General features: G+C 37.6%; 2 protein-coding genes across 2 annotated transcripts; both read left to right on the top strand.

The window, feature by feature from the left end:
- The first annotated feature begins 51,755 nt into the window (after positions 1-51,755).
- LOC150086854 (mitochondrial intermembrane space import and assembly protein 40-B) lies at positions 51,756-76,866 on the top strand. Its single transcript, XM_090371630.1, has 3 exons — positions 51,756-51,978; positions 58,718-58,807; positions 76,298-76,866. The coding sequence occupies exons 1-3, from the start codon at positions 51,957-51,959 to the stop codon at positions 76,624-76,626; spliced, it is 441 nt and encodes a 146-aa protein (XP_090227756.1). The 5' UTR covers positions 51,756-51,956; the 3' UTR covers positions 76,627-76,866.
- A 40,661-nt stretch (positions 76,867-117,527) lies between these two features.
- Positions 117,528-568,821, top strand: LOC150086853 (dnaJ homolog subfamily C member 2). Its single transcript, XM_090371629.1, has 17 exons — positions 117,528-117,781; positions 147,927-148,126; positions 200,148-200,223; positions 252,567-252,665; positions 325,103-325,247; positions 349,741-349,821; positions 376,646-376,711; positions 396,791-396,882; positions 411,403-411,524; positions 438,767-438,835; positions 466,321-466,490; positions 497,626-497,695; positions 512,306-512,475; positions 512,584-512,684; positions 532,362-532,472; positions 554,777-554,943; positions 568,561-568,821. The coding sequence occupies exons 1-17, from the start codon at positions 117,721-117,723 to the stop codon at positions 568,627-568,629; spliced, it is 1,869 nt and encodes a 622-aa protein (XP_090227755.1). The 5' UTR covers positions 117,528-117,720; the 3' UTR covers positions 568,630-568,821.
- The last annotated feature ends 7,895 nt before the right edge of the window (positions 568,822-576,716 follow it).

Here is a 576,716-nt window from a genome sequence, read left to right as displayed (position 1 = left end):
GAGAATACCAGCATTAGTAGAAAAGTTAAAAAGCTATGTACCATCATCCACAGCGAGCTGTCAGACAGAAAACTGGAAACCCAATTACAAAAAAAAAGTCAGCAATTCATCAGATGGAAGCTTATTTAGAAGACCTTTATGCCAAACATGATCAAAAGCCTTAGAAATGCCAGGAGAAACTTCCTAAAAAGGATTTCCAGGCAAGAAATTGTTTGAATTGAATTTATCCATAGATGGGTAACATTAGCCAATATGTCCCCAATGGATCAACACTGATTTGGTCCTTGAGACTGTTACAGACATTCTCTCAGGTACAACAAGCTAAGGCATACTACCTGGCACTCTGGAAGCCTAAAATGTTGATGGAACTGATATTCAGGGGAAACTTGAGTCAAGTGGACTGAAGTTGGTTGAAATCTGTGACAACCAGATCCTCTGCTTGTACTTTCACAATGGTGGGCCTGAATGATAGGATGGGATCCATATTGGCAATCATTGATCAGGAGGAAGGTTATTATTATTATTATTATTAGCCATATGGTGCAAGGAAGCCTGAGGCTTATGCTGCACCAGCCAAAAAAAAAAAAAAAAATTTACAGGGTTACCCTGATAGAGAGAGAAGAGAGAGAGAGAGAGAGAGAGAGAGAGAGAATTAGAAAGGAATCACTAAGAAAGAGAAGAATGATGATATCCAGCTCAAGGCCCTGGGTGTGCCAAGCCCATACTCACCAGATGTGAGCCCCTGGGGGAATATTATAAACCTCTACAACAAGCCTCCACACAACCAGCTTCTCACAGCCCACCCGCATCACCACATCAAAAATGCACTCTTCACCATCGAACATAAAAAGCTGATCAACCACCATCGACATCAACAACATCATGATCAATTGACACACTACAGCTGCTAGGCCTGTACACAATGTATAGTCCACACTCCCAGCCCCACCTCTGTGTCCCACAAATGCAGAAAACTGGCACCCACCGATTGGCTAATCAAGGAGTATATTATTATTTTACATTTTAATTTCTCCATTCTTCCACCACTCCATACACCACACAACCGGCCCACCCACAGAACCACGTTCAGGGCCCCACCACAGGAACGGGAACTGCAATCCCAAACCACCCGAGCAAGATCAATCTGTGTCTTCCTCTGCACTCCTCACGCTTTCCCACTCACTCCTCCATATATTACTTCTCGTGAGCCACCAGCCCATCAAATGCGACATTCCAGATGCCTCCCCTCCGCTAGTAACACTGCTCCTGCATAAACAAAGTCCAGCGACCACCCCACACCACTTTGCAAGCCCTCCACTCCCCTCCATCCTGGGACACACCACTTCATATGTCCAATACCCACCCCTGTTATATATATTCAAAATTTAAGTCAATTCAATCTAACCCAGCCTCCAACTGATGACACACGGGGCAGCCAGCGCAATTCAATTTTACTTTATTTAATTTTCATTATTATCTTACACACGGGGTCACTATCTTTTTTTTTTTTTTATTATTATCATTACTACTAGCCACATAATGCAAGGAAGCCTGAGGCTTATGCTACACCAGCAAAAAAAAAAAAGTTACCATGAGAATTTATTGATGAAGGCATCTCAGGTTTAAATCTAACTTTGCATATGATACAAAGGTTGGCATGGTAGTTAATGACATCAAGCTGGGTATGCTACTGCAACAAGATCTAGGAAAATTATGCAGATGGACTGAGAAATGGCAGTTGATGTTTAACATTGACAAATGTAAGATACTGCATATGGGGATAGTAGTAAACATTGAATAACATACCAACTGTGTGGTACCATACTCAGAGTTGTGGAGAAAGAAAAAGACCTATGGGTAATTGTGCAGTCACGACATGAAGTTCTTTGAGATATGGACAGCCTGCTAGAAAAGCCTGCATAGAGTTTTGTCAATGATACTCAGCAACTTTTACAGCAGGATACAGAGGTAATTAAACCATTACATAAAGCAATCTTTAGGCCACTTCTTTAGTACTGCATAAGGGGCTGAAAAATCACATTTTAGGAAGGATATGGATCTGAGCACAAGCAGAGCACAGAGAAAAGCAACAAGATTTGTAAGGGGTAATAAAATGGTACACTTACCAAGAAAAAATTTGGCATTTGGAAACCAAGAAACTTGAAAAGTTATTGAGGTGTTTAAGACTGGACTGAGTAAGCTCAATGCTGATGGAATCCTTCCTCATCCTTAGACAATACCCATGAGGGGCATAAATTTAAATTGAGGAAGGATGGTTAGCATTAGCATTAGTAGAGGCATTTGATGCAAGAAAGCAAGCTTATGCAGCATCAGCCAAAAAAAAAAAAAAAAAACCCACTTCCACTTCACCCCTCTGTTCGTTCAAAATACCTGTCCAGCTGAGCCTTAAACTTATTTAGGCTATCAACCTCCACCACAAAGGATGGAAGTCTGTTCCACCAACCAACCACCCGCTGGCTAAAGGCAATTTGAATTTATGCCCTCTCAGGTGATTTTTCTGAGCTAGAGGAAGAATCCCATCAGCATTGAGCATGCTTAAACCATTCAAGGCTTTATACACCTCTATCAGATCACCTCGCTGGTGCCTAGTCTCCAGACACTGTATTTTTGCAAAACTTAAGCCTTTCTTCGTAAGAGCACCCCTTTGTTCCATTCACTAATCTTGTTGCCCTTCTCTGTACTCGTTCCAGCAGCTCTACATCCTTCATGAAATGAGGCCTCCAGACCTGTACAGTACTCTAGGTGTGGCCTGACCATTGCCTTATACAATGGAATAATCACCTCCTTATCCCTGCTGGAAAAATTCCTGTATATCATTGACAATACTCCATGAGCTACTCTTGCAGCCCGTCTGCACTGTTCAGAGAACTTCATATCTGCCTGCACAATCACCCCCAAGTCCCTTTCATTCTCTACCACTGTCAGTGTAGTACCACAGAGTTAATACGTTGCTCTGGGGTTGCTGTTTCCCATGTGTAGTACTTTACATTTGTCAATGTTAAACTTCATTTGCCACCTCTCAGCCCATCTGCTCAACCTTTCCAGATCCTGTTGCAGCAGCATAGTGTCAGTAGTGTCCTTGACAACCCTGCCAACCTTTGTATCATCTGCAAACTTGGACATTAAGCTTGATATACCATCATCAATATCATTTATAAATACAGAAAACAATAATGGACCCAACACTGAGCCCTGAGGGACTCCACTAATAACATTAGTCCACGATGAGCAGTGTCCATTGATTACCACTCTCTGTCTTCTCCCCCTCAACCACCCCTTTATCCATAGCAGCAATTTGCCTCCAATGTCACACTGCTCCAATTTGTGTAGCAGTCTTCCATGTGCAACAGTATCAAAAGCCTTTCTAAGATCCAAGTATATAATATCAAAGTTATTCCCTGCATCCAGTTCTTTTGTGACTGCATCATAGTATCCAATCAAGTTGGTCAGGCAAGACTTCCCCTTAACAAAACCATGCTGTGTCTGAGCCATAACTGAAGTCTTGTCTAAATGATCCTGCAGTGCTTCTTTAACCAGTGCCTCCATTAATTTTCCTGGAACAGAAGTTAAGCTCACAGGTCTATAGTTACTTGTGTCAGCCTTTGATCCTCCTTTGTGAATTGGGGTCACATTTGCACATTTCCAGTCTATGGGTACCTCCCCTGAGTCCAAGGAAGCTCTCATAATTATGGCTAAGGGTTTGCTTACTTCCTTTGCTGCCTCCTTTAATATAACTGGATAGATCCCATCCACCCTGGGTGCCTTTCTTGTATTTATCTTCAACAGTTTCTCCTCCACTTTACTCCCAGTTATTTCAAGATTCTGTAGCTTACTGCTAGAGTTGAATACACCTCTGGCATTCCCCTTGCTGAATAACTCCTCATGTGTGAATGTCGATGCAAAATATTCATTTAGTTTGTTAGCTACCTGAGCAGGATCATCAACAGTTGACCCATCAATATCAAGTGGACCAATCTGATTCATCCCCTTCCTTCTGGAGTTTACGTAAGTAAAGAACTCTTTGCTGTTTTTCTTTGCATCCCTTGCCAAGGATTTCTTGTAATCTGCCTTCGCCTGCCTAACCTCCTTTGTAACTTGGTTGCATATCAACTTGTATCTATCATAGGCTTCTGTGTCATGTGTTAATTTGTAAGTATCCCATGCATTTTTCTTCTCTACCATATGCCTCATTAGTTCATCTGACATCCATTTTGGCCTAAACCTTGAACAATATTTCTTAGTTGGTATGTAAAGCCTAGTAGCTTCCAAGATAAGTTCTTTGAATGCTTCCCATTTTGAATTTGCTGTTGGTAACATCATCAGTTGGTCCCACTGTATAGAATTTAAATACTGTCTCAGTCCATCGTAGTCGCCTTTACGGAAGCAATAACCCTTCCCTTTACCCCTAATGGTAGTTACCTCTTTCAGTAAATCCCACTTCAGCACACTGTGATCACTGCCACCTAGTGGTTCATTTATCTGCAGATTCTTAATGCATGAAGAATCACTGCTGATAATCAAATCAAGAGTATTACTCCCTCTAGTTGCCTCCCGAACATGCTGATGTAGAAAACAATCATCCAATAAATCCACAAAAGCCCTGCTAGTGTGTGAGTAACCAGCCCCCAAATTCCAGTCAATATCTGGGAAATTAAAATCTCCCATTATAAGACTCTCTGATTTACTGGCCCACTCTATTTCCCTGTACAGTTCCTTATTATACTCATCAGAGTCATTAGGCCTATAGCACACTCCTACTCTCAATTTTGATCTCCCAATGCTTATGTCACACCAAACTGACTCAACACTGCACTGTCCAGCGATGTCGACTGGCTTCACTTCCTTGGTTTTTATGTGTTTCTTAACTAATAGCATAACCCCTCCTCCCTTCCTATCCTGTCTATCCTTTCTGTAGACGTTGTACTCCCCAAATTGCAGTTCTGTATCCCTTATATCTGTGTGACACCACGTCTCTGATATCCCAACAATATCTGCCTTTGATGTTTTGAGCAATACCTCAAATTCATCAAATTTATTTACTAAACTCCTAGCATTGGTGTACACGCAAGTATACCTGCACCTGTTTCTATTCTTAGCTACCCTAACACAACCCATGTGTTTACTTGTACCGCAATGGCTCCCAGCAGTCTCTGAAATACCATGCATCTTATTTTTCAGGCTTCTGCTCATTCTAATAGAAGCAGTGCAAGAATCTCTTTCACCTCTGCCAGTGGCTACTGTCAATCTATTGGTCTTTGTCTCCCCCCAAGCTAGCAGTTTTCCGACCCACCTAACACTGCCTCGATAGCATCAGCAAATATTCTTGCACCCTTTCTATTTAAGTGTATCCCATCCCTGTAGAAGCAATCTCTCCTGTTAACAAGTACAGTCCAGGCTGAAAAAAATTCTACCCCTTGAGCCTTGCACAATCTTTCCAGGGCCGAATTGATCGACAAGGCTCTCATCATATACTCCCTCCTATCGTGTCTGGGCAGAATTGCAGACACTTTCAAATTCAACCCTAATTCTCGGCTTGGTTGCCAGATAGATGTGTGGAAATTTGCCTTTTTTCAGCAGACAGTTGATTGTTCAATAAATTTCCATCTGATGTCATGGATAAACTCTTAGAAGAGATAGATGGGTGATGTGGGATGATTTTTTTTTTTATTAATGCTGTATAAAGTTGCTTTCTTGCTTCATTTGCCAATAATAATACTCTGAACTGGTTCTACAAAATTGTTTCACATTTTTATATTTAGCACAGAAGTGAACCAGAAATAAACTTGAAAAAATAAAAATTTGTATATTAAAAATAAGAAACCTTAAAATAATATTTACTACAGAATATGATGAAAATATGCTTTTTACTTTGTGGAAATGTTTATTTTTTGTTGTTGTAAGAGCATAAATGAATAATACTGATTAAGTTTCTATAAAATTTATCCAGTTCACAATACTATCTACATTTTTGTAATATGAAAATAGTCTTAAAATAGCACCATTATTTTATTAAAAAAATTCCCTCAAGAAAGGGGAAATTTTTATCTTCACTGCACTCAAGTTTGAGTCAAATTTTGAGTCGAATGAAAGGGTACAAAGACAAGTAACTCGAATGGTGAGATTGGCAAAAGGATGACTGTAAGAGGAAAGAGACTCTGATAATGTAGGATACAGAGCTTGGCAACCAGACACCTCAGATGTGACCTGATTGAGGTTTATAAGGCACTGAGAGGGATTAGGAAAATGAATGAAAGTGGAATTTTCACTATTATCAAGAATTCCAGAACTGGGGGCCATAAACTCAAATTACAGGTGTTGCGGTTTAGACTTACAGGAAATTTTCTTGTAAAAAAAAAAACAAAAAAAGCATCAATACTCGGTGGTGGATTTTTTTTTTTTTTTGCCAGTGCAGCAAAAGCCTGTGGTTTCCTTGCACTATATGGCAAATAATATAAGTTATCATAGTATGGCCTGTGTGTTTTACTGAATTGTTATGAGAGAGAAAGTGTATTGGTAAGTGCAATGGGACAATAATTAGATGGTGAGAAATTTGTCACTCTTTTTTGCAACTGGCTGAATATATATAAGCAAATTTCCAAATAGAACAGAAAAACACCAGTGGAATAAGAAAGTGTAAAAAGGTGATATAGAAGAGGAGTAAGCTCAGAAGCACAGGTTTTGAGAACAAGTGGAGAAATACCATCAGGAATCTGAGCTTTTTTGCATCAAGATTGTTCAAAATTCTTCTGACGTTCTTTTGACAAAAAGACCATGAGGAATTGACTGGGATGTAGTGAGAATGGTAGGAGGGATTTATCAAGTGTGTCAATACAAGAGTTAGAAGAAAAGTAAGATGGCTAGTAAGTCATCTTAATCTTTAGCTGAGTAGGCAATGGAACCATCACGTTTTAACAGAGGGCATATAGATGGGCAAAAGTTGCAGCCAGTAGCTTTGGCAAGACACAAGGATGCTCAAGTACTATTTGGACAAGAAGCAGCTTTTCTACTCTTAGTCTGTTCAAAATCTAGTTTGGATTAATAACTGCTTTGCAATTGTTGAAAGCTTTAATGTATGCAGAAAATGAACCTGGAGATTTGGATGTGAGCCAATTGCAATATGCAACATTCATATCTTGACCATTCTTAGCACATTTATTGGAAAATCAAGGTTTAGATAAAGGAAAAAATTTTAAGTTGGAGTGTGTAATAAAGGATTTCATCCCTACAAGAATAATTTCATTGACACAATCTGAGAAAATATTGATATCAGAACATTTAAAAGAGTAATATAGCCAAGCAAAAGAAGAATAGAAAGCTTGTAGATCATCCCATTTTGTATTCTTGTAATGACAAACAACACAAGGCTGAGAATGGGCATGAGAGAAAGGCTCCATTGGAGAAGAGATCATCACCAAGTTGTGATATGAGGTGCCTAGAGGACCACTCGCCTCAACTGTATATTGCAATTACTAATGACCTCACACAGATAATGAACAATCTGTGTGAAGTCATTAGTAATTGCAAAAGCCTCAGCATCTCAACCTTTTGACTAGAAAATTGAAGCTAGCTGAAGTTATGAACATAAAAATCACCAAAGAAATTTACCTCACTGTTAGGAAAGTTGGACTGAACAAGGTAGAGTTTCAAAGAAAGGAAGTCAAAGTGTTCTTTGACTTTCTTTCTTTGAAACTTATATGATAGAGGCAGAAACTTATATGATAGAGGCAGTGGATGAATTTGACAGAATGGAGTAGAGAGAACTTAAGCTAGAGAAGGTCAAAAAGTAGATTTGAAATTACTATCTCTGATAGTTAATATCAGAGTGGACATATACACACATACCATCTTTGAAGGGAAAGGAATCGTACAGTAAATAATTAGGACAACTGAGACGAGTAGTGGTTGAGGCATCCGATAATTGGGATTCTGTCAGAAAAAGTAAATGCGGCTTGGCAGACTGTAAGTGGAAATGAACGTCATTGAGATTGGAACTGAGACCTCATATATTTGTGATAATTTTTACAGATAATTTTTTCTGTTAGTTTGACTATCTGTGGTGTATTCAATAGTAAAGTAAAAGTGGGGGGAAGTTGTATGAAGTGGTGAAAATTTTTGTGTATAGCATACACAGCAAGAATATACCCAGCTCCTTAACATAGTCTCAACAATACCTCCACTATTTGGACTCCTTCCAGTCACTATCTGGCATAGTAGAGGCAGCAAGATGATACACTAGGTGATCTGTATGTCTCCTAGAGAGAGAGAGAGAGACCAATAGGTTCGATCTCATGGACTATCTTGCATTTGGCCTACAAACACCATTTTAGAGCTGTGTCCTCAAAATGTAAGGAAGCTTGGATCTCACCATGATGACCAACCTAACCTCAAAATACATCAGTCATGCAGCATGTGGAAGGGTTGCTGGAACTTTATAAGTAGCCTCCAATAAGTAAAATGGTGGTATTGTACCAGTTGATGAGAGGCATCTACTACTTAGTATTGCCTGTTGACACAGATGGCTGGCATTCCTCTGTGTGGTGACATCACACCTTGAATCCTGCCTAGTTGGTTCACACCTGGGTGGTCACCCTCCAGTATATTAGGTGCAGTATTTCAGGACTTGCACATGGGGGAATATATTCATATATGGTTATATTCACATAGGGTTATTAATGTCCCACCATTGTGAAGGTGCAAGCAGAGGATTTGGTTGCCATAGAAAGACCAGACTTCACCAAAATTCTGCCCATTTGACTCACAAATGTCATCTAAATATCAGTTCCGTCAAATGTCAGCATTTTAGACTCCCAGGTAGCAAGCCTAAGCATATCATACCTGAGAGAATGGCTGCAATTCTGGTGAGTATGGGCTTGGCACACCCAGGGTCCCGAGCTGGATATCATCGTTTTTCTCTTTCTTGGTGATTCCATTCTACTTTTGACTCTCTCTCTCTCTCTCTCAGGGTAACTTGGGAACTTTTTTTTTTTCCTGATGCAGCATAAGCCTCAGGCTTCCTTGCACCATATGGCTATTAATAATAATAATAATAAGCCTCAAAGAGCTCACTTTTCAGAAATGTGAGGAAAAAAAGCAATGCCTACAATCAACTTCCAGCAACTACATGCAATTCTTCTCTTTCTTGGTGATTCCCTTCAACTTTTGACTCTCTCTCTCTCACTCTCTCTCTCTCTCTCTCACAGGGTAACTCGGGAATTTTTTTTTTTTTTTGGCTGGTACAGCATAAGCCTCAGGCTTCCTTGCACCATATAGCTAATAATAATAATAATAACACACAGCTCAATTCACCAACCAAATCCCAGTATGTATTTTGAATTATTTTCAACCCATTCAATGTTATTGAATGGAAGCCTAATCAGGAGCAGTAGCAGTCTTTCCAGATATTACTTTAACATAACTGCCAGATAAGGCAGTAGTTAGGCCACATCTTGAGTATTGCAGGTGGAGCGCCTCCGTAGCCAGGTGGGAAGGAGCAGCAGTGCGTAGCACATGCTTCTTGATTAGACCGGGGTTCGAGCCCGTCACCACCAAATACGGAGGATGCGGAAAGGTCGGGGAATGACTTGCTAATGCTCCTAAAAACCAAATAACAAATAAGCATACAGGTGTGGTTTCTTTATTTTAAGAAGGATGTAGATCTACTGGAAAGGGTGAAAAGAAGGGTAACAAGATTGATAAAGGGAATGAACGGATGTTCTTACCAAGACAGGCTTCAGTTCTGTAAATTGCAACATTTGGAGACTAGGCACCTATGAGGAGATCTGATTCAGGTGTTTAAGGCTTTGAATGGATTGAGTAAACTCAATGCTGATGTCCTTCCTCTTGCTCAAGACTACACATATGAGGGAGCATAAATTCAAATTGAGGAGGGATGGTCGCAGGATATGCAGAGGTTTGCATTCAGCTAGTTGTTGTTGTTGTAGAAGTAGGTAGTTTGAAAAAATTTAAGGAAGAACTAGACAAACTATAGGAAGGGATGGTGAGGTGATATGAGAAGGTTTTTTTATTTTTATCAGTTTATAAACTGATCCTGTATAAGTTTGCTTTCTTGCATTATTTGTCACTACTAATACTAATACTGTGTGAGTGTATATACACCGATGAGCCAAAACATTATGACCACCTACCTAATATGATGTTAGTCCTCCACATGCAGCTAAAAAATTTCGTACCCGGTGAGGCATAGACGCTACAAGATTTCTAAATGTGTCTTGTGGTATCTGGTACCAACACGTAACCAGCAGATCCTTTAACTCCTGTAAGATCCATGGTTGAGACGCTGCAGTTTAGAGTTGCTTGCTTGAACCACAGATGCTTGATGGGATTGATGTCTGGGGAATTTGGAGGCCAGGGCAATACCTGGAAGTGTTCCTCATGTTCTGCGAACCAATCTTGAACAACTCGGGGCGGTGTGGCATGGCACATTATCCTGCTGAAAGATGGCACTGCCAGAAGGGAAGACCGTTGCCATGAAAGGGTGTACTTGGTCAGTAATGATGTTCAGGTGGGTCGTAGATGTCAGAGTGCCTGGCACATGGATGGCTGGACCCAGGGTATCCCTGCAGAACATTGCCCAAAGCATGACACCGCTGCCACCGGCTTGTTTTCATCCCATGGTGCATCCAGGCGCCATCACTTCCCCAGGTAAACGACACACACGTACCTGGCTGTCCACATGGTGCAACAGGAAACGTGATTCATCGGACCAGACGACCTTCTTCCAATCACTCAAGGTCCAGTTTCAGTGCTTGTGTGTCCAATGTAGGCACTGTTACTGGTGAACAGTGGTTAGCATGGGACTCAGAGCGGCCTGCGGCTACGCAGCCTAATTTTCAGCAGGGTTCGATGTACTGTGTGTTGTGACACATTATTCCCGTCACCAGCATTCCAATTACCAGCAGGTTGTGCCACAGTTGCCCTTCTGTTGCCACGTACCATCTGGGAGAGCCTTCGCTCACCTCAAGCATCAGTGAGCTGTGGTCATTTAACACCTCGCCGGTGGTTCGTGGCTTTTCCCTCCTCGGACCACTTTCGGTAGTTACTAACCACGGCTGACTGTGAGCACCCTACCAGCGCTGCCATATCGGATATACTCTGACCCATTCATCTGACCCATTACAATTTGGCCTTTGTCAAACTCACTTAAGTTCGCTGCCTTTCCCACCTGAAGAACAAGAGTACACTGATTAACAGAGCTCAGTATCAGGTGTTTTTTTATACCGTGTTCCGACCTGCGCACGTGCCGTAGTTCACCTGCAGTTGCTTCGATTTGCATAATGACTCGCTGGTCATAATGTTTTGGCTCACTGGTGTATATATGACACAACTGAGCATAGTGAAAATAGCTTTAGATCATCTTCAGTATAGTACAAGTTGCCATGTTGAAATAATATTGCATCAACTGACAAACAGATAAATAAGAGAAGTTTATTAAAATAAATTAATACAAATAAAAGATGAGTATTAAAAAAATAGAAGGAAAGGAGGGGGCGAACTATAAAATATATAACTGAATAAAAGTGATAAAATAAACAAGCTTTCAAGGCGATGTGCATCTTTGTCAACTTAATGATGCTCATGATAGCAAGTCAAAATATAATGCAAAAGTGTAGCCTTGCCCACTCTTTTATATTATACCCTAGCAATGAGTGCATCATAGCTAACATTACTATGGAAGCTCTGGAAGAAGAGCTACTTATGAATTTACCTGTGCCTGTTAGACCCTGGTGTAGATATGTAAATGATGTATATGCAATTATTCCTCAAGGATTAGAGGAGTTGCTCCTCCAATATATCAACTCTCTGTCATCATATATTTCTTTCACCATGGAAATGGATGTGAATAATACCCTTCTGTTTTCAGATGTTTTAGTCCATTGCACTGGTCTTTTCCAGGTGGGCAGGAGCAGCAGTGCGTAGCACATGCTTCTTGATTAGACCGGGGTTCGAGCCCGTGAGCCACCAAATACGGAGGATGTGGAAAGGTCAGGGAATGACCACCGCATATCCCCGGAGCAATATGGCCTTAGTTGCTAATGCTCCTAAATAACAACAACAACAGCACTGGTCTTTCTTGGTAACTTCAGTATACAAGAAACCCATATGTTGAAGTCAGTATACCAATTATAAGTCTGCACATGCCCCAGGGCATTTATGCATCATGTCAAGGACACTGTTTAATTGTGCATGTTCACACTGTGATTTCACTGATAGGAAGGTGGAGTTCATCAGAATCAGAATGGACTTGACTAGATGTGGTTAACCCCTCATGTACCTGACAGATTCTAATTATTTGATCGTGAATCTGTTTCCCATGTTAATCAGGACAACACACTAGTAGTCACTGCCTACTTTCCCCACTATCTGGGCATGTCTGTGCATTGCCAGGCTGTTGCACCATTATATGCACAACCATATTGGTTGACTGCAGTCGATACTATCTAACATTTAAACTGGCTGTTCCACTATTGTATTGCAAATGTAGTTCATCATATTAATTGCCTGGATTGTGGGGTACGTTATATTGGCCAAACCAAGCAAGATTATGCAATCAAGTCTATGAAAGGGCTATCAGTCATGATGATTTTTCTGATTCAGTCATCCCCGAAGATTATTGGAGTGAGCAGCACTTGAACTATAATCTGCACCCCAATGTTGAGATAATAGATCAGACACATAATCCTCACCATCTGTCATGGTTGGAGGCCCTCCATATAGCTGTAGCAGGTTCCACCATTAATTGTAATTCTGGTATCCGTGTACATCATGTTATGGAGGCTGTTATTTTATATTGGGATGACATGTTGCAAACTGATAATGTGTCTGATATGCATTGCAACAATAACACAGAGTCTGACTGTTGATGTACTCTTCTTATACTCCTACTCCTTCCCCTTTTTTTTGCTGTAGTAGGCAGGTAGATAAGTAGGTAGTCTGAAAAAATTTAAGGAAGAACTTAACAAACTATAATAGAGGATGTAGAGATGGTGTGGGATAGTTTTTTTTTTAATTTTTGACTGGTGCTGTATAAGTTTGCTTTCTTGCATCATTTGTCACTACTAATACATAGTAATACATTCTAATTATTTGATCCTGAATCTGTTTTCCATGTTAATCAGAACAACACACTAGTAGTTACTGCCTACATTCCCCACTATCAAGACATGTCTGCAATTACCAGGCTGTTGCACCATTATATGCACAATCATATTGGTTGAGTGCAGCTCCTTGACAGGAAACTGTATTCAATACTATCTAAGGTTAAACTGACTGTTTCACTATTGCATTGCAAATGTAGGTTATCATATTACTTGCCCAGATTGTGGGGTATATTATATTGGCCAAACCAAGCACAGATTATGCAGTCTAGTCTATGAGCATGAGAGGGATATCAGTTGTGCCAATTTTGCTGATTCAACCATCTCTGAGCATTATTGGAGTGAGCAGCACTTGGACTATAATATCGTCTCAATAATATCGTCTCAATGTTGAGATAATAGATCAGGCACATAATCCTCACCATATCTCATGGTTGGAAGCCCTCCATATAGCTGACACATAATAGCCATTGTTGCTAATGTGCCAGAAAAATCCTATACCAGTGCTTCTCAAACTTTTTTGGATCCCCCTCCCCTAAAAAAAGCCCTCTCCAGGGCTTTTTTTTATCCCACCAATATAAAGTGAAGCTAAATAACTGAAATGAATATTTATCTGTTTGCCTCCAAAAACATAAATGCAGCCCTGCATGTATGTGTGTGAATTGTAAAGAAAACTATTTACTGCACTTTATTCCTTCTTCGTAAAAAATTACAAATACATAAATAAAGTCAGTTATAGTCACTTAAATTAAGTCATAAAAATTAAAGTTAATTACAATTAAAGTTAATTAATTAAGTCATGATATTAATGTAAATAGTTAATTATATTAACAATCGCCCCCCTGTCGTCCCCTTTCATGCCTAATGCCCCCATGGATAATTCAAATGCCCCCCCAGGGGGCGCTATCACCCACTTTGAGGATCACTGTCCTATACCATACCATACCCTCCATATAGCTGTAGCAGATTCCACCATTAATTGTAATTCTGGAACCTATATACAACCTATTATGAAAGTCGTTATTTTACGTTGGCTTGACATGTTGGAAACTGATAACATGTCTAATGTACATTGCAACAATAACACAGAGTCTGATAGTTAATGTACTCTTCTTATATTCCTACTCCCTCTTTTTTTTTTTGCTGACTGTGTTTTTAACTATTCAGTCATTGTGCATGCACACGGCTACACTTTTGCATTATATTTTGACCTTCTGTTGTGAAAGTCAAAGTTGACAAAGAGACACATCAACACATAAACATACACAGAAGGTCAGTAGCTTGAAAGCTACTGACCTTCTGTGTATGTTTATTTTCTTGCTTAAAAAAATAATTAATAATGTTTTGTTAAACATTATTAATTATTTAAAAATAATTGTACAGGGTGACATCCTTGTCCTTGAATGCTGACCTGTTAAACTCATTGATTTAGTGACTATCAAACATTCCTGAAATGTTGCAGATTGCTTTACAGCCACATTCTGTGGTTGTTGCAGTTCTGTGATATCCAGAAGTTTCCTTTTACATACCAATCTTTTTAAATGACCCCACAGAAGTAGTCTGTGTGGGTTGGGGAGGGTCATATTGGAGGACCATGCTGTCCAAGCAACAGGGCCTTCACTTGTCAACTGAAATGGATAGGAGCAGCATCTGCACAAACAAAGTCATGTCTCATCCAAAGAGGATCATCTTCGAACATTCCCAGCAAATTATATACCAAAATAGGGGCAGTGAGCTTGGCTGCTCAGTTGCAGAGGAGGAACATACGACTCAGTTAACTGATCACCAACATTACTGCATCAGACATTAATCACTTTCCGCCCAAATATTTTCACAACAGCCACAAACATTCAGCAATTTTGCCATCTTCTGTTAGGGAATTTTTCATGTTTAAAGTGAATTTCTTCTAATGCAATCATAAATGAGTTCTCTATTTGCATTATTCATTATCGGAAAATGAAGCCTTTACCGTGAAACTGAACAATTCTGTCACTGATCAAACCACAGTGAAACCTAATTTTATATACAGGGTAGATTTACTAAATGGGTTAGTATTGAGATGGCAAGAGAATGGAGAACCCAAGCAGAGGCTTCCCCTTTGTTTAGAAATTGCAAATTTTTGAACAAAGCAACAGTATGGGTGTTTTATTTACCACTGTTTTAGCACATTTGCACCTACATTCCTTTCATCCAAGGTTAACTTAAAATATTTGTTGTAAATCACTTTTATATATAATAACTCCAAAATAAAGCATTTTTGGACACGTGTTTATATGATATATATTTTTTTTATTTTGTATTCTATAATACATCCCAGAATTTTTTTTCACATAATTTGAAATGCCCTGTATACTTTTAGTAGTTTATTTTATATTTTATTTACATTTGTTTTTATCACCTGTGCATTAAACTTTTAGTTTTGGTTTCTGCTTGGCCAGTGTTCCAAAGTAGAGCACTATTATAAATGATGCATACTAAAAAGTTCTGTATAGTATATTGTTTTCCTTATTTTATTGTTTTTGATAAATACAACATATTTGTAAGCAAATATGTTGTATTTATCAAAAATACAAATTAAAAAATAATCAGCGGAGGAAATTAATAGATTACCAGATGGACTATGGTATCAGCCTATGTTCTATGGTATCAGCCTCTTCTCACATTTAAGAATTTTTGTTAATAAAAAGAAATAGTATGCAGGAATTGGGGAATGAAGAGCGACAATGTGACTTTGCTTTCTTTACTGATAATAACACACCATCTGGATGGACTCAACAAAAGTTTTCAGAAAAAGAACCTGTCATTTCATCACAGACATGTTTACAATGAAATGTTTAACAACAAAATTAATGTTATTATGTTAATGAATTTATAGACACTACACTATTATATCATGTGGTAGATTATGTAATTTATTATCAAAATCATACAATTTTAAGGAATTGAACCACCTCAGTGCCAAATATACTTAAATTATTTTTGGCTATGTTTTGGAAACTCACTCTTTCCCATCTTCAAGCCCATTAACTGATTCTGAAGTGGAGTCTCTTGGTCCATTGGGGAAGACTCTTTTATTTCTGGATCTAATTGGCCCAGAAATAAAATATTTCCTCAACTAGGAAATAATGTTATTTCCGAGTTAAGGAAAGGTGATTATTGCTTTTCTTTACTTCTGACTGTTTTTATGAAAACTGAAGCTGAAAGACAATCAAAATATGAAAGATATGCACTTTACTTGGAAATTTTTCTAGGTTGATTTCAGCAAAAGATGGCAAAGTTATATAAATATGAAGCCATTTTCATTGTTTAATTGATCTGTTTTCAATTCTTATTGAAAACTACGAACCCAGTTTGCATCTTGAATTAATAGATTTCCAATGCTCTGCAGTTTCAAGAATCAAGATAGTAAATTATTTACAATAAAATTCTTGAAAATGTTTAATAAAGTAAAAATTTAAATGTAAAAAAGTTAAAATGTTAAATAACACTCAAAATGGGTACTTTATTTGGGAATAAATATGTGAACAAATATTTTTACTAGAGTGGTTACCCACAACTTGTCCTGAGTTATGGCTGAGTGAGATAAGAGATTCCAGATTAGAAAGTTTTTAAATGCAACATTAGGCAATTAATAATTTAGTGCACTAAATAATTAATGAAATGAATGTGCCTTTGCATAAGAAATCTTTTCATTTTTGGTGTCAATAAATGTTCTAATTTTGAAAATAAATATGGAGACTAGTGTTTTTTATTTTTATAATTTAATTATTAACTCCCCATATTGCCTCTCACACAAAACATATTTATTTTATTGTTTTTAATTATGTTTTTTGGTCATTTATTATTCTTAAATGAACATTTATTTTTTTTACTTGTGTTTAATGAAGGAATGACCAGTGCTGTGGCGCCTCCGTAGCCAGGTGGGAAGGAGCAGCAGTGCGTAGTACACACTTCTTGATTAGACCGGGGTTCAAGCTCGTGTCACCACCAAATATGGAGGATGCGGAAAGGTCAAGGAATGACCACCGCATATCCCGGAGCAATATGGCCTTAGTTGCTAATGCTCCTAAAAACCAAATAAAAAACAAACAACAACAAATGACCAGTGCCGTCGTGAGATATTTTTGCACCCTAGGCAAATCAAACATTTGCCTAGAGTATATGGATTACCTATAAAATTAAACAGTCCACATGACGGTGAAGCACACCCCTACCCAAATGGCACCCTAGTCATTTGCTTGGATGCCTACCATACCACCAACGACACTGGGAATGACAAACTAGTTTAGGTGTTAAAAATGGTTAAATGTGGCTCCAGTCCCTCTTATCTTCTGTTTTCTATGGAAAGTGGGGGGGGGGGGACTTACTTTTGCTGACTGCATTATTTTCACCAACACAATCCTTTTGCATTGGCATGGAATTGTTGTATATAATATTATTATTATCTGGTAATTAAAGTACTGATGTGATTATTGTATTGTAGTATGAACATTTTTGTTGCACTTTTTTCTCTTTAGATATTATCTCATACTGAAGATGAAAGACAGGATGATATTTTCTTGAATATGTTGACCAACTTAACATCAAATGATAGGTCAGTAAAAGATGTTTGCCATTTAAAAGTGATTTGTTTTAATTTTAAAAATGAAAACTGTGGAGAGCAAAATAAACTATTAGGCCTTCCTGATTGGAGGTTCAAAATCCCGGGGAATTTAAAACAGTTATACATGTCACTTTGTACTGATAAAAACACAGCTGGCAATCCCAAAGATTATCCTCTAGAAAAGTGGCTCAGTCATTCATCTTACAAAATATTGGAAAATGCAATTAATGATATGCAGTTAGTTTTAAGTAATAATCACCATTATATCCAGGATATGTTAAAAGATACTACTTTAAAATGAATCTGGGTTTGAATTGCACTGAGTAGACTGTGAATAAATAGTTCAGTGAATAATGCAGTTTAACTGATGTTTAGCCATTTTCTGCACAATTTGCAAGTATAGAACCAAAAATTAATCTTTTGTCCCTAATCTGAACAGTTATGGAAAGATTTATTACCACATAACAATGTGAAAGATATGGATTATGCATGCCTGCCAACTCTCTAATATTAGGTGAAAGACTCCCAGTTTATGACTTTTTTTTTTTTTTTTTTTTTTGTTGTTTGTTTCTGATTAAAACAGTTTTTCTCGTGAATTTTCATGAAGAACTTAAAACTGCAGCCATCCCATTAATGCCTTTTTTTTAAAAATATGTTAGAGGAATAAATACATGAAGGTATGTATATGTATTCCTGATAGTTGGAAAGCACTTTGTTTCATCATAGTCAATCATAATTTTTACCTCAAAATTTGAAAAACTAAGGATTTTGATATTTTATAATTTTTATGTTGTTATATTTTGATGTCTTTATCGATGTCAAAATTTTGATGTTATATATTGAAAATGGCAGATTAATGCATCATTGTACTTTCAGCAGTTCTTTTACAGTTTCTATAGAAAAAAGTATCTATGTGCACTTGATTAATCCTTAAATAATTAATGATTAATAATAATTAAAATAATTTTGAAATCCATTACAAGATATATCATTTATTTAAAATATTTTTCATAATAGTTTTATGTGTTTTTTAATTTTGGGTACACATGAAGATTAAAGGAAAATTATTACTGCTTTCAGTGCAACTTCCTTTAATCATAACAATTTTGTTTTGGCTGTAAGACATTCTTTACAACCATTTTTTGTTCTGTTCTCAGAAAATGAGCCAGCAGATTTCATTAGTTGTCTCCATTTAAATGATTTTCTTTCATTAACTGCTTTTTAAGACAGTTTTTCTTCTGATTTTTCATGTAGAACTTTAAATTACAGGATGCTATTAGTATTGAAATTTGTAGTTATTATTCGACTTCAATTATTGTGTTGAGGAGAATAGTCCTCATATTTGAAATTGTTGCCCGTGATTGATACTTTTACATAATACTCCTATCTTACCCTAATCCTTAGTTTCTTTGTAATTTGAGATCAACTGTCGGTCGTTGTCTAAGTAATTTGGGTGTAAATTGAACTGGCAGATAATAGTTATCCACATTACCACTCTCATTAAGATTCCAGTTTTTATTTCAGAATGGAGCCTTCTTGTTTATCACTGTATAATCATACAATTAATTTATTCTGATGTCATTATTATTTCAGTCTCAGTTTTGATTCCGGAGTCAAAGTTTGCTTTGTAATTACTCAGTTGTATATGTAACTAGATGTTGCCATGTTATATTGTAAAAGAATTAGAATAGGTGATTTTAGCACTGAGAGTGAGACAAATGTTAGAGTGAATTAATGAATGTGCAGATTATAAACTAAATAAAGCCATTAAGGAGGAAGTGGATTGTATCAGTTGCCCTGGGCTCGGTTGTTGAATGAGGGCACCCAGATCACTGCCATGAGTTACAGAAAAGAGAATTGGAGGAGGGAAGGGAACCTCTTTGTTCTAGGGGCCCATGCTGGCTTTTTTTACACATGTGTAACTAAATAATTCTGAAAATGGAGATGACATAGAAGCTGAGTATTGGATGTAGTGACCACAATTCTGCTGCAGTCAAATGTTTCTGAAACAAGGTTTTAGTCTTCCCTAAATAATTCCCTAAATTTAGTCTTCCAAAATAATTTTGATATCATATATTTGGATTTCAGGAAAGCTTTTGACACCGTTGCGCATGGAAGACTATTGTACAAATTGGAGCAGAATGGTATTAAGGGTAAGTTGCTACAATGGATAAAAGGATGGTTAAGTGGGAGAAGACAGAGGATGGTAATCAATGGGTGCTGCTCTTCTTGGACTAATGTTATTAGTGGAGTCCCACAGGGTTCGGTGTTAGGTCCACTGTTGTTTTGTATATTTATCAATGATATTGATGAAGGTATATCAGGCTTAATGTCGAAGTTTGCAGATGATACAAAGGTTGGCAGGGTTGTTAATGACAGTAATGGCAGTGTGCTACTGCAACAGGATCTAGATAATTTGGGCAGATGGGCTAAGAAGTGACAACTGAAGTTTAACCTTGACAAATGCAAAGTACTGAATATGGGTAGAAGTAACCCCAGAGAAACGTACCAACTGTGTGGTACTACACTTAAGCTGGTAGAAAATGAAAAAGACCTGGGAGTAATTGTGCAGGCAGATATGAAGTTTTCTGAGCAGTGCAGACAGGCTGCCAGGGCAGGTCATGGGGTTTTGTCAATGATATATAGGAATTTTGCTAGAAGGAAAAGGAGGTGATTATCCCTCTGTATAAGGCAATGGTCAGGCCACGCCTTGAGTACTGCGTACAGGTCTGGAGGCCTCATTTTAGGAAGGCTGTAGATTTACTTGAGCGTGTACAGAGAAGGGCAACAAGATTGGTGAGGGGAATGAAGGGATGCTCTTACCAAGAGAGGCTTAATTTCTGCAAATTGCAGTGGCTGGAGACTAGGCACCTGTGCGGTGATCTGATTGAGGTGTATAAGGCCTTGAATGGGTTGAGCACGCTGAATTCTGATGGGATCCTTCCACTTGTTCAGATTACGAACCTAAGGGGGCATAAATTCAAATTAAGAAAAGACAGATGTAGAATAGATGTGCGGAAATTTGCCTTTAGCCAGCGGGTGGTTAATTGCTGGAACAAACTTCCATCTGTCGTTGTGGAAGTTGATAGGTTGAATAAATTTAAGGAGGAACTGGACAGGCATTTGGAGGGAATGGTGTGTTTTTTTTTTTTTTTGGCTGATGCTGCATAAGCTCATACACTTGCTTTCTTGCATCACATGCCACTACTACTACTACTACTACTAACCATGCTAATAATGTTAAGTAAACTGTTACAACCAAATCAGAATCATTATATCCTTACTGATGAAAAAAAATTCAGTTGAAAGATCCCATGTCATTCAACAGTTAAATTTTGAAAATCTTTACTTTTCTGAATATAGTCAGGAAAGGTATTGAATTTATTTTCCTTGAATTTTGAATATATTTTCTCTTGGTGCCATTTCTTTTAAGGCTTGATTGGTTTTATTGACATAAAATCGCTCTTTTTGAATTTATAAATAAGTATATGGAATAGTGTTTCTCTTTATTTCCTTGGCTGGAAATGATATTGTTGATTCAGTATTATCTGGACTGACATGGCATTTTGAATCCTTATGCAAAATATGTAACTTATTTGGAATCCTATGGACCGTTCACGATTTACTAGATGAACAAATAAAGACCTCAGCACAAAAATTGCAACCGAAATATGCTACAGATATTTCACACGAAATATGCGATGAACTGGTTTTTATGAAGAAAATTTACAGAACTAACTCCAGCAAAATTGCTACAGAACATATTGGAAACTAATCTAATTGAGTTGTTTCCATATATCTGTAGCACTTAGAATATTTTTGAGTCTGCCCACTTCTGTTGCTTCTGCAGAAAGAAAGTTTAGTCTCATGAAGAGAGTGAAGAATTTTAACAGATCTACAATGTCTGAAGAAAGGCGAATGGGTTATCAGTTCTTCATATAAATTCTGGTGTTGCACAGGCAATAGACCTTTCAAATATAATAAAGAAATTTGCAAAAAGTAAAGCTAAAAAGTATTTTTAAAATAATTTTAATTCCTTTTCAAATTTAAATTCAGGTAATGTTATTCAGGCTATCAAATTATGTCTCAAATAAATGTAAATTATATGGAAATTCTGAAGAATTGTAATTATTAATAAATAATTTCTTATATATAAATTAAAGTTTCTTTTCATTAGTGGTGAAAAATCTGTTTTTATTTGTTGTATTGATTTTATTCATATATATTTATGACTTTCGGAGTGGTATGGGGACCCACATGCCCATCTCACCTTTTTCAGGTCCTGTACACACACACACACACACACACACACACACACACACACACACACACACACACACACACACACACACACACACACACACACACACAGTGATCACTGAATGATGACCACGTACCTAATACCATGTTGGGAAACCATTTGCATGGATAACAGCTTCTATTTGCCTAGGCATTGACACCACTAGATGTCTGTAAATGTCAGAGGGATTTGCAGCCATGCTGTCTGCAAGGCCATTCCACAGTGTCGGAATAGATGATGGTTGCATGTCCATACGTCTCACTTCCTGTTCCAAAATATCCCACAACTGTTCAATTGGATTGAAGTCAGACAAATTTGGAGGACAGTCAAAATGGGTGATATCTTCACTGTGTTCCTCAAACCACTTGTGCACATGTGAGCCTGGTGACACTGCGCATTATCATCTTGGAAAATCCCATTTCTGTCCAGGAAAGACATGCAACATGGTAGGGTACACTTGATCTCCTAAGAGCTACTGGTAGCTTCACCAGAGAAATGTTGGTTCATATGCACCAGGGGGTCCACGTTCTTGCAAGCAAAACATGTCCAATATTAAGTAACCACCACCACCACCACCTGCCTGGTTAGTGGGCTAATCCATGGCCTCACCGTGCATGATGGGTCCATGGATTAGTGTCGCTTGTGCCACACAAAGGTCAGCATGTTGCAGCAGGTATTTAGACTTATCTGACCAGCACACTCATTTCCATTCCCCCATGTCCAACCAGTGTGTTGTTGACACCACAGCATTACCCATTGACGATGATCGGCAATAAGGAGAGGGAATCTCTTGGATCATCTGCTGTGGAAACCCATATATCTGAGTGTGCAACAGCACCATCATTTGGAATATTGTTCTTGCATTCCCCATATTGTATTATGCCAACTGTTGTATAATGACCTGCCATTGAGACCACACAATGCATTGCACTGTTCGCTCATCATGAACATCCACCTTGTGTAATCCTTTATAGTTCTGTTGGTGGGCAGTGGTTTGACCCATTCAGCCCCATTCTTTGTACATCTTAACCACAGTGGGTCATGAGCAACCGACAAGATGTGCCATTTCTGATGTGGAAGCACCCGATGCATAAGCTCCCACAATCGTGCCCTTTTGAAACTCCATGATATTTGATAATACTGATAATAAGTATAAGATAATACTTGATACTGAAAAATGTGTATAGCGTTATAACTGTGTTGGGATACAAGTTTAGGGTTATAATTTTGTACTGAAATTGAAATTTTATTGAAATTAAATCGAAATCATGACTCAGACCAGAGTGACTCAGGGGAGAACTGAAGGGGGAGGCAGTTGCCCTCTGAATCAGAGCCTTTTAAAATGCACTGCTTGCATGATGTTTCTGGAGCAATTGGGTACGGAATTTGATATTGCCATGGGGGATGTCTTTGTGTGTGTGCGATGTAAGGAGTGTAAGGAAATCAGGTGACAACTCAGCGTTGTTATGGGCCTATATGAAAGCTTGAAGGACAGGGTGGATGCCCTCAAAGGATCTAAATTGAGGGCCCATTAAGCTCTCAGTTGCCCACATCAACGCCAGAGCTTGCACTTGGTCATCACGCAACACAGCAGCAACCCCCAAGGCAGAATGCGCTGGTCCCACAGGAACTAGTAGTTGTTGGTGACTCTATAGTCAGGGAAATGGGGAACATGCTTTGTAAAAAAGGATAGGTGGAACAGGACCAGGGTATGTCTGCCAGGGGCAAAGGTTGATGATGCTGTAGAGCGGATATCATCTTTTAAGGGCACAAAAGGTGATATAGTTGTACACGTTGGGACTAATGATATTAAGAGTAGTAGACTGGCAGAATTACTTAACGAGTACAGGTCACTGTTGAAAAAAAAGCCATGAATTACGGTTGAAGTTGAAAGAGTGCAATTCTGCTCAGACACGATAGGAGAGAGTATATGATGAGAGCCTTGTCGATCGATTTGGCCCTGTAAAGATTGTGCAAGGCTCAAGGGGTAGAATTTTTTTCAGCCTGGTCTGTACTTGTTAACAGGAGAGACTGCTTCTACAGGGATGGGATACTTAAATAGAAAGGGTGCAAGAATATTTGCTGATGCTATCGAGGCAGTGTTAGGTGGGTCGGAAAACTGCTAGCTTGGGGGAAGACAAAGACCAATAGATTGACAGTAGCCACTGGCAGAAGTGAAAGTGATTCTTGCACTGCTTCTATTGGATTGAGCAGAAGCCTGAAAAACAAGATGCAGGATATTTCAGAGACTGCTAGGAGTCATTGCGGTACAAGTAAACACATGGGTTGTGTTAGGGTAGCTAAGAATAGGAACAGGTGCATGCATTCTTGCTTGTACACCAATGCTAGGAGTTTGGTAAATAAATTTGATGAATTTGAGGTATTGCTCAAAGCATCAAAGGCGGATATTGTTTGAAAATCAGAGATATGGTGTCATACAGATATAAGTAATGCAGAACTGGAATTTGGGGAGTACAATGTGTACAGAAAGGATAGACAGGATAGGAAAGGAGGAGGGGTTACGCAATTAGTTAAGAAACACATAAAATCCAAGGAAGTGAAGCCAGTCGGCATCGCTGGACAGTGCAGTGTCGAGTCAGTTTGGTGTGACATAAGCATTGGGAGATCAAAATTGAGAGTAGGAGCAGGGAAAAGGCTGACACAAGTAATATGTGCTATAGGCCTAATGACCCTGATGAGTATAATAAGAAACTGTACAGGGAAATAGAGTGGGCCATTAAATCAGAGAGTCTTATAATGGTGGATTTTAATTTCCCAGATATTGAATGGAATTTGTGGGTTGGTCACACACACTAGCAAGGCTTTTGTGGATTTATTGGATGATTGTTTTCTACATCATCATGTTCGGGAGGCAACTAGAGGGAGTAATACTCTTGATTTGATTATCAGTAGTGATTCTTCATGCATTAAGAATCTAAAGATAAAGGAACCAATAGGTGGCAGTGATCACAGTGTGATTTACACAAAGAGGTAACTACCATCAGGGGTAAAAAGAAGGGTTTTTGCTTTCGTAAAGGTGACTACGATGGTCTGAGACAGTATTTAAATTCTATACAGTGGGACCAACTGATGTTACCAACAGCAAATTCAAAATGTGAAGCATTCAAAGAACTTATCTTGGAAGCTACTAGGTTTTACATACCTACTAAAAAAATATTGTTCAAGGTTTAGACCTAAATGGATGTCAGATGAACTAATGAGACATATGGCAGAGAAGAAAAATGCAGTTGATACATATAAATTAATATGTGACACAGAAGCCTATGATAGACATAAGTTGATCTGTAACCAAGTTACAAAGGAGGTTAGGCAGGCGAAGGCAGATTACGAGAAATCTTTGGCAAAGGATGCAAAGAAAAACAGCAAAGAGTTCTTTATTTATGTAAACTCTAGAAAGAAGGGGATGAATCAGATTGGTCCACTTAATAGCAATGGTTCAACTGTTAGTCCACGATTAATGTGTTAGAACTGTTAGTGTATGATCCTGCTCAGGAAGCTAACAAACTAAATGAATATTTTGAATCAACATTCACACATGAGGAGTTATTCAGCAAGGGATATGCCAGAGGTGTATTCAACTCTGGCAGTAAGCTAGATAATCTTGTAATAACTGAGAGTAAAGTGGAGTAGAAATTGTTGAAGATAAACACAAGAAAGGCACCTGGGGTGGATGGGATCTATCCAGTTATATTAAAGGAGGCAGCAAAGGAAGTAAGCAAACCCTTAGCCATAATTATGAGAGCTTCCTTGGACTCACAGGAGGTACCCATAGACTGGAGATGTGCAAATGTGACCCCAATTCACAAAGGAGGATCAAAGGCTGACACAAGTAATTATAGACCTGTGAGTTTAACTTCTGTTCCAGGAAAATTAATGGAGGCACTGGTTAAAGAAGCACTGCAGGATCATCTAGACAAGACTTCAGTTATAGCTCGGACACAGCATGGTTTTGTTAAGGGAAAGTCTTGCCTGACCAATTTGATTAGATACTATGATGCAGGCACAAAAGAACTGAATGCAGGGAATAACTTTGATATTATATACTTGGATCTTAGAAAGGCTTTTGATACTGTTGCACATGGAAGACTTGTGCACAAATTGGAGCAGCGTGGCATTGGAGACAAATTGCTGCTATGGATGAAGGGGTGGTTGAGGGGGAGAAGACAGAGAGTGGTAATCAGTGGACATTGCTCATCGTGGACTAATGTTATTAGTGGAGTCACTCAGGGTTCAGTGTTGGATCCATTATTGTTTTCTGTATTTATAAATAATATTGATGATGGTATATCAAGTTTAATGTCCAAATTTGCAAAAGATACAAAGGTTGGCAGGGTTGTTAAGGATACTACTGACACTATGCCACTGCAACAGCATCTGGATTGGAAAGGTTGAGCAGATAGGCAAATGAAGTGGCAAATGAAGTTTAACATTGACAAATGTAAAGTACTACATATGGGAAACAGCAACCGCAGAGCAACGTATCAACTCTGTGGTACTACACTGACAGTGGTAGAGAATGAAAATGACCTTGGGGGTAATTGTGCAAGCAGATATGAAGTTCTCTGAGCAGTGCAGATATGCTGCAAGAGTAGCTCATTGTGTCTTGTCAATGATATACAGGAATTTTTCTAGCAGGGATAAGGAGGTGGGAGGTGATTATTCCCTTGTATAAGGCAATGGTCAGGCCACACCTTGAGTACTGTATATAGGTCTGGAGACCTCATTTCAAGAAGGATGTAGAGTTGCTGGAATGAGTACAGAGAAGGGCAACAAGATTAGTGAATGGAACATAGGGTTGCTCTTATGAAGAAAGGCTTAAGTTTTGCAAATTACAGTGTCTGGAGACTAGGCACCGGCGAGGTGATCTGATAGAGGTGTATAAAGCCTTCAATGGTTTGAGCATTCTCAATGCTGATGGGATTCTTCCTCTTGCTAAGAATAATCACCTGAGAGGGCATAAATTCAAATTGAGGAAAGACAGATGTAGGATAGATGTGCGGAAATTTGCCTTTAGCCAGCGGGTGGTTGGTTGGTGGAACAGACTTCCATCCCTTGTTGTGGAAGTTGATAGCCTAAATAAATTTGAGGCTCAGCGGGACAGGTATTTCGAACGAACGGAGGGGTGAAGTGGAAGTGTTTTTTTTTTTTTTTTTGGCTGATGCTGCATAAGCTTGCTTTCTTGCATCATATGCCTATGCTAATGCTAATATTTTACTTTATCCCAGAACTGCTACTTTATCACTTTGACTTGCATGACCAGATGCAGATTATCACTGCTCTAGCATACGAAGATGTTCGCTTTTTATATTGCAAGCTATGTGGCATAGTCCATTAAGAATGGAGTGGTCATAATTCAGTGATAAAGTAAATTATAAGATCATATTAAAGGTGGGATTGGTATAATAATATTGTGGTAATGAAAAAAAATATTGATACTCCTAATTGTACAATAATTAAAGATAATTTTTAAATATAAGATTATACGGTTTATTAATTCAGCAACAAATATATATTTATATTACTGCAACTATTTACAGATCCACATAACTGCAATGTCCAGGGCAGTTACTAGCACAGCCAGAAAATTGCGCTTCTAGATAACTTGAGCAAAGTTTATATCCTTTGTCTATATACGTCCACATACACTTTCCTCCCAACTAATTTTTTTCAACATTCTCGGGGTTGTTAGTTTATGGGAGTGAAGAAGTGTCTATTTCTATCCTAATTCTTTAGCTAATTTTGCCTCTTATTTTGAGGTACTCTCTGCACGTTTAGTTAGTGATTGAGATATTATCTATACAGTAATGTCAACTCACACATGTGCGCGCGCACACACACACACACACACACACACACACACACACACACACACACACACACACACACACACACACACAAGGAGTGAGTACAGTTTTTATACCATAGTCCAGAATTTCAGTTACCTCACCATCAAAAACACAATATCTTTAAAACTTTAGTTGCCCTACATAGAGCACAGAAAGAACCAAAATATGTCTAGCAGTATCTGTAATTATTCCTCACAAAAAGAAAAAAAAAAAAAAAAACATTAAAACACTTTACACAGAGTAAATGCTTAAATCTGTTGTGTGTAACTTTCCACTTGAAGAACAACTTACAAGCAACAGTCTAATCTGCCTGCTGTGTGAAAAAGGCCATAAAAGCTTCTCTGCCAAGATGGAATTTGAATCCTGGAAGTTTTCATGGTATGAAGAACAATAATCCTAACCACTGTGCTAGTCACAAAGCCTACCTGCTGTCTATCTCTAATCTGGTGTTGAAGTTGACAGATGTAGCCAGTAGTTATGATTGTTAGTGCCTGTTGCCACATATCAAAAATGCACCTTTCCTTTTAATTATTAAACGATGATTTAATAAAAATTAATATAATTATAATTTAATTAATTATAATATTAACAAAAATATTAATATATTCTTCCATATACAGTGGACCCCACTTTATGATATTAATCCATTCCAGAGACATGATTGTATCATGAAAATATTGTAATGTGAACCCAATAACACATTGTTTTTTGGTAATTTGTTCCAAGACCTCGGAAGTTGAAATTTTTGCTATATAACTAAACTATTTATCTCTCTCTCTCTCTAAAAGGTGATTTATAATGAAAATTGTATATATTGATTAAAACATTGATTAAAACTAATACTGTATATTGATTAAAGCACAACACAAAAAAATCACTTCACCTAAAGGATGCAGAAACAAAACACGTGGCCAACACGTTTACAAATGCTGCTATTGACTGAGAGGAAGGACCACCTGGTCCAGTCAGAAACAATCGTAAGCCCGTTGTAAAGTGAAATAAGTAGGTGCTGGTTAACGTGATCACTGTCTAGCAGGCTAGTAGAATCAACCGCTTTATAGAATCAAATTTCAAAAAACAATTCAAATCATTAAAATGCACTACACTTACATCGTTATCCTATGTTTGGTTATAAGAATCACTTTTGAACACCTTTGTGATATTTTTCTAAAGCACATTTCTGGAGGTCACAACCATAAAACAATAAAAATGGTTTGCAGTTTCCGGTTTATTGGCCTTTTCTGTTAGTACAATCTATTAAAAACAGGTAGTAAACTTTTATCTTATTGCATTTACAATAATACTGATGGCTGTAATTCTGTGGGTTTTTATGTTATTATGGTGAAATATGTTTCCCCTTCACTGAAATCTTCAGTCATATAAAAAACATAAATTTTCAGAATTTATGTTTTTTATATGACCGAAGATTTCAGTGAAGTCTTTGCTTTGTTCCTATTTTTTAAGGAATTTTCAGAATTTTCATTCCATACTCCATATGTTACTTGTGCATGTCATGTTAGTTACAATTTGTGTGTGTCCATGTTCTTTGTTATTGATTGCTTATCTTTTTTACAGTTTTAAATTTTGCAACCCAAAAAAAAAAAAAAAAAAATGTCAGTGAATAGAAATATCAGTTAGTTAGTATGTGCATATTACAATATTCATCAAATACAGTATTCATCAAACTCTGTAAGTAATAGTAGTAGTAGTAGTGGCATGTGATGCAAGAAAGCAAGTGTATGAGCTTATGCAGCATCGTTGGTCAAGACATCAAAGGCGGATATTGTTGGGATATCAGAGACGTGGTGTCACACAGATATAAGGAATGCCGAACTGGAATTTGGGGAGTACAATGTGTACAGAAAGGATAGGAAGGGAGGAGGTGTTATGCTGTTAATTAAGAAAAACATAAAATCAAAAGAAGAGCATCCAGTTTGATATAGATGAACAGTGCACTGTTGAGTCAGTTTGGTGTGACATAAGCACTGCAAAAGCAAAAATAAGAGTAGGAGTGTGTTATAGGCCTAATGACTTGAATGAGTACAATGAACAATTGTACAGAGAAATAGAGTGGGCTAGTAAATCGGAATGTCTTATAATGGGGGATTTTAACTTGCCAGATATTGACTGGAACATGTGGGTTGGTCACTCACACATTAGTCAGACTTTTGTGGATTTATTGGATGATTGTTTTCTGCAGCAGCATATTCGAGAGGCAACCAGAGAAAGTAATACTCTTGATCTGGTTATCAGCAGTGATCATTCATGTATTAGGAATTTGCAAATAAACGAACCACTAGGTGGCAGTGATCACAGTGTACTGACGTGGGATTTACGAACCTAAGGGGTCATAAATTCAAATTAAGAAAGGACAGATGTAGAATAGATGTGCGGAAATTTGCCTTTAGCCAGCGGGTGGTTAATTGCTGGAACAAACTTCCATCTGTCGTTGTGGAAGTTGATAGGTTGAATAAATTTAAGGAGGAACTGGACAGGCGTTTGGAGGGAATGGTGTGATTTTTTTTTTTTTTTGGCTGATGCTGCATAAGCTCATACACTTGCTTTCTTGCATCACATGCCACTACTACTACTACTACTACTACTATCAGCCAAAAAAAAAAAAAAAAAAAAAAAAAAAAATCACACCATTCCCTCCAAATGCCTGTCTGTTTCCTCCTTAAATTTATTCAACCTATCAACTTCCACGACAGATGGAAGTTTGTTCCAGCAATTAACCACCCACTGGCTAAAGGCAAATTTCTGCACATCTATTCTACATCTGCCTTTTCTTAATTTGAATTTATGCCCCCTTAGGTTCATAATCTGAACAAGTGGAAGGATCCCATCAGAATTCAGCATGCTCAACCCATTCAAGGCCTTATACACCTCAATCAGATCACGGTATAGGTGCCTAGTCTCCAGCCACTGCAATTTGCAGAACTTAAGCCTCTCTTGGTAAGAGGATCCCTTCATTTCCCTCACCAATCTTGTTGCCCTTCTCTGTACACGCTCAAGCAAATCGACATCCTTCCTAAAATGAGGCCTCCAGACCTGTATGCAGTACTGAAGGCATGGCCTGACCATTGCGTTATACAGAGGGACAATCACCTCCTTTCCATGCTAGCAAAATTCCTATATATCATTGACAAAACCCCATGACCTGCCCTGGCAGCCTGTGTGCATTGCTCAGAAAACTTCATATCCGACTGCACAATTACTCCCAGGTCTTTTTCATTTTCTATCACCTTAAGTGTAGTACCACACAGTTGGTACTTTTCTCTGGGGTTACTTCTACCCATATGCAGTACTTTGCATTTGTTAAGGTTAAACTTGAGTTGCCACTTCTTAGCCCATCTGCCCACATTATCTAGATCCTGTTGCAGTACCTCACTGCCATTACTGTCATTAACAACCCTGCCAAACTTTGTATCATCTGTAAACTTCAACACTAAGCCTGATATACCTTCATCAATATCATTGATAAATATACAAAAAAACAGTGGACCCAACACCGAACCCTGTAGAACTCCGCTAATAACATTAGTTCACGAAGAGCAGCATCCATTAATGACCACCCTTTTATCCATTGTAGCAACTTACCCTTAATACCATTCTGCTCCAATTTGTACAGTAGTCTTCAATGTGCAACAGTGTCAAAAGCAGTCCTGAAATCCAAGTTTATGATATTAGAATTATTTTTTTGCATCCAGTTCCTTTGTAACCACATCATAGTATCTAATCAAATTTGTCAGACAAGACTTTCTTTAACAAACCGATATTGCTGCAGTCTTGTCTAGATGATTCTGCAATGCATCATTAACCAGTGACTCCATTATTTTACCAAGACCAGAAGTTAAACTGACTGGTCTGTAATTACTAAGGATGCTCTCATAATTATGGCTAAGGGGTTTCTTAGTTCCTTTGATGCCTCAAAATCAGGAATGACTGATATGAGATTATAGTTCACACACATGGCTATCAGATTTTGAGTATGTCTGAGGAACAATTGCTCTGCATTGGGATCTTTCTGACTTCACATATGGAATGATTGTGTGGACAAGTTGTGCAGGTGCCAACATCTAAACAACAGCCAACATGGTTAAGTGCTCCTGTTCTGTTGTGTTACAAATTACTGTGACTGGCTCAACAGCAGTCAAACAACTAGCCAAAGTTCACATGTGGGATAACTACGTGTAGTCAGCACCTGTGTTGAGCATTGTGCGTCTTGTAACAAGAAGCAACACAGAACAGTGGCTCAACTAACCATGTGCAATGTACAAATTAGCACGGTATAGCATTAAGGGTAAGTTGCTGCAATGGATAAAGGGATGGTTGGGTGGGAGAGGCCAGAGAGTGGTAATAAATGGATGCTGCTCTACACGGACTAATGTTATTAGGGGGGACCCCGAGGGTTCAGTGCTGGGTCCATTGTTGTTTTGTGCATTTATCAATGCTATCAATGAAGGTATATCAGGCTTAATGTCCAAGTTTGAAGATGATACAAAGGTTGGCAGGGGTGTTAATGACAGTAAAGACAGTATGCTACTGCAACAGGTTCTAGAAAAGTTAGGCAGATGGGCTGAGAAGAGGCAACTGAAGTTTAACATTAACAAATGCAGAGTATTCCATATGGGTAGCATTAACCCAAGAGAAAAGAACCAACTGTGTGCTACTACACTCAGGGAGATGGAGAATGAAAAAGACCTCAGAATAATTGTGCAGTCAGATATGAAGTTCTCTGACAGTGCAGACGGGCTGCCAGAGCAGGTCATGGAGTTTTGTCAATGATATATAGGAATTTTGCTAGCAGAGACAAGGAGCTGACTATCCCTTTGTAAAATGCAATGGTCAGGCCACACTTTGAGTACGGCCTACAGGTCTGGAGGCCTCATTTTAGAAATGACATTGAGTTGCTAGAACGAGTACAGAGAAGGGCAACAAGATTGCTGAAGTCTGTGCTTATGAAGAAAGGCTTAAGTTCTGCAAATTGCAGCATCTGGAGACCAGGCACCTGCGAGGTGATCTGATTGAGGTGTATAAGGTCTTAAATGGTTTGTGCAGGCTCAATGCTGATGGAATAATTCCGCTTGCTCAGATTAAGAACCTGAGTTGGCATAGATTCATATTGAGGAAAGATAGGTGTAGAATAGATGTGCGGAAGTTTGCCTTTAGCCAGTGGGTAGTTGATTGCTGGAACAGACTTCCATCTGTTGTTGTGGAATTTGATAGCTTAAATAAATTTAAGGCTGAACTAGACAAACATTTGATGTGACCGGATGGGTGAAATGGGAAGGGTTTTTTTTTTTTTTTTGCTGATGCTGTATAAGCTTGCTTTCTTGCATCATATGCCCCAACTAATGCTGATGCTAAGACCAATCTTCATGTGGACTATGCACCAGTCAATGAGTACTCATGACAGCTGTCATGGGTGCCCATTTCCTGGTTTGTTTGCCTTATGACATCACGATCAAATTGGTACAGAGAATAAGTTGTATTATTTTTTACATTTCTTGGATGATAAGAAAGTTGCCGAACGTTTACCTTTTGCTTGACTTCAATTCCTTTTTCTGAATCTTTGTGAAAAGCCTGTTACTACACTAGCACCCTTTTGTGCTTGCTTGATTGGTATATTCAGTTTGTCATTTAATGCTTTATTATCAAAATGTTCGATACAGTTTCCTTGGCTATGTACAGAATTTCCTCTTTTTCTGTGTTATACATACAAATGTTTTGTTCATCCCATTTGTATATTTTTATATCAGTCAGTTGTGTATAACCATGTGCATATAGCAAGGTATAAAGGTGAGCTGAAACTTGTGCTATGATGTGACTCCTCCTACTACACAAATGGAATATTCCTGGCTTTTCTCCAGAGAGGTGGCCAACTAAAATGGGTATACAATACTTCATTATTAAAAAGATATTTTATTAATGATAGCTCTGGTTAAAAAAATTTTACATTTTAAGTCTACAGATAATGCTGTTGCAAGAAATGAAAAGCTATAAAGGGACAATGTTACTACACGATATTAACAGCATGTTCTTCATTTACAGCATGCACAGCCACACATATTGGCTTCAAAATTCAGTTTTGCTGAGAACTTTATCTGTCTCCTGATAGTGATTTTTTTAACTAATTGTTTTTTTGTGTGTAATTTTGTTTTTGTATTTTTTGTGGAATTTTTTTCTTTTGCATTCTTTGAAAGAGAGAGAGAGAGAGAGAGAGAGATCTGCCAAATGTTGTTGATTTCCACCATTATTTCATGCTCCAGACAGTTTTAAATAGATTTAGTTGGGATTGCCCAATGTAACAAAAGATCCGTTCATCAGTCCACAGTTATTTTGCACTAGGTGTCTCAAAAATGGTTTGATAATATGGAACAGTTTTGAAAATAAAAACGTTTATATGGATTTGCGTGGGATACCTTTTACAATTATTGTTCCAATCACATATTACAAGATTCCTGTCCAAAATTTACATGTTGGTGATGGTATAGCTCAAATTGGTTTTGATATATCAACATCTATAAAGTACATAGGGAGTTATGCCTTTTGTGAAAAAATTAAAATAGACAATTATTGGTTGAATTTGCAATAAGCACAACTTCACTAGTCTTTACATTTCTCAACTGGGAGAATATAGACCTGTGAATTCCCAGTAGAACCAAAACGCAAATAGATCATGCTTATCAACAGCAAAATGGATGAAATCAGTGCAAAACTGCAGAGCAATTTTGCAATGATTTAACGACTTTGTTCAAATGTGTTTAGACCACAAAATTGCCAATGCATAAATCACACTGCTTAATGCCTCAACAAATAACTTCAAATAGTCTAATTCATCTGCTGTCAAATATAACTGGCTGCAACTAAAAATTTCTGATACCAACACAAAATTCTGGCCTAAAACTGTATCCAAAACTGCATTGAGGGTCCACAGATTAGTAAGAACAGACAGTCGACTAACTAGGCTACCATAGTAGTACAAAAAAAAAGGATCTCTCCTGAGATGAACTAACTGAGCCACAGGGTAAAAATGCCTATAAAGATTCCTAGCATCATTGATGGGATTTGAACCCAGAACTTCTCTGGAGTGGTGCAAAATGATGGCCAAAAGTTTGAAGAATGTTCAAAAAATCACAGAACCAGAGAACTATTCAAAATAGATAAAAAATTATGTAACAAAGGGAAAAGACTCAATAACACACACAAGGAACAATGGGAATAAAAAAAAATACATCCATCGACTACAAAGAATGTCAACAAAAGGATGAAAATTATTGGTCAGTCTTTACAATTGGTATCTGTTTTGATCGATCATTACGATTAGCAATGATTGACAGACCTAGCCCATCGCACCTGTTGCTTTTTACTTAGTATTAGAGAGATCCCCCCCATACCATATAAAAACTAACCAAACTATTTTCAAAAACCTACTAAACGAAATGGTTTAAAAATAGGATGTGAAACTTTCACTTAAAAAAATAATTCAACAAGTAATAATTTTACAATAGAAAAATTTTTGATTACCCTTCACCAACAGAAAGACAAAGCACCGAGAGACCATGTCAATTAGTTGGGGAAGTAATTCAATGCCAACCTTTGAAAATAATGAAACATTCAACAGTGGTAGAATTCCTTCATAATGTCAAAAAGTCTGATCTAGAGGTCTGCATAGGGTTGGGGGTTACCACAGAATTACAAAAAGGTCACATGGCATCATTATGGTGTATGATCCACTCCAACGGCTAAACAGCCTGATGGCGGTGAACTGTGCTCAGTATAAGGGTGTCTATAAGATTCTGTGGCAACAAATCTTATTCTTCCAACAGTGCAGACCTTAGCTCACCAAGTGACCGAGGAGTTGGTTGTCGGCATGCAGTGCGATGCCCAAGGGTGTCCCACACATTTGATCGAATTTGTCTGTTGATCATGCTGATGATGACAGTTGAATGTCTTCAGTTTCAAGATATTCCTCCACCACTTCAGTTGTGTACAGCGGCACCATGCATAAAAAAATCTGGGCCAACTGTACCCCTAAAAATTCACACATAGGGTCCGAGGATGTGTTCTCAGTAACTCTGCGCATTTATGGTACCACTATATAAAACATTCAGAGTGGTGAGGCCGTTGATCATTTTTCTGCCCGACAAGACAACGCTGCCTCCATTGCAACCCTTTCTCTGATTTTGGGGATGGTGCCACATTCCTCATCTCCAGATGAAATACCATCTAGAATCTACACCAAAGTAGAACATCAGAGAACAGAACTATACCCCATTTGTCAGGGCTCCAAGTCACACGTTCATGGCACCAGTTTCAATGAGCTCTGCGGTAGTTTGGGGTTAATGGGATGCATACCACTGGCTTCCTTGTGTAGAGTCCACTTGAATTGAACCTTCTTAACAGTCCAGTTGGAAATGTTTTCACCTATAGCCACAGCAACCTCAAGAGAGTTGATGACAGGACATTGTAGTGTTCCATCATGCTGTTAGAGCCAGACAGCAATCTGTTCTGGTTGACATAGCCCTTGGGCGATCTTGGCCAGCACTTCCTGTAATGGTTCCTTCTACTGAAACTGCTTCGATAGTTTTGAGACGACACTGTGTGACGATTTAAACCAATGTGCTACCTCAACCTGCGACTACCTAGCTTCAAATTGTCTAGTGGCCTACCATCTCAAAGAATCATCTAAATGATGATAACTTGCCATTCTGAGAACTGGAGATGTGGCTGTCCCACTGAGTAAGTCAAAAATTGAAGTGATGTGGTTGCAACCCATGTTTTTATAGGCATGAATAATTCATGCCTATATCAATACGCTTATTATATCAATTCACCTCCAGCAACATTGTTCACAATAAAATATTCATGATAAACATTTTGTTCTGTTAATTTTGTCGAGCAGTGTAAAACAAATGTTGAAATGCGGACAAAATGGGGAACTGTATTCGCAATGAAACGCAATCAAGTTGAACTGCCTGAGCCATGAAATGAGAATATCATAACAGAAACAAATTAGCATGGTAATTAAGTCCCCCTCTCTCCTTAGTTGCATTTGAAGAAGTAGTGCCCTCATATGTACAGGCTGGGATGACGTGCCATAGTTGGCAGTATTTACAACTATGGCAACAAGTTGAAAATTGTAGGAGATTTGTAAAGTGAGTTAACAATAAATGGTTAGAAATGCTTTTAAAGAAGTTCAGGAACAAACTGGTTTCATCTGAAATACCAGGAACTGATGTGCCCAACATTAAACCAATAGCAACGTGTTCGTAATAAAATTTTATTTGTCAACTTTTTATGGGAAAATGTAGACTTTTAACTGCATTTGGTGAATTATTAGTAGCTAAGTTGGCAAAGCTAATTTCACTTGTGTTGTCTGATCTTGCATTTAAGCATGTAGGTTTAAGTTTTTAGTTGTGTTTTGTGGAAAATAACAAAAAACACGCTAAAAGTGAGGTATGGAAATCGTTTCATGAAATACAAGATGCAGCTACTGAAGAGAAAATTGGTTCCTTTCAGTACATAAAATGCCACTCTCTTGTTACTCTGCCAAAAAAAAAACTGGAACTTTGCATTTGAGTCGTTCGTATAAAATCAATGCTTGGCATAGTAGCACACATCTACTTTCTTTGCATGTACCAAGAAAGTAAAGGACAAAGTGACTAAAATGTGTCTTCACTATGTTACAAAGATATTAGACCCTTTGCCATTGTGGTTTGCTTTATAGAGTACTCTGAGCAGGGCTGGCTCCAAAATTTGTAAAGCCCTGTTCGAGTATTTTGCGGACCCTGGGTAACTGTGAAAAACTTATACTGGGTGTTTTTGTAATAGTGACTTTTTATTTTTTCAAATTTTATAGTAACTAAAATAAATTTTATATTATACTGAATAAAAATTTTAAATATGGATAATATTTAATACATTAATCAACAATACTGTTCAACAATTGCAGTCATCTCATAAAAATAGGAGCATGAATAAATAATAGGAGGAACCAACAATCGCACACATTTACATATTATTAAAGCAATTATTGCACACCAAATTTGTTTAGATAATTACAAAATATTTCTAGCCCTTTTGGCTGCAAAGTCATTATTGATGTTGTCATGACCAATTTTTGCTACATCATTTTCGATGGAAATAATTGATAATGAAGTTAGTCTTTTCTGGTAAATGGAAAACCTTAATTAATTTAACTATTTTTAGCTTGGAATGAGATAATGGAATTTTTATGTAACGTGTTCTGTTCGACATCAAACAAAACATACACATTCAGAGGAGGACTAGCCAGGGAAGCAGCTTAGCTGAAAAACACTAAGCTAGCAGCAAGGGGATGCAATGTTGAATGAAAGCCTGAGTGAATGATCTGGACACTGAATGATGAAGTGAAATAGGAATTGTGATAAAAGGGAATGAACGTTAGTTTTGGTGAGAGAGTGACCCAGCAAAGGAGCAAGAGAGAGAGAGAGAGAATGAGCGTTATGGTAACTGGGAGTGAGTGAGGAAATGAATGAAATTGTCTGCAAGAATACATAGTTAACAATATATTTATTAGAAATACTAAACAATTTCAACTATATACTAACAAGAACACAGGTACTGCACCCCCCCTCAGCTTGCAAAATTTGCAGCTGGGGCTGCACCTCAACAGAAAAGTATTAGTAAGTTGAAATGCCTGCGGCAAACAGTGCTGTAAGAGAGAATTGATTAAATGAGACAACTGCCAGCAGAATAAGTGAGACTGTCTCTGAGTGTGAAAGGGCACAAACCACATATTGATTAATATAAGTATTTACTAACCCTTAGTCTTTAGCCTTCATTTTAATTATTAGAGCTCCCTCCTCCCAGTGTGAGAAAGAAGATAGATGTATCAGGAAAAAAGACCCAATAGATCTAAAAAATAACAGAAAATGAGAAAAAAGCACAATAACAGTATAAAACCAGAATAAGAGCAGAGAGTGAATGAGAATTATGAGTGGTTAAAATTGCCTGTTGGCTTTCCGCCCTTCCCCCAATATGGATGATGGGCAGATGGCCATAGTGGCCCCCCCAGCCTATTCAAGCAGACACCATGCTACTGCTAGTTAGCTGTGGTATGAGATACACTGTCCAACAGGGCTTGCCCCTTGGTCAATGTGGGATAGAGTACCAACACACTATAGCATTCCCCTCTCCCAGTGTGAGAGTCTGCACGGGTAGCACAGTGATATCGTTACCTTCCTCCCTACACTGGGTGGAAAAGGCCCGGGTTCGAGGAACTTTAGTGGGATTTTTTTCATTCCGTGGCTGAGTTGGTCGGTCTCATGCATAGAGAGCAAGGTTTTTCCCCAGAAACTGGGGTTTTTTCATCCAGCAAACAGGCAAATTGACCAGAGAACACACACAGTTTACAGACACAATAAATATGGGTAGATGTAATCATTTACAGGGAACCCTAATATAATTTTTTTTTTTTTTTTTCTCCCAGTGTGAGAAAGAAGAGAGATGTATTTGGGGAAAAAATCCCGATACAGATAAAAAAAATAACCTAACAGATAATATAAGAAAAAAGCTCAATAACGGTATAAAATGTAAGAAAAAACCCAATAACAGTATAAAATGTAAGGAAAAAACCCAATAACAGTATAAAATGTAAGAAAAAATTATAAAACCAGAATGAGAGCAGAGTAAATGAGGATTATGAACTAATTGCCTGCTGGCTTTCCACCCTTCTCCCGAGATGGATGATGGGCTGATGGCCATAGTGGTGGCCCATGCCTATCCAAGCAGACACCATGCTGCTGCTGCTGCTGCTAGTTAGCTGGTGTGGTGTGAGACCCTGACACTGGACAACAGGGCTTGCCCCTTGGCCACTGGGATAGAGTACCAACACAGGTGCTCCAACACTGAGACTCTTTCCCTATGATCCTTCATTCCTACCACCTGGGTTGGTTGTTCGCTCACCTCCCCCCTTCCCTTTGTTTGGTGGGTAATGCCGCTGCCACCTGCTAACTCCCCCCGGGGCAGAATGTCTATCCTACCCCGGGGGAACCTCTTGTGTTCCCCTTTCAACTAGGCAGTGTCTTTACTAATGCTCCCCTCTTTCTCTCTACCACTTTAGCCCCCTCCCACTTCCTGTCTTCCCACTATCACCTTCAACCTTTCATTTTTTTTTTAACCGGACTCTCCCTGTCTTCAGCTTTACTTATCACAGTGTTTGCCCCGTATGGTCTTTCATACTCCTTACAGTCCGGCCTGCCTGGCACTGGATGGTAAACTAGAGGTTTTTGTGTGAAAACGCCGGCCCCTAGGCTAAGAGCATGGATGAAAAACACAACCCCCACACTAATATTACATGAATACACACTGACATACATAAATCTGGCCTTTACAGAGCTTTAAAATACTATTTTAAAATAATAAAAAACTATTTATCAGGGTCACCTGCAAAGTTATTTCATCTGCCCATGTGTGTTGTGTCTGTAAATTGCATCTGTTCTTTTGTCGATTTGTCTGTTTTGCTGGGCGAAAAACCCCAGTTTTTTTCTGGGAGGAAAACCTTGCTGTCTAGGCCTGAGCCCAACTAACTCAGCCACGGAGTGAAAAAAAAGCCCATTAAAGTTCCTTGCATCATTGATGGGTTTCGAACCCATCAATGATGGGTTCGAAACCCATCATTGATGATTGCAGACGATACGAAGGTTGGCAGGGTTGTCAAGGACACTACTGACACTATGCTACTGCAACAGGATCTGGAAAGGTTGAGCAGATGGGCTGAGAGGTGGCAAATGAAGTTTAACATTGACAAATGTAAAGTACTACATATGGGAAACAGCAACCCCAGAGCAACGTATCAACTCTGTGGTACTACACTGACAGTGGTAGAGAATGAAAGGGACTTGGGGGTGATTGTGCAGGCAGATATGAAGTTCTCTGAGCAGTGCAGACGGGCTGCAAGAGTAGCTCATGGAGTATTGTCAATGATATACAGGAATTTTTCCAGCAGGGATAAGGAGGTGATTATTCCATTGTATAAGGCAATGGTCAGGCCACACCTAGAGTACTGTATACAGGTCTGGAGGCCTCATTTCAAGAAGGATGTAGAGCTGCTGGAACGAGTACACAGAAGGGCAACAAGATTAGTGAATGGAACAAAGGGGTGCTCTTACGAGGAAAGGCTTAAGTTTTGCAAATTACAGTGTCTGGAGACTAGGCACCAGCGAGGTGATCTGATAGAGGTGTATAAAGCCTTGAATGGTTTAAGCATGCTCAATGCTGATGGGATTCTTCCTCTAGCTCAGAAAAATCACCTGAGAGGGCATAAATTCAAATTGAGGAAAGACAGATGTAGGATAGACGTGCGGAAATTTGCCTTTAGCCAGCGGGTGGTTGGTTGGTGGAACAGACTGCCATTACTTGTGGTGGAGGTTGATAGCCTAAATAAGTTTAAGGCTCAGCTGGACAGGTATTTTGAACGAACAGAGGGGTGAAGTAGAAGTGGGTTTTTTTTTTTTTTTTTTGCTGATGCTGCATAAGCTTGCTTTCTTGCATCAAATGCCTCTACTAATGCTAATGCTAAACATGTGTCTGCAAATCAGCCCTTTCTGAGTCAGACCGCGTTTTTGGTCGGGGTCAATTACTAGAGAGGCGACTAGCTCAAAAGTGTTCACGTGATTCGCACCTTTGTTCTGTGAATGTCGAACGAAAATGTGAAACATAATCTCCATTTTTTTTTATCATCAACAACGGTTTTACAATTTAGATAGATCATTTGAAAATGTTACCTTATGTGCATCTCTTAGAGCAGATGTTCGAAATGTTGCACCCTCGTGGGTTGCACAGTTCATACAGTGGCCATCCTCCCCAGACTGGGTGGAAGAGACCCCAGTTCGAGTCCCGTCGATGAAGTGAAGAATTTTTACGGGCCTTTTTCACAACGTGACTGAGTTAGTCTGTCTCAGGCGAGATTGCTTCTCCCGGAAACTCGGGTTTTTCGTCCAGCAAATAGAAAATCGACCAATAGAACACGCGCAGTTTTTACAGATTGTATACACGGAGCAATGTTATCATTATTATTATTATTAGCTATATGGTGCAACGAAGCCTGAGGCTTATGTTGCAGCAGCCAAAAAAAAAATTCCCAAGTTATCCTGAGAGAGAGAGAGAGAAATCACCAAGAAAAAGAAGAATGATGATATTCAGCTCAGGACTCTTGGTGTGCCAAGCCCATACTCACCAGATGTGAACTCCTGCAGTTAAGTCCCTGATGTCTTAAAACCCTTCTACAACGATCGAAACGTTGCCCATTCATCTGAATGCAGCAATGCGGTTTTCTCTTCATTGACGCTTGTACTCTTTCAAAAATCACTGGCGCGTCTCTGATATGCTGGCATATTGAACACGCTGCTTTGGCTGAATATGGCTGAATTGATTTCAGCCATATTGAACACGCTGATATAGTTCTTCCAGCGTATCGGCAGATGTTGAATACACCAGAGCTTTCAAATAGCCACACATATACAAAATCCATGGGATTTAGGTCAGGTAACCTGGGATACCAACCACGGGTCCGCCTCATCATATCCATTGTGTACTATATCTTTTACTCAGGTCTTCTCTCACGAGTAAAGAAAAATGTGTTGATGCACCATCATGCATAAAATTGATTGTTTGAAGCTGCTTAAAAGGAACATCCTCCAAAGCTCTGGTAGATCATTTTTCAGGAAATGAAGGTACGAAGCTCCTGTAAATCTATAACACGCCAATTAACATTAAAGAGTATATATACTGTACTTAAAAAAGTGTGTGAAGTAAAACGTTTTAATGTTGTGTGTTGCCAATGGCGGAGGTATGCATTATACCGAATGTCCTTTAGTTCAAAATGATTTGTGTGCCAAAATATTTTCTTTTGTATTTGCGAAAGTTAATCAAAGATTGATTATTACTTATTCTTGCAATTTAAAATAAATTTAACAGTTTCAAGTTTTGTGCTTTTTATTTTTTCTACAAAACATCTATTCTGAAAAATTGAAGTTTGCAATTTTCGGGGGGGGGGGGATTGGAAATAGCTCGCTTTGCCTAGGGTAACAAAATAGTCTATCGCTAGCCCTGCCTACATGTTTACCTTCCAGATTTTGTTTCTCAGTGCTTTGTCTGAAATCGCATGTTTCATTTAAACCTAGAACCACATATTTGTGCACTTTTTCACTCCCTTCAAAAAATTAAACGTGCTCACGTCTGGTGGGTATGGGTTTGGCACACCCAGGGTCCTGAGCTGGATATCATCATTCTTCCCTTTCTTGGTGATTCCCTTCTCTCTCTCTCTCTCTCTCTCTTAGGGTAACTGGGGAATTTTTTTTTTTTTTTTTGGCTGCTGCAGCATAAGCCTCAGGCTTCCTTGCACCATATAGCTAATAATAATAATACTAACGAAGCGAACATTTCTTTTTAACAAATTTTTACCAAACGCTCTTTATCTGACCAATGGCTGATTTTCAGACTATTTGCTGAGGCTCTTTTGCTTATTTTTAAGTGTTCTTTTAGCCCTGAAAATAAACTGCACGACAAATTTAACGGAACAAATTATTTTTGATGAATATTTTATTGTAAACAGTGTCGCCGAAGGGGAATATATTATTATTATTATTATTATTATTATTATTATTATTATTAATAGCCACACGGTGCAAGGAAGCCTGAGGCTTATGCCTCAGGCTTCCTTGCACCAGGAAAAAAAAAAAATTCCCGAGTCACCATGAGAGAGAGAGAGAGAGAGAGAGAGAGAGAGTAAAAAAAGTAGAAGGGAATCACCAAGAAAGAGAAGAATGATGATATCCAGCTCAGGACCCTAGGTGTGCCAAGCTCATACTCACCAGATGTGAGCCCCCGGGGTTATGAGACGCAATCTCGGATCAATATCCGTTAGTAACAGAGTCATGAATAGGTTGGACAGGCTGTAATTTGATATAATAGGTATCTTCTTCCAGTGACATAGTTCTCTGAGGAGCTGTTGTGGCCACCAACAAAATCCTCCAACTGCATTAATCATATGCTATACGAGCGGCATCGCAAAATGTCACCCCCCAAAAATTCACTGATCCCATCCTTCCACCTAGTTGCAGGTGTTCTTTTAACAGCAGTTTTTGGAATTGGTTTTGTTATGGTCTCTGTGGCATCAGATAATGTGGTGGTATGCCATTGCCAGCCACATGGCCGATTTTGAAAGGGGCCAGCTTTAATCGTAGGAAGAGTCATCATGCACCCCACGAGATGCTCTTGAAGACTAAAGGTGACTACACTTCAAGACCTATTTTTTTACAAAAGAAGCAGTGATAATATATATATCCGTTTATCAGTGCTTTTTTTTTTTGTGAAAAAATAGGTGCCGGTACTCATTCTTTGCTATAAGGAAAAATTGAAAATTAAAAAGGATATGAAAAGTACTCTGAAAAAATTAAATTTTGTTCCTAATATTGTTACTTTAATAGTAATGTTTTTGGATTAAGAACAACAAATTTAGTATATTAACAGTTTATTAAGCATAAATTTATTATTCAAGTATATAAAAAAATAATTAAAATGTGAGTAAAATAAGTAAATAAATCGGTCAACTACTGAGTGCCGGGCTCTCCGGATGAAAGGTCCGTAGTCACGAATGGTCGTTAGTGTAGTATCTCAAATAGAGAGCTTTATGGTAACTGAAAAATAAAAAGTTTCCAGTACCCCGGCTTGGCCTAAAACCAAGGAACTAACGAAAACGTTGTCTATTATAGTGTTCCAGTTGTTGTGAATGACAACGATGGGAGAAGTGACTCCGACTTCTTCCTGGAGAAGCGATTAAACTCTTGGGGGAGAAGTGACTGGCAGGTGAGGGCCGTGCAAAGCTCCGCGCAGATGCCTACCCACCACCGACGCCTCAACACTAGCTATGAGTACCTCCTTTCCGGGATAACTCCGGGTTTGAAAATTTTTTAAAAATAATTTTCGTCTCAAAATTTATAAATGACCTTTATAGAATTATTAACTAACTATTTAGCAACCTTTTTGTCATCAAAAACAGAGTTACTTAGTACAAAGAAGCTGGCTATCGAAGTGCAATAATTTTTTTTTAATTTTAACGTAAAAAGTAAATGATAGATTTCAATTGTAATAGTTTAGTTTTCCCTTGATAAGCATCGAATAACGCATAGCTAATGTGATTTTTAAATTTTTAGCTCCATTAACGACGGAAATAGGGGGAGGGACACGAAAATTACTCACATTTTCCTGTCTGGCGCCGCCATTTTTAATTTTAAAAATATTTTAAACCTACTCGTTGAGCTCTTTCCAACAGTGTATAATAACCTATAGGTTGTCGACATCTTTTGTCCCGCCACATTTTACCCCTCCATTTCTCAGACAAATTTTTGTCAACAACGATCAATATGGCATTATGTTGGCCCGCATGATGTACAAACCCATGCAAAATTTCGAGTCAATAGTTTGAATGGTTCCAGAGATACAATGCTGCGACAGACCGATGTACAGACAGACAACCGAATGACATTATAAGAGTCTTTCGTTAGACTACGGAACCTAGAAATGATAAGTAAAAATAAATAACATAAGTAAAATTAATTTCATAAAGTTTTTGTAAAATATTCCAAATTTTTATCAAGTTCTCATCCGACGCCCTATGCCGACGCCTTTTCTTCCTCTTTGTGTGTCGGTTGCTGAATGACGTTTCCGAAGCAGCCAAGAATCGACATGTTTTGATGGATCGAAGCGGGTCAGCGGGGTCCTGCAAATTTAAGAAACTATTTTTGTCATCAACGAAGCTCTTGTTGGGATGGCGATAAGATTCATTTGTGAAAATCCTCGTTCACATTGACTCGATGAAATTGGTATCGTACTCAGACTGTCCATCAAATGCAATTAGGTATTCCCGAAATCCACGAATTGTATATCTTTCACTTAACTGTAACCTAATTGACAATTTTTTAACTTCATTTTCATCAAATGGCAACAATTCTTGTTTAGAAGGTTTAAACATTCGTTGTCCTCGTTTTCCTTCTCTCGTCATCGATGTTGTCATTAGTTCTTAAATTTGAATTTTTTCTTCTTTTTTTTTTTTTTGAAACTGTCCTAAATGTTAGTGTCATACGGATATTCAGGTACTGTGATCATGTAAACAGAGATAGGGAAAATTTACGGGGAAATGTCGATAACGCCCATCCGCAAAGGAACAGATGATTATTTTTTGGGGTAAAAGAAAATCGCTCTCTCCTAATTCTCGAACGGAGCACTTACAATTGATTCACAGCGGTATCCAACCTACGGCCCGTCAACTAAATTAGCATAAAGAAATCTAACTTTGAATTTTTTTTGAACATGGCCCCAGTACGAGAAAGGTTTGAACACCACTGCATTAGAAGGTGGACCAGAGCCTATTGGGAATACCTCTTGATCTGCTCATTGTTGAACAGCGCGAATTCTCCGTATGTGGGACAGGTGGTCGAATAGGTTTTACCAGGTACCACTAAGTTGCTGAATGGTGGTGGTAGTAGTAGTAGTAGTAGTAGTGGCATGTGATGCAAGAAAGCAAGTATATGAGCTTATGCAGCATCAGCCAAAAAAAAAAAAAAAAAAAAAAATCACACCATTCCCTCCAAATGCCTGACCAGTTCCTCCTTAAACTTATTTAACCTATCAACTGCCACAACGACAGATGGAAGTTTGTTTCAGCAATTAACCACCCGCTGGCTAAAGGCAAATTTCCGCACATCTATTCTACATCTGTCTTTTCATAATTTGAATTTATGCCCCCTTAGGTTCGTAATCTGAACAAGTGGAAGGAGCCCATCAGAATTCAGCGTGCTCAACTCATTCAAGGCCTTATACACCTCAATCATATCACCCGCGCCGGGTGTCGAATCTCCAGCCAGTGCAATTTGCAGAACTTAAGCCGCTCTTGGTAATGTATGTATGTATGTATGTATTTAACTGTCGAAGGGTGGCACCCGGACATACATCCATCTCCACCAATTTATCATATAATATCATGTTCTCGTAATGGCCTGTTAGTGTAAGTGTGTGTACACGTGTGTGTAATGTGTTATAAGTGAAACAGGCTACTCTGCCACCAGGTGATAGTCCATTGGGCAATTACCACCTGCTGCCCATCTCTGGCACGAGGATCTATGCCTGGATCTATTAACTCTGGCTGTGCATATCGCACCTAAATCCCGCACCCACCAGTAAGGGTGCAAGACTGGTGGGTGTCAGCAGTCCCGCTCCTGGGGTGCCCACACCCAAGAGCCAGCAAAAAAAAAAAAAAAAAAATGCACCAACTAGGAGAATACATCTTACTAGTGAGTGCAACAATCCCGCCTCATGGTCATTCCACAAGGCCAGCCAAAAAAAAAAAAAAAAAAAAAAAAAATTAAAAAAAAATTTCTCCCCGCCTCCAAGACAGAATGCCTATCCATCCAGAGGAGGGGAGAAAAAAAAAAAAAAAAAACAGGTCTTTAGTCAGTATTAGTAACAACATGTATACTCCTCCTTTTATTAAATGTCAACCTGCAAAACCGTTGAAATTCTACACAATTCCTTTCATTAGACAGCCAAATTAATTCAGAACCCCCTAATAAAATTAGGTACCAAATTAAATAAGTCTAGTCTAAATTCATCATATAAATTGCATTCATACAAGATATGATCCCATGTTTCCAACCTTCCACAAGCACAGTAAGGATCTTCCACTAAACTAAACTGATGCAACTTACTTTTTAAGGAACCATGCCCCGTAATCAAATATGAGCATTCCATACTTGGATAAAACCAGCGATGCAATTTGTTATTAAAATTAAATTCAACACTAGGTATAAATAAATAAGTTACTCTACCAGTACAACTGGAATCCCAACGGTCCTGCCATAATTTAATTAATTTCACCAAAATTTCTTTCTTCTGTTTGCTGACTGCAGACGAAACTTCATTAGTAATCCCCAGAAATGTAATTTGTATTCCTTTTCTTATAAAATAACAAAAAGCTCTATACACGACTGTTAAATCCAAAGGCAATACCCCCGCAATCACCTGTAGAGCATTAGTCGAAACAGTCTTACAAACACGCAAAATAGTTAACAACATTATTCTTTGTATTGATAATAGTTTTTCTTTAAATTTTACATCGACAGTACGAACATACCAAATTGATGCAGCATACGACACAATCGCAATAAAAATCTTGTTGCCCTTCTCTGTACAGGGTCCAGCAAATCTACATCCTTCCTCAAATGAGGCCGCCAGACCTGTACACAGTTCTCAAGGCGTGGCCTGACCATTGTCTTATACAGAGCGACAATCACCTCCTTTTCCCTGCTAGCAAAATTCCTACATATCATTGACAAAACCCCAAGACCTGCCCTGGCAGCCTGTCTGCATTGTTCAGAAAACTTCATGTCTGACTGCACAATTACTCCCAGGTCTTTTTCATTTTCTACCACCTTAAGTGTAGTACCACAAAGTTGGTACGTTTCTCAGAGGTTACTTCTACCCATATGCAGTACTTTGCATTTGTCAAGGTAAACTTCAGTTGCCACTTCTTAGCCCATCTGCCCAAATTATCTAGATCCTGTTGCAGTAGCACACTGGCACTACTGTCATTCACAACCCTGCCAACCTTTGTATCATCTGCAAACTTCGACACTAAGCCTGATATACCTTCATCGATATCATTGATAAATTTACAAAACAACAGTGGACCCAACACAGAACCCTGTGGGACTCCACTAATAACATTAGTCCACGAAGAGCAGCACACGTTGATTACCACCCTCTGTCTTTTCCCACTCAACCATTCTTTTATCCTTTGTAGCAACTTACCGTTAATACCATTCGACTCCAATTTGTACAATAGTCTTCCATGCGCAACAGTGTTAAAAGTTTTCGTTAAATCCAAATATATGATATCAAAATTATTTTTTGCGTCAAGTTCCTTTGTAACCACATCATAATGTCCTATCAAATTTGTCAGACAAAACTTTGCCTTAACAAACCCGTGCTGTGTCTGAATTATTGCTGGAGTCTTGTCTAGATGATCCTGCGATGCATCTTTAATCAGTGACTCCATTATTTTATCCGGAACAGAAGTTAAACTAAGTGGTTTATAATTACTCGTGTCACCCTTCAATCCCCCCTTTTTCCAGTACTTAGTATGGCAAGCATGGTTTAGAATATAGATTGTTCTTTAGAAAGTGGGTTATTGGAAGACTTGAAGCAGGGTAGTGACAACCGGAAGTGGCACGTTGGCATAATGTGAAAACCAGTGTCGTCTTGCCACTATAGAGGCGAGGAACGTTTTTGGACTTTCTTCACTGTGTGGCTGAGTTGGTCCATATGGATAGAACAGTCGTATCGTCACCGTTATCTCCACACTGGGTGGAAAAGGCCCGGGTTCGATTCCCTTCGACGACGCGAGGCACTTTAATGAGTTTTTCACTCTTGGCCGAGTTATTCGGTATCAATCGCAGATAGCAAGGTTATTTTTACCCAGAAACTGGAGTATTTTCGTCCTGCAAAACAGGCAAATTTACCAAGAACACACGCAATTTACAAACAAAATATATCAATTGCAGGTGACCCTAATATAATATAATAATTTGTGGCTGAGCCATTCTGCACGGATTCCACAGTGATATCATGACCATCCTCCACACACACACACACTGAGAAGAAAAGGCAGATGTTCGAATCCCGTCGATGTCACGACGAACTTTACAGGGCTTATTTTCACACCGTTGCTGATTTATTCCGTCTCAGGCGTAGATCTCAAGGTTCCCCCTCCCCCAAAAAACTGCGGTTTTTCGTTCAGTAAAACAGACAAATCTACCATAGAACACACGTAATCAACAGACATAAGACCCACAGCACGTCAGATGAATTTAATTATTCGGGTGGCCTAAAAATAATAGTTTGGTCTTTGGCGTAGATAGCAACCCTTGAAACTGTGGTGCGTGAAAAGTTTAGGGGAACTGCCGTTTCAGAGATGCTTTGTGCAGCACGTCTTGCACCTACTACCATGCCACGTTCGAAGTCGGTTAGATCACTCCTTTTCCCTATTCTTTTTACGGTTTGTACAATTAACTGATACTAGAAAGGTTGTTCTGTTGCATTTATTTCCCAACAGTGGTCATATGGCTTGCAACGTTGTGAGACAAACCATTTGTGTGCACAGCAGGGGTGTCCCTAATAAAGTGGCAGCGCAGTGTATATATATAATCAGTTTCAGGAGAGACGAACCATTACAAGAGCTGTCCAAGGTGATCCGAGTGCTACGTCAACCAGAACAGACGACTATCTCGATCTAACAGCAAGAAACGATGCCCTCTCAACTGTCTCTTGAGGTTGCTGCGGCCACATGCATGCTAAAATCGCCACCACAGAGCTCTTCGAAACTGGTTCCATGAACATGTGACTTGGAGCCCTGACAAATGTGGTACAGTTCTGTCTCTGATGTCCCGTTTTAACGTAAAGATTCTACAGGGTATTCCTCTAGAATGCCGCATTCCAGTTTTGTCTTGTGGAGGTAGCATTATCTTGTGGGACGGAATAATGATGAACGGCCGCATCCCTCCGAATGTTTCATACAGGGAAACCTGAACTGCACAGTGGTATTGAGAACACATCCTTAAACCCTATGTGCGACTTTGTAGGGGTGCGGTTGGTCGAGATTTTTTAATGCACGACGCCACTGCCACAGAGCTCAAGTGGTTGAGAAATATCTTGAAACTGAAGATATCCAACGACTTCCATGGCCAGCGCGATCAACAGACTTAAATCTGATCGAACATGTATGGGACACCCTTGGGCCTTGCCCTGCACGTCGCCAGCCAACTCCTCGGGCTAAGTTCTGCGCTAATGGAAGAAGGGGATTTGTTGTCACAGAATCTTATAGACACCCTTATATCGGCACAGTTCACCGCCATCAGGCTTGTTTACCCGTGGGAGGAGATAATATACCGTACTGATGTATATTATCTCCTCGTGACCTTATTTTCCAGCATCTTGTATGGACTTCCGTAATGCGTAATGACCTCGTTTGTAATTTTTATACAACCGCTGCGAATGTCCCTTATACCTCTTCGATGTTTCTGGCTGTCTTCTCATTTCATTGTTATTTTTTGGTGTACCAACATATTAAATTTTGTTCCCCTTCATGGTAAGCTGTACGAGTTACACCATGTTTTCTACGTATTCTGTTAATTTTGTCGAGCAGTGTATTACCATCATTTTTTTAAAATATGCTATATACAGCTCAGTATGGTCTAAGTCGCTGGTTCCTCTAAAATCCTAGAACAACAACAACAACAATATGACAACCTTCTTCTGTTCCTTTAAAGTTCTTCATGCCAGTTTTAAGCTTGTAGAGTGTGAGTAGCCAAAAGCACAATTTCGGCACTTTATAAACATTGTTATCGAACTGGAGCGCTGATTAATAAATTTGCATTCTTCCTTTTCTTTTTCGAAATAATCGAGTGTGTACATGATACATGATCGACCGAGCCTAGTGCAAGTGCAAACATTATATTCTCACTTAAAGAATCTCCAACTCAATGGAGGGTGATTCCCAACCTGTGCCCAAAATAATGAACTTTGAATTTTACTTATGTAAGAGAACTGCTGCTCCAGAAATATATTTTATAATTTGTTTCCATATTCACTTGTAAAATTTTAAACTAGTGAATAAACGATAATGATGGATTATTATTTAGTTTTCGATTTTTTCCTGTCGCCTTTTCACCTCTCGGTTTTTATTCTCATTTTCTTGATTCTTTGGTTTTAGAAATGTTTGATTAGTCTAGTTTTTGTAGAGGGTGTTGCTATAAAGCAATGGATGAAAATAGTTATAGCACGTGCAAGTGGAGGACTTTTTCATATTATTTGTAATGCTTTACTTTTAATACCCTGTTTTGAAGTGCTGTGGATACGTCATCCTAAATAAAGCAGTGCGAACACATTTTGAAATCCATCTAACAAAACATTCACAGAGCCGTAATTATTCTAATTGAAATTTCTTTGATATGTCTTATTGCCGGCAAATGGGTATGTAATGAATATGAACGGTGTATAAGGATTGGGTTGAATTTAGCCATCTGTATACTGCTGTTTGTTTTTGTTTTTTTTTTTTTTTTTTCCTTTTAGACTTTAACTTACAGTTTTGTAGTAAGTGTATTACCAGGGGCGATGGGGATTAGCTGTCCCGGATCCGGACGTTAAGTAGAGTACCCAAGATATTTGGGCTGCCGCGAGAGACTGTGGTAAAAAAAACAATCCTAAAAATGATTGGCGTGTCCAGTTTATGTATTAAGCATATAACCTTTTTTTTTTTCCTCATTGTAATTAAAGAAATGTTTTCACTTAGCGAGTGTATTTCATTTTTTTGAAATAGTAATAACTTATTAGTGTTGTCAACTGTACTTTTCGGAAAAAGTGGACTTTTTAGCCCTTCTTCTACCGTTTTTTTTTTTTTTTTTTTTTGTTCTCTTTTCCCCCATTGAAAATTATTTTATTATTTAGGACGGAGAACATATTTTCTCCTAAAATTCTGGGAGAAAAGTATAAACTAAAAAAAATTTTGTGATTCAAAATCACCCCTCCCCCTTTCTATTGCATCTGGATCTACCACTTGAGGTACAAAGTAACAGCATTACTTTGCCCATGTTGAAGAAAAATATAAGGTAAAGTTGGACTAGATGAAGCACTTAAAAAAAAAAATTAAGAAAAAATGTTTATTTAAGAATGAACTCTTAAACAATTAATTTGTACACTATATGGTTTTATTAAAAATAATAATGATAAATAAATTTTAAATAAAAGCTTAATGAAGACCCTTTAGTAGTTTATGTAACATATTAAAAAAAGTAAACAAGTTACTAGAATGTTACTAAATATAAAAATTTGTCTCTCTAGTTTTTTTTTTTTTGTATGCTGTGCATAATATATCAAGGAGTGATCTATTTGAATTGTAAAAACAATAAACAACAATTATATTTTTGCCTACAAATTTGTGAGGTGATCTTTCTTAAAAACAGTGTTATTCTGTTTTCTGACAACCTTGCTGAACTAGATATAATGTACTGACTACAAGTCCTTGCCACCTGCTTGTAACAAAAATGTGTGACAGGTTTAAAACTGAGGGTGTGAAAACCAAATAGAGTGTTGATCTTTGGTATAAACTGGACACCACAAGGTTGGCAATACATTGTTATTTCAGTATGGGGTATGAGTACTGGTTACCAGCTATCTGTATCCCCCCCCCATTAAATTTACATAATCTCTAGTTTCCACCAGATCAGGTGATAATTTATTCCAATAGTTAATAGCTCATTGGCTAAAAGAATTTTCAAGCATTTGGTAAAAATACCCTGTTATTTAATTAACACAAGTCCTTTAAACTCTTAAGTATCTCAATCAAGTAAAGACTCGTGTCCAGTTTGATCTATTGGAATGTTTCCTTATACAGTATTAGTAACTACCCATGTTGCCCTTTGCTGCACCTTTTCCAGCAGAACTGAAATGGGGACACTACTTGTATATGATACTCAGATATTGCATGCAATTATTCTATTGTACAGACCCAAGCTCCATATAATACAACAGAATTTTGTTTTGTATGGGCTCCATACAATGGAATGATTACCTCTTTGTTCTGGTGACCTTTGTACAGTGTTGACAGAATTTCATGTTAGATTGCAAATACTCCTAAGTCTTATTCATTATCAACTGCCTTAAGTTTGTTGGCGTCCAAATCAAAATGTACAATAGTAATTCCAAATATGGAATTGTTGTTACCCAATTATAGACCCTTACATTTCCCAGTCATATACATTAATGACCATTTTTTATACAAAATGAATAATTTATTATTAGCACACTTTTATATCAAGCCCGCTATTCCTCTATTAGTGTCATTAACAAATATTGAAAACAAAAAATCACTCCAATGCTGCATTCACTCCTTTAGTGAAGGACATATTTGCTGATGCTATTGAAGCAGTGTTAGGTGGGTCAGAAAATAGCTATCTTGGGGGAGATACACGGACTAATAGATTAACAATAGCTGCTGGCAGAGGTGAAAGTGATTCTTGCACTGCTTCTATTGAAATGCAATCAGCAGCAGCCTGGAAAGCAAGGCAATGGGGATTTCCAGAACTGCTGGGAATCATAGTGGAACAAGTAAATACATGGGCTGTGTTAGGGTAACTAAGAGTAGAAACAGGTGTATGTATACTTGTGCATACACCAATGCTGGGAGGATAGTTAATAAATTTGATTAGCTTGAAGTGCTGATCAGGGCATCAAAGACAAATATTGTTGGGATATCAGACATGGTGTCACACAGATATAAGCAGTGCAGAATTGGAATTTGGGGAGTACAATGTGTATAGTGGATAGACAGGGTAGGAAGGGAGGAGGGGTTATGCTGTTAGTTAAGAAACATAAAATCTACAGAAGTGCATCCAGTTGACATGGGTGGACAGTGCAATGTTGAGTCTGTTTCGTGTGACATAAACACTGGGAAAGGGAAAAAGAGAGCAGGAGTGTGTTTTAGGCCTAATGATTGATGAGTATAATGAACAGTTGTGCAGAGAGAGGGCCAGTAAATCAGAATGTCTTGTAATGGGGGATTTTAACTTTCCAGATATTCACTGGAACTTGTGGTTGGTCACTGGCATGCTAGCAAGATTTTTGGGGATTTATTGGAGGGTTGTTTCTACAGCAGCATGTTTTAGTTGTTCAGTTATCACCAGCATTTTCACCCATTCAACTTCTTCAACAGCACAGTGAAGTTACAAGCAACTGCAGTCAGTGGCATTTTTTAATTTCATGAAATATTTCATTGCCAAGTGAGCACATCATTTTCTTTTAACTGTCAATTAGATGTAAAAAAAATTAACTGATTCCCATTTTCCTTAACAAACCATTTGTTAACAGTTTCGTTAATCTGGATTCATTTATCATGTGTGGGGTCTTCAAGATTCCATACATTAGTGGTGATGTGTTCTTAATCTACTCAGACTACACCAATTGGTCAGAAATTATGGGATTTCTACCTAGTAACAGGTAGACAGTAACTAGTAGGCAGTCACACGGCGAGGCATTGAGTTCACTAGTTCATGAAAGCATTCCACAGATATTTCCATCCCTACTTGCTGCTCCGCTGTTCCTAATTCTGTCGCATTCCTGGGTGGAGGGTCCAAAACTTGAACGGTTCTTTCCACACCATCTCAAAGATGCTCCACGGGGTTCATGTCAGGTGACATCGACGGCCACATTCATCCACCACCCACAGCTCTGTCCATGATGAGATGTTATTCTGGAAATGGCACATTCCCGATACACTCTCCAGGTGGTAAAATCTGCAGAATCTCTTTGAACCATGTTCTAGTCACCAGGGCTCTGTGGGGAGGTGCATCGTCCTGCTAGAACAGAAGTCCATTTCCCTGTGGTTGCACGATGACCATGAAGGGCTGCAGATGGTCTGCATGATGGACACATAACCTGGACTGTTCGGAGATGCATCTAGATGTACCAGAGTTCTCAGCATGTGCCAGTTGAACATGCCTCAGACCATTACCAACCGTCCACTTGCCTGAACAGTTCCTTGTTGACATGATGGGTGCATAGCTTTGTGTGGTTTCAGCCAGATATGCACCTCCGTCCACCCAAAATAACTGGAAACGGGACTCATTGGACCAGGAGACCCTTCTCCAATCATCCAAGGTCCAGTGCTGATGTTCTTTCGCTCATTTGAGGCATAGAGTCCTGTGTCGTGGTGTTAGCAATGGGACTCTGGTGGATCAACGGCTCCCTTAATCTATTGCAGCTAATGATTGCCTGATGATCTTGATGGAGACGTTTCTGGCACTTCCCTCATTGAAGTTGGCGGTGATCTGTGCAACTGTTGCTCTCCAGTTGGCTGAAACAATGTGATACAGACATCGACGGCCATGTTCATCCACGGCCTGCAGTGCTGTCCACAATGAGATGTTATTCTGGAAATGGCATATTCCCGATACACCCTTCATACTGTCGAACAGGGATGGTGCAGTTTCTGTACTACCTCCATGATAGAGTGACCCATGCGTCGGGCACTCACTCTCATCCCTCTTTCAAGGTCGGTTAACTAACGACGTTTACATACTGACATCGAATTACTGTCTACTTAAATGCAGTGATGCAGTGTACCTATATACCTGCCAAGCAGTGGGTTCATCCACTAATGAGATGGATGGCAGCATTGTGTTGCCCAGCAACAAGGTATCCCATGAATTCTGTCTTTTCAGTGTACATAGCTGACTCTCCAAACAGCTGTCACCAAAAGTGTTTTCTTTGTTTTCTCAATTGAATATTCCAGAAATCTCTATTTATTGTGCAAGCAGAAAAAATGCAGGATGCAATTTTAAGTTTATTCTTGATAATTATATCTACATGCTGAAAAAGGATTTTAACCCTCAAATGTACACAGTTGTTGTATAGACTAAAGTGACCAGATGTCCCGGATTTCATTCGTTTGCCCCACATTGCAAACTGTCTCGGATTGGACATGTAGCCTCCATACTTAATGGCAAACATAATACAAATCATTTGCATTATGTTTACAATGGAAAGAGTTTATTCGGTAGTAAATAAGTTGTGGACGTCAACAAAAAAAAGCAACTGCCCATAAAAACTTTGAAAGCAATACTACAAATTAATGAGGAATTATTAAGAAAAATTCACACAGCAGAAAAATATATTTAATTTCTCTTGTTTTTATTGTTAAAAGAAGTATGTATTTATATTATTAGTATTATTTCACAGAAAAAAAACAACCTTTTTTTACTAAATAAAAATGAAAGTTGATTAAAAGCATGACCCATCTAATAAGTGTTTTTTGCTTCCTTCTAATAACAACTATTTTTCTCAGTTCATGTCCTTCCCGCAACTTTCTGTTTGTCATGTAGCGTAACACGAGGAGTACCTTTTCTGATTTAAAATATAATATTTCAAATTTTTAATATTTCTTAATATCCTATACATTATTTTTATTTGGTCTAAATTCAAAATGACAACAGAGCTTCTCTACAAGAGAAAATCACAATAAGTCAGCATTTATCCGATTTTACAAATATTAGCGGATCTCGATCACACAAGTTGTCTGTCCAACATGAGGGGTACCTATACTGAATTTCAGCCTTTCTGTGAAAAAAAAAAAAAATATATATATATATATATATATATATATATATTTTTTTTTTTTTTTGAGAAGTGTGATATTTTATATTATAAGTTTAGTTCAAAGAAGTATATGTATTTAATTTATATTTTGTATGTGAATTTTTTTTATAAATAAAAAAATAAATTTTAAAAAATCTGTTTATATTGTTTCTAGGGAGGTTGTAAAATCCTCCCCCTCCCCAGATGTCATGTATTGGAATACTAAGGATCTGGTCATTTTAGTATAGACCATTAAATTTAAATAAAAAATTATCTACAAGAGTATTATCAATATCTATATCAATAATTGTTTTGCTAATGAAGAAGGTTGGCCATATACAAATAATATAACATTTTCTTTAAACTTAATTTTTAAAAATATGAATTTAAAATTAGTGGTGACTTTCTCTCCAATTCTGACAGTGTGTTGCCTTCACTTCCTTCAGAAATAGCTCAAATTGTTGACACATGTAAACAATTTGAGTGCCAATTACAAAGAACGTAAGAATTTTGTTTTCGCAAGCTTAAATGAAAAGTGCTTATTTAAAAAACTCAAGCTCTCACATCCAGTTATTATTGGAGCATATGCTCTTTTATATTTTACGGCAGCACATTGGATTTTTACATTCTTTGGTTTCATGTCATGGAAGAGTGACTAGTATACAATTGTTGAAGCACTGGTTTTTTGTTCGACATTTCTCTTGCTGTCAGTCAAGGTGATAAAGGAGATTATATTCAGAACTCTCAGAGAAGCGATGAGTAATGTCTGAATTGTTGCAGAGGTGTCTTATTTTCAAATTATATAAATAAAAATGTTAATTTTCAATATAAAAATAATAATAATAATAATAATGCATTTTTCACAGTTGCACAGGTAACTTATGGGCAGAATCAGTAGTGGCAATACATAGAATGCATCAGTAGCAGGCTCCTTTGGTAAACTCAGCATCCTAGATCCTTACTTTAATATTGATTTTGGCTTTTGCTGTTGATATTTGTGTTTGATAATAAAGTGTCTCTGCAAAAGTATTGATTTTTGGTTTATTGTATTACTGTTGTTCCCATTCTAACCTGATTCTTGAATAGGCACGATAGCCAGACTACTAGTTTTATTCCCTCAATAAACATGGCATCCTAGTGTTTCATTTTCGTATGGAGGTTGGTTTTTCCATTGTTATTTTTACATGATATTAGATTATCATTTTGGTAAGATTTTCAAAAATGTTCTAAAAGCCACTTTTTAAACTTTTTTTCTCCTTAAATTTCATGTCAGAGCATTAGTTTTCAGCAAATTGTAGCATGTCCTTTTTGAACATGCAGCTATAATGAGAGACACCAAGTGTGATTAGTGAAAGCCAAGAAGAACTGACATCAGCAATGTCATGGCCAGTTGCATGAAATCTATGGCAAGAGTAGCACTGAAGAGTAAAAAATGGTTGCTGCTCTTGCTGTATCTGAGTACAGTTCACAGAAATCCTCCCAGTACTTAAATTATGCATATTTTTATTTTAATGCAGACATGGTTTGAGTGTTTCATATTTTCATGTTATTTCATTATTCTTTTTTTTATATATCAATTTAGGTAAGGATCAGATAATATTTGTTACAAAGGAAGATCATGAAAGGCCAACTGCAATTACCTTAGAAGAGGATGAAAACGACGAACCTAGGGGCAAGTTTATTTCAAAGTTTGTTTGCATGTTAATAATATAAGTCAGTGTTTATAATAAAGCTACAATGTGGTGAGAAATAAATAGGGCAGCAATTTATCCAAAGAATTTCACACCATCTCTTCTCATCTTAGACTTTATTTTGTCCAGAAAATCCATTATTTAAGAATTTAGAAAGTTTAAATCTACTGGCAATGACATTTTATAACGCAAGTACAGTCGAGTGTCGATAATCCAAACTAATTGGGACCGGGGGTAGTTCGAACTTATCAAAAATACCCTTCTGGAGACTAAAAAAAAAAAAGGTTTAGTAAGTTTAGAAATAATATCACTAAGTTGCACTTACATATTTTTATTCATAGGTAACAAAACAAATTGAACTTTCATCCACAATAGTGCATATGTATAGGCTTTAACGAAAATTATTACTTATTTTTTGCTGCACCATTTTTGAATTTTGTTTTTTTGCTCTTGCACTCTTTCCAGCAGTGTAGTTGAGTTGGACGGCATTCAGTTTGTTATTCATACTGAGCCATCGCAGTCTCTAGAGTGGCAAATGCCTCAGCATGCTTAGGCCCAGTGTCGATGTCATTTTCTTTGTTGTCGTCTTCGTCCATATCATTTTCAGGAGCTCCAGTTTCTTTTACGTTCACAATTTTGTTTTCATTTAAAACAAGAAACCCTGTAGCATCAATAACATTTTCCATCCACGCCTTTGCATCACCTTCATCACAATCATCAAACCCAGAGATTGATTGAAACAAGTTGGTCATCTCAATCAGTATTTGTCCCTCATCTCCATTTTGATTCTGCTCATCTCTTATGGTTTCTTCTGCAACAGGCCACAGTTTTTTCGAAGCATTTTTTAAATTCTGCACAGTGAGTGATTCCCATGCATCAGCTAACATGTAGCAGCTGTCTTGGAGACAGAGCTTGTTCAAAAAAGCTATGATGCTTTCTGCTAAAAGTAAAATGATGCAAGACTTGTTTTTTGTAGATTCTTATCAACTTTTTGATGACTCCCTGGTCCATCGGTTGGAGGAGTGCAGTAATGTTTGATGGAAGAAACACGACCTTGAATTAGTCATCAATTTTGTTTAATGTTTCCACTGAAGGATGCGATGCTGTGTTGTCTAGGATAAGATAGCGAGGGAGTATACATGCCTGGCATCTTTGGCACAGTTACAGCGGAAACAGCAGAGACCTTGAACTGGACTGACACAATTAATCAAATACTAGACAAATTGTTACTCAAGGATGATCCCTTAGAGGATCTAAGCATTCAGCAATAGCATTCAGCAATATGAATAGCCAACAAAACCTGACACTATGGCAACTACTAACCCCTTCACCATTGATGAACTTTCAGCAGCGAAGAATAGGATCAATCCCAAAAAATGCTCTGGGATAGGACCTAATAATGTTTGTATTCTTTGCTTCTTCAAGCTCAGACCTTGTATCTACAGTTACTTTACAACAAATGCCTGCAAGAGGAAGGCTTACCCAAAATTTGGAAAGTAACCCTCCTTTGACTCATCAGGAAACTTCATAAACCCCTGGATGATCCTCAGACCCATTTCTCTCCTGGTAGATCTTTGGAAAATACTGGAGACACTCATGGCACTTAGAATCATGCAGTTCTGTGACAAAACCTCTTTTCCCTGGCATAGTATGGCTTTACACCAGGGCTCTCTTCCGAGGAAGCGCTATTTGACCTGGTCTTTCACATAGAAGATTCTGATCTAAATTTGAATTGGCTACCTTTGTTCATTTCAAGGGCACCTTTGACACTCTTGTAGTGGGACAGTGCATTGGCACGCCTTCGTAGCCAGGTGGGCAGGTGCAGCAGTGCGTAGCACATGCTTCTTGATTAGACCAGGGTTCAAGCCCGTGCCCACCAAATACGGAGGGTGCGGAAAGGTCAGGGAATGACCACTGCATACCTCCAGAGCAATATGGCCTTAGTTGCTAATGCTCTCAAAAACCAAATAACAAACAAACAAGCACGCCTCTGCAAGACTCAGTGCTCCCTCCAGCTATATCAGCTCTTTTGGAATTATTTCACAGAGCATGAGATTGTGGTAAAATCCAACTTCCTGCAGGTAACCAGACCGACCACTCGAAGATGCCCACAGGGTTCTGTCCTAGGGTCCCTTGTCTAGAATATGGTCCTCCACAGCTGGCTCATGAGACCCTTGGATAATTGTAAAATAGTGGCTTTTGCAGACAATCTGACAATCATTATTCCTGGAAAATCCTGCTTCAACCTACAGTGTAAAGCAAATCTTATTTTGTCTGATCTGAACTCCTGCATGGAGCTCAACAAACTATGAATCAAATCCAAATCCAAGCTAGATTTCAGACACCCACCACGAATCAAGATCTCTGGAAAGCAAGTCCCGATTGTAACACAGATGCAAGTCCTGGGGGTGATTATTGATCACAAGCTGAGTTTCCATTAGCATCTTATGTACTTAGGGACCAAGACTAAAAGATTGTCAGTGGCCATCATTAGAGTTTCCAGATATGACTCATAGGGCTCTCAAATAAAGTGCTCTCCTTATATTATAAGCGATCTTCTTGCCCATTTTGACACACACGGCTGGAGTGTCGTTTCATAGAGTGAATCTAGTCAAAATGAGAGACAAGCTTAATTCCATCCAGTGAAGCGTGCTTTTGTCCACTCGTAGAATTTCCCAGACAGTGTCCATAGCTGCCATTCAAGTGATTGCTGTAACATTATCACTGGATTTATATGTCGCCCCGTTGAGGCCTAAACTTCAGGATCAAGAAGAAAATTCCAACTAAAATTCTTGACATTGTACTGGACCTAAACGTTGACCCCAAAGCCGGAAGACGCAGGTGCTATAATGAACTAATAAACATTTGGCAGACCAAATGGGATACCTCTGAAACAGGCACCATCATCAGAAAATTCCTTCCAGAGGTCTTGTTTACTGAAACAAAAAACAGTTAAGTCCTGTCTGTCACTAACCTTGAAATCCTCCTTCTTGGCCACTGGACACGGCTCCCTCAATAAGAAGCTTTCTCAGCTAGTATTGTCGATAACTGTTAACTATACAGATAACTGTTTCTGCAGAGAAAATGAGAACTGGAAATATCTCCTTGAATGTCTGCTATATGACAATATATGAGAAATTCTTAACACAAGCAGTACCAAACATCACCGAGCATCAATCAGACCTCCTACTTTGAACACCAGAGAATCTCTCAGTGCTGCAGACTTGCGTCGCACAGGTCCTTTGAGACAGTATGTGTTTTACTGGGACTGGCTCTCCCGTGGTGTGGATGAGTACCCAAAATCATCTCTCCAGGTGACTGATGCTTCTGGGTAAGTGGCCAGAACAGAACAACAGAACATGTACACTACTCACACAAACCTACACCAATCACATTTCTGACCCTTTTACAATTTATTCTGTTCTTCACAGCGACACAAGGCAGAGTGTCGCTGTGAAGAACAGAAGCCGCCCTTAACATATATACATGTTCATATGTATATGACAAGCAAGACCTTGTCCATTTTTCCTTCTCGTTCATGATTGTTATTGACATTCAGAATAACATCATTGGTAAACCATATCAGTTTACAAAGTGTGTGAAATATCAGTTTACAAAGTGTTATGTTTAGATAGTGCTGTATGTATATTAATTAACTATGTACGTAAATATAAATTTATTTTTATTTTGCTAACCTGTGGATAATATTCTTCTGATTTTCACTTATTTAATTTTGTTAATGGGTAAGGGAATAAAAGTGTACGTTTATCTTCAATTTCATAGCCTTTGGATAATATTGCTCTGATTTTTGCTTATTAGAATTGCCATTTAATAGAATCAAAATTCAATTCATATACGTGATCACAATAACTGGCACTTACTGTAATTATTTTATGGCACCAGCATAAAAAAAAAATGCCGGCTCATTCAAATTATTGACATTTGGATTTTCAATGCTCTACTGTAGTTTTAATGCAGGTGAAGTTTATCCTCTTCTTTAAATATGTATAGTGCAGACATTAGTGATACTTTTATGCACGATAAAAATAATATTCATATAATATAACATAAAAAACATGTTCTTGCATATGTTTGTTTTGTTATAATCTAAGGGCTTATACAGACAGCTTCATAAATTTTTTATGAGACTGCCTGTATATATTTCTGATCAATTTTATGCCTATTGTAAAAATAAATCATATTAATTGTAGTAGTAATAAAGTTTTAGAAAACTTAAAGAATGTTATAATGTAAACAGCCATTTTAGGTATTTTTATATATCCACATTCTTAGCATCTTATAATATGGCATAAATGTTCGTTTTTAATGTTTTTTTTTCTTGTCAACATTATTCTGACCGCTCTGAAAACTGAAATATCATATTCATAACAGCAAATAGTAATTTATTATTATTTTTTTTTATTCTGTAAACTACAAGTTAGCATATTCTGATTTTCACATTCTTAACTTTTAGTACATATGGTGGCTGAACATCTATTTCTCATTGAATTCCCTCCTCCTCCCCTCTACATCTGATCACTGATATCATAGATATCATAGGTACTCTAAATGTAAATTATTACATTTGTAATGTGAGCGTTTTTTTTTTTTTTTTTTTTTTTTTTTTTTTTAATTTTAGTCAGTACAACTAAAAATGAAAAATCTTATTCATAAAAAATAGCTATAGCTTTGTTTTTTACTTTTCATAATATAAATGGTTTCTTTTGGTGACTACAACAGTCCATTTTTGAAGCTTATAACATGGTCACAAATTGATATTTCTCCCTGAACACTGATTGCAATTACAACTCCATGTTGGTGTACAAAGTTTGTTTTTCTGCTCAAATAGAAATAGAAGAGATTCTTTAACTGTGTTTACACTTAGTTTACATTATACACTATTTAGCTTTTTTTTGGGATAAAAGACAAGAAATAGTTGAAATGGTGCACCTTATGATAACAACAACAGTAACAACAATCTTGTTATCTAAAAAAAAAAAAATTATTCCCCAATTAGCTCATTTCCAACTCCTAGTGACACAAAACAAGCAATATCAAAGCTGAAACCAGCTGCTTTCTGAAAAATCAATTTTGGGATAAAAGACAAGAAATAGTTGAAATGGTGCACCTTATGATAACAACAACAGTAACAACAATCTTGTTATCTAAAAAAAAAAAATTATTCCCCAATTAGCTCATTTCCAACTCCTAGTGACACAAAACAAGCAATATCAAAGCTGAAACCAGCTGCTTTCTGAAAAATCAACACAAGAGTGAGAATCTGATGCACATTATACATCAACACAGAGCTGTAAAGAATTTTTAAAACAATACTTCTCCCATTAATAAATAATTAATAATGCAGATCACATGTGAATAACATACATGAGGAATAGTAAGATCTCTAACAGATATTTCAATTTTTAAGATTTTCTGCTTTGATGTACAAACTGCATGAAGCACATTTGCTAGCGGGTAAATGATATTTGAAAAAAATGCATTATATATTATATTTCTAATGCCATAAAATGTGGGTAATAAATGTTTGAAATATTGACAAAGGTTAATAAAGAGTCCTTGGAAATATCAACAATCTACTTTTTCACTGTGTACTCATTGGTTTAACCCACAGTGTCTTGGAGAGTGTAGCAGTGATGCTGGAGACTGCTCTGATACTCACTGTGGCAAAATACAATGAGATGTACAAGGAGAATGTGTCAGCAATGTAATCTGCTCTTTCAATAGCTCTACCATGTACATTTCAACATTGTGGAGCTCTTTACTTGAAAATTTGCCAATTAAATGAAAGCTTTTGCAAATCTCAGTTATTTTATTTTTTTTTTTTGTTTTAATCCTTTCCTGAAAATGTGCCATAACACAGCGACTTTTTTTTATTTTAAAGATTAAAAGTATGCATCATGCGAATACTCATTGTATGGTTTTTTGTGTTTTTTATAAATTTTTTAGTAGAAAGTACATGGGAGTAATTAACCCATTTGGGCTATCCCGAATTATCTCGCGTATGCTAAAAAGTTTGCAAATTATACAGATTTTTTTAATAAATTAGCACTTTAGCTGAAAGAAAGGAACAGAAAAACACTCTTCACTACTCATTATATAACGAAATTTAAAACATCAAGTGGAATGCACAAGCAGTAACCTCCTACCACAAGCAATAATTGTGAACTAACTACATTCTGACACACGGCCTCTGCAAGTGGTTAGGCGAGGTAAGTGTCACTTACAGGCAGCAGTTCAAGAGGGCACCAAAATTTTCGACATAGTTTTCTAATTGTTTAACACTTATCAGTATTTAGCATTTAGGACGGCAAATTTTATTTTGCTTACTGGCAACACATAGGAACATACGCTGCTGTTCTGATATTGCTGTACAATAAGTAAATATAAGTAAAATGAAAGCCAGTCGTTTGCTGCCAGACGTAAGAAAATCCAAAGAAATCTCTGGATTTATCTGGCTAATGCAAAATTAGCCAGATAAATGTGCGAGAAAATAGGTTTCAATCCTAAATTTGAAGGTATTATTGTTTGGTTCAGCTGTTGTATCTGGAGATGTTTTGTGTAGTTCCAAATCATGTTTAAAACTAAAAACGAGATCTCGGGATAATCCATGAAGAGGTTAATGAAAACCCCAAATATTAAAGGTATTAGAACCTGTAGTACTTTGTACCATACATAGGTTGAAGGTTGAGAAGAGCAAAGAAGATATTTATAGATATTAGACTATTAAATTTCTGTGGATTGTAATTTTCAGGAAATATGTGTGAAGGGAGATTGTTCCAGGAAACAGAAGTTGAAGGAATTTTTTTTTTATGAAACTCCCAAACATGAGAGGTATTAGAACCTATAGTACTTAGTACTGTGCATGGGTTCAAAGTTGAGAAGACAAAAGAACTTATTTTTTGCCATTAGACTTGAACTTCTCTAGATTGTAATTTTCAAGAAATACACATGAAGGAAGGTTGTTCCAGAAAAAGGAAGTTGAATAAATGAGGAAGATGAAAAGTTGGTTCTGTGAGTTTGAAGTTGGATAGTAAAAGGACGTTGACTGGTTGCAGCATGTGTTCAGATTGCTTTGGAAGAGAGATTGAGAATTGTAGAAGCCAATTTGGAAGAACAGTGCCCATGGAAGTATCAATAGAAAAGGCATGCAGCAGAAACAGAATGTCTATAAGACAGAGTGGAGAGATACTGTTAGAGATGGGTCATTAATTAACCTGCCCTCTTTTGAATATAATCTAGAAGCCTGAGAGAGATTTTGGGGGCAGCACCACCCCAGATGTGGGAACAATGTTGCATGGTAGGGCGGATTTGTGATTTCTACAGAGTGAACAGCTGTTTTGAAGTAAAGTAATGCCAAGAGCAAAAGAGAAAACCCAGTTTTTAGATGCAGAGGAAGCAATATTTGTAATGTGCTTATGCCAAGGGAGATTAGAGGTCAGAGTAATCTCCAATAGAGATATATGATCTTGCCTAGAAATTGGAGTGTCATTGAAGATAAGCATAGGAGCAGAAGAATCCTTTTTGCGAGATATAAGACAGGACTGAGTTTTAGAAGGATTGAAATCAACTATGTTATCTTTGCTCCACTGGAGAATAATTACCTGAAGATCAGGATTTAAGGAATTGGTAGTGAATATTTGAGAAGTTGAAGCTGTTTGTGCAAGGCAGGTTTTATCAAACTGGAAGGTGGATTGCAACATGCTGTCATCAGCAAAACTTTCGATAGGATTTCCGGTTGATGGAAGTAGGTCATTAATATACAAGAGGAAAAGAGTGGGAGAAACAACTGAACCTCGGGGAACATCAGTATTAGTGGGGCAATTAGAAGACAGACAGCCATCTACCATAACACGCAGTGAGCGGTCAGAGAGAAAACTGAACAGGGAATAAACAAAGAAGAAGAAAAGTTGATTCTGTGAATTTGAAATTTGAAAGAAAAAGATGCTGACCTTGCAGCACACATTTGAACTGGTTCGGAACAGAGGAAATTATAGAAGAACAGTGCCCATGGAAGTATCTATAGAAAAGGCACGTGGCAGAAATGGAATGCCTACGCAGAAAGTGGAGAGACTTTGTAAGAGATGGTCATTAATTAACCCAACCGATCTCTTTTGAATAGAGTCTAGAAGCCTGAGGGAGATTATGGAGGCAATGCCCCAGATGTGGGAACAGTATTCCATGGAAGGATGGATTTGAGATTTGTACAGAGTGACAAGCTGTTTAGAAGAAAGTAACACCAAGGGCAAAAGAGAAAACCCACTTTTTCTAGATGCAGAGAAGCAATATTTATGATATGCTTATGACACAAGTGATTAGAAGTCGGGGTAATTCCTAATAGAGGTGTGTGATCGTGTATAGAAATTTGAGTGTCATTGAAGATAATCATAGGAGTAGGAGCCTTTATATGAGATATAAGACAAGACTGAGTGTTAGAAGGATTGAAATTAACTAAGTTATCCTTGTCCCATTGAGAATTACCTGGAGATCAGCATTTAAGGAATTGGTAGTGCATACTCAAGAAGTTTAAACTATTTGTACAGGGCAAGATTTCATAAACTGAAAGCTGGAATGCTATCATCAGCAAAACTATGGATAGTATTTCCAGTGAATGGAAGAAGATCATTAATATACAAGAGGAAAAGAGTAGGATAAATAACTGATCCTTGAGGAACACTAATATTATTGGAGAAGTTTGAAGATAGAGAGCCATCTACTATCATCCTTAGTCAGCAGTCAATAAGATGGAAGCATATTTAGAAGACTTATGCTAAACACGATCAAAATTACCTTTGAAATGTCAAGAGCAACTACTTGAATATAATGTGATATAAGCTTGGTGATATAAGCTGGTTTATCATCAGTGTCATCGAAATCTGACAGATGCCATATTGCCGATTATTGATCAGATGGAATGCTTTGAGATAGTTTAGGAGTTGCCAGTTAATTGATTTCTCCATTACATTAGAAAGATTAGAAGTAAGTACAATGGGACGATAATTGAATTTGAGGAATTTGTCACCCCTTTTAGAAACTCATCGAATGTGAATAAATTTCCAAGCAAAAGGAAAAAACACCAGTGGAATGTTGGAATACAAAAGTGTAAAAGGCTGACATAGAAGAGTAAGCTCAGGAGCACAGGTTTTGAGAACAAGTGGAGAAATACTATAAGGCCCTGGAGTTTTCTTGAAGTCAAGTTTGTTCAAAATTATTTTGACATCCTTTTATTATTATTATTATTATTATTAGCCATATGGTGCAAGGAAGCCTGAGGCTTATACTGCACCAGCCAAAAAAAAATTTTTTTTTTAACCCTGGGGCAGAGAGAGAGAGATCAAGGGTCAGAAGTAAAAGGGAATCACCAAGAAAAGAAGAATGATGATATCCAGCTCAGGACCCTGGGTGTGCTATGTGTTGAAAGCACTGTAGATTAATTCAAAACTTGAGGGAATCTGCATGACTCTAGGCAGGAATTTTTATCAGTGTGGCCTGCACTTGTAGGTAAAAGGAAGCTATTTTGGCAGAAGACCACAGGAGGCACTGAGTGGATCCTACTGGGAATGGTAGGAGGTGGTTTACCAAGATCAACAATACATGAGTTAGAAGAAAAGTAGGATGCTAGCAGGTCAGCTTTATCTTTAGCTGAGATGGCAATAGAACCATCAGGTTTTAACAGAGGTAGGAATACAGATAGGCAAAACTTGGGACCAATAGCTTTGGCAAAAGACCAGAATGCTTGACTATTGTTTGAACAAGAAACAACTTTTCTACTCTTATCCTATTCAGATTCTAGTTTGGACTGATTAATAACTGCTTTACAATTGTTGAGTGTGGCAGAAAACGAACCAAGAGATTTGGATGCAAGCCAGTTGTGATATGCAACATTCTTAACATAAACTGATTAAGCAGTTACAGTGGCAAAAGGCAGTCCAACCGCTATAGGTAGGTTGATAGGTAAGTGGTCATAATGTTTTGGCTCAGAAGTGTATATATACATACTCATTAAAGAATTAATGAAATGAATAAAGTTACGAAAATACTGCAATTTCTTCATTTTTTTCCCTTCCTAATATGTTTCTTCCTAATATGTAAATTTCTATAGGTATTTAAAATGTTGTGTGCACATTTCTTACTACAGGTTGACCGTCACTAATCCGGCAGCGTTGGGACCTGTGGGATTTTTTTTTTTTTTTTTTTATGTGAACCCCAAACATGAGAAGTATTAGAACCTATAGTACTTAGTACCGTGCTTGGGTTGGAGGTTGAGAAGAAGAAAGAAGATATTTGTTGACATTGGACTTGAACTTCTGTAGATTGTAATTTTCAGGAAATACGTATGAAGAAAGGTTGTTATAGAAAACGGCAGTTGAATGAATAAATGAGGAAGATGAAAAGTTGGTTCTGTGGGTTTGAAGTTGGACAGTAAATGGATGTTGGCTGGTGGCAGCACGTGTTCGGACTGTTTTGAAAGAGAAAGCAGGAATTATAGAAGCCAATTCGGAAGAACAGTGCCCATGGAAGTATCTGTAAAAGAGGCATGCAGCAGAAACAGTACGTCTATGAGAAAGTGAGTGGAGAGACTCTGTTAGAGATGAATCATTAATTAACCTAACTGCCCTCTTTTAAATGGAATCAAGAAGCGTGAGAGAGGTTTTGGGGGCACCACCCCAGATGTGGGAACGATATTCCATGGCAGGGCGGATTTGCGATTTATACAGAGTGAGCAGCTGTTTGGAAGAAAAGTAATGCCGAGAGCGAAAGAGAAAACCAAGCTTTTTAGATGCTGAGGAAACAATATTTGTAATGTGCTTGTGCCAAGAGAGATTAGAAGTCAGGGTAATCCCCAAAAGAGATATATCATTTTTCGTTAATCGGAGTGTCACTAAAGATAAGCATAGGAGCAGAAGAATCCTTTTTGCGAGATATAAGACAAGACTGAATTTTAGAAGGGTTGAAATCAACTAAGTTGTCTTTGCCCCACTGGAGAATTACCTGAAGATCGGCATTTAAGGAATCGGTAGCAGATTTTCGAGAAGTTGAAGCTGATTGAGCAGGACAAGGTTTCTCAAAATGGAAAGTGGAATGCAATGTGCTATCATCGGCAAAACTATGGATAGGATTTCCAGTCAATGGAAGAAGGTCATTAATATACAAGAGGAAAAGAGTGGGGGAAAGAACTGAACCTTGGGGGACACCGGCATTAGTGGAGAAGTTAGAAGACAGAGAGCCATCTACCATCACCCTCAGTGAGCGATCAGAGAGAAAACTGGATAACCAATTACTAAAAACAGTTGGCAAACCATAAGATGGAAGCTTGTTTAGAAGACCTTTATGCCAAACACGATCAAAAGCCTTTGAGATGTCAAGAGCAACTACTTGTGTTTCACCAAACCTTTCCATTGAATTAGATCATAAATGGGTGACATAAGCCAGAATATCACCAGTGGATCGACACTGACGGAATCCATACTGGCGATCGTTGATCAGACGGAAGGTTTCTAGGTAGTTTAAGAGTTGGTGGTTAATTGATTTCTCCATTACTTTAGAAAGAGTAGAAGTAATTGCGATGGGAGGGATTTGTCACCCTTTTTAGGAACTGGCTGGATATGAGCAAATTTCCAAGCAGAAGGAAAAACAACTTTGGAATAAGAAAGTGAAAAAAGGCAGCAAAGAACAGGAGTAAGTTCAGGAGCACAGGTTTTGAGAACAAGTGGAGAAATACCATCGGGACCTGGAGCTTTCATAGCATCAAGATTTGTCAAAATCTTTCTGATATCCTTTTAACAGAAGACCCCAGGAGGCATTGAATGGAGCGTGTTGGGAGGTGTTTTACCAAGATCATTAATACATGAGCTGGAAGAAAAATGGGATGCTAGCAGGTCAGCTTTATCCTTGGCTGAAGTGAAAACAGAACCATCTGGTTTGGACAGAGGTGGGAGCAGAGATGGGCAAAAGTTGCAGCCAATAGCTTTGGCAAGAGACCAAAATGCTCGGCTACCATTAGGGCAAGAAGCAAGTTTTCTACTCTTAGCCTGTTCAAACTCTAGTTTGGACTGATTAATAACTGCTTTACAATTGTTAAGAGCTTTGGTGTAAGCAGAAAATGAAACTGAAGAATTAGAAACAAGCCAATTACGATATGCAACATTCTTCTCTTGAACAGCCTTAGCACATTTATTGGAAAACCAAGGTTTAGATAAAGGATAAAGGACGAGATTTTAAAGTGGAGTGTGGGATAAAGAATTCCATTCCTGCAAGAATAATTTCACTGACACGATCTGAGCAAATGTTGACATCAGACGTTTTGAAACAGTAATCCGACCAGGGAAAAGAAGAAAAGAAGTCTCACAGGTCATCCCATTTTGCATTCTTGTAATGCCAAACAACACGAGGTTGGGAATAGCCATGAGATAAAGGTTCCATTGGAGAAGAGACAATCACCAAGTTATGATCTGAAGTGCCTAAAGGACTTCTCACTTTGACCATATACTTAGAAGGGTTGTTTGTGAGAAAAAGATCAAGCGTATTGGCTGTATGATTAGGATTGTCCGGTATTCTTGTAGGTAAATGAACAATCTGTGCTAGGTCATTAGTAATTGCAAAAGCCTCAGCATCTCGACCTGCTGGGTCGGTGTGACTAGAAAACGGAAGCCAGCTGGAGTTGTGAAGATTAAAATCACCAAGGAAAATTACCTCACTGTTAGGAAAGTTGGACTGGTGAAAGTTAAGTTGCAAAGAGAGGAAGTCAAAGAGCTCCAAGTGATTAGTGGAGTTGGGAGAACGGTAGAGACAACAGATGAATTTGACACAATGAGGTAGAGAGATTTTAAGCCAGAGAAGATCAAAGAGAGGAAATTCCAAATTGCCAAGTTTCTGACAGGGAATATCAGAACGGACATGTGCACAAGTACCACCTTTGAGGCAAAAGGAATCATACAGCGAACAATTTGGGCATCTGAGATGAGCAGTAGTTGAATCAACCAATAACTGAGATTCTGTCAGAAAAAGTATATGGGGTTTGGCAGACTGCAAGTGGAAATGGACATCGTTGAGATTAGAATTGAGACCACGTATATTTGTGAAATGAATTAGGAAGTCCTTGGGAGGTTTAGATCTTTTCGCAGGCAAGCTTGCTCTATTAGTTTGACAATTCATGGTGTATTCAATATTAAGAAAAAGTGGGTGGGACATGCTGTATGAAGTAATGAAATTTTTGGATATGGCGTACACGTGGTAAGAATATACCCAGATCCTTGACATAACGTGGCCTCGACAATTCTCCCCGCATACACACTACTCGGACTCCCTCCAGTCACTATCTGGCAGAGTAGAGGTAGCAAGACTATACACTAGCTGATCCGGAAGCCTCCTAGAGAGTTACCAATAGGTTCGGTCCTGTGTACTAACTAGCGGCCGGCCTGCGAACACCGTTTTAGAGCTGTACCCTCAGAATGTAAGGAATATTGGATCTCACCACGACGTTCATCATAACCTCAAAAGTCATTGATCATACTGCATGATGGGAGAGATAGGGAAGGGTTGACCGGAACTTAGCTCTAGAGACTAAACATGGATTCCACCACTTCAAGCCTCCAATAAGCAAATCCAGGGATGCTGGATTACCGGTGGTTATTTTAGCACATACAGTTTACTCAACATCTAACCACCTCATCCTACCTTTAACACGTTGACTGCCAAACTAGTTTAAGAAAAAAATTCCCCAGGGGCCAAAAAATATTTAGCAAATAATTTGATTAGTAATTCTAAAATAAATATTGTAATGTCATGTTGTTTTTTTCACTTAAAATATCAAAAAAATTTTTTTTTATGTCGCATATATGTGACTGACATGGCCCAGTAGGTTACTCTATTTCTTGAAAAGCCATGTCCGCCACATACATGTGACACTATTACGGCATACATATTGCGGCGCCTCCATAGCCAGGTGGGAAGGAGCAGCAGTGCGTAGCACACGTTTCTTGATTAGACCGGGGTTCGAGCCCGTCACCACCAAATACGGAGGATGCGGAAAGGTCAGGGAATGACCATCGCATATCCCGGAGCAATATGGCCTTAGTTGCTAATGCTCCTAAAAACCAAATAACAAGCATACATATTGAAGGTTGTTTGTAATTAGTTTATTGCATGCATGGGAAGCGCTGCAATAAAACTAATTGCTATAAAATAAACTCTCAAACGTCGCAATAATTTTGTCAGTATTGTTAGAAATTTTGTGAAAACAAGTTCGTTAGGGCACTGTATTATACATCATACTGTGTTTGTTTTTCTGCAAGTTTGTACAAGTGTGTTGTAAAAAAAAAAAAAATCTAAAAAGGAATGGCTAAAAGAAAATTACTAAAATAAGAGGAACTGTGTGAAATATTAAGCAGAGTTAAACTTCTCACAAACGCACCGCTGTCGAGTTTTTCAGAAGTTCAACTTCATCTGTTATGGACAATGTATGGTGTTTGCGCTTTACACCATGAGAGGGACTTCCTTTATGTATTGGAACCATGGCTGGGGTTAAATGTGAACAGGTTATAATAATAAATGCAGAAAAATAAGTGGGAATGGCTTGCCAGTGTTTAAGAGTTCGCGCCAACAGCTGATGCTGCAACAAACGCCACCAAAACAGCAGCGGCAGGTCGGTGCACTATCCCGGGAAATTTGAAATTACATTCGCTGAAATTATGTCTGAATTAGTGGTGGAACCGGATTACCAGTGACCAGATTAGTGATGGTCGACTTGTACTAGTTTGTATCATTGTAAACCGTTTACTTTATTATATTTGTTAATGTATAGGATCTTTCAGGAGGAATCTGCCATACTGTAGGAGTATGTTCTATAGCTCAAAATAAGTAAATAATAGCATATAAACATGGGTACAGAAATGTCTCCTTTGGCCACAAGGGATGCTCTGAGTTTTGTAAACAAAAACCGATTGTGGTAGCACTGGTAGACATGGGTTGTGTTACATGATTGTCATTCATCTTTTGTTTACTAATTAATGTCTACATCAGTGTTTTTTTTTTACTGTTTTTCATTCATTACTGGGTTATTTACTTACACATTAGTGTGAAAGTTTCTAGTGTTGGTGCTAACAACAATGCCATTTCAGTTCGTAAAGGAGGAATATGTGGACATACATTTTACCTATGGTTATGTGTGATAGCAGTGCAACGGCTGCCATTTGCAGATATCAACGGTGTTTCCCCTAACTGCAGATTTCAGTTCGACAAAGTGTTTAGAGATACATATAGACAGCTACGAGGGATTACATCATTTGTAATGAAGTCAGAATGCCAGCCATTCAAGAAGACGTGGCGATGCAATATTACGTAGCCCATCAATGAGTATTCATAGTTTATCTGCATGTCTAGCAATTCCCCACAGTATGGAGAATGTTACATTCTGAGATTTATCCATATCATCCTTAATCTGTTCAGCTTCTTCAAGAAGGAGATTGATGTGTGATTAAATTTTTGTCAGTGGCTAATTGCAAACAATGAGCTTTGCTCACACATCTTGTTCACTGATGAAATAACATTCACAAATGATGTGATGAATAATATGAGGAACACACATGTACGGGCCGAAGATAATTCTCATGAAGTAATTGAGACTTCCAACATCACTTTCATTAAATGTCTGGTGTGGCATGATTGACAACCTGCTGATCAGACCTCGTCTTCAAGGGTGGTCTCACGTTATAGTGTTTCCATATTAATTAGCAAGCCTCATTCTTAAGATATGTCAAAAGAAAGACATGCTAACTTTCTGGAACTTCAGTTGCCATCCCTTTTAGACAATGTTCCATTAGAAACACAAGCCCAGGTGTATCTACAGCACAATGGAACACCAGCTCATTTTCATCATTGTGTGGTAGGCTATCTCAGTTGTTTGTATCACAATCGTTGGATCAGCTGCCAAAGCCCACATTTCTGGCCATCATGACCTTCAGATTTAAATCCGCTGGATTATTTTCTTTGAGGAAACATGAAGGTACTAGTATATGTGCAAAATCTGACAATCCAGATGCACTTTTGCAAGGAATCACGAATCCTGCATGTCAAATTCGAAACTACCCAAGGATGTTGGAGAGTGCAACCACATCTCTACTGTGCTGAAATGTGTTTCGAGGTGACTGGTGATGTTACTTTATCCTTAAATAAAGAAGTACAGTGGATTTCAGTTATTTGCGCCACCAATTAATTGGGGCAGCCGTTTGTTTGAGGCAAATCTTTAAAAACAGAAATGAATCGAGAAAATAGCCAGGGTTTACTTCGCTTAATTGGGACAGCATGCCGTTTAATCGGGGCAGGAGACTGCAGCACTGGAGATTACCGTACGATTGTCTCCAATGGTACCACGTGGTTCAGTCAAAATTCTGGAGGTCACAACCATAAAAAAATAAAAACAATTAGCAGTCACCTGTTTATTGCGCTTTTCTGTTAGTGAAATCTATCATAAACGGACAGTAAACTTGATCTTACTGAATTTGCGATAATACTGATAGCTGGAATTCTGTGGGTTATTATGGTGAAATGTGTTTACACTTCCAGGGAATCTTCAATCATATAAAAAAATTAATTTTCAGATCTTCTCTTCATTCCTATTTTTAAAGCTTTGTAACTCGTTACTCCGTTCTCACTTGCGTGTATCGTGTTACTTGCAATTTGTGTGTGCCGTGTTCTTTGTTATTGATTGCTTATCTTTTTACTGTTTTAAATTTTAACCCCCCACCCACAAATGTCAGTGAACAGAAATGTCAACTAGTTTGTATGTACATATTACAGTACGTATTAATTATTCCGATTATCACGTATATTCTTCCAATTTTCACGTATCATTTAATTTTTTAATTGGTAAGATAATAAAGGATAAATTACATATATCTTTACTTTTATAGCCTGTGGATAATATTCCTCCTATTTTCTCTAATTAGAATCGCTGTTTAAGAATTAAAATTCAATTCACAAACATGATCACAATGACCGGCGCTTACTACACATCCTATAGTGAACGGTACTTTACTATGGTGAGTTCGTCATAATGTGATTTGATTGTACAGTGAACTAATTGTAAAAAGGAGAGTACATTGTATTTTTAACTATTTACGTGAAACTTCGGATAATTGGGGCAGCCCCTTAATCGGGCCAAGATGTGCTAGTCCCAATGTGTCCCAAATAACCGGAATGGACTGTATTTAATTTCTTGTCAAGAACGAGTTTAGTGTTGTTGATTAACCTTACAAATTTATTTGATGTTTACAAAACTTGCACCAAAATTTTGTAAACTTTGGTGGCCAAAGGCGACATTTCCTGACCAATGTATATATGCAATATTTTTACTTATTTTGAGTGATAGAACTACAGTATGGTGGATTCCTCCTGAAACACCCTGTATAAAGGCAATATAAAAAATTTTCCAGGAACTTTTTTTTTTTTTCCAGGTTTAATTCTTGAAAATGGTGAAATTAATTGGAATTGTCCATGCCTTGGTGGTTTAGCAACAGGGCCGTGTGGTGTTCAGTTTCGGGAAGCCTTCTCTTGTTTTCATTTCAGTAAGTCTGAGCCAAAAGGAAGTGATTGTTTAGATCAATTTCGAGAAATGCAGGCATGCATGGCTCAGTACCCTAGTCTTTATCCTGTTGATGACAAGAAAGATGATGTAAAGGATGAAACATTAGAAAATGATCTAGATTTTGAAAAAAATGAGGAACAGATTTCACCCAGTTCATCATCATCAACAATTACAAAAACCACTACTGATGAACAGTGATTGCTATTTATACTTTTGCAGCAATATCATAAAATATTGTATAGTTTATGCAGTTTTATTTCATCATTAATTGTGAATCTAGAATAAATTCATAGGTATAACATTATACCTAAGATATTATTGAAGCACGTAACTTCTGTAAGTTTCCAAATACTGAAATGTATCTATCAACTAATTATTTTGTCATCATTTTGGAATTTTGTATGTAATAATTTAAAATTGACCTTAGATCTCCATAATCTCCAGAAAATGAAAGTGTTTGTGTAGTCAGACAAATCTATGAACTACTTATTTTTCATAATTCAAAGCCAAATAACTTTTTTCCTGATTATACACAAAAAAAAAAAAAAATTATGAATAACAATTATTTATGTAAAGAGAAAATATAAGCTCACATAACATTCTCAAAAACGTGACCATTCAATAAATACATTCAGATATATGTATATTACTACATTTTCATTAAGAAAAAAATTTAAATTCTAATTGCTATTGCATTATTATAAGCAATAGTTAATGGATGACATTTAAAGGAAATTATATTGAATTATTAGTAATATAAATAAATTAGATGTTTATTTATACTTACAAAAGTCATACCATTCCCTTTCGTACCATAATTTTTCAAGTGAACAGTTGTTTGATGTGACTGTTAAGAGTAATGTAGTATACATTCCATTTATTTTATGATTTGTGAATTCTGTTGGTGTAATATACAAAATGTTTTTTTCTTTAGATTTGAACAAACTTGTGATTAAATAAAAATATTTAATGTATTTTATTACCTTAAAAATACTTTATGTATATGAATGAAAGATGCAAAGAGACTGACTCATCAGTTGTGTATAAACTAAGTTATCAGATGTCCTCTGATCTACATATTCCTGGGATGTCCCCACAATTTTTAGAATGCCCCCCCATGAAAAAAAAAGGTGACTCACAAGAACTGCAAATTGTATATTTGTGACTACTCTTTTTGCAGAGCAGTATTCAGCATATCACATAATGAACTCTCCAAATGGTCGGTGATAACATATTCCTTAGCACTACTATGGTTGCATTAGTGTTTTTGCTATAGCCATACCCTACTTATGCCAGAAGTGGCATAAGTAGGGTATGGCAAATGTCGTTTCAAACCACAGAAAAAAACTTCCTTCACAGTGAGTTGCCCTGTTATTTTACAGCTCAAAAACATTTGTTTTTAAACTAATTAACTTCTTAAACAAAAATGTTTTTAGGGCAAATTAACTTTTTAGAGCCAATATTACATTACAAAAAAGGTTAATCTGCTAGTTAGCCATTGTCTTATATTTTAAATAAATCGCATATTAACCTTTTTTTGATGTCATTTGTTTGAAAGTATTGAAGTTTGCCTTCACAATGAGTTGTGAAGGCAAATTTTGGTATGTTGCCCTTGTGGAGTAGCACAGTTGGTAAAATCGCAATTGCTACACCAGGTGAAAAAAAACCAGAGTTCGAGTCCTGTCAACATGAGGAATTTTTATGGGCCTTTTTTAGAACGTGACTGAGTTAGTTGGTCTCATGAGTTGGTAGTATGGTTTTTCTCCTAAAAACTTGTTTTTCATCCGGCAAACAGAAAATTCACCACAGAAGACATGCAATTTAGAGACAGTATACATGGAGCAATATGGTCTTAGTTGCCGATGCCCCTAAAACCATACTACAACAATTATTATTTTTATGATCTGACACACCTACATGGCTTATAAACTTAAGAAAACCCATAGAAAACATGGTATAACTTGTACAGTTTGCAATGAAGCGGGGAAAAATTTGGGGTGGTGGTTTACCTTAGAATAACGATGAAATGAGGAAACAGCGCGAATAGCAATAGTACAAGGAGATCACAGGCTTTTGCTGCACTGGCAAAAAAAAAAAAAACCCTACCTAGTAGATAAGAAAACACAAATTATACTCTTCTCTCACACTGGTAAGTACCAAGGTGACCTTTGAATTTATTCAAACTGTCAGCCTCCACTACTCTTTGACTTCCTCTCTTTGCAACTTGACTTTCTCCAGTCCAACTTTCCTAACAGTGAGGTAGTTTTTCCTTGGTGAATTTAATGTTCACAACTCCAGCTGGCTTCTGTTTTCTAGTCACACCGACCTAGCTGGTCGAGATGCTGAGGCTTTTGCAATTACTAATGACCTCACACATATTTGTCATTTACCTACAAGAATACCGGACAATCCTAACCATACAGCCAACACCCTTGATCTTTTTCTCACAAACAACCCTTCTAAGTATACAGTTGAAGTGAGAGGTCCTTTAGGCACTTCAGATCATAACTTGGTGATTGTCTCTTTTCCAATGGAGCCTTTATCTCATGGCTGTTCCCAGCCTTGTGTTTTTTGGAATTACAAGAATGCAAGATGGGATGACCTGCGAGATTTGCTTTCTTCTTTTCCTTGGTTGGATTACTGTTTCAAAACTTCTCATGTCAACGTTTGCTCAGATCGTGTCAATGAAATTATTCTTGCAGGAATGGAATCGTTTATTCCATACTCCACTTTAAAATTTTGTCCTTTATCTAAACCTTTGTTTTCCAATAAATGTGCTAAGGCTGTTCAAGAGAAGAACATTGCATATCGTAATTGACTTGTTTCTAATTCTCCAAACTAGAGTTTGAACAGGCTAAGAGTAGAAAACTTGCTTCTTGCCCTGATGGTAGCCGAGCATTCTGGTCTCTTGCCAAAGCTATTGGCCGCAACTTTTGCCCATCTCTGCTCCCACCTCTGTCCAACTGTCCAAATCAGATGGTTCAGTTGTCACTTCAGCCAAGAATAAAGCTGACCTGCTAGCATCCCATTTTTCTTCCAACTCATGTATTAATGATCTTGGTAAAACACCTCCCATCATTCCCAACACATTCCATTCAATGCCTCCTGGGGTCTTCTGTTAAAAGGATGTCAGAAGGATTTTGACAAATCTTGATGCTATGAAAGCTCCAGGTCCCGATGGTATTTCTCCACTTGTTCTCAAAACCTGTGCTCCTGAACTTACTCCTGTTCTTTGCCGCCTTTTTTCACTTTCTTATTTCAAAGGTGTTTTTCCTTCTGCTTGGAAATTTGCTCATATCCAGCCAGTTCCTAAAAAGGGTGACAAATCCCTCCCACACAATTATCATCCCATTGCAATTACTTCTACTCTTTCTAAAGTAATGGAGAAATCAATTAACTGCCAACTCTTAAACTACCTAGAAACTTTCCATCTGATCAACGATTGCCAGTATGGATTCCGGCGGTGTCGATCCACTGGTGATATTCTGGCTTATGTTAACCATTTATGGACAAATTCAATGGAAAGGTTTGGTGAAACACAAGCAGTTGCTCTTCACATCTCAAAGGCTTTCAATTGTGTTTGGCATAAAGGTCTTCTAAATAAGCTTCCATCTTATGGTTTGCCAACTGTTTTTGGTAATTGGTTATCCAGTTTTCTCTCAGATTGCTCACCGAGGTTGATGGTAGAAGGCTCTCTAACTTCTCCATTAATGCCGGTGGCCCCCAAGGTTCAGTTCTTTCCCCTGCCCTTTTCTTTTTCTATATTAATGACCTTCCATTGACTGGAAATCCTATTCATCGTTTTGCCGATGATAGCACATTGCATTCCACTTTCGATTTTGAGAAACCTTGTCCTGCTCAATCAGCTTCAACTTCTCGAAAATCTGCTACCAATTCCTTAAATGCTGATCTCCAATGGGGCAAACTTAGTTGATTTCATCCTTCTAAAACTCAATCTTGTCTTATATCTCAGAAAAAGGATTCTTCTGCTCCTATGCTGCTCATCTTTGGTGACACTCTGATTTCTAGGCAAAATGATATATCTCTTTTGGGGATTACCCTGACTTCTAATCTCTCTCTTGGCACAAGCACATTACAAATATTGCTTCTTCTGCATCTAAAAAGCTTGGTTTTCTCTTTCGTTCTCGGCGTTACTTTTCTTCCAAACAGCTGCTCATTCTGTATAAATCGCAAATCCGCCCTGCCATGGAATATTGTTCCCACATCTGGGGTTGTGCCCCCAAAACCTCTCTCACGCTTCTTGATTCCATTCAGAAGAGGGCAGTTAGGTTAATTAATGATTCATCTCTAACAGAGTCTCTCCACTCGCTTTCTCATAGACGTACTGTTTCTGCTGCATGTCTCTTTTACAGATACTTCCATGGGCACTGTTCTTCTGAATTGGCTTCTATAATTCCCGCTTTCTCTTTCAAAACGGTCCAAACACATGCCGCCACCAGCTAACATCCATTTACTGTCCAACTTCAAACTCACAGTACCAACTTTTCATCTTCCTCATTTATTCATTCAACTGCCATTTTCTGGAACAACCTTCCTTCATACGTATTTCCTGAAAATTACAGTCTACAGAAATTCAAGTCCAATGTCAACAAATATCTTAACCTCCAACCTAAGCACGGTACTAAGTACTGTAGGATCTAATACCTCTCGTGTTATTGGTTTACATAAAAAAAAATAATAATCACATAACAGCAGTGAGCTATAGTAGGCTCATGAGAGCCCTTATTATTTTTGAAACTTGACGAGCCCATTGTTGAAACGATTATTTATTTTACAAATGAAATCCTGAATTTAATTATTGAGTATCCATAGCTGGAATTATGGTGGGGGTGAGCCCCATCCCCAGCATTTTAATGACACAATCAACCAATTATGTATTTTCAAATTGCTTCATTTTTGAGTTCATTATAGTCAGAACTCTGTTTAAAAACTTCTTCATAACGAATTTTTTTTTGAATTCCCATTGGTATTTTTTCATAAAATGACGGTTTACAAGATAACTTTGTACGCATTGTTCTCACCTCTGGCCTTAGAAAGTGCAAATTAAGTGTGAAAGGGATTACCGTTCCACAACGTTACTGGTGTCCATAAAACCTATGGAGCCACATTTCAAGAACTCACACTAGTTAATATGCTTTCCATATACAGATACAATCAGAGGATTAAGAATATTCCCGACATGGATAATAGCCTGTGGTCAACCTGTGTTGTGGTTTCCCCTTTACTCTCAGACAAGAAGTCATGTTTTTCAGAGAAGTGAGTGATCTACACATTTCAGTAAATTTCTGCTGTCTGTGTTTACATGGTCACAGTAGGTGAATACCCGAGTGATTCTGATATTTTGCAGAGTATTCAAAGAACTAGTGACAGTAGTGACGTCGAGGGGAGTGGGGGAGGAATGAGGCAACTTTGCGGTATACTTTCCGAAGATGAAGTTTTGGCAGATTTGGAAACCTCGTCGAGGCTTTCACTGTGAAGAAAATATTCCAAACTATAATGGCATACAGGCAATAATTAAAAAAAAAACTGTATGCATTATATCACCAATCTCCAAAACGTTTTAAGGATTATTGCTAAAATACTTGATGTGGAAACTACTGTATAAAGATCGGTTGTGTGTTCGGGCCATGATGGGCAGCTTGTAGCTTGCTGATGGCAATATGAGAAAACAAAAGGAAATATATTTTTTTTAATGCTAAAATGATGACAGTATACAATTATTTCATAAACACACATTACTGACAGTAATCAGTTTAATTATAACTGATTACTGTCAGTAATGTATCAAGATCACAAAATTTGCAAAAAATCATATAAATTATAATCAGACATTTAATTATTATAATAATCTTCATATACTTAATAATATTTAAAGGCTAAATCCCATTATTTGGGTAACACTTCCGAGCAGCGTGCATTGTCGTAGAGAGTGGATTGATTGTACAGTCGAATCTTGTGATTCGGTGAAGGCGATTATTGTGAGGGCGTTTTCTTTCTGATTGATTTGTGTCGTCGAGGGTGGGGTCTTAGTTGAGGTAGTCTGTGTTTCCCCCTATCCAGCTGTTTTAAAATCGGTAAACAAGTTCGCGTTTTAAAAACATCAGGTGGAGAGAAATAACCCTAGGCATATCAACATAGGACATTGAGCGGAGAAAGCAGTGTGGCACCTATAAATCACTGATCTGGAGTTTTACCTAATTAAATAATATAATAATAACAAGAAAATGGAACATTTTTTCCATGATTCATTTGGGCCAAGATGGGCAGCTTGTAGCTTGCGGACGGCAATTGAAGTTTGGAGGAATTATCCCGCTTTGTGCAGTTATTTTGAATTAGAAAGTTAAATATTCTGAATTAAACCGACTTTTCAATCTGGAATTTCTTAATGATTTAGCACTAATGTTCGGCATCCTGCAGGAGCTCTCTTACCTTTAGGAGCTTTACAAAGTTGCAGCCTCACTACAGTAAAAGCAAATAAATTAATTATTCTATCAGTGCTATCACTAATTTGAAAAATTCTTCAAGTTATTAATGCAACAGAGTAATTTTAAATTAAATAAAGAAAATAATGATCCTATTGACGAGGAATTCAAAGAAATTTTAAACATATGCTACCTGGAATTGTGGAATATGAAAACGTTCGTCCTCTGTGGCAAGACGAATAAGCCATTTAAGTTTTCTGATAAAATACAAGATAAATATTAACGATTTTAGAGATTTTGTCTAAGACAGTTTATCTTTAAAGTCGAGTGAAATTCCCTCTTCAATTAAGAAAGCCAGAAATATCTTTGAAACCATTGCGATTAGCAGTGCCGAAGCTGAGTGAGCTTGCAATACAATGAATAATATGACAATTGAACACGTTGCAGATTATGAAGACCATTACATCTAAATGGAAAACCATTGCTTCAATTTGATCCGGATCATTATGTCAAATCGTGGCTCAGCTATTCAGCAAAGCAGATCGACAACAAATATTAATAAAGAAGTAAATTCTATATCGCAATTTTTTAGAATAAATTTTTCTTGAATATTTGTGTAATAATTTTTTTAAGTAATTTGTGATTTTTGTGTACCATTTTAGAAGAGTTTTTTTACGTAATATTTGTTTTATGTTATATTGTAGAATGTTTTGTGATAGTTTTTATTTGTGATATGGGAAGTATATTCGTGTTATTTTTTTATTCGCAATATTAAAATTTTATCATGAAAAAAAAAATGTATCCAGTACATTTCCCTAGTTAAAAAAGAGAGATGAATAAAAAAGTGGCACATGTGCCAAGCACGTGCGGTAGATGGTTTTATATGAATCCTTCGCGTTTCTTTTAGGTATTTTGATTTGTATATTGATTACGAAATAAAAACTTTTGTATTGTAAATATTTTATTATATTATATGTAAATAGTTCAATATTGTATTGTAAATATTGAACTTTTGCAAATTTTCATAATTTCTAGAAGACAAGATGCAATGGATTTATGATAACTAAAGTAAGAGATGTGAGATGTATACGTGTGATTGCAATGTATCTAAATGTCTAGAAAATAGCATTGATTGAAATACCGATCCTGTAGTTGAAGCGACATACGCAGCTGTTTGGGGAACCTAACAATGGAATGTTATGAAAATGTGAGACGAAAAGATAAATTGACAGATATAATAAATTATTGACAAATATGTATTGTTGCAGTCATACTTCAGGAAGGGCGCCTCCGTGGGCAGGAGCAGCAGCGCATGGCACACGCTTCTTGATTAGACCGGGGTTCAAGCCCGTGACCATCAAATACAGAGGATGTGGAACGGTTAGGGAATGACCACCGCATATCCCGGAATAATATGGCCTTAGTTGCTAATGCTCCTAAAAAAAATTAAAAAATAAAAAAATAACCAAATAACTTCAGGAAATATGATTGTGACGTCATACTATTCAAAAATTCTAAAAGTTAGAACTCGAGATACTATCGTATCCAGGTATCGTAAAGGGGGGGGCATGATGACCAGGCTGACTTGAGATATCAAACCGGTCACAAAAAATGCATCATGTGCTCCAGTCACACTGTTAGTGAGTGCTTGGCACAGACTAGTAGTGTGAACGTGGGAAGTGCCTCTGATGGAAGCCTGCCGTGGATGACATCACTTCCGCCGCAGGAATCGCCAAGGATATTTTACATCAAAAAGTCGTCAAATCTGCGAGCCCATTGTTAAAATATACATAGCTCACCACTGCATAACATTAGTACGTGTATGATCCTCATCAATGGGATAATAGTGGGTGAAGTAAGGAAAGTTGGGGAGGATGAGAAAGTATTAGAAAAGATGGGAGATGAAAGAAAGAGGATTCTCCCAGAAAAAAGGAAGAACAACTAGTAATAATGAGAATAGAAATGTATAAGAAGACAGCTAGTAGACTATCCATAAACATAATAAGAAATCTATGTATCCAGCACTTATGGATATTGAAAAAATATGAAAAGTACAGCTGTCATCTAGGCAATGCAAAATATTAACTAAACCTCGACTGGGATATTTGAAACACAAAACTAGCTGTCTATCAGACAGCAAATAATTAATAAATGCCCTACACTAGATTACAGAATTTTACTAAATAAATTCAATCTCCTCATCCAGTGCATATTGGAGAGAGAGAGAGAGAGACATTCATAAGCTTCTTGCTTAACTTTCATAGTTCAACGCTACATAAAAGATAAAAAAAACTGGAATATACACAATTTATGTGTTTAGAATTAACCCAGGGTTAACTACACCTCAATATCCACAATTAAGTCTTATGCAACTGTCTTTCATCACTTAATGCTATAGGATGCTAAACTCCTAAAGTCAGAGGTTACCTTTGTACGTCATCAAGAATTAGTTACCCAATTCTTTATTCTAATTAGTTACCTAAATAAGATATATAATTTCAGTTTTTACATCAATTAGCATTAGTAGAGGCATACGATGCAAGAAAGCAAACTTATGCACCATCAGCCAAAAAAAAAAAAAAAAATAAATAACCACTCCCATTTCACCACTCCGTTCGTTCGAAATAACTGTCCATCTTGTTGCTCTTCTCTGTACTCGTTCCAGCAGCTCTACATCCTTCTTGAAATGAGTCCACATCCACCCTGGTGCCTTTCTTATGTTTATCTTCAACAATTTCTTCTCCACTTTCCTTTCAGTTATTACAAAATCACCCAGCTCACTGCCAGAGTTTAATTCACCTCTGGCATTCCCCTCCCTGAATTACTCCTCGTGTGACTGTAGATGCAAGGTGTGGCCTCACCATTGCCTTATACAAGGGGATAATCACCTTATCCCTATTAGAAATATTCCTATATATCATTGATGAGACACCACAAGCTACTCTTGCAGACCATCTGCACTGCTCAGAAAACTTCATATCTGCTTGCACGATTATCCCCCAGGTCCTTTTCATTCTCTACCACTATCAGTGTGGTACCACAGAGTTGATACGTTACTCTGGGGTTACTGCTTCCCATATGTAGTACTTTACATTTGTCGATGTTAAACTTCATTTGCCACTTCTCAGCCCATCTGCTCAACTTTTCTAGATCCTGTTGCAACAGCATATTGTCATTAGTGTCATTAACAACCTTGCCAACCTTCGTATCGTCTGCAACCTTGGACAATAAGCTTTATATACCATCATCAATATCATTTATAAATACAGAAAACAACAATGGACCCAACACTGAACCCTGAGGGAATCCACTAAATAACACTAGGCCATAAAGAGCAGTGTCCATTGATTACCACTCTCTGTCTTCTCCCACTCAACCATCCCTTTATCCATAGTAGTAATTTGCCTCCAATGCCACATTGCTCCAATTTGTGCAGCAGTCTTCCATGTGCAACAGTATCAAAAGCCTTTCTAATATCCAAATAGTAGCAGTAGTAGTGGCATGTGTTGCAAGAAAGCAAGTGTATGAGCTTAAATATATGATATTAAATTTATTCCCTCCATCCAGTTCCTTTGTGACCATATCATAGTATCCAATCAAATTGGTCAGACAAGACTTCTTTCCCCTTAACAAAACCATGCTGTGTCCAAGCTATAACTGAAGTCTTGTCTAGATGATCCTGGAGTGCTTTAACCACTGCCTCCTTTAATTTCCCTGGAACAGAAGTTAAACTAACAGGTCTATAATTACTTGTGCTGCCCTTTGAACCTCCTTTGTGAATTTGGGTCACATTTCCACATCTCTAGTCCATTGGGTACCTCCCCTGAGTCCATGGAAGCTCTCGTAATTGTGGCTAAGGGCTTGCTTACTTCCTTTGCTGCCTTCTTTAATATAACTAGATAGATCACATCCACCCCTGGTGCCTTTCTTATGTTTAACTTCAACAATTTCTCCTCCACTTTGCTCTCAGTTATTAGAAAATAATTAAGCACTCTGCTACAATTTGATAACCTGCCATTTACAGACCTTAATAACTCCTCATGTGTGAATGTAGATGCAAAATACTCTCAATTTGTTTGCTATCTGAGTAGGATCATCAACAGTCGAACCATCGTTATCAAGTGGACCAATCAGCTTCATCCCCTTCCCTTTAGAATTTATATAAGTAAAGAAATCCTTGCTGTTTTTATTAGCATCCTTTGCCAAAGATTTCTCATAATCTGCCTTCGCCTGCCTAACTTCCTTTGTGACTTGATTACAGACTAGCTTATATCTGCCATAGGATTCTGTGTTGCCTTATAATTTATATGCATCCCATGCATTTTTCTTCTCTGTCACTAGTCTCATTAGTTCATTTGATAACCATTTAGCCCTAAACCTTGAACAATATTTCTTAATAGGTGTGAAACTTCTAGTAGTTTCGGCGATTAATTCCTTTAATGCTTCCCGCTTAAAATATGCTGTTGGTAACATCGTCAGTTGATCCCACTGTACGGAATTTAAAAATGCTGAGATTAAAAATCACTGTAGTCACCTTTATCGAAGCAAAAACCCTTTCCTTTACCTCTGATGGTAATTATATCTTTAAGTAAATCTCACATCAGTACATTGTGATCACTGCCACCTAGTGGTTCATTTATCTGTAAATTCTTAATACATGAATGATCACTGCTGATAACCAGATCAAGAGTATTACCCTCTCTGGTTACCTCTCGAATATGCTGCTGCAGAAAATCATCCAATAAATCCCCAAAAGTCTTACTAGTGTGCGAGTGACCAATCACAAGTTCCAGTCAGTATCTGGTTAAAATCCCCCATTATAAGACATTCTGATTTACTCTATTTCTCTATACAATTGTTCATTGTACTCAATTCGACTTATTAGGCCTATAACACACTTTGCTTTCGCGGTGCTTATGTCACTAAACTGACTCAACAATGCACTGTTCATGTATATCAACTGGGTGCACTTCTTTTGATTTTATGTTTTTCTTAATTAACAGCATAACACCTCCTCCCTGTCTGTCCTTTCTGTACACATTGAACTCCCCAAATTCGAGTTCTGTATTCCTTATATCTGTGTGACACCACGTCTCTGATATCCCAACAATATCTGCCTTTAATGTCTTGACCAATAGTTAAAATTCATCAAATTTATTTACTATACTTCTAGCATTGGTATACATGCACCTATTCTTATTCTTAGTTACGCTAACACATCCCATATACCCACCTGTTTCACGATGACTGCCATCAGTCCCTGAAACCCCCAACACCCCTCATTCCAGGCCGCTGCTTATTCTAATAGTAGAGCAAGAATCACCTTCAGCTACTTTTAAACTTTTAGTCTGTGAATTCCCCCCCCCAAGCTAGTAGTTTTCCAATTGAGTAGCAGTTGAGCAACTACTGAAAGGGCTTTAGCAGAGTAATAGTTCCTAAATGTGACAATCAGTTTTTCATTTACTTTTCCAAGTACGGAGATAAGTGCAATAGGCCTCTACGATGATGGTTCATTTACAGGTTTTCCAGGGCTCTTAAGTAAAATTTTTATATTAGCTTGGAAAACAACCTTGAAGAGAAGAGTTTAGCATTTCAATAATCGAGGACAGACCACACTCTTCAACACAGCAACCTCAATTAAATTCATCCTTGGACAATTAGCCTCTCATAGTATTAATAGCTTCTATTATTTCAAACTGTCTCCTGGAGCAAGGCCAGCTAGTAAGATGCGTATATGTAAATAAGTATGGTGCATCAGTCTCGTTGAGGATGTTCCGTGTCCTCTGGAAAAGAGTAGTCCTGGAGAATAATGCCTTCCAAGATGGCATTCATAGAATCGCTCCATGTGAGAGTTTCCAGATTATTTGAAATTAAAGTTGATTAAAAGATTTTAGGTGGATGCACTTTTTCTGCTTTAATTTTGTTGAGCTCCGCCCATGGCTCTTTATGCCTATTAGCTTGGACCAATCAATCCCATGCTAGTTTCTTCTCTTGATAAACCTCAATATGATAGACACCTCATACAACTCAGCAAGATGATCCACCTGATCGTGATCTCTATGACTTCTAGCACACTGCAGAATACGTCTAGCCATTTTTAGGTTATATCTCTAAGACTCGTTAAGTTCTGGGTCTACAATGGGACAGAATTACTCCCTCTCTTTCCTTGTCGAAGACCGCATACCGAGGTAATCATATTTGAGACCTCAGCCTATTGCACAGCAGGTAATTGCTATATGATGTACATTTTCTGGTGTAGCAGCAGCCCCCCAGAGTATGATCAAAATATTCCCAATTTGCATTCAATGTTTTCTACCGAGGGAAGTCAAAAACACCTCAGTCTGTGGCAGTCTGATAAAAATACATCAAATGTAATAGCATTATGGTTGCTGGCATATCAAGTCATGTGCGCCTTCCAATTTCTAATACAGTTTCCCAGAGTTCGTCTGTGCGAGTAGCACAGTGGTATCGTCACCGTCCTCCCCACACCCGGTGGAAAAGGCCCGGGTTGGAATCCCGTCAATGACGCTAGGACCTTTAATGGGCTTTTTTCATTCCGCGGCTGAGTCAGTCGGTCTCAGGTGTAGATAGCAAGGTTTTTTCCCCTCAGAAACGGGCTTTTTTCGTCCAGCAAAACAGAAAAATCGACCAGAAAACACGCAATTTACAGAGAAAATAAATATATGGGTAGTCGTCTCGAAGGCCCGAGATCGAATCCTGTCCATGACACAGGTTCGAATTCGGCCCATGAATTTTAATGAGCAAAACAGGCAAATTGACCAGAAACACGCAATTTATGGACAAAATACACATTATATTAGAAATAATGGGTGGTCCTAATTTAATTGTTTGAGTTTCTCAGAACTGTAATAGAGACAGTTAAATCTATAAAAGACTGACACACAGGTGAAACAAAAGTTGGAGGATGTCCAACGGTGTTCCATAGTGTTAAATTATTTGTTAAGGTAAATTCGTCCAAGGCTCCCTTTGGATCCAAAACTGGACTGTTCCAAAGAGTAGAAGTTTTGGCGTCAGTTAATATAAAATTCTTTCTGACAGCCAATTTAAGCATCCTCCGAATAATTTAGAAAACGGTTCGATGGGGGTGAATCGGATACAAACCACTGGCTTCCCTGTGTAGAGTCCACTTGAATTGAGTCTTCTTAACACAGTCCGATTGGAAATATTTTCACCTGTGGCTGCAACAACCTGAAGAGACAGTTGATGACAGAACATCATTTACTTATTCACCTTGATTATGTGAAATCGGAAATTTTTTTTTTTTTTTTTGCTGATGCTGCATGAGCTTGCTTTCTTGCATTGTGAATTCATCTGCCATGTTGTGTCTTATGTTTGTAAATTGCATGTGTTCCTTGGTTGATTTGTCTGTTTTGCTGGATGAAAACCCCCATTAACTGGAGGGGAAACCTTGCACTCTACGCCTGAGACCGACTAACTCAGACACGCAGTGTAAAAAAGCCCATTAAAGTTCCTCGCGTTATCGACGTAATTCGAACCCAGGCCTTTTCCAGCTGGTGTGGGGAGAATAGTGATAATACCACTGCTGTGCGCACAGACTCCTCTCTCCTGAAACTGCTTCCATAGTGCCGAGACAACACTAAGCCAATGTCCTACCTCTGCCTGCTACTGCTCTGCTTTAAATCGTCCAGCAGTCTGTCGTATCAAAGAATCATCTAAACGACGATTTTCCATCAAGAATACTGGAGATGTGGCTATTCCACTGAGCAAGCCAAAAAAAAAAAAAAGGAAAAAATTGATGTGGTCACAACCTGTCTTTTTATAGGTAAGAATAATTTGTATAATGTGTCTGTAAGGTAGTAGATTGATTTAGCATTAGAAGAGGCATATTTTTCCAGCAAACAATCATCCGCTGGTAAAGGCAAATTTCCACACATCTATTCTTCAACTGTCTTTCCTCTATTTGAAATTATGCCACTCAAGAACGTCAGTTGGTCCCACTGTATAGAATTTAAATACTGTCTCAGACCATCGTAGTCGCCTTTACGAATGCAATAACCCTTCCCTTTACCCCTGATGGTAGTTACCTCTTTGAGTAAATCCCATTTGAGCACACTGTGATCACTGCCACCTAGTGGTTCCTCCATCTGCAGATTCTTTTTCGCACATGGCAAGAAAAACATAATTATTAGGTAAAACATATATTTTAGATAACAGTTACGATTGAAGCCAATTGATTAAGCAACTTAGGTAAAAATTCAAGTTAAGCAAGAGCAACAAAATTCAGAACAGAACTCAACATGAAAACATGACATAATTAAATTCAAATAGTTACATTACTAGATTTTATGGCACAAAGTTGGTTTTAGTTTATTGGTCAGCTGAGCTTTAACAAATTCGGGACACTTAGTGTTCTTATAGGAATGAGTAGCATCTTTCTTTTTAGCCTTGCAGTTTGAACAGGACGGAGGACTGTCTAGGGACGGGCAAGTTGAAATCTGATGTCCAGTTAGGCCACAGTGACTGCAAGTATACGTGGATTGTTTACAGAATTTAAAAGTCTGTCCATACTGCAGACACTTAAAACAGCGAGTAGCTATATACAAATCCTTTATTTTATGTACAGTCCAATCAAAATATATCCATTCACCCAGATCAAGGAAGTGCAATCTGATCCTGGGTGAGACTTCTAAGACCCAGTGCCTGTTTCTCTTATTTTTGGCTAACATCTTATAGCGAAATTATCGAAGAGTTATCAAGATTTTTGTTGTATAGTTCCTCAAAGAAATCTTGTTCAGAGACATCACTATTAAGGTCGTAGACAACCACAGTAGGATTAAATCTTAGGCGAGTTCAATCGAAGGTTTATTCTGCTATTTTGGAACTTTGCTTCAAGTTAGTGAAATCAACAGGCAAGACGACTCCAATTTTGGTGAAAGGGAAGGAAAGTGTGGGTGGGGAGGGAACAGGAGGACAGTCTACTCCCTCCATGCCGGGGAAAGGGAAGGAAAGGTGGGTCAGGCAAGGGTGCCGGCTTAGATCGCCAACATGGCTTGTGCAAGGAAAATTCTGCTGTCAACAGTCAGTGGGAGGTCACTCATGCAACGGCATCCCGACCAAGGTATCCAAACGTCCAATTTATTTAGAAGTCAATCATGGGACTAGTCCCGTCTCTATCGCTTTCATTTCTTGCTTCTTGTACTCAATACAGTTAGCAGCTGTCGGTGGTGTAGTCTGTTTGCGGACAGTTTATGCTGTTCGGAGTTATGTTGGTATCAGGTCCATGCCATGGTTTGCCATAGTTCATGCCGCGTAGACTCTTTACGGCTGCAGTTGTGGTTATGGGAACATCCTTGTGAATAGATCTTGTGCGAACTTGGTGAAAGCATTGTAGGTGTCTTCTTCAGTTAGTAGGAGGTGCTCCTGGTCTTGAGTATTAGTTGGGTGTTGGTTATGAGTCGGCAGTGGAGGTCTTCGTACAGTTGGCAGTCGTACATTAGGTGTTTCCATGTTTCCCGTTGGCCACAATGGCATAATGAGGTGTCGCTAAGTTCGAATCCTTGGAGTTTGTCTCTTATAGCATCGTATCCAGTTAGCAGATAGGTAACAAGGAGTCCGGGAGAGAGCCAAGGTGGATAATTTCGGAATACTATTTGTATATTGGGAATAAATTTTCTAGTAATTTCACCCTTGCTTGATGATTGACCATGGTTTTGCCAAACCTACTGGAGGTATATAGAGAGATGTTTACGTTCTGATTTGGACTCGTTTGCAGGGTTCATGTGGGTAGCTCCTCATCCTTTGGAGAGTTGGTATACTAGGCCAAGGTAGGCAATCTCCAGGTTGAGCTGGAGTGTCCCCATTAGGGCCTGGAGTGCATGTGTGCTTACAGTGTTGCAAGCTCTTGAGATGTGAGTAGAATGTACTGCTGTATGGTTTCCAATTTTCTTCTGTTAATGGCGGTATTGGCCTTTCGGTACCAAATGCCCGCAGCGTATATAATAGCAGGCAGGTAGACAGTTTTGTAGAACAATTTGAGGGTTCTCCTTCGCAGGCCCCAGTCCCTGCGAGCGACCCTCGCAAGTTGGGTAGAGTATCCTCTAATCTTTGAATGTAGGTCAGGTGTGGAGTAAATGAAAGGTTCTTGTCCAATATGACACCGAAGTGTTTTGATTCCTTTGTGAGCTTTGTGGTGGTTCCATGAATGCGGATTTCAGGTCTGCTTATATCTAAGGTTCCTTTCAGTAATATTGGACTAGTTTTGGTAGACGATATGCAGAGGTTATTATTGTCGGCCCACTCCTGTAGGACAGTAATGGCATGGGTGACTGAAGCTTCCAGCGTGGCTCTGATATCCTGTACCAGGACAAGGTCATCCACATAGGCCTGGGATGCGACGAGGCCAAGGTCCGGGTTCAGAAAGCCGTGAAGAACCATATTCCAGAGGAGCAGTCCCAAGACAGTCCTGAGGGCAGCCTCTGAAAGTCTGTCTAGTAATGGAGCAGTATGGGTCCTCAACGGTGACTGATCTGTTAGTGAGTTATATTCTTATGCATTGTAAGAAGTTTGTTGGGATGTTGGCCTTCCGGAGTCGGCCAAGGACGCTTGGCCACCAGAAGGTTTCAAATGCACCGGCAAAATCTATTGCTATTCCCAGTAGGTATTTTTGGTTAGTTGTCTCTGTAGTTATAAAATTGTATAAATATCTTTTTGTAAATATGATATATATATATATATATGTAATATATGTGTGTGTGTACAAATAAATGGGGGAAAAAAATGTAGTTCTAGTAATGTTTTCCAGGGCGTCCTGGGTGGAGCAGCCCTGCTTAAAACCAAACTAATTTTGTAACTGCAGACCTGAAGCCGAGTAGTGAGTTTCAATTGTGTCTCTGAGAAGGTGTTCAAAGAGCTTACTTAACACAGAGAGAAGCTCTATTGGTTGGTATTACTCCGGGAGGTCCTGTTGCTTGTTTGGATAAGGTGCATCCTTCCTTGAGGCAGTGGTTAAATATGTTAAGAATCACATCGGGAATGGTCTCTACAATCTTTTTAACAATCACAGGCTCCAAGAGGTCGGCACCTGGTGATATCTTGTGATATCGTAGCTTCCTAGTGGCGTTATCAAGTTCAGTTCTGGTGAGTGACTTCCACGTTGGTGGGATCGGTGTCATTATCCTGGCATACTGATATTTGTTCAGAGGTAGATGGGGTGAGGTGTCATAAGAACATGCTGTCCAAAATATTGTTTATGGTCTCCTGCCAGTCTTGATGTAAGTCCCTTGTGGCGTCCTGGTTGAGGGGATGACTTCTCCCCTCGGGAGTTTATTTGTTGTAACTTTGTATACGACACCCCATGGGACATCGTAACCTGTTGTAAAGACTAGTTGCTCCCAAGAGTCCTGCTTCCGCCAATGGATCACGGCAGTATACTGGTTTCTTGCTTCGCTATATTGCTCTCGGAGCTGGTCTACTTCTGCTGCAGGCCAGGAACATTGTGCTCATTGGAATAGCTTTCTCCTGTTGGCTTCATGTCCGAGCAGCAGTAGTTGCGAGCACCAAGAGGGGACAGCCCCGGGAGTAGGGCTTTTCCTTTTAATGCAGCAGTTTGCAGCCACGGTGATCTGGCCCACTACAGCGTCTTGATGATGGTCAGGCTTTAATTCCTCCATTTGAAGAGTTTGGGCTGTTTCGCTTAGCGTCATCTGGAATAATGGGCAGTCTGTTTTTTTTCTATGGCATATCTGTGTTGGGTTTGTCGAAGAGGTTGTTGTCTGGCTATGGTGCAGTGGAGTTCGAAAGTTATGACCCTATGGTCCAACGGGGTCCAGCATTCCCTGACTGTCCACGCAGAGAGGTGGCCGGCCAGAGATCTTGAGGCCAATGTAATGTCGATCGTGGATTCCCACATCATACTGGAAAAGGTGGTAGTGATGTTTGGCTGGTTGAGAATGGTAAAAGAACTGTTTGCCAGGAAATCCTCCAGGCTTTGCCCATTTGTGGCACCTCGCCTCTGTAGTTTCGCTGAACCACCCCGGGGATCGACAGTTGACATCAGCACCCACAATGATCCTAGCGTTCTGGAAATCAGTGAGAATATTTTGCAGGTACCTGTAGCTGGGAGGATGTCCCTCCCTGGGTGGCAGAACATCGAGACTGCATAAAACTTGCCAAGTGAAGTGATAATGTGGGTGCAAGCGGCCCATGATGTACAATAGCTGGGGATTTTAGTGACTGTGATGTCCAGGTTTCTGACTGTGATGCATGCCCAGGGGATCTCTCTGTTGTCCTGTACAATTTTGTAAGCCAGGGGATATCCTCTTACTTTTTGCTGTGTGTGTGTGTGTATGGCTCTTGGATAAGGAAAATGTCTAAATTTTCTTCATTTGCTTTTTTGGTAAGTTGTCCAGCTACTACTTTTTATCGCTGCGAGTTTAGTTGCGCAAAATTTGACCCTGTTGAGATTGAATGGTTTAAGGTGTATGGCCATAATCAATTCTCATTTGGTATGCACTAAGCTTTGCAGTAGACAGGGCACTTGTCCCAAAATGACTGCTGCGCTGGAAGTTTCTGTGATTTGCAATTGGCTTAGAGTGGCGGTTCCTCCTTTTTGGGGCATGTGCCGAACTCATGGTCCCTCTCCGCGCAGTGGCCGCAGGTAGCCTCCATCTGGTCACAGGTGTATGTGTGTGTGTGTGTGTGTGGTATGCTCAAACCGGCAACACCGGTAACACTTTGGGACACACACATGTGCTCTTCCATAACTCTCGAAGCGTTACTTGACAGGAACAAAACAATTCCGATAAACCGACTAGTCTCGTTTATCCGAATATTACTAAAATGGAGGGAAAAATAGAGAAATCCGGAGACCCCCTGCAACAGACCCCAAACAATGACTGTCACGATACTAGACCAACAGGAGGAGTCTAGGAACCCCCGTTCTGGGGCCTTTCGGACCGGGAAGAAAAAGAACAGGAAGCCAACAATCGTGAAATTTGAACAGGAAACGCATTCTCAAGCCAAATTAAAAGAGAACTCGACAATGTCAAAGGAGGCTAGCGAAGAGAAGCAACAGGAGCCAACCCTGGCAGAGGATACGATATAAGAAAAGTCACTATTTCTAAAAACAGCTTTGGAAAACATTTTCAAAGAACAGACAAATAGAGTTACTATCAGGGTAAGGGCAAGAATAGTGATCCTTTGGAATAAACTGGACATGCTCCTTGTGGAGGCCTAACTCGAGAGTGAACGAGCAAAGCAAAACTTCAGGCCTACATTGACTGTGGGGCAAAACAAATGCCACAGCATGCACAAACGTATGCCCAAGCACTGAGGACCACTGCGCCAGATCCCAAAAACCACAAATGACACCGCACCAGGTCATTCTCAAACCAACCTCAACTGAGGAGAATTGCAGCAGCGAAGATGTCAAGCAAACCATAATAAAAAAACCTTTCACAGGACTTAAAAACTACAAAGATAAAATTTGTTTGTAAGACATGGAATATAGGTGTCATTATTGAAACGCAAACTAAGGAAGAAGCTAACAAAATTCTGAACAACCCAAAGGTTCAGACACGGCCTGGAAGCTGTGTCCACTGAAAGAAAGGGCCCCAGGATTGTAATAGTATTAGTAACGGCCGCATGGTGCAAGAAAGCCTATGGCTTATGCCGCACCAGCCAAAAAAAAAAAAATCCGAACAAAAGAATGATAAAAGCAAAAAAATAAATAAAAAAATACAATAAATAAGTAAATAATAATAATTAATAAAAAAAAAAAAAAAAAAGGAAATCAAACCTGCCATCCTATGCGCTTCCCTTACCCGAAAGTACTATCCAGATGATCTTTGAATTTCCCCAAACTGTCGGCCTCTACCACCCATGAAGGCAACTTATTCCAGTAATTTATAACTCGCTGGCTAAAATAACTTCCTGCAGTCCAATCTAAACATTTCCCCCCGTAACTTGAACTTATGTCCCCTCGTTCTAGCATCATTTATAATCTTGAAAATTTTGTCCTCATTCATTTTACTGATGCCTCTCAGAGCCTTAAACACCTCAATCAAATCTCCTCTAAGGTGTCTAGTTTCCAAACTCTGCAACCCACATATTCGAAGTCTTTCTTCATAAGGACGCCCTTTTGCCGATCTCACCAGGCAAGTTACCCTTCTTTGCACCCTTTCAAGAAGCTCGATGTCTTCTTTAGGTGCGGTCTCCATACTTGAACACAGTATTCCAAGTGTGGTCTAACATAAGCCTTATATAATGGGATTATCACGTCCCTATCTCTACTTGCAAAAGTTCGATAGATCATCGATAGGACACCATGGGCCTTCCTTGCAACCTGTTTACAATGCTTCAATACCGACAAGGATTTAAGCATTGTAAACAGGATGTAATCTTCAATACCGACAAGGACCTAACGCCAGAGGCACTGCAAGAGGAACTGTACACCAGAAATCTGCAGCATGAGCATCCGGAAATGGAACCAGCCACTTTGATAACCCCTAAGTATCAAACAAAGTCCAGGGCAGGAGGCAACACAAACTGGGTAGTGGAACTCACATCTGAGGCATGGAAAGCCATCAACCAATCAGAATCTTCATACACTAGGGCAGCCACCCACCACAAGTTCGTAGCTGTAGCAGAAGGCTGGTAGTACACCTTTAAATTTTTGGGCTAAATCTACTATCCACAGGTTGGGGGGGGGAACAGTCAAGTTGAAAAATAGCCCCAGAGAGACCGGACTACTTTCTAAAGGGCATTTCTATACCGCGGGTAACGATTTTGAGTTTAGCTTTATCACTGCACGTATAGAAGCGATGATACGTTCTCTCCATGGTAAGTTTATGGCAGAAAGTGGGGGAGGAAACACTAAGGTCATTGTTCTTTGTATTAAACTCACACAACACGTCGAGTTTTTTGGGACAGAGGGTCTGTCCAAAGTCACACTGTTTGGGAAACCTCCCCAGTCAAGTGCCAGATAGAAACGTGGCAGCCGCGCAATAACGGCTGCCTCTATAGCCCTGTCGTCAGCCACATGGTGACCATGCGGTCTGGCAAAAAAGAATACAGATAATGACGGTTATATCTGACAAAACACCCAATAAAATACCAAAAGATTTTCACCAAGGGACTTCCGTACTGTTTATCTTCTTGGGAGAACACACTGTAAATTTTAAACGATAGTTAAAACACATTGTTGATTAAAAATCTTTGGTCCGATCACAACGGCGGCCATATTGGCAATCGGATAGTTCTATAATCTCCAAAGAGATATTGACTGCAGAATAACACATCGATCATTCTTAATGTTTGTGCTCAAACATTAAGAATGATTGATGTGTATGCGCCAAACACCGCTCCTGAGCGGATTCGTACTTTTAACAGCTTACAAGTTTTTACGTCAGGGGTTAGAACGATTATTTTGGGAGAATACTGGAATTGTGTTTCAGATCCAGTCTTAGAAAGACAGGCACTAGTGACCCTACATGGGGCTCTCTGGAGCTTAACAGTTTGTATTCAAAGTATGATCTGGTAAATGTATGGAGATTCAAATACCCTATAAGTCATGGAGCTACCTGGTCCAGGGGAACCGTAGGGACCCGTATTGACCGGATGTATATCCCGAGGGCGGTGGCAGAAAAAGCAACACGGGTAAGACATACCAACATCTCTGGAATCCGTTCTATCATAAATTGGTAATGATGGATTTGCCGCTATATATCACAGTAGAGAAGGGAAATGGTACTTGGAGGTTAAAATCGGCACTCTTAAAAGCTTACCCGCACGACATCAAGAAACTAACACATGACGTGGAAATTACAAGTATTGGACAGAGTCGAGCAATTTATGAGCAGGTAATCAGGACAACTTTTCAAGAATTATGGAGGGAAAAAAACATGGTAAGCAGGAGGGAATTAAGAAATCTTTACGAAGTACGAAGACTTTTAAAATATTGTAAGGATGAAGTGGGAGGAAGAAGTGCAAAAGGAACTACTATCACTGTTGGAGAGGCATGCAGAAGAGGTACCGGTCCAAATGCGTATATGTTATAAAAATGGAGACAGGTCATCAGCTTTCTTTTTCAAGCAGTTTAATAGATCAAATGAAGAGAGCGGTCTTATTCAACAAATACGGGAAGGCGCATACCATCAGGCTAATGGCGACATTATTAGGCATTTCGCACACTTCTACAAGCAATTGCACTCAGCTTTTAGAGGACTAGCCTTACCAGTAAACTGGGAAATGCCATGGTGTCAGACAGCACACAGCCAAGAGCAGGACCAACCTATCTCGTTGAATGAGCTATCGTAAGCACTAAGAGAAATGAAAGGAGGCAAAGTGCCAGTCCAGATGGACTAACAGTAGAGTTCTACAAAAAATACTGGAAGGATATTGGACCAGTTTTTGGTTGTCGTGTTTTCGGTGTTGTTTTCGGGAGTGGTAGTCCCGGAAGTGTTTTTAGAAGCCCAAACTGTATTCCTTAAAAAACAAGGTAAAACGGGAAAAGAAGGGGGGGGGGGGGATTGGAAGCCAGTGTCGCTACTCAACACAGATTATAAGTTGTATGCTAAAGTGCTAAACATTCGACTCAAAAGATATTTAGAGCATATTATAGGCCATAATCAAACGTACGCAATTCCTACAATATCCATGATGGGAAATCTGTCATTTCTGAGGGATTTGCAAGGCTACTGTAAGCAAAAACGATATAGTACAGTGGTGGCTATTCTTGATCTAGCCAAGGCCTTCGATAAGCTTTCCCACGAATACTTAAGCAGGTTACTGCACGCAGTTAAAATGGGCTCTCTACTAAGAATGGCTATTATGAGTTTGTTCAGGGGGTACACACCACTCTACTGATTAATGGCTACAGCTCAGATTAAAATTAAACTGGAACGGGGGTAAGACAGGGGGTGCCCACTGAGTCCTTCACTCTTCTCTGGCATTAGAACCCATACTAAGGCAACTTTTCCAAAAACGTCAGAGGGGTGCATTTTCCTGGCCCATCTCTCTCTCTCTCTCTCTCTCTCTCCCTCTCTCTCTCTCTCTCTCTCAGGGTGACTCGGGAATTTTTTTTGACTTGTGCAGCATATGCCTCAGGCTTCCTTGCACCAAGTGGCTAATAATAATAATATTCGGACTGCAAATGTGTAGCACATGCCGATGATGTTATCTGATATTAACTCTAGCAGACAGCAGTTCGCTACAGAAAGCTCTGGAAAGTTTTAGCTATTTCAGTTTATTTAGTGGTCTATGTTTAAACAAAAGCAAGACTAAATGTCAACATTGGGGAATGGAGGGTCCGTTTCATCTGCCAGGGGGCCTCGCGGTCTCGTTAGGCCCATTAACTATTCTAGGGTTACCATTTGTGAAATGTCCGGAAGTGAAATGTCTCGGCAACTGCTGCGTTTTTGAGAGAATGCTATTGCGGAGTTCAATCTAGGAATGTTATCCTTTTCGGGGAGAGTTTGTATTATGTGAACAATTCTGGCACTGATTCTGATGAACATTGTATCAATCACATCATTCAAGTACCGTGCTCAGAGAAAGCTTACTGGAAGACAATTTAAGTTTTACTGGAATAACAGGCAGCAGGAAGTAACACAGCAGAGATTATTCTGCAGGAAGCGCGAGGGGGTGGGGTAGTACGGTGTACCACATTTGAAGTCGCTAAATTGAGTTTATGTGTTAAAGCACATTTGTGCGGCTCTATGGGGAACACACGCATCGGCCGCCTTGGTAAAATATAATTTGGGAAGATTTACTGATCTATTGGGAATAGAAAATACTGGTCCAGCAGCTGAAATAATAACGCCATTCTATAAGTTGGTAATCAAACATCTACATGAATTATCGACAGGGATCTGAACATGGGGTGGTACATTTATTCGATATAAATGTACCATCAGCGTCGTTACCGCGAGGCTGGCTGAGACTGGATACAACCCAGATGTTCGTTGACCTACATAATCATATAGGTTATGAGTCACGGAAAGACTTGACTTGGAGGATAATGTATGTACATTTGCCAGTGGAGACGAATAAGGCCAAGTTCCAAAGGCATACGGATGTAGCTTGTTTATATTGCAAGGCGCGTGAAACAGTGGAACACGCATTTTTTTCCTGTCCAGCTACGCAGAGTATCTGGATTAGTGTGCATATGGTTTTCCATGGGAATACCGCGTCTGACCAGGAAACAAGTACTATTTTTACAGTTTTACGCCCCGATCTCTAGAGCTGATATACCTGTTAAACGAAGGGAAATATCAGGCTTGGAAAATCAGGAAAAGAAAGGAAGGGGGATCTGCTATAGAGGTATCAAAGTATGCCCTCCGAATGATGCATGCTGCAATCAGAAGGTTTTTGGTACTTGAGTTACTACAACTGGGTAAGCAAAAATTCTTACAACTGTGGTATTGTCCCACACCTCTATGTCGATTACTAGGCAATAAACTGTATGTGCAGCTTAGATGGTAAGGATCAGTGTGAGTTGGGGGGGGAGGTAATAACTTGATTAGCTTAGTTTTAAGAGGGAGAGGGACCATGTCAGCTGCAGGCAGGTGGTCTCTCTGCCGCATGTTTGAGAGCTAAGCTTTGTTAGCCGTTTTTAGTAAAAGGTGAATGAAAGAGGTGGACGACCCTAGAATCCAGGTAGGGCAAGCCAACTCCAAGCGGCTGCCGCTTTGGTGGTCACATGGACTGTGCCCTCCACGGAATATGTCTGTGTGGGGGGAGTAAGTAATCCCGTTGGGTTGGAAGGTATACAAATGTGAGCGGACGAGTTTTTTTTTTTTTTTACATAGCCTAAGGCTTTAGCCCTAAACTATATCGTAATCTAAATTACTCCACACCATCAAGCCTCTCTCATATTGTGGATTTATACTTCTTTTTTTTCTTTTTTTTTATGTGAACCCCAAACACGAGAGGTATTAGAACCTATAGTACATAGTACCGTGCTTGGGTTACTTCACAACTGGGTTGTCATCATTGCAACACCAGGGTACCTGCCCGCTCACCCACTAATAAAGAGCCAATAAGGTCCGAAAGGGTGCCGTATGGGGTGGGGGAGGCTGATGGCCACGGAGTTTCCAAAAAAGGTAACAACAAACTCTACTAAGGAAGTGTTGCCTATTCGAAGAATTTACGAGTTTTTGAGTGGTGTGAGTTGAAGGAGTTATTGTCCCTTTCTTCCTTCGACGGCATTTCTTCTTCTTCCTCTCTTACTATCACCTTCCTACATCTTTTTTGCTTTCCTAATTCTAATAGGGATAGTATGAGGACAACTGAGATTTTTATCCCATACCATATTTCGAACGGTGCCGTATGGGTGACGGTATCCGCTCAGAATAAGTAACAACAGTCTTCTCCTATGGTGAAGTGTTACTTATTCGAGGTAGTGCAATATCATGGCAAAGCGTTGTGAAGGTATTCATGAGATATATTTAATGATACCAATTTATAACTATTTAAGTAGTTGGTTATGTACTGAAAAAATTATAAATTATATTATATCGTAATAAATTATGCCCAAACTAAATACGAGGGATAATAGAACATACACACTACTCAAAAAAAAACCTACACCAAACATATTTCTGGCACTTTTACAGTGATTATGTTCTTCACAGAGACACGAGGCGAAGTTGAACAGACCTTCCAGGTGCTGCACTTTAGATAAACACGCATGTCAGCATGCCCACAGGATAGGACGGTGAGTGCATTGTGAATGAATTCGGCCCTAGAGAGATTGTGCAAGGTCATGTGGTACAATTTTTATCAGCGCGGTCTGTGCTTATTAACAGGAGAGACTGTTTCACAGTGATGGAATACACCTAAACAGAAAGGGTGCAAGATTATTTACTAATGCTGTAGAGAGGCAGTTTTAGGTGAGTCAGAAAACTGCTAGCTTTGGGGAATTCACAGATTAATAGATTAACAGTAGCCGCAAATAGAGGTGAAAGTGATTCTTGCACATCTTCTATTCCAATGAGCAGCAGCCTGCAAAGCAAGTTACTAGGGATTTCAAAAAATGCTGGGAGTCGTCATGGAACAAGTAAATGCATGGACTGTGTTAGGATAACTAAGAGTAAGAACAGGTTTATGTATACTTGCATGTACACCAATGCTAGGAGTATGGTAAATGAATTGGATGAATTTGAAAACCAAAGTCGGATATTATTGGGATATCAAAGATGTGGTGTCACATATACAGTATAAGAAATACAGAATTGGAATTTTGGGAATACAATATGTATAGAAAGGATAGACAGGAGAGGAAGGGAGGAGGGGGGAGAGGTGGAGGACGATTTATACTATTAGTTAAGAACCGCATAAAATCTATGGCAGTGAATCCAGTTGACATGGATGGACATTACCATGTTGAGTCAGTTTGATGTGACATAAAACGCTCGGAAAACCAAGCACACTCCTACCTGAGGGATAATACACTCCTACCCTCAACACTCCTACCTGATAGTAGGAGTGTGTTATACGTCTAATGACGCTGAGGAGTTTAACGTACAATTGCACAGAGAAATAGTGGGCCAGTATATCAGAACGTCTTATAATGGGGCATTTTAACTTCTCAAATATTGGCTGGAATTTGTGGGTTGGTCACTGGCATACTATAGCAAGACTTTTGTGGATTTTTGGATGATGTTTTCTGCAGCAGCGTGGTCGAGAGGCAACCAGATAGAGTAATAGCCTTTATCTGATTATCAGCAGTGACTATTTATGCATTAAGAATCTGCAGATAAAGAAGCTATTTGGCAGCAGTGTTCTCATGTGGGATCATCAGTACGCTGTGAATCCAAACCTTTCCCTTTACCATCAGAGATAAAAGGAAGGTTTTTTTGCTTTTGACTACAGTGGTCTCAGAGAGGTTTTAAATTGTATACAGTCGATCTACTGATGACGTTAACAACAGCAAATTCTAAATGGGAAGCATTCAAGGAATTAATCTTGGAAGTTACTAGGCTCTTCATAGAACTTAGAAATACTATAGAAGGTTCAGCCTAAATGTTTGTCAGATGGACCAATGAGACTTGTTGAAGTGAAGAATAATATATGGTATGCATATAAAGTGTCAGGTGACATAGAAAGGAGAGCTGTGCGGATATAAGATATAAGGTATTCTGTATCCAAGTCCCAAACGAGGTTAGGCAAGCGAAGGCAGACTACGATAAATCTTTGGGAAACAATGCAAACAAAAGCGCAAGACTTCTTTACATATGTAAACTGTAGATGGAAGGCGATGAATTACATTGGTCCACTTGATATCGATTGTTCAAGTGTGGATGATCCTTCTCAGGTGGCTGACAAATCAAATGAGTATAGTGCATCTACATTAACACATGAGGAGTTATTTAGGGAGGGGAATGCCAGAGGTGAACTAAACTCTGGCAATGAGTTAGGTGATTTTTTAATAACTGAGGAAAGTGGAGGACAAATTTTTAAAATTAAACTTAAGAAAGGCACAAGGGGTGGTTGGGATCTCTCCAGTTATATTACAGGAAACAGCATAAGAAGTAAACAAACCCACAGGCATAATTATGAGAGCATCTTTGGATTCAAGGGAGGTCCCCACAGACTGGAGATGTTTCCCCTATTTACAAAGGGTGTTCAAAGTGTTACACGTGTTGGTTTAACTTCTATTCCGGTAAAAATCGTGGCGCTCCTGTTTAAAGAAGTATTGCAGGTTCAACCTGATAAGACTGTTGTTATTGTTCAGACACAGCATGGGTTTGTTAAGGAGAAGTCTTGTGTGACTATTTGATTAGATACTGCCCATGGTCAGAAAGGAACTGAATAAGAATACTACTCATGATGTGGTCAGAAAGGAACTGAATTCAAAAATAATTTTGATATCATGTACTTAGATTTCAGGATTTCAGAAAAGCTTTTAATACTGTTGCTCATGGAAGACTGCTGTACAAATTAGAGCAATATGGCATTAAGAGCAACTTGCTGCTATGAATAAAGGGATGGTCATGTGCGAAAAGACAGACAGTGGTAATCAATAAACACTGCTCTTCGTGGAATAATGTTATTAATGGAGGACCTGCGGGTTCGGTGTTGGGCCCATTGTTGTTTTCTATATTTATTAGTGATAAAGTGTAATGTGTTCGATGTCTAACGGCCCGAGGGGTTCCCTGCATCGCTGCGGTGTGTACTTTGTTTGTGTGTCACAGAATTCTGTTAAGGCTAGAGTTTTAAACAGTGTAATGTGTGTCTTAGTGTTGTGTAGTGTCATGTTATGTTGTTCTTCAAACCATTTAGTCGTTGGGCCACTAGTGGGACCCCCCCGTCACCCACACTTAGTCCTGAGGAGGCAGGTCATGCAGTAGTGGGTTCGCTTAAATACTCTGGCAGGCCTTGCCACCTAATTTCCGGACATTTCAGTGGCAAAGCCCCTGAAAAAAAAATAAAAATAATAAAAAAAATAATAATAATAAAATAAAATAAGAAACAAAAGTGATAAGTTAGAGTAGAGGTAGATTCCAAAGGAGGGGGGGGACAATCAGAAACATGGGGATGATAGGGGAGACAACCCCAAACTGGTCATTGGGGAAACCCCACCAGGAGAAAAAATGGGAGCAGGGAGAGGGAGGGGAGAGAAATCCGTTCCCCCTTCCCCAGGGATGGGGGTTAAAAGTGAACTGGGCTAGATCGCACCGTTCAGGTCGCCAATGTCAACAGTCACTGTCAGGTAATGGATCCATTATATCGAAGAAGTAGACTCAGGAGGCTGGCATTTAGTGTTATTTTGCCTCCTCCGGGTGTTTCTTGGGTCTTCCTTGCCTTATCCATGGCCATTGTCTCGAGAGGTCAGCTCCAGTTTAATTGCCTCTAATAGGATTAAGTCACAGTTAGGAGTTGATGATCTAAGATTCCATTTCTCAAGAACAACCGTGGTGCATCTCCAGTGGCCGTGCTGGCTCCCGATCGAAGTATGACAAATCTGGTCTTGTAAGGTCGCTCCTGGTCAACAAAGGTAAGGTTGTTAGTGAACAGTTAGATTTTACTCTCATCGTTTAAAGTCAGTAATTGATAGTAGTATATGTCAATTCTCAGTGAATCCTGAGGGTGTTGATCCATCCAGTAGATGTTATTATTCTGAGGATGCAATTTTAAGTCCAGGGTTTTCAAGTCCAGTAGTTTCAATTCCCTGTGTCTCTCATTGGAAAGATTATTTTGTTGACAAATTATACTAGATCAGTTCGTCCAAATGGTGTGTCATTTTCTGGTCAGTTTAAAGTATAGCCATATAGTCAGTTCCATGGTGTGCATTTAAAAGGTCCAGGTCAGTGTCCATCAGCTAACAGTTTGATTTCATGTCATTATTTCAAGTCAGTAATTTGATAGTAGTACATGTCGGTTCCCAGTAAGTCGGTTTCCTAGGGTACGCTGTCCAGTAAGTGTTATTATTTTCAAGATGCAGTTTCAAGTCTAGGGTTGTCAAGTCGGTTGTCGTCATTTTTCAGCTGCCTCTCATTAGAAGTATTTATATTGTTGATCGTTTATGTTTTGTAGGGTTTTTTTAAGGTAGTTTTTCAATTCCTGGGGTGCGAGCTTAGCCTGTGCAGTCATTGCTCCTTAAAGCTCTTCAAACAGAGAAGTTTTTCCTGATTTATTTTCTGCTTTATTAGTTTAAATTGTCATATTAACTTATTTTATACAGTAGCTTTATATTCCTAGTTACGATACTTAGTTTAAAGTTTAACTTAGACAGAGATTTCGTAGATATTACTTAGTATCGGTAACGGTATCAAATCCACGTGTCACAAATTGAACGAGAGGTCTTTTAACCAAATTTAGTCGATTTATTAACCAATTGTTATATCAAATTATCTTCTATAAGTAGATTATAGACCTAGTCAGGATCCTTAGTTTATTCTAAATTGAGATAGCGAGATTTCGAAGCTAATCAATACTTACGAGTCCGCAGAAATACCGTTCGTGAATTTTACACGATAGCATAAGCTTAGTGTAGTATACTGCATAATATAATATTGTCAATTAATCAGTAAATCTATTAATCTTGATAAACTTTATTGTCAATTAAATTGTATTTTTAACTCTATAAATATATATAACGACTTAATCGTAACGAATAATTAATACATAACTATAGTGGTACACGTGATAGGGAAGTTGTATAAAGGGAACACTAGATACCGAAAAAAAAAAAAAAAAATATATATATATATAACATAACTGTTTTGGGATATAACTTAAGGATTTAATTTTTGTTTTAAATTTTATTGAATTAAATTGGAATCATGACTCTGACCAGAGCAGCAAAGCAAAAGGCTCAAGCTAATGGGAGTGCTGTGGTTCAGGGGAGAACTGAGGGGGGCAGTTGCCCTCTGAATCACAGTCTATTAAAATGCACTGTTTGCTTGATGTTTGCGGAGCACGGGTACGGGACATGATACTGCCAAGGGGGATGTCTTTGTGTGTGCACGATGTAAGGAGTGCAAGGAAATCAGGCGACAACTCAGCGTTGTTATGGGCCTTTATGAGACCTTGAAGGACAGGGTGGATGCCCTCGAAGGAAATAAATTGAGGGGCCCATCAAGCTCTCAGCTGCCCACATCAACGCCAGAGCTTGCACTTGGTCATGAGGCAACACAGGGGCATCCCCCTAGGCAGAATGCGCTGGTCCCACAGGAACTAGTAGTTGTTGGTGACTCTATTGTCAGGGAAACGGGGAACATGCTTTGTAAAAAGGATAGGTGGAATAGGACCAGGGTATGTCTGCCAGGGGCAAAGGTTGATGACGTTGTAGAGCGGATATCATCTTTTAAGGGCACAAAAGGTGATATAGTTGTACACGTTGGCACTAATGATATTAAGAGTAGGAGACCGGCGGAATTACTTAGCAAGTACAGGTCACTGTTGAAAAAAAGCCGTGAATTAGGGTTGAACTTGAAAGTGTCTGCAATTCTGCCCAGACACGATAGGAGGGAGTATATGATGAGAGCCTTGTCGATCAATTCGGCCCTGGAGGGATTGTGCAAGGCTCAAGGGGTAGAATTTTTTTCAGCCTGGACTGTACTTGTTAACAGGAGAGATTGCTTCTACAGGGATGGGATACACTTAAATAGAAAGGGTGCAAGAATTTTTGCTGATGCTATCGAGGCAGTGTTAGGTGGGTCGGAAAACTGCTAGTTGGGGGGGATACAAGGACTAATAGATTAACAGTAGCCACTGGCAGAGGTGGAAGTGATTCTTGCACTGCTTCTATTCAAATGAGCAGAAGTCTGAAAAACAAGATGCAGGATATTTCAGAGACTGCTGGTAGTCATTGCGTTACAAGTAAACACATGGGTTGTGTTAGGGTAGCTAAGAATAGAAACAGGTGCATGTATACCTGCGTGTAGACCAATGCTAGGAGTTTGGTAAATAAATTTGATGAATTTGAGGTATTGCTCAAAACATCAAAGGCAGATATTGTTGGGATATCAGAGACGTGGTGTCACACAGATATAAGTAATGCGGAACTGGAATTTGGGGAATACAATGTATATAGAAAGGATAGACAGGACAGGAGGGGAGGAGGGGTTATGCTATTAATTAAGAAACACATAAAGTCAAAGGAAGTGAAGCCAGTTGACATCGATGGACAGGGCAGTGTCGAGTCAGTTTGGTGTGACATAAGCATAGGGAAATCAAAATTGAGTGTGCTATAGGCCTAATGACTCTGATGAGTATAGTAATATATTGTACAGGGAAATAGAGTGGGCCAGTAAATCAGAGAGTCTTATAATGGGGGATTTTAATTTCCCAGATATTGACTAGAATTTGTGGGTTGGTCACTCGCACACTAGCAAGGCTTTTGTGGATTTATTGGATGATTGTTTTCTACATCAGCATGTTCGTGAGGCAACAAGAGGGAGCAATACTCTTGATCTGATTATCAGTAGTGATTCTTCATGCATTAAGAACCTGCAGATAAATGAACCACTAGGTGACAGTGATCACAGTGTGCTGAAGTGGGATTTACTCAAGGAGGTAACTACCATCAGAGGTAAAGGGAAGGGTTTTTGTTTTCGTAAAGGCGACTATGATGGTCTGAGACAGTATTTAAATTCTATACAGTGGGACCAACTGATGATGTTACCAACAGCAAACTCAAAATGGGAAGCATTCAAGGAACTAATCTTGGTGGCTACCAGGCTTTACATACCAACTAAGAAATATTGTTCAAGGTTTAGGCCTAAATGGTTGTCAGATGGACTAATGAGACATGTGGCAGAGAAGAAAAATGCATGGGATACATACAAATTAATGGGTGACATGGAAGCCTATGATAGATATAAGTTGGTCTGTAACCAAGTCACAAAGGAGATTAGGCAGGCAAAGGCAGACTACGAAAAATCCTTGGCAAAGGATGCAAAGAAAAACAGAAAGGAGTTCTTTACATACTTGAACTCGAGAAGGGAAAGGGATGAATCAGATTGGTCCACTGGATATTGATGGTTCAACAGTTGAGGATCCTGCTCAGGTGGCTAACAATCTAAACGAGTATTTTGCATCTACATTCACGCATGAGGAGTTATTCAGGAAGGAGAATGATGTAGGTAAAGTAAACATTGGCAGTGAGCTGGATGATTTTGTAATAACTGAGAGGAAAGTGGAGGAGAGATTGTTGAGGATAAACAAAAAAAAGGCACCTGGGGTGGATGGGATCTATCCAGTTATATTAAAGGAGGCAGCAAAGGAAGTATGCAAACCCCTAGCCATAATTATGAGAGATTCTTTGGACTCAGGGGAGGTACCCATAGACTGGAGATGTGCAAATGTAACCCCAATTCACAAAGGAGGATCAAAGGCTGACACAGGTAATTATAGACCTGTTAGTTTAACTTCTGTTCCAGGTAAATTAATGGAGGCACTGGTTGAAGAAGCACTGCAGGATCATCTAGACAAGAATTCAGTTATAGCTCAGACGCAGCATGGTTTTGTTAAGGGCAGGTCTTGCCTGACCAATTTGATTGGATACTATGATGTAGTCACAAAAGAACTGGATGCAGGGAATAACTTTGATATATATTTGGATCTTAGAAAGGCTTTTGATACTGTTGCACATGGAAGACTGCTGCACAAATTGGAGCAGTGTGGCATTGGAGGCAAATTGCTGCTATGGATAAGGGGATGGTTGAGTGGCAGAAGACAGAGAGTGGTAATCAATGGACACTGCTCAACGTGGGCTAATGTTATTAGTGGAGTTCCTCAAGGTTCAGTGTTGGGTCCATTGTTGTTTTCGGTGTTTATGAATGATATTGATGATGGGATATCAAGTTTAATGTCTAAGTTTGCAGATGATACAAAGGTTGGCAGGGTCGTTAAGGACACTACTGACGCTATGCTGCTGCAACAGGATCTGGAAAGGTTGAACAGATGGGCTGAGAGGTGGCAAATGAAGTTTAACATTGACAAATGTAAAGTACTACATATGGGTAACAGTAACCCCAGAGCAATGTATCAACTCTGCGGTACTACACTGACAGTGGTGGAGAATGAAAAGGACCTGGGGGTAATTGTGCAGGCAGATATGAAGTTCTCTGAGCAGTGCAGACGAGCTGCAAGAGTAGCTCATGGTGTCTTGTCAATGATATACAGGAATTTTTCTAGCAGGGATAAGGAGGTGATTATTCCCTTGTATAAGGCAATGGTTAGGCCACATCTTGAGTACTGTATACAGGTCTGGAGGCCTCATTTCAAGAAGGATGTAGAGCTGCTGGAACGGGTACAGAGAAGGGCAACAAGATTAGTAAATGAAACAAAGGGTTGCTCTTACGAAGAAAGGCTTAAGTTTTGCAAATTACAGAGTCTGGAGACTAGGCACCGGCGAGGTGATCTGATAGAGGTGTATAAGGCTTTGAATGGTTTGAGCATGCTCAATGCCAATGGGATTCTTCATCTTTCTCAGAATAATCACCTCAGAGGGCATAAATTCAAATTGAGGAAGGACGGATGTCGGATAGATGTGCGGAAATTTGCCTTTGGCCAGCGGGTGGTTGGTTGGTGGAACCGACTTCCATCACTTGTTGTTGAAGTTGATATCCTAAACAAATTTAAAGCTCAACTGGACAGGTATTTCGAACGAACGGAGGGGTGAAATGGGAGAGGGTTTTTTTTTTTTTTTGGCTGATGCTGAATAAGCTTGCTTTCTTGCATCATATGCCTCTACTAATGCTAATGCTAATGCTAATGTTAGTTCCATGACACGAATCAGTAAAGTCCATGCTAGTGCTCTCTGTGGATGGAAATTAATGTTCTGCGTCGTGCAAAAAGCCTCCTATGCGTACCTAGTGGAAGCCTTGCACTCTTCTGGTTAGACGAAGAGATGTAATTCCAGATTCCCCAGGAAGTGATTGCTGTCATTAACCGGCAGCGAAGGTCCTTATAATGGGTACAGTCAAACATAAAGTAGTGCCAGGTCTCTGCCTCTCCGCATGGGTCCTCGATGATCCACAAGTTGGTTAATTTTGCGTTGAATGATCCGTGGCCGGTCAGTAGGTACGTTGTGAATACTCCGGGATGGAACCCGTTTGATGGCTTTGGATACACCTTGTCAATACTGTGCAATAACATTTTTGCGATTTCGCCTTTTGTTGATGCAGTCCATCGATCCCAGGCCTTCTGTAGATGCCTTTGGAGTCTAGTTTTCTCTGCCCTCTGCTTCGCTGATGGGGCTACAGTGAAATTCAAAATGGTGCAGGGCAATCCTTTGGCAATGTAATATGTTCTACTGCAGCGGATAATCTCAAGGTCCAGAGGGAGGGCGTGTATACTAGTTGTACGGTAGGCACGGTTGATGGTGAGTAGTATTGACCGCTGAATTGTGTCCAATGTTCTTCTGTTTACTGCGGTTGCAGCAGTAAAGTCCACTTTGGTTATAAATTGCCTCGTAACTATTCCATATTCGCTGGCATTCCACCGAGCCTGCCAAACAGATGTCAAATGTTCCCACAATCTTTTCTTTTCTTGTTTGACTCGTTCATGGATCAGATGTTATTCCCATTAGTTCCGAAGCCAAACCTTTCTAAGCCGACCTATCATCCCCTTGAATACGATATACAGATCCAGGGGAATGGTTCCTGCTGAGACTTGTAATTCGTTGTTTCATACAGTTCTAGGGGAAATTAAAACAGATAATAACATGGATCTTTGAAGAGAAATAAGTTTCATTTTCATTTTAACCTTTATGACTCTGTTTTACCAAATGGTTGCAGCATATGAGACTATTGGCAGAAATATTGTTTCATAATCTAAAAACAAGATCCTTTTACTAAGTCCCCATTCTTTCCTTGATATTCCTATTATGGAGGCAGTAAAATTCCTTATTTTATCTCTAAGTTTACATACATGTGGCAGAAAGCTTAATTTATCATCGATTAGGATGCCTAAATATTTGTTTTGGGATACATATGGGATTTGAGAGTTGTCTATCAAGATCTTAGGAGGTCAATTATAGTTAAAATGAGCTTTGAAGGTCATAAATTTGGCCTTTCTTGGTGATATTTTTAGTTTGTTAAGTTTGGTACATACAAATAGATCATTTAACATATTTTGCATTTTTTCTTCGAGTATCCTCCTCGAACACCCTCAACAGCAATTACTAAGTCGTCGGCGTAAGCGATTTTCATGGCCACCTCGTGGTATTTTGTCATCCACTGATCTAAGACTGCGTTCCAGAGGAGAGACCCCAGTACCGACCCCTGAGGGCATCCTCTGGAAACGGTAGTTGAATACACTAGGTGTTTTTCACAAATTCTGATGGATCTGTCTTGGAAGTAGGACCTGATGATTCTATAAGTATAGTTGTCACATCTTCGCAAGCGCAGTGACACAAGGGCACTTTCCCACCATACCGTGCCAAAAGCCCCCTCAAAATCAATAAACACTGCCAACACGTACTTAGCTTGGGAGGTTTCTACATAGTTCTTGAGGGTGGCAATGGCATCTTCTGTTGAAGAACCGTTTTTAAACCCGAACTGATTAATTGAACATAGATGGTTATCCTGTAAAGTTTTTTGTATTATTCTTGGAGAGAGCAGACTTTCAAAATGTTTCCCCAAGTTTGCTGATAGGCAGGTTGGTCTGTATGCCTTAGGATTAGATGTCGAATTCCCAGGCTTATGTAAAACTTTAAGTAGGGCAATCTTCCACAGTCTTGGAAAGACTCCCTCGATATAACACTTGTTCATGAGATTGAGAAGGATATTGGGAAATAGGTCATAAAATTTGACTATTATCTGGTTTTCTATCAGATCCATCCCAGAACATTTTTTACTGTTTACTTTTGAAACACCTGTTCCTAGTTCAACAAGAATAAAAGGATTGATATATTGATGATTGTCTCTTCTAATTTCTGCTTGTTCAGGAGAATCATCCTCTGGATTGTCTTGAGGAAAAACGCTTATTTACAATAGTATCCACAATAGAGTACCAGTCGGTAGTTTCTTGTCTGTCCACTATAACAGTATTATATATGTTTCCGGAGATTAATTTGTTCCTGGAAATCTTGTACACTAGATCCCACGGTGTAGTTTTCAGTGTTTCCCGTGTTACGAACAAAGTTTTGCCAACGTTCAATTTTTGCAACTGCGACGGCTGTATGTAGCATTTTCCTTAGATTGCTGTATTGTTGTTTCAGTCTCTGGACATCAGTGTCTGCCAGGTGCCTGTTTCGTTGGTAAGTTTTCCTAGCATTCATGGTTTGGGTTCTTAATGCAGTAAGTTCCGAAGTCCACCAGGGGACAGATGGGCGTCTGGATTGTTTACGTTTAGTAGAGTAGCTCATAGCAAGGAATAAGTGTGACTGAACATAGTTTGAATATTCTATGGCAGATAAGGAATTTAAAGTAGAAGCCGCCTCAGGACGAAAAAACAAATTTAGAAAATCTTAAACTTGTCCCATTTAATTTTTTCCATGGAATATCTTCTCAAGTCCACCAGCTGTAGATCCGCATTGGATTCTGACAACCAGTGCAGAGTAATTCTTAATCTTTGATCTTATGTGCTCCAAGTGGTGTTGAAATGATAGGTCAGGGTCAAAGATGATGCCAAGGTATTTTAACTGGTTTACCAGTTTGTTAGTTGTATTATCAACTTTTATCTGTGGTGATCTCTGTAGGTTGAGGCTGATGAAGAAAGGTACATTAGGCTTAATTATCCAGCTTACAGACGATATGGAGGTTGGCAGGGTTGTTAATAACAGCAATGACAACTTGTTACTGCAAGAGGATCTAAAAACATTCTGCAGATCAATTGAAGAGAGAGAGAGAGAGAGAGAGAGAGAGAGAGAGAGAGAGAGAGAGAGAGAGAGAGAGAGAGAGAGAGAGAGAGAGAGAGAGCAACTGAAGTTTAAAATTGACAAATGCAAACTACTGTATATGGGAATCAGTAACTTCAGAATATCCTACCAACTGGGTAGTACTACACTCAGGGTAGTGGACAATGAAAAGGCTCTGGGGGTAATTGTGCAATCAGATATGTAGTTTTCTGAGCTGTTCAGAGAGGAGGTTGCCAGAGCATTTGATGGGTTCTACAGGAATATGTCTAGCAGGAATATGGATAGCTTGTATAAGGCAATAGTCAGTCCACACCTTGAGTATTGGTGTGATACAGGTACAGAGGCCTCATCTTATGAAGGATATAAAACTACTGGAACGAGAAGGGCAACGAGATTTGTGACGGGAACAAATAGTTCCTCGTGCCATGAAAGGCTTACCTCTTGCAAATTTGCTTCCAGTTCCCGAGAATGACAAGGACAATGATGACAACAGCCGCCAACACCACCCGAAATCTGCCGTGGAGAGACTGTCAATTGTCCGGGAAGAAGGAGGAAGGGGCCTGATAGACGTCATTGAGCAACATAAGACAGTGATAGTTAACCTGAAGGATTACTTCCAGAAACATACAGAGCAGCATTCCACCAGGCTATAAGGAAGACAGACAAGCGATATACCTCATTCAACCTAAGCGAGGAGTCCCCACAACCAGGAGGTACAAACAAAGCTAGAAATATAGGCAGAGAAGACACTCCATGGCAGACACTACAAGGATCTCCATCAGGATCACATAGATAAAATTGCTTCCAATGCATGGCTCACGAGCGGGACGCTCTTCCCCCAAGACTGAAGTATTCATACTCACCATCCAAGACCAGGTAATCAACATCAGGAACTACAGAAAATACATCGCCAAGGAGCCTGGAGTATTCGATGACACGTGTGGGCAATGCCACCTTACCTCAGAAACGATCCAACACATCACCGCGGGATTCAAGATGATCACCCAGACCAGGTCGTGTCTATGAGTGAACTCATAGACACGACCAGGTAGTCAGGATAATACATTAGAAGCTTGCAAGGAAATACCAGTTGATCGAAGAAATTGTACTGCACTACAAGTACGAACCCCAGTACTAGAGACCCCACCCCACAAATTGTACTGGGACCGCGCCATAATAACGGATCGGACAAGAGACCGGACATAACACTTGTGCACAAGAAGGAAAAGTCTACCTACCTGATTGACATAGCGGTACCCAACACCCGCAACCTGCAGAAAACCTATGAGGAAAAATCAGGAAGTATACCAACCTAAGACAGGAGATCAAAGAGATGTGGCATATGCAACAAGTAACGACCATCCCGATCATCGTGTCAACCACATGTATGGTTCCAAAGATCCTACGAACACTTACAAAGAACTCTCCCAACGAACACTTACAAAGAACTCCGGAATGTAGCAATCTTGAACACCTGTAGGATAGTCAGAGTTCCTCGACCAACAGTAACACCAGAGGTAACAACAACCACCCTGTGTACTTGGTAGCAATACTCGTCACTAGGTGGTACCCCCAATCAGGGAGAAATAATAATAATAACTATCCAGCATAATCAGTACTGTTATTATTGTTATATTAGGGTTACCCGTAATAGTAGTAGTAGCAGTAGTAGTGGCATGTGATGCAAGAAAGCAAGTGTATGAGCTTATGTAGCATCAGCCAAAAAAAAAAAAAAAAAAAAAATCACACCATTCCCTCCAAACGCCTGTCCAGTTCCTCCTTAAATTTATTCAACCTATCAACTTCCACACCGACAGATGGAAGTTTGTTCCAGCAATTAACCACCCGCTGGCTAAAGGCAAATTTCCGCACATTTATTCTACATCTGTCCTTTCTTAATTTGAATTTATGCCCCCTTAGATTCGTAATCTGAACGAGTGGAAGGATCCCTTCAGAATTCAGCGTGCTCAACCCATTCAAGGCCTTATACACTTCGATCAGATCACCGCGCAGGTACCTAGTCTCCAGCCAATGCAATTCTCAGAACTTAAGCTTCTCTTGGTAAGAGGATCCCTTCATTCCCCTCACCAATCTTGCCCTTCTCTGTACACGCTCAAGTAAATCTACATCCTTCCTAAAATGAGGCCTCCAGACCTGTACGCAGTGTACTCAAGGCGTGGCCTGACCATTGCCTTATACAGAGCGACAATCACCTCATTTTCCCTGCTAGCAAAATTCCTATATATCATTGACAAAACCCCATGACCTGCCCTGTGAGCCTGTCTGCATTGCTCAGAAAAGTTCATATCTGATTGCACAATTACTCCCAGGTCTTTTTCATTTTGTACCACCTTAAGTGTAGTACCACACAGTTGGTACGTTTCTGTGGGATTACTTCTACCCATATATGCAGTACTTTGCATTTGTCAAAGTTAAACTTCAATTGTCACTTCTTAGCCCATCTGCCCAAATTATCTAGATCCTGCTGCAGTAGCACACTGCCATTGCTGTCATTAACAACCCTGCCAACCCTTGTATCATCTGCAAACTTCGACATTAAGCCTGGTATTCCTTAATCAATATCATTGATAAATATACAAAACAACAGTGGACCCAACACCGAACCCTGTGGGACTCCACTAATAACATTAGTCCACGAAGAGCAGCAGCACCCATTGATTACCATCCTCTGTCTTTTCCCACTTAACCATCCTTTTATCCATTGTAGCAACTTAGCCTTAATACCATTCTGCTCCAATTTTATGTAATTGATTACATAAACCCGTATTTTGTGTCTGTATATTGGGTGTGTTCCCTGCTGATTTGCCTGTTTTACTGAACGAAAAAGAACCCAGTTTGTGTGGAAAAAAATCTTGCCTGTATTCGATTAACTCAGCCACGTAGTGAAAAAACCGCATTAAAGTTCCTCATGTCATTGACGGGATTCGGATTCGGGTCTTTTCCACTCGTGCGAGGGGGCGGTGAGAAAAATTGACAATACTGATTATACAGTACTACTGACAGTACAATCAGTACTGTTATTTTTATTTTTTTTGTCGCATTTGTGGGAAACCACCGGAGGCGCCTTTTCCCTACCACAATGCAATATATGTTGCATATTAGTTTTGATTAGTTAGTATCATATGGAATTATACAATTTTGCAGTACCCTGAATATAACTATTTTTACATAAAAAAATTAATAATATAATATATAATAATGTATAATATTATTATATTGTATTATGTTAAAATAACATAAATTATATTATAAATGTTATTAGGGTATTCTTTATTCTCGGATTTAAGATTTTTATTTGTGAGTGTTGTCTTATCAGTTGCTGCATGCTTTCGGTAACTATGGAAGTAGTGCTATTGTATAATTTGAGTGTTTATTGTAAAAGTTAAGCAAGAAGGGTGAAAATTATCAATGCCATTTCTAAATCTTGAAATTTATGCATTCAATGGCTGTATGAGTTCTGTTAGTTACAGATATCAAATGAGTTAATTGAAAATTAGTCTTAGTATTGAGGTTGACGAAATACCGGCAAACTCGAATATGTCATTTCTCCCTCCACCGGAAGCAAATGACACAAATTGTGTCTCTCGGAATTTAACAGGTTATTTTATTTTATTTTTATTTCTAGTGTTATTAATACGGTTTGTAGAACATGTTCACTTGTTGAGGAAGTGCATTTTATGTCCTGCTTGTTTGTTTGTTTTTTTTTTTTTTTATGAAAACCCCAAACACAAAAGGTATCAAAACCTATAGTACTTAGTACCGTGCATGGGTTGAAGGAGAAGTATGGGGGGGGGGGGATGCCGGAAACTTTGCTCTAGAGACTAAACATGGGTTTCACCACTTCAAGCCTTCAATAAGCAAAGTGGTGGTATTTCACCGGTTGATGAAAGTCATCTACCACCTATGGAGAGAACCCCCGTTTGATCTCTATCATTTTTTTTTCCAGTTGCTTATTCTTTGTATACTAATAAATAAATAAAAAAATAATTATTAATAACGTTTCGAACTGAAACATGCAGCCTTCGTATAATGCGGCTACGTAAGACCAGGTAATCAAAGACCAGTAAATAAGAAAACTCATTAGTCACTTCAAATTAAACTGCAAGCTAAGATATAATGAAACATAGTGACCGGCCCAAGATCGTCAAAGGAGACAGGGGTCTACCGCAATACTTGGTTTAACAGTACTGTTCATTCCTTGCATCAATTAACTTTTAGCTTTCCACAAGTGATAAAAGGACTTAAATACAAATCATATAATACAGAATGGAAAAAATAATCTGAAAAATTCACATGTGCCATACACAGAATAATTTTGGCTTTATAGAGAGAGACTTGTCTAAGTAATATCCTAGTTAGGAGTGGCATTCTTTTTTCCATGTTTTTTTTTTTTTTTTTTTTTTGCAGAAACAAACAAACAAGCATCAGTGCTATATTTGTAGTAGTAGTGGCATGTGATGCAAGAAAGCAAATGTATGAGCTTATGCAGCATCAGCCAAAAAAAAAAAAAAAAAAAAATCACACCATTCCCTCCAAATGCCTGTCCAGTTCCTCCTTAAATTTATTCAACCTATCAACTTCCACAACGACAGATGGAAGTTTGTTCCAGCAATTAACCACCCGCTGGCTAAAGGAAAATTTCCGCACATCTATTCTACATCTGTCTTTTCTTAATTTGAATTTATGCTCCCTTAGATTCGTAATCTGAACAAGTGGAAGGATCCCATCAGAATTCAGCGTGCTCAACCCATTCAAGGACTTATATACCTCAATCAGATCACCGCGCAGGTGCCTAGTCTCCAGCCACTGCAATTTGCAGAACTTAAGCCTCTCTTGGTAAGAGGATCCCTTCATTCCCCTCACCAATCTTGTTGCCCTTCTCTGTACACGCTGAAGTAAATCTACATCCTTCCTAAAATGAGGCCTCCAGACCTGTACGCAGTACTCAAGGTGTGGCCTGACCATTGCCTTATACAGAGGGATAATCACCTCCTTTTCCCTGCTAGCAAAATTCCTATATATCATTGACAAAACCCCATGACCTGCCCTGGCAGCCTGTCTGCATTGCTCAGAAAACTTTATATCTGCCTGCACAATTACTCCCAGGTCTTTTTCATTTTCTGCCACCTTAAGTGTAGTACCACATAGTTGGTACGTTTCTCTGGGGTTACTTCTACCCATATGTAGTACTTTGCATTTGTCAAGGTTAAACTTCAGTTGCCACTTCTTAGCCCATCTGCCCAAATTATCTAGATCCTGTTGCAGTAGCACACTGCCATTACTGTCATTAACAACCCTGCCAACCTTTGTATCATCTGCAAACTTCGACATTAAGCCTGATATACCTTCATCAATATCATTGATAAATATACAAAACAACAGTGGACCTAACACCGAACCCTGTGGGACTCCACTAATAACATTAGTCCAAGAAGAGCAGCACCCATTGATTACCACCCTCTGTCTTCTAGCACTTAACCATCCTTTTATCCATTGTAGCAACTTACCCTTAATACCATTCTGCTCCAATTTGTACAATAGTCTTCCATGCACAACAGTGTCAAAAGCTTTCCTGAAATCCAAATATATGATATCAAAATTATTTTTCGCATCCAGTTCCTTTGTAACCATATCATAATATCCTATCAAATTTGTCAGACAAGACTTTCCCTTAACAAACCATGCTGTGTCTGAATTATTGCTGCAGTCTTGTCTAGATGATCCTGTAATGCATCTTTAACCAGCGACTCCATTATTTTTCCTGGAACAGAAGTTAAACTAACTGGTCTGTAATTACTCGTGTCACCCTTCGATCCCCCTTTGTGAATTGGGGATACATTTGCACATCTCCAGTCCGTGGGAACCTCCCCCGAGTCCAAGGATGCTCTCATAATTGTGGCTAAGGGTTTGCTTAGTTGCTTTGCCGTCTCCTTTAATATAACTGGATAGATCCCATCCACCCCAGGTGCTTTTCTTACGTTTAACTTCAACAATTTCTCTTCCACTTTGCTCTCGGTTATTACAAAATCATTAAGTATCTTGCTACAATTTGATAACCTCCTGCCATTTTCAAACCTTAATAATTCCTCACGTGTGAATGTAGATGCAAAATACTCATTTAGTTTGTTTGCCATCTGAGCAGGATCATCAACAGTCGAACCATTGATGTCAAGTGGACCGATCAGATTCATCCCCTTCCTTTTAGAGTTTATATAAGTAAAGAAATCCTTGCTGTTTTTCTTAGCATCTTTTGCCAAGGATTTCTCGTAATCTGCTTTCGCCTGCCGAACCTCCTTTGTGACCTGATTGCAGATTAACTTATATCTGCCATATGCTTCTGAGTTGCTTGATAATTTATATGCATCCCATGCATTTTTCTTCTCTGTTACAAGTCTCATTAGTTCATTTGACAACCATTTAGGCCTAAACCTTGAACAATATTTCTTAATAGGTATGAATCTTTTAGTAGCTTCCGCGATTAATTCCTTGAATGCTTCCCACTTAGAATTTACTGTTGGTAACATCGTCAGTTGATCCCACTGTACAGAATTTAAAAATTGTCGGAGACCACTGTACTCGCCTTTATGGAAGCAAAAACCCTTTCCTTTACTCCTGATAGTAGTTAAATCTTTAAGTAAATCCCACGTCAGTACACTGTGATCACTGCCACCTAGTGGTTCTTTTATCTGCAAATTCCTAATACATGAATGATCACTGCTGATAACCAGATCAAGAGTATTACTTTCTCTGGTTGCCTCTCGAACATGCTGCTGCAGAAAACAATCATCCAATAAATCCACATGTTAGATTGATATGGGAAGAATCAGTCGGGATTTAACAGGTTTTTCGAAAGGAAGGAAAAGCAACATGATATGATGTTTATCAGAGCAAATCAGATTTCATCTTCATCCCAAATTGAAAGGATTGAGAGAGATGAAATATACATTCTGCAGAGGTAATTTGCAAAGATATCAGGTTGGAGATTGGGATATATTTCAAAATTTTAAATAATTTGATTATTGGCAACCTTAATACCACATTTTATACTTTTTCTCTTCAAAACAGAATTCTGAGGAGAGAAGGTAGGAGATGTTGGAAGAAGCATCAGCTACCAGATGAAAAAGAACATAATGGGATAAAGATGGATTTATCTTATATAATGGTAAACCCATCTGATATGTGGATTAGGTTTTGTTTGAGCGTGCAGACAAAAAGAGACTTAATTTAGGCATAAAGTAGAATTCAAATGAAAGAAAATTTTTGATCAGAATAGATGTCCCAGTCATTGTGAATTCTAAATTTTGAACAGAGGCATTGTTTAAAAGAGATATAATTTATTTATCCCTATTTTATGTTACATTTTTTTGGGAGATAACAGCAAAAAGGGAGGGAGAACCATAAGCCAATGGGTTTTTAGGGGGTGTTCCCTTAAAAAACGATGAATATACAAATATACAATTGAAAAATATACTAATGAAATTGTACAGGTAATGTTCAACAGAAAAGACATCAATAAATTGGAGTTTTTGTACATTTCTTTACAAAAGACTTCTTAAACCATCTCTGCTTATAATGTCATTGTGAACATTTTTACAATTAAATAATGAGAAAAGAAAAAATGATCACAGATGTGTGCACGGTAATTTACAAACTATTTGCCAACTGCTTCCTTTAATATTTGTACATTATTTCCATGTTGGTGTTTTTAAAATCCAGGAGTTGAGTGGAAGGTAATTTGAATCAGACATCCCTGGTGATGTGTTCAATTAGTAGTTCTTGAATTGATTTAGTGAAGTGACATTTTTGATTTTTGCTGGAAGTTTTAGCACCTCTGTATTTTATACTTTTCTGACCTATGGCTTTTCTGAAAAGTGGAATCTTCAGGTTGGCTTCAGTTCTTAGATTGTATGATATTTCTTCTTCCATGGTTATGAAAAAGGATCTGAAGAGAGGGGGAAACTGGTATTTTCAATGTATTGTAAACAAAGACTGCCTCAGCTTTCTGTAGCAGTTGGTAGATGCTGAGGAGTCTCACTTCCTTGTATCTCAAACTAACTGATGCATTCCATCAGTTAGTTCGAATGCATCAATTGAGAATGGAGTTGATTCTCGCAAGATTTTCTTGGCTGGTGGTACCCCATGAGATGATTCCATAGGTGAAGTGCGGCTGAATTAAAGAAAGGAATACTAGTCTGAGAAGGGAAGGAGAGACCCTTCCGCGGAATCGTGAAGAAAAGATGCATGAAGGAAAGGAGTGGCCTTTTCAATAATTAAAAGATGTGTGAATTTGTTATGGTGAAGGACTAGGCCAAATGAGTTGAAGTAATTGTATATGATTACACTTGTTTATTGTTCTTTGCATGCTCTGTAGAATTAATGATTGACCAAAGTCCCAGATCATTTTTTTAGGCAGTTATAAGCAGATCACCTTGAAGAATCCTTATAGAGACAGATATGACATGTCTCACCTCTGATTTAAGTCCTTTGTCAAAAAAGTGAATTCAACCAGGAGAGGAATGGGCTGGAGGTTGAATAGTAGTCTTTAAGAAGACAAGTTAGGATTAAGGAAACAGCATTAAAAGCATCGGATGCACCTGAGACACAAAGGTACACCAGGTCTAACTGAGCACTGTTGTTTTTTTATTTGGTTATGAGAAAGGCAGTGACAATTAAGTTAGACATGATGGAGAAATCCATTTCTCTTATACCCTGTAGGAGGATTGCACATCTGGGGACTTCAGAAGATGTGATCATCTTGCATCTCTGCCTATTGAAAAATGTTTTGATTTAGCATGGATGCAAGTAATCATCGGTAATATCATGTCTTTAAATTGGGTATATGCAGTGATCATTTAATATGCATGCAGTATGATATATGAGTTTCAGGGGAAAAATCAGATAATCTTGCCACTAATCTTGCTAAGGCAAACAGAAATGGTCTCCCGGTTATGTCATAAAAGTCAAGTTCTGCTCTTTTGTGTTTAGCAAATACAACACAGTTGTGTTGCTCTAAGCTCAACTTTTGAGCAAATAAGAAAGATATTTTTTGTTATATTATATATGTTTTTATAAGTAAGGCAATTGTTTTTATAGTAATATGCAATATTGATTTTTCTCTCTTTTATTCTCATTTCTTAAGGAAACAGTTTATTCCCTTAAAATATAATTATTTGAATTTTGCACAAGTTATTGTATAAAAAATAAACTTAGGATCTTTTTCTCCTTTGTGAACTTTGGATTTTTTGTTATCTTTAATAGGTAAACAAATAATACAGTAAATAAATTAGCATAGCATTTATTATAAATTAAATAATATACAAATTCATGTTATACATGTTTTTGTGTATTTTATTCTTGCAATAAAAAAAATCAAAATGCTTAAACTGCAAAGAATGTTAACAGTATGTAAGAAAATAAATCAGTTTTACATAATTGCGATATTATCAACTAATTTTAAATAAATATAAAGCTTTGTGCATTCTTATGGCTTTCAATATTATCTTTCATTTTTTAATAAATCAAGTAATTTTTAAAAGTAATAATTTGCATTTTTAAATGCAGGACACATGCAGATTTATATGCACTTTTTCTTTATTATACTAAGAACAAGAAATTTTTAATTACCTATAATATATTATTCTACAATACATTATTGGTGATTATTAAATAAATTTGGAAATATTAGAACAAATATTACAATAAGCTTTTATGTTATTTTTTTATTTAAGCATAAACAAGGAGTTACCCTTTATCCCGTCGGAAGGAATTCTTCTTGATCAACTCCTCCTTTTTATGAATTATAAAATAATAAAACAATGGATTTTAATCATAAATTTTATTGCTCTTAAGAATATTTTACTTCTGTTTAGATTCGCGATTTTTACAAAATGTTTTCCAGTACTAGAGGTTACACGGGGGTTTGAATTTCCTGGGGTCGGGTTGGAGTGTGCCGTGCCGATCATGGGGGTGTTGGATTACTCGTTATGAGAAAGGCAGTGACATGGCATTTTAAACTCATAGCATGGAACATGTTATGAGTTTAAAATTATTTTTAGATTAATTTAACAACAGTTTGTTTTATTATTTTATAATTCACAAAAGTCTAATTCCTTCCAATGGAATAAAAGGTAACTCCTTGTTTATTCTTAAATACTAATACAATGTAGGAAAATATCAAGCACATGTGTGCTCTCACTTATTTAAGTTATTTTTTCATATATATAAAAATATATATTTTTTTTCTTGGCCTTATGATTATTACAGTAGCTATAGTTGCTGCTGTTCCACAGGTGGAAAATTAATGAGCTATGATAATATATTTAGATTCTGTTTTTCTTGTGGACAAGTTAATTTGTCTTGCTTGGAGTATTACGATTAGAATTAGCCATGTGGTGCATGGAAGCTTGAGACTCTTGCTGTACCAGCAAAAAAAAAAAAAATAAGTTACTATATAAAAAACTTAGGATCTTTTTCTCCTTTGTGAACGTTAGATTTTTTTTGTTATCTTTAATAGGTAAACAAATAATACAGTAAATAAATTAGTGTGCTTATACTTAATTGACAAAAAAAAAACTACACATTTGACTACTTACACATCCATAATTCTCTAAAATACTCCTCTAAAGTGCCTAGTTACGAAGGTCAGCTACCCACATATTTGAAGTCTTAACCAGGCACGTTGCCCTTCTTTGGACCCTTTTAAAAAACTTGTCTTTTTTTCAGGTTTGTGGTCTCCATACTTGAACATAGTATTCCAAGTGTACAGGGAATTCTTACAGGGAATGTAGGGAGTCATAATCCCACTGTATAATTGCAGTTTATATAATGGGATTATGACTTCCCTATCTCCACACATCTACAAGCAAGTTGATGTAATTTAAGAAAATCAAAACAACAGTAGTCCCAGTACTGAACCTTGGAGAGCCCCACTTCTTGTACTAGTCCAATGTGAAGAGGCCAACTCTCTTCATTATCACAATTCTGTCTCCTGCCCTGCAGCCATCCTGTGATCTATCTAAGGATTTTCCCTGTGATTGTAACATGTTCCAGATTATACGGTAACCTCCCATGCAGGACTCAGTCAAATGCTTTGCTGAAATCCAAGTAAACAATGTTGAAATTATTACTTATATCCAGCTCATCAGTGACTATCAAAATAGCTAACCAGGTTGGTTATGATGCCCTTATAATCAGTCTTAAGGGTTCAGTGTGTTTTCTTGCTGTTTTCCCTTAAAATTATTGGATATATAATATCAACTCCAGGTGGCCTTACTTTCCTTTAGACTTGAAAGTTATTAGTATTAATAATGGCCATATGGTGCAAGGAAGACTAAGGCTTAAGCTGCACCAGCCAAAAAAAAATAAGAATAAAATAATAATAATTAAATTAAATAAAATGAATAAATAATAAATGAAAAGGAAATAGAAAACCTATAGATAACAGCACGCTCAATGCTGATGAGATTCTTTCTCAGATTCTGCACCGGAGAGGATCTAAATTCAAATTGAGGAAAGATTGTTGTAGAATAGATGTGCAGAAATTTGCCTTTAGCCAGCAGGTGGTTGATTGCTGGAACAAACTTCCATCTGTTGTTGTTGTTGTTGTGGAAGTTGACAGCTTGAATAAATTCAAGGCTGAACTAGACAAAGCATTTGACTCAGCCCACACAAATGGTTACTTTATAAGCTGGAGCAGGTTGGAATAACGGAAAATCCTTGGATAGCAGAATGACTTCAAGGCAGGGGGTTGTGATAAATGGTTATTCTTCAGATTGGGTTCATGTAAGAAGTGGGGATTCCCCAAGAATCAATATTGGGACCACTGTTGTTTTTGATGCATTTTGGATGTGCTGCACCGGGGCCCCGATCTAGGGGCCCAATCGAGGGAGCCATCAAAGTCTCAACATAAATAAATGAGACCCCTTATTTACTCTACCAAAACAAAGTTAGTGACTGAGTTAGCATCATTTAGGAAGTGACATCATTTTCATTACCAATCGGTTTTAGTTTAGTCCGAAAAATTTAGTATGTGTTGCCAAAAATGTTTTCACATAAAAAATTCTGTAACTCAGTGATTATTCAATTTAAAAAATCGGTGATCTCCCTTCATTTGTGTTGTATTCTCCCAGTGAGTTTTATATGTTTGTTGTCCAAAATTCTATGAACCATTGAGGTAATGCAGACAAAACTCATGCAAACAGCAGCTTTCTTTTTTCTCTTCCGTATTTTTCCTTCACACTTAAACTGTACTCTTTCACCTTGCTCACTGCTCCATATAACAGGAAAACAAAAGAAAAAAAATTGGCCCTTGCTTTGTTGGCAGGATGAAGATTTCACTTCAGAAGAGCAAAAATTACATAGTACACTCTAACCAGTTAAAAATGAATACAAGCAGGTATAATATAGTTGTTTTACACTATAGAAATTTATTTGGGCAGTTGTAATCAGCACTTCTTAGAAAACTTCAAAGCAACTTTCCAGTTCCTTCTGTTTTGTGCAATGGCCATTCATTTGCTACCCACAAAACATGAATTTCATCTGTCCATCTCTGTTGTTGTCTTCCAGGTTTTCTTCTAGCTCCTCTTGGATGCCATTCAGTTATTTTCTAAGTCCATCTGTCATCTTGTCTTTGCACTGTGTGTTCTGCCCAAGACCATTTTAGTTCTTTAGTTTTGATAAGAATGTCCCTTACTTTTATTTACATGATTGTTACTTTATATTGTACTTAATACGTAGTCATATAGTTATAGTTACGCTGGTTATTTTTTATTTTTAATTTAGATAAAGAGTTTTTGTGGATTTTACTTACGATAGGTAAAACCGTTATTTCGTTCCATTTTGTAGCCATTGTTTTTGGATATAGTGGTAGGGAATTCAAATTTTTTCTAATTGAGGTAGCTAGGTAGCTCTAACGCATAATTATATAGTAATATGCTTCACTGTTTCTATTTAATAGTTTCTATTCAAATACTATTGATATTTAATTTATTGATTTTATTAATTTAAACTACCATGCCCCAGACTAGAGCAGCAAAGCAACGGGCACAAAGTGGCAGGAGTGCTGTGAATCGGGGGAGAACTGAGGGGGGCAATTCTCCAACGCATCACAGCCTAAAAAAATGTGCAACTTGTGAAATGTTTGCCGAACTCTCTGGAACGGAACATGATATTGCCATGGGGGATGTCTTTGTGTGTGCGCGATGTGAGTGTAAGGAAATCAGGCGACAACTCAGCGTTGTTATGGGCCTATATGAGAGTTTGAAGGACAGGGTGGATGCCCTCGAAAGATCTAAATTGAGGGGCCCATCAGGCTCTCAGCTGCCCACCTCAACGCCAGAGCTCACTCCTGGGCATCGGGCAACACGGCGGCAATCTCCAAAGCAGAATGCGCTGGTCCCAAAGGAACTAGTTATTGTTGGTGACTCTATTGTCAGGGAGACGGGGAATATATTTTGTAAAAAGGATAGGTGGAACAGGACCAGGGTATGTCTGCCAGGGGCAAAGGTTGATGACGTTGTAGAGCGGATATCATCTTTCAAGGGCTCAAAAGGTGATATAGTTGTACACGTTGGCACTAATGATATTAAGAGTAGGAGACCGGCGGAATTACTCAACAAGTACAGGTCACTGTTGAAAAAAAGCCGAGAATTAGGGTTGAATTTGAAAGTGTCTGCAATTCTGCCCAGACACGATAGGAGGGAGTATATGATGAGAGCCTTGTCGATCAATTCGGCCCTGGAAAGATTGTGCAAGGCTCAAGGGGTAGAATTTTTTTCAGCCTGGACTGTACTTGTTAACAGGAGAGATTGCTTCTACAGGGATGGGATACACTTAAATAGAAAGGGTGCAAGAATATTTGCTGATGCTATCGAGGCAGTGTTAGGTGGGTCGGAAAACTGCTAGTTTGGGGGATACAAAGACTAATAGTTTAACAGTAACCGCAGGCAGATGTGAAGGTGATTCTTGCACAACTTCTATTAGAATAAGAAGCGACCTGGAGCGAGGGGTGTTGGGGGTTTCAGGGACGGATGGCAGTCATCATGGAATAGTTGGGTATATGGGATGTGTTAGGGTAACAAGGAATAGGCATAGGAGCATGTATGCTTGCATGTATACCAATGCTAGAAGTATAGTAAATAAATTTGATGAATTTGAAGTGTTGGTCAAGACATCAAAGGCGGATATTGTTGGGATATCAGAGACGTGGTGTCACACAGATATAAGGAATGCAGAACTGGAATTTGGGGAGTACAATGTGTACAGAAAGGATAGACAGGACAGAAAGGGAGGGGGTGTTATGCTGTTAATTAAGAAAAACATAAAATCAAAGGAAGTGCACCCAGTTAAAATAGATGAACAGTGCTCTGTTGAGTCAGTTTGGTGTGAGATAAGCAATGCGAAAGGAAAAATAAGAGTAGGAGTGTGTTATAGGCCTAATGACTTGAATGAGTACAATGAACAATTGTACAGAGAAATAGAGTTGGCCAGTAAATCAGAATGTCTTATAATGGGGGATTTTAACTTCCCAGATATTGACTGGAACTTGTGGGTTGGTCACTCACACACTAGTCAGACTTTTGTGGAGTTATTGGATGATTGTTTTCTGCAGCAGCATGTTCGAGAGGCAACCAGAGAAAGTAACACTCTTGATCTGGTTATCAGCAGTGATCATTCGTGTATTAAGAATTTGCTGATAAAGGAACCACTAGGTGGCAGTGATCACAGTGTGCTGAAGTGGGATTTACTCAAAGAGGTAACTACCGTCAGGGGTAAAGGAAAGGGTTTTTGCTTCCGTAAAGGGGAGTACAGTGGTCTCAGACAGTTTTTTAAATTCTGTACAGTGGGATCAACTGACGATGTTACAAACAGTAAATTCTAAGTGGGAAGCATTCAAAGAATTAATCGTGGAAGCGACTAGACTTTATATACCGATTAAGAAATATCGTTCAAGGTTTAGGCCTAAATGGTTATCAAATGAACTAATGAGACTCGTGACAGAGAAGAAAAATGCTTGGGATGCATATAAATTATCAGGTGACGCAGAAGCCTGTGGCAGATATAAGCTAGTCTGTAATCAAGTCACAAAGGAGGTTCGGCAGGCGAAGGCGGATTACGAGAAATCTTTGGCAAAAGATGCTAAGAATAACAGCAAGGATTTCTTTACTTATATAAACTCTAAAAGGAAGGGGATGAATATGATTGGTCCACTTGACATCGATGGTTCGACTGTTGATGATCCTGCTCAGATAGCAAACAAACTGAATCAGTATTTTGCATCTACATTCACACGTGAGGAATTATTACAATTTGAAAATGGAAGAAGGTTATCAAATTGTAGCAGTGTGCTTAATGATTTTGTAATAACTGAGAGCAAAGTGGAGAAGAAATTGTTGAAGTTAAACATAAGAAAGGCACCTGGGGTGGATGGGATCTATCCAGTTATTTTAAAGGAGGCGGCAAAGCAACTAAGCAAACCCTTAGCCATAATTATGAGAGCATCCTTGGACTCAGGGGAGGTTCCCACGGACTGGAGATGTGCAAATGTGTCCCCAATTCACAAAGGGGGATCGAAGGGTGACACGAGTAATTACAGACCAGTTAGTTTAACTTCTGTTCCGGGTAAAATAATGGAGTCGCTGGTTAAAGATGCATTGCAGGATCATCTAGATAAGACTGCATCAATAATTCAAACACAGCATGGGTTTGTTAAGGGAAAGTCTTGTCTGACAAATTTGATTGGTTATTATGATGTGGTCACAAAGGAACTGGATGCAAAAAATAATTTTGATATCATATACTTGGATTTCAGGAAAGCTTTTGACACTGTTGCGCATGGAAGACTACTGTACAAATTGGAGCAGAATGGTATTAAGGGTAAGTTGCTACAATGGATAAAAGGATGGTTAAGTGGGAGAAGACAGAGGGTGGTAATCAATGGGTGCTGCTCTTCGTGGACTAATGTTATTAGTGGAGTCCCACAGGGTTCGGTGTTGGGTCCACTGTTGTTTTGTGTATTTATCAATGATATTGATGAAGGTATATCAGGCTTAATGTCGAAGTTTGCAGATGACACAAAGGTTGGCAGGGTTGTTAATGACAGTAATGGCAGTGTGCTACTGCAACAGGATCTAGATAATTTGGGCAGATGGGCTAAGAAGTGGCAACTGAAGTTCAACCTTGACAAATGCAAAGTACTGCATATGGGTAGAAGTAACCGCAGAGAAACGTACCAACTGTGTGGTACTACACTTAAGGTGGTAGAAAATGAAAAAGACCTGGGAGTAATTGTGCAGTCAGATATGAAGTTTTCTGAGCAGTGCAGACAGGCTGCTAGGGCGGGTCATGGGGTTTTGTCAATGATATATAGGAATTTTGCTAGCAGGGAAAAGGAGGTGATTGTCCCTCTGTATAAGGCAATGGTCAGACCACGCCTTGAGTACTGCGTACAGGTCTGGAGGCCTCATTTTAGGAAGGATGTAGATTTGCTTGAGGGTGTACAGAGAAGAGCAACACGATTGGTGAGGGGAATGAAGGGATTCTCTTACCAAGAGAGGCTTAAGTTCTGCAAATTGCAGTGGCTGGAGACTAGGCACCTGCGCTGTGATCTGATTGAGGTCTATAAGGCCTTGAATGGGTTGAGCACGCTGAATTCTGATGGGATCCTTCCACTTGTTCAGATTACCAACCTATGGGGACATAAGTTCAAATTAAGAAAGGACAGATGTAGAATAGATGTGCGGAAATTTGCCTTTAGCCAGCGGGTGGTTAATTGCTGGAACAAACTTCCATCTGTCGTTGTAGAAGTTGATAGGTTAAATAAATTTAAGGAGGAACTGGACAGGCATTTGTAGGGAATGGTGTGATTTTTTTTTTTTTTTTTGGCTGATGCTGCATAAGCTCCTACACTTGCTTTCTTGCATCATGTGCCACTACTACTACTACTACTTGAGTTTGCTGCCTAATCCATGTGTTTATCTTATCTAACAGTCTGATTCCCAGTATAATTCGTTCCATTCTTTGCTGTGTAGTTCTCAGCTTCTCTTCTATTCTTTTGGTGAGTGCCCAAGTTTCACTTCCATAAGTCATGGTGGGGAGTATACATTGGTTCATTATTTCATGTTTTAGACAAACTGGGATATTGCTCCTCAGTATGTGACTATATTTCCTGAATGCTATCCATCCAAAATTTATTCTTCTCTTGACTTCTAGCCATTTATCATTATTACAGCTAATGACTTGTCCCAGATAAGTATATGACTCCACCTTTTCAATTACTGCTCCTTCATTCATTATATCCTTTTCTGTGGCATACTTGTTCATTATTACTTTTGTTTTAGCCATATTCATCTTTAGTCCAAAATCCTTACCAACTCTGTATAACTGATTAAGATTTTCCTCTTAATTCTTTGGGATCGTGGCTTATGACCACAGTGAGTGAGAAAGTTTTTCTGAAAAGCAGAGGACTGTCTGTTGCTGTTTTTTATTTAGTTAGTGACTTCATGTGTCATTATTAATTAGCGATGACAAGTGCCAGCCAATGGTTCTTTCATGAAGCATATGCTGCCTCAGTGCTGAATCAGTATAGTAAACAATAGCAGTACAGCTTTTATCCATTTGTAGTTGATCAGAAAAAAAAACAAAAAAAAGAAAGACTGTACTATAATAATTGTAAGCAGGGTTGTTTTTATATAAACACAACTAAGTTATATAACTTGGTGAGTATTCATATATTTCCACTTACATAACAAGGATAAAGGTGATTTTACAAGGCGAAATATGGCTGCACCTGTTGTGTAACAGTGACTTTCGGTAGGATGCCCTTTGTCATCTGAGCCCCACACACTTACATGTTTTGCATAATAATTAATTTTGCCCTGAGGGCATACCATGCTTTTGAATATTTGAACTTACTAACTACTCTCTATTTGCTAGAGTCCATATAGACCTACCCTTTCCAATCCCAGGTTGAAACCATCAATCCCAGGTTGAAACCATCATTGGAAAAGCCACCAGCAAAATATTAAGCTGCCATTATCTCCTTTCCTGAAATTAAAACCAGTTTCTTTGCCTTAACAACTACTAATGGTTACTGTGATGGTCAGATATAAATTATTCTTGGCCCTAGTACTTTCCCTAATGTGCTCAAGAGAGAGAGAGAGAGAGAGAGAGAGAGAGAGAGAGAGAGAGAAAAAGAGAGAAACAACAATCATCTAGCTGATTTAAGAATTTTGTTCCCCATGGTGAGTTTTCCCTCAACTTGCTCTAATCAATTAGTACTAAGGCACCGATGTGGGAAACAACTGGTGCCGCCTTCTGCAAAACATTATGCCACTAAGCTATACGGGGCTGAAAGACCCCTACCGAAATTGCTAATGGGGATGCTCAGTCACTGTTCATCACGGTGAGCGCTAGCATCACATGAAGTTCAAAAAAGATATTAATTTTTTTTTCCAATGACTATCTAAAACGGAACCCCCTCGCGGAACCTCGGTAGAGAAACCCTGCATTAGCAGAATGGTAATTCAGGTAATTACGAAGTGAATGTAATGGAGTCCCCACTTTCTTCAGATCTATGCTAGCAGTTCTGATGGTATGATAGTTTTACCACTGTTTAAATCTTAGTTGAAAATTTTCATCCCATCTGCCAAATTTATCCAGGTCTTGTTGGAGTAGAATACCCTGATTACTTCATTAATAACTATTACCATCTTCATTAATAACCATTCCTATCTTGAGTTCTCTGTACAAGTCTGGCAGTCTCATTTTAGGAAGGAATGTAGCTCTGTTGAAGCAGGTGCAAAGAAGAGCAACAAGATTAGTGAAGGATACAAAATACTCTCATGATGAAAGACTGAATTTCTGCAAACTGCAGCACTTGAAAACTAGGCACTTATGAGGAGACTCAATTGAAATGTTTAAATGGATTGGATAAACTAAATACTGGTGGCATCCTTACTCTTTCTTGGACAACAAACATAAGAGGGCAAAATTTCAATCGAGGAACACTAGTTGCAGGATAGATGTGTGTGGAAGTTTGTTTTCAGCCAGAGGGTGGTTGATTTTTGGAATAAACTTCCATCCGGTGTTGTGGAACTAGGTAGTTTGAATAAGTTTAATGAATAATTAGAAGGAAGATTAGAAAAATTATTAGATTTGGAAAGGATTTTTTCTTTTTTTTTGGCTGATGCTACATAAGCTTGTTTCTTTGCATTATTTTTCACTGCTAACACTAATATACACTTAGACACTAAATTGCTTCAGCATTTTCTATAAATTTTAAAAAACAGCAAGGATAGGGTGGGCCCACTATAACATTATTCCATGAAGACTCTCTCTCTCTCTCTCTCTCTCTCTCTCTCTCTCTCTCTCTCTCTCTCTCTCTCTCTCTCTCTCTCTCTCGAACACACTGTACTCAACAAAATGAAATTTGACAGCCCATGTTTTAGATTGATACTATGTTCCAGTTATTCCTACAATATCAGCATTAGATGATATGACCAGAAACTCAGGTTCACACATTTTATAGACAATGCCTCTTGCTTTTTATATTTTTTTCTTTTTACTACATAATATATCCCTTATAATTATTTAAGTCTTTCTCTGTGGCAAGTAACTACTGAAGATTGTCTAATTCATTGCTCTTCTTATATACAGTGAAACTTCCCTTTAACAGACAGCCATGGGGAACGAAAATTTGTCCATTAGAGAGAAGTGTTCGCTAACGAAAAGTCTGAGGGAGAAAAAAAAAAGAAAGAAAGAAAAATCGTTAAACGTTTAATGTAAAAATTAAATTAAAATATATACAGATTTTGAACAATATTTTTGTAAATAATATACAATTACATACACGAGAGATAAAGAAAAATCGTTAAACGCTTGATGTAAAATTAAATTAAATTATATACAGATTTTGCACAATATTTTTGTAAATAATATACATACAATTGTGCTATGCATATTATGACTTTATCTTAAGAAAAATACATGCAGTAATCACTTATTTTCTTCTGCACCTTCTTCCGGCTGATAATTTTGTTTTCAACATTTGTTTGGAGTGAAGAAAACATCGAAAGTCCTTCAGTATCTTCTTCAGCGGCGAAAAACATTTTTAAACGATTGATTTGTATGAGCGCTTCTTCTATTTTCATCGGTGGTTCGTCGTTAATATGTTCGTCGACAGAATGACCTCCTTCCATTTCTTCATCCTCATGAGGAACTTCTTGAAAAATATCGATGATAATGTCGTTGATATCTATAGCACCATCTTCTGTAGTGAGGTTCGAGTCTATATCTTTGTAGCCAGGGTAGGGTCACTGGTAGCTGAAGTATCGTACATTATCAATAGATGTTGAAGTTCTTGTTCTTCTTGGTGCTCCACATTGCTGTTCACAACTTCAATTTTTGCGTTTGAGAAGCCAGACTTTACAAAACAGTTCACGACAATTTTTTTTCTAATTGCGTTTACTGAAGAGGAAATCCATTGAATCGCATCTAGGATGCTGATTTTCTTTGCAAGGTCACTCGCACATGTTACATCATTCATGTTTGCAATGAGATGTCTTAAAACACGTTTTCTGTAGTGAAGTTTAAATTTTTTTATTATCCCTTGATCCAAGGGCTGACACTCTGCAGATGTGTTTGGTGGCAGAAAAACGATTTGAATGTTGGACAATTAAATGTGCGGGTGAGATGCAGCATTATCCATGAAATGAATAATTTTTCTGTTTTGACGAATCATGTTTTGGTTAAAGTGACTTATCCATTCGCTCGTGATATCTTGTGTCATCCACGCTTTTTTATTAGATTTCCAATCAACATTCAAGATTCAACTTTATGCCCTTGAAACAATGAGGATTTTGTGGTTTTCCTATAACAAGAGGTTGTTCAAAGTCTCCCAGCATATTTGTACACAATAGTACAGTCAAGCGTTCCTTAGAAATTTTTCCACCCTGGCACTTTTCGTTTTTTAGACTCATTGTTTTTTCAGGAAGAACTTTAAAAAACAACCCTGTTTCGTCACAGTTGTAAATATCCTTAGCATCAAAATCACTACATAAATCTTCCAATTTGACGGTCCACTCTGTTACAACCCCAGTATCAACCGATCCACCTTCACCACTTACAGTTTTCGAAGAAATTTTATGCCGAGTTTTGAACTTGTCTAGCCATCCCACAGAAGCTTTGAACTCATTTGCTCCCATAGATTTCGCAACCTCCAAAGCCTTTTCCCTAATAATAGGCCCATTAATGGGAATTTTTTTAGCACGTGCGCGACAAAATCGAAGTCCAACAGTTTTCGGGAATGATTTTTGAACCTGATCATTTACGTGTTGCCAAAATTGTTTGAGCAGTTAATTTTTTTTCTATAGGATGTCGCTTACCTGCATCTTCCCGATTTTGAATTTTGCAGCGAGATTGCGAACACTATTTTTTTGCCGATCATACGCATTAATGAGTTCGACTTTATCTTTTAAACTTAAATGTTTACGAGAAGACATTGTGAACTTCACACGACACTGAATAAAACTGAAACTCAAAAGACAAAAGGCCGACAAAATCCTCCCCATGCACACACCGAATTCATCAGAAGTTTTACACGTGCCTTTCGGAAGTAGAAAATAAACACACGATTGAGGCAATACGTGGAAGAAACGTTCCTAGAAAAAGGGCCGTGAGCTCGCCCGCTGTCCGTTATTGGGAGATCAAATTAAGTGCTAATCTAAACGAAACAGTGCAGATTGCCTGTCCGCGTCCATTACAGAGAATGTCCGCTAGACAGAAGCTGAAAACACGTTAAAACCAATAGAGGAGAGTTGGGGAATTTGAAAATGTCCGTTAGGAGAAGTTTCACTGTATATGGAATTATGAGGTACAAAAGTACTTTTGAGGAGGGTGCAAGTGTAAACATAATATCCTTAATCTGAGTTTTACCATATACTTAGCATTAGCATTAGTAGAGGCATATGATGCAAGAAAGCAAGCTTATGCAGCATCAGCCAAAAAAAAAGAAAAAAAAAAAAAAGAAAACCCGCTCCCATTTCACCCCTCCGTTCGTTCGAAATACCTGTCCAGCTTAGCCTTAAATTTATTTAGGCTATCAACTTCCACAAGGGATGGAAGTATGTTCCACCACCCAACTACCCGCTGGCTAAAGGCAAATTTCAGGACATCTATCCTACATCTGTCTTTCCTCAATTTGAATTTATGCCCTCTCAGGCAATTATTCTGAGCAAGAGGAAGAATCCCATCAGCATTGAGCATGCTGTTTGCTTGTTTGTTTATTTGGTTTTTAGGAGCATTAGCAACTAAGGCCATATTGCTCCGGGGGATATGCGGTGGTCATTCCCTGACCTTTCAGCATCTTCCGTATTTGGTGATCATGGGCTCGAACCCCGGTCTAATCAAGAAGCGTGTGCTACGCACTGCTGCTCCTGTCCACCTGGCTACGGAGGCACCATTGAGCATTCTCAATCCATTCAAGGCTTTATATATACCTCATTCAGATCACCTCGCAGGTGCCTAGTCTCCAGACACTGTAATTTGCAAAACTTTTCTTCGTAAGAGCAACCCTTTGTTCCATTCACTAATCTTGTTTTCCTTCTCTGTACTCGTTCCAGCAGCTCTACATCCTTCTTGAAATGAGGCCTCCAGGCCTGTATACAGTACTCAAGGCGTAGCCTGACCATTGCCTTATACAAGGGAATAATCACCTCCTTATCCCTGCTAGAAAAATTCCTGTATATCATTGACAAGACACTGAGCTACTCTTGCAGCCCGTCTGCACTGCTCAGAGAACTTCATATCTGCATACTTGCTTCCCCTCTCCAAATTAGCAGCTTCCTAGAACTTTTAAGGTCTCCTCTATAGGATCAGCAAACACCCTTGCATCTTCTGTAGAAGTGATTGCAGACTTGCAGTAGAAGTGACTTGCAGACAACTTCTTCCTGTCCAGTATTAGGCCTAGTGGCCTATTACAGTCTCTCTCCAATTTTTGCAGGGGTCTAGCTTTGTCTCTCCTACCCCAGGGTTGTAGTTTAGAATCTCTCTCTCTCTCTCTCTCTCTCTCTCTCGGATAGTATCCATCCTCCATTCTCTCTCTCCCTCTGCATTTGGATCCATCTGTTTCTCTATGAGTCTATAACATTCATTACTAGGATTGTCTCCAGTTCTGACAGGATGCCTTGATTCGTTTTCATGTCAAGTCTGGTACAGCCTGTGTTTCTGTGCATAAAGCATGTTTCTGCACCAGTCAACCTCCTCCTATCTCCTTTGCTTATTGTCCACGCCTCAGAGCCATAGGTTAGGATAGGTCTGGCAAGGGTGTTATGTATTTGTGTTCTTGTTTTGTTATGCACCAGATTAGATTTGAAAATATGATTTATACTTTTAGTTATTCCTATGTAATTATTTTTTGCTCAATATCTTTTTTTTTCATAGGACAGGTAGTATCCTAGGTATTCAAAAGTATTAACTTGTTCAATAATATTATTGTCAATGCAGATCTTGCTTCTTATTGGATCTCTTCCTTTAAATGTCATCACTTTTGTCTTTGAAGTTGAAATTTCCATATCAAATGATTTTGCTATTTTGTTTAATGAGAAGGTGGCTTTCTGCAATGAGTTCTCATTTTCTTCTATTAGAACCAGGTCATCAGCAAAGAGCAGTGTGTCTATTCTTTCTTTGTGGCTAATTTCAATGCTTGTCTTGGAGGTTTCCTCCATTCTCTTATAATATGATTTATATATATGTCGAAAAGAAAGTGGGGACAGTCCGTGTTCCTATCTCACCCCTGTATTTATTGTCTCCAATTTGATTGTGATTCAATCTTAATTTTTATTCTATTATTTTTATAGATATTGAGGATGGCCTCAATCAACTGGTTTGGTATATTGTCTTCTTTTGAGATTTCAAATAGTTTTGTTTGGTTCACCTTGTCCATTTTTGTAATCTATGAATAGGAGATGGGTTTCCAAATTAAACTTGCTTCTTTTTTCTATCAGGAGCTTGAGTGTGAAGTAAACATCCATTCATGATCTTCCCTTCCGGAACCCGTTTTGTTCTTCTCCGAGAATGTTTTCATAATATTTATTAAGTTTCAGTTTTAAAAGGCTCGAGTATATTTTATATCCTGAGTTCAGGAGACTGATTCCTCTATAGTTATCGCATTTGTTTATATTGGCTTTTTTGAAAATTGGCACTAAAAGAGCATTTTACCAGCTATCTGGTGGCCCACAAAAAGTATATTCATCAGTTCAAGTAGTTTAATTTCAGAATTTTTTCCCGAGTATTTGATGAGCTCTATGTTAATTCCATCGTTGCCTGGACATTGTTGGTTTTTACTATTTTTAAGCACTGTTTCCAGTTCTTCATTAGTGAATGCTCCTATTATGTTATTGTTAGATGTTGTTTTAGCCAGGGGAGGATCAACTGTGGTCCATAAGTTTTTATAATATTTGAGCCAATCTTCTAATGGTATTGTGTTAATTTTGACTGTTTCCTTGAGGTTATTGTTCATGTGTCTTATTACTTTGTATACTCTAGTATGGGGCTTATTAATGTCTTTTTCTAAGTTGGTGACAAAATTGTTCCATTGATCTCTGTGTCTTTTTCGTGTTTCTCTTTGCCATGGCTCTTTTATGTTTATATTCTTCTTCATCTTCTGGTTTTTTTGTTATCCATTTTAGTATTAGCATTAGCATTAGCATTAGTAGAGGCATTTGATGCAAGAAAGCAAGCTTATGCAGCATCAGCCAAAAAAAAAAAAAAAAAAACCACTTCCACTTCACCCCTCTGTTCGTTCAAAATACCTGTCCAGCTGAGCCTTAAACTTATTTAGGCTATCAACCTCCACTACAAGGGATGGAAGTCTGTTCCACCAACCAACCACCCGCTGGCTAAAGGCTCATCTATCCTACATCTGTCTTTCCTCAATTTGAATTTATGCCCTCTCAGGTGATTTTTCTGAGCTAGAGGAAGAATCCCATCAGCATTGAGTATGCTTAAACCATTCAAGGCTTTATACACCTCTATCAGATCACCTCGCTGGTGCCTAGTCTCCAGACACTGTAATTTGCAAAACTTAAGCCTTTCTTCGTAAGAGCACCCCTTTGTTCCATTCACTAATCTTGTTGCCCTTCTCTGTACTCGTTCCAGCAGCTCTACATCCTTCTTGAAATGAGGCCTCCAGACCTGTATACAGTACTCTAGGTGTGGCCTGACCATCGCCTTATACAATGGAATAATCACCTCCTTATCCCTGCTGGAAAAATTCCTGTATATCATTGACAATACTCCATGAGCTACTCTTGCAGCCCGTCTGCACTGCTCAGAGAACTTCATATCTGCCTGCACAACCACCCCCAAGTCCCTTTCATTCTCTACCACTGTCAGTGTTGTACCACAGAGTTGATACGTTGCTCTGCGGTTGCTGTTTCCCATGTGTAGTACTTTACATTTGTCAATGTTAAACTTCATTTGCCACCTCTCAGCCCATCTGCTCAACCTTTCCAGATCCTGTTGCAGCAGCATAGTGTCAGTAGTGTCCTTGACAACCCTGCCAACCTTTGTATCGTCTGCAAACTTGGACATTAAGCCCGATATACCATCATCAATATCATTTTGATATGTATTCCTTTTTTCCTGAATGATAGTGCCGATTTCTGCATCTCACTGTCGCAATCCCTTTTTAATCACCCTTTGCTTTTTCATACCCAGTGTTGCCTTTGCTGATTCTTCCAAGATTTTGCAAAGGTGGCTCCAGTTATCTTCTGTATTTACTCCTGCAAGGTAGTTTGTTAATTTCTTATCTATTTCTTGTTGGTATTTCTTCTTTATTTTGGGATCATGTAGGGAACTTATTTTATATAGGCAGTTGCTCCTTTTTATGCCTCAGCCACAATGGAGGGAATCTCAAGGTAGTCACAGTTAAGTGGTCTTATTCAATTTCATATCCTCTAAAAACACTTGTGTCGAGTATGAATTTTCCTACTTTGCTGTTTGCCAAGGTATTATCTATAATGGATTTGTTCCTCTTGCAGACGTGTATATTTTTGTGCATCTTTATGTTTAAATATTGTGTTCATTATTTTTAAATTATTATAGATCAAGAAATCCATTAATCTGTGGCCATATATATTTTTGGTTGTTTCCCCAAAGTTGTCAATGATTTTGGATTTTAAAATTAGCTCCAAATCGAAGAACACTTCTAATTGGGTGTTTGATTTTATCCTTCATATTTTTTCAGCTATTTCTACTTTAGACAGGTTATTTATTGGGTGGATTGCTCACTGATTTAAGCCTTTTATTGTTGTGATGAAGTGCTGTTGTTGTCTTGCTTTCGGACATACTTCAAGTATATGTAAATAAGAAAGACCTTGTAGACATTGTGGCAAACAAGGCCATATCTTTGCTGAGTGTGTCCCAGCAAGGATCAACCAGGTGCCTCCATAGCCAGGTGGGAAGGAGCAGCAGTGCGTAGCACACGCTTCTTGATTAGACCGGGGTTCGAGCCCGTCACCACCAAATACGGAGGATGCGGAAAGGTCAGGGAATGACCACTGCATATCCTGGAGCAATATGGCCTTAGTTGCTAATGCTCCTAAAAACCAAAAATAACAATAATAATAACAAGGATTAATCGCCTATCTGCATTAATTGCAAGAAGTGCAAACGTGATGCTAATCATTCGGTCAGAAATATCAGCTGTCCTGAATACAATAAAGGCCCAAGACACAGTAAGACAATGAACAGTTCCCTTCTAATATCACAGTCTTATCGAGTTCAAGAACTTCCCAGCCAAATATCTCGACTGTCAACTTAAAATTTCTGCAAGCCAATGCTCACCATTCATGCACTGTCAGATGAGCTATGTCGTGTGTCTGAGGAGGAACTCATTGATATTCTTATTCTTCAAGAACCATAGCATAGTAAAGCACAAATTGTTGGATATCCTTGCACTTCTCGGATGTTACAACCAACTCATTTAGATCCTAAAGTAGCCATCGTAATATTTAATAAAAATATTGACGTTTTACTTTTGTCCTGTTTAACTTCACAGCATGGTACTTGTATTCAAGTCATGAGCCCTAATCACGTGGCTTATGTTATCTCAATGTATTGCCCTCCATCAGCTTACATAATTTCTCACTTACACTACATCAATTCCGTATTCATTTTATTAGATCCTATTCCTCTGTTAATTTTACTCGACTCAAACTCCAAGCCTGCATTGTGGCATAGTTCTTTCACAGATGCTTGGGGATTACTGCTTGAGGATACCATCTTCTCCCATCAGCTTACTGTCTTGAATCAACCAAACCAGCCATGTACCTTTTCTAATTCCCTGGTTGAATCAAATATAGACATTTTTCTGGCCACAGCCTTACATCGTTCCTTATATTACTGACTGGCATGTAGAAACTGACCTAACAAGTCATCTATTATAATGCTCTATCATCTTCCTGCTGGGATCAACTCATCCTCTTCGTAATCTCATACGTAATCTCTTAGTAACATAAAATGGGATCGTTTTAATCATTGTTCTCTCTGATTTGCCTGAAGACAACTTAGAAAATTTAATTCTCTTACCGCAAACAATTAGCACTGCAGATTCAAAACATTATCATTACTGTAATTCAGAAATCTATGCATAAAAAGAAGCTAAAAACTAACTGCACACTCTGGTGGAACAATGAACTTTCTTCTACTTGGAAACTTGTACACAAAGCCAGAAGAAATTTTCAGCCCAAACAGCATACTTGGCCTCAAGAAGAAGTTAACAGATTACATGATGAGTACAAAACTCAAAAGAAAATACGTAAAATTGATTTATGAAAGCAAATTGCAATCCTGGCACATTTTTGTCCGTACATCTGGAAATAATAATTCTTGTGGTATCATTTATAAAATTGCTAAAAATAAAATGATCCTAGGTGACATCTAACTCCATTACCTCCAACAGTGTGAAAACAAATTAACAGATTCCATAAATGCCATTTTGGACCAACTGCTGCCTAATGATAATCTTACTATTGACACTTCATATCATCTATGTATTCGAGATTGTAACCAAAAATACCTTCCTTTAGAAGAAACAAGTCCATTCACTGCAGAGGAACTGACTTCAATCCTGAATAAAATGAAGTCAAACAAACGTCCTGGTGATGACCTGATTGATAATATATTTATCAAAAATTTTGATGACCTCAGGCTCAAAGTTCTACTTAAATTATTCAACAACTGCTTAAATACTAGAATGTTTCCCAAACTATGGAAACGAGCCATTCTTAAGATTTTACATAAACCTGGTAAACCACTAGACAATGCCAGATCCTACCCTCCCATAGCCTTGCTCTCTCACCTTGGAAAAGTGTTAGAGAGACTAATCGCTAATAAAATAACCACATTGCAGGGAGCTACAAGCTCGACATCTTCTCTTTAATACGTTTTGGCAAGGGTTTGGATGCGAAGATGCCTTATTAGAACTTCACCACCTTATTGAAAGCTCCACTTCCAAGTACATTATGGCAATCTTTATAGACTTTGAGGGCACTTTTGATACTTATGGTGGGAAAGCGCTCTCAGTAGACTTCATTCCAATCATTGCTCCCTTCAGCTTTATAAACTTGTTAGAAATTACTTTGCTGATTGCACTGTCACTGTCATCACTAAAAGCACGAAAATTCACAGATCTCTCTCCCGTGGTTGCCCCTCAAGGATCAATTTTGGGTCCCTTGATTTGGAACCTAGTTCTTGATGATTGGCTGCTTAGGACTACTGAATTTCAAAATGTGCAGCAACTTGCATATGCAGATGACCTTATCATTTTGGTGATTGTAAACTCAAGATCTGATTTAGAACTGTGCCAATAAAGTACTCCTTGAACTATCGTCCTGGTTCTCTAAGAACAAATTGAAATTATCCCCAACCAAATTGAAGGTTACGGTTTTTAAACACAAATTAGACTATGGCAGACCACCAGTTGTAAAACTTGACAAGAAATCACTTCCACTTGTCCAAAGCACCAAATTTTTAGGAGTCATCATCGACGATTGCTTTTCCTTTATTGCACCTATTCAACACCTGTCTGTCAAAGTTAAGAATTTTACTGCAGTGCTGCTCCCAATTACCAGACAAGACGGGATTGAACACCAAAACCCTACATCTGTTTTATAATGCTGCTGTAATCCCAATTACAACCTATGCTGCCAGTCTTTGGTTTAGACATACTGCACTCAAAACTGTATAAACTAAGTTATCCACTATTCAACATTGTTTTCTCCTTGGCTTACTTCATGCTTTTCGAACAGTATCAACTCCAGCTCTACAGACTCTTGTGGGCACTATACCACTTGACCTGCATGTTGTGTCTTTGTTTTTACATCCGCAGATGCATTTCTATGGAATTTCAGGGAATCATTTTTAACCTTCAGGCTGATCCCAAAACTGAATGAACCCGATGGTGGAATTTGTTAGTCAACACCTGGCAGAATAGATGGAATTCTACTGAAAAAAGGAGCCATTTCAAAAAAATTTGTTCTTGATGTAACTACACTGCTTTCACCATCCACCAGAAAATGGTTTCACCCTCACTGTTTACCTCCTTCATACTAACTGGACATGGTTCTCTTAACGCAAAACTTTACCAATTCAGACTTTCTAATACAGTCTCCTGTCGATGTGGGCTACCAGAAGACTCTTCTCACGTCCTTTTTGAATTCTCCATTTACGAGGACCTAAGATTGGCTCTTAGGGCAATAGTTCCAAACTTGTCTCCTGGACGTGAGGAGATCCTCATATCTATCAATAAGTTCCAGGCCCTTCAAACCTTCTGCAATGCAGTCTCGTGTCGATGTGGGCTACCAGAAGACTCTTCTCACGTCCTTTTTGAATGCTCCATTTACGAGGACCTAAGATTGGCTCTTAGGGCAATAGTTCCAAACTTGTCTCCTGGATGTGAGGAGATCCTCATATCTATCATTAAGTTCCAGGCCCTTCAAACCTTCTGCAATGCTTTAATCGCAGAAAGACTCAACTTTAATGTTAATTCAAGAAATCAAACTGAAAACACATAAATAATTATACAGCCTGTTGCCTGGTCTGTCATTGTGATGATGTCATATACAAATTTTTTGTGGTTTTCAAGAACACACGAAGGTTTTAACAGATGCTGCATTTTTCTGGCTCATTCGTTATCAAGACTCTCCACAACTAAATCCTTTCTCTGCTCGGTGATACTGTCATCAACCAATGACTTCTGATACCACTCTAGATTAACAGAACAGATTTTTATCTAGAACTTGTTCCTGCCTTGCAGATCTTGTTTTTGGATGACATTACTACTGCTGTTTGACTGTACACCTTTTCTCCTTATGGACTACTTTGGGCAGCATTGGATCAAGATGTGGACAAAGACATGGATAAAGAGATTTATTTTTATTTGATTTAGTTCCTCTGCTGTCACTTAAACCTAAGGTCAGTCATTCTTTGACTTAGTAACTTATTCTGCTGGTAATGTCACTTATTAATACTGTGGCCTTATGCCTTTTGAGAAAGGTTTGAGCGTGATATATGCGTATTTGAACTAATTAATTGTGCTGTATATGCTTTGATAATGTATTTGACAGTTATGTTTAATTTGCTTTGATGTTCTGATGTCTAATTACACTGAGTTTGTTGTGATAAAGTTGTTATTGAGGTTTGAGTAATCTACTGGCTTCCATAGTTGAGTGGTCAGGGGCGGGAGTGCAGTAGCACACGTCTTTGAATAGACCGGGGTTCAAGCCTCTGACTGCTAAATACAGTCGATCTGTCAACCTGCACTGGACCAGCATGGCAGATTATGGTCCATTTCCCTCAGCATGAATTGTTGAGGAGGCTTCCATCCTGCAGTATACCTTTTTTTTTGTTTTACTCTATTTTAAACTTCTTGCTCTACCTTGCCTTCAACCTGTTTAAATATATTTTAGCCATTCTATTGGCCATCTGGCTAGTTAAGTTGTTTGCTTAAGATGATATTTCTTTTATTTTATGAGTGTTAACCTATTAGAAATTGTATATAGAACTACAGATATTGTTGATCGTTCTTCTGTAGTTACATAGTTTCTCTCTCTTTCTCTCCACATGATGTTAAACAACAGCTAATGGGGGGAACCCTGAACCGCCAATCAACAAATGAAAATAAATGAATGTATTTGTATTATTCTTTTGCTCCAATAGATAGAATAAATAATTATATCTTTAATTGATTTGTGAATCAGAATTGATACTTCTGCTCTTGCTCGGTCTTCTTTTCTAACACAACTGTAGACATGGACATAGTTGTTGGTTTCTCTTGTTTCCAGAAGTTTCTTTTTTGTCTCTGTCAAAACAGCTACTTTAATTTTCTTTTGCATTAGAATATCATAAATTTGATCTTCCTTGTGAATAATACTTCTTATGTTTCAATTAGCAATGAATGTTTTTTCTTTTTCCAATCGTTATCCTTAGCCGGTCCAGGATCATTTCCATCCAAGGCAGTCCTGAACTTTTTTTTTTTTTTTTTTTTTTTTGAGTCTTGAAAGTAGGTGAAGGAACTTGTAGATTGGTTACTAGCCAAAACACACATTGTCCAGTGACAGGACTGCTGTCTGAGGCTGTTAGACCAGCAAACACAACATTTTGACCTATTTTAATATTTTGGCATTTTCTAGCATCACTTTATATTTCTTGACCAAGTCATCAGTGTGATTTCCATATTCCCTTTAGTTCTCTGACAACAGATTAATAACATCATCAATTTTAAAACATGGTAGGCATACCCTGGTTCTGTTATATCCATGTATGATAATATTCTCAATGAAGCATCTTACACTACGATATGTGACTTTAATGTTTTGTATCGAATGATCCAAAAGTTCATTACCAAAGATCTAGAGTTTCCATACCATTTGGAAACTTTTGCCACTGATTATCATAACTTAAATGCTAAATATTTTGATTAACTGGTTACAAGTACAGGTCGACCATCACTAATCTGGCGGCTTTGGGATCTGTGGGGTGCCGGATCACCGTTGGTTATTTTAGCACATACATTTTATCCAACAGCTAACCACCTCCTTCTACCTTTAACACGTTGACTGTCAAGGTAGTTTAAGAAAAAAATTCCCTGGGGGGGCCAAAAATATTTAGGAAATAATTTGATTAGTAATTCTAAAATAAATATTGTAATGTCAGTATTGTCATTTTTTTGCTTAAAATATATAAAAAAAAAAGACTTTTTTTATGTCGCATATATGTTTTATAACTAAAGTATGTTGGTTACTTTATTTCCTGAGAAGCTGTGTCGGCCACAAACGTGTGATGCTATTACGGCATACATATGATTGTGATTAGTTTATTGCACCCGTGGTGAGCACTGCAATAAAACTAATTGCGATAAAATAAGTTCTCAAACGTCACAATAAGTTTGTCAGTATTGTTAGAGATTTTGTGAAAACAAGTTCATTAGCGCGCTGTATTTCATATTGTGTTGTGTTTTTCTGCAAGTTTGTATAAGTGTGTTGTAAAAAAAAAAAAAAAATCTGAAAAGGAATAGCTAAAAGAAAATTACTAAGGTAAGAGGAACTGAGAGAAATTTTTTTTTCTAGAATTTACAATTAAGCAGAGTTAAACTTCTCACAGACACACCGCTGTCGAGTTTTTTCAGAAGTTCAACTTTATCTGTTATGAACAATGTACAGCGTTTGTGTTTTACACCACGAGAGGCACTTTATCCATTGGAACCACGGCTGGGGCTAGATATGAGCAGGTTATAATAATAAATGTAGAAAAACAAGTGGGAATGGCTTGCCAGTGTTTATGAGTTTGCGCCAACAGCTGATGCTGCAACCAACGCCACCAAAACAGTAGCCGCAGGTCGGTGTGCCGACCTGGGAAATTTGAAATTACGTTCGTGGAAATTATGTCCGAATTAGCGGTGGAGCCGGATTAGTGATGGTCGACCTGTACTACTAAACTACCAGTCTAGCTACAATACAGGGTAATTGAAAAAGGTGTTCCTGATTTCCCTTTTAATTATTCGGAAATATTTGATCAATTGCTATGATCTTAGCAGCAAACAATGTAGTAACTCACTAAGTTTTATTTGACACTTCAACAATGACCTTGGCTGCACCGTGATTGTGTGTAGAATGACTCTGTGCACCACTTCAGTCAGTGTCAGTAAAATGGCGACCGTGCAACATAAAGCATAGTGTGTTGTAGTATGCTGAATTTAAATCTGTCACAACAGTGCAAAGTCAATACTAATGTACTTACAGACAAGATGCGCCAACAGACAAGACTATAATACTTTGGTTTAATCAGTTTAAGGAAATTGGCAATGTCCATTTTACTGAAACTGACTGATGCATTGTGCATAGGAGTCATTATGAGCACACTCACAGCACAGCCAAGATCATTGTTGAGGTGTCAAATAAAACTTAGTGAGTTACCACACTGTTTGCTGCTAAGATCACAGCAATCGATCAGATATTTCCAAAGATAATTAAAAGGGAAATCAGGGACACCTTTTGCGATGACCCTGTATTATTTACAGTATTGTTTATATTCTGATACTATTTATAATTATTCTATTTGTTAAATGATGATGAGTTATTACAAATATGGCTCATTTATTATTGCTTGGTTTCATTAATTGTAGATAAGATCTCTTCAGTAATTTGTAAGAAATATTATTTCACTGACATTATATTTTGTTTAATTAGTATACACCAAAGTTAAAGTAGAACCAGTTGGTCGATGGTATGAAGTTCTTTGCGCTCGTCGGAGAAATCGTCACACTGTGTCGTTACATTCAGCAGTAGAAAGCAGTGAGTCAGAGGATGAAGTAGTAAGTCAAGAAGAGCCAGACGATGATGATGATGATGATTCTTATTTACGCAGTTTGGACCCTAAGGATTGGAAGGTTAAGTTATTATTAATTTTTTTTATATGAAATTAATTATAGAATAAGTTACTTGTATTCAGCCAATATAATTCAGCCAAACAAGCCTGTGGCAGATATAAGCTAGTCTGTATTCAAGTCACAAAGGAGGTTAGGCAAGTAAAGCTTGATTATGAGAAATCCTTGGCAAAGGATGCAAAGAAAAACAACAGACTTCTTTACTTATATAAACTCTAGAAGGAATGGGATAAATCAGATTGGTCCACTTGATGATGGTGGTTTGACTGTTGATGATCCTGCTCAGATAGCTGACAAACTGAATGAGTATTTTGCATCTACATTTACACATAAGGAATTTTGTAAGGAAGGGGAGGACAGTTGTTTACTAAACTCTAACAGGGAGCTAAATGATTTTGTAATAACGGAGGGCAAAGTGGAGAAGAAATTGTTGAAGTTAAACATAAAAAAAGGCACCTGGGGCAGATGGAATCTATCCAGTTATATTGAAGGAGGCAGTGAGGCCATAATTATGAGAGCATCCTTAGATTCAGGGAAGGTCCCCATGGACTGGAGATGGGCAAATGTATCCCCAATTCACAAAGGGGTTCAAAGGGTGGCACAAATAATTATAGACCTATTAGTTTAACTTCTGTTCCAGGAAAAATAATGGAGTCACTGGTTAAAGAAGTGATGCAGGATCACCTAGACATGACTGCACTAATAGTTCAGACACAGCATGGGTTTGTTAAAGGGAAGTCTTGTCTGACCAGTTTGATTGGATACTATGATTTGGTCACAAAGGAACTGCATACAAAAAATAATTTTGATATCATATACAGTGGTACCGTGTTTGCGAGCATAATTCGTTCCGGAAACGTGCTCATAATCCAAAGCACTCGTATATCAAAGCGAATTTCCCCATAAGAAATAATGGAAACCCAGATGATTTGTTCCAAAACTCAAAAATATTCATATACTGTAAAAATTATTAATACAAAATACATACCCTTTTATATTTTTAATAATTAAATTTAATATACATAAAGCAATTGAATTTATTAATTATTTTAAGATGACTTTCACTTTCTCTAACGGAATCACTGCTATCTGTTGACTTTTTCTTTTTGTGCGACTTTAACAAGGAATCTTTCCAATGACACTTGCTTTTGCCTCCTTTTGAGGATTTCACAGAAATCAGATTCATCGCTTGCACTATTACAAAATGAGGGAGGCACGCTTGATACACATAAACAAAGCTGCGCACGAGTAGCAACTGAATAAACAACACTGTAAAGGCAGAGATACACTATTAACACCTCACATTTCACTAAAGCACATTTCTAGGGGTTACTACCATAAAACAATAAAAACAATTTCCAGTTAGTTTCTGCTAGTGGAATCTGTTATAAACCATAGTAAACTCCATCTAATTGCATTTGCGATTATACTAGCTGGAATTGTTGGTTTTTACGTTATTATGGTGAAAGGTTTCCCCTTCACTGATATAAGAAACCATAAATACATTTTCAAAATCTTCTCTTCATTCCTATCGGGTTGTGTTCGGTTGGGGTGATTCTGCGTTTGACTGCCATTTCTTGTAAACACAAAGGCGAATCGTGCATAAGCGAATTCAGTTCGTGTTATAAAAGATATCGTTCCTGTATTTATAAATCGTGTTTGATCGAATTAGTGTAGTGTAAACACGTGTTATACGAGGACTGACTTTACTCGTATTGCAAGACCTCGCTCGTTTATCAAGTTAAAATTTATTAAAAATTTTTGCTCGTCTTGCAAAACACTCGCATACCAAGTTACTCGTAATCCAAGGTACCACTGTACTTGGATTTCAGGAAAGCTTTTGATACTGTTGCACATGGAAGACTGCTGTACAAATTGGAGCAGTGTGGCATTAACCATATCCCCGTCCGCTGGGGTACGTACCAGCCCCAACTGGGTTCAGCAAGTTAATTCTATAATTTTTACTCTAATTACAGAGCTGAAACTCGCTATAGTTGGAGCCAGAACTGTTTTCTTGAATTTTCCCACTTAAATTTTCAAAACCTTCTATTGAATTTCACGCAAATGACAAAAATGTGACATCAAGTATGCAATTTTTTAGGCCTTTTCAATTAATTTTTTTACCCCCGCCCTAACCAGCCTAGAGCTTATGAAACCCGACACTTGATTCGTTTCTTGGTGTAAAGCGCGCGAATTTCTTTTTACGGAGAGGAGCAGTTCTGATAAACAACTCCGCGTGAATACGAGCGAAGCGTGGGAGGTATATATCACGTTACCAGTACAAATACATCGAGACGGTAAGGGAGAAGTGTAAATAAACAAAAGACGAACAGGAGCTACTGTGTTTGACATAAGAAGCAATAAAGCCATACAGTAGCAATAACAGTTTATGGAAGGTGAACAGATCGTATATCCTATCTTCAACGTGTATTGCTCCTACGAACAGAAGATCAAGGAAATTCATTTGTTGGAAACGGGAAAAACTGGTGTAAAACTGATATTTCACTGCATTATACTGATATATCACAGATAACACTGCAATGCGCATTTGATAAAAAAATAAAAAAGTTCGCTTTATTGTAATTGTTTTTAGTAAACAATATCAGAACAGCAGTTTCCATCTTCTAACCAAATTTCGAGAAAATATTTCCACCCATAGCTGCGTTATAAACTTCTAAACTTCGAAACTGGTGCATCAAAAGAAAGAAAAACAAAATCATCCGCTATGAATTTCTTTCTTTCTTGAAATGTGTATTGTTCATATTTGTGAACTGCAATATTTGTAACAATACAAAGCTAACAGATTACAACTAACGGCTGCTCAAAAAGTATCGATAGAAGATATTTGCTTGTTACGCTTTGATGTCATAATGTTAGAAAGTAAAAATGTGAAATATTGTTCTCTAAAACAATTGCAGTTTCGGCATCCTAGGATGAAGCTGACTTAGAGCTGCAATGCTGTTTTTTTTATTATTATTTATTTTCTTTATTTATTTTTTGTTTTTGTATGGGCGGCTCCTAGAACAAAAGTTCATCTCGGCCTCGTTGCTCTGTTCAGTTTTTACGCATTGTCAGGGTAAGGCCAGTGTATGTCGTGAAAAAAAAAAAAAAAAAAATCATCCCGCTTAGGAATATCCCATGTTGGATGAAGACAGATGAAAAGGAAGGCAAGAGAGAGAGAGAGAAAAAAATTTTTCATCCTGCACTGGAGAAAGTGACAGGAAAGAAAAACTGTTTGTGAGCTTATGTGTGTGTTCTGTATTGTGATGTTGTATTTGGGCATTCTGGCTACCTGGAAGCAGCGATCACCTGGACGACTGCCTCCAGGTACTCGTCCCTAGCAGGAGGGCAAGATCTCCCCTACTAACTGCACGCCCTCCTCCCTGGGGAACTACTAGTAGTAGTAGTAGTAGTAGTAGTAGTGGCATGTGATGCAAGAAAGCAAGTGTATGAGCTTATGCAGCATCAGCCAAAAAAAAAAAAAGTTCCCAGGGAGGAAAGAAAAACTTGTATAAGATAAAGAGAGGGAAGGAGAAAAGAGGAGAAGCACTATCCCGGCAATCCAGGATGGATTGCTAGAATAACACAAGAAAAAAAATAAAATAAAATAATATAATAAAATAAAATAAATAAATAATAATAAATAAAATAAATGAAAGTTAGCGCTCTAGACCTTTGACAATCTCTTGGCCTTCTGCCCACCAAAAAGGTATTTTTTATTTCTCTCTCTCTCTCTCTCTCTCTCTCTCTCTCTCTCTCTCTCTCTCTCTCTCTTTCTCTTTCTTTCTCTCCAGGGTCGGACTAGAAAGGGTGGACTCCCTCCCCTAAGGAGTTTTTTCCCCTCAAGTGAAAGAAGGGAATTGGAAATTTCATGAAAATGAACCCTGTTTTTCTTCATTCGGTGAACGGCTACTCTGTCAGCGCAAGAGAAGTGAAATTACATTTGCAGCTCAGAATGGAATTCAAACATTGAAACACATGACATTTTATGTTGAATTTTTTGGGCGTTGTGTGATAATGAAAATTCAATTTTTCTCTGGAAATTTTTTGATGATATCAAATGCATGTCAAGGAAATATTGAAGTATTCAATAACAATTACTTACAATTTCCCAATCCCTCACTACGAGTAACGGATTGTTCTCACAATCTGTTACTAGCTGCGCATTTTTTTTTTTTTTTTTTTTCGTTTGTACACCAGTGAGATGCATGTGAAGTTCCTTCGATATCAGTTTTCGAAGTTTATAACGCAGCTACGAATAGAAATACTTTCTTGAAATTTCGTAAGAAGATCAAATATACATCCATGAAACTGCTGTTACGATTTAGTCCTCTAGAAACAATTACAATAAAGCGAACTTTTTTTTTTTTTATGAAATGCGCATTGTAGTGATCAGTTTTACGACAGTTTTTTTCTTTCTGCTTCCAGTAGATGAATTTCCTTGATTTTTTTTTTTTAGTAGATAATACATATTGAAGAAAGGAAATGCAATATTTTAGTTTTTCAAAACCAATTTGTTGCAATTCTTTCGTACAACAATTACGAAAAGCAATAAAGCTACTGTTGTGAGTGAGCCATGCAAATTAGTGTTCGCAAGTAATGATGCTTAACTGTTTGTTTTCCACGAAAGTTGTTTACAGTTTCATTTTCTCCTTGGATCACCTTGGTAACGCTAATGACGTAAGCTTGACCAGTCAATTATCTCTCTGCGTGCGTTGATTCGTTTTAGCCAGAGGCGCTGAGCTGACACGCGAATTTTGAACTAATGAAGTAACGCGTTTTATTTTCAAAGCTTGGATCTTGTTTTGCCGACATCAAAATTTAATAAATTGAAATGTGATCGTACATTTTTGCTGTTTTAGAGTGAATTAATAGTTTTTGCTGAGCGCTAAAGGTAGGAAATCAAAGAATATACTTCTGTTTATGTATATTGAGAGTTTCAATTTGGAAAATTGAGTAGAAATTATGAAAATTATTAGTTTTCTTCGGGGGGGAGCAACTTTCGAGTTAGGGTTAAAAATTAGACAAAAACAGGGCGGACCAGGCTCGGGTTAAGGGCAAGTTGCTGCATTGGATAAAGGGATGGTTGAGTGGGAGATGGCAGAGAGTGGTAATAAATGGACACTGCCCTACATGGACTAATGTTACAAGTGGAGTCCCCCAGGGTTCGGTGCTGGGCCCATTGTTGTTTTTTGTATTTATTAATGATATCGATAAAGGTATATCAGGCTTAATGTCCACGTTTGCAGATAATAAAAAGGTTGGCAGGGTTAATGATAGTAAAGACAACATGTTATGCAACAGGATCTAGAAAAGTTAGGTAGATGGGCTGGTAAATGGCAACTGAAGTTTTAAATTGACAAATGCAAAGTACTGTATATGGGTAGCAGTAACCCAAGAGAAACATACCAGCTGTGTGGTAGTACTTATGGAGGTGGAGAATGAAAAAGACCTGGAGTAATTGTGCAGTTGGATATGAAGTTCTCTGAGTAGTGCAGACAGGCCGCCAGAGCAGGTAATGGAGTTTTATCAATGATATATAGGAATTTTGCTAGCAGTGACAAGGAGGTGATTATACCTTTGTATTTAATAATAGAAATTCACATACCAGCTCAAGAATGATAAGTTTAAGAATAAAAGGTAAAGAAAAAGGAATCTTCATAAAAATAATCCAGGTATATGCCCCAAACTCCTCACATGATGATACAGAGATAGCTGCCTTCCGTTCAGACCTGCAAGACACCATAGATAACACAAACAAAAAAGATATTTTTATAATAATGGGAGACTTTAACGCAAAAGTTGGAGTCTTTTCAACAGACTTCAGCAATGTGTTAGAAAAGTTCGGGATAGGAAATAGAAATGAGCGAGGAGAAGAAGAACTCTTGAACTTCTGCAAAGAAAATAAACTATTCATCACCAACACACTGTTCTACCACAGATCTCAACATAAGTATACATGGACATTACCAGATGAATACAAGAAATTGTATCGACTACATTTTAATAAATAACAACTGGAAATCATCTATTCAAAATGTTAAACTCTTAGAAGTACAGATTTTGACACTGACCATGAACTGCTAGCAGCAACAATGAAATGGAAATTTAAAAATATGAAGCCAAAGAACAATAGAGCAACATTAAATATATCACGATTTGAAGAAGACAAAATAAAGGATATTTATGATAAAACACTACAAGAAAAATTAAAAGATATAAACTGTTCATTATCTGTGGAAAATATATGGGAGAAAACTAAACAAATGACTAAAGATGCAGCCTTAGAAACCTTGGAAACAAAACAAAAACCAAACAATCCTAGGATTACAGAAGAAATTTTAGATGTATGGACGGAAAAAAGACAAATGAAAAATCTCCTAAACAAAGAAAATAGTCAAGAAAAAAGGGAAAAATATAAAACCCTAAAAAACAAAATAGACTGCCCATGTAAAGCTGCTAAAACGAAATCGTTGGAAGACAAAGCAAAGCAGTGTGAAGAGGCAAATAAACGTCACGACTCTAAAACAACTTACCTGATTATAAAGGAACTCTCTAAAACATACATCCCGAAAACACTGACGAAAAATAAAAACAATATAAAACAGGAAACATGCAAGAAATTAAAAAAATATTGAAAGAATATTACCAAACCCTGTTCAAAGGGGAAGGAAAAAACGCTCTTGCCTTAGATAATAGAAGAGATAAAGCACCCTCAATAACAAAAGAAGTTCAGAAAGCAATTAGCCAAATGAAGAATGACAAGGCACCTGGAAATGATGGTATCCAAGCAGAACTATAGAAATTCAGAGGCGATGTAATGTTAAAACACCTCGCACAATTGTTTAATCTAATTTTATTTACAGGTGACATACCAGAAGACTGGAAAAGTGGAATAATAGTACCTATACACAAAAAAAGGAGATAAAAAAAATTGTCAGAATTATAGACCCATTACCCTTTTAAACCATATATATATAAAATATTTATAAGGATCTTACAAAATAGGATACTGAAAACATATGAAGAAACAATAGGGGAAGAACAAGCAGGATTTAGAAAAGACAGATCAACAATAGACCAAATATTCACACTAAACATCATTGCAGAAAAAATAATGGAATAAGAAGAAACCTCTTTATCTGTGCTTCATTGATTTCAAGCAGGCATTTGACTCTGTAAACAGAAAATTTAATGATAATGAAGCAACTACAAAAAATCCCACTTGATCATCAAATAATCATGTTTGTAAACAATTTCTACAAAAATACAAGAGCAATAGTAAAATTCAACAACCTTAAAACAGATAAATTTGAAATAGAGAAAGGAGTCATGCAGGGATGCCCTTTATCCCCATATGTATTTAATATCTACCTAGAAGAACTAATGAAATCAATTGAAAAAAGAGGCACAATAATAAATGGAAGAAATATAAACCACATAAAATATGCAGATAATATTGTGATTTTAACAGAAACCAAAGAACAACTAAAAGAAATATTAACAAACATCGATAAAGCAAGCAACAATTATGGAATTAATACTAATATAAATAAAACCAAAGTAATGCAAATCGGAAAAACATAGAAGACATAAACATATACATCCAAAGTCGACAAATAGAACAAGTACAAAAATTTGTATACCTGGGCTCTCTAATAACCGGAAACCTAAGTAATATTGACCAAATTAATCACAGACTGAACATCGGATGGACAAACATGAACAAACTCAAAAACATATGGAAGAGCAATAAAATCTCAAATAGTCTAAAAATTAAACTATGTGAAACTGTCATCATACCCACAGCAACTTATGGATCAGAAAATTGGAGAATAAATAAGAAAAAGCAAAAAATAATGGCATTTGAAATGAGATGTCTAAGGAAAATCAATAAAACAACTTGGAGAGAACATAAAAGTAATGAACAAGTAAGGAGAGATCTAAATTTTGAATGCAGAATAATAGAGCAGATCTACAAAAAACAACTTCGGTGGTTTGGAAATGTGAACCGGATGAAATAACACAGGTTGCCTAATGTTAGTACTGACAGGAAGAATTGGAGATAAGAGACCACCAGGAAGACCCAAAAGGGAATGGCTCCAATGCCTAAAGTAAAACAGGCTTCAGTTTTCAACAAATGATGCAAGATTCAAGAGATCGACAACAATGGAGAACAATATCTAAATAGGGACTCAACCCGTGCCAAACGAAAGAGTAGAATGATGATAAGGCAATGGTCAGGCCACACTTTCAGTACTACGTACAGATTTGCAGGCCTCATTTTAGGAAGGATGTAGAGTTGCTAGAATGACTACAGGGAAGGTCAGCAAGATTGGTGAGAGGAACAAAGGGGGTTCTCTTACCAGGAGAGGCTTAAATTCTGTCAGTTGCAGCATCTGGAGACTAGGCACCTGCAAGGTGATCTGATTGAGGTGTACAAGGCCTTGAACGGCTTGAGCAGGCTCAATGCTGATAGGATACTTCCACTTGCTAGCGTGCGAATGCTAGCATGCGAGTGATCAATCCACAAGTTCCAGTCAATATCTGGAAAGTTAAAATCCCTCATTATAAGACATTCTGATTTACTGGCCCACTCTATTTCTTTGCACAACTGTTCATTGGACTCATCAGAGTCATTAGGCCTATAACACACTCCTACTCCCATTTTTCCTTTTCCAGTGTTTATGTCACACCAAACAGACTCAGCATTGCACTGTCCGCCCCTGTCAACTGGATGCTGACGAGATACTTCCGCTTGCTCAGACTAAGAACCTGAGAGGGCGTAGATTCAAATTGAGGAAAGACAGTTGTAGAATAGATGTGTGGAAGTTTGCCTGTAGCCAGCAGGTAGTTGATTGCTGGAACAGACTTCCATCTGTTGTTGTGGAATTTGATAGCTTAAATAAATTTAAGGCTGAAGTAGACAAACATTTGGAGTGACTGGATGGGTGATTTGGAAAAGTTTTTTTTTTTTTTTTTTGGCTAATGCTCTATAAGCTTGCTTTCTTGCATCATATGCCTCAACTAATGCTAATGCTAATAAGCTTATACAGTAAACCCCCGCGAATAGCGGGGGTTTACTGTATAAGGTTACATTCCTGAGAAATGCCGCGAATACTGAGTTATGGCTCCCATAGTAATAAAGGGATTCCGTTCCCAAGTATGAAATATATAAGAAAAACTAGTCTAAAATTTTGTCTATGTGTGTATTATATGTACCTTAATAATATGACTATGTACATAGACAGTACATTGTGAAATGCAAGCATATGGCATCGAAATGAATATAAGAAACAATTTAATATTAAATGTAATATTTATTAGAAATTTCAAACAAATCTTTCAAACCAGCACCTTTGCTAGCAAAAAAAACTTATCCCACCAGTGCTATCACCAGTTTCGCTCAAGTGTTAATAAAGGAGTTTTGCCTTTTCACGAATGATAAGTGAATTTAACGGAATTTTATTTTGAGTTCGGTCTTCTATCCACAGATTTAAAGCTTTTTCCATTTTTCTAATTTAACATCACGAGTTACAGAGCAAATTTTTGAAGCAATTAGGGTGTTTTCACGAACACTACGGCGGATTTTTTCTTCCGATTTCTTGATTGATCGTACCGTTGACGTATTGATTTTATAATGTTTTGCCACTGAGGAGACACTTTCACCATTAGAAATTTTATCTAATAACTCAATTTTATTCGCTAGTCATCACCTTCTTTGATCTTTTCACATTTCCCTTGTTATTCGTAGCCATATTTTTGTACGGGTAAAAAAGAACTTGCCCACAATAAAGGCACTTTCTTCCATTAACATACGCGAAAAAGTCTGTTTTACACTGCAAAACAGGTAGATTTATCACTTTTGTAAGCATATCAATTTATAAATTGATAAATTTGTTCAATTAATAAGCATATAAATTAAAAGCAAAAGACGAAACCTTCCATGACAAGCGCATAACACATACTGAACAAGGATTAGTGAGAAACATCCACGCTTGCGATTTTGTCATCCCCCCCCCACCCACTGAGCACTGTTTTGACCAGGAAAGATAATTTTAGCCACGCCCATGTTTTTTTTTATGACGGAAAATGTTCATGGCGCTTTAAAATTCACATTTTTTTAGGTTTCACTTTATATTAAATCAGTGACCGCAAATACAGATACTGCGAATAGTGGGGGTTTACTGTATTTATTTGTATCCTTTATTGATAAAATGCAATAATGATTTACCTTGTGAACTCTCTTACAAACTTACACTAAAAATTTAGTGTAAGTTTGGTGGTTTCTCAAAAGTAAGCTATTTGTTATTATGCATAACAGATTTTGAAATTGTGAAGCGAGTAAAATAGCAGAAGTTTAAATTGCATAGTATTTTATGAAAATGCTCTTGTCCATTAAATTTTTTCCTGAGAGGTCCACATTCCATTAAAGAAAAAATGCAACTGTTTCAGCAAGAAATTGTATATTTATCTATCAGACTAAAGGCTGCCGACTTGTTTTAATAATATAATTCAGTTTAGTTTTATAATCATTAATAGTAACTGGTATTACTTTAATGATTATAAAATGATACGAAAAAAAGCCAATGTTGGTTTGTACTTTATAAGTTTGTAAACTTATATCCAGGGATTTTTGTGGCCTTTAAAAGGGTTAAGAAACCTTAAGGATGGGACATATTTTTTTTTTAGGATGACAAACTTGAAAACATCGGTTCAAATTAAGGAAAGATATTTGTAGACTGGAAGTAACAACATTTGCTTTTAATCAAAGAGTAATCATTTATTAGAACAAGTTATGTAAAGTTGGAAAATTTATGTAAAGTTTTATGCTATAATTTAAAAAAATGCCTCTATGGTTTAATATTTTATCTACTTCTTTATTTTAGTAGGTAATATTCTTTAATTAGAATATTTATTCTAATTGATAAATATTTAGAAGTAGATAAAATATGAAGTCACAGAAACATTTTTTAAAAATTTTGATGCTAGTTATATAAGCTTTGCTTCTGTAAATTGTTCAGCCATTTTATCATTAATACTAACTAGGGGGCTTCACCCCCTGCTCGCTTTTCTACGTAAAATGTAGAAAAGCAAGCACACATTTTCTACGTAAAATGTAGAGGTATAACAGAGCAAGTCAAATCTTTTCTATGTAAAAGACACATCTGTCGAAACACACTAATCGATATCTGATCTGGAAATGACCTATGTAATTATTTACCTGTGCATTTGTAGGGACGTAATTGCTTCGCCCACTTGTACCACGTGACCAGCATCCCTCTTCTCCCATTGACTACCCCACCACCACGCCACATTCTCAAGGTTGAATAAATATTACTATGTAATTATTTACCTGTGTTGACATAAGTCACTTAGGAAAAGACCTTTTGCTTCTGATTCCATAATGCATGAGGAATATTGTTACATCCAAAAGAGCAGGACTAAAATATTTACAAACTGTACAAATATTTAAAAAATACTTAACTATTTACAAATATACAAGCTATATTGGGTCCCCTCATCTGCTGACATTACAATGGAATTTCAAATGATGCCGGGCGTGGTCATGTATTAACCCCGGGGGGCTCACATCTGGTTAGTATGGGCTTGGCAAACCCAGGGTCCTGAGCTGGATATCATCATTCTTCTCTTTCTTGGTGATGCCTTTCTACTTCTCTCTCTCTCTCTCTCACACACACACACACACACACACACACACAGGGGGGGGTAACTCGTGAATTTTTTTTTTTTTTGGCTGGTGCAGCATAAGCCTCAGGCTTCCTTGTACCATATGGCTAATAATAATAATAATTAGACAGTGAAGCACATGCACGAAGTTGGTGAACATTATGAAGGCAGTTGTCTTTCAATGAAAGACAGCAATGTAATTATTTACCTGCATTTGTAGTGATGTAATTGCCCCCCCCCCTCTTCTCCCATTGGCTCGAATAAGTGATGTAATTGCCCCGCCCTCTTCTCCCATTGGCTTGAATAAATAACACTAGGAGGAAAACTTTTTAATGTTTAGAGAGATAATATGTAACAGGAGGTTGTGTTTACTGTATTAACCAGTAACTATATATGATTTCATGGAAGAATTTATTGAGTAATTTAGTTTGAAAACTTATAATATATTACTATCACTTTGCTTAAAAACTCAAGGAGAATACAGAAATTCAAGTAGAACCATGCGGGAGGAGAGTTGATGTTAACTTTAAAAAGAGTTTCATATAGATCAGATGTCCTGATTTTCTGGGATTTTTTACAGTGTCTTGAAATTTTCTTTTTAAGATGCATAAATTTCCCAATTTACTAGCAGTTTTTATCATATCATTTGACATTTCTGAAATTCATTTCTGGTTTCAAACTAGAGTTAATAAACAACTTTATAAAAGGCATTCTCATTTCTAGCCAGAAAAATCAGTTAATCACATAAGTTTACCAAGAGCAGATTCTAAGAAAACAAGGATGACAGCTGGGAAGCGAGTGGTCTTTGTGCAGATTTTGAATGCATATACAGTGGTACCTTGGATTGTGAGTAACTTGGTCTGCGAGTGTTTTGCAGGACGAGCAAAAAATTTTAATAAATTTTAACTTCATAAACAAGCGAGGTCTTGCAATACGAATACAGTATTAACTACACGCTTTGTCTGCCGAGCATCACGTGATCACAAGTCGCTTGGGATTGTGGGTAATTGTCTTGCATGCTCGGTCTCAGTCGGCATACCTCATTCGTATAGTCAACATTCGTGCTAGCGTTGTGACCACGTGTATGTGCGTAAAGCATTTTTTTATTTTGTGTCCAAATGTAGTGACTGTTCTTTATTAACTGTACAACGACAATGGCCCCAATGAAGAAAAGGGTTGAAGAGGAAGACGGTAAGAAGAAGGAGATGATTACGGTAGAAGTTAAGAAGGAAATCATCGGGAAGCCCGAACAGGGTATGTAAGTGGCTGCCATCTCAAGATTTTATAAGAAGTCTACGTCAACGATTTGACACAGTATTAAAGAAGAACTAAGGAGGCTAGATGTAGCAAAAGGAGTCACAAAGCAACAGCCACGTATTTTGGAAGATGTAGAAAAGTTGCTTTTGGTGTGGATAAATGAGAAGCAACTAGCAGGTGATACTGTGACTGAGAACTTGATCTGTGAGAAGGGAAAGGCCTTGTACGCCGACCTCGTAAGTAAACTGCCAAGTACGTCTACAGAAAACGAAGAAGGCTTCAAGGCGAGCAGGGGATGGTTTGATAACTTTAATAGGAGAAGTGGCATCCATAATGTTGAGGCATGGAGAGGCTGCAAGTTCGGACGCTAAGGCAGCTGAGGTGTTCGTTGCCAAGTTCCAGAAGCTCATGGTTTCTGAGAGGTACCTGCTGCAGCAAGTTTTTAATTGCGATGAGATGGGGCTTTTTTGGAAAAAGATGTCAAAGAGGACCTACATTACAGCAGAAGAAAATGCAATGCTCGGTCACAAGCCCATGAAAGACTGTCTCACCCTCTTCCTGTGTGCTAATGCAAGCGGTGATTTCAAAGTCAAGCCCCTGCTCATGTATCACATTGAGAATCCACGAGCCTTCAAAAATGTAAGGTGCAGAAGAGCCAGTTAAACGTTATGTGGAGGTCCAACAGCAAGGCTTGGGTCACTCGTATCTTGTTCGTTGAGTGGATCAATGAGGTCTTCAGTCCTGCAGTGAAGAAATACCTTTTAGAAAAAAAACTGCCACTCAAAGTCTTGCTGATTATGGATAATGCTCCTGTTTATCCTCCAGGCCTTGAGGATGACTTACTGGAAGAATTCGAGTTCATTAAGGTCAAGTTCCTACCTCCCAACATTACTCCATTACTCCATCCCATGGAGCAGCAGGTCATTTTGAACTTTAAAAAGCTTTACATTAAGGCACTATTTCAGCGATGCTTCGAGGTGACCGAAGGAACTAACCTTACCCTCCAAGAGTTTTGGAAAAATCATTTCCACATTGTAAACTGCCTCAAGATCATCGATAAAGCCTGGGACGGAGTCACCAAGAGAACCCTGAATTCTGCTTAGAGAAAACTGTGGTCTGATTGCGTCGAGGGGTTTGCTCATGAACAGGAGCTACCAGTTGTCGATGAAATTGTGTCCTTGGGGAAGACCATGGGACTGGAGGTGAATAAGGATGACATTCAAGAGCTGATGGAGGAACATGGCCTGGAGTTTACCACCGACGAACTGATGGATCTGCATCACGAGCAACAGCAAGAGGTTATGGAGGAGATCTCGTCTGAGGAGGAGGAGGAGGAGAAAAAACTGAGACATCCCTCTTCAAATGAGGTTAGGGAGGTGTGGCAAACAGTGCAAAATTTTGTAGAAAAGCACCACCCGAGTAAGGCTGTGGCAGTGCGAGCGATGAATCTGTTTAATGATAATACAATGTCATATTTCAGTGAAATCCTCAAAAAGAGGCAAAAGCAAGTGTCATTGGATAGGTTCCTTGTTAAAGTTGCACAAAAAAGAAAGAGTCAACGGATAGCAGTGTGCAGAAATTAATTAATAAATTTGATTGCTTTATGTATATTAAATTTAAATATTAAAAATATAAAAAGGTATATATGTATTTTGTATTAATCATTTTTATATGAATATTTTTGAGTTTTGGAACTAATCATCTGGGTTTCCATTACTTCTTATGGGAAAATTCGCTTTGATATACGAGTGCTTTGGATTACAAGAACGTTTCCGGAATGAATTATGCTCTCAAACCAAGGTACCACTGTACTGTACCACTTTGCAGTGTCCACCCCTTCCCTTGTGTGCTAAAAGCCAGAATTCCACAGCAGACAGTCTGTGTTGTGTAGTGAAACAGTCTGCCTTTTAATCTGGTGATCTTTTTCGAGGATGCAATGCTATCTTCATTACTAGTTTGTTGACATAGTTATTTTGAGAAATTTGTTCTTAGATGTAATGCCAAGATATAATGTATAACAAGTTATTGACACATTCAAAAACTCTGGTTAAGTTTATCGATGGAGCATTAAAATTTTTTGAAGTATTGAAGTCATTTTTGTTTGTGGAAAAAAAGCCTCTGAAATTTATTGTAAAATGTTTTGAACAACTATTATAGGAAACATACTTCCATGTTGTGCATATTGAACTTAGTAGTTCAATCAGTAATTACTAAAAATTAAATGTTCCAAAAATTGCATAATAATAGAGGTTATGAGTTATGTGCATCAGATGATCAAAATGCCTCAATTGTGCATTGAGGCAAATTTTGTTCCCTGCAATGTGTGCAAAATTTTAACTGGATCACTAGTTCAGAATGAAGAAATGATATATCATTTAAAGATTGAATTGTTTGATATATATAAGATGACTTGTGAATACTTAGAAAAATGGACTGAAACTTTCAATAAATTCAAATTAATGGAATGCTTGCTTTTGAAAAGTACACCAATTTTCGAGGTATTACCAAATGTGTGCCGAAATTAAAATAGCTGAAATTCTGTATTGATGTGGATTTCAAATCACCCAAAATTTATATGATTAATTTGCATAAAACTTTTTTTTTAGAAATGATGAAAGAGAGGAATGGTGATGGCTGAAGAATTCTTTTTGCATTCAGTGGTCATCATCCTTGGAAATTAAAAAAATATCTGTATTTTTGTTTGCCTTCCTGATAAGTAATGGAAATATTGAAAGAATATATTCTGAAATTCAGGAATAATTGTTACAGTTGGTATACACCTCTTCTCTGCGACACCATTGTTGAGTTCTCAAATTAAATTTGAGAAAAATCTATAATTTATAATCCGCTATCAATCACACTAAAAATTATATTTTCTTGCAAAATTTATTTTCCTGGAATATAATATTTACCTCAGACATTAATTATAGTATCTGTATAGAATGCTGTGTCATCCATTCAGTGTTTGTTGGTCAGATGGGTGAAACTGTCTGGATGTGAAAACTTCTAATGCTATTATTGTGTGTTGCATACATTTTAATGTGTAAAGATTTTGATTGATCAAAATGTGATTAGGGCAGAAAGAAATTCAGTAAAATATGATTGACTAAAGCTTTGGCTCCTGACTTATTTTATTGCAGCTGCTTAATTATTCATTGACTATATTATTGTAATTATTTGTTCCATATGCCACATTTCTTTGACTTCCTGTCTTAGGTCTGTGTACCTCCTGATCTTTTCCGTGTAGGTTTTTTGGAGGTTGCTGGTGTTTGGCACCACTATGCTAATCAGCTGGGTACCCCTTTCCTTGTCAGTGAGGGTTATGTCTGGTCTGTTGTGCAGGATCGTCTTGTCTGTAATTATGGCACAATCCAGGATAAAATTGAGAGTAGGGGGTCTCTTGTATGGCTTGAGGTTCTTACTTGTAATATGGTACCCTTTCTTTGATCAACTGGTATTTTTGCAATAGCTTCTGATGTGTTATCCTGGTGACCTGGTATTGTCTGTGAGCATACTCCATCTGGTTGATCACCCTGCGGCGATGTGCTGGATTGCTTCTGGGGCCAGTTGGCATCGTTCACATGTGTTATCTATCACTCCGGGGTACTTTGGTGATGTATTTCCTGTTGTTGATTGTAAACTGTAAAGAAGGATTCAATAAGCTTTAATTAGTATAAGCTGTACTACCATTTACTTTGCTCATAAAGTTTACGTTTGCAGATTCTCACCATGGATGAAAAGGTAATGGCTAAGGGTTTAGAAGGTGCAAAGGACAACGGTAAGATTAGGGAAAGACAATTGGATAATAAGTTAGGGGACAGAGATAGATGTATGGGTTTAGTTGAAGATATGGAAACACAGGAAAATACAGTAGTTATGGAAACAAAGGACAATAAAATATTTTTGGGTGGAAAAGAGTGATTTTGATGACAATGGGACGTTGGTGAATGAGTTTTGCTTTCTCACAGCAGGGAATAATCAAGACATAGTGAAGGGAAGTAACGATTGCTTGTGTGAAGGATCTTCAAATGACAAGGTTGTTCTAGATACAGTCTGTTTAGGGAAATTGAATAGTCTTGGAGATTACTGGGGTTATAATTAGGGTAAGAGATATGACTGGATTTGGGGATGAGGAAGTTGATAATGGAGAGGATGAATATAGTGAAATCTACATGTCTGTGTGATGAGAGTCATGAGAAAATAACAGATGCAATATCTGCTGGAACAGTGCAAAGGAGGTCTGGAAAGAGTAGGCCAAAGAGCATTAAGAATAAAACCAATGGAACATTAACTAGACTAGATATTCAGGAGGAAAGCAGAAGTGAAGACTGGTGACTTGGGAATGGTTACTCCAGTCTCTTCCATAAGTTGGTCTCCCAGCTGTTTTAGAGCAGTTAGGCTTCAAAATAGGTCTAATACGGTGGATGACAGTTCAAGGGGCACCCCTACCTCGCAGGGCACGGCTATGTCATCATGCAGTAGTTCCCCTCAGCCTAGGAAAAGTACAAAGGTAAACGCGGGCAACGTTCCAAAGTAAGTACCAGTTTGAAAAATACTATGCACAATGTTCAGAAGGATCTTGACTTAGCCAAGGCAAATAGAAATTTGGAGAAGTTGATGAAATGCACACCACCTGTTTCTTTTGGTTTGTCTCCATGCGATGGAACACAGAGTATGCTAAATCAAGGGGATTTTTCCTTGGATCGTGCGAGGGAACCAGTAGATTTAGCTGAGAAAATATCTTTTAAAACATTTGGTGAGCTTTCTCTCTGCCTGTGCAAGGACCTGGAGGAATTTCTTTTTCAGGAGAATAAAGGTGTTGGTATGAAGATTGTAAATGGGGTATTTTCAAGATGGCGCATGCTTGAAAGTGCTCTACATGATGTTGGCATTGAATGAATGTCTAAAGGAGAAGATCACTGGCTTAGAGAGGGTACTAGATGTGAGTGGGAAAACTGAGAGAGCTCCAGATCAAGGAAGACTGGCTTACTAAGGAACTGTTTAATGCTTCCTTGTTGGGAGCAGAAAATAAATGCTTAAAGGATAACATTACATCCTTGAAGGTGAAATTGGAGGAATACAAACAAAAAATTTAAGGACTGAAAAGTAAAGATAGTGATATGGTAAGAGAACTGTATAGTAAGGTGATTACCTAAGGTGATTCCAGCATAGAACATCTCAGAATCAGGTGAACATCGAAAGATGAGGGCAAACTAAGGGTAGAAATGAAAGTCAGGTGTGCTTGTCTTCCTCATCATTGGATGGGACAGGAGGACATGTTCTGATAGTGAAAGCAGCCGAGGGATCAAGATTGAAAAATAGTGATGAGGTGCGTTTAGCAGTAACTAAAGAGCTTAAAATCAGCTTAAAGAAAATTAGGATAAGGAGGCTTCGGATGATTAGGGATAATGGTGTGGTATTGGAGATGCAAACAGAAAAGGAGCTACAAGAGGTAAAGGAATGCGAGAGCATTAAACGATTGGGTGTGATTTTCTCAACTCCAAAAGAGCCAGGGGGAAAAATAATATTGTATGATGTGGAAAAAACGATCAACAAGGAAGATCTGTTAGAAGACTTATACAACAAAAATAAAAAATTTTCTAAATATGAACCTCTCCAGGGAGGAAGTGGAGATGGAGATTTGTTTTTGTAGTATTAATAAAGCAAAAACAGGAAACAGTTGGGTCCTCCAGGTGTCAAGGCATATTAGAAGTAATTTGTTACTGCATGGTAGGATTTTCATTGGATTCATGTCATATAAATTCAATGACATTTAGTTACCTTTGTGCTACAATTTTTAGGGATTTGGTCATACAGCCAGCATGTTACATCACAAACCCTGTTTATAGTCACTGTGCAGGTATAGGACACTCCTACACATTCTGTACTCATCAGCGAGAACAACCAATCTGTTTCAATTGTAAGGCAAAAAATCGAGCCGCAAATCATTCTGTAAGGAGTAAACAATCCAGAATACTTGAATGCACTTAAGTTGGTCAAAAAAAGAGCACGGCAATTTGATAATGTTAATGGCATATATTGATAATCACTTAATTCTTAATCAGTACAATGCAAAATCGAACGGTAACCTACGTATACTATTGATTAATGCTCAGAGATTAAGATCGGTGGCTGATGAAGTTAGACTAGTGTGCAGCAGAGAGAATATTGATATAGCCTGCATACAGGAACCATACTTAGTGAAAGGTCAGCCTACAGGATATCCACTTTCAGCACATGTACTCTGTGCAGATGAACCAGACTTAACAGCTGCAGTTGTAGTGTTTAATAAGGACATAGTTATTACTGTTATAAATTCGTTGTGCTCTTAACAGATGGTGTGCATAGGGGTGGAGTCAGATCTTGCATCATTCTATCTATGTTGTATGTATTGTCATCGCTCAACAGACATTAATATCTACATCGGGTACACGGAACTGGTTCAAAATCGCTTGGGTAGTAATTCAGTAATATTTGCGATAGGTTCTAATGCAAGATCAGCATCGTGATTTGATAGAATTACAAATGATTGTGCTCATCAACTAGATGAATTCTTAGCTTGTTGTGGATTGCTTATACAAAATCTATCAAGTTCAGATAGCACTTTCTTCACTGTTAATGGAGAATCAAATATTGACTTGACAGTCTGTAACGTAAGGGCAGCTGGTATCGTGGACAATTGGTGATTAAGAGCAGATTGGGTCTGCTCTGATCATCGAGCCATTGTATTTTCTGTCAGGGACATAGCAAAACTAGCTCCGTCTCGTGAACAGTTACAACGATTTGCTATCAAAAATGCAAAGTGGAATAGGTTTGACAAACGTATTCATGTCCGACTTGGGAATATGGGCATCAGGGCATTCAGTCAGATGTCTGGAGAGAATGCAGTGGAGTTACTTCAGCTCTCTCTCTTTGAGGCTTCCAGCACATCTATGAAGCAAAAGAACTGTAATAGGATTCCAGTTAAATGGTGGTCTGGTGAGTTAAGCCAACTTCGGAAACAGGTTCATAAAGCACGGAAAAGGTACCAAAGAGAAGTCGGCATAATAATGGGGGGGAGGAAGTTAATGTACTTAAAGTAGAGTATCTGACAATATGGAGTGCATACTAGCGTATGATATCTAAATCAAAATTAACTGCCTGGAGAACATTGGTTAGAACAGTGGGAAATGAGAACCCATGGGGAATTATATATAAGCTGTTAGTGGCAAGACTGAAATATATAATGGGGATATAGCATACTCTATTCGAGGTGTTGACGAGGAAAGTACAAGTTGGAGAGAAAGTATGTCTGCGATTTTGGATCATCTAATTGGAGATACTATCTCTGAGCAAGATGATGAGGAACAGATGTTGATGAAAGACTTAATCATGCTTACTCTGGGGTACATGACCAGGATCCCTTTAGCCTGATTGATGCAGTACAGTGCATAAGGAACAGTAAATGCCCAGGGATGGACCTCATTGGAGGAGAGGTCATTAAACGGGCTTATCGACTGATACCAGAGATCCTTCGTGAAGTTTTAATAGCTGCCTGTGTGACGGAGTCTTTCCATCACCATGGAAGGATGCCTTATTAAAGATTATACTGAAGGGATCATCTAGGCCAAAGAATGATTCACGATCTTATCAACCTATTGCCCTCCTCCCTGGATTAACACATTGGCTGTGTAAACTGGTGTAAACTGGTCTCCAACGCCAATTTCAGTTAGGCATGTTAAATTATTCAAAACCCAAATTATAATATATATATATATATATATATATATATTCATCACCAAAACTCATAAAAAAAACTTATTGTTATAAAAAAAAAGCATCGTGAATTATCTTGTAGTTGGCGTGTGTAATAGAAAATTCTTCGCGGTAGCTAACTATGAGTTAACTCAATTAAGATCTGACACAGACTTTGCCGTGTACATTATATTTAGTACTTTGTTACATACTAAAAAGAACCTAAAACATGGATAAGAAGAGACCACTGACTGAAGAAGAGCTTGAGCTCTATGCTAATATAAGTGACTTGGAATTCGAAGAGCTTTTTGATGACTCGCACGGTCCTGGTTCATAGATCGATCGGATCAAATGCTCTTGTATTATTCAGCGCTAAGAAAACCATCAGATGTCCAAAAAAAACTGCATTACACATAGAAATATATATGTGCATAGCGCATACACCCTTTTCCGTCAAGTTACGGGTTTCTCTGAATTTCGGACATTTTATGGTGAAACCTGTAACTTGACGGAAAAGTTACATTAATCTTTGATTGGAAAAAATTTCTAGATGTTCCAAGAAGATTAGGTCTGAATGTAAAATTCATTATTTATAATTTCAGTTGGCTGTACCACCAACTGAAAAAAAAACCACGCCCGACTAAGCCATGTCGGGTATGTACGAGAAATAAAAAAACTCCACAGAACACGCTATTATTGTCCAGTGCATTAAGAGAAGCTAGCTCTTTGTGGGAAGAAAATATTTCTTTTTGTGAATAAATTCTGATTTCTGATGCTGTGGTTGATTTTTCATTCTTATCCCAGAAGCCAACTATCCATCAGTTGCACATATTTGCTACGAATATACTCGTAGCTGCGCCTGTAAGGCAAGTCATACCAGTCCGAGTTAACTCGTAGTTGGCGTCCTGAGCCAGATTGCCAAGTACGAATTAATTCATAGTTGGCATTCAATGTGTTAAGAAAGGTATTTGAAAGAATGCTGGCAAGACGAATTACTGACTATACTGAAAAAAACTTAGGCTGGTCTGGCAGACAGTATGGGTTTACTCCATCTCGTGGAACAGAAGATGCACTTTGAGCATTGCAAAACTATGTACTGTCGATTCCGGTTATTTGGGACACATCGGGACTAGTGCATTTTGGCCTGATTAAGCAGCTGTCCCAATTATCTGAAGTTTCAAGTAAAAAAAGTTAAAAATACAGTGGACCCTCGCTTTACAATTAATTCACTGTACAATCAAATCACTTTACGATGGAGTCTCCATAGTAAAGTACTGTTCACTATACGATGTGTAGTACCGGTGATTGTGATCACATTTATGAAATGAATTTTAATTCTATTAAACAGCGATTCTAATTAGCGAAATTAGGAGGAATATTATCCAGAGGCTTTAAAAGTAAAGAAATATTAAGCACAAATTTACCCTTTATTACCTTACCAATTAAAAAATTAAATGATACGTGAAAATCGGAAGAATATACGTGATAATCGGAATTAATATGTACTCTAATATGTACATACTAACTAGTTGACATTTCTGTTCACCGACATTTGTGGGTGGGAGTTAAAATTTAAAACAGTAAAAAGATAAGCAATTAATAACAAAAAAAAATTAAAAAAGTAAAAAGATAAGCAAAAAATAACAAATAACAAACACACAAATTGCAAGTAACACGATATGCGCAAGTAACAGGTTATGAAGCTTTAAAAATAGGAATGAAGAGAAGATTCTGAAAATTAATGTTTTTATATGATTGAAGATTCCATGGAAGTGGGAAACACATTTCACTGTAATAATCCACAGAATTCCAGCTGTCGGTATTATTGCAAATTCAATAAGATCAAGTTTACGATCTGTTTGTGATAGATCACAGTAACAGAAAAGCCCAATAAACAGGTGACTGCTAATTGTTTTATGGTTGTGACCTGCAGAAATCCAACCGAACCATGTAGTACGGTCGGAGACAATCTTGAGTGCTGCAGTCTCCTGCCCTGATTAAATGGCATGTTGTCCCAATTAAGGCTATTTTCTCGATTGGGTTCTGTTTTTTAAGATTTGTCCTAAATAAACGCTGCTCCAATTAACCGGTGCCCCAAATAACCGGAATCTACTGTATTAGGCTTGAACAGTAAGTATGTTCTTGGAATCTTTATCGACTTTGAGGGAGCTTTTGACTCCATTCAGTGAAGCAGCATTCTTATGATGTTGAGACTTGCAGGCTGTTCAACTACAATCTTTAGGTTGGTAAAGAATTACTTCACGCACCGTACAGTGACTGTTAAGTCGTCGGTTGGTTCTATTGTATGAGAGGTGACCAGGGTATGCCCACAAGGATTGGTTTTTGGACCGCTAATGTGGAACCTAGTTTTGGAGGACTGGTTGCATAGGGACTTCGAACATACAGAGATGGTGACATATGCCGATGACCTTGTGCTGCTTATTGAAGAAAATTCACGGATGCAACTAGAAACCAGGTCACAGCAGGTTCTGCTTGAACTTAATAACTGGTGTAGGTTACATCAACTGACTGTATCAGGAACCAAAACAAGGACAATGGTCTTCATTTTTCGAATAGAAAACCCCCAGTTGTGAGAATGAATGGGTCGAGCCTAAAATCGGCAAGGCAATTAAAATATCTAGGAGGTGCCTTCGTAGCCAGGTGGGAAGGAGCAGCAGTGCGTAGCACATGCTTCTTGATTAGACGGGTTTGAGCCCATCATCACCAAATACGGAGGATGCGAAAAGGTCAGGGAATGACCACCGCATGTCTTGGAGCAATATGGCCTTAGTTGCTAATGCTCCTAAAAACCAAATAACAACAAAATATCTAGGCATTATGTTTGACGGAACTTTGACTTTCAACTCATGTTACTTATCTATCAGAAAAGGTGAGGAAAAAAATATAAGGCAAGTGCCTTATATTTTTTTCCCCAGTTGTCTGGGGAAAAAAATGTAAGGCACTTGCCTTATCTTTTATTCCCCAGTATTAACAGAACTTGCTATATGAATGTATTTATCCCCATGGTAACGTATGGTGCACCAATTTGGTTTGAGTGTGTAAGTGGAAAAGTATTTACTAGAAAGCTCAGTTCCATTCAAAGAGTAATGCTTCTTAGGATGTGCATAGGCTGTGTTGACCCCAGCTTTGCAGGTTGTGACTGGAAAATTGCCTATTGATCTGCATTTGGTGTATTGTGCATTGGCTTACTTTGTCTGCCGTGGCATTCCCTGTTCTTTTCGGAATATAGAGGTGGACATCTTGGCAGATGCCAGGAAGGAAAGGGCAAGAAAGGGCTCACATCTTGTGAGTATGGGTTTGGCACACCCAGGGTCCTGAGCTGGATATCATCATTCTTCTTTTTCTTGGTGATTCCCTTTTACTTCTCTCTCTCTGTTTTAGGGTAACTGGGGAATTTTTTTTTTTTTTTTTTTTGGCTGGTGTATCATAAGCCTCAGGCTTCCTTACACCATATAGCTTATAATAATAATAATAATAATAATAATAAAAAAGAATCTGGGACGCTTTGATTAAAGTCTGGCAACAGCATTGGAGTGTTTGTGGTAAAGGGCAGATTACACAAAATTTTTTCCCAGATTTAAGAAATGCAGCCTCGATAAAATTCAGATGGTTTGCCCCAAACTTACAAGCTATAATGTTCTTATTGACTGGTCATGGTTCAATTAATGCAGAGTTGCATGATTTAGGAATTACTGAAAGATCTAGTTGCCATTGTGGCAAAAGAGAATCATGGGAACATATTATGTACAACTGTGAGGAATACAGCGATCTATGGTTTGAATTGGTATCACAGGTTAGTAATCTCAATGTTATGGCAGAAGGCTGCGAGAAAATTCTAGTTGAGAACTTCTTGGCTTTGCAACTGCAATATTTTTTAGGCGGAAGACTCTTCTGCATCTGGAAGCCTTGGATTTGTAATGTGGTATGGTGTAATGCCGAATTACCTAAAGTTCTGTGAAATCGTGGAGGCTTGAGTCTGCTATATCCACTGCAACTCTAGCTCATTGTGCTGGCATTTCTGTTCTCAGCAGCTCCTTGTGCTGGCATTTCTATTCTCGGCAGCTCCTGATGCTGCTGGCTTTCTAACAGACTGTGAACAGATGTAGCCCTTTCAAATGAAGTTTGGACTTTGTTTGAAATTTAATTATATGTATATTTATTTTTTATGTAATTTGATTATTTCAGTTTGTTCATATCAATCTTTTTTGGTCATGTCAGGTTCTCCCCCCCCCCGTACTTGGGAAAACAGGAGAGGGAGTATATAAGAGTACTGCTAAATTATGTGTAATTGACAGCAGGGTTGCCATTGTTTGGCTGGGACTGCTTTAACTAATAAATATCAATCAATCATCCCACTCGTGAGCCATGCATTGGAAGCCATCTTATGTATGTAGTCTTGCTGGAGTTCATTGTAGTGTCTGCCATGGAGTGGCTGATTCACCCATCTTTCTGTCTTTGTTTCTTCTGTCTGAGTGCAGTCTCCTTGTTAAGGTTGAATGTTGTGTGTGCCGTTTGATTATCTTTCTTATGGCTTGGTAGATTGGTGCAGTGTTTTCCTGGAAGTAATTCTGCATGTTCTTAATCGGTCTCTCGATGGCCAACTTTAGGTGGTGTTGGTAGCTCTTAGTCATCATTAATTTGGCCGATCGCGTAATCTCCTCCAGCTTAGTGTTGGTCGAATCTATGATCCTGAAGGAGTACATTAGTACTGGGACAGTGTAGTCTTGTGGCTCTGACCACGTTCCTGCCATTCAGCTTTCATTTTAGCAGTCTTTTCAGTCTCTGATGGTATTTCTCAGTCAGGCAGGCCTTGATCTCCTTGTGTTCTAACTGGTGAGCCTGCATCATTCCCAAATATTTGTAGATCTCACCTTCTGTCATGGGTTCAATCCCTTTACTGGTCTTTAGTTGGTAGTTTTGGCCAGATTTTCTTGATGCAATCCATGTGTCTTGCATTTGTCTAGGCCAAACTGATGTCAGTGCTGAGCTCTTTGGTGATTTGGAACATCTGCTGGAGTTTATTCTCAGTTGCAGCATAGAGTTTTATGTCATCTGTCTTATAGACTTTATAAAGTGGATGACATAAAACCTCTTATAGGGTATATCCATATTTGCTGTTATTGAGCATGGTGGACACGGGGTTGAGCACTAGACAGAACCACAGTGATCTCCCTTGGCATATCCCTTGAAATTTCCTCTTCTAATGGGATCAGTCTGGTTGTGACGTTCTCAACCTTAATGGTGGTCCTCCTTTTCGCCATGGTTACTTTTGGGAAGTTTCTCAGTTTAGGGTTGATGTAGATCATCCGTGTTGCTGTGAGCCGGTTGTGGGGCATGGAGTCAAAGGCCTTGCAGTTGCTGATTTAGGCCATGTACCAGTTGCAGACATTTAACTGGTACATGGCTATGTAGATATGGTCCATAACTGCAGTGTCCATGATCAATTGCTCCTTGCATTCTTTGCTTAGCTGTGACGTTGAGGTTCTCCATGTGGTCTGATGTCTTGGTTATGCAGCTGGTCAGGATCTTGTACATTGTTGGGAGACAGTTGATCTAGGTTTGTGGTGTCTTTTTTTCTTAGCCTTCAGATGAGTGATTCCTGGAGTCAGAGACTGGGATTGTGTCATGGTGTCTTATCATCTGGGTGAAATGCTTTGCTGTTCCCTGTATGTGCAGCTGAACTTCTTGTACCAGTAGCTGTGGATGTTATATCTTCCTTGCCAGTTGTGTGATTTCCTGATCACCCATTGTGCTACTTCCTCCTGAATCTCCCATTCTGTGTTCTCTCGTATATCCCTGGTTTTTTTTGTTATTTCATCTGGTATGGGCTTGGCACACCCACGGTCCTGATCTGGATGTCATCATTCTTCTCTTTCTTGATGATTCTTTTCCACTTTTCTCTCTCTCTCTCTCTCTCTCAGGATAATAGGAAAAACTTTTTTTTTTGGCTGGTGCAGCATAAGCCTCAGGCTTCCTTGCACCATATGGCTAATAATAATAATTTCTATTCTGTTTATCCTGCTGGCTGCTACAATGGCACAGTAAATGGCTATGCTGATGGCATCTAGCATTTGTTGTTGTTGAAGTAATCTGTTATTATTTGCCTATTGAGTTTGATCTGTTACTTGCCACAATATTCCATTGTGTCTCTGCTTCGGTATTACACGAATCTTTCTAGATTCATTCCCTCGAATTCTTCTAAGGCCATCTTCCACTTTTCTTCCATTCTGACTATTGCGATCCTGTCTCTTTTCACTTTGGCTGCATTGGGTTGTACTTCTTGTATTTGCTATTCCTCCTCTAGTTCTTGTTCAGTTGTGTCTGCATTCCTTGTTCTTTGTAGTTGGTTGTTCACGTTCTGCTTGAGTTTTTTCCAAGATTGCAGGAGTTATCATGTTCTTCAGAACAATGGTCAGTCTCTGGTCTGCTATTCACTGTTTGGTGACCTGAACAGTTGGGAACTGTTCCAACCACTTGGTTTGCCATTTCATCATGTACATTGTCATATCGGTGTCTAGTTTGGTTATTTTGTGTATGCCTGCATGATGAACATATTCATTTCCCTGCCTCACTTTGTGCATTGGCTCTTCCCGGGTAGTCACTAATGTAGTTTGCACGGCAAGCACTTCCATTTGGGCTGAGTGGTCTTGTAGTAGTCATGTGGGGGACAGTGCCACTTGCTCCAATATCCTCGGGAGACTGATTCTGACTTTTCGAACTGACACCTCTGCCTAAGCTGTGAACTCAATTGACTTTATCTTGTGGCACACGTGATGCAGTCTGTTCAATATTTTTGCTTCTCCTCTTCATACAGCTTTGAAAGACCTGTTTAGCTTTGGCTTTTGCATCCAGTGGTGGGTGGTAGTTATTAGTTATTGTGAGCAACACCAGATGGCCCCACTTGCTGCCTCAGCCATCATTCTGTCCTGAGGGGGGGGGGGTCAGATGAAGCAACTCTCATGCTTTTTTTTTTTTCTCTCTCAGCTTTATTTCGAAATCAGGTCAATCTCACTGGGGACCCAAGTCATAACCACTGGGTTAATTGTGCCCCTTTATTTTTATTGTCAGGAAAATTATTATAATTATTGTTATGTTATGTTATTTCTTCCTGATGGGTACTGGTACTAAATGCACAGGATGGTTGTTATGTCTGGCTATTACTATTATTATTATTATTATGAGCCATATGGTGGAAGGAAGCCTGAGGCTTATGCTGCACCAGCCAAAAACAAATTTCCGAGTCACCCTGAGAGAGAGAGAGAGAGAGAGAGAGAGAGAAAGAGAAGTAGAAGGGAATCACCAAGAAAGAGAAGAATGATGATATCCAGCTCAGGACCCTGGGTGTGCCAAGCCCATACTCACCAAATGTGAGCCCCTGGGGTTGTTGGTCAAGGAACTCTCTGACTGTCTTACAGGTGTTCAGGATTGTGACTTTCTGCAGTTCCTTGTATGTGTTTTCTGAGAGGCCTATTGCTGCTGGACTCTTGCGTATGAAATTTGGCACCATGCTGGTGGTTGACAGTGATCGAGATTGTCATTCCTTGTTCCATACACCACATCTCTTTGACCTCTTGTCTTGGTCTGTGTACTTCTTGATCTTTTTCTTGTAGGTTGCCAGTGCTGGGCACCACTGTGTTGATCAGATATGTAGCCTTTTCCTTCTTGTTATGAGGGTTATGTCTGGTCTGTTCTGAGGGATTGATTTTTCCTTAGTTATGGCATGGTTCCAGTATTGCTCGTGGGTTGGGGGTCTCTAGTATAGCAAGGGGTTTGTACTTGTAATATGGTACACCTTCTTTGAGCAACTGGTATTTCCTGACTAGCTTCTGATGTATTGTCCTGGTGGCCTGATTGTGTCTATGAGTATGTTCCATCTAAGTGACCACTCTGCATCCTGCAGTGATGTGTTGGATTGTTTCTGAGGCCATTGGCACTTTTGACGTGTAATTTGTCACTCTGGGTTCCTTGGTGATGTATTTTCTATAGTTCCTAGTGTTGATTACTTGATCTTAGGTACCAAGCATGAATCCTTCAGCCTGAAGGAAGAGCCACCTGCTCGTGAGACATGCATTGAAAGTCTTGATGGAGGTCATTGTAGTGTCTTCTTTACACATCTTTCTATTTTTGTTTCTCACATTTTGGGGAGGGGGGAGGAGGGATTTTCTTGCTTAGGTTGAGTGGGTATGCTGCTTGTCTGTCTTCCTTATAGCCTGCTAAAGTGGCACTATGTTTTTCTTGAAGTAATCATTCAGGTTCTCACTCACTTTTTTCTGTTGCTGAATGAAGTTTTTCAAGCCCCTTCTTCCTCCTTTCCAATCTGTGGTCACTCTCTCCACGGCCAACTTCGGGTGGTATTGACAATTCTCAGTTATCATTATCTTTGTGTGGGAGAAGGTGTACAGGTTGTTTCTTCCTTCTTTGAGGGTATATATCCGTACTTGCTGTTCAAGTTGAGTGCTAGAAAGAACCATGGTGGACTCGGCATCTCCCTGAAAAATTCCTCTCCTGTTGGGGATTAGTCTGGGTGTGATGATATTCTCGACCTTGATGGTGGTCTTCCATTTTGCCATGGTTGCTTCTAGGAAAAATGTCAGTGTAAGGTTGTCTTTGTAAATCTTCAGCATCTTTGTTAGTCATCTATGAGGTATGGAGTCAAAGACCTTGCAGTAGTAAATGTACAGGTTGCAGCACTTTATGTAGGTTGGCCCTGTAAGTGGCATCAAACATTAATTGCTTCTTGGCTCATTCATTTGCATCCCTTGCTGCTTGTCCATGATGTTCTGGCTCTTCAAGTGGTTTTACCTCTTCACAGTTATGTAGCTGGTCAGGATCTTATACATTGTTGCTGGAGTGGTGATTGGCCTGTATTTTGCTGTGTTTCTTGTATCTTGGTTCTTAGTCTTCAAGTATGGATTCTGTGAGTAAGAAACTCTGGGTGAACTGCTCTACCTTGGTTCTTATGTGCAAATGAACTTCTTGTGCCAGTAGTTGCGGATGTTATCTATTTCTGGGATTTGCTGGTTGTGGGACATCCTTATCGTCTGTTGCACTTCTTCTTCATAAGTCTATTCTGTCATCTCTTGTATATCCTTGGTTTTCTTCTGTTCTAGTTCTATCCAAGGGGCTCAACTATTATGTCTTACTTTACTGCTCCACATGTTGCCCCAGAACTCTAATCATCTTCTTCTTCGGTGGGCCCTTACCTTCTTTTTTCTGCTGTCCGAAACTCCTGTTGAAGGCTCTTTGGTTTTCATTGAAGATTCAGTTGTTTGTTTTCCCCTTTGTATTGGTTTAGTCTCTTGCTGAGTGTGAGGAGGTTCTACTTAAGAGTGTCTTAAGTATTTTCATATTTGATTTTTTCTCTAAGTATTCTTTGATTTTTGTTTTTTTTCCTGTAGATGTTGTCTTTCTTAATTATGCTCTTCACTTTTTCAATCAGCTTCTTACTCCTATTACCCTATTGGTACTGGGTCAGTTGGCCTATTTTGACTTTTAATTCATCTGTCTTCTGTTGAAGCATTCTTTCTCAAGCTGGCGGTTTCTTGTTTTTTCATTTCTTCTGCTGCTGGTGTCACGTTTCTCCTTGATTAATCCTGGTGGATACTATAGCAGCACAGTACACTGCTGTGTGGATGGCCTCCAGTGTCGCCTACTTGCTGTCAGATAATGTGATATTATTTTCCGATTGAGGTGGTCTTGATTTGCCACAGGATTGTGTTAGGTATCTGCTTCAGTATGACATGGGTCTTTTTGCGATCCATTCCTTTGAATTTTGTTTGGTCCTTCTACTCGTCTTCTGTTATGGATATCATGACCTCGTTTGTTTCCATTGCAACTGTTCTGGATTGTATTTCTTATTGCTCTTTGTCCTCTGGTTTGGTGTTGTCTGTATTCTTTGTAAAATTGAAGCCTTTTCTGGTAAGAACACCCTTTTGCTCCTCCCTCACCACTCTTGTTACTCTTATCTCTACCCATTCCAACAGATACACCTTTCCTAAAATTGTGTGTCTAGACCTGTATGCAGTACAGTCAGTCCTCATATAACACGTGTTTACACTACACTAATTCGATCATACACAATTTATAAATAGGGGAACCATATCGTATATAACACGAACCGAATTCGCTTATGTACGTTTTTTGTGCCTTTTTGTGTTTTCCACAAATGGCTGTTGAATCACCCCCAACTGAACGCAACACGATAGGAATGAAGAGAAGATTCTGAAAATGTATTTATGTTTTTTATATCAGTGAAGGGGAAACACATTTCACCATAATAACGTAAAAACCCACACAATTACAGCTATCGGTATTATCGCAAATGCAATTAGATGGAGTTTATAACAGAATCCACTAGCAACTGGAATGCAACTGGAAATTGTTTTTGTTTTACGGTAGTAACCCCCAAAAATGTGCTTTAGTAAAATTTGTTGAGGTGTTCATAGTGTGCCTCTGCCCTTACGGTGTTGTTTATTCAGTTGCTACACGCGTGCAGCTCTGTTTATGTGTATCAAGCATGCCTCCTCATTTTGTAATTGTGCTTTATTCCCTAAAAATGAGTAAAATACTTAAAAGGTGTGAAAAGGAAGCATCCTGGTGAAGACACTACAGATTCAGAGAGAAAAAGAAAAGCAATATCGATAAACAGAGGCGGACTGGGTCAAAAATTATTACCCGGGAAAATTTGTAGTGGCTTCATACTAGCATTTAAGGCCAAAATCACACCGGCCTCCAGCCCACTGGGGTTCCCCCCGGTAAGGCTTATGGCCAGTCTGCCTGTCGATGGAGAAAAAATATGAAATTGTGAAACGCTTTGAGCGAAATGAAAGACCATGTGATATTGCACGTGCTACAGGCCTAAATGAGGCAACGCCAAGATTTAGAAAGAATGTAGAGAAAATAAAAACAACTTTCATAGCAGGAACAACTCAAAGTGTAATTAAAATCCATTAGATTAAGACACAAAAAATTGGAAGAGATGGAACGGCTGTCATCTGTTTGGATAGAAAATCAATCAAAAAACAAGTTTGCTTACAATAGAAGCAAAAGCATTAGTAATATTTTATTATGTAATAGTCGTAATAAAATACGTAATAAAATATTGCTAATGTTTAAATATGTAATAAAGTAATAAAGAGTCGTAATAAAATACTTACGTATTTTATTATCGTAACACATTACCAAACACAATAAATTGTTGTATTAAATATGTAAGTATTTTATTACGATAATTTATTGTGTTCGGTAATGTTTTGGTTACAAATGTGTGTTCAATCTTGGGTGGTCAGCACATAACCCTATTTTTCCCATAGGGCCTGTTGTTTATATTGCACGATTTTGCAGTGCACCAGGGTTTCTAGGAACACAACTATCATTCTATATGAGGACTGACTGTACTTGAGATGTGGCCTGATCATTGTGGTTACAATGGGATGATTATCTCCTTATCCCTGCTAAAAAAATTCCTGTATATCATTGATAAAACCTCCTTGAGCTGTTCTGGCAGCCTGTCTGCAGAGGAAAATGGAAAAAAAAAAAAAACCTGTTCTCATGTTTTTTTCATTTTCCACTACCCTAAGTGTGTTTAATTACAGCGGGTATTAATCTGGAATTGTTGATTCCTGTAAGAAGTACCTTCATTTGTCAATATTAAACTTCAATTTCGACTTCTCAGCCCATTTATCTAAGTAGTCTATATCTTATTGCAGTAGCATACACTGATTACTGTGATCATCTAACCTGCCAATCTTCATATCATCTGCAAACTTAGACATCAAGCCTAGTATACCTTCATTAGTATCATTAATAAATATAGAAAACAACAATAGGCCCTATACTGAACCCACTAATAACATTAGTCCAAGAAGAGCAGTGCCCATTGATAACCACTCTGTCTTCTCCCACTCAACCATCCCTTTTTCCATAGCATTAACATGACCTTAATGCCACACTGCTCCAATTTGTATAGCAAGTCTTTTATGTGTAACAGTATCAAAATCTTTTCTGAAATCTAAATATATGATGTCAAAATTATTTTTTTTGCTTCCCGTTACTTTGTTACTTCACAATGTTCAATCAGATTGGTCAGACAAGATTGCCCGTTAACAAATCCATGCTGTGACTGCAGTATAATTCCTGTCTAGACGATCCTGTATGACTTCTCTTCTAGATGATCCTGTGTGCCATTATTTTAGGTGTATAATTACTCGTGTCACTCTTTGATCCCCCTTGTGAATTGAGGATACATTTGCACATTTCTATTTCATAGGATCTCCCCTGCCTGAATCCAGGGATGCTTTCATAGTCATGGCCTAAAGGTTTGCTTACCTCTTTTGCTGCCTCCTATAATAACCAGATAGACCCCATTCACCCCAGACCTTTTTATGTTTAGCTTCAAGAATTTCTCTTCCACTTCCCTCTCAGTTATCACAAAATCATTCAGCTCCCTACGAGATTTGACTCACTTTTGGCATCTTCATTCCTAAAAAATTCCTCTTCTGTGAATGTAGGTGCAAAATACCTATTCAGTTTATCGGAAACCTGATGGATCATCAACAGATAATCTAATGGACCAATGTGATTTCCTTCCTTCTTTTCTTTGCATTCTTTAACACAGAATTCTCATAAGCTGCCATTGGTTGCCTAACTTCCTTTGTGATTTGATTGCGGACTATTGTTTACATCAGTATCACCTGATAATTTATATGCATTTTTCTTTGCTGCCCGATTTGATTGATTGAGGCCCTCAATCATTTTGATCGATTGAGGGCCTCAGTTGATCAAAATGTATCGATTATCTGCAGATTCTTATTTCATGAAGGATTAAAATTATCTGCAGATTCTTAATTCATGAAGGGTTACCGATGGTAATCACATAGTGTATTGTTTTCCCTCGTTGCCTCTGACATGCTGGTGTAGGAAACATTCAATAAATCAACAAGTCTTGCTACTGTGCAAAAAAACCCCTTCCCTTTACCCCTGATGGTAGTTACCTCTTTGAGTAAATCCCACATCAGCACACTGTGATCACTGCCACCTAGTGGCTCCGTTATCTGCAGATTATTAATGCATGAAGAATCATTACTGATAATCAAATCAAGAGTATTACTCTCTCTGGTTGCTGCTGTAGAAAACAATCATTCAATAAATCCACAAAAGCCTTGCTAGTGTGCAAATGACCAACCCACAAGTTCCAGTGAATATCTGGAAGGGGAACAAAGGGGTGCTCTTACCAAGAAAGGCTTAAGTTCTACAAATTGCAGCACCTGTAGACTAGGCACATGCTAGGCGATCTGATTGAGGTGTATAAGGCCTTGAATGGAAAACCATTATAAGATATTCTGATATACTGGTTCACTGTATATGTCTGCACAATTGTTAGTTCTACTCATCATAGTTAGTAGGCCTGTGACACACTCCTACCATTTTTGTTTTCCCAATGCTTATGTTACACCACACTGATTCAAAATTGCACCATCTACCCATGTCTACTGGTTGCAATACCTTAGATTTTATGTACTTCCTAACTAAGAGCATCCCCCCCCCCTTCCCATCTTGTTCTTTCTGTAGTCTCAATATTAAATTTTGAATCGCTTATGTTTGAGTGACACTTTATCTGAATATCCTCACAATGTCTGCATTTGATCAGTACTTCAAATTCATCAAATTTATTTATTATGCTCTAGCACAAGTATACCTTTAACTGTGTTTACTCGTAGTACCCTTAATACAGCCCATGAATTTGTTTATTCTATGAGACCCCCCCCCCCCAGCAGGTCTTTAAATTCCAAACAAACTTGCTTTCTGGGTTTCTGCATGTTCTAATAGAAGCAGTGCAAGGTTTTAATGATTGCAGGACTTTAGTTCAGTTTTAGATGAATTGGTTTGCCTGTGAAAATGAATGCAGTCCTCAGAATAAGTTCTGGGCAGTGATGTCACATTACAAAGTGGTAGTAATTAATGGATCTTTTTTGGTTTCACCTTAGCAATAGGATCCAAAGAAGACTCGTGATTGTGGAATTTCATAGTTACTCCACTGTAAGTAGTCTACATATACTTGTAAAGAAGATACTTCCTCAGAAAAATTTTTTTTCCCTCCGTGTTTTGCCTATTTTTCAGTATTTTATAAGAGTTATGTATATCTTATTTAATATATGCATAGCATACCTATTTCAGTTTAGTAACTATTTCTATGAATACCTCTGTAGAAATATGTTGCCAGTTGTTAACTGGTCCTGTTATGTGGGAGTTTAAGTTAATGTTATACTTTTTATACAGTAAGATTCACTTGATAACAGTAGTTCAGCTGATTTAATTAGTGATATTCATATTTAATTAATTAACTAACTACAGTTTTGGTTATTTAATTTTGTATAATGTTGACTTGCTTGTTTTTGTAAGGTGAAATGGGTTTGGGTCGTACTGCAGTATATTTGACTGTTTTTTTATACTCTTCTGATTTAAAGGATATTAATGAAAAAAGGCACAGGAACTATTGTATTTGACAACATATAAGATGCATGGGCATATAGGACACACCTCCATTTTAGAAAGGAAAATTAAGGAAAAAAAGTTTGTGTATTTAGGCAGTTAATATTTATTCTAATGTGTATAGTAGAAAAAAGCTTGTCCTAAACATGTGATCAGAACAGCAAGAAAAATACTAATACTGTATAATAAAACATTTATTTAATTATTACTATTAATTTACCAATAGCAATTGAAAAGAGAAATAGAAGAATCTTAGCTACATTATAAAATATTTTATATGAAGCAAACTACCACTAGAATTAAAAATAAACAAAAAGACAGTGAGGGAATGGTAAAAAACAGTTCTGCAAAGGGAAAGTTCAGTCATTTTTAAAACCAAAAAAAAAAAAAAATCATCACCTTCAAATTCCAAAAACTCTTCCTCGCTAATGTTGGTATCACTGTCTTCAAATAATGCCGTGTCTTCAGTGCCATCAAGGGAATTACTAATTCCAGTCTTCTTGAAAGACTTTATAATTATTTTACCACTTATATTTCTCAAAGATTCACACACCTGTGCAGTAGTGGGCCTCTTCATTCTTCCTGTAGGTGTGAGGTCATGATCGGATTCTCCCATCCATTTGTTCCACTGTTCTCTCATATTTTGCTTAAATGGCTTGTTTATGGTCACATCCAAAGCCTGCAATTGGCTTGTCGGTCCACCAGGAATGATAATTACCTGTCTATTCAGTTTCCCCCTCACCCTCTTTTTAATGACTTCAGTTCTACGGGCTCTGAACTAGTCCCAAATGAGAAGAGATGGTTTCCTTAAGAGACCACCAGGACACATTGCCCATATTTTTTGGAGCCATAAATTCATTCCAAATTCATCCATCCATCCTTTTGGATGAACATGAACAAATACACCTTCCGAAATTTTTTTCTTAGGTGGAGTTTTTCTTCTAAACATTAAAAATGGCATCAGCACAGTAGGCCAAAACCACTGTGTATATGTTTTCTCATGCCTGGTGGTTTTTATTGATATCATTTTAGACCCTTTGATATTCACAGTTTTGTTGGATGTGCATCAAAAGTTAGTGTGATCTCATCCATATTTCTTATTTGACTAATTTCAAAAGAAGTTTGTTTTCGTTCCTTTATTACAAATTTATGGAATTCCAGTATTTTTTCTTCATAATCTGCTCGTGCAATTTTTATACAATTAATGTTTCTGTACGCATTAATAAACCACGCCTTTTCATGAGTCAATAAAACCAACTTCTGTTCCAGAAAAATTTGGAATTCCTAGTCCTTTTACTAATATTCTGGCCTTATGCATAATCACATTTTGGTAGAAACACTTCTTCCTAAATTCCTTTCATCTACTACCCACTTGTTTACATCTTCAAGTTTTGGCCAATGCAAGGTGGGACGACAAATGTTATGTTTACTTTTTTTTAGCAGCTTGAAGTTCTTTTTCTTGATTCTGCCAGATGCTTATTATTTTTCTGTAGGTGGCCGCCCAAAAAAAAACTTTCTGCTGCTCTGTTACCATGTTTTCTAGCGTGATCTATTACATTTAGTTTATATCCGATAGTGTAACTTAACCTCTTTTCTCCTGGAGCCATTTTCTGAGGGTAAAATATTTTAACACGTTCACTGTCCAGGGAATCACATGTGATGCACAATCGTTTTTTGTAATAAGTTCAGGCATCATATGTGATTCCCAAGGGTCTTGCCAGCTTAAACATTTTTAAAAAATTGGACTTCTGACCTATGTTTTTAATCTTTTGTGGACTTATTAACAAGAAAATATTTTTTTAGAAAAGTTAATGAACCTGCATAAAAGTTTCCTAGTTTTTACACATAGCTACATCAAATATTTCAAATTACATGCAATGTTAGGAGTAAAGAAAACAGATTTCAAAATGTTAAGAAAAGTGTATTTTATTTCAGAAGTTCAAAAAACTGAAAAAAGACTAATTTTTACGTTTATTTTCAAAACATTTCATACAATATGGCTTCTCACATGATTTACATTCAGTATGAACTTGTTTGGCAGCCAATTTGGGATTTTTTCCAGAAATTTTTGCTTCTTTGTAACATCCGTGACACCTTTTCCTGTGAATTTTACCGTGGGAAAGCCTCTGAATTTCCGACAGAAAATGCTGAGATGAAGATTGACAAATGGTTGTACTAGAGATTGGTTCCTTTTTGATTCCCATCAATTCTTTAGTGATTGCCTCTCTCACTTCTAAAAGAGACATTTTGTCTTTCTTCTCTTGCTGCAATTCATTGAAAATTATGAATGTGTTCACAATTGCTGTCCCAAAAACTAATTCTATTGCAATTTTTTTATACTATATCAATGATTTTCTCATTGGTGACTGGTAACTTGAAAGTTGGTCTGATACATCGATCCCCTTTTTTGCCTTATTGTATTCAGTTATCATTTCTGGTTTTACTTGTTCATTTCTTCTTCCACACTTCTTCATTTCATCGCCAAAACATGTTGACAACATCAAAACATCTCTCTTATCATGCCACTTAGTGATCACAATATTATCTTTTTGCATTGTTATTTTTTCACCCCTGCGTAATTTCTTCTGGATTATTTCCTTAGGAACTCCCAATCTATTACTACGAAGTGTACCACACAAATCTGTTTTATTTGATTTCAGGTAATTTGCAAGAGATATGCTAATATAATAATTATCTGCAACTAGAAGTCGCCCTTGGTTTATTAGTCTGTCTAATAGCTTTATAACCACACATCCAGGTTTATCGATTCCTGTCAGGGTTTGCGGGGTTTGACCGTTGTAAACATCGAAAGACCAAACGTAACCATCTTTTGTACACAACTTGTATACTTTCAATCCATATTTGTTACTTTTTGGAGAGTTATATTGCCTGAATAGAAGCCGACCTCTGAACGGTATCATAGATTCGTCGATAACAACAACATCCCCGGGAAAGTATAAATGACGTAAATTTGTAATTACTAGATCAATAAGGGGTTGAATTTTATACAATCTATTAGAATGTTCTGCTGTGTTATCTGCAAAATGCCAGCATCTTAGTAGGTTAGTAAAACGATTGTAAGTCATTCCAAAATTATGTAACAATGGATGATAGTACATAGGGTCTGTTTTCCAATAATACTCCCATCTCGGATATGAAACAATACCTGAGAATAAGATGAATCCCAAAAACTTTTTCATTTCACTTTCATTAGTATCTTTCCATCGTTGCATTCTTCCTTTCGCTGTTACTTGACTGTTCATAACCCGATGAGCATATAAATTTGTCTGATTCACCATAAGATTCATGACGTCTTCATTTATAAATTTATAATAAATGCGGATTATAGAAGCTTTACCATTTTCCATTATACTGTCAATATTTTGGATACCGGATGGACCTATGAAAGTTTCCTTCTGAGGTGGAGAAATGTTGTAAGTCCAAGGACTTTTACTAACACTAGCAGAACCTTCATGTTGCCTTGATGTACCTGCCATATCCGTAAATTGTGTCAATATTTGTTTCATTTCATTTCCACTGTCAATATCAGGCTCTGAAACTGTCTCTGGTACGTAATCGTCGTCGCTATCACTAGAAATTGGCTCATAGTCACTTTCCTCCAATATTCTTTGCAACTCCTCGTCACTAAGTCCACGACTAGCCATTTTCACACTAGAAAGTAACTAATAACTTGTGACCGTGGCCGAAACACTTCAAGGTCAACAATATAACCTCAAAAGTAATAAAATTGGCGGGTAGTTGTAAGTGAATCATACGTGATTCATGGACGTGGAGGAGTAAATTTGTATTCACAAGTCCAGGCATCACATATGATGCATAGTAAAAAAAAAAAAAAAAAAACACATAAAAAACATTACATACAATATACAAAATAGCTATATGTACATATTTACGTACACTTTGATTAATCTGATAGTTTCATATCTGGACTTCTCAGGTCACGCAAATGTAATATATGGGGACAGTCAAACGCCAAGATTAAACAATATTGTTACAAAACAGGGTTCTGATTAAAAATAACTGGTATACAATTAACACTGTTCTTTATTTTATTTCAGTCACCCAATTGATTACAATTCATTGTTGTGATTATAGTCACTTCACACACAATTAAAGTACACTACTGTACATGAAGACTCAACATCACGAAAGACCGCACAGAACTAACTGGCCTGCTGGTCATGCCACCTTTTAAAGGATCGGTGAACTATTGAGAAACCTGGAGAAGAATCTTGAAGGTTACATTGCCTTCTAAGGCTTTTCCTGTATTCTCTAGCTTTCGAAACTTCTTAGAACTGATTCCAAACAACTCTGCAAGTCCAAAAGTACCCTCGGGTGTCCTGTTATCCTTCAGAAAGGAAAATATTCTGACCGAACTGCAAAACACAACCTGTCTGCTCGCCCTGACGCTGATGAGGGAGGGCTCACTTTGCATATAGAATGCAGGGTGATTTTTCAAGGCATTTTTTTGAAAAAAAAGTGCGTTTTATATGCTGTCAAATACGGTATCTTGTTTTCTTTTTGGCCTGCATACAAAAATTCAGTATTCTTAAACTAACCTTTTTCATTGAGTTGTTTGGGTACTATGCTACTTTCAAACAAATGTAATCACCTAGAGGTTCTTTTTGGCCTGCATAAAAAAATTCAGCATTCTTAAACTAACCTTTTTCAGTGAGTTGCTTGGGTACTACACTACTTTCAAACAAATGTAATCACCTAGAGATTAGTCCGTGTGTTTGAAAGAGGAGACAGTGTATTACAGCCTGTTTCAAGACTTGCTAGTTCCTTATGAGATAACAGGTGATCTCCAATGAAAATTCCAGACATAAACAGTAAAAGAAAAAGTTTCTTGATACCAACTGCCATGCAGTATATGGAAGGGATACTTTAAGAAATAAGAGAATAGTTAAATCAGATGATTTAGCCAAAGGACACCTGCTGTTTTTGTTTGCTGTCTGATGAATAATTGTGAAGCCCTGAAATAGGCTAGCTTAGCAGAGTCATATTTTAAATAAAAGGCAGACTACCTCTTGGTGATTCTGTTAGTTTGAAAGTGACTACCTTTTTGTGATTCTGTTAGTTTGTATTTGTACACAGGCAAGTTGTTTGTTTGTTTGTTATTTGGTTTTTAGAAGAATTAGCAACTAAGGCCATATTGCGCCAGGGATATGACTCTGGTCATATCCCTGGTCATATCCAGGGATATAAGGTCATTCCCTGACCTTTCCGCATCCTCTGTATTTGGCAGGCAAGTTGTCAAACTATTGTAGTTTGTACTGCCGATTTATGTAAGGTCAAAGTGTTTTTAAGCACTTTGATCTTACATAAAATTGCAAGTGTTTTTAAACTGCAGGCAGAAAAGAATCATGCAGAAGGACAAGGTAGTTATCTTTTCATACATTGCATAGCACTTATGTAAAAATAATTAAGTTTTCACTGTTTTTGTTGGGAATTTTCACTAGACCACAGATTGCCATGGCAGTACCCTTTAAATAAAAGGCAGACTGATTAATTTCTTGACAATTCTGTTTCGTTGAAAATAGCACAACACCCAGGCAAATCATCAAAAAGGTGAAAAAAAAACAAACTATAATAACATTTTCCTGTCTGTTATAAACTCTGCAGGCTGAAAAAAATAAGGACAAGGTAGTTCTCTGCATTTTACTAATATTAACCAGGCCAAATAACTTTAGCTGTTTTATTATTTCTTAATTTATTATTGTATTTATTTATTATTTCTGTTTAAAATGAATATCTCCATGCAATTCCCCAATCTTTTGTTAGATATTATATGTATGTATTTTTTTTTTACATAGTATGAAAATAATTTATGAAATTTAATTTTTTTTTTGGAAAACAACAAAATAAAAAAAAAATAAAAAAAAAAAAAGTAAAAAAAGAAATGTTAGCCAACTTGAAAAAGAATTAGTTGATTGAAAGTGTAATGAAAAGGGTTTGTTCTCATTATCAAATGCTGATTTAAAAAAAAAAAAATTTTTTTTAAATAATGAAGCCATTACTAAATATGACTGGGTAAGAAATCCAGCTTAAGTTACTGTCAAAGATTTTTCTTTCGAGGAAGAGCAACAGTTTATTGACTGTTGCGCTTCCTCAAACAAAAAATAAAAAGAGCTTTTACTTTACTTCAAAAACCAGTTTTGTATTTTGACTGATATTAAAGGATGAATTTCTAGCATTAACTACTGGGTCAATCAAAAGAGCTGCTTCAGTTTAAATTGCATATACAAGGTGTGGCAGTAAAGTTCCATGACTGGTGCGATAAAAGTAACACACAAAGTGAAGGAGCTCAAAAATGATTTTATTTTTATTCCAAGTAATCACCACCTGATTGAATGTGCTTATTACAATGTTCTAAAAGCGACTGAAAGCCAGTGGAGGTTTCCAAATAGATGTTCAGTTTAGCAATTAAATTTTTCTTTATGTTCTTAAGTCTCTTTCCTTTGAGGGCAGTTTTCATCTTGGGAAAGAGGAAGGTGCGTGCTGGTGTTGGGTTGAGAGAGTAGGGTGGAAGGGCTGTACAATGCATATTTCATCAGAAATATCTTCACAACAAGTGTGGAGTGGAGAGAGTCATTGTCATGCAACAAGAACTAGCTGCCTTTCTCTCAAAATTTCAGTCTCCCCACGAAAATGCACTTCAGTAGTCTTTGAAGTCGCCCGTACGTAGAATGCAGCATTGACTACCTGAAGGCAAGAAATTCCTTGTTAATCCCTCTGTTGAAAAACATGATGAGTATCATCTTGACCCTGGATTTCTGTGAATGAAACTTTTGGTGATGATTTTTAGTTCACTGCATGCTCTGGCACTTTGTCTGTCTGGGTCGTACTGAAACAACCAATGTGTGTGTCTCCAGTGACAATACATTCAGGAAATTAGGATTTTCCCAATGACTTTAGATGAAGTCCTTGCATGGTGATGCTCTTTGTTGCTTCTACTCATCTGTGAGGTTGTGTAGCACAAGTTTTGTATAGTCCTTCCTTTTCTCTAAATCTTCATGCAGAATTTGAAGAATTGTCCTCCTTATTCATATCCAAATCATCAGCCATCATTGATGGTCAAATGACGATCTTTTGCCACGACTCCACGAACTTTTCCCAACTCTGTCCTCATTTCGAGAGGTTAACGGAAACCAACTTCTTTAAGAACATCTTTGCATCTGCCTTTGAACTGAGGCGTCTCCGTATCCAGGTAGGAAGAAGCAGCAGTGCGTAGCACACGCTTCTTGATTAGACTGGGGTTTGAGCCCGTCACTACCAAATACGGAGGATGCGGAAAGGTCAGGGAATGACCACCGCATATCCCGGAGCAATATGGCCTTAGTTGCTAATGCTCCTAAAAACTAAATAACAGCAACAACAACAGCCTTTGAACTGCTTATGCTGCTATTCATACACACTGGATCGACTTAACGTTTTGTCACCATATACAGTTTTTAATATTTGACTTGTTTTTGTTGCAAGTTTTTCCAGTTTAAAGCAAAATTTGATATTCATTTGTTGCTCCATTGCCAAATCATGGCATAAAACGTTAACACTACTAACAAAACTGGGCGTTACTTGCAACTTGTCAGCCTATTAGACAGTCTCTGTACCATGATCTATTGGAGGAAGTTTGAACTACAACATACCACATCTGTTTATTTTCATACCCATCAATCATGACTGTGACAGCACCAGTCTGGGAACTTGATTGATACACCTTGTATTTTTTGATATGTAACAAGAAGGTTTTGGTGATAATTAGCACAGTAGACTTGGGAGAATATTAATGGAAAATTCATTCAGCATGTAAACTGCTGGCTTCCCAGACCATTTATAGTCACATTGAAAATTGGCAACTGCTTTGCCTAGTGTCAGTAGTCTGCTGATAGTAGATGCAAGTTCTTCTTTCAGTTAGCATTAGCAAAGGCACATGATGCAAGAAAGCAAGCTTATATAGTATCGGCCAAAAAAAAAAAAAAAACCCTTATTTCACCCATCCACTCACTCCAAATGTTTGTAAAGTTCTGCCTTGAATCTATTTAAGCTATCAACTTCTACAACAACAGATGGAAGTTTGTTCTAGCAGTCAACCACCTGCTGGCTAAAGGCAAACTTCCGCACATCTATCATTCAACAACCGTCTTTCCTCAATTTGAATATGCCCTCTCGGGCGATTATTTTGAGCAAGAGGAAGAGTCCCATCAGCATTGAGCATGTTCAAACCATTCAAGCCTTTATACACCTCAATCAGATCACCTTGCAGATGCCTAGTCTCCGGACACTGTAATCTGCAAAACTTAAGCCTTTCTTTGTAAGAGCAACCCTTTGTTCCATTCACTAATCTTGTTGCCCTTCTCTGTACTCGTTCCAGCAGCTCTACATCCTTCTTGAAATGAGGCCTCCAGACCTGTATACAGTTACTCAAGGTGTGGCCTGACCATTGCCTTATACAAGGGGATAATCACCTCCTTATCCTTGCTAGAAAAATTCCTGTATATCATTGACAAGACACCATGAGCTGATTGAGGGTTACTCTTGCAGACTGTCTGCACTACTCAGAAAACTTCATATCTGCCTGCACAATTACCTCCAGGTCCTTTTCATTCTCTACCACTGTCAGTGTAGTACCACAGAGTTGATACGTTACTCTGGAGTTACTGCTTCCCATATGTAGTACTTTAAACTTCATTTGCCACCTCTCAGCCCATCTGCTCAACTTTTCTAGATCCTGTTGCAGCCTTGTCATTAGTGTCATCAGTTAATCAGCTGTGCGGGATTATTTCTGTATGCATGATCTTTCAGATATCCCCCATAAAAAAAAAAGTGATTACAGGTCAAAGTTGGGAGGATATGGCAGCCAAAACAATGAATGTCCAGTGAAGCAATTTGATATAACACAAATGCGAAAATGATCATTGAGGATTTCCAAAATTGCATTCACTGTATGTGAATACTTTCCATCCTGTTGGAAGAGCATTTCCTCAAGCTATACCTTTGCCTTAAAGAAACTGGATGAAATCTTCAAAGGCTGCCTGTAATGTTCAGATGTAACCATATCAGCAAGGAAAATGGGAGAAGTAATTCCTTTGGCTGAAACTGTACCAAGCTGTGCACTTTTTGAAGGTGCAACAATGTCTATATTATTATTATTAACCATATGGTGCAAGGAAGCCTTTCGAGCCCATGACCACCAAATACGGAGGATGCAGAAAGGTCAGGGAATGACCACTGCATATCCCCTGAGCAATATGGCCTTAGTTGCTAATGCTCCTAAAAACCAAATAACAACAACAACAGCAAGGAAGCCTGAGGCTTATGCTGCACCACCCAAAAAAAAAAAAAAAAAAAAATCCCCGAGTTACAGAGAGAGAGAGAGAGAGCGAGAGCGAGCGAGCGCGAACGAGCGTGAAAAGTAGAAAGGAATCAACAAGAAAGAGAAGAATGATGATATCCAGCTCAGGACCCTGGGTTTGCCAAGCCCATACTCACCAGATGTGAGCCCCCTGTTGATTTTCTCTGACTCATATTTACATGTTTTGCTTGTTATTGTAACCATAGACCACATTTTCACCATCGAGGTGAAAATGAACTTCATCTATAAACCACATGTTTTTAAGAACCACTGGATTTATTTGTAAAAGTCATAGAAATGAATCAGAAAAATCAATTCATTTGCTAAAGCTCTGATGCATCAAAATGGTGCATCTTCATACTGACGTAGCTGATTGCTGATACAGGCATTTCACAGTTTTGGAAGGAATTGAAACTTCTTCACTGACCACACTGTTCTGTTTCTACTGGCAATACATTGTTATTGTCAGTTTGTAATGTTCATATGTAACCATATCAGCAAGGAAAATGGGAGAATAATTCCTTTGGCTGAAACTGTACCAAGCTGTGCACTTTTTGAAGGTGCAACAATGTCTATATTATTATTATTAACCATATGGTGCAAGGAAGCCTTTCGAGCCCATGACCACCAAATACGGAGGATGCAGAAAGGTCAGGGAATGACCACTGCATATCCCCTGAGCAATATGGCCTTAGTTGCTAATGCTCCTAAAAACCAAATAACAACAACAACAGCAAGGAAGCCTGAGGCTTATGCTGCACCACCCAAAAAAAAAAAAAAAAAAAAAAAAATCCCCGAGTTACAGAGAGAGAGAGAGAGAGCGAGAGCGAGCGAGCGCGAACGAGCGCGAAAAGTAGAAAGGAATCAACAAGAAAGAGAAGAATGATGATATCCAGCTCAGGACCCTGGGTTTGCCAAGCCCATACTCACCAGATGTGAGCCCCCTGTTGATTTTCTCTGACTCATATTTACATGTTTTGCTTGTTATTGTAACCATAGACCACATTTTCACCATCGAGGTGAAAATGAACTTCATCTATAAACCACATGTTTTTAAGAACCACTGGATTTATTTGTAAAAGTCATAGAAATGAATCAGAAAAATCAATTCATTTGCTAAAGCTCTGATGCATCAAAATGGTGCATCTTCATACTGACGTAGCTGATTGCTGATACAGGCATTTCACAGTTTTGGAAGAAATTGAAACTTCTTCACTGACCACACTGTTCTCTTTCTACTGGCAATACATTGTTATTGTCAGTTTTAGCATCCACATTTTAAAACTTCTGGATTAATCCATTTATCACTGATCTCCTTGAACATTCCCTTTAGCTGAATTTGTTTCAAAAATTGCACAATATTAACTACCAGAAGAATAAAATGTTTTTGCTATGAAAGCATATTATCCTACCATGTATGCCATTTTGTTAAACAAGGATTCAGGAAGTTATCACTGGCAGTGACACATTCTTCCAAGTCTAATTAATTATGCCAATTAATACCACGATCACTGATATACATTGTTTATTAAAATACATATGCAATTTAAACTGAAGTGTCTGTTTCGATTTACCTTATTACAAAGGTTATGTGATTAATCTATTACAAGTATTGCAACACTTGTAATAGTTGTAACACTAGTTGCAGCCCCCCCACCCAAATAATGCTTCACTCTCCATGTTTGGGAAATGCTCCCCTTTCTACTGAAGAGTAACATCTTTGCTCCTTTGCCTGGTGCCATGCCTAGAAATGGAAATTCAGCCCTTCATCCAACTCTGCCAAGAGACACATGCACAGTATTTTTTTTTCTTTTCTAATTATGCTTACTCATGATTATATAATATTGTTGTAAGTAGTATTGAGATTTTAATTTTATGATTGTTAAAAGAGATTGTAGAAATGTAGTAATTGATATTTAATAACTGAATTTTTAATTAGATAGTATGAATCAGAGCTGTAATACTCAATATGTTCTACGTTGATAATAATATTAGTAAATTAATAAGAGGAGTTTACCTCAATATAGTACGTGGAACACTTCCGTATGATACCCTCCAGAAATTAAAACGGAAAAAACGAAAAAATCGACAACTTACCGGTACATTAAAGTAAAATATAAATAATTAAAGTAAAATATAAATAATTAAATAATCAATTTAACACAATTCAAAACAATTAAAATTCAAATTAACGCAATTAAAAGAATCTAACGAAAATATTCAAAACGATTTTCCTTCCTGAAGCTGACAATGCTTTTCGACCGACTGTCGTGATCACAGGAATGAAAATTACCGAATCAGGCTAAACCTGCAACTTAAATAGTGATTATGTGTCTTCGCACATGCGCGTAAAGGTCCACGCATCGGAGATCAAATATGGCCGCCGAACATTAACAGAATTCTCGTGTAATTTAATTTCAACGGTTTCTGCAATTAATAGTCGCGTATAATTACGTTGAACGTTAAGTATTTTGGCCTCGTTAAATAAAAAAGTATGTTTTTCGTTAATGGCATGAAAGGCTAATTCTGACGCTGTTGAACGAGAAGCACGAACAGAGGCTTCGTGTTGATTTACACGGATATTAAGAGAAAACCGCGTGGAACCCTGATAAGACGAGTCGCAATCACCGCAAGAAATGTTGTATACTAGATCATTAATTTGTGTTGCGAACGTCGAAAGAACCGAGCGATTGTTCAGTATAGTGTGTAACTTCCGTATAGGCCTAGCTATAATTTTAAATTCGGTATCTTTAAAGAATCTGTTAAGCTGTTTGTGCCACTGTTCAACATATGGGACAGAAATAAAGTATTTTTTGATATTACTATTGTTGATTGGTGCAGTATTTTGTATCCTATCCTTAGCTTGTACCCTAATTCGATTTATTGTGTTAATGGGATAACCCCTGTTCAAGAATCTGCTAGTTAATATTTGTATTTCTGAGTCTAAAGCAGAATCCGTCGTTGAATATTTATAGGCATTTAGAAATTGATTAAAGATAATCGATCTTTTGTAGGTGAACGGGTGGTAGCTATTATAATGTAGAAGCATACCAGTGTTTGTGGGTTTTCGATAGATGCTAAATTGTATTTTGTTCGAGTCCCGGGTAAGCGTGAAATTTAGAAAGTTTAATGACTTAGTATCCGTATCTTCCCTTTCCAGTGTAAATTTGAGTCTAGAATGAATATTGTTAAACGAATGTAAAATATCTTGGATAGTACTACTATCGGTAATAACTAGAACATCGTCTAAATACCTCCCATAGTATGTGATACGGGGACGAAAAGGTGTCAAATGTATCTGCTCAATCGTTGAGAGATAGATCTCTGACATTAAGCCACTCAGGCTCAAACCCATTGGTAATCCAAAAATTTGTTTGTACACCTTGTCTCGAAAGGTGATGTAGTTAGCCTCAACTAATAGTTTAATTAAGTGAAAAATCTCCTTTATAGGCAGCTTCGTATAATTAATCGGTGTCGAGTTTTTATTTAACATATCCCAAATAATATCTAATGTGTATTCAATGTTTACATTCGTATATAATGATGTAACATCTAATGAGAATAAATTGTCATTGTCGCTGAGTCTACAGTCTTTAAGATTATTAAATAATGTATCGTAATTCTTAATCCCAAATTGTATAACCTGTCTAAAAGGTTTTATAATGTTATATACATGTGTGGCTAAGGCTGAAAATGCCGAGTTCCTGTAGGAAACAATAGGTCGAATCGGAAATCCAGGTTTGTGTAATTTTACCTGACCAAAAAGTGCAGGAATATTGTATGTTCTGGACTTCAATTCCTTCAACTGAACCATAGTAATGTAGTCGTTTTTACGATATGTGGTTAACGTTTTATTGTATTGATTTACCAAATTGGTAAACAGTGTCGGGTCCACTTCACAATAAGTGGAGCTATCAGATACAACTGAATCTAACTTATTAATATAATCATGTTTATCTAGTATTACCACTGTATCTCCTTTATCTGCCCTCTGTATAATAATGTCCTTATTTTCTCGAAGTTCTCGTAAAGCTGAACTGTCATGTGTATTCAATTTAGGAAGTCGTGTTTCTTTTATGTTATTCACTACTTGGTTAACTTGTTGAATAAATACATCTTTTTGTGGAACACTACGAAGTCCAAATTCAAAATCAATTACGCATTGTTTTTTTGGCAGCTTTCGAGGTGGTAAATTATAATTTAATCCTTTGGATAAAAGTGAAATCTGGTCCTGCGATAGTGTACACGAGGAAAGATTTGTAACCTGTTGATATGTCGGTTCCTTGGATACTGGGTGAGGGGGTGTTCGTGAACTAGCCGACATATTCTGTGGTAGTGCGTTATGTGTCTGTGGGGGGGATGTCACCCAACTCGTGTGAACTTGGTCGCAAGCTCGCGACAATGTGTTAGAATTCGCATGATCGTGTCTTGAACTATTCGATAATGTTTGCAACTTATTAACGTGTCTGTTTTTTATTTCTGAGGCCTGTGCTTCCCGTCGCAAATCTATGGAGGTCTTCAATACAGACCAATCGTTCGGATGTAGATAATTTTTTAATTTATCGCGAAGCTTCCTAACCTGGGAAAGGTATTTTTGTTTATCCGAATATCGAGATTTTAAGGCAAGCTTAACAATATTACGTGATGTCGCCAGTGATAGTTGTTTTATGCCTGAAATTTTTTGATTTAAATTTACCCTGGCAAACTTCGGAACGATGTTGTTTTGAAGGCAATATTTTAGGAAAGAAATATGGTAACTTTGGGCCGAGTACCTTAGTGTAGATTTAATGTAATTTTGTACCAAGCCATTGAAAAAATCTCCCATAATTGTGTGTATCGATTGTATACTACTGGAGAGACAGGAAGTGAATGAAATAGTCAATAAGAGTTTGAAAATTAATTAGATAGTATGAATCAGAGCTGTAATACTCAATATGTTCTACGTTGATAATAATATTAGTAAATTAATAAGAGGAGTTTACCTCAATATAGTACGTGGAACACTTCCGTATGATACCCTCCAGAAATTAAAACGGAAAAAACGAAAAAATCGACAACTTACCGGTACATTAAAGTAAAATATAAATAATTAAAGTAAAATATAAATAATTAAATAATCAATTTAACACAATTCAAAACAATTAAAATTCAAATTAACGCAATTAAAAGAATCTAACGAAAATATTCAAAACGATTTTCCTTCCTGAAGCTGACAATGCTTTTCGACCGACTGTCGTGATCACAGGAATGAAAATTACCGAATCAGGCTAAACCTGCAACTTAAATAGTGATTATGTGTCTTCGCGCATGCGCGTAAAGGTCCACGCATCGGAGATCAAATATGGCCGCCGAACATTAACAGAATTCTCGTGTAATTTAATTTCAACGGTTTCTGCAATTAATAGTCGCGTATAATTACGTTGAACGTTAAGTATTTTGGCCTCGTTAAATAAAAAAGTATGTTTTTCGTTAATGGCATGAAAGGCTAATTCTGACGCTGTTGAACGAGAAGCACGAACAGAGGCTTCGTGTTGATTTACACGGATATTAAGAGAAAACCGCGTGGAACCCTGATAAGACGAGTCGCAATCACCGCAAGAAATGTTGTATACTAGATCATTAATTTGTGTTGCGAACGTCGAAAGAACCGAGCGATTGTTCAGTATAGTGTGTAACTTCCGTATAGGCCTAGCTATAATTTTAAATTCGGTATCTTTAAAGAATCTGTTAAGCTGTTTGTGCCACTGTTCAACATATGGGACAGAAATAAAGTATTTTTTGATATTACTATTGTTGATTGGTGCAGTATTTTGTATCCTATCCTTAGCTTGTACCCTAATTCGATTTATTGTGTTAATGGGATAACCCCTGTTCAAGAATCTGCTAGTTAATATTTGTATTTCTGAGTCTAAAGCAGAATCCGTCGTTGAATATTTATAGGCATTTAGAAATTGATTAAAGATAATCGATCTTTTGTAGGTGAACGGGTGGTAGCTATTATAATGTAGAAGCATACCGGTGTTTGTGGGTTTTCAATAGATGCTAAATTGTATTTTGTTCGAGTCCCGGGTAAGCGTGAAATTTAGAAAGTTTAATGACTTAGTATCCGTATCTTCCCTTTCCAGTGTAAATTTGAGTCTAGAATGAATATTGTTAAACGAATGTAAAATATCTTGGATAGTACTACTATCGGTAATAACTAGAACATCGTCTAAATACCTCCCATAGTATGTGATACGGGGACGAAAAGGTGTCAAATGTATCTGCTCAATCGTTGAGAGATAGATCTCTGACATTAAGCCACTCAGGCTCAAACCCATTGGTAATCCAAAAATTTGTTTGTACACCTTGTCTCGAAAGGTGATGTAGTTAGCCTCAACTAATAGTTTAATTAAGTGAAAAATCTCCTTTATAGGCAGCTTCGTATAATTAATCGGTGTCGAGTTTTTATTTAACATATCCCAAATAATATCTAATGTGTATTCAATGTTTACATTCGTATATAATGATGTAACATCTAATGAGAATAAATTGTCATTGTCGCTGAGTCTACAGTCTTTAAGATTATTAAATAATGTATCGTAATTCTTAATCCCAAATTGTATAACCTGTCTAAAAGGTTTTATAATGTTATATACATGTGTGGCTAAGGCTGAAAATGCCGAGTTCCTGTAGGAAACAATAGGTCGAATCGGAAATCCAGGTTTGTGTAATTTTACCTGACCAAAAAGTGCAGGAATATTGTATGTTCTGGACTTCAATTCCTTCAACTGAACCATAGTAATGTAGTCGTTTTTACGATATGTGGTTAACGTTTTATTGTATTGATTTACCAAATTGGTAAACAGTGTCGGGTCCACTTCACAATAAGTGGAGCTATCAGATACAACTGAATCTAACTTATTAATATAATCATGTTTATCTAGTATTACCACTGTATCTCCTTTATCTGCCCTCTGTATAATAATGTCCTTATTTTCTCGAAGTTCTCGTAAAGCTGAACTGTCATTGAATATTTTCTGAATATTTTCGTTAGATTCTTTTAATTGCGTTAATTTGAATTTTAATTGTTTTGAATTGTGTTAAATTGATTATTTAATTATTTATATTTTACTTTAATTATTTATATTTTACTTTAATGTACCGGTAAGTTGTCGATTTTTTCGTTTTTTCCGTTTTAATTTCTGGAGGGTATCATACGGAAGTGTTCCACGTACTATATTGAGGTAAACTCCTCTTATTAATTTACTAATACTGAATTTTTAATGTATGGAACTATTTTTCAGAAATGGTATGTGTGCAGTGTGTTCAGCATTTATTACTATGATATTACTCCTTCCCAGGAGTTTACTGTATGCTTGAATATCATTTCAGGATAGGGCATGATTAAATAGAGCATTTTTTTCCTTAAATTAAATATATATATATATATATATATATATAATTTCTTTAAAGAATCAAGATCATTATGCTGTACTTGGGCTGAAACACAAGCGCTTTGAAGCTACTGAAGAAGATATCAAGAGAGCATGTAAGTTTTTTTAGATGTCTGGGAAGAGAAATAATTAATTTAATAATAGGAAAGAGACAAATCTCTTATTTATAATTTTCTAGAGGGCTGTTGGGGGGGGGGAGATGGAAATTAAAATTACAGAAATATTAACTAGCAGCTCATCTTTTGTTGGGACTTGACATCACATAATTAAAAAATACTGTAGGCTCAAATTTATGAACTTATTACATAAAATGATTGGATTGTGACTGACTGACTGATTGTAACGTATTAGTGTAGGATGGCATACATACATTACAATGAATGTTGTATATTTAAGAAACTTTGAAGAATTTAAATTTAAGGTTTTAAGGACATGTTTAAATTAATTTTAAGAATGTGTTTTTATGCAGCTTTGCCAGATGTGTTGCCATTGTTCAACCCATCACTTTTTTTTTTTTTTTTTTTAAATGAAACAGTAGGCCGAGATGGGTATACTAAAGGATGGATCTATAGAATCTGTTTGCAATTTTGTCAGCTAAGTCAGTATGTTCATTTCTGTTGATCCCATGACCAGGGATCCAAAAGAAAGAGGACTTGTCTGTTCTCATTTAACTTTTTCAGGATATTTCAGATCTGTCTGAGTAAGAGGTTCTTTGTCTTTTGCTATATATTTTTGATAGTGCTAATAGAATTGGTATATATAATGCTGTCCAGTGTGGTTGTTGAGTATGTGAAATTTTTTAGGGCTATGTGAATAATACAGAATTCTGCTTTGCAGCTATTATGATATTTCTTAGCTATGGTGACTTTGGGAAATAATGCAGCTGCACCACCATGACTGTCAGTTTTAGATCCAGTTATGCATATTGGTGTGCACTGTGCATTATGGGTCCTTAATGCAGCATATATTTGCAGTATGTTCCATTGAGATAGTGTGTTTTCCCTATGCTATGAATGAAAGGTTGCACAGTGGTATATGATTGATCCAAAGAGGTTAGTATTTAGCAAAGAATTTAGCAAATTTAGAGCTTAGCAAAGAGAAAGGCACAATCTCCTGTCCAAGGGACAGGAGATTGTGCCTTTCCAAATTCCATTTGCTGATCAGCAAGTAAAGTGCAAAGATATATCCCCTGTAGGGTTACTTATTTGGTGGAGAAAAGCTTATTCCAAGTTAGGTGGTTTGGTTAACCTTTAAGTTTTGTTGCATAGTATAACAAAAGCACCTTGTCTTTTATGTAAACTCTTCTTTCACTGTTAGTATGCAGTATATACATAAAAATCCAAAGTTTTGATAATCTGAGAAAATTTATTTCTTAACCGCCCTGGATGATCAGGAGTTTTTATTCATTTATGTAACATTCATGGCTCTAAGAGAACATTTATACATTTCACCTTCAATGAAATGTACAGATGTTCATGTTAATTGCACTTTCTATGTAACCATCAGCAATGATGACAGTTATAGTCATATGTGAAATTGCATACAAGTATGCAATTTCACATTTGACGGATCATAAAAAAAATTCATTGTATATATTCCATTTTGTAATCAGGCAGTGCACTGCAAGAGGAAGTCTTCAGCTATAGTAAACCACAGTTCTTGCAGTCCACATTGTTTTCTTTTATGGTGTTGAAAATATCATGCAGTGCACACTCCTTTAACTTCCACAGTTCTTTTTTACTAAAAGGAGAGTGACCTTACTGTCTCCTTACTGTAAGTAGGCACAAAAGATTTTCCTGATTTTTAAAAGGTGAGAAAGTTGTCTGGTAGGTGCCTCCGTAGCGAGGTGGGCAGGAGCAGCAGTGCATAGCCCACGCTTCTTGATTAGACCAGGGTTCGAGCCCATGACCACCAAATATGGAGGATGCGGAAAGGTCAGGGAATGACCACCGCATACTCCTGGAGCAATATGGCCTTAGTTGCTAATGCTCCTAAAAACCAAAAATAACAGTTATCTGGTAAGATACAGGAGTATTGATAGGAATTGCTCTGTTATAATTCCAAAGAGATCATGGCCAGTGGAACTACTCTGTATTTTTATTTGACTGCATCAAGGTTGTTGCCAGCTTTGATTTTAGACCAGTTTCATAACTGCTACAATAATTGTCTCCAATAGGCTGGTTGCAACTGATATCATCTTCTCTGGCTTCAGAAACTGTGGGTGTGCCTGGAGCCATTCTGAAAACAGCTGTACATCACTGTCATCTTTGCATATATTAGATTTCTCTTAAATATGTGCATGCTGTTCACTTGTCTTAGCTTTAACTCTGCAGAATTCTACAGTATTACTTGTGTTGCAGGATGTTCATGTTCTTAATGTCCATCTTGCTAATCAATACTAGTGATCGCCCTGCTCCTTATAGTAAGACCACTTAAACTTTTCATGATATTCTTTTAAAGTTTGCTCCACTGTAATATCCAGCATCATTTATTTATACTTGTATTGAAAACGTATAATCCATTTTCATTGAAAATAGATTACATATCTTGTAAGTACAAATGACTTGACTTTGCCCAGGCTAAATGATCAGCTATATAGAAAATGGCAATCATTTTGTGTACACAAGTAAGGTGTAATGGTGAACTCCATGGGTGCCCCACACTTTTGGCTGGGTGGATATCAGATTGACCCAAATAGTGCTCACATCATTTACCCACCCACAATCAGTTCTTGCTGTTGGGCAGAGATACTTCCCATATAGAATACAGGAGGTGTTCATATTCATCTCATTTTTGAATCATCCCAAATGCCAAGTTCAGAGTCATGCATATATTAATAGGACAAAAAGTGCTTCCCCCCCAAATAAAAATCCCATTGCCTATGCTGATATTTCAGTATCTTCAGGATATTTCATGGCATAGTAACCATTTTTATAAAATTTGGAAAAGAACACAAAAAAAAAAAAAAAAAAAAAAAGTGGGGACTCTGCTGGTTGTGATTGCTTGAATTAGTCAGCATATGCAACCAGCTGATGTTTTATATGCAAGGCTGCTATACACAGTTATACAGTTGATAAAAATGGGATAAACCTCAGAAGTTCTGATTTATTGCTTTAGATGTTATCTTCTTATTGCAAATAGTTACGTATATATTGTTATTATCTCAGATTTTATATTTTTATTATAAATAGAAGTTTTAGTTTGCTGTCAGTAAAGTTTTAGTATTTTTATATAATAATTCATCAGTATTATTATAAACAGAAAGATGTGAGATGCAAATCCAGTTACTCATTCTTTCTGTTTGTATAAACTTCTGAAGTAAAGTGGCGCCTCCGTAGCCAGGTGGGCAGGAGCAGCAGTGCGTAGCACACGCTTCTTGATTAGACCGGGGTTCAAGCCTGTGAGCCACCAAATATGGAGGATGCGGAAAGGTCAGGGAATGACCACCACATATCCCCGGAGCAATATGGCCTTAGTTGCTAATGCTCCTAAAAACCAAATAACAACAACTGAAGTAAAGTAGTCAAATTGGCTTAATATTTAATCTAAGTTGAGTTGTGCATCCATTGTGGCCAAGTGGTCAGTGCAGTAGCATGTGTGTTTGAGTGGACATATGACTGCCATAGTTAACAGTTTTATTCATTGTCAAAAAATGATTAATTTTAAACTCCTGTGATCTGGTGGTCATTCTGAAGTATAAACAGAACATTAACATTATTAAATGAAAAATGTCACCTATGAAAAAATTGTGGCCTCCATTGGTATTTCAAAAGACATACTTATGCTGGATCGATTTAAAATGTGAATAGCAATGAAGTATAAAACATTAATATGACTAAAAGGCGGTCTGAAAGGATTAGCATGGAAACCAAACTGAGAAATATTCTTGCTAGATTTGAGATATAAAGAACAAATACAAAGGGTACTAGGAAAGTTTTGCAATATGACGCAACAATGAATCACAGGAAGCTGCTTGTTGCTGCATGTTGAGACATGTTCATATGTGCATAGTAGCCGCCGCGCCAAGTCGATGGGCTCAGTTATTCATTAGTAGTGAGAGTGTAAAGTGCTTGCGATGGCATCGTGGTCACGAAATGAGATAAGGACAGTTTTGCGGTATAATTTCGTGCGTGGTTTAACCATAGACCAGTGCTTAGAAGAAATGACTCTTGCACTAGATGATGATTGTCCACATCGTACAACGATATTCAGGTGGTATAGAGAATTCCAAAGGGGAAATTTCACTCTGGAGGATTCTGAGAGGCCGGGAAGGCCACGAACGTCAGTTACGGAGGAAAACGTTACTGCTGTGAGGAAAATGCTTGACGAAAACAGGCGAGTGACCTACCAACAGATAGAGGATACTTTGGGCCTAAATGCACCAGCAATTCGTTCGATTCTGCAAGATCATTTGCACGTGAAGAAACTTTGTTCTCTCTGGGTGCCGCATCAACTGACTGAAGAGCAGATGACACGACGTGTGACTTGGTGCCGGGAGATGTTAAAAAAGTTTGATAAGGGACAATCTCGGTATGTGAACAACATCGTGACAGGTGACGAGACTTGGCTGTACTATTACGATCTGCCGACCAAGGCTCAAAACAAAGTTTGGGTCTTTGATGATGACGACACACTCGTAATTGTCAGAAAATCCTGATCTGTAAAGAAGAAAATGATAGCTGTATTTTTCAAATCGAGTGGAATTGTGGAACGTGTAGTTTTGGACACGCAGAAGACAGTCACAGCTAAGTGGTATACTGAACAATGCCTGCCTAAAGTCATTAGATCTATGAAGAACCTGCGGCCAAAGTCAAGAATGGACACCTGGTACCTTCATCACGATAATGCTCAGCTCACCGCGCCAAAGCCTGCACCGAATATTTGACCACGACAGGACTGAAACTTCTCGAGCACCCTCCCTACAGTCCAGACCTTGCTCCCTGCGACTTTGCACTGTTCCCGCATGTGAAAAGTGAAAATGAAGCTAAAAGGGAGGCGGTTTTCCAGTGATGAGGACCTTCTACGGGCTTGGGACAGCGAGTGTGCTTTACTCCCTAGTGAAACTTGGCAGAACTGGTTTAAAGATTGGTTTCGGAGGATGGAGAGGTGTATTGAATGTAGAGGAAATTACTTTGAAAAAATTAAATAAACAAAGCTGTATTGCAAAACTTTCCTAGTACCCTTTGTATAACAACCCTTTATGCAAAGGCCAGTGAAATCCTCTATTGGGGGGAGGATTCTTGTGCATATGGCACTGATTTTTCTCATTGCTGACAGAGCTTTTGGAGTGTATGGTATGTTATGTCTGATGGCTGTAAATGGTGTTATGAAAGGATTGGAGCTGAACAACTCAACATATATTTTATTTACCTTATTAGTTTTCAAGCTGACTAAATTAAAAATGTATTATTAAATTGGATTTCTCTCAGATATTTGCCTTAAGATATGCTTCAGTAGGGTCTATTTGATTATTGGGGACAAAATTAGATGGCGGAGTTATTAGATATTGATGTCACTGACCTCGGATATCTATTGTCATAGTTATTGCTGCATGGTTTATTTCTTTTTATATGCATGATTTAGTTTGCTTTTATTATCAGAATACTTTTTTATTGTCTTATGATTTAATGCAAATCGTGAATCCGTTTTATGATTTAATGCAAATCGTGGATCCATCTTATGGAAATTGTAAAGGGCAGCTGAAGTGTTTTAAATTACTTGTGAGAAGTTAAAGTTATTTACCGAGAAGTGAAGTGTAAATTCTATCATTGGACATCAGTTTAATGGCTTTTTGGGTTTTTTAGTGTTGCCCAGGATATGGCATTGCCAAAAATTGCATTAATTTCCCATCTTTGGGACACTTTGGTTCCTACAGTAGCAGTAGCTGTTATTTCTAGACTTCCTAATCTAGAACCTTGCCTTCCCTGGTTTCTTTCCTTTTGACTCAAAATCTCCTATCTCATTCTGTCAATATTAGTATTAATAGGGATAAGTGATGCAAGAAAGCAAGCTTATATATAGCATCACCCAAAAAAAAAAAAATGCGCGTGCACACACACACACACACACACACACACACACACACACACACACACACACACACACACACACACACACACACACACACACACTGTCCAATTTTTCTTCTAACAGTTTGTCTAGTTTTTCCTTGAAGTTATTCATACTACTCACTTCTACATCATCAGATGGGGGTGCAGTACCTAAGATGTGGCCAAACCATTGCCTTGTATAACAGGATAATTACTCCCTTATGCCTGCTGGCAAAATTCTTGTTTATCATTTACAGAATCCCATGAGTTGCCTTAGCACCGTGTATACACTTGTTAAACTTATTCTTGTATTACTATTACTGATATGCATTACCTTGCATTTGTCAATGTTCTTCTGAAATTGCCACTTCTCAGCTCATCTGTCTAGTTTTCTAGATTTTTTTACAGTAGCATACCCTGATTACTGTCATTAACTACCCGGCCAACTTTTGGATCATTTGCAGACTTAAGGCATTAAGCCTGATATGCTTTCATCATTATCATTAATAAATATAGAAAATAGCAATTGCCTTAGTTCTGAATCTTGGGAACACCTACTAATAACAGTAGTCCAAGAAGAGCAGTGCCTATCGACAACTCTTTTTTCTTCTCCCACTCACCACCCCTTTATCCATAGCATTAACTTGACCTTAATGCCACACTGCCCCAATTTGTATAGCGGTCTTTTATGTGTAATAGTATCAAAATCTTATATATTTGCTTTTATGTGTAATAGTATCTGAAATCTAAGTATATGATGTCAAAATTAATTTTTGCATCCAGTTACTTTGTTACTATATCATAGTATCCAATTAGATTGGTTAGACAAGATTTCCCCTTAACAAATCCATGCTGTGACTGCAGTATAATTCCTGCCTAGATGACCCTATATTACTTCTCTAACCAGTGACTCCATTATTTCCCCTGGAAAATAGAAATCAAACTAAGAGGTCTGTAGTTACTCATTTCACCCTCTGATCACCCCCCTGCACCTTTTCTGAATTTGGATATATTTGCATATTATTATTATTAGCCATATGGTGCAAGGAAGCCTGAAGCTTATGTTGTACCTGCACCTTTTCTGAATTTGGATATATTTGCATATTATTATTATTAGCCATATGATGCAAGGAAGCCTGAGGCTTATGTTGCACCAGCCAAAAAAAAAATTTCTGAATTAGAGACAGAGAGAGAGAGAGAGAGAGAGAGAGGAGGGGGGGGGAATCGCCAAGAAAGAGAAGAATGATGATATCCAGCCAGGGACCCGGGTGTGCCCAGATGTATGCCCCTGGGGAAATCACCAGTACATGAGAGACCTTCCTGAATACAAGGATGCTTTCATAATTATGGCTAGCACTTTGCTTAACTCTTTTGCTGCCTTCATTAATATAATTGGATCGAGCCCATCCACCTAGTTGCCTTTTTATGTTCAGCTTTAAAGATTTTTCTGCCATTTTCTCTTATTTATCACAAACTCATTTAGCTCACTGTTAATATTTGATACAGTTATGGCATCTCCATCCTTAAAAAATTTCTCATGTGTGAGTATAGATGGAAAATATCTTTTCATTTTGTCAACAACTTTGTCAGAAAAAAAGGTGTAACTATTGTTGGCCCTGTGCAGAATTATCATCCATGACTCTGTTCATATCTAGCATGGGCCAATGTGATTCATTTCCATCTTTCTAGTGTTTAGATAAGTAAAGAAGTCTTCGAATTCTTTGCTAGACATTTTTGTAATCTGTTTTAACTTGCCGAACTTTCTTTGTGACTATTGCAGGCTAGTTTATATCTACTGTAGTTTTCTGTATCAAGAATCTGCATGCATATAAATTATCACCTGATAATTTAAATGCATTCCATTTTTCTTCTCTGTTTTGAGTCTCATCAGTTCATCTGACATAGATTTAGGTATAAGCTTTGAACAATGTTTGAACAATTTGAAATTTTATATAGAAACCTGGTATTTTCTATGATTACTTTCCTGAATGCTTTTCCATTTAGAATTTGCTGTTGGCATCATCATCAGTTGGTCTCACTGCATAGAATTTGAAAACTGTGTGACACCATTGTAGTTACCTTTATGAAAGCAAAAGTTCTTCCCTTTTCCTTTGACAGTTGGTAGGTCTTTAAATAAATGTGAAACCAGGACATCTGTGATCACTGCCTCCTAGTGGTTCCTTTATTGCAGATTCTTAATGCATGAAGAGTCACTGCGAGAATCAGATCAAGATTATTGTATTCTCTTGTTGCCTCTGATATTCTGCTGTAAAAAAAAAAAAACAGCCATCCAAATAATCCACAGAAATCTTGCTACCTTGTGAGTGACCAACCCAAAAGTTCCAGTCAATATCTGGAAAGTTAAACTCTGTCATTATAAGACATTCTGATTTGCTGGCCCACTCTGTTTGTCTTTATAGGTGTTCATTATATTCATCACAGTCTTTCACACATTCTTTCTCACATTTTTGTGTTCCCAGTGTTTGTCATATCAGAATGATTCCACGTTGCACTGGCCATCCATATCACCTGGATGTACATCCGTAGATTTCATGTGCTCCTTAATCAGAAGCATAATTCTCCCTGAGAGTACAACATGTACAGAAATGACAAACAAGACCTCCTGTCTTGTTTGTCATTTCTGTACATGTTGTACTCTTATATTCAAATTCTGCATTTCTTATGTCTGAGTGATATCATGCCTCTTATATCTGTACAGTGCCTATATTTGATAACTACATTAATACTTCAAATTCATCAAAAATTGTTTACTTTTCTCCTAGCATTAATGTACACACAATTATACATGATATCTGTTTTTCCTCATATTAACCCTAACACAGCCCATATATTTTCTTGTTCCTAAGATCATTGTAGGTTTTGAAATCTCTGACACTTTGCTTTCCAGGCTGCTGCACATTTCCCCTAGAAACAATGCAAGAATCACTACATCTCTGCACGTGGCTGCTGTTAGTATGTGTATCCTTCTGAGCGCCGGCTCATCTAACTGCTTTCGATAGAATCAGCAAATATCCTTGCACCCCTTCTATTTCAGTGTATCCCATTCCTGTAAAAAACAGTGCTTGCTAAGGAGCGTTTCCTCTCCTTAGCAAGCACAGATAATGCAGAGAAAAATTCTACTTCCTGAGCTTTTGCCTTGTATAACACAAGGCAAAGATTAGGGGGAGGAATTGATTGACAAGATTGCCATCTAGTGCTTCCTCCTATCATGTCTTGACAGAATTACAGATACTTTCAAAGTTCATCATCATCACCTTATGCGGATATATGTCATCCTGCAACGGAATATTTCTCTTTCAAAGTTTCCTAAACTGTTTACAGGTTGATGTCATTGAGAAGCTATAATATTGAGCATTAACCATTGCACAAGGTTGTAGAAAATTGACAAGAATCACCCTTTTTGAATTCTAAAAGATGCTTGCATGATCTTGTCAAAAACTTCAAAACAGAACTTTCAACTGTGCCTTGAATTTCTTGTGTGGTGGCATTCCATACTGGCCATCTGATTCTGGAGTGAAAGATTTACCCATGTCTTGTCATGCATCACTATTCATTGCAGAAACTACACTACTTGACAGCGCATGTAATTAACAGCACACGTAGAAAACATGGTGTAACTCGTGCTGCTTGCGACGAAGTGGGACAAAATTTGGTATGGTGTGGTGTATCATAGAATAACGATGAAATGAGGAGACAGCGAGAAACTTTGGACAGGTATAAGGGACATTTATATGAGTGTATAAGAATTACCAAAAAGGTCACAATACAGAAGTTGATACAAGATGCTCAAAAATGTGGTCACATGACATCAGGATGGCATATGATCCCTTCCATTGGCTAAACAGCACTGTTCAGAATAAAATATTTATGAAAAACATTTTGTTCTGTTAACTTTGTCGAGCAGTGTATTTCCATCCAGTTCAGATGTTCAGTGGAAGTAGCAACGTATTGCGCCTTCTGTTCAAATATCAGCATCTTTGGAACCAATCATGGACATGCTTATCATTCATGATAGGTATTCATGAATAATTGGTTCTGCTCTTCCAGAACTTATGTAAATTTTTGATGCCATATTACTTCTGTTTTCCAAAATCAGCTCTATGGCATGACAAATATTTACTACTGTGAATATGTACTTCTTCATATCCATGTGGTAAGTCAGAAACATCTTCATATCCTTTAAAAACTCATTGCATTAATCATATAAACTTGAATGTGATGCCAACTTTCCATTACCCTCAAAATATGCTGTATATGCAATAATTATTTTTGAGGAGACAGGAAGTATTGTTAAACTCCTTAGGAGCAGAAGACTAAGGCTGCTATAGCTGAGTGGTCAGGCATGAGGGTGCATAAGTAAATTTTCTTTGAGTGACCAGAGTTCAAGCCCATAACTGCTAATTATTGTGCCTTTTCTTGTATTATTTCTATTTTGTGAACTCCTCTGACCATGTGGTTGACAGTATAAACAGAAAATGTATTTATCTTTTTATTTTCAGCTCAAACAGAAAATAATGCTTATAAAGGTTAAGCAAGTGGTGTAATAATCCCCCAAAAATCTGCAAAATGGCTTTCAAGTGAGAGAAAAACATCCCATTCTTCACTAAGAAGAATTTTATTAGATTCAGGACAATATAGATTTTCATTCCTAAATTGTATCATGCACTTAATGAGGATGATTCAGACAGGAAAGTTAAATTTGTGGAACAGTTTCTTCATATGTGCAAAAATGTCAACATTTTTCCCGATAAGATTGGGTATTATGGTCTGTCGTGGCAGTTTTCAATATCAGTAGGCCACTGAAAACCCTAATATCCAAATTAAAATGGAATAATAGTAACTAATTTAATTACTTATTAATTTATGTTAAATTAATTACAGTAGTTATTAATTTAATCTATATATATAGAACACTTAGGTATGCTGCCCAAATTTTCCAACTGCTAATTGTTGCCAGCACCCATTCATGCGGTTCATCTCACATGACCACCATACCGGGCATTCTTTATTAATTTTTGTACTAATGTTTTTTGACTGAAGAAAGGCAACCTATGCCTGAAAGCTATCATTGTATGTTTATTTTATCTGTCTTCAATTTTAATAAACCAATTTAAGTTTTAAGAAGTGTAAAAATGGCTGAACAGTATATAAGAACTTGGAGAAAATGTAGAAGAAATGTTAATGAAACATTAGAGGAGAGATCTAATAGACTAAGAGACCAAAACAAGACTCTGACTATGAAGATGGACAGAAAACATTGAAGAAAGAGAAGCAACATTGGAAATGAGAAGATGGGTGAAATGCCATAGGACTAATCAAATAGAAGTACCGGATGCAAATAATCATCAAGCTGTAATTAATGTGGAAGAGCATGACATAGGAAATATGTGTTACAACTTGTATTGCAATGCAAGATATTGGGGACATGAGTTAAACACATCGAATAAATACACTAAATGCTGTTGTGATGGAAAGGTTTCACTTGACCCACTGTCTGAGACACCTACTCTATTACAAGAACTGCTTACAGGGGATACACATGAAGCAAATAACCACAGAGAACATATACGAGAGTAAAACTCAGCAATGCCGTTCGCATCAATGGCACAGAGATTAAATCACCACCTGAAAATGGTCCTTACTGTTTTCGAATGCACAGCCAGATTTACCATTTGGTCTCACTGCTATATCCAAACGAGGCAAATAAGCCAGGATATGGACAACTTTATATTTTTGATTCTGCTGAAGCAACAACAAATGGGTTAAAAAACAATCAAACCAAGGGTGTATGGCCAAAGTAATGCAATAATTGGACGAGATGCTGCAACAAGTTAACCCATCTGTTGAGTCATATAAACAAATGCATCGAATAACCCAGACCAATCCAATAATGAATGTGCGCATGGCATTTATAGAAGACCCGGATTTAGATAAGAGATGATATAATGCACCTACATCCAAAACAGAGGTTGCTGCAATATTTGTTGGAGAAGGCAGGGAACCACCTGCAAATAGAGACATATGCATATATCCCACAGGCGACTGCTGTAGAATTATATCACTGCTAAACAAGAATGGTGAAGACTGAAGGATCTAGATTAAACTATTTACACCATAATCAGAAAGATGGTGTATGTTACTCCTGGTACAACTAGTTTAACATATTAATTAATTCTTTTATTTAATTATTTATATTAAAAGCTTAAAAGTTTTTTAATATAAATAAAAATTAAACCCAGTATTTTTATAAACATAAAGAAACTTGAATCTTGGAATACCTTTTGGCTGTGAGCCTATCTAGAAATGTCAGCACTCCAGGTTAATAGCAAGTAGGTTTCAGTGTAATAGTTGCCTCATGATGTTGAGGCATATTATGAAGGTGCTTCAACTTTAGCATATCATGTAATGAATTTTGTTTTTGGAAAGCTGATGTCATTCTCATTTGTTTTTTATCAGGTCTTGTTTTTTTAACGTTGGTATTATGGTTGTTCTTGATCAAGAAGAATTTTTCCTAACCTCATTACAAGCAAATGCTTCACATAAATATTTTTTTTTGTTTTATATTATTTTATATTTTCCATATATTTACACCATCTTGTTTGTATTTCAAGATCTCCTTCCCCTTCTTCAGTGTCATTTCAGGTCTATGTAGATGACCAGTGCAGAGACTCTTAACAAATAGATGCATTGTCTACAAATCAAGTGCCTAAAAATGCAAGGTATAACTGCTTTTTTTTTTTTTTTTTAAATAATTAAATAGGCAGGATTAAACATTTATTTTATGAATAATAGGTAAACTATAACTGTTTTCCCAGTAGGGAAATAAATTGTCAAAGGTATAATGATTACTCATTAAATGAGAACAATGTTTTAAATATGAATTCTTGTTCATCATTGCACTAAAATTCATTTTTGGTACTGAGGGTTTCATTGGCTGTGGTTTTTGCTTGTCACTTTTGGTTAAAGTAAGTTGGCTTATTTGTCAAAGATAAGAATCCAAAACTTTTGATTTCATAAATATATTTTTTTCAAAGAGTTATATTCATTGTATTAAGAAACTATTACTGCCTGTTTCTTAAAATTTATTTCATACTTCTAATTTTCCTAAAGAAAATATTGTTATGAATATGAATCCATAATTATCCATATTGTTATGAACATGAATATTAGTGATGTCCTTGGTTTGGCCAAATTATTAAAGGCCTATAATTAACATTTGTGAAGTAACTGCTTCACAAATATGAAGTGCACATTTTTGTTGCATATTTAACATTTTGTGGCAGAAGAAATTACCGTATTTCTTTGATTCTAAGTTGCCACTGATTGTAAGACTCACCTTAATTTCAGTACCACCAACAGAAAAAAAAAGCTTTGATTCTAAGAGGAAAAAAATAAATAAAACGCTAAAATCAATCTAACAAATATTTTTATTATAATAGAATTCAATTTACTAAAAACAATAGTATTTATCAGTAGGTATGTTATTTATCACATCCTTCTGAATATTTTGAGCCGTCAATTTCTGCATCTGAATCAATATCAGAGCCTACTTCACATTCAGAGTCTGATTTTTCTGAGCCGTCGTTACTTTCATTATCCCATAATATATTGTCTTCTGAGCCATCGAGAGCGTTGATGGTGCAACATTTTTTAAATGAGTGCTGCACTATTCTTTCTGGGATTAGCTTCCAAGGTGTTGATACCCATTCTGCCAATTTTGATGCTGGCACTTTCTTAATTTTTCAGGTAGGTGTCAGCGGAAGGTTGTTAGTCAACAGCCAGGATTCATATTCCTTTCAGGTTTGTTGACTGAAACATCGAGTGAATGCAGTTGGCTAGCCATGCCACCAGGAATCACCACGTTTTTGCATGACTTTATTTTTGACCCATTCAGACAAGACAAATTTTCCGTAAGCTCTGCCGACATCCATCCATTTTTTTTTTGTGCATGCACTATAACATCTTTGGAGAAAATTTCATTCTTCTGTATGGTTTTTCAATTCAAAATTAAATATGCGGGCAACTTTCAACCATCAGCAGTGATATGCTTCTTTTCGTAGCTCATGCTTATAATCTTGATTTCTAAAGCTTCAGTGTTGACAGTGTAATTTCGAGGCATATCGAAGAAAACTGTGGTTTCATCAGCATTCATAACTGAGAGCAAAATGGATGAGAAATTGTTGAAGTTAAACATAAGAAAGGCACCTGGGGTGGATGGGATCTATCCAGTTATATTAAAGGAGGCGGCAAAGGAATAAGCAAACCCTTAGCCATAATTATGAGAGCATCCTTGGACTCAGGGGAGATCCCCATGGACTGGAGATGTGCAAATGTATCCCCACTTCATAAAGGGGGTTTGAAGGGTGACATGAGTAACTAACAGACCAGTTGGTTTAACTTTGTTTCCGTGTAAAATAATGGAGTCACTGGTTAAAGATGCATTGCAGGATCATCTAGACAAGATTGCAGCAATAATTCAGACACAGCATGGGTTTGTTAAGAAAAAGTCTTGTCTGACAAATTTGGTTCAATATTATCATATACTTGGATTTCAGGAAAGCTTTTGATACTGTTGCACATGGAAGACTACTGTACAGATTGGAGCAGAATGGTATTAAGGGTAAGTTGCTACAATGGATAAAAGGATGGTTGAGTGGGAGAAGACAGGGTGGTAATCAATGGGTGCTGCTCTTCATGGACTAATGTTATTAGTGGAGTCCCACAGGTTCAGTGTTTTGTATATTTATCAATGATATTGATGAAGGTATATCAGGCTTAGTGTCGAAGTTTGCAGATGATCCAAAAGTTGGCAGGGTTGTTAATGACAGTAATGGCAGTGTGCTACTGCAACAGGATCTAGAAAATTTGGGCAGATGGGCTGAGAAGTGGCAACTGAAGTTTAACATTGACAAATGCAAAGTACTGCATGTGGATAGAAGTAACCCAGAGGAATGTACCAACTGTGTGATTCTACACTTAAGGTGGTAGAAAATGAAAAAGACCCGGGAGTAATTGTGCAGTCAGATAAGAAGTTTTCTGAGCAATGCAGACAGACTGCCAGGGCAGGTCAAGGGGTTTTGTCAATGATATACATGAATTTTGCTAGCAGGGAAAAGGTGGTGATTGTCCCTCTGTATAAGGCAATGGTCAGGCCACGCCTTGAGTATTGCGTGCAAGTCTGGAGGCCTCATTTTAGGAAGGATGTAGATTTGCTTGAACATGTACAGAGAAGGGCAACAAGATTGGTGAGGGGAATGAAGGGATCCTCTCACCAAGAGAGGCTTAAGTTCTGCAAATTGCAGCGACTGGAGACTAGGCACCTGCGAGGTGATCTGATTGAGGTGTATAGGGCCTTGAATGGGTTGAGCACGCTGAATTCTGATGCGATTCTTCCATTTGTTTAGGTTACGAATCTAAGGGGGCATAAATTCAAATTGAGGAAAGTCAGATGTAGAATAAATGTGTGAAAATTTGCCTTTAGCCAGCAGGTGGTTAAGTGCTTGAACAAACTTCCATCCGTCATGGAAGTTGATAGGTTAAATAAATTTAAGGAGGAACTGGACAAACATTTAGAGGGAATTGTTGTGTAAATTTTTCTTTTTTTTTTTATTTATTTATTATTATTATTATTATTTTTTCATTTTATTATTTTTCTTTTTTTTGGCTGATGCTGCATAAGCTCATACGCTTGCTTTCTTGCATCAAATGCCACTGTTATTACTTATTACTATTTCCAATTTGACTAAACTCAGTTTCTTTTTTTCCTTAATTTCATCACCTGTCGCTGAAAGTTAATCAGTTTCTTTTGAAAGTTGGCAGGAATTTTTTAACTGATAATGTGTGGCGCCTTAACGATAATCCACTACGACGCATGAGTCTGTTGCATCAGCTGCGACTGCCTTTAAAAATTATTTTCTCTATTCTGAGGGGCTTTCAATTGCATGGCTTGTTGAATGATGGGTAATCCTTTTGCGCCTGTCTCAGAATGTATCACAGCTTCATCAACTTGTGGAAATCTTCCTTTCTTAGGCCCTATAAAGCACTTGTTTGTTGCTTTTCACGAAAACATGGAATTGCGATCATTTCTCCAATGATGAACATTTACTTCAGTAATGTCAAAATGTCGACCCGCAACTCTATTTCCATGTTCTTTTGCATACACAATAACTTTTTTGTTTCAATGCAGCTTTGTAGTGCAATATTTTTGACATTTTAATGTGCAATAAGGGATCAAAATGAGCGAAATACAGTAACTCTACTTCTTACGTACTTTCAAAGATATAAACAAAACCTCCTAGTTTTCGCTGAGTGAGCTTCACTATAATGAAATAACGGTGGCTTCACATTTTGAAAGCATGTAAAATCACCCACACCACTGTATTCGCCAATGGAATTGGAGAATGCGATAATGGTCAAACTTGGAGGTGGGGTTGCCACATAAAAGCAAAATGTGTGGTGGCATTTGCAAAGCATGGGAAAATTTAAAAAAAAAACTGTGATTGTAAGATGCTATTGATTCTAAGATGCACCCTGTTTTTAGAGACGTTTATGGGGGAGAAAAAGTGCATCTTAGAATCAAAGAAATATGGTATATAATTATTAGAGTTAACATGTTGGTTGAATATCTAGATGTTTTGGGGAAATTTCAGTTCTGACTTCAGACTCTGTTGATACTGAAATTCTCACTTCAGAATTTGGGTATCAAGGGTATTTGAGTATCACTCTCTAGTAATGACATATCTCTGTATAATCTAATATATATAGTTTGGAAGTATGTTTGCTCTTTTTGATTCCCCTCAGTTTTTACTGTGATCATTGCAACGAAACTGCCTAGTTTCATCCAAGGGAAAGTTAAGAGCTGTGTTCTGATATCCAAATTTTAACCCCTGGTGAACTGTGAACTGGTTCACTGCAATACTTAAAATAGTAGTGTTTAAGTTGATCAGATGTCCTTTTCTTTCATCCAGGAGAAGGTTAAGGCTGAGTTTGGATCCAAAAACTATTTTCTACTCCTGGGAATTGTAATGCAGCAATTTTAATTGTCTTAATTGATGCCCACCTTAAGGGTAAGATACCATTCATTCTAAGTAGTTCTTTTGATTAGGTTTTCTCTAGAAATGCATTTTTCAGAATATTTTTTATTATTTTGGAGTTAAGAAATCATGAATTTTCTTAACTCTAAAATAATTACTGGTTTACAAAATGATATGCCTCTGGTCTGTTAAGGCTTTAACAGACCAGAACTTTATTAATAAAAGAAATATTTCATCAGAGCATCACATGCAAATTCATTTAGAGAGCCTTTTGAATTAGGGATTTACTATATTATGCAAAATAGGAATATGTATTTGATAACCCTAGTTTAGTCCCAAAAGGTGGGTGCATAAAATTTGCTGGAGTGAAAACTTTAGAAAATTTTAGCAGTTTTGTACTCTTCATCTTTTTCCACTACACATCTGAAACTCCTAATATCTTTCAAAAAAGAAGCATTTTCTTTGATTTCTCTGTTGAAAATTTCAGAAATTTGTTAGTTATTGTGAAAACAGTGAAGATGCAAAATCAAATATAAAAAGCTACTATGCGTGCAAGGAAAAAAATTGTGAACTCCTTACAATGAATTGTTTTTTACTATGAAAATAAAAATTATTATACAGTACATTCCTTCTTTAGTGTTTTGTAACTACAGTCAGTTCTGCTATAACACGCATTTTAGCAATGCAAATTTGCTCCATCACAACTCATATATTAGGAAATGGTGCGTGTATAACGCGATTCTCATGTTGGCTTGTGCGACTGTGAGTAACACCAGGTGAACACAAAACCTGGCACCAAGCTGAACCAAGCTACCTGCACAGCAATACATACAAATTTATGAAGCTTAAAATATGTCAAATGTGAGAGCTATATTTTCCATTTACTGTAGTCATATTGATTGGAGACACTGTTGTCATTCGCTGTATTTACGAGATAACAGGTGATATTGTAGGCTGACTCATGTTTTCAGGTGCTCCAATTTTTCTGTGCAAACAGAAATTTCATGAGGTGTGGTAGTGTGAGCAGAGGAACACATTTCTGGAGGTTACTACCATAATACAATATAAAAACAATTTGCAGTTCCCGGTTTATTGTGCTTTTCTGTTAGTGCAATCTGTTATAAATGCGTAGTAAACTCAATCTTATTGTATTTGCGATAAGACGATAGCCGGGATTCTGTGGGTTTTTAAGTTATTATGGTGAAATGTTTCCTCTTCCATTAAATCTTCAATCATATAAAAAACTTAAATAAATTTTCAGATATCTTCTTTTCATTCCTAATTTTTAAGCTTCATAAACTTGTTACTCCATATCTCACTTGTGCAATTTGTGTGTGCTGTGTTTGTCGTTATTGATTGCTTATCTTTTTTTACTGTTTTAAATTTTACAATGCAAAAAAAAAAAAAAAAAGCCATTGAACAGAAATATCAATTAGTATGCATATGTTACAGTATTAATAAAGCTATGCTTAATTAATACTGTTATTTTATAATATATTTTAATAAATATAAAATATATTTTATAATATATTAACACTTTATGTGGTTACATAAGCATACATAGTCTCCGACCAATACAAGATATCTTGTCAAGGTAAAGTAGCATTAGTAGAGGCATATGATGCAAGAAAGCAAGCTTATGCAGCATCAGCCAAAAAAAAAAAAAAAAAAAACCCTTCCACTTCACCCCTCCGTTCGTTCGAAATACCTGTCCAGCTGAGCCTTAAATTTATTTAGGCTATCAACTTCCACAACAAGGGATGGAAGTCTGTTCCACCAACCAACTACCCGCTGGCTAAAGGCAAATTTCCGCACATCTATCCTACATCTGTCTTTCCTCAATTTGAATTTATGTCCTCTCAGGTGATTATTCTGAGCAAGAGGCAGTATCCCATCAGCATTGAGCATGCTCAATGCTGATGGGATACTGCATTCAAGGCTTTGTACACCTCTATCAGATCACCTCGCCGGTGCCTAGTCTCCAGACACTGTAATTTGCAAAACTTAAGTCTTTCTTCGTAAGAGCAACCCTTCATTCCGTTCACTAACCTTGTTGCCCTTCTCTGTACTCATTCCAGCAGCTCTACATCCTTCTTGAAATGAGGCCTCCAGACCTGTATACAGTACTCAAGGTGTGGCCTGACCATTGCCTTATACAAGGGAATAATCACCTCCTTATCCCTGCTAGAAAAATTCCTATATATCATTGATAAGACACCATAAGCTACTCTTGCAGCCCATCTGCACTGCTCAGAGAACTTCATAACTGCCTTCACAATTACCCCCCAGGTCCTTTTCATTCTCTACCACTGTCAGTGTAGTACCACAGAGTTGAGACGTTGTTCTGGGGTTGCTGTTTCCCATATGTAGTACTTTACATTTGTCAATGTTAAACTTCATTTGCCACCTCTCAGCCCATCTGCTCAACCTTTCCAGATCCTGTTGTAGCAGCATAGCGTCAGTAGTGTTCTTAGAAACCCTGCCAATCTTTGTATCATCTGCAAACTTGAACATTAAGCTTGATATACCATCATCAATATTATTTATAAATACAGAAAACAACAATGGACCTAACACCGAACCCTGTGGGACTCCACTAATAACATTAGTCCACAATGAGCAGTGTCCATTAATTACCACTCTCTGTCTTCTGCCACTCAACCATCCCTTTATCCATAGTAACAATTTGCCACCAATGCCACACTGTTCCAATTTGTGCAGCAGTCTTCCATGTGCAACAGTATCAAAAGCCTTTCTAAGATCCAAATATATAATATCAAAGTTATTCCCTGCATCCAATTCTTTTGTGACTATATCATAGTATCCAATCAAATTGGTCAGGCAAGACCTTCCCTTAACAAAAACATGCTGTGTCTGAGCTATAACTGAATTCTTGTCAAGATGATCCTGTAGTGCTTCTTTAACCAATGCTTCCATTAATTTTTCTGGAACAGAAGTTAAACTCACAGGTCTGTAATTACTTGTATCACCCTTTGATCCTCCTTTGTGAATTGGGGTTACATTTGCACATCTCCTGTCTGTGGGTACCTCCCCTGAGTCCAAAGAAGCTCTCATAATTATGGCTAGCGGATTGCTTACTTCCTTTGCTGCCTCCTTTAATATAACTGGATAGATCCCATCCACCCCAGGTGCCTTTCTTGTATTTATCTTCAACAATTTCTCCTCCACTTTACTCTCAATTATTACAAGATCATCTGGCTCACTACCAATGTTTACTTCATCTATGGCATCCGCCTTCCTGAATAACTCCTTATGTGTGAATGCAGATGCAAAATATTCATTTAGTTTGTTAGCTACCTGAGCAGGATCATCAACAGTTGAACCATCGATATCAATTGGACCAATCTGATTCATCCCCTTCCTTCTAGAGTTTACATAAGTAAAGAACTCCTCGCTGTTTTTCTTTGCATCCCTTGCCAAAGATTTCTCGTAATCTGCCTTCGCCTGCCTAATCTCCTTTGTAACTTGGTTACAGATCAACTTATATCTATCATAGGCTTCTGTGTCACATGTTAATTTCTATGTATTCCATGCCTTTTTCTTCTCTGCCATATGTCTCATTAGTTTATCTGACATCCATTTAGGCCTGAACAATATTTCTTAGTTCGTATGTAAAGCTTCCAAGTAGTAGCTTGGAAGATATCTTGGAAGCTACTCTAGTAGCTTCCAAGATAAGTTCTTTGAATGCTTCCCATTTTTAGTTTGCTGTTGGTAACATCATCAGTTGGTCCCACTGTATAGAATTTAAATAATGTCTCAGACCATCGTAGTCACCTTTACGAAAGCAATAACCCTTCCCTTTACCCCTGATGGTAGTTACCTCCTAGAGTAAAACCCACTTAACACACTGTGATCACTGCCACCTAGTGGTTCCTGTATCTGCAGATTCTTAATGCATGAAGAATCACTACTGATAATCAAATCAAAAGTATTGCTCCCTCTAGTTGCCTCCCGAACATGCTGATTTAGAAAACAGTCATCCAATAAATTCACAAAAGCCTTGCTAGTGTGTGAGTGACCAACCCACAAATTCGTAGCACACTCTTCTTGATTAGACCGGTGTTCGAGCCCGTCACCACCAAATACGGAGGATGCGGAAAGGTCAGGGAATGACCACCGCATATCCTGGAGCAATATGGCCTTAGTTGCTAATGCTCCTAAAAACCAAATAACAAACAACAGCAAAACAAACAACCCAAAAATTTCAGTAAATATCTGGGATATTAAAATCCCCCATTATAAGACTCTCTGATTTACTGGCCCACTCTATTTCCCTGTACGGTTTCTTATTATACTCATCAGAGTCATTAGACCTATAGCACACTCCTACTCTCAATTTTGATCTCCCAGTGCTTATGTCACACCAAACTGACTCGGCACTGCACTGTCCAGTGATGTCGACTGGCTTCACTTCCTTGGATTTTATGTGTTTCTTAACTAATAGCATAACCCCTCCTCCCTTCCTATCCTGTCTATCCTTTCTGTAGACATTGTACTCTCCAAATTCTAGTTCTGCATTCCTTATATCTTTTGACATCACGTCTCTGAAATCCCCAAAATATCCACCTTTGATGCTTTGAGCAATACCTCAAATTCATCAAATTTATTTACCAAACTCCTAGCATTGGTGTACACACAAGTATACATGCACCTGTTCTTTTTCTTAGCTACCCTAACACAACCCATGTGTTTACTTGTACCCCCCCCCCCCAGCAGTCTCTGAAATATCCTGCATCTTATTTTCCAAGCTGCTGCTCGTTCCAATAGAAGCAGTGGAAGAATCACTTTCACCTCTGCCAGTGGCTATTGTTAATCTATTAGTCCTTGTATTCCCCCAATCTAGCAGTTTTCCGACCCACCTAACACTGCCTCGATAGCATCAGCAAATATTCTTGCACCCTTTCTATTTAAGTATCCCATCCCTGTAGAAGCAGTCTCTCCTGTTAACAAGTACAGACCAGGCTGAAAAAAATTCTACCCCTTGAGCCTTGCACAATCTTTCCAGGGCCGAATTGATCGACAGGGCTCTCATCATATACTCCCTCCTATCGTGTCTGGGCAGAATTACAGACACTTTCAAATTCAACCCTAATTCACGGCTTTTTTTCAACAGTGACCTGTACTTGTTAAGTAATTCCACCGGTCTCCTACTCTTAATATCATTAGTGCCAACGTGTAAAACTGTATCACCTTTTGTGCCCTTAAACGATGATATCCGATAATAAAGTATTTTGTTTACTGTAATATTTATTTATTTATTAGAAATTTAAGATGTTTAATGATGTATTAGTAAATTTATTAGGTTTATAATTTTTTTAGTATTTTACTTATCAGACTGAACTTTTTTTTTGAGTTCTCTACCCCTAATCCCTATTTTTCCCATAAGCCCTGTTGTTTTTAATGTGCCAAAATACCATAATGTGCAGATTTTTAAGAACACATGTACTGTGTTATAGCAGAATTGATGTTACTAACAAGATTTAAGGGAAATACATTGTAATAGAGGCATGTGATCCACGAATCCAAGCGTATGAGCTTATGTAGCATCATCCAAAAAAAATTCACACAACCATTCCTTCTAAAAGTTTGTCCAGTTCCTCCTTGAATTTATTTAAGCTATCAACTTCTACAACGACATATGGAAGTTTGTTCCAGCAATTCACCACTCGCTGGCTAAAGGCAAATTTCCACACATCTTTTCTACAACTATCTTTCCTCAATTTGAATTTATGCCTCCTAAGGTTCGTAATCTGAGCAAGTGGAAGAATCCCATCAGAATTCAGCCTAGTCTCCAGCCGCTGCAATTTGCAGAACTTAAGCCCCTCTTGGTAAGAGGATCTCTTCATTCCCCTCACCAATCTTGTTGCCCTCCTCTGTGCATTAGCAAAGGCACATGATGCATGAAAGCAAGTTTATATAGCATCAGCCAAAAAAAAAACAAAAAAAAACAACCTTTATTTTACCCATCCACTCGCTCCAAATGTTGTCTAGTTCTGCCTGCCTTGAATCTGTTTAAGCTATCAACTTCTGCGACAGATGGAAGTTTCTTCCAGCAATCAACCACCCGCTGGCTAAAGGCAAACTTCTGCACATCTATCCTACAACTGTCTTTTCTCAATTTGAATTTATGCCCTCTCAAGCGATTATTCTGAGCAAGAGGAAGAATCCCATCAGCATTGAGCATGCTCAATCCATTCAAGGCTTTATATACCTCAGTCAGATCACCTCGCAGGTGCCTAGTCTCCAGACACTGTAATTTGCAAAACTTAAGCCTTTCTTCGTAAGAGCAACCCTTTGTTCCATTCACTAATCCTGTTTCTCTTCTCTGCACTCGTTCCAACAGCTGTACATCCTTCTTTAAATCAGGCCTCCAGACCTGTATACAGTACTCAAGATGTGGCCTCACCATTGTCTTGTACAACGGGATAATCACCTCCTTATCCCTGCTAGAAAAATTCCTGTATATCATTGACAAGACACCATGAGCTACTCTTGCAGTCAGTCTGCACTACTCAGAAAACTTCATATCTGCCTGCACAATTATTCCCAGGTCCTTTTTACTCTCTACCACTGTCAGTGTAGTACCACACAGTTGATACGTTACTCTGAGGTTACTGTTTCCCATATGTAGTACTTTACATTTGTCAATGTTAAACTTCAGTTGCCACATCTCAGCCCATCTGCTCAATTTTTCTTGATCCTGTTGCAGCAGCGTACGGTATATGCTCAAGCAAATCTACATCCTTCCTAAAATGATGCCTCCAGACCTGTATGCAGTACTCAAGGCATGGCCTGACCATTTCCTTATACAAAGGGATAATCACCTCCTTTTCCCTGCTAGCAGAATTCCTGTATATATATAATTGACAAAACTCCATGACCTGTTCTTGCAGCCTGTCTGCATTGCTCAGAAAACGTCATATCTGACTGCACAATTACTCCCAGGTCTTTTTGCATTGCTCAGAAAACTTCATATCTCACTGCACAATTACTCCCAGGTCTTTTTCATTTTCTGCCACCCTAAGTGTAGTACCACACAGTTGGTATGTTCCTCTGGGGTTACTTCTACCCATATGCAGTACTTTGCATTTGTCAATGTTAAACTTCAGTTGCCACTTCTCAGCCCATCGGCCCAAATTTTCTAGATCCTGTTGCAGTAGCACACTGCCATTACTGTCACTAACAACACTGTTAATCTTTGTATCATCTGTAAACTTCGACACAGCCTGATATACCTTCATCAGTATCATTGATAAATATACAAAACAACAGTGGACCCAACACAGAACCCTGTGGGACTCCACTAATAACATTAGTCCACAAATAGTAGCGTCCATTGATTACCACCCTTTGTTTTCTCCCACTCAACCACCCTTTTATCCATTGTAGAAACCTACCCTTAATACCATTCTGCTCCAATTTGTACACTAGTCTTCCAGTGTCAAAACACTGTTGTTTGCACAATAGTGTCAAAAGCTTTCCTGAAATCCAATTATATGATATCAAAATTATTTTTTGCATCCAGTTCCTTTGTAACCACATCATAGTATCCAATCAAATTTGTCAGACAAGACTTTTCCTTAAACCCATGTTGTGTCTGAATTATTGCAGTCTTGTGTAGATCATCCTGCAATGCATCTTTAACCAGTGACTCCATTATTTTACCTGGAACAGAAGTTAAACTAATTGGTCTGTAATTACTCGTGTCACCCTTTGATCCCCCTTTCTGAATTCGGGATATATTTGCACATCTTCAGTCTATGGAGACCTCCCCTGAGTCCAAGGATGCTCTTATAATTATGGCTAAGAGTTTGTTTAGTTCCTTTGCCGCCTCCTTTAATATAACTGGATAGATCCCATCCTCCCCAGATGCCTTTCTTATGTTTAACTTCAACAATTTCTCCTCCACTTTGTCTCAGTTATTACAAAATCATTAAGTACCCTGCTACAATTTTATAACCTTCTGGCATTTTTCCTTCCTTAATAACTCCTCATGTGTGAATGTAGATTGAAAATACTCGATTCAGTTTGTTTGCTATCTGAGCAGTATCATCAACAGTCGAACCATCTATATGAAGTGAACCAATCTGATTCATCCCCTTCCTTTTAGAGTTTAGAAAGTAAAGAAAGAGTTTATAAGCAAAGAAATCCTTGATGTTTTTCTTAGCATCCTTTGTCAAAGATTTCTCGTAATCTGCTTTTGCTTGCCTAATCTCTTTTGTGACTTTTTTACAGACTAGCTTATATCTCTCATAGTCTTCTGTGTCAACTGATAATTTATATGCATTTTTTTTCTCTGTCACAAGTCTCATTAGTTCATTTGACAACCATTTAGGCCTAAACCTTGAACAATATTTCTTAATAGATCTGAAAGTTCTAGTAGCTTCCACGATTAATTCCTTGAATGCTTCCCACTTTGAATTTTCTGTCGGTAACATCATCAGTTGATCCCACTGTACAGAATTTAAAAACTCTGAGATCACTGTAGTCACCTTTATCGAAGCAAAAACCTTTCCCTTTACCTGTGATGGTAATTATATCTTTAATTAAATCCTACATCAGTACATTGTGATCACTGCCACCTAGTGGTTCCTTTATCTGCAAATTCTTAATACATGAATGATCACTGCTGATTACCAGATCAAGAGTATTACACTCTCTGGTTGTTATTACCCTAACATGCTGCTGCAGAAAACAATCATCCAAGAAATCTACAAAAGTCTTACTAGTGTGCGAGTGACCAACCCACAAGTTCTAGTCGATATCTGGGAAGTTAAAATCCCCCATTTTAAGACATTCTGATTTACTAGCCTACTCTATTTCTCTGTAGAATTGTTCATTGTACTCATTCGAGTCATTAGGCCTATAACACACTCCTACTCTTATTTTTGCTTTCCCAATGCTTATGTAACACCGAACTGACTGAACATTGCACTGTCCATTTATGTCAACTGGATGCACTTCCTTTGATTTTGTTTTTCTTAATTAACAGCATAACCCCTCCTTCCTTCCCGTCCTGTCTATTCTTTTTGTACACATTGCACTCCCCAAATTCCAATTTTGTTTTGTTATTTATGTCAGGGATGTCGAATTATTATTTTCTTATTATTTTTTTTTTAGAAATTGCAAAAATGACGGGCAAACTCAAACGTTATGCCTTCAAATCAAACAAAACTTGATATTATTCAAAGTTTTGAAAATGGTGCATCCGTTAAATCTCTAAAGAACCATTATAATGTTTGTGACCAAACCTTACGTGACATTGTAAAAAATAAAGGGAAGCTATTCAATTTGAAATCAACATCGTAAAAAATAAAGGGAAGCATCGTATTGGACATGCGAGTAGTATGTAGTACGTGTTAAGTTTTTTTCCATGGTTAACCGCGGGTAACTGAATTAGCAGATACCGAATGAGCGGATAAGGGGATGCAGCTGTATATTAAAATGCGACTTGGAATGTTATGCTGCAATAAAAGTTATTTGTTCAAATATCAGATTGTGATTGGAACCAAACAAATAGTTGACGACCAGTTTTGTTTACTCCTTAGTGGAAATGAAAGGTAGTCAGTAATAGGGCACATTTACTTCTCACCTTCCCTTAGCTGTGACACAAATTGACTTGCCTACTTTGTGAAACTCAAGAATCTTTAAAAGTTTGTACTCTTTACTAGTGAATGTAATCTGTAAGGTATTATGCATAATATGTTGTGTTAAGCATGAGTGTGCTGAAGATTTGTGGTTACAATCTTCACAGTTAGTAATAAAAACCTGAAAATATTTTCAGTTTTTCACATAAATATTTTTATTTCCAGTCATAGTGTAGGACTCCTAATAGAGAATAGTAAGAAATGGAAATACATAAATATATATATATGTAATAAGATCACACAATGAGAGATACCAAAAGGTATAAATAGCAATTTTCCAAATGTTCACAAAATAATGTTCTGAACCAGACTGTAAATAATACAGTATAGTCAAGTGTGGGATTTGCATTACTGTTTTATAGCTAAGGTAAAAGACAGATTTGGTTCAGAATTGGTTTGAGAGTATCCATGGGCTAGGTGTCATTATTTGAACTCTGCTAAGTAGGTTTTTTTTTATATTGTGTTCTTTTTTTTTTTTTTTTTGTATTTTTATTTAAAACCAGTGCAGTTAGTATTTGTGTTAATTTTATAAAGTAGATGGAAATTTTCTTACTCGGGGCCCTGAAATTGCTGAATAATGATTGTCAGAGTAAGAGAAAATTCTGCTCCTATTATCAGTGTTAATGCATTGAGATTTCATATTCCTTTTCATATTGCTGTTTTGCATTCTCTTTTGTTGTTTCATAGGAGTGTAATTACTATTAGAGATGTTTCTAGTAAGCCTATTAACTAAATTATAACATTATGAATGTAACTGTGTAGTGTAATATAATAATGTAAACTTGGTAACGTAATGTATATAATAACATAAACTTGGTGGCACAATATATATACATAATAATGTAAACTTGGTAGTGTATTACATATTATTACATTTAGGTATCTCTTAGTTTAATATGCTTAAATTAAATTGAATTTAAACGGAAAGCGTGCTGAGAGCAATTTTCCTATGAATCACGGCCTTACAAAATGTGCTACTTGTTCAATGTTATGAATTGGAACGGGACATGATATGGCCAAATGGGATCTCTCTCTCTCTCTCTCTCTCTCTCTCTCTCTCTCTCTCTCTCTCTCTCTCTCTCTCTCTCTCTCTCTCTGTGTGTGCAGTGCAAAGAGTGTGAACTCAGCATTCTGATGGGCATTTATTGAAAGTTTAAAGAACATGGGTGATGCCCTTGAAGAAATTAAAATGGGGGGGGCATCAAGCTCTCAGCTGCCTACGTTAATGCCAGTGCTTACGTTCGTGCATCAGACAACAGAGTGGCAATCCCAAAGACAGAATGTGCTGGTCCCACAGGAAGTTGTTATTGTCGGTGATTCTCTTGTCAGAGAAATGGAAAATATATTGTGAAAAAAAGGATAGGTGGACCAGGATATGTCTGCCAGGGGGGAAAAGTTGATGATGTAGAGTAGATATATGTTTTAAGGGCACAAAGGGTGATATTGTTGGTGCCAATTGGTCACATTGGCACCAACGATATTAAGATTAGGAGATCTAAGGATTTGCTTAATGAGTACAGGGCAATGGTGAGTAAAAGTCATGAGTTAGGATTAAATTTAAAAGTGTCTGCAGTTCTGCCTGGGAGTACATGATGAGAACCTTGTCAATCAATTTGGCCCTGAAGAGACTGCGAGAGAGAGAGAGAGAGAGAGAGAGAGAGAGAGAGAAAGAGAGAGAGAGAGAGAGCGAGCGGGCGGGCGGGCGAGCCTGGTGTATGATTGTTAACAGGTGACTGATTTTACAGGGATAGAATACACTTAAAAGGGTTGCAAGAATATTTGGTGATGCTATTGAGGCAGTGTTAGGTGTGTTGGATAACTGCTAGCTAAGAGGGGATACGCAGACTGACAGTTTAACTACAGCCGCAGGCAGAGATGTGATTCTTGCACTGTTTGTATTTGAACTTGTAGCAGTCTTGTAGCAGGGTGTTGGGGATTACAAGGTCTGCTGTGGAGGGTCCTCACGGAACAAGCAAATACATGGGCTGTGCTAGGACTACTAAGAGTAAAAACAAGTTCATGTATACTTGAATTACGGCACTGCTAGGAGCGTAGTAAATAAATTTTATGAATTTGAAGTACTGGTTAGGTCGTTGAATGCAGGCATTGTAGGGGTATTGGAGACACGGTGTTATTCAGACATAAGGGATGCAAAATTTCAGTTTGGGGAGTACAATTTGTACAGAAAGGATATCATTGTGTACTTTCTTGTGGGGCTGCAGCTTTTCCAGGGCCTCATATCTGCTGAATCATCTGTTCTTTGCATAAGCCAATATGCTGGCCTTGCAGATGTAGTGTAGGCCGTACAGTTTGTGTAGAGTGATGAGGTGTTGTTGGCCGGCAACTGGCATTTTGCAGCCAGGGGCAACAGACACTTGGTTGATCATTCCCTGACTCCTGTCCTTAGCCATGTGGAGGCACACCAGATTCTGTTATCAGGGTGCTCTAATTGAGTTTTTGGAGAATTTTGGAAGCACCCAGTGGAGAATTGGGAGAGGTTCAGGGAGTAGGTTAAGGGAGAGAACAGAGATAGGTAGATGGGGATGAAAGCAGGAGGCATCCCCATAGAGGTCAGAAGATATAAGGTTAAGAGCTAGATGTAGCAGATGGATTGGTGACCCCATCCAGATTCCACCTGGATGGGATCAGCAAGTTACTGCAAAACGGTAGATGTCAAGTCCAGGAGTAAGGTGCATTCTTGTTTCTCAGAAGTGATAATCCCACCTTTGGTAACTAAAGTCAGCTACTCCTAGGAGGGGGTTGGCTTCAGGAATCCTACTCTGGAAGGAGCCAGTATGCAGTTAGCTAAGAAGGATCCTATTTGACAGTACTGAAATAACATATCATAAGGCAGATCCCACCCCAGAAGGGTTCAGCAGTCAAATTTGGGAATCAAGTCTATGAGTGGCATAAGAGGCAAGGCAGTCCAAGAAACGGAGCAACTCAGCAACGGAGAAGCTCTTAGAGGATAGTTAGATCCAAAGGCATCCTGCCCCAGAGGGGGAGATCAGCATTGGTGTTAGGTTGTTACTCCAAGAAGTGTCTGGAAATAGGCAATTATCATAACCCAGTTTGGTTGCTGTTGACTGATAAATTGTCAAGTGATGGTCCTGATTTGGACCTGAAAAGTCTCTACGTTGAAACAATTGGAGCACAGCAGTGTAATGTCCAGGTTTGGTCACAGGTAGTGTGTCATGTCCAGCAGGTAGATGTCAAGTCCAGGAGTAAGGTCCATTCTTGGTTTTCAGGAATCTGATGTAGATATAGAACAGGCTTTAAGGTAGGGAATGCTCAAGAGGTCTTCTGAACTACCTTATCCACAAAGGAGGAGAATGCTAGAAAGTTTTCTTTAGATTCCAGCAAAAGCAGTGCCAGGTCAGGAGAAGTAACTCCGGTCAGCAGTTGTAGATCATTTTGGATATCCAGATAATGTGGCCAGTCAAAGATGATATGATGCAGTTTCACGACTGCCACAGGGATGTAGAGGGGATGGGGGCAAGTCCTAAGCCAGGTAACTTTGCATTAAGACTACCATGTCCATGAGCAGAAAAGAAGCAAATAATCCTGGGATGAGTCATCTGAGCTGTTATTTATTGAATTCCTTAACAGTGGGGATGTATGCAAAGGTTGTCCTTCTGAGGATGTTGTTATTCCATGATTGTTGCCTTTGTTACTAATTCCATTCTAATTCTGTTCCTCTCCCCTGAGATCTGGTTAGATATGTTGAGCAATATGTCACCAGTAGTGCACAGAAGATGGTAGGAGACCTCAAGATCAACTGGTAGTTCCCCACAGAGGACTGCAGGGCTGAGGTTGAGACATCCTGCAGGCTCTGGGAATAATTAGTAAAATTGTTTTCTGAGCCTGAGTGAGGTGTTTTCACTGCCATATTCTCAATATGATGTCTCCAGGCAACAGAACTATATGTAATGACTGGAAGGAAGATACTGTCATAGTAAAGTTTAAGCGTATGCTCTTTAAGGCCCCAATCCCTGTGAGTAACCCCAAGAAGCATACCAGCATACCTCTTTACCTTTTCTTTGATAAATTTCAAATTGAGAAAAAAAGAGTTTGTCATCTAGGTGGCTCATCTAAATATTTGTACAGGCAGTTCCTAGTTTAAGAGTTTTCTCTTTACGAGTTCCTCGGTTTATGAGTCCCCCCCCCCCCCAAGTATCAACAAAATTGAAAATATGAACGTTAATTGCAGTAAATAAATGCTAAACATTCATTTCCACCATCTTGTCTTATTTCAAATTTATCCCACTTATTAATACTATACAGTATGCCAAAACAAAGTAATACTATGTAGAGTAATGTTAATAAAAAAGAAATATTATAAACACCAAAGAGGAATAACATTGGATACAAAATACGAGATCACAAGCAAACATGCTGCCTGAATGATTGTTAAAGATCTTTGTGTGAAATGCTATTGTGAAATTTATATATAAAAAAAAAAAAGAGAGAAATTGTCTTGGAAACAAACGACTCTTGAAACATTTCTGAAATAGATGCCGACTCCTTGTGCTTCCCACGAACTAACAAGTGAAGAACCATGAACAAGTGACGAACCTTCAATGAGTGTGCATTTAGTTGTTGATGATGAAGAATAGATATTCTTTAACATCTCTGTGACATAAATAATTTCTTTATTATTATAATTTGCTTGATTATAAAGTCTATGATTTCATTTCTTTGGATAAATAAATCATTGTTTAAGCATAAACTATTGTTTTGTTGACTTATTTAACATTACTATGATAAAATTTCATTATTGAGAACATAACTTGTGTTTTTCACATTATGTCCATGGGAAATAAATTCCTGATTTACGAGTTTTTGGTTTATGAGCACACGCGCTAAGAACAAATTAGCTAATAAAGTCAGGAACTACCAACATGTAGTTTCATATTTGATCTTTGATGGTCTTCGAACATTTATATACAACAGTGGTAAGGTCATCTGCATAGGCAAATTTGGTGGCATTTGGATGATGTAGTTTTGCTAGCCATTTGTCAAAAACCACATTCCAGAAAAGCGGTCCAAGGATGATCGAGCCCTGGGGGCCACTCTAGTTATTGGTCTAGAGATTTCATCTGTGGCAGTTTTAACAATAAGTCTTTTGTTTTCAAGTTAAATATATCAATTGATATATGACAGACTTGACATCCTGGCCTCTCAGAAGCTTTCCAGACACTCTACTGCCAAAGGGTGTCAAACCCTTTGAAGTTCACAAAGAGACTGAGGGCATATTTCCTGTCAGTAACACTAGTACCAATCACAGACTTCATAGCATCCTCAGCACTTTGCCTTTCTTGAAGCCATATTAGTTGATGCAGTGAAGATTTCTAGATTTGTATGTAGTCATAAATCTGTAAATAAGTTTTTCCAGAATTTTGCCCATAATAGGGGGAGGAGAGCTATCAACCCATAGGAGTCATGTTGTCTTGATTTTTTTAGAATTACCTTGATCTGTACTGTTTTCCACAAGGAGGGGGGAACACTCCATCATGAAGGAATGAGTTGAGTAGGTTCATTATGTTTTTGGAAGAGGTGACCCAGAGCTGTTTGATAACATCAGCCTCCATGAGATCAGGTCTAGGATATTTCCCCTATCTGGTTGTTTTCACCACAAGACCAGTTTGCTCCCTTAGGAATGGTTCCCTTGTGTGGATTGCCTTGATGTGTCAGGTCATCTAGACACGTAGTAGTTTGTAGGTTGTTCTCTTGCTGGGGTCCTTGGGTATGATGACATCCAGTATATTGTTGATAGTTTGCAACCAAGTTGTTGGCTCAGGTTGACACTAGATTCTGGTCGTGGAGTAGGTGTCATCTGGAATAAATTTATTCATGATGAGCTTGTAGATAAGCCCCCAGGGATCCTCATTACCAGCCCTACTGACAAGAGTTTCCCAAGTGTTCCTTTTCTCTTGGTATATGGTTCTATATAAGACTTGCCTTGATTCTTTGTGGACTTCCTGTAGTCTGAGTGTAGATTGTCTAGTTAGCTGGATAGTAGCCGAACACTGGTTCTTGTTGGATGTGGTTGTTTTAGCTCCTGTATTGTCAATCGTATTTTCGGTTTATTGTGATCAAACGGGTTCTAATTTTGAGTGATTTGACTGTGGAAGAATTTCCTTAGGTGTGATTAATAGTTTCAAGGTGAAACTATTAATATTAAGCTTTTGTGATACAAATACAGCTATCTGGTTAAGTGAGTGTGGTTTACCACATTGGCAGAGCCAATATGGCTGCCATGTGGTAATGATCGTCTTCGGCGGATCCGTAGTTTTGGCGGGAAACGTAAATCAGGTTTCTTATTTTTTTTTTTTTTTTTTTGCTGATAGATCAAGAAAGTTACTGTAAGTACAAATAATATTGTTGCTTTGAACCTAAAAGGAACAGTTCAAGAACACAGGATTTAGAAGTTGGAATTATTGAAATACTGTAGTTGTTATTACTAATACATTTGGAAGTCGCTTATTTAATACTACTAATATTAATCTATTTGTGAGTTTTTGATATTAAAGAATTATGGAAGATAGAAATCCTAACGGTAAACGATCTTTAGACAGATCCAGCAGGGAGGGAGAGGATACTTCACCCCTACTCCCACCTAAAATTCCTCAATCTCATGGCGATATACGAAGGTTAGGTGAGTTTGTATATTCTAAAAGTATTGGTCACGAGCAGTTAAGACCCGCGGCTCAGTTGGTACGAGAGCAGAGCACACGTGGTGAGTTAATTGGAGTGGAGGGGATTGGGTCTTTTCCCACCCCTATTTTGAATACTGATTCAAGTACAATGACTGATGAATGTGAAAATTATGCGAGTACAATAACTGATGAGTGCGATAATATTCAAGATGCGTCCTCTGTATATGCGGTCATTTCTAAAATTCGAAAATATATCACAAGTTTTCTTTTTGGGGAGGCTAATAAGGTGACTAAAAAAAATGGGGATATCATTATGGACAAATGGTGTAATTTGGAGACTGTAACAACTGCATTGCATTATTGATAGAAAATGAGAGATTAAAAGCCATTAATGAGGAAATTGATAAAAGAGCTCAATAGCTACAAACAGTGTTACAAACTTTATCTGTGGTCTCTGGTAAACACATTGAACAGGATGAAGGGAAGAACATATCAAAGTCAGATACAGGTTAGTTTCTGACGGATAGGTTACATACACAAGAGCCTGTGCGTACCTATGCTGATACTGTGAGGGATACTGTTGAGAAGGGTGTTTCTTCTAGTGATATTATTAAATCATCTAATAATGTTCTAATAATTACAGCTTCAGATACTAGTGACTTGAAAACAAGTTCTGATGTGAAAAATGTAGTTACTACAACTCTTAAAAATGATTTGAAGAATGTAAAAGTGAAATCTTTGCAACTTGTTCGCAATCGAGGAGTGGTTGTGGAAACAGCTACGAAATCAGATTTGGACTGCTTAACTTCTACGGCGGCGTTTTCCAAAGCTGGAGTGATCACTGGCGTTCCTCGTAAAGGTAATCCATCAGTCATAATTTATGATGTCCCACGGGATCTTTCAAAGGAAGATATTGTGGATAATCTCTATAACAAGAACTTGATAGATTATGATTTCACATTGGAAGAAGTGAAGCAACAAACAGTTTTTCGTTTTACTACTTAGGCCAGGTCGTCATCGCTAATTCATTGGGTTGTTAGCTTCTCACCTAAAATTTATAAATATGTGTCCTCCCTGGACAGGTTGTTTTTGACTTGGAGTTCTCATAAGCACCGTCCTTATACGATAGTCACTAAATGTTTTCTGTGTCTTGGGTATGGACATACTACCCAATATTGTTTGCATGAGTCCCCCCCCCCCGTCTTGTGGACATTGTGCTCGAAGTGGGCACGTATTTAACGAGTGTCCATTTAAGGAAGAGCCACCTAGTTGTATCAACTGTAAGAGACGTAGGAAGGAATATCAGCACTCGGTTAGGGACGGTACATGTCCCGAGTACTACGGGCATTACAGACGACACGATTAAGGACCGCCAATGAATAATAGTTATGATAAAAGTTTTATTACCGGAGATGGAGCTGTTATTGGAGATAATGATGTTCTTGCTGATTGTCCTGCATCTTTGCTTGCTGGTATTAGGATTATGCAGATTAACGATCAGCGTTCTAGAGCAGTATCGGACGAAATTCGAGTGTCTGCTGAGCAAAATGCTATTGATATTATTGCATTTCAAGAGCCTTATACTGTTAAAGTGCAATCTGGATATACTCCAAAGGTAACGGGATTTCCACTCACTGCCCGTATAATTCAACCGGTCTCAGAGGAACTTAAAACATGTATTGTGGTGTTAAATAATCAGCTTGATATCATATAATCAATGGTTTATGCAATAGAATGGCTACTTGTATTTTGGTTACATATTTGAATTTGAATTTTTATTAATTTCTCTATATTGTCCTCCCTCAGAAGATTTTAATTTATCCTTGAATTATCTAGAAACAACTTTAAATTTCTTGGGTCCACAGAATGTCTTAATAACTTCTGGCGTAAATGCTAAATCTCCACTCTGGTTCAGTAATGGAAGCGATCGTCGTGGTCATATGTTGGAGGAATTTATTATTAATAACAGCTTAAATGTAATAAACCTACCTCAAGTAGTAACAACCTTTTTCAGCTCTGGAGAATCAAATATTGATGTGACATTAACTAATTTTCATTTTAAAGCAGTTGTTCGTGATTGGGTGGTGATTACTGATTGGACAACAAGTGATCATCGGGTTCTGTTTTTTGTTGTTACTGATTTTTCTAAACCTGGAGATCAATTTTTACTACAGTCATCTTTAGTCAGATTTTCCATAAATCATATAAACTGGGAATTATTTGACTCCTCCATTTCTGCAGATTTCCCTGAACAAGACTTTTTGTCTCTTCACTCTTTTACGGCTGCTGGAATTGCTGCCTTATTACGCCAGTCATTACTTAAAGCCCCATACAAATTGGCCATCAAGAAAAAGATTAGTTTAAAGACCTGTTCCTGGTGGACCACAGAATTGTCTTCTTTAAGGAAAAAGGTACATCAAGCCCGTCGAAAATATCAGCGTTGACTTAGGGATTGGCACTCTGATGAAGTAGCTTATTTTTACTCTCAGTATATTGTAAGTGGGAAACTTGGAAGTTCACAGTGGTGGTAATGATAATCCTTGGGGTCTTATTTATAAGATAGCTCGTAATAAGATTTACTCTTTAGATGTATACGGCACTGTGAAAGAAGATTTCCTGGAGACCACTGATTGGATGAATACAGTTAATGTTATTCTTGACAGACTATTCCCGGTGGATGATTTAACTACTGATTCTGTTGTACGTTCAAATATTCGAGTTGCAAATTCGCTTTATACCACCAATATTCAGACAGAAGAATTTACCATTGATGAGTTAACCTCTGTTGCTAAAAAGATTAATATTAAGAAATGTCCAGGGATAGACCTGGTTGAAAATACATTTATTTTGCGATTTTTCAAATTGGGTCCACACGTACTGCTTTTACTTTTTAACAAATGTCTCCAAGAAGGTCTCTTTCCTGATATGTGGAAAATTGCGCTTTTAAAACTGATTAAAAAACCAGATAAACCAGCATTAAATCCTAGATCTTATAGGCCTAATGCACTTTTGCCAAATCTTGGGAAGTTTCTAGAGCATCTAATGACTCTGCGTGTTACTGATCTTCTTCAGTCGAAAAATATGGTGTCCTCTAATCAATACGGGTTCTGTGTAGGGAAGTCCTGTGAAGATGCACTTGTTGAATTTGCTGGCAGCATTGAGAGTTAGCTACCTTTGTTGATTTCGAGGCAGCTTTTGACTCTCTATGGTGGCAGAGTGCTCTCAAACGGTTAAGATTAGCTGGATGCTCTCAGCAACTATACCACCTGTTCACAAGCTATTTCAGTAATCGTCACATTTTAGTGAAATCTAAATTTCAGGAGGCATCTAGAGAAGTTTCAAGAGGGTGTCCCGAGGGGTCTGTCCTAGGGCCTTTTATATGGTATTACAGGATTGGATTTCCCGTAGTTTCAGTAGTACCAAAATCATCGCTTATGCCAACGATCTTACTATCTTAATTCATGGTTCATCTAGATCTGCTATCGAAAGTAATATGCGAATGATGTCTTACAAAATTTATACGGTGACTCCGTAGCTAGGTGGGAAGGAGCAGCAGTGCGTAGCACACGCTTCTTGATTAGACCGGGGTTCGAGCCCGTCACCACCAAATACGGAGGATGTGGAAAGGTTAGGGAATGACCACCGCATATCCCGGAGCAATATGGCCTTAGTTGCTAATGCTCCTAAAAACCAAATAACAAACAAACAAACAAAATTTATTTCAATGGACAGTGGATAATAAATTGACAATAAGTTCGTCTAAGACTAAAATGATGATCTTTGGATCACATTTAAACCCTCAATGACCCCCTTTAGTGAAGATTAATAATAACAGGATTCCACTTGTCTCTGAAACTAAATTACTTGGGATTACAATCGACTCAACGCTTAATTTTGTGTCTCATTTAAATAATATAACAACAAAGATCAGAAGGTTCACTGGTGCTATTGTAAAAATTTCTCGTTCAGACTGGGGACTTTCTAGACGAACCATGAGAATCTATTATAACGCCGTATTCCTTCCTATGGCTACTTATGCTGCAGGTGTATGGTTTCACAGGCTTAGAACTGTTAAATTTCGATTGAAGTTGGCTGCTATGCAACGCACAATATTATTATGTATGTTAAGAGCTTGTCGTACTATTTCAACTTCTGCACTGCAGGTTCTTGCAGGTGTATTGCCATTGGACCTTCACGTAGCTTACAGAGGTCTTTGTTATAGGTTAAAAAACCAACTATTAACTGAATTTATGGGTTTGGTTCTGAATATTAATTCAGATATTAAGCAAGAACGTAATCGTTTGTGGAATGAAATGATAAATCTGTGGCAGACCCGCTGGGATACGTCATCTGTCGGTCTGCTACTAGGACTTTTTTCCCTGAGGTGACCTTTTGTGTAAAGCAGAAACCTGTTTGGTTCTCTTTAGACTTATATACCTCCTTCCTCTTAATGGGACATGGATCTCAACGAAAAACTGTCGTTTTGGTCTTTCTAGAACGGAAGCTTGTCAATGCGGGGAAAATGAAAATTGGAGCCACATTTTATTTGAATGTCCGCTGTATAATGACTTTAGAGATGTTCTTCGTTCATCAGTTTCTACACTCTCTCATGGGCATGAAACTTTACTGGTGGGAGACAAGAATTCTTATGTTGCTCTTCAGCAGTTTGCATCTAATGTTTTCATAAGAAGAAGAATTAGTTATACGGCTAAGAATAATTCTACTCCTTTGTCTGGTGGAGCTGCTCAATAGGGAGCAACATTCCCTAAAATTTTTTTTATTTTTATTATTATTATTTTATATTATTTTATTTATTATTATTTATTTATTATATTTTTTATTTATTTATTTATTAATTTTTTTAAAATTTAATTTATTTTATTTATTTATTTTATATATATTTTTTTAACACCATGGGGAAATTCCTTTTTTTTTTCCCCCTCTCCTCTGGAGTGGGCCCCCAGAGGAATCTGGCCCATCTTTTGCCAACATCAGGTGGGTCAGAGTCTTGAATTGAGACAGTGCGAGCTCCATTGAGACTGGCCCACCTTCCTGTGGTGTGGACGAGTACCCAGAATCATCTGTTCAGGTGACTGATGATTCTGGGTAGCCAAGCAGTCAGACACAACAACAGAATACACACAAACATACACTACTTATTTCTGGCCCTTCTACAGTGGTGCTGTTCTTCACAGAGATACGAGGCGGAGATGAACTGATGTTCTAGGTGCCGCCCATTACAAAAACACATGTCCATGTCGTCTGAGTGTTTTATAATGTGGTCTGCAATTTCACTTTGAGTTTTGGTACTATCTTTTTTGAGGTCCTCATATGATTTGTAAGTAGAGTTAGAATGTTAGATCATTATGGTCGCTTCCACTCCAGGAGGTATGAATTTGCCAGTCTTGGATTCAGTGAATTCTTTCATTTGTCAGAGTAACATCAATGTAGGAGTCTCCGGTTGGTATCACGCACATTGGTGGATGTCCCGGGGTATTGACAATTATCACGTCATTGGCATTAATGAACTCCTCTGTAGTTCTCTTTTAATGTCAGTCTGAGGGCTATTCCACATCAAAAAATTGACATTGACATCAGTTGCGTTAATTATATTACCATGTCTGAGCCTCTAGATAGCTTCATCCAGGAAGTGAAGAAAAGGTTGGATGGTGTTTACTACATTGCATGTAGATGGAGAGGACAAAGAGCTGTCCAAAGGATCTTTTTAGGGATGCAACAGCTGCGTGGGAGGAGCACGGACTGTTGATCTTGATGATCATGATGTCTGAGTCAAAGAAAGCAATAGCAGCCCAGCACTTGCCATGGGGTTTCCACCCTGCCCAAAAGAAATGACAAACAAAAGCTATGACAATTATTGATCCAGATGCTGATTCACTGATAAAAATAAACAGTATCAAATCTCTTATTAAATATTATAAAAATAAAATATTGCAATTTTTGTTACTGGAATTGTATTTTTGTAATTTTATATTGAATTTGTATTTCATTTTTCATATTAATAAAATTAATTATATGTATGTGTATTTATAAATATTACAATAAATATACACCATTTTAATACTAAAAATCACGAAAAGCTAAAAAAAAAAAAAAAAATTGGCCCATGTGTGTACCTCACAGACATTTTATTTGGCCTGCCATTTATAAAGGTTGCTCCCTCCCGTTCTGCAACCTTAGAGGTGGCAGTCTCAATTATAATACCTTTATTTCTGAAATTTTTTTGACTGATTTGATTTTTATTTGTTTCAATTCTGGTTTAAGTTTTGAAATTACCTCCTGCTTCACTTCTTCACTCGTTTTTGGTATACAGTAAACCCTCGCTAATCTGGAGTAATTGGGGGACAGATAATTCAGATTAAGCAATGATCCAGATTAGTGAAGCAAAAGATAGCCCTATAAGTCAAAAAAACTTAGAAACAAATAAATGAAAAATTAATGATATAGGTAGTGCTGATGAAAATAAATTAAAAAAAAAAAAAAATCACTGTAGAGCCTTTATTTAAAAACTATAAAAAGACCATGCATTTATACATCAATGGATGGATCAATGCACATCTTTCGTCTTTTTTTACATTTATCAGGTGGCGCTGGCTTCGCACACCAACGCCACTTGATCGTTGCTGGGTATACCATTTAAATACAGCTTCTTCCAGCAACACTTCTTTTGGCTTTTTTAATGTCTATCTATTTGGCACACTGATTTTATCACTCCCCATATCGAATTTTAAAGGAAATGTCTTTATAGATACTTTTTGTTTTTTAATATTTGACACAGCCTGTTGGCCAATACCAAATTCTTCAGCAATTTTTTTTTCCAGGAACACCTTTTTCAAGTTGTTCTACCACTTTGAGTTTATTAATGATAGTTAAAGTAAAGTGTTTTCTTTTTATTTCACTTTTTAATTCTTTAGAACCCATTATATAAAATATGTTAACTTATGTATATACGTATAAAGAAGTATGCAAACGATATAAGCAATAACATCTGTTCGATGCAGAGTCAACAACGATCCTGAACAACACACAATTACCCCACGAGCTAAATCTGGTGAGTATGGGCATGGCACACCCAGGGTCCTGAGCTAGATATCATCATTCTTCTCTTTTGTGGTGATTACCTTCTACTTCTGACACTTGTTCTCTCTCTCTCTCTCTCTCTCTCTCTCTCTCTCTCTCTCTTTCTCTCAGGGTAATTCAGAAATTTTTTTTTTTGGCTGGTGCAGCATAAGCCTCAAGCTTCCTTGCACCATATGACTAATAATAATAAGACAATGTAATGTATGTTCTGTCCCTCTTGGCACAGTCAATCAGCATGCAGTGAGAGTTACTCATCTGCCTTTCTAAATCCTGTGTGCCTTTCAAAGTACTCAACTGCCAACAGGATTTTTCATATTTCTCTCTGGATTAGAGAGGGTTTACTGTACTATCATTTGTAGCACGTCCTATAATGACATCATTTGTTTTCTTCTGTTCTAATTCTTTGGTATTCAGTGTAGATGGAGTGCAAAAGTAGCAACTTGAACCCCGATCAGTATCAGAGGGTGCAGATTGTTTCTCGTGAAATTTTGCTTTTTATTTCTCATTCTGTATAGTAATATCATGTACCAATTTCTCTAAAGCTGTCCAATTTTTGTAATTTTTATAATCATTGAAACAGTCGCCTTAGTTTCCTGCTTCAGAGCATCCAATAAGTTTATCTTCAGTGCAAAATTATAATCAATAATGTCCTCATTCATTATAGATTCAGTAGTAGTTTGGTAATCTTTATCTAAAGAGATGTCTTTTTGCAGGGGATTCTGCAGGGCAGAAAAGTCCTTTCCTAATTCACCACCAGCTTTTGAATAGGTTCCTGAAGTTCTAGGTCATCCTCCTGAGTGGGGCCTGATATGGGCATAAATCGATTTGTGCCGAGATGACATGGTACCAACCCAACCCAAAAATCCAACCCAAAAGTTGCGGGTTCGAATTCTGCCTCGGGCTTGGATCAGAGTAAAATGCAAAAACTTTGGGAGATGCATTATGGCCACAGAAACCGATGCGCCAACAACTAACAAAAAAAAAAAAAAAAAAAAAAAAAACATGGTATACCTTCAATGAAGTGGCTAGGACACTGGGAAAAATAAAAATCTTGGTGATATTTACAAAAAAGGGGCCTAGGTCTTGGAGAAACAGTTAAATGGTCTGCCAGTGCCGGCCATTTAACTTTCTCTCAAAATTAGGGCTCGAGGATTTCGAATCTGTATTTATTTTTCTTCTATCTTTCATTCCTGAAATATTATTGCCATCGAAATGATTGAAATTCTTCCATAGATTAGCATGTGGTGTGGAAAATACTAGTCTTTTGGTTTACTAGAAGTCACAGAAACCATGCATAGAGGTAGGCAAGGCCTTTTGAAAATGGTTTCCTCTTTGTAATTCCGGTATGAGCAAAGGAAGTCCCAATGCAAGTTAGGGTCCCAAATAGACACTGTTTGGCACATATATACTTTTAAAGTTTGTGAAATTGGTTTATTCTGAGAGGAGTTGTTTCCAGTTTCTGTGTACAGAAAGGACAGACAGAATAGGATGGGGGGGGAGGCTCTTAGTTAAGAATCTTATAAAATATAAGAAAGTGCATCCAGTTTATATGGGTGGCCAGTGCAAGTTTTGAGACAGTTAAGTGTGACATAAGCACTGGGAAAACAAAAACGAGAACAGGAATATGTTATATGCCTAATGACTGTTATGAGTATAATGAACAGCTGTATAGACAAATAGAGTGGGCTAGTAAGTCAGAATATCTTATAATGGGGAATTTTAACTTTTCCAGATATTGACTGAGATTTGTGGATTGGTTACCCAAACAATAACAAGACTTTTGTGGATTTATTGGATCACTGTTTTCTATATCAGCATGTTAGAGAGGCAACAAGGGGAAACAGTACTCTTGATCTGATTACCAGCAGCAACCCTTCAGGCATTAAGAATCTGCAATCCTTAAAAAGTACTGCTAGCAATGATCACAGTATATTGATGTGGGATTTACTTAAAGTTGTAACTAACGTCGATGTTAAAGGAAAGGGCTTTTGCTTTTTGCAAAGGCTCTAAAATCCATAATTATCCCATTAGAAAAGAAGAAGAATGCAATAAATTGTATTCTTCTTCTTCAATAAGATTTTCAGATGACCAGGTATTTATTGCTAATAATGAGGAAGAATTATAGAGCTCCTTGGATATCTTGAACATCAAAGTAAAGGAGAAAAGTATAAAAGTAAAAAATAAAATAAAGTAAAAGTAAAAAATATGAAGATTAACAGCAAGAAAATCAAGATAATGTTGATTTAAAAGTGGCCAGGAAGAAGAATCAGTGTAACATTAGAGGGAATAATATTGGAACAGGTAGACAGATACAGATACTTTGGGAAGCATAGTGACAGAAAATGTAAAAAAGCCTGGAGGAAATAAAAACAAGAATTACAATGGGTAAAGAGGCATTTAGTAATAGAAAATAACTATTAAGAAATAGACTTCAAGAAGGATTAAGAAATCAAATGGTGAAAAGATTAATATGGACTGTTGTACTATGTGGATCAGAGACATGGATACTGGGAAGAGAGGTTAGATGGCTAGAAGCTTTCGAGAATGTTAGTAAAAGAACTAAGACAAAAGAACTTTATAGGACATGTATTGAGAAGAAAAGCATGTTGAGGAAAGTGATTGAGGGGGAAAATATGCAGGGAAAAGGAGAATTGGAATGATGGATTGGATGGGAAGAGGAATTTCTGAAGCTAAACATAAAAAAAGGCACCAGTGGATGGGATCTATCCAATTATATTAAGGAAGGCAGCAAAGGGGTAAGCAAACCGTTAGCCATAATTATGAGAGCATCTTTGAATTTGGTAAGCCTCTGTGGAGAGAATATGTGTGAATATATTCCCAATTCTCAAGAGTGGATCAAAGGGTTATGTGAGCAGTTAGAGACCTGTTAGTTTAACGTCTGTTGCAGGGAAAATAATGGGTAAAGAAGTAATGCAGGACACTGTAGACAGGAATGAAGTTATACCTTTTCCTTTTTTTAATGAAAACTCCAAACACAATAAGTATCAAAACCTATAGCTTAGTACTGTGTGCTTGGGTTGAAGAAGATGGGGAGGGAGGATTCTGAAATGTAGTGCACCAGTTGATGAGAGTCATCTACTACCTAGTTGTTAATAAGTATTAGTATTATATTATTGGTGTTATATAGTATTAGTAGTAACGTGCATGGGTTAAAGGAGATGGAGTGGGGGAGGGAATGCTGGAAACTTTGCTGTAGAAACTGAACATGAGTTTCACCACTTCAAGCCTCCAATAAACGAAGTGGTGGTATTGCACCAGTTGATGAGAGTCATCAGCAGTCACAGCATGGATTTATTAAGGGATGATCTTATGTGACCAATTTCATGTGGATACTGTGATGTCCTTATATCCCAAGGAACTGGATGCAAAAAAAAATTTTGTATCATGTACAGGTAGGCCCTGCTTTACGGCACTTCCATTTACATTTATGCCGTTTCACATTAATGCCTTTTTACAATAATAACGAGGCGCCTCCATCCATAGCCAGGTGGGCAGTAGCAGCAGCAGTGCACAGCACACGCTTCTTGATTAGACCAGGGTTCGAGCCCGTGACCACCAAATACGGAGGATGCAGAAAGGTCACGGAATGACCATCACATATCCCCGGAGCAATATGGCCTTAGTTGCCAATGCTCCTAAAAACCAAATAATGAAAAAATATATAAAAATAAAATTTGAAAGCACAGGTTTAAACGAAGCACAGGAAGTGGGTACCTAAACGGTGCTAGTGTCGACATCATTTGCTTTCTCCTCGTCTGCCAGTGTGCATGTGTTGTGAGCTATGCCTTAAATTTTAATAATTAGTGCCATTATTATTTTAAAATAATAATAATGTGTTCATTAGTGCCTTATTATTTTAAAAAAATTGTGCAACCATGTCTTCTAAGCATAGTGGTGAATCTATGCCTGCTCATGTTAAAAAAAAAAAATTGCAAATCTCTAACAATTGAAGTGAAAATGGACATTAGCATTAGCATTAGTAGAGGCATTTGATGCAAGAAAGCAAGCTTATGCAGCATCAGCCAAAAAAAAAAAAAAAAAAAAAGTAACATAAATAAATAAAAATAACCACTTCCACTTCACTCCTCTGTTCGTTCGAAATACCTGTCCAGCTGAGCCTTAAACTTATTTAGGCTATCAACTTCCACGACAAGGGGGATGGAAGTCTGTTCCACCCACCAACCACCCGCTGGCTAAAGGCAAATTTCCGCACATCTATCCTACATCTGTCTTTCCTCAATTTGAATTTATGCCCTCTCAGGTGATTTTTCTGAGCTAGAGGAAGAATCCCATCAGCATTGAGCATGCTCAAACCATTCAAGGCTTTGTACACCTCTATCAGATCACCCCGCTGGTGCCTAGTTTCCAGACACTGTAATTTGCAAAACTTAAGCCTTTCTTCCTAAGAGAACCCCTTTGTCCCATTCACCAATCTAGTTGCCCTTCTCTGTACTCGTTCCAGCAGCTCTACATCCTTCCTGAAATGAGGCCTCCAGGCCTGTATACAGTACTCTAGGTGTGGCCTGACCATTGCCTTATACAAGGGAATAATCACCTCCTTATCCCTGCTAGAAAAATTCCTATATATCATTGACAATACACCATGAGCTATTCTTGCAGCTCGTCTGCACTGCTCAGAGAACTTCATATCTGCCTGCACCACCACCCCCAGGTCCCTTTCATTCTCTACCACTGTCAGTGTGGTACCACAGAGTTGATACGTTGCTCTGGGGTTGCTGTTTCCCATATGTAGTACTTTACATTTGTCAATGTTAAACTTCATTTGCCACCTCGAAGCCCATCTGCTCAACCTTTCCAAATCCTGTTGCAGCAGCATAGTGTCAGTAGTGTCCTTGACAACCCTGCCAACCTTCGTATCGTCTGCAAACTTGGACATTAAGCCTGATATACCATCATCAATATCATTTATAAATACAGAAAACAATAAAGGCCCCAATACTGAACCCTGAGGGACTCCACTAATAACATTAGTCCACGATGAGCAGTGTCCATTGATTACCACTCTCTGTCTTCTCCCCCTCAACCACCCCTTTATCCATAGCAGCAACTTGCCTCCAATGCCACACTGCTCCAATTTGTGCAGCAGTCTTCCATGTGCAACAGTATCAAAAGCCTTTCTAAGATCCAAGTATATAATATCAAAGTTATTCCCTGCATCCAGTTCTTTTGTGACTGCATCATAGTATCCAATCAAATTGGTCAGGCAAGACTTCCCCTTAACAAAACCATGCTGTGTCCTAGCTATAACTGAAGTCTTGTCTAGATGATCCTGCAGTGCTTCTTTCACCAGTGCCTCCATTAATTTTCCGGGAACAGAAGTTAAACTCACAGGTCTATAATTACTTGTTTCAGCCTTTGATCCTCCTTTGTGAATTGGGGTCACATTTGCACATCTCCAGTCAATGGGTACCTCCCCTGAGTCCAAGGAAGCTCTCATAATTATGGCTAAGGGTTTGCTTACCTCCTTTGCTGCCTCCTTTAATATAACTGGATAGATCCCATCCACCCCAGGTGCCTTTCTTGTGTTTATCTTCAACAATTTCTCCTCCACTTTGCTCTCAGTTATTACAAGATTCTCTAGCTTACTGCTAGAGTTGAATACACCTCTGGCATTCCCCTCGCTGAATAACTCCTCATGTGTGAATGTCGATGCAAAATATTCATTTAGTTTGTTAGCTACCCGAGCAGGGTCATCAACAGTTGACCCATCGATCTCAAGTGGACCAATCTGATTCATCCCCTTCCTTCTAGAGTTTACATAAGTAAAGAACTCTTTGCTGTTTTTCTTCGCATCCCTTGCCAAGGATCTCTCGTAATCTGCCTTCGCCTGCCTAACCTCCTTTGTAACTTGGTTACAGATCAACTTGTATCTATCATAGGCGTCCGTGTCACGTGTTAATTTGTATGTATCCCATGCATTTTTCTTCTCTGCCATATGCCTCATTAGTTCATCTGACAACCATTTAGGCCTAAACCTTGAACAATATTTCTTACTTGGTATGTAAAGCCTAGTAGCTTCCACGATAAGTTCTTTGAATGCTTCCCATTTTGAATTTGCTGTTGGCAATATCATCAGTTGATCCCACTGTATAGAATTTAAATACTGTCTCAGTCCATTGTAGTCGCCTTTACGAAAGCAATACCCCTTCCCTTTACCCCTAATGGTAGTTACCTCTTTGAGTAACTCCCACTTCAGCACACATTATTCATCATATGTAATCTGGTAGTGCCATTCGGAGGTGTGCAAGATTTTAAATTTAGCATGTTCTACTGTTGCAACCATTATGAATAAAACTGAGAAGGTCAAGCAGTTACATAGCTGCTAGTTGAAAATGACTGAATCATTTTCTGCTAGCAGGGGCTAGTTTTCCCATTTCAAAAACTGGACCAGAATTCACAATGTAAAAATTACTGGTGAGACAGCTAGCACCAACACTACAGGTGCTGAGGAATATTCTCCCATATTCCAAAAGTTAATGAATGAAGGTTGCTACACCCCAGACTTGGTCTTTAATATTGATGAAATGGGGCTGTACTGGAAGAAGATGCCTGGTAGGATGTACATAGCTTGTGAAGAGAGTGCCCCTGGTTATGAGGCTGGAAAAGATTGGCTTAAATTACTTCAGTGTGGTACTGCATCAAGCACTTTTAAGTTAAACCAATGTTAGTGTACCATTCAGAGAAGCCACGTGTTATGAAGGACATTGTGAAGACCTAACTTTTTAAATTAATTTTTGAATTGTTTTCAATTGATTTTTTACTGGAACCATTTTGCGTTAATCTTTTATTTGTTTTAATTTCTGGAGAGTATCATACGGATATAAATATGGATGTACTGAAGGAATTCCCCCACCTCCTTCAAAATTTTATACACATAAAGACTTAATACTTTGCTTATTTCGTATTTCAAATGTAAAAGGAAAGTTTGTGGGGGGGGGGGTCCCAGGAATAGACCAGTTTTTCACCTGCACTTCAGCATTTTCTTGTAACTTATATTCCATTTGTATTTGATAACATCCACAATTTGAATCATAGTGATCATGTTGTCTATTGAAAAAAAGTGCATTATTAAAAGTATCTATTAAAAAACATTTTTGTTTTTATATAACATATAAATGCCTGATTTATTAACAAACGTCTGAACTATTTTTTTTATGTTTAACTTCAACAGTTTCTCCTCCACTTTGCTCTCAGTTATTACAAAATCACTTAGCTCCCTGTCAGTTTGATAAACTTCTGGTATTCCCCTCCTTGAATAACTCCTGATGTGTGAATGTAGATACAAAATACTCATTCAGTTTATCAGCTACTTGAGCAGGATCATCAATAGTTGAACCATCTATGTTAAGTGGACCAATCTGATTCATCCCCTTCCTTCTAGAGTTTACATAAATAAAGAAACTCTTTGCTGTTTTTCTTTGCATCTTTTGCCAAAGACTTCTCGTAATCTGCCTAACCTCCTTTGTGACATGATTATAGACCAGCTTATATCTACCATAGGCTTCTGTGTCGCCTTATAATTTATATGCATCCCATGCATTTTTCTTCTCCACCACGAGTCTCATTAATTCATCTGACATCCATTTAGGCCTGAACCCTGAACAGTATTTCTTAGTTGGTATGAAACGCTTAGTAGCCTCCAAGATTAAGTCACTGGAAGGCTACCCATTTAGAAGTCACTGTTGGTAACACATCAGTTGATCCCACTGTATAAAATTTAAAAACTGTTTGAGACCACTGTAGTTACCTTTATGAAAGCAAAAACTCTTCCCTTTACCCTTGATGGTACTTACATCTTTAAGTAAATCCCATATCAATACACTGTGATCACTGTCACCTAATAGTTCCTTTATCTGCAGATTCTTAATGCATGAATAATCACTGATGATAATTGGATCAAGTGCGTTGCCCCTCAAATATGTTGCTGTAGAAAACAATCCTCCAATAAATCCACAAAAGTCTTGCTAGCCTGCGAGTGATCAACCCACAAGTTCCAGTCAATATCTGGAAAGTTAAAATCCCCCATTATAAGACATTCTGATTTACTGGCCCACTCTGTTGCTTTGCACAACTGTTCGTTGGACTCATCAGAGTCATCAGGCATAAAACACACTCCTACACCCATTTTCCCCTTTTCCAGTGTTTATGTCACACCAAACAGACTTAACATTGCACTGTCCGTCCCTGTCAACTGGATGCTGACAAGTTACTTCTGCTTGCTCAGACTAAGAACCTGAGAGGGCATAGATTCAAATTGAGGAAAGACATTTGTAGAATAGATGTGTGGAAGTTTGCCTTTAGCTAGTGGGTAGTTGATTGCTGGAACAGACTTCCATCTGTTGTTGTGGAATTTGATAGCTTAAATAAATTTAAGGCTGAACTAGACAAACAATTGGAGTAACCGGATTGGGGAAATGGGAAGGGTTTTTTTTTTTTTTTTGGCTGATGCTGTATAAGCTTCCTTTCTTGCATCATATGCCTCAACTAATGCTAAATGCGTACAGACAGCTTTTGGGGTGTTGTAACTAAGGTCATAAACTTTGTGTTTACAAAGGGAGACCACAAAGAGATTGAAATCGCCCCCACACAAAATGCCCCTGTGTTTCTCGTTGATTACATTCTATTCCAGGTCAATGAGGCCTATTCATGCAGTCCTGCTCATTTGTTAATACCAGACTTGTGGTAAAGTTTCATTTTATATCTATGATTGGTTGAGAGCTGAGACATTTTGTAACAATTTTTCTCAAATAATTAGTATATAAAAACTAATATCATTAAATATTTAGTTTCAGAGAAATAAATGTACATGATTGGCAACTCCTCTAACTTGTATGCCGATAGAGTCTAGAAATAAGAGGCAGAACACCATCATTCCCTGTCAATAAATTAGTAAAGGTTGTCTCCCATCATAATTACAAAAGACCTGCGGCGCATCCGTAGCCAGGTGGGAAGGAGCAGCAGTGTGTAGCACACGCTTCTTGATTAGACCGGGGTTCGAACCCGTCACCACCAAATACAGAGGATGCGGAAAGGTCAAGGAATGACCACTGCATATTCTCGGAGCAATATGGCCTTAGTTGCTAATGCTCCTAAAAACCAAAATACTAACAACAACAAAAGACCAATAAGAGATGGGTACATAGACAATATGTCACAAATGTCAAAATGTGTTGGTGGATAACTAACTGATCAGTAGTATACCATGATATTTTTGATGATGTCTAATTGTTTAATACATACATTTAAAAAAAAAAAACCTCTTAATCTGCCTTGCAGTTCTACCAGTGTTGTGCTGCTGATGATTTATATGTCATAAAGTTACAGCTTATGCTAATAGCAAAAGCTGTAACTTTGTGAATAAATTTGATAAATTGTGGGTTTAATTTGGCAGGCAGCTGAATTTTCTGGCATGAATTTAGCATTAGCATTAGTAGAGGCATTTGATGCAAGAAAGCAAGCTTATGCAGCATCAGCCAAAAAAAAAAATAAAATAAATAAAATAAAATAAAAATAAATAAATAATAAATAAAAAAATAACCACTTCCACTTCACCCCTCTGTTCGTTCGAAATACCTGTCCAGCTGAGCCTTAAACTTATTTAGGCTATCAACTTCCACGACAAGGGATGGAAGTCTGTTCTACCAACCAACCACAAATTTCCTCACGTCTATCCTACATCTGTCTTTCCTCAATTTGAATTTATGCCTTCTCAGGTGATTTTTCTGAGCAAGAAGAAGAATCCCATCAGCATTGAGCATGCTCAAACCATTCAAGGCTTTATACACCTCAATCAGATCACCTCGCTGGTGCCTAGTCTCCAGACACTGTAATTTGCAAAACTTAAGCCTTTCTTCGTAAGAGCAACCCTTCATTCCGTTCACTAACCTTGTTGCCCTTCTCTGTACTCATTCCAGCAGCTCTACATCCTTCTTGAAATGAGGCCTCCAGACCTGTATACAGTACGCAAGGTGTGGCCTGACCATTGCCTTATACAAGGGAATAATCACCTCCTTATCCCTGCTAGAAAAATTCCTATATATCATTGATAGACACCATGAGCTACTCTTGCAGCCCATCTGCACTGCTCAGAGAACTTCATAACTGCCTTCACAATTACCCCCCAGGTCCTTTTCATTCTCTACCACTGTCAGTGTAGTACCACAGAGTTGAAACGTTGTTCTGGGGTTGCTGTTTCCCATATGTAGTACTTTACATTTGTCAATGTTAAACTTCATTTGCCACCTCTCAGCCCATCTGCTCAACCTTTCCAGATCCTGTTGTAGCAGCATAGCGTCAGTAGCGTTCTTAGAAACCCTGCCAATCTTTGTATCATCTGCAAACTTGAACATTAAGCTTGATATACCATCATCAATATTATTTATAAATACAGAAAACAACAATGGACCTAACACCGAACCCTGTGGGACTCCACTAATAACATTAGTCCACAATGAGCAGTGTCCATTAATTACCACTCTCTGTCTTCTGCCACTCAACCATCCCTTTATCCATAGCAGCAATTTGCCTCCAATGTCACACTGCTCCAATTTGTGCAGCAGTCTTCCATGTGCAACAGTATCAAAAGCCTTTCTAAGATCCAAGTATATAATATCAAAGTTATTCCCTGCATCCAGTTCTTTTGTGACTGCATCATAGTATCGAATCAAATTGGTCAGGCAAGACTTCCCCTTAACAAAACCATGCTGTGTCTGAGCTATAACTGAAGTCTTGTCTAGATGATCCTGCAGTGCTTCTTTAACCAGTGCCTCCATTAATTTTCCGGGAACAGAAGTTAAACTAGTTTAACTCTATAATTACTTGTGTCGGCTTTTGATCCTCCTTTGTGAATTGGGGTCACATTTGCACATCTCCAGTCCATGGGTACTTTCCGAGTTAGGGTGTTGTAACTAACAAGATCAAAGAATGTTTCCATGCAGCATTCAAAAGTCTGCTGGTTCCAAACAGATTTCACAGATAGAAAGTTGGCAGATGAGTTTCTGAAAACGTTAATTAAAAATTTAACCTTAACTTAAATATAATCTTATTTGGAAAATCAATTTGTCATCGGATAGTACTAGTTGGTAAACAGGTTTTTTGAACCAAATTGAAATAAATTGATTTCACAAAATACACTTAATTCTAAACGATACTAGAAACTTCTCAGTATCACTGAAAGTAAAGAAATAGATAACTTGCAGGTACTGTCATTTTCAGTGTGAGCACCTATAAGCCATTGTTATCAGTGAAGAAAGAATTGATGTACAGTGGTCCTTGTTTAGAGAACTGACAAGTGTACAAAGAAGCTTGAAATATAACAAATTATCCAAAATCATGTTTGGCATTTTAACAGTTCCTCATAGCAATTCTATGTGCTTCCACATAAAAAAAAAAATATCCCTTTATACTTTGGGAAAGATATATAACACGAAGACTGCTAGAACTGCCACATATGGCTAATGGGTGATGCATTTTTTTATGGCATCATGCAGATTAAAAGTATAACATGTATGCTTTTGAATAAGACACTATCGTGCAGCTAATGTCTGTATATTGAAAAACAACCCGATATCATCTTCTGGTGAAGCAAGTCTGAATTTCACAATCTTCTACTCACTGTTACTTGGAACATGGATTTTAAGAATTATTGGCCCTCAAAAAATTGTTTAGATACTAAGGAATACATTGATTCATGCTTCTTCAGAGTTTATCGCTAATCCTTGGGATTGATATATTTATTATTTTCTGTTATATGAAGAATCATATTTTATCAAGTCCTTTATTAATTTTAAAATTAGTATATTAAGACTGGTGATATGTATTAATTTGTATTTCCATTTAACAAGAAATTATCTCATTTTATGTTATAGATAGAAAAATGGTGCTGAAACACCATCCTGATAAACGCCGAAATGCTGGTGAGCATGTTCGGGATCTAGAACATGATTATTTTTCATGTATTACTAAAGGTAATTTTTCTCTTACAGTGCATTTTAGATATGCTTTTTCATTAAATTAAAATATCTTGTCTTTTATTTTTTGGCCAGCTGGAGCTTCCATAAGTGAGTGAGTGCTATCGTCTTAATATTGAAGATAGAACAAACTTCTTAACTGTGGGTTGCCCTAAGAAGCAAACAAATAGCAAAACTGAATGGTTCTCTGTTATTATTACATTTTAAGTATGAAGTACTTCTATTACAGCCTGTTTTGAGGCTTATCTGTCTTCCATCAGATAACTAATGATGTGGATTAATGAATCTCTAACTGCATCCAAATTGTCTTGAGTATTAGGTAATTCTGTGTGAATTATAATATCACTGAAACAGCTGTTTCAGTGATATTATCACTGAAACAGCCGTTCTGTTTAAACAAAGTTAGAAACTTTGTTTATAAGATTTGCTTCTTAGGATAATTCATAGTTAAAGAAATTTGTTCTGTCTTGAGTATTAAGACTGTAGCATTTATTCATCACATTTAAAATTCTGCTAACTGCAGAATTTCAGATACATAGAAGGATTGCCAATTTATTTCATAAACCATATAGTTTTTATATAAATAATCAAAGTTTTAACTTTAACTAAGTAATTGCTGGTTTGTGTGTCATTATGACTTACAGCAAGTACTTCCTTCATCCATCAGAACAGTCTCAGGTCATTGGAGCATGGACTTCATTAGCTACTGAAAGTGTTCTGCATGGTTGTTGATCAGTACAAACTATACTGCATCCTGAGGTGTTTCACATTTAATGGTGGGGATCCCTGACACAAACTGCCCTTTCCACCTCATCTCATAGCTGCTCAGTTGGATTGAGATCTATGACTGAGCAGGTCAGAGCAGAATGGTAACATCATTCTCATGCTCCCTTTGAACTATTCCAGAATGATCTGTGCCTTATGACACGATGCATTATCCTATTGAAAATAACTTACCAGACAAATAAACTGTGTGCACAAAAGGGGTGAACCTAGTCAATAGCAGTGTTTCAAGTAGGCTGTAGTCACTAGAAGATTAACATTCAGATGTTAATCTTCTGGTTGCATGACCAAAAGTATGTCACAAAAACATTTCCCACATTATCCCACTTCTGCCCCAGCAGAAGTGGGATAATGTGGGAAGTGTTGCCACTTCTCTTTGATAGGTCCATTGATTCATGCTACTATTGATTTATCTTGGTCTTGCCATTACCATGGAACTATTAGAACCAAAAATTCATCAGACCAGGTGACACATTTGAAATGACCCCTTTATACTTCGTAGATGTCCACTGTCGGTGTTCCTGTGTCTTTATAGCTGACAAGAATAGAACCTGGTGAGGTCATTTGCTGCTTAACCCATGCACTCCTGTTGTTCTGATCTGTCAGTACTGATAGTATTGCACAAAGTGCACAGTAAAATGGTGCTGCGCTAGCAAATGACAGTGCAGTGACTTGTTTATTAGACTGCATAATGCATTTTACCTTCTGTTGGCATGTCATATCAACAAATTATCTGTGACCTCAAGACTGCCATTGGCTTGATGTTTTCTGGTTGTTGGACCGTTTTGGATATACTCTAAATACTGTTCCTGAGTACTCCCAGCAGGGCAGTAATGTCTATAATACTTGCATTGGCACATCTGGCACTGACTCTCACACCAAAGTCACTTATGTTCCACTGCTTATATAGCCTGGTCTGGACATGTAAATTGTCTCTGGAGCAGTTGATTCATTGGATGATGGTGTATCTAAAAAAACTGGCCACTTAGTGTATATAAGCCTCTTTTTATTTATTTATTTAAAAAAAATATTTTTTTATAGTATTAAGTACTATTAAAAAAGCTACTTTATATTTATGCTAACACTCAGAGTAGAAGTGTTAGCCATATGCTAAAACCATATGCTGTTATGGACCTTATATGATATATAAGGTCCATAACAGTATTTCTATCTTTTCCTGTCTAACCATCTCTTTCATCCCACAATACCCACCAGCCTCTATCAGTCATCTGACATTCCAATTCTCCTCCTTCCTTTTGTTCTTTTTTCATTCCAATTCTGTTTTTCTTTTAGCATTAGCATTAGTAGGGGCATACGATGCAAGAAAGCAAGCTTATGCAGCATCAGCCAAAAAAAATCTGCTCTCATTTCACCCCTCCATTCATTCCAGATACCTGTCCAGCTCAGCCTTAAATTTATTTAGGCTATCAGCTTCCACAACAAAAGATGGAAGTCTGTTCCACCAATTAACTACCTGCTGGCTAAAAGCAAACTTCTGCACATCTATCCTACAACTGTCTTTCCTCAAGTTGAATTTATGCCCTCTCAGGTGATTATTCTGAGCAAGAGGAAGAATCCCATCAGCATTGAGCATGCTCAAACCATTCAAGGCTTTATACACCTCAAATCAGATCACCTCGCAGGTGCCTATTCTCCAGACACTGTAATCTGCAAAACTAAGCCTTTCTTTGTAAAAGCAACCCTTCGTTCCATTCACTAACGTTGCCCTTCTCTGTGCAGGTGACCCCTGCTTAACGCTGATAATTCATTCTGGAAAAACAGAGTGCTAAGTGATTCCGCACTAAGCAAGCGCCGCATTCCCATAAGGTAACACATGTATTTGTGACTTGCGGTCAGTGCCATAGGATATTTCCTAATCAATAATAAACGGTAGTGAAAATATGTACAAATGTCGGTCAAAATATTTAATATTCAAATATTTGTACATATAAAATATTCTGCATTATATATGTATATAATTATGTGGTAACTACTTACGTATCAAAATTAAACTTAAAATTTCAATTAAAACAATGAATTTAATTGATAAATTTAATCATGAAAAATGTGTCGATTTTGGGTTGAACTTTGGCCCTCTTCCATGTAAACTAAAAGGGGTATTAATTTTAAATCCCCCACAGCATTACCACCCACAATAAAGTCAACCAATTCTTCGCTGCTTTGAAACCTGGCGTGTTTTTTTTCTTCTTTCAATATGAAACTTCTTTTAGGTATTCATTTCCACAAAAGTCCTGCTTCATCTATGTTAAAAACTTGTTGAGAAGTATAACACATAATACTCTTCAATAATTTTAACAGTTCTTTTTTGAAAGTTTCGCTCCTTCTGCACTTGCAGCTTCTCCCTGGATTTTAAATCTATTCACCCAGCCCTTACTAGTTTTAAATGATTACATATTTTTTTTTTTTTTTTTTTTTAGGTGAGTTTTCTTCAGATCATCATATTGGCTAATCTCTCTCTCTCTCTCTGGTTTTTTTTTTTTTTTTAATAATATTTAACTTAACTGAATTCTGCATTGGATATTATCTTCAATAAAATTAGTTAAAGTCTTTCCATTTCAATCCTAATAGCCAGCCTAGCCCTAGTTGCTTGCAGTGGAACGGATATCTTTCCTGCTGCTAAAATTAATTCTTTATTTTTTTATAATTGTTCTTACAGTTAAACTTGGAAGTCCTAAATTATGGCACACATCCACTTGTCGTTGACTGTAATCAATTCGCTTCAAAACGTCTAATTTAATTTTCAAATTCAGTATTTCTCTTACATTTATAGTCTTTGTACTGCACCCAGACGTTGCTTTTTCATTCTTATTGGCCATTATTAACGCTTCGAAAATGTAACTGCGTTGGTTGCATTAATTACGATACAATGTTCAAATAAACTGCCCATCATGCACGATGCCTAATACTGTATTGAGTGATGACTAGACTTCAGATAAATGCATATAACACAAATATTACAAGCAATATACTTGATCATATTTTAAAATGTTGATCTCGGAACTACGTAACAAGTCACTGTAATGCAATTAAATTAGCGTGCAAGAAAATTTCACTGAGCGTGGGAAAATTTCTCAAGTTGGCATGGGAAACATTTTAATGCTGTTTTGCTATTCATTTTCAAGCTGTCTACTCCATCAAATGAAACGATTTCGTTAAATATGCCAAAAATTCAATCTGTAAAAGAGCGTTATAGTGATCTGTGACAGCGTTATAGTCAGATACAGGTTATAATATAAGAACAGCGTTATAGCGAATCAGCGTAAGGCGAACTGGGCTATAACAGGGGCCAGCTGTACTCGTTCCAACAGCTCTACATCCTTCTTAAAATGAGGCCTCCAGACCTCTATACAGTACTCAAGGTGTGGCCTGACCATTGCCTTATACAAGGGGATAATCACCTCCTTATCTCTGGTAGAAAAATTCCCGTATATCATTGACACAAGACACCATGAGCTACTCTTGCAGACCATCTGCACTGCTCAGAAAACTTCATATCTGCCTGCACAATCACCTCCGGGTCCTTTTTATTCTCTACCACTGTCAGTGTAGTACCACAGAGTTGATACGTTACTCTGGGGTTACTTCTTTCCATATGTAGTACTTTACATTTGTCAATGTTAAACTTCATTTGCCACCTCTCAGCCCATCTGCTCAACTTTTCTAGATCCTGTTGCTCCAGCATACTGTTATTAGTGTCTTTAACAACTCTGCCAACCTTCGTATCATCTGAAAACTTGGACATTAAGCCTGATATACCATCATCAATATCATTTATAAATACAGAAAACAACAATGGACCCAACACTGAACCCTGAGAGACTCCAATAATAACATTAGTCCACGAAGAGCAGTGTCCATTGATTACCACTCTCTGTCTTCACTCACTCAACCATCCCTTTATCTTTCATGTGCAACAGTTTAAAAAGACTTTCTAAGATCCAAATATATGATATCAAAGTTATTCCCTGCATCCAGTTCCTTTGTGACCACTTCATAGTATCCAATCAAATTGGTTAGACAAGACTTCCTCTTAACAAAACCATGCTATGTCCGAGCTATAACTGAAGTCTTGTCTAGATGATCCTGCAGTGCTTCTTTAACCAGTACCCCTGTTAATTTTCCTGGAACAGAAGTTAAACTAACAGGTCTATAATTACTTGTGTCGCCCTTTGATCCTCCTTTGTGAATTGGGGTCACATTTGCACATCTCCAGTCCATGAGTATCTCTCCATTAATTCCTCCATTAATCTTATGTCCATGAGTACCTCTCCTGAGTCCAAGGAAGCTCTCATAATTATGGCTATGGGTTTGCCTACTTCATTTTCTGCTTCCTTTAATATAACTTCATAGATCCCATCCACCCTGGGTGCCTTTTTTATGTTTATCTTCAACAATTTCTCCGCCACTTTCCTCTCAGTAATTACAAAATCATCTAGCTCACTGCCAGAGTTAATTCACCTCTGGCATTCTCCTCCCTGAATAACTTCTCATGTGTGAATGTAGATGCCAAATACTCATTTAGTTTGGTAGCCACCTGAGCAGGGTCATCAACAGTTGAACCATCAATATCCTGTGGACCAATCTGATTCATCCCCTTTCTTCTAGATTTTACATAGGTAAAGAACTCTTTGCATCCTTTGCCAAAGATTTCTCATAATCTGCCTTTGCATGCCTAATCTCCTTTGTGACTTGGTTACAGACCAGCTTATATCTATCATAGGCTTCCATGTCACCCATTAATTTATATGTATCTCATGCATTTTTCTTCACTGCCACGTCTCATTAGTTCATCTGACATCCATTTAGGCTTAAACCTTGAACAATATTTCTTAGTTGGTATGTAAAGTCTAATAGCTTCCAAGATTAATTATTTGAATGCCTCCCATTTTGAATTTGCTGTTGTTAACATCATCAGTTGGTCCCAATGATTAGAATTTAAATACTATCTCAGACACCGTAGTCGCCTTTACGAAAGCAAAAACCATTCCCTTTACCACTGATGGTAGTTTACCTCCTTGAGTAAATTCTGCTTCAGCACACTGTGATCACTGCCTCCTAGTGGTTCATTTATCTGCAGATTCTTAATGCAAGAAGAATCACTACTGATAATCAGATCAAGAGTATTACTCCCTCAAGTTGTCTCCCAAATATGCTGATGTAGAAAACAATGGTCCAATAAAATCACAATAGCCTTGCTAGTGTGTGAGTGACCAACCTATAAATTCCAGTCACTATACGAGCAATTAAAATCCCCTATTATAAGACTCTGTGATTTACTGGCCCACTATTTCCCTGTACAGTTTTTTATTATACTCATCAGAATCATTAGGCCTAAAACACCCTCCTACTCTCAAATTTGATCTCCTAGTGCTTATGTCATACGAAACTGAGTCGACACTGCACTTTCCAGCAATGTCGACGGACTGCACTTCCTTGGATTTTATGTGTTTCTTAACTAATAGCATAACCCCTCCTCTTCCCTTCCTATCCTGTCTGTCCTTCCTTTACACATTGTACTCCCCAAATTCCAGTTCTGCATTCCTTATATCTGTGTGACACCACGTCTCTGATATCCCAACAGTATCTGCCTTTGATGCCGTCTTCCCTTTGTTCTCTTTCTCATTTTCACTTTTCCTTCAATTACATCTCTTAAACACTCTCTCCGCGTATTGCATGTCCAATTCAATTTTTTTCCTTTTCGTTATATCTTTTGTTGTACTTCAATTTTTTCCTTCCTTCCTTCATTCCTTCCTCAATATTTGCTCATTTCTAACCCTCTCTGCCTGTTTCACCTCATCTGAAAAGCTTCAAGCCTTCTGATGTCCTTCCTTAGTACCCATGCAGTGATTTGCTTCATGCAAAACATTTAACTAACCTTTTCCTTAATTGATATCAATCCTCCTTGTAAATATATGCTTCCTCTTCTCAGTTGCCATCTTACTCATTGCTATTCTAGTTCTAATTCCCTGACTGCTTTCCCATCACTTGCTAGCAGGTACCACAATATCTATATTTATCTATTTGTTATAATAATAATAATAAAATTATTTATTCACAAAACTTTTTACAAGATATCAGCACCATATCGTTTACAGATCTCACTGTCTGCACAATATTACCTCCCCTATCTTTACACTCTCCTTCCATTCCCATCACAATTTATATTGTTAGGGAGAGGCAACAATGCTGTCTCCCTCCCTAACACTATTCAATATATGCGGAGTTAATAATACCCTTTGTAGGTAGATGTAATAACACCCATGTCTTACCTCTCTACCTGTTTTTGTATCCCTTGTTATTACCCACACCCATTTTCAATATAACCATCCTTTGACCTCAAATAATTCCTCCATTAATCTTATGTCTTTCCAGCAATTCCCATATCCTTTAGTATATCCATTAATTTTTTTTCAATTTACCCTATTTAATGCATTTTTCCAAATCCACAAAAGAGACTTCAGTATTCTTATTCATTTCATTTCCTTCCATCAAAATTCTCATTATTCCTGTCATATGCCCCATTCCTCTCCCTTTCTGGAATTCATATTTTTTCTCCTCTATTCTTTCTCTCATACTTCTGTTCATTATTCTCAATGAACAAATTATTCATCTTTTCTTCATGCACTATTAAACAGATGGTTTTAAATCCTTACATTTGATTGAATTCTTTTGTCTTCTATATTGGAATCATAATATTACAGGAAACCCTTGATTAATGCAGTTTTAAGTAGTGCGCAAAATTTTTTTGATACTATCCCCTTAATATATGCGTTATCAAATTTTATTAGTGCGCTGTTTTTTTTCTTGCGGTGCTTGGCAACTCACAATGGTGCCTGAAGCGTCAAATACGTGACACGCACTCACCAGGGTCTTCCAACTTAAATGCATGGGAATCGACTCTGAAACGCTCGACAGCAGCACCCCCATACCACTCTGAAATTGAAATTTGCTCTGGTAACTCATATTCTTGTATAATTTTAACGTTAACGCAGATATTACATCATCATGCAAAATGTACAATTAATGTAGCTTAAGTAGTACATTAGCATTAGAATTAGTAGAGGCATTTGATGCAAGAAAGCAAGCTTATGCAGCATCAGCCAAAAAAAAATAAATAAATAAAATAAAATAAAATAAAAATAAAAATAAATAAAAAATAACCACTTCCACTTCACCCCTCTGTTCGTTCGAAATACCTGTCCAGCTGAGCCTTAAACTTATTTAGGCTATCAACTTCCACGACAAGGGATGGAAGTCTGTTCCACCAACCAACCACCCGCTGGCTAAAGGCAAATTTCCTCACGTCTATCCTACATCTGTCTTTCCTCAATTTGAATTTATGCCTTCTCAGGTGATTTTTCTGAGCAAGAAGAAGAATCCCATCAGCATTGAGCATGCTCAAACCATTCAAGGCTTTATACACCTCAATCAGATCACCTCGCTGGTGCCTAGTCTCCAGACACTGTAATTTGCAAAACTTAAGCCTTTCTTCGTAAGAGCACCCCTTTGTTCCATTCACCAATCTTGTTGCCCTTCTCTGTACTCGTTCCAGCATCCCTACATCCTTCTTGAAATGAGGCCTCCAGACCTGTATACAGTACTCTAGGTGTGGCCTGACCATTGCCTTATACAAGGGAATAATCACCTCCTTATCCCTGCTAGAAAAATTCCTTGAAAAATCGCATCCCTGTAGAAGCAGTCTCTCCTGTTAACAAGTACAGACCAGGCTGAAAAAAATTCTACCCATTGAGCCTTGCACAATCTTTCCAGGGCCGAATTGATCGACAGGGGCTCTCATCATATACTCCCTCCTATCGTGTCTGGGCAGAATTGCAGACACTTTCAAATTCAACCCTAATTCACGGCTTTTTTTCAACAGTGACCTGTACTTGTTAAGTAATTCCGCCGGTCTCCTACTCTTAATATCATTAGTGCCAACGTGTACAACTATATCACCTTTTGTGCCCTTAAAAGATGATATCTGCTCTACAACTTCATCAACCTTTGCCCCTGGCAGACCTACCCTGGTCCTGTTCCACCTATCCTTTTTACAAAGCATGTTTCCCGTTTCCCTGACAATAGAGTCACCAACAACTACTAGTTCCTTTGGGACCAGCGCATTCTGCCTTGGGGGCTGCCGCTGTGTTGCATGATGACCAGAGTGCAAGCTCTGGTCATCTGGGCAGCTGAGAGCTTGATGGGCCCCTCACTTTTAATCCTTCGAGGGCATCCACTCTGTTCTTCAAGCTCTTATATAGGCCCATAACAATGCTGAGTTGTCGCCTGATTTCCTTACACTCCTTGCATTGCGTACACACAAAGACATCCCCCATGGCAGTGTCATGTCCCATACCCGACTGCTCCACCAACATCAAGCAAATAGTGCATTTTAATAGGCTGTGATTCAGAGGGCAACTGCCTCCCTCAGTTCTCCCCTGAGCTGCAGCACTCCCATTAACTTGAGCCTTTTGCTTTGCTGCTCTGGAGTCATGATTTCGATTTAATTTCAATAAAATTTCAATTTCAGTACAAAATTAAAACCCTAAACTTATATCCCAACACAGTTATAACGCTATATTTATGTTTCAGTAACGAGTGTTATCTACGAAATCCCTTTATATAACTTCCGTATCAAGTTAAGTATTAATTATTTATTTTTTTCTAATTATTTATGTTACGTAACCCAAGTCGTTATATGTATAGTTAAAAGTACAATTTAATTGACAATGAAGTTCAACAAGATTAATTATCTGATTAATTGACAATATTATGTACTATACTATACTATATTAAGCTTATGCTATCTATTATCGCGTAACAATGACGGCAATTACGAACGGTAAACATGTGGATTTGATACCCTTTCCGATACTAAGTAATACCTACAAAATCTCTATCTAAGTTACTTTAAACTAAGTATCGTAATTAGGAATATAAAGCTGCTCTAGAAAATAAGTTAATATGCCAATTTAAGCTAATAAAACAGAAAATAAATCAGAAAAAACTTCTCTGTTCCAGGAGCGGCAAAAATGTACGTCCGCACAGGCTACGCTCATTTGTTCTGTATTATTTTCGCTTTGATTTTTCACAATTTGTTCAATTTTAGTGATTCCTGTGTTGTGTTTAGTGAGGATCTGGTGCTAATTTCATCTTGTATGAAAGTGCTCTGTAAAGTTCTCACTAGTTGCCGGGCAGTTCCTCAGCAATCCTCGACGAGTGTAGAAGTGCGGCAGGCTTATCGCTCATCCTACCAAAACAAATTTTTTTTTAAATTACCTTTCATAGTTATGGACAGGAAAAAGGGTAATAAACGAAAATTCATCACTTTGGATACTAAACTTGATATCATTAAGAGATTTGATAATGGCAAAAGCAAAGCAAACATAGGTAGGGCACTAGGCTTTGGTGAGTCAACCATACGTGCCGTTTTGAACAAAGCAAGTGAGTACCAAGAAAAAGGCAAAATGGCATCTGCATCTTTAAGTATGCATTGCACTAGGAATAGAAGTCCATTAATGATTGAAATGGAAGATTTGCTTTTTATTTGGTTAGAAGATTGTAATCAGAAACACATTCCTATTGATGGAAATAACATCAAGGTTAAAGCTTTGAGCCTTTTTTCTTCATTAAAAGAAAACAAATATCAAGGGGATACTTCAACATTCTTGGCTAGTAAAGGCTGGCTAGAAAATTTCAAAGCTCGATCTGGCATAAAAAATATTAAATTAACAGGTGAAGCAGCCAGTGCCGATAAAGATGCAGCAGCCAAATATCCCATTGAACTGAAGAAAATAATTGAAGAAAATGGGTATGATTATCGTCAGATTTTGAATGATGACGAAACTGGCCTTTTATGGAAAAAAATGGCAATGAGAACATTTTTGGCAAGAAAAGAAGCAACTGCACCAGGTCATAAAGCATCCAAAAATAGATCAACACTTCTACTTGGAGGTAATGCTGAAGGAGATTGCAAATTGAAACCGATGCTAATTTATTGTACAATGAACCCAAGAGCGTTAAAAGGCTGTAACAAGCAATCCTTTCCAGTAATTTGGAAATCAAATAAAAGGCTTGGGTGACAAAGCAGTTGTTTGAAGAATGGTTCACTATGCATTTTTGTCTTGCAGTCGAAAAATACTGCAAGGCAAGTAATTTAGATTTCAAAGTTCTTTTAATTTTAGATAATGCCCCTGGGCATCCTACCTCACTCACTGATTTAAATAACAATGTGAAGGTTATATTTCTACCACCAAATAGAACTTCTTTACTCCAGCCAATGGATCAAGGAGTTATTTCTACATTCAAAGCATATTATTTGAGACAAACTTTTGCTCAGGCAATTCAAGCTACAACTGGAGATTACGCAATCACTCTCGATGAATTTTGGAAAAAACACGATATTAAAGAAGCAGTTAAGAACATACACAAATCGTGGGAAGAAATTACGAACAGCTGCATGAGAGCAGTCTGGCAGAATGTTTTGCCTGAATGCACAAATGATTTTTGCGGTTTAATTAATCCTGTCAACAAAGTTATTGATGAAATTACTACAATTGGAAAAGACCTCGGCTTTGAGGAAGTAGATTCAGAAAACGTTAGAGAATTATTGGAATAGCATTCAAAAGACTTAAGTAACGACGATCTTCTTGAAATTGAGCATCAACATGCATACGAGGAAGAAGACGAAAATGAAGCAGAAGAAAAGCAATTTGCTCCCAAAGAAATTTCATTCAAAAAACTTGAAGAACTAGTTAATACACTTGAAAAAGCAAAAGAACTCATACTAGAGATTGATCCAGATGCAGAGAGAAGCATGAACATTCGTTGAGGGTTAGATAAGCAAATTGATTGTTATTGCAAAATCATGGAGGAAAGGAAGAAAGCTACCACTGTTCAATTGAAGTTAGATAAGTTTTTTGCAAAAAATAAAATTTAAATCATTCTATCTTTTTTTAAATTTATTCCTTAATAATTTAAGAACTGCAGTGCATTATAGGTACGTATTGAGTAAGAAAAAATATGTTTTTACAATTTTATAATTTTCAAGGATTCATTATAATTATTCCCATTGTTTCTTAAGTTTGATTAGTGCGGTTTTAATATGTGTGGTATATTTCAAGGATTCATTAATCGCACTAATCAAGGGTTTCCTGTAGTCATAAAATCCATTTTTTTAAATGCAAGTGATTTACATTGTAGTATATATATTGTTAATAAAGGCACATCCTTTAAACTATTTTTCAACATAGTTGCCATAGCTGTGATGAGGCTCTAGCAATCACCTGACCTCCTCCACTGTTGTAGACAGTTTTGAAAGTTGAAATCTTTATACTAACTGTGTGAGAGATGTATGTGTCCCAGCAATACTGCATTAATGTTTAATATGGTTAGATGATGTGGATGGACTGCCACTCCTGTTGTCATCCACTACACTCATCCATCTTTTTGCAAACTCAAGGCACTACTTCCTCACATGTTGTACTGACATGATGTAACATGGCATTGAAGCTGTGTGCAGACACAAGGTTCTGATGGATTTACCCTGGTGGGGTATTTTGTTACTGAACCATACATACATTTAGTTTGGTTGCCATTTTCCAGTTAATGTTGTTGGAACATGGACAAATCTATGTTCAGTTGCCTGCTGCCCACTGGTAGAATTACACATCAATCAATTTCCTTGTTAAAACTCACTGTGATTGTTTAACACTGAGATGTATTAGTCTATATTGCATAAAATATGTAGTACAGGCTAAGTGAAATGTTAGATACACTGTAACATTAAATTGTATCTCCTTTATATGTGGCACAAAGCTAAATTTGATTTAGAAATGCCATTCAGTAAGATGCCAGAGAAATACAATGTTATATTTAAGAGAGAAACTATGGAACCGTACTTTTTGGTTGATACACTGTAACATTAAATGTTAGATACACTGTAACATTAAATTGTATCTCCTTTATATGTGGCACAAAGCTAAATTTGATTTAGAAATGCCATTCAGTAAGATGCCAGAGAAATACAATGTTATATTTAAGAGATAAACTATGGAACCGTACTTTTTGGTATTTTTGTGGGTGTGTGTGTTATTTTATGTATGGAATAAAATATAATTTCAAGCTAGCAGCACATTATATCAGTAAATATAAATTATTTGATAAAATCCAAGTAATAAATTTATAACTTCATTTAACTAAATATGCAGTACTGGACATAACTTACAAATGCCTTTCTTAAATTGTTCCTCATACTTGCAGCAGGTATATTCCTATAAAATCCATTCCTATAAAATTCTATATAAAATAAAAATAGCACAAGTTCAAGCAATTTTCCCAACATTGCTAACCAGCTTTTGGATTTATGATGGTGATCTTTTTTTTCCTTCTTCTTTTTCGATCCATTCTCTTATCCACCATCCTAACATTATTTTTGTCTTCTTTTTCACAAAAGCACCATAAAACTATGGCTTTGATATTGAACTCAGACTTTTTTAAAAAAAACATTCAGTGAATTTGTGCTTGAAATTTCATTGTTTGTATAAATACAAATTAGTTAACGAATTAGTCTTAGTGTTCAGGTACATTAGTCTATATTACATAAAATATACAGTATGGACAAAATGAAGTATTAGGTATGCTGTAATGTTAAACCATATTTTTTTATGTGGTGTAGTGTGAAGCTAAATTTTCCTATAGAAAGTTATACTATATTATACTTAAAGAGATTTTATTTCTGCCAGTTTTTTGGATTTATGACAGAGATCTCTTTTTTTTTTTATTATTTTTTTTATTTAAGTATTCGACAAATTTTTGGATGAAATTTTAAGTTGTTTGTATTAGTTAACAAATCAGCCATCAGTTTTGCTAGTCTGTATTGCTTAAAATATGTGGTACTAGCAAAATGAAATATTAGATATACTGTAACATTAAACTGTACTTCATTTATGTGTGGTGCAAAGTTAAATTTGATTTAACTTTGTTTACAGGAACAAGTTTACATTGCTCATGCATTAGGATATGCAGTTTGCATAGGAAAGAATTTAGCCCAATGCCACAATAAATCGGAAAACTGAATTTTAGTTGATTTTATTAAATATAATACGGCTGTTCTGTTGATGTAATATTGTTTAATAACGCTTTTTATAGAAAATTATTTGTACTCGTACAGTACATTTTTTGAATGAATTACTCTCTAGAAAAGTTTAATGCAAATTTTACTTTTCTAGAGAGTACTGTTTAATTACAGTTTAATGTTACAGTATATTAGATAACTGTAACATTAAACTGTACTTCATTTATGTGTGGTGCAAAGTTAAATTTGATATAACAGTGTCATTCAGTAAAGTTCCAGAGAAATAGAATGCACATTTAAGAAGGAAGATTTTTTTTTTGTGTATTATAAAATAAGGACAAGGTAACACATTCACTGTTTACTTTGTATTGTATGTAGATCTCATTTTTTTAGTTTCAAGTCCTAGGAAACTTGATGTAATCAGATACTTGATGTAATCAGATAATTTGCAAACAATATGCAGTGCTTAGAAAGAAATATGAAAATAGATGTAGTGTTTTAAAGTGAAGGATGATAATGTCATATGTTTCTGAGTGCTTAATCTTGCCATTTATCACCATCATCATCATCAGCCATTTTCAATCCACTGCAGGATGAAGGCCTCTCCAGCAGCTTTCCAGTTCCTTCTGTTTTGAGCACTGGCCATCATTTACTACCCAAAAACTCATGAATTTCATCTATCCATCTCCGCCTTTGTCTTCCAAGTTTTCTTCTAGCTCCTCTTGGGTACCATTCTGTTATTTTCTTAGTCCATCTGTCATCATATCTTCGAGCTATGTGTCCTGCCCAAGACCATTTTAGTTCTTTAGTTTTGATAAGAATGTCCTTTACTTGAGTTTGCTGCCTAATCCATGTGTTTCTCTTCTTATCTAACAGTCTGATTCCCAATATAATTCGTTCCATTCGCTGTGTAGTTCTCAGCTTCTCTTCCATTCTTTTGGTGTTCCCAAGTTTCTCTTCCATTCTTTTGGTGAGTGCCCAAGTTTCACTTCCATAAGTCATGGTGGGGGTATACATTGGTTCATTATTTTACGTTTCAGACAAACTGGGATATTGCTCTTCAGTATGTGACTATATTTCCTGAATGCTATCCATCCAAAATTTATTCTTCTCTTGACTTCCAGCCATTTATCATTATTACAGCTAATAACTTGTCCCAGATAAGTATATGACTCCACCTTTTCAATTACTGCTCCTTCAATCATTATTTCCCTTTCCGTGGCATACTTGTTCATCATTACTTTTGTTTTAGCCATATTCATCTTTAGTCCAAAATCCTTACTAACTGTGCATAACTGATTAAGATTTTCCTCCAATTCTTTGGGATCGTGGCTTATAACCACAATGTCATCTGCAAATCGTAAATGGTTTAGGTACTCTCCATTCACATTGACTCCTTTCTGCGACCAGTCTAATCGTCTGAAAGCTTCCTCAAGGGCAGCAGTAAACAGCTTCGGAGATATTGTGTCTCCTTGTCGAACTCCTTTCTCGATTTTAAATTTGCTACTATCTTTGTCTAGTCTAATAAAGGAGGTAGCACTCTCATATATTTTCTTCAAAATCATAATATATGGGGTATCTATGCCTCGTCTTTCCAGTGCCCGAAACATTGCCTTATGCTGTATGGAGTCAAATGCCTTTTCATAATCCACAAATGCCAGGCATAATGGTGTTTTATATTCATTTGCTTTCTCCATTAGCTGTGATATTACGTGAAGGTGATCAATAGTTGAGAATCCTGTCCTAAAGCCAGCTTGCTCTTTCGGTTGATTCTCATCAAGTATTCTTTCTAATCTGTTAGTAATGACCCTTGTGAACAACTTGTAGATGTGGGATAACAAGCTAATTGGTCTATAATTTCCAATTTCTGATTTATCTCCTTTCTTATGCAGCAAAACTATGATTGCATTATTACACTGCTTAGGAGTCACACCTTTTCTAATGCACTTTGTGAAGAGCCTTGCCAGTTTTTGTGTTATGTCTCTTCCTCCCAATTTTAACAACTCTACAGTAACTTCATCTTCCCCTGGGGCTTTCCGATTCTTCATTTTCTTCAATGCATGTTCTATCTCATCAGGAAGAATATCGGTATGTCGTATGTGTTGCTACTTTGCAATCCATCTTCCCCACTGCTGGTATCATTCCCTCGCTCCTTGTATAATTCTCTATAGTAGTCTTCTGCTATTTGAATTATGCCTTCTCTGCTGTATATAAGTACACCATCGCTATTCTTTAGTTTCAGTATCATTTGTCTTTCTGTATTACTGCTCATGGCTGCTGATTTAAATCCTTTGTTTTCCCTTAATGCTTGTTCTACTTTTCTTGTGTTAAATCTTCTTATATCCTCTCTGAGTCTCTTTCTAATGGCTTTGCATAACTCAGTATACTCAATTTTCTCCCTGTCAGTGTTTTTCTTGCTCTTCATTTGTCGTCTTCGGTTCATCATGACAAGTGTTTCTTGACTAATTTTTTCTTCTTTGGATTTCTGTTTCCCTATAGGTTTCTTGGGCTTTATCACTTTCAGAAAGTTGTAATATTCCTCGTCTATCTTGGTCCTGAGCAGTCTGCAGAAGCTCAAACTTGTTTTTAAGTTCCAGTACATACTGCTTTTTCTCCTCCTCTGTTATCTCAAAGACCTTTGTATTAGTTACTCGAGTCAGTTTTTTTCCTTTCCTTTCCTACATCTATATCAAGTGTACATCTTACCATTCTGTGATCACTTCCAACATTTACCTTATTCAGGACGGTAACATCATTCACAATATATCTTTTGTTAGTGAGGATGAAGTCGATTTCATTAGTTGTTAATCCATTTGGACTCTTCCATGTCCACTTTCTGTTCACCCTTTTCTTGAAAAAAATGTTCATTAGTGACAGTCCTTGAGATTCTGCAAATTCCACAAGTCTTTCACCTCTTTTATTTCTTTCACCAATTCCAAAATTTCCTATAGTTCCTCTTTCTGTGCTGTTTTGCCTTTTTCCAACCTTAGCATTGAAGTCCCCCATAATAATAGTGTAGTGGGTTTTCTGCTCATCTAGAAGACTCTCAATTTCGGTGTACATTTCTTCAACCTCTTCATCATCATGGCTCGATGTTGGTGCATAAATCATTATAATCTTTAGCTTGTACCTCTTAGAAATCTTGAGTATTAGCCTTGACACCCTTGGTGATGTACTTTTGAATTCCAAAATGTTGTTTTTAAAATCTTTATGGACCAGAAACCCAACTCCACCTTCACTCCTTTCACTGTTTCCATTGGTGTACAGCAGATTTCCACTTGATAAACTTATAAGTGATTCATTTCTTCTTCTTGTTTCAGCCAAACCATTTCAGCCATTTATCGATTCAGCCATGTTTCAGCCATTTATCATAGAATAATCTTTCTCTGAGCTGAATTGATCATGTAGGTGTATTGTTCAGAAATACATTTCATTAATATCGTGAAGAAATATGGATGTGGAAGAACATTGTTAGTGAAATTGGACATAGATTGGAAAGATATAGTGATCATTTTGAGAAATATGCTATTTCAGTTGCTATAAATAGCAGCAGTAATCAAAGTAAGTCCAAGCTGTATCTTAAGGTGATTCTTCCTAACAATAAAATGACCACATTGACAGCTGCTTGCTTTCAGTGCCAGCATTGGAAGGTGATTCAACAGTGGAGGTTCTTAACATTTTTCTACAGTCACCTGCTTTCCAATTTTGCCCTGCCACCTCATGTTCACTATTCCAGTTTTAATGAAATACATGGTTAGAAAATTCAGTTTTGAAAAGATCTTGTTGTTTAAAGTCACATTCTGCACATTAAAACAACTTGAAAATAAACAGGTGAAGCAAAAGGAAAATAGAAATATTGCTGAAGAAAGCAAAAAAAAAAAAAAAGAAAGAAAGAAAGAAAGAAAAATCCGTGAATTATATTTTCCCTAGGAAGACAGTCATCCTTAGTTAAGAATCTTTGCTCTACAGGATATGTAGAGCAAAGGTTCTATGTAAAAATAACAATGCGCCAAATATTTGGCGTATTGTTATTTTTCTAACAGTAAGTGCCAGACAGCCTTTTGGCTGGTAGGCTACAGGATATGATATTCAGCGTATTGTTATTTTTCTAACAGTAAGTGCCAGACAGCTTTTTGGCTGGTTTTCTGGCTAGCCTAAAATTGAATGCAGTCACTAAGTTAGTGGTGCTGACTTACATTCAAATTCTGTTCATGATCCAAAAGAAGGTTTATTTTGGATTACAAACAATCCAGAACAGTCCAATCAAGTCATTACCAGTTCATGTTGCTTTCTTCTGGCTTGACATTTTCCTTTCAAAAGTCATGACAACATTTCATAATCTGAAGATTTCTGAGTCATTACTAGTCCGACACGAAGAAGAAGTCTATATTTTATCCAAAGTGAACTAATAAATTGCCCAAGCCCATTTGTAAATAAGGTGGAAAAAAGATGCAAGATGTAAACACTCATTGGCCTCTCAAATTGTAGGCTACCAAAAAAAAAAAGGAGAATCTTTTGTGTAAATTTTTTAGACCAGCATTTAATAAATCTCCCACTGGGCGTCTCCGTAGCACACGCTTCTTAATTAGACCGGGGTTTGAGCTCGTCACCACCAAATACGGAGGATGCGGAAAGGTCAGGGAATGACCACCGCATATCCTGGAGCAATATGGCCTTAGTTGCTATGTTCCTAAAAAAACAAAAAAAAAAAAAAAAAAAATCTCTCACTGCCCTTTTGGAATTTGATTACCATTGCATACTAAATCAGAAGTATGATTATTTCTTAGTCATAGGTGGCTCTGTTACTAGAGTGATTCAGAGTTAAAAAAAAGAAAAGAAAAAAAGTTTCTCATGTGGCTGTGGTGCACAAGTTCCCATTGAAAAATTGTTTTTATAAATGTTGAGGTAGTAATAATTTCATCAGTTGGCAGTGTTTTTAAATTTGAAATTTTTTAAGAACAAATTTCCAATACTCCTTGATACATTGAAGATAAAGTAAAAGATATTTTTCCTGTATCAGTTCTTTTAATTTCAGTACCTTCCTCAAAGCAGTGATAATCATTCCTTTAAGGAAGATACTTTGAGCAGTGTCAATCAGTTGGTGGTGTCTAACAGATAACTCAGAGACAGAAAAATCCTGGGTACGTTATGTTTGGAAGCATACTGTAAACAATCCTGTGGCTTTATCTTAATATTAAATTGTTTGTTTGTTTGTTATTTGGTTTTTAGGAGCATTAGCAAATAAAGCCATATTGCTCCAGGGATATGCAGTGTCATTCCCTGACCTTTCTGCATCCTCCGTATTTGGTGGTCATGGGCTCGAACCCTGGTCTAATTAAGAAGCGTGTGCTACGCACTGCTGCTCCTGCCCACGAGGCGCCTAAATATTAAATAGAACGTTGTCAGTGAATTTTACAGCCAGAGTCGAGATTTACCAAAAATTTCCTGCTTTCTGAAAATCAAAGGTTGGCAGTTATGAGGTTATGTAACTTTATATAAATATGAATGCAGATTGCATATTTAATCAACTACCAATCATATACATAATATATAATAATATATATTATTATATATAGTATATACAATATATTAATAATTCAGCTAATATTAGTTTATTTATACAGAACAAGAACATGTACAAGTAGCAATAGAAATGGCATACCCTAAAACAGCTGAGGCGCAGAAGGGCTTCCATCCTCACAAATTAAAAAAAAAAATTACAAAAAAAAGAATGAAGACAAAGATTAAGAAAATGAGATTATGTACAACAACGGTTAACTTATAGCACAATCATGACATCAAATTTAAGATATACAAATGACATATACTGTCACAAAAACAGAATTTATGAGCTACTATATATCAGTATCTAGTATCAGGGTTAGTAGTTAAATTGATTAAGATTAGTGTTTTACATCAAAAATAAAAAAATGTTTGGTGTTAACAAAAGTAAATGATCCCATTATTTAAGCCAGATTACTTGAAGTGAATTTAAGTACAGGAAGTTCCTGCTTTACGAGTTATTTTTTTCAAGTATCAAGTATCAAAAGAATCGAAATTATGGAAATTAATTGCAATAAAGAAATGCTGAACATTTAATCACTCAAATCGCTCGCATAGCTATACAATACAGTATTACTGTGCATGCATTTATTTGTTCGGGTAGAGATAAGTAAAGAGGTCAAACTCTTAAAGAATTTTGGAAAAAAATTTCATATTTTAGATGCAATCAAAATAATAAAACGAGCCTGAGCCTGGGACAAAACTACAGAGAAGAACATGAAGGGTGTTTGAAATAAACTCTGTCATCAGTTTATTGATAATTTTGAAGGATTTCAAGAACCAGCAGAGATCGTACAAAATGAAAACAGAAGTGGTCATTAATATTGCTAACCAATTGCAGCTTCAGGTTTCTACAACCGATGTTACTGATCTGCTTCAAACACACAATTGAGAGCTTCACAAATGAAGACCTTGAAGTGGAAAAATGCTAAGGACCTGAGGAAGAAGATTTAACAGCTGAAACTCCTGTTTGTGCCTTCACTCTCAAAGGGCTTGATGAAGCTTTTCAACACATAGACCAAATACGGAGGATGCGGAAAGGTCAGGGAATGACCACCGCATATCCTCTGAGCAATATGGCCTTAGTTGCTAATGCTCCTAAAAACTAAATAACAACAACACATAGAAAAAGCAATTGAGATTTTCGAGTCACAAGATTCAAATTTTGAGCGCACTAGAAAAGTTGCTACAGATTTAAAAAAATGCTTATGCATGCTATCGTGAAATTTATAAAGAAAAAAGAGAAGACTGTTTTGGAAACAAAAAACCCCGTGAAGCATTTTCGAAGAAAACGACTCCTTTTGCTACCAACAACGAATGCTGATCCAAATGAGTGAAGAATTGAGTGAAGAACCAGCAATGAGTGTGTGACAATTTAGTCGATGATGATAAGAAATAAACATTCTTTAACATTTGTATGACACGAATAATTTCTTTATTATTATAATTTGCTTGATTTTAAAGGCTATGGTTTCATTTCTTTGGATAAATAAATCATTGTTTAAGCATAAACTATTGTTTTGTTGATCTTTATTAAACATTATTATCATCAAATTTCATTATTGAAAATGTAACCCCTGTTTTTAACATCACATCTATGGGAAAAAAATTTCCACTTTACGAGTTTTCGATCTACATGCGTGAGTTAGGAACGAATTATCTTGTACACGTCAGGAACTACTTGTAGTCCTTTTAGAAGAAGTTCTTTTAAAATAATTTCAATCAGAGGGAAGAGGAATACAATATTAAAGGGATTGAATCTTGGAATTAAGTTGAGTAGAGAAATTAGTGGAGTTTTATTATTATTATAAAACTTTTTCTCCTTTATGGGATTTTTTCCTCACCCCATGATGGGTACTAATATCCAATGCATGTGTTGATTGGTTGTATATACAGTAGAACCTCGTTAATTCGGACATGACGGGACCACACTCGGTCCGGATTAACCGGAAGCTATCTTTAATGTACCAGTTTTTATTTAAAGTTACTAAATAACAAAATTTTAACTACATTGGTTTTTATATTAAATTAATAAAACAATATTTTAAAGTAAAAACTATAAAAAAGTAAAAGAATTATGGTAAGTAAACAAAATACTGTATGCAGCAATAAAGTTTTAATGTAGAACATTATATTACACAAAAATATTACAAAACAAAAACAAAATAACTATTTTCAAGAAGTTTACTTGAAATAGGCCTCAATGTTTTTTGCTTTAATTTTGAAACTCTCTTTTGGGCCACACGATCTTGCAACCGCTTCAAGGCCAGAAGCTGACTAGCTGATGTGTCATCCTATCTCTCGAAATAAATCAGTAGCTTCTCCAGCATTCAGGTTGCTTCAGTGTGACTTGTGCCTGTTGTTCCTCACACACTTCATCATCGGAGTTGTCATCTTCATTAGCTTGCAACGATGATGATGAGCATGCTTGCAAAATGTCTTCCTCAGTGAGGATCTGATGTCCTAGATCATTATCAAACATTATCCATGGGGCAATGTTTTCATTTGTTACGTCTGAACAACCCCCTAGATGTTGAAATAACTGAACAAAATCATTATCATCCTTGTCATCATCAGGATCCAAAGAAATATCCATTTCCTCCTCAGATCTTTCTATTGGAACATCATGCCAAAGTTTTTTTGCAGCATTTGATAAGGGTAGTCTTGCCAGTTTCATCCCAAGCTGCAGCAGAAAAATAAATGACTATCTTTATGTTGACATTTTTAAGGAGGTCTATAAAGTTTGATTTTTCTTCAAGTGCTTCTTGTTCTAACAGTGAGATTATCAACTGCTTTTCTGTATAACTCCTTGACCCATAGGCCGTAATAGTGCACTAATGTTGGGTGGCAAAAATTTTGCAAAGATGTTGCTAGATCTCAGTTGTTTTTCTGCCGGGTGGGTTGGAGTGTTATCAATGAATAAAACTGCTTTTTCTTCCAGTCCTTGATCCCTTAAATATTTTTTAACTAAGGGCACAAACAAGATGAAAAACCAATCTTTAAAAAGAGCTGAGCTCATCCAAGCTGATTTTTGTGATGTGTACTTAACTGGGAGGGCATTTAAGTTCACATTTTTAAAGGCGCTGGGCTTAGCAGGTTTTCCTGTGACTAAGAGTGGTAACTTTAAATCCCCGGATGTGTTACTGCACAAAAGCAATGTCACTCTTTCCTTACTCGATTTATGTCCTTCAGCTGAAGGGTCAAGTTTTGAGGCAAGTGTTTTTTTTTTTTTTTTTTGGGTAACATTTTGAAAAATAAACCAGTCTTGTCAGCATTAAAAATTTGGGTTGGAACCAAACTTTCTTCACTAATAAACTTGAGAAACTGTACTTTAAATTTTTTGCTTGCAACACAGTTACCAGAAAGACTTTCACCTGTAATTCTGAGCTGTTGGATTCCATGATGCTCCTTCCACCTTGATAACCACCCCAAACTCGCAGTAAAAGACAGGTCACCCCTTAATTTTTCATTAAGACTAAGAGCCCTTGATTGAAGGATTGGGCCTGAAAGAGGAACCCCTTGCTCTCGTTCTTGACAAAACCAAATGTATAAGGCCTCATCCAAATATTCATTTTTTGCCTGCTTAATGGGAGCTGAAATGGCTCAGATCCTGAGAATCCCCAGGCTGCCCTCTCTCATTGACGAAAAAAGACTGATAATCACAGTAAAGATGTTGACTGGTCTGATCACATCTCCTTCATTCTGGTATCTTTGTGGCTGGAGGATTCCACCTGCCCAGCTCAGAGCCACCCCAACTATTTGTCCTCTTCATGCATGCCTCCACCTATCAGATCATTTCCTACCATACCAGATGCTCGGACAAATCAAGGACATTGATGCCGACCTTAAGAAATTTGCCGTCAACCGATGATATAGACGTGGGATACTCAGCCCAACACATTCCATAGACCGCAAACTGTCAGCTGCATCTGCCACTCCCATTAACTAATACAGGGAATGGCGACCGCAGGGGACGTAGTGCCACCATCTCTTGACAAAGCATTGCAACTCGTTGACGGAAGTGAAACTGCCCCAGTTGGAGACCTGTGAATTAATTAGTGAGCATAATGGGAAATGAGCCTGACAGTGCTCTTGCTGCTCTCTCCCATGAACTGTGAGGACAGTAGTCGCTACTGTAAATTGTATATGTACTGTTCATTTTGTTTTATCCCTATATAATTTAATGTCATCTTGTTTTTGTTTCTTTAATGTCTTATAGTATTTAATGTTTTTGTAACACTTCTTATTTGTAAACCCCTGGCTTTTTGTCTGGGAAGGGAAAGTTGCAATACTTAACCTTGTAACCAGTTACAATCAAATGTTGCAATAAAGATTCTCTCTCTCAAACTGTACTTGTGGCGAGAGTGAAGAATAGGCACACATTCTATATGAATGTATAATTTATGACATCTCCAGAACCCAGTTAAAAGCACAGATTGGCTCCCTTCCTAGGGAAGAAGAACATCTGTTTAATGGAAGAAGAAAATTATAAAGCATTCACATGCAGAAAGTATCCGAAATGCACTGATCTATCCAAAGGAGGGCAATTCAACCCCCCCCCCCCAGCAGTTAAACACTAATCAATAGCCAAATATGCCCATGTATCCCATTCAGATTTCACCCATTTTGATTGACCTTCAAGGTAAATAAAAACAATCTGTGTAAGGTCAGTAGTAACTGCAAAAACCTCAGCATCTCAACTAGCTGGGGCTTTGTGACAAGAGAAAATCGAAACCAGCTGGAGTTGTGAACATTAAAATCACCAAGGAAAATAACCTCACTGTCAGGAAAGTTGAACTGGAGAGACTCAAGTTTATAAGAGTTCCAAGTTGTTAATGGAGCTGGGAGAATGATTGAGGCATCAGATGAATTTGGTAGATTGTAGTAGAGAGATTTGAAGCCAGAGAAGACCAAAAAGAGGAGATTCCAAATTACTAAGTCACTACAAGGAATATCAGAATGGACATATACACAAGTATCACCTTTGAGAGGAAAGGAAGAATATTTGCTGATACTACCGAGGCAGTGTTAGGAGGGTAGGAAAACTGCCAGCTTGGGGAGGTACATGAACTAATACATTACTAGTAGCTGCTGACAGAGGTAAAAGTGATTCTTGCTCTGCTTCTACCAGAATGAGCAGCAGCCCGGAAAACAAGGTGCAGAGGATTCCAGAGACTTCTGGGAGTCATTGCAAAACAAGTAAATACATGGGCTGTGTTAGGGTAGCTAAGAATAGGAACAGGTGCATCATGTATGCTTGTGTGCACACCAATGCTAAGAGTTTTGGTAAATAAATTTGGTGAATTTGAGGTGTTGGTCAAAACATCAAAGGTAGATATTGTTGGGATAACAGAGACTTGGGGTCAAACAGATATGACGAATGCAGAACTGAAATTTGGGGAGTAAAATGTATACAGGAAGGTAGGAGGGGTTATGCTATTGGTTAAGAAACAAATGAATCCATCCAAGGAAGTACAGTTAGTCAAAATGGATGGACAGTGCAGTGTCAAGTTGGTTTGGTGTGACATAAGCACTGCGCAAGCAAAATTGAGAGCAGTAGTGTGTTATAAGCCTAATGACTCTGATGAGTGTAATAAACAACTGTACAGAGAAATAGAGTAGGCCAGTAAATCAGAGAGTGTTATAATGGGGGATTTTAATTTCCTAGATATTGACGGGAATTTGTGGGTTGGTCACTCGCACGTTAGCAGGGCTTTTGTGGATTTATTGGATGATTGTTTTCTACAGCAGCATGTTCTCCCGAACATGCTTCTAGAGGAAATAATACTCCTGATCTGATCATCAGTAGTGATTCTTCATGCATTAAGAATCTGCAGATAAAGGAACCATGAGGTGGCAATGATCACAGTGTGCTCAAGTGGGATTTACTCAAACAGGTAACTGCCATCGGTGGTAAAGGGAAGGGTTTTTGCTTTCGTAAAGATGACTATGGTGGTCTGAGACAGTATTTAAATTCTATACGGTGGGACGAACTTATGATGTTACCAACAGCAAATTCAAAATGGGAAGCCTTCAAAGAATTAATCTTAGAAACTACTACCAACCAAGAAATATTGTTCAAGATTTAGCCCTGAATGGATGTCAGATGAACTAATTAGACATGTGACGGAGAAGAAAATTGCATGGGATATATATAAATTAACAGATATAAGCTGGTCTAACCAAGTCACAAAGGAGATTAGGCAGGCAAAGGCAGATTATGAGGAATATTTGGCAAAGGATGCAAAGGAATATAAAGCAAAGAGTTTTTTACTTATGTAAAATCTAGAAGGAAAGGGATGAATCAGATTGGTCCACTTGATATCGATGGGGAAGCCCAGAGGTATATTAAACTCTGGCAGTAAGCTAGATGAACTTGTATTAACTGAGAGTAAAGTGGAGGAGAAATTGTTGAAGGTAAACATAAGAAAGGCACCTAGGGTGGATGGAGTCTATCCAGTTATATTAAAGGAGGCAGAAAAGGAAATAAGCAAACCCTTACCCATAATTATGAGAGTTGTTTGGACTTAGGGGAGGTACCCATGGACTGGAGATGTGCAAATGTGACCCCAATCCACAAAAGAGGATCAAAGGGCGACACAAGTAATTACACACCTGTTAGTTTAACTTCTAGTAACTTCATTAATTTCCAGAGAAATTATTGGAGGTACTGGTTAAAGAAGCATTGCAGGATCATCTAGACAAGACTTCAGTTATAGCTAGGACACAGCATGGGTTTGTTACGGGGAAGTCTTGTCTGACCTATTTGATTGGATTCTATGATTCTGTGATGTGGTCACAAAGGAACTGGATGCAAAGAATAATTTTGATATCATATATTTAGAAAGGCTTTCGATACTGTTGCACATGGAAGACTGCTGCACAAATTGGAGCAGTGTGGCATTGGAGGCAAATTGCTGCTATGGATAAGGGGATGGTTGAGTGGGAGAAGACAGAAATTGGTAATCAAAGGACACTGCACGTTGTGGATTAATGTTATTAGTGGAGTCCCCCAGGGTTCAGTGTTAGGTCAATTGTCACTTTCTGTATTTATTAATGATATTTGATTATGGTATATCAGGCTTAATGTCCAAGTTTGCAGACGATACAAAGATCAACAAGGTTGTTAATGACTAATGACAGAATGCTGCTGCAACAGGATCTAGAAAAGTTAAACAGGTGGGCTGAGAGGTGGCAAATGAAGTTTAACATTGACAAATGTAAAGTACTACATATGGTAAGCAGTAATCTCAGAGTAATGTATCAACTCTGTGGTACCACACTGATAGTGGCAGAGAATGAAAAGGACCTGGGGGTAATTGTGCAGGCAGATATGAAGTTTTCTGAGCAGTGCAGACGGTCTGCAAGAGTAGCTCATGGTGTCTTGTCAATGATATACAGGAATTTTTCTAGCAGGGATAAGGAGGTGATTATCCCCTTGTATAAGGCAATGGTCAGACCACACTTTGAGTACTGTATATACAGGTCTGGAGGCCTCATTTTAAGAAGGATGTAGAGCTGTTGGAATGAGTACAGAGAAGGGCAACAAGATTAGTGAATAGAAAAGGGGTGCTCTTACGAAGAAAGGCTTATGTTTTGCAAATTACAGTGTCTGGAGACTAGGCAACTGCGAGATGATCTGATTGAGGTGTATAAAGCCTTGAATGGTTTGATCATGCTCAATGCTGATGGGTTTCTTCCTCTTGAGAATAATCGTGTGAGTGGGTATAAATTCAAATTGAGGAGAGACGGTTGTAGGATAGATGTGCGGAAGTTTGACTTTTGCCAGCGGGTGGTTGATTGCTAGAACAAACTTCCATCTGTTGTTGTAGAAGTTGATAGCTTAAATAGATTCAAGGCAGAACTTGACAAACATTTGGAGCAAGTGGGTGGGTGAAATAAGGGTGTTCTTTTTTTTTTTTGGCTGATGCTATATAAGCTTGCTTTCTTGCATCATGTGCCTATGCTAATGCTAATCTACTACCTATTATTGAGTATTTAGTGTCACAGAAGGTTGGCTAGTTCTTTGTGTGGATGTCACACCGTTATTATATGTTTATATTGTTTCACACCTGTGTGGTGACATCCAGCATAAGCAACCCAGACAAAAAATTAGGCAATTTTTCAATTAATAATTTGTAGCCCCACCCACTTTAGCACAGATAACTTCTTGAATTCTCATTGGTAGGAATTCATCTAGATCTCTATAATAGTTTATATCAATATTAAGCCATTTAGTAAAAATTTGGGCCCATAATTTATTCAGTTTTTGTGGATGCTTTTTTGTCTTTTTATTTTTCTTTCAACATTCTCAATAAGGATTTAAATCTGGTAACATGGCTCGCCAGTTTAAGTGTCCTATAATTCCTTCCTGTTCCTTCTGTCCGTTAAAAGTAGAAGTTCTAAGAATTGGACAATCATTTCCCTGGAATACAGAGTATCAAAATTGTGAGTATTCCCTCAACAAATGAATGATCAGATGTGCTTTTTATTGAAGGCACAACTGATCATCCAGAATATTTGTATATAAATAGCTTGATTCAACCTGGTTGGTATTTTAAGTAGAGGATCCAGTTCATAATAGTTAAAACATCCTCCACCAGCTTGATTGAAATGCTTCATTGCTTCTGTGAACTTGGTGTGGGCATCTTTAGAGTATAGGGAAAATTAAGATTCATCAAAGCACATCACAGCTTTCCAATCATCACTAGTCCTGATTTTATGCCATATTAGCTGAGCTTTTTTATATGTGCAGGGGGGGCCCTACTCCTGTTATCCATACTATTCAATTCTCTTCACATTATTCTCTCAGAAATTGGATCACAATCTAAGTGATTGTGTTTGGCTGTTTTCCACAATTAAAATTCTCATTTCAATTCTTTCTGAAACACCAACACATCCATGTACTGCTTTAACAGGATGTCCTTTAGACCTGCCAAATGCTATTACTCCTTTTTGCCACTCACTAATATTTTTTCTATGCTCCATCTTTTTGTTGTAGAAACCCTTGCTTTTTCAATCACAGCTGGTATACTTGTAAATAGAGAAAATAAGATTAACTTTATAGACTAATTTCAGTGCCGTAAGCAAACAAGCATAAAAACAGGGCTGGCTTTAGGGTTGGGCAATAGAGGCACTAAATGATTGGGTATGCTGATCCTCAATAGTTTTTTCTAATAAAATTGTTATATATTAAGTGGCACTAAATGGGACATTGACACTATAGCTTTCACACTGACAGTGCAAAAGCTATATGTTGTCAAACAAAAGGTGTTTGAGTTGATTCACGTAGCATTAGTATTAAGCACGAAGCACAGCGCCTAGCAAATCAGTAAATGCATTTCAAATTTCTATTCCTGTTACTGTATGGTACTACATTTTATTTCATTTAAAAATTGTGAATAAGATAATGCAAAATATGACAGTAGATATTACAATCGTAATATCACTTCTTAAGAGTTGCTTTGAGTACAGTAGATACTACAACTGTAATGTCACTTCTTAAGAGTTGCTTTGAGTACAGTATATATTAGAACTGTAAGGTCGCTTCTTAAGAGTTGCTTTGTGTACAGTAGACTGTCGAAATAACGGCACCCAAAATAACGGTACATTGAGATTGGATGTTTACATACAGCGCAGATGTCTTGCAGTGCCAAAAAAAAGAAAACGGCAAGTCACATGCTGTATTGGTTGGCGTTTGCCATTTTCAAAGTGAATTCTGTACTGATATCACAGATTATACTTCTGTTTCATTCATTTTAAATTAAAAACCCCTCACTATGGCTCCTAAAGTTAATAAACCTCATACAGAGAAGAAATGTGTTGTCTTATGCAAGGCGGCCCCTAAACGTTAGTTTATCTCTGCCATGCTTCTCTGTGATAATATACAAGACTCTATACAATGGCCAGAAATGAGTGTAGTGTTATGTTTGTGAGTGTGTGGAGTTTTTAGCTGTTTCTGGCTGCTTTGCTACCAGGAAGCAGCAATCACCAGGAAGGCTGCTTCCCTGTACCCGTCCATGCCACGAGGAGGCGGGCCCAACTATACACATACTAAATTAAATGTAATATTTCAAGCACCTATAAGAATAAGCGCAAGTCTTATGGGTGCAGCAGTCTCCTTTAATCATGTACGGTGGTGAATCCCTCATCCACTGCAGAAAGTGTAATAGCATTGGATGCCAGCAGTTTCTGTACCCAGAAGCCCAAATCTGGGTACAAGCAGTTTAAAATCTCATCTCTAATAAATAAAAAGTACTGAAGCCTATAACAGCTACAAGGTGATCTGTAATAGAGCCACAGAAAAGGTTCGACAGGCAAAGGCAGTTTATGAGAAATCACTAGCAAACAGAGCAAAGAGGGGGAGGGGTTAAAGAATTCTTCACATATATAAATGCCAAGAAGAGCAGGACAAACCAGATCGGACCTTTACGTAAGAGAAAGGGGATAGTAATAAATACACCAGCTGCCGTTGCAGATGAACTCAACAGTTATTTTGCATCGATATTTACAAATGAAAAGCCTTTTGTGGCAATGGGAAATTGTGGGAGTGAAGTTAAAAAATATGTAATTAATGATATTGAAATTTCGCAAGATTATTTAATGAAAAAACTTTCGAGCCTACAGACCAGTAAGGCTCCTGGAGTTGATGGAATATACCATATAATCTTAAGAGAGGCGGCAAGCGAGTGCATTGAACCATTGAGGCTAATTATGCGAGCATCACTAGACTCTGGGGAGATTCCCTTGGATTGGAAAAGTGCAAATGTATCTCCCATACATAAGGGTGGCTCTAAAAGTGAAGTTGGAAATTATCGACCTGTCAGTCTGACTTCAGTAGTAGGGAAAATCATGGAGGCAATGATCAAGGTTGGAATTCAGGATCATTTGGATCGAATTGAAATTATCAAGGATACTCAGCATGGTTTGGTACAGGGAAAATCATGTTTAACAAATCTGGTTCGCTATTTCGAAAGGGTCACTCACGAGCTGGATTTAGGGAATAATTTCGACATTGTTTATTTAGATTTCAGCAAAGCTTTTGACTCAGTCCCACATGAGCGGTTGCTTTATAAGCTGGAACAGGTTGGAATCACTGGGAAAATCCTTAGATGGATAGAAGGATGGCTTCAGGGCCGGAGGCAGAGGGCTATTCCTGTAAATTGGAATAGCCCTCTGCTGGGCTATAAATGGCTATTCCTCAGATTGGGTTGATGTAAGAAGTGGGGTTCCCCAAGGATCAGAATTAGGACCACTGTTGTTTTTAATTTTCATAAACGTCATTGATGAAGGGATAGAGGGCGTGATGTCTAAATTTGCAGATGATGTTAAAATTGGTAGAGTAGTTAATGATCACTGTCAAGCTGAGCTTCTTCAGAGAGACCTAGATAGACTTCAAGAATGGTCAAAAAAATGGCAGCTGTGCTTTAATCCAACAAAGTGTAAGGTATTACACCTTGGAAACAGTAATCCCAAAAAAACTTATTCACTTGGTGGAATTCAACTAAACCCAGTACTGGAGGAAAGGGACTTGGGTGTTACGATACGGTCAGACATGAAATTCTCTGAGCATTGTAAACAGGTTGCAAGGAAGGCCCATGGTGTCCTGTCGATGATCTATCGAACTTTTGCAAGTAGAGATAGGGACGTGATAATCCCATTATATAAGGCTTATGTTAGACCACACTTGGAATACTGTGTTCAAGTATGGAGACTGCACCTAAAGAAAGACATCGAGCTTCTTGAAAGGGTGCAAAGAAGGGTAACTTGCCTGGTGAGATCGGCAAAAGGGCGTCCTTATGAAGAAAGACTTCGAATATGTGGGTTGCAGAGTTTGGAAACTAGACACCTTAGAGGAGATTTGATTGAGGTGTTTAAGGCTCTGAGAGGCATCATTAAAATGAATGAGGACAAAATTTTCAAGATTATAAATGATGCTAGAACTAGGGGACATAAATTCAAGTTACGGGGGGGGGGGAGAATGTTTAGATTGGACTGCAGGAAGTTTTATTTTAGCCAGCGAGTTATAAATTACTGGAATAAGTTGCCTTCATGGGTGGTAGAGGCCGACAGTTTGGGGAAATTCAAAGATCATCTGGATAGTACTTTCGGGTAAGGGAAGCGCATAGGATGATAGGTTTAATTTCCTTTTTATTTATATTTTATTTTATTTTTTTAAAATTATTATTATTTAGTTATTTATTTTATTTATTTATTTATTTTTTGTTTTTATCATTGTTTTGTTCGGATTTTTTTTTTTTTTTTGCTGGTGCAGCATAAGCCATAGGCTTTCTTGCACCATGCGGCCGTTACTAATACTAATACTAAAGTTAATAAACCTCATACAGTGAAGAAATGTGTTGTCTAATGCAAGGCGGCCCCTAAACATTAGTTTATATCTGCCGTGCTTCTCTGTGATAATATACAAGACTCTATACAATGGCCAGAAATGAGTGTAGTGTGTGGGGTTTTTAGCTGTTTCTGGCTGCTTTGCTACCAGGAAGCAGCAATCACCAGGAAGGCTGCTTCCCTGTACCCGTCCATGCCACGAGGAGGCGGGCCCAACTATACACATACTAAATTAAATGTAATATTTCAAGCACCTATAAGAATAAGCACAAGTCTTATGGGTGCAGCAGTCTCCTTTAATCATGTACGGTGGTGAATCCCGCATCCACTGCAGAAAGTGTAATAGCATTGGATGCCAGCAGTTCCTGTACCCAGGAAGCCCAAATCTGGGTACAAGCAGTTTAAAATCTCGTCTCTAATAAACTGGAGACCAGCGAATCCTGCCCCCTAAGAGGCTAGCAAAAAAAAAAAAAAAAAAAAATTAATGGACAAAATATTGTTTCAAAAAATAAAAATAAATAAATAAAATAAAGAGGAAAAAAATAATAAAGAAAATAAAGGGAAAAAATAATAAAAAATAATAAATAAATAATAATAATAAATTAATTAGATAAAATGTTAAAATAATAATTATTATTTAAAAAAAAAGTAGCTTTGTTGAGTATAGAAGTCAGCTCAGCAATCCACGTAGTCTGTTGAAAATCTGTGTGGCAAATTAAAAATTAATAGACAAAATATTATGTTTCAAAAAATTAAAAGAAATAAATAAAATAAAGAGGAAAGAAAATAAAGGAAAAAAAATAATAATAAATTAATTAGATAAAATGTTAAAATAATAATTATTATTTAAAAAAAAAAAGTAGCTTTGTTGAGTATAGAAGTCAGCTCAGCAATCCACGTCGTCTGTTGAAAACCTGTGGCAAATTCCTGTAGAGCTGAGAAGGCATTTTGATTTTCAATAAGATATCTTTCATTTCCAGGAGAGAAATTATGCACTGTACTAGATAATGTTTGTCTTAAATCTTGATAAATTGGACAGACGAATAAGACATGACTTCAGTCTTCAGAGGCGCTGCAGAAACAGGTATCTGTCGTAGATAGATTTGAATTGAAGAAGACAAGCATTCAAAGAACCGTGACCAGTTAGAATGTATGATGTAACAAAGCTTGGGTAGAACCAAAACTGATTACTTTTTGAGGTAGTGAATTTAACATCAGGTATAAAACATCTGGTGACTGCTCCGTTGGTCAAGGAATTCCATCTCACTTGCCATCTTTTATGAAGCTCAATCCAACATTTTGCTTTTTGCTTTTTCATTCTTTGGATCGGCAGTGGGATCATAGGTCAAATCAGAAAAAGTTAGAGGATATCCTTTATGAATATAGTAAACAAAGCCTTTGTACATAAGATACAGATCCAGAGGTAACAAGCCTGAGATGGCTTGCAGAGATGCAGTTGAAACTGTTCTACAAGTTCTCAGGAGAGCTAGCAAAAAGGTCCATTGGACACTGTCTAGTTTGGTTTGAACTGTAATAAGTTTGGTTCTGTGAAACCATATGCTGGTTGCATATGTAACGATTGGAATAAACGCTGTATAGTATAGAATTCTGAAGGTTGCCTTTTTTAAACCCCAGTCCTGCCGAGAGATTTTGAATAACATGGCTGTAAAAGTTTTCACTTTTTTGGAAAGATTCTGGATGTGTGGTAAGAATGACAATTTTTCATCAAAAATAATACCAAGATGCTTATGAGTGGTAACAAGTGGCAGAGATACTCCATCTTGACAACCGGAGGTCTATTATGGTTTAGTTTTCAGTGAAATATCATCTTGGTTTTAGATGGGGACACTCTTAATTTATTTTTCAGAGTCCAATCCAGCAAATTATCGAGTACAGAGTTAGCCCGTTGTTCCATTTGGGACCTGGAGTTACCATGTACTAAGATGGAGGAGATCGTTGGCAAAGGCAATCATTTGCACATCGGCCGTGTTGGAGGGAGAAGACAGCAATCGTCAAGGACAAGGTTCCACACAAGAGGGCCAACTCTGGGAACCCCCCCCCCCCCTTGAGAAACAGCTTTGGATACCGACTGATGTTTGGTTTGGATGTAGACAGTACATTCAGCAAAGTAACTTTTGAACAAAAGACAGAGATGTCTAGAACAACGAGCGATTCTAAGGCGCTGTAAGACACTCTCCCACCAAACATTGTCGAAGGCACCTTCAAAATCAATAAAAACTGCCAGTGCATATTTGTAAGTAGAGTTATCAATTAACTTTTTCAATTCAGAAAGCGCATCTTCACAACTACAACCAGGCTTAAATCCATACTGAAGAGAGGAAGATAGATTACTTTCCAAAAGAAGTTGATTACATCTGTATGCCATGAGCTTTTCTAGTAACTTGCCCAAGTGGGATAATAAAGCAATAGGCCTGTATGATTTAGGATCACTTGGTGATTTACCTGGTTTTGGGATTATTCTAATGAGAGCAGACTTCCAAATAACAGGAAAATTTCCAGCTACAAGACACTTCTTGAAGAGTTTCAAAAGATGGTTTGGTCTAATAGAGAAGAATTTTTTTATGAAAATGGATTCCAGTAGATCAGTTCCTGGGCATTCCTTATTACTCATTGAAGAAACTGCATTTTTAAGCTGTTCCACAGTAAATAAAGGAGTAGAAATGGGAGAATCATATTGCTCATTTTCTTTCCTAACTCCAGAGCGGTAGGCAGAATCAAGAGTTGTATCATCATTGGGAAAAAGCTTCTCAAGTATTTGATTGGATTGGCAGTTTGCGTCCAGTTCAGAGTTTCAGTATCATTTGAGATGATTGTATTAAAGATATCACCAGGAGTTAATTTATTTCTACTGATTTATTATTATTATTAGCCATATGGTGCAAAGAAGCCTGAAACTTATGCTGCACCAGCAAAAAAAAAATTCCTGAGTTACCCTGAGAGAGAGAGTCAAAAGTAGAAAGGAATCATCAAGCAAGAGAAGAAGGATGATATCCAGCCCAGGACCCTGGGTGTGCCAAGCCCATACTCACCAGGTGTCAACCTCCAGGTTTGTAAATATTTTAAACATCTGCATAGTGCACAAATATTTCAGTCAAATACTCCAGTCCTTATATATAAGACCCCACGGATCTTGGTTTCCAGTTGTATGTACAAAATTCTGCCAAGATTTGACCTTACTATTATATATTGCTTTAGTATATATCCTCTTCTCATTTTCATAGTTTAAATGTAACCTATTGGCCTCAAGTAAAGGCTGTCTATTTCGTTTTTCTCTTTGATAAAGGCACCTAGTGTGATGAACCTTGTGACATTGAATTGTTAGCTCATTTGTCCACCACGGGGTACATTTTGTACGGAAAGCTTTCCTTTTGGTAGAATTTTTGATAGAAGTAAAGATAGTGTTTTTAACAAAATTTGCCAATTGATTATCATCAAGATGGTCCACAGAGTCTGTAGAATCAAACGGAAGATCTTTAAAGATTGATTTGTCAAAGTTTTTCCAAATTATATTTCTTAGGGAAAATCTGATCAGATCATTAGGTGGAGCTTCAATGAGTAATAAGTCGATGATCGGAAACTGTCAAATCTTTATGTACATCCCACTCAGAAATTAGAGAAGAGATATTGCTTGTTGCCAGAGTGACATCGATGTTAGACTGCCCCAGGGTGCTACAATAGGTAGAAGGCTTATTTGGGAGATTAAGAACATGCAGCTGATGTGCAAAAATTAAATCTTTTAATAACTGCCCTCTGTGATCGGTAGTTGCGCTATGCCACAGTGAAGATTTGGAATTTGTATCCATTAGGATAATAACAGGTTCTGATAAAAGTTTAAGAAGAGCAGTTTCTAGGTACAGTCAGTCCTCGTATAACACGTGTTTACACTACACAAATTCGATCGTACACGATTTATAAATAGGGCAACGATATCTTATATAACACGAACCGAATTCACTTATGCACTTATAGCCTTTGTGTTTACAAGAAATGGCAGTCGAACGCAGAATTACCCCAACCAAACGCAACACGATAGGAACGAAGAGAAGATTCTGAAAATGTATTTGTTTTTTATATCAGTGAAGGGGAAACACATTTCACCATAATAACATAAAAAAAATTTTTTTTTTTTTTTTTTTTTGGCTGATGCTGAATAAGCTTGCTTTCTTGCATCATATGCCTCTACTAATGCTAATGCTAACCCACACAATTCCAACTATCGGTATTATCGCAAATGCAATTAGATCGAGTTTATAACAGATTCCACTAGCAGAAACGCAACTGGAAATTGTTTTTATTGTTTTATGGTAGTAACCCCTAGAAATGTGCTTTAGTAAAATGTGAGGTGTTAATAGTGTATCTCTGCCTTTACGGTGTTGTTTATTCAGTTGCTACACGCACACAGCTTTGTTTATGTGTATCAACCGTGCCTCCTTGTTTTGCAATTGTGCTTTATTCCCTAAAAATGAGTAAAATACTTAAAAGGTGTGAAAAGGAAGCGTCCTGGTGAAGACACTGCAGATTCAGAGAGAAAAAGAAAAGCAATATCGATAAACGGAGGTGGACTGGGTCAAAAATTCTTACCCGGGAAAATTTATAGTGGTCTCATACTATCGTTTATGGCCAAAATCAAACCGGCCTCTGGCCCACCGGGGTTTTCCCGCTAAGGCTTATGGCCAGTCTGCCTCTGGTGATATTTCAAAGTCAAAGTATTTTTTTGTAGTTTACTGGCGGTTTCCAGGGTGTCCCCTATGTCCGCCGTTCGTTAAGCTTAATTGTGTGCCAGCAGAATCGTTTTTTTAGTTCATCTAATTAAAATTTAAGTTTAAAGTTAAGTTTAAAGTTGAAGTTTAGATCAAATCGTTTGAATGTGTTTTAGTTAATTTAAGTTAATGTTTAGTGTTTAGTTTTAGGTTAGGGTTAAGTTAAGTTTGAGTAAAGTTTAAGTTCTGTTGTGTGTTTAAGTTGAGTGTTAGTTAATTTAGTGGGCAAGTTTGGGTTTGAGTTAAGTAATTATGAAGCTGGTTTTGACATTAGTGTAGGTTCGGTTTAGGTTTAATTTTAAGTTATAGATGAGTTTAAGTTTAGGTTGTAGTTTAGGTTTAAGTTTAAGCTTAGATTTGAGTTACTGTTTAATTAAAGTTATAAGTTTAATTTATGGTTGATGTTTCCTAATTTAATTTAGTTTTAAGTTAAGCTGAAGTTAAGTCGGGTTTGAGGTAGAGTTAGGTTTAATTTAATTTTAGTTTAAGTTTAGGTTGAATGTAAGATTTAAGATTTGAGTGTGATTTATAATTATAGTAAGTATTTAGTGAGTGATAAGTACGCGAGCCTTTACGGAATTTAAGTTATCTATCGCGGTTACTATTTATAATTGTCATTAGTGTGTGTAATGTGTTGTGTATGTTGTTTGTGGCTGGCATCTGGCATTTAGCAGCAGGGGGCCGCGGAGAACTAGTCCCGACCCCCCGCTCCCGTACCGCGCCACGAGGAGGCAGCCAGATTCTCTTTTTTTTTTTTTTTTTTTTTTTCCTCCTTTCTCCCTTCCTTTAACATGGTTATAAGCTTAGTATTACGTGGTAAGCCATCCCACACTTGCAGGGCCCAATCCTGACCTAGTGTGAGGGATATCTAGGTATGTCACTTAGTCATTACGTGTTTATGGACCGTCCAAATGTAGTAGATCCCACACTTGCAGGGCCCAATCCTGACCTAGTGAGGAAGATACTAGTGTTGACACATGATTTGGACTGTTCAATTGTGATGGATCCACTCTCGCAGGGCTCAATCCTGACCTAGTGCGGTGCCTCATGGTGAGTGAAAGTCTGTATTTACATGGTTTAATATCCATTTTGGCAAAGGCCCTGGCATTTTCGAGCCCATGCTGGTCTGGTGAGTTGATGGTAGTTTAGGGCACATATTGAAGACACATATTGATGACACTTAAGCGTGAGTATTGCCCAGAGTGGCATGTCCATTTGTGGTGGACCACCACGTGGTTCCAGTTTAATGACGCACATCACAGTGTGGATTGAGTCCCAGTTCGTCCAGTCCAACCAGTCAGTTCTGATTGTTCCCTTGTATCGCCTGTCTTCTTTTGAAAACGCGCTCCGCGAAAGTCGATACCTGTTTATAGTGTTCCTCAGTAGCAACCAACCGTGGAAAGTCACTTGTATCAAAGACGTTGGTTTCGAGTTGAAGGGGAAGCCTGTAATCCGTGTAGTAGGGACACTCCAGGATGATATGTTGGACCGTTTCCAGGCCCCCACACTTACAGCACGGGGTAGCTGATAATCCCAGTGCGTTTAGCCTCGAGTTCAGGCTGCCATGACCACTAAGGAGGAATGTTAGGTAGAGTCCCGGATTAAACCACGATCTTATTTGTTTGGTTATTTCCGCCGCTTGAGGTAGGAATAGATGTGTTGTCCGCCCCTTGCTGTCATTGGTCCAGCTCTCTTGCCAGTCTATGACGTATAGTTCCCGTAGTCTCTCGTTGTCTTTTTTAATTGTGAGGTTTCTATCTATTTGGTATCTTTCAAAAATAGATATGATGTTCCTACTTCGGCAATATTGGAGATAGGTATTTATGACCTCAAATTTAATTGGGAGCTTTCCGCTAATTATCTGTAGTGCTGATGTTGATATAGTGCGGCACGCTTTGGTGGATGCCAGAAGGAAGAATCTTTGGGCTTGAGTGATTATTTTGTTAACAGTATGTTTTTGTATACTGCCTGCCCATGCACCTGCAGCGTAAGTTATGATTGGGAGCAGAATGCAGTTGTAGTAAAGCAACAAGGTGCGTGGTTTGATATCCCACGAGGTTCTGGTAATTCGAATTAATTTTCCTGTTACTGTCTTAACTTTCTGGAGTATATATTTTGCATGGGGTATGTATTGCTTTTTACTGTCAATCATCACTCCAAGGTATTTAAGTGTAGGGACCATTTTTAGGGTTTGGCTTCCAATCTTTATGTTTGGTGGTCGTTTTATATCCAGTTTTCCTTTCAACAGGATCTGTTTGGTTTTGTCTGAGGAGATTTCTAGTTTATGTGTGGTAGTCCAGGCAGTCAGGTCTTCGAGGATTTCTTGAGCGGCGCTTTCCAAGGATAACCTTGAATTCCCTTGTAGTAGAATAATGAGGTCATCTGCAAATGCAATCTTTGCTGCCGTGTTGTGTTGGCGCGTAAGCCACCCATCAAGGACCACGTTCCAGCAGAGTGGGCCAAGAACAGATCCCTGTGGGCAGCCCCGCGTAACTGGCCTGGTGACATGGCATTCTCCAGAGAAGACCACTAGGCTGCGATCATTGAAATAGTCCGCTAGGAGTCGATAGATGGGGATTGACACTTCGGCCTCTCGGAACCTCTCAAGGACACTCTGCCACCAGATGGTGTCAAAGGCCCCTTTGAAGTCAACCGAGAGACCAAGGACATACTTTGATTCTGTGTTTGCAATGGCGTTTTGCAGTGCTACAATGGCATCCACGGCTGATCTGCCCTGGGTAAACCCAAATTGGGATTCAGAAGAAAGATGTTTCCTGTTGTAATAGGCTCTCAGTCTCTGGGCCAGGAGTTTTTCCAGGGTTTTCCCCAGCACTGGGAGAAGAGCTATTGGCCGGTAGGAGGTGGGTAGGTTTGATGATTTCTCCGGGTTTTTAACTAGAAGTTTTAAGTTGGCCTTCTTCCAGGGTTTCGGAAAGATGCCGTGGGTCAGGCAGGAGTTAAAGAGATTTATGAGTAAAGTTGGACACTGTGACCAAATTCTCTTGACTGTGGCCACTTCCATGAGATCCAAGCCTGGGCATTTGCCATTTTTCATTGTTGAAATTGCGTTTTCAATTTCATCCGCAGTGAAGATCTCCTCCTCTGAGGGCGCAAGATATGTTAGGTGAGCCATGCGCATTTTAGTTTGTGTTGAACTTTCGGGCCACATTATGTCTTGGCGGATCAGTTCATCCAAGATGGTATCTATGGATTCATTCCAGGTAAGGCTCTCAGTCTCGCCTGTGGTCATGATGGACTGAAACACCTCCCCAGGATGGACCTTCTCCGTAATCAGCTTATAGACTAGTCCCCACGGATCATTGGTAGTTGATTTTTTGACCAAACGGCCCCACGCGTTTTGTTTCTCATGATAAATGGTGTTGAAATACTGTCGACGAAGTTGTTTATATTCTTCATAGAGTGCATGGATGGCATCCGGGGGTCTACCCTGTCTTTTGGCTTTTTGGAGGACTTTCCTGGCTTTTTTCAGTGTTGCCCTCTGTTTAGTCAGGGTTGTTGTCCACCAGGGGACGTAGTTTGGTTTCCTTATGCATTTTTTTAAGCTACCGTCACTGATTTCCGTTATTTTTTCCGTGATGATTTGGAGGAGTTGGTCAGTGGGAAGGTTGGAAATGGATGTTAGATATTCTGGGGAGAATGTTTCCTTCAGAAGTCTGTCAAATCTGTCCCAGTGTCCCTTCTTCGTTTGATATCTTGCGAAATTATACATTTTCCGTCCTGGGTGATTGTTTGGTTCAGAAGTCAGGTGGAATGTTATGACCATATGGTCACTAGCTGACCAAGATGGACGCACCTTCCACTCTCTGACTTTATGTCTTAGTGGGGGGCCCACTATTGTTACATCAATGTAGGATTCCCCTGTGGCAGATGAGTAAGTCGGTGGGTGGCCCTGGGTGTTTTTAATAATTAGGTTTTTGGAAGTTATCAGTTCTTCAAGCATTTCACCCCTGTCATCAGTTTGTGGGCTGTTCCAAGAGGTCGACTTTGCTCTGGTGATAGAGAAAAAATATGAAATTGTGAAATGCTTTGAGCGAAATGAAAGACCGTGTGATATTGCACGTGCTATAGGCCTAAATGAGGCAACGCCGAGAATTACAAAGAATGCAGAGAAAATAAAAACAACTTTCATAGCAGGAACAACTCAAAATGTAATTAAAATCCATTAGATTAAGACACAAAGAATTGGAAGAGGTGTCATCTTTTTGGATAGAAAAATCAAAGAAAAAACAAGTTTGCTTAGTATAGAAGCAAAAGCATTAGCAATATTTTATTACGTAATAGCCGTAATAAAATACATATTTTATTACAATTATTTATTGTGTTTGGTAATGTTTTGATTAAAAATGTGTGTTCAATCTTGGGTGGTCGGTACCTGACCCTATTTTTCCCATAGGGCCTGTTGTTTATATTGCACGATTTTGCATTGCACGAGGGTTTCTAGGAACACAACTATCGTGCTATACGAGAACTGACTGTACTCCAGAAATGGATTAATATCTGAAGATGGCAGACAGTATAAAGAAATCAAGTAGAACATAATTTCATTAGTAGCTTGTATACAGGTAGCATGCCGTGAGCAGAGAGAAGTGACAGTGAGAATGTCTAGATTTCTATTGAATACAATAATAGCTGTTTTTGGATCTTCATGAGGGGATTTTGTTATTCTGGTGGATAAAGGATAGCCTGTAATTTTACCATGATAGTCATATGGTTCCTGCAAACAAACAATGTCTGGAGAAAGGATATCTACAAGTCTTTGAATTTCATCGGTTACTGTCTTAGATCTATGGGAATTTAATTGACTGATTTTTAATTTGGCGGTCAAGAAAAGAAGAAAAGAAATACAGAGAAGAAAAGAAGAACAACCTTAAAGCTTAGTGACAAACTTGATATTATCCAAACTATAACATTAGGGTCACCTGGAATGTTTATTCATATAGCCACGTGTATTGTGTCTGTAAATTGCGTGTGTTCTTTGCTCGTTTTGGCGGATGAAAAACCCGTTTCTGAGGGAGAAAATCTTACTATCTATGCCTGAGATCCACTAACTCAGCCATGGAGTGAAAAAAAAGCCTATAAAAGTTTCTCATGTCATCGACAGGATTCGAACCAGGGCCTTTTCCATCTGGTGTAAGGAAGACGTGACGATACCACTCTGCTACCTGCGCAGGTCTCATTATTTATGCATTAAATACATTAAAAATAAAATTTTCTAGTTAATGGAAAAATCAAAATAGCAGTACCTTGAATCTCTGAAGATGCCATTATTTCGAAAGTCTACTGTATTTGTCTTGGTATAGAAATAGCTCATTTGAAGTTCCTCTTAATGTTGCAAAAGAGTGCTGACTTCCTTTAAGGAATTGCATGAAAGCATAGACGAAAAATGTTTGATGATGAGGGTGCAAGACAAATCAGTAAGACATCAGAGACTGGAGGAAATATTGAAAAGTGGGTTTTTTTTTCATGTTATAATGGATGTTTATGCTTCTCTGAAAGAACAGTTTGAACATTTTTAAAAAATCATAAAAAAAAAAAAAAACTGAGGGTTTTTATATAAACATAGAAAAACTGCCAGATGACTTAGCTGATCATTGTATAAATTTACAACCAGTCCATTTAATTTATATCAGGATGATCTCTATCCTCGCTGATTGAAATCATTCTGATATAAAGGAATGGACCTCTGGGATGAGCTGAAAAATCTTCATTTTATTTAGTAATCTTTCAGTAACTTTCTTTTATGTGCAGCTCTATGTATTTTACAAACCTTACCTATAACAAGTGTCAGTGCTAGAGGAAGATTCACAAAATTGAAACTAATTAAATGACTTTTGGTCAGTTTATATTGTTGTAAAATTGGCAATAAACAAATGTAACACACACACATTTTAAAAAACGAAATGCGATTTTCTTTTTTGAGTCCACCTGACATTGACTGATGCATTTTGCTGGACCACATGGCTTAAAAATTAAAATTTATTATTTCTTAAAATGTGTGTTGTGTGTATTTTATTTTATTTATTTATTTTTTTTGTGTCAATTTTATGCTAAATCTTTGTTTTCATTATACAAGCTAATTGGTTCGGAGCTAGAAAACTATGAATATTATAAACAAATAACCATAAACTTCTAAAGATCATGAATAAATATTGACACCAGTAATATTAAGAGAAAACAGAAATAGCTAAATAATTTGTTTAGTTACAGAGTCATAGTTGTATAAGGTATTATTAAAATTGGAGTGAGATCTCAAAATTCAATTGCAAAAAAATTAAGTTGAAAAATAATTTTTTTCTTTTAATTTACTCTGGAATGATTTAAGAGTTTCTGCACAGAGCTGCTTATTAGTACAGATTACTTATTATTACAGACATTACTTAATGTAATGCCTTGTTAGTGTAAGAATGATATTAATATATTTGGTATATTGGAATATATTCCAATATACAAATTATGCCAATCCTTTTGATATATTGGAAATTGAAAGCATTTGTTTTGTCATACAAGTTTCTGAGATCAGTAAAGCTCTACCCAGTTAGTGTGATATGAAGGTGACAAAAGTTGGTGGACACATTCTTTTTTAGGTAAATTCTGTGGCATAAAAGTTTCTAGATACAAAAAAAAGTCATAAGCAAATCTCAATGTATTATTTGAGATTTTATTACTGGTTTTTATGTTTCTTTGCAGTCGTACAGGAAAAGGTTTGTAATAGGTGAGGAAATAAGAACCTGTGAGTATACCTTTGGTTCGTCAGAAAGCATTGACAACGTTAAAGATATGGTCGTTTAGAACATAGAATTTAATGTAATCATTCCAGGTCTGCTTATTAAAATTAATGTAATTTTCAGATTTTCCATAATGATTAAATACATTATGGAAAATCCCCAAGTTTTCAGATGATCAAGAAGGTTGGTAGGGTTGTTAATGACAGTAAGGATGGTGTGCTACTGTAACAGGATCTAGAAATGTTGAGCAGATGGGCTGAGAGGTGGCAACTGAAGTTTAACATTGACAAATGCAAAGTACAGACAACCCCCGTATAACACGGTACCGCTACAACACAGTTTTGCTCTAACACGATTGATAAATTGAGGCAATCCTCGCACAATACAGTACTTATATAACAGGGTTTCGCTCTAACCTGGTTAGAGAATTACAGCAAACTTCGCATAACCTGGTATTTTTGAGCTTTTGTGCGGAGAAAACCCTGCCATTATGTTGGATGTAATTTTTAAACATATCCATTCTTTTTTGTGAATCCCCACTGTTGACTTGCTAGTCATTATACAAAAAAAAAAAAAAGAAAAAAAAAGGGGAGATCCCCATGTTAGCTTCTGTGCTATCGAACTTATGCTTGTTTGAGACCATAAAAAATTGTGACTTGGACTCGTGCAGTTCGTGACTTTTAAGGTTTTTGTAAGGTTATTTGGTTTTCATTTGATCATTTTTCTGGGTATGTATTACTAAACTTTGTTCTTAAGAACTGTATTGGAATAATTTCTTTGTTGTGAATTAAATTTTAGCCCTAAATTATGCTTAAGGAACTTAGGCAAAATTTGAATAACAGCTGATTTATTTAAAGAACGGTTTCTAAATTGTTTTGTGGAAACTATTTAAAGCAGAAAAATTCTAGATTTCAAGGTTTTATTACTATTGGATAATGCACCAGGCCATCCAAAAGATTTTAAGTCATACAAAATGTTGATGTAACATTCCCACCACCTAATACAACTTCTTTAATTCAGCCCTTAGATCAAAGCATTATATCTACCTTTAAAACTCATTACATCAGAAAATCATTACAATGGAATTTGGAAAAAAAATAATTCCGAATCTATTGAAGTGATGGGGTCATGGAAACATTTTTCAGTTGTGGACTCTATTGGAATCATTGCCTTATCAGTCAATGTTGTTATTTGGTTTTTAGGAGCATTAGCAACTAAGGCCATATTGCTTTGAGGATATGCGGTGGTCATTCCCTGATATATGTAGTATGAGGATATGCGGTGGTCATTCCCTGACCTTTCCGCATCCTCCGTATTTGGCGGTCACGGGCTCAAACCCTGGTCTAATCAAGAAGCGTGTGCTACGCACTGCTGCTCCTGCCCACCTGGCTACGGAGGTGCTGAATTATCAGTCAAAGAAGTAAAACTGTCAACACATGCTTGTTGGAATAATGTATGGCTAGAGAAAGTTCATTAAGGAAATGTTGTCGAACCGGCAGAAAACAAAATCATTGTAATCGTAGAACTTGCTAAGTTGGTAGGACGGGAAGGTTTTGATGATATGACTACTGAAGACATTTAAAAATTACTGGTAGAAAAAGAGGCTGGCAGGCAAAGCAGATTTGGTGGAAATGGCATTGGGGGTAAACCAAATCAGTTCAGAGGATGTTAGCACAGATGAAAATTCTGAAGTTCTAAATTTTACGATAAAAGCATATGGGAAAGCATAAACTTAGCCAAGCAATTAGAATCTTATTTTTTTGAACACAGCCTTCGACTGAATGGAGCACACAGTTCAAAAGGGAACGTCCAACACGCTTAGCTCCATACCATGAAATTTACAAACATCTATCAAGCAAAAGCAAAGAAACCCAGATTACTGATTTTTTAAAGAGAATAGAAGATGCACGAAATCTAGATGCTGCAGAAGAAAGTTCAGAAGGTGAAGATATTCTACAACAGAGAAAACATTCTTGTTTGATTGTACTTAACAGTGACGAAGAGGAAGAAAATTAAATGAATGTACATTATCTGACATACAGTCTATATATATCACAGTTTGTAAGATGTTTGTTCATTATTACTATTTTTAATAAAAATTAAGTTTCCAATATGAAAAGGCTGTTTAAACATGGGTAATGCATCTCCATCATTTCTGCTACCCAGGTAGTATGCAGGCATTATTTTATTATATCTCATATTGTGATTACCTTCGCAACGAGTTGCCTAGATATTGCACTACTTCAAATAAGTAACGCTTCCCTGGTAGAGAAGACTACTGTTACTTATTCTCAGATGGGCACCACCACCACCACCACCCAGATGGCACCATTTTGAAGCTGGTTGGCTTAATCATTGGTGGGTGGGCAGGTACCCTGTTGCAATAGTGATAACCCTGCTATGAAGTATAACTTCACAATATGAGAGATGCTTGGTGGTATGCATGGTTTAATCTAAATATATTTCTTGACTAAATGTCAAAGAGTATGAAAAGACTGTTTAAGCATGGGTAATGCATCTCCATTATTTTTACTATCCAGGTAGTATGCATGCATCGTTTTATTATATATCTCATATTGTGATTAACTTCACAACGAGTTACTTATTTGAAGTAGTGCAATACCTAGGCAACTCGTGAAGGTAATCACAATATGAGATTTAATAAAACAATGCATGCATATACTACCTGGATAGTAGAAATGAGAGATGCATTACCCATGCTTAAACAGCCTTTTCATACTCTTTGACATTTAGTGAAGAAATATATTTAGATCATTGTTTCTCAACCTTTTTTTAATTATCGCCCCCTAAAGGGTTTTTTAGACAATTTTTTTTCATAATCACCCCCCATGAAATTTTTAAACAAGAAAATATTTATACTTACTCTTTTTTATTCAATGAGATCCCTCAGCCTGATGTTTCTTAGCTAAAAGTTCAATGTTTAATATGATGCTATTAAGTTTAATTCTAATGTCTCCTTTTGAACATACAGTAAACCCCTATTCGCGGGGGTTACGTTCCTGAGAAATGCCGTGAATACCGAAAACGCGAATACTGAGTTAGGGCTCCCATAGTAATAAAGGGGTTCCGTTCCAAAGTATGAAATATATAAGAAAAACTAGTCAAATTTTGTCTATGTATGTATTATATGTACCTTCATAGTATGACTATGTACATAGATAGTACATAGTGAAATGCAAGCATATGGCATCGAAATGAAAATAAGAAACAATTTAATATTAAATAATATTTATTAGAATTTCAAACAAATCTTTCAAACCAGCGCCCTTTGCTAGCTAAAAAACGTATCCCGCCAGTGCTATCACCAGTTTTGCTAAAGTGTTGCTAAAGGAGTTTTGCCTTTTCACGAATGATGAGTGAACTTAACGGAATTTTATTTTGAGTTCGGTCTTCTATCCACAGATTTAAAGCTTTTTCCATTTTTTCTAATTTAACATCACGAGTTACAGAGCAAATTTTTGAAGCAATTAGCGCGTTTTCACGGACACTACGGCAGATTTTTTCTTCCGATTTCTTGAATGATCGTACCATTGACTCATTGATTTTATAATGTTTTGCCACTGAGGAGACACTTTCACCATTAGAAATTTTGTCTAATAACTCAATTTTATTCGCTAATGCCATCACCTTCTTTGATCTTTTCACATTTCCCTTGTTATTCGTAGCCATATTTTAGTACGGGTTAGAAAGAACTTGGCCACAATAAAGTCACTTTCTTCCATTAACACACTCGAAAAAGTCTGTTTTACACTGCAAAACGGTACATTTATCACTTTTATAAGCATATCAGTTTATAAATTGATAAATTTATTCAATTTATAAGCATATAAATTAAAAGCAAACGACGAAACCTTCCATGAAAAGCGCATAACATAATCTGAACAAGGATTAGTGAGAAACATCCATGAGCGCGATTTTGTCACCCCTCTCCCCCCACCCACTGAGCGCCTGTTTTGACCGGGAAAGATAATTTTAGCCACGCCCATGTTTTTTTTATAACGGAAAATGTTCACGGCGCTTGAAAATTCACATTTTTTAGGTTTCATTTTATATTAAATCAGCGACCGCAAATACGCAAAACCGCGAATATAGATACCGCGAATAGCGGGGGTTTACTGCATATCAATTCTGTTTCTTTCCTTTGTTAATATTTTATTTATTGAACTAAAACCACTTTCAACCATATAAGATGGAAAACAAAGAAGTACTTTAGCCATTTTAGACCACATTTTTGGATAAAGAAGTTTAATTTTTTTTTTATCCCCACAACTCAGCCATTCCACCTTTTTCAAATTTATATTTGCATTCTTCGTTACATTTTAATTCAATGAGTTCTTGAATTTCTTCACTAGTAGACTTGGTATTGCATCCAATTGGATCTAACATCCATGGCTTCATTTCGAAAGAAAATAAATCCGAAAATCTATTTTTCATTTCACCTTTTAAAGAACACAAATGATCTGAATAATCCTTAAGCTCATTCTCGGTGAGAGATTCATTGATTTCAGCTAACTCTTGCATACCATGAAATTGTTTTCTCATTAAATTGCTTTCAAATATTTCCAGTTTTTAAAGCTAAGGCTTTTAATATGCATTTGCAGCCTATCACCTTGAATAATTACCCTTGAAGTGATATTTCATTAAGTTTTCAAAAAATCCAAGCCATATAGTACATGTTGTTTTTGTGTTTGCTGATCTCCTTTGCTTTCTAAACAACTAATTATCGTATCGAAAAGGTTTACAAATCTTGCTAGACAGTTCCCTTTAGAAAGCCATTTGAAAGCCATATGTAAAAGAAGCCTTTTTACTGTTCTTCATTATCAACAGAAAATTTTCTGAAAAGGCTATCATATTTGTTATGTGACTTTAATTTTTTGATGGTTTTAATAACTATACTGAGCGATTGATAAAGAACTGGACTAATATTTTTTGCAACCAGATACTGTCGATTCACAATGCAGAGTATTGTGAATCGACATATGCACAATGCAAGAACTTCGGGACATACTTCTTTTAGGTGGGCTGAACTGGACTAATATTTTTTGCAACCAGATACTGTTGATGTGCAATGCAGAGTATTGCAAGAACTTCAGGACATACTTCTTTTAGGTGGGCTATATAAAACCTTTGTCTTCTAACCATGAAGTTAGCCCATCAATGGCAAAGGATACCAAATTTTCCATTGGTACTTGATTTTCATCAAACCATGTTTTTATAGCAGCAAAAATGGATGCTCCAATACAGTCAGTTTTTATAAATTTTACAAACAATATCTCTTCTTGCAATTTACAATCATTATCAAAATAACAAACATATGCTATTAGAAGGGCCTTATTATCAGTAACTGTGGATTCATCCATCTGAAAAAAAAAATTTCTTGTTTTTAGTTTGTCAATGAGCTGCTCTTCAATGTTAACTGACATCTCATTGATTAGTCTTTGAATTGAATCGTTGCTCAATGGCAATGTTTTTAAAATACTGGAACGATTTTGATGCTTCCCCATTGAAATTATAGTCTCTAATGCGGGTCATACAACGGTCCAGCAACTGTGTGAGCACTACCAGTTTTTGCAATGATTTCTGCAATTTTATAAGATGCAGTCATTCCATCGTCATTTGTTTGTATGTTTTTCTTAAATAAGGAAGTAACAGTGTTACATTGCTCAGAATTCTGTTTTAAATTTTAAAAATATTCTATGTATTTACCAACTTTATCAGGATGTTTCCTTTTTAAGTAATCTAAACATCTTGATGGTTTCATAGCTTCATTTGAAAAAAAAAATATTACACATAAGACACATAGGCTGTCTTCAGTTGAATGGGCTTTCAATAAAACCACAAGCTAGATATTCATGCCGATACTGTTGACACTATCTTTTCAGCATTTTACATGATCGATGATGGGTTGAATAAATACAGATAATTAAATAATAAAATATAAACTATTTTTATTTAACTCTCATAGCCCATGTTACTTACAAAAGCACTGTGGATCAAATATAAACAACTTCCACAAGGAAACAATAAATCAATACTAATTGTCACTTAGAAATAGACTGAAATATTTCCTCATTCCATCCATGCCTCATATATTGACCAATGAAAAAACCATGTCCACCACACCACCGCCAAGATTGCGACTGTTGGAAAAGTTAAAATGCAAATGAATTGTGAAGACACTACCTCTGAAAGCAATTAAACATTTAAATTAAACATTAATGCCTATGAAAAACAAAAGCAGTTGAATTAAATCATGCCCACTGTCTACCTTTTATCAAAATTTCTCACTCACTCCTAATATAATATACCCGTATGTTAAAAATCAGTTGTCTCAGGGGAAAAGAAAACCCAATGAGAGAAATTAAATATTAAGGAATAAGATGTCGCCAGGTAGGGTTGAACTTTGGAGGGCCACAAACCATTGCAATACCTATGATTTTTTCCCCCCAAAAACCAATTTTCACCCCTGTTGAGAATCCCTGATTTAGATTAAACCATGCACACCATCAAGCATCTCTCATATTGTAGAGTGGTACCTGCCCACCCACCGATGATAAAGCCAACCAGCTTCGAAACGGTGCTGCCTGGGTAGTGGTGCCCATCTGAGAATAAGTAATAAGTGAAGTGGTGAAATACTTAGGAAACTTGTTGTGAAGGTAATGACAATGTGGGATATAATAAAATGATGCATGCATACTACCTGGGTAGTAGAAATGATGGAGATGCATTACCCATGCTTAAACAGCCTTTTCATACTCTTTGACATTTAGTTAAGAAATATATTTAGAAGTTTCCAATAGTTATAAAAAAATTATGTATTTTTGTTAGCTTTTGAGATGTAATCCCCTTTTTGTACTGGTTCTTAATCCCATATAACACTGTTTCACACATGAGATTTTATAGAAACCTAACTACTGTGCTATATGAGGGTTATGTGTACTGCATATGGGTAGTAGTAACCCCAGAATAATATGCCAACTGTGCGGTACTATACTCAGGGTAGTGGAAAACGAAAAAACCTCGGGGTAATTGTGCAGTCAGATATGAAGTTTCTGACAGCAGACAGGCTGCAAAAGTAGCTCATGGGGGTTTTGTCAGTTATATGAATTTTGCTAGCAGGGATAAGGAGGTGATTATCCCCTTGTATAAGGCAATGGTCATGTCACACTGTGAGTACTGCATACAGGTGTGGAAGCCTCATTTTAGGAAAGATGTTGAGCTAATAGAACAAGTACAGGGAAGGGCAACGAGATTAGTGAGTGGAACAAAGGGTTGCTGTTACCAAGATAGGCTTAAGTTCTACAAATTTCAGCATCTGGAGACTAGGCACCTTAATCAGATCACCTGCAAGATTATCTGATTGTCGTGTATAAGGCCTTGAATGATTTGAGCAAGCTGAATGCTGATGGGATTCTTCCTCTTGCTCAGATTCCGCATATGAGGGAACATAATTTCAAATTGAGGAAGGACAGTTGTAGAATAGATGTGCGGAAATTTGCCTTTGGCCAGCAGGTGGTTGATCACTAGAGTAAACTTCCATCTGGCGTGGAAGTTGACAGCTTAAATAAATTCATGGGCTGAACTAGACAAACTTTTGGAAATTAATGGATGGGTGAAACGGGGAGGAATTTTTTTTTTTTTGGCTGATGCTATATAAGCTTGCTTCCTTGCATGCATCATATACTTCTGCTATTGCTGATACATACCTTAATTTTCATAAAGAAATAGTGTTGAAAAGATTGGTAAAATTATAGGTTATAGTTTTATTAATTTGAATATTTTTAATTAAGATTAAAACTTGGAGTTAATAATTCATGCACGAGGGTTATGTCAAAAGTAATGCATATTGCACACATGCTTCTCACACCATAAGCTTGCATGAATGACATTTATCTGGATAATAATTTTAACATTAGTGCACTTGAAACAGAGTTCTTGCATCGAATGATTGTGTAGAAGCTGGAAATTGGTGAAATAAGGAACACTGCAATCTGAATGGATTATAATATGCAGTGGCATGTTATACCTTCATGGGGCCCAAGGCAAAATGAAATTTGGGTGTCCCAGATCTCGGGAATTCCTGAACTACATGAAATAAAATTAAGAAATCCGTTTATTAAGTTTGTGTTTTAAGAAACAAATGGAAACCATTGGTTTATTGCTATGCATCGGATATCCTCTGTATTTAGCATTAGTAGAGGCAAATGATGCAGAAGGCAAGCTTATACAGCATCAGCCAAAAAACCCTTCCTATTTCACTGATCCATTCATTTCAAATGTTTGTCTAGTTCTGCCTTGAATTTATTTAAACTATCACCTTCCACAATAACAGATGGAAGTTTGTTCCAGCAATCAACTACCCACTGGCTAAAGGCCAACTTCCGCACATCTATACCTCCTCAGGTTTGTAATCTGAGCAAGAGGAAGACTCCCATCAGCATTGAACCTGCCCAATCCATTCAAGGCTTAATACACCTCAATCAGATTGCCTCGCAGATGCCTAGTCTACAGATGCAATTTGCAGTACTTAAGCCTTTCTTCATAAGAGCATCCCTTTGTTCCCTTCACCAGTCTTGTTGCTTTCTATGTACTCGTTCTAGCAACTGTACATCCTTCTTAAAATGAAATGAATTTGTTAATATAAAACAAAATAAAAATGAATATTCCATAAAAAAATAAAATACTTAAGGAATTTAAATTAAAATGTTCTTACACTTGTTTATTTAGGTTTCTGACACTCATTAAAATCAAAAACTGCTGAATTATTCTGATACTCCTCAATTCTGCTTGGATATTCATTCAAGACTGGTTGATAAAATTGTAGTAGTAGTAGTAGTGGCATGTGATGCAAGAAAGGATGTGTATGAGCTTATGCAGCATCAGCCAAAAAAAAAAAAAAAAAAAAAAATCACACAATTCCCTCCAAATGCCTATCCAGTTCCTCCTTAAATTTATTCAACCTATCAACTTCCACAACGACAGATGGAAGTTTGTTCCAGCAATTAACCACCCACTGGCTAAAGGCAAATTTCTGCACATCTATTCTACATCTGTCCTTTCTTAATTTGAATTTATGCCCCTAAGGTTCATAATCTGATAGTTAGGTTCATAATCTGAAGGATCCCATCAGAATTCAGCGTGCTCAACCCATTCAAGGCCTTATACACCTCAATCAGATCACCATGCAGGTGCCTAGTCTCCAGCCACTGCAATTTGCAGAACTTAAGCCTCTCTGAGCTTATGCAGCATCAGCCAAAAAAAAAAAAAAAAATCACACAATTCCCTCCAAATGCCTATCCAGTTCCTCCTTAAATTTATTCAACCTATCAACTTCCACAACGACAGATGGAAGTTTGTTCCAGCAATTAACCACCCACTGGCTAAAGGCAAATTTCTGCACATCTATTCTACATCTGTCCTTTCTTAATTTGAATTTATGCCCCTAAGGTTCATAATCTGATAGTTAGGTTCATAATCTGAAGGATCCCATCAGAATTCAGCGTGCTCAACCCATTCAAGGCCTTATACACCTCAATCAGATCACCATGCAGGTGCCTAGTCTCCAGCCACTGCAATTTGCAGAACTTAAGCCTCTCTTGGTAAGAGGATCCCTTCATTCTCCTCACCAATCTAGTTGCCCTTCTCTGTACACGCTTAAGTAAATCTACATCCTTCTTAAAATGAGGCCTCCAGACCTGTACGCAGTACTCAAGGCGTTGCCTGACCATTGCTTTATACAGAGGGATAATCACCTTCTTTTTCCTGCTAGCAAAATTCCTATATATCATTGACAAAACCCCATGACCTGCCCTGGCAGCCTGTCTGCATTGCTCAGAAAACTTCATATCTGCATGCACAATTACTCCCAGGTCTCTTTCATTTTCTACCACCTTAAGTGTAGTACCACACAGTTGGTACGTTTCTCTGGGGTTACTTCTACCCATATGCAGTACTTTGCATTTGTCAAGGTTAAATTTCAGTTGCCACTTCTTAGCCCAGCTGCCCAAATTATCTAGATCCTGTTGCAGTAGCACACTGCCATTACTGTCATTAACAACCCTGCCAACCTTTGTATCATCTGCAAACTTCGACATTAAGCCTGATATACCTTCATCAATATCATTGATAAATATACAAAACAACAGTGGACCCAACACCGAACCCTGTGGGACTCCACTAATAACATTAGTCCACGAAGAGCAGCACCCATTGATTACCACCCTCTGTCTTCTCCCACTTAACCATCCTTTTATCCATTGTAGCAACTTACCCTTAATACCATTCTGCTCCAATTTGTGCAATAGTTTTCCATGCGCAACAGTGTCAAAAGCTTTCCTGAAATCCAAATATATGATATCAAAATTATTTTTGGCATCCAGTTATAACCACATCATAATATCCTATCAAATTAGTCAGACAAGACTTTCCCTTAACAAACCCATGCCCTGTCTGAATTATTGCTGCTATCTTGTCTAGATGATCCTGCAATGCATCCTTAACCAGTGACTCCATTATTTTACCCGGAACAGAAGTTAAACTAACTGGTCTGTAATTACTCGTGTCACCCTTTGATCCCCCTTTGTGAATTGGGGATACATTTGCACATCTCCAGTCCGTGGGAAACTCCCCTGAGTCCAAGGATGCTCTCATAATTACGGCTAAGGGTTTGCTTAGTTGCTTTGCAGCCTCCTTTAATATAACTGGATAGATCCCATCCACCCCAGGTGCTTTTCTTATGTTTAACTTCAACAATTTCTCCTCCACTTTTCTCTCAGTTATTACAAAATCATTAAGTATCCTGCTACAATTTGATAACCTTCTGCCATTTTCAAACCTTAATAATTCCTCATGTGTGAATGTAGATGCAAAATACTCATTCAATTTGTTTGCTATCTGAGCAGGATCATCAACAAACTGAATGAGTATTTTGCATCTACATTCACACACAAGGAATTATTAAGGTTTGAAAATGGCTACCTTCTCCTTGCTACTGTGCTGCTTTAAGCATAAGGGCAGCAGCGGCACTGGTTACATACAAGGCAGTCTTTTTATTTTCAATTAACTCAACTATTTAAGCAAGAACTAAATATAAAATTTCATCAAAATTGGTAAAACCATTTTTGATTAATTTTCAAATTAAACTTCAAGTAAAGTTCATTGACCTTGGCAGGAAGAAAGTTCAGTTTCCAATAAAAATCACTTTAAAATATTTGTAAAAAACAGCAATGAGTATTTTAAACTGATTTTGGGGCTCTCTCTAATCAGGCCGTAGACTGATGTCTTTTTGCCTGTAGGATAAAGCACTATTGGTGATAGGCCTTTAATTTCTAATAGAATTACAAATTTTTTCTAAGATATTTTGTGGTATTTCCTGTACCACTCCAGTTAATTCCTGTGATGCTGTCCTTATGACACCACAGCCTCACATACAAAGACAGTGGTTTACAACCACTGTCTTTATATGTTCTGTACTATACTCTCAGACTAAGAATTTTTTAATCAAAGCTCAGGTTATGGTGTTCAGTTACCAAGTATAGTTTGAATCTGAGAGTGAGGATATTATCAGAGAGAATAAGGGCTTGAATGTTGTAGCATTAAACATTGTTTGGTGGCTAATCTTTTTGGGTGTCTTAATTGTGAGGGTGGATTCAAGATTATGTTAGAAGTGGCTATTGGGCGTTTCTTTTTTTTATGTATATTTATGGTTTTTATTTTTGTTTTTCATTTGTTCTGATGCTTTTCTTTTGAAATATGCATGTGCTTAATGTGTATCTGTATGCCTTTGTTTTGGTTAAGAAAAAGACATGCAGATAGATGTTAACTGCATGTAAAGCAAAAATAAAAATGGAAACCATAATAATTAACCTACCCACACAATTAAGACACTCACAAGGATTAGCTGCTAAACAGATGTTTAATCCTACAATATCCTAACCCCCTGTTTTCTCTCTCAGAATGTCCTCACCCTCAGGTGCAAACTGTGATTGGCCCAAGAGACCTTAATCTGAGTTTTGATTCAAAAATTCTTAATTTGAGAGTACAGTATAGAACATATCAATATAATTAATTGTAAAACCACTGTCTTGGTATGTGAGGCTAATGGGGTCGAGGAAATGTCTGAGAATAATCTGTAATTCTTTAAGAAATTAAAGACAGATTGCATTCCATGCAGGTTGAAGTGCTCGTTATTTCACCAATTTCCATTTCTTGTTATGCGTGTGCATCACGCCACTAAGAATATTTAAGATCCATACATGTAGAGGCTTTTAACAATGGATGGTGATATTGTTTCAGGTTAGATTACAGTTTCAGATCAAAGGTCTTTTATCAAAAGTCAAACCTTGTATGGTCGAATGCTGACAAAAATTTATGAATTGTTTTGTGAAGTATGTGTTGACTCAGCCGTAGATTGTGGCATGATTTCATATTGGTCTCAAAGGTTTTGTCAAGGATGTTGAAGACAAGCAGTGCTCACATAGACCAAGAACAGATATGGACAACACATAGGCAGTTGTTATTAAAACCATTTTAGAGGAAGGCAGATGTATGACCTATGAAGAAATAGCCAACAAATCGAGAATATTGAAATTATCTGTCCATTGAATTTTAACTGAGGCATTACAAAAACAAAAGGTTGCAACTTGATGGGTCCCACATTTGCTATCAGATGAACAATGAGCAAAGCATAAAGAAATTGCGACACAGTTTCTGGCATGTTACAGACAGAAAAGTTGAAGAGTTTTTTTAAAACACATTGTTGCCATTAATGAGATCTTGGACACACAGCTTTGAAAACTTGAATTGAAGTCATTCAGCTCATTGGAAGCATCCATTGGAAGTTTGGTAACACGAGGCTACTATACAACATTTATTTGTCAGAAATTACATGAAAAAATTTGTCAGAAGCAGTCACAAATGTTGGAAACTGGTGTGCTTGTGCTCCATGACAATGCATGGCCTCATATCACATGTTCTGTACAGCTGGTTACAAGTGGTAAGCACTGTCTACCCTCTCTTATAACCTGATATGAGCCCTCTTACTATCTGTTCCCAAGTTCAAGGAATAATTGCACGGAGAAAGATTTCACCTTTAGAAGTGTTCAGTTCAGCCATGACCTAGTGTATAAGACAGTTAAATGACATTCAGAAATTTAAACATTACCCAAACATTGGAAAGCAGTCATAAAGCATGAAGGAGACTGCAATGAAGGTTTTTAATGTAAATTACCTTATAAAATAAATTCATTTGTAATTAATTTTGAGATAACCATTGTATTACTGATTTTGCTGAGGATAGTTTAAGGTGTGACTGCTTCCGTGCAGTGGATAGGCCTTTACAATGGAGAATCTGGTTTTTTTTTTTGTTTTTTTTTACTGTTTGTCAGATCTCTGTCTGACGATTGTAATACAGTTGGCGACGAAGAATTTCTCATTTTTTACAAAAACTTAGTTTTTCTTTCTTTTTTCACAACCCAAAATAAAATTTTTTCTATCTTTCTTTTTTTCACAAATAAAAATAATAAAATTATGTTAAAATTGGAATTGAAATAAAAAAATTTGCAAATTTGCTTACTTTCTTTAACAGATTGGTCATCAGGTGTGCTGTGGTAGTCTACATTGCAAATAGAAACTTGGGATAATAGCATTATTCTCTGTTATGCACAGTCATTTCATAGTACTTGGATAGTGCAAAGCTAATTAACATCTCTTTCAGTAAGATGCCAGAGAAATACAATCTGAAATTTCAGGAGACACATGCAAAAGATTTTTCATGTATTCTGAAATCTAAAAAAGGTAACATGTCTTCCTTGTGTAATGTATATAGATGTGATTTTTCAAATCCAGCAGTGGGAAACAATTTAATCAGATTTACAAGCCTATCAACATAAGGACATTGTGCAGTGTACAGAAAGAAATTAAAAAAAAAAAAAAAAAAAAAATAGATGTAGTGATGATGATATCATATGTACTGAATGTTTATTTGCATTTTTTGTATTAGAACATAATATTCCTCTGAGCTGTGCTGATCATGCAGGTACATTGTTCAGAAATATGTTTTCTGATAGTAAAATAACAAAAATTGTTCCTGAAATTGTGATGATGGCATTAGTCAAAGTGATTCAAAGCTATATTGGTGACCTTTTGTAATAAAAAAAATTGTCAATCAAAAGGAGTATGCTCTCAATGTCAGCACTGGAAGCTGACTCTACAAGATATGAAATTGGACATCTTCTGAACAACCAAGAAGCATGTGGGATTCCTTCAAAAAACTGTATGGCACTTAGTGTTGATAATGTGCCTGTTCCTGTAGTTCTAAAAACTAGAGTAACAAGTGTATTAAAAGAAGAGATAAAGTACTTGGTTGTAATAAGCTGTCCTTGCCATCTCATTAATTTGTAACCTGAAAGGGATCTGCATGCCTTCCTAGGAAAAGTGGTTGAATACCTTGTGGACTTTAATTACTATCTAAAGAGAAGTGCTAAAAGGGAAAGACAGATTTAAACAGATGCATGCCACTGAAGTAAAAACGATTTTGAAGTATGTATGTATGTACATGTTGGCTGTCTTTTGTTAAATGTGTAACTACTGGTAGAACAGTGACAACCTTTGAAAGGTCTAAAGAAGAGGTTAGAAGTGGTTAGAAAAGCCATATGTGCACTTTTCAGAGTTATCAAATTGAGTACAGCAAGTGATCACTAGTGAGTAGCACTGACTCATATCCAAATCCAGTTCATGATCTAAAAGAAATTTTGAAAGAAAGCAAACTAATGAACTTCTTAAGAAAAAACTTCTGAATCACAAAGCCCTGATGGAAAGCAATCCTAAACGGGCCAAGCAAGCTGATAACTATAGCCATATAAACCCCCACTCATGCAGAAAGTCTTTTTTGTGTTCCTCATTTCTGGCTTAAATAAAGCAATTTGCTTTTATTTTAAATGTTACTTTAACATTTGAAAATGCAAACATATCCCTTTTCAAATCCATTGTACCACACATCCAAGTACCGAGGTCATTACTCTTGGTTTAAGAATGTTACTTGCAAATTTGTGATAACAGTTTTCAAATCTTCCTCTTCCATTTCGGAAGTTGATTACCACAGCAAACTAAACCAAAAGGATGATTCTGAAATCATAGGCATTTTTACTGCCACGGTCATAGAGAGTCTGAAATGAGAAGATTCTGTTCTTTTTTTCAGTAAAAAAAGTACTTTATTGCTGTATTGTTATACATGGTGCACAAGTTCCCATTGAGAAGTGATATTCTTATAAATGCCAAGGGAACATGAATTTCATCAGTTGGCATTGCATCATTTTCAGATTTTAAATTTTTTATGAACAAATTTCCAGTACTTCTTGGTGTCATGAAAGATTAAGAAATAGATGATGCAGTAGATGTTTCTCAGCATCAGTTCTGTCAGTTTCGGTGTGAGGACTTACCAGATGCCATTATCAAAGAGGAATTGATGTACAGTGGTCCTTGGTTGGGGAACTGACATGTACATGCACAGAGAAGCTTGAAATATTTGAAAATTATCCCAAGTGATGTTTGGTATTTTAACAGTTCTTATAGTAATGCTGAGTGTGAGGGAATATTCACCCATGTTAGGAATATTAAAAAAAAAAAAAAAAAAAAAAAAACTAGTTCAGATCTTCTCTTTCTGATGAAATTTTGGAAATGCTTTTTACAGCCAAATGTATGCCAGGGCCATTGTTATAAACAAAACTTTTGGCTCAACATTTTTGAAGACAGCAAAGTCTGCAAAATTGGTTGCAGAATTTACCCTCTTCAACAGAATATCCAAACAGAAATCTGGACAGAAAAAGCCTAGGTAATCTAATGTTTTAAAGCATGCTGTACTGATAAACACTTCTAGGTGTATATTAATATAAAATGTGTTTGTTTTCAGTGAAATTTAATCTAGAGCAGTGTGGACAAAAACCTCCTTCTCTGTTTTATTCCTGTTTTTTTTTAATTTCTCTTACTGTCTGCAACTTACAAATGTGCCCGACTCCAGATTTTTCAAGTCAAAAGTTGGCAATTATGTATTGAGCAATTTAGGTATTTATTCTTTCTCTTAATGCAGATAGTGGATTAAATCTGGCACTTTCTGTTTTTATGCCAAATTTAAAAATTCTCTGGCTTCAATCTTTCCATGTGCTATATCTGACAGAGTTATTTTAGTGCTAAATATATTTAATGTTAATATTTACAGCTCTTATTTTAGTGCTAAATATATTTAATGTTAGTTAATATTTACAGCTCTTATTAGAAAAATGAAATTGTTGTTTAATGAAATATACATAGTTTTGGGTCAGTATATGTCAGTTTGCAATTTTTTCCCCCCATGTATGTATTTGAATGACTGCGACTGTCATATCCATGTGGTCTTTTCTTGTGCCATACCATTCCCCAGAACCTAATCAGGCATTGTTTAAATTTATGTGACGCATTATTCTGTGATTAGTTGTATAGAATACATTAATGCTTCTGGAGTTTAAAGTTATTCTTCAAATTTTTTTGACTATCTCATGCCAAATTTATAAAATGGTACCAGAGGCAATTAAAAGAATTGATTGGTGGTTGCTTTCTGAGCATAGCGCAGCAAAACATGTTGTGAGGAAGGCCATGCTTATTAAGAAATAGCAAAAAAATCTACCACATCTGGTGTTAGGAAAGCATGCAACTATTACTAAAAACTGCTTCAAGAACAGGACAAAAACCTAAAATAACACCTCAAAATGAAAGAAGAATTTGGTGACTGGCCCTACATTCTTGCAAAAGAACTTTTAAAAACAGAAAAATTGTCAATAGTCAGTACCATGTAATTGAACAAAATGAAAAAAAAAAAAAAAAAATATATATATACTAGAATAAATGAAGCAAACTTTAAAATATGGTTTATTGTATTTCATCATGGCATAATACACTATCCTCCAAAAAGTAACACATGTTGGTTTCATATTCTTTGATAGTGTGCCAATTCATCTTTGGCCTTTGTGATGCACTCTGCTCTCCTAGGCTTTCTACCAATAAATAGTAGATTGCAGTGGGTACAGTCCTCTGTTCCTCCTATAGAACAGTGGCCAATTGAGCTACTGATGTGGAACATGCTGTCTGGTCCCACCTGACATTCCTTTTCATCCCATAAGTGTTCCCATAAATGGTCCACGAACCATTCTTGAATGTCAATGGTGATATAGCATGAGGGCATTTTTCTGTTGGCACAAACATGGGTCTGTATTGAAGAAATGTTGCATTATAAGGAGCACGGGATTGTCAAAATGTTTAGGTAGGCATTGGTGTTCATGGTTCCCTGCACAAGAACCAAAGGTCCTAGGTCATACTATAAAACAACTCCACACTATAACCCTACCTCCTCTGAATTTCACTGTTGGCACAGTGCAGTCCAGCAGTGGATGTGATTCTGGCATCCTCCAGATTCATCACTCCATAGAACTGATTTCCACTGCTCTGTGGACCAATTAGGACATTTATTTGCACCATGCAAGACGAGACTGTTGATTGCAGTTAATGATGTTTGGCTTGTGCATCACTCCTCTTCCCTGAAAGCCGAGGCTGTAGAACTTCATATATAATATGCTCATAGCCTTAACCCTTGGTGATGTTTTGTGGGAATGTCTGACGAGATTGTTGTATTATCTCATTGAATACCCGTTGGTTGTATAGAATGAGCTTCCATGCCTTTCTGGACAGTGGTGACCCTCATGCTTCCATTTGATGATAAAATCCTTAATAATCAACTTTGGATGGTGTAGGCTGTCAGCAATTGCACACTAATCAACAAGCCAGCAATGTGACATCTGACAATAACATCTCCTTTGAAATCAGACAGCTTAGCTATGCATGGCACAATGAGAACAATTAACTCGTGTGGCTTGTACACCTTATATACCAATCTTAGGTTAGTTGTTTATCTAGAAAGGTTCAATGAACTATGAAATAGAGGTCTGGATAAACGTTTGGAGGGTATTATGTAATTTTCCCATATGACACATTAATTTTTTATTATAATATGTAAGAAATAGTCTGCAGGAAATCTCTTATTCTGTAGGAGGTATTAGTAGTGGATGGAATTTATTGTAAATAATCTGTGCTTGAAGCAGTTGGTTGATTTGTGTGCAGGATATATTGTGATTCATTCTTTCCTCAGAGAGAGAGAGAGAGAGAGAGAGAGAGTGAGAGAGAGTGCGCATTTATATCATCCATAACATCAGCATTACATGAGCTATAATTAAATTTTATTTATTTATGATTATTTTTTTACTGATTTAATTAACATAAACTAATAGTAAGGCCTAAACACCTTTTTTCTTTCTTTCTTGTTTTGTTGGGCTGAAAGCTGATCTGCATAAAAAAAGTTTCTGGTTTTCAATTTCTAAAAGTATGCAGGTATATGTTGGACCTCTTCCCTGAAAATTTAGGTGCTGTTATTGACAAATAAGGTAAAGAGTTTTCCCATGAAGATATTTTATCAGAATAGATTGGGTCCTGCCATGATGGTTAATTGCTGTTGGTTTCTACAAAAAGCAAGTAACACTTCAAAATAAAATCTAAACAAAGCATTACAAGGATCTGCAGGGGGGGGGGGGAGTGCTGAACTTGATTTTTTTATTTATTAAAACTCCATATTATAGATGCATGAATGTTCAATCATTTTACACCATTACAATATATTGTAATTCGTGATAAAAGTAACATATTACCACTTCACTCTCATAAATTTTGGTTATATATACTGTTTCTGATTCTAGAAATGTGTGGCATAGCTTAAAACCTTTATATATGTGTGATTCTGAGTAAAATTTTAAAAAGCTGAATATCAAAATTAATCAGAATTGATTTTAATCCCATTTTAATCTCAGCTACAAAAACTTTCTGTCAGTATGATGAGGTTACAGAAGAATAACAGTGAAGTCATAGTGATGGAATTTGTATTAATGTTATAGAGAATATCAGCCTGAAATTATTTCAGTTTTTGGTTTAAGAAGTGCACAATGTTTAGATTTTGTGATTTTCATAATTGAGTGAAACAGTTCACAATGGTTCATTGTGTTGAATATTGAAATAATTTGATTGCTCTTCCTGGGGATATGTTTTTGAGGGGTTTAGGAACTGGACAACTGTTGTTTACATCAACCATGAATGGGTTAATGAAGAAAGGAAAAATAGGATTTAAATTTGAGCAGGCCATCCAACTTCTCTTGAAAATTATAAAAAAAAAGAAGCCTGCAATTTATATTTTCTAATGTGATTGTTAATTTTTTGGAATCAGATTTGCTATGTCTCTGAGGTAGAGGAAATGATCAAAATTTTTTGCAACATGTAGAACTGTTAACTTATTCAGAAAGCTGAAAATCACCCAAAAAATTGTAGAAACTATTTTTCCTTTGTCCCAGAGTATTAAATTTAGAATTATGTACATTTCTATGATATCAGTAAAAAACATCAGATACAGAATATGGATAATAGTTATTTATTTATTTTTTTTCTTTAAGAAAAGCATTATTGGGTTTCTAGTTAAAGTTTTCATTCCACAAATCTAAAAACTAATTTAAAACATTGCTGGTTAATAATCATCTGAAAATATAGTAAAAAGAGACACCATTAAGTTTGTCCTCTAAATCCTGAACTTCATTGGGAGCTATACCTCAAAATTTGAGGCATAGCTCCCAATGAAGTATATGTTTTTTTCTTCTATAAATAATACAGAATGTAGTTTTTCTTCTATATTTAATATAGAAGCATTGCATATGGGTATGTAAAAAAAGCAGCACACATACCTGCAGGAGAGTCCTTTTTGTCCTATGTAAAAAAAGCAGCACACATACCTGCAGGAGAGTCCTTTTTTTTTATTTATTGAGTGCAGTAAACACAGGTCTGCATTATGATGATAACACACTTCAGCTGCAATGTGACATAAGATATTTATTGTAGTTGTATGTAAAGTAATTTTAAAATTAACTGGAGACCTTAGGTTACAGTTTTAAAATTAACAGTAATTAATTCATCACCCAAGGAAAGATGAATTAATTATTCTTAATTGATTAATACACTAGGATTATTTACCTTGGCTGACATAAGATAATATTTAACATAGAGTGTCAGAAATTTCCTTTACAAAAATAAAATATTATTGTATGAACAGGGTACATGATACAAAATTGAAACCACTTCCAGGTAATAGAGGATATCTTCAAGTTCTTATTTACCTACCAGAAAATGGCATACTGCAATATCAGGAAGCATAATAACAGAAATGTAGAATTTACTAACCCTATGTTTTGATTGTTGGCAGCCTATGACAGCTCATTGAACTAGAGTATGCAATGCATTGCATTGCATATTCTGGTTGGTTCAAAGACCTGTATTCTGCCCCCCATTGTTATGTGTAAATTTCAAACCCTGTTTAAAAAGGAGCCACTGAGCAGACCTACAGTTCAGTTCTGCAGTGGCAAGGGGAAAATTATTCACAAAGGACACCTGTTTGTGCAGTCATCCCAACTGATGTGGTGGCTGAACAAAAGTCAGTGAGGATGCAGTGCAACTGGTTCAAGGAAGTTTTACCAGGTTTCAAGGAAGTGAAATCATGTAAGCTACAGCTCATGTAGAAGCTGTTGACTGATGGCAAAACCAAGAGGATTGAATTTTGTTGTTACATTCTGCCATGATTAACTGATTTGTGATTATGCTACTAGCTACTGCAGAGCACTTATTTTCCAGTTGGTGAGTAAAAACATGAAGATATCTTTATCACCTGGAAGTGGTTTAAGGTATGTATCATGTACCCTGTTCACACAATAATGTTTACTTTTGTAAAGGTGGTTCATGAACACCCTGCATATTCCTGCTGTTAACAGCCATCTCTGTTATAAGCAGTAATTTATACCGATCAGCCAAAATATGATGTTGGTCCTCCACGTGCAGCCAAAACAGCTCTTACCCGGCAAAGTATGTATGCTACAAGATTTCTAAATGTGTCTTGTGGTATCTGGTACTAACATGTAACCAGCAGATCCTTTAACTCCTGTAAGGTCCATGGTTGAGACGCCACAGATTGAAGTTGCTGTTCCAACATAAACCACAGATGCTCAATGGGATTGATGTCTGGGGAATTTGGAGGCCATGGCAATACCTGAAAGTCTTCTTCATGTTCCGCGAACCAGTCTCGAACAATCCGGGTGGTGTGGCATGGCATCCTGCTGAAAGATGGCACCGCCAGTGGGGAAGACCGTTGCCATGAAAGATTGTACCTGGTCAGCAGTGATGTTTAGGTAGGTGGTAGACGTCAGAGTGCCCAGCACATGGATGACTGGACCCTGGGTATCCTAGCAGAACATCATCCAAAGCATGACACTCCTGCCACCGGCTTGTTTTTGTCTCATGGTGCATCCAGGCGCCATCACACACACGTACCCGGCCGTCCACATGTTGCAACAGGAAATGTGATTCATCGGACCAGACCAATTACTCAAGGTCCAGTTTCGATGCTTGCATGCCCATTGTAGGGCCTGTAGCCAGTGAACCATGGATAGCATGGGCTCCAAGCCGTGCCATTTCTGATTTGCTCTGACCCAGTCGTCTGGCCATTACAATTTGGCCTTTGTCAAACTCACTTAAGTCTGCTGCCTTTCCCATCTGAAGAACAAGAGTAACATTGATTACGGAGCTCAGTATCACGTATGTTTTTTACCATGTCCTAACCTGCGCACGTGCCGTAATTCACCTGCAGTTGCTTTGATTTACATAACAACTTGCTGGTCATAATGTTTTGGCCCATCGGTGTATGTATTGAATATTATTTTATATTATGTTAGTCAAGATGTGCAATCCTAGCTGATTAACTAATTAAAAGTAATTCATTGTGTGAAGAGTCTTTCAAAAAAATTTTAACATAAAGTACTCATTAAATTTAAACCAAAATGCATAAATAAACTTTCAGAAAATATCTTATTATACAGATATTTTCTGATATAATAAGATATTTTCTGATATAAAAAGATATAAAGAAAATATCTTTATCACACTACACGGTAGCTCACATAAACTGTCTTTTTATATACAAGTGGCCACAGATTTCCTAATTGAGACCACCTGCTATCTGATGAGAGAGAGAACAGTCTCAAAACAGGCTGTCATAGTGATGCTCAGAGTTGAAACAAATAGTGAAATAGCCTTTCAGTGATTCTATTTGTTTAAATATAGCGTATATCAGAATGACTTGTGGACACACCAGATTCAATTTGTTGTGAGTAGTAGTAAGACCATTATGCTTACTTATGGCAGTTTTAAAGGTTGCTAATTATTAAAACATACGGGACAGGGTGGTGCTGAGTTTATTTACTGAATTTTAAATACGGTGTTATTTTTCACATGCAAGAATATGGTACAGGCAGTGTAGCATATTTAGATAGCAAGTTATTGCTTCTAGAATAAGAATTAAATCATTTCGTTATTCATTGTTAATGATAACGGTATGGACTTTTTTAATAATAAATCATCACATAATGAAAATAGAAGCCATTACCTTGTATTAAAAAATATCCTGCCTGCCTGCCTGCCTGCCTGTCTACTGTCTTCATGATATCATGAAGACACAAAGTGCTGTAACATTGTTATAGTCTCTATCTGGTAAACTCCTCTAACCTTTGGTAGCCACCATCCTAGAATATTACCAGAAAAATTTTATTTATTCATTCATTAATTTTCTAAAATTAGAAAACTGGTAATATAGAGGTTGAAGGGCATTCTTTAATGAAAATTTGATAAATATGAAATAAGAATACGTCTACATATTTGGAAAATAAAAATTTTTTGCATTTAGACTAACTATAGATATTCCTTGTTGTATGTTGAGAATCAGACTGGTGTACCTTTGCAATCAACAAATTCAGACTGCAAATAATTGGAAAAAATGTAAGTTGTTCCTGTCTAGTTGAAAAATGCAGGAACACAATTTTTAAGCAACAGAAAAAGCAAAAATTGGTCATGTAAGTTATATATATTGAACTTTACATTGTGGAAGATGGTACAGATGATTAGATAATGGAAGAGATAGTGTCAGAGGCAGTAGATGCAGCAGAGTATAATGCAATGGAAGTGAAAATTGGCCTCATTGCTTGCGTGAAAGTTGCTTATTTTAAATTTTCCCTTATACCTAGCACAACCACTGTGATCAAAGGAGTTTAGAATAATTAACAGTGGACTGGGCATTTTTTGCCACAGTGTTATGAGTTTGATTTTGCAGTATACCCACCCATGTTTATATGCATTATTCCAGGACCATAGCAGCTTCCATTTTAATTTTATGGTTAGATTTTATTGTATAAGAGGATTGACCTCAGACGTTTTTGCATTTAAAAAATCTCTGCTTTTATGTTGGCCATTAATTGTTGTTACATAATTAAATAGATCATTACTGGGTGGTTTCATTGGCTGTGCTGCCATCATTCATTTCTATTTGTAGTTCACTGAATCTGTATTTTTATCATTCCTGATTAGCTCTGTCCCTTCTGTAATAATGGGGAATTCTTGAAAAACAGTAATACCTTCTGATACAGTTTCTTCCAGAAACAATTCATTGTGATGGCTCCATTTAATCTTGGATGCTTTAATTCCATCTGCAGGCAGGATCATCAAGAGGAGGGAACAATGGGTTAGCTGCCCAGGCCTTGATCTGAAATGGAAAGGCACGCTTTGTGAAACTGTTTTTGCCAGTGGCCCATGATAACACAAGATGCTCCAGTTTGTGAGTGTTGGAATGTTAAAATCTTTCAAGCATTCCTGAATAGTTACAAAAAGATCAACATTTCTTGTTTAAAAATATGACTGGAGAACCACTTTAGATAATAAAAGTTGCTTTTTCTGATTAATCCTCCACCTGCTATTCTGTGCAGGTGGAGGATACAGAAACAAACTGTGGAGTGAAATCACTCCAGTGCCCTCGTTCAAGAGAAACTGGTAGATAGTGGAAGTGTTTTGATATGGAGGATGTTTTCCTGGGAATCTCATGGAGCCTTCATAGCCAAGACCACACTCTGAATGCTCAAAACTGCCTGTCCATTGTAGCTGATCATATACACCCCTTCATAGTAACTGTTTTCCTGGATGGCATAGGTGTATTTCAGCAGAATAATACATGCTGCCACTTTGCTGGTATTGTTCAAGAGTGATTTGCCGAACACTAAAATGACTTCCTGGTGCCATCTTGGCTGCCAAATTTTCTGGATATGAATCCCACAGAACATCTCTGAGATTACATGGATCAACAGATCCAACATTTGGATTCTCCGCCACGGACTATTGCAGATCCTACGGGAGCAATCCTGGTGACATGGTTCCAACATGCATCCTGCTGTTCAGAGGGCTTACAGAGGACATATCCATATTGTAGGTGGTCATAATGTTTTGACTGGACAGTGTATATTTGTTGTATTTTTGCAATTTTGCAACAAGCACAGTAGGGTCCAGTCATTCATATTGTAAGCAAAAAACGTCAAAGAAAGCTGCATTAGTTGCAGCTGTTTTTGATGCTCCTGTTTTTATTTTTTGATGTATTAGGCTGGAATTGGTGAATTTTGTATCATTAAATATTTAAGACGTGGGATTTTTTTAAACATGTAAGACATGGAGTTTTTTCTACCAGTTAGTGATGTGCCTTATTGAGAAAATTCTGTAACCTAAGCATCATGATTTTTTTGTGGAAAGATTTTATTAAGACTGCTGGCTTTGTTACAGCGCAGCAAAAGTTAAAGTGAGGTTTTGTTGCAGAAAAGATACAGCAATTTCAAGGTAGGTAAAAAAATTTGGACAGTTTGATTCTCTGATATACAATATGAATGGTTATTGGCATCAAGAAATCCACCTGTGAGGATTCTTGAAAATATTGTGTGAGCAGGAAGCAGTTATTCATAGTTCATATGAAATGATTGCCACAACAGCTGGGCTTAAAACAAACATTATTTTAAAACAAGCCTTATTTGATAAGACAAAACTATTTTTTACATAATGCAGATGCAACAGTTCCTGATTAATCTTGACAAAGAAAAATGATTTGCCCTTTATGGTTCATTTTGGTAAACAATGCCAGTTCCAGTGTATGGATGCACAAGGATCATTTTTTTGAATATTTTTTATTCTGACAATGGCTTGAATAATAAATTCCTGTATCTAACATATTTAATGACATCCAACTTAACAATGTCAGTGCACAGTCTTTAAATGAATAAAATATACAACAAAGAGTTTGTTCCTTTCATTATATTATGCTGCATGTAGTTACGCAAAACCATCATGGTGTAACAGTAGATTATCAACTAATCTCATTCTCTGTAAATAAACAAAATCAGGTGGGCAAATCAAACATTGGAAGTAAAAGGGAAAATATGAATAAGCTGAACTGCAGTAGGACAGGGTTGTGATCAGCAAGGGATACTTATACTTCTAAATACCAGATATTCTGGAAATGAGTTTGGCTCCTTCACTGGCTAATTAAAATTTTTAATTAAACACTTATTAAAACTTTAATATTGCATACTTTGGCACTACATTTACTTAACTACAAAATCTGATATTTGTCAAACTGGCATCCATCGTGGACTGAGGCCTGTTCTGGATGTTATGTGTACATCTCCAATAAGCAGCAGAAAACATGGAACAGACAATAGTAGTTGCTCTGAGCTCATCTTGGATATCAATTTGGTTCTTCCATGAAGCAGCTATTGAGAACATTCCATACAGAACAAAGGGACCTGGGATAGCAATCTCTATGCTAGCCATTACACAGGATAGGTGTCAGCTTGTGAGACAGTCACGTTTTGTAGTTAAATTTGTGACATCAAAGTAAACTTCCAATTATAACTTATGTTTTTCTGCACATCCATAAAGAGGGTTAAATTAGTGGGTAAGGGCTAAATTTGAAAGTGTCTGCACTTCTGCTGAGACTCGATAGGAGGGGGAATATATGATGAGAGCCTTGTCGATCAATTCATCCCTGAGGAGATTGTGCAAGGCTCATGGGGTAGAATTTTTCTCAGCATGGTCTGTGCTTGTTAACAGAAGCTTAGGGTCTGCAGGCTGTTGTTTTTGCAATTGGGTATCCAGCTCTCTCTCTCTCTCTCTCTCTCTCTCTCTCTCTCTCTCTCTCTCCAACCATTCACTGCAGGTGATGGTAGATGGCATTCTGTCTTCTAATTTCTTCTCCACTAATGCTGGTGTATTCCAAGGTTCAGTTCTTTCTCTCACTTTTTTATTTATTTTTTATTTTATATATTAATGACCTTCTTCTACTGACTGGAAACCCTATCCATAATTTTGTTTATGCTAGCACACTGCATTGTCCACCTTCCAGTTTGAGAAAGCTTGCTCTCTACAAACAACTTCAACTTCTTGAGTATCCACTACCAAATCCTTAAAATGCTGATCACCAGGTAATTACACTGGGGAATTATAATTCTTCAGTGGGACAAAGATAACTTAGTTAATTTCAAACCTTCTAAAACTCAGTCCTGTCTTATATCTCGGAAAAAATGGTTTCTTCTACTCCTATGCTTATCTTAAATGACACTCCGATTTCTAGAAACAATCACATTTCTCTATTAGGGATTACACTGACTTCTAATGTCTCTTGGCATAAGTACATAACAAATATTGCTTCCTGGGTTTTCTTTTTCATTCTCAGCATTACTTTGCTTCTAAACAGCTTACTCTGTACACCACTGAAATCTGCTCTACTATTGAATATTGTTCTCATATCTAGGTGGTATCCCCACAACCTCTCTTAAACTTCTTGACTCCATTCAAAAGAGGACAATCAAGTTAATTAATGACCTAGTGCTTACATACCTTCAACATTTGTTTTTTGGAACAACTTACCTTCTCATCTATTTTCAAGAAATTATAATGTACAGAAATTCAAATCTGTTGTGAACAAATATCATCTGTCTCCTCAACTTTCAACTCGTGCATGGTACTAAGTACTCCAGGTTTTCATACTTTTTGGGGTTTTGTTAAAAAAAAAAAAAAAAAAAAAAAAAACTTAATAGACACAGCATCAATTCTGTAACTTCTGTATTTGAATGTAAAGTAGTTAGTCTAAATTTAACAAATGTTTATTTGCTAAATACATAGAGAACTGAACTGCTCTTATTTTGAAAATTTTGTTTCATAACCACCTATGGCTAAAGATAGTGTTTTCTGAATTTTTATTACAAAATAAGAGTGACTGTTTAGACTGATGATTGATCTTGATGATGAAATATGAGATTTTCTATATATAGATTAGTCTCGTTGTGTTATGGTCGCATTTTTTAATATGAAAGTGTGGCATGTGTGAAATTGGTATATTCATATAAGCAATCCAAATTTGGGTTAAGTCATGCAAGTATATTACAACTTAAAAAACGAGTAAAAAACTTCCTCTTGAAACAGCAAATATTGGAGTTTCAAGAGGTTTAACCATTTGGTAGGCATGTAAGAGTTATTTTCAGAATTCCTTCTACTTTATTATTATTATTAAAAACTACTGTCCTCCCAACAGTAACTTACAGTACCTGTCAAAGTAATTTTTCTTGGTTTCTTTATTTAAAATATAAGAAATCTGTATTGACTACAGTCAAAATCATTCCCAGCCACCATGTAGTCTATCACATGCCTGCTTAGTAGGAAAATATATTTTTTTGATATGCCCCAAATTATGATCTTGGGATTTATGTGTTAAAAAATTTAATTTAATAATCATTTTTATTGTTAAATTGTGCATTTTCCAATAGGCAATTTCAGAATATCTACAGAAAAATATGAAACTTGTGATATTGGACACAAATATTTCTTGAAATGAATTGTCGCTGACAAACCCTTTGCATGAAATATACTAAAATATTATGGAATTATATGTCACAAATTGAAATTGCTGCCTGTTGAATGTAAATGAAATAGCCTGTAGTTTATTAATATATGGAAAATAGCCTATTTATAGAGTAGTGTATAAGTATTGCTTAAACATCTAGCCCTTAGTTTTGTCATTAATGCTTTATTATAGGAAAAGCAGTCATTATACCACTTATACCACTTCACAAGAGGTATAAGTGAAAATATCAGCAGCAGTTGTCTAAGGAACCGTCAGTGGAGCTACATGGCAGGTTGGCAGAAGTTATTCCACAGTCAAGAATATGTGATATTTTCAAAAAGAAAAAGCATTTTATGAAAATCACTAGATTAAAGAAAGGATTATGGAATCTCTTAACCATCAGTTATGTTTGATGTCTTCAATGCTTGTTAATATAGTCCAAATCAATCAACATGGCATGCCAAAAATTAGTAATGTACAAATGTAATGGGCCTACATTTGTACATTACTATTACATACAATTCTCTTTGAGAAGAACAGATATCTGTTTGCAGTGTAAGCAGTGGTTGGAGTGGTGGGAGCATGTAATATGGTCCATTGAAATTCCATTTCATGCTGCTGTTTACTACCAATAGATGTGAGTGTTGAGGAAATAACACAGAGCAATGAGTGTAGGGCACATTATGTCCTCTGTCCAGGTCCCTGATGGGAGTATTCCAGGGTAGGCACTGTTTATGTGATATCTTGCTATACTTCTGATATCCGTGAAGAGCTCTATCAACTCTTGGATGTACCTAACTATTTGCATATTCTGTATTGTTGGGCCTTCTGTATTGTTGACATTGTATCGAGATGATAACTGATATATCAAAACAATATTTTCATTGCTCATAGGGTATTAATGTGGGGTTTGGTTTAAAGCATATCATTACTAAAATTGACTAGTATCATCATTAATAGCTTTGTATACATTGCAGAATTAGCACCAAGGAACAGTGTTGCTGTCATTGCTACTAAAAGAGAATCAGTTTGCTATTAACTTCATTCTCTAATTGAGTGTATAGCAATTTCATTAAAATGATTTGTACAGGTTTTGGATAGTTCTAGTTCATAACTGTATTCTGGGATTCAGTTATTATTTATAGAAGGTAGTTTGTTTCTTAATTGAGTGTTAAAATTAGTGTTAATATGTCTAATAACTTTGGAGTTGAACTCCAGTTATATTTTTCCTGTAGCATATGAAATACTGGGCAATGTTATTAAAAGGCAGTCATATGACAGTGTTGATCCTGAATTTGATGATGATATTCCTCCATCTAACTCCTTTTCTAAAGAAAATTTTTTTGAAATCTTCAGGCCTGTTTTCAAGAACAATACTAGGTAAAAAAAAACAACAAAAAATTGTTTTCAGACTATGAAAAAAAAATTTTTGTGGGTTTTAAATTATTAAATTTTACCTTTATAATAATTGTATTATTAGTTCAGAATATGTTGTTTATTTTTACTTTTACATAACAAAAACTATATTGCATATTGGCTTTCTTCTCATTTTACTTTTTTTCCTTCTACCTGTTATATGACTTAAATTCAAAGAGATGTGTTTCAGTTTAAATCATTTCATATTTCTGCATTAAAGCCAATCTCTACATGTTAAAAAATTTGCACATTCAAACTAGTAATTTCAGATGCAGTACAAACATTGTTAATATAAGTTTGTCAATGTTTGTTGTTAATTGTGAATAACAAAGCTTTTATTAAAAATTTGCAAATATACAAAAGTAAAAAGTAAAGAATTAACTGAAATTGGCTAATTAAATGTCTGCCTCAGTGTTTCTGCTGATAGTCCTATAAATTTATTGTGTGAGTAGATTATGAGAGTGTAAAATACATAAAGAAACACAAAAAATAGTGCAAAACTATATTTGTGAACTGAATTGATATTTCATTTAGTTACTGTAAACAAGAATGCAGATCTGAAGGTCACGTTATATAGATATTTTTTTCATTTTTAGTAAGGAGCATTTAGTTATTTATATTTAAGTACACATGTTATTCATAAAGACACTCTTAAACTATTTTTCAACAAAGTTATCATACTTATTCAGGCACTTTCCTGAATAAGTATGATAATAGCAGTCGATCAGATTGTCATATCCGTGGTGGTAAAAAGATCTGTCCTAATGGCACACAAATTGCCTGACTTCCTCTTGGGTGGCATCACCTGATGCAGGGCTGGCTCAAGGGTATATAGTGCTCTAGGCCACATTGACTGATGCCGTCCCTCTCCTGCTGATGTGAAGATTTTACATTTTATTTACTTACAAAAAACAAATTATGCACAATGTAATGCTAAATTAAAAAATAAAACACTTCATAAAAACAAGGTTTAGGGGGCATTGCCACCCCTAGGCCACTGCCTACTCAGCCTTACCCTAAAGCCAGCCCTGAGCTGATGGGAAGTATTTCCTTCACAGATATCTTTTGAAATGTATGAAAAAGTGGAAATCAAGTACAGTAATACCCCGACTTACGCGAACTCGGAGTTACGTGGTTCTTGATTTTTTCGTTTGGCAACGCTGCCGCCCACTATCTTCAAGGTCGTTTTTCATATGTTATCGATATACGGTGCGATGGCGGAGAATGAGAGCGAAAGATGAACAAAATTCAACTTTGCTGCTTTTATGTTTTTTATATCAGTGAAGGGGAAACACATTTCACCATAATAACGTAAAAACCAACACAATTCCAGCTATCGGTATAATCGCAAATGCAATTAGATCGAGTTTACTACCAGTTTATAACAGATTTCACTAGCAGAAACGCAACTGGATTTTTATTGTTTTATGGTAGTAACCCCTAGAAATGTGAGGTGTTAATAGTGTATCTCTGTCTTTATGGTGTTGTTTATTCAGTTGCTACATGCGCGCAGCTTTGTTTATGCGTATCAAGCGTGCTTCCTCGTTTTGTAATTGTGCTTTATTCCCTAAAAATGAGTAAAATACTTAAAAGGTGTGAAAAGGAAGCGTCCTGGTGAAGACACTGCAGATTCAGAGAGAAAAAGAAAAGCAATTATCGATAAACAGAGGCGGACTGGATCAAAAATTCTTACCCGGGAAAATTTATAGTGGCCTCATACTATGGTTTATGGCCAAAATCACACCGGCCCACCGGGGTTTCCCCGGCAAGGCTTATGGCCAGTCCGCCTCTGTCGATAGAGAAAAAATATGAAATTGTGAAACGCTTTGAGCGAAATGAAAGACCATGTGATATTGCACGTGCTACAGGCCTAAATGAAGCAACGGCGAAAAGCACATGACAATTGCAAACTTGACAGGTTGAAAATTGAAAAGGGCTCAATTGTAAAGGGCTTAAAAATTTTAGAAAACATAGACTCCAACGAAGAACGCGTTATAGCTACAAAGCAAGGAATAAAAAAATTATTAGCTTGCTACGACGAAATTCTGCGTGAAAAAAAGAAGGTGCTGTGTCGTCAGACTAATTTGTTAGATTTTATGAAGCCATCGACATTGAAATAACTTTTTTACGTAAGTCATTTGTTTTTGTAATACATATTTTGTATTAATATGTATAAAGAACTGCAATTTTATTAATATTTTTCTTCTAAACTAGTGTTTTTGTTAGTCCTTGGTCCCAATTAAGCAAAATTTATATGTATTTATATGCAAAGTTGTACCCCGACTTACGCGATTTTCGTTGGACCCACCTATCGCGTAACTTCGGGGTATTACTGTATTGAAAAGTCAGGACTATATGGAGAAGAACCTCCAAATGCCAAGTGTCAAGAGATGTGTGTGTGTGTGTGTGTGAACAGCAAACAGCATTATTCGTCATAGTTTTATACATCACCTTTCTTGGGCTTGACATTGTGTTCAACTTTTCTGGAGGAGGAGAAACAAGATGCTTCTATAACACAGATTCTGTTAGGACATTGGTGAAACACCTATGTCTCATTTTAGTTAATGATGTGATCCAAAAGTTTTTCACCCACCTCCATGTATTGTTGCAAGTAGGTGAGTGATGCCATCATGCATGCTGTTTTGTAGTTGTTGGTCAGTTGGTGAAGCACCCATATCCTGTTGACTTTCTAATAAACCAGATGCTTGTAAACAGTGTTCAATATGAAATCACATGAAAAGCTAAATCTACTCCAACTCCCTAAGAGACATCTGTCTGTCTGGACTGCTGTGTCGATGTCTTTGCCATACTTGGATGATGGGGAAGGAAACCCACTCTTGTTTGTTATTCACTGTGTTTGTACAACCCTCAGAAAGTCATGTGATCAGAGTATGCTGCCGCAAGATCTAGAAAAATTAGGAAAAATTAGGCAGAAAAATGGGCTGAGAAGTGGCAATTAAAGTTCAACATTGACAAATGTAAGGTACTGGGATTACTACCATGTGGGTGGCAGTAATCCCAGGTAAACCTACAAACTGTATGGTACCAGACTCAGAGTAAAAGAGAATGAAAAAGACCTGGGGACGGAGCCAGATTTACATATAAGTTAAACGAATTACAGCATAGAGCCTCACATTACTAGGAACCTTGCTCCATCTTTTAAAAAAAATCATTTTTTTAATATTGTCCTAGGTGAACCGTAAACGTCATATGATAATTTTTGTTATGGTTTTGGCTATTATTGTTAATTACTAATCAGTTATTCCTTGGAGCGGCTCACTTGCCAACAATGACAACAGTAGAACAAGAACATTGTGTGGCCTTTTGGGTTCAGATGCACCAGTGTGTGCATCAGCTGCACTGATCCCATACACATGTGTGGTGTGATAAGTATATGCTGAATTGAGTTAATTATGAAAGGAAAATTTCCGTCAACTGGAAAGAAATTTCACTTTTTTTGTGGGAAATTTATATCTTAAGAGGGAAAAAGGAAAACTGATTCCATAAATGGAAATTTTTAAAGCATGTTTTACTTTGAGCAATAATTTCATAATTTTGTTATTGTTTAACATAAGCTGATAAAGAATATGCACAAATTTCATGTCCTTTAACAATATTACATGCCTCTTTATTTGTACAGCCACTTAATTTTTTTTTCAATTAAAACATTTTTAATTTATTATTTGGTGGAGGGAGAAGGGCCTTGTACATGTTATAGCTTAGAGCCACAGCAAGTTTAAATCCGGCCCCACCCAGGGGGTATTTGTGCAGTCAAATATAAAGTTTTCTGAGCAGTGCAGACAGGCTGCCAGGACAGCTCATATGGTTTTGTCAGTGATATAAAAGAATTTTGCCATCAGGGGTAAGGTGGTGATCATCATGCTGTATAAGACAGTGGTAATGCCACATCTTGAGTATCGCGTACAAGTCTGGAATTCTTATTTTAGGCAGGAAGTAGAACTGTTTGAACAGGTTCAGAGAAGAGCAATGAGATTAGTGAGGGGAGCAAAAGGGTGCTCTTACCAGGAAAGGCTTCAGTTTTGTAAACCACATCATCTGGAGACTAGGTGTGAGATCTAATTGAGGCATTTAAGGTTTTGGATGGATTAAGTGCTAATGGAATCCTTCCTCTTGCTCAGACTACACACACGAGGAGACATAAACTCAAATTGAGGAAGGATGGTTGCAGAATCAATGTGTGTAAATTTGCCATTAGCTGGCAGATAGTTGTTTGTTGAAACAAACTTCCATCTGACATAGAAGTGAGAAGTTTGAATAAACTCAAGGGAGAACTAGACAGACTAATATTAAAGGGAATGGATAGGTGATATGTGAAGTGGTGTTTTTTGGACTGTTGCTGTATAATCCTGCTTTCTTGCATTGTTTGCCACTACTAATACTAAGTCAAAAAAGAATAGAGAGTACAGCAGGCCCCAATTATAACGCGGTTCGCTTTACGCTGATTTGCTATAACGCTGTTCTTATGTTATAACCCGTATCTGACTATAACATTATCACAGATCACTATAACGCTCTTTTACAGATTGCATTTTTGGCATATTTAGCGAAATCGTTTCATTTGATCGAGTCGATAGCTTGAAAATGAATATCAAAACAGAATTAAAACGTTTCCCACGCTCAGTGAAATTTTCTCGCACACTAATTTAACTGCAGTACAGTGACTTGTTATGTAGTTCCGAGATCAACATTTTAAAAAATTATCAAGTATATTGCTTGTAATATTTGCGTTATATGCATTTATCCGAAGTCTAGTCATCACTCAGTACCGTATTAGACATCGTGCATAACGGACAGTTTACTTGAACATTGTATCGTAATTAATGCAACCAACGCAGTTTCATTTCGAAGAGTTACTAATGGCCGATAAGAATGAAAAAGCAACAACGTCTGAGCGCAGTATGAAGACCATACAGGCTGGCCTCGATTAACGCGATAAATTCGTCCCGCGAGCGCATTGCGCAAAACGGAAACGCGATAATCGAATATAATAATCAATAGGAAAAATTATAATTGGTCCTTGACCTTCTGGAATGTCCATAAAGAATTTTAAAAATACCTTTTAAATAACTTTTTAACTGTATACAATGTAAAAGATAATGAAAATAATAATGGAATTAAATGTTTATTGCATAAAACAGCGGTTCCCAAACTGTGCATCGTGGAATATTTTAAATTTTCAAGGGAAACACAGTGATATTCGACATCTGTCGGACACCGCGCGAACTACTAGCTCGTGGTAGTTCACAGTTTCGGAATTTCTTATTAAGTTGTTTGGACCTAACTACTAAACGGAACTGTTGGGTATTTCTTTTGGTCTGGGTGCGCCTTGAAAAAATTACTGAGACACTAAGGGCCGTGAACCGAGAAAGTTTGGGAACCTCTGACATAAAACACACAATGAAGAAATGACTGTTGCGGAAATATTTGAACAGTGTTGACTCTCTCTTTTCATCAATCAATTTCCGATAGCCGACAACAGTCTACTCTGGGCCCTGGCGAAATAAATATCGCAGAGAACCTCAAACCTTTTGTGTCAGGTTCTCTACGATACGAAAGATTTCATCTAATTCTTTTACCGTTATCTCCTTCGCGGTAACATTTTCATCTGGCTCATTTAAAAATTTGAATTTTTATGCAAGTGTGCATTGACTTTATTAGCAAGAGACAAACAAGTAACACGTCTTCTTCCGATGGTTGATGGAACACACCGAGGCGGGCAGCAGGCAAATGTTTGTTTATTGACCGTACGATTTTCTGTTCCAGGAAAATTAATGGAGGCACTGGTTAAAGAAGCACTGCAGGATCATTTAGACAAGACTTCAGTTATAGCTCAGACACAGCATGGTTTTGTTAAAGGGAAGTCTTGCCTGACCAACTTGATTGGATACTATGATGCAGTCACAAAAGAACTGGATGCAGGGAATAACTTTGATATTATATACTTGGATCTTAGAAAGGCTTTTGATACTGTTGCACATGGAACACTGCTACACAAATTGGAGCAGTGTGACATTGGAGGCAAATTGCTGCTATGGATAAAGGGGTGGTTGAGAGGGAGAAGACAGAGAGTGGTAATCAATGGACACTGCTCATCGTGGACTGATGTTATTAGTGGAGTCCCTCAGGGCTTAGTGTTGGGTCCATTATTGTTTTCTGTATTTATAAATGATATTGATGATGGTATATCCGGCTTAATGTCCAAGTTTGCAGACGATACAAAGGTTGGCAGGGTTGTCAAGGACACTACGGACACTATGCTGCTGCAACAGGATCTGGAAAGGTTGAGCAGATGGGCTGAGAGGTGGCAAATGAAGTTTAACATTGACAAATGTAAAGTACTACACATGGGAAACAGCAACCCCAGAGCAACGTATCAACTATGTGGTACTACACTGACAGTGGTAGAGAATGAAAGGGACTTGGGGGTGGTTGTGCAGGCAGATATGAAGTTCTCTGAGCAGTGCAGACGGGCTGCAAGAGTAGCTCATGGAGTATTGTCAATGATATACAGGAATTTTTCCAGCAGGGATAAGGAGGTGATCATTCCATTGTATAAGGCGATGGTCAGGCCACACCTAGAGTACTGTATACAGGTCTGGAGGCCTCATTTCAAGAAGGATGTAGAGCTGCTGGAACGAGTACAGAGAAGGGCAACAAGATTAGTTTGGGGTGCTCTTACGAAGAAAGGCTTAAGTTTTGCAAATTACAGTGTCTGGAGACTATTCACCAGCGAGGTGATCTGATAGAGGTGTATAAAGCCTTGAATGGTTTAAGCATGCTCAATGCTGATGGGATTCTTCCTCTAGCTCAGAAAAATCACCTGAGAGGGCATAAATTCAAATTGAGGAAAGACAGATGTAGGATAGACGTGCGGAAATTTGCCTTTAGCCAGCGAGTGGTTGGTTGGTGGAACAGACTTCCAACCCTTGTGGTGGAGGTTGATAGCCTAAATAAGTTTAAGGCTCAGCTGGACAGGTATTTTGAACGAACAGAGGGGTGAAGTGGAAGTGGGTTTTTTTTTTTGGCTGATGCTGCATAAGCTTGCTTTCTTGCATCAAATGCCTCTACTAATGCTAATGCTAACGACTTGCGGTAAGCTTAACGCGCGATTCAAATCTTTTTCAACTATCGCATTAAAAAAAAAAAAAAAAGATTGCGTTAACTGGAAATTTGCATCATGTAAAGTGAAAATTTGTATAATTTTTCAAATAGCGTTAACTGAAAATCGCGTTAATCGAACTCGCGTTATGCGAGGCCTGGCTGTAAATGTAAGAAAAAGACTGAATTTGAAAATTAAATTAGACGTTTTGAAGCGAATCGATTCCGGTCAAAGACAAGCAGATGTGTGCTATAATTTAGGACTTGCAAGTTTAACTGTAAGAACAATTATAAAAAAATAAAGAATTAATTTTAGCAGCGGGAAAGATAGCTGTTCCACTGCAAGCAACTATGGCTAGGCCGGCTGTTAGGATTGAAATGGAAAGACTTTACCTAATTTTATTGAAGATAATGTCCAATGCAGAATTCAATTAAGTTAAATATTATTAAAAAAAAAAAAAAAAAAAAGAGAGAGAGATATTAGCCAATATGATGATCTAAAGAAAACTCACCTAAAAAAAAAAAAAAAATGTGGAACCATTTAAAACTAGTAAGGGCTGGTTGAAAAGTTTTAAAATCCAGGGAGAAGCCACAAGTGCAGAAGGAGCCGAAACTTTCAAAAAAGAACTTGTTAAAATTATTATAGAGGGATATTGTTCGTTATACTTCTCAACAAGTTTTTAACATAGATGAAGCAGCACTTTTGTGGAAACGAATGCCTAAAAGAAGTTTCATATTGAAAGAAGAAACAAACATGCCATGTTTCAAAGCGGTGAAGGATCGGTTGACTTTGTTGTAGGGTGGTAACGCTGCTGGGGATTTAAAATTAATTTAGTTTATTTGGAAGAGGGCCAAAGTTCAACTCAAAATCGACACATTTTTCATGATTAAATTCATTAATTAAATTAAATCAATTTAGATCAATTAAATTCATGATTTTAATTGGAATTTTAAGTTTAATTTTGATACATAAGTAGTTACCACATAATTATAAACGTATGTACAGACACGATACATATGTAATGCAGAATATTTTATATGTACAAATATTTGAATATTAAATATTTTGACCAACATTTGTGCATCTTTTCACTACCGTTTATTTTTGATCAGGAAATATCCTATGGCGCCAACCGCAACTCAAAAATACATATGTTACTTTATGGGAATGCGGTTCTCGCTTAGCCCGGATTCACTTAGCGCTCTGTTTTTACGGAACGAATTATCAGCGTTAAGCGGGGGTCACCTGTATAACATATTTTAATACATTAATGATCTGTGAACTAACCTAACTTCACAGATCCCTATCTCATTGTAAACTGTAAGGACTAAGGTTGTATTTGTGCATAATGTGGGTATAACCTGGTTAGCTAATTTCACACAGCCTACCAGTTAGTTAAACCGGTGGGCTTTGTGGGTCTCAGATATTTTGTGTGTAGACTCCCCAAGTGTTAGCATTAGCATTAGTTGAGGCATATGATGCAAGAAAGAAAGGTTATGCAGCCTCAGCCAAAAAAAAAACACCTCCCATTTCACCCATCCATTCACTCCAAATGCATGTCTAGCTCATCCTTAAATTTATTCAAGCTATCAACTTCCACCACCACAACAACAACAACAGATGGAAGCTTGTTCCAGCAATCAACTACCTGTTGGCTAAAGACAAATTTCTGCACATCTATTCTACAATTGTGTTTCCTCAGTTTGAATCTATGCCCTCTCAGGTTCGTAATCTGAGCAAGTGGAAGAATCACATCAAAATTCAGCTTGCATCAACCTGTTCAAGGCCTTATACACCTCAATCAGATCACCTCGCAGGTGTCTAGGCTCCAGCTGCTGTAATTTGCAGAACTTAAGCCTTTCTTGGTAAGAGGGCCCCTTTGTTCCCTCACCAACATTGTTGCCCTTCTCTGTACACGCTCAAGCAACTCTACATCCTTCCTAAAATGAGGTCTCCAGACCTGTAGTAGTAGTAATAGTAGTGGCATGTGATGCAAGAAAGCAGTGTATGAGCTTATGCAGCATCAGCCAAAAAAAAAAAAAAAAAAGTGTTGCTTGATCATTTCCTTATATAAAGGGATAATCTCCTCCTTTTTCCTACTCTCTTAAAATTCCTTTATATCATTGACAATACCCCATGACCAGCTCTGGCAGCCTGTCTCCATTGCTCAGAAAACTTTGTATCTGACTGCACAATTACTCCCAGGTCTTTTTCTGTTTTTTTCTTTTTTTCTTTTTTTTTTTTTTTGAAAAATAAAAATTTCTCTTTATTTAGATAATATTCTTGCTTATTTCCTAATTAAATCCTTAATACATAACCAAAATATTATAATCCTGGATATATATAAGAAATATGGTATCACAGTTTGTCATTATGAATCACTGCCATGGTATAGTGTAAAATAAAATTAGTACAGAAAGAACTCCTATCATCAGAGCTTTCATGCATAATTAACATAGATATAATAATGACATCGTTGATGAGCCTTTCACCTATTAGCAGGATTATGCTTTTTTGTAATCAGTATGATTAAAATGAAGACCAATAATATTTTTTATAAAATTCAATCTATAGATTTAAAGGCTATATACAAAATGGTATTAAATTGACCTTAAACAACAATAAACTAATAAATTTAATAGCATTAAATATGTACATAAAAAAATATAAAACCAGACCTTTCAAGGCCCAATCATGAATTTTAAGGGATCTCAGTAAAAGCTCCCCCTTAAAGGTTTTTATTGCCAAGATTTGCTTCCCCACTAACGTTTTTTCTGCCATACCAGACCCTCTAATCACCAAGAAGCTATTTCTCTAATATCTTCCACCTATATAGTTAGGCTGTGCTACTTTTAAAAGTAACTTGAGCTGGTAGTTAAAAACTCTAAACTTGACAAAAAAAGAATAGTGTTCTACTTTTATATCAAAATTCAAGATCATTTTCAGAATCTCATTCGGAAGTTTCAACATGACCAATATGATCAAAATCCACTTCTATATCATATTTAAAATCTGGATCTTCAGGCTCCTTTCTATTTACTTCAAATGTTTCATCCATTATTTCTTTTTTCCTTTTTAATATATCTTCGTCAACTTTATTCAAGTTTTCTTCTGGATCAACAGAAAATTACTTATTTAAAGTCTTTAGCAAATCGTCTAAACCATGACCCTTCATATTTTCTTGAATAATTTTTAAAAGTTTTTCTCTGTGCACATTTGGAACTTGAACTAAGTAATCCCTATGGTGTTCTTTTAGTACTCTAGCAATTATACCTACAGTACAGTTCTTGAAAAGGCCACGAACAGGCATTATTCTCTTATGAAACTTCTTGGAAGAAATATCTTCATATAATAAAATTATTGCAGGAGATTTGAATCGAACACCAATTTTAATTGGGTTAAAATTGCTTTTTCAGTTTTCTTGGGGGTAAAGCAGCATACTTATTCTCTAAGTCAAGATGAACTCCTTGATGTGTTTCACTTTTGGTCTTTATTCCATGTTTTATGGACTGGAAACTCCTTTCTGAACTTGGGTCGCTTTTAATACCTCTTGAAGGAACATCAGTGCCTGCAGCAGAAAGTGAAGGAAAATGAAGTTCACTGGATAACTCAGGGGCTGTGTTTTGGTATCTGCGAGTACTTCCACTTGATGCTAAAGAAGGATTACGCATCTGAGGAGGCCTGTAAGCAGCTGGTTTATTTTCTTCTTTCCTTTCAGGTTCTGGAGTTGTTGGAAAAGGCACAGCTGCTGTTGCTCCATTCATTAGGGCAAGTCACCACTAATGGTGACTTGCCCTAATTGCACATTCCCTAATGAATGCTTGCCCTAATCATACATGCCCTAATGAACGCTTGCCATAATAGTGACCTGCCCTAATCGTTCAAAGCAGAGGATAGAGCCATTTTTAAAGCAAAAAGTGGCCCTTCATAATTATGAGCCTGATATTCAGAAGGCTGTAAAAGCGAAGGTGGTGGAACAAATGAAGGAGAATATCCAGAAGCAACAGTTACTACAGCTTATGGGGAAATATTAAACAAAACACTAGATTCCGAATATATAGAAGTTGTTTCTGCTATTACAATCAATGTTTCATAGAGCTTCTTTTAAATTTTGGCCTTGTCTTCCGGATTCATTATCAAAACTGATCATCCCAGATGAATGTAAGAAGAAGAATTTTTACTATTTGAAGGTGGTGAGGAAGAAACGATTTTTGGTTTCGGAATTGTGCAGTTCCTTCAGATTCTCTGCAAAAATCCAGGAAATGCTATTTACATGGATGGAACATTTAAAATTGTTCCTTGATTATTTTGCCAACTGTATACTCTTCATGCCATGCATAGAGGCCAAATATTTCCATTTATTTATATTCTTCTTCCAGATGAGTCAAAATCAACTTATAATTACATGTTACAATTAATTCAACAGAAAGCATTGCAAATCAGGATGTTTCAACCAGGAAAATTCCAAGTTGATTACGAAAGTGCTGTGATCAGATCCATAGATGAAACATTTTCTGATGCTGATATTAAGGGCTGTTTATTTCGTTTCACTCAAGCAATTTGGCGGAAAGTACATTTAGGATTACGATTGACATACATCGAGGAACAAATTGTCAGAAAGTTAGTGAAGTCACTGGTGGGATTGGCATTTGTTTCTTTAGATGAACTGGAGGAAGCTTAGGGAGGAATCATTCGAGAACGTCCATCGCCAGAACATCCTTCATATGAAAAGTGTGAAGCCCTTATAAAATACTTTGAAACAAATTGGATTGGACCCTCTGCTCACTTTCTGCCATCATTGGTTCTGATGCACAAATTTTCTGGATGTTTAAATTTTTTGGACATAAATTTTTCTCTAAGCATTGGCAACATCTGACATTTAAGTAATGTTTCACATTTGATATTTTTCACACTCAGAAATCATGTTAGTGAGATTGCAATGAAACGTACTGAATGATTAAGAGTCTTCTAGATACATGTAAATGTAGGCTAAAACTTGCACTTTGACATTAAATTGTGCTTTTGTTATTGATTATTGTTACCGTCCTGATTTGTTATTGTTACCGTCCTGAATAAGGTAAATGTTGGAAGTGATCACAGAATGGTAAGATGTACACTTGATATAGATGTAGGAAAGGAAAGGAAAAAACTGACTCGAGTAAATAATACAAAGGTCTTTGAAATAACAGAGGAGGAGAAAAAGCAGTATGTACTGGAACTTAAAAACAAGTTTGAGCTTCTGCAGACTGCTCAGGACCAAGATATCGACGAGGAATATTACAACTTTCTGAAAGTGATAAAGCCCAAGAAACTTATAGGGAAACAAAAATCCAAAGAAGAAAAAATTAGTCGAGAAACACTTGTCATGATGAACCAAAGACGACAAATGAAGAGCAAGAAAAACACTGACAGGGAGAAAATTGAGTATACTGAGTTATGCAAAGCCATTAGAAAGAGACTCAGAGAGGACATAAGAAGATTTAACACAAGAAAAGTTGAACAAGCATTAAGGGAAAACAAAGGATTTAAATCAGCAGCCATGAGCAGTAATACAGAAAGACAAATGATACTGAAACTGAAGAATAGCGATGGTGTACTTATAAACAGCAGAGAAGGCATAATTCAAATAGCAGAAGACTACTATAGAGAATTATACAAGGAGCGAGGGAATGATACCAGCAGTGGGGAAGATGGATTGCAAAGTAGCAACACATACGACATACCCGATATTCTTCCTGATGAGGTAGAACATGCATTGAAGAAAATGAAGAATCGGAAAGCCCCGGGGGAAGATGAAGTTACTGTAGAGTTGTTAAAATTGGGAGGAAGAGACATAACACAAAAACTGGCAAGGCTCTTCACAAAGTGCATTAGAAAAGGTGTGATGCCTAAGCAGTGGAATAATGCAATCATAGTTTTGCTGCATAAGAAAGGAGATAAATCAGAAATTGGAAATTATAGACCAATTAGCTTGTTATCCCACATCTACAAGTTGTTCACAAGGGTCATTACTAACAGATTAGAAAGAATACTTGATGAGAATCAACCGAAAGAGCAAGCTGGCTTTAGGACAGGATTCTCAACTATGGACCACCTTCATGTAATATCACAGCTAATGGAGAAAGCAAATGAATATAGAACACCATTATGCCTGGCATTTGTGGATTATGAAAAGGCATTTGACTCCATACAGCATAAGGCAATGTTTCGGGCACTGCAAAGACAAGGCATAGATACCCCATATATTATAATTTTGAAGAAAATATATGAGAGTGCTACATCCTTTATTAGACTAGACAAAGACAGTAGGAAATTTAAAATCGAGAAAGGAGTTCGACAAGGAGACACAATATCTCCGAAGCTGTTTACTGCTGCCCTTGAGGAAGCTTTCAGAAGATTAGACTGGTCGCAGAAAGGAGTCAATGTGAACGGAGAGTACCTAAACCATTTACGATTTGCAGATGACATTGTGGTCATAAGCCACGATCCCAAAGAATTAGAGGAAAATCTTAATCAGTTATGCACAGTTAGTAAGGATTTTGGACTAAAGATGAATATGGCTAAAACAAAAGTAATGATGAACAAGTATGCCACGGAAAGGGAAATAATGATTGAAGGAGCAGTAATTGAAAAGGTGGAGTCATATACTTATCTGGGACAAGTTATCAGCTGTAATAATGATAAATGGCTGGAAGTCAAGAGAAGAATAAATTTTGGATGGATAGCATTCAGGAAATATAGTCACATACTGAAGAGCAATATCCCAGTTTGTCTGAAACGTAAAATAATGAATCAATGTATACTCCCCACCATGACTTATGGAAGTGAAACTTGGGCACTCACCAAAAGAATGGAAGAGAAGCTAAGAACTACACAGCGAAGAATGGAACGAATTATATTGGGAATCAGACTGTTAGATAAGAAGAGAAACAAATGGATTAGGCAGCAAACTCAAGTAAAGGACATTCTTATCAAAACTAAAGAACTAAAATGGTCTTGGGCAGGACACATAGCTCGAAGACATGATGACATATGGACTAAGAAAATAACAGAATGGTACCCAAGAGGAGCTAGAAGAAAACCTGGAAGACAAAGGCGGAGATGGATAGATGAAATTCATGAGTTTTTGAGTAGTAAATGGATGGCCAGTGCTCAAAACAGAAGGAACTGGAAAGTTGCCTGAGAGGCCTTCATCCTGCAGTGGATTGAAAATGGCTGATGATGATATTGATTATAGCACTATGTGACCAATCTGGGATTGGTCACATAGTGCTATAATCAAACTTTTTGACTGTCCCTTGATTTGCATCCGTAATTAGTTCTGTTGAGGGTGGATATTAAGTAAAAAGGTCCAGGGTGGTTATTTTCCTATAAGCAGCGTTATAAATATATAATTCTTTCCTGAACATTGAAAATTAGAGTGCATTTTAATATTATCAAATTTTAAGAAGTTATTGGTATCATCATGAATACTATCTGTACCTTTGGTACCAATTTAGAGCACTAGAATATTATTCGATGAAACAAATAAAATGTAAGGCTTGCTTTCACTTGAAATTTTTGCTTACATGAGTATGCTTTAAAATTATTCAGATGAACTGTTATCTTTATTTTGTTGGCCTTCTTCAGAATTCATTTTCTGTGGAATTTTGTCTTGTGTGTTTTACCAGGGCTTCATGGGGCCACATTATTTCTTTGGAAGGGTGAAAAATTTGTCCAGTGACGGTCGATTGGAATTTTTTTTTTTTTTTTTTCACCTGTATAGGACTTCCAGTAGCATCTCATAGAATTGTCAGACTTCCACTCACTTTATCACAAAACTGAATCATTTGTTTGAATAAAAGGGATTATTGCTTCTAAAACTAAAACTTGAAAACTAATTCAAGGTCCCTTGTTTAAAGAGATCTTAATGAAGGAGATTTACTGCTTTAGGGACGTTGCTACTTCATAAATCCCTGTTGGAGGAAAGAAAACAGTTAACTTCATAATCTTTAAAATTTAGACCTGGCTCATTTCTTGCAGAAAGAGACTCCACTGCACATTTTCAATGACACTCATATTTCTAGACAAGATTGCATATCTTTAGGGATTACTCCAACAAAAAAAACAACACCCTTTATTTCCATCTTCTAGTCTCAGTTTATCTGGTTAAATGAGTTCCCTGTTTGTTAGTGTTCATTATGTTAGGCAGTCCTTTTTTAACATTATCTCCAAATCGGAGATAATGTTATATTTTAAAATAGATAGAATATTAATCAGGCGTGTGTGTGCGTGTGTGTGCGTGTGTGTGTGTGTGTGTTTTCTGAAATGAATTGGTTTTTGTCCACATTGAACATCTGTTTTGGACTCTATATTTTGTTTTTTAAATGACTCCAGTACTATGAGTTATTGTCAACTGTTTCATTGAACGTATAAGTGCAAGAAGCAATGTATGAATGGAAGGAGGTAATTATAATTAGGCATAAAACAAAAAAAAGGAAATTGGAGCAATGTAAATTGAGGGATACCTGTACAACATATTTACACCAGTGGAATTAAAGAAATCCTAATACAAAATTAGGAAGAGATCAGTGTTTATTCCAATCCCGAAATTGCCCAGACTACTGCACGATAACATAGAAAATATAGCATTGGATCATGGAAAAAGCCCATGCATTTCAGACAGATATATACATGTGCTTCATCGACTATAGCAAAGCATTTGATTGTGTTGAACATGAAAAATTGTGAAATTATTTGATAGAATTGGAGATACAGGCACACTTGGTTGAGCTAATATGATCGCTGTATGCCAACCAAGAAGCAACTGTCAGAAGAAGACTGGTTTGAAATCGGAAAAGGTGTGTGACAGGGCTGTATCTTATCCCCATTTTTATTTAATATGTATACAGAATCAGTTATGAGAAAATTTTTCTTGGATGAGTCAGAAATTGGAGTGAAAGTTGGTGGCAGAAATGTCAGTAATTTTAAGACATGCAAATGATACAACTCTACTTGCAGAAAATGAGGAAGATCTAAAACAATTGATTATAATGGTTAAAGATGTTAAAGTGGGACTGCAGCTTATCATCAAGAAAACAAAAATTATGACATCATATGGGAAGTTAAAATTAAAACAAAAATTATAACAACTGATGGAGAAGTGAAGATTAAAATTAGCAATGAAGAGGTCAAATCTGAATGGGACTTCATCTCTCTTGAATCAAAGATTGATCAAGGCAGAGAATCTGCCCCTGAAATTAAAAGAAGAATATCATTTTGTTGCAGTGCAATGATGAACATGGAAAAGATCTGAAAAGACAAAGACATCAGCCATACAACAAAGACCAGAATGGACATAAGGTATACGGTATGTTCAGGTCAGATGGCACCTGGTGGGATTTCTCCCATCTCCGCGTGTGTTCGCTATATCAAGGACAGTACACTGTCAAGCCAGAGACTTGAAAGTGTGTGGGCCATGTCTGTGCAGTGTAATGTGTTGTGACCATTGTTTGTCTGGCTTATTGGCCGCCAGGTCCCTAATGGGGCCCGATGTTGCTCATGCCTCACCACGTGGAGGCTAGCCGAGTGTGTCCAGTATCACAACAAGTTGCTCTGGCAGGTCCTGCCACTAAGTTTCCTGGGATTTCAGTGGCTAGGACCTAAAAAAAAAAAAAAAAAAAAAAAAAAAAAAAATGCATTTCACATTAATGCTTAATGGGATTGCTGTTAGGAAATCACTGGTTGGGGTTGAATGCTAGAGAGAGATGCCCGACCTGTTAGACCTATTAAAAAGCCTACGATGAAAGATAATAGTGTTTGTTGTCCCCTATTGGGACCCACCATTGTCCACAAAAAAAAGGGGGGGGGGTGTGCTCACTAGAATTTGGCCCAAAGAGATTTACATGAAAGCGGTAGAATTTAGACGTTGATTGGAATTTGGCGGCATTGTTGAGGGGTGTACTCGATCGGTTTAGTGAGAGGGAGGGAGACTGACGATTTGGGGGGGGACAGATAGAAGAATAGGGACAATAGAGGAGGCATCCCCAAAGAGGTCAGTTGAGATGAGCCCCACCAGGCGAAGTATAGGGGGAGGGAGGTCTCCTCTCCTCCCCTGCCTGGGGATGGGGTTTTAAAGGGAACCCAGTTCCCTTTAAAACCCCATCCCCAGGCAGGGAGGGTTTTTTTCTTTTTTTTTAAGAGTACCCAGTTCAGATTGCCAAATGGCGTGTCAGCAGCAAAGCCGCAGTATGTCTGTCGGTGATAGTTGTCATGTCTATGTAGTGTCGAATCCGGTAAGAAGGTCAAGCTGCCCATTCTGCTCTGGGGGTGGGATATATTAGCTGGCAGCAGGAATCCACTAGGTGAAGGGGTGAGAGAGACACACACATTTACTTTATTCATAATCTGCATTCTCACTCTACTTGCATTCATTTTTTTTTTTTTTTCACCTCTTATATACAGTCCATTCCGGTTATTTGGGATACATCGGGACTAGTGCATTTTGGCCCTATTAAGCGGTTACCCCAATTATCCGAAGTTTCACGTAAATAGTTAGAAATACAATGTTACTCCCCTTTACAATTGGTTCACTGTACAGTCAAATCACGTTACGACGAACTCAACATAGTAAAGTACCATTCACTATATGATGTGCAGTAAGTGCCAGTCATTGTGATTATGTTTGTGAATTGAATTTTAATTCTATTAAACAGCGATTCTAATTAGCAAAAATAGGAGGAATATTATCCACAGGCTATAAAAGCAAAGATATATTAAGCACAAATTTACCCTTTATTACCTTACCAATTAAAAAATTAAATTATCTAGTTGACATTTCTGTTCACTGACATTTGTGGGTGGGAGTTAAAATTTAAAATAGTAAAAAGATAAGCAATCAATAACAAAGAACACGGCACACACAAATTGCAAGTAACACGATACACGCAAGTGAGAACGGAGTAACGAATTACAAAGCTTTAAAAATAGGAATGAAGAGAAGATCTGAAAATTAATTTTTTTATATGATTGAAGATTTCATGGAAGTGTAAACACATTTCACCATAATAACCCACAGAATTCCAGCTGTCGGTATTATCGCAAATTCAGTAAGATTGAGTTTACTGTCCGTTTATGATAACTTTCACTAACAGAAAAGCCCAATAAACAGGTGACTGCTAATTGTTTTTATTGCTTTATGGTTGTGACCTCCAGAATTTCGACTGAACCACGTGGTACCGTCGGAGACAATCGTAGAGTAATCTCCAGTGCTGCGGTCTCCTGCCCCAGTTAAACGGCATGCTATCCCAATTAAGCAAAGTAAACCCTGGCTATTTTCTCAATTGCTTTCTGGCTATTTCCTCGATTGGTTTCTGTTTTTTAAGATTTGTCCCAAATAAACGGCTGCCACAATTAACCGGTGGCCCAAATAACCGGAATCCACTGTACTTTTTTCTTATATTTTATATATATATATTTTTTCCAAGTTTTATTTATACAGGGTGTCTCAAAAATATTGGCACAAACGTTTAGGGGAGGTAGATAACATCTAAAGGAATCTGAATCGCATAGGAACCCATAACTGGAAACGTCACCGTAAGTCGGTAGACAGCGCGGTAGTTGCCGCACAAAGAGCATGCATCGATATATGAACTGTGAGCTGGCAGACATGCACCTAGTGTATGGATTATCAGAGGGCAATGGACGAGCCGCTCAACGAATTTATGGAGAATGCTTCCCAGACAGACATGTACCAGACCACCATTTGTTTGTGCGTGTGCATCAAAATTTGTGAGATTATGGGTCATTTAGAGGTAACAGGAGTAGTGCGGGCAGACCATGTTCAACGCAAACTCCCGCCATGAAAGAAAGTGTGTTGAATGCCGTCCAGAATCCTACTACCAGCACACGTGCCATTGCCTCTGCCTTAGGAGTGTCTCGTTACAGTGTACAGTGTGTCTGGCACGACGATTCCTTACACCCCTTTCATCTCCAAGGGGTTCAGTTACTGCTCCCCCAAGATCATCATGCATGTGTGACTTTTGGGTTCTCTAAGAAAGTGTTCAAGACTTGAATTTTCTAGCCTATGTTTTGTTCACGGATGAGGCTTTTTTCACTCGGGAAGGTTTATTCAATCAGCACAATGCTCATGTGTGGGCTCAATACAACCCACACGGTGTGCGCCCTCATGCGGCACAACATCGCTTCGCAATAAATGTGTAGGCATGTATGGTTGGTGACTGCTTAGTCGGCCCATACCTGTTACCATCCCGCATGAACTCTGCTAAATATCGGATTTTTCTTGAACAAGTTCTACCAGGGTTACTTGACGATGTTCCAGCAAATGTGAGTTTCAACATGACGGGGCACCTGCCCATTATGGAAGGTGTGTTCGTGACCATTTCAACAGGCGTTTTGGACGTCGTTGGATTGGCCGTGGTGGACCCTTTGCCTGGCCCCCACGCTCACCTGATTTATCAAGCCTTGATTTCTTTCTGTGGGGGCCCTCAAATCTATCGTGTATGAATGACCTGTGGAGACGGAAATGGATCTCGTGGAGAGACTCGTCTGCGCTGCTGCTACTGTCAAAGAAACTCCAAGTGTGTTCGACCATGTCTGCCAATCCCTGCTGCATCGGTGTCACGCATGCATTGCATCTCATGGTGGAACCTTTGAGCATCTGTTGTAACGTCATGAAATGCATCCATCTCGTACTCCATTGTTAATATTATGTCAAATAAATGTTTGTTACTAATTACTATTTTGTGTTATTTCTGCTTCTTTTGCCCCTGCTACTACTACTTTCCCTTGACGTTTCCGGTTATGGGTTCCTATGCGATTCACATTCCTTTAGATGTTAACTACCTCCCCTAAACGTTTGTACCAATATTTTTGAGACACTCTGTATTCGGAGTAGCTGGAGTCGAAGTAGCTAAAAATACATGGCATAACTTCAGGAATGAGTTCCTCATATGCAGACAATAAAAATATTTTATATCAACATAGTTCTGGAAATGCCTGGTTTCTGAGTTTTGAAGGTCTGTCTATGACACTTAACTGTTCACATCAACTTATAGTAATTGTTCAAAATGTCCAATTTCTGCCTGAATACAGGCCTCACATCGACGTCTCATGGACTCGCGAAGACGATGCCAAATTCCTGGCACGTTTCATATTGTCTCACAATCACAATTCGATTGCAGAGTTGTTGTTGTTTTGGTTTTTTAGGAGCATTAGCAACTAAGGCCATATTGCTCTGGAAATATGCAGTGGTCAGTCCCTGACCTTTCCGCTTTCTCCGTATTTGGTGGTGACGGGCTCAAATCCCGGTCTAATCAAGAAGCGTGTGCTACGCACTGCTGCTCCTTCCCACCTGGCTACGGAGGCACCTCAATTGCAGAGAGTTTCCACATCAGCTACTGGAATCGAATACACCAATGACTTTAAATGGCTCCACAAGAATAAATCTAGTGGGTTTAAATGGGGTGAGTGTGGGAGGCCAGGCAGTTGGTTCACCTATACCTATCCACCGGCCAGGAAACCTTCGATTCAGGTAATTGTGGGCTAGGTGACTGAAATGTGCGGAAGCGCATTATCATGCATGAAGTGTGCTTGTTGATGAATGATCAGTGGTGTGTCGTCCAAGAAATCAGGCATGTTGTTTTCCAGAAAGTTTCTGTACACCTGCCCTGTGAGTTTGTTTGGAAGTACATGGGGCCCAAATAACTTATCACCAAAAACACCCACCCAGATGTTAAGGCTGAACCGCTGTTGGTGATGTGATGGAAGAATTGCATGTAGGTTTTCCTCAGCCCATACATGCTGATTGTGAAAGTTTTGGATTCTGTGAATATCACTAAGGCAGGAAAGTGAGGAGTTGAACCACACTGCTGCAAGAACCACTGACAGAACATTACTTGCACAGGGTAATCTGCTGGTGACAAGGCCTGTACCCATTGCAGATGGTAAGAATACAGTTGGTGTTCTCGCAACACTCTCCAAATAGTCGAACATTGAACAGCCAGTTGCATTGCTATTCTGCGTGTTGGTTCCAGGAGTGGCATGCACAATATCCAAAATCTCCTCCTCTACTTCAGGAGTCGTAGATCTTGGTTGTCCTCTGTCGGCAGCACGAGGTGTAAAGGTTCCATGTTCACAAAGGCGGCGATGGATACCTTAAAACATTTTCCTGTCTGGACATCTTTTTTCTGGGAACCTTTCGTGGTACAAATGACAAGCTTCCAGAGCATTGCCTTCTGCCAAACCATACATAAAGTGCATATCTGCTTGCTCCTGATTTGAGAACATGGTCAGAATGTAAAACTACCAGATTCTGTCAGTACCTTGTGATGAAGGAAATCACCTGCGGGAGATAAGACATTCCGGTTAATAACTCGGGAACCAAACACTTCCAGAACTATGTTGATATAAAATATTTTTATTGTCTACATATGAGGAACTCATTCCTGAAGTTATGCCATATATTTTTGAGACACCCTGTGTATATGTATATATATATTTTTTTTTTCTCTCGCACTCATTCATCTTTTTCTCACACACCACAGGGGAGGATAAATGATGTGTAGTGTAAATTTAAATACTAATTAAAACTACGGTTAGTGTGTACTTAACTGTACCATTTATAGTTTGCATTCTTTTTCTCACACACTTACACTTTCATTCATTCTTCTAGCTTTCATTTAATTTATTCGAGTCTTGCTGCACTTCACCAGGTGGGCAGGAGCAGCAGTGCATAGCACACGCTTCTTGATTAGACCGGGGTTCGAGCCCATGATCACCAAATATGGAGGATGCGGAAAGGTCAGGGAATGACCACCGCATATCCTCGGAGCAATATGACCTTAGTTGCTAATGCTCCTAAAAAAAAAAAAAACAAATAACAAATAAATAATAACTGCACTCCACTCTCGGGACACCTCAACTTACTGTTATTCTTCAGTTGTGGTGCAGGCCTAGCTGCAAGTTTTTTGCAGGCCAGGGGAGAATGCAGTGATAGTGTTTGTGTGGTTAGTAAATGTTTGTTAGTATATATAAAGTAATGTAAGTTATTTTTAACTTTGTATTCTTTCGGCCAATTAAATTTGTTCTTCCACTCATTCCCATTCACTCTCTCTTTCCCTAGCATGCTAGGTCACTCTTTTTTTCACCAAAACTGCCATTTATTCCCTTTTACCATAATTCCTAGTTCACTCAATGCCAACCTATTAATTCTGTCTTTCATTCTCATTCATTCATTCTACATTGCATCCCCTTGCTATCAGTTTACTGATATTTTTCAGCTAATCTGCTTCCCTGGCTGCATGTACATCTCTCTTCCCCTACACGGTTACTTATTTGGTGTGGGCCCCAGGTTCCTAAACATGGCAGGGTAGTCCTGGGGAGTTTTGTCATGTCAGGTTTCTGTCAGGGCACAGAATACTCCTATCCTGACAGTTTTTAAGTCATCATCTGGGTATGGCAATAGTTAAAATTGCCCATAAACTTGGGCAATTTTAACTATTGATTATTGTTTAATTGCTGGGGGTCTGAATTGCCATTCTTTGGGTTGTTCTGCGCATTTCGAATACTTACTGTGTGAAAGATGTAAAGGCTTTATAAATTTCCTCTTCTATGATGAAGAGATGTTCTTGTCCCCCGGGAAGGGACCAATCTGTGCTATTAGCTCTCTGTTCTAGGGATGTCATATATTATACATTCATATAGAATGTGTGCCCAGTCTTCACTCTCGCCACAGGTGCAGTTTGGGTCATCATCCTAAGGAAGTTAGTTTCACATTTAGGGAGCTGTGACCTGTCAATATAAATGTTGTAAAAAGTCCAGGGGCATACCACTTAGGTGGCATTGGACTAATTATTGACACCCATGGCAGAAACCATTTGATAACCAGACCTCTGGTTTCCTGCTCCCACTTTGTTTGCCCTAGCTCATGGAGCTTTGTGGCTATTCTTTTTATTTCAGCATTGAAGGAGTTGGTTGTATCAAGGGCTATCCCCCGAAATTCTGTGGGTATGCCCTTTTTAATGTATAATATAAGCCTCTTTTGGCTACTTCCAAGAAAAGTGGGAGAGCTCTGGCCAGCTAGTGTAGCGCAGGTGTGCTTACTGTGCAACATGCTCTGGTAATAGTGAGTAATATTGTCCTTTGTATCGATTCTAATTTATTCCTATTTCTTACTATAGCCGAGCGGGTGAACCATGCACCAGCTCTATAGGTGATAACACGTTGGAACGTTGCACGGTATATGATTGCCAGGGTCTTTCTTTTTAGTGTTCCCAACCTGCTCGACTGATCCTGGCAATCATACCTGCATAATTTCTCACTTTCTTCACCAAGTAGATCAAATGGGGGTAAAAAGTTAATTTGGAATCAAAGACCACTCCAAGATATTTTAGTTCTGTTACCGGTACATCCGTAGCCAGTTGGGCAGGAGCAGCAGTGCGTAGCACACGCTTCTTGAGCAGACCGGGGTTCGAGTCCATGATCACCAAATACGGAGGATGCGGAAAGGTCAGGGAATGACCACCATATATCCCCCGGAGCAATATGGCCTTAGTTGCCAATGCTCCTAAAAACCAAATAACAACAAGTTCTGTTACCATTTTTATAGTAGTTGTGTTAATTTTGATTTGTGGACGTCTTCTTATGTCCAAATTGCCTTTTAGAAGTATTTGTTTGGTTTTTTCAGGCGATATTTTGAGCATGTGACCAGAATGGACAGTGCTATAGTGTTTCTCTTAACAATTTATGGGTGCGAAAGCTGGACAATGAAAAAAGCAGATAGAAGAAAAATTTACATTTTTAAACTCTGGTGCTGGAGAAAGCTGGTATGCAAACCTCTCTGTTCGTAACTTTTGCTGTCTACAGTATGTAGACAGCAAAAGTTACGAACAGAGAGGTTTTTGATTGCATCAAGCCAGAAAACATCACTGGAAGCCAAGATTACCAAGCTATGATTGACCTATTTCAGTTACATAATGCGATCCGATTGGAAAAATTGATAATGCTAAAAGGTCAGTGGAACAAGGAGAAGAGGTCGGCAAAGAACACTGGCTCGACATCAACAAGGAGTGACACTGGCATTAGCATGAAGGTCTTGAAGAAAGCTGTTGAAGACCGGATAGCATGGAGGCAGCTCGCCCAAAAAAATCTCCTAAAGTAGGCTATGACTAAACGGATAATCTCTCTCTCTCTCTCTCTCTCTCTCTCTCTCTCTCTCTCTCTCTCTCTCTCTCTCTCCTCCCCCTCCCTCCCTCTCTCTCTCCCCCCCCCACTGTATTGAAGTAGCTGTTCACAAAATTCACGTTAATAGAATGTTCACTCGTGTTTTGTCATTTTTAGGTGGTCTCTCAAACACCAAGTTCCAGAACTAGGGGATGAAAATTCAACCTTGGAAGAAGTTGACAAGTTCTATGAATTTTGGTAAGTGTTATACTTAAGAAACCAAACATTATATGTAAAATGTGTAAACAAAGTGTGAAAGATAACACTATACAGGCATACCTCGAATAACGAATAGGATGCGTCCCACGAAATTACTTCGTTAAGCGAAACTTCGTTTTCAGAGGTAAAAATACTATGGCCAGAATAGGGATATGTTCCTACGTAAAGAAAATGAAAAGCTTTTTTTTCGAACAAAGAAAAGTTTTATTAAATAAACATTCAACTTACATACAAAGTGAAATCACATTTTAAAATATGAGTCTAAAGTTGATTGCTTATGCTTTTTTTCTCTTTCATTTAACAATTGTCTATACGGAGTTATTGCATTTAACACTGATCGCTTAACAATAAAACTTCTTCCTAAATCAGGATCATTTTCACTAAAAAAATTTAAATGTTTTCGATGTCATTTAAGCAGCTTTTTAAATCTTTGTTTGTTAACACTTTTTCGGCAGGAACTTCTTTAACTTCGTCTTCATTATCTTTGTCTTCGTTGCTAACAAGGTTTCCTAAATCTTCCACTGAAAAACCATCATCTTCTGCATTCAATAAATTTCTAACATCCTCTTCATTGACATTTTCGAAACCTATTGATTGAGCCATCTGGATAACTTCATTTCTAATTTCTTGGATGCTATTTTCTTCTTCTAGTACAACTTCTGGCCATATTTTGCGCCAAACTCCATTTAAGCATTTCTTAGTGACTTCTTTCCAAGAACTATCAATGTTTTCAATTGCCTTTTTAATGGTGTAGTTTTTCCAAAAAGTTTTAACTGTCATTTCCTTTTTATCCTCTAGTTCAGTTAAATTGCTTAATGTTCGACGCAGATAATAAGCTTTAAATGATGCTATCACTCCCTGATCCAATGGTTGAATCAAAGAAGTTGTGTTTCCTGGAAGAAACACAACTTTGACAGGAATGCATATGTCCAACGTGTTAAGATCAATAGGATGTCTCAGAGCATTGTCTAACAACAAAAGAGCTTTTTCTTCAAAGTTGTTTTTTTGACAATACCGTTTTACTTCAGGACAAAAGTGGTTAACAAACCAATCAGTAAATAACTCCTTGGTAACCCACGCTTTTCTATTTGCTTTCCATATTACAGGTAAATTCATTTTTATGTTACCTTTTAACCCCCTCGGATTTTCTGAATGGTAAACTAATAACAATTTTAATTTATAATAGCCAGAGGCATTCAATTGAAAGAGTAACATTAAACGGTTTTTGGCTGCTTTGAACCCAGAAGCTGGTTTTTCTTCAATAGAAATGATTTGTTGGTAGCCGTTTCCAGAACATACCGCTTTCGTCAACACTGAACGCCAAATTTGGTGGAAAATTTTCACGTTCAATTATTTCCTTTAGTTTTTCTGAAAACTTATTTGCGGCTTCTCCTGTTAATTTTACACTATGAACCCTGGCCCGTTTTTTAAATTTCTCGAACCAACCACGAGAAGCCCAAAAGGTTTCCGTAATTTCGTCAGTTTGTTTAGATTTCAGGTGATTAAACTGGAATATTTTTTTTTTATGTTAAATGGGGCTTGAAATTGCAGATTTCGTTATATCGAAGCTTCGTTATCAGAGGTAACATTAACCGAGGTATGCCTGTACTGTATATTGTAAAAAAAATAACATTTTTTATTAACTACTCAGTGAACTTGCAGTTTAGAATTTTTAAACTAAACCTAGTCTTTCTTGATAGTATAATGATTTTTCCACCTGTTACTCATTTTATATGAAATTTGATATGATATCATATGATATTAATGAGTGGAGTGGAGGAATTCAGCCAACTAACAGCAGCCTGAACTGAATTGTGTATTACGTTTGTGCAAAGTGTGTTTTCACGGGCAATATGGGTGTTGTGCTGTGCTGGCTGAAAACCCAAATTAACTCTTGGAGGAAAAACCCTAATCCCTCTACATGAGATTGACTAACTATAGCCTTGATTGAAGAGGACTTTAGAACACAGATACCAATAACTGCTACAAGTTGTTGACAAAATAATGGAAATACCCATCAAAAGTCAGTCAGTATGGTGTTGGGCCATTGGATGGTGCTGATAATGATGGCACAGAATCCACAAGTCTCTGGAACCGTTTCAGTTATATGGTTCATTTCCAGTTTACAATATAACATAAAAGTTTCCAGTTCACACAAGTTGGTTTCAGTAAAAACTTTTAGCATTTGATGCAAGAAAGCAAGCTTATGCAACATCAGCCAAAAAAAAAAAAATAATAATAGTAAATAAATAAATAAAACATAACCACTTCCACATCACCCCTCTGATCGTTCGAAATACCTGTCCAGCTGAGCCTTAAACTTATTTAGGCTATCAACGACAAGGGATGGAAGTCTATTCCACCAACCAACCACCCGCTGGCTAAAGGCAAATTTCCTCCCGTCTATCCTACATCTGTCTTTTCTCAATTTGAATTTATGCCCTCTCAGGTGATTATTCTGAGCAAGAGGAAGAATCCCATCAGCATTGAGCATGCTCAAACCATTCAAGGCTTTATACACCTCTATCAGATCACCTCGCTGGTGCCTAGTCCCCAGACACTGTAATTAGCAAAACTTAAGCCTTTCTTCGTAAGAGCACCCCTTTGTTCCATTCACTAATCTTGTTGGCCTTCTCTGTATTCGTTTCAGCATCTCTACATCTCACCTCTCAGCCCATCTGCTCAACCTTTCCAGATCCTGTTGCAGCAGCATAGTGTCAGTAGTGTTCTTGACAACCCTGCCAACCTTCGTATCGTCTGCAAACTTGGACATTAAGCTTGATATACCATCATCAATATCATTTATAAATACAGAATACAATAATGGACCCAATACTGAACCCTGAGGGACTCCACTAATAACATTAGTCCACGATGAGCAGTGTCCATTGATTACCACTCTCTGTCTTCTCCCCCTCAACCACCCCTTTATCCATAGCAGCAATTTGCCTCCAATGCCACACTGCTCCAATTTGTGCAGCAGTCTTCCATGTGCAACAGTATAAAAAGCCTTTCTAAGATCCAAGTATATAATATCAAAGTTATTCCCTGCATCCATTCTTTTGTGACTGCATCATAGTATCCAATCAAATTGGTCAGGCAAGACTTCCCCTTAACAAAACCATGCTGTGTCTGAGCTATAACTGAAGTCTTGTCTAAATGATCCTGCAGTGCTTCTTTAACCAGTGCCTCCATTAATTTTCGGGGAACAGAAGTTAAACTAACAGGTCTATAATTACTTGTGTCGCCCTTTGATCCTCCTTTGTGAATTGGGGTCACATTTGCACATCTCCAGTCCATGGGTACTTCCCCTGAGTCCAAGGAAGCTCTCATAATTATGGCTAAGGGTTTGCTTACTTCCTTTGCTGCCTCCTTTAATATAACTGGATAGATCCCATCCACCTCGGGTGCCTTCCTTGTATTTATCTTCAACAATTTCTCCTCCACTTTACTCTCAGTTATTACAAGATTCTCTAGCTTACTGCCAGAGTTGAATACACCTCTGGCATTCCCCTTGCTGAATAACTCCTCATGTGTGAATGTCGATGCAAAATATTCATTCAGTTTGTTAGCTACCTGAGCAGGATCATCAACAGTTGACCCGTCAATATCAAGTGGACCAATCTGATTCATTCCCTTCCTTCTAGAGTTTACATAAGTAAAGAACTCTTTGCTGTTTTTCTTTGCATCCCTTGCCAAAGATTTCTCGTAATCTGCCTTCGCCTGCCTAACCTCCTTTGTAACTTGGTTACAGATCAACTTGTATCTATCATAGGCTTGTGTGTCACGTGTTAATTTGTATGTATCCCATGCATTTTTATTCTTTGCCATATGTCTCATTAGTTCATCTGACATCCACTTAGGCCTAAACCTTGAACAATATTTCTTAGTTGGTATGTAAAGCCTAATAGCTTCCAAGATAAGTTCTTTAATGCTTCTCATTTTGAATTTGCTGTTGGTAACATCATCAGTTGGTCCCACTGTATAGAATTTAAATACTGTCTCAGTCCATCGTACTTGCCTTTATGAAAGCAATAACCCTTCCCTTTACCCCTAATCGTAGTTACCTCTTTGAGTAAATCCCACTTCAGCACACTGTGATCACTGCCACCTAGTGGTTCATTTACCTGCAGATTCTTAATGCATGAAGAATCACTACTGATAATCAAATCAAGAGTATTACTCCCTCTAGTTGCCTCCCGAACATGCTGATGTAGAAAACAATCATCCAATAAATCCACAAAAGCCTTGCTAGTGTGCGAGTGACCAGCCCCCAAATTCCAGTCAGTATCTGGGAAATTAAAATCCCCCATTATAAGACTTTCTGATTTACTGGCCCACTCTATTTCCCTGTACAGTGTCTTATTATACTCATCAGAGTCATTAGGCCTATAGCATACTCCTACTCTCTCTCAGGCGCCTCCGTAGCCAGGTGGGAAGGAGCAGCAGTGCGTAGCACACGCTTCTTGATTAGACCGGGGTTCGAGCCCGTCACCACCAAATACAGTGGATGCGGAAAGGTCAGGGAATGACCACCACATATCCCGGAGCAATATGGCCTTAGTTGCTAATGCTCCTAAATAACAAACAAACAAACAACAAAAACAACTCCTACTCTCAATTTTGATCTCCCAATGCCTGTGTCACACCAAACTGACTCGACACTGCACTGTCCAGCAATGTCAAGTGGCTTCATTTTCTTGGATTTTATGTATTTCTTAACTAATAGCATAACCCTCCTCCCTTCCTATGCTGTCTATCCTTTCTGTAGACATTGTACTCCCCAAATTCCAGTTCTGCATTCCTTATATCTGTGTGATACCACGTCTCTGAAATCCCCACAATATTTGCCTTTGATGTTTTGAGCAATACCTCAAATTCATCAAATTTATTTACTAAACTCCTAGCATTGGTGTACACGCAAGTATACATGCACCTGTTCTTTTTCTTAGCTACCCTAACACAACCCATGTGTTTACTTGTACCCCAATGATTCCCAGCAGTCTCTGAAATATCCTGCATCTTATTTTTCAGGCTGCGGCTCATTCCAATAGAAGCAGTGCAACAATCACTTTCACCTCTGCCAGTAGCTACTGTTAATCTATTAGTCCTTGTATCCCCCCAATCTAGCAGTTTTCCGACCCACCTAACACTGCCTCGATAGCATCAGCAAACATTCTTGCACTCTTTCTATTTAAGTGTATCCCATCCCTGTAGAAGCAGTCTCTCCTGTTAACAAGTACAGACCAGGCTGAAAAAAATTCTATCCCTTGAGCCTTGCACAATCTTTCCAGGGGCGAATTGATCGACAAGGCTCTCATCATATACTCCCTTCTATTGTGTCTGGGTATAATTGCGGACACTTTCAAATTCAACCCTAATTACTGGTTTTTGTTCAACAGTGACCTGTACTTGTTAAGTAATTCTGCTGGTCTCCTACTCTTAATATCATTAGTGCCAACGTGTACAACTATACCACCTTTTGTGCCCTTAAAAGACGATATCCGCTCTACAACGTCATCAACCTTTGCCCCTGGCAGACATACCCTGGTCCTGTTCCACCTATCCTTTTTACAAAGCATGTTTCCCGTTTCCCTGACAATAGAGTCACCAACAACTACTAGTTGCTTTGGGACCAGCGCATTCTGCCTTGGGGGCTGCTGCTGTGTTGCGTGATGGATTTTGTCGTAAGTACTGCTCTAGAAATTCTCATAAATGTTTTGCAGAATTGGTGTCAGGTGATTGAGAGGCCATGGCAGAGGAGTAACTTTTTCCTTGTGATCTTTAAACCATTTCTTGATGGCATAAGCAATGTAAAGTGTGGCATTATTACCTTGAAAGATGCAAATGTTACGGTATGAGATGGCAGTGTAGTTTGTATCAGTAAGATGACTTTCTATTGAGTTATAGGAGCCAGATCCTCTTAGGTAAACACCTATACCTTACAGAACTTATTCTAATCCTTGACTGTTGTTGACATCCTTGATTATCTGTTACTACATATGCACAAATCCATTTTCTGAAAAAGAAGTGAAGGATATCTTGTCAGACCAATCAATTCTGTCATTGCTCAGTAAGCCTTGCTGTACATCACTGTACATACAAATAGCCATTGGCAGATGTTGTTATATGCAGATATAACAACATCAAGACATCAAAGGCAGATATTGTTGGGATATCAGACACATGGTGTCACACAGACATAAGCAGTGCAGAAATGAAATTTGGGGAGTACAATGTGTACAGAAAAGATAGACAGGAAGGGAGGAGGGGGTTACGCTGTTAGTTAAGAAACACATAAAATCTAAGGAAGTGCATCCAATTCATGTTGGTGGACAACGCAATGTTGAGTCTGGTGTGACATAAGCACTGGGAAAAATGAGAGTAGGTGTGTGTTATCAGGCTAATGAATCTGATAAGTATAATGAGCAATTTTGCAGAGAAATAGAGTGGACCAGTAAATCAGAATGTCTTATAATGGGGTACAGTGCGATCAACTGATGATGTTACCAACGTTGAATTCTAAATGGGAAGCCTTCAGGGACTTCATTTTGGAGGCTACTAGTCTTTTCATTCCAACTAAGAAATACTCTTCAAGGTTTAGGCCTAAATGGATGTCAGATGAATTGATGAGGATCGTGGCAGAGAAAAAAAATGTATGGGATGCATATAAAGTATCAGGTGACACAGAAACCAATGGCAGATAAAAACTAGTCTGTGATCAAGTCACAAAGGAGGTTAGGCTGGTGAAGGCAGATTACGAGAAATCCTTGGCAAAGGATGCAAAGAATAAACAGCAAAGAGTTCATTACTTATGTAAACTCTAGAAGGAAAGGTAAGAATCAAATTGGACCACTTAACATTTAACATAGATGGGTTGGCTGTTGATGATCATGCTCAGGTAGCTGATAAACTGATTAAGTATTTTGCATCTACATTCACACATGAGGGATTATTCAATGAAGGGTGTGCCAGAAGTTTATCAAACTCTAACAGAGAGCTAAGTGGATGAGAAGTTGTTGAACTTAAACATAAAAAAGGCTCCTGGGGTGGACGGGATCTATCCCGTTATATTAAAGGAGGCAGCAAAGGAAGTAAGCAAATCTTTAGCCATAATTATGAGAGCTTCCTTGGACTCAGAGGAGGTCCTCACGGACTGGAGGTGTGCAAATGTATCACCAATTCACGAAGGGGGTTAAAAAGGTGACACTGGTAACTATAGACCTGTTAGTTTAACTTGTGTTCCGGGAAAATAACGGAATCAATCACTGGTTAAAGAAGCATTGCAGGATCATCTAGACAAAACTGCAGTAATAGTCAAGACACAGCATGGGTTTGTTAAAGGGAAGTTCTGTCTGACCAGTTTTGGATATTATGAGGTGGTCACAAAGGAACTGAATGCTAAAAATAATTTTGATATCATATACTTGGATTTCAGGAAAGCTTTTGATACTGTTGCACATGGAAGACTGCTGTACAGAGTGAAGAGGTATGGCATTAAGGGTAAGTTCCTACAATGGATAAAGGAATGGTTGAGTGAGAGACGACAGAGAGTGGTAATCAATGGACACTGTTCTTCGTGGAAAAATGTTATTAGTGGAGTTCCCCAGGGTTCAGTGTTGGGCCCATTGTTGTTTTGTATATTTATCAATGCTATTGATGAAAGTATATTAGTTATTGCTATTGATGAAAATATATTTATCAATGCTATTGATGAAAGTATATTAGTTATTGCTATTGATGAAAATATATTTATCAATGCTATTGATGAAAGTATATTAGGTTTAATGTTCAAGTTTGCAGATAATACAACGGTTGGCAGGGTTGTTAACGACAGTATGCTACTCCAACTGGATCTAGATAAGTTGGACAAATGGGCTGAAAAGTGGCAACTGAAGTTTAACATTGACAAATGCAAAGTACTGCATATGGGTAGCAATAACTGAAGAGAAACGTACCAACTGTGTGGTACTACACTCAGGGAAGTGGAAAGTGAAAAAGAACAGAGGGTGATTGTGCAGTCAAATATGAAGTTTGCTGAGCAGTGCAGAGGGGCTGCCAGGGCAGGTAATGGAGTCTTGTCAATGATATATAGGAATTTTGCTAGCAGGGACAGTGAGATTATTATCCCATTATACAAGGCAATGGTCAGGCCACATCTAGAGTACTGTGTACAGGTCTGGAAGCCTCATTTTAGGAAGGATTTAGAGTTGCCAGAATGAGTACAAAGAAAGGCAACAAGGTTGGTGAGGGGAACAGAGGAGTGCTCTTATCAAGAAAGGCTTAAGTTCTGCAAATTGTGGCACCTGGAGAGTAGGCACCTGCAAGGTAATCTGATTGAGGTGTGTAAGGCCTTGAATGTGTTGAGCAAGCTGGCTGATGGGATTCTTCCTCTTGCTCAGATTAAGAACCTGAGGGGCACAGATTCAAATTGAGGAAAGACAGTTGTAGAACAGATGTGAGGAAATTTGCTTTTAGCCAGCGGGTGGTTGATTGGTGTAACAGACTTTCATCTGTTGTTGTGGAAGTTGATAGCCTAAATAAATTTAAGGCTGAGATGGACAGGCATTTGGAACGAATGGAGGAGTAAAATGGGAGGGTCCTCCCCCCCCCACCAATGCTGCATAAGCTTGCGTTTTTGCATCATATGCCTCTGCTAATGCTAATCCCCTTTCTTCGACTGTTTTCATAAATAAATTTCCGCTTTTCTTTGCATTCCTTGCCAGAGATTTCTCAGAATCTGTTTTAATTTGCTCAGTCTCCTTTTTGGCTTAATTGCAGCCTGGAAGGATGCTTGTATTGTAAGTTTCTGTATCACCTGGTAATTTATATGCATCCCATGTATTTTTCTCTCTTTGTCACTGCAAGGCATCATTTCATCTGCCATCTATTTGGGTATAATCCTTGACTAGTAATTTGTATAAAAAAGCCTAGTAGGTTATACGATTGCTTCTCTGAATGCTTCTCATTTAGAATTTAGTTAGAAATATAAATGTAGTACATACTGCACAAAATTTGAGAATAGTGTAGATTTATTATACACTTTTTGTAAATTTGTGCACTAATTTTAAACAAAATTTAGACAAAAAGCATTCCTCAAATAATAACAACAAAGTGAAAAGTTCAAAGCAGCAGGAATGCTTTGGTTTGGGAGAGAACTGTTGATTGGAGTTGTCTTGCAAAGCAGAGCTGCATAATGTTTGCTACTGACTGCCTTTTTTGCAAAGTTATCTGTAGTGGGATGTAATATGCTAAAATGTTATGTCTTTATTTGCTTTCATTGCAGAGAGTGTGAGTAGATGAATTGCTAGTTCAGTGTTCTGGTGGGCTTACATGAGCCTTGAGGAACATGGCTGATGTTCCCCCATGGATTTGCAAAGTGGAACCCATCAAGCACTAAGCAGCCAACACCATGTGCTGATTGCACTCACAACCCAACTGCACCTTCCGTGGCAGAAAACACCTGGTCCTATAAGAAGTACTTATTATTAGTAACTATTTCTAATATAAATTAGTAATCAGGAAAAGAGGAAATATATTTTATTTATTTTAATGAAAACCCTAAGCATGAGAGTTACTGGAACCTATAGTACTTAGTACCATGCATAGGTTGAGCATTGAGAAGTTGAAATTAGACTTCAGTTCTGTAGATTGTAATTTTCCGGAAGTATGTAAGAAGGAAGATTCCAGAAAAAAGAAGTTGAAAGAATAAATGAGGAAGAAAAGTTGGTTCTGTGAATTTGAAGTTTGACAGGAGAAGGATGCTAACTAGTTCTGGCAAATGTTCGGACTGATTTAGAAGAGATATTGAGGGAATTATAGAAGCCAATTCAGAGCAGTGCCCGTGGAAGCACCTATACAAAAGGAATGCAGCCGAAAGAGAATGCTTATGAGACAGAGAGTGGAGAGACATTTTTTTCTCTCCGCTCTTTTGAATGGAATCTAGAAGCCTGAGAGAGGTTTGGGGCACCACCCCAGATGTGAGAAAAATATTCCATGGTAGGGCGGATTTGCGATTTGTACAGAGTGAACAGCTGTTTGGAAGAAAAGTAATGCCGAGAGCGAAAGAGAAAACCAAGTTTTTTTAGATACAGAGGAACCAATATTTGTAATGTGCTTGTGCCAAGAGAGATTAGAAGTCAGAGTAGTCCCCAAAAGAGATATATCAACTTGTCTAGAAATTGGAGTGTCACCAAAGATAAGCATAGGAGCAGAAGAATCCTTTTTGCGAGATATAAGACAAGACTGAGTTTTAGAAGGATTGAAATCAACTAAGTTATCTTTTTCCCACTGGAGAATTACCTGGAGATCAGCATTTAGAGCATTGATAGTGGATATTTGAGATGTTAAAGCTATTTGTGCAGAGCATGTTTTCTCAAACTGGAGTGGAATGCAATGTGCTATCATTAGTGCAAAACTATGGATAGGATTTCCAGTTAATGGAAGACAGCCATTAATATACAAGTATAAAATAGTGGGAGAAAGAACTGAACCTTGAGGAACACCTGCATTAGTGAAGAAGTTAGAAAACAGAGAGCCTACAGTGAGTGGTTAGAGAGAAAACTGGATGCCCAGTTACAGAAAACAATTGGCAAACTATAAGATAGAAGCTTATTTTGAAGACCTTTATGCCAAACACAATCAAAAGCTTTTGAAATGTCAAGAGCAACTGCTTGAGTTTGACCAAACTTTTCAATTGAATTTGTCCATAGATGAGTAACATAAGCCTCTATATCACCATGGATTGACACTGATGAAATGAATCTATACTGGCAATCATTGATCAAATAGAAGGTTTCTAGATAGTTAAGGAGTTGGCAGTTAATAGATTTTTCCATTACTTTAGAAAGAAGCAAAGTAAGTGCAATGGAATGATAATTGGGTGGGAGGGAGTTGTCATCCTTTTTAGGAGTTGGTTCGCTATGAGCATCTTTCCAATCAGAAGGAAATACACCAATGGAATATGAAAGTGTAAAAAGTTATACAGAATAGGCATAAGCTCAGAGCACACTTTTCAGAACAAGTGGAGAAATACCATCAGCATCTTGTGTTTGAACTATCTTGATGCCAAGATTGTTCAAAATTCTTCTGACATCCTTTTGACAGAAGCTTTGAATGGAGTGTACTGTGAATTGTAGGAGCTGGTTTACCAAGATCATCAATAAACGAGTTAGAAGAAAAGTAGGATGCTAGTAGTCAGCTTTATCTTTAGTTGAGGTGGCAATAGAACCACCCAGTTTTGACAGAGGTGGGCAAAAGTTGCAGCAAATAGCTTTGGCATGGGATCAGAATGCTTGAATACCATTTGAACAGGAAGCAAGTTTTCTGCTCTTAGTCTGTTCAAAATCTAGTTTTGACTGAATAATAACTGCTTTAAAATAGTTTCAAGCTTTGGTGTAGGCAGAAAATGAACTTAGAGATTTGGATGCAATCAGTTGCAATATGCAAAATTCTTATCTTTAATAGCATTAGCCCATTTGTTGGAAAAACAAGGTTTGGATAAAGGACAAGATTTTAAGGTGTAATATGGAATAAAGAATTTCATGCCTACAAGAATAATTTCACTGACGCAATCCGAGAAAACATTGACATAAGATCATTTAAAACAGTAATCTATCCAGTGAAAAGAAGAAAAAAAAATTCATGCAGATCATCCCATTTTGCATTATTGTATTGCCAAACAACATGAAGTTGAGAATGGCCAGGAGGGAAAGGCTCCATTGGAGAAGTGACCATCACTAAGTTGTGATCTGCCGTACCTAGAGGATCACTCACCTCGTTCATGTATTTAGAAGTGTTGTTTGTGAGAAAAAGGTTTAAAGTGTTGACTGTGTGTTTAGTATTGTCTGGTATTCTGGTAGGTGATTGAACTGTCTGTGTTCAATCATTAGTAATTGCAGAAGCCTCGCGATCTCGACCAGCTGGGTCCATGTGACCGTAGAAAATGGAAGCCAGCTGGAGATGTTAGGAAAGTTGGACTGGAGAAAGTCAATTTTCAAACAGAGGAAATAATAATAATAATAAAAAAAGATAAAGTTCCAAGTGATTGGCGGAGGTGGAGAACGATACAGGCAACAAATGAATTTGACAGAATAGGGTAGAGCGATTTTAAAACAAAGAAGATTGTAAAGAACAGAATCCAAATTACTGAGTCTCTAACAGGGGAATATCAGAGCAGTCATATGTACAAGTACCATCATTGAAGCGAAAGGAATCCTACAGTGAATCCTTGCACCCCTTAATTAGAAGGGGTGCAAGAATATTTGTGATGATATTGAAGCAGTGTTAGGTGGGTCAGAGCTTGGGAGGATATGCACACAAGTAGATTAAAAGTAGCTGCAAGCAGAGGTGTAAGTGACTCTTGCTTCTGTTGGAATAGGCAGCAACCTGAAAGCAGGCTGTTGAGGATTTAAAGGCTTGCTGTAGGTCTTCATGGGCTACGTTAGGATTACTAAGAGTGGCAATAAAGTTCCTGGAATTTTGCAGTCATCTTCGAGGAATTTGAAAATAAATGGAATGATGGCTTGTAGTTCAAACTTCCTCTAACAGATTGTAGTACAGAGATTGTCCAGTAGGCTGACAGGTAACAACCAGTGCAAGTAATAACCAGTTCCATTAGCAGCATTAACATTCCATGTTGTGATTTTGCAATGTGCAATGGAATAACAAACAAATATCCAATTTTGTCTTAAATGGGGAAAATCTGTAACAGAATCATGTGAAATGTTGAAAACTGTTTATGAAGATGAAATCTTAAGTTGTGCCAGTATGTGTGAATGGTATGAGCAGTTTAGAAACAGATATGAGGATGTTCGTGATTACTCAAGAAGTGGATGTTCTTCAACATCTCAAAATGAGGAGAGAGAGAGAGAGAGAGAGAGAGAGAGATAGAGAGATAGAGAGAGAGAGATTCAAAAGTTTGGGAAATTGTGGCAAGAGATCTTTGTTTGACCCTCAGAATGATGACTGATGATTTGGATATGGATAAGGAGATAATTCATCAAATTCTACACAAAGATTTAGGGAAAAGGAAAAAGGAATGTCCCGGCAAAATTTGTGCTACACAACCTCGCTGATGAGCAGAAGGAATGAAAGAGTACTGTCATGTGAAGACTTGTCAGGACAGTCCTAATTTTCTGGATTGTATTGTCACTGGTGATGAGTGTTGGGTGTTTCAGTATGACCCCAAAGTGTCAGAGCATGTAGTGGACTTCAAAATCATCACCATTCCCCAAAAGTTTCATTTACAGAAGTCCAGGATCAAAATGATGCTAATCATGTTTTTTGAAAAATGGTGTGATTCACAAGGAATTTGTACCTGAAGGGAAAGAATCGATGCTACATTCTATATATATAGGTGCTCCAACAACTACTGAATTGCATTTCTTGGGTGGGGCTGCAATTTTGAGAGGAAAGATCTGGTTCTTGTTGCATGACAATGCCCCTGCCCATTATGCATTTGTTGTGAAGATATTTCTGATTAAACATGGCATTGTACAAATCAACCATTCTCTTGATTTAGCACCAGCAGAGACTTTTTCCTCTTTCCCCTGGTAAAAACTGCCCTCAAAACATAACAGAAAGAAAAACATATCTGTTAAGATGAATATTATCTGTTTGGATGCCTTTGCCAACTCTTTTCAGAAACTTTTAGAATGGCGGAATGAGTGCATTTGATCGCATGGTGATTATTTTGAATAAAAATTAAATCATTTTTGAGCTCCTTCTCCTTGTGTTCTTTTTATTGTACTGGTCTGAGAACTTTATTGCTACATATCATATACTTGAGTGTACACACCAGTGCTATGAACATAGTAAATTAATTTGAAGTACTGGTTAAATCATCAAATGCAGACATTTTAGGGATATTGAAGACATGTCTCTAAGATATGTGGGATGCAGAATTTGAATATAAGGAATACAATATGTACACCACTTGAGGGAGAGAGTTATGCTCTTAGCTCAGAAGTACATACATACTAAGCATTAGCATTAGTAGTGGCATATGATGCAACAAAGCAAGCTTAGAGCATTAGCCAAAAAAAAAAAACCCCCTCCCATTTCGTCCGTCCATTTGCACCAAATGTGTGTCTAGTTCTGCCTTGAATTTATTTAAGCTGTCAACTTCTACAACAGATGGACGTTTGGGTGGCCAGTGCAATGTTTGGTCTGACATAATCACTGGGATAACAAAAATGAGAGTAGGAGTGCGTTACAGGCCAAATGACTGTGATTAGTGTAATGAATGACTGTATAGGCAAATAGAGTTGGGGGGGGTGATAAAATCAGAATGACTTGCAATGGAGGATTAACTTTATAGATATTGACAGGAACTTGTGGATTGGTCACTCACTATTGTGAGGATACCAAAACCTTCAATTAGTATAAACTAGTCTGCAATCAAGTCACAAAAATGGTTAGGCAAGTTAAGCAGATTACAAGAAGTCTCTAACAAAGAATGCAAAGAAATGTAGCAAATACAGTAAATCCCCGCTATTCGCGGTTTCGCGTATTCGCGGTCGCTGATTTAATATAAAATGAAACCTAAAAAAATGTGAATTTTAAAGCACCGTGAACATTTTCCGCCATAAAAAAACATGGGCGTGGCTAAAATTATCTTTCCCGGTCAAAACAGTGCTCAGTGGGTGGGGGGAGAGGGATGACAAAATCGCGAGCATGGATGTTTCTCGCTAATCCTTGTTCAGTATGTGTTATGCGCTTGTCATGGAAGGTTTTGTTTGCTTTTAATTTATATGCTTATAAATTGAATAAATTTATCAATTTATAAATTGATATGCTTACAAAAGTGATAAATCTACCGTTTTGCAGTGTAAAAGAGACTTTTTCGAGTGTGTTAACAGAAGAAAGTGACTTTATTGTGGACAAGTTCTTTCTAACCCGTACAAAAATATGGCTACGAATAACAAGGGAAATGTGAATGTGAAATTATCAAAGAAGGTGATGACACTGGAGAATAAAATTGAGTTATTAGACATAATTTCTAATGGTGAAAGTGTCTCCTCGGTGGCAAAACATGATAAAATCAATGAGTCAACGGTACGATCAATCAAAAAATCGGAAGAAAAAAATCCGCGCGTAGTGTCCGTGAAAACGCGCTAATTGCTTCAAAAATTTGCTCTGTAACTCGTGATGTTAAATTAGAAAAAATGGAAAAGGCTTTAAATCTGTGGATAGAAGACCGAACTCAAAATAAAATTCCGTTAAGTTCACTCATCATTCGTGAAAAGGCAAAACTCCTTTATCAACACTTTAGTGAAACTGGTGATAGCACTAGCGGGATAAGTTTTTTAGCTAGCAATGGCACTGGTTTGAAAGATTTTTTTTTTTGAAATTTCTAATAAATATTATATTTAATATTAAATTGTTTCTTATTTTCATTTCGATGCCATATGCTTACATTTCACTATGTACATAGTCATATTATGAAGGTACATATATAATTCATACATAGACAAAATTTTAGACTAGTTTTTCTTATATATTTCATACTTTGGAACGGATCCCCTTTATTACAATGGGAGCCATAACTCAGTATTCGCGTTTTCGGTATTTCAGCATCTCTCAGGAACGTAACCCCCGCGAATAGCGGGGGTTTACTTTACTCTTTTTTGCTTATATTAACTTTAATGGGGAAAAGTGAATCACGTTGGTCCACTAGATATGAGTGGTATAACTTGTTGATGATCATGTTCAAGTTGTTGACAAACTGAATAGATATTTTGTATTTACATTCATGTGTAAAGAATTTTTTAGGAATGGTGACCTAAATTATTTTGCCATGACTGAGATGAAAGGGAAAGAGAAATTGTTGAAACTAAATGTAAAAAAAGGCACCTGGGGGTGAATTGGAACTACTCAATAATATTGAGTGATGCAACAAAAGAGGCAAGCAAACTTTTAACCATAATTATGAGAGCATTCTTGGAATAATGCATGTCCATTGACTGTATTCCCATCAATGGACATGCATTGACTGTATTCCTATCAGTGCATGTCCATTGACAGGAATACAGTTATATGGAAATTGTCCATTTGTTAAGAGGCAGTCTTTTCTGGCCAATCTGATTGCATGCTACGATGCAGTAGCAAAGGAACTGGATGCAAAGAATAATTTTAAAATCATATACACCTAATTCTGTTTTTGCACAAACTTTTTTTACATGAATTTGATTTAACACGAATTCAAAATGAATATTTCATTCTCTTTTTACGCGAGTCATTTTGATTTAACACGATTTATATGAATTTTTTTTTGCCTAAATTCTAAGAAAATTTTTTTTATTTGTGGCATATTAGTATCATTTCTATATTACATGCACCAATAGATTGGATAACAGCTAGTGTGCGCATTTTGAAATGCGTGCTTTTGTTTACCAATGTGTACATCTAGGTATCTCTGAATCATCAATGTTTTTATTGAATTTGGTGCACATCTACAGTATTTGTGCATTGTATCTTTGGAAGACATTTAGTAGTAAGCTCTATTTCTAAGTGAAAGAATCTTTAGTAAAATTTGTGCACATACAATATAAATTTATTAATTTTGCCGATAGTCAATAAATTGTAAGTTTACAAATTTTTCATACTTTTTTTTATTAATTATAACTGAGATATTTTTCGGTAGCCCTTATAGAATGTCGAATAATTTGCCTATTACCAAAATGAAAATGAAAGCGATTTCTTTGGAAATTGAAATTCAAATTTTAGATCGTCTTGCAACTGGACAAGGGGCTATGTCTGTAGGAAAGCATTTTGGTGTACTTGAAGCTACCGTAAGAACTATTAAGAAAAATGAAGCTGCAATTAGGAAGTCGGTATGTTCTGGAACAAAAGTAAGTGTGAATTCATCATCATATACAAGAGATATTGTCAAGGAAAAAATGGAAAAGGCTCTGGTAATATGGATAGAAGATCAGTCACAAAAAAAGAGTACCAGTAGATGGAAATGCCATCAAGCAGACAGCACTAAGAATTTACAGACAGATTAAAGAAACGGTGCCAAGCACTTCCTCTCAGTTAAACAGAAAGTATGAATTTTCTGCGAGTACAGGTTGGATGACAGGGTTTCTTAAAAGGAATGCTCTTCATAATATAAAAATTAAAGGTGAAACTGCATCTGCAGATGAATTGGCTCCTAAAGTATTCCCGCAGGAACTTGCAAAAATTATTGAAGATGGAGGATACACTCCTGATCAAGTGTGGAATGCAGATGAAACTGGTTTCTTCTGGAAACGAATGCCGAACAGAACATATGTAGCCAAATCGCAGGAAACTGCTGGTGGTTTTAAGGTAGCTAAGGATCGTGTGACCTTATTATTTTCCTTCAACGCTTCAGGAGATCGTATGTTGAAACCACTGCTGGTAAATCGAGCCCTAAACACACATTCAATGAAAGGTGTAGATCAGTAAACTGCCTGTTCACTGGATGGCAAACAAGAAGGCCTGGGTGACCACTGCTATCTTTACAGAATGGTTCAACAAATGTTTCGTCCCAGAAGTCAGACGTTATATGAATTTGAAAGGTCTCGAATTTAATGTTCTTCTGATTCTTGACAATGCACCCGGCCATCCTGTCTTGGACCACCCAAACGTACAAATTTTATTTCTGCAACCTAATACTACATCTTTGATACAACCGCTAGACCAAGGTATAATTGCGACAATTAAAACATACTACGTAAAACGAACATTCCAACACGTTTTGGACAAACTGAATGATGAAACACTAACAGTCATTGATGTGTGGAAGAAATTCACAATTATGGATTGTATCAATCAAGTTGGATTAGCATTAACTGAATTAAAACCAGCAACTTTAAATGCGTGTTGGAAAGCGGTTTGGCCACAATGTGTAAAAAGCAAAGATCCCATCATCCCTAATACGACCGAATTTCCCAACATCATTACAATGGCACACAAGATTGGTGGAGAAGGATTCGATGATCTATCATTTGAAGATATTGATGGATTGTTAACCAACAAAGCCCTAAGCGAAGATGAAATATTAGAGGTTGCCTTTGGGACTCTTTATCCCACAGAAAGTAGTGATAATGAAGAAAATGATCCTGTTCTAAATGCAGATTTAATAAAAGAAGGTCTGGAACTGGCCAGAAAATTATGTAATCATTTTGTCAAACATGACCCTAATGAGGAATGCGCTGGGAAGTTTCAACGTGAACTGAAGTTGTTGACAGCCTCTTACAGAGAATTATATAACGGCCTAACCAAAACACGAACACAACGATTAATAACTGAATTTGTTCGTAAAACCGGTGAAACAGCACCAGAGGAGACTCGTGCTGATTTTGCTCAAGAGATCACAGAAAGAATTTCATTAATAGAGGAAGAAGACGATGTCCACAACATTTCTGGTGATAGCAGTGATATTCCAGTTGTACACAAACGTATGCGCCGTTTATTATCAGAAAGTGAAAATGAATAAAATCTTGTTATGTGTAAAACAGATTTTTTTTGTTCATGAAAGAATATTTTTCATTTCATATGCATACAAATTTAATTTAATACATTTTCATTACATATTATTACATGTGTATTTTGTTGAAATAAAATAATAAGCTTAAAACGAATATTTTTATGTGTTTTTTTTTTTTTTAATTATTTTTACTGATTTTTTATATCCGAAACCAATCTTCTTTCCTTCCATAAATACAATGTCTTTTTTTACACGAATTTTTTTACCCGTATTTTTCAGGAATGTATCTATCGTGTAAAAACAGAATTAGGTGTATTTAGATTTTGAAAAAGCTTTCGACACTGTTCTGAAATCTAGCTATATGATGTCAAAATTATTCTTTGCTTCCAATTTCTTTGTTACTGCATAGAGGGATGGTTGTGTGGAATAATACAGAGAGTGGTTATTAGTGCAGATCTGGACTGAAGTTATTAGGGACAGCTCTTTGGGGACTAATGTTATTAGTGGAGTTCCCTGGGGTTCGGTGCTGCTGGGCCCATTGTGTTTTCTGTATTTATTAATGATATTGATGAAGGTATATCAGGCTTAATATATGCGTTTTCTGATGATACAGTGGTTGAAGGGTGGTTAATGACTAATGAAGGTATGCTGCTGCAAAAAGATCTAGAAAAATTAGGCAGATACGCTTAGAAATTAGCATTAGTAGAGGCACATGATGCAAGAAAGCAAGCTTATATAGCATCAGCCAAAAAAAAAAAAAAAAAAAAAAATCCTTCCTATTTCACTGATCCATTCATTCCAAATGTTTGTCCAGTTCTGCCTTGAATATATTTAAGCTATCAACTTCCACAACAACAGATGGGAGTTTGTTCCAACGATCAACCACCCGCTGGCTAAAGGCAAACTTCCGCACATCTTTCCTCAGTTTGAATCTATGCCCCCCTCAAATTTGTAATCTGAACAAGAGGAAGAATCCCATCAACATTTAGCCTGCTCAATCCATTCAAGGCCTTATACACCTCAATGAGATCACCTCACAGGTACCTAGTCTCCAGAAGCTGCAATTTGCAGAACTTAAGCCTTTCTTGATAAGAGGACCCTTAGTTCCCCTCACCACTCTTGTTGCCCTTCTCTGTACTCGTTCTAGCAACTCTATATCCTTCCTAAAATGAGGCTTCCAGACCTGTACGCAGTACTCAAGGTGTGGCGTGACTGTTTTCTTATACAAGGGGATAATCACCTCCTTATCCCTGCTCGCAAAATTCCTGTATATCATTGAGAAGACCCCATGACCTACTCTGGCACCCTGTCTGCACTGCTCAGAAAAAAGTTCATACCTGACTGCACAATTACCCCAAGGTATCTTTCATTCTCCACTATCCTGAGTGTAATACCACATAGTTGGTACATTTCTGTGGGGTTACTGTTACCCGTATGCAATACTTTGCATTCTCAGCCCATCTACCCAATTTTTCCAGATCCTGTTGCAGCAGCATACTTTCATTACTGTTATTAACAACCCTGCCAATCTTTACTTTGCATACTTCCTACAAACTTTGACATTAAGCTTGATATATACCTTCATCAATATCATTGATAAATATACAAAACAACAGTCGGCCCAACATCGAACCCTGAGGGACACCACTAATGACATTACTCCACGTAGAGCAGTACCCATTGACCACCACTCTCTGTCTTCTGCCACTCAACCATCCTTTTATCCATTGTAGCAACTTATGCTTAAGTACATACTGCTCCAATTTGTACAGTAGTCTTCTATGTGCAACAGTATCAAAAACTTTCCTGAAATCCAAATATATGATATCAAAATTATTTTTTGCATCCAGTTCCTTTGTGTCTCCATCATAGTATCCAATCAAATTGGCCAGACAAGACTTCCCCTTGATAAACCCATGCTGTGTCTGAATTATTGCTGCAGTCTTGTGTCACCCTTTTATCCCTCTTTATGAATTAAAGATGCATTTGCACACCTCCAATCCGTGGGGACTCCCCCCCCCCCCAAGTCCACGGATGCTCTCATAATTATGGCTAAGGGTTTGCTTACTTCCTTTGCTGATTCATTTAACATAACTGGGTAGATCTCATCCACAACAATTTCTCCTCCACTTTGCTCTTAGTTATTACAAAATCATTTTTTTTTTTTTATGTGAACCCCAAACACGAGAGGTTTTAGAACCTATAGTACTTAGTACCGTGCTTGGGTTGGAGGTTGAAAAGACGAAAGAAGATATTTGTTGACTTTGGACTTGAACTTCTGTAGATTGTAATTTTCAGGAAATACATATGAAGGAAGGTTGTTCCAGAAAACGGCAGTTGAATGAATAAATGAGGAAGATGAAAAGTTGGTTCTGTGGGTTGGACAGTAAATGGATGTTGGCTGGTGGCAGCACGTGTTCGGACTGTTTTGAAAGAAAGAGCGGGAATTATAGAAGTCAATTCAGAAGAAGTGCCCATGGAAGTATCTGTAGAAGAGGCATGCAGCAGAAATAGTACATCTGTGAGAAAGCGAGTGGACAGGCTCTGTTAGAGATGAATCATTAATTAACCTAACTGCCCTCTTCTGGATGGAATCAAGAAGCCTGAGAGAGGTTTTGGGGGCACCACCCCAGATGTGGGAACAATATTCCATGGCAGGGCGGATTTGCGATTTATACAGAGTGAGCAGCTGTTTGGAAGAAAAGTAACGCCGAGAGCGAAAGAGAAAACCAAGTTTTTTAGTTGCAGAGGAAGCAATATTTGTAATGTGCTTGTGCCAAGAGAGATTAGAAGTCAGGGTAATCCCCAAAAGAGATATATCATTTTGCCTAGAAATCGGAGTGTCACTAAAGATAAGCATAGGAGTAGAAGAATCCTTTTTGCGAGATATAAGACAAGACTGAGTTTTAGAAGAGTTGAAATCAACTAAGTTGTCTTTGTCCCACTGGAGAATTATCTGAAGATCAGCATTTAAGGAATTGGTAGCAGATTTTCGAGAAGTTGAAGCTGATTGAGCAGGACAAGGTTTCTCAAAATGGAAAGTGGAATGCAATATGCTATCATCGGCAAAACTATGGATAGGATTTCCAGTCAATGGAAGAAGGTCATTAATATACAAGACGAAAAGAGTGGGGGAAAGAACTGAACTTTGGAGGACACCAGCATTAGTGGAGAAGTTAGAAGACAGAGAGCCATCTACCATCAACCTCAGTGAGCGATCAGAGAGAAAACTGGATAACCAATTACTAAAAACAGTTGGGAAACCATAAGATGGAAGCTTGTTTAGAATACCTTTATGCCAAACATGATCAAAAGCCTTTGGGATGTCAAGAGCAACTACTTGTGTTTCACTGAACCTTTCCATTGAATTAGTCCATAAATGGATAACATAAGCCAGAATATCACCAGATCATTAGTAATTGCAAAAGCCTCAGCATCTCGACCTGCTGGGTCCGTGTGACTAGAAAACGGAAGCCAGCTGGAGTTGTGAACATTAAAATCACCAAGGAAAATTACCTCACTGTTAGGAATGTTGGACTGGAGAAAGTCAAGTTGCAAAGAGAGGAAGTCAAAGAGGTCCAAGTGATTAGTGGAGTTGGGAGAACGGTAGAGACAACAGATGAATTTGACACAGTGAGGTAGAGAGATTTTAAGCCAGAGAAGATCAAAGAGAGGAGATTCCAAATTGCCAAGTCTGTGACAGGGAATATCAGAATGGACATATGCACAAGTACCACCTTTGAGGCGAAAGGAATCATACAGCGAATAATTTTGGCATCTGAGATGAGCAGTAGTTGAATCAACCAATAACTGAGATTCTGTTAGAAAAAGTAAATGGGGTTTGGCAGACTGCAAGTGGAAATGGACATCGTTGAGATTAGAATTGAGACCACGTATATTTGTGAAATGAATTAGGAAGTGCTTGGGAGATTTAGATATTTTTTCAGTCAAGCTTGCTCTATTAGTTTGACAATTCATGGTGTATTCAATAGTAAGAAAACGTGGGTGGGACATGGTGTATGAAGTAATGAAATTTTTGGATAGGGCATACACGTGGTAAGAATATACCCAGATCCTTGACATGACGTGGTCTCGACAATGCTCCCCGCATACACACTCTCGGACTCCCTCCAGTCACTATCTGGCAGAGTAGAGGTAGCAAGATTATACACTAGTTGATCCGGAAGCCTCCTAGAGAGTTACCAATAGGTTCGTTCCGGTGTACTAACTAGCGGCCGGCCTGCGAACACCGTTTTAGAGCTGTACCCTCGAAATGTAAGGAATATTGGATCTCGCCACTACGTTCATCATAACCTCAAAAGTCATCAATCATACTGCATGACGGAAGAGATATGGAAGGGTTGACCGGAACTTAGCTCTAGAGACTAAACATGGATTCCACCACTTCAAGCCTCCAATAAGCAAAGTGGTGGTATTTCACCAGTTGACGAGAGTCATCTACCACCTAGTACTGCCTGGTAACATAGAGGGGTGGCATTCCTCCATGTGGTGTGGGCACCACACCTCGACCCCTGCTTACGTTGGTTCACACCTGAGTGGTCACCCACCATGTACTTATGCATGGAGGTTATACCCAGGATTACTAAAAGTCCCACCATCGTGAAGGTGCAAGCAGAGGATTTGGCTGTCACAGACCATCCGGACTTCGCCGAAATTGGGTCCACTTGACTTGAGTGTCACCCGAATATCAGTTCCATCAGCATTTTAGACTCCCAGGTAGCAAGTACAGCTTATCTGGCATATCTGAGAGAATGTCTGTGATAACCTCAAGGACCGAACTCCTGTTGGAGTTCGATAAACATCTGGCCCTCTCCTCCTTGAATAACTCCTCATGTGAATGTAGATGCAAAATACTCATTTAGTTCAGCAGCTATCTGAGAATGATCATCTACAGTCAAACTATTGATATCAAGTGGACCAATCTGATTCATCCCCTTCCTTTTAGAGTTTATATAAGTAAAGAAGTCTTTGTTGTTTTTCTTTGCATCCTTTGCCAAAGATTTTTGAATTGAAGTGCCAATTTAAGCTTAACTTTGACAGATGCAAGGTGTTGTATGTGTGTGGCAGTAATCACAGATTAACATACCAACTTTGTAGTACCACACAGTTAGTATGTGTGGAATAGATTTAATTCTCTACTGCCACACAATTTTATAATGTAGAATGAAACAATCCATAGGTAATTTTGCAATCAGATATGAAGTGCTTTGATCTATGCAGACAAATGCTATGAGAGCTTGTGGGATTTTGTTATTGATATACAGGAATTTTTCCTGCAAAGATAAGAAGGTAATTATTCTGCTCTTGAGTACTACATACACGTCAGGATGCCTCATTTGGAAAGATGTAGATCTCTTCTGGAGCAGGTCTGGAGAGAGGAAATTAGTGAGGGGAGAAAAGGGTACTCTTACCAAGAAAGACTTCAGTGCTGCAAATTGCAGCACCTGGAAACTAGGTACCTGCAAGGTGCCTCCTCTCCTGAATAATGTGCTACCTGCTGTAAATAAATACTATAAAATAGTGTTGCCATTGGTATGGCTGGAACTTCTCTCAAACAATAAATTTAAAAAAAAAATGGTTGAATTTGAATAATGTGCTACCTGCTGTAAAATATGTAAATTATCTGTATAATATCGCTGTAGATACACCATAGTTTACCCATAAATTTTAACTACGTATGTAGTGCCGACCGGGCTAGCCGAGTGGGTAAAGTGGTTGCCTGGCAACCCAAAGGTCGAGGGTTCGAATCCCGCCTCGGGCTTGGATCAGAGTAGAAAATGCAAAACCTTGGGAGGTGCAATATGGCCACAGAAGCCGATGTGCCAACAACTAACAAAAAAAAAAAAAAAAAAAAAAATTTATGTAGTGTAAAGGCATCTTTTTAATTGTATCTCATCTACTTCAAATAAATAACACTTCTCTAGTAGAGAAGACTGTTATTTATTTTCAGTGGATACCACCACCCAGACAATCGTTTCGAAGCTAGTGGGCTTCATCACCAATGGGTGGGCAGGTACCCTGGTAATGCAGCGTGCCATCACAGTTGCGAAGCTATTTCCACAATATGAGAGATGCCAAATGGTGTAGGTAATAATAATATATTAGAAGACGAAATGCACAAGGCATAATTTTTTATGGGTTTAGGTAATTAACTATATAATATCAGTGTAGATATACCATATTTACCAATAAATTTGAACTATGTATGTAGTGTAAAGACATCATTTTAATTTTATCTCTTATTGTGGGTGCCTTCACAACAAGATAGCTGGTATTGCTCTACTTAAAATAAATAATGCTTCTCTAGTAGAGAAGACTGTTATTTATTTTCAGTGGATACCGCTACCCAGACAATCATTTCAAAGCTAGTGGGCTTCATTATCAGTGATGATGAAGCCCACTATAAAGGTCTAGTAGACATGACCAATTCGCCAGGATAATACATCGGAAGCTAGTGCAAAAATACCAGCTGATTAAATTAAGTGTGCTATATTACAAGAATGAACTCCAGGCTGTTCTAGAGACCCCTACTCACAATCTATACTGGAAGTATGCCATAATAATGGACAAGACGATCCCACACAATAGACAAGACATAACCGTTATCAACAAGAAGGAAATGGCTACCTACCTGATCGATATAGTGGTGCCCAACACCAGCAATTTCCAGAAAACCTACAAGGAAAAGATCAGAAGTACACAAGTCTAAGACAGGAAGTCAAAGAAATATGGCATATGGAACAAATGATCATCCAAATCACCATGTCAACCCTTGGCATGGTGCCAAAGAGCCTCCATAAGAACCTAGCAGCAATCGGCCTCACAGAGAACACTTACATGGAACTCCAGAAACCCGCAATCCTGAACACTTATAGGATAGTCAGAGAGTTTCTCGACCAGTAATAGTAATTGGACATAACAACCATCCCATGAACCTGTACCCATCTTGGGATGGGTGGAAACCCATTAGGAGAAGGAAGAGATAATGATAATAAAAATATCTGACAAGGAATATCAAAACAGAGTTTCACAAGTACCATATTTAAAGCAGCAGGGATTATGGTTGAATGAATAATGGTTGTGACAACTATTAATTTAGATTGTATTAGAAAATGGGGTATAGCAGATTCTACTTAGAAATGGATATCGTGAGATTAGAATTAAGAACGTGTAAATTTTAAAAACGAATTGGGAAGTTTGTGGCAAGTTTACCATAAGTTCAACCATTAGTTTTATTATTTATACCCTAAGGTGCATGCGATAAAAGTTGTTGGGTGTGGGGAATATTTATTGTGTGAATATATATGAAATTTTTAGATGTGACATTTCTTTTACAGTGCGATTGACTGTAGAAGAAATATTTAAATCAAAAATAGCTAATCAACATGAAATAGTATTGTATACCCAGCTTCTTAACATTATGTGGTTTCGGCATCACTCCCCCACTTCTGTATTGCTTATAACTTGGATTTGGTCCATTCATAGCCAGCAGCAAGATGCTGCACTAGCTGATTTGCTTGCCTCCTAGCTCTTTACCTGTCACTTTGGTTCATTCACACATTTTTTAAAATGATTTAAAATGATTTTTGCAAGGTTATTAGACATCCACTGGACTTTGATCCAGTGGATGTCTAATAATATGACATGAGACTAGGCAGTCACCTAGTGTCATGTCACAGCAGTTCGACCATTACTCTGTGATGTGTGTATGTCACTCCTTATTGGGTTTAGGCATAGTGTTTTTAGACCTTTCACATTTGAGGATTTACAAACTGTCCCACTAGTGTGAAGGCATAAGCTGTTGATCTGGTTGTTGCATAACTGAATCTTGCAGTGATTTAAGATGTTTGATAAGTGAGAACCATATAGATATCAGCTCCATCAGCACATTTTAGATTCCGAAGTAGAATCCTTAGTTTCATCACTAGAAGAATATTGGTGATATACCTCAGGGATAAAGAACTGGAGTTAACTTGAGCAGGTTCTAATTACGAGTGGAGAATGGGATCATTGTAATCCTACCTTAATATCATCCTAATATGTTTATTAATATTATATAAATAACCTGTGGTCACAATTCATTTTACATTGATACAAGTAGTGAGTAGAGGTGTTTTATCACCAAGGGACTGGTATCGATTCTCATTTTTGTTGGTGTAAAATTTTTAACAGAATAAAATTAGCTTTAACTTTTATAGTTGATATTTTTAGCCCACAAAGGAATATCATTTAAAATAATTAGTAAAGGTTAGTACAAATTAGTACAAATTTATTAAAATTTTATAAAATATGTTTCACACATACTATTTTGTAATAAATTCATCTTAGGTATGACTTTGATTCTTGGCGAGAATTCTCATATTTAGATGAAGAAGAAAAGGAGAAAGGAGAAAAGTGAGCTGTTTTTCAAAAAAAGATGTTTATTTATTAACCATCCTATTTTAATTTATTTTTTATATTGAATAACTTTAATTCCCTATGCTTAAGGTACTAATTCAGTTGCTAAAACATTACCATTTTGTATCCTGTGGTGCATTTTATATTTTTCAGCTAGTTGTACAGTTATGTAAAAAAATAGTTGACCTTTAAGGAATTAATTTTAGTTTTTGCTTGTTTTCATAATATTATTTTTTGTTTTGTTTTGTTTTTTTTTTTCATTAATATATTAATTTCTTTAAACACTACTTATTCACATTTGTTTGAGATCCATCTGAGGATACTGATATGAATGTTATTTAGTGAATAGCCCTTTATAAACAGTGGTGTTTATGGGATAGGAGATTTTTTTAATTAAGTGCATTCCTTTGGAGGTGGGAGTGCGATTGACTGTAGAAGAAATACAGGCAGTTCCCGGTTTACGAGTTTTTTTTTTTTTTTTTAAATTTTGTGTTAAACATTCAAAAATATCACATTTCAAACCACGTGCGTAGCTATACAATACAGTGAACCTCGCTTTACGATATTAATCCGTTACCATCGTATCATGAAAATATTGTAATGTGAACCCAATAACACGTTGTTTTTTTGGTAATTCATTCCACGATCTCGGAAGTTCAAATTTTCACTATATAACTCCCTAAAACATCGTTTTTATAGTGTAAATTTATTAGTTACCAATTCAAATCATTAAACGCACTACACTTTCATTGTTATATGTTATAAGAACCAATTTTGAACTGCTTTGTGATATTTTTCTAAAGCACATTTCTGGAAGTCGCGACCATAAAACAATAAAAACAATTTGCACTTTCCAGTTTATTCAGTTTTTTTGTTACTGCAAGCAATTATAAACGGGTGGTAAACTCGATGTTATTGCATTTGCGAAAATGCCGATGGCTGTAATTGTGTGGGTTGTTATGTTATTATGGTGAAATGTGTTTGCCCTTTACTGAAATCTTCAATTGGTTAAAAAATATAACTAAATTTTCAGAATCTTCTCCTCATTCCTTTTTTTTTTTTTTTTTTAAGTTTTGCAAACTTGTTACTCCGTGCAAATCGTGTTAGTTGCAATTTGTGTGTCCCATTAAAAAATGCTTATGCATACTATTGAAATTTATAAAGAAAACAGAAGATTATCTTGGAAATAAACACTTCTTGAAGCATTTCTTAAGAAGATTACTCCTTGTGCAAGAAACCAACGAGTGCCGAGCCGAGCCAGTAATGCTTGATCAACGAATGTGCATTTAGTCGATGATGATGAAGAATAAACATTCTTTAACTTTTGTAAGTTGTAAATAATTTCTCTATTATTATAATTTGCTTGATTTTACAGGCTACATTTTCATTTCTTTGGAAAAATCAATTATTGTTTAAACATAAACTAATTAGCTAACTAATTTCATTGTTGATGTTGTTGTTATTTGGTTTTTAGGAGCATTTCAACTAAGGCCATATTGCTCCAGGAATATGCAGTGGTCATTCCCTGACCTTTCTACATCCTCCGTATTTGTTGGTCATGGGCTTGAACCGCAGTCTAATCAAGAAGCGTGTGCTGCGCACTGCTGCTCCTGCCCACCTGGCTTCGGAGGTGCCGAATTGTTGATAACGTAACCCCTATTTTTAACATTATGTCTATGGGAAATAAATTCTCACTTTACGAGTTTTTGCTTTACGATCGCGCACTAGAAACAAATTAACTCATAAAGTCGAAAACTACCTGTATTTAAATCAAAAATAGCTAATCAACATGAGATAGTAGTATACACCCTATTTTACCAAAGTCACTAAAGATGTAACTGTGAAAGTATCACTATGTTACATTTGCTATAATAAATAACAACCTAAACTACACCACATTTTTATACCTTGCACATGAAGGTGGGGGGGGTTACTTTACTTTTACAAAAACAAGAAGTGATAAGCTTTACTGTTCATATCCTTAAATATTAATATAGTATTAATATCCATAATAAATACAGCAATATCCCATGAATGAAGTCTCTAGAAATCATATCTAAGAAGAAAAACTGTTCAGACAGAGTATTAACAATTAAGAGCTAGAAACTAGAAATAACTGTTATACTCAAGTTGGCCAAAGCAATATCTATCTTAATCATTGTAATGTAACTGATAATAGCAAGAATAGATATATATATATATAATATTATAAAATATTAAGGATCAATCAATTAATAATATTCTCAGGGACTTAAGAAAACGCAAAAAAAATTATTGCTTTTTACCGAAAAAGCAATATTTTTTTTTTTTTTTTTTGCATTTTCTTAAGTCCATGATAGTATTATTATTTGATTGATCCTTAATATTTTTCCTTAATATCCTTAATATTTTATAATATTTTATAGACATTATGGGTGTATTGCATGATTGCTTGCAACTGCATTGACCCATAAATATTAGTTACAGTTACTGTCGTTTTAACTTTCTTTTCTTTTTTTATCACTAATATAATTATAAACATATATATATATATATATATATATATATATATATATATATATATACAGTGAAACTTCCCTTTAACGGACAACCACGGGGAACGAAAATGTGTCTGTTAGAGAGAGGTGTCTGCTAACAAGAAGTCTGAGGGAGAAAAAAAAAAAAAGAAAGAAAGAAAAATCGTTAAATGTTTAATGTAAAATTAAATTAAAATATATACAGATTTTGCACAATATTTTTGTAAATAATATATAATTACATACACAAGAGATAAAGAAAATCGTTAAACATTTAATGTAAAATTAAATTAAATTATATACAGATTTTGCACAATATTTTTGTAAATAATATACATACAATTGTGCTATGCATATTATGACTTTATTTTAAGAAAAATACATGCAGTAATCACTTATTTTCTTCTGCACCTTCTTCCGGCTGATAATTTTGTTTTCAACATTTGTTTGGAGTGAAGAAACCATCGAAAGTCCTTCAGTATCTTTTTCAGTGGTGAAAAACATTTTTAAACGATTGATTTGTATGAGCGCTTCTTCTATTTTCATCGGTGGTTCGTCATTAATATGTTCTTTGACAGAATGACCTCCTACCATTTCTTCATTCTCATGAGGAACTTCTTGAAAAATATCGATGATAATGTCGTTGATATCTAGAGCACCATCTTCTGTAGTGACGTTTGAGTCTATATCTTTGTAGCCAGGGTCACTTGCAGCGGAAGTATCGTACATTATCAATAGATGTTGAAGTTCTTGTTTTTCTTGGTGCTCCACATTGCTGTTCACAAGTTCAATTTTTGCGTTTGAGAAGCCAGACTTTACAAAACAGTTCACGACAGTTTGTTTTCTAATTGCGTTTACTGAAGAGGAAATCCATTGAATCGCATCTAGGATGCTGATTTTCTTTGCAAATTCACTCGCACATGTTACATCATTCATGTTTGCAATGAGATGTCTTAAAACATGTTTTCTGTAGTGAAGTTTAAAATTTTTTATTATCCCTTGATCCAAGAGCTGACACTCTGCAGTGTGTTTGGTGGCAGAAAAATTATTTGAATATTGGACAATTCAATGTGCGGGTGAGATGCAGCATTATCCATGAAAAGAATAATTTTTCTGTTTTGACGAATCATGTTTTGGTTAAAGTGACTTATCCATTCGCTCATGATATCTCGTGTCATCCACGCTTTTTTATTAGACTTCCAGTCAACATTCAAAAGATTCAACTTTATGCCCTTGAAACAACGAGGATTTTGTGGTTTTCCTATAACAAGATGTTGTTCAAAGTCTCCCAGCATATTTGTACACAATAGTACAGTCAAGGGTTCCTTAGAAATTTTTCCGCCCTGGCACTTTTCGTTTTTAAGACTCATTGTTTTTTCAAGAAGAGCTTTAAAAAAACAACCCTGTTTCGTCACAGTTGTAAATATCCTTAGCTTCAAAATCACGACATAAATCTTCCTATTTGACGGTCCACTCTGTTACAACCCCAGTATCAACAGATCCACCTTCACCACTTACGGTTTTCCAAGAAATTTTATGCCGAGTTTTGAACTTGTCTAGCCATCTCACAGAAGCTTTGAACTCATTTGTTCCCATAGATTTCGCAACCTCCAAAGCCTTTTCCCTAATAATAGGCCCATTAATGGGAATTTTTTTAGCACGTGCGCGACAAATTTGAAGTCCAACAATTTTCAGGAATGATGTTTGAACTTTATCATTTCCGTGTTGCCAAAATTGTTTGAGCAGTTCATTTTTTTTCTTTAGGATGTCGCTTACCTGCGTCTTCCCAATTTTGAATTTTGCAGCGAGATTGTGAACACTATTTTTTTTGCCGATCATACGCATTAATGAGTTCGACTTTATCTTTTAAAGTTAAATGTTTACAAGAAGACATTGTGCACTTCACACGACACTGAACAAAACCGAAAACTGAAACCGAAAAGACGAAAGGCCGACCGTATTCCCCCCGCACACACCGAATTCATCAGAAGTTTTACACGTGCCTTAAAATTCTTGAAAAAGGGTTTAGAACCGTGACGTAAACCTTGATAAAATTCAGAGAATCAGAAATAGAAAATAAACACACGATTGAAGCAATACGTGGAAGAAAAGTTCCTAGAAAAAGGACCGTGAGCTCTCCCGCAGTCCATTATGGGGAGATCAAATTAAGTGCTAATCTAAACGAAACAGTGCAGATTGCCTGTCCGCGTCCGTTACAGAGAATGTCAGCTAGACAGAAGCTGCAAACACGTTAAAACCAATGGAGGTGAGTGGGGGAATTTGAAAATGTCTGTTGTAGAAAGGTGTCCGTTAGGAGAAGTTTCACTGTATATATATACAACTAGAAATACTACCTGATTATCAAACATTTAGAGAATCATTACACTGTTAACTTTATAGGGACCTTAAACATTAAGTTATACAACTAAACAACAGGACTGTCAGTCACATAGTAATGAGAGAGAGAGAGAGAGAGAGAGAGAGATACACAAACATAACTTATCTAAGACACTTTTAAAGCAAATTATTTCTGATTAACTAGTTATACCAACAGTCATGGCTTCTATACTCAAGTAGTTTCATTCTTGCTCCCTAGACTTAGAAATTGCTTAAGAAATAGTCATAGTGGTAATTGAGCAAGGTTCTGATCTGTATCTGATAAAAACAATAAAACCATGTTTGAGGCCAAAAAGATGTCACAACACTTTACCACTGGACAACCAGTCCACTTTCGTATATATAAAAGAAGCGTTTCATAAGCGGATTCCATTTTATTACAAAATACTGTATAGTGAAAAATCTACTTTCAGTTGATCACACTTTCAAAACTTCATGCAAATCACTTTGCATTTCCTTCGCTACTAATACTTCCCTATGTATAATGCAATGATTAAAAACTATTTGGATCAATTTCCTTTACTTTACCTTTTAAACCTTTATTTTCTCCTGTTAATGAGCCGCACCATCAGTAAAAATTGCAACACAAGTTTCTCCACGTTAGATCAATTGTTTGAAAGAAAATTATTTATAACATCAAAAATCTTCTCGCTTGTCATTCTTCCTTCCAAAGCTTTGCAAAATAGAAAATTCTCCAAAATATCCCTCGTAGCAGTATCCAAAATATACACTATGTTGAGCAAGGTGTGAAATATCTGTTTGTGGATTCATATAACTGTATTGCAAAAATTGGACTTCACTCAATCGATTTAATAAATTGAATTTTATGTTGTCTGATAATTGTGATACACTGCGAGACTGTCTCTGGACAGAGAAATGGTTTTTAAATCATTGCTGCTTCTCCATGCATAATTGAAATAATTTTTATTGCAGCAAGGAGAATGCACTGAATTACGAAGCAGAATAAAGCTTGTGTGCAACACACTTGCTGTATATCTTTTGCTATCGCTCATTCGCACTTCTGGCCTTTAGGCAATACAGTACATAGGCAATTTGAGAATTTGTGCTGTAGGAAGCACGAATTAAGAGCTAAAGGGATTACCATAAGGAATTAATTGAGTAGTAGTGAGAAGTATTAATACATACTGAGAAGTTGCACTAGTCAGCTGCTTTTTGTTTGTCCATAGCCAGTGAACAAATTAAGGTGTATTCCTAATGGTAGGCAGTAGGGTTCATTTGTATCTCAGACTTAGTTTGAGTAGCAAGGTCTTTACACCTACAGTATTGAAAAAGTAATTTTAACAACAGGTTTTTAGCTTTTATGTACACAAAAAAATAAAATTTATTTAAAAATTTCTACAACCTCTTTAATTTATCCTGCGACACCTCTGGGGGTCGTGCACTACTGCCTAGTCCATAAAAACTCTTCTTTCTTACTTTCCTTCTTCCTTCCTTACAATCATAGGTTCTTATTATTATTATTATTTTTTTTTATGATAACCCCATGGCATATGGGGTTACCATAAAAAATGTGCCAGTGTAAGTTGTATGTTAGACGTGATACTTGTTGACATTGGACTTGGAATTTTGAGGTTGTAGTTTTCAGAAAATCTAGACAAAGGAACGTTGCTAGAGAATGAAGTAGAAGGAAGAGGTGGAATTAAAGATGCTAATCCAAAAGAACAGTGCCCACAAAAATATCTTTAGAATAGGTATGCAGCAGAAATTGAATATCAGTGTGATAGAGAGGTGCTTCCCAACCTTTTTCGTGCCACGGCACATTTGGAAAATTATAATTTTTGTACGGCACACAGAAATAAACTAGGGCAGATTTTGGGGTTTCTATAAGGGACTATAAATGAAAAATTTATTTCATTTGCGTTATATTATATATATATAATTATGATAAGAAAAGTAGTATATAAATCAGGGGTCAGCAGCCTCCAGCTCTTTGAACGTGTAACTGTTGGTTCTTTAACTTTTAGCCCACAAGTACGACTAGTGACTTATTTTTGTGAGCAAATATTTTTGAAGCATTAACTACTGTATGTTAAAAATAAATTAAGAAACTGTCTGAACAATGCAAGTCTCTTAGCATGATTAAAGATGAAAATTAAGACATACTAATGTTGAGAGACTCACTCAAGAAGTTCAACAGCAAAAGTGACATTAATTCATACCTAATTGAATGTTTGTTACGTTGTTTCAGTATTAATAAATAATATTTCAAAAATATATTTTTTGAATAAAACATGTTCCCACTCTATTCCTTTTCGTAAAAAATCCCTCCCCCATCCCAGCTTGAGCTGAGCTTGCAGCTCTTCAAATTCTTTTTTTTTTTTATTAGCTCAAAAATGGCTCTTATATAAATACACTGACCCTAATATAAATACAACCGACCCTGATATAAATACAGCAGGCCCTCGTTATAATGCGGTTCCCTCTACTCTGATTTGCCATAATGCTGTCACAACTCACTTTAACGCTCTTTTACCCCCATACAGATTGAATTTGTGGCATGTTTAATGAAAACGTTTCATCTGATGTACTCGATAGCTTGAAAATGAAAAGCAAAGTTTCTCACGCTGACTTGTGAAATTTTTCCACACTCAGTGAAATTTTTTCCCCACACTAATTTAATTGCACTATGGTGATTTGTTACGATCAACATTTTAAAAAATGATCAAGTATTGCTTGTAATATTTGCGTTATATACATTTATCCGAAGTCTAGTCATCACTCGGTACAGTGTTAGACATCGTCCGTAATGGACAGTTTACTCGAACATTGTAAACAAATGCCTAAAAGAAGTTTCATATCGGAAGAAGAAAAAAAAAAAAAAAAACATGTCAAGCTTCAAAAGCGGCGAAGGATCGGTTGACTTTATTGTAGGGTGGTAATGCTGCGGGGATTTTAAAGTAGGGATTTTAAAGTAAAAACCTCTTTATCACAATTAATGCAACGCAGTTACATTTTTGAAGATTAATAATGGTGGATAAGAATTAAAAAGGAACAACATCTGGATGCAGTATGAAGCCTACTAAAGTAAGAAAAATATTGAATTTGAAAATTAAATTATATGTTTTGAAGCGAATCGATTGCGTTCAACGACAAGTGGATGTGTGCAATAATTTAGGACTGGCAGGTTCAACTGTAAGAACAATTATAAAAAATAAAGAATTAATTTTAGCAGCAGGAAAGATAGCTGTTCCACTGCAAGCAACTAGGCTGGCTAATATAATTGAAATGGAGAGACTTGTAAATAATTTTATTGAAGATAATATCCAACGCAAAATTCCGTTAAGTTAAATATTAAAGAAAAAGCAATTAGCCTATATGATAATCTGAAGAAAGCTCACCTTTAAAAAAAAATGTGGAACCATTTAAAGTTAGTAAGGGCTGGTAAGATAGATTTAAAATCCAGGGAGAAAGCGCAAGTGCAGATCAAGAAGGAGCCGAAACTTTCAAAAAAGAACTGCTAAAAATTATTGAAGAGTGGTGTTGAACTTCTCAAAAAGTTTTTAACATAGATGAAACAGGACTTTTTTGGAAACAAATGCCTAAAAGAAGTTTCATATTGAAAGAAGAAGAAGAAGAAGAAGAAGAGAAAAAAAAAAATGTCAGGCTTCAAAAGCAGCAAAGGATCGGTTGACTTTATTGTAGGGTGGTAATGCTGTGGGGATTTTAAAGTAAAACCTCTTTTAGTTTAGTAGGAAGATGGCCAAAGTACAACCCAAAATCGACCAAAGTTACGAAAACTTGACAGCCCAGGGCCATCGGATTAATAAATTCATGAATTTTAGTTGGTACGTAATGTAGCTACTTACCACATAATTATATGCGTGTGTAATGGAGAATATAATTAATATTCACAAATACAGTCAGTCCTCATATAGCACGATAGTTGTGTTCCTAGAAACCTTTGTGCAATGAAATATCGGGCAATATAAACAACAGGCCCTATGGGAAAAATAGGGTTGGGTGCCGACAACCCAAGAGTGAACACACATTTGTAACCAAAACATTACCAAACACAATAAATAATCGTAATAAAATACTTACGTATTTTATTACGACTATTACATAATAAAATATTGCTAATGCTTTTGCTTCTATTGTAAGCAAATTTGTTCTTTGTTTGATTTTCTATCCAAACAGATGATAGCCGTTCTATCTCTTCCAATTCTTTGTGTCTTGATCCAATAGATTTTAATTACACTTTGAGTTGTTCATGCTATCAAAGTTTTTATTTACTCTGCATTCTTTCTAATTCTCGGCGTTGCCTCATTTAAGCCTGTAGCACGTGCAATATCATATGGGCTTTCATTTCGCTCAAAGCGTTTCATATTTTCGTATTTCCCTGGTGGGCCGAGGCCAGTGTGATTTTGGCCATAAACGCTAGTATGAGGCCGCTACAAATTTTCTCGGGTAAGAATTTATGATCCAGTCCGCCTCTGTGTATTGATAATGCTCCTCTTCACACCTTTTAAGAATTTTACTCATTTTTAGGGAATAAAGCACAATTACAAAATGAAGAGGCATGCTTGATACACATGAACAAAGCTGCGCACGTGTAGCAACAATAAACAACACTGTAAAGGCAGAGGCACAGTATTAACACCTCACTAGCTCACATAGGGTAACTACCATAAAACAATATAAACAATTTCCAGTTGCGTTTCTTCTAGTGGAATCTGTTATAAACTGGTAGTAAACTCGATCTAATTGCATTTGCGATAATACCGATAGCTGGAATTGTGTGGGTTTTTACATTATTATGGTGAAATGTGTTTCCCCCCTTCACTGATATATAAAAAAAATACTCTACATTTTCCGAATCTTCTCTTCATTCCTATGTTGTGTTCAGTTGGGGTGATTCCACGTTCGACTGCCGTTTCTTGTAAACACAAAGGCAAATCGTGGATAAGCGAATTCGGTTTGTGTTATATACGATATCGTTCCCCTATTTATAAATCGGGTGTGATCAAATTCGTGTAGTATAAACACGTGTTATACGAGGACTGACTATACATATGTTACATTACAGGGATATGGCGCTGATTCACTTAGGGCTCTGTTTTTCGGGAACGAATTGTCAGCGTTAAGCAGAAGTCACCTGTACGGTCATGCCCCAAACTAGAGCAGCAAAGCAACGGGCACAAAGTGGCAGGTGTGCTGTGACTCGGGGGAGAACTGAGGGGGCCGATTCTCCAACGCATCACAGCCAAAAAAAATGTGCAACTTGTGAAATGTTTGCCGAACTCTCTGGAACGGAACATGATATTGCCATGGGGGATGTCTTTGTGTGTGTGCGATGCAAGGAGTGTAAGGAAATCAGACGACAACTCAGCGTTGTTATGGGCCTATATGAGAGTTTGAAGGACAGGGTGGATGCCCTCGAAAGATCAAAATTGAGGGGCCCATCAGGCTCTCAGCTGCCCACGTCAACGCCAGAGCTTGCACTTGGTAATCACGCAACACAGCGACAACCAGCAAGGCAGAATGCGCTGGTCCCACAGGAACTAGTAGTTGTTGACTCTATTGTCAGGGAAACGGAGAACATGCTTTGTAAAAAGGATAGGTGGAACAGGACCAGGGTATGTCTGCCAGGGGAAAGGTTGATGATGTTGTAGAGCGGATATCGTCTTTTAAGGGCACAAAAGGTGGTATAGTTGTACACGTTGGCACTAATGATATTAAGAGTAGGAGACCAGCAGAATTACTTAACAAGTACAGGTCACTGTTGAACAAAAACCAGTAATTAGGGTTGAATTTGAAAGTGTCCGCAATTATACCCAGACACAATAGAAGGGAGTATATGATGAGAGCCTTGTCGATCAATTCGCCCCTGGAAAGATTGTGCAAGGCTCAAGGGATAGAATTTTTTTCAGCCTCGACTGTACTTGTTAACAGGAGAGACTGCTTCTACAGGGATGGGATACACTTAAATAGAAAGGGTGCAAGAATATTTGCTGATGCTATCGAGGCAGTGTTAGGTGGGTCGGATAACTGATAGGTTGGGGGGATAGATTAGCAGAAGCCGTAGGCAGAGGTGAAGGTGATTCTTGCACAACTTCTATTAGAATAAGTAGCGACTTGGAGGGAGGGGTGTTGGGGGTTTCAGGGACGGATGGCAGTCATCCTGAAATAGGTGGGTATATGGGATGTGTTAGGGTAACTAGGAATAGGAGCATGTATGCTTGCATGTATACCAATGCTAGAAGTATAATAAATAAATTTGATGTTGTTGTTGTTGTTATTTGGTTTTTTTAGGAGCATTAGCAACTAAGGCCATATTGCTCCGGGGATGTGCGGTGGTCATTCCCTGACCTTTCCGCATCCTCCGTATTTGGTGGTGACGGGCTCGATAAATTTGATGAATTTGAAGTGTGGGTCAAGACATCAAAGGCAGATATTGTTGGGATAGCAGAGACATGGTGTCACACAGATATAAGGAATGCTGAACTGGAATTTGGGGAGTACAATGTGTACAGAAAGGATAGAAAGGGAGGATGTGTTATGCTGTTAATTAAGAAAAACATAAAATCAAAAGAAGTGCATCCAGTTGATATAGATGAACAGTGCACTGTTGAGTCAGTTTGGTGTGACATAAGCACTGCGAAAGCAAAAATAAGAGTAGGAGTGTGTTATAGGCCTAATGACTTGAATGAGTACAATGAACAATTGTACAGAGAAATAGAGTGGGCTAGTAAATCGGAATGTCTTATAATGGGGGATTTTAACTTTCCAGATATTGACTGGAACTTGTGGGTTGGTCACTCATACACTAGTCAGACATTTGTGGATTTATTGGATGATTGTTTTCTGCAGCAGCATGTTCGAGAGGCAACCAGAGAAAGTAATACTCTTGATCTGGTTATGTTGTTGTTTGGTTTTTAGGAGCATTAGCAACTAAGGCCATATTGCTCCAGGATATGCGGTGGTCATTCCCTGACCTTTCCGCATCCTCCGTATTTGGTGGTGACGGGCTCGAACCCCGGTCTAATCAAGAAGCGTGTGCTACGCACTGCTGCTCCTTCCCACCTGGCTACGGAGGCGCCAAGATCTGGTTATATGCAGTAATCATTCGTGTATTAAGAATTTGCAGATAAAGGAACCTCTAGGTGGCAGTGATCACAGTGTACTGATGTGGGATTTACTTAAAGTTTTAATTACCATCAGGGGTAAAGGAAAGGGTTTTTGCTTCTGTAAGGTTGAGTACAGTGGTCTCCGACAGTTTTTAAATTCTGTACAATGGGATCAACTGATGATGTTACCAACAATAAATTCTAAGTGGGAAGCATTCAAGGAATTAATCGTGGATGCTACTAAACGTTACACACCTATTAAGAAATATTGTTCAAGGTTTAGGCCAAAATGGTTATCTAATGAACTAATGAGTCTCGTAACAAAGAAGAAAAATGCATGGGATGCATATAAATTATCAAGCGACTCAGAAGCCTATGGCAGATATAAGCTAGTCTGTAATCAGGTCACAAAAGAGGTTAGGCAGGCGAAGGCAGATTACAAGAAATCCTTGGCAAAATATGCTAAGAAAAACAGCAAGGATTTCTTTACTTATATAAACTCTAAAAGGAAGGGGATGAATCTGATTGGTTCGACTGTTGATGATCCTGCTCAGATAGCAAACAAACTGAATGAGTATTTTGCATCTACATTCACACATGAGGAATTATTAAGGTTTGAAAATGGCAGAAGGTTATCAAATTGTAGCAGGATACTTAATGATTTTGTAACAACTGAGAGCAAAGTGGAGGAGAAATTGTTGAAGTTAAACATAAGAAAAGCACCTGGGGTGGATGGGATCTATCCAGTTATATTAAAGGAGACAGCAAAGCAACTAAGCAAACCCTTAGCCATAATTATGAGTGCATCATTGAACTCAGGGGAGTTTCCCACGGACTGGAGATGTGCAAATGTATCCCCAATTCACAAAGGGGGATCAAAGGGTGACACGAGTAATTACAGACCAGTTAGTTTAACTTCTGTTCCGGGTAAAATAATGGAGTCACTGGTTAAGGATGCATTGCAGGATCATCTAGACAAGACTGCAGCAATAATTCAGACACAGCATGGGTTTGTTAAGGGAAAGTCTTGTCTGACAAATTTGATAGGATATTATGATGTTAAAAAGGAACTGGATGCAAAAAATAATTTTGATATCATATATTTGGATTTCAGGGAAGCTTTTGACATTTTGACACTGTTGCGCATTGAAGACTATTGTACAAATTGGAGCAGAATGGTATTAAGGGTAAGTTGCTACAATGGATAAAATGATGGTTAAGTGGGAGAAGACAGAGGGTGGCAATCAACGGGTGCTGCTCTTCGTGGACTAATGTTATTAGTGGAGTCCCACATGGTGCGGTTTTGGATCCACTGTTGTTTTGTATATTTATCAATGATATTGATGAAGGTATATCAGGCTTAATATCGAAGTTTGCAGATGATACAAAGGTTGGCAGGGTTGTTAATGACAATAATGGCAGTGTGCTACTGCAACAGGATCTAGATAATTTAGGCAGATGGGCTAAGAAGTGGCAACTGAAGTTTAACCTTGACAAATGCAAAGTACTGCATATGGGTAAAAGTAACCCCAGAGAAACGTACCAACTGTGTGGTACTATACTTAAGGTGGTAGAAAATGAAAAAGACCTGGGTGTAATTGTGCAGTCAGATATGAAGTTTTCTGAGCAATGCAGACAGGCTGCCAGGGCAGGTCATGGGGTTTTGTCAATGATATATAGGAATTTTGCTAGCAGGGAAAAGGAGGTGATTGTCCCTCTGTATAATCCAGTGGTCAGGCCACGCCTTGAGTACTGCGTACAGGTCTGGAGGCCTCATTTTAGGAAGGATGTAGATTTACTTGAGCTTGTACAGAGAAAGGCAACAAGATTGGTGAGGGGAATGAAGGGATCCTCTTACCAAGAAAGGCTTAAGTTCTGCAAATTGCAGTGGCTGGAAAAAAAAAAAAAAAAAAAAAATCACACCATTCCCCCCAAATCCCTATACAGTTCCTCCTTAAATTTATTCAACCTATCAACTTCCACAACGACACCTGTGTGGTGATCTGATTGAGGTGTATAAGGCCTTGAATGGATTGAGTATGCTGAATTCTGATGGGATATTTCTTCTTGTTCAGATTACGAACCTAAGGGGGCATAAATTCAAATTAAGAACAGATGTAGAATAGATGTGCGGAAATCTGCCTTTAGCCAGCGGGTGGTTAATTGCTGGAACAAACTTCCATCTGTCATTGTGGAAGTTGATAGGTTGAATAAATTTAAGGAGGAACTGGATAGGCATTTGGGGGGAATGGTGTGATTTTTTTTTTTTTTTTTTTTTTGGCTGATGCTGCATAAGCTCATACACTTGCTTTCTTGCATCACATGCCACCTACTACTATGATAGAAGCTATTAAATATTTAATGCTAAATTCATACAAAACTTCAAAATAAAATCTTTTTAATGCTTCTGTGAATATAATATTTTTATATCAGGTTTTATTTTTGAAATGGCTACATGTAACTCCTGATCCAGACTTTTTAATGATGATCTCTTCGAATTCTTGATAGTCAGCATAGATGAGAAACTTTGTTTGCACAAATAGAGGTGGTAGCAGATGGAAGAAGAGTGTCAAATGTTTTTTTCAAGAATTGAAGGAAACTGCTTTCTGACCATTAACCAAAATTTGGATAACTCGGTTTCTTTAAATTGTATTTGAAGGTTGCCATAATTTCTTAAATCTAACAGATCTTTTTCTTTCATTGATAAATGTAATGATGGAATTTATAGGGATAATGCGAACCTATTTCAAATCCAATCAGATTTTTTTACATCAACTATTGTAAAATAGTGATGAAATTTTTCCTCAAGCAAACACAAATGTTGCTCTACTAATCCCAATCATTCTTCTTTAGGATTTAAATTATAACAACAATTAAACCTCATTAGTGATCCGTGTTTAATCTCATTTTTCCTAAGTTGAACTGTTTGTTTAAACCCTAAACTTTGTCCATTCACGTTAGTATGTTTTCGTGTGATCCTTGCAATTTTCAATTTAGGTCATTCAGATGCTCATAAATATCAGTTAAGTAAACTAGCTTTTGGAGCCAATAGCTGTCTTTCATTAAATCTGCAAAGTAAGAATTATTCACAAAAGAATTTTCAACCCTTCTCTCAGCTCATAAACTCTTATTAAATTCTTCCTTTGGACAACCAATGTACTTGAGTATGAAATAGCAGAGAGTGGTATTCTGATCCCATCTCTTCACACAAAGCTGAAAGCAGGCGTGAATTTTAATGGCTTGAAATTTTATTAAATTCACCATCTTGATAACATCATGTAATGTGGAATTCAGATCCACGGGCAAACTTTTAGATACGAGATCTTCTCTGTGAATAGAACAATGTATTACGAAATTCCGGGTTTTCAGAACAAACTCTTGATGTAAAACCTTTTAACTCTTCTTCCAGTCATTGCAGCTGCACCATCAGTAGACTAGCTGAAGCCATGATATCTTATTAGTCTCAAAGTATTCATTTACCACTTGGAATGTTTCATTCCCTGTAGCGTGATTTGGCAGTTCTTTGCAGAATAAATAATGTTCTTTCAAGCATTTCTCTTCAATGATTTTAACTAATGATATTAATTGAGCACAGTTACTAACATCTGTAGATTCATCAATTTGCAATGAAAATTTTTTAGATACAATAATTCTCTGAATTAGTTTTGCTTCTATATCATCCGATATGTCTTCAATGTGTCTACTGATATTGTTATTTGAAAGTGGCACTTTTTCAATTTCCTTTGCTTTGTTTGCCCTAAACATAGTGTTAACAATTTCAATGCAGGCTGGTAAAATAAGCAATTTTGCAATTGTATGAAGCATTTTGGGTTTGGTTACCAATTGGGCAACCTAGCCTTTTGAGCTCGATTTGATACTCTTGTAAGCGAACTCATAAAAGAACTTTGCTTTCTATTTTGTGTTTGAAGATGCTTAAAAAAATTCAAATGTTTTTCTGCACATGCTGGATGTTTCGTGGTAAGGTGTCAGCATAGTTTTCTTGGTACCATTCATTTGATAATCGTTCTAGGCAAATAAGACCTATGGGTAATTTTCATATAAAAAATGGATTTTTTATCAAAGATAAGAGAAAAGACATTATCATATATATTTAAAGTGTTCTGCTGATTTTCCAATTATTTTTAAATTATAGAAATGTTATTTGCATAATGCATGGCAAAAAATGATTTAAATCTTTTTTTTTCCCTGCATTAAAAAGATATTTTTCAAATTTAAGTTTAAAAAAAAGAAAGAAAACGTTATTTTTATACTTCCAACAAAAGTCAAACTGAAGTGCTTATAAACTAAAATCAGTGGCTGGTGTAAATCACATTCAGCTATATCCAGTTAGCGACGCCACAATTTATTCTAAATTAGGCTCTTGTATCTTTTCATATAATAAAATCACAAACCAATAAAATTTCGAACACTTGTACAAATTGGATCTGATTTTTTATAACTGTGAAAATTTTATAAAATTAATCTCTCGCAGTACACCAGTAATCTTTCTGCGGCACTCCAGTTGGGAAGGTCTATGATAGAGAATGGAGAGAGTTTGTAAGCAATGGTTTAGTGATTAACTTGACTACCAACTTCTGAATAGTCTTATGAGCATTAGAGAGGTTTTGGGGCTACTGCCTCACTGTAGTGGAGTAACAGTATTCCAAGATAGAGAGGATTTGTAGGATTTAGAGAAAATTATTTTGTAAAGTTTGGATCAGTAGCTCTTTAGAAGAAAAGTAATACCAAGAGTGCAAAAAAAAAAAAAAAAAAAAAAAAAAAGATAACCCAGTTTTTTGACGTAGAGGAAGCAATATTTGTGATGTAGTTATGCAAAGAGCGTCAGGATAATTTCTGTAGAGATATGTACTCTTGTGTCATTGAAGATGAGAATGGGAGCAGTTTTGTAAAATAGAAGGTGACAGCAGAGTTTTAGAACTTAACTACTCAGATTAAAACACTTCAATTATAGTAGTAAAACGTTTAATTAATGGCTTCCTGTGCAATCAGTATCAAGAAAGTTAAAATATTTACAATTACATTTTTTAATTCTGAAGTTAGATAACATATAAATATAAATTTTCTATCAGAATTGAGATATCTACACTTGCAGAACTGTTGCATTACACTGATGATAATGGTAACTATCTGAATGGTGTGGCGCCTCCGTAGCCAGGTGGGAAGGAGCAGCAGTGCGTAGCACGCGCTTCTTGATTAGACCGGGGTTCGAGCCCGTCACCACCAAATACGGAGGATGCGGAAAGGTCAGGGAATGACCACCGCATATTCCGGAGCAATATGGCCTTAGTTGCTAATGCTCCTAAAAAAAAAAAAAAAACCAAATAACTGAATGGTGTTCAGTAGTTTAGGGTTGCATTGGAAGGATGTTAGTGGGTGGCTTAGTTTTTCAGCTATTCTCATGGGTCTCTCTGAATTCTGGAGTATTCCTGTTGCACCTGGAGGAGCTAGCAATAGGGTTGGTGTTAGGGAGAGAAAGAGAGTTAGGGAGGAAGTACGGATGGTAATGTCAGAGAACCTGAAGAGAGAGATTTGAACAGAAAATGGAAAGAGTAAGTATTTGATTAAGATATACTTAATCAAAGGGATGAGGAGCGAGGAGGAAGAGGTGTATCCAATACTGTTGCTCTCCTCTCTTTCTGTTGACATTAGAGAGAATTGGAAATAACCTTGACTGCCTCGGTGAAGTCTCTCCTCTTCTATTGTGTATCTACTGCTGGAGTCTTGGGAGATTTCAGGTCAAATCTCTGGCCTTAAGAGATATTGTGGAATGCACATCACCAGACATTGTCTCATCTGACATGGTCTTCGTGCTCCATGGCAAACTAACTAAATTAATTTAGTATAACTGACTTTTTTTTTAAATCATTATAAAACTAATAAGCTGAATTCTTTCCTACACTTCTTTGAGTTATACATGTATGTACAAATCTTATTTAATCTTTGATATGGAGAAAAAGAAGAAAAAAAATGTATAATAATTTTTACAGAATATGGAAGTGCATGCACTTTCAGTGACATAAAATTTTATATACGAGGGGTTTCTGAAAAGTAAGGTAACACATTTTTTCTCTCGATGATGTTTAATAATACAAAGTTGAAATTACACCAAGAAATAAGTGAACATGCACCACTTCTCCACAAAGTACACTCCATTCAACGAATCCTGTAGTTTTCCATCAGAAGGATTTTGATGAATCTGATGCTACGAAAACTCCAGGTTCTGATGGTAATTCTCCACTTGTTCTCAAAACCTGTGCCCGTGAACTTACTCCTGTTTTGTGTCGTCTTGCTTCACTTTATTTCCAAGGTGTTTTGCTTCTGCATCAGTTTATTGATGCACTTGTCCCAACGATGGATCAGTTTATCAATACCAGTACTGAAGAAGTTCGTGCCCACATGCAGTAACCAATATCACACCACCTGATGAACTTCCTCATCCGTGGTGAAATGCTTTCCTGAAAGGTGTTTTTTCAAAGGGCCTAACAAATCTGAAGGCACTAAGTCTGGGCTGTAGGGGGGGATATGACAGTTTCCCAACTATTACGGCAGAACACTCATGAGTGGTGTGGAGTTGTGTTCTCATGCAACAAAATCACACCACTTGTCAGGAGTCCTGGTCGTTTGCGTCAAATGTTGGCTTTCAGTTTTTCCAACATTGCACAGTAAAGCTGTGCATTGATTGTTCCTCCCTTTGGAAAAAGAAATCCACCAACAGAACGCCTTGGTGATCCCAGAACACTGTGGCCATGGCTTTTCAGACACTGTGAACACTTGAATTTTTTGCGCACAGGAGATTGTGGATGTTTCCAGGTCATGGCATCTTGTTTGCTCTTCAGGGTAAAGCGATGAACCCACATTTTGTCTGCTTTGACTATGCGAGCGGGAAAATCCTCTCATTTGTCGCTGTATCGCAACAGATTCTCCAACACATCCCTCATTCGCTTTGATTTGTCCTCCTCTGACAATTGTTGGGGCATCCAGTGGCAGCACACCTTTCAAAAGCCATGGACATCGCAAACAATTTCGTGAACAGTCGACTTACTCATCTTCACTATTTGTGCAATTTCATTCAGTTTCACTCACCTGTTTTCAAGAACGATGCCCTTAATGTGTGAAATGTTGTCTTCTGTCTTGCTCGATGAAGGCCTGCGTGCCAAATGTCAATCTTCAATGTTAACATGGCCGCTGTTAATTCATTGCACTAAAAACACCTGCTTCATTGTCATCACCTTTTCGCCATACACAACAACCAGTTCACTGTGAATGTCACTTGGTGACATTCACAGTAAACTGGTCGCCTTTTGCCTGCAAAAAGCAAATAACTTCACAAATGCCTGTTTTGGACAACACACAACGGGGAATCTGCTGTAAGGCGACAGTACCACAACACTGCACTGGCAGTCTTTTTGAACATTATGAACATTATGAACGGGTCTATCTGTCCACTGCGAGTCATCTCATTCCCTTTAACCATTATTAAGAAAAAAGTGTATTACCTTACTTTTCGGAAATCCCTCGTATAACTAATTAACTTTTATATATCACAGGGTATAACTTTCATATGTGATTAAAAGAGGATTTTCCCATACACATTTCATATCCATTTAGTGCACTAACTTTTTTTTTTTTTTTTTTTAACTCGGACATTCTGTATTGAAATTAGCTTTCCTTCGTATATACTTCACAAAAATTTAAACCTACAGATAATAAAGTTCAGTGTTAACAACTTTCGTTCCAACCTTTCCTAATACGATTGTTTGAGATTACAGTTAAATTCTACATGAAAAATTATCTTGTGCTGTATTTTATCTGTGGTATCGTGGTGTTTTCTTAACATAAAAAAATATTGTGTGATCTCAACAAATAATATTTCCCCGTCTCCCAAATACAAGAGTTGTATACTTAATGGTGGCATCTTACAAAATTTTCTGAAATAACTCTTCTACAAGTATTTACATGGTCCTTGGACACAATAACTAAAACTTAATAGTTATTTTCTTAAATTATCTGTATTTTCTTATTTTTTTTCTATTTTAATTCTGAATTTTATTTAGCCGTGAAGAACGAAAGTGGATTGAAAAACAGAATAAAGCAGCTAGGCAAAAGCGGAAGAAGGAAGAGATGGCACGCATTCGACAGCTTGTGGGTATGCATTTGTGTAATTCTATTAACACTCTAGGAAAACTATCCATCTTCAGCTTGTTTTAGTGCAATGATCGAAACATATTTCCCAAGTTGAAATGACCCTCTTAGAATTGTCCATGTGAAATATATGCATTGGGATAATTTTTGTGTAATATCACATTACACTAAAATTACTACATTACGCATATATAGTAGGAATATTCCCTATCCCCACATATATATAAATTCCGGTATCAGCTTTTTTTCTGTCTAGGCCAGTTCAGTGTAATATCTCAGCATTGCAATCTTTTATACATTATTATGTACTGCCTGACAACTTTATTAAAATGATGAACTAACATCATGTTTGACCATTGTTGGCCCAAACCATTGCTCTAGCACAGTGGTTCCAACCTTTTTTGACTCGCAAACCTTTCAACATAATATTTTAATTGCAAACCCCTCAGCCTATATTCTCTGAAATCATATAAAAGTACTGAATTTTCATTATAAAATATTTCCAGCATTACGTTTTTATAAGCGACATTGCGTAATAAAAATTATTAGGTATTGCTGAGCATTCTGGTCTTTCCAAAGCTATTAGCCGCAATTTTTGCTCATCTCTATTCCCGCCTCTGTCAAAACCAGATGGTTCTATTGACACATCAGCCAAAGATAAAGCTGATCTGCTAGCAACCTATTTTGATTCCAACTCGTGTATTGGTGATATTGGTAAATCACCTCAAACCGTTCCTAGTACACTCCATTCAACGAATCCTGTAGTTTTCCATCAGAAGGATTTTGATGAATCTGATGCTATGAAAACTCCAGGTTCTGATGGTAATTCTCCACTTGTTCTCAAAACCTGTGCCCGTGAACTTACTCCTGTTTTGTGTCGTCTTGCTTCACTTTATTATTTCCAAGGCACTTTTGCTTCTTCTTGGAAATTTGCTCATATCAAGGCAGTTCCTAAAAGGGGTGACAAATCCCTTCCATCCAGTTTTCGTCCCATTGCGATTACTTCTACTCTTTCTAAAGTAATGGAGAAATAAATTAACTGCCAACTCTTAAACTGTCTGGAAATCTTTCATCTGGTTAACGATCGCCAGCATGGATTCCACGGTGTCGTTCCACTGGTGATATTCTAGCTTATGTACATCTATGCAAGAACTTCTAGAAGAGACAGAAAATGGAATGAAGACATAAGAGAGAAAATGGAAGTGAAAAAGAATATTGACACTATCAAAGAATTGGCTTATCTATTTTAATATGGTAGATGTGAAAAAACAATGAGGCAACTTGAGAGTTACTTAAAAAGAGTGACCCCTTCACATGAACAATAACTTTTTTTTTTTAAGAATTTCCTCTTTGCTGTAAATACATTGGGGGGGGGGAGAGGAAAGAAAGAAATAACAACACAGCCCCCGTTTCTCCTTTGTCACTCAGTATATATTCCTTTCCAAAGAAGAAATTATATGTATAAAACCCTTGCTCATTCTGGCCTCTGAAAAAAGCTGTTCAGCTTTCATGAAATTGTCATTTTTTGAATATCAATGCACAGGTATCGATTTTCAAATGATCGAATGATGTACAGGCGTTTCGTCAAATTTTTGAAGAGAAAATAATTATGGAGACAAGATCTGGACTTTATGGTTGGTGATTTAACTCCTGTAATCTGCATTCTCTCATGGCAGCAGTTCCTTTATGGGACATGTACAGGAGCACTGTCATGAAGAAAAACAAGACACCTCATTTCAGTTTCCGTCTTCGCTACTGTTCCCTTGTAGTCCCTGTTATTTTGAGAACATAGTTATCTCTAGTGACTGTTTTCTTATACAGCGTTTAGTCTATCATAAGAGTTCCTTCACCTTAATATCATCGGTTTGGCTGAAACAAGAAGAAGAAATGAATCACTTATAAGTTTATCAAGTGGAAATATGCTGTACACCAATGGAAACAGTGAAAGGAGTGAAGGTGGACTTGGGTTTCTGGTCCATAAAGATTTTAAAAACAACATTATGGAATTCAAATGTACATCACCAAGGGTGTCAAGACTAATACTCAAGATTTCTAAGAGGTACAAGCTAAGGATTATAATGATTTATCCACCAACATCAAGCCATGATGATGAAGAGGTTGAAGAAATGTACATCGAAATTGAGAGTCTTCTAGATGAGCAGAAAACCCACTACACTACTAGTATGGGGGACTTCAATGCTAAGGTTGGAAAAAGGCAAAACAGTGCAGAAAGAGGAACTATAGGAAATTTTGGAATTGGTGAAAGAAATAAAAGAGGTGAAAGACTTGTGGAATTTGCAGAATCTCAAGGACTGTCAGTAATGAACACTTTTCAAGAAAAGGGTGAACAGAAAGTGGACATGGAAGAGTCCAAATGGATTAACTACTAATGAAATCGACTTCATCCTCACTAACAGAAGATATATTGTGAATGATGTTACCATCCTGAATAAGGTAAATGTTGGAAGTGATCACAGAATGGTAAGATGTACACTTGATATAGATGTAGGAAAGGAAAGGAAAAAACTGACTCGAGTAAATAATACAAAGGTCTTTGAGATAACAGAAGAGGAGAAAAAGCAGTATGTACTGGAACTTAAGAACAAGTTTGAGCTTCTGCAGACTGCTGAGGACCAAATATCGACGAGGAATATTACAACTTTCTGAAAGTGATAAAGCCCAAGTAACCTATAGAGAAACAGAAATCCAAAGAAGAAAAAATTAGTCAAGAAACACTTGTCATGATGAACCGAAGACGACAAATGAAAAGAAAGAAAAACACTGACAGGGAGAAAATTGAGTATACTGAGTTATGCAAAGCCATTAGAAAGAGACTCAGAGAGGACATAAGAAGATTTAACACAAGAAAAGTTGAACAAGCATTAAGGGAAAACAAAGGATTTAAATCAGCAGCCATGAGCAGTAATACAGAAAGACAAATGATACTGAAACTGAAGAATAGCGATGGTGTACTTATAAACAGCAGAGAAGGCATAATTCAAATAGCAGAAGACTACTATAGAGAATTATACAAGGAGCAGGGGAATGATGCCAGCAGTGGGGAAGATGGATTGCAAAGTAGCAACACATACGACATACCCAATATTCTTCCTGATGAGGTAGAACATGCATTGAAGAAAATGAAGAATCAGAAAGCCCCGGGGGAAGATGAAGTTACTGCAGAGTTGTTAAAATTGGGAGGAAGAGACATAACACAAAAACTGGCAAGGCTCTTCACAAAGTGCATTAGAAAAGGTGTGACGCCTAAACAGTGGAATAATGCAATCATAGTTTTGCTGCATAAGAAAGGAGATAAATCAGAAATTGGAAATTATAGACCAATTAGCTTGTTATCCCACATCTATAAGTTGTTCACAAGTTCATTACTAACAGATTAGAAAGAATACTCGATGAGAATCAACCGAAAGAGCAAGCTGGCTTTAGGACAGGCTTCTCAACTATGGTTCAACTACACTAATATCACAGCTAATGGAGAAAGCAAATGAATATAAAACACCATTATTCCTGGCATTTGTGGATTATGAAAAGGCATTTGACTCCATACAGCATAAGGCAATGTTTCGGGCACTGGAAAGACAAGGCATTCATACCCCATATATTATGATTTTGAAGAAAATATATGAGAGTGCTACCTCCTTTATTAGACTAGACAAAGACAGTAGGAAATTTAAAATCGAGAAAGGAGTTCAACAAGGAGACACAATATCTTCGAAGCTGTTTACTGCTGCTCTTGAGGAAGCTTTCAGAAGATTAGACTGGTCGCAGAAAGGAGTCAACGTGAACGGAGAGTACCTACACCATTTACGATTTGCAGATGACATTGTGGTCATAAGCCATGATCCCAAAGAATTAGAGGAAAATCTTAATCAGTTATGCACAGTTAGTAAGGATTTTGGACTAAAGATGAATATGGCTAAAACAAAACTAATGATGAACAAGTATGCCACGGAAAGGGAAATAATGATTGAAGGAGCAGTAATTGAAAAGGTGGAGTCATATACTTATCTGGGACAAGTTATTAGCTGTAATAATGATAAATGGCTGGAAGTCAAGAGAAGAATAAATTTTGGATGGATAGCATTCAGGAAATATAGTCACATACTGAAGAGCAATATCCCAGTTTGTCTGAAACGTAAAATAATGAACCAATGTATACTTCCCACCATGACTTATGGAAGTGAAACTTGGGCACTCACCAAAAGAATGGAAGAGAAGCTGAGAACTACACAGCGAAGAATGGAACAAATCATATTGGGAATCAGACTGTTAGATAAGAAGAGAAACACCTGGATTAGGCAACAAACTCAAGTAAAGGACATTCTTATCAAAACTAAAGAACTAAAATGGTCTTGGGCAGGACACATAGCTCGAAGACATGATGACAGATGGACTAAGAAAATAACAGAATGGTATCCAAGAGGACCTGGAAGACAAAGGCGGAGATGGATAGATGAAATTCATGAGTTTGTGGGTAGTAAATGGATGGCCAGTGCTCAAAACAAAAGGAACTGGAAAGTTTCTGGAGAGGCCTTCATCCTGCAGTGGATTGAAAATGGATGATGATGATGAGTTCCTTCCATTCTGTGGATTCCTCTTTTGTTTCTGGATCATACTGATGAATTCACATTTTATCACCAGTTACACTTCTTGAAAGAAACCGTTGTGGATTTGCATCATGCATGTGTAAATTTTCCTCACAATTTCAAGCCCTGCCCTGTTTATGAAGAGGTGTCAACCTTCTTGGCATCAGCTAAAAACTGGCCTTTAACATTGCCAAGTGTTCCTATATGATGTTCAGTACCAACCCCTCAGAAATATTGTATTCTCCAGCATTTGGAGTCTTGAAGTGTCCTGGTTAATCCAATCCCGGTAAATCCCAAGAGTTTGCTGTACTTTATTATACATATGTATGTACAAGAAAATAACGTTATATATGAGGGTCAGCAGGTGTTCGCTTATATCTGCGGTTTCAGCAATCCACAATATGTCTTGGAACGTATCCCCCGCGTATAAGGGGGTCTTACTGTACTTTGTATTTGTCAAAGTTAAACTTCAGTTGACACTTCTCAGCCCATCTACCCAACTTTTCCAGATCCTGTTGCAGCAGCATACTGTCATTACTGTTGTTAACAACATTGCCAACCTTTGTACCATCTGCAAACTTGGACATTAAGCCTGATATACCTTCATCAAAATCATTGATAAATATACAAAACAACAATGGGCCCAACACCGAACCCTGAGGGACACCACTAATAACATTAGTCCACATAGAACAGTATTCATTGATTACCACTCTCTGTCTTCTCCCACTCAACCATCGTTTTATCCATTGTAGCAACTTGCCCTTGATGCCATACTGCTCCAGTTTGTACAGTAGTCTTCCATGTGCAAAGTATCAAAAGCTTTCTTGAATTCCAAGTATTGATATCAAAATTATTTTTTGCATCCAGTTCCTTTGTGACCACATCATAGTATCCAATCAAATTGGCCAGACAAGGTTTCCCCTTGACAAACCCATGTTGTGTCTGAATTATTACTGCTGTCTTGTCTAGATGATCTTGCAATGCTTCTTTAACCAGTGACTCCATTATTTTCCCTGGAACAGAAGTGAGACTAACAGATTTGTAATTACTCTTGTCACCCTTTGACCCCCCCTCTTTGTGAATTGGAGTTATATTTACACATCTCCCGTCTGTGGGGACATTCCCCTGAGTCCAAGGGTGCGCTCATAATTTTGGGTAAGGGTTTGCTTAATTCCTTTGCCACCTCCTTTAATATAACTGGATAGATCCCATCTATTCCAGGTTCCTTTCTTATGGTTAACTTCAACAATTTCTCCTGCACTTTGATCTCAGTTACAAAATCATTTAACTCCCTGTTACAGTTTGATAAACATCTGGCCCTCTCCTCCTTAAATAACTCCTTGTGTGAATGTAGCTGCAAAATACTCATTTAGTTCGCAGCTATCTGAGAATGATCATCTACAGTCAAACCATTGATATCAAGTGGACAAAGAGTTTATATAAGTAAAGAAGTCTTTGCATCCTTTACCAAAGATTTTTCATAATCTGCCTTCGCCTAACCTCTTTTGTGACTTGATTACAGACTAGCTTTTATCTACTGTGTGCTTCTGTGTACCATAACTCCTGATAATTTATATGCATCCCATGCATTTTTCTTCTCTGCCTCGAGTTTCATTAGTTCATCTGACATCCATTTGGGCCTAAACCTAAAGCAGTATTTCTTAGTTTGAACAAAAAGCCTATTAGCTTCCAAAATTACTTTCTTGAATGGTTCCCATTTAGAATTTGCTGTTGGTAGCATCAACAGTTGGTCCCACTGTATAAAACCTAAAAAATCTCTGAGATCACTATAGTCGCCCTTTACGGAAGCAAAAACCCTTCTCTTTACCCCTGATGCTAGTTACATCTTTAAGTAAATCCCACATCATTACACTGTGATCACTGCCTCCAGTGGTTCCTTTATCTTTAAATTCTTAATAATAAAAAAAGCTTTTCTTTTGTACAGAATTATTATAATATAGAATGGTGATAGGCTTAACTATTGGGGGAGGGGCAAAGAGAAATTGGAAAACTTAAGAAGGAAATGGATAGTGATAAATGTGGATAGTAATGTCAAAGGGGGGAGAGGGAGGCTTCAAAAGTCAATTAAAGATTTTATATTCTTGTGGGAGAAAGAGAATAAGTGGTGTTTTTTTTTTTTTTTTTTTTTTTCTGTGCTATGTGATACAGTTCATTTGGTTATTCCAGTAGCATTGTGTGAAGTAAGGGAATATATGGAAGTAGTTGAATGTTACTGATCACAGTCATCTGTTGGATGAACAGATGGAATGTATGGGAAAGTATAAGAAACAAAGCAGGTGGTGGTGGGTGGGTTGGAAACTTTCTGAAAGCTACCATTAAACTCAAAGCCTCTACTCAAAACTACCATTAAACTGTTATTCTGTGTATACCCAGCATTAGCAGTGCTGGGTGTACACAGATTAATAGTTTAATGGTAGCTTTGACTAGAGGCTAAATTGATTCTTGCAGTGCTCTTATTCACACATATGGTGGTCTTTGTGGGCTAAGTCATTATATGGAATGTGTAGCACATGCTTATATACTAATGTGAATTAGTATTCATTAGTATTAGTATGTGAATTTAATGTGAAGCATAGTAACTAAATTTGATGAATTTTTGAAGTATTGGTTTAGTCATCAAATGTAGACATTATAGGGATATGAAAACTTGGCACTGCTCCGCCATAATGGATGCAGAATTTGAATATGGTGAATATAATGTGTACAGAAAGGACATTTTTTTTTTTTTAATTATTTATTTTTTTTATTTATTTAATGTAGACAGTTCTGGTTGGAGTAAGGCAAATCTGTTGTGTAATGTGTAGATGCCAATTTTAGTTAAGCCAATCAGATAGGATGTCGTATACTGTAGTGTCAGTTTGTATAGCTTATGTTGAATGATTGGCCTCTTAGTTCAGATCACAGCAGAAACTGCTATCATCTGTTTTCCTTGCCATGTGGAGGTGGGCCATTATCACCTTTATTGCACCTGCACTTCCAGATGCAAATTGCAAGTATGGCTTATATATAAAATAATCCTTAAATGCTCTAGGTGCAAGGTTTTGTCATTAGCAAAGTAATTAAAAACCTCACCCTTAAATTACAGTTCACATAAATGGGACTTATTTTCTTATCACAGTTCTTAAAATGCAGAGAGTAAATTGATTCTTGTAGTGCTTTTAGTCAGACATGCAGTAGCCTGTAAAGCAAGTGGGGTGGGAGGGGATCGAGGCCTTCAACAAGCTTAATGGGACAAGTAATTATATGGGGATGAATCAGATATATGGGATTTGAATTAGAGTTACCAAGAGCACAAATAGGCAGTATCCACATGTTGGTTCACACATACCACATTTCTGTGCTGTATGCTCATAATTCCATGTGGTGTATGTGATTTCTCTAATAGAAAACTTTCTATCATCTGTAATAAGCAAGTCCCTAAACTTAGTATTAACTTACAAACCTAATTTCTACCACTTCTCTCTTATTCAAACTTGACAATCACACTGTAATCTGTTACTCATCTTTAATTATTCATAGTGCTGCAAGTTTAAACTAGTCATCAACTCTCTTATTACAATCAAAAATTTCCCACACATATTCAAAGGTAAAAAATCATTCGACTTGATCATAGCCACATAAAGCTGTTCATTTTCCACAGCTAAACATACAGGTGCAACTAATCTCACCTGAGAAATTAGACTGCTATAATTCGGAACAACCTGACTAGATGAAACATTTAGTTACAGAATGTGAAGGTAAGTACAAGTCACTGTGTGCTCTTTACTCTTACATAACACAATGGTTGATGTTCTATGCTTTGGTAAATCATGTTCAATTCACATGAAGACAAAAAACAAACACAAAATTGAGCTTCAAATATTGAAGCTAAATCAAGGAAAGTATGATTTTTGTTTGAAATAATTCATAGTGAAAGGTGATTCTAATAATTATATTTCCATTTGCACGAACTGAATAGCACCCCTGCTAAATATTTTTTCCATAACCAAAATGGAACTACTTATATTAGTTATTTAGAAAGTTACAAATTTGATTCCTGTTTGTATTTAGAGGAATTCCTAAAGTTCTCTTCAGCCAAGACCCTCACAAGTACCATAGTGGTTGTAGTTGTGTTCCTTTCACACTATCTGGAAAAGTCCTTGGCCCCATCAGAAATGGAGGAATTTTTGTGGATTTTTTTGAATACATGGTCATGTTTCTCAAGTGAGTATGAGATGAACAAACATTGTCTGAGTGCAAACACACATGCATGCATGCATACACAAATAATGCAAGATAGCCTGTATAAAACATCCACAAAATACACACCTATGTGGTAATATCGCTTCAGTGAAAATATAATATGGATAGAGAAAGTATCCAAATTATTTCAATTAAATGTTTGCTCAGTAACAGTAATGCATGTGGAATTATGACTGCACATCCCCATGGGAAAGTAGTAGTAGCAGAGGCACAAGAAGCAGAAATGACATAATATTAACAGTGGAGTACAAGATAGATGCATTTCATGATGTTACAACAGATGCTCGAAGGTTCCACCATGAGACGCGATGCATGCGTGACACCAACGCAGCATGGATTGGCAGACACGGTCGAACACACTTGGAGTTTCTTTGACAGTAGCAGCAGCACAGAGAGTCGCCTCTGTAGCCAGATGGGAATGAGCAGCAGTGCGTAGCACACGCTTCTTGATTAGACCGGGGTTCGAACCCGTCACCACCAAATACGGAGGATGCGGAAAGGTCAGGAAATGACCACCGCATATCCCAGAGCAATATGGCCTTAGTTGCTAATGCTCCTAAAAACCAAAAAATAGCAGCGCAGACGAGTCTCGCCGTGAGATCCATTTCCGTCTCCACAGGTGAATCATACACAAAAGATTTGAGGGCCCTCCACAGAAAGAAATCAAGGCTCAATAAATCAGGTGAGCGTGGGGGGGGCCAGGCAACAGGTCCACCACGGCCAATCCATCGACGCCCAAAATGCCTGTTCATGAACACACCTTCCATAATGGGCAGGCGCCCATTATGGAAGGTGTGTTCGTGATGGTAACAGGTATGGGCGTGTTCATGCGGGATGGTAACAGGTATGGGCCGACTAAGCAGTCACTGACCATACCTGCCCACACATTTATTGCGAAGTGATGTTGTGCTGCATGGGGGCGCACACTGTGTGGGTTGTCGTGAGCCCACCCATGAGCATAGTGCTGATTGAATAAGCCTTCCCGAGTGGAGTAAGCCTCATCTGTGAACAAAACATAGGCTGGAAAATTCAAGTCTTGAACACTTTCTTGGAGAAATCACTGCGCAAAAGCCACACGTGCAGGATGATCTTGGGGTAGCAGTAACTGAACCCTTTGGAGATGAAAGGGGTGTAAGGAATCTTTGTACCAGACATGCTGTACACTGCAACGAGACCCTCCTAAGGCAGAGGCAACAGCACGTGTGCTGATAGTAGGATTATTCTGGACGGCATTCAACACACTTTTTTACCATGGCGGGAGTTCACGTCGAACGTGGTCTGCCCACACTACTCCTGTTACTTCTAAATGACCCATAATCGCACAAATTTTGATGCAAACAAACAAGCGGTAGTTCGGTACATGTCTGTCTAGGAAGCGTTCTCCATAAATTCGTTGAGCGGCTTGTCTATTACCCTCTGCTAATCTATACACTAGGTGCATGTCTGCCAGCGCACAGTTTGTATATCAATGCCTGCTCTTCGTGCGGTGACTACTGCTTGAATGAGTAAACCAGAAATTTTCCCTCTCGCGAACTGATGAACAGTGCCGTGTACCGACTTATGGTAACGTTTCCAGTTATGGGTTTCTATGCGATTCACATTCCTTTAGATGTTACCTACCTCCCCTAAATGTTTGTACCAATATTTTTGAGACACCCTGTAGAGGGGAAAAGAAGACAATGACTTAATAGTACCATTCCTATTAAATTCTGTGTTTGCAACTGGCCACTAGTTAGCAGGCATAGTAGAATGATGCTACCATCCTCCACTGAGAAGTAGGTTGGACATGATTTCTCATTTGAGAATGTGTGTGAAATTAAGCTTTCTTATAGAATTTTATTTTTCAGTGTTAAAATTAGAATAGCATTTGATGAGTTCTTGAATACCAATCAAAGACCTAAAAATGCCATTGATAGGTCCTGTCAACACCACTGATATAAACATTTAAAGTGAGCAGTGTTTTATTTTTTTAAAATTTAACATTGAAAATGTGATGAATGGGGAATCTTTCCCTGGGAAAGTTTCCCAAGGTTGTGCAGAAATTTCTGAGCTTAAATCAAGAAGTGAATGATAATGAAGTGGCTTCCTCATTAGATTTTATATAAAAATAAAATATAATCAAGTACCACTTTCCATGTTTATACACTGGTGTTCAAAGAAAGTGCATCACCTAGGAATTTCACATTTCTAACCCTTCTTCGTGATGGTATGTTACATTAATGACTAGCATCACAAATAGAAATATAAACAAAAGATATTTATTAAAAAAGAGTTAAGGCAAAGCTAAGTAATGTTTGACAGGTGCTCTCATAGTATTCCAAAATGAGTTTTGCAACCTTTATACAACAGTTTTGGTAAACACAACAATTGTGGCGGAAATGTTATCAGAAGTCCTCAGTTTGCTTCAGTTTATCATTTTAAATGGAAAACAAAATGAAAAGTTCACCAGGGACAAACTATTATTTAGTTGAACAGCCTCTGGCCATGATGATAGCAGCACACCGTCGAGGCATTGACAAGAATTTCAGAAGATAATCAACTGATAGTTCCTGGTCCCAAACACGTATTATGGCTTCCAGAAGTTCACAGAGGGTCTTTGGTTTCTTTCTGGCAACTGCAGATTCCACACGATGCCAATGGCTCTCTGTAGGACAGGTCCAGGCTGTACCTTGGCCAGCTACCAGTCATAATGGACTGTTCTTCCAACCATTTTTTCTACTATAACAAATGTAAACGCATTACTGTCGAACTTCTAATGCAGAAATGAAGCTAAAGTAACTGCAGAAATGTCTACTTACACTTTTTGTCCGATGACAAGAAGCAGAGTCATCCTGAAAGATGCAGTTACGTGGCAGGTTCAAATGGTCTTTAATGGTTGGCAGCAATTTGCCTTCCAATATAGCGAGGTATCCATTGACATTTATGGAACCTTTTATAAACAGCAGGTGGCCTACTCTGCGATACGAAATGCACCCCCCATATCATTTGGCTGGTAGGGAATCACTGTAAACACTACAGTCTGGATGGTATTCTTTACCACATCTACAGTGAATCGTTTGTCTCCCTTCAGAGCCATGCAGGTTGAATTTCTTCTCATCTGAGAAAATAACTGACTTCCACTGCTGGTGGGGTCCATTTGACATGCTCCTTACACCAAACTAATCGGGTCTTTTTCATTTTTTGTGTGAAGAGGGACTTCTTCTTAGGAAGATGGGCTACAAGTTCATTTTTGAAGAAGTGTCTCTGACTTATTGCACTTGCTACCACTCCTATATGTTCTTCCCATTCTCTTTTCAGCTCAGATGAAGAAGCTTTACAGTTTTTAAGGAATAAGTGCTTCAAAATGTGGTGCTGTTTTGTCGTAGAGACTCATTTGCATCCGGTTCCTTTTTTCCCTGTCAGCAGAACCAGTATTCTTGAGTTTGGAAAGAAATCTATTCACTCTCGACTGATTACAAGACACTAAACAATATGATGGGAAGAACATCCTTCCCCACGTAAAGCAACAATAGCACTCTTTCTTCGTGGCGGCAAGTGCACGTAACTCTCCATCCTGACACAAGCGAGGAATGACTGCAACTCTTGCAGAGCGTGCTTATATAGCTGAAATTAACAGATGATGCAATATTACATCATCACCTACACGAGTCAATCTTATCTGATGCAATCTGAAAGAAATATTACCATATACCGTATTTCCCCTTGTAAGAAACGCACCCTTTTTCGAAAAATTTGTCATCTAAAAACTGGGTCTGTCTTATACAGTGGTTGTAGATTTTTTTACTTGCATTTTTTTGCGCTTGTTGTCTTTGTGCTCATTATTTCGCACTTGTTACCGGTATATTAGGTTACGTTTTGCCACATTCTGCCCAGAAATGGCTAAGAAAAGATTTTACAGTGCTGAATTCAAGTTAAAAGTGATGCAGTTTGCAAAAGTTAATGGAAATCGTGCTGCTGCTGAACATAAGTTTGGTCCTCCCACAACTGAGAAAACAATCTGAGACTGGCTATGGGAAGAAGAAACCCTACTGAAAACGCCACGGCAGAAGAAAGCCATTACAGGCAAGTCAGCAAAATGGCCTGATTTAGAGAGGTAATTGAAGATATGGATTGAGGAGCAAGGAGCAATTGGAATTCCTGTGTCCACAAAGATGGTTCAGCACAAGACAAGAAGAATTGCTGATGAAAAAGAAGTTACTGATTTCAAAGGAGGACACAATTGGTGCTTCAGGTTCATGAAATGGAATGGACTAAGCATGCGTACACGCACCAGACTTGCCCAAAAGATGCCTGAAAGATATGAGCAGAAGGGCCTTGAATTTCATTGTTTTGTCATTCAATGTCGGAAGACACATCAGTTTGAGTTGGGACAGATTGCAAATATCGACGAAGTCCCCCTTCAATCTGATGTCCCAAGTAACAACTGTTGATAAGAAGGGGGTGAAATTGTAACTGTGAAGACAAGTGAACATGAAAAGAGCCATTATACAGTTGTGCTGATGGAACCAAGCTGCCTCCTATGCTGATTTTCAAACGCAAAACAATGCCAAAAGAAGACATTCCTCCATTGTCCACGTTCATGACAAGGGTTGGATGGATCAGGATGGGATGAAGATCTGATTTGAGAAAGTTTGGAGCAGGAGGCCAGGTGGGCTCTTACGCAAACCTGCCCTATTGATGCTTGATCAGTTCAGGGCACACATAACAAAAAGCACAAAGATTGCTGCAGAAAAAAAAACAAAACTTGCCATCATACCTGGAGGCTTGACATCCCAGCTCCAACCACTTGATGTCAGCATTAACAAACCCTTCAAAGCTGCCATGAGAGACGAATGGAACCAATGGATGAAGTCTTCTGGGGACAATTTGATACCAGCAGGAAGAGTGAAGAAACCAACTATAGGAGAAGTTTGTACCTGGGTGAAAAGATCCTGGGATAATATCAAGATTGAAATCGTTGTCAAGTCATTTAAGAAGTGTGACATTTCAAATGCCATAGATGGAACTGAGGACGAGGCAGTATATGAAGACAGTGATTCGTCATCAGACACAGATGAGGACAAGCTAATGGATGGGCATTTTGACAGTGATGAGGAGTTATATGAATTTTATGATGAATAAAACTTGAGTTCAGTAACTTTATGTAATACATTTTTTTTTAAATTTTGGTCCCCAAAATTAAGGTGCATCTTATATGAATGGGAGCGTCTTATACATGGGGAAATACGGTACTTATGTTATTTGGACGACAATTACAATTTTAAGGGGTGATGCACTTTCTTTGAACACCAGTGTATATGTATTGTGTGAAAGATAGTAGCTGTCAGCTGATTATCAGTAACCGAAGAGAGACATGGATCATGGCATTTGATTCACATCAGAAAGCTATGGCCTAGTTTTGTATAGATGCACAATAGATGAAACAGAGTAATTTCTGTATTTTATTTATTTATTTTTTTTAAAGAAAATATTTTTCAAAAAATGTCATAGACATAATAACGAGATTTATGAAATTTTGCTACAGTATATATAAATTTAATTTTTACTTTATGTACAGTTGTCTTAAATCATATTCTATGAACATAGAATACACAGAGTACATAGTCTATGAACTATAATTTTTAATGAATGTTGATGTAACCTTACATATGCAGATAATTCTTATGCCTGCGATCCCCGCATTCTGAAGTTTAAAGAAGAGGAAAGGCAGCGCAAGTTAGCTCATAAAAAGGCAAAACAAGAGGCAGCCCGACTGAAGGCAGAAGAGGAAGAAAGAGTATGTGAAAGTTACTATTATTACTAGTATGTATTTCTTGAAATATAGCCTTGAAACTTTCACATTTTTTTGAAATTGGACCAGCTATGCACACTAAAAGCAATTTTTATTTGGACAACAGGCCTCAACCTTTGGCTTGCATATCATACAAGTTTCTAACGACTACCGACTAACTGGCTAAAATAAATTTATTAAAATAAATAATCCTTTGATTACCAGTTTCTGTCTTCTCCCTCTCAAACAGCAACAACCTTCCCTTAAAATCACACTGCTCCAATTTGTATAGCAGTCTTTTATGTGCAACAGTATCAAAAGCTTTAATGAAATCCATGTATATATAAAAATTATTTTTTTGCATTCAGTTCCTTTGAGACCACATCGTACTATCCAGTCAAATTGGTCAGTCCCCTTAAAAAATCCATTGTGTCTGAAGTATAACTGCAGTCTTGTCTAGATGGTTCTGCATTACTTCTTTAACCAGTGACTCCATTATTTTCCTTGGAACAGAAGTTAAACTAACAGGTCTGTAATTACCTGTGTCATCTTTTGATCCTCCTTTGTGAATTGGAATACATTCTTACATCTCCAGTCCACAGTGACCTCGACCGATCCAAGAATGCTCTCATAATTCTAGATAAGGGTTTGCTTACTTCCTTCATTGCCTCCCTTAATATAACTGGATAGGTCTCAACTGCCCAAAGTGTCTTTCTTATGTTTAACTTTAACAATTTCTTTTCCACTTTCCTCTCAGTTATTACAAAATCATTTAACTCGTTAGAGCTTGATAAACTTATGTCATCCTCTTCCCTAAAAAATTCCTCATAACTGAATGAATATTTTATTTCTTCTTTCTATTCTTTGCCAAAGATTTCTTGTTATCTGTCTTTGTTTATTTAACCTTTATATGTAATCCTAGGTTTAACTCCCATGCACAAGGACACTGTGGGTGACCACCCAGGTGTGAACCAACATAAGCAGATGTCGAGGTGCAGTGCCTACACCACACAGAGGATTGCTGCCTCTCTGTGTTACCAGGCAATACTAGGTGGTAGATGATTCTCATCGATTGATACAATGCCACCACTTTGCTTATTGTAGGCTTGAAGTGGTTGGAACCCATGTTTAGTCTCTAGAGCTAAGTTCCGGTCAACCCTTCCCCATCTCTTCCATTATGCAGTATGACTGATGTCTTTTGAGGTTATGATGAACACCATGGGGAGATCCCAACTTCTTTACATTTCGAGGGTACAGCTCAAAAATGGTGTTTGCAGGCTGGCCGCTAGTTAGTACACCAGACTGAACCTATTGGTAACTCTCTAGGAGGCTTCCGGATCAGCTAGTGTATAATCTTGCTACTCTACTCTGCCAGATAGTGACTGGAGGGAGTCTGAGTAGTGTGTATGCAGGGAACATTGTCGAGGCCACGTTATGTCAAGAATCTGGGTATATTCTTACCATGTGTATGCCATATCCAAAAATTTCATTACTTCATACAGCATGCCCCCCCCTTTTCTTACTATTGAATACACCATGAATTGTCAAACTAATAGAGCAAGCTTGTCTGAAAAAATATCTAAACCTCCCAAACACTTCCTAGTTCATTTCACAAATATACAGGTCTCAGTTCTAATCTCAACAATATTCATTTCCACTTACAGTCTGCCAAACCCCATGTACTTTTTCTGACAGAATCTCAGTTATCGGTTCATTCCACCACTGCTCATCTCAGTTGCCCAAATTATTCGTTGTTGATTCCTTTCATCTCAAAGTGGTATTTATGCATATGTCCGTTCCAGTATTCCCTGTCAGAGACTTGGTAATTTGGAATCTCCTCTTTTCAACCTTCTCTGGCTTAAAATGCCTCTACCAAATTCATCTGTTGTCTCTAACGTTGTCCCAACTCCGCTAATCACTTGGAGCTCTTTCACTTCCTCTCTTTGCAACTTGACTTTCTCCAATCCAGTTTTCCTAACAGTGAGGTAATTTTCCTTGGTGATTTTAATGTCCACAACTCCATCTGGCTTCCATTTTCTAGTCACACAGAGCCAGCTGGTTGAGATGCTGAGGCTTTTGCAATTACTAATGATCTCGTACAGATTGTTCATTTACCTACAAGGATACCAGATAATCCTAACCATACAGCCAACGCATTTGATCTTTTTCCCACTAACAACCCTTCTAAGTATACGGTCGAAGTGAGTGGTCCTTTAGGCACCTCAGATCGCAACTTCGTGATTGTCTCTTCTCCAATGGAGCCAGTATCTCATGGCTATTCCCAACCTCGTGTTGTTCGACATTACAAGAATGCAAAATAGGATTACCTGTGAGGTTTCTTTTCTTCTTTTCCCCTGGTCGGATTACTGTTTAAAAACTTCTGATGTCAATGTTTAGTGTGATCGTGTTAGTGAAATTATATTGACAAAATATAGTATAATATAGTATTGACTGCATGGTAAAGGAATTCTGGTATTTTAATTATACAAAAGAGGTAGCTGAAAGTCTGAATCACATAGGCTGGCTACGAAATACATATATTGTGTTTGATAACATAATACATACAATGTAAGCTCAGTATTACAACACACACACACACACACACACACACACACACACACACACACACACACACACACACACACACACACACACACACACACACACACACAAACTTGATAGCATAATACACCAATGAGCCAAAGCATTAGGACCGGACCAGTGAGCCATTATGCAAGTGGAAGGAACTGCAGGTGAACTACGGCACGTGCGTGGGTCGGGACACAGTATAAAAACACTTGATACTGAGCTCCGTAATCAATGTTACTCTTGTTCTTCAGATGTGAAAGGCAGTGGACTTAAGCGAGTTTTACAAAGGCCAAATTGTAATGGCCAGATGACTGGGTCAGAGCATATCCGAAATGGCACAGCTGGTTGGGTGCTCATGGTCATGTGTGGTTAGTACCTACCAAAAGTGGGTACCTTACAGGAGTTAAAGGATCTGCTGTTACATATTCATACCAGATACTACACGACACATTTCGAAATCTTGTAGCCTCTATGCCTTGCTGAGTACCAGCTATTTTGGCTGCATGTGGAGGACCAACATCATATTAGGCAGGTATTGTTTTGGCTCATAGGTGTAAATGATAAGTAACAAACAATTTCAAAGTAAAAAAAAAAGTTTATTAGCTAAAACAAAAAATATACCATGACCACATGATTAGAGCATGCGCGCTACTCTTATTATTAATTAATTATTAATATCTTTATTGCAGGAATGATTGGCTACATGATTGCCTGATGCAATAATACAACAGCGACAATGCTAGGGGTTTAACATGAAATAACTAATACAGGAAAAATTACATAAAACATATATTAGAACATAACACGTATAATTACATATTTTATCTATAAAATTAATATTAACACGAAAAATGAAAAGCAATGAAAAGACGATGGCAGTCACTCGGTTGACGACGAAAGGTGGTCCCTGATGATGCGTCTTCTGTATGATTTGTCCTCTATGAACTTTTTGTAGTCCACATCCATCTCCTGGATGTTGTGGAGCATCTCCATGAGCAGGAATCTATCCCCTATCCTGAACCTCCATGCCACAGACTGCAGAGAGGGAAGGGCTTGTAAGGGTTTCAGGGGGATCCTCCAATTGCACATCTGCCAAAAATTTGGCGTATTGACTTCACCCACTATCATTTTAATTTACACGAGCAAGCGGAGGGCGAATATCCATTTGGGAACTTTTCTGTAATTTTGAAGTTGGGTGATATCTGAAGTATGTATGAGTGGTGGCAGATTATGCTTGAAGAGGACCCACCGAAGAAGCCAGTACTCATCAGATGCAATGGTTTTTAGTGTGGTTTTCGTTGCCGATGCCCAGATTTCTGAACCATAGGTGTTGACTGGCTGCAGAAACCGGTATATGTATTGGAGCGTGTACTCAAGCTCTGTGACATGAAGGAGGTGTTGTTTGGTAAGCCATCTTGATCTGCAGACCTTCTTGTGAATGTCTGCAACATGGTGTTTGAAACTGAGTTTAGGGTCGAATATAACCCCGAGATCTTTGTGTTTGGTGACTGGGGTGATGGGGGTTCCGTGGATTTCCAGGTTTAGTTGCGTTGGGTTTGATTTGAGTGAAAATACCATTTGTGCAGATTTATCTTAAGAGAAAACTGTATCAAGTATGTAATCAGATTCTTAAGGCTGTTGATAATGATTTCAGAAACAGAATCAGGTCGGGCAGTCCCGTTGATCCGATAGAGGAGCTTCAAGTCGTCTGCATAACTGATAAATTCTGTTTGCTGGCACAGGAATGTATGGGTGGCAGCCGTAAAGAGGAGCCCTGAAAGAACTCCGCCCTGGGAAACACCTACACAAACTGTCCTTATGAAAGATTTTTTATTCACAGTCAAGTGAAGGACCCCGGTCGTAAGTAGCAACTTCAAGAATTCCAGTATATTGCCTTTTATCTGGTATCCATCCTCACAAAGTTACATGAGGGGCTGGATGTGTATGCTGTAGAAGGCAGACTGGATATCCAGATAAACAATTGCCATCTCAGCCCTATCTTGTAGAGCCCCCAGAATGGTGTTGGTGGTTTGCAGTAGGTTGGTAATGGTGGACCTGCATTTCAAGGCATAGTGAATGTATGGTGATTCACATGGCAGAACCTGGTTGGTTAGTATAAGAAGAAGGCACTTCTCCATGACTTTGAGGAGATATGAGGCTTTCATTATTGCCCCAAATTGTGAAATTGATGTCCCTCCTTGTGTTTTGGGGATCGGACAATATATTGATTCCATGCTGTTGGGAAACTTTGCGTCGTGAGGATTCCATTAAAGATACCTAAGAGTGCATCAATTATGAAAACGCTAATGCTCTTAAGAATGAATTGTGGGACCCCATCATATCCAGTGCAAGACGTTGGTGGGATATCATTGATGGCCTGGATAAGTTCTCTTTTTGTGATAATGATGGAAGCGAGGACATTTTGCTGACAACTGTTATGAATGCCTAAGGTCTGACTCTGACTTTGGCTTAAATCTTTTGATGTAGTCTAGCCATTTGATTGGCATAAGTTGTTGAGGGAATTCATCATGCCCTGCGTTAAACGGTGCCCTTCCCACTCTTGTTTGTTTTGTCGATGTAGGCTTTAATGGCTTCAGATTTCCTTCTATTGAACTACTGAACTATTGAACTTCTATTGGGCACGGGGGCTTGAATATGCAATCCTGTCTACTGGGTCTGATTTTGCTTTCCATTTTACATGTAGTCTTTGTTTATTCTGAAATTTAAGGCTGAGATCTTGGGTCCACCGTGCTTTGCTTCGACAGGAGATTAAAACTGTTTTTGACGCTGCAGTTCAAGCAGTAGACTGCAGCCAGCAGGTAAGAAAGTGCAGCCCGAGCTGTGAATGACATTGGTTTAGGGCTTCCCAAGGAAAAATAGATGCTGTGAAGCAGCATTTCTCTGGATTGAGGAGTGAAGGGCTAATCACTGTCTTCTTAACTGGTGCCTGATGTTGCCAGGATGTCCTGGAAGTGATTGGAAGAATGAGGGCTACTGGTAGATGGTCTGACATGAAGGCTCTTTCAGGTTGGCTGTCAACAGTACAGGGTCTCTTGCAAATATTAGGTCTAACAGGTTAGCGCCTCTGGTAGGGAAAAAATTCTGGAGGGTCAGACCTACTGCATCCAGATTAGAAGATAACAATCTGTGAAAACTGTGTTGGCCTGAGCTAATTTTAAAGTCTCACACACAAGTAATGTTGCTTTGGGGTGGCATTGATTAATGATCCAGTTGGAGATCTCTTGTAAAGTGTTCTTTACTGTGGGAGGAGGGGGAGGGATGTAGACTGTGCACACGTCAAGTCTTTGGCCTTGAATGCTGAGTGAGGCTCTTCCAGCTTCAAACAGCTGTTTTAGAGTGGCTGAGCTAGTTAGTGAGAATTTTTGTGTGTTGAAGAGAATGCCTACGCCACCACCACCAGTCATCCGTTCCCTGGTGGCAAACATGCCCGAGAAGCAAGCAGGTTGAGAGAATGCGAGGTCTTCTTCATTGGGGGACAGCATGTCTCTGTGATACAAATGATGTCGTACAACCTTGACAAGAGAAGAATTTCCATTGTCTGAAGTTTATTTCTCAGACTTCTAGTATTTTGATAGAAAATTGTGCACATTAAAGAAGTTTGGATGTACCCTTGTTGGAGCTCTGATGGCCTTCATCAATCGTCTATGGTTCATTCTGGAGGTAGTTCTCACCTCAATCTTCATAAATCTTCCCTCTGGCATTAGAGGTGGGTACTCATGTTGCTGGCAAGCTTCTGTGAGAGTGTTTGAACCTTTAAGAAGGTCTTGTTCAGTATAACCGGAATATTCCTTCCCAAACTTAGACTTAATGGCGGGTCTGAGTCAGGTTTTCTTTTCATTATTTGTGGTTTCAATCCGTTGGGGATACTGCATCCTGGTAGTATAGAAGTGTTTCACTAGGGCTCCAGCCGGCCAAGATGATGCAAGGCTGAGTAGTTTGTAGTTTGATTCTGCTGTGGTGATTTTGAATGATGCATAGTATGGTTGTTTGGTTGTGAGCCTGGTAACTTCTGTGTCTATACCTAAGTCTTCATTCAAATAAGACCACATCTGTTCAACAGTTGTCTGTGGAGAAAGCCTGGAGACAAAAATTGATTTTTCATGTGAAGAGATTTTTAGCGGAATTGCATGCATTTTCGTTGAGTTAGCAGTCCCGACTGTGGGCTTCATGTTGTAGTTGGGCTTTTGTGGTGCAGGTACTTGGTTTTTTGAGTTTTGGACAGAACAGTTTTGTACCTGAGACGGGAGAGAATGGGTGGTGCTGTCCTTCGATTCATGTGAGGAGGGGTAAGAGGAGGTTTGGAGTTCAGACGCTGGTTCTCCAGGAGGGGGAAATCGTTCATTGCATTGAAAACTCTTATTCGCTCCTAATGTTTGTTCCTGGAATGGCTTGATATTGATCCTGAGTGGGGGATGATATTCATCAGTTGTCTTTTCCTGTGATCGAGAATGATTTTTTTCTTGGGAAGAATACTGTTCGTTCTTGCCTTCTGAAGGGAGCTGTTGGAGACCAGTGGATTCAGCCTGATAAGGGATGTCGATCGAGGCTTCAGCGGAGTCACTTCTTCTGGGATTTGTAGCAGAAGGAACATGATGACTAGATTTCGTTTCACACTCAGGACAAATTAACACGATATTGGTCTTTTCATAATTTTTATAAATCTTAATAAGGTCCTGCGCGTTGAGAAGGTTGGTAAGCTCTCTAGAATCCTCGGACTTATTCAGTTCGATTTTATTGTAGATATCTAGAAGAATAAGCTTGATGTCCTTGTTACATCGGTGCAGTAATGTGACGTTATCATGCAGTTCTGCGATGTTTGCTTTCATCATACTGAAGCCGAATTACATTTTCGAAATGACGTCGGATGAAGTCTCCTGGAGGTTCCTTAGCTCATTTTCCATGAAGTTGACTCTTGACATCACAATTTAGGAACTGCTGATGAACGCTTCCATGATGGTGGAATTGCTTTCCGTTGTCATTTTATGCTGATGTTCAAGTTTTGCAACTACATTCTCTGTCAGACGCATGTGAGCATCTTTTAAATGATCTAGTCCAGATACCAATTCCGTAATGGCTACTTGAATTGGGTTCACAAGGATTCTCAGCTCATCACAGCCAATGGGATCAGTCTGTTCCGAATGTTTTCTGTAAATGGTGGATGCACTGTGTCAACTTTATTGCTGTCATTATTGATCGTTTTGCAGACATCACATTTCCATGCACAATTAAAAACCTAAAATTCCACTAGAATGCACTACAAATTGTTCTTATTGTTTTATGGTAGTGACCTCCAGAAATGTGCTTTAGAAAAATATCACAAAGGCGTTTAAAATTGATTCTTATAACGGATCATATGATAACGATGAAAGTGTAGTGCATTTTAATAATTTGAATTGGTAACTAATACAATTTACAAACCACGCTCACGACCTTTTATATGGTCTTAAGGTCATGCTCGTGACCTTAAAAATGACATTTTAGAGATATAAATAAGTTAATTATACAGCGAAAATTTCAACTTCCGAGATCTTGAAACGAATTACCAAAAAAACAATGTGTTATTGGGTTCACATTACGATATTTTAACGATACGACGGTGTCTCTGGAACTGATTAATATTGTAAAGCAGGGTACACTGCATTGTATATCTATGCACTTGGTTTGGAATGTGGTATTTATGAATGTTTAACATTCATTTTTTGCAATTAATGTTCATATTTTCGTTTTTGTTGATACTTGAGGAAAAAATCTCGTAAATCCGAGAACTCGTTAAGCGAAAACTGCCTGTACTGTGATTTTAACGAAATTTGGATGGCTTGAGAATTCTTATAAGAGCAAAATATAAAATTTTATTCAAAATCTAACCACTTGGCAAGTTATTAAATCAGATATGGACAAAGAAATAATTGAGATTTCTGTTGTTCTGATATTAAAAAAAATTTAGGATAGCTCAACAAAGTTTCCTAAAACAGCAAAATTTAAAATTATGTGAAAATCCATCCTTTAAGAGTCATGTTATTACATATGGATGGACAGACAGACAGACAGACAGACAGAAAATAACATTTTACATAAATATGCTAGTGCACCTAAGACGCCTGGTGCAACCCCCCCCCCCCCCCTGGATATATAACTTTTTTTTACCATAATGAAAGTGGGAGAAATGGGGAAGAAGAATTTGCTGACTTAAAAAAAAAAAAAATAGTTACAACAATGGGATACTGGTCTTTCAATTCACAGGGTTTTGAATTTGAACAAATGATAATATTGCTTTGGCTGTGTCGGCTTCCTTGATGTTTATTGTAATCAGTGTGTTGGTTTATGTTATCGCTTTTTTGCCTTATCATGGTTTATGTATGTGCAGTGGAAGTGATGATATAACATACCGATTTGTTCTTGAACTCTGCATTCCTTGTTACTGCTGATGTTTCATACATTTGTATATTTGTCAGCATAGCTACTCTGTAAAAGAAAGTATAAATTCTACTAGTCTGTCTGTTTTACAGTAGAGCATTAACCCTTTGCTAATTCTTGATTTTCTTTGTTTTTAATGGTTTTTATGGATTTCCAGAAACATTGTGACAGTTTTTACTTTTATTGACAACTTGAAGAAACAGTGGGCAGTTATATTAAAGTATTTTACGTTGCTTTATTTTCATGTTTTATTTCTGTCGACTTCCACCTTTTTTTGTACACATTTCTGCTCTGCTTCAATAAGCTGCACTGAACAGCTGCATTCTTATTTCATCAGTTATTGTTATTAATTAAACTGTGTCCTGAAGTGATCACAGTAAGTGGTATCCACATTACATGACTAAATGTAAAAGTACAACACTTCAAATCTATGCCAACTCAACAAATTTGTTTGTGGAAAATATACTGCATCAATAGAAAAAAAGGATTTATTTTGCTGCACAAAGTTTAAAACAAATTTGTTTGTGGAAAATATACTGCATCAATAGAAAAAAAGGATTTATTTTGCTGCACAAAGTTTAAAAGAATAGTTGTAAGTTTCCTATATTTATTGTTTATCTTTAAAGTCACATTATAATTGTGTTCGAACTAGAATTAATGTAGGTTGTTTTGTGTAGTCGTAAAATAAAAGTTTTCCAAGGTTCATGTTTTGTTTATATTCTTTGGTCCTAAGGACCAAAGAATATAAACCTATCTATAATTGCCACCAGTGGTGGCAATTATAGATAGGCAAACACAATCAGTTCTCTTAAGAGAATCAGGAAAAATTGTGAAAGAGGACAAGCAACAAAGTTAGGCAGCCAGAGTACAACCTGAGCAGGTGCACTGAGATTATTAAACCTATACAGATTATCAAACTCTTGCTTCAGATCAGTTGTAGGAAAAGTTAGAGGGTGAGAAACCTCCACAGTTAGAGGGGTGAGAAAGAATTCTCTGAGATTTAGTGGTTCCTGATTCCAGAAATTTGAGTTTTTAATTCAATGAGATGAAAAGTCAAACTATGATGGAGGAATTGCTGTGATATAATAAGGTTGACCTGGCTGTGGAGAATTGAAGAAGGAGATTTTTGCTTCTTTTTAAAACTTTCTTTAAAGAGGCAGCTTTTAGTTCAGCATCCAACCAGACTTTTGATATTGCATTGAAAAATCCAACTTTAGCAGTAACTGTTCAGGCAAAGCATGAGAGCCATTTAGTAAGCAGTTTAGCAGTAAAGTGTGCTGTGGGCAGATAGTTAGGAAGTTATGTGGGAAAATATTAAAATATTCAAGACCATTGTTGTTGTTATTTGTTGTTGTTATTTGGTTTTTAGGAGCATTAGCAACTAAGGCCATATTGCTCCGTGATATGCGGTGGTCATTCCCTGACCTTTCCGCATACCCGTATTTGGTGGTGACGGGCTCGAACCCCGGTCTAATCAAGAAGCGTGTGCTACGCACTGCTGCTCCTTCCCACCTGGCTACGGAGGCGCCATTCAAGACCATTGAAACAGTAAGAAATTTTGGAGAAAAGAAAGTTGATTTACAGAGGGCAAAAACTTGTGGGGAAAAGGATTGGTTGAATAATTCATAAGTGAAATACACAAATCATTTTCATACATCTTTTTCCCCCATGCTTTTACTAAAAGTTAATTAATGTTAGTATTAGCAATGGCCTCATGGTGCAAGGATGCCAGTGGCTTATGCTACCTACACCAGCCAAAAAAAAAAAAATAATAATAATAAATAAATAAAATAATAATAAGAAAATTTTTAAAAATAAATTGCAGAAAAGGAAATAGACAACCTATGCATTTCCCTCCTCCCATAATTATCCAACTGACCTATGAATTTCCCCCAAACTGTCAGCCTCTAAATAAAACTTCCTGCAATCCAGTCTAAATATCTCCCCCCCCCATAACTTGAAATTATAGCTCCTAGTTCTAAAATCATTTATAACTATGAAAATTCCGCCCTCAATGATTTTACTTATGCCTCTCAGAGCTTTAAACACCTCAATCAAGTTTTCTCTAAGGTGCTTAGTTTCTAAGCTCTGCAACCCAGATATTCAAATTCTTTCCTCATAATGTGCCCTTTTGCCGGTCTCACTAGGTGAGGTACCCATCTTTGGGCCCTTTCAAGAAGCACAATGTCTTTCTTTAGGTGCAGTCTGAATACTTGAAAACAGTGTTCCAAGTGTAGTCTAACATTAGCCTTATATAATGGGATTATGACATCCCTAGCAATTGTTTGATAAATCACCGATAGGACACCATGAGCCTTCCTTGCAACCTGTCTACAGTGCTCGGAGAACTTTACATCCATTTCCTCCACCACTATTTTCCTTCACTACTAGGCTTTAGTTCAACTCCACCAAGTGTATAAGTTATTTTGAGGTTACTGCTCCCAGGTGCACCTAAAGAAAGATCTTACACTTTGTTGGATTGAGGCATGGTTGCCATTTTTCTGACCATTCTTGAAGTCTATCTAGGTCATTCCAAAGAAGCTCTGCTTGGCAGTGATCATTAACCACTCTACCAATCTTTACATCATCTACAAATTTAGACATCACGGCCTCTATCCCGTCATTGATGTCATTTATGAAAATCAAAAACAATAGGGGTCGCAATATTGCTCCTTGGGAAACCCCACTTCTTACATCAACCCAATCTGAGGAATAACCATTTATCACGACCTCCTGCCCTGAAGCCATCCAGCTATCTATCTAAGGATTTTCCCTGTGATTCCAAGCTGTTCCAGCTTAGTAACCAATCATGTGGGACTGATTCAATTGCTTTGCTGAAATCCAAATAAACAATGTCAAAATTATTCCCTAAATCCAGTTCTTGAGCGACCCTGATTAGTTAAACATGATTTTCCCTTTACAAAACCATGCTGAGTATCTTTCAGAATTCCATTTCTATCTAAATAACTCTAAATTTCACCCTTGATCATTGTCTCCATGATTTTTCCTACTACTGAAGTTAGACTGACCAGCCAGTAATTTCCCTCTTAGAACCACCTTTATGTATTGGAGGTACATTGGCACTTTTCCAATTCAACAGAATTGCTCCTGAGTCCAGTGATGCTCTCACAATTAGCTTCAATGTTTCAATGCACTCACTTGCCGCCTCGCTTAAGATTATAGGGTATATGCCATCAACCCCAGGAGCCTTACTTGCCTGTAAGCTCAAAAGTTTTTTCATTAAATAAACATGTGAAATTTCAATATCATTAATTACATTTTTTCAACTTCACTCCCATAATTCCTCATTGACACAAAGGTTTTTTTCTTTTGTAAATATCGATGCAAAGTAACTGTTGAGTTCATCTGGAACTTCAGCTGGGGTAGCAAATACTATCCCATGTCCATTACATAAGGGTCTGATCTGCTTTATCCTTCTCTTCTTTGCATTTATATATGTGAAGAATTCCTTATCCCCACTCTTTGCTGTCTTTTCCAGTGATTTCTTGTAATCTGCATTTGCCTTAACCTTTTCTGTGGCACTATTACAGATCAATTTGTAGCTTTTATAGGCTTCAGTACTTTTTATTGCTCTGTAACTTTTCCATGCCATCTTTTTCTGCTCAAATAATCTGGCAACTTCCTTAATTGTCCAAATTGCAATCTTCCTCGTGGAGTATTTTTTAATTGTACATAATCATTCAAAGCTTCTGTGATTAATGTTTTAAAGGTATATGATAATTCAATTGTATTCACTCTGTGTGATACTACCCAGTTAATAGAGGCTATGTAACACCTTATGCCGTCGTAATTTCCTTTGCCTTTAACTACTGCTTCCTCTCTCTCTCTCTCTCTCTCTCTCTCTCTCTCTCTCTCTCTCTTTCTTTCTTCATCGTCCACGATAGAACTCTGTGATCACTTCCTGCTACTGGTTCTTGTGCTGTCAGTCCTATTATGCCATCTGGTTGAAGGGTGATAATGAGGTCTAAAATATTCTTTTCCCTAGTACTTTCCTTGACATGTTTGTACAAATGAAAATCATTTAGTTGATTTAAATATTTTGTCCCCGTATAGAGTTTCCTTCCCATTTGCTCCAATCAATTAGAGGCAATTTAATATCATCATCAATAAATAATATTGATGATTGTATATCAAGCTTAATGTCCAAGTTTGCAGACGATACAAAGGTTGGCAGGGTTGTTAAGGACACTACTGACGCTATGCTGCTGCAACAGGATCTGGAAAGGTTGAGCAGATGGGCTGAGAGGTGGCAAATGAAGTTTAACATTGACAAATGTAAAGTATTACATATGGGAAGCAGTAATCCCAGAGCAACATATCAACTCTGTGGTACTACACTGACAGTGGTAGAGAATGAAAAGGACCTGGGGTAATTGTGTAGGCAGATATGAAGTTCTCTGAGCAGTGTAGACACACATGGTGTCTTGTCAATGATATACAGGAATTTTTCTAGTAGGGATAAGGAGGTGATTATTCCCTTGTATAAGGCAATGGTCAGGCCACACCTAGAGTACTGTATACAGGTCTGGAGGCCTCATTTCAAGAAGGATGTAGAGCTGTTGGAACGAGTACAGAGAAGGGCAACAAGATTAGTGAATGGAACAAAGGGTTGCTCTTACGAAGAAAGGCTTAAGTTTTGCAAATTACAGTGTCTGCAGACTAGGCACCGGCGAGGTGATCTGATAGAGGTGTATAAAGCCTTGAATGGTTTGAGTATGCTCAGTGCTGATAGGATTTTTCCTCTTGCTCAGAATAATCACCTGAGAGTTCATAAATTTAAATTGATGAAAGACAGATGTAGGATAGATGTGTGGAAATTTGCTTTTAGCCAGCAGGTAGTTGGTTGGTAGAACAGACTTCCATCCCTTGTTGTTTGATAGCCTAAATAAATTTAAGGCTCAGCTGGACAGGTATTCCTAATGAATGGAGGGGTGAAGTGTTGGGTGAAGGATAGACTGTTGGCATTTGAGGTGAGCGGACACGCTTAGACAGGGCTCCTCAGTTAAGTGGTTTACTTTTGGATAGTGCTTTTAAATATTTGATTTATTTAGATATTGTTGGATTATTTTGTTATAGGTTTTCCTGTAACTGTTTGATTTTAATAATATTATAGATATAATTTTTTAAAGTTACTTTCATTGATATTTATTTAATTTTATAATGATAGTTACAAGATCTGCCTTAAACACGTCACAGGGTATCATGACTCACACGGAAATAGCCGATGGCAATTTACGGGTGAGTAATGATTTAATCTGTTGTGGAACCTGTGGAATGTTTTCCAAGGTCAACCTGGTGACTAATCCTACCTCACCTGGGGATTCTTTTCTTTGTGATCGATGTAAGGAGTGCACCGATCTTAAATTACAATTTGGTGCACTGATGGAACAATTTGAGTCCCTGAAAAAACGAGTGCTTGCCCTGGAAAATAATGCATCTGGGAGCTCGTCAGGGACTCAAAACTCCAGCAATCTACCAAGTAATGCACATCCGATTCGAGCCTCAAAACAGAAAAACTACTCTGGTTAAAAAGGACATTGTTTTATTAGGAGACTCCATTGTCAGGGAAATGGGGAATATTTTTTGTAATAAGGATAGGTGGAGCAGAACCAGGGTATGTCTGCCGGGAGCAACTATTGATGATGTCACCAACAGATTGTCAGATTTTAAAGGGGGTAAAGAAAATATTATTATTCATGTGGGGACAAATGATATTAAACGTACACGATCTGACGATTTGTTGATAAAATACAGGACCATGCTGAGGAAATGGACCATGGTCGCGAGCTAGGCCATAATGTCTATGTGTCTGCAATTCTGCCCAGACACGATAGGAGGGATTATATGTTAAGAGCCTTGTGTAACTCAAGACTTGAAGGAATCTGCAAGGCTTTAGGGGGTAAATTTCTATCAGCATGGCCCACACTTGTAGGTAGAAGGAATTTGTTTTGTAGAGAAGGGATACACTTAAACAAAGGTGGTGCAAAAGTTTTTGCCAGTATTATTGAGGATACCTTAAAGGTTCAGGTAAATTGCTAGTTAGGGGGGATGTGGGTAATACTGACACGCGTTTATCTGATAATATTGGTCAAAGTAACTCTTGCACATACCTTAAGAGTTCTTATCTGTTACCCCAACTGGAGACGTATTATCTAGATGTTCTGCAGGCAGAAACGTTTCATGTGAGCGGGTAGCTAATATCAGGGAAGAGAGCCAAAAAAACTTCAAGGATTGTGTTAGGGTTGTTAAATATATAAGAACAGTAAATCTTAATTGTTTATACAGTAACGTTAGAAGTGTCGTCAATAAAATGAGCGAATTCGAACTGCTGGTTAAAACAAGTAATGCGGACATAATAGGGCTTACAGAGACATGGTGCCACCCGGAAATTGGGGATGATGAGTTTCAGTACGGCTTGTATAATGTATTTAGGAAGGATAGGTTAGATAGAAGGGGTGGTGGGGTAATGCTTCTTATCAGAAGCAGCCTGAGTGCGACGATAGCTTTCCCGGATTCAGACATTTCACATGCTAGTATAGAGTCTGTATGGTGTGAGATAGTGGGAAACAAAGGTATAATGCGAGTTGGAGTAATCTACAGACCAGGTGATTGTGAAGATTATGACAAAAGCCTCTACATGCAAATGGAATGGGCAAGTAAGGGTCAATGCCTTATTATGGGTGATTTCAATTTGCCTCTAATTGATTGGAGTAAATGGGAAGGAAACTCGACGTGGGGAACAAAATTTTTAAATCAACTAGATGACTGTTATTTGTATCAACATGTCAGGGAAAGTACTAGAGAAAAGAATATCCTAGACCTCATCATCACACATGAATCAGATGACATAACAGGGTTGACAGTAGAGCAACCAGTAGCAGGAAGTGATCACAGAGTTCTACGGTGGATGATGACGAGAGAGGTAGCAGAAGTAAAAGGCAAAGGAATGGGTTTTAATTTCAGAAAAGGAAATTACGATGCCTTAAGGTACTACATGGCTTCTATTAACTGGGTAGATATCGCGCAGAGAATGAATACAATTGAAATGTGGTACGCTTTTAAAACATTAATCACAGATGCCTTGAATGAATATATACCATTAAAAAAATACTCCACGAGAAGGGTTCCAAGTTGGATGAATAGTGAAGTTGCCACATTACTTGAGCAGAAAAAGGTGGCATGGAAAGGTTACAGAGCAATAAAAAAGTACTGAAGCCTATAACAGATACAAGGTGATGTGTAATAGAGGCACAAAAAAGGCTCGACAGGCAAAGGCAGTTTATGAGAAATCACTAGCAAACAGAGCAAAGAGGAGGATAAAGAATTCTTCACATATATAAATGCCAAGAAGAGCAGGACAAACCAGATCGGACCTTTATGTAAGGGAAAGGGGATAGTAATAAATACACCAGCTGCCGTTGCAGATGAACTCAACAGTTATTTTGCATCGATATTTACAAATGAAAAGCCTTTTGTGGCAATGGGAAATTATGGGAGCGAAGTTAAAAAATATGTAATTAAATACAAAATTTCAATGATATTGAAATTTCGCAAGATTATTTAATGAAAAAACTTTCGAGCCTACAGACCAGTAAGGCTCCAGGATTGATGGAATGTACCCTATAATCTTAAGAGAGGCGACAAGCGAGTGCATTGAACCATTGAGGCTAATTATGCAAGCATCACTAGACTCTGGGGAGATTCCCTTGGATTGGAAAAGTGCAAATGTATCTCCCATACATAAGGGTGGCTCTAAAAGTGAAGTTGGAAATTATCGACCTGTCAGTCTGACTTAAGTAGTAGGGAAAATCATTGAGGCAATGATCAAGGGTGGAATTCAGGATCATTTGGATAGAATTGAAATTCTCAAGGATACTCAGCATGGTTTTGTAAAGGGAAAATCATGTTTAACAAATCTGGTTCGCTATTTCGAAAGGGTCGCTCACGAGCTGGATTTAGGGAATAATTTCGACATTGTTTATTTAGATTTCAGCAAAGCTTTTGACTCAGTCCCACATGAGCGGTTGCTTTATAAGCTGGAACAGGTTGGAATCACTGGGAAAATCCTTAGATGGATAGAAGGATAGCTTCAGGGCAGGAGGCAGAGGGTTGTGATAAATGGCTATTCCTCAGATTGGGTTGATGTAAGAAGTGGGATTCCCCAAGGATCAGTATTAGGACCACTGTTGTTTTTAATTTTCATAAACGACATTGATGAAGGGATAGAGGGCGGATGTCTAAATTTGCAGATGATATTAAAATTGGTAGAGTAGTTAATGATCACTGTCAAGCTGAGCTTCTTCAGAGAGACCTAGATAGACTTCAGGAATGGTCAGAAAAATGGCAGCTATGCTTTAATCCAACAAAGTGTAAGGTATTACACCTGGGAAACAGTAATCCCAAAAAAACTTATTCACTTGGTGGAGTTCAACTAAACCCAGTACTGGAGGAAAGGGACTTGGGTGTTACAATACGGTCAGACATGAAATTCTTTGAGCATTGTAAACAGGTTGCAAGGAAGGCCCATGGTGTCCTATCGATGATCTATCGAACTTTTGCAAGTAGAGATACGGACGTGATAATCCCATTATATAAGGCTTATGTTAGACCACACTTGGAATACTGTGTTCAAGTATGGAGACCGCACCTAATGGTGAGATCGGCAAAAGGGCGTCCTTATGAAGAAAGACTTCGAATATGTGGGTTGCAGAGTTTGGAAACTAGACACCTTAGAGGAGATTTAACTGAGGTGTTTAAGGCTCTGAGAGGCATCAGTAAAATGAATGAGGACAAAATTTTCAAGATTATAAATGATGCTAGAACTAGGGGACATAAATTCAAGTTACGGGGGGGAAATGTTTAGATTGGACTGCAGGAAGTTTTATTTTAGCCAGGGAGTTATAAATTACTGGAATAAGTTACCTTCATGGGTGGTAGAGGCCGACAGTTTGGGGAAATTCAAAGGTCATCTGGATAGTACTTTCGGGTAAGGGAAGCGCATAGGATGATAGGTTTAATTTCCCTTTTTTTTTTTTTATTAATTATTATTATTTAGTTATTTATTTATTTATTTTATTTTATTTTTTTTTTTGTTTTTATCATTGTTTTGTTCAGATTTTTTTTTTTTTTTTTTTTTGGCTGGTGCAGCATAAGCCATAGGCTTTCTTGCACCATGCGGCCAATACTAATACTAAGTGGAAGTGTGTTTTTTTTGGCTGATGCTGCGTAAGCTTGCTTTCTTGCATCATATGCCTCTACTAATGCTAATATAGCCCATAATAAGACATTCGTGCTTACTTGCCCATTCCATTTTCATGTAGAGGCTCTCATCATAATCTTTGCACTCACCTAGCCTGTAGATTACTCCCACTCTCATTATACCTTTACTTTCAACTATCTCACACCATATAGTTTCTATACTAGCATGTGAAAGGTCTGAATCTGGGAAAGCTTTTATTGCACTCAGGCTACTTTTGATAAGAAGTATGAGCCCCCAACCACCACCACCACCACCCCTTCTATCTTCCCTAACCTTCCTAAATACATTTTACATAATTTACTGAAACTCATCATCCCCTATCTTCGGGTAGCACAACGTTTCCATAATCCCTATTATGTCAGCATTACTTGTCCTAATCAGCAGTTCGAATTCACTCATTTTATTGATGACACTTCTGACATTATTGTAGAAACAATTAACACAGTGTTTTTGTCTTCCCTGGCATTAGCTACCCACTCATTTGAAAAATTTCTGCCCTCAGGACATCTTGCTAACATGATCTGTTGTGGTAACAAACAAGAACTCAAGGTATGTGCAAGTGTTACTTTGACCCATATTATCAGATAAACACGTATCTATATTACCCTTGTCCCCCTGAACTTCTAAGGTATCCTCAATAATACCCTTGAAACCACCTTTTTTTAAATATATGCCATCTCTACAAAACAGATTCCTTCTACCTTCAACTGCGGGCCACGCTGTTATAAATTTCCCCCTCAAATTTCGTTCCTGAATACATTATACGTACTGTACTGAAACTCATCATCCCCTGTCTCCGGGTGGCAGTCAGAAGATGGGGGGGGAGGTCCAAATCAAAATTAAAATGTGGGAATTGAGGGACTATTAGAGCAGATTTTGGCTACTTCTTGTAGTGGAATCAATGGTTTGAAGCAAGATGTTCATCAATTCTAATGATAATGCTAATTTCAGACCAAAACAGTGCTTATATTATTATTTACATAATGATGTAAGCACCACATAATAATTAAGTTAAGCATTTTAGTTGATGCAGTAGTTAAAATGATGCACTTTGCACTGCCATCTGTTATTTTAACAATATAAGGAATGCAATTACAAAAAAGTTGTATATTTTCTTAATTGCAACAATGCAACAGAGTGCTAATAATTGCATCTATCTTTCTTTGTTAAAAATGTGTTACACAAGATGATGTATGGTTTTTGTTGTACACCACTCCAGGTCCTTGAGGTTGTCACAGACATTCTCTCAGATATGCCAGACAAGCTGTACAGTAAACCCCCGCTATTCGCGGGGGTTACGTTCCTGAGAAATTCCGCGAATACTGAAAACCCGAATACTGAGTTATGGCGCCCATGGTAATAAAAGGGTTCCGTTCCAAAGTATGAAATATATAACAAAAATTAGTCTAAAATTTTGTCTGTACGTATTATGTGTATTTACCTACATAATATGACTATGTACATAGACAAACGTAGAGAGTAAGTACATAAAAAAAAAAAAAAAAGCATAAGGCATCGAAATGAAAATAAGAAACAATTTATTAAATGTAATACTGTACATATTTATTAGACATTTTAAAGAAACCTTTCAAAAACATATCAAGAACATGGGTTGCTGGGCGAAAAATAACCATATCGATTTTTAAATCTTTCAAACCAGCCTTTGCTGGCTAAAAAACTTATCCCGCGAGTGCTATCACCAGTTTCACTAAAGTGTAGTGTTGATAAAGGTATTTTGCCTTTTCACGAATGATAAGTGAACTTAACGGAATTTTATTTTGAGTTCGGTCTTCTATCCACAGATTTAAAGCCTTTTCCATTTTTTCTAATTTCACATCACGAGTTATAGAGCAAATTTTTGATGCAATTAGCGCGTTTTCACGGACACTACGGCGGATTTTTTCTTCCGATTTCTTGATTGATCGTACCGTTGACTCATTGATTTTATAATGTTTTGCCACTGAGGAGACACTTTCACCATTAGAAATTTTGTCTAACAATTCAATTTTACTCGCTAATGTCATCACCTTCTTTGATCTTTTCACAGTTCCCTTTTTATTCGCGGCCATATTTTTGTAGGATTAGAAAAGAACTTGTCCACAATAAAATCACTTTCTTTTAACTTTAACACGCTCGAAAAAGTCTGTTTACATCAACACACTGCAAAATGGTAGATTTTTCACTTTTGTAAACGTATCAATTAAAAGCAAGAGATGAAACCTTCTATGACAAGCGCATTACACATACTGAACAAGGATTAGCTTGAAACATCCGCGCTCGCGATTTTGTCACCCCCCACCCATTGAGCGCAGGACACTTCCTTTTTACACCTTTTAAGTTATTTTTACTCATTTTTAGAGAATAAAGCACAATTACAAAATGAGGAGGCACACTTGATACACATAAAGCTGTGAACGTGTAGCAAAACGAATAAACAACACCATAAAGGCAGAGACAACTCTATTAACACCTCACTAGCTCACATTTTACATTTCTGGGGGTTACTACCATAAAACAATAAAAACAATTTCCAGTTGCGTTCCTGCTAGTGGAATCTGTTATAAACTGGTAGTGAACTCTATCTAATTGCATTTGCGATAATACCGATAGCTGTAATTGTGTTGGTTTTTAAGTTATTATGGTGAAATGTGTTTCCCCTTCACTGCTATAAAAAAATAAATACATTTTCAGAATCTTCTCTTCATTTCTATCGTGTTGCGTTCAGTTGGGGTGATTCCGCGTTCGACTGCCATTTCTTGTAAACACAAAGGCGAATCGTGCATATGCGAATTCAGTTCGTGTTATATACAATATCGTTCCCCTAAATTGTGTAAGATTGAATTAGTGTAGTGTAAACACGTGTTATAAGACGACTGACTGTACTACTCTGTGGACTGGGCAAAATGATTTTAGCCACACCCATGTTTTTTTCATGGCGGAAAATGTTCCGGCGCTTTAAAATTCACATTTCTTTAGGTTTAAATCAGCGACCGCGAATACGCGAAACCGCGAATACAGATACCGCGAATAGCGGGGGTTTACTGTACTTGCTACCTGGGAGTCTAAAACGCTGATGGAACTGATATTCGGGTGACACTCAAGTCAAGTGGATGGTGGGACTGTTAGTAATCCTGGGTATAACCTCCATGCACAAGTACATGGTGGGTGACCACCCAGGTGTGAACCAACGTAAGCAGGGGTCGAGGTGTGGTGCCCACACTACATGGAGGAACGCCGCCCCTCTATGTTACCAGGCAGTACTAGGTGGTAGATGACTCTCATCAACTGGTAAAATACCACCACTTTGCTTATTGGAGGCTTGAAGGTGGAACACATGTTTAGTCTCTAGAGCCAAGTTCCGGTCAACCCTTCCCTATCTCTTCCATCATGCAGTATGATTGATGACTTTTGAGGTTATGATGAACATTGTGGCGAGATCCAATATTCCTTACATTTCGAGGGTATAGCTCTAAAATGGTGTTCGCAGGGCGGCCACTAGTTAGTACACTGGACCGAACCCATTGGTAACTCTCTAGGAGGTTTCCGGATCAGCTAGTGTATAAGCTTGCTACCTCTACTCTGCCAGATAGTGACTGGAGGGAGTCCGAGTAGTGTGTATGCGGGGAGCATTGTCGAGGCCACGTTATGTCAAGGATCTGGGTATATTCTTACCACGTGTATGCCATATCCAAAAATTTCATTACTTCATACAGCATGTCCCACCCACTTTTTCTTACTATCGAGTACACCGTGAATTGTCAAACTAATAGAGCAAGCTTATCTGCCAAAAGATCTAAACCTAGCAAGCACTTCCTAATTCATTTCACAAATATACGTGGTCTCAATTCTGATCTCAATGATGTCCATTTCCACTTGCAGTCTGCCAAACCCCACGTACTTTTTCTGACAGAATCTCAGTTATTGGTTGATTCAACTACTGCTCATCTCAGATGCCCAAATTATTCGCTGTATGATTTCTTTTGTCTCAAAGGTGGTACTTGTGCATATGTCCGTTCTGATATTCATTGTCAGAGACTTGGCAATTTGGAATCTCCTCTCTTTGATCTTCTGTGGGTTAAAATCTCTCTACCTCATTGTGTCAAATTCATCTGTTGTCTCTACCGTTCTCTCAACTCCACTAATCACTTGGAGCTCTTTGACTTCCTCTCTTTGCAACTTGACTTTCTCCAGTCCAACTTTCCTAACAGTGAGGTAATTTTCCTTGGTGATTTTAATGTTCACAACTCCAGCTGGCTTCCGTTTTCTAGTCACACCGATCCAGCAGGTCAAGATGCTCAGGCTTTTGCAATTACCAATGACCTAGCACAGATTGTTCATTTACCTACAAGAATACCAGACAATCCTATTATACAGCCAATACTCTTTATCTTTTTCTCACAAACAACCCCTCTAAGTACACGGTCGAAGTGAGAGGTCCTTTAGGCACTTTAGATCACAACTTGGCGATTGTCTCTTCTCCAATGGAACCTTTATCTCATGGCTATTCCCAACCTCGTGTTGTTTGGAATTACAAGAATGCAAAATAGGATGACCTGCGAGACTTCTTTTCTTCTTTTCCTTGGTCGGATTACTGTTTCAAAACTTCTGATGTCAACGTTTGCTCAGATTGTGTCAGTGAAATTATTCTTGCAGGAATGGAATCCTTTATCCCACACTCCACTTTAAAATCTCGTCCTTTATCTAAACCTTGGTTTTCCAATAAATGTGCTAAGGCTGTTCAAGAGAAGAATGTTGCATATCGTAATTGGCTTGTTTCAAATTCTTCAGTTTCATTTTCTGCCTACACCAAAGCTCGCAACAATTGTAAAGCAGTTATTAATCAGTCCAAACTAGAGTTTGAACAGGCTAAAAGTAGAAAACTTGCTTCTTGCCCTAATGGTAGCCGAGCATTCTGGTCTCTTGCCAAAGGTATTGGCCGCAACTTTTGCCCATCTCTGCTCCCACCTCTGTCCAAACCAGATGGTTCTGTTGTCACTTCAGCCAAGGATAAAGCTGACCTGCTAGCATCCCATTTTTGTTTGAGCTCATGTATTAATGATCTTGGTAAAACACCTCCCACCATTCCCAACACGCTCCATTCAATGCCTCCTGTGGTCTTCCGTCAAAAGGATATCAGAATGATTTTGATGAATCTTGATGCTAAGAAAGCTCCAGGTCCTGATGGTATTTCTCCACTTGTTCTCAAAACCTGTGCTCCTGAACTTACTCCTGTTCTTTGCCGCCTTTTTTCACTTTCTTATCCCAAAGGTGTTTTTCCTTCTGCTTGGAAATTTGCTCATATCCAGCCAGTTCCTAAAAAGGGTGACAAATCCCTCCCATCCAATTATCGTCCCATTGCAATTACTTCTACTCTTTCTAAAGTAATGGAGAAATCAATTAATTGCCAACTCTTAAACTACCTAGAAACCTTCCGTCTGATCAAAGATCGCCAGTATGGATTCCGTCAGTGTCGATCCACTGGTGATATTCTGGTTTATGTTACCCATTTATGGACTAATTCAATGAAAAGGTTCGGTGAAACACAAGTAGTCTTGACATCTCAAAGGCTTTTGATCGTGTTTGGCATAAAGGTCTTCTAAACAAGCTTCCATCTTATGGTTTTCCAACTGTTTTTAGTAATTGGTTATCCAGTTTTCTCTCTGATCGCTCACTGAGGGTGATGGTAGATGGCTCTCTGTCTTCTAACTTCTCCACTAATGCCGGTGTCCCCCAAGGTTCAGTTCTTTCCCCCACTCTTTTCCTCTTGTATATTAATGACCTTCTTCTATTGACTGGAAATCCTATCCATAGTTTTGCCGATGATAGCACATTGCATTCCACTTTCCATTTTGAGAAACCTCGTCCTGCTCAATCAAGTTCAACTTCTCGAAAATCTGCTACCAATTCCTTAAATGCTGATCTTTAGGTAATTCTCCAGTGGGGCAAAGACAACTTAGTTGATTTCAACCCTTCTAAAACTCAGTCTTGTCTTATGTCTCGCAAAAAGGATTCTTCTGCTCCTATGCTTATCTTTAGTGACACTCCGATTTCTAGGCAAAATGATATATCTCTTTTGGGGATTACCCTGACTTCTAATCTCTCTTGGCACAATCACATTACAAATATTGCTTCCTTTGCATCTAAAAAACTTGGTTTTCTCTTTCGCTCTCGGCGTTACTTTTCTTCCAAACAGCTGCTCACTCTGTATAAATCGCAAATCGGCCCTGCCATGGAATATTGTTCCCACATCTGGGGTGGTGCCCCCAAAACCTCTCTCAGGTTTCTTGATTCCATTCAGAATAGGGCAGTTAGGTTAATTAATGATTCATCTCTAACAGAGTCTGTCCACTCGCGTTCTCATAGACGTACTATTTCTGCTGCATGCCTCTTCTACAGATACTTCCATGGGCACTTCTTCTGAATTGGCTTCTATAATTCCCGCTCTTTCTTTGAAAACAGTCCGAACACGTGCTGCCACCAGCCAACATCCATTTACTGTCCAACTTCAAACCCACAAAACCAACTTTTCATCTTCCTCATTTATTCATTCAACTGCCGTTTTCTGGAACAACCTTCCTTCATATGTATTTCCTGAAAATTACAATCTACAGAAGTTCAAGTCCAATGTCAACAAATATCTTCTTTCGTCTTCTCAACCTCCAACCCAAGCACGGTACTAAGTACTATAGGTTCTAATACCTCTCTTGTTTGGGGTTCACATAAAAAAAAAATATATATATATATATATAGGGATAAGTACCAGCAGCCAGGGATGCACCCCAGCTGAAAAACAACAGTAAGCTTAGGTGTTTAGGGTGCAATGTGGCAAAAAAGAATGTAATGAATGAAAGAATCAAGTGAATGAATGGATGTAATAAAGAGTGAAAGTAGTGAAATGTAAAATGAAAGAGAGTTATGGTGAAAGAAAGTGGCCCTGTATGGAAGAAAAAGAGAGTGACTGAGTATTATGGTAAATGGGAATGATAGAAACAAATGAAAGAGATTGGGCAAATGAAAACACATTTATTTAGTATATATATTTATCCCAGTAATAATCCTTAATCCCAACTGACTTTAGTATTACTACCAACAGCAACACGTCCACTGCATAGCTTCCTGGCATGTAAGACATGCAGCCAAGGCTACACCTCAACAGAAAATTAATAGTGTGTTGGGGTGCCCTGGGGTGGGTTCAGTGCAGAAAGAAAGAAAGAAAATATAATAATAAGCGAAATGGATGAAAGTATGTGTGTGTGTGTGAGAGAGAGCAAAGGAACACAACCCATGTTTTGCCGACTGGGCTAGCCCGGTGGGTAAAGTGCCTGGCAACCCAAAGGTTGCGGGTTCAAATCCCGCCTCAGGCTTGGATCAGAGTACATAATGCAAAAACTTTGGGAGGTCCAATATGGCCACAGAAGCCGATGTGCCAACAACTAACAAAAAAAAAAAACATGTTTTCAGTACCATTTCTATGTTTAGTTCTTAAGTAATTGGTAATGCTAAATTAATTTTAATTTAATCTTATTTTTGCATATTATTACATTTAAGTTACACTAGACACTATTGCATTCCTCCCTCCCCTGGTGTGTGAAAGAAGATGGATGCAAGTAAAAAAAATAATAATAAATAAATAAATAAAAATAATTAACAAAAAACAAAATTTTAAATAGAAAATGTAAGAAAAACTTATAAAATTAGAATGAGAGTAGAGTGACTGAGTGTAATTAGAGTAATAAATTCTCTCTCCCCCTCTCACTGAATAAACTGATGAGCATATGGACCCACTATGGCCCCATGCTCATTCTGGCAGACACCAGGCCGTGGCTACTTAACCGGTGTGTGTGTGGGATGCTGACACTGGTCAGTAGGGTTTGACCACTAGCCAGTGTGGGACAGAGCACTGACAGGCACCCCAACTTGGGGATCTTTCCTCATCAGCTTTTATTTCTACCACTTGGGGGGGGGGGTCTCCTTTCTGGGTGAGTGCCACCCAGGGTTGGGAGAGGACAAGTAAGTGCAGGTAAGGACATCATTAGAAATGATTGTCATTTAAGCATTAGAATGGTTATATCAGAACTCCATATGGACAAAGAAACAGTCAAGTTTTAACTGAAAAGTTATTCACGAGAAGACTCCCAAGTTTGTGAAGATGTTTCAGACTTTCTGAGTACTGTTATTACTTCGGAAGAAAATTGGCTGTTCCAGTACAACCGAGAAACTAAAAGACAGTCAATACAATGGAAGACAAAACAATCCCTTAGACCAAAAAAGCAAGAATGCCAAAATCAAAGATGAAAACAATGCTTCTTGTTTTCTTTGATATTAAAGGAATTATTATGGCTGAATGTATCGCACCAAATCAATTATCAATAAAACATACTACACTGATGTTCTACAAAGGTGCATGAAAATATTTGATGGAAGAGACTTGAATTGTGGAAGGATACTCCATCAAGACTGTTTGCTAGTTTCTGGCCAAAAACGAATCCTTCTGTGTGTACTTGCACCCTGCTTGCCAGACCTATCCTCTTGTGACCTTTTTCTTTTCCATAAACTGAAAAATATACTTTAGGGAATCCATTTTCAGTCCAGTGAAGTAATTCAGAAAAAAAATGACCAAAGTGTTAAAAAGGGCTTACAGAAGATGTCTTCCAGAAATGTTTCTATGCTTGCAAGAAATGTATAGAACAATGTGTGCAAGCCCATGGCAATTATTTTGAAGGGGATAACTTGTGAGAAATATTTCATTATATTTATTTTATTGCAACAGTCTTATTATTTAATAGCCACACACCTTGTAATTAAAAGAAAAGCAAAAAATAATTGGAGCTGAAATGCACATTACCTTTTATAAATCTGAACGTGTCCCCTACATTGTTTCTGATGCACTTTTAATCTAGGTAATACTATATTTAATAACAGAAATATATTTTATTTTTTAAAGAAACGTCAAGAAATTTTTGAAACTGAGAAACGTGCTAGAGAAAAAGAAGAGGAGGAAACAAAAGCCCAGGTACTTAGCATTGATTATAAATGAAAAACGTTTTTAATAAAATATGATTGCTATAATAAAAATTTAGTTTAGCTTTATGTGCATCCTTCTGTTTTGAACTTATCAAGATTTTAATTTTAAGTAACCTACACTGTTCAATTGAATTATATCATTACCAAATAAATTCCTTCTGTAACCAAGTACGGGTCAAGCAGATCAATTCACCTGTGAACTTTGTGAAGTCCATCACAATTTCATTATGATTAACCTTTTTTTTTTTTTTTACTCCCAACCTGACCCTGCATTTCTTGACCAGCTTGTCTGCTTAATGTCATTAATACTCATGTGAATAACTGGGCAGAGTTGACAAGCATATTATCTATCAATCAGAAATCTCTTAAGTATATTCTTTAAAACAGCGGTTCCCAACGTTTTTTGAATCACGAACTCCTTCAAACGTAATATTTTTTATTGCGAACCCCTTTCAACACAATATTTTTAAATGCGAACCACTAAGCCTGTATTCTCTGAAATCGTTTAATATTTCTGAATTTTTATTATAAAATATTTCCCATACTATGTTTCTATAAGCAACCTTGCATAATAATCAAAAGTTATTATTAAGTATTATTTCTGCTTTGTAAAGCAGTTATTAATAAGTACAAACTAGATTTTGAACAGGCTAAGAGTAGAAAACTTGCTTCTTGTCCAAATAGTAGCTGAGCAATTCTGGTCTCTTGCCAAAGCCTAATGACCGCAGTTTTTATCCATCTCTGTTCTCACCGCTGTCAAAACCAGATGGTTCTGTTGCCACATCAGCCAAAGATAAAGCTGACCTACTAGCATCCTATTTTTCTTTCAACTCATGTATTGCCCTTGGTAAATCACCTCAAACCTTTTCCAGTACTCTCCATTCAAGATCTCCTGTGGGTTTTTCCATCAACAAGATGTCAGTAGGATTTTGATGAATCTGATGCTAAGAAAGCACCAAGTCCTGATGGTATTTCTCCGCTTGTTCTCAAAACCTGTGCCTGTCCCTGAACTTACTCCTGTTTTGTGATGTCTTGTTTCACTTTCTTTCAAAGGTATTTTTCCTTCTGCTTGGAAGTTTGCTCAAATCCAGCCAGTTCCTAAAAAGAGTGACAAATCCCTTCCATCCAATTATCATCCCATTGCGATTACCTCTACTCTTTTCAAAGTAATGGAGAAATCAATTAACTGCCAACTCTTAAACTATCTGGAAATCTTTCATCTGATCAACGATTGCCAGTACGGATTCCATCAGTGTCGATCCACTGGTGATATTCTGGCTTATGTTATCCATCTATGTACAAATTCAATGGAAACGTTTGGTGAAACTCAAGCCTTGACATTTCAAAGGCTTTCGATCGTGTTTGGCATGATGGTCTTCTAAATAAGCTTCCTTTTTATGGTTTGCCAAGCTGTTCTTTGTAATTGGGTATCCAGGTTTCTCTCTGATTGCTCACTGCGGGTGATGGTAGACGGCTCTCCGTCTACTAACTTTTCCACTAATGCTGATGTTTCCCAAGGTTCAGTTCTTTCTCCCACTCTTTTCCTCTTGTATATTAATGACCTTCTTCCATTGGAAGAAGGTCATTAATATACAAGAGGAATGCTAATGATAGCACATTGCTTTCCACCATCCAGTTTGAGAAACCTTGCCCTGCTCAAACAGCTTCAACTTTTCGAGTATCCACTGCCAATTCTTAAATGCCGATTTCAAGTGGGGCAGCAAAAGCTTAATTGCTATCCTTCCAAAACTCAGTCCTATCTTATATCTCGCAAAACGGATTACTTTGCTCCTATGCTTATCTTCGTTTACACTCCGATATCTAGGCAAGATCTTGGGGATTATCCTGACTTCTAAAATCTCTATGATAAAACATATTGCAAATATTGCTTCCTCTGCATCCAAAAAACTGTTTTCTCTTTTGCTCTCGACATTAATTTTCTTCCAAACAATTGTTGACTCTGTAGAAATCGCAAATCCGCCCTACCCGGAAATATTGTTCCCACATCTGGGGCGGTGACCCCAAAACCTCTCTCAGGCTTCTAGATTCCATTCAGAAGAGGGCAGTTAGGTTAATTAATGACTCATCTCTAACAGAGTCTCTCCACTCGCTGTCTCATAGACGTACTGTTTTTGATTCATGCCTTTTCTACAGATACTTCCATGGGCACTGTTCTTCTGAATTGGCTTCTATAATTCCCGCTCTCTCTTTCTCCTTCAAAACAGGCTGAACACATGCTGCCACCAGCCAACATCCATTTACTGTCCAACTTCAAACTCACAGAACCAACTTTTCATCTTTCTCGTTTATTCATTCAACTGCCGTTTTCTGGAACAACTTTCCTTTATACATATTTCCTGAAAATTATAATCTCAGAAGTTCAAGTCTAATGCCAACAAGTATCTTCTTTCTCTTTTCAACCTATGCACGGTACTAAGTACTACAGGTTTTAAAAAAAAAAAAAAAAAAAGTACCCATACATAACAATGATCCTTGAGAATAAAAAAAAAAATTTGTATGAAAAACATATTTATTTAAAAAAGGTTGTTTATGCATGGGTAATGCACTTCCATCATTTCTACTACACGGGTATTATGCATACATCTTTCGATTATATCTCATATTGTGAATACCGTCACAACGAGTTGCCGAGATATTGCACTTCCTCGAATAAGTAATGCTTCAGCTATGGAGAAGACTAATGTTATTCTTATTCTTGGTGGATACTACCACCCAGACCGCACCATTTGAAGAATGGTATGGGATAAGATACTCTGTTATCCACATACTGCCCCTATTAGATTTTGGAAGGCAAAAAAGGTGTAGGAAAGTGATAGTAGGAGAGGAAGAGGAAAGGAGCAATTACTCCTCTCGCTCACTGAATTCAAACATTCATGAATCCCCTGAATAGGAAGCACTTCCCCATTTAGGGAAGATTGTTGTTACCTATTCATGGTAATGAGGGCCTCAACAAGAACCGAAAAGGTTTCCTCCCAGACGGAACCTTTTCGGATCTGATTGGCTCCTCTTCGGTGGGTGGGCAGGCACCCTGGTGTTGCATTAGTGACAACTGAGAGATGCTTGATGATGTGTATGGTTTAATCTAAAACTATTTCTTGACTAAATGTGTAAGAGTATGAAAAAGGTTGTTTATGCATGGGTAATGCACTTCCATCATTTCTGCTACCTAGGTATTATGCATGCATCGGTGGGATTATATCTCACATTACCCATGCATAAACAACCTTTTACATACTTTTAGAAATTCAGTCAAGAAATATATTTAGATTAAACCATGCACACCATCAAGCATCTCTCATATTGTGGAGTTATACATCATAATTGGGTTGTCACTATTGCAACAACAGGGTACCTGCCCACCCACCAATGAGTAAGCCAACAAGCTTTGAAACAGTGCCGTCTGGGTGGTGGTATCCGCCGAAAGTGACATTTCTCCACTGGTGAAGCATTACGTATTCCAAGCAGTACGATACCTCGGCAACTCGTTGTGAAGGTATTCACAATATGAGATGTAATCAAACGATGTATGCATACTACTGGGTAGTAGAAATGATGGAAGTACAGTACCCATGCATAAACAACCTTTTTCACACTCTTAGACATTTAGTCAAGAAATAATTTTAGATATTTATTTAAGTGATATACTGTAAGATAGTAAAGTAATTATAAGGAATTGTGGGAGGTGTGGTTTCTTTCGTTGGCAATTCTTTAATTTTAGTTTACTTTGTTGTTTATTATTAGTTATATTTTGCAGTTTACAATAATATACCTATGTAAATCTAAGTAAACGCCATTACAGAATTTTTAGTGCAAATCCCCTGGAACACTTTCGTGAACCACTGGTTGGGAACCCCTGCTTTAAAACATCTTTCTTTCTATGGTTTATTCTTTTTAGCTTAAAAATTATTTAATTTAAACTTCTGTAAGGTACGACAGACTTCTTTTTCACAAGAAGTAAGCAGACTCAAAGGAACTTTTCCTGATTCTGCTTTTCTTTTTTTTTTTCTTTTTTTTTAAGTGTAATAACCATCTAGCCTAACACAGTTCTTGGCCATCGATGGCACCATTCCTACTTCCATGTGATTTGGTCAGTAACCTTATTAAACAAAACCCTGAAGGCTGATACTGAAATAGACATAGAATTGTTTCCTTTACTTGATCTACTGAGATCATCAATTTCTGATACTGACAAACCTGACTCTGACCCTTCTCAGATTAAAAGGTGCAGTATACTTACTACATTTCAGGTGTTTTTTTTTTTTTTTTTAATTGAATTGTCATTAATTTGTAATTACTAATTAATTAACTAATAATATATTAAATTATATGGGAATAATTGTTTTCCACTTCACTGCATACCTCAACATAATATTCACTCAACTTTTTGTAATGTACTTTACTTGTTTCCTTCTAGATTCAATAAAATTTGAAATGCAACACATATTTTGGGCTGTGAAAATGCATAGCATAAAATAAATTAAACAAATAGCAGTGTATACCTCAGATTTCAGTATGCTGTCAACACTTTTGTTCTTTACTTTACTTATTCATTCCTGTATGTTAATGGCCCCAACTGCCAAATAGTATAGTTTTCTTTTCTAGTGTTATTTTCTATTTTGTTTACTTCAAGTGGTTCTGTGCTTACAATGTTTAAAATAGGTGGATTTTAAACATTGTAGCACAGGAAAGAAAATCCACCTTTCTTTACTTAGTGTATATATATTAATTACTAACCGACTGTACTAAATTCAACAACCACTTGGTCTCTGGTGGCACTGCTTCTGCTTCCATGTGGTGGGGATGGCAGTCTGGAACAGAATTATCCTCCAGGGCTAAAAGGAGCAATTGTGGATTATCACAACTATCCTGCACTTGAGCCTAGATGCTCAAGTGCAGGGTAGTTTCTGTGACCCAAATGAAACAGACCATGACTCATCTCAATCCAAAAGAACACCAAAAAAAAAAAAGCATCTGCAGGAATATCCAACATTCCTTATATTACACTCCCTTTCTTCCAAACCTATGAATACCCTTTCAGCATTTCTAATTCAGAAATGTTTATAAAACTGACTGGTTCACCGAAAAATTCTAGGCAGTAGATGACTCTCATCAACTTGGTGCAATACCATCACTTAGCTTATTGGAGGCTTGATGTGATGGAACTCATGTTTAGTCTCCAGAGCATGCAAAGTTCTGCAACCCCCCATCTCTTCATTCATCATGCAGTATGATTGATATCTTTTGAGGTTATGATGAACATCATGGTGAGATCCAATGTGCCTTACATTTTGACAGCTCTAAAATGGTGTTTGCAGGCTGGACACAAGACAGCAACTCTCTCAGAGGCTTCTGGATCAGCTAGTATATAATCTCGCCGTCTCTACTCTGCCAGATAGTGGCTGGAGAGTGTCTGAGTAGTGTGTATATAGGAGGCATTATTGAGGTTACATTATTTCAAGAAGCTAAATATATTCTTTCCATGTGTACACAATATCAAAAAATTCGTTACTTCATACATTATATCCTCCCCATCTTTTCTTATTACTAAATAAATCACAAACAGTCAAAGTGATAAAACAAATTTATCTGCATAAAGATCTAAACCTCCCAAACACTTCTTGTTAATTTCACAAATGTATGTCAGAGAAATATGGCCTTAGTTGCTAATGCTCCTAAAAACCAAATAACAACAAATGTATGTGGTATCAATTCCAATCTGAATGACGTCTCTTTCAACTTATAGTCTGTCACCAAACACTACATATTTTTTCTAACAGAATCCCAAGTATCGTTTGATTCAACCTCTGCTCATCTCAGTAGTCCTAATTATTCACTATATGATTCATTTTGTTTCAAAGATGGTACTTGTTCATATGTCCCATCTGATATTACCTGTTGGAGACTTAGTAATTTGGAATCGCCTCTTTTTAATCTTCTCTGGCTTCAAATCTCTCTACTCCATTCTGTCAAAATATCTTCTGATGCCTCTATCATTCTCACCCTTGTGCTGAATGACACGTTTAAAGGTGTCCCATTAATCACTTGGAACTCTTTGAAACTTGACTTTCTCCAGTCCAACTTTCCTAACAGTGAGGTAATTTTCCTTGGTGTTTTTAATGTTCCCAACTCCAGTTGGCTTCTGTTTTCTGGTCACACAGACCCAGCTGCTCAAAATGCTCAGGCTTTTGCAATTACCAGTGACCTTGCACAGATTAGCATTAGTAGAGGCATATTATTGTTCATTTACCTACTAGAATACCAGACAATCCTAACCACACAGCCAACAGTCTTAACACACAAATAACCCTTTTTTTCACAAATAATCCTTCCAAGTACATGGGCAAGGTTTGTGGTCCTCTAGGCACCTCAGATCACAACTTGGTGACAATCTCTTCTCTGATAGAGCCTTTCTCTCATGGCCATTCCTAATCTCATGTTGTTTGGCATTACAAGGATTCAAAATGGGATGATCTGCGAAATTTCTTTTCTTATTTTCCTTGGTCGGATTACTGATTCAAATTTTCTGTTTCAAATTATTCTTGTAGGAATGAAAACTTTATTCCACATTACACCTTAAAATCTTGTCCTTTATCCAAACTTTGTTTTTCCAAAAAAAAAATGTGCTAAGACTGTTAAAGATAAGAATGTTGCATATCTCCTGTTTAATTTTTCTGCCAACACCAAAGCCTGCAACAATCATAAAGCAGTTATTAATCAGTCGAAACTAGATTTAGAACAGGCTAAAATTTAAAAAAACTTGTTTTGTGTCAAAATTGTAGTCAAGCATTCTGGTCTCTTTCCAAAGCTATTGGCCGCAACTTTGGGCCATCTCTGTTCCTGTCTCTGTCTAAACCAGATGGTTCTGTTGCTACCTCAGATAAAGATAAAGCTGATTGGCTAGCATCCTACTTTTCTTCTAACTCACGACAAACTTGGTAAAACACCTCGTGCCATTTCCACTATACTCCATTCAATGTCTTCTGTGCTGTCCAATCAGAGGGATCTCAAAAGAAATTTGAACAGCCTTGATTCCAAAAAAGTTCCAGGTCCTGATGATTTGTATCTCCACTTGTTTGCATTTTTATATTTTCATATTCCACCAGTGTTTTCCCTTATGCTGGGAAATTTGCTCGTATCCCACCAGTTTCTAAAAAGGGTGGCAAATCCATTGCATCCAATTATCATTCCAAGGCACTTCTAATCTTTCTGAAGTAATGGAGAAATCCATTAACTTCCAATTCCTAAACTATCCACAGACTTTTCTCTAATCAATGATCGCCAGTATGGATTCCATCAATGTTGATCCACTGGTGATATAATATACTGGCTTGTGTTACCCATCTATAAATTCAGTGGAAAACATTGATGAAACTGAAAAAATTGCTCCAGACATTTCAAATTCTTTTGATCATGTTTGGTATAAAGGTCTTCTAAATGAGCTTCCATCTTATGGCTTGTCAATCGTTTTTTGTAATTGATATCCAGTTTTTTCTCTAACCACTCACTGCAGGTATTGGTAGCTGGCTGTCTGTCTTCTAACTTCTCACTAATGCTGGTGTTCCCCGAGGTTCAACACTTTCTCCTACCCTTTTCCTCTCGTTTAGTAATGACCTTCTTCTCTTGCTCATGTGCTTATCTTCGATGACACTCAGATTTGTAGACAAGATCACATATTCTGTTGGTTATTCTAATCTAATCCCTAACTTCTAATCTATCTTGGCATAAGCATATCACAAATATTGCTTCCTCTGCATCTAAAAAAAAAAACTGGATTTTCTCTTTGCTCTCGGCATAACTTTTCTTCCAAACAGTGCTCAGTACCATTGAATATTGTTTCCACATCTGGGGCAGTATCCCAGAAACTCTCATGCTAGACTCCATTCAAAAGAAGACAGTTAGGTTAATTGTCCATATCTAATAATGTTCCTCCACTCTTTCCCAATCTATGAGATATGGAATTATTTCTATAGATACTTCCATGCATGGGCACCGTTTTTCTGAATTGACTTCTATATTTCCTGGTCTCTCTCTCTCTCTCTCTCTCTCTCTCTCTCTCCCCCCCCCCCCCAAACCAGTCCGAACACATGCTTCAACCAGTTGGCATCCTTTTGCTGTTCCAACTTTTCTTCTTCTTCTTCTCATTCATTCCATTATCTTCTGTTTTCTGGAATAATCATCTTTCAAATCTATTTCCTGAAAATTACAATCTATAGAAATTCAAGTCTAATGTCAAAAAGTATCTTCTTTCATCTCATCCTTCAGCCCATGCACAACACTGAGTGCTATAGGTTCTAATAACTTCTTATGCTTGGGGTTTGCATTAAAAAAAAAAAATATATATATATATATATAGAATATTATTAGAAAAGTAAATCAATCCAATAATAAGAATACCATCAGGGACTTAAGAAAACGCAAAAAAAAAAAAAAAAAAAATTATTATTATCGCTTTTTACCGACAATCTAGATGACTTCAACTGGGGCCAACCACCCAGAATGAAGGCAAAAAACGACAAGAAGTTCTCTGTTTCTGTGATGATCAATATATGCTAAGTAATTTAAATCTAAACCAAATATAAACCAGTATAGGCCGAATATAAATAAATCGAATGAAGATAATTAATTAAGAAAAAATTTTGAAATATTAGAATCAAAGGTAAGAAATATAAGTAAAATATAAATGTAAGCATATATTAATCATCGTTGACCCGACAGAGAACGTAATTTAATGATTAAAATAAGATTAAATATATAATACATACTACATTTGACCGTATCTAGGACATAATGTAATAGTCGTCAAAATAATAAGTGGTGCCCCCTATGTGATGGATACGGTAAAAATAAATAAATAATTAAATTAACGCAAAGAGAAACATGCAGATAGTAAGAAGAAAAACTAAAGGAGTAGGAAAAATTGAACCTGAACTCCACAAAGGCGAAAAATAGTGGTATAGATAAGAAATAGTTTCTCCTACGTCCTCGGATTGCCCTAATAATTTCGGAGAAATAAAAATAAAGAGTGTAGGACAGCTTAAAAGCATTACAAGATATAAGTTGTGGCTCGGGTATGCCCGGGATCGCAAACCCGTTCCTATAGTAGGACCCAGCTTAGGGTCCTACTATAGGAAATAAAAATAAAGAGTGTAGGACAGCTTAAAGGCATTACAAGATATAAGTTGTGGCTCGGGTATGCCCGGGATCGCAAACCCGTTCCTATAGTAGGACCCAGCTTAGGGTCCTACTATAGGAACGGGGACGTAGGAGAAACTATTTCTTATCTATACCACTATTTTTCGCCTTTGTGGAGTTCAGGTTCTATTTTTCCTACTCCTTTAGTTTTTCTTCTTACTATCTGCATGTTTCTCTTTGCGTTAATTTAATTATTTATTTATTTTTACCGTATCCAACACATAGGGGGCACCACTTATTATTTTGACGACTATTACATTATGTCCTAGATACGGTCAAATGTAGTATGTATTATATATTTAATCTTATTTTAATCATTAAATTACGTTCTCTGTCGGGTCAACGATGATTAATATATGCTTACATTTATATTTTACTTATATTTCTTACCTTTGATTCTAATATTTCAAAATTTTTTCTTAATTAATTATCTTCATTCGGTTTATTTATATTCGATTTATATTCGGCCTATACTGGTTTATATTTGGTTTAGATTTAAATTACTTAGCATATATTGATCATCACAGAAACAGAGAACTTCTTGTAGTTTTTTGCCTTCATTCTGGGTGGTTGGCCCCAGTTGAAGTCATCTAGATTGTCGGTAAAAAGCGATAATAATAATTTTTTTTTTTTTTTTTTTTTTTTTGCGTTTTCTTAAGTCCCTGATGGTATTCTTATTATTGGATTGATTTACTTTTCTAATAATATTCTATAGACATTATGGGTGTATTGCATGATTGCTTGCAACTGCATTAACCCATAAATATTAGTTATTGTCTTTTAACTTTCTTTCCTTTTATCACTAATATAACTATTAATATATATATATATATATATATATATATATATATATATACAGGGTGTCTCAAAAATATATGACATAACTTCAGGAATGAGTTCCTCATATGTAGACAATAAAAATATTTTATATCAACATAGTTCCAGAAATGCTTGGTTTCCGAGTTTTGAAGGTCTGTCTATGACACTTAACTGTTCACATCACCTTATAGTAATTGTTCAAAATGTCCACCTTCTGCCTGAATACAGGCCTCATATCGACATCTCATGGACTCGCGAAGACGATTCCAAATTCTTGGCATGTTTTGTATTGTCTCACAACCTGCCACAATTCAATTGCAAAGAGTTTCCACATCAGCTACCAGAGTCGATGTGAAAACATCAACTCCGGTAGCTGATGTGGTAACAGCCAGTTGCATTGCCATTCTGCGTGTGCTGATTCCAGGAGTGGCATGCACAACATACAAAATCTCCTGCTGTATTTCAGGAGTCGTAGATCTTGGTCGTCCTCTGTCGGCAGCATGAGATGTAAAGGTCCCATGTTCACAAAGGCGGCGATGGATACCTTCAAATGTTTTCCTGTCTGGACATCTTCGTTCTGGGAACCTTTCGTGGTACAAACAACGAGCCTCCAGAGCATTGCCATCCACCAAACCATACATAAAGTGCATATCCACTTGCTCCTAATTTGAGTACATGGTCGGAATGGAAAACCACCAGATTCTGTGAGCACCTTGTGATGAAGGAAATCACCTGTGGGGGATAGGACATTCCGGTTAATAACTCGGGAACCAACAATTTCGGAACTATGTTGATATAAAATATTTTTATTGTCTACACGTGAGGAACTCATTCCTGAAGTTATGCCGTGTATTTTTGAGACACCCTGTATATATATATTTATAGTTTGAAAGGTATGAATAAATATAAACCAAAAAATGAAAATTAAAACTTCAAACATTTCGCATATATATATTTATAATTATTGATAAAAAATAAAGAAAGAAAGTTAAAACGACAATAACTGTAACTAATATGTAAATAATATTTACGAGTCAATGCAGTTGCAAGAAATCATGCAATACACCCATAATGTCTATAATATTAAGGATAATATAAATTCATTTAAATTTACTTAAGTTCACGCTGAGATAACATGCAAATTCAGCTCCGGGTCCTACTATAGGAACGGGTTTGCGATCCCGAGCATACCCGAGCCACAACTTATATCTTGTAATGTCTTTAAACTGTCCTTTTATTTCTTTGAAATTATTAGGGCAATCCGAGGACGTAGGAGAAACTATTTCTTATCTATACCACTATTTTTCGCCTTTATGGAGTTCAGGTTCTATTATTCCTACTCCTTTAGTTTTTCTTATTACTATCTGCATGTTTCTCTATGTGTTAATTTAATTATTTATTTTTACCGTATCCATCACATAGGGGGCACCACATATTATTTTGACGACTATTACATTATGTCCTAGATACGGTCAATATGTAGTATGTATTATATATTTAATCTTATTGTAATCATTAAATTACGTTCTCTGTCGGGTCAACAATGATTAATATATGCTTACATTTATATTTTACTTATATTTCTTACCTTTGATTCTAATATTTCTAAATTTTTTTTAAACTTTTATTATCTTTCGATTTATTTATATTCGATTTACATCTGGCCTATACTGGTTTATATTTGGTTAGATTTAAATTACTTAGCATATATTGATCATCACAGAAACAGAGAACTTCTTGTCGTTTTTTGCCTTCATTCTGGGTGGTTGGCCCCAGTTGAAGTCATCTAGATTGTCGGTAAAAAGCGATAATATATATATATATATATATATATATATATATATTTTTTTTTTTTTTTTGTGTTTTCTTAGATCCCTGATGGTATTATTATTGGATTGATTTACTTATTCCAATGGTTCTTTATATTATCCTTAATATTATATATATATATATGAAAAGCCTCAAATCTGGACATTAACTCATTGAAACAACTAACCATTGGCATTCTCAGACTGTGTTGAAAATACTAACTTTTTATGGAATACCTGTAAAGGTTACACCTCATGCTACATTAAATAGTTCCAAAGGGAAAATTGTAGAGGTAGAGCTGATGAATGCCGACCGGTCTAGCTAGGTGGGTAAAGTACCTGCCTGGCAACCCAAAGGCCGCGGGTTCGAATCCTGACTCGGGCTTGAATCAGAGTAAAATGCAAAAACTTTGGGAGGTGCATTATGACCACAGAAGCCGATGCACCAACAACTAACAAAAAAAAAAAAACTGATGAATGTCACTTGAGAGGAGTTAATTCAAGAATTAAAAGATCAAAAAGTCATTCAAGAAAAACAAAAAATGATTAAAAATGATGGTGAGCTTATTCCTACTAGAAACATTATTTTACATTTCGTACTCCAACCTTACCATCATGTGTCAGAGCTGGATAATTGCCACATATGTCCCTATATGCTCAATCTAATCATACGCTAGAAATGTCAAAAATTTGGACACTTTCAAATGGCATGTCAAGGAGACACAGACTGCACTGCAGAAATGCTAAAATGCCAAAATTATAAAAGCCAGCATTCAGCCTTTCAAAAAACCTGTGAACTCTTCAAAGTAAGAAAAAATATTCAAAAAATAGAAGGTTTAACAAAAGGTTACCTATCAGGAAGCTAGGAATTTCTGGGTTGGTTATAGACTGGTATTTCTGGGTTGCTTTGGCAACCCAGATATACCAGTCTATAGCAACACAAATGGCTGTCACTGTATCCCCATCCATGTCAATTGCTCATCGGGCTCAATCCAACGGAAAGTGCAAGTGGTGGTAGTGCCAAGAAACGAAACAACATTGATTTAGAAATGAAGATGAAAATGATTAAGAAGTACAAAGCAGGACAAAGTTTGTCATATCTTTAGTAGACACTTACTGAACAATATAAAGTGAATTGTGCTAGCAACACTCTTCCAACAGTTTCATCAACTGCTTCTCATATGCTGTAAAATTGAAAGCATCAGCCCTCAACTAAGACAGATGAACCATGCTCAGCAAATATGTAAATCAATGCTAATACCCTTCAGGATGAGCCAATCTTAGGTCTACATGCTGAAGATGCTTAACACACCACATCCTTCTGAAATAAGAGCTGAAACTATATCATTAAAAACAGGCCGGATACAAAAAAAAAAAAAAACAGAGCCATACACAATCAGTAAAAATAAATAATGCAGAACATTACAGGAACTCCCTGACTTACGTAACACTCAACTTAGTTTTTGCTGGCCAGTGCAAACTGAAAAAAAAAAATATATGGAAACATATTTTGAAAAAGATGGAAACGTATTTTCCATCTGTAGGGATAAATGGAGGTATTGTGAAAATGTCGTAATGTGAACCCAATAATACAATTTTTTTTTTTTTTTTTCCCTCTATAATTCGTTCAAAGTCCTTGGAAGTTGATAATTTTGCTTTATTACTAAGCTATTTCTCTCTCTAAAAGGTCATATTTATAATGGAAATTGCACTTCATTTCATCGTTATCATATGTTCCCGTTATTAGAATAAATTTTGAATGCCTTTGTGATATTTTTCTAAAGTACATTTCTGGAAGACACGACCATAAAACAATAAAAACATGTACTTTCCAGTTTATTGGGCTTTTCTCTACGTTAGTACATCTAATTATAAATGGGTAGTAAACTTGATCTTATTGCATTTGCGATAATACCGATATCTGCAGTTTTGTGGGTTTTTACATTATTATGGTGAAATGTGTTCCCCTTTACTGAAAACTTCAATCATATAAAAAAACAAATTGTCAGATACTTCTCTTCATTCCTATTTACGTATTACAATGATGAAGGGAAAGCGACCAACGGAAAGTGCAAGTGGTAGATGAAAATGATTAAGAAATACGAAGCAGGACAAAGTTTGTCATCTATTGCAAGGGAATTAGGTCTCGCTGCTTCAACAGTGAATACTATTTCAAAGGACAGTGCGCATATAAAAGAACATATCAAAGGATCAACGCACTTAAGATCAACAGTGATTACAAAACAGCATTCAGGTGCTACACAAAGATGGAACAACTATTAATAATATGGATGGAAAATCAGATTCAGAAGCAAGTGCCCCTGAGTCCAATGGTTATTCAAGCAAAAGCAAGAAGTATTTATGAAGATATTACGGATAAGTACAGCGAACCCCCAAGCCAAGTTCGTGGCAGGCAACAGGTGGTTTAATAGGTTCAAGCATCGCACTGGTTTCCACAAAGTTAAAGTATGCGATGAAGTCTGCAGCTGCAGAGAAATTTTGTGATGTGTTGGAAAAAATTATTGATGAAGGCGGCTAGTCATTGCAGCAAATTTTTAACATTGTAGAGACTGCTCTGTACTAGAAAAGAAATGCCGGATCGAACATACATTGCCAAAGAGGAAAAGACAATGCCAATTTCAAGGCTTCAAAAGATAGGGCCACACTCTTGCTTAGGGCTAATGCAGAGGGAGATTACAGATTAAAACCACTGCTTGTGTGCCATGCTGGAAATCCTTTTACATTTAAGGGCATCAATAAAGCTGTCCTACCCATGCATTTCTGATCGAACTATAGAGCATGGATGACAATATATCTCTTTGAGGATTGGTTTAAATACTGCTTCATTTCCGAGGTTGAAAAATATTGTAAAGACAATGAAGTTCCTTTCAAGATTTTGTTTCTATTAGATAATGCTCCTGGACATCCTACACATCTAAATGATTTTAATTCGAATATGAGAATCATATTTCTACCACCAAATACGACTTCACTCATCCAACCTATGGATCAGGGTTTTATTTAGAATTTAAAAGCGTACTATTTACACACTACATTTGCTCAGGCATTGTCTGCAGAGACGGTGAGAAAAATTTTACATTAAGAGACTTTTGGAAATCTTACAATATTTACCACACCATCTTAAACATTAATAAACCCCAGGGGCTTACATCTGGTGAGTATGGGCTTGGCAAACCCAGGGTCCTGAGCTGGATATCATCATTCTTCTCTTTCTTGGTGATTCCTTTCTACTTTTTTCTCTCTCTCTCTCTCTCCCCTCGACGTGGGCACCTGTACGTGGTGAGGGGACCTCCCAGTGACGCTGATGGACTTCCAGACTAGCATCACTGGGATCCAACGCCCACAGCCCAGGTTCCAGGCTTACATCAATGGAATCCGGCGTGTTTGCCGTGCGCTGCGACCCGTAGAAATTCGGAAAGGGGGATCCTGGTGGTTGAGGGGCCCAGCTTCAATACACCACTTTGGCCCCTGCTTCGACAAGACAGGTGGTCCTGGAAGGCCCGGCTAGGATCAATCGGCTAGTAGGCTCGCCTGCGAGGGTCAACCGTGTCAATGCCACGCCCCTACCCTCATGGTCCGAGGAACAGGATTCAGGCTGGCGGCGGTGCGGGTATAGTGTTTGGGTAGCCCTGGCGTTCCACTCCCGAGCGCATTTATTGCATGCTGGGTAGTGGGCGTCCCTTTGGGCTCCGTAGTGGGTGGGGAGCCCGGGCACTGAACAATTTAAAAACTATATGAATCCTGATAAACATATTTCTTCAGGGGCCCCAACCCGGTCCCTATCTGCAAACATAGACGAAGACACAGATAGTATTATTAGTACAAAGAGGCAGCGAACTGAAGTACCATCAGGGCCTGTTCCAAGGTTCCTAATTATACACTCCACCGGTGAAAAACCGATTGGTAAAATGTCATCCTTTTTTATTCAAAAAGGGTTAGATGTGTTAGCAGGTTCTCCCAAATCAGTTAAGAGGCTCCGTTCTGGAGACCTCTTAATTGAAACTAAAAATGACAGGCAGTCTGAACATCTACTCCAAACAACATCAATCGGAGGAATATCTATAACAGTGACACCACACAGAACACTCAATTCATCGAGAGGTATCATTTCGGAGTGGGACCTTCTCGACGTAACCGAGGAGGAAATCTGCTCCGAATTAAAACCCCAGGGAGTTATTGCCGTCAAGAGAATTACTGCGCGAAGGGATGGAAAAATTGTTAAAACCAGGAGCGTTATCCTGACTTTTAACTCTCCTAAACCTCCTGATGAGATTAAAGCTGGATACATCAACTGTTCAGTGCGTCCATACGTTCCGAACCCTTTACGGTGTTTTAAATGCCAGAAGTATGGACATTCTCAAATGGCCTGCCGTGGAGTCCTTGCATGCGCTCGATGCGGTGCAAAGGACCACGAAACAACAGCATGTTCGGCCGCAAAACCCACCTGTATTAACTGTGAAGGCGAACACCCGGCCTATTTACGAGCATGCCAGAGGTGGAAAGAAGAAAAAGAAATTCAACGGCTGAAGGCAGAGCTAAATATATCATACCAGGAGGCAAGGAAATCGGTCAAACCCCTGAATATCAACAAACCTACCTACGCCCAGAAGGTAGCAGGGAGATGTTCCGTCGGAACTCAGACGGACATGACCATTCCTCCAAAGGAGTCTTTCACTCCCATCGCGCGGTATCTCTTAAGTTCTCAAAAACCTGCACAAAAGGACCAATCAGCTACCACTCCTATATCGGTACCTCCTAATGCTCCACAAGTAACAAAGGTAATTATGAAAGAAAAGAATAAGAAAGGGGAAGTCCCCCCCCCCTAGTACCCAAGAAAAGATGGATGTCGAGCAGAAGGAGGTACCCAAAGATTCAGTCTTGGAACTCTTTGCGGAGGAGGAAATGGACACGGGACAGCGTCCATTCTTCCCCAAAAAAGATAAATCCAAGACTGATAAAAGTAAGCCCTCAGCACCTCGGAAGCCGCCTGATGGACCCACCAAGCCAAAATAATGGCTAAATTCCTACAATGGAATTGTCGTGGATTCCGGCGAAATATTGATGACATCAAGGCCCTCCTGCAAAAGCACGAGCCCGTTTGCTTTTGCTTGGGAGACATATCTAAAGGCAAATGATGATCCCACCATGCACAACATCACAGTTTTTCGAAAGGATAGAATTGCGGATGACTCTGTACATGGGGGAGTGGCTATTCTTATGGGTAACCAGACCCCAGTGCAGCCCTTGCTAATTACAACCAGCATAGAGGCTGTTGCAATTCGCCTTTCAGTGGGATTTTTATTAACTGTGTGCTCCATTTATTTGCCACCTGGGACTGACATCTCCCAGGCAGACCTTGATGATCTTCTAACGCAGCTGCCTCCCCCTTTCTTACTTCTCGGGGATTTTAACGGACATAGCACCCTGTGGGGTAGTGCTAACATCAACGAAATGGGACGAGTCATAGAGCGTATGCTCAATGACAATGACCTTTCCCTTCTAAATACTGGAACAAACACCTTCTTCCACATGCCTACCCGTACTTTTTCTGCCATTGATCTCTCTATCTGCTCCCCTTCTCTACTCCCTTCACTCACTTGGGAAGTGGAGGAGAATCCATACGGAAGTGATCACTTCCCTGTGATAACCTCGTTATAAAGTGGGAGACCATGTCTTTCCTTCAGGTTACCACGGTGGAAGATTGATCAGGCTGACTGGACTGCCTTCCAACATCAGGCAAATTTTGATCTTAGCACGGTCAGTCAAGAGCCTATCAATGATGCAGTTAAGTACATCACAGAATATATTGTCCAAGCAGCTGCGAATGCTGTTCCAAAAACATCTGCCCGGTTTCCACCATTTCCCAAACCTTGGTGGAATTCACAATGCACAGCAGCAAAAAAGGCTCAAAACAAAGCGTGTGGGGTATTCCGCCGATATCCTACCACGACCAACCTTATAGCCTTTAAACGTGCACGAGCCAAAGCACGATATATCTGTCGTCAGAGTCAAAAGGAATCATGGATCCGTTTTACCTCATCTATTAACCAGGCTACCAATTCTAAGGTAGTCTAGGATAAAATCCGGAAAATGAAGGGAAAATATACATCCCACCCTTCTGCAATCCTAGATTATAATGGATGCGCTATTGCAGATCCAACTGCAATAGCCAATTCTCTTGGGGAAACATTCTCTAACATCTCTGCAACATCTTCGTATTCCCCAGGATTCCTGGTCCTGAAATATAAAATCGAAAAACAGGCACTTAACTTTAAATCTAAGAGCATTTATCCCTACAACGGGGATTTCACTATTCTGTAACTGAAAAGAGCCCTCGCTCTTTCCAAAGCAAGTGCCGTTGGACCAGATGGCATCCATTATGAAATGATTAAGCATCTTTCATCAAAATCTATGGATTGTCTGCTCCTTCTGTATAACAGAATCTTTACTGAAGGTCAGTTTCCGGACTCCTGGCGAAAGGCAATCATTCTTGCCTTTCCTAAGCCAGGAAAGGATCCAAAAGTCACCACCAATTATCGTCCTATTGCTCTGCCTAGCTGTCTGTGCAAAATCCTGGAGAGAATGGTTAATTCCCGTTTAATATGGTACTTAGAATCAAACGACCTTCTCTCCAAAATCCAGTGCGGCTTCCGAAGGAACCGGTCCACTTTGGACCATCTTATAGACTGGAAACATCCATCCGGGATGCTTTCCTAAAACGCGAACACTTGGTGTCGGTGTTCTTTGATATGGAGAAAGCGTATGACACAACTTGGAGATTTGGCATCTTAAAAGATCTGCATAGCCTTGGCCTTAGGGGGCAACTCCCCATTTTTATTAAAAACTTTTTAGCCAATCGATCTTTCCAAGTTCGTGTGGGATCCTCACTCTCTCGTTCCTTCAGTCAAGATGAGGGAGTACCACAAGGATCAGTATTAAGTGTCACGCTTTTTGCCATCAAAGTAAATTCCATCACAGAACAACTTCCTCCAACTGTAAACAGTGCCCTCTATGTTGATGACTTTAGCATATTTTGTCAGTCATGCAACATGAGGGTTATTGAAAGACAACTGCAGAAAGCCATTGATAATCTGAATTCCTGGGCACTTGCTAATGGCTTCAGGTTCTCGCCGGAGAAGACCGTTTGCGTACACTTTTGTCGTAAGCGTAATCTTCATCCTGAACCTGAATTAAAGCTCGGACAAAATGCAATTCCAGTAGCAGCAGACACAAAATTCTTGTGTCTCGTATTCGATAAAAAGCTGACCTTTCTGGATCACATCCGTCAACTCCGCACAAAGTGCACAAGAGGGCTAAATATTCTGCGCTCTCTTTCCTCAACATCTTGGGGTGTGGATCGATGCACCCTACTACGCATCTATCGTGCACTTGTACGATCCAGACTAGATTACGGGTCCCTGGTATACAATTCGGCCAGAGACAGTGTACTTCGATGTCTGGATCCTGTCCATCATCAGGCTCTCCGTATTGCTATTGAAGCATTTCGAACATCTCCCGTCCAGAGCTTATACGTCGAAGCAAACCACCGCTATCACTTCGACGTAAGCAGTGCCACGATTGGGAAAATTTGTACAACACCCGTAAGACTGCCAATCGTCCTTTTGGTATTCGTCTCCAAGAGCTACTCAAAGAACTTAATATTAAGGTAGACAAGGTTGCCCAAACACCAAAGCAACCCCCTTCCACCCTGGCATGCTCGTGTTCCAACATGTGACTTGTCCCTTAGAAATTGGGGAAAGTCGGACACTCCATCGTCTGTCTACCTGCAGCTTTATTCAGCACACCGAGCTGAACATTCTGACTTCGCGCCAGTTTACACAGATGGTTCATAGTCGGAATCATATGTGGGATCTGCTGCTGTCTTTACAGACAGCACTACATCGGAGCAGATTCCCTCTGAATGCAGTATATTTACTGCAGAGCTGCATGCTATAGAGTTTCGGATCACATTAGTGAATGCCAATACCAACGGTTCATTTTATATTATTCCGATTCTCTCAGCGTGTTACAGGCTTTAATATCTGTGAGATATAATCCACATCCAGTTCTGTCTAGTATTCAGCAGAAGATTCACTTCCTCCTCGGACGTGAATATGATATCCGCTTCTGTTGGATTCCCAGCCACATTGGGATTAGGGGAAATGATTTGGCTGACGCCGCAGCCAAATCAGCAATTCCCAATAATAACCGCTGCCTGTCAGTCCCCTATACAGACTACGGGCAAATAATACACCAAAAGATATATTCCCAATGGCAGGATTCGTAGAATAGACAGACTGCGAATAAATTATATCGTATAAAGCCTGTAATTGAACCGTGGCAGTCTGGTCTGCTCAGGAATCGTAAGGAGGAAGTTGTTCTTGCCCGGACCCGCATAGGGCACAGTCATTTAACTCATTCGTTTTTGCTGAGGGCTGATGACCCTCCTATGTGTGTGTCCTGTGGCACAATTTTAACGATTAGACACCTTTTAATTGACTGTCCAGATTTTAGCAATATCCGTTTTACCGCTTTAACCATCTGACTGAGCCTTATACACTCAGTCAGATTTTATCTGACAATGACAATGTGTCTGCTGTTTTTAGCTTTTTTAAATCAATAAAGGTTTTTACTCGTATTTAAAATTTTTACGTTATTGTTATGTCTTTTATTATATATCTGGACATGGTGGCCTAACTACTTAGGTCACTGAGAGAATAAATTTTTATATATTACCTGGTTTTGGCGCATTATAGCCTTAGATGCTAATGCGACAATAAAATCTAAATCAAATCAAAATCAAGCTCTCTCTCTCTCAGGGTAACTCGGGATTTTTTTTTTTTTTTTTTTGGCAGGTGCAGCATAAGCCCTAGGCTTCCTTGCACCATATGGCTAATAATAATAATAATAATAAGGCCTGGGTGGAAATTACTAAAAGGTGTTTAAATGGCACATTTACAATTTTGAAATTTTTTAAATTGCACACTTTTGTAATTTTTCCTGCACATGAGATAAAAAATTCAATAAATATGCCCACAGCACGTAAAAGGCCTCGAAGGATTTGAAAAAGATGAATCATATGAAAAGGTTGCATAGCTGCTTCAGTTGGGGGTTGATGCCAAAGATGTGGAGGAGTTAATAGAGGAAGAAGAGAAGGAATTATTTAATGAAGAACTTATTGACTTGCAGGCAGCGATATAGTGAAAGAAAAAAATGCTGACGAAGCTCAGGATGAACCAAATGAAGAGCCGAGACACTTCATCACCAGAGAGATGGCAATGGCTAGGTTTGAGAAGATGGAGCCTGACAGCGAACGATTCTTAAAAGTTAACAGAGGGGTGAATGATCTGCTTGCTTGGTACAAAGAAATCTATGATGAAAAGAAAAAAAGCCATCATCCCGTCATCCATTAATGTGTTCTTTCGTAAGGTTGAGTTGCCGACCCCTTTAAAATCTCTATAACCCTCTACCTCTGCAACAGCATACTTGTCACGATGCTTGAGAGGTAAAAGTTACTGATGTTATGCCCGTCTCCTCTCTTCTTTTGTAATTTTATAATTTAAAAATTTTTTAAATTGTGCACTTTTGTAATTTTTCCTGCACGTGAGATAAAAAAATTCAATAAATACAATAAATAATTCTATTTACATATTTGTTGAACATTTCTTTCTTTCTTTTTTTTTTTTTTTTTTTTTTTGATTCAATCAATTCAGCGAGCACAGTTGTGAGTGCTGCACAAGCATGGGGGAAATTTTAACTTACATAAAATCCAACTTACGTAGAGTTCCACAGAACGCAACCTTTACGTAAGTCTGGGAGTGGCTGTATACATCCACTCCCAGAAATAAACACAGCAACATTTATGATCTAATGAAACATTGCTGTCCAGTAAGCAACTGTCTACAAGAAACTAATCTAACCCCACAGGTACCTCTAGTGATTAAAAACTATACTGTCTATCAGCAAGATAGAAAAATCACTAACTCAACAAGGGAGGGATCATAGCCATTCCTGTCAATAACAAGGTTCATACTAAACACATCCCACTGCAGGCATGTTAGTGGCTATAGTGGTACATGTTGCTTTGAGTTTTATGTTAACCATAGTTTATATATATCTTTTCTGAAACAAAGAATGCACTTTGAAAGAGCTGGAGGATCTTATTATGCAGTTTCCATCTCCTTTCTGCCTACTGGGTGATTTCAGTGGGCACCATCCTATATAGGGATTTTCCCCAATGGGTACTCAAGGAAAACTCATTGAAACAATCCTCAACAAGCAAAACATCAATTTTATTAAACACTGGTGCTGACACTTATATTCACTTTGCCACGGGAAAAGTGAATATATTCACTTATATTCACTTTTCTATTTGTTTGCAAATTGCAAACAAATAGAACCTTTCACACAGACAGTTGCATAAAATGGAAATTCTCCAAGGTAGATTGGAACATGTTCACCACTGCTATTTCCTTTGATGACCAAGTCACCAGAAGCTAGCCTATTTATGACGTTACTAATTATGTTAACACATACAATAACGGCTGCAACCTGTGTAGTACCCAAACCTCAGTTGGTCCTCACACACACACAGTGCTAATATCTGGTGGAGTGATGCTGGTCTTGATGCTAAAAAAAAAGAGCAGAATAAAAGTGGGAATCTGTTCCGCAACTGTTGTCTGACAACCTATACATAATTTTAAGAAACTTAAAGCTAAAGCATGCCAGGTATGGAAAAAAGTGAAAAAATGACTTGTGAATCCTATCTGCTTTCACTCTTACAGAGAATACAGACAGTAGAATAATCTAGAACAAAAAAAAAAAAAAAAACTGAATAGTAAATCCCTCGTAGTATCAATGCCTATTCAAAGATGGAATGGTAGAGACTTTTCTTCTACAGTGGAAATCACAAATGCCCTGGCAGAATCTTTTGCTGAGATCTCAGCTACATGAGCTATGAGTCAGCCTTTAAACAAGAAAAAGCCAATACAAAACAGTATAGGCTGAACTTCAATACAATGGTGCCACCTTCCATACAACTGACTTTTTACAATTTTTGAGCTAGAGAGCTCCCCAAACAAATTAGCAAACAGTGCACCAGGGCCTGATAGCTTATATTATTGCATGCTTTAGCACCTTGAGAAGAAACTGAATTTATTACTGATGTACAAGGATCGTTCAATAAGTTATCTACCTAAGGTACTTCCTGTAGTTACATTTTGATGATTCATGATTTATCATGTTCCTTATATCTCAATATGAATCATGCTAGTTTTAATCTCACTATGTTTTTAAGTTGTGCTGCTATATAAAAGCCACCTGTATAAAATTATGGATTTTATTCAGGCTGAAATTGGAGCATCGTTCAGTCATCAAGTTTCTCACCAAAAAAGGAAATGGGCCAAAGGCCATTCATGAAAGGGTGTTTGGTAATAGTGCATCTTCAGAGTACCAGTTGAAATTCTGGTCTAAATTCTTGAAATTCTGGTCAAGTGGGGTAGAGAATCTGTCAAATATGATCCATGTCCAGGAAGGCCAGTGACAGCAACCACTCCAAAAATGCCAGCTGTGGAAACTCTTGTGCTGAATGACAGACTTTAAAGGCGTCCCAAATCTCTAGGGAATGTGACATATATGAAGGAACCGTTATAATCATCCTCCATGAACATTTGGGTATGAGTAAGGTCAGTGCAAGATGAATTCCCAGATTTCTGACCCCTGTGCAGAAGCAATTCAAAGTATGGAGTAAGTTTCAGGAACCCTTCCATAAAGCTCTAACTTCAAAGAATTTAGAGCTTTATGGAAGGGATCCTGAAACTTTTCTCCAGAATTGTTACAGTTGATGAAACATGGATTCATCACTGCAATTCTGAGACCAATCAAGAATCAATGCAATGGAAGCACAAGAGTTCTGCCCCACCCAAAAAATTTCTTTCACAACCTCCAGCTGCCAAGAATATGGCTGCTTCGAGAGACTGACTTTACAGAACTTACCCATCCACTTTACAGTTCAGATCTAGCCCCCAGTGACTATTTCCTTGACTATTTCACAGAGAACCTCAAACAAAAGGTTTGAGGTTCTCTGTGATATTTATTTCACCAGGGCCTAGAGAAGATTATTCGGTTATCGGAAATTGATTGATGAAAAAAAGAAAGCCAACACTGTTCAAACTACTCTGTTAAAATATTCTGTAACAGATAATTTCTTCATTGTGTATTTTATGCAATAAACATTTAATTCTATAATTATTTTCATTATCTTTTATATTGTATACAGTTAAAAAGTTATTTAAATGATATTTTTAAAATTCTTTATGACATTCCTGAAGGTCACGGATCAATTATAATTTTTCCTATTGATGATTATATTCGATTAATGCAATTCCGTTTTGTGCGATGCGCTCGCAGGACGAATTAATCGAGGCCAGCATGTATTACTAGTAACAAAAACGGTGCCAATTTCTCCTACTTCTGTGGTTTACTACTATTTAAATGATATTTTTTAAATTCTTTATGGACATTCCTGAAGGTCATGGACCAATTACAGTTTTTCCTATTGATTATTATATTCGATTAATGCATTTCTGTTTTGTGCGATGCACTCATGGCATGAATTAATCGAGGCCAGCCTGTATTACTAGTAACAAAAACACTGCCATTTCTCCTACTTCGGTAGTTTACTACAAACTAAAATGATGCTGCACTAACTTGTTCATCTAGTAAATTTCCCTTAGTCTGAGGCTTTCAACCCTAAACCCTTTTTAGTACTCTCCTGTCTATGAGAGGCAAACTACAAATGTAAACATTTCATAAACAGCAGTTCAGATTTAACAGTTAACAGTTCATGTTCGCAAAAAATTTCTTAATGTTTTATTCGCTTGATATTCAGTTTTCTTCTTAAAACAATTATTTAAACTTATAAAATGACTCTTATACTAAATAAAGCTTCAGTGTTCACATCGAAATACACTCGTAACAAATTCATCCCATCTTTTATATAAAAAAATTAATTTTACAACATACAAAAATAAATCTTTTTGTATTTATACAAGATTTTGAGATCAACATAACAATAATGAGCTTAACTTGTACATTTATATAATGGTTACATAAGCTAAACCTTTGTAAATGTTTTAATTAATGGTTAGCACTGCAACAAACACCTCAAGAAGATTCCTTGATATTTCTCTTATTAGGGAGATTGAGCATATGTCACACTTGAAATTGGCACTGCTGAATCACGTCGAGGACATCTTGAGTTATCAAGTTTCTTCCAGTTTGTTTGTTCATTTTCATTCTCCATGTAATATCAGTTACTGTTATTCTCTGAAACATTGATTAAAAGATTCTTTCACAGAGTTTTGGATCAACTTTCTTTTGACAACTATGCTGTCTTTAAGAATTCTATGATTCTTTCTTGCTGCCTTTTCACACTTTCTAATTCTTCTAGTGTTTTTATTTTCTGCGTGTAAATTTCCTCACATCCAGCCAGTTCCTAAAAATGAAGGATATCGTTGATAAATTTTGTCAGCAGTTTAACCTGAGAGCTGAAGTAGGAGTTAATATACTGTTTTTGACTGTGATAAAGTAGATATCAGAAGTCAGGGCTGACACACCCAATCCAATTGGTAACCTAAAAATTTGGTTATAAGTGGTGTTGCCATTCTTAAAGCATACTTAACTAAAGGATAAATGAAGTTCACGTGGCAGTATCTTGTGGGGTTAATTTTTTTTTTTTTTTTTTTTCATTTTCCTAATGTTTAGGCATTTTCATTGTAATTCCAACAATCTCTGCATGGTGAAATTGATATTTACATTGGTGGTATAGAGGGAGATGACTTCAAAATAGGATTATTTGTTATTGTGGACTAAATTAATGTATTTTAGCTTTTGGAAGCTGCCTTTTGTATTGTTTACTAAAAAGGTGGATGAAGTTATGAATGAGATAATGCTCACTATATATATGGGGGTAAGTCAGAAAAAGCTTAAGACTTGTGTGAAGCTGCAGAGTGTAATGGGTGATCGATTTATAAACTTTTTTAACAGTACTGAAAAAAAAAAAGAAAGGGAAAAAAAAAAAAAAAAGAAAGGGGGAAAAAAAAAAAAAAAGGCATTACCAAAATTTCATATCCTGATTTGCTGCAGGGTAGTCAAGCTGATTTTTTCTTGTTTCTTTAAATTCTGCGGGAAATTCTCAGCTTTCTTTTTGACATGGAACACAATTTCTTGGCAATCACCAGGTGCTCTGTCTTCTCTTTTAATAACCATATTATAGTTTTTAGGCTTTCCATAGTATAAAATGGCATAAGAAATATGTATCCCAATAGTGAAATATTAAAGAACAAACACACAACAGGTATTGTCAATTGAAGTCACCATTCCTTAAAAAAAAAAAAGACAGATCGAAAGTAGCTTGCCTGCAGTGCTAGTATTGGGCAATGACACTACAGGGTGCAGTATTGGTAACTGTGCTGTCTGACAACCTAGTTAATTTTAAGAAACTTAAAGCTAAGGTGGGCTTTTTAAACTTAAAACTATTGGTGGCTTTTTCTTCTGACCAGCCTGAAAGCATGTAGGATTTATCTAGAAAACTGCCTGGCTGTTAGTGTTGATAATGCCCCTGTTATGGTAAGCCTAAAAACTAGATTATGGGTGTTAAAAGAGAAGACTGATGATAGATGACTATCATCAGTCTTCAGCAAACAATTATCTTGTTTGCTGAACGAGAGGGTTTTCACCTATTACCATCAAGAAAGAAGTGCAAAAAAAAAAAAAGAACAACAGATTGAAACAGTTTCAATTAATATAGCCACTGAAACAGAAAAATGTTTTGATGCACGTTGGCTGTCTTTGGTAAATGTTTAATTAGACTGGCAGCAGAAACATCTGACAAGTCAATTTAAAGAGGTTAGAAGTGCTGAGAAAGCTATAATTTTTCAGTTTCCAAATTGAAAATTGATGTAAGTAGTCACCGCATGGCACTGACTCGTACAAATTCAGTTCATATCCCATATGATGCTCTGAAATTAAACAGTAGGGCAAAGAACTTTTGAATTAAAAACTTCTAATATAAGCAGTCAAAGCAAGCTAATAACTCTGGGCAAGTTATCTTCATGTGTGTAGGAATTCTGTACACATGCTTTTCTTCTGGCTTGAATAAAGCATTCCCCCCCCCCCCACACACCTTTAAATGTTATTCCCAGACCTTCACAGATGCCTGCCAAAAGTTAGTTGACAGCTGCGGAAGGGTAAGGCATACTAAAAAAAAGTCTTTTGGAGTAGCCATTTCACAGTAAACTCGGGTCTTGTGATAAGATGAAAATTCAGATATTTACCAAGCTTATCAGAGTCAGCTCCACAACTTACAATAATTCATATAGTTCCAACTCCCCAAAGCAGTTGATATCAATCAACTGATGTTATGGTATTGGATGGTCCATTTATAATTAAACCCCATGAGAATTAAAAGATTTTGAATTTCTTTATGGTGTTGTTAATGGGTTTTATAATGCAATAGCAAGGCCTATTTTATTATTAATTTTATAAAATCTTATCTTAGCAAAATCATAAAATTAAAATAGCTGAGTTAAATTTAATTATGATGTAATTTCAGAGGGAAAGGGAAAAAAAAGAAAAAGAAGTCTTAAAGAAACAATTAAAGAAAGAGAGAAAATTACTGCAACAAGTTTGTGAAGACAACAGTTACTTCACAAATTCTGAAAATGAAAGGCTTTCCCATTTGCAAGAAGTTGATAAACTGTGTACTCTATTGTCATTAGAACGGTAGGTGATTAAAAATATTTTGCCATATATATATATCCAGATCTCTTTCTTTTAAAAACATGATGTGTATTAGAAACGTTAGAGTAAAGTAACTTACATTCTTGTCCTATGTTTTTTTACTTATGAGTTGTAATCAAAAAGTTCAGAGATTGCACTAATATTTGGGAAATGATGAAGCTTTCTGCTATATGGATAGATATTCTTCAAAGTAGTCGCATTGACACTATGTTTTGATTCCTATGCTTCTGCAACTTCTGGAAGAATTTTTGATAGGCTTCTTTTGGAATTAAACTGGTATGAACGGTGGGGAGACCACAGTGATTTACATTCTTCCTTCATAAAAAATTCTTGAATGGAAAGTACTAAGTGTGCAGGGGTGTTTTCGTAATGCAAGCAGCAATTTTCTGAAGCCCAAGTGGCATCCCACAATCACTGTAGAATTGTTTTGTAGTATTCTTGCTTCACTGTTTGACTATATAGTAAAAATTCGTAATGAACAATGTCATGTCAAACAGAATATATAATATGCATAATCTTCACATTTGTTCAAGATTGTCTCACTTTTTTTGGACCTTGGAGAAGATTGAATTTTCCATTAAAAGGACTAGGCTTTTGTTTCCAGGTCGTAGCAATTCACCCACAATTCATCACCATTAATTATGGAAGAAACAAAGTCTGGGTCAGCAGCAACGGTACATTGGTGAAGATCCTGATACACAAGAACTTTTGACTCCCTGTCATCATTATTAAGAATGTGAAGCAGAAACTTGGCTGAAACACATTGCATTTCAAAATCTTGTGTTAAAATTGATTGAAAAATCCCATAAGAAATACCAGTTTCACTAGTAACTTCACTCTTGATCATATGATGAACAAGAACAATTGGATCATTGATATTTAATGTTGAAGGGTGGCCAGAGCAAGCATCATCTCAATGGACAAGTGGTCTTATTTTAACTGTGTAAACCATCAAAAAGTCTTTGAATGACATAACATCTTTTGTGAAAGTTTTTTTTTTTTTTTTTACAGTTGATGGGTTTCTGTTGCACTTTTATCTAATTTGAAACAAAATTCAATGCTCACTAAAATCACTAATTTTGAAGTGCAACAAAACACAAAAACGTTTTATTGAACAAGCTCTAATTCAAACTGACTGCAGATAAACTGGTAATTTGTACATTACTATTTGTACCTAATATGTCAGATGAGTCAAGAACATGTTACAAGTGAACTCACTATGACACCACAATTTCAAAATACAAAGTTGGTTCGTAAACTTTTTGATCATTCTCATACTGTGTGTGTGTGGGTGAGTGCCCCTTCTTACTGAACGAAATGCCTGAAATAAATAATTGTACAGTATATTCTTATTTATGAAAATAGAAATGGTATACTGTACAAATGCACCCTTAATATAAATGTATCTTCATAAAGACATTAATAAAAGTATAGCATCTTTCTGTAAAAGTGATTTCTTTTATCTCCTCACCACAAATTTAAAGCCTTTACTTTTCTGACAGATATACAAGTACTTTGATATATTAATACTTAATATATTATAAAAGAAAGAACTGGCAGTTCAGTTTCACTGCTGCTAAACTATCCCGTGAAGTACCAGTCGCCAATTTATCCTAATTTTAAAAAATCAAAAAATAGTAGTAGTACACTTTTTTCGTGAAAATACTAATTTTCAAATGGAAAGTAGATCTCAGAGCAGGCTATCTATCAAACTCCTGAAATAATTCAATATATGTATACGCTGTGCTGCCATTTTATTAGGTACACCCCTGCTGTGCACACAAATGGTTTGTCCCACAACGTTGCAAGTCCCATGATAACAGTTGTTGATATAAATGCAGCAGAACAACCTTTCTAGTATCAGTTAAACGTGCAAACTGTAGCACGAATAGGGAAAAGGAGTGACCTAACAGACTTCGAATGTGGCATAGTATTAGGTGCAAGATGTGCTAGACAAAGCATCTCTGAAACAACAGTTCTCCTAAACTTTTCACACACCACAGTTTCAAAGGTGTATCGAAAATGGTGCAACGAACAGAAAACATCCTCTCAACAGCACTCCTGTGGAAGAAAATCGCTTGTTGATGAGAGAGGTCAGAGGAGGTTGGCTAGAATTGTGCAAGCAAAGAGACGGGCCACAATGTCACACATCACGTCAGAATACGACCTTGGTGTGCAGAACAAAATATTGCAATGGACCACTAGTCACTTTGTCGCGAATGGGCTACAACAGCTGACGGCCACATCGCATACCTTTGTTATCAATGAAGAACAAGAGAGCATGCCTCCTGTGGGTACAGCATCACCACTACTGGACTATCAAGGATTGGAAAACAGTTGCTTGGTCTGACGAGTTGAAGTTCCTGGTGCATCATGAATCCATAGACCCGTCGTGTCTGACGACTACTGTGCAAGGTGGTGGGGGGCAGTGTTATGGTGTGGGGAATGTTTTCTTGGCACACGGTGGGTCCATTGATACCCATAGATTCACGTCTGAATGCCACATCTTACCTAAACATCATTGCTAACCAAGTGTATCGTTCATGTTAACAGTTTACCTTGTCAGATGGTTACTTCCAGCAGGATAATGCACTGGTGCACAAAGCCCAAATCACTATGGGATGGTTCCAGGAACCTGACAATGACTTTTCTTTGTTGCAGTGGCCCAGTCCCCGGATCTCAATCCTATTGAACATCTTTGGGATGAGCTAGAAAGGGCTGTTCGCTGCAGGCCTACACCGCCGTCGAATCTCAAAGAACTGCGTGACACACTCATGTCTGCATAGTACTCCATTCCTGCAAAACGTTTTCAGCATCTTGTTCAATCCGACGAATTCAGGCTGTTTTGAAGGCTAAAGGAGGCTCAACACACTACTAGATAGTTGTACCTAATAAAGTGGCAGCACAGTGTATGTTGTTAATAGCTAGGCTAAACATCATAGCTGATTTCTACATTATTTTCCATGTTATTGGTAACATTTTCCCTTTTCTATGAAAGCAGATGTAGTTTCCATATTTCCATAATTTTCCTATTTTTATTATTTTGAATAAACTGAACTGAAACTATTTGAATTTGTTTTCTGTAATCAGATATCAAAAAAGAGTATAAAATTTGTATAGAAGTTGTACAGAAATTTATCAAGGCCTTTGATTAAAAAATGCATCAAAGACAAGCAGAAGAAAACAAAACTCATCAGCAGTATCAATATGCTTTTGGCAGTCAGTTATGTAGTCCACCTACTCATTGACATTCACCCATCATTCCAACCCTTTTGCAAAATCACATGGCCCTTTTTATTTTTATTTATTTTAATACTGTAAATTACTTTGGCTGTACATAATTCTTGGAAACTGAAAGCAAAAGTTCAAGATATGTATGGATGTGGGCTTTCATTTATTTTTTATTAAGATAAAATTACTGTTTATAGTAGATTTATAATACATTTAATTGAAAAAAATAATAGCACTAATTATGTTATCAGAGCTTTCAAATTTTTACCAACAGCCTAGGGAAAAATAACAACAGTGATCAGTCAGCAACTTTCCAGTGTGGGTGTACTGTGAAGTTGCTCTGATTTTGATTGTTGGTTTTGATTTCCTGTTTAATTAATATTTTAGTCGAGTTCTCAAACTATGTTCCTGTTGAACATTATTGTTCCATAAGCTGGACTGAGATGTTCTGCTTCTGAAATCTCATAATGTTAATGGATATATTTTTTTTTCTTCCATAAATTTTATTTTAAACTTTGACAAGTCTAACATATGACAATACAAATGAATGCTTGGCAAATAAATATTGTAATATTGTGAGGGGGAATTTAGTGATGCATAACATTGCATTTATGTTTTAAAATTTATATTTATATAATGCTGTAATTTAGATAATTAAATAAAGGTATGTTTACTTTTATTTTATATATTACCTTAGATAATGCCACTGATTTTTGTAATTTTTTAATGGGACTCACCCCATTCCCCTTTGATTTTTTCCTTTTTTTTTTTTTTTTTTTTTTTTTTTTCAATGATAAAAGTTTAGTCCTACCACTAAACTTTTATTCTTTTATGTACTAGCTTACTAATCATTGTATCAATGTGAATATTATTATGTCAGTTGAGGGTAGACCTTGACCCTGTAGCAGGTGCAGAAAAAAAAAAACACAAGCAGGCATGTTGCATTTCATACAACACTTCATATTTTGAAGAAAAAAAGCAAGAAATTGTTTAAAAATTGAACAATTATATTGTGTGCTTAAAAATTATATTCTTTATGTTTGTACAAAGAGATTATATCCCACTTTGTACAATCATGGGAACAAACAATAAAGTATTGAACATTGGACTTGATCAAAACCAAAATTGTGAGAAGTATAAAATCATGGAAAAATATCAGTGAATAAATTCTTGTTTGTGGGAGTAATGTCAACCCTGCTAAAGAGGTAACCCTGAGAAGGCCATTGTGTCTTTCTGAAAAGAGGTCATAGGCACTGGTCTCATGTGATTCAAAATATTCTAATTTATGAATATATATAAATTCTAATTTATAATTTGTGAATATGATCACAATATGTGAGACTGTTTTTAAATAACATTTTATTCCCCTTAAAAGGTTATATTTTATGCTGTATTTTTTAAAAATTTGAAAGAGCAAATTTCTAGGTACTTTATCTTATGTTTATTTTATTTATTTTTTTTTTAAATGAGCAAGTTGTAAATGCAGGTTCCTGTTATATACCTCTAACTTTTCTATAATTTTTCTTAAGCAAATTTTTGATCATGGAATCCCCTGTTTGGCTTAATGTGATTTTTCGTCCTGCAGACATTAAAGGTTACATTCAAAAATACTACTTCTCTTATGTAAGATATTCGTATAAATTTTCTTCATTAAGGAGCGAGTTTTCAATTTCCGCATTCGGTTTTATTTCCCTCTTTATATAATGATACAAGTACACTGAGTGGACAGAAATCATGGGATACCTACCTAGTAATGGGTAGGTCCACCTTTTGCTCTGGTAAGGGCAGTCACACGGCGAGGCGTTGAGTCCACTAGTTCACAAAACCGTTCCACAGGTATTTCCATCCATCCATGCTTGCTGCACCCTGTAGTAAAACCATGGTAATAAAATCTGCAGAATGCTCTTTGAACCATGTTCTAGTCTCCATGGCTCTGTGTGTGGGGGGGGCATTGTCCTGCTGGAAGAGTTCATTGCCCTGTGGCTGCACGATGACCATGAAGGGATGCAGATGATCTACAAGGATGGACAATTAACCCGAACCATTCAGAGATGCATCTAGATGTACCAGAGGTCCCAACGTGTGCCAGCTGAACATGCCCCAGACCATTGCAGACCGTCCACCTGCCGGAACAGTTCCTTGTTGACATGACTGGTGCGGCGCCTCCGTAGCCAGGTGGGAAGGAGCAACAGTGCATAGCACATGCTTCTTGATTAGACCGGGGTTCGAGCCCGTCACCACCAAATACGGAGGATGCGGAAAAGTCAGGGAATGACCACCGCATATTCCAGGAGCAATATGGCTTTAGTTGCTAATGCTCCTAAAAAAAAAAAAAAAAAAAAAAAAAAAAACATGACGGGTGCACAGCTTTGTGCGATTTGTGCCAGATACGCACCCTCCCATCAGCTCAAAATAACTGGAAACGGGACTCATCGGACCAGGAGACCTGTCTCCAATCATCCAAGATCCAGTGCCGATGTTCTTTTGCCCAGTTGAGGCATAGAGTCCTGTGTCATGGTATTAGCAATGGGACTCTGGTTGATTGACGGCTCCCATAATCTATTGTGGCTAATGATTGCCTGATGACCTTGGTGGAGACATTTCTCGCACTCCCGCATTGAAGTCGGTGGTGATTTTTGCCACTATCACTCTCTGGTTGGCTGAAACAATGCAAGACAGACGTGGACAGCCACATTTATCCACCTCTCTCTGCCCACAGCGCTGTCTGCGATGAGATGTTATTCTGGAAATGGTATATACAGTGGTACCTTGGATTACGAGTAACTTGGTATACGAGTGTTTTGCAAGACGAGCAAAAATTTTTAATAAATTTTAACTTGATAAACGAGCGAGGTCTTGCAATACGAGTACAGTCAGTCCTCGTATAACACGTGTTTACACTACACGAATTCGCCTGTGCACGATTCCCTTTGTGTTTACAAGAAATGGCAGTCGAACGCAGAATCACCGCAACCCGATAGCAGTGAAGAGAAGATTTTGAAAATGTATTTATGGTTTTTTATATCCGTGAAGGGGAAACACATTTCACCATAATAACGTGAAAACCAACAATTCCAGCTAGTATAATCGCAAATGCAATTAGATCGAGTTTACTACCAGTTTATAACAGATTCCACTAGCAGGAACGCAACTGGAAATTGTTTTTATTGTTTTATGGTAGGAACCCCTAGAAATGTGCTTTAGTAAAATGTGAGGTGTTAATTAATAGTGTATCTCTGCCTTTACGGTGTTTATTCAGTTGCTACACGCGCTCAGCTTTGTTTATGTGTATCAAGCGTGCCTCCTCATTTTGTAATAGTGCGAGCGATGAATCTGATTTCTGAAATCCTCAAAAGGAGGCAAAAGCAAGTGTCATTGGAAAGATTCCTTGTTAAAGTCGCACAAAAAGAAAAAGTCAACAGATTGCAGTGATTCCGTTAGAGACAGTGAAAGTCGTCCTACCCAATAATTAATAAATTCGATTGCTTTATGTATATTAAATTTAAATATCAAAAATATAAAAAGGTATGTATTTTGTATTAATCATTTTTACAGTATATGAATATTTTTGAGTTTTGGAACAAATCATCTGGGTTTCCATTATTTCATATGGTGAAATTTGCTTTGATATACGAGTGCTTTGGATTACGAGCACGTTTCCGGAACGAATTATGCTCGCAAACCAAGGTACCACTGTATACACTCTTGATACTGTTGAACGAGGATAGGTCAATTTCTGTACCACCTCCGCAATAGAATGATTACCATGTGTCGGGCACCCACTATCATCCATCTTTCAAAGTCAGTTAACTCATAATTTTTATCCAAACTGACATTGAATTACCATCTACATGAATGCAGTGTACCTATATACCTGCCAAGCAGTGGGTTCATCCACTAGCGAGAGCGGTGACAGTGTCGTGTTGCCCAGGAACCAGATATCCCATGAATTCTATCCTTTCAGTGTAATGTCTCACTCTAATCCTCTGGAGCTTTGCTTTCTGAGGCCCCAGGTTCCAAGTGATTTTGTGATCAAGTGTCTTTGCCAGTAAATTTGCACTCTTTCTTGGTAAAATAAAATCGTTTCCTTGTTTTCAGCGTCAAATTAACACTCAGTTAATTCAATAAAGAAAACACTTTACTAGATCAGAAGAAAAAGAAACCTTTCTTTCTTCTTTTAGTTTTTCCTTTTATTACTAACCCACTACAGGCACCTCCGTAGCCAAGTGGGAAGGAGCAGCAGTGCGTAGCACACGTTTCTTGATTAGACCGGGGTCCAAGCCCGGCACCACCAAATACGGAGGATGCGGAAAGGTCAGGGAATGACCACCGCATATCCCTGAGTAATATGGCCTTAGTTGCTAATGCTCCTAAAAACCAAATAACAAACAAACTAACCCACTACCGCTTGGTCACAAAGGTGGCACTGCTCCTGCCAGCAGCAGTGTGTAGCACATGCTTCTTGATTAGACCGGGATTCGAGCCTATGACCACCAAATACGGAGGATGCGGAAAGGTCAGGGAATGACCACTGCATATCCCTGGAGCAATATGGCCTTAGTTGCTAATGCTCCTAAAAACCAAAAAATGACAACTGCTCCTGCCTCCACGTAGCGGGTCCAGTAACCTGGAAGGGAAAAGCTCTCCCCTCCAGGGCGAAATGGAGCAAACAGTTCCTAAGACCCAGAAATCCACTGGGTGCATATGGGGCAAAAACAGTCGGAGACTGATTTTGTTGCTGTTAAATGTCAAAAGACCGACGTGACTAGAATCAGAACACCAACTTCCCTTATTATTCACTCAACCTATTGGCAAACTGTCACCGTTTCTAGTGCAGAAATGCCTAGAAATCATAATAGGTACCCTCAAGACTGTCGCTTAAAATCAGGAGGCTTACTGGTTGAAGTTGCCAATGCTCAACAATCTGAGCAACTACTAAAACTAAAAATTTTTGGTGGAACTTCTGTCACCTTTTCACCATACATTTCCCTGAACATGTCAAGAGGTGTCATCACCGAATGGGACCTCATGAACATGTCAGATGAAGAGTTAAAACAAGAACTACAAGAACAAGGAGTCATCAATGTCAGAAGAATAATGACAAAGAAAGACAGCATACTAGCTCCTACTCAGAACACAATACGCACTTTTGATAACCCTAAACAATCAAAGCAGGTTATCTTAACTGCCGTGTTAGAGCGTACATTCCAAACCCCTTATGCTGCTACAAGTGCCAGAAGTTTTTATGCATTCACAGACAGTCTGCAGAGGAGCAGCTGCCTGTATTGCATGTGGATCCACTATGCACATGAATACTGATTACACAGCTACAACACCCAGTTGTCCAAATTGCAGAGAAGCACATCCGGCATTTTTCAAGAAGTGTCCCCATTGGAAATGTGAAAAACATACAGCGATACAAAATTTAACACAATGTTACCTACCAAGAGGCCAAAAAATCTGTACCAATCCTGAATACTAATAAACCAACCTATGCCGAAGTAATGAAAAAGCAAATATCAGTTGCAACCCAAACAGTGGTAACCATACCACCAAATGAATCAGGCACCTGATTGGACAAGGTCAGTATTGGCCACTGTTCCACTAAACCAGCGGTTCCCAAACTGGGGTCTGCGAAACAACCCTCTGGAACTGGTCAAATTATTCGTTCTATGTATAGCAAATTGATAATAAATAAAGTTATTATTATGTATTTATGTAAAAATTAGAATAATGTTGAGTTGTTTTGAACATAAAACTTTTAATTTTCTTTTCAGAAAACCCAGTGTTCATACATATATACTGTACACACAGAAACATATACACATATATATAGGGGGCCGTGAACTTTTCTTTTTTTTTTTTTTATTATTATTATTATTTTTGAAAGGGTCTGTAACCTTTTTTCATTTTTGAAGAGTCCGTAAACTTTTTTTCATATTTGAAGGGGTTCGTAGATCTCAGTAATTTGGGAACCACTGCACTAAACCAAACAGCAAGCAAAAAAGTAAAGCTATAAATATGCCAATTACCATACAACCACATACCACCCCGCAGCAAAACACTACAGTGCCTACTTCTCCTGATACAAACCAAACAGATTGCATGGACTTAGAAGATAGCTCACAGCAAGATGAGCAGGTATTAGAACTATTCACTGATGAGGATATGGACACGGGGAAAACCATACTTTCCGAAGAAGGGAAAAGGAAAACCTGAGCAAAGCAAACTTTCAGCCCCTCAAAAACAAATTGAGGATTCTACTACACCCAGATAATGCTTACATTTCTGCAGTGGAACTGTAGAGGATATCGCAGCAATTCAAATGACATCCAAGATCTCCTCACACGATATATTTCTTGTAAGCAGGGAGTGATCCTATCACTCCCTGCTTACAAGAAACTAACCTAACCCCACATATAACTGTATCTCTCTAGAACTATACAATTCATCAGCAAGATTGCATTGTAAACAAACTGAACAATCTAGCAGAAGGTGGTGTAGCATTGATAATCAACACCCAAATACCCTCCAAACTACTCCCATTAAAAAGAAACCTTGAGGCAGTTGCAATATGAGTCAACATCAGTATTGACTTAGCTATAGTCTCGCTATACTTGCCCCCTAATCAAAATATAAGTTACGATGACCTAGAAGAACTAGTGTTACAACTTCACTTCTTCCTAGAGGACCTCAATGGTCATCAGTCGTTATGGGGAAATCAGAATATGGACAAATTATATAAAAGTTACTTGACCAACACAATTTTATTACTCTTAATAATGGCGCACACACTTATATGCATTTACCTACATGATCTGCTTTGGCTATTGATGTCTCTCTTTATGCTCAGCATCCATATATCCTCTATTTGGATTGACTATCCATAGCAATCTGCTGGGTAGTGACCGTTATCCATTGATGTGCCAGATCAGTTTATAGCTAAGTCAAAACATCAGTTTTGACTTAGCTATAGTCTCGCTATACTTGCCCCCTAATCAAAATATAAGTTACGATGATCTAGAAGAACTAGTGTTACAACTTCACTTTATCCTAGAGGACCTCAATAGTCATCAGTCGTTATGGGGAAATCAGGACATGGACAAATTATAGAAAGGTTACTTGACCAACACAATTTTATTACTCTTAATAATGGCGCACACACTTATACGCATTTACCTACATGATGTGCTTCGGCTATTGATGTCTGTCTGTCTTTATGCTCAGCATCCATATATCCTCTATTTGGATGGGCTATCCATAGCAATCTGCTGGGTAGTGACCGTTACCGACTGATGTGCCAGATTGATAGAAACATTCCCCACTTTTCTAACAGAATTACCAAATGGAACTTTTTCAAAGCAAAATGGGATATATACAAGCAACCAGCAATACTGAAAGAAAAGCAGGTCCAGCAAACATCCATAAACTTGGCCACAGAATATATATCTAACCAAATACTATAGGCAGCAGACCAAGCAATTCCAAAGCAATCCAACAAAATATCAGCACACTCAAAATTGTGGTAGAATAATGAATGCAGCACAGCTAAAAAAAAGAAAAGAACAGAGCATGGAACATCTTCAGAAAGTTTCCAACAGCAGCAAATCTCATCTTTAAACAGGTTCGGTCAAAAGCAAAATGTATTAGGCAGACTAGCAAAAGGGAAGCGTGGAGACATTTCACCTCCACAATTACAAGAACTAAAAAAACACAAACAATAACAGATAACGGCCAAAATATATGACGTATGTACTCTAAACATCCATGCATCAGCCTTCCCATACTCACTGTAAACAGTTGTGATGTTATAACACCAGTGGAAATTGCAAATACATTGAACAAATCGTTCATGGAAATTTCAGCAGCAACATCTAACACACCTCCTTTTCAGGTACGCAAGGCACAGGCTGAGAAATATTTCATCAACTTTAAGTCAGCATCTAGTGTTTGGTCCTTAAGGTTGTCACAGACATTCTCTCAGATATGCCAGACAAGCTGTATTTGCTACCTGAGAGTCTAAAATGCTGACGGAACTGTTATTCGGGTGACATTCAAGTCAAGTGGATCCAATTTCGCTGTAAGTCCAGACGGTCTGTAACAGCCAAATCCTCTGCTTGCACCTTCACGATGGTGGGACTGTTAGTAATCCTGGGTATAACTTCCATGCACAAGAACACTGTGGGTGACCACCCACAGTGTGCTTGTGCATACCAACGTAAAGAAAAGCAGGTCCAGCAAACATCCATAAACTTGGCCACAGAATATATATCTAACCAAATACTATAGGCATTTAACGTGAACCAACGTAAGCAGGGGGAGAAGTGAGGTGCCCACACCACATGGAGGAATGCCGCCCGTCTGTGTTACCAGGCAATATTAGGTGATAGATGACTCTCATCAACCGGTGCAATACCACCACTTTGCTTACTGGAGGCTTGAAGTGGTGGAACCCATGTTTAGTCTCCAGAGCTAAGTTCCGTTCAACCCTTCCCCACTTCTGAGGTTATGATGAACATCATGGCGAGATCCAATCTTCCTTACGTTTCGAGGATACAGCTCTAAAACGGTGTTCGCAGGCTGGCCGCTAGTTAGTACACCATGAATTGTCAAACTAATAGAGTAAGCTTATCTGCCAAAATATCTAAACCTCCCAAACACCTCCTAGTTCATTTCACAAATATATGTGGTCTCAGTTCTAATCTCAAATACGTCCATTTCCACTTAGGTAGCTAACAAACGAAATGAATATTTTGCATCGACATTCACACATGAGGAGTTATTCAGAGAGGGGAATGCCAGAGGTATATTCAACTCTGGCAGTAAGCTAGATAATCTTGTAATAATTGAGAGATAAGCAAGATAATCTTGTAATAATTATGCACCGGTGGGGGATGGAATCTATCCAGTTATATTAAAGGAGGCGGCAAAGGAAGTAAGCAAACCTATTACGAGAGCTTCCCTGGACTCAGAGGGAGGTACCCATGGACTGGAGATGTGCAAATGTTACCCCAATCCACAAAGGAGGATCAAAGGGAGACACAGGTAATTACAGACTTGTTAGTTTAACTTCTGTTCCACACTGCTGCACAAATTGGAGCAGTGTGGCATTAGAGGCAAATTGCTGCTATGGATAAAGGGATTGGTGAGTGGGAGAAGACAGAGAGTGGTAATCAGTGGACACTGCTCTTCGTGGACTAATGTTATTAATGGAGTCCCTCAGAATTCAGTGTTGGGTCCATTGTTGTTTTCTGTATTTATAAATGATATTGATGATGGTATATCAAGCTTAATGTCCAAGTTTGCAGACGATACGAAGGTTGGCAGGGTTGTTAATGACACTAATGACAGTACACTGCTGCAACAGGATCTAGAAAAGTTGAGCAGATGGGCTGAGAGGTGGCAGATGAAGTTTAACATTGACAAATATAAAGTACTACATATGGGAAGCAGTAATCCCAGAATAACATATCAACTCTGTGGTACCACACTGACAGTGGTAGAGAAAGAAAAGGACCTGGGGGTAATTGTGCAGGCAAATATGAAGTTTTCTGAGCAGTGCAGACAGTCTGCAAGAGTAGCTCATGGTGTCTTGTCAATGATATACAGGAATTTTTCTAGCAAGGATAAGGAGGTGATTATCCACTTGTATAAGTCAAAGGTCAGACCACACCTTGAATACTATATACTGGTCTGGGGCCCTCATTTTAAGAATGATGTAGCGCTGTTGGAACGAGTACAGAGAAGGGCAACAAGATTAGTGAATGGAACAAAGTTTTGCAAATTACAGTGTCTTGAGACTAGGCACCTGTGAGGTGATCTGATTGAGGTGTATAAAGCCTTGAATGGTTTGAGCATGCTCAATGCTGATGGGATTGCTCAGAATAATCGCCTGAGAGGGCATAAATTCAAATTGAGGAAAGACGGTTGTAGGATAGATGTTTCAGTCTTGATTCCCAGGGTTTATTGCGCTCAGAAGAGGCTCGTCATCCGACCGCACTGTAACCCGGCTGACCAAATTCTGCCCCCCCTCCAAATCAGACAATCTAATTAATGGTAATTTATCACTTGTATCAAACTCCCAACAACGGAATAATCATGCCTAAGGTAATTTAAACACATAACGTTTATATCCCTTCATTTAAATACAAATACAGTATAAAACCTAGCGACACAGGGTGAAAATTCACATTGAAGGAGGCTGTAAATATATATATAGCTATCCCCCCAGACAAACATAGGTCATTATGCCTTCGAAAAGCTATACCGGCCCTTGTCCAGGGGATAGCATTTCCTATATATTTACATTAGCACATTTTCATTAACATACTTCTTGTATTTAATCATATTAACACTTATTGTACTGGTATAAACACATCATTTCCTTTATATAGGCTCCTTCTGACATCAGAGGCACACTCCCCCCCCTAACTCAAATATAAACCCTCTCAAGGATATCAGAGTATTTGCATTGACATAGGACATATTGCCTACAGCAATTTCACCATCACGCCATAGTCAATGAAAAGCGCGGCTGCGCAGTATCATTTAATCAACACATAAAACAACCAGAAGGCGGGAATAGACCCCTTTTCAGTCTGACCACCACAAAACAAGAAGGAAGTAAGAACCTATTTTCGTTTAATATGATACATACCCTTTGGGCTTTGTGTCGCCTATCCCAGTTTGCTGATTCTGATGCTACTTTTACAAAAATTTAAATTTAACACAGATTTTACAGAATTTAAATTAAGCACATATTATGTATTCTCATTTATTAGCACTTCCCATGTAATTTCTATTAATTACAATACAATCACCTAAAAATTAAAAACTGGCAAAACTGGAATGGGGAGAACAGAAACGGGTAAGTATGAGACATTCTTTTAGTCTGGCTATCGGTCTGCTCAAAGCCCCCGAAGAAGTAGCAGACCAATGGCCAAGTGCAAGAATATTATTTACAATTTTCATTGTTTATTATCATATTTACAATTTCATTGTTCATCATCATTTCATTTTATTTTTATTTCAATTTTAATTAATATAACTTTATGTAGGCCTTCCAGACTAAAGCTAGTTTACTTTTACTAACTTGTTAGTTTGGTCCTTATACACCTAATTCCCTACAGATAGATACCATTAAATAAAATTGACTAATATAATTTCATGCATGTATAATGCCTAATTGCCCTATGTGCAATAGCATTAACGTTGCACAACTGACAGGTACCTAGTACGGTAAAATTTACCAAATATCATTTTTATAGTCTTCGGTAAGAACACAATATATAGCTCTAACTTAATTACAAGCAGTTTGCAAGCTGCAATTTGAAGGACAATGCTCCCATGCATTTTCCCCCAAGCCACAGCACTCCTATTACTTTGAGCCCTTTGCTTTGCTTCTCTGGTCACAGGCGTGTTTTCTGTTAAAATTCAGTTTAATTGAGAATACTACACTAAAGTAATATACTTAAATGCAGAAATAACACTGTGAATCTGTTATACAGCAGTAATATTGTATTACATAATCTAGTTTACATTATTAATTATTTATTATGATATGGAGTTTACATTGTACATATTACGTTTTCGAGTTTACCCTTTACCGTTGTTACACTTTTAAAGTTCTAAGTTAATTATAATATCAGATAAAATTCCAACCTGTGTGATTTGAATTTTCAAAATACCTATTTACTACAATTAAGACTGCAGTATAAAGTTACAAGGTATGATATTTGTACCAAATCTCCAATACAAAGGTTCTACGTGTACTGAATAATAACTTACAAAATCTCTATCTAAATTTAAAAATAAACTAACGAACATGATTAGGTCAGTAAAACGGCAGAATGTTTCAGAAACTTATCCATTACCAACTTCTCAGAATTCTTTCATTTGTGTTCAGAAAGTTAAAATTCCTCATGATAAGAAATTCTGATTTTCTGGACTACCCTGTCTCTCTTTAATTGTTCATTATAACTATTGCAGTTATTTGTCTTATGAATTTCTCATCTCCTCCACACAATCCAATGTTTATGTTGCACCATGCTGACTGAGTATTATATTGCAGCCTGTGTCTACTGATTGTAATACTTTAGAATGAGTGCTTCTTAATGACAAGCATAAATTCCCCTTCTTCTTTCTCTCCTTTCTGTATATATTACAATTGTATTCAAATTCTCCATTCTCAGTATTAGAGTAACATCATGCTTCTTATACCTACAGTGCCATCATTTGATGATTTAACCAACACTTCAAACTCTTAAAAAAAAATTATTTATTATAATCTAGTACTAGTGCAAGTAAATGTGTTCATGTTCTTACTAATTCTAAAAACACAAACAAAAATGCAGCCCATGTAATTGCCAGTCTCTTGTGGACCCCCAACAGGCCTCATAATCTCCCCCCCAAGTCTAGGTTACTGCAAATTACATATTACATATTTTATTTATTGTGCTCCAAGGCAATTAGCCCATATGCACTAAAATAATTACAAAATTTAAAATATCCATGAAGCCTTGAACACTATTTACAATATTACAATATTGTAAAATTGCAATTGATTTACAATATTAAATCTATTTAAAAAATTTGAGCGATTTCAACATATATAAAACAAAAACAAGTCCACCAGTACAAACAGTGCCACCAATTTCCATACTGAACCTCATATGAGTACACCAAGCTCTACATGGTCCAGTAACTGGAATCTTCTCTTATAAAAATTTTCTACATAACAAAAAAAACTTAAAATTATGACGATTTACAAATAAAACTGGTAAATTATTGCCATCTAAGGTACCTCTCTCAAGCTCACTTCACGGGTTAACATAATATGGACAGTGAAGCATGACATGAATGCCAGTCTCCATCTCCCGACAAAAACAAAATCCAGAAGGGACCGAGCCGAATTGGTTTAGCCTATGCCCCATCAGCAGGAAACAGGCATACAAACTGAATTACGACCTTCTAAATTTTACCAATTTAGGAGATCCTGAAGTATGGAACTAGCCTTTTCTTCAATTGTTTTCCAAGAATCACCTGCAACAATTAAAACTAAATCATCTGCATAGGAGATGGCACAAGTGTTACCCATATTGCACTCCAACAACTCGTCCAAGGCCATGTTCTATGTATAAGGCCCAAAGATCCACCCCGACCCTTGGGGACACCCGCGCTCCATACATAGAACTCCTCTTCCCAGCAGGACCGAACCATGACCCTGTGGTCGGAAAAGTAATCCCTAAAGATGTTAAAGAGATCTTTGGGACAGAGGGCAGTCTAACCCTGCATAGGATACTACCTCACCACAGGGCATCGAATGCACCCCTGAAGTCCACAAACAAACAAACAAATCAAGCACCTATCACTGCAACTCTTCCTGACCAGTTGTAATTAATTTTCTGATTGCATCCTCGGTAGAATTACCCTTTTTAAATCCATATTGTTTTGCAGATGACAAGCCCAAGGATTCGTATCTTGTCTAATATCTTAGGATAATCAGCCTCTCGTATACTCTCCCCAAAATCGGCAAAAGAGCACAAGCAATGTGACGTCAGTTCATTCAGTGGACTCTCCTGACTCTTAAGGATTACCTTCAGAACAGCAATTTTCCGGATATTAGGGAAAATGCCTGCCTTAAGACACACATTATGTATGTCTAACAAGATCAGAGGAAAGTGCCTAATAATGCAAGTCTCCAGGAAATCAATCTCCGGAGCCTTCCCATCTTTAACTAAATTCATGGCTGCATTAATTTCCACAAGAGAGAAGGGCACTTCCCTTTCTTCAGAGAGATATTCACTGTTCTCTTTGAAAATTTGATTTTGTACACAATTATTTAGTATTATAGTCTTTTAAAAATAATTCTCACATGACCTGTCAGACAGATTGGGCACATATAATAGTGTCCTGCTGGCTCTCATTTACAACACTGTAAGTGATTTTATCAAGGTGAATCCTATCAGTAATAATTCTATAAACAGAACCCCAAGGATGAGAGTTCCCAGCATGCTGCCATGCTCGACATTTAAACATCTTTATTTTTGTAGAATATTCAAGTCAGCCATAACATCGGCATTGGCCACCCTTTGAGAGCTTTGAAAACTGAACCCTTTTCTTAAGATCAGTACAGATGGGCTCCCACTGTGGAACAGATCTGACAGGTTTCCTCATTGAGGCTCTACTCTTGAAACAGAAATAAATTCCCAATCATCAATTTCATTAATATGATTCCCCACCAAATTATCAAAAATTTCCCAATTAACAGTCTTAGTAGCAAACCTGTCAGAATCCAACCAGGTCCTGGGAGTGCCAGTGACACAGTAATTATATCAAATGCCTCTATAGTCACTGGTCACAATAGTGTTATGGACCCTCCAGTTTGTAACACTATTGTGACCAGTAGTGTTATGGACCCTCCAGTTTGTAATCTTGTTCAAAGCTGCTTCAGAACAGAAGGTAACATCAGTATATGACTTGCCATGTACCGAGTAGTTTGCAAGCTGCTGAGGGTCATTCACAACTCTCCATCCCGAGGAAGAAAAGATCTCCTCTAGATCATGGCCTCTGTCATTGGAGGCCCAGTTCCCCAGTGTCTGTTGCTACCACTATGGATTTTCCTATCAGGACACAGGACCACTCGGTGTCATCACCTCGCAGCACACACTCCATACCCGTTACTTAATGAAGTGATCACAGTAATCACCAATTCTCTGCTGACGACTACAATTGTTGCCATTGGAGTGCCCCCACAAGGAATGATCCTATGTGTACCCAGATATCCCCTCACCTTACTGAGAAATGCTCCTGAAGCATGATTATGTCAAACAACTTCTCCTCTGCCACCTTATCTAGTTGTAAGGCAAAATTTTTTGACTGCTGAGCATTAATCTGTAGCACCTTTAATAAAAACCCATTATTGTTATGATTAATAATTGATCCATTTTTTATTAAATTTTAAAGGCCTTAAATATTCAGGACATAATTTATCAATTGCTGAATTCTCAGTGCCAACATTATTTTTTCTCCGACAATTAATGCACTTACTCTGCTCCAACCTTTTTGAGCAACTCTTAAAAGAATGTCCTTTACCAAAGCAGTAACCACAGAAAGCATCATTTGCTACATGCCCAAAGGCCATGCATAGCACTGTATGACCAAAACAATATCCCTGACGCGGTAAGAATCCCAATTAATATAAATCCGACCTCTATTTAACAATAACTTGTAAAGATGACCGGAAAGTTCTATGATCCAGTTGGTCTTGGGCTTATTCCTAATTTTGTTAGTTGTTAATACAATAATATTTTGGAACACTTTCTCCTTACTAAGGCCATACTCCTGCAAATTTCTTTGCCACAATTGTTCAATAAATATACCTTTATCTTGACTCACATCATAAACTGAAAGTTTAGGGTTTGACCTCTTGAGTTGTTCAAGTTTCAAACCTAGTTCCCTAAGCTATACACAATCCTTAATTTTTGTTAAATCCTGCTCAGAATCAGTTTCAATAATTAATCTTTTGTCTTTTATAGCTCTCACTTCTTACCTTAACGTCAGATAACATGGGCCGTACCTATTTAAACAGTTCTCTCTCTCTTCATGTCCTCACTGATCTTATAATACTCACTCCTGATAGTGACGACTGCCACTTTGGTGGGTTTCTTTAAATCTTGATCTTTAGATACAACAATAACCTAAGATCTGGACATATCTTGACTTCCTTTCTCCTTTTCTTTTCTCTCTAACTTTGCCTCTAATAATTTATTTTCAATTTGTAGTTCCATTAATGAAAGCGCCATACTGTCCCACAAATCCAGGAATGTTATTATCCCCTCTTAATAACACTTATCTTAATTTCATTCTTGCACTCTTAATTTCAATGGACGTTGAATGTTGCTCCATTCTCATATTGAGTTTACAGCTCTACCTTCCAAATAAATGATTTAGTCTACAATGTATCTTGCAAAGATTGCAACTCTTCATACCAGGGATCAACTTCCTGTACACTCAATATGATAATGAAGCAACATTCAACGTCCATCCTTGAGTCCTGCTCCTCTGCCTCGGGAGGCACCTCCATAGCCAGGTGGGAAGGAGCAGCAGTGCGTAGCACACGCTTCTTGATTAGACCGGGGTTTGAGCCCGTCACCACCAAATACGGAGGATGCGGAAAGGTCAGGGACTGACCACCGCATATCCCGGAGCAATATGGCCTTAGTTGCTAATGCTCCTAAAAAAAAAAAAACCAAACCATCTGCCTCGGGACTTGAATTCCATGCAATCCACGAAGTCCACATCTACCTATTCAACGAAACAAAAATACTTAACATTCAACACGATTACACCAAATTATTAATTGTTGAGGCTCTTGAAATTAAATTCATCAGAATTCAGTCAATGTATGTCAATCTGTCCCATCACAGATTCATGATCCTTTACGTGCATGCACCAAGATAGCAACTAATCTCCATGCTATAAATTCCATCACACAACTCGCAGTTTCACTTTCCTGTGATCATGACTATAGTTTGAAAGCCCCATCCGCTTCAGGGAAGTAACAAAATTCTTTTAATTCCCTAATATTTCAGAGGATTCTTAATGTTTTTTATGTTTTAACATTTGTTTTTAAAGAATGGACTCATTGTTTAAATTGCTTTCAAAGCATTTAAATTGTTTTTAAAGTATGGAATTATTTAATGTTCTTGTTTATACTCCGGCACGACCAGCAGGTCAGTGGAGTTCACAATAAATCATTGATACAAATGTTAATCATATTTAACAGTCACATGCTTGAACCCCGGTCCACTCAAGAGTGCATGCTACTATCTTCTCTCACTCAAAGAATAGGATTAGTTATTCAATGTATTTTGGGGTCAGGTTTGGGGTCCGCAGGCCTCCGATTCCATGGTGCATTGGATCATTGAATTTGTCTACGAGTGTGAAGAATTCATGTAAATTATTTGCATAGTTAATTCAACAACAGAGAGTACCAGCACAGAAGTGTTCTACAAGACATTATAGAGGTAATTCCTCCTTTTCTTAACTAATTGATATATAACATATCAGTTGTTATATATTGAGCCATTGCAGCTCTGTCATCTATTAATTACATAAATAAAAATAAAATAAGGACAATTAAAAGAATTAGTTAATAAGCAACTAGTCCAAAACTATTTACAAGTTATAATGAACCCAATATCCAGACAGGCCAAGCTAATATACTAATAAATAAAAATATAACATACTAAAATATAAAATAACTCCTTAAAATTTACTTAAAAGTACATTAATAAATAATCACAAAATGTACAAAAAAGATTACACTCAAACTCAATCAAGTTAAATCTCACAAAAGCCAAAGAACAGGGGAAATTAACCTGTTCTATCAATGTTACAGTAATCAAAAGAAAACACCTACTAATTCAGTTGTGGGAGGGGCGGGATCAAACAAATCAGTGAAATATCTATCCAGCAGGATACTTAATGATTTTGTAATAGCTGAAAGCAAAGTGGAGGAGAAATTGTTGAAGTTAAACATAAGAAAAGCACCTGGGGTGGATGGGATCTATCCAGTTATATTAAAGGAGGCGGCAAAGCAACTAAGCAAACCCTTAGCCATAATTATGAGAGCGTCCTTGGACTCAGGGGGGGTTCCCACGGACTGGAGATGTGCAAATGTATCCCCAATTCACAAAGGGGGATCGAAGGGTGACACGAGTAGTTAAAGACCAGTTAGTTTAACTTCTGTTCCTGGTAAAATAATGGAGTCACTGGTTAAAGATGCATTGCAGGATCATCTAGACAAGACTGCAGCAATAATTCAGACACAGCATGGGTTTGTTAAGGGAAAGTCTTGGCTGACAAATTTGATAGGATATTATGATGTGGTTACAAAGGAACTGGATGCAAAAAATAATTTTGATATCATATATTTGGATTTCAGGGAAACTTTTGACATTTTGACACTGTTGCGCATGGAAGACTATTGTACAAATTGGAGCAGAATGGTATTAAGGGTAAGTTGCTACAATGGATAAAAGTATAGTTAAGTGGGAGAAGACAGAGGGTGGTAATCAATGGGTGCTGCTCTTCTTGGAATAATGTTATTAGTGGGGTCCCACAAGGTTCAGTGTTAGGTCCACTGTTGTTTTGTATATTTATCAATGATATTGATGAAGGTATATCAGGCTTAATGTCGAAGTTTGCAGATGATACAAAGGTTGGCAGGGTTGTTAATGACAGTATGCTACTGCAACAGGATCTGGATAATTTGGGCAGATGGGCTAAGAGGTGGCAACTGAAGTTTAACCTTGACAAATGCAAAGTACTGCATATGGGTAGAAGTAATCCCAGAGAAACGTACCAACTGTGTGGTACTACACTTAAGGTGGTAGAAAATGAAAAAGACCTGGGAGTAATTGTGCAGGCAGATATGAAGTTTTCTGAGCAATGCAGACAGGCTGTGCTAGGGCAGGTCATGGGATTTTGTCAATGATATATAGGAATTTTGCTAGCAGGGAAAAGGAGGTGATTATCCCTCTGTATAAGGCAATGGTCGGGCCATGCCTTGAGTACTGCGTACAGGTCTGGAGGCCTCATTTTAGGAAGGATGTAGATTTACTTGAGCGTGTACAGAGAAGGGCAACAAGATTCGTGAGGGGAATGAAGGGATCCTCTTATCAAGAGAGGCTTAAGTTCTGCAAATTGCAGTGGCTGGAGACTAGGCACCTGCGCGGTGATCTGATTGAGGTGTTATAAGGCCTTGAATGGGTTCAGCACGCTGAATTCTGATGGGATCCTTCCACTTGTTCAGATTACAAACCTAAGGGGGCATAAATTCAAATTAAGAAAGGACAGATGTAGAATAGATGTGCGGAAATTTGCCTTTAGCCAGCGGGTGGTTAATTGCTGGAACAAACTTCCATCTGTCGTTGTGGAAGTTGATAGGTTGAATAAATTTAAGGAGGAACTGGACAGGCATCTGGAGGGAATGGTGTGATTTTTTTTCTTTTTTTTTTTTTTTTTGGCTGATGCTGCATAAGCTCATACACTTGTTTTCTTGCATCACATGCCACTACTACTACTATACCTTGAAAAGTAAACAATCACTTCCAGTATCAAACACAAAACTTAAGTATTCTGAGAAATCTGCTACCTTCCTGAAGCACAATATATCAAGAATGAAACAAAGCAAAACAACAGTCATTAAAGGATCGCTACTTTTAATACAATGGCAGCCATTCACACACTAAAAAACGTTGACAATCAATTTTTCAGTCAATATTCAAAGATTCTTCACAAAAGTTCACTCAACACACGAAAACTACTTTTTAAACACACTCAAACACTTGACAGTGTTTAAAGCTTCACTTAACTAATAATATAAACCACAATACAGAAGCTCACAACAAAGCTGGCAGCCTTGTTCAAGAGTCAAACTCGTGACTACTTCAGACCACAGGGTCATTACATACCAGCCTCCAGAACCCTTGTCAGATTTCCTGCTCCTAAGCAAATCCTTGACAGATATGCAATAAGCAAAGCCAACTGGGAGCTCTTCAAGACCTCGCTGACTACCTGCACAAGGCAGATTACAATAGAGAAAAACCAACAGCAACAGCCAAATGTACTCCAATGGGGAATAATAAGGATAATTACGAGTCCATGTGACAAGGCAATAAGAAAGAACCCTGCTCGTGGTGGTGCCAAGACCTTCAATGACTCTGCAGGTAGGTAAACTCAAGGCAAAAGGCCTTCCAGCAGGTGCAACAATCTTGGCCCACCCCTGAAGGCGAAGCCCTCGGGCAACTGTACTGGGAAGCCAGGAACATATACATAGCAAAAATAAGGAGTGTAAACAGCAATCCTGGGAAGTACTAGTGTCTGCCACACTGAAAACTGACCCCTGCGGAGTGGTGTATAAAGTCACCACCAACAGACTCCCTAGGGGAGAGATTGTTACTTCTACTAGGATCCTCACAGAGCACAATGACTACCTCCTGGGAACAATCTATTGGGAACTTCCTGGATATGACGTTCCAAAAACCTCCAGATTCTACTGCAGAACAGTTCAATCTATGCCATGAGAATGACCACTGTGTTATGTATAACCTGGAGCCCCCTTTTAGTGTTGATGAGCTCCATGCTGCAACTGCTCTGATCAGGGATAGAAAATTCCCAGCACCAGATTTGATGGAGCCTGAAATAATCAAAAAGACTGTCAAGTATACCCACAATATCATTTTAAATCTCAGCTGCTGTTTGCAAGCTGGAATATGCCCAAGTGTTTGGAAAATAGCTAACTTGAAACTCATAATTAAGAACCCCACAAAACCTCCAATTACCAGAATTCTACCACCCAGTCGCTCTTCTTCCAGTCCTCAGTAAACTATTTGAAAGATTACTCCACAAAAGAATTTTACAGCACTACGAAAGTGCCAACTTGCCTTCACCAAAACAATATGGGTTTAGACATGGGTCCTCCGTGGTTGATGCCTTACAGAATCTTCTCATAGCCTAACACAGACAAGAAGTACTTCTTGATTATTGCTGTCGACTTCGCTGGGGCATTCGACTCACTTTGATAACTGAGTGTCCTTAGCCGGCTTTGCAGAGCTGCCATCCCTAAAAATCTTTGAGTCCATCAAATCAATCTCTCCAACAGAACCATTGTAGTTAATGCTCCATATCACGTCTCCAGAAACATCTGCAGCTGTCTGCAGGGTTCAGTCCTGGGATCTTTATTATGGAATATTGTTTTGGATGACTTCCTCAACATTGATCTGGGAGAGATCAAATTTCAAGCATATGCTGATGGTCACTGTGGCCACAGACTTCGGGGCTGGGCTTGAGACCCTTGCTAATCATGCTCTTTGCATTCTCAAAAGCTGGGCAAAAGAGAATAACCTTCAAATATCTCCAACCAAAACTTACTCTATACTCTTGAAAGGCAAACTAAATACTGGAAAACCACTCCAAATAAAAATAGATGAAAAGACCATTAAATTGTCAATATAAATGAAGTACCTTGGAGTAATGTTTGATACCTACCTCTCATTCCAGCCATATCTGAAATACCTCTGAACCAAAATCTGGAACTATGCTGCTCTTGTTGCCAGGATCTCATGCCAGGACTGGGGCCTTAAGCAAAGAACCCTCTCATTATTCTGTAAGGCTGTTTTTATACCTATTGTCACATATGCCTCAGGAATCTGGTTCACCAAAGCTGTTATGGCCTCCAACAGGAAAATACTAGATACCATTCAGCGGACCATTCTGCTTGTTATTACTCACTCCTGCTTGCTGCACAGTCAGCACCCATGCCCTTCAGATTCTGGCAGGTGTTCTACCCCCTTGATTTGGAGGTGGTCAGAAGGGGATTGCTATACCAGCTCTCAAAAGGAGTTTGACATACCATCCTCAACTTCACAACCTACCCAGCTAATGGATGTATAAGGAAGAGAAGCAACAGCTACTTAACCACCTGCAGCAAGAGTGGCAGAGTAGGTGGTCTTACTCTTCCGGGTGAAATCACCTGGAAATTCTTGCCAAATGTAAACATGATCTTCCCCAGGCCTCTCCCATGATTCTCACCGTGTTTGTACACAACTTACCTACTTACTGGCCATGGATCCATTAAAGCCAAGCTAACAACACTGGGCATCATTGAAGCTCCATCTTGTGCTTGTTGGGGGCTGGAAAGCTGACACCATCTTATGTATGATTGTCCCCTGTATGAGGACCTTCGTTCTATATTAATCACCAAAATCATGTACTTACCCAGAAATCAGGAATTCCACCTACTGGACAATATACAATTTTGCCCAGGAGCTCTTTGTAAGACAAAGAAACAATCCTAACATCCATCCTAGGAATATACATGCCGATGAAAATTACTGAATAGTGAATATATACACCCAACTGCTGATATATATCGAGACCTACCAATTTGTGACAAACACCTGGATGCAATTAATTACCTTGATGAGATTAAAACCCCCTAAACAAGACACAGACTGAGAACATCCAATTGTCACAAATACCTGGACCAGCCATTGAGGGGACCTCCCAACCCTGACCTGCACATCCTCAATTGTGACATTTTGACAATTACTTGGATGTGACAAAACCACAGATAAGGACCTTGCCACTCGACCACAACAAATACCTGGACATGACCAAACCATAGAAAACTTGATCTCCAAACCATGACCTGCACATCTTCAGTTGTTACAGTTTATCAATCTTATGGAAAGTGAAGGATATTCCAAAGATGATGTATACAACGCTGACGAGACTGGAATTTGCTGCCTCGAAAATTCCTGCATCTCACCATGAAACAGCTGCTCCCAGGTTTAAAGTGAGTAAAGAGCGAATTATAGCTATGGTTCGCACTAATGCCAATGGGACTCTTGCTTTGCCATTGATGTTGATAGGAAAATCAAAGAAACCCTGTTGTTTTAAAAATGTCTCCTGCCTCCCTGTAAGTTATAAAGTGCAAAAAAATGCATGGATGAACTCAGAAGTATTTACTGATTGGTTCACCAACTGTTTTATCCCAAATGCCAAGAAGTATCATAAACGAGAAGGCAAATTGGGCAAGGTCTTGCTTATCCTAGACAACGCGCCATCACATCCTTCAATGGAAACATTAAACAAAATAGATGATGGATTCAAGGTCATGTTTTTTTTTTTACCAAATGTTTCCTCACTCCTCCAGGGAGTCATCAAGAAGTTGAAGAGGATCTACAAAAAACAAGTGTTGTGTCATTTACTTTTAGCAGAAAACAAAGAAGAAAGCATCATAGCTTTTTCAAAAAAAAGCTCAGTCTCAAGGATAGCTGCTACATGTTAACTGACACATGGGAATCACGGGGCGCCTCCGTAGCCAGGTGGGAAGGAGCAGCAGTGCGTAGCACACGCTTCTTGATTAGACCGGGGTTCGAGCCCGTCACCACCAAATACGGAACATGCGGAAAGGTCAGGGAATGACCACCGCACCGGAGCAATATGGCCTTAGTTGCTAATGCTCCTAAAAACCAAATAACAACAACAACATGGGAATCACTCTCTGCGCACAATTTAAAACATGCTTGGAAAAAACTGTGGCCTATTGCAGAAGAAACCATAGGAGATGAGCAGATACTGAATGAGATGATCAACTTGTTTCAGTTGATCCTTGGGTTTGAAGATTGCGATGAAGGTAATGCAAGAGCGTGGTTGGAAAATGATTTTTATGCTACAGAGTTTCCCGTTTTAAATGAAATCGAAAGTGTGAATGTGAAAGAAATGGGAGCTCCTGGAAATGATACGGATGAAGACGACAATGAAGAAAATTACGTCAACACTGGGCCTATGCATGTTGAAGCATTCACCATGCTAGACTGTGATGGCTTGGTGCAAGCAATAGACTGAATGCTGTCCAACTCAGCTACTCTTGCTGAAAAGAGTGAGAGATCTGGCAGCAAAGAAACAAAGTTTGAAAATGGTACAGCAAAAAATAAGTGATTATTTTCATTAAAAGCGTATAAGTATGTGTTATTGTGGTTGAAAGTTCCATTTGTTTTGTTACCTATGAATAAAAATACATAATTACAACTTAGTGTTTTTATTTCGAAACTTAACCCCCCCCCCCCCCTTTTTTTTTATAGTCTCCAGACAGTATTTTTAATGAGTTTGGAAATCCAAACTACCCCCGGTCCCAATTAGTTCAGATTATCGATGCTCTACTGTACTTCTCGCATACACCATACAATACTTTTGTTCCTCTTTTACAGAGTAATATATACTTCACAAGAGTACTTATGGCACAGTTGTGGGAAACCACCGATGGCACTCCCTCCTCAAACACTATGTACACACCACAATGGGCTCCCTGAAGTCCTGGGCTACTGCATGTCACAATAGATGCAATGTAAAGGTCAATTCCATCTCAGCTTATAGTTGTTATTAAACTAAAAACTCCATACATTTTCAAAATTCAGCAGTTACCTCCAGCTTTTACTTAACATTATCTCATACTTGTTAAGTAAAGCTTATGAACTGCTATGAAAATTAAACTACTATGAATATTGAAATAAAACATTAAGCAATAAACTCATATAACAACCAATATGTGGCAAACTGACTAGTTGTTTGCCGTGAACTGTTTAGGACTGTACCTTTGAATATATCATTATACACAACACTGTGTAATGATATAAGTCAAAAGTCCTATGCGCTCTGAATTCATTATTTTATTATCTATTTTGCAGAACAGAGCGGAACGGAAAGTAAAATAAAATGACGGGTTGTAGTTAAAGCTGGTTTAATGCTGAATACATACAATAAACAGTAAAAAAATACATACAGTAACCGGTAATATAAAAAACTTTTGGGCTTTATGTAGCCCTTCATCAATTACCATTGGACTGAAAGTTTTAGGAATGTAGAACTTAAGCGCATGTGATGGCAGTCGTGCACAGTGAACTGTGTGATGCAACAACTAATCGTTGGAAGTTAAACCCTGTGATTGTAACGTATGGGAACGTTGCCAGCGTTTGTCAGTCATGAGGATGGTTGCTTCGACAATAGGATAAACAGGACATTCTCTGTTTCTGTTGACAGAAGTATTAGAGCACGTGATGCGCAGTGATTCCAACCAGGTGCAGCGTTGGTAACAGTGGGACCGATCGACAACCGTGATATCGTGCTGTGGGTTAATGTCGTGTCAGGTTGACCAAAAGTGCTCAGCAGTGGCCGAGTGTTCTATGTCCGCTAAGCTAATAGCTCTTTCGTGTTCTGAAATACGTTTGTCAAGTCTCCTGCCAGTTTCCCTGATGTAGCAGCTGGTGCAGTCACGGCAAGAAATGCTGTAGATTATCCCACTCTGTACTAAGGTGGGAATGGGTGTTTTCACTTTGGAGATGATTGATTGCAACTTCCCGCCTGGGAATTATATGCACCTTATCTTATCCCATGAGATTTTAGGACCCTAGAAACCTGCTGTGAAATGTTTGGGTAGTATGGGATAAAGGCACTCGCGGCAGAGCCATTACCTTAAGTGGTCCTGTCGGTCGCTACGTGGTCATGGGCTTGCAGGTTGCACCTGCCTAGGGTACTGGTGGGGTAGCGACATCTCGCGAGATCTGTCTTGGCCCTAGCAATCTCGGTGCGCCTCTCATCTGCAAAACTAGAGTGGGTCCAGATGCGAGTTAACAAGACCTGCGCAGTGCCAAGAAGATGGCTGCACGTGTATGCTGGCCGGTAGTTTGTAACTTGTCACTCCTGCAGAACACTTCTGGCCTGCAGGAGTGACACGGTTTTTGCCTCGTAATCAGTATGATTCAACACAACTGTTCGACGTCCTTTGTTTGCCAGATCTCTCCGATTAAAGCATTGAAGCAGGATTCTTCCATTATCATCCTTCTGGCAGACAAAGGACATCAAACAGTTGTGTTGAATCATACTGATTATGAAGCAAAAGCCCTGTCGCTCCTGCAGGACACTTCTGTCTACCAACCATTAACTGTCCCTCCCATCAGAGCCTTGGAACAGTGGGAGTCAAAAGTAAACGTCCTCGTCAACAGTTGGTTTCAACAAGGGAAAATAACTGAGTCCATACATAGTCGCCTCCGTACCTCTGACTGCCAGATTCCGCAATTGTACGGACTACCAAATGTCCACAAAGAAGGTGTACCATTAAAACCCATTGTCTCCTGTTGTGGCTCACCAAATTATGAATTGGCAAAATTTGTCTCTGGGCTTCTATCTACCCTAGTAGGCAAGACCGCCAACACCTTTTCCAACAAGCCCTATCCATCTAAGATAATCAAGTCATGGCCTCGTTCAATGTCGTGTTCCTTTTTACTTCCATCCCTGTTGAGCTCACCATCATGTTTGCCAAGGAACTTTTGGATAGTGACCAGACCCTTAGCAACAGAACCCAACTAACTTCAGATAATGTTTCCACCACTCGCAGACTGTGCTTAACTAACTGGTGGCACAGTCATGTTGTGACTCCATTTACCACAGGTGCATAGCAGAGCCATGGGTTCCCCGATTAGTTCAGTAATGGAAGAATTGAAGGGTCGTGTATTTTCAAGTATGCCAGATCCCATTACCTTTTGGTGTCGCTACGTGGATGATGTGTTTGTAGTCATTCCCAGAGATCCGGGCAGCCGACTCTTAGACCACCTTAACTCTCTGTCACCTGTCATAAAATTCAATGTCGGACAATACCCTACCATACTTGGACACGCTGGTCCGACATGAGGGCACACACTTGAGAACAATAGTCTACCACAAGCCAATGTGTACTGTCCAATTTACAAACTACCGGTCAGCACACACATGCAGCCCCATCTTCTTGGCACTGCACGGGCCTTGTTAACTTGCACCCGGACCCACTCTAGTTCTGTGGATGAGAGGCACACCGAGATTGCTAGGGTCAAGACAGATCTCACGAGATGTGGCTACCCCACCAGTAACCTGGACAGGTGCGACCTGCAGGCCCATGACCAAGTAGCGACCGACAGGACTGTTCAAGGTAATGACTCCTCCGCGAGTGCCTTTATCCCATACTACCCAGACATTTCTCAGCAGGTTTCTAGGGTCCTAAAATCTCATGGGATAAGGTGCATGCAACTCCCAGGCAGGAAGTTACAATCCCTCATCCCCAAATTGAAAACACCCATTCCCACCTTACTACAGAGTGGGATAATCTACCGCATTGCCTGCCTTGACTGCACCAGCTGCTACATCAGGGAAACTGGCAGAAGACACGACAAACATATTTCAGAACATGAAAGAGCTTAGTGGACACAGAACACTCGGCCGTTGCTGAACACGTCTGGTCAACATGACATGACATGACATGGCATTAACCCACGGCACGATGTCATGGTTGTCGATCGGTCCCACCATTATCGACGGCATACCTGGTTGGAATCACTGCACATCACATGCTCTAATACTTCTGTCAACAGAAACAGAGGATGTCACGTTCATCCTATTATCGAAGCAACCATCCTCATGACTGACAAACGCTGGCAACGTTCCCATACGTCACAACCACAGGGTTTAACTTCCAGCGATTAGTTATTGCATCACGCAGTTCACTGTGCATGACTGCCATCGCATGCTCTTAAGTTCTACATTCCTAAAGCTTTTTGTATTACCAGTTACTGTAGGTATTCGGCATTAAACCAGCTTTAATTACAACCTGTCATTTTATTTTACTTTCCGTGCCACTCTGTGCTGCAAAATAGTTAATAAAATAAAACAATATAGAATTATATGTATTCATTCATAAATATAGAACAGCAAGTTTTTCTCCAGTTGTATGAAAAGAAAATTTAGTGTTAAGGAAGTAATTTTTTGAAGTTTATGTAATCAAGTTCAGAATAGTGGAATCCATTCTTATTATGTAGTTTCATAAAATTTTATTACTTGAAGCTAAATTTATTATGAGAAAGTAAGATGTAAGCAATATTATTTCTCATTTAAATTCATATTTCAATTGTTATTCGCTGCTGTTCAGCTTCCATTAAAATTTTATGAATAAAAGTGTAGGGGAAAGTAATATTATTTCTAAATAATATTATTTTCCAGTAATATTATTTTTCAGTTGATATTCACAGAATATCCACTGCCTTTGAAATTGTATAAATAAAAGTACTTGGGAACAGAGGGTTGCAACCCACACAGTGGTTATTTATACAATTCCCCCAAGTGCACAACTGTGTGGGGTTTTGCTTATATCCCATGCAGTTTTGTTACAGCAAAAAAAGGCATTGATAAAAAGAAAAGGGGGAAAAAAAGTGGTATTGAGAAATTTTAGTAATATACTTTTTTTTTATCACTGCTTCATATTCATTCATTTAAATTTGTGCCTTTCTTTTAGATTGCAGTCCCTGAATGGAGCTTTGCAGAAAGCAAATAAAAAAGATAAAAGAAGTGTATTTTTAATAGAGGTGAGTGCTGTGAAATTTTTGTTCCATGAACAGTTAACTGAATCTCTTTTCCTTTCTGTGTCTCACCTAGCATTGGGAGAAAACAGTTAGAAAGTTTGCATTATGTGCTATAATTGTTCCAGTTCATATAGAGCATTACACTGTTCTTAGTATTACTTGTGTATCCTCTTCTAACTTACGAGTGCACAAGAGACTACTGTCTATTTTTACTTAACCTATCTCCCCTGTGCAGAAGTTCAGTGCCCCAAGGTTTTATAATTTTTTGCCAAAATAAAGAAACAATACAATTATTACTTCACAACATAAAAATTTCAAACCCATCCACATTGCTAGAGGGTTTTATAAACATAAAATAATAAATTGTTCACAGATTACTTTCCTGCAGAAAGTCACAGCAGACCTGTGGTACTCTAAGGACTTGCAAATACATCATTATCAATTTGAAACCAATTTATTAACTGAATTATAATTTTCACAGAGAACAGTTTGCTCTTTTATTTTGTAGGCTAAAACTTCTGAATTAAAAAAAAAAAAAAAATTACAATAAATAAATAAATTGTGTGTGTGTGTGTGTGTGTGTGTGTGTGTGTGTGTGTGTGTGTGTGTGTGTGTGTGTGTGTGTGTGTGTGTGTGTGTGTGTGTGTGTGTGTGTGTGTTAGGGCCCATATATATATATAAACTCCTCTGGCCTATGTGGTCATACCACAAAGGCCAGAGGAGTATACACTTAGTCATTTTTAACAAAGCTATTATCATTAACTGTATTTAGCAACCATGCAGGCATGAAGTTGCGTAGTTTTCTCTGTATAATTCTCCAGGAAGTAGATAAAAGCATGTAATTCTGCCATTTTCACTGGTAAAAATATCAATAACATAATACCACTACTTTCCAAACATTCCTCAATTTGATTAATCTTAAGTTTCATAAGAGTTTAGTGGAGGAACCATAACTAAAAAATATTTATGAGTGATGAATCATGGATCTTAATGAGATCTGGTTTAATACTCCAAGAACTTTAATATTGATCTGGTTTAATTTAATAATTTATAAACATGATGGTATGAGCTAAACATCTAGTGTGTGTGTGTGACAAGCCTTGAATCAGAGGTAATTTAGCAGTTTTGTTATGCCTTGTGCACAAATAAATATCTCGGGAATAACATTAGCAAGAGAGTGAAGATACTAAGATATTTAATAACTTCATAAATTTCCTTTCTAAATCAAACACAAAAGTGAATGACTAAATTCTATCACTCATGGTTTCCTAATCCAACATTTCACCGGGCACCTCTGTAGCCAGGTGGGCAGGAGCAGCAGTGCATAGCACACGCTTCTTGATTAGATCAGGGTTTAAGCCCGTGACCGCCGAATACGGAGGATGCGGAAAGCTCAGGGAATGACCACTTCATATACCCCGTAGCAACAGGGCCTTAGTTGCTAATGCTCCTAAAAACCAAAATAACAACAACATTTCACCAGATATACAAAGTAAAAAAACAGATAGAAATACTCTCGTAACATAATAAACATTTGTCTCAAACACTACCATTAAAAAAAAAAAAAAAAAAAAGAAGAAGAAGAAGAGAAATCAGCCTTTCAAATTATTCCGGAAAACTGATGTTCTGGATAACTGACTTCCGGATAACCGACATTCTACTGCAATACCAACTGTGTGGTATTACACTCGGCTAGTAGAAAATAAAAAAGATCTGGGGGTAATTGTTCAGTCGATTATGAGGTTCTCTGAGCAGTGCAGACAGGCTGCAGGGACAGCTCATTGGGTATTGTCAATAATATACAGGAATTTTGCTAGATAAGGAGGTGATTATCCCATTGTATAAGGCAATGGTCAGACCACATCTTCAGTACTGCATACAGGTCTGGATGCCTCATTTTAGGAAGGATGCAGAGCTACTGGAATGGGTACATAGAAGGGCAATTAGTAAAATAATAAGAGGAGTTTACCTCAATATAGTGCATAGAACACTTCCGTATGATACCCTCCAGAAATTAAAACGGAAAAATCGACAACTTACCGGTACATTAGAGTAAAATATAAATAATTAAATAATCGATTTAACACAATTCAAATCAATTTAAAACAATTAAAAATCAAATTAACGCAATTAAAAGAATCTAACGAAAATATTCAAAACGATTTTCCTTCCTGAAGCTGACAACACTTTTCGACCGTATGTCGTGATCACAGGAATGAAAATTACCGAATCGGGTTAAACCTGATACTTAAATAGATATTATTTGTCTTCACCCATGTGCGTAAAGGTTCACGCATCGGAGATCAAATATGGCTGCCGAACATTAACAGAATTCTCGTGTAATTTAATTTCAACGGTTCCTGCAATTAACAGTCGCGTATGATTACGTTGAATGTTAAGTATTTTGGCTTTGTTAAATAAAAAAGTATGTTTTTCGTTAATGGCATGAAAGGCTAATTCTGACGCTGCTGAACAAGAAGCACGAACTGAGGCTTCATGTTGATTTACATGAATATTAAGAGAAAATCGGGTCGAACCCTGATAAGACAAGTCGCAATCACCGCAAGAAATGTTGTATACCAGATCATTAATTTGTGTTGCGAACGCTGAAAGAACCGAGCGATTGTTCAGTATAGTGTTGGCCTAGCTACAATTTTAAATTCGGTATCTTTAAAGAATCTGTTAAGCTGTTTGTGCCACTGTTCAACATATGGGACAGAAATAAAGTATTTTTTGATATTACTATTGTTGATTGGTGTAGTATTCTGTATCCTATCCTTAGCTGGTACCCTAATTCGGTTTATTGTGGTAATGGAATAACCCCTGTTTAAGAATCTGCTAGTTAATATTTGTATTTCTGAGTCCAAAGCAGATTCCGTCGTTGAATATTTATAGGCATTAAGAAATTTATTAAAGATAATCGATCTGTTGTAGGTGAACGGGTGATAGCTATTATAATGTAGAAGCATACCGGTGTTTGTAGGTTTTCGATAAATGCTAAATTGTATTTTATTCGAATCCCGGGTAAGCGTGAAATTTAGAAAGTTTAATGACTTAGTATCCGTATCCTCCCTTTCCAATGTAAATTTGAGTCTAGAATGAATATTATTAAACGAATATAAAATGTCTTCGATAGTATTACTATCGGTAATAACTAGAACATCATCTAAATACCTCCCACAGTATGTGATATGGGTTCAAAAAGGTGTCAAATGTATCTGCTCAATCGTTGAGAGATAGATCTCTGACATTAAGCCACTCAGGCTCAAACCCATTGGTAATCCAAAACTTTGTGATTTGGTGATTGCGACTCGTCTTATCAGGGTTCGACCCAATTTTCTCTTAATATTCGTGTAAATCAACATGAAGCCTCAGTTCGTGCTTCTCGTTCAGCAGCGGCAAAATTAGCTTTTCATGCCATTAACGAAAAACATACTTTTTTATTTAACGAAGCCAAAATACTTAACGTTCAACGTAATTATACGCGACTGTTAATTGCAGAAACCGTTGAAGTTAAATTACACGAGAATTCTGTTAATGTTCGGCAGCCATATTTGATCTCCAATGCATGGACCTTTACACGCATGTGCGAAGACAAATAATCTCTATTTAAGTGTCAGGTTTAACCCGATTCGGTAATTTTCATTCCTGTGATCACGACATACAGTCGAAAAGCGTTGTCAGCTTCAGGAAGGAAAATCATTTTGAATATTTTCGTTAGATTCTTTTAATTGTGTTAAATCGATTATTTAATTATTTATATTTTACTCTAATGTACCGGTAAGTTGTCGATTTTTTCGTTTTTTCCGTTTTAATTTCTGGAGGGTATCATACGGAAGTGTTCTATGCACTATATTGAGGTAATAACTCCTCTTATTATTTTACTAATATTATTATCAACATAGAACATATTGAGTAGTACAGCTGTGATTCATACTATCTAATAGAAGGGCAATGGAATTGGTGATGAGAAAAAAAGGAGTACTCTTACTATGAAAGGTTTCAGTTCTTCAAATCGCAGCATTTGGAGACCAGGCACTTGTTACTTGTGGGGTAATCTGATTGAGTTGTTTAAGGCTTTGAATGGATTGAGCAAGCTCATTGCTGATGTGATTCTTCCTGTTGCTCAGATTACACAAGAGGGGACATAAATTGAAATTGAGAAAGAATGGTTGCAGAATAGATGTGTGGAATTTTGCCTTTAGCCAGCCATTGGTTGATTGCTGGAACAAACTTCCATTGTTGTTGTGGAAGTGTACAGCTTGAATAAATTCAAGGAAGAACTAGACAAACTATTGAGGGTGATGGATAGGTGAAATGGGATTTTTTTTTTTTTTTTTTTTTTGACTTAGGCTATATATGGTTGCTTTCTTGCATTATTTGCCTCTACTAACACTATTTGATATAAGTGTATGTTCATCGAATCATTTACATGTGAAAGACTTGGAAACCCTAAATATCTCTCAAGGAAAAATCTAGTTTCTTTCATCTGGGATCCATTAATTACAGCTCTGATTGAGTAATAAGATAATCAGTGATAAGTGTCAAATTCACTATACCAGGAATCAGCAATGTACAGTACATATGTTGCAGGTGACACAAGCAGAGATGAGGGAACTTTGAGGGGTGTCTCTGCTTCAGTTGCATTTGGGGTCCCCTGTTGTCTTTAGAAGTCTTAAATATAGTGTAGGTTCTCTGGCGCCAGTTTTTATCAATATTTCTATTTGTGCCTTCAAGCACTATTCGTCGATGTGAGAGTACTGCTTGAAAATATATGGCGGGTGCTCCAAAAAAAAGATATCAATGATCTGATATCAGAAAATTGTCAGGTAAGGAGGATATTAAGATGTCTCATTTTTATAAGAATTCATAAAGCAGCCAAGAACTATCCATTTAGTTGTATGTAGCTAACAACACTTCCCGGTTTGGCCAAGGCTGTTCTAAATTTAGTGGGTTCAGTTTTGTTGTAATTTTGACCACTAAAGTTACAGATTCGTCTATTTAAAATTTACAAAAACTAAACAAATAAATAAAAACTAGAAAGTTTCGAAATCAAGTAATTTAAAGTGTAAAATATGCAGTATAAATAGCTGAAATAAATAACCATATGAATGAAATGTTTCTCTGTTTTATTTTTTTTTTTGTGTTGGTGGTTTTTTTTTTTTTTTTTATTAAAATATATAATACATGATGCTGAGCGAATATTTTATACGAAATTATTTTTGAATCATTCAAAAAAAATAAATCAGTCTTTCTATAAACGGAATTTTTGCATTTTTGCTGTACCCCATTTTCGACTTATAACTAAATTTTCCAAACCCATTTCTGATGACGGCTAACTTACTTTTTTGTTTAACCATTTTGTAATTTACTCTACAGTTCTCTCACCTCTAATTGGCTTTGCAATTCAGTCTCTAATTCTCTTAATTCATCATAACATATAGGATATTCACATTCTTTCTTTCTTTCTTTTTACAAACCTACAATACTTATTCCTGCTATCCTCATCCTTCTAGTTTTTGGCACCTTGCTGCCATCTTTGCACCTACTTCAAAATTTATCAGACTTATTAAATCCTACTTGCACATACTTTTGCATCCTTTACTGTTGCTTTGCACATTTTGGTGCATCTGTTATATCTTATTTTTTATTTTTATCTATCACCTGAAACTCTCTCTCTCTCTCTCTCTCTCTCTCTCTCTCTCTCTCTCTCTCTCTCTCTCTCAGGGTAATTCAGAAATTTTTTTTTTTTTTGCTGGTGCAGCATAAGCCTCAGGCTTCCTTGCACCATATGGCTGATGATAATGATAATAATAATAATTTCTGAGCAGCTGACTGAGAGGCTATGTTAACTGCATGTGTTTATGTAAGTTATTTATGAAAGTTCACAGATTATAGTTAAAGAATAATATACATTTTCTTTTTTGGTTATCAGTGTATATACTTAAGTCACAACACAAATTCTTAATTATATGTTGTTATAATCATATAATGCTTATTAGAAAACATTAATATGAAAAGGTACAACTACTGGGGGAAGAACCCCATGATCTTGATTCAGAATATAATCCATTCTTCTTACATTGTTTTCCAGGTTAAATATGTCACTCCTAGTAGTACATGCTTGGGATGATGGAATTTTGTAACCTGTAGACTTATGGCTTCTTCGATCCCCCTCTTATTTTTTTATTATTGTTTTTTTTACCTAACAACATGCCAAAGCCTTGGTTTGACTAATTACTTTTGCTTTCAACTAAAGAAACATTTATTGAGCTTGGAGATAAATTTGAACTTACAGACCATTCCAGCCTGTTTCCTTGCATCATTTCATATTCCTTCCCACAGGTATTTATATTTAAAAAAGTCTGAGAGTGTGCATGTGTGCATGTTTTATTGGTTGCAGCTGCTAGAAAGTGTAAATGAACAGTAGTTTTTCAGAACATGCCATGAGATGGCTATTTTGGCTCCTCCGTTCAGCATTTCATAAGATGAGTCATTTGCTGTTATTCGTGTAAAGAGATTGTGGAGTTATAATGTCAAGTTATTATTGACTACTTTTTATCTATATTAGCTCATAAGAGATAAGCTCTCTGTAGCCAGGTGGGCAGAAGCAGCAGTGTGTAGCACATGCTTCTTGATTAGACCGGGGTTCCAGCCCATGACCACCACATATCCTCGGAGCAATATGGCCTTAGTTGCTAATGCTCCTAAAAGCCAAATAACAACAACATCAAGCACCACCACTTGAAAAACTGTTCAAAACATTATTTTTTAAATGGTTTATTATAATTACCTAAAAGTGCCATACAATTTGGCATGACAGATAGTATAAGAGATAGTCAACTCATTGTGAAATCCTTCACAATGAGTTGGCTATCTCTTATACTTTGAATAAATACCACTCCTTCAATAGAGAAGTGTATTGTTACTATTATTCTCAGTGGGTACCACCACCACCATCAAGACAGCAGAATTAAGGTTCCCAGCCTATGGGATAGAACATCACTATCTACAGAAGACGTCTGTGCAGCACTTAACCTGTGTTTGTCAGGCAGTGTCATCGCATTTGACGATTCTCTGTACAAACAGATACACGGCTATGGGCGCCCCTGTCAGCTCCATCTTCGCTAACATCGCAATGGAAGATTTAGAGGAACACATATTCCTGAACCAATCGGTACCAGTACTATGTGGTGCAGATATGGTGATGATATTTTCACTATTATCCTCTGTGGTTCAGATACTGCACTGTTGGAGTACCTCAACTCTTGATCCCCCTACATCCAGTTCACTTTAGAGTTGGAAGCAAATGAGTCCCTTCTATCCCTGGATGTTTTGGTGAAACGAGTGAGCCCACACCTGGAAACCTCAGTATACCGAAAGCCAGTGTGGTACATACAATTCACTAACTACAGGTCAGCCATGCCCCTTGTCATTTAAACAGCACCGCATGTGCTGTACTCTCTCGAACTTGGAGCCATTCCAGAGGAAGCCAGGTACACCGAGGTTTCCAGAGTAAAAGTTGACTTAAACCAACTGTGGATACCCAGCCCGTGCGTTAGACAGGTGCCTGCTACAAGAGCTTGCAACTCACCCGAGGCCCTCGTCCCCCTGCGACAGTTTACGTACTGCCTATATTCCTTATTATCCGGGTACCTTGGGGTGGTAGAAAATGAAAAGACCTGGGGGTAATTGTGCAGTCAGATATAAAGTTTTCTGAGCAATGCAGACAGACTGCCAGAGCAAGTCATGGGATTTTGTCAATGATATACTAGAATTTTGCTAGCAGGGAAAAGGAGGTGATTGTACCCCTGTGTAAGGCAATGGTCAGGCCACGTCTTGAGTACTGCGTCTAGGTCTGGAGGCCTCATTTTAGGAAGGATGTAGATTTGCTTCAGTGTGTACAGAGAAGGGCAACAAGATTGGTGAGGGGAATGAAGGGATCCTCTTACAAAGAGAGGCTTAAGTTCTGCAAATTGCAGCAGTTGGAGACTAAGCACCTGTAAGGTGATCTGATTGAACTGTATAAGGCCTTGAATGGGTTGAGCACACTGAATTCTGATGGAATTTTTCCACTTGTTCAGCAGATTATGAACCTAAGGGGACATAAATTCAAATTGAGGAAAGACAGCTGTAGAATAGATGTGCAGAAATTTGCCTTTAGCCAGCAGGTAGTTAATTGCTGGAACAAACTTCCATCTGTCGTTGGAGAAGTTGGTAGGTTAAATAAATTTAAGGAGGAACTGGACAAACATTTAGAGGGAATGGTTGTGTAAATTTTTTTTTTTGGCTGATGCTACATAGGCTCATACGCTTGCTTTCTTGCATCACATGCCACGATTACTATTACTATTACAAATATTCAGCTGAATGTGAACCGTAACTTGGGCTGTTATGCTTCCCATTCATTATACACTAATGGTATATTATTAGCATTAGTTTACAAGCAAGGATGAGGGGGTGAGGAGTGAGTGGGGGATAGTGGTAGACGGAGGAGTTAACGGTAGGTAAAGGGGAAGGAAGGCATCCTCTGGGAAAGGAAGCTCACCCATCACAGGAAAAAGTAAAGTTTGCAGGACAAGGTGGTCTTGCAAGGAGGAGCACTACATGACATCCCACTTCCATTAATTGGATGTCAGCAACATCTGACCCACTGGAAGATATGCAGGTGTGAAGCCTACTTGGTTTATCAAATCCTCATTGAGAGAGAGTGCTAGCAAAATGGCATACTGGATGTTCAGTACTGACAGAAACAATCATTGAGGGATTAGTGGATTGCTACCAGTGAAAGCGACAGAAATATGCAGGTTGTAAGTAATCCACATTTAATATGATTGTAGAGTGCATTGTTCCGAGTCTGGTGGAAAGTCAGTTCTGAGCGAGTGAGATTTGTTTTCCTGACAAGAAATGCAGCTTGAGCAAATTCACAAAGTTGTCTGTAGTGCTGCTCACCATAATATGTGCTCCTAGTCCTCTGGGGTTCCACAGGAACAGAGAGGGTCTGAGAGGCTGAGGTCTGTTGGCTTCATGTTTAGGGGGTCATGCCTTGTAAGATGGTATGTTGTATAAAGGCCTGGCAAGAACTACACTGGTGGCTGAAGAAAGGTAATAGAGACATTTCTCATGAATCATATAGTAACAGACCCTTTTATGGGGGCACTCTAGCCTTCCTGCCAACATAATATATAAGGTGGGCCATGGTGTTTTTCTTTTCTTGCTTATGACCATTAGCATTGCAAGTTCTTGAGAAATTCAGGCTCTTCCAAGCAGCAGTTAGTGTAGTTAGTATTTTAAATGCAGATGAGCTGTTGTTTTTCAGCAAGTGGCTCTTCATCAGCTGGGAAAAGTGAGGAAAGAATGTTTGAGATGGAGCTATCCCAAGAGTTGGTGTGCATGCCTTCAAGGGTAAAGGTTGAGTTTACCACATCTCTGGTCACAGTTCTGTAAATGATTTCCCAGGAATTGGAGTTACCAGCCATGGCCACAAAGTTCTGCCAGGAGGCTTTCTTCTTATCCCTGATGGCTTTGGTGTAAGCGTTATGGACTGTTTTGTAAACTTTTCAGTGGGCAGCGACTTCAGGTTGGAGCCAAGAGGGACTGCTCGTTGGTATCCAAAGGAATGGTTTTTCCTTTGGAATTGAGATGTCACAAGTATTGAAAATAATTTGTGTAAGAGCTGTGGCATGATCTGGAGAGAGTGCAGAGAGGTGAGATGGTGGATGGTCATTCAGTGATGTATGGATTGTAGCTGCAAACAGTTCCCAGTTGGCCCACTTAAGGGCATAATGGGTAATATTGTTACTTGTTGGAGGAGCTGTATCCACCAATCGGATCATGGAAAAGAAGATTACCTTATGGTCCAATGTGGTCCAAGCATCATTTACCCTCCAGTATATAAAATTCCAGAGACACAGCACAAGACCATGGTGACATCGATGTTAGACCCATGCATCATGTTAGAAAGGGTTGAAAGATTATCTAGAAGGTTGAGGACCTCCAGAGATGTAGCAATGAAGTCTTCAAGAATGGCACCATTACAAGAACCAGCTTGAGCAGAATCAGGATTTGTGGTATGATTTTGCTACAGGTGGGAGCAGAAATTTGCATCTATGGTGATGGGAATTTTTTGGTTTTCGATAATATTTATGGCTGTTTGGAGGTATTGCACAATTGGAGTGATGTCCTCTCCTGGCCTGATGTAGATAGAAATTGGGTAAAGTGAACCCAGATCACAAATGGGTGTAGGAAGCCATTGGGGAACACAAGAGCATTGATTTTAGTGACTGTGATGTTTTGATTTCTGGTGATGATGATTGCAATCTTGGAGGTGCCTTCATCTGAAACAAAAATTCTAGGTATCCTAGAATTTTTCCAGAGCATGTAGGGTTCCTGGATTAAAAGTGCATCAATGTGTTCTTCATCAGCTTTTTTATTTAGTTGATCAATGATAGCATGGGCACTTTGTGCATTATGCTGTATGAATTTGATTTGATTGTGGGGATACTTATTAATTTGTACTGCCATAGTTGGTTTACAATTTACACAGCCACTTTACAATTTACACATACTGGTTTCTCTGTCTTCTACAGGCATTCAGGAACAAGGCAGTGGCTACATGTCGATGTTGTCTGGGAATAAGTGTGCATGTTATGTCCGAATTTGAGAAATTGAAAACACTTTGGGGCTGGAATTTGTTTCCTGAACTGATGCGATGTCTATCCAACATAGTCTGGTTTGGATTGTAATGAACTTTGAAAAGGGTGGAGGGAGTTCCACGATCCAATTAGATTTTGAATTTGTGGAGGTGCCATATTTAGGCAAGAAGCCTTGGTCCACTTCTTTGGAGAAAGATTCCCGAAGATTCCATTCATAAATTTCTTCAATGAGTTCCTCCTTACTGTTTTGTTTTGGGACATCAAATAGGATGATTAATGGCCCTTCTTTGGGAATCTGTGCACAGATACCAGGGTCAGCTACAGCTGAGTGCTGAAGCAATGCAACAGCATCAGTCTTCGAGGCTGTTTCAACAATGATTCCAGTATTGTGAGATGAAGTAAATATGAAGCATCTGAAAGTTAACTTCATCTTCCCAATGGAGTTAACTTTCAGATTCTTCATATTTGACTTTATGTCTGGTCATCATATTCTTGATAGCCTCATTGATTGTCTACTTCTAATTTTCAGGTCAACTCATGCAAGTGCTCTTGGAGTGATGATAATGTGGGTAACTCGACAATAAGACGGTGGTAGACTCAATAGAAATGTGGAAAAGACGCAGATGATATTATTATTTAAACCATTTGATTGTGAGGTTCCTGTTTGACAGAACTGGTCGAACATGCTTGTGGCTGGCATACATATATATATATATATATATATATATATATATATAGAGAGAGAGAGAGAGAGAGAGAGAGAGATTGATTTCTCAGGCTTGATTAAGAATACAAATATACTATGGAACATATTTAACGAATTTATCTTGGAAGCCAATTGTGCAAGGAAACAAACATGGAACAGTTAATTACAAGAAAGTACTAGCAAAGAGAGCTAAGAATGGCGATAGGCAGTTCTTCTCATATGTGAACACAAAAAAGAAGAGAGTAAATCAAATAGGTCCTTTCAGAACCATTTTGACAAGAACGGTATCTCAGAAGATTGGTATCCACCTAAACAACTTTAGCATGGATGTGTTAAGGGGAGATTATGCTTGATCAATTTGGTTAAGATTTCATCCATTTCCTCCTTCCTGGTGAAGGAGGAAATAGTTAACAGACTTAGCAGAAAAGCACATTGCAAACATATGGTTCACTAGTAACAAAAGTCTGAAATAAATACTCTAATGTAGACCGGATTGTCAATGAGATTAGTATTATATTTTGCAAATGCAGAGCATTTGCAAAATATAATACAATATAATCTAATATAATATAATATAATCAATTTTGCAAAAACTCCAGATAAGAATAGATAAACACATCAGCGACACCAGGAGATACAATATCTGTGAAGCAATGTGACGTCACGCAAACAGGATACTAAGTATAGCCCACTGTCATAATAGAAGAGATTTCTTAGAAGCCCACCATATACAGAAAGATTACAAAAAAACAGAAATGTGGAAAGCCTTTCTCCTCTCCCAGTAGAATGCTCTCTTTCATAACAGTGGTGGCACCAACAGATTTCATCATACAGGAAAAACCTACAATAAGCAATCATTCACATCTGCACAGGTTCCTAACCCAGTCTGCATGCTGAGTTTTTGATTTCCCAGCATATATTTGCAGCTAAAATCACAATAGATATCCCAGTACTCTCCTTAGTTAGGTGAACTCCTTGTCTCAAGACTATTGTTTCTACACATAGAAGTAGCATCTTTTAGTGCCAATTTGAATTCAGTTTTTAACTGTCTGTTCTTTGTTAGTGTTTTATTTTAGAAGTTAGGTATAGAAGATAATTCTCCAAAATTTCTGGTTTTATTTATTTATGTTATGTTCATCTATTAAAGTTTTAGTTTATTATGGTATTTCAGTATACAGGTGACCCCCGCTTAACGCTGATCATTCGTTCCGGAAAAACAGAGCGCTAAGTGAATCCGCGCTAAGCGAGCGCCGCTTTCCCATAAGGTAACATATGTATTTGTGAGCTGCGGTCGGTGCAATAGGATATTTCCTAATCAATAATAAACGGTAATGAAAAGATGCACAAATGTCGGTCAAAATATTTAATATTCAAATATTTGCACATATAAAATATTCTGCATTACATACGTATAATTATGTGGTAACTACTTGCGTCTCAAAAGTAAACAAAATTCCAATTAAAATAATGAATTTAATTGATTTAATTTAATGGATGAATTTAATCATGAAAAATGTGTGGATTTTGAGTTGAACTTTGGCCCTCTTCCAAATAAACTAAAAGGGGTATTAATTTTAAATGGCCCGCAGCGTTACCACCCAACAATAAAGTCAACTGATCCTTCACCGCTTTGAAACTTGGCATGTTTTTTGTTCTTTCAATATGAAACTTCTTTTAGGCATTCGTTTCCACAAAAGTCCTGCTTCATCTATGTTAAAAACTTGTTGAGAAGTATAACACATAATACCCCTCTTCAATAATTTTAACAAGTTCTTTTTTGAAAGTTTCGGCTCATTAATCTGCACTAGCGGCTTCTCCCGGGATTTTAAATCTATTCTACCAGTTTTAAATGGTTCCACATTTTTTTTTTAGGCGAGTTTTCTTCAGATCATCGTATTGGCTAATCTCTTTCTCTCTCTCTCTCTCTCTCTCTCTCTCTCTCTCTCTCTCTCTCTCTCTCTCTCTCTCTTTTAATATTTAACTTAACTGAATTCTGCATTGGAATATTATCTTCAAAAAAATTAGTCTTTCCATTTCAATCCTAATAGCCGGTCTGGTCCTAGTTGCTTGCAGTGGAACAGCTATCTTTCCCGCTGCTAAAATTAATTCTTTATTTTTTCATAATTGTTCTTACAGTTAAATTGCGAGTCCTAAATTATGGCACACATCCGCTTGTCGTTGACCGGAATCGATTCGCTTCAAAACGTCTAATTTAATTTTCAAATTCAGTCTTTTTCTTACATTTATAGTCTTCGTACTGCGCCCAGACGTTGTTGCATTTTCATTCCTGTCGGTCATTATTAGCTCTTCGAAAATATAACTGCGTTGGTTGAATTAATTATGATACAATGTTCAAGTAAACTGTCCGTTACGCACGATGTCTAATACTGTATTGAGTGATGACTAGACTTCAGATAAATGCATATAATGCAAATATTACAAGCAATATATTTGATCATTTTTTAAAATGTTGATCTCGGAACTACGTAACAAGTGACTGTACTTAAATTAGCGTGAGAGAAAATTTCACTGAGCGTGGGAAAATTGCTCAAGTCGGCGTGGGAAACGTTTTAATGCTGTTTTGCTATTCATTTTCAAGCTATCGACTCCATCAAATGAAACGATTTCGTTAAATATGTCAAAAATGTAATCTGTAAAAGAGCGTTATAGTGATCTGTGACAGCGTTATAGCGAATCAGCGTAAAGCGAACCGCGTTATAACGGGGGCCTACTGTAGTGTGTTTCTCCCTAGGAAAAGATATAAAAGTGAGAAACATATATACGTACAAAGTTCCTATGTATATGTTTTTCTGGAGTGTTGCCATATTTTCCAATCGAAGATAGAGCCTTATAATGAAAAATTATAGTTTATGTTTACTAACCTTCAACAGAAGGTATATACTAAAATATAACTTTCTTTGTAAAAGTCCAATGATTTTTGACAATTTTCAGGGAAAAAGACCGTATATTCTACTTTGTATAGTTAGTCCCAGCATTCATTCTTAATTAGGTGTGATGATGGGATTCGATATGGAATCAAGAAACACTTCAATTAGGAAGTAGTTTTTCTGTTGTGTGAAAGTTTAACTTACTTATTGTAATACTTTATACACCATAAAATTTACTTGATAACAATTCATATGGCTTAATTAGTGCTAAAAAAAAACTTTGCATTAATCCATATGAAATCTTTAATTTTAAGCCTTTTGTTTTGTTTCTCTTTTTCTTACTTACTGTGTGTATTTTTATTAGGTTCAAATCTTAAATAGCCAGCTGGAAAAAGAAAATGAACAATTAGCAGCAGCAGCCCAACGTTCAGCATCTGGAACAGGAGAAAATAATAGCCAAAAGGTTTGGTCACATGATGATCTACAACTGCTTGTGAAGGCTGTCAATTTGTTCCCTGCTGGTACAAACAATAGGTAGGATAACACAAAAAAAAAATTATTATTTATTTTTTTTTGCTAACACTTCATCAGTAAATAAAAATGGAAAATTTTTATTTTTAATATAAAAATGTTTTCACTTAGATGGGATGCTGTTGCTGCCTTCATATCACAGCACACAATATCTGGAATTCACCGAACAGCTAAGGAAACACTTGCCAAGGCAAAAGATCTTCAGAAATTAGGTGAGTACGTGGCAGAAATATTTGTAGCATTAGTTCCAGAAATCTCTGTTAGTTATTACAGACATGAAAAATGCAGGATTAAGTTAAAGTTAAGCCTATTCTTGATAATTTTATGTATATGCTGAAAAACACAAATTTAAAATTAGTTATCAAGGTATATGCTGTTTACCTTTTAGGGCACTGTCTTCAGATGTCACACTTGCTGACTTTGCATTGTGGAATCCATTTGTTGGATTGTTAGTATCCAGTTGTTGAAGCACTGTTTTTTTTAAATTGACATTTCACTTGCTGTTAGCCAAGTTAAGGAGATAATATTCAGAACTATTTGGATAAGAGAGGTGATGAAAAATGTTTAAAGAAGGTGTTTATTTTAAGTTTTGATTTTATGAATATCTCTATGTTGTACCAAGCAAGATACTTTAATTTTTGTAAGTTGGAAGAGGATAAGATGAGATCAGAAATGACTTCCTGTGATCAACTCATTACAGGTTTAAGGAGACTGCTAATACACATCTACATCAGAGTTAAAGGAAATAGGGGCAGCTTCAAAGATGAGAGAGAGAGAGAGAGAGAGAGAGAGAGAGAGAGCCAGGTTAATTAGAGACCAATCTGCCTTTTTGAAGTTATGTTTCTGTATCAGTGAGAATGTAGAGTATCAATATGGAATAAGAGCAGTCTGTGGTCCTAGTGGAAGAAAGGAGAGTCTTCAAGTATGTCAGGATGGGATGATTAGGTCCAGTACTGGGGATATAGCAAACTTACTCCACTTCCAACCTGCGTAAGGCTTCAAATAATTGATGTGCTGTGGACAGGGCCGGATTTAAACTTGTTGTAGTCCTAAGCTATAACATGTCCGAGGCCCTTCTCTCTTACAGTTCACCTCTGACAATATTAAAAAAAAGGATTTTTTTTTAAGATGGAGCGAGGCCCCTTGTAATGTGAGGCCCTAAGCTGTAGCTTGTTTAGCTTGTGTAAATCCAGCTCTGACTGTGGAGGAGGGCGATAGAGATCTCATTTCAGCATGGAATATCTTTCTGTGCATTGAAATCGGCCCCGGATGCCAAGCGTTTTCCGTGGCCAAGCGATTTTCTGAGCTCTATAAAGTGATTCGAAGCGTTCTCCTTTAAAGGAATCACTCTTCTTTTAAGTTCCCCGTTAGTTTCTCTTAAGTTCTTAAAAAAAGCACTGTAGACTTCATCTTACAAGTTGTAAGTTAAGTCAGGAAAGAAAAGACAACTTTCCTTTTAATTTTATTAGAGTTACTAACCCAACTAACCTAACAACCGCTTGGCCACTCGTGGCGTTACTCCTGCCTCCCCGTGGCAGGGCCGGTAACCTGAGTGGGAAAGCCAACCCTCAGGGCCAAAAGGAGTACAAAATGGACAAAGAAACCTTTTCCTCACTTGATCAGTTGAGATCACCTACTGATCAAGACCAACCTGATCATGACTCTTATCAAAATAAAAGACAAAAAACAGATCAATGTCAACAAGATCACCCAGCCTTTCTCCTTATTCATTCTGTATCAGATTCTCCTGTTAGCAAATTATCCCCATTTCTAATCCAGAAATGCTTGGAAAATGCTGCAGGATTACCGAAGATGGTAAAGCGATTACAGTCTGGAGATCTGCTGGTGGAGACGATGAAGCCAAAACACTCGGAATTATTATTGAAACTGACTACTTTTGGTGGAATTTCTGTGAAAATAACGCCTCATGCCACTCTGACTACATCTAAAGGAGTTATAGCAGAGTGGGATCTGATTAACATCTCAGAGGATGAAATTGAACAAGAATTGACAGATCAAAGAGTAATACATGCAAAAAGAATATTAATCCGGAAAGATGGAGAATTAAAGCCAACAAAGAACATAATACTGACCTTTGGTACCCCAAACTTACCAACAATGGTTAAAGCAGGGTATCTGAATTGTCATATACGTCCATATATATACCGAATCCCATCAGGTGTTACAAATGCCAGAAATATGGACACTCCCAGGTAGCATGCCGTGGCACTATGATTTGCCCAAACTGTGGTTCAACAGAACATACTCAAGCTGATGCTTGAGTATGTTCTGTAACCTCCTTCACCTGTCCTAATTGCAAAGGTAACCATCCAGAATATTCAAAAAATTGTGAACTCTCTCAATAACTCTCTCAATTAGAAACTTTACAATGTACAGAAAAGACAGGAATACTGCAAAATCCGCACATGGAGGAGTAGCAATACTAGTTAACTCTAAAATCCCATTTCGACATATCTCTCTACAGACTGACTTAGAAGCTGTTGCTGTGCGTATTGCGCTTGGAATAACACTAACTCTTGTTTCAATATACCTCCCACCAAACAGACTTTTCATGCTTAAAGAACTAGAAGATCTTATAGCACAATTGCCAGAACCTTTCTGCCTTTTTGGAGATTTCAATGGGCATCACCCGTTGTGGGGGATCTTCAAGCATGGATAAAAGAGGACATATGATAGAGACATTACTGAATCAACAGCAGCTAACCTTGCTAAATACTGGCCATCACACTTATGTCCATCTACCCACAGGCTCCACTTCAGCAATTGATCTGTCAATCTGTTCTCCCATACTGTTCCCCAGTATGGAGTGGTCAACCTTATGATCCACACAACAGCGATCATTTTACAATTATATGTAAAATACAAACAAAACAATCCCACTCTCCAGATTACAGAGTAAAATGGAAATTCACAAAAGCGAACTGGACAAAATATTCATTGTATGTTTATTTTGATAATCAATTTATTAAAACACAACCAATAGATAAAGTCGCAGAGCACATCACTGCACAAATTTTGGCAGCAGCTTCTGAGGCAATTCCTCAATCCTCTGCAAACCAAAAAAGACATGCAAAACACTGGTGGAATGAGGCCTGTAACAGTGAAAAACGAGAAAAAAATAAAGCTTGGAACCTATTTTGTAGATTTCCTACAACAGCCAACCTCATTTTATATAAAAAACAAAAGGCAAGGTCACGGGCCCCAAGTGCCAAGCGATTTTCTTAAGCGAATTCTAAAGTGATCTTCCAAGTGATTTTGTTCTCTTTCATTTCTAGCCACTCTTATTCTCAGTTCATTGTAAGTGGTTCTTCACTTAGCAGATTTTAAGTAGAACCCAGGAAGGAAAATCACCTTTCTTTTTTAGGATATTTATCCATTTTCTCACTAACAAACTAATCCACCAGCCGCTTGGTCACTAGGTGGCTGCTCCTGCCTCCCCGTGGTGGGGCCGGAAACCTGAAAGGAAAAATAATCCTTTCAGGGCTAAAAGGAGCAACAATGGACTTGACAAACCAGGCTTCTCCTGGAATTATGGATCAAACTGATCACAATCGGCAGCAAGATGATCCTAATCCATCTACTGCCAAAAGACAAAAGAAAGATGTGACCCAAACCATCTCGCCACTCTTTCTAATTGTTCATTCCCTATCAGACCAACCAGTTAGTAAACTTTCTCCCTTTGTTATACAGAGGTGTCTAGAACATATAGCTGGTCCACCGAAAATGGTTCGCCGCTTGAAATCAGGCGACCTTCTGATAGAAACGACAAATCATCGACATTCTGAGCTTCTTCTTGAAACCAAAACTTTTGGAGGGATTCCCATCAAAGTCACTCCACATGCCACTTTAAATTCATCTAAAGGGGTTATCGTGGAATGGGACCTCCTAAATAGCTCTGAAGAAGAAATTGTACAAGAGCTACAAAACCAGAATGTCATACATGCCAAAAGAATCCTTATTAAAAAGGATGGAAACCTCGTTCCAACCCGCACCATCATACTTACTTTCAGTACTCCAACTCTACCAACATCAGTCAAAGCCGGGTACCTGAATTGCCAGGTAAAGCCATATATCCCCAATCCAATAAGATGCTTCAAGTGTCAAAAATATGGCCATTCCCAAACAGTATGCAGAGGACAATCTATTTGTGCCACTTGTGGCTCAAAAGAACATACCTGTAAAGAATGCAATACACAGTCTCCTCTCTGTCCAAACTGCAAAGGAGACCACCCTGCCTATTCCAGAGACTGTAATATATGGAAAAGAGAAAAGCAAGTTCAAAAATATAAAACTGAACATAAGGTAACATATCAAGAAGCCAAAAAGCAGATACCACTATTTCCAGCAGTGAGATCATATGCAGCAGCAGCAGCAACAGCAGCAACTACAGTGCAGAAAACAAAGGTAATTGCAATACAGACTGACATCACAATCCCGCCTAACATCTCAATAGCAGATTGGGCACGTAACATTCTTTTACAAACAAAACAAAAAGTTGATCAGGCAATTAATACACCCATTGTAATCCCACCAGATGCTAAAGATCCAACACCAACATGCAGTACAAATTCCACGAAACCTGTTGAAAAAACACAAAAAAATACTGACACTATGGAAATTGATGAAAAGGAGAAAGAAGACGAACCAGTTCTGGAACTTTACGCAAATGATGACATGGACAGTGTTGGCCGACCAAGCTTCCCCAGAAAAGAAAAAATCAAAACAGATCGATTAAAACAAGCAACTCATCGTAAGTCATCTGAATCAAGTACTAAACCCAAATAATGCGTACACTTCTACAATGGAATTGTCGTGGCATTCGAAGTAATCTAAGCGATATCAAAGATCTAATTTCCGTATATGCTCCGGCAAGTATCTGTTTGCAAGAAACAAATCTAACTCCGCACATAAGTATTTCAATCAAGAACTACAATGTATATAGGCAAGATCGAAAAACCAATACAGGTCATGGAGGAGTCGCCATTCTTGTTGACTCTAACGTTCCATCCAAGCATATTCAGCTACAAACACCCCTTGAAGCAGTCGCGGTACGCATCGTGACTGGAATTACCTTGACTATGATTTCGCTCTACCTTCCACCTAATCATGCATATACACTGCAAGAATTTGAGGATTTAATTGAACAATTACCATCTCCTTTTTGTTTGATGGGGGACCTTAATGGGCATCATATCATCTGGGGATCACTTCATACAGACAAAAGAGGACAGATGATTGAAAAACTTATAAATAATAGGAACCTAACACTCTTAAACACAGGTACCCACACCCATGTCCACTTACCAACAGGGACTACCTCTGCAATTGATCTCATCATCTGTTCCCCAGCTCTCTTTCCTCTCCTTGACTGGTCTGTTTCCGATGATCCTTTTAGCAGTGATCATTACCCAGTTGTTTGTCACCTACTAGCAAATGATGTACAGCAACCTATAAGAGGTATGAAATGGAAATTTTGCAAAGCAAACTGGGAAAAATACCAATATGCTGCTTCTTTAGATGAGAAAATCATAAGACATACTGATATCAATAATGCTGTTACTCATATCACAAATCAAATAATTTCTGCCGCAAACATTGCAATACCAAAGACAGCTAACCAGTCTCATAAACATTACAAGCAGTGGTGGAATGAAGAATGCTTGGAAGCAAAGAAAGAAAAAAATAAGGCTTGGAATCAATTCAGAAAGTATCCCACCACCACCACCAATCTCATAAAATATAAGAAAGCCAGAGCAAAAGCACGCTATATACGCCGGAAATCTCAGAAAGAGTCCTGGATATCCTTTGCAAGCAAAATCAATAGAAATACGGACAGCAGAATAATATGGAATAAAATTAGACAAATTTCAGGCAAATATACAACCGTCCCTAAACCGATCATAAGCTGGAAAGGTCATGACATAACTGAACCAGAAAAAATTGCAAATCTACTAGGAGAAACATTTGAGGAATTGTCAGCAACAACGTCATACAGACCAATCTTTCAAACATATAAAGCTCAAATCGAAAAATACAAAATTAATTTCCATGCAGCTCATGAGATTCCATACAATCAATCCTTCACTATAAATGAATTGCATAAGGCCATAGCCAAATCTAAAGAAAGCGCAGCAAGTCCAGATGGAATCCACTATCAAATGATTAAACACCTCCCTAAAAATTCTTTATGCATGCTGTTACTGCTATATAATAGGATATACTTGAGGATACATATCCAGACTCTTGGCGACATTCGTTTGTATTGGCCTTTCCAAAACCTGGGAAGGACCATTCAAATCCATATAATTATCGTCCCATCGCGCTCACTAGCTGTCTAGGTAAAATTTTAGAAAAAATGGTGAATGATCGGTTAACATGGTTTCTTGACTTGCATAACCTCCTGAGTCCTAGTCAATATGGTTTTCGGAAAAATAGATCAACAATAGACATAATGACAAAAGCTGAATCAAATATTCGCAATGCCTTTCTCCGAAACGAACACCTCGTAATGATATGCCTTGATATTGAAAAGGCGTTTGATACTACGTGGAGATATGGTATCCTTCATGAATTGTACAAATTAGGTCTTCGAGGCCATCTAACAAAGTTCCTTCAGAATTTCATGACTAAAAGAACTTTTCAAGTCCGTTATCATCATATTCTGTCTCTAATATACAATCAAGAACGGGGGTCCCCCAAGGCTCAGTCCTCAGTGCAACCCTTTTCGCTATCAAAATAAACCCTGTAACAGAAGTTATTCCAGCAACAGTTGAAACCTACCTATATGCCGACGACCTCACAATATCATGTCACTCACAGAATATGCGGACAATCGAGAGGCAGCTCCAATGTGCTATTAACAAAATAGAGTCCTGGTCCACCTATAATGGATATCGAATCTCAGTACAGAAGACAGTGGCAATACACTTCTGCAGAAAACGAAAGATGCATCCTGATCCAGAACTAAGGATAAGCAATCAACAAATTCCACTCAAACAGAGCATCCGGCTACTAGGACTAATCATGGATCAAAAATTAAATTTCCTAGAACACATAAAATATCTACGTACAATGTGCTTAAAGAAATTAAACATTCTACGAGCTGTATCAGCCATGACATGGGAAGCTGATTGTTACTCACTTTTGCATGTTTATCGTGCAATGATAAGATCTAAATTAGATTATGGTTCTCCCATTTATTCCTCAGCTAGGAAAAGTGTGTTGAACTGGTTAGATCCAATTCATCACAATGCACTACGTGTTGTTTCAGGAGCCTTCCGTACCTCACCTGTGTATAGTCTATACACAAGATCCATGAACTCCCACTCAGTCTTCGTAGACAAGTTCTTCTTATGAACTATGCTGCGAAAGTTCAAAGCCTTCCTGGACATCCAACATGGCAATATCTTTATAAACCGAAATGGGAAAATTTATATACGAACAAACCTAATATATGCAAACCTGCAGGCATCCGACTAAAAGAAATACTCTCACAATTGAACTTAAGTATGGATAAAATCTACCAAGATACCCCCACAGCCCTTCCACCTTGGGAAATCAGTTCAGTTGACTGTGACATGGTCCTCATAAAATGGAAACAGAACAATATCCCAAGTCAAAATATAAAACAGCTACATTTCTCTTATGTAACACAATCCTCTGACTATTCTCATCTGTACACTGACGGATCCAAGACGGCCACACACGTTGGTGCTGCTGTTGTATTGCCAAACAGCATAATCTCACAGTCTCTTCCAATAGAGTGCAGTATTTTTAGTGCTGAACTGTTTGCAATAAGTCTCGCCCTAGATCACATTGCCAAAACTTCCCCCGTAAAAAGTATCATTTTCACAGACTCGTTAAGTGCAATATATGCTTTACAGACAGAAGATCATCCGTATGTAAGAAAAATTCTTTCCTCCTTATCACACCTTAAGAAAAACAAACAAAGAGTTAGATTCACTTGGATTCCTGGACATTCTGGAATACTCGGCAATGAACATGTGGATGATGCTGCAAAAAATCCGTCTAACAAAAATTCTCACTTGCATAAAATACCGCTCAATGACTTTAAAAACATCAATCGAAAAGCCTCTGATAATATATGGACGCAGACCTGGAAATCTCAAACAAACAATAAATTATACCAAATCAAACAACAGCAGAAATCCTGGAAATCAAGTTTTCGGTAAAACAGACATGAAGAGGTTATCCTCGCCCGGCTTCGCATCGGACACACATATTTAACACACTCTTACCTCCTAAGGAAAGACGATCCTCCACAATGCCCTCAGTGTCTGACCACACTAACAGTGAAGCACATCATCTTAGAATGTCCACGATACCAAATTGCTCGCCAATCAGCTTTCAAATCGTATTCAAATGAACCATTAAGCCTTGAACTCATTATGGGAGAAAAATCAAATGTCAGTGAACTCTTTTCATACCTCAGCTTAATAAACTTAACTAATCATATCTAATATGGTAAATCAGTAACAATATAACAGGAAATAACAAAACTTGAACAGGCGCAATATAGCCGAAGTTGCTCTTGCGCCATTAAACCCCCAACAACAACAGCAAGGTCACGACAAATCAGGAAACAAGCCAAAAAAGAAGCATGAATAACATTTGCCAGTACCATCACAAAGGACACCAGCAGTCGGCTAATATGGAAGAAAATCCAACAATTAAATAATAAGTACATTTCCTTTTCTGCTCCAATCTTGATTAAGAATGGACGAGAACTGTCCTCCCCAAAGGAAATAGGCGATTTCCTTGGAGAGACCTTCAGTCAAATATCATCAGCTTCTGCGTATGACAATCCTTTCCTGAAAATCAAAACCTCTGCAGAAAAATATAAATTAAATTTCAACACCACCCAATCCCTTCCTTATAATCAACCATTCATCCTAGCTGAACTCCAAGAAGCTCTGAACAGATCAGCAAACAGCTCAGCAGGACTGGACGGAATCTACTATATAATGCTTAAACACCTAAATAATACAGCTTTAAGATTATTACTAGTATTCTACAACTGGATATTTCTTGAATGTGTTTATCCTTCCTCATGGCATCATTCTGTAATTCTTGCCTTTCCAAAACCAGGAAAGGATCAATCGCTTCCACAAAACTACTGACCAATTTCCCTAACCAGCTGTTTGAGTAAAACACTAGAAAAAATGATACATAGGAGATTAAAATGGATACTAGAAAGCAAAATGCTACTAAATATCAACCAATATGGTTTCCGACAAAACAGATCCTGCTTGGACCTTATGGTAAGAGTCGAAACTAACATTCGGAATGCATATGTTAAAAATGAACATCTGGTAATGGTGAGCCTAGATATTGAAAAGGCATTCGATACCACATGGAAGTATGGCATTCTTCGAGAGCTGTATACCCTAGGGTTGAGAGGACACATACCTCAATTCATCCAGAACTTTCTCAAATGCAGAACTTTTCAAGTTCATCACCAGAATGTACTTTGACAATATTTTATTCAAGAAGAAGGGGTGCCTCAAGGGTCCATACTTAGTCCTACCCTCTTTGCAATTAGACTAAATACCATGACGCAGAATATTCCCAAAACCGTAGAAATATATATGTATGCCGACAATCTTGCTATATCATGCCATTCACCAACAATTAACAGCATAGAGAGACAGTTACAACTTTCCATAAATAAGTTAGAGACATGGACTGTACAAAATGGTTATCGCCTGTCAAAACAAAAGACAATTGCGGTTCATTTCTGTGAAAAGCACAGATTACATCCAGAGCCTGAACTTAAATTAAAAAACCAACCAATCCCACTTGCCAGCAATATCCGCTTTTTAGGTTTAATATTAGATACTAAACTTAATTTTGCCATGCACATAACTTATCTCAGAACTCTCTGCTTGAAAAAACTCAATATACTCAGAGCCGTCTATGCCATGGCATGAGGTGCAGATAGATGCACTCTCCTGCATTTGTATCATTCGCTCATCAGGTCCCGTCTAGATTATGGTTCAATAGTATACGACTCAGCTAGGAAAACTGTACTTACAAGACTGAATACAATACAGCACAGTGCTCTTCGCACTGCTCTTGGAGCTTTTCGAACATCTCCTGTCCAAAGTCTCTATATAAAGGCAAACGAACCACCACTCCACCTCAGAAGGAAAATGTTACTCCTCACCTATGCAGCCAGGATTAAAAGCTTTCCAGATCATCCAAATTTTTTTTTTTTTTTTATGAGAACCCCAAACACGAGAGGTATTAGAACCTATAGTACTTAGTACCGTGCTTGGGTTGGAGGTTGAGAAGACGAAAGAAGATATTTGTTGATATTGGACTTGAACTTCTGTAGATTGTAATTTTCAGGAAATACGTATGAAGGAAGGTTGTGCCAGAAAACGGCAGTTGAATGAATAAATGAGGAAGATGAAAAGTTGGTTCTGTGGGTTGGACAGTAAATGGATGTTGGCTGGTGGCGGCACGTGTTCGGACTGTTTTGAAAGACAGAGCGGGAATTATAGAAGCCAATTCAGAAGAACAGTGCCCATGGAAGTATCTGTAGAAGAGGCATGCAGCAGAAACAGTGCGTCTATGAGAAAGCGAGTGGAGAGACTCTGTTAGAGATGAATCATTAATTAACCTAACTGCCCTCTTCTGAATGGAATCAAGAAGCCTGAGAGAGGTTTTGGGGGCACCATCCCAGATGTGGGAACAATATTCCATGGCAGGGCGGATTTGCGATTTATACAGAGTGAGCAGCTGATTGGGAGAAAAGTAACGCCGAGAGCGAAAGAGAAAACCAAGTTTTTTAGATGCAGAGGAAGCAATATTTGTAATGTGCTTGTGCCAAGAGAGATTAGAAGTCAGGGTAATCCCCAAAAGAGATATATCATTTTGCCTAGAAATCGGAGTGTCACTAAAGATAAGCATAGGAGCAGAAGAATCCTTTTTGCGAGATATAAGACAAGATTGAGTTTTAGAAGGGTTGAAATCAACTAAGTTGTCTTTGCCCCACTGGAGAATTACCTGAAGATCGGCATTTAAGGAATTGGCAGCAGATTTTCGAGAACTTGAAGCTGATTGAACTGGACAAGGTTTCTCAAAATGGAAAGTTGAATGCAATGTGCTATCATCGGCAAAACTATGGATAGGATTTCCAGTCAATGGAAGGTCATTGATATACAAGAGGAAAAGAGTGGGGGAAAGAACTGAACCTTGGGGGACACTGGCATTAGTGGAGAGGTTAGAAGATAGAGAGCCATCTACCATCACCCTCAGTGAGCGATCAGAGAGAAAACTGGATAACCAATTACTAAAAACAGTTGGCAAACCATAAGATGGAAGCTTGTTTAGAAGACCTTTATGCCAAACACGATCAAAAGCCTTTGAGATGTCAAGAGCAACTACTTGTGTTTCACCGAACCTTTCCATTGAATTAGTCCATAAATGGGTAACATAAGCCAGAATATCACCAGTGGATCGACACTGACGGAATCCATACTGGTGATCGTTGATCAGACGGAAGGTTTCTAGGTAGTTTAAGAGTTGGCGGTTAATTGATTTCTCCATTACTTTAGAAAGAGTAGAAGTAATTGCAATGGGACGATAATTGGATGGGAGGGATTTGTCACCCTTTTTAGGAACTGGCTGGATATGAGCAAATTTCCAAGCAGAAAGAAAAACACCTTTGGAATAAGAAAGTGAAAAAAGGCGGCAAAGAATAGGAGTAAGTTCAGGAGCACAGGTTTTGAGAACAAGTGGAGAAATACCATCAGGACCTGGAGCTTTCTTAGCATCAAGATTCATCAAAATCCTTCTGATATCCTTTTGACGGAAGACCACAGGAGGCATTGAATGGAGCGTGTTAGGAATGGTGGGAGGAGTTTTACCAAGATCATTAATACATGAGCTCAAAGAAAAATGGGATGCTAGCAGGTCAGCTTTATCCTTGGCTGAAGTGACAACAGAACCATCTGGTTTGGACAGAGGTGGGAGCAGAGATGGGCAAAAGTTGCGGCCAATAGCTTTGGCAAGAGACCAGAATGCTCGGCTACCATTAGGGCAAGTTATTAATCAGTCCAAACTCTAGTTTGGACTGATTAATAACTGCTTTACAATTGTTGCGAGCTTTGGTGTAGGCAGAAAATGAAACTGAAGAATTAGAAACAAGCCAATTACGATATGCAACGTTCTTCTCTTGGACAACCTTAGCACATTTATTGGAAAACCAAGGTTTAGATAAATCAACCGCTACTTTTCAATCCTGAAAGGGTAACATTCTATAACAATAAACCCACTGAAAATAGACCAACTGGTATTAGACTACAAGATTTGATGCATTGCTGGAATGTTCATTTTGAAAACACGCTCAAAGAAACCAATATATCTGATCTGCCTTGGTCCTCAAACCCACCTTACTGTGATACCTATTTCCAACAATGGGGAAAAAGTCCATGGAAAGCTGTTGCATCAAGCAAATGCACGAAGGACATGCTGCTAGCAATGCGCAGAGCTGCTTAATATATACTGATGGCTCAAAATCAGATGATGCCGTAGGTGCTGCAGCAGTCTTTCCCACATTTACAGTATCTGTATCTCTCCCGACTGAATGTAGCAGTTATACTGCAGAACTTTATGCAATCCACCTAGCTATATACAATATCAATATCTGTCTCAACACTAATAGTTTAATATATACAGGTTCCATGAGTGCGCTTTCCGCAATAAGTAACAATTTCTCAACCCCACATCCCATAGTAAAAGAAATCCGGTCTCGTCTAAATCATTTGAGGAATCTGAATCATACCGTAAGTTTCTGTTGGATTCCAGGGCATGCTGGAATCACAAGTAACGAAACAGCAGACCAGGCAGCCAAGCACCCAAAGAGCAACGCACCTCCATCTTACCAAGTACCCTATAGAGATTTACTAAAACATATTCGACGTATCTGTAGGGACCAATGGTTAAACATTTGGAAGACACAGACAAACAATAAATTATTTGAAATTAAACAAGAACCACAAATATGGAGCTCGAGCTTGAGGAAAAACAGGCATGAAGAAGTAATACTGGCAAGATTGCGCATAGGGCACACACCTGACCCACTTGTTCCTGCTCATGGGCGATGACCCTCCTGTATGCATGCATTGTTCATCACAACTTACAGTTCAACATATTCTGTTAGATTGTTCGTATTATTCCCATATCAGAAATACTACCTTCCTTTCTCTGACACAAATGCAAAAACCTTTATCACTAACCCACCTATTGGGAAACAATGCCAATCTGGATGAGCTTTTTGCTTATCTCAAACAAATTAGATTTTATGAATATATCTAATAACAAATAAGGCAAACTCCGGTACCATTCCAAATATTTGAATAGGCACATTTTGGCCTCAGTTGCCCTTGTGCCGAAAAACCTCTACACCAACAACAGCATTGAAATCCTCTGCTATAATGGTTATGTAAGATCTCTGGATAAGGGTAAGGATGGAATCAGGGGCAAGCTCCAGTGTTTCTACATCCATATTAGTTAATGGAAGAAGGAAGTAGAGAGGAATGATTAATTTTTTAAGGGTTCTTAGATGGAGTGCAGCAGATAGACTCAATGTTGGCAAGTGATGGGAAAAAGTTCACAGTGTGGAGATAAGATCATACTGGAGATATAAAATCATAATTGACCCTCTGCCATAACAATTTTTGTCCTTTCTATGAGCAGTATAGTTGGGTGTGGCTATTTCTGAATCATGAATATCTTTAAGGCATTGCTATTCAGAAGATAAACATCTGAGTTAGTCAAGTTTTGAAATTGGCTAGATTGCTGGCCTACAGCTGTATAAATAGATGCTGAAGAGAGGGGGTTTAATACTTTCGAAATAATAAAAGTAATAGATATGTGACTGATCTGGCAAGGCTAGTCAGCTAAGCCACAGTGCAATGTTGAGTCAGTTTGGTGTGACGTAAGCACTGGGGAAGCAAAAATCAGAGTAGGAGTGTTATAGGCTTAATGACTCTAATGAGTACAACAAACAGTTGTACAGAGAAATAGAATGGACTAGTAAATCAGGTTGTGTTATAATGGGGGATTTTAACTTCCCAGATATTGACTGGAACTAGTGGATTGGTCACTTTCACACTAGCAAGACTTTTGTGGATTAATTGGATGATTGTTTTCTGCAGCAGCATGTTCGAGAGGCAACAAGACGGAGTAATACTCTTGATCTGGTTATTAGCAATGATTATTCATGTATAAAGAATTTGCAGATAAAGGAACCACTGGATGACAATGATCACAGTGTACTGATGCGGCATTTACTTAAAGATATAATTATCATCAGGGGTTAAAGGAAAGAGTTTTTGTTTTTCGTAAAGGTGACTACAGTGGTCTCAGACAGTTTTTAAATTCGGTACAATGGGATAAGCTGATGATGTCACCAACAGCAAATTCTGAATGGGAAGCATTCAAGGAACTAATTCTAGACGCTACTAGAATTAGTTCCTTGAATAGGCTTTTAGGCTTTTCATACCTATTAAGAAATATTGTTCAAGGTTTAGGCCTAAATGGATGTCAGATGAACTAATGAGACTCATGGCAGAGAAGAAAAATGCATGGGATGCATATAAATTATCAGTTGACACAGAAGCCTAAAACAGATGGAACAAGACTAGTCTCTAATCAAGTCATAAAGGAGGTTAGGCAAGAAATCATTGGCAAAGGATGCCAAGAAAAGCAGCAAGGACTTCTATACATATATAAACTCTAGAAGGAAGGGGATGGATCAGATTGGTCTACTTGATATCGATGGTTTGACTGTTGATGATCATGCTCAGATAGCCGATAATCTGAATGAGTATTTTGCATCTACATTCACACATGAGGAGTTATTAAGGGGGGGAAATGCCGGAAGTTTATCAAACTGTAACAAGGTGTTTAAAGATTTTGTAATAACTGAGAGCAGCAAAGTGGAGAAGAAATTGTTGAAGTTAAACAAAAGAAAGGCACCTGGGATTGATAGGATCTATCCAGTAATGTTAAAGGAGGCAGCAAAGGAAATAAGCACCTTAGCCATACTTAGGAGAGCATTCGACTCAGGGAAAGTCTCCATGGACTGGGGATGCGCAAATGTATCCCCAATTCACAATGCGGTATCTAAGAGTGACACGAGTAATTACAGACCAGTTAGTTTAACTGTTTTTCCAGGGAAAATAATGGAGCCACTGGTTAAAGATACATTGCAGGGTCATCTAGACAAGACTGAATTAATAATTCATACACAGCATGGGCTTGTTAACGGAAAGTCTTGTCTGACAAATTTGATTGGATACTATGGTGTGGTTACAAAGGAACTGGATACAAAAAATAATTCTTATATCATATACTTGGATTTCAGAAAAGCTTTTGACACTGTTGCGCATGGAAACCTACAAATTGGAGCAGTATTAAGGGTAAGTTGCTACAATGGATGAAAGGGTGGTTGAGTGGCAGAAGACAGAGTGGTAATCGGTGGACGCTGCTCTTCATGGACTAATGTTATTAGTGGAGTCCCACAGAGTTTGGTGTTGTGCCCACTGTTGATTTATATATTTATCAATGATATTGATGAAGGTATATCAGGCTTAATGTTGAAGTTTGCAGATGATACAAAGGTTGGCAGGGTTATTAATGAGAGTAATGGCAGTGTGCTGCTGCAACAGGATCTAGAAAATTTGGGCAGATGAGATGAGAAGTGGTAACTGAATTTTAACATTGAAAAATGCAAAGTACTTATGGGTAAAAGTAACCCCAGAGAAACATACCAGCTGTGTGGTACTACACTTAGGGTGGTGGAAAATGAAAAATATGGGGTAATTGTGCAGTCAGATATGAAGGTTTCTGAGCAGTGGAGACAGGCTGCCAGAGCGGGTCATGGGGCATTGTCAATGATATACAGGAATTTTGCTAGTAGGAAAAAGGAGGTGATTATCCCTTTATATAAAGAAATTATCACACCACACCTTGAGTACTGCATGTAGAAATGGAGGCCTCATTTTAGGAAGGATGTAGATTTGCTTGAGCATGTACAGAGAAGGGCAACAGGATTGGTGAGAGGAACAAAGAGGGATCCTCTTACCAAAAAAGGCTTAAGTTCTGCAAATTGCAGCATCTGGAGACTAAGCACCTGTGAAGTGATCTGATTGAGGTGTATAAGGTCTTGAATGGGTTGAGCACTCTGAATTCTGATGGGATTCTTACACTTGCTCAGATTACAAACCTAAGGGGACATAAATTTAAATTGAGGAAACACAGTTGTAGAATAGATGTGCAGAAATTTGCCTTTAGCCAGCAGGTGGTTAATTGCTGGAAGAAATTTCCATCTGTCGTTGGGGAAGTTGATAGCTTAAATAAATTCAAGGAGTAACTGGACAAAATTTTAGAGGGAATGGATATGTGAATTTTTTTTTTTTTTTTTTTTTTGGCTAGTGCTGCATAAGCTCATACGCTTGCTTTCTTGCATCACATGCCTCCATTTCTCCATTTCTACTACTACCTGTGTGTGTGTGGGGGGGGTTTAATGAAGTCTTTGCTAATGCCCCAAGAAGCCAGTCACAGAGATCCAGAACTTGTAGTGTGTTGGGCAGTGAGCAAGTGACAGCAAAGGAAGAATAAATTTGTTATTTTATGCACTTCACAGTGCAGCCATTCTCAGTTTTAAAAAGTCATGATATCATTTGTCGAGCCCAAACATGACACAATTCAGTGGATCCCCACTTTTCGATATTAATTCGTTCCTGAGACACCATCATATCGTGAAAATATCGTAATGTGAACCCAATAACACACTGTTTTTGGTAATCTGTTCCAAGTCCTCATAAGTTGAAATTTTCACTATATAACTAAGCTGTTTATCTCTGTAAAAGGTGATTTTTATAATAGAAATTGTATTAGTTTTACATAGAAAACTGAATACTGTATTTTCCCGTGTATACCATGCACCATCCACAATTTTAGGGCAGTTATCTTATACACCGGAATAAACAGTAGAGCATGATACAAATATAAAAAAAAAAAAAAAAAAGATAAAAAATGCTGATAATGCCACACATTTTTACTTATCCCCCCCCAAATGTTTAAAATTATAATTGATAATTATAAACATTAAAAAACAAAAATCATAATTTTCATTTAACTTACATTGGAAAGGCTATGTCAACAGTGGTGTGGTGATGGAGCTGGAAGAGAATCTTTTACCATTAGGATATCAGGACAACCTTCAGGATCTGGTGTTCTTTCCAATCACTGCCTCTTGCTACTTATGGTATAAAAACTGTCCCAAAGTGGTTTGCATTTGGCACTTCCTCTGAAGGTTCTTGAAATAACTTAACACCTGATCTTCATATTTACAGGTTATCAATTGAGTGGTTTCAATATCTGGGTTTTTTCTTACTGTCCTCCTCACAATATCCCACACAGCAAACATGTCCTTAATTTCTTGAATTGTTGCTACACAGTCATTCTCCTCATGTTCCTCATCTCCACTGTCATGCTTGCCCATCCGCTCTAATTCCTGGAGCTCCTCTGTTGTCAATTCCCATCCGTGGTCCACAATTAATTCCTCCACATCTGCCGCATCAATTTCTAGAGCCAAGGACTCACCAAGAGTGATAATTTCCTGCTCTAGAACACCTTCAGCTTCAAATCCTTCAAAATTATGGATGACTGAAGGCCATAAGTTCTTCCAGGCTGCATTGAGGCACCAAGCTGAAACTTCATTCCAAGAACTAACAATCATTTGTACACAGTCTAAGATGGTAAACCTGGTCTTCCAGAATTACTTTAAGGTGGTGGCTCTGTCTCCTGAAGTCTCTTCAAAGCACTTTGCAAGCATCTTCTTTGTGTAAATTTTTTTAAAGTTGGCAATCCCTTGTTGATCTATCAACTGAAGCAGAGGGGTGGTATTGGGTGGAAGAAATTTTACAGTAATGAAGTTAAATTGCTCCTTCAGAGATTAGGCAAGTTGGGGATCATGACCTGGAGCATTATCCAAAATTAACAGTACCTTTAAAGGAAGTTTGTTTTTTTTCTAAGTAACCTTTGACTGAAGGACAAAACACTTCAAATACCCATTCATTGAAGAGGTGTCGTGTCACCCACTCCTTCTTGTCACACCGCCAGAAGACACCCAACCTGCTTTTGATGACTTTTTGCCGTTTAAACACTCTGGGAGTTTCTGAGTGGTAAACCAACATTGGCTTAAGTTCAAAATCACCACAGACATTGGACCCCAACAGCAGAGTAAGCCTATCCTTCATAGGCTTTTGCCTAGGCATTGTTTTCCAAAAGAGACCCATTTTGTCTGCATTAAAGACATTGAGGAAGGTAACCCTCCTTCTCAACAAGCTCTTGAAACTCCACCTTAAAGTTTTCAGCTGCTTCCTGATCAGCACTGCAAGCCTCTCCATGCCTTATGACTCTTTTAATATCGGACCTTTTTCTAAAACGGTTGAACCAACCTTTGCTGGCTTTAAAGTCCACATATCATCTATCACTAACTGAAGGTGTTTTAGTCTTTAAGTCCCCAAAAATCTGCTTTGCACGTTCGCAGATGTATTGTCCAGGAACTGTATCACCCTTCATTTGTTTTTCTTTTATCCACAGCAACAAAAGCCTTTCCATTTTTACAATCAGTTCTCTGCCTTTTTTGGACTATGTTAGATTCATCACTTACTTTTAACTTTTTTAAGGTTTTCTTTTTGTTTCACTATGGTAGAAATGGTTGACTGTGACAAACCATATTCGTGCACCAATGAACTAATTTATCACCATCATCGTGTTTTTTCACTATCTCTTGTTTAATTTTAATTGAAATTTTCTTCTTACTGTGCTCTTTAGGGGCCATATTATGCAATGTTGTACATTCAAGAATTCAATACAGTAAATTTATGGAAAGTAAGCACAAAAAAAATCACTTGAACTAAAGATACAAAAACAAAACATGTGCCCAACATGTTTACAAATGCTGCTATTGGCTGAGACAAAGGACCACATGGTCCGGTCGGAGATAATCATAAGCCATTGTAGAGGGAAATAAGTAGGTGCCAGTGATCACTGGTTAGTAGAATCAGCCACTCAAATCATTAAAATACACTACACTTTCACCGTTTATTGCTGTTTTGTTATAAGAATGAATTTTGAATGCATTTCTGATATTTTTCTAAAGCACATTTCTGGAGGTCACGACCATAAAACAATGAAAACAATTTGCAATTTCCGGTTTATTGGGCTTTTCTGTTGGCGCAATCTATTATAAATGGGTAGAAAACTCGATCTTGTTGCATTTGCGGTAATACAAATAACTGGAATTCTGTGGGTTTTTACCTTATTATGGTGAAATGTGTTTCCCCTTCACTGAAATCATATAAAAAATAAAAATAAATTTTCAAAAGCTTCATTCCTATTTTTTAAGCTTCATTTAATAGAATTAATTATTTAAAATAGAATTAAAATCCAATTCGCAAACATGATGACAATGTCTTGCACTTACTGCATATCGTATAGTGAAAGGTATTTTATTATGGAGAGTTTATTATGCAGCACCATCGTAAAGTGACTTGACCGTATAGTGAACCCATCGTAAAGCGGGGGTTCACTGTATTCAGGTCCTGGTTCAGAAAACAATAATGTTATACTGTTTTCAAAAAGGCAGCTTTAAGCAGCTGGATTTTTGAAATACGCATTGTGCACAACCGATAATTGGCACACTGCTGTAATTCTAACCTACTATTTGTTTATTCTGTTATTGTTTTTTTAATTTTATTTGTATTCTTAAAGGTTTGATTTTTGGCATTTAAATATGTAACTACCTACCTATTCTATTTTCACAGATACAACTCTAAAAGAGGAAGTAAACAAAAAGGCATATGAAAAGCTCGAAAGAAAAAAATCTGGAGGAATTGCATTAAAAGATGATTCAGCTCCAACACAGAGGTTTGAAAGTGCGTATTTAAATTTCCTTTAATGTATTTTCATTTAAATAATTTCTAATCATATTAAGCAAACCAATTCTTCAGAAATTGTATTATTGTATAATTATGTGAGGAGAACAGATTTGTTGAATCACTGTGCATTTCATTGTGAAATATAAATGGAATAATGAGTGGATGATAGAAATATTATATGGAAATAAATAGATGCCCCAAAAATTGGAATATGTGAAAAATACACACACTGGCAAAAAAATATGAACTTTTGTATTAAAACAGTCACAGACAGAAGAATTGCAAATAAATGCAAAGTGAACTGTAACATGAGGTGGTGATGTGTTGCCTTGTTGAGAATAAAGACTGCACAGACTGTTCAACTGCTGTAATCTGCTGCATGAATTTCCTATACTGCTGAAGGCAGTGTAGGAAAAACATGTGACCTATCAGACTTTGAAAAAGGTCTTATCATGGGTGAGCTACAATTCAAGAAATGAAAGACATAACTGGTTTCTCAAAAGCATTCATCTCAAAAATTTTTAATGACTGGAAAGCAAGTGGTTCTTCCACATCTCAAATGTGTAAATGTGATAGAAAAACCACATCGAGGGTGAAGCTGTGTTACTCTGAGAAGGACTGTAAAGGAAAATAGCACATCCACTGTGCAACAAATAACATCTGAATTCAACCAGCCCAGAACTGCTGTTTCAACCCTTACCATGCACTGGGGATTAAAGAAACTGAGTTGCTTGCCTATTTGAAAGCCACTTGTTTCAGAGAAATAGAGAAAATTCTGCTTGCAGTGATGCTGAGAACATTGTGATTGAACAGTAGTAAAATGGAAGAAAGCCATGTGGTCGGATGGGATGAATCACAATACACTTTGTTTTGCACTGATCATAGGCACAGAGTGGCGAGAACCTCACGAAGCAGTGGACCCTGCTTGCCTTGTTAAGACAACCCAAGCATCTGGAGGCGATATCATGGTATGGAGAATGTTTTGTTGGCACGGACTGGGCCTGTCAATACTGGTGGAAGGTTGAATATCATCCAGGGAGTACCTGAATTTTCTATCAGATCTGCTGCACATTGCAATGTTACACTTTTATCCCAAAAGTGATGGCCACTTTTTGGATGAAAATGCAACAGCACATAATACCAGAATCATGCAAGAATGGTTCAGAGAACATTATATGGATTAATACCATCTTCCCTAGCTCCACATTCACCTAGTCTCAATCCTGTTGAGTGTGCAAGGTGTGTTGGAGAGTTATTTGACAGTGAAGTCCTCTTCATTGCCAAATAGCTCTCCAACAGCTGCATGATATTTTTCTGGAAGAATAGTTACAATTAGACCAAAATGCACTAAAACACCTTATAGAATCTGTGCCACACTGCACACTTGCCAGTGGGTGGTCAATTGTTGGAACAGGCCTCCATTTCTCATTGTGGAAGTGGAGGGTTTCAATAAATTCAAGGAAGAATTAGACAGATTCTTGGAAGGTAGGATGGGAGAAGTGTTTAGTGGGTTTTTTTTTTTTTTTTGGCTGATTCTATATAAACTTGCTTTCTTGCATCATTTGCCACTACTACTACTTATTCAAAACAAAGCAGCCCGATTGATACTGAATAAAGGTTCATATTTTTTTCACCAGTAGTAGGTTATAAATAACCTATTACTGAAATGCCTCATCAAATACCCATTAATAATATATGGCATGCACCAGGCCAAATTCAAGGCTTGACATGCCATAGCATAGATTCCGTGAGAATAATTAAGATGATGTCTTGATCGGCTTGATTTTGTCATTGATGGTTAAGCCACAGTGCAGTTTGCCTTATGTTGAGTCGCATAATTATATTACAGATACACGCATTTGCGCTTCTCCTCTTGGAGAGTTTAACCTATTTTACTACCCAAAACAGGAACAGATGGCTCATCAGAGATATATTAATATTTAAAAAAGCACTTATAAATTAATTAGGTAATGTAAAGATGAAATTATTATCAAAATGTGAAAATTTTCCACCAGTTCCCAGAGAACTATTTCTGTAATAGTTGACACTTCAATGTTGGAAAGCCTGACATTTGAATATTAGCATTCTTATGGACTCCATCTTAAAATAACTTAATTATCTTAAAATAAATTAAATACTGTTGGAACAACCGTTACAATTTTAAACTAATGACACCTAAATGTATAATAAATACCAAAGGTGTGCATTATTGTAAATTAATTTTTTAATCAGTATGGATTAATTTAACTTTTTTATTTTGTCTTTAGTGCACTAACATTAAGGAACCAAAAAAAAAAAAAAAAAAAAAAAAGAGTTAAATGTTAAACAACTGATTCTTCAGTGATTTCATCAGTTGTTGTTGTTGTTGTTATTTGGTTTTTAGGAGCATTAGCAACTAAGGCCATATTGCTCCGGGATATGCGGTGGTCATTCCCTGAATGACCTTTCCGCATCCTCCGTATTTGGTGGTGACGGGCTCGAACCCCGGTCTAATCAAGAAGCGTGTGCTACGCACTGCTGCTCCTTCCCACCTGGCTACGGAGGCACCTGATTTCATCAGTAATCCATACTGATGTCTTGGTAGACTTCAAAACAGTTACAAACATGGACCAATGTCTCAATATCTAAAACTTGCTAATATTCAGAAAAAAATACTTTTTTTAGTCAACAGATTGTTTGAACCTCGTATAAACTATGTCCTCCGCAGCCGAGTGGTCAGGAGCGGGAGTGCAGTAGCACATGCTCTTTGAGTAGACTGGAGTTCAAGCCCCTGACTGCTGAATGCGGTCGATCTGCCAACCTGCACTGGACCAGCGTGGCAGATTATGGTCCATTTCCCTCACATGAATTGTTGAGGAGGCTTCCATCCTGCAGTGGGTTGATAATGGCTGCACTTTACCTTTTATAAACTGTCTCAACTTATATGTCATACATAGTCGTATGTCACATATCAGAAGGAACTTCACCTCTTCTTTGATGAGTGCTATAGTGTTGTACAACTTTCAACTATTTAAAATGTATACCAGTACATTTTAAATGCACTATGACTTCAGAAATACAAAATATAGCACATATTTTGTATTTCTGCTGTGATTAATGTAATAATTAAATAGTAATAATTCATGATTAATATATTTAGTAAACTGATATAGGTAATTCCATGTGTGGTGGAACAAGAAATGAGAACATTTCTTTTTTGTGCATTTGTCATATTGCCCATTTGTTTTCCTCCAAATCAGTGCATGGCAACAAACATAATATTCAGTGCTTAGCAGATGGATGGAGACAGTAAGCATTTTATGGATGCATGTGTTAGCATGCTTAAAAATGCTATAGTTTTCGATGGTACAAAAATTAGAAATAAATAAGATTAAGCAAACATGTACCTACTTGTACTATGAATAAACATTTTCGTAGGCATTCACATGCTTATTCTTATTTATATTATTTTTAAATATATTATACCATTGAAAACTCCATAACCGTTCAGAACCAGATATATGTTTATGTAAACTTTATTTCACTGTTTTCAGGTCATGATTCAATTCACAATTTTGAAATATGGCACACTTAACTGTGATAAAAAAAATTGTGGTAACTTAAAAATGGAAGAGACAAATAACATTTTTTCTTAATTTCAGCAAAATTAATGAATTTTTTTTTTTAAATAAGAGCAGTTGTAAAAAAAATCTAAAATTTTTTTATTAAAAAATAAAAGAATTACATGTATAATAAGTATTACATTCTGTTAACAAAAAGAGTCAAACATTGGTATAGTTCAAGCAGAAAAGCTAAAAACATTTTTAATCAAAACCCCAAACATGAAAAGTATTAGAATCTATAGAACTTTTTGGTCTGGCCTGGCCTGGCCTCTCGGAAAGCTGATGTTGAAGGAATAAATGAAGAAGAAGAAAATTTGGTTCTGTGAGTTTAAAGTTGAACTGTAATGTTGACGGTTGCAGCATGTTTGGAAAAGAGAGAGAGGGGGGGGAATTCAATTCAGAAGAACAGTGCCTGTGTAACTATCTATGGAAAAGGCATGCAGAAGAAACAGAAATTCTGTAAGACATAGCGGAAAAACTTTTTAATAGATGGATTATTAATTAATCTGACTGTCCTCTTTTGAGGACAGTCAGATTAATTTCTTTTCTTTTGAATGGAACCTAGAAGCTTGAGAGAGGTTTTGGGGGCACTACCCCAAATGGGGGAGCAATATTCTATAATAGGATAGATTTGAGATTTGTACAGAATGAGTAGCTGTTTAGAAGGAAAGTAATACAAGAATGAAAGAGAAAACCCAGTTTTTTAGATGGAGAGAAAGCAATATTTCTGATGTTCTTATGCCAAGAGAGATTAGAAGTCAGAGTAATCCCTAATAGTGATATGTGACTTTGCTTAGAAATTGATCTAGTTCTTGTCTGTGTGTCTTCAAAGATAAGCATATGAGCAGAACACTCCTTTTTACAATATTTAAGACAGGACTGAATTTTAGAAGGATTGAACATCGTTAAGGAATTGGTGGTGGATATTTGAGAAGTTGATGCTGTTTATGCAGGGCAGTGTTTCTCAAACTGGAAGGTGAAATGTAGCATGCTGTCATCAGCAAAACTATGGATAGGATTTCTAGTCTGTGAAGAAGGTTGCATATCACAAGCCATTATGATATGCATCATTCTAATCTTGAACAGCCTTAGCATATTTATTGGAAAACCAAGGTTTACATAAAGGATAAGATTTTAAGGTGGATTGGAATAAAGGGTTTTATCCTTACAAGAATAATTTCAGCAACACAATCTGAGCAAATAAATTATTCACAAGATTTAGGACATTAAGCTAGCTAAGGAAAAGAAGACTATAAATCTCACAGATCATCCCGTTTTGCATTCTCGTAATGCCTAACAACACAAGGCTGAGAATGGCCACAAAAGAATGCTCCATTGGAGAAGACACCATCACCAACTTGTGATATGAGGTACCTAGAGGGCCACTCACCTCAGCTGTGTACTTTGAAAGGTTGTTATGAGAAACAGATCAAGAGTTTTCAGTGTGTGTAGTTAGGATTGTCTAGTATTCTGGTTGGTAAATGAATGCAGGGTCATTAGTAATTGCAAAAGTCTTAGCATCTTAACCAGCTGAGTTCGATGTGACTCAAAAATGGAAGCCAGCTGGAGTTGTAAACATTCAAATTGCCAAGGAAATTTACCTCAGTGTTAGGAAAATTGGACTTGAGAAATTAAGTTTCAAAGAAAGGAAGCAACTGTTTTTGTTATAATTAGGGATGTCACCATTGTTGACTTAAATGAAAACGTTGATGTTCCTAACATTGACAAAAACCTTTCAGAGAGAGATATTGTAGTATCCCATCCCTTTATTTTAGATACCACAGGAACGAAAAGAAAGCTCACGAAGAAAAATCTGTAGAAGTGTGGAATTTACAAAACTTTTTAAAACCAAAGAAATGGAATCATTTTCTTGGAATGTATGAAGTCTGCAAGGAGACAGTAAGAATTACAGTGTTGCAAAGAGGTAATAACTTGCTAAGGCTCTTTGAAAAAAAAAAAAAAAAAAATTAAACACGGAAAGCTATCTTGATCAAACACATTGAAACAAGAAAGTGCGTTTTCAACTTCAGTCTGCAATTATATGGTAGAAGTTATTAGGTTGTTTGTTCGAACAAAAGAATAAACCAACAGAAAAGCATCCTTCTCTTGCTTGCTTTCTTGGTGACTCCCTTCTACTTCTCTCTCTCACTCTTGGGTGAGAGAGAGAGAGAGAGAGAGAGAGAGAGAGAGAGAGAGAGAGATATTGTTAGCCTCAGGTTCACAATACCTCCATTTATCCCAACAGATGCAAAATATATTTCCATATTTTTTTTCAGTTTGCACCGGCCGGCAAAAACTTACATAAAGTCAAATTTGCGTGAGTCGAGTATTACATAAGTCGGGGAGTTCCTGTATTTGTTTCCATTTTATTTTTAATGCTCCATTGATTGCTAATTAATGAAAATACATGCTCCATGTTCCCATTGTGGGCAAAAATGGAAAATGTATATGGAGCAATTTTGAAGAGCAGCCACACACAATGGCCAAATTTTATCAGATTACATAGCTACCTCACCATTTCAAGTACTAAACCAACCAAATAACTTGCCAACTTTTAGTAGTACTGTGTGGGAGAGTAACATTGACGTTACTCTTGCCACCAATTCAATAGCTTATAAAATTAGACTGGTGTGTCCAGCCAGCCTGGACTACATCAGATCATAGAGCCATCACCTTCAAACTACAAACTACAAAAAAACCTAACAAGTCCTGTTTGATGTCAAAAGGTATAACCTTACAAAGGAAAATTTGCAGATCTTCACAGAAAATACAACAGCTGAGCTGCAAAAAACAGGAAAATGAGTGGTCTAGATCAGGCAACAACTATAGTCTGGGCGAGCAAACACTAAATATGACAAATAAACATTTTAATAAAAAAAATCAAACCTGTCAATCCCACGGAAAAAACCGAGGAAACAGGTAGTCCCCTGGTGGTTCCCTGAACTGACTACTCAGGAGAAGAGTGCACCAGGCGAGGAGGCATTTTCTAAGAGCCAGAACATCTTGGCCACAAAATGTTGGATACACTGAGAGATTCTTATAGAACTCTCGGGAATCAATACACAGCCCTCATCAGAGACAAGAAAAAAGAATCCTGGAGGAACTTGATTGGAACTTCTGGAAACAATCACCATTGGGAATTTGTCTGCAGAATAGTGAACAAAAAGTTGCCAAGCGATAAGGGAATTGAAACAGCTTTCAAGCCAGATACACCCCAACCTTGTGTTGGGTTGAATCTATTAGCAATATCTTAGACATTATTATCGAGACTGAGGATGGGGAGTATTCCCCAATCTGATTTTTTTTTTTTTTTTTTTTTTTATGAAAACACCAAACACGAGAGGTATTAGAACCTATAGTACTTAGTACCATGTTTGGGTTGGAGGTTGAGAAGACGAAAGAAGATATTTGTTGACAGTAGACTTGAACTTCTGTAGACTGTAATTTTCAGGACATACATACGAAGGATGGTTGTTCCAGAAAACGGCAGTTGAATAAACAAGGAAGATGAAAAGTTGTTTCTGTGAGTTCGAAGTTGATAAATGGATGTTGGCTGTTGGTAGCATGTGTTTGGACTGTTTTGCAAAAGAGAGCCGGAATTATTGAAGCCAATTCAGAAGAACAGTGCCCATGGAAGTATCTGTAGAAAAGGCATGCAGCAGAAACAGTACATCTATGAGACAGTGAGTGGAGAGACTCTGTTAGAGATGAGTGGAATGGAATTCCACTCATCTCTAACAGAGTTCTCATCTCTGAATGGAATCTAGAATGCCTCAGAGAGATTTTGGGGGCACTGCCCCAGACGTGGGAGCAATATTCCTTGGTAGGGCGGATTTGCGATTTGTAGAGAGTAAACAGCTGTTTGGAAGAAAAGTAATGCCGAGAGCAAAAGAGAAAATCAAGTTTTTTAGATGCAGAGGAAGCAATATTTGTAATGTGCTTGTGCCAAGAGAGATTAGCAGTTAATGTAATCCCCAAAGGAGATATATCATCTTCCCTAGAATCAGAGTGTCACCAAAGATAAGCATAGGAGCAGAAGAATCCTTTTTGTGAGATATAAGACAAGACTGAGTTTTAGAAGGATCAACTAAGTTGTCTTTGCCCCACTGGAAAATTTCCTGCAGATCGGCATTTAAGGAATTGGTAGCGGATGTTCGAGAAGTTGAAGCTGATTGAGCAAAGCAAGTTTTCTCAAACTGAAGGTGGAATGCAATGTGTTACCATTAGCAAAACTATGGATAGGATTTCCGATCAATGGAAGAAGGTCGTCATTAATATACAAGAGGAAAAGAGTAGGGGGAAAGAACTGAACTTTGGAGGACACCATCATTAGTGGAGAAGTTAGAAGACAGAGAGCCATCTACCATCAGTGAACGGTCAGAGAGAAAACTGGATAACCAACTACAAAAAACAGTTGGCAAACCATAAGATGAAAGCTTGTTTAGAAGACCTTTATACCAAACACATTCAAAAGCCTTTGAGATGTCAAGAGCAACTGCTTGTGTTTCGCCAAATTTTTCATTGATTTTGTCCATAAATAGGTAACGTAAGCCAGAATATCAAAAGTGGATCGACACTGACAGAATCCATGCTGGCGATCGTTGATCAGATGGAAGGTTTCTAAGTAGTTTAAGAGTTGGCAGTTAATTGATTTCTCCATTACTTTAGAAAGAGTAGGAGTAATTGCAATGGGACGATAATTGGATGGGAGAGATTTGTCACCCTTTTTAGAAACTGGCTGGATATGAGCAAATTTCCAAGCAGAAGGAAAAACACCTTTGGATTAAGAAAGTGAAAAAAGGTGGCAAAGAACAGGATTAAGTTCAGGAGCACAGGTTTTTAACAACAACCTGGGGCTTTCTGAGTATCACGTTTCGTAAAAATCCTTCTGACATCCTTTTGATGGAAGATCACAGGAGGCGTTGAATGGAGCGTGTTGGGAATGGTGGGAGGTGTTTTACCAAAATCCTTAATACGTGAATTGGAAAAAAAATGGGATGCTAACAGGTCAGCTTTATCCTTGGCTGATGTAACAATAGAACTGTCTGGTTTTGATAGGGGTGGGAGCAGAGATTGGCAAAAGTTGCAGCCAATAGCTTTGGAAAGAGTTCAAGAAAAAAATGCAACATTCTTTTCTTGAACAGTCTTAGCACATTTATTGGAAAACCAAGGTTTAGATAAAGGATTAGATTTTAAGGTGGAGTGCAGAATAAAGGATTCCATTCCTGCAAGAATAATTTCACTGACATGATCTGAGCAAATGTTGACATCAGAAGTTTTGAAACAGTAATCTGACCAAGGAAAAAAAGAAAAGAAATCTTGCAGGTCATCCCTTTCTGCATTCTTGTAATTCCAAACAGCATGAGGTTGGGAATAGCCATGAGATAAAGGCTCCATTGGAGAAGAGGCAATCACCAAGTTGTGATCTGAGGTCCCTAATGGACTTCGACTGTGTATTTAGAAAGGTTGTTTGTGAGAAAAAGATCAAGGGTACTGGTTGTATGGTTTGGATTGTCTGATATTCTGGTAGGTAAATGAACAGTCTGTGCAAAGTCATTAGTAATTGAAAAAGCCTCAGCATCTCGGCCATCTGGGTCTGTGTGACTAGAAAACAGAAGCCAGCTGGAGTTGTGATCATTAAAATCACCAAGGAATATTACCTCACTGTTAGGAAAGCTGGACTGAAGAAAGTCAAGTTTGTAAACAGAGGGAGTCAAAGAGTTCCAAGCGATTAATGGAGTTGGGAGAACCATAGACAACAAGATGAATTTGACAGAATGAGGCAGAGAGATTTTAAGCTAGAGAAGATCAAAAATAGGAGATTCCAAATTGCCAAGTCTCTGACAATGAATATCAGAACGGACATATGCAGAAGTACCACCTTTGAGGCAAAAGGAATCATACAGTGAATAATTTGGGCAACTGAGATGAGCAGTGGTCGAATCAACCGATAACTGAGATTCTGTCAGAAAAAGTACATGAGGTTTGGCAGACTGCAAGTGGAAATGGACATCATTGAGATTAGAACTGAGACCACATATATTTGTGAAATGAACTATCAAGTGTTTAGGTGGTTTAGATCTTTTCGCAGTCAACTTGCTGTGTTAGTGGGAGTGTTATGTTGGAGAGATAGAGAGAGAGAGCATAGGTTTAAAGATCTTATGGGGGAATATACCAGAGCAAAGATCACAGACTGTAGGAAATCTGCTGTGGGTGAACACTTCTGGGAGGAGAATCACCAAATTTCTCCAGGCAGTGCTGTCATTGTTGATCATTCATATAGGTACTGGAACCAGAAATGGCTCAAGAGCTTGCAGATTTATTCTTCAGAACATAATACCATCAATGGAGATAGTGGAGTCCGTATTTATCCCCACTTTCAAGCCATAATTCTTGGATGGGATGAATAGTTGCACCTGGCATGCCCCTAAGCCATTACCGGTTGCCATGCATGTGTAGAGGATAATTACCGCTCTTAGTAGCACGTTCTGTGGGCTGTGATCTTGCTGATGTTAAGGATGTGCCCTGACAGTAAATAGCTAAAAGTGTTGTTTTATCACTTTTAATTTGTAATATTTTGTGTATATGTTTTAATTTTGTATTTTAATTCTATATTATATAATTATTCTATTTAATTCTATCTATATTTTTTATTGCTTTTAACTCTACAGTTGTCAGTGTTTTATTTTTACAAAAAATTTAATTTGTTTTAATAAAGTTTTTTGTCATATATGGTTGGTGTACTCCATTGCAGTTAGTGTGAGTCATAACTTTTCCAACCCCAGAGATTTATTTGAAGAAGCATGATAAACAAATTTGGTGAGCTTGAAGTATCTCTGGTTGAGTCATCAAATGTGGACATTTTAGGGCTATTGGAAATGTGGTGCCACTCAGATATAAGAGATGCAGAATTCAGGTATGATCGGTACAATGTGTACAAGAAGGACAGGCAGAATGGGTGGGGGTGGGAGTTATGTTCTTGGTCAAGACACACATCTAATCTAAGGCAGTGCAACACAGTTGATGTGGTTTGCCAGTGCATTATGACATAAGCAATGGGAAAACTGCTTGAGAGTAGGAGTTTGTTATAGGCCAAATGTCTGTGAAGAGTATATTGAACAGCTACAAATAGACAAATAGAGTGGGCCAGTAAATCAAATTGTCCTATAATGGGCGACTTCAGCTTTTTCAGATATTAACTGGAACTTGTGGATTGGTCACGCACACAGTTGCAAAAATTTTCTGTATTTATTGGAAGACTGCTTTCTATAACAGCAGCAGCATGTTAGAGAGGCAACAGCAGTGACTGATTGTCAGCAGTGATTATTATATATTGAGATATGATTTACTTAAGGATATAATTACATCAAGAGTAAACAGAAAGGATTTTGTTTTCATAAAGACAACTTCGGCAGCCTTAGGCAGTTTTTAAATTTCTTTCGTGTGACCAAATGATAATGTTACCAGCTGCAAATTCTAAATGTAAAGTATTTAGGGGAGTAATCATAGAAGCTACTAAGCATTTTATACCAACAAAGAGATATTGTTCAAGGTTTAGCACTAAAATGGATGTCACGTGGATGACTAGTGACAGAGCAGAAAACTGCATGGGGTTATTATAAATTATCTGGGGACTGAAACCTACAGTAAGTGCAGATTAATCTGCAGTCAAGTTACTAAAGCAGTTAGACAGGCTAAGGCAGATTGTGAGAAGTCTTTAGTTAAGAATAAAGAATTCTTTACTTTTGTTAACACTAGAAGGAAAGGGATGAATCAAACTGGCCAGTACATATGAATGCATAACAAATCATGATCCTGTTCAGTTACCAACAAAATAAATAAATATTTTGCATCTACATTCATCTGTGAAGAAATTTTTAGGGATGAGAATAGCAGAAACACACTAGGTTATCACTCGGAGGTAAATGATTTTGTGATAACTGAGAAGAAAGTGGAAAAGAAAATATTGAACCTGAAAGTAAACAAGGAACCTGGAGTTGATGGGATATATACAATTATGTAACATCAGCAGCAAAAGAGAAAAGCAAGCCTTTGGCTATCATGAGAGCATCCTTGGATTCAGGGAAGGTTCCTATTGACTGGACATGTGCAAATGTGTCTCCTATTCACAGAGTGGGCAGGGGAGAGAATCAAAGGGAAAAGTGGATAATTGTGGCCTGTAAACTTTATCTCTATTCCAGGAAAAATGATGAAGTATACAGAAATCACAGCATGGATTTGTTAAGAGAGAAGCATTCAGGGGAGTGATCTATTCTGATCAATCTGATTGGCTACTATGATACAGAGACAAAGGAACCAGATGTAAAAAAATAATGTTGACATTGTATACTTTTGATTCCAGTAAACATTTGAACAGTGTTCCACAGGAAAATCTGCTGTACAGATTGGAGCAACATTGCATAATGGGTAAGTTACTGATATGAATAAAGGGATGGTTATGCGGTAGAAGACAGAGGGTGGTTATCGATGGGCTCTTCTTTGATTAACGTTATTAATATAGTCCCACAGTGTTTTGTCATTTTAGTTTTTCAATATTTATTAATGATATTGATGAAGGTATATCAAACTTATGTCTAAGTTTGCAGTAATAGAAAGGTGGATTGGGTGATGAATGACAGAAATCAATCCATACTACTGCAACAAGACCTAGAAAAATTAAGCAGATGAGGAGTGGCATTAACATTTAACATTAATAAATGCAAGGTTCTGCATATGGGCAACAATAATCACAGAGTAACATACCAATTGGGGGGGGGGGATAATTGTACAATCTGACATGAACTTTTCTGAGCAGGGCAGACAAGCATTACTCCTAGGTGATTATCCCATTGTATAAAGCAGTGGTTGGGCTGCATTTTATTACTTACCGATGTGTAAGCCTCATTTTATGAATCTGTTGGAAAGGGTAAACAAAACAGCAAAGTTAGTCACAATGATATTGTGAAGGTATATCGGGCTTAGTGTCGAAGTTTGCAGATGATACAAAGTTGGCAGGGTTGTTAATGACAGTAATTGGAGTGTGCTACTGCAACAGGATCTAGATAATTTGGGCAGATGGGCTAAGAAGTGGCAACTGAAGTTTAACCTTGACAAATGCAAAGTACTGCATATGGGTAGAAGTAACCCCAGAGAAACGTACCAACTGTGTGGTACTACACTTAAGGTGGTAGAAAATGAAAAAGACCTGGGAGTAATTGTGCAGGCAGATATGAAGTTTTCTGAGCAATGCAGACAGGCTACCAGGGCAGGTCATGGGGTTTTGTCAATGATATATAGGAATTTTGCTATCAGGGAAAAGGTGATTATCCCTGTGTATAAGGCAATGGTCAGGCCACGCCTTGAGTACTGCGTACAGGTCTGGAGTCCTCATTTTAGGAAGGATGTAGATTTACTTGAGCGTGTACAGAGAAGGGCAACAAGATTGGTGAGGGGAATGAGGGGATCCTCTTATCAAGAGAGGCTTAAGTTCTGCAAATTGCAGTGGCTGGAGACTAGGCACCTGCACGGTGATCTGATTGAGGTGTACAAGGCCTTGAATGGGTTCAGCACGCTGAATCCTGATGGGATCCTTCCACTTGTTCAGATTATGAACCTAAGGGGACATAAATTCAAATTAAGAAAGGACAGATGTAGAATAGATGTGCGGAAGATTTGCCTTTAGCCAGCGGGTGGTTAATTGCTGGAACAAACTTCCATCTGTCGTTGTGGAAGTTGATAGGTTGAATAAATTTAAGGAGGAACTGAACAGGCATTTGGAGGGAATGGTGTGTGTTTTTTTTTTTTTTTTTTGGCTGATGCTGCATAAGCTCATACATTTGCTTTCTTGCATCACATGCCGCCACCACCACCACCACCACCACTACTACTACTACTACTACAAGGACACAAAGGTATACTCCTACCATGAAAGACTTCAGTTCTGCAGATTTCAGTGCCTAGACTGTGGATACCTGAGGAGGAGATCTGATTGAGGTTAAGGCTTTAAATGGATTGAGTAAAGTAAATGCTGGTGGTAGCATTGCTCTTCTTTGGACAAAACACATAACGGTAATTTTGTATATTTTTCTAAAGAAAAAGTTTTCCTGCTAAGTAAAATTTTTTACAGAAACTTCAGTACCTTAAATTTAACTTCATTAGTGGAATAAAGTTTTATTAACAGTTTAATTTCTGTAATACTTTGTTAATTTAAATTCCGTAATATATAATAATTCTGTATAAATTAAAATTTTATAACTTTCTTAAGTTCGAATTTTACCTAAGTAATTTTTGCTATAAGATCCGCTTTCAATATAAAGTCAAAGGACATCATGAACCTGCAGGCATTTCTAGTATGAGTTGTAAATACATTAGTTGTATAGCCTATGGCATGTATTCAAAAGTCAGTCCAGTAGACACAAGCTGGACTGATGATTCTTTTCTTTGCACCTGCTAGAAGAATTTGAGTTGCTGGAAAAATACTTGCTTGCCCTAGAAACAATTTTAAGTGGAAGTTCATCAGGGACTGAAATATCTATGATCTGCCCCCTGGTTCTGATTCCAGAACAGAACAGACAAGTGCATACTGCTCTGGTTTAAGAAAAGTTTTATTGGGAGATCCCAATAGGATCTCCCAATAAAACTTTGAAAATTCCTGATCAGAGAGAGATCCCAACAGGGATCTCCCAATCAGGGAAACTGATAACTATTTTTTATAATAAAGATAGGTGGACCAGAACTAGGATGTGTTTGCTGGGAGCAACAGTCAATAATGTTACCAACAGATTGTCAGATTCTGAGGGGAGTAAAGAGAGCATCATTATTCATGTGGTCAATAATGACATTAAACACAACCTGATGGTTTGTTATTATTATTATTAGCTATATGGTGCAAGGAAGCTTATGCTACACCAGCCAAAAAAAAAAAATTCCCGAGTTACTCGTGTGTGTGTGTGTGTGTGTGTGTGTGTGTGTGTGTGTGTGTGTGTGTGTGTGTGTGTGTGTGTGTGTGTGTGTGTGTGTGTGTGTGTGTGTGTGTGTGTGTGAGAGAGAGAGAGAGAGAGAGAGAGAGAGTGAGTCAAAAAGTAGAAGAGAATCAACAAGAAAGAGAAGAATGATGATATCCAGCTCAGGACCCTGGGTGTGCCAAGCCCATACTCACCAGTGCCAGTGTGAGCCTTTGGCTAACAGAAACATAGTGCTACCTGGAAATTGAGGGTGACAAGTTCCATTATGGTATGTATAATATATATAGGGAACACAGAATGGATGATGGAGTTATGGTTATCAAATGCAGCCTGAGCATGAAAAGAACTTTCACTGAGTCAGAAGTTAGTTCTTCCAGCATAGAATCTGTGTTGTGAGTTAGTTGGAAGCAAAAATATAGTGAGAATGAGAGTAATCTGTAGACCAGAAGATTGTGAAAAGTAAGGTGTAAGTCTCTGCATGCAGATGGAATGGACAAAAAGAAATTGTAAATGTCTTATTATGGGTGACTTCAATCTGCCTCTAATTGATTAGAACAAGTGGGAGGGAAACTTGCCATGGGGAACAATTTTTATATAAACTTGATTATTATTTGTACTAGTGATGTTACAGAAAATACTATGGGTGAGAATATTCTTGACCTCATCATTATTCACGAAGATGACATCACAGGCTTAAAGTACAGGAACCATTGGCAGGTAATGATCATGCAATCATTAATTGGAAGATGAAGAAAGATATTGCAGTAGTTAAAGGTAAAGGCAGTTTAAGGCACTACATGGCATCTGTTAACTGGGCAAATTGCATAGGCAAGGCAAATACATTAAAATCATGAAATACCCTTCAAAGCCATAATCGTGGAAGCCATTAACACATATGTACCATTAAGAAAATATAACATGAGGAGGATTGCAGAATGGATGAAAACAGAGCTAGCCAGTCTAATAGATCAGAAAAAGACAGCATGGGAAAGTTACAGAGCAATGAAAATTACTGAAGCCTACAATAACTACAAATTGATCTGTAATAATACCACATATTAGGGAGTCCAGGGCTGAGTATGAGAAAGCACTGGCTAAGACATCAAAAAATGGGGACAAGAAGTTTTTCCCTGTGTGTGAATACAAAGAAAAAGAAATTGAATTGGATTGAACCCTTGTGCAGTGGGTATGGGAAAGTCTTAGATAACCCAGCTGACGTTGCCAATGAATTGAATATGTACTTGGCATCAGTCTTTACTGACCAAAGACCTGTTATGGTGAGGAGAGGCTAAGCCTATAAAATCAGGGATCTAGAAATTACAGGTGATTGTTTATTATAAAAACATTCAAGCTGAAAGGCGAGTAAGGCTCAGTAATTTTGAGGGAGGCAGCCAGAGTGTATTGAACCATTGAGGTTAATTTTGAAGGCATCTTTGGACTTGGGAGAGAATTATTTGGATTGGAGAAGTGCCAGCATATTGGCAAAACGTAAAGGCAGTTCTAAGAGTGAAGTCATTAACTACAGACTTCATTCTTAGAACTGCCATTTGACTTCAGTGGTAGTGAAAATCTTAGAGGTGATGATTAAGAGTGCAATCCAGAAACATTTAGATAGAAATGGCATTGTGAAGGACACACAACATGGTTTTGTTAAGGTAAAATCATATTTAACTAATTTGCTAAACAATTTTGACACAGTTACTCATGAGCTAGCTGTAGGGAACAATTTTGACATAGTTTATTTGGATTTTAGCAAGGCATTTGACTCCATCCCTCATGAGTGGTTACTGTATATGCTGGAACATGTTGGGATTGCTGGGTGGCTGCAGAAGGCAGAGGGTTGTGATTGATGGATATTCTTCATATTGGTGTAATATCGGGAGTGGGGTTCACCAAGGATCAGTCCTTGGACCACTATTGTTTCTGATTTTCATAAACAACATCGACAATAGGATAGAAGTCAAAATTTGCAGGTGTAAAGATTGGTAGAGTTGTTAATGATCAGTGCTGAGCAGCAATCATTCGGATGACTTGAACAGACTTCAGAAATGGTCATAAAAGCGGCAGCTATGTTTTAATGCAGCAAAATGGAAGGTCTTACACTTGGAGAATAGCAACCCCAAAATAAATTATACACTTGGCGGCATTGGAGTAAAAACAGTAGAGAAAGAAAGGAATCTGGGAGTTATGACAAAGGCAGATATGAAGTCTTCTGAGCAGTAGAAACAGGGAGCCAGGAAAGCCCATGGTGTCCTGTCGATGATTTCTTAAACAATATCCAGTAGAGAGAGAGATAGGGAGGCATAATGCCACTGTATAAGGTAATTGTAAGATGCCATTTGGAAAACTGTGTTCAAGTATGGAGACCTTATCTGAAAAGAGGCATTGGGAAAGACTCCAATTACATGGGCTACAGAGCTTCACAACTAGGCAGCACCTCAAAAGTGACCTGCTTGGGGTTTATGGCTCTGAGAGGGCTTAGTATAATGAATGAAGGTGGAATTTTCATTGTTATAAAGAATTCTAGAAATTGGGCCCATGAATTCAAATTACAGGGGAAGAGGTTTAGACTAAATTCTAGGAAGTTTTATTTTGGCCAGCAAGTCATTGATTGCTGGAACAAGTTGCCTAGTTGAGGCTGAGAGTTTGAGTCAAAGGGCAACTACATGAGGAAGGAGGTGCATAATTTGTGTTGTGTTTTCTTATGTACTTTTTTTTTTTTTTTTTGCTTTGTGCAGCAAAAGCCTATGGCTAATACTACTATAAACTTAGATTGAAAAAGGATGGGTGCTGGAACAAACTACTATCTTGTGTTGTAGTGTTGTTGAAGTGGATGATTTAAATATATTTACGGAAGAATTGGACAAATTATTAGAGGATGGACAAAAGAGTTGGGCGAGAGTTTTTTTTTTTTTTTTTTTCTGACAGTCTGTCAAGCTTGCTTTCATCATTTGCATTACTAATACCAGATGTTTACAGCTAATTAATAGAACTCTATTTCTGAGAAGCAAGTTTATGAAATCGTTGAATTAATTATCTAATTTACTGGTCTCAACAACTCTAGTGTACAGAGTAAGGAAATAACTCAGTAGCGAAGGCACCAGGGCAGCTACCACATTGAATTGCCATTACTAGTTAGTTAACTGGGTGTTGTACAATGATTTCACAAAATCAGTGATATACGTTACTGTCAATTATGATGCGCAATTCATACTTGGAAGAACATAAGTTATTAAATGTACTCAAAGTAAAATGTAGGGCATGCTTATCAATTATTAGGTGATATAGAAACCGACAATTGATATGAACTAGTCTGCAGTCAAGTCACAAGGGGTTTAGACAAACTAATCAGTTTACATGAAGCCTCTGGCAAAGAAAAGTAACAAAGCCTTGTTTTCTTATGTAAACTCTAGAAGGAAAGGGATGAATCACATTGGTCTACTAGATATGAATGCCATAACATTTGATGATCCTGCTCAGTTTGCTGACAAACTGATAGATATTTTACTTCTGTGTTCATACATGAGAAATTTTTTGTGATGAGGATGCCAGAAGTGTATCAAATTCTAATGGAGCCAAAAGATTTTGTAATAACTGAGAAGAAAGTAAAAGAGAAGCTGAAACGTGTTTTCAGCTTCTGTCTAACGGACATTCTCTGTAACGGACACGGACAGGCAATCTGCACTGTTTCGTTTAGATTAGCACCTAATTTGATCTCCCAATAACGGACAGCAGGCAAGCTCACGGCCCTTTTTCTAGGAACGTTTCTTCCACGTATTGCCTCAATCGTGTGTTTATTTTCTATTTCCGATTCTCTGATTTTATCAAGGTTTACATCGCGGTTCTAAACCTTTTTCAAGAATTTTAAGGCACGTGTAAATCTTTTGATGAATTTGGTGTATGGAGGGGGGGGTGGAATTTTGTCGATCTTTTGAGTTTCAGTTTTCAGTGTCGTGTGAAGTGCACAATGTCTTCTCGTAAACATTTAACTTTAAAAGATAAAGTCAAACTCATTAATGCGTATGATCGGCAAAATAATAGTGTTCGCAATCTCGCTGCAAAATTCAAAATCAGGAAGACGCAAGTAAGTGACATTCTAAAGAAAAAAAATGAACTGCTCAAACAATTTTGGCAACACGTAAATGATCAGGTTCAAAAATCATTCCCGAAAACTGTTGGACTTCAAATTGACAATGTTACGTATGAGTGGTTTTGTCGCGCACGTGCTAAAAAAATTCCCATTAATGGGCCTATTATTAGGGAAAAGGCTTTGGAGGTTGCGAAATCTATGGGAGTAAATGAGTTCAAAGCTTCTGTGGGATGGCTAGACAAGTTCAAAACTCGGCATAAAATTTCTTGGGAAACCGTAAGTGGTGAAGGTGGATCTGTTGATACTGGGGTTGTAACAGAGTGGACTGTCAAATTGGAAGATTTATGTTGTGATTATGACTCTAAGGATATTTACAACTGTGACGAAACAGGGTTGTTTTTTAAAGCTCTTCCTGAAAACACGAGTCTAAAAAACGAAAAGTGCCAGGGCGGAAAAATTTCTAAGGAAAGCTTGACTGTACTATTGTGTACAAATAGTAGTAGTAGTAGTGGCATGTGATGCAAGAAAGCAAATGTATGAGCTTATGCAGCATCAGCCAAAAAAAAAAAAAAAAAAAAAATCACACCATTCCCTCCAAATGCCTGTCCAGTTCCTCCTTAAATTTATTCAACCTATCAACTTCCACAATGACAGATGGAAGTTTGTTCCAGCAATTAACCACCCGTGGCTAAAGGCAAATTTCCGCACATCTATTCTACATCTGTCTTTTCTTAATTTGAATTTATGCCCCCTTAGGTTCGTAATCTGAACAAGTGGAAGGATCCCATCAGAATTCAGCATGCTCAACCCATTCAAGGCCTTATATACCTCAATCAGATCACCGTGCAGGTGCCTAGTCTCCAGCCACTGCAATTTGCAGAACTTAAGACTCTCTTGGTAAGAGGATCCCTTCATTCCCCTCACCAATCTTGTTGCCCTTCTCTGTACACGCTCAAGTAAATCTACATCCTTCCTAAAATGAGGCCTCCAGACCTGTACGCAGTACTCAAGGCGTGGCCTGACCATTGCCTTATACAGAGGGATAATCACCTCCTTTTCCCTGCTAGCAAAATTCCTATATATCATTGACAAAACCCCATGACCTGCCCTGGCAGCCTGGCTACATTGCTCAGAGAACTTCATATCTGACTGCACAATTACTCCCAGATCTTTTTCATTTTCTACCACCTTAAGTGTAGTACCACACAGTTGGTACGTTTCTCTGGGGTTACTTCTACCCATATGCAATACTTTGCATTTGTCAAGGTTAAACTTCAGTTGCCACTTCTTAGCCCATCTGCCCAAATTATCTAGATCCTGTTGCAGTAGCACACTGCCATTACTGTCATTAACAACCCTGCCAACCTTTGTATCATCTGCAAACTTCGACATTAAGCCTGATATACCTTCATCAATATCATTGATAAATATACAAAACAACAGTGGACCTAACACCGAACCCTGTGGGACTCCACTAATAACATTAGTCCAAGAAGAGCAGCACCCATTGATTACCACCCTCTGTCTTCTTCCACTTAACCATCCTTTTATCCATTGTAGCAACTTACCCTTAATACCATTCTGATCCAATTTGTACAATAGTCTTCCATGTGCAACAGTGTCAAAAGCTTTCCTGAAATCCAAATATATGATATCAAAATTATTTTTTGCATCCAGTTGGATGCAAAAATGCTGGGAGACTTTGAACAACCTCTTGTTATAGGAAAACCACAAAATCCTCGTTGTTTCAAGGGCATAAAGTTGAATCTTTTGAATGTTCACTGGAAGTCTAATAAAAAAGCGTGGATGACACGAGATATCATGATTGAATGGATAAGTCACTTTGACCAAAACAGAAAAAATATTCTTTTCATGGATAATGCTACATCTCACCCGCACATTGAATTGTATCATTCAAATCGTTTTTCTGCCACCAAAACATCTGCAGAGTGCCAGCCCTTGGATCAAGGGATAATGAAAAATTTTAAACTTCGCTACAGTAAATGTGTTTTAAGGCATCTCATTGCAAACATGAACGATATAACATGTGTGAGTGACCTTGCAAAGAAACTCAGCATCCTAGATGCGATTCAGTGGATTTCCTCTTCAGTAAACGCAATTAGAAAACAAACTGTCATGAACTGTTTTGTAAAGTCTGGCTTCTCAAACGCAAAAATTGAACTTGTGAACAGCAATGTGGAGCACCAAGAAGAACAAGAACTTCAACATCTGTTGATAATGTACGATACTTCCGCTACAAGTGACCCTGGTTACAAAGATATAGACTCTAACCTCACTATAGAAGATGGTGCTCTAGATATCAACGACATTATCATCGATATTTTTCAAGAAGTTCCTCACGAGGATGAAGAAATGGAAGGAGGTCATTCTGTCGAAGAACATATTAACGACGAACCACCAATGAAAATAGAAGAAGCGCTCATACAAATCAATCGTTTAAAAATGTTTTTCGCCGCTGAAGAAGATACTGAAGGACTTTTGATGGTTTCTTCACTCCAAACAAATGTTGAAAACAAATTTATCAGCTGGAAGAAGGTGCAGAAGAAAATAAGTGATTACTGTATGTATTTTTCTTAAGATAAAGTCAAAATATGCATAGCACAATTGTATGTATATTATTTACAAAAATATTGTGCAAAATCTGTATATAATTTAATTTAATTTTACATTAAACATTTAACGATTTTTCTTTCTTTCTTTTTTTTTTTTGTCCCTCAGACTTCTTGTTAGCGGACAATTCTCTCTAACGGACACATTCTCATTCCCCATGGCTGTCCGTTAAAGGGAAGTTTCACTGTAGAGAATGTTTGGCTGCTTCTAAGAGAAAGCAGCCAAACAGTTACGCAGGCCTTTTGCTGTAATTATGAGAGTATTTTTTTTATCCTTTTCACTGGGGTGGGGATGTTTGTTGAAGTGAGTAATTACAGACCTCTCTTATAGGAAAAATAATGGAACTACTTGTTAAAGAAGTAATGCAGGACTCTCTAGACAGCAATGCAGTTATGCTGCATTCGAAACATGGATTTGTAAGAGACGATCTCGTGTGACCAATCTGATTCAATACCAGAGTGCTTTAACGAAGGAACTGAATGCAAAAAATAATTTTTAAATTATATACTTGCATTTGAGAAATGCTTTTGACATTGTACCACATAAAATACTGCTATACAAATTGGAGCAGAGTGTCATTAAGAGCAAGTTACTGTTATGAATAGAGGGATGGCTGAGTGGAAGATGACAGAGAGAAGTAATCAGTGGGTACTGCTGGATTAAATGCTGGACTGATTGTTATTAATTGATATTGATAAATGCATAACAGGCTTAATGTTTAGGTTTGCAGATGATACAAAGGGTAGAGTATTAATGACAGTTGGAGAATGCTCTGCAGCAAGACCTACAAAAAATTATCAGATTGGCTGAGAAGTGGCAATTGAAGTTTCATATTTACAAATGCAGGGTACACTGCATATGGATACCAGTAATCCTGGAATAACATGCAGGAGCAAAAAGAAAATTGTGAATAAGGCAAAACTGCAATTGGGAAAGGTTGTGGTCTGTGCCTGTATTTTATTCAAAGCATTTTTTATGAATATATGTTTATTTTGATTTTATGTGTTATTTTAGCACCAGCAGAACAGCAAGGTCTGAACACAACTCCATGGACTGCTGAAGAACAACAACTTTTGGAGCAAGCTCTAAAGACCTATCCAACTTCCACCCCTGATCGTTGGGATAAAATTGCTGAGTGTATTCCAGAAAGGAGTAAAAAAGACTGCATGAAGAGATATAAAGTAATTTTTTAAAAATTTCCATAATTTTGCCTAACTTTCATGAATATTAACCTTTTTAAAGAAAGTAAGTTTCCAGGCTCTATGGAAATGGTTTTAAAATATTAATTTTTTACTATTTTGACTTAATAATTTAAGTTACATTTAAAGTCATAAAATAAATACATTAAGTTTATGTAGTAGGACTAGCAGGTTTATGTAACAGAGGAGGAGAAAAAGCAGTATATACTGGAACTTAAGAACAAGTTTGAACTTCTGCAGACTGCTCAGGACCAAGACATCGATGAGGAATATTACATCTTTCTGAAAGTGATAAAGCCGAAGAAACCTATAGGGAAAAAGAAATCCAAAGAAGAAAAAATTAGTCAAGAAACACTTGTCATGATGAACCGAAGACGACAAATGAAGAGCAAGAAAAACACTGACAGGGAGAAAATTGAGTATACTGAGTTATGCAAAGCCATTAGAAAGAGACTCAGAGAGGACATAAGAAGATTTAACACAAAAGTTGAACAAGCATTAAGGGAAAACAAAGGATTTAAATCAGCAGCCATGAGCAGTAATACAGAAAGACAAATGATACTGAAACTGAAGAATAGCGATAGTGTACTTATAAACAGAAGGCATAATTCAAATAGCAGAAGACTACTATAGAGAATTATATAAGGAGCGAGGGAATGATGCCAGCAGTGGGGAAGATGGATCGCAAAGTAGCAACACATACAACATACCTGATGTTCTTCCTGATGAGGTAGAACATGCATTGAAGAAAATGAAGAATCAGAAAGCCCCAGGGGAAGATGAAGTTACTGTAGAGTTGTTAAAATTGGGAGGAAGAGACATAACACAAAAACTGGCAAGGCTCTTCACAAAGTGCATTAGAAAAGGTGTGACGCCTAAGCAGTGGAATAATGCAATCATAGTTTTGCTGCATAAGAAAGGAGATAAATCAGAAATTGGATTTTATAGACCAATTAGCTTGTTATCCCATATCTACAAGTTGTTCACAAGGGTCATTACTAACAGATTAGAAAGAATACTTGATGAGAATCAAACGAAAGAGTAAGCTGGCTTTAGGACAGGATTCTCAACTATGGATCACCTTCACGTAATATCACAGCTAATGGAGAAAGCAAATGAATATAAAACACCATTATGCCTGGCATTTGTGGATTATGAAAAGGCATTTGACTCCATACAGCATAAGGCAATGTTTCGGGCACTGGAAAGACGAGGCATAGATACCCCATATATTATGATTTTGAAGAAAATATATGAGAGTGCTACCTCCTTTATTAGACTAGACAAAGACAGTAGGAAATTTAAAATCGAAAAAGGAGTTCGACAAGGAGACAGTATCTCCGAAGCTGTTTACTGCTGCCCTTGAGGAAGCTTTCAGAAGATTAGACTGGTCGCAGAAAGGAGTCAATGTGAATGGAGAGTACCTAAACCATTTACGATTTGCAGATGGCATTGTGGTCATAAGCCACGATCCCAAAGAATTAGAGAAAAATCTTAATCAGTTATGCACAGTTAGTAAGGATTTTGGACTAAAGATGAATGTGGCTAAAACAAAAGTAATGATGAACAAGTATGCCACAGAAAGGGAAATAATGATTGAAGGAGCAGTAATTGAAAAGGTGGAGTCATATACTTATCTGGAACAAGTTATTAGCTGTAATAATGATAAATGGCTGGAAGTCAAGAGAAGAATAAATTTTGGATGGATAGCATTCAGGAAATATAGTCACATATTGAAGAGCAATATCCCAGTTTGTCTGAAACGTAAAATAATGAACCAATGTATACTCCCCAACATGACTTATGGAAGTGAAACTTGGACACTGACCAAAAGAATGGAAGAGAAGCTGAGAGCTACACAGCGAAGAATGGAACGAATTATATTGGGAATCAGACTGTTAGATAAGAAGAGAAACAAATGGATTAGGCAGCAAACTCGAGTAAAGGACATTCTTATCAAAACTAAAGAACTAAAATGGTCTTGGGCAGGACACATAGCTCGAGGACATGATGACAGATGGACTTAGAAAATAACAGAATGGTACCCAAGAGGAGCTAGAAGAAAACCTGGAAGACAAAGGCGGAGATGGATAGATGAAATTCAAGTTTTTGGGTAGTAAATGGATGGCCAGTGCTCAAAACATAAGGAACTGGAAAGTTGCTGGAGAGGCCTTCATCCTGCAGTGGATTGAAAATGGCTGATGATGATGAGCAGGACTAATGTCATTATAGAAACAACTAAACCTGGAAAAAAAAGTCTATTAAAAAAAAAAAAAAAAAAAAAACCTAAATATATGATAAAACAAAGCATAAGTGTATTCCTTGTTTTACATACTTTTAGCTTATTAATTCTTATTTTTATGCTTCCACTATGAGATTATTTGAGGGCACAGGATATGCTCATTTTGTCCTTCAAAGCCATGATATGAAATACTTGGGGGCAGAAAGGAAACTGTGAATAAGCAAAACTGCAATTGGGAAAAGTTACAATCTGTACCTGTATTTTATTCCAAGCATTTTTATGAATATTTATTATTTTTCAGTTTTAGATGTTATTTTAGCACTAGCATAACTATTAGATTACATGAAGACACAGGATATGCCCATGCTGTACTTTATTTTCCATACTTTTAGTATTATCTCTCCTTCACATTCCCAATATCTGAATGAGCTAACTTATGGGCAACATGTGGAATTGTAAGGTTCACAGTTTCCAATATCTCTGTGTAGGGCTAGCCATATCTCTAGGTCCTGCTGAAAAGTTTTTAAGAATATTATTAATTTTTTATTTATTAACTATAAAGTATATTGAATGGTTCTATCTAGCTCTTTATAAAGCAACGTTCGATGTGTGTTATCAATAATCCCCCCCCAGAGCAACACACAGAGCAACAGCATGTTTTATTGGTATGATACATATACAGTAGAACCCGGATAAGAAATTCTCGCATAAGAAGTTTTCTCCTGTATTACGTTTGGTTTCTTAAATCCCAATTTCACCTCTATATATTGTAATGTATTATTTATCAGTGTAAGAAGTTTTGTGTGTAAAACGTTTTCCCACATAAAAGGTTTGTTACAAAGAATACAGTGTATTATTATAAAGACGTTTTCCCACTTAATACGTTTTTATATATATAGAAATTCTTTATTTTTAATATTAAAAAAATGTTAAATATTATAAATATTCATTAATTGAACAAGTTAGTGCCAAGCATCATTTTAGTTGGTAGTTAATCAGCGGAAGTAGGTGAAATGGTATCGTTTTTGATATACACTCGTTGGTTTTGATATACAATCAATATGAGATATATTGTGAATGCCACAATATATCTCATATGTTGAAGGCATTCACAATGAGTTGGCCTAATATTGCACTACCTCTAATAAGCAATACTTCACCAATGGAAAAGACTAAGTTACTTATTCTCGGCGGATACCACTTGTTCTTGGTGGACAAGTGGTATCCACCACCCATGGGTGGTGGTAGTATCTGCTGAGAATCCCACTGGCAAAGTGCTGCCCATTTGAGAATCCATTGTCAAAGCATTCCTTATTCAAGGTAGTTCAATAACAGGGCAACTCGTGAACAATGCCATTTCACCTACTTGCTGATTTTCTATGAACTAAAATGATTCTATGCACTAACTTGTTCGATTAGTGAATTTTCTGTAGTCTGAGGCTTTCAGTGTTAAAACCTTTTTAATATAAACATTTTGATATAATGGAAATGACACATTGCTATTGTTTTCGTCGATATCCATAATTGGATAGCGTCAACCATGTGAAGCACAGTGAAGCAATTGCCGTTAAGTTGCGATAGTTGTGAACAGTTCTGAATTACTTAGTGGATTGTTGCCATTGCTAATTGTAATTGTCACCTTTTAAGGTATGTTGCAACTCCAAAGGAACTTGTCCTTCCAACTTGGTAATGAGTTTAATGAACAAAATGTTAAGCGCAGTTTAAAAATTTTTCCCATAAGCAGAGTAAAATACAGTAGAACCCGGATAAGAAATTCTCACATAAGAAGTTTTCCCCTGTACTATGTTTGGTTTCTTAAGTCCCAATTTCACCTCTATGTATTCTAATGTATTATTTTCCCGGGTAAAAAGTTTTCCTGCATAAAAAGTGTGACATTTTCCCACTTAATGTTTTTAAATATAGAAATTCTTTATTTTTAATATTAAAAAAATATTAAATAATATAAACATTTTAGTAATTGAACAAATTAGTGCCAAGCATCATTTTAGTTGGTAGTTAATCAGTAAAGTAGGTGAAATGGTATCATTTTTGATATACACTCTTTTTGGTTTTGATATTCACTCAATATGAGATATATTGTGAATGCCTTCACAAGTTGCCCTAATATTGCACTACCTCTAATAAGCAACACGTCATCAATGGAGAAGACTAGTGTTACTTATTCTCGGCAGAAACCACTTGTTCTTGGTGGATACCACTAACCGTGGGTGGTGGTGGTGGTTGGTGGTGGTATCCACCAAGTTAAGCTTCATTTGCCATTTCTCAGCCCATCTGCCTAAATTTTCTAGATCCTGTACAGTAGCATACTTTCATTACCCACCCTACCAACCTTTGTATGATCGTCAAACTTGTACATTAGATCTGATATGCCTTCATCAATATCATTGATAAATATACAAAACAACGATGAGTCCAACACCGGAGACCACTAATAACATTAGTCCACAAGGAGCAACGTCCATTGATTACCAATCTACCTTTGCTTGCCTAACCTCATTTGTGACTTGATTACAGACTATCTTATATCTACCATAGGCATCTGTGTCTCCTGATAATTTATATGCCACTCATGCATTTTTCTTCTCTGCCACAAGTCTCATTAGTTCATCTGACATCCATTTAGGCCTAAACTTTGAACAGTATTTCTTAGTTGGTATGAAAAGCCTAGTAGCTTCTATGGGTAATTCCTTGAACTCTTCTCATTTAGAATTTGCTGATGGTAACATCATCATTTGGTCCCACTGTATAGAATTTAAAAACTTTCTGAGACAAGATTGTACTGTAAGGAGGATAAGTGGTAATAATAATACAGAAATAGAATACTAAAAACAGGTACTAATCAGCAGATTGGCTAAATAATTCTGCTCAAGCATATTGTAATCATCATCATATTATACTATGTAACAGATTTTCAAAAAAGTTCTGTTATCTGCATTTCTTGGTATCTCTTTTACAAATTTGGGTATGCTAAGTTCAGATATGACCAGAAGCATCAGTGGTTTTCCTAGAAGTGAAAGAAAAATAACTATGCACTATTTTCTTTTCTTGTGGACCAATAAATATGCTACCTTTCACTCACACATCAAACAACTTAAGAAACATAGGTTAATATATACATAGATTGTATATGCTGAAGGTGTCACTTTGAGGAGCCAGTGCTTTAAGAAATCAATTAACCAGTCTCATCTTGATATGAAATAGTGGAACTTCACATTTCCATATTCTTCTTTACTATATACAGAGTGAATAACAGGTTAGTAGTTTTACTTGAACATGCAATGAAAAGACTCCTTTATTTGGATTGTGACTTATACCAGTTTCTTGATAAAGATCAAAACATTAACACAGGGATTTTGCAACAGTGTAAAAGTGTACATAAGTGACATTTTTGCTGTCTGTGAAAGTCTTGCATATGAGATCCAGTAGATTCTGCTCTTTTCAATGACATGTAAGGAGTTCTACATTGGGTTTGGCCCTCACTAAGTCATCAAATTCTTGCTGATTAGGCAAATATGGCACCTTACTTGAACATGCTTCTGGGGTGTAATTCCAGCTATCATGTTCATCATATTCATCATCTAATTCTGATGATTTCTCTGGAAGGTGGATTGGGAATTGGCAGATCTTCATTGGGGGATTGGAGCAATAAAGGATTGATATGTTGAGTTTAAATCTGTATACTTTTTAAATCCACCTTACAAAAGTAGTAGTTCTCGTGATGGTTTAGGAATCTCTCCTCGTCTTTATTTGGTATAGCAAGAAGGCATACAGTGAAATCATTTCTGCAACTACCAGAACAGAAATGCCATGCTCACAGCTTGCCTTGATCACTCATAGGCATTGCAAAATAGGTTTCATATGCACTGCAAAATTTGATGCCAACAATGACATTGTGCTTCACCTGCTTCAGACCTATATATCTGCAAGGATAGTAGAATAAGTCTGGAGATAACCTATGCCTTCATTTGGTAGATGGAAAACCACAAAATTAAAAAAAAAAAGAACAAAACTTATTATATGAATATTATAAGCTCTTATATATCACACTATTTGCATTTGTTGATTTCATAACTGTTGCAAAAAATATAAAACTTTCAATTTTTGTCTAAATATTGATACTAGAAAAAAAATCAATGATGCTGTTGCTCACAACGTACATATAAGAAATTGTTAAATATAAACATAAACATTTACTATTAGTATTAGTTTTAGTAGTGGAAAGTGATTCAAGAAAGCAAGCTTATAAAGTATCAGTCAAAAAAATACTGCGTACTTCACCCATCCATACTCTCCAAGAATTTGTCTAGTTCCTCCTTGAATTTATTCAAACCACCCACTTCCACAACAACAGATGGAAGTTTGTTCCAACAATCAACCACCTGCTGGCTGAAGGCACATTTATCCTGCAGCCATCCTTCCTCAACTTGAATTTATGCCCCCTCGTCTGTAGTATCAGCAAGAGGAAGAATGCAATAAACATTTAGCTTATTCAATCCATTCAAGGCGTTAAACACCTCTTTCAGAACTCCCCACAGGTGCCTAGTCTTCAGAAGCTTCAATTTGTAGAACTGAATCCCTTCACCAATCTGGTTGCCCTTCCTGGACCGCAGCTCTACAGCTGCGGTCCAGGTCTAGCAGCTCTACATCCCTCCTAAAGTGAAGCTTCCAGAGCTATATACAGTACTTAAGGTGTAGCCTAATCTTGGCCTTGTACAAAGGGATAATTACCTTATCCTTGCTAGCAAAATTTCTGTATATCATTGACAAAACTCCATGGGCCATCCTGGCAGCCTATATCTGACTGCACAATCCCCCACAGGTCTTTGTCATTTTCCTCTACTCTAAGTGCAGTACAACACCATTGGTATTTTAATCTGGGATTACTGCTACCCATATGCAGTACCTTGCATTTGACAATATTAAACTTCAATTGCCATTTCTCAGCCCATTGATCTAATTTTCTCAGATCTTTTTGCAGTAGCTCACTGTTACAGATTACTGCCATTAACCACCCAGCCAACCTTAGTATCATCTGCAAACTTAAGACATTAAACCTGATATACTTTCATCAGTATCATTAATACAGGGGTTCTCAACAGGGGCAAAAATTGGTTTTTGGGAGGCGAAAAAATAATGGGTATTACAATGTGAAATAATGATAATGTATATATCCAGTAAAAATATCTTTAATTTTAAATAAATACTTTGGAGCTTTCAAGGATATTAGGAGTGAGTGAGAAATTTTGATAAAAGGAAGATGGTGGGTGTGATTTAATTCAGCCACCTTTTCTTTTCATAAGCATTAAATGCCTAAGTTCTTTCAGAGTTAATGTCTCTGCAATCCTTGTTGTTTGTGCCTTTCCGATGGCTGCGATCTTGGTGGCGGTGTGGTGGGCATGGTTTATTTATTTATTCTTTAGTTTCATTGGTCAATATACGAGGCATGGACGGAATGAGGAAATGTTTCAGTCTATTGTTTCTGCTTTCTAAGCGACAATTAGTATTGATTTATTGTTTCCTTGTGGAAGTTGTTTATTTTTGTTCCACAGTGTTTTTGTGAGTTACATGGGCTATGAGAGTTAAATAAAAACAGTTTATATTTTATTATTTAATTCTTTGTAGTTGTTCAACCCATCATCAATCATGGCAAGTGCTGAAGAAAAGTGGATGACTATCTAGCTTATGGTTTTATTGAAAGCCCATTCAACTCAAGACAGCCCATGTGTCTTGTGTAATAGTTCTTTTTCAAATGAGGCTATGAAACCATCAAGACTTTTAGATCACTTAAAAAGGAAACATCCTGATAAAGTTGGTAAACATGTTGAATATTTTAAAAAATTAAAACAGAATTTTGAGCAACATAACACTATTACTTCCTTGTTTAAGAAGAATACACAAACAAATAACGATGGAATGATTTTGTCTTATATAATTCAGAAATCATTGCAAAAACTGGTAGTGTTCATGCAGTTGCTGAGACTGTTACATGATCTGCATTAGAGATCGTTATACAACATACAACCCACATTAGAGACTAATTTCAACAGGAATGCATCAAAATCCTTCCAGTATTTTAAAATCATTGTCACTGAGCAATGATTCAATTTGAAGATGAATAGACGAGATGTCAGTTAACATTGAAGAGCAACTAATTGACAAACTAAAAACAAGAAAACAGCTGTCCGATTATTGCCTCTGCTCACCTGGTTCCCTATTTCCCAAAGGATGGCACTGACACTTGTTAGAAATTACTTTTGTTTAAACAAAACCACGCTTATGTGGTATCTACTACATTAAGTGCACTCTGAAAAACATCTTTCTGAAGGATGAACTGTAAAATTAACAAAGGATGTCCTCAGTTTTTCTAAGTTGTTTACATACACTCCCTTGCTCTCCACGGGATTAAGGTCAGTTGCAATTGTTATGCCAGTTCAAAAAGTCTTTTGCTACAGTGTACAGTAATCTATTTTTTGTGCCATTTTATCTGAGCTGATGTCTTTTTTGGAACTTGTGTCTTTAAATTAATTTAAAATTTATTTATATTAAATCTTATCTAGCAATGTTATGGCAACAAAATGTAAGCTGACGGAATTAAGCCTGGAAACTAAACTGAAAACTGTACAAGAGGCTGATAGGATGGATCGAAGTAAAATGGGCATTGCAAAGGAATACAATACAACATCCCTTTACCTACTTTATCTACAATACTGAAAAACCAAAAAAAAAAAAAAACTTGAAGTACGTGACACGAGACTTGAGCAGAGATAAAAAAAACAGGAAACAAATTTGTGGTGAAAAACATGAGGCGCTTGAAACAAAACTTTTTGAGCGGTACCAACAAATACGTGCATCTAATTTGCTAATATCAGGTCCGATTTTGCAACAAAAGGCAAATTATCTAGCTCAGTAACGTGGAATTATCAACTTCAAATGCAGCAATGGCTGGCTCCAAAGATTTATAAACAGAAATAACTTGGTTTCGCAAAATGTTTGCAGCAAGTCTGGATTAGTCGACAAAGAAAAGGCTGCAGACTGGGGCGCCTCCGTAGCCAGGTGGGAAGGAGCAGCAGTGCATAGCACACGCTTCTTGATTAGACCGGGGTTCGAGCCCGTCACCACCAAATACGGAGGATGCAGAAAGGTCAGGGAATGACCACCGCATATCCCGGAGCAATATGGCCTTAGTTGCTAATGCTCCAAAAAACCAATAACAAACAAAACAAACAGCTGCAGACTGGTTGTGTTCTATATTCGGTCCATTCTTGAAAAATATGAAGCAAAGAATATTTTTAATCTTGATGACACAGGTTTATTTTATAATTTTCTGCCAAATAGAACATTTTCTGTTCAAGAAATCTTGTCATTGTGGAAAATTTAGTAAACACTCACTGTTCTGTTATGCTGCAATTCAGATGGTAGTACAAAACTATGCCCACTTGTTGTGATTGGCAAGTTTCCCAAGCCAAGATGTTTTAAAGAAGTTAACCAACTTCACTGGAGGCCTCTGTAGCCAAATGGTCAGGAGCGGGAGTGCAGCAGCCCATGCTCTTTGAGTAGACCAGGATTCAGTCCCTAAATACAGTTGATCTGCCAACTCTCACTGGACCAGTGTAGCAGATTATGGTCATCATGAATTGTTGGGAAGGCTTCTGTCCTGCAATGGATTGATAATGGCTGCTATTTACCTTTTACCTGTGAGGCCAATAGAAGTGCTTGTCTTACAGTCAAAAATTTTCAGTCTTGGTTATCAAAAGTGGACAGAAGATTGGCTTCAAAAAAAAGAACATTTTCATGATTCTAGATCATTGTGCAGCAGCGTATTCGAAGAAATTTGAAGGAGCATATGGATTTTGTTGGCGAATTTAAAGAGTTTGTGAAGGTGGATGATGAAGTTGCTACCACAGCAGTGCCAACACCAGAAGAGCTGCTGAGCACCAAGCAAAACAATGATGTTTTTGTTACCAGCAAAAGTGAAGAAGTGCGCGCGCGCACACACACACACTGCCATCTAAAAAAGATGCCCAAAATGCATTGAGCATTATAGACAAGGTGTAAATCAATTTTAGCAAGACTGAAATGTTGTCTTCAGGGCCAGGACACGTTCTAAATATTGCAGGTTTTAAAATCAAACAAGTCGATAAATTCAAATATTTGGGATCAATCTTACAAAGTGATGGATCATCCCAAGCAGAGATTAATAAGAGAATTACAGATGGCAGAAAGGCTATCGGCATGTTAAACTCTGTTCTGTGGAGCAAAAATATCCTAAATAAAACAAAAACTTAATTTCAAATAGTTGTACAAAGTCTTCTATTGTATGGAACGGAAACCTGGACATTGAATAGACGAGCAGAAAACAGATTGCTCTCCACAGAAATGGATTTTTGGAGACGCTCAGCAGGAACTTCTAGAAGAGACAGAAAACGGAATGAAGACATAAGGGAAAAAATGGAAGTGAAAAAGACTATAATTGACACCATCAAAGAAAAGTGTCTAACGTGGTATGGAAATGTAAAACGGATGCAAGAAAACAGATATCCAGAGGCTATCCTGGAATGGATACCTCCTGAAAGAAGGAGAAGAGGAAGACCTAGGAGGACATGGATGGATGGAGTACGGGAGTGCATGACAGCCCGAGGCTTAACTGACCAAGAGACCTTGAACCGCACTTTATGGCGGGAAAAAATTCCTAACAAGAAATAACTTGTAGGCTGAGGAAACCCATTGTAAATGGAAACACTCCTCTTGAAGAAGAAGAAGAAGATTGAGGTCAATAGAAGTGCTTGGCTTACGGTCAAAATATTTCAGTCTTGGTTATCAAAAGTGGACAGAGGATACTGCAGAAACAACTATTGCATTTGATGTCTGTGTTGTAGTTAAAAATGCATATAGGACAAAAAACTGTGCTAACAACATTCGATTCTTTCTTTAAATTAGATTAATTAATTTATTAAAAAGTTAAGGTTTGTATGTCTCATTTTATATTAAGATTGTAATTCTTTTTACTGTTATACTAAAATATTTTATATATCTAAATATATATTGTACAGTATTTTCATTTCCATTATTGCTTTTCTTTTAGTTTATCTTACAAAAAAAAATTAAATCTTTAAAAAATGTGTTATTCCTATTACTCTATTGTTAGTCAAGGCTTTTGTTTTTATGTTATTTTATTTTTATTGTTTTATTTTATTAATTTAAATTAATTTATTTTTTTTAATTTATTTTTGATTTTATTATTATTCTTAGGTATATACCAAAAAAAAAAAAAAAAAACTAAAATTTTGACTCTTTTGGTGGACCTTTTTACTACACACCTCTTTATTATTACAAAACGTTAAAATTTAGGTCCCTTGAACTTTGTAACGAGATTCAACTGTATTAGCATATTTCAACAGGAGCTGTCAAGAGAATGGTAAAATTGAAATCCTGTAATTATTACTATGATTAAAAGTTACAATGACTGAAATTTCAATTCTAACAAAATTATGGTTTGACCATAAAAGACACACACACAACCATATATATGTCCCTATCATGGACATATATAATTCAGCCCATATATATATATATATATATATATATATATATATATATATATATATATATATATATGGGCTGCATTCTCCTGTTTGTATTAATTAAGCCTTTCCAGGTAAAAGACTTCATAGTAAAGGGAAGTTGAGCAGTATGACTTTAGCAATGTTGAAATTACAGTATACTGCTCGTTAGAAAAACTTTTGAGCCTTACAAAGGCAAATAAGACTCCTGGAGTAGATGCTACAAACACAGTAATTTTGAAGGAAGCAGTGAGAGAGTGTGCATTGAACTGTTGCTGTTAATTATAAGGAAATTTGGACTCTTGAGGGATTCTGTTTGAATGAAGAAGTGTCAGTGTGTCATCAATACATAAAAACAGTTCTTTCAGCAAAGTAGGTAACTACATACCAGTCACTCTGACTTCACTGGGAGGAAATTCATGTTGGCAGTGATCAAGAAGAGTGCAATACAGGGACAACATTTAGATAGAAATGGAATCCCGAAGGAAACAACCTCATTTTGTTAAAAAATAAATAATGCAAATTTAAAAATTTTTACCTTGTGAGCTCTTTTTGACAGTTTGATCGTGAGCTGGATGTAGGAGATAATTTCAGAATATATTTTGATTTTAGAAAAGTGTTTGACTCATTCCCTCACAGGGGGTTACCATATAAGCTGAAACATTTTGAAAACATGAGTGATATTCTTAAATGGATCGTAGGGTGGGTGTATAACGGGAACTGAGATTGTAGAATAAGCAAAATCCTGCACAGAATTGTGATTACTTTAAAGATTGGACTGAAATTAGAAGTGTATCCTCTTAAGGATTGGTACTGGTACCACTTCTGTTTCTGATTTTCTGAAATAACATCAAAACGTGAATAAAGGGCTTGATTTCAAAATTTGTGGAATGTAGTTAATCATGCAATCTCCATCCAAGTACAGAGACCACCTAATAAAAATAGACATTGGGGTTTCTTGAAAGCACTCAAAGACAGGCAGCCCACTTTGTGAGATCTGCAAAAGGGCAGGCAGCCATACGAGGAAAGACCGAATATGTGGGCTACAGAGCTTGGCAAACAGACTCTGAAGGTGCCTGATTGAGGTTTATAAGAGAAAAGGGAGGAACAGTAAAACAAATGAAGGCTGTTTATGAATGATTCTATAAATTATCTTATTTGTTTATTTATTTTTATTTATTTTTTTTTTTTTTTGCTGTTGCAGTAAATCCTTACACTATATGGGTAATATTACTTGAGGATAGAAATGCTGGGTTTTTTTGTTTTTTTTTTACTGGTGCAGTATAAGCCTGGGACTTTCTTGCACCATATGACTAGTGCTAATACAATTAAGTTTAATAATACAATAAAAGTTCTCCCCAGGAGCTATTGAATGCATGCACAGCCCGGTGAATTTAACTGACCACCTGGCTAAAATGGAAACGATTCTCATGATACCGTATGGTATTGCTCACTGATCTCGATCAATATTAATTTGAACATACTATGCAATCGAGACCAATGTGACAGGAGCATATAATGTTAAATTATGCAATTAATTTTTGCTCTGGATTGCTTAAATCACATTTATAAATAACAGAAAAATTTTTAATATTGTGAAGTATTACACTTCTCCACCCAGCTGGCAAAATTTTCTGGGTAGAACACTGATAAATAATAGGTGATTTTAGTAAATGAAGACTTTAATTTTAATCAGTACATTTTTAATATTCTAATTTTTAAAATTTATGTAATATTCGTTTACTTTTTTTTTTATTTTTTTATTTTTTTCTCCAGGACTTAGTAGAGATGGTTCGTGCAAAAAAGGCTGCCCAGGCTGCTGTAGCAACTAAGGGAAAAAAATGACACCTACTTTATATTAGGATAAAAAAAAAATACATATATAAACAAAATAATGAATTATAATTTTGAAACTTTTTGCGGTGCCTACAAATAAAACTTATTAATAATGGAACTTATTTTCTTGTACAGCCCTGCATGTAATATATGTTTGAGTTTGTACGAATTATTGTAAATAAATTCAAACATTATATATTATATATTTGTGTTAATTTAAGTTGAGTTTGCATTAATTTAAAGCACATCTGATTAAACATTAAAAATTAACGGGTTGGTAAGAATAATGTTCCACGTAATGGCCTACTGACTGTTATCACTTTCATTTATGTTGAAGAAATGCATCTGCTTTTCATGTTTAGATCATGTATGATTGGAACATGTAAAGCGGCTTTTACGTGTTTATTCATATGTACTATGTGTACTCAACTTTTTATTTTTACCTGCAAGAAAGTGCTCTAAATCGGATTCAGAAACACTTTTCTATCCCATTATCTTTATTTATTTATTGTTTCTTAAACAAATTTTGTTGGATCGATATTATCATGTTGCCCCTTCAATTGGAGGTTGGGAACACAGTTAAGTGAAACACTGCACTAAGGAATTTGCTTGAAAACCTTAATCTTATTGATAATGTATAAGAATTTAAAATTGCCAAATTTCAAAATAGATTCTGAAACATTTCCCAAGCAAGCTAATAGTGTAAATTCCCAAGTAAAATAAGGTTCAGTCCTTTTGAATTTTAAAGCTATCTTAGAAAATACAATTCTTCAAAATACAGTTTGTTGTTCTTTGGTTTTTAGGAGCATTAGTAACTAAGGCCATATTGCTCCGGGATATGCGGTGGTCATTCCCTGACCTTTCCGTATCCTCTGTATTTGATGGTGACGGGCTCGAACCCAGGTCTAATCAAGAAGCGTGTGCTACGCACTGCTGCTCCTTTCCACCTGGCTACGGAGGCACCCAAAATACAGTATTTAGAAACATAATTTGAGTAAACAGTTGTTTGAAACAAAATTCTTGGAAAAAATTTACCATTTTAAAATGGTATGATTTTATGATTTTCTTCAATTGTATGATTTCTTTTTTCTTTGATGTTTTGATTTTATCCGATAGGTGACTGTTCCACTGTTCAAACTACTGATATATTCTATAGATTTTTACCCAGTTGTAATTTAGCTTTCCAACTTGAATCTGCATGTCAGTTTCTTATGTCATCCATGATCTTTCCGTAAGGGTTCCATCCTGCAAGCAGGGTGGATTATCCAGCATTATCTGTGGTATCATCATCTACCTATTGTGCAGGTGCCAAATAACTCATTCCAAGCACTCAGTTTTTCATTCTTTATTCTAGATGATATTGCTAACATTGTCCTTGAAGATTGTCATAGACATTCCTCAGGTATGACAAGTTAGGGCTTGCTACATGAGTCTAAATGCTGATGGAACCAATAGATCCCATCCACTTGATTCAAGTATCACTCATGTCTTGCATCCACTTCACTCAAGTGGACAGAATTTTAGCAAAATTTTGCTCATTCTGCAACAACCAAATCCACTACTTATACTACAAACTTACCTGTGAAAAGATCAAATCTCCCAAACACTTCCTTTGTCATTTCAAAAATATATGTAGTCTTGGTTCCAATCTCAATGTCCATTTCCACTTGGTCTGCTGAGCTCCACTTATTTTTCTGAGAGTATCCCAATTATCGTTTTATTCAACTGCTGCTATCTCACCTAATTATTCACTATACGATTCCTTTCACCAGTAGCTGTTTAGGTGGTACAGCAGCATATGTCTGCTCTGATATTTGCAGTAAGGGACAGTAATGGAATCTCCTTTTTTCGATATTCTCTGGCTTAAAATCTCTCTCTCTCTCTCTCTAGTTCATTCTATAAAATTCATCTTTTGTCTGTATTGATCTCCCAATTCCACTACTCATTTGGAACCTTTGACTTCCTCTCTTTGAAGCTTCTGCAGTCCAACTTTACTATTTTAATGAATATTAAAATCATGGCAATTTTAATGTTCACAACCCCAGCTGGCTTTAGTCTTCAGTCACGCAAGCTTTTGTAATTAATGACTTTGCAGAGATACAGAATTTTTGTAACTACAGGAACTCCCCAACTTACATAAGGATTGCGTTCTGCAGAACGCTGCGTAAGTCGGAATTTCCTCCATTCTTGTGCAGCACTCTTAATTGTACTCGCTGAATTGATTGAATCACAAAAGAAATGTTCAGCCAACATGTGAATAGAATTATTTATTGTATTTATTCAATTTTTTATCTCATGTGCAGGAAAAATTACAAAAGCGTGCAATTTAAAAAATTACAAAAAAAGAGGAGACAGGCATAATGTCAGTAAGTTTTACCTCTCGAGCATCATTGCCAGAATCGATGTCTTCAGCTGATAAGTACGGAGCTGTGGACATTTAGAAAGGGGTTGTGGCTTTTTTATTTTCATCGTAGATTTCTTTGTAGCAAGCAAGCATATCATTCACCCCTCTGTTAACTTTTAAGAATCGTTCGCTGTCAGGGCCCATCTTCTCAAACCTCGTTACTGCCGATGCAATTTCATGAAATGCCATTGCCATCTCTCTAGTGATGAAGCATCTCCGCTCCTCACTTGGTTCACTTTGAGCTTCGTCAGCATTTTCTTCTTTTACTATCGCTGCTTGTAAGTCAATACGTTCTTCATTATGTAATTCATTCTCCTCTTCTTCTATTAACTCCTCCAACTGAAGTAGCTCTGCAACCTTTACAATCTTATCTGTAACTCTTCATATTATTATTATTATTAATAGCCATATGGTGCAAGGAAGACTGAGGCTTATGCTGCACCAGCATAAAAAAAAATTCCCGTGTTACCCTGAGAGAGAGTCAAAAGAAGAAGGGAATCGCCAAGAAAGAGAAGAATGATGATATCCCTGGGTGTGCCAAGCCCATACTCACCAGATGTGAGCCCCCCGGGGTTAAATATATATATATATAATCATCTTTTTCAAATCATTCGAAGCCTTTTACGTGCTGTGGGCATATTTTCTTCCATGCACCATTTAAACAACTTTAAGTAATTTCCACCCAGTCCTTATCAATGTTTAAGATGGCGTGGTAAATATTGTAAGGTTTCCAAGTCTCTTAATGTAAAATTTTTCTCATCGTCTGCAGACAATGCCTGAGCAAATGTGCGTAAATAGTATGCTTTTAAATTCTAAATTTCACCCTGATCCATATAGGTTGGATGAGTGAAGTCATGTTTGACTGTAGAAATATGACTCTCATGTTTGAATTGAAATCATCTAGAAGTGTAGGATGTCCAGAAGCAAAATCTTGAAAGGAATGTTGACTTTACAATGCTTTTCAACCTCAGGAATGAAGCAGCATTTGAACCAATCCTCAAAGAGAGATATTGTTATCATGCTCTCTGATTCAATTGGAAATGCACAGGTAGGTTGGCTTTATTGATGCCCTTAAATGCACAAGGATTTCCAGAATGGTACAGAAGCAGTAGTGTTTAATCTGTAATCTCCCACTGCATTAGCCCCAAGCAAGAGCGTGGCCCTATCTTTTGATGCCTTGAAACCTGGCATTATATTTTCTTTGGCAATGTATGTTTGATCCAGCTCTTTCCAATACAGAGCAGTCTCATCAACGTTAAAAATTTGCTGCGTTGAAAAGCCACTTTCATCAGTAATTGTTTCCAACACGTAACAAAATTTCTCTGCAGCTGCAGAGTCAACACTGGCGACTTCACCCGATACTTTAATGTTGTGGAAACCAGTACAATGCTTGAACCTATTAAACCACCTGTTGCTTGCCACAAACTTGGTTTAGGGTTCGCTGTACTTATTAGCATTAGTAGAGGCATACGATGCAAGAAAGCAAGCTTATGCAGCATCAGCCAAAAAAAAAAAAAAAATGCTTCCATTTCACCCCTCTATTCGTTCCAGATGCCTGTCCAGCTCAGCCTTAAATTTATTTAGGCTTTTAGCTTCCACAACAAAAGATGGAAGCCTGTTCCACCAATCAACTACTCGCTGGTATCTATAATATATCTTTATGAATACTTCTTGTTTTGCTTGAATGGTGATTAGACTCGAGTACTCGCTTCTGAATCTGATTTTCCATCCATATTATTAACAGCTGTTCCATCTTCGATATTGGCACACCCAGGATCCTGAGCTGGATATCATCATTCTTCTCTCTTTCTTGGTGATTCCTTCCTACTTCTCTCTCTCTCGATATTAGGGAAATTTTTTTTTTTTGGCCGGTGCAGCATAAGCCTCAACCTTCCTTGTACTATATGGCTATTAATAATAATAATAATAAAATAATTTTTCTTCTCTGCTATATGTCTCATTAGTTCATCTGACATCCATTTAGGCCTAAACCTTGAACGATATTTCTTAGTTGGTATTCAAAGAACTTATCTCGGAAGAGTAGTAGCTTCCAAGATAAGATCTTTGAATGCTTCCCATTTTGAATTTGCTGTTGGTAAAGCATCAGTTGGTCCCACAAATACCCTTCCAGTAGTTACCTCTTTGAGTAAATCCCACTTCAGCACACTGATCACCGCAATCTAGTGGTTCCTTTATCTGCAGATTCTTAATGCACGAAGAATCACTACTGATAATCAGATCAAGAGTATTACTCCCTCTAGTTGCCTCCCAAACATGCTGATGTAGGAAGCAATCATCCAATAATTCCACAAAAGCCTTAGTGTTTGAGTGACCAACTCACAAATTCCAGTCAGTATCTGGGAAATTAAAATCCCCCAATATAAGACTCTTAATTGACTGGCCCACTCTATTTCCCTGTACAATTTCTTATTATACTCATCAGAGTCATTAGGCTTATAACACACTCCTACTCTCAATTTTGATTTCCCAGTGCTTAGGTCACACTAAACTGACTGGACACTGCACGATCCAGCGATGTCGACTGGCTGTAACTCCTTGGATTTTGTGTTTCTTAACTAATAACATAACCCCTCCTTCCTTCCTATCCTGTTTATCCTTGCTCTACGTATTGTACTCCCTAAATTCCAGTTCTGCATTCTTTATATGTTTGTGGCACGACGTCTCTGATATCCCAACAATATCTGCCTTTGATGTTTTGAGCAATACCTCAAATTCATCAAATTTATTTACCAAACTCCTAGCATTGGTGGAGACGCAAGTATACGTGCACCTGTTCCTATTCTTTGGGCCGACCGGGCTAGCTGGGTGGGTAAAGTGCCTGCCTGGCAACCCAAAGGTCGCGGGTTCGATTCCGCCTCAGGCTTGGATCAAAGTACTGCAAAAACCTTGGGAGGTGCATTATGGCCACAGAAGCCTATGCGCCAACAACTACCAAAAAAAAAAAAAAAAAAAAAAGTTCCTATTCTTAGCTACCCGAACACAAGCCACGTGTTTACTTGTACTGCAATATGACTCCCAGCTGTCTCTGAAATACCCTGCATCTTGTTTTCCAGGCTTCTGCTCATTCCAATAGAAGCTGTGAAAGAACCACTTTCACCTCTGCAAGTGGCTACATTTATTCTATTAGTCCTTGTATCCCCCCCCCAAATGGTGATTCATTTCTACTTCTGACTCTTGTGTGAAAATTGTATTTTTTGGAACAACAAAGATGTCCCACAGTTCTCATAAATGTTTTTAACCATCCCTAATCTGAAACATGGTTATTTTTCATTCACAGTCAAGCTGCATCTTTCCATAAACATATTCAAAAAATTGAATCTCAAGATATTTCTATGTGTGAAACTTTTCTCAATTTAAATGAACTGAAATTAAATTTGAGTGAACGAAAACATTAAGAATTTTTACCAAATATTATTAAGAAAATCGTTTCAGAATTAGAAAAAAGACAAAACAATGTTGATTTAAAATTATTTAAGAGATCAGTTCAATCATTTTACTAAACTTGCATGGACTATTTGAATCAATGGGACAGCGCCTTCCCAGAAATGGAAGTACTGTATTTGAAGGATCCTTTTGCGAGTAATTCCATTGTGGACGTAGCTTGAAGAGAGCGTTTCGTTTATTTCAAAAAAAAAGAAAACTGAATATTGACGATGGTGACTTATTCGATGAAGTTTGTTTGTTGTGTTAAAAATTATGTTACTAAGGAAAAACTATTAGAGTGGTGACAAAATGAGGAAATGACCTACCATCATAAATCGTCTGAGCGGGTAGAACAGTTGTATTGTCACCGCCCTCCCCACATCCGGTGGAAAAGGCCAGGGTTCAAATCCCGGCAATGACGCAAGGAACATAAATGGGCTTTTTTTCACTCTGTGGTTGAATTAGTCTGTCTGAGGCGTAAATACCTAAGTTTTTTTCCCAGAAACTGGAGTTTTTCGTTCAGCAAAACAGATAAATCGACCATTGAACCGACACAATTATTAGCATTAGTAGAGGCATATGATGCAAGAAAGCAAGCTTATGCAGCATCATCCAAAAAAAAAAAAAAAAACCACTTTCACTTCAACCCTCTGTTCTTTCGAAATACCTGTCCTACTGAGCCTTAAATTTATTTCGGCTTTCAACTTCTACGACAAGGGATGGAAGTCTCTTCCACCAACCAACTATACGCTTGCTAAAGGCAAATTTCCGTACGTCTATCCTATATCTGTCTTTCCTCAATTTGAATTTATGCCCTCAGGTGATTATTCTGAGCAAGACGAAGAATCCCATCAGCATTGAGCATGCTCAACCATTCAAGGCTTTATACACCTCTATCGGATCACCTCGCCGGCGCCTAGTCTCCAGACACTGTAATTTCCAAAACGTAAGCCTTTCTTCGTAAGAGCACCCCTTTCCATTCACTAATCTTGTTTCCCTTCTCTGTACTCGTTCCAGCATCTCTACATCCTTCTTGAAATGAGGCCTCCAGACCTGTATATAGTACTCTAGGTGCAGTCTGACCATTGCCTTATACAAGGGAATAATCACCTCCTTATCCCTGCTAGAAAAATTCCTATATGTCATCGACAATACACCATGAGCTACTCTTCAGCCCGTCTGCACTGTTCAGAAAACTTCATATCTGCCTGCACAACCACCCCCGGATCCCTTTCATTCTCTACCACTGTCATGTAGTACCACAGACTTGATACGTTGCTCTGGGGTTGCTGTTTCCCATGTAGTACTTTGCATTTGTCAGTGTTAAACTTCATTTGCCACCTCTCAGCCCATCTGCTCAACCTTTCCAGATCCTGTTGCAGTAGCATAGTGTCAGTAGTGTCCTTGACAACCCTGCCAACCTTCGTATCTTCTGCAAACTTGGACATTAAGCTTGATATACCATCATCAATATCATTTATAAATACAGAAAACAATAATGGACCCAATACTGAACCCTTAGGGACTCCGCTAATAACATTAGTCCACGATGAGCAGTGTCCATTGATTACCACTCTCTGTCTTTTCCCCCTCAACCACCCCTTTATCCATAGCAGCAATTTGCCTCCAATGCCACACTGCTCCAATTTGTGCAGCAGTCTTCCATGTGCAACAGTACCAAAAGCCTTTCTAAGATCCAAGTATATAATATCAGAGTTATTCCCTGCATCCAGTTCTTTTGTGACTGCATCATAGTATCCAATCAAATTGGTCAGGTAAGACTTCCCCTTAACAAAACCATGCTGTGTCCAAGCTAATACTGAAGTCTTGTCTAGATGATCCTGCAGTGCTTCTTTAACCAATGCTTCCATTAATTTTTCTGGAACAGAAGTTAACCTCACAGGTCTATAATTACTTGTGTCGGCCTTTGATCCTCCTTTGTGAATTAGGGTCACGTTTGCACATCTCCAGTCCATGGGTACTTCCCCAGAGTCCAAGGAAGCTCTCATAATTATAGCTAAGGGTTTGCTTACTTCCTTTTCTGCTTCCTTTAATATAACTGGATAGATCCCATCCACCCCAGCTGCCTTTCTTGTATATATCTTCAACAATTTCTCCTCCACTTTACTCTCAGTTATTACAAGATTCTCTAGCTTACTGCCAGAGTTGAATACACCTCTGGAATTCCCCTTGCTGAATAACTCCTCATGTGTGAATGTCGATGCAAAATATTCATTCAGTTTGTTAG

The sequence above is a fragment of the Mastigoproctus giganteus genome, chromosome 4, assembly GCF_048544385.1.
Source record: "Mastigoproctus giganteus isolate SK-2022 chromosome 4, ASM4854438v1, whole genome shotgun sequence".
NCBI classification, from domain to species: Eukaryota; Metazoa; Arthropoda; class Arachnida; order Uropygi; family Thelyphonidae; genus Mastigoproctus; species Mastigoproctus giganteus.
The sequence above is the reverse complement of the archived record's forward strand: the minus strand, read 5'-3'. Positions and strand labels throughout refer to the sequence as shown.

Excerpts from the sequence above, each read along its gene's own strand:
- LOC150086854 (XM_090371630.1), top strand. The coding sequence starts at position 51,957 with ATGTCTTATTGCCGGCAAATGG. Across the intron at positions 51,979-58,717 it reads GTCTTATTGCCGGCAAATGG|GTAAGGATCAGATAATATTT; the intron begins GTATGTAATGAA and ends ATATCAATTTAG. Across the intron at positions 58,808-76,297 it reads TGAAAACGACGAACCTAGGG|GTTTAATTCTTGAAAATGGT; the intron begins GCAAGTTTATTT and ends TTTTTTTTCCAG.
- LOC150086853 (XM_090371629.1), top strand. The coding sequence starts at position 117,721 with ATGTCATTTCTCCCTCCACCGGAAGCAAATGACACAAATTGTGTCTCT. Across the intron at positions 376,712-396,790 it reads GAAAAGGAGAAAGGAGAAAA|CCGTGAAGAACGAAAGTGGA; the intron begins GTGAGCTGTTTT and ends AATTTTATTTAG. Across the intron at positions 396,883-411,402 it reads ACGCATTCGACAGCTTGTGG|ATAATTCTTATGCCTGCGAT; the intron begins GTATGCATTTGT and ends TTACATATGCAG.